This window comes from Rhinolophus sinicus, chromosome 3, assembly GCF_057876585.1.
Source record: "Rhinolophus sinicus isolate RSI-liver-muscle chromosome 3, RSI-T2T, whole genome shotgun sequence".
Taxonomy (NCBI): Eukaryota; Metazoa; Chordata; class Mammalia; order Chiroptera; family Rhinolophidae; genus Rhinolophus; species Rhinolophus sinicus.
In genome coordinates, this window is record NC_142503.1 from 123539690 (window position 1) to 124116405 (window position 576716).

Sequence of the window (576716 nt, forward strand, 5' to 3'; positions counted from 1 at the left end):
CTCACAAAATTTTTGTGAATGAGCCAGGTGGGTGATAACTGCAACTACTTGTATTTTACATATGGAAAAAGAGGCAAACACCCAAGGTCACACAACAAAAACAAGTTGGCAATACAATAGTTATCATACCAACTTTAAGTCCTACATTATTTATATTGGTGGAAAAAAGCTAAGAAAAATCTATTTTATTTCACATTCACGTATTATTTATCGAGATATAAATCCTTATTCATTTTTATTAAGAATCAATAACCAAATGTTTACAATAGTCTGGAGAATCCTGGAATATTCTAGAGAAGTTTACCTTTTCAAGGTTTAAATTAACAGATTTTGCTCATTGTAAAATGGAATTTAAAAGAGGTTGTAGTTTTACTAATCTATGTATCCCCAATTCAAATGCCCTCAAATATTTGTCTTTTGAATTATATTATGATAGGTAAAGAAGGACCAGTATTTAAGTGAAGATTAAAGTCTCAAAAATAAACCATTTTGGAAATGAAACTCTCAACGGCACATAACTGAACATCTGACATATGGGAGATAATATTTTCTTATAATTTGAATAAACAGCATAAAAATATAAAAATCTCACCAACCTTTCCAGAAAATATAGATTTGCGTTAGTTAAAATATATTTATTTGATAAATACATACATAAGAAGTCAGAGAAGATGAAAATAAGGATAAAGATTAAAAATTCCTCTTCAATTAAAAATGAAATGAAATAAATAGTGTGAAGGAGCATAGATGACATTAATATTTTAACATTTTCTAGCACCTAGAGATGTTCTCATTGTGGTATGAATAAAAATGATTTCATTCATGTTGTCAGGATATAAATTTTAAAACAATGATGTCCGATTTCAGGGGGAAAAATTATCCCTTTTGAAGATAATGATAAATATTCAAGTTTTCCTCCATGAAGGTAATATTTTTTGTCTAACTCAACATACTTTACCATTTTTAAACTTTTCTCATCATATCTTTGACAGCAGGTTTTCCAATTTTGACAGCTCTTTAAAAGTAATTTTAACAGCCGAGTGATTTCTCTTCTAAGCAAAGTCAGATTATGTGAAATGTCAATGTAAAAACTATACACAATGACACACAATCATTTTTAGTTAAATTTACTTATTAATTTTGCTTGCTATTACTAATAAAACATAAGTGCTTAGCTAATTGTATTGCTTTTTGAAATGTTTTAAAGGTATTAAAACTGTATCCTTTTTACTACAAAATGTCTCACTTTATCACAATTAGTTATCCTTCCCAAAATGTAGAGGAGGGAGGAGTAGCAGTGCTAGGTAGATAAAAGGCAATTGAGAGACTGAATAAAGTGGCTACTGTGAAGTGAAAATACAAGCCTGCATTGGTTAATCCACTATGGAGGTATATCTGAATCCCCTGGGAACCTCTTGCAAATATATGCATGTCCCTCTCCCCTAACCCACACAGTCCTATCCCCCCAACTCACATTGCTGAGATTCTGATACACTCCCAGGGCAGGAGGGTAGTAATTATCTTTTCACCTGCCATCCTCCCACCTGATTGAAAACCCCTGAAAACAATTTAAATAAAAACTGACAATTTGCTTGACTGAATTAATCCAGTTAATTTCCTTAATCCTTTATTTCATAATCAAATTGTTATAGGAGGTGAAGTAATTATCTGGTAAACATAAACAAATGGGTTGTCAGTTCAAAAATTATCTTCTCTCTATAGTATTTGCTCTTGGCTCCTATTTCCTGATCTCTTTACTTTGACAGTTGAAAGTTTGTTTCCCCATGGAATGAATCTCTCATAATTGTAAAAAACTAAAAGTTTTACAGGAGAGGATTTCATTGTAGTCAGTGATCCACCACTACGTATTAACTACCACCTGACCACTATTCTAAGTGGAATTAAAATGTCATTAGAAGAATAGTTTTATTAGATAAATTCATTGAGGAATATATATTGTCTAGATTGTTAAACTGGATTCCAAACTAGCCTGCATTCCCCATCATTGTAGTAATGTTCCACTTTACATTGAATGAATAGACTGGCCTTTGAAAAATTAGGAGCATTAATTACATTTAATGTATAAACAAGTAAACGAAAAGTAAAGATTACAAAGAAGATTAAAAAATTCAATAGCATTACTCAATAGAAAGTGGAAAACATTGGAGGAATGACTTAAAATTCTGAGGGAAAATTATTTCCGACCAATTCATATTCAATTATATTCTCAAGTGTGAGAATAGAATATAGTCTTTTTAGGTATCATAAAATAATTTACCTTCTAGGTAGCCTTTCTCAGTAAGCTATTAAAGGATATACTCCACCAACTCAAAGAAGTAAATCAATGAAATGAAATCCAGAAATTCAGCAAACAGAGAATCAAACTCAGGAAAGAGAAAAGTGATTTCCAAGATGATAAAAAAATTTTAAGGAAAATAGCTAGGTAGTAGGCCTGAACCGCTGATAGTGCAGTCTCATTAGAAGAATAGACATACCCAAGAAATAAAAGGAAAAGAAAAGAGTATGTTGCCTAATGTGTTTGAATATACAAAAACAAGTTTTATAATTCTGGTATAAAATTGGCTCTGAAATAATAATGGTCACATAAAAAAATAATAAACAAATATAAAGTAATGTAACTATGAACCAAACTGTAGGAAAAAGAAAAAGTTTTATAAGAAAGTTAATGTAATTAAAGGAAAGAAACACCTACGCTATGAACAATATTTACAATGCAATGTTTTTAAAAAGAGCTTTATTGAGATATTCACAAACCATAAAATTCATCCTACCCAAGTATACAATTCAGTGTTTTTATATATTCACAGAATTGTGCAGTTATCACTACTATCTAAATTTAGATGGAAACCAATTAGCAGTCACACCTTATTCCCTTCTCCACCAACCCCTGACAGCCAATAACCTACTTAGTATCGCTATAGATTTACCTATTCTGGATGGTTCTTATAAATGGAATCATACAATATGTGGCTTTTGAGACCGGCTTTTTTAACTTATTGTAATGCTTTCAATATTCATTCATGTTGTAGCATGTATCAGGACTTCATTTATTTTTATTGCCAAATATTATATTTTGTATGAATATCAAACATTTTGTTTACCATCCACCTGTAGATGGAAATTGGAGTTGTTTCTACCTTTTGGCTACTATAGGTAATGCTGCTATGAATATTTGTATACAAAGTTTTGAGTGAACATATGATTTTATTTCTTAGGGGTTTATCTGAGGAGTAGAATTGCTGGGTCATCTGGTAACTCTGTGTTTAACATTGTGAGGAATTGCCAAACTGATTTACAAAGTGGCTGGACCATTTTACAATCCCACCAGCAGTGTATGAGAGCTCCAATTTCTCCACATCCTTGTGAACACTGGTTATTGTCCATATTTTTATTTTAGCCATCCTTGTGGGTGTGAAGTGGTATCTTGTAGTTTTGATTTGCATTTGTCTAATGACTGATACTGTTGGACATCTTTTTGTGTGATTATTGGTCATTTGAATATCTCTTTTAGAGAAACATCTACTCAAATCTTTTGTTCATTTTTAAATTTGATTATTTTTTATTATTCTGTTCTAAGAGTTCTTTATATATTCTAGATACATGTCCTTTATTATATATGTGATTTACAGATATTGCCTCCCAATCTGTGGGTCACAATATTCTTTTAACCTAAAAAATTTAACTACATTTTTAGAATAGAGCTATGAAAAGTGCTTGTGTGTATGTGTGTGTCTGTGTGTGTGTATATGTGTGTGTTTGTATAGTTTTGGAAGTTAATTCACCTGGAAATTATCTTGCACTTGAGCATAGAACAATAGCACATTCAATTAATGCAATTGAGTAATATGCTTTTTTCATGTTATGCAAATAATACAAAGTTGGTTAAAAGAAGTTTTGAGTGCCCCTCAGTTTCTCCGCATTCTCTACTCTGTCTCTTCCACTTTCCTCCCCTTAGTGTGCATATTCAAATAAAAGCTGAGATAGAGAGAAATTGGACATTGATTTAAATGCTATTATAAATGACAAAATAAAAGTGCCTACTAACACTGGAAAGGTAAAAGAAACAAACTTGATAAATCATCCTTTTGCAAATTGGCTTTTGGGAAAAGAGTCTTCCTCAAAATGTCCTAGAGGACTACAACTTTGTCATGAAAGATGTTCTCAGGATTTTAGAAGAAAAGTAGAATCTGAAAAAGAAACAAAGATTTTTATAAACATAGGCGTGCATATATCTTTTTGAATTCGTGTTTTGGATTTGCTGGGAGTGGGACTGCTGAGTTACAAGGTAGTTTTATTTTATTTATTTATTTTTTTGAGGAACTTTCATACTGTTTTCCACGGTGGCTGCACCAATTTTCAATCCCACCAACAGTGAACAATGATTTCCTTTTCTCCACATCCTTGCCAAAACTTGTTGTTTGTTGATTTATTGATGATGGCCATTCTGATAAGTGTGAGGTGGTATCTCATTGTCGTTTTTACTTGCATTTTTCTGATGATTAGTGATGGTGAGCATCTTTTCATATGTCTGTTGGCCATCTGTATGTCCTCTTTGGAGAAATACCCAGGTCCTCTGCCCATTTTTTGAATTTATATTGGGGTGACAATGTAAAATTACATAGGTTTCAAGTGTACAATTCTGTACATCATCATCTATATATCACATTGTGCGTTCAACACCCAGAGTCAGTTCTCCTTCCATCATCATGTATTTAACCCCATTTACCTTTCTACTACCCCTCTCTCCTCTTACCCTCTGTGTGCCCCTTTGTTAATTGGATTGTTTGGGTTTTATTTTTTGTTTTGGGTTTGTTTTTTTTATGTTGAGTTATATGAATTTTTATAAATTTTGGATATTAAGTCCTTACCAGATGTATCATTGGAAAATATCTTCTCCCATTCAATGGGTGTCTTTTCATTTTGTTGATGGTTTCCTTTGCTGTGCAAAAATATTTTAGTTTGATATAGTCCTGTTTGTTTCTTTTTTCTTTTGTTTCTCTTGTCCGAGAAGATATATCACTAAAAATACTATTAAGGGTAATGTCGGAGAGTTTACTTCCTATGTTTTCTTCTAGGAGTTTTATGGTTTCAGGTCTTACATTTAAGTGTGTAATCCATTTTGAGTTTATTCTTGCATGTCTCATAAGAAGGTAATCCAGTTTCATTTTTTGTATGTATCTGTCCAGTTTTCCCAGCACCATTTGTTAAATAGACTCTCTTTATCTCAATGTATATTCTTGCTCCCTATCTCATAGATTAGATGACCTTATAGTTGTGGGTTTATTTCTGGGCTGTTTATTCTGTTCCATTGATCTATGTGTCTGTCTGTTTTTATGCCAATACCATGCCGTTTTGATTACTATGGTCTTGTATAGTTTGATATCAGATGGCGTGATACCTCCAGCTTTGTTCTTTCTCAGGACTGCCATGACTATTTGGGGTATTTTGTGGTTTCGTATAAATTTTAGGATTATTTGTTCTAGTTCTGTGAAAAATGCTCTTGGTATTTTGATAGGGATTGTATTGAATTCATAGATTGCTTTGGGTAGTATGGACATTTTAACTATATTAATTCTTCCTATCCATGAGCATGGTATATATTTCCATTTATTTGTATCTAATTTCTCTCTTCAATGTCTTAAAATTTTCTGAGAACAGGTCTTCACTTCCTTGGTTAAATTTATTCCTATGTTGTTGTTTTTTACAATTGTAAATGGGATTGTTTTCTTAATCTCTCTTTCTGCTAGTTTGTTATTAGTGCATAAAAATGTAACTGATTTCTGAATACTAATTTGGTATCCTGCTACTTTACTAAATTAATTTATCAGTTCTAACAGGTGTTTGGTGGGATCTTTGGGGTTCTCTATATATAGTATTATGTCATCTGCAAATAATGACAGTTTTACCTCTTCCTTTCCAATTTGGATACCTTTTATTTCTTTTTCTTGTCTGATTGCTGTGACTAGGATTTCCAGTACTATGCTGAATAAAAGTGGTGAAAGTGGACATCCTTGCATTGTTCCTGATCTTCAGGCGAATGCTTTTAGCTTTTCCCCATTTAGTATGATGTTAGCTGTGAGTTTGTCATATGTGGCCTTTATTATGTTGAGGTATGTTTCCTCTAATCCCACTTTGCTGAGAGATTTTATCATAAGTGGATTTTGCCAAACACTTTTTCTGCATCTATTGATATGACTGCATGAATTTTACTTTTCATTTTGTGTATGTGGTATATACGTTTACTGATTTGTGGATATTGAACCAACCTCGCATAGCAGGAATTAATCTCACTTGATCATCTGTATGATCTTTTTAATATACTGCTGAATTTGGTTTGCTAATGTTTCATGCTATTTACAGTAGCCAAGACATGAAAACAACTGAAATGCCCATCAACAGACAATTGGATAAAGAAAGTGTGGTACATATATACAATGGAATATTACTCTGCCGTTAAAAAGAATGAAATCTTACCATTTGCACCAACATGGGTGGATATAGAGGGTATTATGCTAAGTGAAATAAGTCAGAGTGAGAAAAACAAATACCATCTGATCTCACCTATATGTCATATCTAAAGAACAGAATAAACAAACAAGCAAAACAAACAGACTCAGAGATACAGAGAAAAAAATGATAGTAACTAGACGGGAGGGTGTTCGGAAGATAGGTGAGAATGGAGAGAGACTAGGAAGTACAAATTGGTAGTTGCAAAACAGTCATGGGGATGTGAAATACAGTATGGAGAATATAGTCAATAATATTGCAAAAACTAGTGTCAGATGGGTACTAGATTTATTGGACGATCACTTTATACATTATATAAATGTCTAACCACTATGCTGTACACCTGAAACTAATATAAAATAATATTGAATGTCAATTATAATTTTTAAAAAAATATGAGGTTTGATGAATAAGTTCTCAAACTCGTTGCAGCGATGTTGCTAACCTTTTTTGATATGAAAGAGATTATTCATTATGAATTTGTACCAACTGGACAAATAGTTAACCAAGTTTACTATTTGGAAGTGCTGATGAGGCTACTTGAAAAAGTTAGGCAACCTGAACTTTTCACCAACAATTCATGGTTCTTTCATCATGACAATGCAACAGCTCACACAGCACTGTCTGTGAGGGAATTTTTAGCCTGTAAACAAATAACTGTATTGCAACACCCTCCCTACTCACCTGATCTGGCCCCCAATGACTTCTTTCTTTACCAAAAGTTAAAGAACATATTGAAAGGAAGACATTTTGATGACATTCAGAACATCAAGGGTAATACGACAACAGTTCTGATGGCCATTCCAGAAAAAGGGTTCCAAAATTGCTTTGAAGGTTGGACTAGATGCTGGCATCAGTGCATAGTTTCCCAAGGGGAGTACTTTGAAGGTGATCATAGTGATATTCAGCAATGAAGTATGTAGCACTTTTTCTAGGATGAGTTCACGAACTCAATAGCCAGACCTTCATATATAGTCATGGATGTAAAGTACAGCACATACTCAATGGTATTGTAATTGCTATATATGGTGTCAGGGTTATTACTATGCTGTTTTGTTACACCTGAAAGTAATAATAAAAAAGTATGCTTAAAGTAATCTAAAATTAGTGAGAAGATTATGCTAGAATAAAAGGGACATAATCAAATATATACATGAATTATTTTGAGAAATATAAGAGAAAAGTTATTTGGGGGACATTAAAGAAAATTTGAATATGAACTGGATATGAACTGGATTAATCATTTATATTCTGTTGTATTAATGATATTGTGACTATGTGGGAGAATGTTCTTATTTATAGGAAATGGATATCGAAATATGTAGGGTTGAGATGCCTTGATGAATGCAATTTACTTTAAAATATTTCTGCAAAAACACATGTACATATATATATATATGTATATATATATACACACACACACACACACATGAAAATATACACATATACACATATGTACGTAGATAGACAAGGCAAATATGGCAAAGTATTTATGATTATCAACTCTAGGTGGAAGATATATAGGTATTTATTGTATTTATCTTTCAACTTTTGCATGTGTTTGAAAATTTTTATAACCAAGAAATGCATTACGTAGCATTGTCTACAAAAACAAAAAATATGTCATAATGCTTCTGTGATTATATTGAGATGGTAGATTTATGGATAATTGTTATTTTCTTCTTCATACGTGGATGTATTTTATATAATGGACACATTTTATTTTTATTATCAATGATTAAAGCTACATTGTATTGAGGGGATAAAAGATTTTTGTTAAGGAAACTACCAATAACATAGGTTATTGTGATATGGTTGTTCTATGTTAACCGAATGCACTTATCAGGTGATAGTTCTCAAACTCCTCTTGAGTCTTACCATTACAAACAGTGAGAAGCAATGATAAATGTGTATGTGCCTATATTTGTTCTTAATTTTACAGTGAAAAATTGCATTTACTTAACACCCATGTATTAAATACCTATTATTCACAGACACTAAATGTAACAATGAACAAAGTAGACACAGCCCCTGTTTTATTCTCTCAAGAGTCTCAATTTAACTGATTAAGTCTCATCTCTGCAGGGTAGAAGTATCTAGCATAATAGACCCTTACCAAATGTTTGTTCATGTCTTGGTCACTGAACTATATGATAGTATACAAAACAAAGTAACACAAAAGTTTTGCCTTCAATAAGTTTAAAGTCTATTATCAGAGACTGAAAAATAAACAGATATTTTCATCAATGTGTGGTGTCATGATAGAGGTAAGTATGGCACTTAACCCACTCTGCAGAGATGGAAATGAATAAAAGAAGGCTTTATCAAGGAACTGACATCTAAGCTCAGACTTCAGGGACAGAGGCTGAGGAGTTGAAAATGGAGTAAACGTATACTGGACCAAGGTAAAAGTAGATACAAGGTCCAGAGGGCAAAGAGATCATCACATACTCCTTCAGATTTTAATTTAAAACATTCCAGAATAGGTAATTTTAAATTACTCTCATTCATCCATAATGAATTTTGTAAATAGGCACTGAATAGCATCTTCTTCAATTGGGAAATCTAGGCTATATAAGAAGATTAAATTATTACAAGCCTGATATCAGAACTTTTTTGATTAGTACATGGCAGAGTTGATAGAACAAATCAGAGAAATCAAAGAAGAAAAATACATTATTGATGACTATATTCTCAATTCATCAAACACCATACAATTTGTAAATTTTTTAAAAAATTAAAATTTTATAAAATACTTTCTTTACACAGTGTTCCCAAATTTTTATTCACTCATTCATCCATCTATTCATTAAACAGATATGTAATTTATCACAAGCCATGTTATAAGCCCTGGAGATTTAACATGGACAAAATCAGATGAAAAACATAAAATTCCTGACATGGAGCTTGCGTTCTAGTGGGAAAGACAAACAATAAACAAGATAAATAATTAAAATGTATAGTACATTAGTTAAATGCTAAGGAGAAAAATAAAGCAGGGAAGAGTCAATAGGAAGCATGGAGGAAGGGTTGAAAGTTTTGATAGTATAGTCTGGGAAGGACTCATCGAATCTGTGTAAAGGAAGTGAGGAGTGGGCCATTTGTTATAAAAAGTGTGATACAAAAAATACAGTGAATGTTTAAATTTTTAAAAATGTATTACAGTAAAATACACATTGCTATTAATCCCCTTCAAAATACTCCCCCTTGCTTCGAACACACTTATTCCATTATTCTTGCCAATTTCTGCAGCAGTTCTGGACGTCCTCTTTCGTGAGTGTCTTTAGTTGCGCTGTCATGGCTGTCTTGATGTCCTGAATCACTTCAAAATGTTTACCTTTCATGATCATTTTGACTTTGGGGAAGAACCAGAAGTCACATGGTGCCAGATCCAGTGAATAATGAGAATAGACCGTCATGTTTTTATTTGACAGAAATTGCCATATACCAGAAGTGATATCTGACATGGAGTGTTGTCATGATGGAGGATGAAGTAAAGACACTCACAAAAGAGGACTTCCAGAACTACTTCATAAGGTGGCAAGAACGATGGGATAAGTGTGTTTGAAGCAACGGGGAGTATTTTGAGGGAGATTAATGACAATGTGTCTTTTAGTTTAATAGTTTTTTTGTTTAAACATTCACTGTATTGTTTGATCACACCTCATATATGTGTGGCTGGGGGAGAAGAAGCAAAGATCCTGTGACAGGAGCAGTTTGGGTGTCTTTGAGAAACACGAGGCTGGAGTGGCCAGAGAGAGTGATGGAGGAAGAGAGTAAATTGATATGTCAGAAGATAAGGAAGAGTACAGGTCATATAGGGCCTTGTATACCTTTTTAAGGATATTGCTTTTTAGCCTTACTAAAATAAGAAAACAGAAACAGTGGAACAGAAAAATAAGATTACCTGAGTTATTAGGTTGGTACAAAAGTAACTGTGGTTTTGCAGTTTTTAACTTTTTAAACCACAATTACTTTTGCACCAACCTAATAGATTTGAGCATTTCCTTGCTACTGATTGCATAAAAACTAAAGAGAGACAAGGGCAGAAGCAAAGGCTAGTGTAATAACCCAGGTGAGATGTGATGAATGGCTTGGAACTGAATTGTGGCAGTGAGGGTGACGAGTAGATGAATTTTGGATACATTTTGAAAATAGCACCAACATAAATTACTAACAAATTGGATGTTGTATGGAAAGAAAGGTAAATGCCAAAAACAGTTCTAAAGAATTTTCGTTTGTGTAATTGGGAGAATAGAGTTGCCTTTCCCTGAAAATAAAAAGACTGGATGAAGAGCAAGTTGTGGGAGAATACCAGAAGGTTACTTTTGGACATGTTGAACTTAAGATGTCTATTTGCTATCTAAGTGGAGATATCCTGTGGGTAGCTATAAATAATGGAAAGAAATCTAAACTGACCATTTATATCTATCTATATATGTTTATAGGCTTATATAGTAATGTGTTTTACATGTAAATATATTTTATATTAAATATATACTTACATACATATTATGTCAATATATCAATGGCAATTAGAGCCTTGAGAGTAGATGAGTTCAACAAAGTAATTATTAAGGATAGAAAATAGAATTGATGTGGGTACTGAGCCTAGAGGCACTGCAATATTTAGAAGTCAGGGAAATTGGGAAGAAATAACAAAAATTTTGAGATGAAACATCCAGGGAGAGGAAAATAAAGCAAACATAAAACACAACAATAAAGTGTTTTTAGGAGATAGTGAATAATTTTGTCAAATGTTAATGAGATGAAGGCTGAGAATTGATCACTAGATTTAGCAGCAAGGAGTTCATGGATGACCTTGACAAAGACAGTTCAGTGGAATTCTAGTGCTAAAAATCTGCTTGGAATGGATTAAAGAATAGGAAGAAGAAATTGGAAACTGCATGTAGAAACACCTTTTTCAAGGAGTTTTGTTTCAAGAGGAAAGGTTTTAAAGGGAATGAGCCAGAAGGGGAAGCGGAGTCAAAAGTGAGTTTTTTAGAAATGCAAGAAATAGCGTGTGTGTGTGTGTGTGTGTGTGTGTGTGTGTGTGTGTGTGTGCTGATGTGAAGCATCCAGTATTGAGGAAACACACAAATGTGTGATGCAGGAAAGAGAAGAGACAATCTCTAGACCCACATCATAGAGTAGGTGAGAGAAAGATAGAATCTACTGCACCAACAGAGGGCTAGCCTTCTCTAAGAGTAAGGTAATCAAAGTTCAAGTCAATTTTGCACAAATATAGTTAGGTCAGTGGATGTAGAGATAGGAGCTCATGGAAAGTCTCTTCTTTTTCTGTCCATTTTCTCAGTGGAGGAGAAATCATGGTTAACAGCTTAAGGTGAGGATGAAAAAAGTAGTGTTGGAGATTTGATGAGAGAAGATGTAAAATAATCATTGAAGGCTTCTGAATAAACTAGGAAAATGTAGTAGGATTGCTAGACAGTATTAAGGATCCGCTTGAGAAAAGTGATCCCAAATTTAAAGTGAGATCAGTCAGCATTGTTTTGTTGTTTTTTTCTACAGCCACATTCCATTGCAAGTGAGCAAATGTTGAGTAGATTAAGGGTTTGATTTAACAAAGGTGGTGCTTTATCCAACTAAGCATAATAAAAGAAGACTGGGGCAAAGGAGTGGATGATGTTTGCAGGTGAGTGATTATCACTGATACAAGGTCTTTAGAAAGTTATACTAGATTAAAGCCAAGACATATTTTAAGCATTTTTGGATTTCATCTATTGCTAAGTATCATGGTATTCCTTGACAGCACAAAAAGAACATTAAGTTTTATGTGAATATTTTCATTTTCGTGGTTCTAAAAAAGTTGCTTTTGTTCTCTGCTAGTCTTTAAACTGTATCATTTGAAAAGCAGAGTCCTCCATTATCAGTATAAATTTTAGGATGTGGGCTGCTCTGGAACTTCAAAAAGTCGGGGGGGGGGACACAAAAAACCCTTAAAATAAAATAAAAAAACAGTAATGTTAAATTATCCCTGAGTGCACATTATTTAGTTCCTTGTTAACTTAATTGTTTTCCAGTAAAAAGTGAAATGTGCAATATGCAAATTAAATAATATTACGTGTCAGAGTTTGAAAGAAATATTCATTTAACATTGGAAGAGGTTTTTTTTCCCCCAGGAAATCTTGTTCATTTATTTTATGAGAATTTTTGTTTGTCGCTATTTGTTCAAAACATAATACAATTGTGAGACCCAGTGCCTGCTGGCAAAGTTGGAATAGCTGTCAGCAGGATATGGCAAACTAATAATAAGTGCTGGTAAAATATTTATATTATAGTTTACTGGGAGGCTGAATGTAGTTTTGTATTTCATTATTGCTTGAGGCAGTACATAGTAACATAGTTGTGCTCCTAAATAAGTGGATAGAATTCTAAATACTATAGTAACTTATCTTTCAACTATCTGCTGGAAAAACAGAATTAATAATAATAAAGCCTTTTACAAATTGAAATTTAAGAAATTTTAAACGAGGTCCATAGGGCAGTAATTAGTAGCATCTCACGTTCAGTGTTATTGGACACTCAGCTATTGGATCAACCACTTCTGTATGAGGCCTAGTAATTTAGCTCTGCTTCATAATTTTCAATAACAGAGCTATTCAAGAGGGAGGGGTGGTCCTAAACCACCAGAGGACTCAGAAGTATGGTGATGTTCAAGTACAACACTGTGTTTATGTACTCCCCAAAGTGTATCAAAGCTCAGATCCAGAGAAATAAAAGAAAAGTCAAACAAAACAAGCATTAGACTGCGTAAAATAAGGTATGGACAAGGCAAACAGGTGAGGCATTGTTTAGGTGGCTAAGGTAGATCAATATCTATTCTTGCAAGCCAGGAATCCTGCCTGCTTTCCTCTGGTGCTCTGCAGATCATCTTACGGCTTGCAGACAGACTGTCGCCTGAACCCAACTGACAGACAACCTATTTCACCCCTGTAAAAATCATACCCATCTTCTTTCTTTGTGGTTCACTGAGAGGAGAAAAAAATATAACTGCAAAAATAAAATAAGACCGGATTTGGTTTTATCACAGTTTAACATCCCTTTTCATGAACTTAATTGTAAAAGTCTAGTTCCTAATTTCTCTTTCATATATAATTTTAATCTATTCAATAAATGTTAAGTATATTGTGAGCATAATAATGTGGGTGTGTGTGTGTATGTGTGTATGGAGAGGTGACCAAATTTATCCAAATAGGAAACATATGTAAAGTATCTTGTACATAATAATCACTCAATAAATACTAGCTAATATCAATCTTCCTGCCGTAACAATTATTAAAAACTAACAGAAGGATGTACAAAGAATCAATTAGAAACTGAGGAAATAGATGTTTATATTTACCTGTAATTCACAGAATAAAGAGGCAATATTTCAGTTTTTTAAAAAATATTTAACAAGCTCACTATAAACAAACTTTGAGTAAATAACAGAAAATCAGATTGTTTATGTTTTATGACATACTACTATTAATTTGCTTTGTTCTGATAAAGTTCATGCATAACAATTAGTAATCTTTTAGTTTTTTCATGTTGTCATTTTGATGGGAAAATCAAAACCAGAAATGTTTTCTCAAAAATAAGTATTATACTTTAGTTATATCAAAAATAACCAAAATATAAAACCTGTCTTCTAGTTCCATAGAACTTTAGAAAATTATACAGACTTCCTTGCAAATTGAGAATTACATAAATTTTGTACTTTATGTATATAATTTTATTGAGTTTTTTTTTTTACTTCATAAGTTTAACTAAAAAGTTAGGAGAATACATTTTACTATAGTAAATTCAGTGGTAATTGCTGTACAAGACAAGCTCTGTATATAGGAAAAACTACAAAGGCTACTTAAAATATGAACAATAAAAATGTCCACAATCCTAATTCTGCTTTGGCAAATGGGAGACATTTTCAATGTTTTGAGATAGTATTTACCGAGACATAATTTTTCATGTGTACAATGACCTATAGATTTTGTTTTATCCAGATTTTCATATCTAAATCCATCATGGTATTTTTTACCCTCTGAGTTGACTAATAAAAGGAATGATAATTTTAATTAATATAATATTTAAAATATTAAAAGTCAAGACAAATCCTTACTTTAGTGGTTGTAGAGACTGTCTTAATCTTGAAAGTGAAAAGGTCATATTTTGTCAACTGATGCATATCATACCTCTGAATAATAAGAATATGTCTTTTCATCACTGCTACAGTTTTCTGCTTACCTCTTTATGGTAGAAGAAACGTAATTTACTTGTCACATTGAAATGTTTGATATATATCCTTATCCTATCTTTTGAACTAGCATTTCTGAAACACTAGATTGTAAACAAATGGCATGTTTAATTAAACAACTACTTTACTACTAACTGAACAAGAGAGTATGATTATATTAATTTAATAGTAAGCCATGTGACTAGAATTTCAAGAAGACATTTTTGATTCAGCAAGAAAGTATGATTATACTAATTTAAAATCAAGACATGATTGGAATGTAAACAAAATATTTTAAATTCCTGCTTTCAGTATATAGTTTAAGTTCCCATCTTTAGGATATCAAAATAGTTTTCTTAAGAGTTAAAAGTAATGTAATTTATAAAATATTAATTTACATTAAAATTTCTTCTTTAATTTACTAATCATCATACAAAGCTAAATTTATAAGTCAATTAACAGTTTACTATGATGCTGAAAATTTATTTTAAATATTAACAATTACGATTTTCCAAGGGATTCATTTTACTTTGGTGTGTGACTGCTTTTTCTCAGCTACAAGTTAGCAATTCTGAAATACATTAGCTCTATTCTAATAAGAATGAAAATATAGTGAGGTAAATTTAGCTGCATAATTAGGCATACAGTAATGTACATGATTATATATGTGTGCGTGTGTGTGTTTATGTATATATGTATTTAAATGTATATTTAAGAGTATTATATATATGATCAAAAGCCAAGGATTAAGTTTACCTTCAAATTTCAAAATATGAAATAATAGATTTGCTGTAATCACTCAAAAGCATTTGATGTTGAAGGTCAATCCATTTTTACTCCTTTGTGGGAACAAAGAAAAACAAAAAAAACATTAGGTTCTGACCTAACCAAAGTCATAAGTTGTTTCTTAAAACATGCATTGTTAGGATCTTAATTATCTTATTTATGTTTGTTTAGATAGATACACAGATAAAACATTTCTGATCCAGATGTGACGATCTCAGCACTGTCATTTACCTTTCAAGGATCATAGAATTTTTGCTTTTAACACATTCCCTCGAGTACCTACATGTTTTCATTATAAACCAGTAGTTGAAAAAACATGTCAGATGCTAAATTCAAATCCACCATGCAGGTAACATGGGAAAATATAACAACTGTTTTGGAAGAAAATGTCTTGAAGTCAGTCAACTTATATAAAATCTTAAATGATTTGCCAATGAATGATAATTAGCATTTATGTTACAAGTACAAATGTTAAACAATTTCTGTTTAACTACTATAGGACTGAAATTATTTTTGTCAAATATGCATAAAAATCTTAAGCTAAAATGTCTGTTTTATAACTAAACTAAAAGTGTAGTGATATAAACGTAGAATTTGTAATTTCTACAGTTTAAATTATGAAACAAAAAGAACAAAATAGTTTAAACTCTAGAGCACTTAAACCCTTTTAATACTTAATACATTATATGAAATCTCAAAGAATTTTCAGCACTCAAGGTAATAATTTCTTATATGAATATTCCATAACTTATATGTCCAAGTAGACTGACAACAGAAATATTTCTAGAGGTTCACATTCACTAGAGTAAATGAAAATGTAAGTATGCTTGTGTAAAAGTTAAAATAACTCACATTATTTTCCTAGTAAATGCTTCCTAGTCTTCATCAATCATTATTCTAAAATATAAAGAATTATTTATATAATGCAAACAATATAATCAATGAAAGAATATATGCAGATAATGCAAGATAACTGAGCTTATAATACATAACACCTAAAATACTTAATCGTTTTTATGACTACATACTTAATAATTTATTTCTACTTCATAAAATAGTAAAAATGCCATTTTCTACTTTTTAAAATGCACAGTTACAAACATTTTTCTCTCACATAATTGTTCATTAAATAATATGCATTTGCAATTAAAAAACTAATGTATTTATACATATTCATTTTTCTACATTTATTTATTGAATACAGTTTAGAGTTGGTTAGGCCAGCATGGAAACAAAGTTCATGATGTTATTTTGAACTCTATAAACTCTTTTAATTTGCAAACAGGTAATTAGATGAAAAAACTGGAATGCACTAAAAAAGTATCTGGAAAACAATAAATACTTTATGCAAGAAATATTAGTGTTATAACCACTAAAAGCAGAAGTATGCACATATATAATCATCTAAAGAATGTCGGTCTCTAACTTCAGTTAATTACTAAATGGTCATTTTAAAATGTTTCTTAATGAGATTACAAATATATCTTTTGGTTAAACATGAATAATAAGGAATAGTTTGATTTTTAATAAAAATATCAAAATATAAGACTAACTTCATATATGCATATTAATTATGAGAAAATAATTAAAACATGCATACCTTCCAAAACAGTATCAATATAATTAAAAATACTCTTAGTGGAAATGAAACCATTAATATACATAGCCAGTCTGCAACAGATTATTGGTATTATGAAAATGTGAGTGTTGAGTGCTAGTAGCTGTTATTTGCCATTTGTTGGGTAAAGTGTAAAATAAGCAGGACGTTTGAATCTATTTCCTTAACCATGGTGAATAAACACCATCATGAAAACATTAAAAGTTTGCCTTTTGGAGAGTGCCTTGGAATTCATGTACTAAATGGGTTTTAATATAAAGAACCATCTCATCAGTAAAATGGAACTTCAGAAAGTCATATTTTGGAGTATCATAGCAAAGTGTGCACTGTATGTAAAGTTTACCATCACAGCAATTCTTCATAGAAAAGAAATTCTTAAATCTGAGGTTATCAATCTGATGTGTTTGAGTATTGTACTCATTTAGAAATAGCAGTTAACAATGAAAGAAAACTCTTAAAAAGCATTGACTTTTATACTTCATTCCAACAAAACAATTCGCTATTTACGTATTTCACAGTTAATCTCCATGCTAAATCTGAAAGTATGTTCTCAATAACAACTATAATAAAAAAGTGTTGGGATAATGACACAAGATGATAAAAGCACGGGAAATGCTTATTTGAGGATATAATCTCTTTCACATATATGAGCTTTAAGTAGTAATGAAGTAGGATAAATGTTCCACGAAAAGTTACCAAGAGGATTTCTGTAGAATATAAACATATCAAAACGTGATAGAAAATCTTCCTAGCCTCCAATCCCTGTTGACAATGTCTTTGTGATGTGAGATATATAGATCTATAAAATTATGTGCAAATAAATTTTATAAGCAAGAGTTCCTCACCATCTTTAGCTAATTAATTTACTTAGTTTTGTTGGTGGAAGTTTGTTGGTAAGGCAGAGATAATGCTCTGTGTTCAGCAATACGTTATTTTTCCGAAACACACAGCTAAATTACATTCCCAAACCTCTTCTGCAGTTAGGTTGGTCCATATGACTTCTGGCCAATGGAATAAGGTATTTTTCAGAATCCTCAGCAAGTTTTTTTTCCTCCCTACCCAATGCAGAGTATCCAGTGGAGGACTCTAGGGTGCTAAAAGATGGCAGAGCCACTCCTGGGTCCTGAAGAACTGAACAGAACTAAATGGAACAAAGACTCACTCCCATTTTCTACCTGATATGACATAAATAGTAGTAAATCTTGATAATATTAAGCCACTGAGACTTGGAAAAGACTAGAAGATTATTTATTCATTAATTTATTCCTCAAATATTATGAATAATAAAGAATTATAGTGGACAAAAATAAAATTTTGCACTTCAGAGGAAGGCAAAGTGGTAATTGTACTGGTTCTAATTATTAGAGTAGGAATAGTTTTTAGAAACTATATGATCTCAAGTATTCTGCAGTTGGTCCCTGTTAAAGTCTTACTTCCCTAATCCTACACTGAATTTATGTCATCTTTATTAATATTATATTATTATTACTCTTAGTGATAAATGCTTAAAGCATTAGTTACCATTCATTTCTTGCCATACCTTGGATAGAGCTAAGCACTTCACGTGATTTATTTAATTTCAAAGAGACCATATGAATTGTTTTTGGCAATATACTCATTTTACAGGGGAAACTGATGTCTATAAGAGTTAAGATGATCTCATACCATGTTTCCCTGAAAATAAGACCTAGCCAGACAATCAGCTCTAATGTGTGTTTTGGAGCAAAAATTAATATAAGACCCGGTCTTATTTTACTATAATATTAAGACCCAGTATAATATCATATCATACCATATAATACCGGGTCTTATATTAATTTTTGCTCCAAACGACGCATTAAAGCTGATTATCCAGCTAGGTCTTACTTTTGGGGAAACACGGTAGTAAATGGTGAATCCAGAACTTAAGAGGTCTTGTTTGAGCAATGGTAATTTAACTAATCTCCTACCCACAAACAGAAACATACAGGTGTATGTTCATTTTGTAGATCACAGAAAAGGCTGACAGGAAGGGTTTACCTTTGCAAATATCGGGCATGCCAAAAATATGTATACCAGTGGGTACTTTGGTCATGGTAGCTCAAGCAGTAGTTTGCCGTAATCAGAAGTATCTGGACACTTTGAGCACCTCTTGTAATTGCAGAAGTCAAATGTGACCTTATATTCATATTTTGTTATTGGTATATATTATTACAATTTTAATACAGTTTTACTTTCTTAAATGTGTATACATTTTCTTGCACCCTCTGTATATTATAATCCTTGATCTGCCTCTCATAGTGGAAAGCTTAAACCCTTATTTTATCAACATGCCAAAAATTGATCCGTCTATTAAAGGTAGATGCACAGTAATCACTAATCTTTTGACCCAGAAATCAAATTAATTACTTATAATGAATAATTTAAATGAAAAAACTTCACTGTAGGCCTAGAATATACTACTTATTCAACTAAAGGTAACTACCATTATAGACAATATATTTGATATTCATAATAGATAAGTATATATTCTAGAAGCAGAGATATTAGGTTGGTGCAAAAGTAACTGCAGTTATTTTTTTGCAGTTCTTGTAGTTATTTTCAACCCTTTGCTTAATAGCATCAGGTTGAAATAGCCTGATATTCATTTACAGTAGGAATGGCCTTGTCACTGGGATAAAGTCCACTCCCTCATCTCTGAACCATTTGGATAGGCTCTGCAGTACTTTTAACTTTCTTTTATCTGCTCTCATGGCTAAAATACTTTCTGTGGTTATGTCAATACCTTCAACCCTGCTGCTCAGGAATTTATCTGTTCTTTTAACATAACTTTGCACATCCTTGTGCCGATCTTATCTGTGTCGATCGATCGTAAAGTTTAACAATCAAAAGACAAGTTCATCTTGCATCCTTTATTTCAAATTTCTTGCCAACACCTGTCTCATTATAATCTATAAAAACAAACCAAAAACATGACAAAAATGGAAAAAATTAATTCCAGAATAAGATAATGCTTACTGAAAATCCTCGATATTGCTGAGAAATGAGTGAGGTAAATAATAACAGCTGTCCTCTTTTTCTTTCACTTGGGCTAGAAGCAGTGTATGGACAAGATTCAGTGAATCAACTTAATACACATCTTGATTGTTAGGGTAAAGCTCTCCAAACTCCTCCTACAAGAGGCACCATCTTTCTCTTTATAATGGTACTGAATCCCATACTCAGCTAGAACTGTTGCTCTGGAAGGAGGTATGGCCCAGAATAAATCAAAGCTGACATACAATGTCAGGGAATGATGGTGCTATGCCAGTTGCACCCCATCAATGAAAAAAACTAAGCTTGTTCAAGCTTTATGCTGCCATAGCACCGTGCGCTTCAAGAGCAAAGTGTAATGCTGCAGTCCTAGTGTTCCTTTTTCCAACTAGGCAAAAGCCAAGAGGAACATTTTCCCACAAACAAGTGTGTGGGAGATAGTAAATGCAATAATAAGGCTAATTAACCCATCAGGGTGCTTCAAGACTGGAATGATTCAGTCAGACAGAAACAAACGATTTTTATTCCTTTATTATTATTTCTTCTTTATCTGTGGAGCCAGAGGGTGAGAAGAGGACCAAGAATTCAGACATGGGAAAGATGAATGAACTTAGGAACCTATTTAGTAGTTTCCAGTCTGCAGGATACTATAGAGAAAAGTATCCCCTCTCCCCCAAAAAACAATGCTGAAGCAACTTTCTCTGGAGACATATCATTCATACTTAGGGAGTTCCCAGACACCTTTCTGCCTGGATCCAGATACTTTTCATTGAGTTGGAGAACATATATTTGGAAACCTCTGATTGTTAACAGCACACCGATGAACAGTTATCCTTTGGTGCGAGGTGGACCATCATGCCATCAACCTTCATTGTACTGCCAATGAAAAACCTCTGAAAATAATATGAAAAGGACAAGAAAATAGATGATCAGTACAGAAAAGGCAAAACATCTTAGTAACAGAGAAACAAAGATAAAAATTAAGTTATAAAAACAAAAAACTGTTTTAAACTTTATTGATGTATTTGTAATGTTTTAAATTGTTGCGGTGTTATAGTATGTGGTTAAGCTTACCAAATTTTATTTTTATTAGTAGAATTAATTTAGTTGATAATAAAAGGATGGAAATTTCATTATCTATGGTGTAGAAATTTGGTAAGATCTAAATACTCGAGCTATTTCAGTAAAGCAAAAAAGAACACGTGAAAACTTGTGTGTAATTGAGTATAGGCAAAGTCATTCTCCCAAAAAATGAGTAAAGAAAGTGAGAGAATTTAAAAGAAAAAATGCCGAGAGTTAATTTTGAAAAAAAATTTGTTGCAGATCCTAAAACCCTAATTAACTTATTCTATTCAATTCTTAGCAACAGTAAAAGATAAGACATAGAACACCAGACTCAACCAACTATCACATGGTTTCACTTGATTCCGCTTAATAACAGTGTCCTATAGTCAACAACAAGCTGAACCATATAAATGGAGAGAAATCAGGAGAAACATAAAATTCTAAAATAAAATATTCCAAAGAAAAAAACTAAAGAAATATCTAAATAAAACCCCTGAAATGAGATAATTACTCTCTGGCAGAACTAACGAATGGGGGGAAAAATCAAAGTTGAATGAAAGCTTTATTACATTTCCACTACTACTGAAGAATAGCTTGAGGTATTTTGTCCGAAAGTGGTTTTTTGAACAATTACTTTTTGGTTTGTGGGATTTTTCCCCCCCAAACATTAAAGCTTAATAATATGTGCATAACAGAAAAATAATGAGCTATTAAACTTTACCTAAGACTCGTAAAGATTACTTTCAAGAAAGAATCTCATACTCAATTATAATGTTGGAGGAAACTTCCATTTTTCAGAATAACATGTTAGTCCTAGGAAGTTATGTTCTGGGAGGCAGGATTTGACTTTCAAGTTCTAAAAAGTCATTATCATAAGGCTCTGCTTTAGTCGTGTAACTACAAATTGGATCTGGGTTTCCCTTTCTAAAAATGGGAAATCAAAAGGAATAAAGTACTAACCATATTTATAATCTTTAAATTTATGGGAAACATGATGACTATCACTCATTATTGAGTGGGGCTTTAGTTTGTCTTGTCTACAACAATTAAATGGGGTAATATACAAAGAGGAAGGCACATTCAACCACATACATTTTTTAATCAGAAAAAGAAAATGCTCAGATCCTGTGAATTACCTGTCCTGTTTCATAGGTAGCACCTGTAGTGCTACCACACATCTGTAGAAGCACAGTATCAGCCAACTGTTAATCAAGGATCACTTCCCTTCAAAGTGACTGATGATCCACAGTTAAAACAGCTTATAAAAATAACTTCTGCATGGAAAAGGTGCTTCAGGGTTTCCAGACACATCTCACCATTCCTGCTAGCTTAATACAAGTTTGAAAGTTGATTTCTCATTAATATTTAAAGAAGAAATGACTTCAGAACAAATTTTAAATGATCCATTACATTTTAGAAATAAAATGTTATTGGCATTATTTTCATCTCAATTACAAGGAATAATAATGTCCAAGATTGGCTTTTAAAACTGTTAATGAGCCCTGGCAATGTGAAAAAGATATGGATTAGGTAGATGTAATGAGATATGATTAAAGGGTGCAAGCACTGAAGGGTGTTGGAGAAATTCTTTTCAGAAAGAGTATAATTAGTGTCTGATAAAAGTACTTAGTAGATAAGATTTTTGAAGAAGAAAGGTTAAGATAAACACATACTTTATGACAAACCTGCTTAATTTTTCCCCTTTGGTTCTCTTACATACTCAATATTATGTTGAAGTTTCATACATAAATAATGTTTGTCGAATACTTGATGCAATTCTACCAGACAATTAGAGTGGTTTAATTGCCAGGCACAGAGAGCAGAAAATGTGTTGAAACATCTTATTCCATTTTCAGTGTACATTTCTTTGTTGATTTATGTAATGTAGCTAATAATATGCAACCTACCCTAGTTTTAAACAAACAAATGAACTTCTAAAAAGCAAGCTTCCCATAAGTTGCTAAGCAACTCCAAAGGCACATTTTATTAATTGAATAAATAACGTTTAGATGACAAATCCTTAAGGAAGATTTCTTTTCTAACTCCATTTTATGAAAAGTAGAAAATCCAAGCAGGTATCCTTCTGCTTTTCCTGTTTCTAAGGCCTCAGGGCTAGGAAGAGACACTGCCATTTTCAAAGCTACATTTGACTCACTAAACAAATAAAACATTTCTTCAACTGACACTGTTACTATAACAGAAGTTAGGTTCTGGGACTCATTTGTGTAGCTCTCCAGAGTTAGAACTCATGCTTCATTCCCGTAATTGAAGGTTTCTCAACCTGGGCATTACTGATATTTTGGACCTGAAAATTCCTTGTTGTGAGGAGTTCTCCTGTACATTGTAAGATGTTTAGCAATATCTAGCCCTGGCCTCTAATGACTAGATGCCAGGAGGGGCTCCATAGTTGTTAACAGCTAAAAATGTCTCCAGACATTGCCAAATGTGCCCCTTGTGGGGGAAGGGATGTTCAAAATCACACCCAGTTCAGAACTACTGCAACTGAATAATGAGTAAATATGAATGACGGGTAAATGACTAACTTCAAGTCACCATCAGTCACCTAATATTCCCTAGCACCACCAGCAATGAAAAACAAAGGGGTAGTACTGATTGCAGTGGCAGTGTGGCTCTTGTCCTATCCAAGGCTCATCACTAACTTTATCATTTCAATGTAATTTCCATTATATAAAAATTGGGGAGAATTCAGGCATACAATTCTGAAATCTATGTAACTTTACTAACAATTGTCACCCCGATAAACTTTAAAAAAAAATGGGGAGAAAGGTCCTAATGATGGCTCAGTCTATAGCTACTCTGTAATAATATCTCATTCTAGAACTGTACCCAAATCTTTTCTCTTACTGTTTCTTCCTCAGTTTTCGCTACACTCAGTGGCTGGATAGAATTATTTTAAATATAAATCTCAATTTTAATCATGCCATCCTCTGCTCATAGGGCATCGGTCTCTATCACATCTAGCAAATACACACTCCTCTGGTCTTTAAAGTTTCCTACAAATTACCACCAAATTCCACCTCATCAAACATCTGTCTCATTCTCCATGAATGCCACCTTTACCCACCCCCAACAGAGCTTCCATATTCCAGTCTTCTTATGTGACACATAAACGACAAATTCATTTCCACCATGAAAGTTTTCCTAATTAATCCTTTATTTCTTATCAGTATCATATTTCTGTTAAAAGAATGACATGACTGCCAATTAATCTGAGGCAATTATTTACTGAATGTTTGCAATATGCCAGATACTGAGTATTCCTTAGTAGCTGTTTACATCAATTCACATTTATATTATTTATGCACAACTAGATTGTAAGTTCCCAGAGGACAAGAATGAATCTTATTTGTATCCCTCTGCTGCTTCTTAATAATGATGCTAATAAATACACTTTAAATTTGATTAGCAATTATAACTTTCAAATTACTTTCATGGTTGTTACCTTATTGCTTATATATTTTCACTGTTTTACAGTCAATGAACGTGGAACATTAATGCTCTAGGGACTGGTCTACAGGTTACACAACTAATGCTCTGTAGAATATGCATTTAATATATGTTGACTGACTGAATCCAGTCTCACCAATTCACAACGATAAAATTTCTCTCCTGGTTCCAAAAAGTTCTTACGGCATTTAAAAACAAATATTATTGTAAAGAACAAGAACAGCTGAATGATACAGAAGACACAACATAGACGTGAATTAGGGTTGGCAAGGGTTAAACTATAACGTAGCTTGAAAGCAAAAGAGAAATCTCTTAGTTTTTGCCTCAAATTGGCTACAAGAGATTAACTTCATCAGGTCTTGACCTCTTACCACAGAAAGTAAAACTTTGAAAACAAAACAAAATGGAAAAGCCATAGAAGAGGTAATAAACCCCCAAATTCTAAAAATCACAGCATTTTACCCCATATATAAGAAGTTCAAGAAAACATTTTCAACAACTCTAAGAGATTTCCTCCCAGTTTTTGAATGTCCCTAAAAAAACATCAAAATACCTATAAAAATCATTTATTAACCTTTCAACTGACTTCAACCAAACACCAGAAGTCAGAGGTCAGCCCATGTCTAAGGATACCCACTAACCCTAAGGACCACGGCCCCTAAGAAGCAACATCATTTATTCAGTACTTCTTTCAACATTTATTGCATGCCTACTAAGTGCAGGTACTGGCTTAGCCCTAGGAGTTAAAAAGGCCTACATCTCAGTTGTTCATGTGAATTTATGCAGAGAATTCAGAAAGAGCAGGTGATCTGAAAAGACCAAAAAAAAAATGCACCTTAACTCTCAACCTCTGGCCCCCCTCCACTCCACTCTACCCCCTAACCCTACCCTGCCAAGTTTGATGAAGTGAAGAAATCAGAGGAAATTCAAAATAAAATGAAGGGAACTGGTAAAGGTCCCATCAGCCACCTGAAAGATGCACAAAATAGTTCTCAACCATATCTTTCAGCCACGTGAGTGGGCGGAAGTGCAGGAGCCCACGAGGCGGAAGTGCTAGGGGTAGGGCAGGTACAGGGCCCCCCAGGGACCGGAAGTGCGGACCTGGAGTGCGCGGGACAAATAGCCCTCGGCAGGGCTTCACTCCAGAGCAGAGGCCTTTCAGGGTTTTTTGTGACCACAAGGCCCTGTCATATCACAGCAGGCTTTCGGCAAAATAGGGATTTTTGAGCTTTTCCGAAGAGGTTCCTAAATGTGGCGGTAAGCTTGACGTGAGTGCTTCAGGGAAAGGTCTGTGCTCCTCACCCCGAGTTTTCCTAGGCGATTCTGCGCGCCCCACACGGTGCGGGGCGGGGCACCCACACCTAGCTGGCCTCGAGGGGTGCTGACGTGCCCGGCGTGTGCCGAGCGGCGCCGTCTTCCTGAGGGGGGAAGACTGAAGTGCGAAGCGGGAGGGTCCCGGGCGGCCAGGGTGTTAGAAGGCGGGCACTCTCGGGCGCCGGCGCTCCGATGACAGCACAGAAAGTGTGTCTGTGGAGGGAGCTCGTAGAGGGGTCGGGGGTCTTTGTTCTCGCCGCTCACCTTCCGCGAAGCCCGCCGGGCTCCGGGTAGTGAATGTGGTAGAGCTCGGGCTCCAGCCGCTGCGGAAGCCCGGGGCTCAGGCGGCGGCGCTTTGGGAGCCTCGGAGGGGACTGGGGGGGTTGGGGCGTCACCGGGCTCTTCTGTTATTAAATAGCTAAGAATCAGGTTGCCTCCAGGATTTTTATCCAGGGTATATAAAGGAAGATAGAAAGTCGGAGTTGGTTTCAGTTTGTCTCCCCCCCCCCCCCCCCCCCGCCCCCGAATTAATTCTGAAGCGCTGAGCCTGGCGTGCAAATGCGGGAGCCTTTGGAGAAGGAGCGCCTCTTTTCCTCTCTCTCAATCTCTCTCTCTTTCTCCCTCCCTCTCCCCATGGATAGAGTCGCCCCCACCCGCACCTTCATCCCACTCACATCATTGGACCATTTTAGGAGTCCCTTCCTTACATATTCAACAAAACGCAAAACGACCATAGCACTCCACTTCACTCGCTCTCAGCATCAGGCAACCAACTTACAGCCGACTAGGAGAGCTAGAGAGTTTCTTGCTGGTCTTAATTTAAATGCACCAGCCCTGTTTGTTCCCAAGGATGTAGAGGGGAAGTGTTTGGACCCGGCGCTAAAGGTCAATAGATCTTCACAGCATGTTTATAAGATCACTTTTAAGCGTTCCTCAACCTAATGGTCACTGGGAATTAGGTTGTGAGAGGAAATAGCTTTCAAACGTATGACACCTCACTCTCTACTCTCTTTGAATGTCCAAAGATGGAATGGAAACTCTTATGTTAATTTCCAGAGGATCCCTAACTCCCCCTTCCCTGCACTGCTTGCCCCCTACCATCCTGGGAATGGGGAGAAACCCTGGGAATGGGGATCAGTGGCCTCAGAACTGAGCACCCTAACAACTTCTGATTATAGAGAGGAGGAGGAAGTATGGAGAAAAGAAATGGGAAGGGGAAAAAAAACATTTGTGTTCATTTACACATTTCCTGTGCAGAACAAAAAAGTCCCACCATCAGCAAAAGAAGTCTCTTCCTCCAAAATAGCAGCCAAAGAGGGAAAATTAGAATATGCATAAATTCCTTCATTTTCTTTCGCAGAGAACACGATTTCCGGCAGATTTGTATTTAAACTGCTCGATTAATCACAATCTCTAAACAGCATTTTACTTAGCATCTTCCTAAAACTCACCTAAGGAGTATTGCTCTCCTCCCACTATTCTGTTTTGAAGCCTCCCTCTTCCCTATTCTCCAACTGCGAATGAGAATTTCTTTGATAAGACTGTATTTTTCCTGTTCATTGTTTTCTTTTCAATACTAGACTGATGCATTGGACTATAATACAAGCTGGCTGCTGTCTGTGAAGCCATAACTGCAAGTGAGAGCCTAGTAGAAAGGATACGTTTTTGAAATGTGTTGTTAAAAGAACAAACATGATAGGACCAGTAGGCTTTTGCAGTTCCTCTCATGGCATGGCATCCTTTCCAATTCTACACAAACCATATCCTTTCACCATTAGCAATAGATAGGATGCTTGGACATGTCCACCCTCCAGATCATCCTCCTTCCCATTTTTAAGGAGCATGATAGACAATTACACAACCCTATTCAAAGGAGTATTATTCTTCATAAATATTCGGAGTGCCAGTCCCTTAAATCCCCCCACAGTCCATCTCTAAAATATTTGCTTTGCCACTTAATGCAACAGATCTGGCTATATCTGCATTGAAAAATCTTTGTTGGAAATGTTATTGAGCATCGCTTGAAGCCATTCCCTTTCTGAAATAGCATTGCTTGACTTGGGCTTACCTCTCCTGTCTTTGAAACTGTATATATTTCTTTTATTTAATAGTAGGATGTTAATGTTTAAAAAATGAAATTACATCTTGGTTTACTGAAAATGTATATAAATCTTAATTCCACTCACCCCTAAATTCCTTACTCTTTTTGCACACCCCAAGATAGAAAGAAATCTATATGTGCTTCATAATAAAAATCTAAACAAAATGTAATGGTTCTGGCTTTCTTTCAGTGTTTACAGATCACAAATAAACCCCAATTATTGGTGGTAAAAAGTCAGAAATGCTAATATTTGTTTAGTTCTTAGTTTCTACAAAATAAACATACATATTTGAACTATGCAGCATGGTGTATATGATACATATGTATAAGCATTTAAATATCTGGGTTATGTTGGCTAAAGGTTTTTTAAGATATTGGAATATAGAAGCCTATTAATTTTGTTAAATGGGTGCATAAATTGAGTGCACATGAATTCTGCATAATTTTTACTACTTTGTGAAATAACAGTTTCTTTACTTTCTATCAAATATTCCCACTACAAAAGTATAAAAACTTTTTTTTTTTTTAGTTAGGCATGTCTCCAATGACTGAGAGGTTCTCAGTTATATACAATTAAAATCAAAGGGTTTGAAAATAAATTCTTAACAGCCATATTTAGGGGGTTGTATATAACAGGATTGAGGGGCACTTTTACTGGCGTTGACTTTTTAAAATTATCTTATTGAAACAAATTATAGTTTTCTCTTAACCAGAGAAACAATTCAAACATAAAAAAAAAACACAATAACTGAGAATATTGTCCCTAAAGTATTATTTAATTAGAATTGGATTTTATATGTAAAACTCCAGTTTGAGTTCAGGTTGCAGAGCTATACTTCTGGAAGAGTTGAAATGAACTTAGTTATTAATTATTATTAGTGCAGGGGAAAAGCCTGGGCTACCATTGAAGAGCAGAGCAATATACAGTTGCAGCCAAAGCCGCCTTTCTCCCGTTGCAGACTAAGCATCACCTCAGTGAATTTATCCCTAGAAATGAAAGCTCCTTGTTCTTTGCTAATCTTTAGTGAAATCATATTCTCATGAACTGGAATATTTTCATACTTTTTTTAAGTGAACAGAATAGACGGAAATGAAAAAGAATTGTTCAGCCTCCCTGCTGTGAAAGGTGAAGAGGTGGATGCATGTACAACCAGCAGGGAAGTTGCGTCCTTTTTTTCCCTCCCTTTCATCCTTTAACTACTGTTTGGTTTTGGTTATGGATTGTGTGTGTGTGTGTGTGTGTGTGTGTGAGAGAGAGAGAGAGAGAGAGAGAGAGAGAGAGAGAGAGAGAGAGAGAGAGTTTGAAGACAGTATCTAAAGGAAAAAAGTTTTCTAGAGGACAAAACTGGGCATTGATATAGTTATGCCTTTCTTTTTGTAATTTATTTCTTAACAAGCACGCAGATGTTGTTTTCTCATAAATTTTCAGGGCTACATTAATTTACAGAAAAACAGAACAAAGCAAAAATATTTAACAGTTACCCTTCCTTGCTCCCAAACTGCCCTTCTATATAGCTAATGTCCTTTTCCATTTGGCCCTAGCTGCTGGGCTGCCAGGGAATTTCTATCTCAGTCTTCACTCTCTTCTCCTATAAACCGCCCTTCCTCTCCTAATCAGCTTTTTTTCCCCTCTACAAATGAAGGCAGTTATCAAACAACCTGCTTTAACCCCAGCATCTTCCTGACAAACATTGAGTCTAATTCCCTCCCCACCCACTTTTTATTTTCTTTCGTTTCTTTTTTTCTTTGGTGGGGATACAAGGGGCTCGAGAGATGGGGAAAACATTGGACTGAGAAGAGAGTTAGATTTCTGCAGATACATACTCACTGGCAGATTCTTTCCAGCCTAGCCTCAGAAACTGGTGGCTGTTCTCGCACCTAGAATAATAAACCTTGGCAGGTTTACAATTGACAAAAGCACCTCTCTCTCCTCGTAAGGAGACGAGCTTAGCTTTTCTAGCTACACCACCACCAGTTAAATCTTCAACCTCATCTCCTCTCTCCACTTCTACTCCCTTCACTGTATTGTCCCGTTTCTATTCCTCCAGCCCTAAATGACAAAATAATTCATCCAAGGGGACCTAATTCCTAATTTTTATGTCTTGCACCATGATCTGATTTTCTCAAGGCCACTGTTCTCTTTGGACTCACAGGAACCTCATAACTGAGGAACTTTGCCCATCTCAAACTCTTCAGTTCCGGAAACATGATTCCCACATATGACAAGTTACCCATTCACCAGCAGAGCTCCAGCCAGAGCCACCAGGTCCGTCTACTCAAGAATCCCTTCACATTTATGCCTCTGCTCCAGTCTCCTTCCCAGGTTGATTTACTTCTGAATGGTGTCCAAGGGGGACATGCCCATAGCAGTGAAGAAGAATGGCTACAAAAGTACTCAGTGCCATTAAAATGACCTACCATATTAAACCAAGGAAGTTTATTAGACTTCCTTGAGTTGGGCTGGAAGGATCAGCCATCTAACCAGCGAAACAAGAAATCAGAGGAACGCCCCACTACAGTTCTGAAACACAAATTTCGTCTTCATCCTGTCAGCCAGAGAAATTATTTTAAAATTGTTTCCACTATTATTGTTTGCATTATTATTATTAACATTTTATTTTTGTCATTATTGCTGCAGATTTTATTTTATTTGTGTTGTTGCATCTATTATACTATTCAACAGAAGTTTAGGAACATTAGTCAGATTAATTAGTTTATCAGTAATTTAATGCTGAAAACTACTAATTAAGCCAAAAACTAAAAATGATCAGGGATGATTCATACCAATGTAGGATTTGGGAGGAAGGGAATCTAAATTTTGGATATAAAATTTGGCAGCTATGAAAAAAACAGGACTTGGGGATCATAAATATGATAATTGAAATATTCTTAGTCTCTCAACCTCTCCCCCTCCTCCAGATTCAGCCAAGATCATTCTGTGATTTGCTTGGTAGAGGAAAAAATATATATTTGTTTTTTGTTGACGGAGAACAAAGACCCCATGCGTGTTCTCCATGTCATTTGCATCTGCACGTGGATTCACTCTGCTTAGGATCACTCAGATAGATAAGATCACTCCCCTCCAAGTTTGCCTCCTTCATCTCTTTGCTCTTGTTATGCACCTCACTGAAGAGGTGCATCATATAAGACAGTACACAATTTCAGCCCTCTCCACAGACAGGTTCCATGGAATATAACTTCAGTAATGCAGTTGTCTCCACAGCAAGCTCTCTGCTCTCTTTCAAACATAATTAATATTTCATAGTATAGTTCATATATATGTATATGTGTATATATATACATATATAAGTATATGTACATATATATATACATATATATGTCATAAACACACACAGACTCACCCTCTAGCTTTGCTGTTTGTGCACCTAAAACAGAAATGGATGTGGCTCTTTCACTGATTCCTAACTCAGCCCACAGAAAAGAAAACTGTTTAGGGAACAACTTCATAGTCTGTTGTGTGCCCCAAAATATGAAAACAATAAAAAAATGCAAGCCCCTACTTTTTGATAGTCATTTCTGTCAAATTTCCTAGAAAATAAAGGCTATTCTGAATTGATATTCTGATACATTCACTAGATAACAGTTAAAATCAACAAAATCACTGCCCTAAACTACTTGTTGTCTCTTCCAAGTTTTGATGATGGAAACTGAATTTGAATACTTTCCATTTTAAGTCAGTTTGGGTTAAACTGACACATATATAAAAATTAGCACCCATAATAACAAAACTGTGACTTCCACAAGAAATTGCTTATTCTGTCAAATACCTCAGTTTTATGTTTTAGGTGGATTAATTCATTTAGTTGCAATCAGTTGTATATTGACATACATGTGTAAAATAGATGGTCAAAAAGACCATAGATGACAGTATGGCCAGTAGGAACTGAGGGATCAAATGCTGCTGAGCTTCCATATCCCTAATACTTCATTTGTACAAGCTGATTACAATTACTAGAGGACAGATAACCTTTCAGACTGTAGGACATAACACGTTTTCCATGTTTAATAAAGAAGATACATAGTCTATAGTACTTAATCTAATGAAAATATAAACCTTACTCTTCCTATTTTGTTTTTGAGTTAAAGAAGCTAGTTATTTGGAATACACTGATTTCCAAGCATCTTGGCCATTTTGTTTGTGAATGTATATAAGGTGTTGGCAGGGGAAACATTTTACACATCTCCACAAAATTTGTAGAACGGATATGTAAAAGGGGTTTTTTAAAAATCTTTTGAGGTTTTATTTTCTTCATGTGGTTTGTGATGTTTGTAACTATGAAAGATTTTAAAATGAACAAGGAAAGGAGCACATGCAGCTGATTTCAAGTAGATCTTTTAACTGGATGGGAAAGACGCAGAATATTTCCCTAGTGTGGTTGTGCAAAAAAAAAAAGGGGGGGAGCGGGGAGACTGGTTTGTGAAGAACTCACTTGTGCTTTTTGTTATTGTTTTAGATGGTAGCCTATCAGGGTTCCTTTCCCATTACTTTCTTCCGAACTGTCTTCCTTGAAAGCATAAATGTGGGAACTACTTAGCCATTCATTTCCTCACAGGTTAACATATAAACAGCAAGTATTTTAGTTAAATTTTCAATAGAAAAAAATCTTTACAAGTTCAGAGGTTATCTTAGTACAGGACCAAGTTACCATTCCCAGTTGATTAGATACAGTTAACTTGGTATTTGCCTCTACTGAGCTATATAAAACAAATAAAGGTAAGATTTTTACAGTATTGACGAGCAATGATGTGTAAGCTATCAAAAAGAAATTCTTGGACTTTTTATATTTTTCTTCCTTGTTTTCCTTTTCTTTTGATTTGTTTTTGAGGCAGTGATACGACTATTTCTCTGGTTCTCCAATGAAGTTTTGTTTGGCTCAGATTAACATTAAAGAAGATCACATATACGGTTGGAAAATATTGTTATTTTTCTTTAATGGGGAAAATTGGACGCCCACGTGTCAGATCTGTGGTTTTCCGAGGGGTAGTGGAAATGGTACTGACATCACTTTGCACTTTGACAATCGGATTTGGTTAGGGTACAAGTTGTTTGTTTAACCCGACAGCTCGGTGCACCCCGTCGCACGCTTTGCACACTCATTAAAACGATTATTCACGACCTGTCGAGTGTTTTCGGGTTCATTCATAGGAAAGGCTTGGAGCGAGCAAGAGCAATTCAAGTCAACACTGTCCACTACGGTGATACACGTGAGGACGAGCTGGTGCGTGCGTAAAAAGACGGAGGGAGGGGTGGGTGAGCACACCCTAGCTCTAAATCCTGTTCATCCGATGCTCTGGAATCTCAATCTCGAAAGAATGCCAAGAGTGCTTGGTCCTAAAGGGCCATGTTCCTGTGTTAGCTTCAAGGGCTTGGCACAGGACAGAAAAATAAAATAAACAAACTCAAAGCTCTCCCTCGGCTCCTCCTTTCAACCTTCTGCAAAGCTTGAGGTCCCTGGGCTCGCCCACCTTCTGTCTGCAGCCGCGGGACTGCGAGGCTCCACCTCTCACAGCGCAGATGCTGAGGTTAAGTAGTTTCAGGAAACCTCGCCAGGGTGAGGAGATTAATTCCTTTTCCATCTCCCAAGGCCCTTTCGTCCTCAAGAAAGAATTCGGTTAATTTTCCTCCCTATATTCCTCACAAATACTGGAGGGAGACGGGGAGCTCAAGAGAGAAAGAATAGGAGTGTAAACTGTATTTGGTAGATGTATTCCAAATAATTAGCAAGGAAAGATTTATCCTTCAAACAGCAAGAAAAGCCCTATAAAACGAGGAATAAATAGCCCTCGATAAATTAACGCTACTTTTATTTTTTAATTTCCAAGTCATCTTTCAGGATTTTGTAGTGACAATAAGAGAAGCACAAACTCGAAAGCATCCTAGTCTCCCACTATAGCTTTGTATGTATAAGATACACCCCGTGGTCTTTCGTTATCTTATTTGTTCCAATGAGCCCTGGTGCATAACACTCACTAGTGAGCTATTAGTTAAAGAGAAATGCGTATCTTTATAAGGTATAATGGTACACATACACTAAATAATAGCATAGATGAGTGTAGGTATTTGGTATGTACTGAAGAACTCGGTAGTATCCTGTTCAGCATAAGTATCCCTGGCATAATTTAGAGTCAATAAATGATTTAAAACAAGGCCATTTCTATATTCAAATCTTTCTGCTCCTTGATTTTTCATCTACAGCATTAGTAAACCCAGCAGCCACCTTATTATCAGGGTAACCTAGTCATGCCAACAGAAAACAGACGACAAGCCTTATTCATCAGTTTTATTCTATCATATCTGATATCATAAAATTGTCTGTTTTTCTGTTTTATTGAAACACCTCAATGCAAGAGAAGAATGGAAGTTTCCAAATAGCATGAGGTTTTAATCAGAAACAGGTTCCTAATGGCTGAAAAGCAAGTACGAATAATTTCATAAACTCTTTGGGTTGCCATAATTCACTATCAGGTTTACTTAAAATTGATCTGTCAAGTGTGTTTCCTATAAAAGTGCTTTCATTAAAACCAACCTGTGATAATAATCAAGAGGCAGATGCTGAAATATGTAAGTAAATAACCGAAAGCCTCTGCATAAATATACACAAATCAATGCAGTAATAGACAACACTATCGATGTAGGAATGATCGATTTTAGTTTTCCAACCTGCAATCAGAGCTCAAAATGTATAATTAAAAGTATATTTTCCAACTCTGCTAATACTATCTCCACTACCAAAATAAATAAATAAATAATAACAAGCCCTGCTGCCAGTTCTACCTGATTTTACTTCATTCTGTTTGAAGTACTTTGGATGAAATGGGAGGAGTACTCTACGTTTTCTAAAAAAGCTTTGCCAACTTTAAAACTACATCACTAATTATAAAAATTATAAAAGTATTAAATAATAAAATTATCACCTTATCCTTGTTCTGAATTTTTCAACCTTCATCATAGCCTCTAATTATTCATTCAGCACATTTTAATAGGAAAAACACACAATAGTGCTTATTATTTTTAAAGATTTTTTTTCAACTACCTAATACCTTTGGGTTTAAAGATTCTTTGGGCCTTTTGTTAAAACAAATAAGAAAAATGTCATTTCCTTAATATATCCTGGAAGCTCTCATGCCTAAGCCTGCATATGCAAGCAATCTGAAACAAGGGGCGGGGAGGAGCATCTGCGCTATTCCAAAATTGTTTCATATAATGATTGCAAAACAAACAAGTGTCTGACTCAAAGAAATAAATATACTTTGGATTTCTAGAAATTCATATCTAAAACAACATTTCAGATTTTGCTTAAAGTTAAGTTTCCTTTTTGAGAATATTTATCCCTGGAGGACAGAATTAATTTAGATTAGCAAGCACCGGTGTATGATAAGTCTGAGTATTTAGGTTTTGTAGAGTAATGAAAATATGGTGTTCATATTTTTTTCTTAATCAACAAAGATGTTTATTTACATTCATCCTTGAATTAGTGTGGTCCTTCTGAAACACGGGCCTCTAAAAGTATTTATGAAATTCAGCTTCTTTGAAAGTGATTTCTCTTACATAATATCACCAGCACATAAATATTGATTTTTATTATCTTCACATTTTCATATGATCAAGCATTTTCTTTGACTCCTCTCCTTCCCATCTAGGGAAAAGAATTCAAGGGCAACCAGACCCAACTAGAAAATATCATAAGTTATTATTTAGGGCTAATTTAACAGGTAATTTAACTTCAAACAACAATGATCAGGTCACTATTTCAGAGCAGTGAGAAAAATGAAAGAACTGAGAGAAGATTCTCCCCAACCCCACTACAGTTTCTAGTCTTCCTGCTCAATCAATGGAATCAACAATGCCTGGCCATCCAGACCTGGAGGAAGATGTTTGCATCTTCAATGCATTCTAATCAAAGAATGAGACAACAAGAGGGGAAGAAAGAGGAGAATGAAACTGAAGACGACGACACTAATTCAGGGAGTGCTACCTGGGTAGGAAAATTAAACCTAAGGCAAAAATGAATATCCAAACATGTCTGGCAACTCAACACTTTTCATTCGGACACGAATCTCCAAATCTGGTAATGTGCAATGTGCTTTCCTCCAGTGCAGCTCTTCCGAAAGGCCTAAGACCAGGGGAGAGGATTATACCTTAGGCAACAGACCATGAAAAGGATGTAGGACATTTTATGTCCCCTCCCACCCCCACAAACATGATCTTGAGAGTTATTTGTTATTATGTTAAAGGTCTTTTAAATGCCTTTCCTGATTACAACAATTTCAGAATTCCTGCCTACCTCAAGTTTTGATAGAGGGCCACGTGAGGATGATTGAAGCATCGAAATTGGGTCTTATGTGGGGTGGGAGAACAGTCGGAAGTGGATGAGCTCTATTCTGCAACGTCCTTTCCTTCCCGTTGTCTGTCCAAGGCTGAAGATCACCGCTTGAGAATCTCCCACACACGCCGCGGGATGCTGTGCCCACCAAACCCCTGCCTCCCTCTCCCCAACCTAGGGCCACCCTTAGTGTTGAGTTTCTATCCCAAGGCTACCTATTTTTCTGTAAGAACCCTTCACCTTGGACCACAGGGTTGGGCAGAAAAGGAAAATAGGGTAGAAAGCGAAATGGAAGAGGAGGCACCAGTGGAAAGTAGAAAAGATGTCTATTACAGAGAAAACAGTTTTATCAACTAGCAGATAAGTGCTGAGATCTGAAACTGTACCAAGTAAACAAAAGAAACAACTTTTATGGGGGAAAGGGTAGAGGAGAGAACACAGATGAACAAGGAGAAAGGAAAACGGTGGGGAAGCGCGCCAGCCAAGGTTCTGGAGTCAGTTTTCCTGGCATCAGCCAGTGTGAGCTACCGACTCACAGCTCGGCGTGTCCTGGGCAAGAGCGCCCTCACGTTGCGGCTCCCTGTGCAGCGCCCGGCTTCCAACCTCGGCCGGAAAGTCTGCAGCCAAGTCCCACAGCACTTCTCCCCGGCTGCGGCGCCTCCAACGCTGCAGGGACACTGCAGCCGAAGTCACTTTTCTACACGATTCCAACCCCACCCCCCCACCCCAAAACAAAATAAAACAAAACAAAACAAAAACACGCTGGCGGGTCCCTGCCCCAAGGATTTCAAGTCCCGCTTCCGTGCGTCTCACCCAGGAGTCCCTGATGCGCCGGGAAGGCTAATAAGAAACCGCGGCGAGAGCCCCAAATTCGCTTTGGGCCGAGCCAGCCCGTGTCTGGCGTGTTCGCAGACACTCTCGGGACAGCCAGGCTCTCGAGCTTACACCGACGTCCCCTAAGTGTGCATTAAGAATCAATTATTTGCATGAGATTCCCAAAGCCGGGAACTGGGCTATTCCCAGCAGGGACGAAGTCAAGCCCAGAACAGTGCTCATTTTCCTAGTCCTTCGAACAAGCAGAAGAGAAGCCTTCTTGCCCCGACCCGCGCCGCACTACCTGGAGCAGTTCCGCTAAATCCTTCGGGCCCCTCTTCCTGACCCAGGCCACCGAGCTTCAGGCGGAGGGCCAGCTCTGGGGGTGGTTGGCAATGTTAGTGTGAAACTGGGGAGGAGGGGCGTTCTACCGACCCCCAATAAAAAAGATAGAAAAGAAAAAAGAACTTTAGAATGAGGCAAGTCCTCGGCTCGGGAGCAAAGAGCGTTTGCCCAAATAGGAAGAGCAAATAAATACCTATGGGTTCGAACGTTAGGAAAGCCCATTTAGGACATTCTCGCAGCTGCAGTAAGTAAGACGCAGAAACCGTATTTCCACGAAATAAATTACTTTGCACTTTGGGACCTACTTCAGTCTCCTACTACCCCTTCTCCATATAAATTCGTCTCATTTCCCCTCATCAATCTTTCCAGGTCCCTCTTTGTCCTGCCTACATCCTCTTTTCTTAGGGATCCACTGTGACTTTCTGCTGACGTGGGAAAAGCATGCACTCGTTCAGCTACTGCGGCTGATAGGACGCCCGGCTAAGGAAATTTTTCAAAAATAAAAAATAAAAACTGGGGAGCACTTTAGCCCTGGACCTCAAAGTCGCGGTTTAAGCCTCAATCAAAAGCAGTCAGGAGTAGCCCCCCTCCCTTCCGAAAACCACTTTCACTTACCGATCTTGGGGTAAGAGCGCTCCCAGTCCTTAAGTCTTTTTCCTCCGCATCTTTCGGACAACCTCGCGCAGAGTCTCGGGTGGAGGGAAAAAACAGAAATCGGAAGGGAGAAAACAGACTCAGAACATAACACTACATCACACATTCCCCGGAGCCACCTTGGCCTACATCCTCAGGACAAGGTCCCGGTAAACTCACCGCTACAGTGGGGAAAAGGTTGGTTTGGGGGCCGAAAACCAAGAGGTGGATTATTTCAGCTGCTGGTTGGTGGGGGGTGGGAGGGGAGGGAGGCCCTGGAGAGGGGGTAGGGAAGGGGGAATGATTGGGATGAGAAAAGAAAGACTTAAAAAAAAACGCAAAAGAAAATCGAGAATGAAGTACTGTGAAAGATAGCGCCTTTGAACTCTTACAGGTAGGTAGCTCTAAGAACGCAGAGACGTGTGTATGCGCGAAAGAAGGATCTAGATGACCCCTATTCTTTCCGTATCTCCAGGATCTGGCTTCAAGAAGGAAAAAAAACGGGGGGTGGGGGAGAATTTTAATTCAAGTTTCACCTACCCTGCTTGTTGGAATGGCTGCGCAGATTTTCATATTGGAGAGTTCCATCTGTCTGGCAGAAGCTGGAGTGGTGTTGGGGGCAGGTTATCTGGTGAAGTAGGAATGTACAGGAACCCCGCCCTCTAGGCACAGTTACACAACCCCAGCAACCCGTCTCAGCCAGCTCTAAAACCTCTAATGATCTTCACCTTCACCCTTTGTTAGCCTATTTCTCCAACAGGCATTTAGTCCCAAACACAACCAGCCACTTTATCTATTCATAAAATTAATTTCTCAAAACCAAAATTACTTCAATGCATTCGAATTCTTCAACAATGTTGTAAATAACACTTTAAAAAACACATTTGTATTAGTTCTAAATATATTCAATTTATCCACCTATTTGGGTGAAATATCCACCAATTTAAATATATATAATCAATCAATACACTACAAGACTCATTTTTTTGCCTCTCTACCTTTAATTTTATGCAAGTCATAGAAACCACATGAAATCTTAAAAGATCATAAAGATATCTGTATTAAATCTTATTTCCAGACTCTTATGTTCACTTGATTCCCAATTTTGTAACAAGTTGAAGAAACATATTTGAAGAATCCGTTCACTGTTCTAGTTTAACTGAATCATTTTCTCAATGTTTTATTTATAATTTGTATTAACTTTATACCAGACAAATTCAAGTAAAATACTTTAAACCTGGAAATAAACCGTAATTTGGGGTTTCAAATTTTAAGTTGTGATCACTTTCAGTTCCAAACTTTCAAAAAGAGCAAACTTAATCTCATTAAAAACAGTTATAAGTATGAAAGAAAAAAGCTTCAAAGTTTTGAAATGTTTTTCTGGCATGAGCAAACTTTAACTGGCAAAGGTTGATGACAACAAATATCAACACAACATTACAACCAATTTGTTGCAAAAAAAAAATCTTATTAAATGCCATGCTAGACTGTTGTGTGTTTTTGAAGAAGATAATTTAAGGGATGATAGGACAGATTGAGATAAATGAAATATTCATATTGGGCTGCTGGAGGCCTTCACAAAGTTCTCTCTCTCTCTCTCTCCCCCTCCACCCTCTTGTATCCAGTATGCCTATTAAACAAGCTATTCTTACTTCTAATCACATCCATTATATATGTAATTTGGACATGTATCCAAGTAGTATTTCCAATCCAGTCCTTAGTTCCTATGAATCCAAAGAAGTAAATTTTACTCTTGTCCTCAAAGTTTGATGTTTGCCATTGAAATTCTATTTCTCAACCAGGCAAATAAACACTTATCACAAATAAACATAGCTATTTAATACATCCAGAAAAAAATTCTCAAGGGGGAAATTTTTCTTCTATATCTATCTCCCTTTACCTCAATATAGGAGTTCAACTTTCAACTTTTGATAGGCAAAAGACTGTATTTCTTCTGTGCCAGTACATTCTCATTCCACAAATAAAATCCGTGGTAAAAGCAAACAATACATCATCACCTTTTTCAGTCTAAACACATGCTTTTCTTTGAGCTATTTTGGTTCACAAATGTGTAATGGGGATCTCCTTTGCCTAAGCTCATTCATTTGGACTCTATCACTATTTTCAATATATCAACCATAAATTTGGCTTCCAAACCAATTTAATTTATTTGTGGAATTTTCTTTCATGCTTCATTCTGAAAAACTGCTAAATTTCCAGGAACTTGGACCTTTTGTGAAATTGCTCGCATAGGAAGAAAATAAAATCAAGTCCAGTCTGTTTAAAGGACATAATTAAGCTAGTTGTCTTAAGTCTATTTTGGTCTATTCCATATTTGTGTATATTTGGTTCCAGGTCTTTTAATTTTCCTGACCCTTATATCTTTCTGTCTTTCTTAGATATCTCTCTCTCTCTCTCTCTCTCTCTCTCTCTCTCTCTCTCTCTCTCTCTCTCTCTCTCTCTCTCTTTCTGCTCTTTTTGGTATTGGGGGATTTTTTTTTTTTTTTTTTTTTACTTTAAAGATCCGATTTCTCTCTCCTCTCCCTCTCCCTCACTCTCTTCCTTTATCTTCCCTTCACAACCCACCCACCCTCATGTCCCAATATTAACTATTCTGTATTTCTATTTCAAATCTATTTGAGTCACCTTGCTTCTCTCCTAGGCTTTTTTTTTCCCCTGAGCAACTCTCTAAGTGTTTGCGATAACATCTTGGGGACAGATTATTTTTCATTGGGCCCTTTGTAAGAAGTAGCCAGCTTATTGCATTACTGCAGAACACATTTCAGACTATACAATTGTAACAAATGAACAACTTGTCCTCCACGGACTCACCACAGGATCCAATTAGTTACTAAACCTTTTACTTAGGTTTTCTAATTATTTTCTGGAGTCATAGCAATTGGGCTGCTGAAACAATTCAAAATTGTTTTCATTTTGTTTCAGATTTATATATATATATATATATATATATATATATATATATATATATATATATGCATATATATGAATGCATATGTAAACTGCAAGTTAAAATTATGACTGTAAGCAAAAGGAACAAATCTCTAGGTTATACAGACATTTAGGAGGGAATCAAATACCTCTATATTGTAAAAATGAAAGAAAATGAGAGAGAGGCATTTTACTTCTGAACATCTAGAATTTTAAATTGTTATAATTAAAAAATAAAATATAAACATTGATCTGCAATTCATTACAACAGGTGATCACTTCAGCAAAATCTATATTGCAACTTCAGTACATCTTTATTAGAACTCTTTCATTGTGGATAAACAGCCACAAAAATAAATGCTGACTTAGAAAGTATAAATACAAATATTTAAACAAAAATATTTGCAGCATTCATAGCGCAAATTGTACCTGAACTGAAGGGCTCTGTGTGTCTATATATATTACATATGTGTGTATTATATTCACGTCTATCTAACCATATACATATATTTATTTATAATTTTCCAAGTGCTATAAACAAGATACCTGAAACAAAATATATAAAAAGTAAGCATTCTATTAACTGATTTGAAAATAAACACAAGGTAAATAGCTATGCACATAAAATTATCTCTTTATGCTGTATATCTACAGAAACTTAAAGATATCAGTTGAAAAGCCTATACTTTGTTTAAAGCTAGTGTTTATTAAATAGCCCGCTCCTTATAAAATTTGCTTCCACAATGGAAAAAATACTATTTTCATTTTTAAAGTGCCAATTCAAATGAAAGGAGCAGTCTTAAATTTTAGTGGGCTGAAAAAGCCTTTGAATTCCCTAGAACTTTAATGATCTTTTAAAAATTAGCTCTACTTAATAAAAAGAGACGAAAGTATCAAGATATATATGAATTTAGCCTATTTTTTTATTTCTGTGTGTTCATAGTAAACATTTTTGTAAGTGACAAACACGGGCATATGACCACAGTATCACAATCAAGAAATTTTAAGACAACATTAACAATCACTCAAATTTATGCGGCATTTGCGCAACACAGGTTACATATTTGCAAGGTTTACCTATAAGTACAATAGGTATTAACATTTCACTACATTTAGAAAAAATAAAAGTGACCTGTTAGTGACCACATACATCAAAATATACACAACACAAACTGAAGGCAATCATTAATTTTGTCCCCTTCCAATTCATTTGAACGGGCAGTGCTGCCAACTGAAACAACTTTCCTTTTTCTGTTTGTTTTTTAATACTTAGTATACCGAGTGCATTTTCTAAAACCCAATCTTTGGTCTAAAAGTAAACAAAAGAAAAAAAAAGTTTTTGAAAGAAAAGGACAAAACAATAAATGGCCAAAATAATTTCTTGGGCACCTTTACTAGGAATGCTTCTTAAATACAAATTACAGTTTAACATTTAAAAACTCTCCCCATAATTTAGGTTGTTCTCAAGGTCTGCGTCCACCATATTGATCCATGATAACTTATAATACTGCACACATGGAAATCTGGCGGCTTTTAGAGATAGACTTGTCAGGTTTGAATGAAATGGCAAAGCAGTCACTATTTAGATACACATTCTACTATAATTTTGACTTCCAAACCTTATATTCTACAATGTATTCTCCCCACATTGCACCTCGCTGACACTCCACACCTTGTTAGAATAATAAACAACCCTAAAGACTGAACAAACGTACAGAAATGGGGGGGGGCTTAATAAAAAATACCTGGACTTATTTTTTAATTATCATTTACAATGCAAATGTGTGTAAAACGTTCACTTACAGTCTGGTCCCAGGGATGTTAATGTATTAAAGGGTTGGAAGAAGACCCCTGATTTTGATGTGTGAAATAATCAGACAGTCCCCCGGACAGTCCCGTCGTGAAACTTGGCAAAGAGGGTCTTAAAGACTCACAGGGCAGGGTCGAGGGGGCCTGCGGAGACGTGGAGGAGGACGCTGCCCGGGCGCTCATGGACGTGCTGCTCTGCGAAGTCATTGACGGGTGCGGGACGTGGGGGAAAAAGTAACTGGTCTGTCCCGCAAGCAGGTTGACCGAGCAGGGGTTGAGGGAGTAGGTCCCGGAGCAGGGCACCGACAGGCCGCAGGGCACGGAGGCGGCGAGCGCGGCGGCCGTAAGGTGGTGCGTGGCGTATGGGATCTCCCCGTTGACCAGCCGGTCCACGCTCAGGCCGTTGGCCGTGGAGAAGGAGTGGTTGTTGCCCAACGAGTTCTGAGTCAACACGGAGCTGTAGGGCATGGGGTGGCTGGGGTAGGCCGACGTGGTGCCGTTGTAACTCAAAGTGCTGCTGGCGCGGGGGTGGTGCAGGGACAGGAAGGGCGACATGGGCCAGTAGAGGGAGCCGGCGCGGTCCATGAAGGTGAGGCCGGTGGAGGTGAGGCGCGCCCCGCGCTTGAAGGCCAGCTTGGCCCGCGATGTGGTGGAGCGGCGCCGCAGCTTGCCCGTCGTGCCGCCGATGAACACGTCGTCGCTCGACGGGTCCAGCATCCAGTAGTTGCCCTTGCCCGGGTCGTCGTAGTGGCGTGGCACCTTCACGAAGCACTTGTTGAGGGACAGGTTGTGGCGGATGGAGTTCTGCCAGCCCTGCTTGTTCTCGCGGTAGTAGGGGAAGTTCTTCATGATGAACTCGTAAATGCCGTTGAGCGTGAGCCGCTTCTCGGGGCTCTGCCGGATGGCCATCATGATGAGCGCGTTGTAGCTGAACGGCGGCTTCTCGTACTTGCCGTTCTTCTTCTCGCCCTCCTTGCCCCCCTCCCCGTCCTTGCCGCCCTCGCCCGCCCCCTTCTTCTCCTCCCCCCCGGCGCCCTTCTCCTTCTCGTCCGGCCCGACGGGCGCCAGCTCTCCCGCCCCGTTGCCCGGCTCGCCCTTGCCGCCCAGCCCGTCCGCTTTGGCCCCGTCCAGGGCGGCGGCCGGTGGCGGCGGAGGCGGCGGCGGCGGGAGCAGCAGCTGCTGAGGGCCCTTGTCGTCGTCGGCGGCCGGGGCGCCCCGAGCCTGGGGGGGCTGCGGAGCCTGGGGCGGCGGCGGCTGCTGCTGCGGCGGCGGCGGCGGTTGCGGGGCGGGCGGCGGTGGGTGGTGGTGGTGGTGGTGGTGATGGTGGTGGTGCTGGGGGTGATGGCTGTTGTGGTGGCCGTGACTCGCGTGGTGGTTGTCGTTCTGGACCGCCTCTGGCACCAGGCTGTTAATGCTGAACGAGGACTTGGGGATCATTTTCACCTCTTTCCTATCTCCCATGTCCAGCATCACCCAGTCGTCGAGGGGAAGCGGCGGCGGCGCGGGAGCTGGGCAGCAGCGCGGCGGGCGGCGGCGACCGGTGGGTGCCGAGCGGGGCGCGGGCGGCGGCAGCGGCACTGAGCGCTCCGGCAGAAGCGCAGTTGGACCGCAGGCTCCGGCGCTGGCAAGTCATGTAGCAAAAGCAGCAACCACCCCTCAGGAATTAGAAAGGAAAAAAAAAAAAAAGGAAAAGAAAAAAAGAAAGAAAGAGAAAAAAGAAACAACCACCGCCCCGGGGGTGAAGCTCCCTCGCTCCCAACTCTACTTCTTGGTCTCCCCCCCACCCCCCGCTCCCCCCCCCTGCTGCTTCCTCCTCCTCCTCCTCCTCTCGCAGCAGCAGTCACAGCAGCAGCAGCAGCAGCCCAAAGGGGGGGAGAGCCGGGCGGCGGGCGGGCGCGTCCCGGAGCGGCCGCGGCGAGGCTGGGGAGACAGCGATCGAGGCGGCTATAGCCACAATTAATTTTCCGAGCTACAGGCGCACACTAGGGCTGTAAAAAAATTTTTGGTTTAACCTTTCCTACCGCTGGGCCAATCAGAGCCGGCGGCGTGCGGGAGCGTCTCTCGTGCCGTCGACCAATCGGCGGGTCCGGGCCCACCCACCCCCACCCCGCCCGCCGGCTCCCGCCCCCTCGGGTGCTCGCCTCCCCCTCTCTGCGGGTCTCGGCCTCGCGGCCGCGCGGAGCCGCGTAGGGATACGCCGGCGGGAGCACACTGCTCAGCGGCCCTTCGCTGCACCCCCTCCACCCCCCGGGGCTTCTCAACCGAAATCCCCTTCTTAGGGCAAATATTTCGCATTTCAGCCTCCCCTCTGCCTGTATTGGGTCATTTTCGTTTGAGCGTCAGTACTTGTCCTTATTGATTAAAGTTTGTATCCAATTTTATTTTTAAAAGCGGGGGCGGCGGCGGTGGTGGAGGAGAGGACAGTGGGAGTGCAAGGAGAGGGCAGGAAATGGAGGAGGAGGCGAGGCACTACTTTGCCGAGTCGGCCCTGCAGGCCGGGTCCGGCTTTTCGGGGCCCGAAGGAAAATCGTGCCCTTCGTAGGTACTTGCCGCGACGCTCTGGCCGAATAAGGCGGGAAGGCCCACCCCTGGCGTGGGGAGGGGGTGCCCTGTACCTTGGGGGAGGAGGGTCTGGGAGAGGTGTGGAAAGGACGGGGTGAGGAGGAGGAAGTGGTGGCGAGCGCGGGGCCAAACAGGGGTTACTTACTCGGTTCCTGCGGCCTGGGCGGCGGCGAGCTCGGGGCTCGGGCGCCGCCGGGAAGCCGGGCCGGGGGCTCGCGGCGCTGCGGCGGCGGGCGGGGGCGGCTTAGTGGTGGGCGCCTATGGTGGCGTTCCGAAATGAGGGGTGCACAGAGAGAAAACAGTACCAAACAATCTCGAAATAAACCAGGTAACACATGCTATATATGTGTGTCTCTTCCTTCCCCTTCTCTCCTGCTTCAGACCGTCGCTCACGCGTTGTCGTTTTTCTCCTCGCCGCTCCAGCGTCTCGGTTTCTAATCCGAATTGGAAGCGAGTAGCCGCGAGCGGTCACCCTGGAAATGTTTTCATTTTGCTTGTTGACATTGGAGGGAAAATAAGGGTGGGCGTCTATTTCTTTCCGGTTTTTAAAAGCCTTTCTATTCTCTTTCCGTTTCTGAAATGTTTTTTAATTTGTGCGGGCCTTAATGCTGAAATAACCGCATCCTGAAGCCGGCCCTTTCCCACCCTGAATGCAGGAACGTGAGACCTTGGAGCGTTGGGAACGTGGGTCCCACTATCTCAGCTTCCTGGGCTTTAGGACTGGGAAGGTTCGGATGAGAGCTGAAGTGAGTGGGGAGATTGTGATTCGGGGGCTTTAAAAGGATCCCGTGGCCAGGGGCAGGGCTAAGGCCCAGCATTTCCCAGGGATTGGAATTTGGTGCGGAGCACACTGATCAAAGGCTGTTTCATCCCACATGGGCACGAAACATACCACATTTTACGGAGGATGTACCCCGAGAGAAGAGGGAGGTGGAGGAGAAGCATAAATGAAAAGCACCCTTTTCCTCCTCTGTAAGGTAAATAATCATAAAGTGTAAAAATTTCTTCACTTTGATAAATTCTCACTTAAATTATCTGGCAGACTTGGTATTTAAGGAAACGAAGGAAGAAAAACTCGTGCCTTTATGTGATGTTAAATTTCAATTCTAATATAAAGAATGCAATTGAGGAATCCTCGGGTTAATACGGAGTCCCTACCCCTACCTTGAAATTCTGAGGGAGAATAAACTCTGAAGAGAAAAACAGACTACAAGTAGCTAGTGATTTTAAATTAGTCTATTAGGAATGCCATAAAGGAGCTTTGAACATTGGCCTAACCTCAACTATCCTTCTACTGTATATATTTTCCCCCTATTTCTACACATTTTCTTACTTTAAAACAAACTATATTTACATATGGGAAAATTCAAGGGTTTCAGCTATCAACGTTGGTCGTGACGTGGCCCCCAACATAGACGTCTAAGCTCCGGGTTTCTTACAGAGCAGGGTGAGCTAATGGGCTTTTCGGATGAGGCTGGAAAGATCTGTGGGCCTTCCTCTTCCTGCTCACTTTTCCTCCTCCCACTCTTATCCCCTCCTCAAGCCTGTTATTCCTACTTTTCCTCAACTCGCTTTGCTCCCTCCTCCCTTCTTCCTTCTACCTACCCCTCACCCCCACCCCTTCTCCTCCCTCTGTTCCTCTCCCTCACTCTATTCCTCCACCTACTCCTCCCCATTTCTGCCCCCCACAACCCCCCTTCTCATCACCACTTATAATGGCACACAAGGGCTCCCTCTGAGGTGGACGGCCCGGTACGTTTTCGTAGTCGGTCTAGCGTGAAATGATTCGGTGTAACCGGATTCTTGGGAAAGGACAGGTTACGTAAACATTTACTGATGTGGAGTAACTATACTATTTGTACTCTGATATGCAGGAAGGAAAGTGTTGATTAACACAGAAGAAAAAAAAGCGAAATTAGCTGATTGCATGCTCATAAGTGCAAGCTGTCATTGAACTGCTTTTAAAATAGACACAGCTGGGTGTTTGTGTTGAAAAATTTCTTGTGTTTTTGCTAATACTGAAATAAGCATGATTTTGTATACCAAACATTTTCAGATCATTAAAATTTGTAATCTGTGCTGGTTTTAAACACAAAGAAAAGAAACAGAATCATTTCGATGTAAAATTTGCTGATATTATATTAACTCAATCAGGTCTGTACAAATTGTGCATTGTGCCTCGTAAAATCTGTTTGATCAATTTAATACACAAAGTGCCAAACGTGGGTATTGTTTGTTAACATTGGGCATTTTATTCAAATCCAAGCTCAGCAGCAAACTGGAGGAGCAGTTCCTTGAACACAACACCAGCACTGACTGATGAATTTTTAATGTTTTAAGGTGTTTCTTAGGTCAAAGATGAGTGTGCATTGTTTTGTAATCCTGCATAAAATTTTAGCAGGTGAAAGTAAGTTTTTCTTCTGTTTACTTTCAAATAGCAAAAACTAAGGTCTGTTAATGAGAGCTGTAATGATCTGCTTTTATGTGCCAAGAGCTTATATTGACTGGAGAATGTTTTGCATGCAAATTAAGAATGTGTTATATTATTTTAAGGATTGCATAAATGCAAGTCTCTCAAAATAGGATATTTGTGTAGAAATAAATAGAGTATAGTTTAATATAATCATATTACAGACCTAGTCTCCCTAATGAAAAAGGTCATTTGCACTTTGGGGGGAAGTGAGTTTGAATTCCTGTTAATTTTAATTGGACTTTGTGGTGAGATAGAGTGCTGTATATAGGTGTGGGGGTAGGCTTGTTCAACAAAACATGCACTGTTTACTCAGCAGCCCACATTTGTCTCAGCAATAGCTTCTTTTTGGAACTGCTACTAGATGAAATGGAGGGGGAGGGGGTTCTTGGACAGAGTATTGTGCAAGTTGAAAGTCCTTGGATGGAGCTTTGTATATCCTACCGGCCAATTTGGGTACAAATTGGATTTGAAGGACTGCCCACGTCCACTTTGGGCCTCTTTCCTAAACACATGAAGCCCTAACTCTGTGTTTCCACCTCACTCAATCTCAGTGATTACCTTCAGAAAACGCATTCTGTATCATTCCAATATTTTCTCATCAGCAGCTTAGTATTGATCTCTCTCTCTCTCTCTCTCTCTCTCTCTCTCTCTCTCTCTCTCTCTCTCTCTCTCACACACACACACACACACACACACACACACACACATCTATAAATGTACACTGTTAAGGAATCAAAGCATAAGTCAGAGCAAATGTAATTTTCTGATATACATAGTGGTGAACTTCTTTCCTCCTCTGCCTGCCATCTCTCCCCTCAACCCCAAAAAGGACAGGCCTTGTAAAGAGTGAGCAGTTCCAACGGAAGAATTGCTTGGAAATGAATTAGATTATTCCGTGTTTAGTTGTAATTAACAACTAAGGCTCCACAGCCTATTGCATCAGAGCAGCACACTTACTTTTTCCATTTGGCCGTGTTACATGAAGCCTTCCTTAGAGTCTATTTCCCTTCTTTTTCCCTGTTACCTGTTGGTTCAAGGAGGGCGGGCCCTTTCTACCTAAAATCCACCCTGCAGTCGGCTTCCTGGACAGGTTATCCTGAAAGCGGCGCCGGGCTCCAAGCTGTGGCTAAAGATCTTTTCCTGCAGATGCACAGGGAGTCCCTGACCTCGTGACGTTTGGGAGCCAGTGGAACTCATGCAGAGGCATCCAGGTTATTTCCAGAGATCCTGTAACTAGCGAGGACCGCCCTCGCTTGAGCTAACTCGTCTATAATCCCTTCCTAACAGCAGGTAATGGTGCTAGCATTTAGTGATTATAAATTACTCTTTAACGTGTTGTATCCTTGTTCTGTGAGTTTTGGTTACAGGTTATATGATTAGGTTTGCAAGAACAGTAGTGAACTAAACTTCTCAGTAAGAGGTCTTCACACCAGGGAAGTGTTACTTTTCTGCTGCAGCCCTGCCTCGTCACTCATTAGGGAGCTGCAGGTTGTCAAGCGGCTGCTCTCTGCGTGCGCGCACCCTCAGTATCCCCGAGGGCGCGCACATGTGTGTGTGTGTGTGTGTGTGTGTGTGTGTGTGTGTGTGGTGTGTATGCGCGCGCATACACCACACACACACACACACACACACACACACACACACACCGCACTAAAACTAAATTAAGAAGCCGATGATTAAGACAAGCATCTACTAGGCCTGTCATTTCAGCATCCTTCCATCATAACATTGTGGCAACGGCAATTTCGCTTGAGAACCTCAAGGAAAAAAATCTATGAGAGAGCCTCGTATTTGAGAGTCGAAATGTTTAACTTGTATAAGCTAGGGAACCACTTGGGAAGCAAGAAAGTCCAAGGTGAAAAAAAGGAAGGAAGGAAGGAAGGAAGGAAGGAAGGAAGGAAGGAAGGAAGGAAGGAAGGAAAAAAGGAAGGAAGGAAAGAAAAAGAAAGAAGGCGGCCTTGATAAAGACCCCTGGGACTCCCCAGGTAGGTTTCTGTGACGCTACCAGGGGTTCCAAACTCTCTGAAGACAAGTACATACTCATCCAAAGGAACCATCCTGAGACCCGCAACACAATACAAACAAAATACACTCGAGAGAAGCTTCTTCCCAATATTACTCTACGGAGAGCCGGGTGCGGAGAGATCCACGATGAAATATTACTACCCCACAGCCGAACAACCTTTAAAAAGTCTCTCTGAATCACCTCTCAGTCTAATACTCTGCACATCTCTCTTGTAAATATAAAATGTCCACTATCCTTTTGTTTTCCGTTATTTGCAAGTGCGCCCAGAACCTCGAGGGTGGACAATTTGAGGAAAGAGTTGAGTCCCTGACAGTGAGACGGTAGGCCAGTTCCATTTCTTGACCCCATCCAATTGGGAGAAATGGTCCCACACCGTTTTGGCAAGCACACGGTCTGAGAGGGCAATTTCTTTTTTCCCTCTAGTTGCCCAAGGAAATGGAGAAGCCCATCCTTCAAAGAGTTAGGTATGCTAAAGAACAAGACAAAGAGTAGGAGGGGTGATGGTAAAGGTGAATTAGAGGTGCTAGGGCTCAGATCCTTAGCTTTTTCAGATAGAGTCTATCTAAAAAGGGAGGAAGTGAGACTTGGCAAAAGTCAGCACACAAGACAACGGGTCCTTGGCTTTTCCATCAGTGACACACCAAAAGAGAGAGAGAAAAAAAAAGACTTCATAAACATGTATCAAGTTGAAAGAAATGCTTACAGGCCCTAAAATGTTCAGCTCCTAAGAGTTGGAGCTCCTAACTCTCCCATCACTGTTCTCCCTAATTAGTTGGAGCTTCAATTTCATTTCCCGCAGGAGCCTGAATAATCTACTTTGGAAAGTGTTACAGCACTCTTCGGATAATGTGGGGGCATCGAGTTGCCCTTGTTTTTAAGCACGCCTCCAAAAGGTCCCCCAAAGTCCTGTCCTGAGGAAAGATGGAACGGTGTGACTCAGTCCCGATTATTAGGTAGTCAGCTCTGAACCAGCCACCTTCTCAATAGTTAAAAGTATAGGAAGAGCACTGAACAGCCCGAGGTCCCTATAGGAGATTGATGAGTATGTTTTAGAAAATACTCGCGCCCACCGAGGGTCTGTGAAGGGATGAGTAGAGAGAAAGCTGCATGGGGTGAGCAGGCCAGGAGGCACACACGTCGCCCTTCACATGGGGAAAGTCATAGGAGAAAAAGTAAACTATTTACTAATCAAATACATTTGCTTCCTTTCTAAAAACCCAGGTGCACAAACCAGTGAGCCAGCTTATACTTTGTACCTATCTCACACTCACCTGCCTCCACGCTCTTGAAATGCGGTTCCTGGAGGTCTTCCCTTCCCCCTCCAAATCGACGCGGTAGAAAATCTGTGGGAGCAGCATTTGCCGAAAGGTCCGCTCTCCCTCCCCACCGCTCACCCCTCGAGACTGTAACCGCGACGGTTCCCGGCGAGGAGCGTCGCCGAGTCCCGGCTCCTCCTGGCGCACACCCGCGCGCTTGCCCCGCGCTCCTTTGTCCCCCGCGCCTGCCGAGCGCAATCAAGCTAGAGGACTTGCTTTTAGGTTTCATTTCCGGATTTTCCCCCCTTAAAGTTACCTTTTCAGCCAAGAAGTCTCGTGTTTGCACATCACACCGGAAGCATGCACACAGATCAATATTTTTGGGCTAAGAGGTCATTTGCCACAGTGAACGCGGTAAAAAAATAGAGCCCAGTTAAAGGTTTTTAGCTTATTTGTACAAGCACAGCTCAGAGTTAATAGACTGGGGTGAATGCAGGTGAAGTTAATTCGAATATTCAATTACATATAAGGGGCATTGAACCCAGGGGGGAGAGCAGTTATACCCCTATTTCTCTGCTGCCGTTTGGAAGGAGCCGCATGCAGGGAGAAGAGCGGCCAGGATAAGCTAGATGCAGAATGGCGTCAGGAACAAGTTACCGTTATGATGTGAAGGAAAAACAAAACAAAACAAAAAACCGTTTCAGAATCTACAACAAAGGTAGTGGGGTGCCACTTTTGTTTTTTGTTTTTTATTTTTTAAAAAAAACCCTAAACAGATTCTCGTCTACCAATTTTAGTATCCTCCTTTTGGGTTTGTACTAAGGCACGCAGGAGAGAAAGTAACGTTCAAGAAGAAAGCAAGTTTGGCTCCCGTGCATGTGAACTATGAATCACTACGATGAAGAGGTTTCCTTTTATTCTCACCCTTTTCTTTTCTTCTGGAGCGTGAACTTGTTAGATAAGATAGCAGAGGCCAGGAGGAAATGGAAACGCTGAAAAAGCCGGGCTTCTTTGGAGAGCGGCCTGGGAGGATGGCAGGCTGCGGCTGCGCGCTGTCTTGGAGCTGAGGGGCGCCGGACGAGTTCCGGAGCTGTTCCCACTCACGCCTCCGCGGCCGCCCGCGGGGACAGATGCCGCGCTCGGATCGCTGCCCAGGCAGCCTACCCTTTGGCCTGAGAGTAAACACCCCAGAAGACGAGAGAACAGCCCCTAATTGAACTATCTTCTCTCCAGCTGGGAACACACTAATAGGGGCCCCGCAAGTTTTCCTGGAGGAAGTTGTAAGTCCCGACTACAAAACAATCGGGGTGTGAGACACTAGATTTTAAAGAAATCTGGAATCTCACATGAAACATTGTCCTCATTAATTAGAAGTAATTCTCTTTCCGTACATATTTCTATATCTCTATCTAGACATAGAGATATAGAGAGATATATGCTATTGATTAGACGCCCGGATTTACTTGAAGAATTGCTTAGAGTATCTTAAGCACACACTCTTCATTCTTTGTCCCTCGAACATTTTCAGCTAATAGTGTGGCTGGTTGCGATCAATTAGCACTGGATTTTGCCCCAGGATCGCTCCCCAGGGCGGACAAATGGAGCCAACTCATCTCCAGCGACTTTTTTTCTGCCCACGTGCGTATCCACGCCAGGGCTTTAGAAACAGTTCAAAATCCCGAGCCTTGGTTTCACTTGATTTTGTTGTTGTTGTTGTTATTGATAAATATTGGGTCATACACAAGCCACTTGTCAGAGCCTTTGGCTCCATCTCGCAGCTGCAGCTCCTAGCGGGGAGTTTGAATCGTGTCCTAGGAACTGGAGGGATTCGTTAGGAAAAGAATTGCACCATCTCGCTCTTTCAGTTGCCGAGATGGTCCATTAAAATCCTACGTCCTGTCTGTCTGCTGTCAAGATTATTTCTTAATTTGCTCAGAAATGTGAACACTGGATGGATATGTGAGACTTTTTCCCGGTATATTTTGGTTGAAATTGTCTTTTTAGAAAAGGGAGAAACTATTGATCCCAGTTGTCTATGTATATCCGAAACCGAAAAGAATAGGCGAGTAGACAGATAATTGTTGTAATTGCGGGGGGTGGGTGGGTAGGTAGGACGTCTGGGGGTTGTGTAATTGGAGTAATATATACAGTTTATCTTTTGGCTGCTCTGTGTATACTCTTTCCCTTGATACATATTGCACATGAACTGAACCCATGGTCGGCTTGTCTTGGCATGTTTGAAGCCCCAGACACCCAACAGTATCATTACAGGAAAGCGACAAAACCCTAAAGACTCGAGGCAGGGAGGCGGCTGCCTTTGGGGTGAAGGGAGAGTTTGTCTTGGCGTGGGACTTCTTCGGTAAGCGCACCCAGTGGCTCACGCTACCTGGCAGGGCAGAGTTCAGGTCTTCCCCGCATTTAAGTGCAGGGGTGGGGTGGGGAAAGAAACAGCTGATTTTCGACATTTCTAAGGGAATCTTTCTATTTATCACTGTTACCGAAGTGTACGTTACTGGAGAAACAACAAAACAAGCATAGAGCTGCAATTTTCAAGAAAATAGGATCCCCAAATATAAAAATAAAAAAGTAGCAGATAAGATGTATAATTCAATCAAATTACACAAAATTGCTTCAAAATCCAGAACAGTAGCGATCCATTATGCTTCTGTTTTATTAGTGACAAGTACAATTACTCTAAAATAAAGAACACTGTTGAATATATAATTGGCTGTAATCATGTTAGTGTTTGAATAAAAATGACGGGAACATTTAACACTCTGACAACAAAATGTTCAGAAATAACTTATTTATTCAAACAGTTTTTATTTTCCACCAAGTGAAGGAGAAACACAGTTTGCTTAGGAAAATCAATGACTTTTCCCTGAAATAAATAAATATCCAAAAGGGGAAAAAACAGCCCCACACCTCTATATTATTGCTATTATTATTTTTAACCAGCAAGAAGCTTAATCCTGTGTTTGCAGTCAGCACCCGCCTAACGTTTGTTGGTACCAACGTCCGCCACCTAGAGGAAGAGCTCTGCAGCTCACCCAACGCCAACACGGTTTCCGGCGGTGACCTCCGGAATCAAAGTTAATATTCCTTTGCAAATTGCTCTCCAAACTAACACCCTCCTCCTCCACCCCCTCACGTCCCCATCCGCCCTACAACAGCGTCACAATATTTTCTTAGTAATTGCTCTGTGCAGTTGACAGAAGCGCTGAGTCTCTGGCAACGCCGTGCTCTCAGCAAAGCACCAGAGCGCGTTGGGGGAGCAGGTCAGGGGATATTTGGGTCTGGAGAGATAATCCACTTTCCTCTAAAATTTGTCTAGAGCAGCCTGAATTCGGGTCTATAAAGCAACGGGTGAGGCCGGAACCACCACATTCCAGTGCTTTTCATTGCTTTCTTAGAGAAAACACAGCCCAGGTCCTTCTGTGGAACAGTTGCTGACCGGGGCTTTTCCCGACTTCATCTCTCCAATCCAAACTCCACTCCCCTCACCATCGCAACACGACCATCTGTGATCCTGGCTCTTGCTACTCAATTCGTCGACCCCAACGGGTCGTTTGATTTTCTTAAATGGGTTGCTTGAAGTACTGAGGTAAAGGCATTAAGGGGGAGGCCGTGTTTCGACGGGTCACCCCTGTCACGGCCCCGGACACCTACCCAGGAGAAATCCGAGGTCTTTGCACTGAAGCCTGAGTTTCCAAGAAACTTACATAGTGTGTGTGTGTGTGTGGGGGGGGGGGGGAATTTGGGGCTAGGCCCGAAGGGACTAGTGGTGGGCTTTTCTCATTTTAGTCTTGTGTATCACATTGGCGCTTCACGCAGAAAAAGCCATTCTCACTCCCCGGTCTTGCATGGCCGCTCTCAAACAAATCTTGGGGACAGGAGATGCTAAGCGAGGGTGAAGAGGTCATGGAAAGTGAAGTAACGAGGGTACTCGGTGCTCTCAGTGTCTGGTGGATGCCGGCGTAGCTGACGGTCCACATCCGCGCGCCGGCCCACCAGCATTTCTCCCCGCCCCACCCGTCCAAAGTTTTGCTTTAAAGTACCTAGAACACTGTTCAAGCTGAGAGGTTGCTAGAAAATCGAGGAAGGAGCAAGCAAGTTGAATTTGGGTGGGTGTGTGTGTGTGGGGTGGGGGAAACTAACCTGATAAATAGTTGGATTTCAAATTGGGTTTTATTCCTGCAGTTTTCACTACCCTCTCTTCCTCCTGCTTCCCTTTCTTCCTTTCCTTCCTCAATTTCTCTTTCCCCTCGCGCTTTCCTCTTCTCTTTTCTGCTCTCCTCTACCCCATCTCTGTCCCTATCTTTATCTCTTTCTCTCCCTAAGTGTAAGAGAAAAGAAGCAGAAGAAGGGGTGTGGAAGTGACCATTTTTATGCTGAGATTCGCAGCCTCCTTATTTGTGAGTTCTCAGTCCCAATGCAGGAGTTTAAAGACATTCTGGAGATTCGTTCTTCCCAGAGGCAGCCTCAAAACCATGGACTAAGAAGCTCTTTTCATACTGTAGAAATTATTTTTCAAGATGATCGAAATACACACACACACACACACCCACACCACGGGTGCCAAAAAAATGTATACACGTGTATGCTGGTCAACATCGCTCCTGCAGTAGCTCGCTGTTGTCAGAAGTGTCTGGACGCTGATGGTAACCCCTCTCTCTGAGCACCTCTTGTAATTGCAGAAGTCAAGCGTGACTTGTATTCATCTTTTGTTATTGGTATATATTGAAAATTACAATTTAAATATTTTTTTTCCTTTCTTAAAATGTGTATACATTTTTTTTGGCACCTTCTATATGCATAAAACAAGCCCCTAAAACTGCTGTCCCAGCACATGCCCATCTGCCTACCTTTGGAGAGAGGCATGCCCCAAACTCACCCCACCTAACCCCCTAAGAACTTAAGTCCTCAGAAATGTTTCGTTTTGTTTTATGTAAAACTAGCACTTCCACTCTCAACTCCCAGGTCTATCATTCCTCTCCCGCATTATATTAACAGGCGATGTTAGCCTTTCACTACGTGTTTAGGCTGCTAATGCGGGCCACTTAACGCAACAAAAATGCTCATCTGTGGAGATTTTCCCAAGGCTAGCCTCAGTGCTGGCTCCCTTTTCCTTTCTTTTCAGGGCACGTCTGTTCCTCCCTCCCCTTTTTTTTCTTGAGGCGGGGGCTGAAAAAGGGGTCTGACAACTTTGAGCGAGTGTGTGAGAGCTCCCTCCTCTATCTCCTGTCTGCCAACCCACCCAAGAAGGAGTGGATTTTTGGTTTTCCCTTGGGAGCAGGAATATCTGGAAGCTTCAGCCGTGACACTTGATTGCCAGTGTCAGTGAACGTGCCTTCATCTTTCCTTCAGTCATCCCTTTTCTTTCTCCTCACCTCAGCCTGTGAAAGCAGTTCAGGGTTCCGCTCACAGCCTCCTCTGCCTCTTTCTTAGCTCTAGCCTTGTGAAGAAAACTGCTGGGTTTCTTTTCTGTTGGCAAGAAAGCTGGGTTGGAGATGCTTTCTGTAGAGAATTGTTTGTGTGTTGTGTATGTTTGTCTAGTTTTAATAAGTTTACAGAGGAGATTCTCCTGGGTTTGTTATCTGCCCCCCCCACCCCACCCCTTGGAGGAGACTCTCTGGCGGAAGGAATCACTTGAACCAAATGGCCTTTTGTCAGATGCTCTTACTCTTTAAAGTCTGGCCTGGGAAAGTCATGCATCCTCATGATTCATATGTATCCAGTTTCCAAGAAGGCCATCAGGAAGAAAGCAAAATAAAACTAACTTAATATGTAATAAGTATTATTCAGTGGGTTTTGGATTAAAAAGATGACTGCCTTCATTGCTTCCATCTGGAACACTTTTGCTTTTAAAAAGCCTATAAAGTATAAACATGAGAATGGAGTTTTCCAACTCTGGCTTTCTTCCTATGGATCCTTAGGAAAGTTACTTCACCTTTCTTCATCTGAAAAATAAGTGATTGGCACTCATTAATATATACAATACCATCAACTCACCAAAATCCCAACAACAATAAAAGACAATTCCCAAAACCATAAGAATCTTTTTTTTTCTTTCTCTTTTTTTTTTGTAGAAGCGGAAGAAAATCTCATTTAAACGGCAGCAGCGACATCTAGTGACCATAATGCCCAATAGCAGCGACAAAGGTGAGGGATAGTTTACCCAGGTTTTCAGAAAGATATCTTGGTTTTTCTAATAAATCTTGATTGTTTGTCTGGCAAACAGTAGTCTTTTGATATCAAAGGGTATTTTACTGAGCTAATAATATAGATAAAGGAAAATATGCTTAACTACCTTAAGTCTGAACATGGCAATTAAAATTTGTAAGAACATTCTAATAGTTTAAATTCCATGTGAAGAGACTAAAACATAATTTTGAGGGTTGTGCTTTATTTCACTAATTTTCCTCATTAAAACTAAATGTATCACCGCATAAACACTTAAAATTGGGAAAAGTAGAAATTTCTGAGATTTCCTTTGTCTGAAACAAACATTTAGTTGATTTGAGATTGCTTGTAGTCAGTATCAGGAAGCATACTAACCATAGCCCTTCTGTCATTTCACCTTTGCTTGAAATACTTTGAAGTTCAAAGAAATGGTATTCCCATTTCTGGATGGACTCTAGCTCCTCTTTTTATAGCAAAAATTAAATGGAATATCTCGACACAGATTAAGTCTTGGCCATGGAGGAGAGACATATAGCCCAAGAGTTTTCAGAATAATGATTTTAGCATTTTCTTGGCATTTTACACTTTCGACAGAGGTAAAGAAGAATTCATCTCATTTTCTGTGAGGATAAGCTGGTCATGTGCGTGGGTGTAGTTTGTACATGAACTTGCTGAAGCCTAACTGATTCATTTCCTAATAGCAAAGCAGTTGATGACTACTGGAATACAAGGACCTTAGTAACTTTAAAGGAAGCCTATATTGTTTGTTCTATTTTATTTTTGACTAATACTTTCTGTGCTTTTACTATGGATTTAGCTACTGATTGGAATACTAGCTAGTTTAGCCAGGTAGTATTCTAGAGTAATAAGATAACTGGACTCGTTTTTAACAATGGGAGAATTTGAGCTAGTCATACCACTTGCTTTAACCTTAGTTTCCTTATATACAAAACGAGGTGGTTGAATGTCTCCACCGTCCCTTATAGCTCAAAATATTTAAAAATCACCAACCCTCATTTGGGAAGACCCTCTTCTGGTGCCTCTGTTGTCATTTGTGACTCTTCAATATCAATTCTGAATTCTCCAGTTGGGCATCTCATCAGAGATAAGAATTGAAGGAATTGACAAGTCCTTCTTCTTTATGTTGCACCCATCTCCCCCTTTGTCTGATTTTAAAAAGGACAAAAATCTTAACTTTTTAGTGCATACTTACTGACTCATCGGCATTCCCTCAGCTCTCTCTTACTGTCCATCCAGAAAAATGACAGAGTGGGAATAGGACTAAACTGAACACAAAGCTGAGGCAGCCGTATTCAAGTTTCTCTAACATGTTCCCATATCCTCATGGTAATGATTATTTATTTATTGTTATTATTATTATTATTGTTAAGCAGAGTCAAAGTATTCTGGCTGCAAACAGCCCATATTTCCTCCTTGCTTCTGTGGCCCTATGAATAAATTCCTTCAGGAGGGGCCAGTAAAATGTCTTCCACTTCTATATCTGGCTTGGAACATCACTACACACATTTAGCAAGAAGAAGACTATTCACAGGAGGTAAATGATGCAAATATGCTCAGCATTTAATGTAGGCCCCAGTGAGGCTGAAGACATATACAAAGAGAATCAGAACTATACTAACCTGGATTGATAGATAAACAAGTTTCATTACAAAGAAAATTCTGAATCTGTCAAGTGTTTATTTTTTAGATGATTTTCTGCTGTTCCCTAGATGTCTTCCTGCTCTTCCCACTACCAGACTTGTAATAAAAATACCCTATATTTTTGTATAAAATTAACAAGGCATATTTTCTCTTGTGAATTCCTCTCAGACTCGAGAGATAGGCATTATTTTATTGTAGAAGTGAGGAAACTGACCTAGAGAGGCTAAATGCCTCACTTGAGCTCATAACACTAGGAAGCCATAGAGAAGGAGCTTGAATCCTATTTTTGGCTAGGCTATGTCTCACTCCTGATCGTCCTCAGGGTTGGGGCCTGCCCTCACACTGGATACCTGGGTTACCATCTGACCCTATTACTGTTCATTAGGCCTCTCACCAAGATTCCATCACACATATTTGAGAAGTCTCAACTTTTAGAGGATTCTAGGGACCCTTTGTGTCATGGTAGAGCCAGTGGTTGCTACTCTTCATTTGTGTATGATTTTCTCCTCTTACTGCTAACAATTTTATATTCTTTGTACAGGAGAGATAATCTTTGCAAAAAGAGTGTACTCAAAACATCTTTGTTAATGATCTTGGGATTCAAAATTATGATTCAGCAGCTCTAGAGAGAGATTACTATCTGATTCAATGGCTTCTGAGAACTGTGCTGAATCAGAGAGTGTCTGGATTATTCTGAATATTCTAGCGTTGTTTCCTGCTATCTCCCTTGCTTCTTGGCTTCAAACATTAATGTGTTTGGGAACTCAATTCTTGTTGGCTACCCTGTGGGCTGGTTTTTCCAAATGGGCTGCCTCTTCGTTAGCACACTGTAGATCTATATCTGACTAAAGACTACTTACTCTATGCTGGGAGCTAAGTCTTAGAGTGTATGTTCTCTCAAGTGGCTCTCTGCTGCCCTCTACTGGGCATTCCTAGCTAGCCAGCATCTGCGCTAACCCATTGCATCCCACGCTCCAAAAGAGATGGGAGCATAATTAACCACATTATGTATTATTTTTATAGCATGGAAAAATACAACCCAGCTCCACTTATACCCCATGTTCTCACTTCCTATGAGTCTGTGGTTAGGCCGTGAAGGAATGTAGCTGACTTTCACTTTTTTCAAGTATTTGTGCTAGAGTATTTGGAAGTGCATACTTGAAAATGTAAACCTTCCATTTAATTATCGTGTTGAAATACACTTCAGCCGACATAAAACTAGGCCACAAATTTATGAACTTGCTGTACTTATTCAGTCTTAGGGAATATTAAACATTTTATCTTTAATGTTATAAAGATATAGTGAATTATATGAAATTCCTAAATTATTATATGTATACTTTTTCATTTATTCAATGAAATATGTATCAGGCACATGTTATATGCCAGGAATGATACTTGGTGCTAAGAATACAGCATTGGATAAAGGAGACAAAAACAAACAAACAAACAAAACCCCTCTACCTTTATTGAGTTTGCTTCCCAGGTTGGAAAGATAAACATTAAACAAATTGATAAGCAAAATGCCCTTTAAGGCATTATAGCATTACCGTATCTATTTCCTACCACAAATACACTGTAGTGAGTCTGTGTCTTTTTTTTAAGAATGTCAGTATTAAGGTTAAGAGAGGAATAACTAGAGGTTAGATAGGGACTGCATACACTATAAATATTCAATGTGTTATTCATCCATTTATAAATGTACTGTGACTATAGTATGGACCTATAAAAGCATTCAAGGCAGATGAATGTATAAATCCCTCAGCTGCAAGATGTAGTAGTTACCTTGTGGGGCCCAGTGACACAGTCTCCCTGGCTCCTCACCAGAGCCAGGTGCTCCAGGTGTGTCCCTTCTGTGGGTTGTGTGTGCCCTCCTGTTGTAGTTGAGCCTTGGTTGCTGTTGGCATATCAATGGGAGGGACTGATAGTCAGGTTGATTGGTTATGAGATCTAAACATGACCACAGTGGAGGAGCTGTGGTGAACGAGCTGACACTACAGAGCAGAGTTTGCTTTAGCAGGGCTTTGGTGCCTGCCCAGTCTGCCCTTTGGGTATGTTGTCCTTGGAGGAGGCTGGATGATGCTCTGGCTGAGTCTGAAGCTATCATTGGGCATGCCAGCCCCAGAACCTCCTGGGAGGGGACCCACGGCAGATCAAATTCGTCCTCAGCCTGGGCCCTGCCTAGGGCCACTCGACATGAACCACAGAGCAATCCATACATGACTGCTGCCAGCACTGTACTTGGAGGTACCTCAAGAGACCATGCCAGGAACCAAGGCTGGCTGTAGCTGGTGCCAGGTTTAGGGCTGCTCAGCCAGAGGCTCGGGATATGCTGAAGCCAGATGCTGCTTGTTTCGGTTTTGTGAACCTTTGAGAGATTTTTAGGAAAGTCTGCGGCATGAACCAAGGCAGGCAGTTTGTATGGAAAAGCTGCCAGAGGCTGCTTGGGTGTGCGTGAAAGTTGGGTGAGATGAGGTCTCAGAATCTCTAGGGCAGGGCATATGAAAGGCATCAGATTGATGGAGACTCAGATACGGAGGCTGCCTACCTGTGCATGCTGGGAAGGGGGAGGGCTCAAGAAAGAAACAATAACTTCCGCCAGCTCCTCCATCTGGGAGAAAGCTGCCCCTCCAGCCCTCTCCATGAAGCAGACAACTCAGTTCCTCCCTGTATGTCCCTGTCGCCTTTTGACCTGCTGCCGCAGTGCTGAAGTTCAGAGCCAGTGAGTCTGTCAATGAGTAAGTCTGTGTGGGGAACTTTTAAGAGGAACACCTGGGATATTAGCTACCCTCTGGCTCATTTAGCTACAATCTCCACAGGTTTTCACAACCAGAAATTATGGTGATTTCTCTCCCCAGCACTGGAACCCTGGGCTGGGGAGGGGTTGGGACCCCTCATTCCTCCAGGAGGGTCCTCCATATCTGCTATATTCCTCCCAATTTTAAATGGTCACACACGTGTGTGGGACCAGCCTGTTCACGTCTCTGCCCCTCCTACTAGTCGTGAGATGGTTTCTTCTGTATGTTGATAATTGTAGGGCTTTGGTCCAGCTAGACTTCAGGCAGTTCTCAATGATGGGTGTTCTGTAGTTTGGTTGTAATTTTGATGTGGTTGTGAGAGGAGGTAAGCCCAGCATTTACCTACTCTGCCATCTTGACCAGAAAATAGAAAAGCTTTAATTCTTAATAGGAATTCTGAGAAAACTCAGGATTTCTAAGTAATATGTTTGTATTAAAAGAAAAAAAAACAACAACCCATATTTTAGAAAAAGCTCCATAATATTAAACTAATTCTGGGTTGTTGGATAAGAAACTTCATCCTTCCCTTGGAGGATTTTTCTGAGTGGAACTTTCTAGTTTTGTTTTTATGGTGTAGTCTCATGATATTGTCCTCTACGAGGCAGGCATGCCACCGTCTTAATGCAGCAGGTTGGTCAGGGCAACAGGTAAGAATCAGAAGACCCATCTGTTCTTATACATGAGTCAGAAGTGTATGTTTTCATTAATAAATTATAAAATATTTTTAATTTTTGCTTTCTTTTGATTTCAATTTAACACAGACTTCCTGGAAAAAATTTTCCAGTATATTATAAAGAAGAAAATAAACATAAATCACCTATTGAAAGAAAACCCAGAGATACCTTCAGTCAACATTTTGCATAATTAAAAAAAAACAGGTCTTTTTTCTATGCATAAATATAAACATACTATATATACATTTTAAATAATTTGGATGGTGCTGTGATTATGCTTTGTGCTTTGCCTCTTTTCATTCAGTATTTTACCATGAACATTTCCTCATCACTATTTTGATTTTTGAAAACTACTGTTACAAGTATCTATATTAATTTTTGGATTAACAATGAACAATATAACCATTGTCCATTATTGCTCCACATTTAGGTTGTTTCTAATTTTTCATCATTAAAAGGACTTGAAATGTGCATTTTGCACATAGATATATTACCCCATCTCTGATTACTTCCTTTCAATAGATATGTTTAGGGAAAGAATTTTGGGGGCCCCAAGTATGAATTTTTAAAACACAGTTGCCACATATTGTTGAACTGTATTTCATTGAGATTGTACTAATATATACTTACACCAGCAATCTATGAAAATGTCTGTCTGATTGAATACTCACCAAATATTAAATTTTCTTTTGCCAGTGTAAAAGGAAAAAAGTAACATCTAAAACTGGCTTTAATGTATATTTCTTTATCTACTCACAAGATTGAATACATTTTTTCAAGTATTATTCACATTTCTAATTTCTTTTTCTGTGATCCATTTGTTGTATCTTTTACCATTTTTAAATTAGAATTGTGCTTTTTAAATTAATTTTTAAGGGCTTTTTTATGTAACGATATTAACTTTTTGTTATATGGCTCAAATATACTTGACATTTTTTTCCTTGTGTCTGGATTTGAATCTGATTCCATCACCTTCTAGCTACATAACTTTGGATAAATTATTAAACCTCTATGTGCTTTAGTTTCACTAAGTTTTAAATTGGAATAATAATGGTAACTATCTCATAATGTTTTCATGAGGATAAAATGATTTCACCTTATCAGAAAGACACTTAAAGTATAATAGGGAAATATTAAACCGAAAATAAAGATTTATCACATCTAGTATTGCTTACTGTATTCAAATTTATTAATTTTAAAGTTTTTCATTGCTTTTAATAATAAAAAATAATACTTAAATATTTAGAGATAAATACTAACATGTTGTATTAACTAAACTTCAAATTTAGCTAAGATTTTGGATACATAGTCTTATAAATTAAAAAATGATTTAATTATTCTGATGGGAATACTATTATTTCTTTTTATTTATTTATCTAACACTGATTTCGTTCATTTAACAGATATTTATTGAACTATTACTATATGCCAGGAACTATAGTTAAACCAACAGTGAACAAGACAGATAAAAATCTTTGCTCTTGTGGAACAACCCTTCCATTTGGGAAGAGACAATAAACAAAATAAATTAGTGACATGAAAAAATATAATAGAAGAAATGAAAGGGAATAAGGAGTGCAAAAGAGAGTGGTTACAATTTCCAATAGGTTAGCCAATAGACACCACTGATTGCATTAGTTTTCTACTGCTGGCAAAAAAAATTACCATAAACTTAGAGGTTTAAAGTAACACAAGTTTACTATTTTACTTTTTCTGTGGTCAGGTCAAGAGTCCAGGCAAAGACTAGCTGCTCACAGCCTCACAAGACTGAAATCAAAGTTTTGGTTGTACTCTTGTTCTCATGTAGAGCTCAGTGTCATCTTCCAAAGTCATTCAGATTGTTGGTAGAATTGAGTTCCTTGTGGTTGTAGGAATTAGGTCCTTGTTTTCCTGCTAGCTTTTGGCTGAGGTCACTTTCAGTCCCTATAGGCTACCTGCTTTTCACCAGCATGTAAACCCCCTCATAGGCAATTCACAATGTAGTGGTGTGTGTCTTCTTTGAGGTAAGTTTCTGACACTTCACCTTCCTTAAAAGGCTTCTCCAATTAGGGCAAGACCACCCATCATAATCTGAATAATTACCCTTTTGATTAACTGACAGTCAACTAAGTATTTAGTAACTTAAACACAAGTGACATTTCAATACATTCACAAGTTCACTCACTCTCAACGAAGAGGAATTATACACAGTGTGTGTCCACCAGGGGGCAGCCTTCTTAGAATCCTGCCTGTAACAGAGAAAATAGTATTTGAACAGATATCAAAGAATTGAGAGCGTGAGCCATGTGAGTATTTGAGTGCAGAGCATTCCAAGCAGAAGGAACAGCCCTTGCAAGGCCATGACATTAAAGTATTTGGCTTGTTTAAACAACAGAAAGATTGGGGAGGGGGACTGTAAAACTGAACAGAAACACTGAGGGGATCGGAGACGTAATGGAAGGCAGGGTATTATGCGGCTCTTGTAGGTAGGTCATTGTAAGAACTTCGACTTTAATGTGAGTGTATGAATGGGGCCATTGTGGACTATTTTGAGCAGATGAGTAATAAAATCTAACACTTTAAAATAATTTCTCCTGCTACCCTGCTGAGAATAGGTTATTGAGGGTCAGAGTGGTTAGCTAGTAGACAAGTTAGAACGCTATTGCACAGATTCAGGTGAGAGATTATGGGCATCTTGGATTAGGTCATTAGCAGTGGGGGTGGTAAGAAAAGGTTGTATTTTGTAGGTATTTTGAAGGTAGAGCCTATAGCTCTGCCTGATGAAATAAACATGAGATGTGGAAGAGAGGAGTCAACATCGACTAGAACATTTTGGCCTGAACAATGGGAAAACCAGCGTTTCAGTTCACTGAGAAGGGGGAGACTTCTGGTGGACCAGTTTGGACATGACCTCAGAACAATGGCTTTGATTAGGTTAAGATATCTGGTTGACATCCAAGTGGAAATGTCAAGTGGACAGTTGGGTATGTGAGTCTGGAGTTCAGAAGATACGTCTGGGCTAGAATTGTACATTTGTGAGTTATCAGCACACATAGAAGATATGTAAAGCCAGTAAAGCCGGATGAGATCACAAAGAGAGTAGTATATAGAGAAGAGGATAAGGACTGAGTCCAGTGGATTCCAATGATCGGAAGTTGGGGAGAAATGGAGGAATAAACAAGGAGATTGAGCAGAAGCAGCAACTGAGGTTAGAGGAAAACCAAGGGTGTATGATGACCTGGAAGCCAAGAAAAGAAGGGTTGGTAATCAGTTGTGTCAAAGGCTGCTGTGGGCCAAGTAAGATGAAAACAGAATATTGATTGGAGTTAGCAATATGGATGTCATTGGTGACCATGAGGAGAACAGTTTCATTAGAATAGTGAAGATGAAAGTCTCTTGGGTGATAGTCAACATGAATGGGAAGAGAAGAATTTGAGATAGAGAGTATTGACAATTTATTGAGCAGTTTTGCTAAAAAGAAGTGATAAAAAAAGGCATTAGCTAGGGAGAGGTGGAGCCAAAAGAGGTTTGCGTTTTCTTTTAATGGAAGAAAAACTATGTTTAGTTGGTGATGAAAATGCTCCAGTAGAGCGGGAGAATTTGAAGATGTAGGAGAGAAAGAAAAGAATTGCTGAAGGCATGTCCTTGAGTGGGGAAGTAAGATCAGATCAAAAGCACAAGATGGGAGGCATTGGGCTTAGGTGGAAGTACCAACAGCCATCATTCATTACAGGGGAGACACCAAGTACATGGGTATCGAAAGATATTCTCTTTGAATTGCTTTAATTTTCTCAGTGGACTAGGGAGCAAGGTCAGTTAAGACTGAGGATGATGATGGAAGTGACTGAAGTGGGAGGAGGAAGAATAAGGAGAGCTTATTGAGGAGAGCTGGAGACAGACAAATGTAACATAATTGCCAAGCAGCATTAGGGACCTACCAAACATTCATGTTCATGAATTGAAATGAGACTAATTTACATATTGTATGTTTTCTTCAGCCATGTTAGTTGCAGAGGTTCCAGAACTAGAAAGGTGGAAAAGCATATACAAGTAAAACCAATATTGTGATTCAGCCAAAATGAATATGAAGTGAGAGAGGCAAGGGAAGGTAAAAAAGGAGTGAGTGTAATAATTGGTCATAGAATTTAAACTAGTAAGAAGGGAAATGAGTACATCAGGGAGGCGAGAAAAGCTATACTTCAATATACTATGAAAAACATAGTATATTGAAGATCAGTCATGTACTGTGGTAAATTCTCAGAATAATTGATATAAGCCTTTCTTTAAAACTGACATTTTGATGATCCCAAGGCTATACAGTATAAAATGCTGGGTGGAGGTCAAGTGATTCTAATCTCCAGCTCCTTGGACTGAAGGTGACTCTCATACAATGATTTATATTGATAAACTGAAAGCACTTTCACAATTCTTATATTCTGGTACACTTATGAAGGAAGAAAGGGCACGAATATCTTTATTTTATATCTAGATATCTAGAGGTAGGTATAGAGGGAGGGTCCATGACAAAGTTGTAAAACAAAGATGAAATTTATTGTTCACTATTTCTTTCTTTCTTTTTTTTTTGGTTTTGTTTCTTGTTTTTCTTTTCTTTTTTTAAATTAAAGTTTATTGGAGTGACAATTTTTAGTAAAGTTACATAGATTTCAGGTGTACAATTCTGTAATACATCATCTATATCTCACATTGTGTGTTCACCACCCAGTCAGTTCTGCTTCTATCACCATATATTTGACCCCATTTACCCTCGTCTACTACCTCCTTCCCCCCTTACCCTCTGGTAACCACTCAACTATTGTCTGTGTCTATGAGTTTTTGTTTCTTCATTTGTTTGTCTTGTTCTTTTGTTGTTTTCAGTTTTATATCCCACATACCAGGGAAATCATTTGGTTGTCGACTTTTTATGTCTGACTTATTTTGCTTAGCATAATTGTGACATCCATGTAATAATTTGTGACATCCATGTTGTCACAAACGGTACGATTTCATCTTTCCTTATGGCAGAATAGTATTCCATTGTGTATATATACCACAGCTTCTTTATCCAATCATCTATCGAAGGACACTTTCTTTGTGAGACTTTTAGCTTCCTTTGTTCAGCTCACCACCCTATCTGCCTCATGGTTGGTCCATGTTCCCCACTTGCTGCAGCCTCCTTCCCAAGTTCACAGGCAGCACCATGTTCTATAAGTTGCTCTTCACTGAGGCTTCCTTTATTAAAAACTGAATGTTAGATGTTCAGTTCTACTGGGTAACCCATTAACTGCTTTGGTAAACTAACTCCAACTTGGGTTAAGTTCTCAATGTTATTATCACATTTAGAGTGATGGTTTTCAGAATGCTTTTGCCTCAACCTACAGTAAGAAACATAATTTACACCATGAACCAGATTATAAATACATATATCTACATACACACATTTGCAATCAAAACAGAACCTTTATGAAATTATACCCTTACTATTTTGTGATGCACGCCGATATTTTTGATTCTATTGTATTCTATTTAAAATTCAGCAGTTGGGATCCACTTTATGATGTACCAACTACTAAAGGGTTGATGAACTGCAGCTTGACAACAAGAGGGCTTTTGATGCTCACAATGCTGGTAAGGTATAGTCATGGAGGAGATTAAGGGTGTTGCAGTAGGGGGCATTTTTGAAAAGAAAGGCCTATTGGTTCTCCTTAAATTATACATATTTATGATAATACAAAAAGTGATTTTAGGTAATATGCTAATGAAATAGACTGATATACTTAGGAGAAATAGATTGTGGTCCTAGTTCTACCAAAACAATGGAAAAGATACTAAAGAATAAATATGTTTACTCATATAAATATATAAATATATTTATATTAAATATATCAATAAAGATACTAAAGTATTAATATGTCACATGTGCCTAACCTTTAAAAATAAATTTATGAAGTATTCTAAATAAGAATAACAATTAAGAACATATTCACTAATTTTGATGACTAATATCTCTTCTCCAAGATACCAATATTCTTACTTATTTGCTAATTAAAGACAGTAAGTACCAGTCACACTTCTAAGAGCTTTAAAAGCAATTCACTCCAGCCTCAAAACAATTCCATGTTGTTGTTGTTGTTGTTTTATAGTTCTTATTCAAGATGAGTTCTTATTCTAGATAGATGAGGAAACGGACGTACAGAGAGTAAATAATGTGCCCTGGGTGCCCTGGGTGCCCTGGTAAGGAAAAGTGTCAGGCAGTTTGATTCTCAAGTTCATGCTCTGAAACAACTACCATGTGACTTTTTTTTTTTTTTGGCTTTTTCCTCAATGTTTATTAAAATATATACGAAAGGCCTTTATTGTATCTACAAGTGCCCAAGTATAATAGGTACCATAATATAATAGTAATTACTTGCAATACATTTTTAGAAAAAAGTACAATATTCAGATTAAATGCAGACCAGAAAACATCACATTTTAAAAACTTGATATTTCCATTGACTCTTCATGTTCTGCAATTGGAAGGTAATTTCATGTGTTTAGTTTTCTATCTATTGAGGGACACATATGACTACTACCATTACTTGGGGGGGGGGGCTAAGTCAGTGTTTTGTCCTTTTCCTGGGTTTCTTGTGTCATATGTCCTAGCTTTCTTATTAAACTATGAGGGACTCAACAGTTTCCTGCTATATTAATAATGTTAATAGCTGCTTTTTATTGAGTACACTATGCTAATGAACTATTTTATTATCTTTTTTGAAACCTGTGGCACCCATAAATAAATGCCTTTATTACGTCCTTTATCATCTTTCTGCTAGACCACAGGTGAGAAAACAGACTATGTACTCAAATAATCTGAAGAAGATCAAGCAGCTCATGGATGGTGGAGCTAGGTGTCAAACCAGGATATTCCCTGATTACTCCCATCTTGATCCTTTATCCTCCCACCTTCTCTCTGGAACACTGTATTTACAATGTAATTTCTGGATTCTGTCTGTTGAGAAACACTGGCTGCCTTTCAATCACCTTTGCTCTCCTTTGCTTTCTGTTCTAAACCTTTCACCATTCACCCTGACTTTCCACTGCCGCTGCTATTCTACCACTGACCTTACACTTCTGTGTGGCTAGTGTCTGTACTGAGGCTGTCACATTGTCTGCTTTTTAATGATTACGTAGCTTGTTCTTTTGAAACTGTCTTTTGACATGATTGAAGGGGCTATTTATTTCCACTAGGAAACTTCGTTGTTATGGGTCAGAAGTCTTGGTTTCCTATCAAAGTGCTACCAGCAAGACCTTTACTCTGGGAAAAAGGAACACACTTTTCCTGTGATGGTTCCTATTTTTCTGTGATAAACCATCCCCCAGATGCAGAAGATCTCTGTTTTTATTGCTCACCATGCGTGGATTATGCTTTTATGTTTTTGGAATGCCTTAATGGATCTGAAGTATTAATATGAAAGCCCACTGTGATGAGAACACACAGTCCAAGTGTCTGCCTGCTTGGTGGCATGGGTTACGTGGATTTTATGGTACCTGAAATTCTTGGATCAAAGATACTAGGTAACTTACAACTCAGTCAGGAATACTGACTTTGTTTTGTTTTGTTCTAGCGTTCCTAGGATCTAGTTAGAGAAAAAATGTTTTAGGGGAAAATAAAATATATTCTTTTGAAGAGATGTACTATACCTAAGTCAAATAAATACAAACCAAAGGTATATATATATATCATATATCTATATAACTGTGTGTTACATTTGTGTTTACTCAGATTGTTCAAAAAGATCATTTTAACATAAGGATATAGTAAGCAGCCTTTTAAATGTAGCTCATAAAAATATGTGCTTCTTAAATTTCTTTTATAACCTATTAGAATTCACTGCCACTCCTAACTACTGTATTGGGCAAGTGTAGAATACTGCTGTAGGTTTCATATGAAGCTTCTATCATTTCTACCATTTACTCTACTTGTGAGTAGCCATTTGTTGGGATGGAGAAGTGGGAGAGGCTTTAAAAATTAGTTTGGAAATGGCTCATCACAGGTTTTGGTATTTTATAAAATAACTCATAATTGAGATCTGATAGGATATGTATGTTTTAGTAGCTGAAAATGACCGGAAACCAGAATTTACTGGAAAGGCCATTGAACATCAGAAGACTCAAATCCTAGACTCCATTCTACCGCGTAATAACTGTGTGATGCAGGGCTTCTCATTCTAATCTCTCATCTTCCTTCTGTCTAAAATGGTATTCAAAACACCTGCCAGGGCTAACTCTAAAACTTATTCTCAAGAGCAAGTGAGATGTAAGTAAGTGAGGGAGGTTTATAAATAGCAAAATGTAATATTCTAATTTTATTTGTGGATTTGATTTATGTTGGGACCCTGAAATTCACACAAACCCTCCAAAAGATAAGAATATTCATTGTCACCAACTACTTACCCTTGATTCATTGTCATATATTCTACAAGTATGTTGAATTGTTTGCATATGATACTGTTCCTTAAGTATTTAAAATAAATATCACCAGAAAATATCTGCAATTAAAAAAAATTATATACTTGACGTGATATCTAAAACTTTTTTATGTATTTTGATAAAAATGAGTTGTATTTCTTTTTTTATATAAGGCTTTGGTATAAATCCACACATCAACTTGGAAGGCATAATTTTAATGCAGCTGCTGTGCACTTTCTTCACAGCTTATTTGTAATGTCATTAGTCATTGTTAGGTCTATTAGTCAGAAGTTTCAAATCTACAAAGTGGTTGTCAATTTTAGTAATTATTTTTAGAAATGCTGACATACAATTTAGTGTGTTGAAATTCAGCTTTATTCACAGATTTCTCCTTCTGTTCTTTTGTAAATCAATGTGGATAATCTCAAAATTACAGTGCCTCTCTACACTCTAAGCATTTTAGATGTGTCATCATATTAATTTTTTTGCCCTTTACTATTTCCATTAATTAATTTTGCCCTTTAACTTTTGCTGATCAATGTGGATTAAATTGTAATTGCAACATTTCTATGAAATAATACCAAATTAGGCTGATAGTGACATGCTGTGAGTTAGTGAGGAATATTAACATTTTGAACTTGGTAAATTGATTTAAAACCAGATAGAATTGTGATTTATGTTTAAATTCTAAGTATGAAGAATTTTGAATATGACATCATGGTTAAAATTTCCTTGCAGTGTCTGCTAAATACTGGTGGCTTGGAAACATGTAGCTTTACATTATCTCTATCCCATTCTATTGTCATTGGAAGGTTAAAATATGCAATGATGTAAGAAAGGAATTAAATATCTCATGAATATCTATATTAATTCCCATAAATTGATCGAACTATTGACTTTAATAAAGATTACCCAATATGGTTGACTGTTTATTCACTAAGTGAACATATAGTCATTACCTACTCTGCACCAGATAATGTGCCAGATGCTAAGGGTAGAGTGATGAATAAAATTTAGTTCCTACTCCAAAAGAACTCAGATTCTGGTGGGTGAGATGAACATATATATATGTGTACAATAAACTTAGTGTCATGCTGGAGGTATGTATTGGTACCATGAAAGCACAGAGAAAAGCCACTTGGATCTTCAGGTTTAGGAAAGACTTTTTGGAAAAACATGCCACCTAAGCTCTCTCTTCAAAAAATTTTTTAAAAAATTATAAATGGAATGCATGGACATGTGATGATAATAAAATAATTTAGAAGAATTTGTGATCAAAATAATGGAACCATTTCTGTTCAACAGCGATTTGGCTTCCTAGAGGCAAACTCTTTTAAATAGTTTTGTTTGCAGTTCTTTTAGTGGTTCCTCCACAATACTAAATTATGCGATTATACCACCTATGTGTGTTGTAGAGTTATTTATCATTTTCTTACTTCTACAGGTTATTTTTGTGATAATAAATAATATCCTGCTGCATTCTTAAGAGATGACACTATCACTGCTACTGTTTCCTCCACATTTTTACCTTCACCACTCTCCAACATTTATCATCCACTCTATTATTTTTATTTTGTTAAGACTGCTATCATTTGTAATTTGATATGAAACAGGAACCAAGTTTTTCACCTTCTCCATAAATTGACTCTGAAAGTTTATATTTTTATGACTATGCTGGGTCAGGTACTATGCTATGGATAGAATGAATTCCCTTTTCTTACTATCAATTGCTTGAAATTATGCCAAAAATTTATTTTCTCTACATTTGAATCATGGTTTTTTATACAACTTTGTTTTTTCCCCTCCTTTGGGTTAGCTATTGGGTTTTCTCTCTTGTCTTAAAAATATAACATGCATATTACAGTTTCACGTATTTTCTGCATATATAAAGGGAGCCAAACAATGTACACACTTTTAAGAAAGGAAAAAGCTGTATTAAAATTGTAATACTCAATATATACTGATAACAAAAGATGAATACAAGTCACGTTTGTATTAAAATTGTAATACTCAATATATACTGATAACAAAAGATGAATACAAGTCACGTTTGACTTCTGCAATTACAAGAGGTGCTCAAAGTGGTTACCATCAGTGTAATTTTAATACAGTTTTTTCTGTTCTTAAAATGTGCACACATTTTTTGGCATCCTCGGTATTCTGAAACTGAGATCTCCCAGGTGCCTTCCTCCTGACACCACTGATCCTCCTGTTCTAACCTGAAATCTATACAGGACTACTATACAGCCTACTATACAGAAATCTAGGACTACTATACAGCCTCTCTCTAGGAATTTTCTTCATTGCTTTCCTGGGTGGGATCCATATTTTCTAAGTCCCATCTCTCCTCTTTTTCTTTCTCTGTCTCTTATTTTGCTAGCATGCCCCATAAAGTTACTGTTTAAGAAAAGACGTGGTAAAAACATATCATATTGGCAAATGCCTTTATTCTGTTCTCTCTCTCTCTCTCTCTCTCTCTCTCTCTCTCTCTCTCTCTCTCTCTCTCTCTCTCTCTCTGATTGAACTGAGTATAGCATTCTAGAGTCAGAACATTTCTCCATAAACTGGAAGGCATCAATCTACTTTTTTAGTGTTGGTGATAAGTCTAAGTAAATTCATTCTCATTCTTTTTTAGATAACTTGTTTTTAATCTTGGAAGATTTTATGATCGTCTCTAGGTGTGGCTCTTAATTACAATCACTCCACTTGCCACTTTGCACTTTAAATGTTCATATATTTCAAATCTGCGGAATTTGATTTATTATTTCCCTGTTAATTTCTTCTTCATTTTCTGCATTCATTCTTTTTTGAAATTCTCATTTGCAGATGTTGGACCTCTAAACTGCTCTCCTGTGACTCTTAGCTTTTCCCTCATGCTTTCTGACTCTGCATTTCTGCCTTACACTCTAGAAGAGTTCCTTGACTTTATTTCCTAGGCTTCTATTTTGTAATTCAATTTAGTTAATTGTATATTTTGCATTTTCCAGCCTTTAACAATATGATAATATCTCTCATTTGCTGATCATTTCTCTCCTACAGTCTTCTCAGTTATGTATTCTATTTTTATGGATTTCTGTTTTATTTTAATGGAATCTCAGGTGAGATAAAAAGTAAAGGTGTGTCACTGAGACCTAGTATGACATGGGGGAACTAAAAGCAGTAACAGGTTGTTTAAGGTTGGAGTAGTAAACTAGGACTAGTCGGGCACATGACTGAAATCATTGCTAGGCAACATATCATGATGGCCTTGTAGATATACTCTACTCAGGATTTTAGACTTGATCTTATAGGTACTGAGTGTTTTAATCATAAAAGTAGTATGATTATATAAGGAAGATATATTTAAAGACTAGAGGCAGGAAGGAAAGTTAGTTGAAAGAATTCACATTATTCCTCTTATGTGTGTTTTAGAGTAAGTTGTTATTTTCTTGGTAATGAGGAACTGCTCTAAGGCAGAAAGATCAGAGCAAAATGAGACAGAAGTAATAAAGAAGAGATTTCCAAGACTGATTAAGACTATCAAGTCAAGAAGTGCTCAGAACCCCAAAAAAGGATAAATGTAAAGAAAACCACTAGGCAAATCATGATAAAACTTCTGAAAAACCAAAGACAAAAAGAAAACCTTAAAAGCAGATAGAAAAAAAAAAAGGCACGTTACCGTCCAAGGAACTAATAAAAGCAAAATAAGAATGTCAGTTATCTTCGCAAAATAAACAGAAAATCCAGAAAATAATGGAATAATCTTTAAAATGCTAAAATAAGATATATCAGGTTATCATTAAAGTCTAGTCTACTTCTACTTTTGTCTGATTTTCTATGCAATAAGGAATGCCACTGATCATTAAGACAATGTTTTCCTGGGATGATGTCCAGTTCTACAGAATTATAAGAGAAGAAAAATTTCCATGCAAAAAATAATGAATGGAGTTCAGGAGATTTGGGGATCACTGTGAAAAAGCATAATTTAAATAGTTAATTTTGTAAGATGATGGTCTAGGTAGAGTAAGAGATTTAAATGCTCACCATTTAATATGTTCCAGATGGTTAAAAGTCATAGGTAATCTAGACGCAAAAGAGTCAACTTATTTTTTTTAACTCCCTTCAGCTCTAGTATTTAGTAATTTCTAAACCTCTTTTTCATTACGCTTATCGTAATAAAGTTGACTCTTAGATTAACTGTGGCAATATTTGACAAACATATTAAGGCCGATAATAAAATGAAAATTATAAATAGAAGGCTGTGTACAATATAGGGTTTATAAAGATATAGGTCAGGATGGATCGTTTTAAGAACTGTTAGGTAGTAAATATGAAAATGGAACTATACAATTTTATGTCCAGACAGATATTATGAAAATAAAATTGAAATGCAGTATAATGTAGTGATTAAAGGCACGAGCTGTGAAGCTCGATTTCCTAAGTGAAAACTCCAGCTCTTCAAATTACTAGCTGTGTGACTTTCAGATGTTTTTTTTTTTTTTTACCTGATCTGAATTTCAGTTTCTACTTTTATAAAACCTTTTAAAGATTGTGGCATAAAATTGTAAGCATTCTTCAGATTAGCCATTATTATTATAATGAAGAGTTGGCAAAGCAAGGTTAGTACATTCATAGTAATTGTGTAATAAGTTTTGCTGGATTCTGGTGCTTGGCTTAGGCAAAGGAAATACCCAAGGAACTATACATTTTTACATAATAATGAAAGAGTAAAAAGAAGAGAAAAAAATATTTAATTTTCCTGAACAATAGGAATTTTGTTAGCAATCCACATGTATAATTTTCTGTAACTAATGTAGCTATTATTTTTTATAATTTTTTAGATGACGTAACTGGCTTAGAGATGTTAAGTATCCTAGATTATTTTTAACTTAACAATATAATTTAATTTATCAATAAGGGGTAAATTTCAGGACAGAAGACTGATTTCCTTATATGAATCCTGGAAAAAACTAGTAGGTGGTTAACTGCTAACATATAAAACTGATTCCTACCTACTGATGTGATCACACATTTGTTAATAATGTGTCCTTCCCTTCTCTGGCTGATTATTTAGTTTATTTATTGATTGATTCCTTGTCTTTTTCCTATCATTTCATTTGCAGTAGAGTCAATCAATTCCAGACAAAGTTGAAAAGTAGGTGAATTATATCTTTTCATCCTAAGAAACACCTCTCATTTCTACTTTCATGTATCCTGTCCAATAAAAATTGTTTTTGGACAAAGTCTGAAATCAGTAATTTATAACTGGACATTAATTTAAATTGTTTTCCCTTCTCAGAAGATCATCTCAAATCTTAACTTCTTTTTAATGGACATTTTACTCTATTAAAGGAAAGCCATAGACATTTTTGAGTAAGCAAGAGAGACTTGGGAAGTTGAAAAGTGATCTTTTCAGGAATTCCTGAAATATCATAAGTTAGTCTGGGTGTAATTTACCTATATGTTATACAAACCTTAAAATAAAAAAAAATAAAAAAAAACTAAACTAATTATTAAAATCTGCTCGTTGAAAGATTTAAATAATTTTTTAAAAACTGACAAACGTCATTTACTGGTCTCCAGACTATGACCTAAAATTTATTTGGAAGTTTTAGGTTTTTATATAAAGTCGAATCATAAAACTTGATTATGTGCAGTGGTTGAATTTGGGTATCATTACTATGTTTAGATTATAATGGTACGGGTAGCTCTTAGCTATACATTTTCAAAGATTGCTTATGCTTTTAAAGATATGTGAAAGTTTGGCCACTCTCAATTGGTTAGGCCTATATTGATCAAGAATAACGAAAGGAAGTACTGATGATGATATTTCTCGGACAGCTTCAGTGAGCAGGAAATATTTGTCTCTCTTAGTTAGGATAAGAATAGGATGCTATAACCAAGAAAACAATGATTCAGAAAATTAAAGAAAATAGAAGTTGATTTCTCCTTTATGTAACAGTCCCAACTGAGTGGTTCAACCCTTCTCCGTGAGGTTATTCAGAGAGCTAGGTTTTTCCATTGGTTTCCCTATGATCCCTTAGGGCTGTCATCCTCTGCATGGTGGTGAAAGGATGTCTGTGAGTCCCAGCTGCTGACGGGAAAGACAACGTGGTGGAGTCATACTCATAGCCCTAGGACTTAGATCCATAAGGGGCACATATCACATTCCATTCCATGGAGAAAAACAGTCACTTGAGTCCATTATGAAAAGGAGGCTGAAAAATTCCATTTAGTTTTGAGTCTAGGAATAAGGAAGAATACATTTTGGTAGACAACTAGCAGTCTTCACTTTATGGTCTGTGCTGTTTCTCTCGATCATGTTGAGGTTTCCTGATGATGTGCAGTTTTTCTCCTGAAAATGGTGAGGATTGGTACCGTTTTTGTATGGACCCTTAAACTGGAGAAATTATACCACCTTTATTTTTCTGCAGACTGTGTACATTATTGCATCCTGCCTATAATGGTGAGAAGTTACCATCTTTCTTTGAATAAGATCCTTATTCAAAGGATCAAAACTATACAAAGGCCCAAAATTGATTGAGTCTCAGGAAGAGGAAGCAATATTAAAGCTCTTGTGATTTACCTATGTCTTGTGAATCTGCTTCTACTCCCTTTTCCCTTTTATTTAGAGGGAAAAAAGCCAGCTCTACACCTAACTCCCCAATGAAAAAATAAGTGCTTGGTAGATCAAAACACATTTTAATCTTTCTTCCTGATGCAAGGTTTAAGCATTGCTGAATAGATACCTTGAAGTGTGTTCACTTTTAAAATAATCAAGTGTATAGGTAACTTCTAAGGGGAGGCTCACCAGGGAAATGAAACAGAAATCTTTCTTTATTGTTAATAACTCATTCTTCAGCTGACACTGAATATTTTTAACAGATACTCTATAGTTCAAAAGAAGAGAGAATGGTTTCCGTTCTATAGGATAGTGATTATTCTCTAATTTTCTAATATGACCAAATTTATGTTTTGATGCAATATGAAGTTTTGTATTAATAAGACTCCAATAGACCCAAGCCCCTTATCATCCATTATCATCTCTGCTTACTAGCAGATGCCAAAATTCCTATAAGAAATTCTTGTTTTTCTCTGGCTAAGCATTAAGTAATGAGTTTGTTTTTTTTCTTCAAGATGTTTTTTCCCCCTAAGCCTTTTCCCATGTCACTCTTTATTGTCCATTCAACAGCCCATCTGAATGAATTTCACTACTTCCTTGGCTTCAGTTGCCATCAATTTTTTAAGGAATCCCAAATCTTTATCGTTAGCCCAACGTGTTTTTGAACTTCAGATGTGAATATTCAACTGCTTACTGAGTATCGTCACCTAGATGTTCCACCTGGCAAAAACCGAACTCATCAACTCCTCATCCCTTCTTCTCAAACTTCTCTTGTTCACTATCCACTAAGGTGCTGAAGTCAAAACCTGAGTTTTAAGAGAAAAAATCTGGCCTAAGACCACAGCTCCCATTGGTTATATATGTTCACTAAAATAGGATCCTGTCTATAGATGATAACTGAAACGTTTGAGGCCTTCGTAACCTTGCGTATGTACTATGATACCAGAACATTTATGTTGTATGAAGCAACAATGCACATAAATAGTGAAGAACATTTTATAGTGTATCTGATATTTGGGATATGCTAAGAAAACTTGGATTTAGAGCTTTTCTATCTTTTGTTTGTTTTTTCTGCTCAAGCCTGTTGAAGATTGTAGCTATATACATTCATCCAAATTTTAATCAGAAGGATGTCAAGGAGCCATAGAGAGTTAGCTTGTCTGCATATTTCTTAATGCTTTGGTACCTTTAGCAGGAGTAAAACCCAGTAGTTTTTCTAGTTGGCACATAACGCCTTTCTTCTATCCGTAGATTTGTCAAGAACAGACATTATTCTATATTAACCATGTGTCCAGTGCCACATGAATACTCAAAATCTTGATTGGTAAGGGGGGTGGGGGGTGGGAGATGAGGGTAAGGGGGATCAAATATATGGTGATGGAAGGAGAACTGACTCTGGGTGGTGAACACACAATGGGATCTATAGATGATATAATACAGAATTGTACATCTGAAATCTATGTAATTTTACTAACAATTGTCACCCCAATAAATTTAAAAAATAAATTATAAAATAAAATCTTGATATTTTAAGTCACATTTAATCAACTGCTTTGTACCTAATTATTTACTATTTCCTAATGCCACTTTTCTTCATATTGGTTTTATTGGCATTTTAGTATATTTTTTGGTAATTTATGGTGCTGTGATCTTTAACCCCTGGAAGTAGTTTTAAACTACCAGCAAATATTTCTGTGGCTTAAATTTGGGAAGCACTCTGCCTGTTGAAGATTTACCATATATGCTTATACTCTGAAAAGTAAAAGCTTGTAGCAAAATTATACTTGTTTAATCCAGTGGTTGCCATGGAAATAAAAAAACAGTGCATAACATTTGTCATGCTATTTACTCTTTCCTTTGAAAGACTCAGAACTTTAAAATTGATACTCACTTTAGTTAACTTCATGAATGCCTTTTCTACTGCATGGACTAAGTGAGAGGAGAAATCTTTCATTTATATACTTTCCACTTGGGTCGACTACACAAGAGGTATTTTTTTATCTTTATTTTAAATTAAAGTATACCCAAAAAAATCTGAAAACATTTATCTGTAAAGATATATGTGCTCCAATGTTCATTGTAGTTATTTTCTCTTTCTTAAACAGCTTCCCTATTTGTTTGCTATTGCTTCAGATGACCTCTGAAATTTCTTGACCATCAGTCTTAGGTGGCCTTGCCTTGTGCAGGTAAGATTGTCTCCTTTCACTGACTCCATTCTTACACTGCTAAATCTGTTGTGCTGTTTCTTTTGACTCTGCCTTCTTCCTTTTCTTTCTTACTCTGCAGTCTTTGTCTTGACAAATCTCTTTCAGCTTTATAGAATATTATTATTTTTGTGCTCCCACATTGACTTTGTAAGAAAATGTATCCTTTAGAGGATAGCTGTATAACTTAGAATGTTTCGTTTAACCAATTATTTTGTAGGGGTTTCCTTTAGCCTGAAATCTTTTCTGTAGCTCAGATGGATTCTAAATATCCTTGACTTTCCAGAAACATATCAATTGTATAAAATGAAGTGTATCTGTAACATGTAATAGCACTAAAGGAATAATAGTGTTTTGGCAGAGAAATATTTAATTGGTTGCTGTAGTAAAAACAGCTACAACTCTATCTTCTACTCAGCATAGAAAATGCACTTCAGTCTTTAGGTAATCTCACATCAGACAATTAACTGGTAGGAAAGTCAGCCCTTTTCCCTCTTCTCTGCAAGGATACAATGATATCAAGGAAGTGTTAGAATAACTTAAAGGTCCCTAATGAGCTTCAGGGATTTAATGAGAAGATTTTCTATTCTAGTGTGATTAATATTGCTCTGTGATAGAAAGAGGACTTTTTTTTTTCTGAAGGAAATTCAGAGCAAAAGAGTTTAAGGTAAATGATTAAGAGGAAGTTAAAAAGTGGTTAATCCCTTATAGACCACGGGGATTAATTATTGATGACCAGTAACTGCCACCAGCATGAGTAGTCTCTCCAAATAATCACTACAGCATACAATGAAGTAGTGAAAAACTGTTTTTAAACTACCCAGCATTTTAACCATTTATTTTTTGAATTCTATCAACCAAGCAATCCGTGCAGACTGTATATAGTTGTATGAAACTGTGAACCTATATCGTTTATTTAGAGACACTATTATTATCTATAATTGGTTTTATATTTTTTCTCCATAAATAAATCGTAATTGTAAATTACTAAGTCAAAATGGACAAACTGGCTCTGTGTGTGTGAGTGTGTGAAGGGGTGTGTGTGTGTTTGTGTGTGTGTGTGTGTGCATTTATGTGTGTGTAATAGGTATACAGCTTTGTGTGTGGGTAAATTTGGAAAGTCAGTAAGTTAGAATAAATAGAATGAAGAAGAAAGAATAAGAAAAAGAGATAGTATAAAATAGTCACTGATACTAAGTAAAATATTGGGATTTGTGGGCGTACGTACTCAGTGGCTTTTTTGCACAAACACAATTTTTTTTTGAATTACTGTTTTTCACCATCACTTATCCACTAAGCAAGATGTCAAGGAGAAGTAGTGAGAATTTACTGAGAAATAAAAAGTGACTAGAAATAGTTAGATGTGGAAGTGACTAGTAGAAGTAGTGAAATTTAGAAGTTGTGAGAAGTAGTGAGTATGTCAAGGAGAAGTTTGTGAGAGAAGTAAAGTACAGGTAGATGGTCATTCCATTTAAGTAGAGGTTAGCCATGCACGTTGAGTAAAAACTGGATAGAAGGTTGATGGAACTTAGGAGACAGGGATTGCTTTTTAAATTTTAATTGGGGAAACAGTAGCCATAGAGAAAAAGAAGTAAGAGCAAATGTCAGAGGATAAAGGAGAAAATTATTTTGTTATTGGCATTGTCAACTCTCTCTGAATATGTGCTTAGGAGGTTTTAATTTCAGCAGGAGACATCACATGTATTTATTTAAAAAGGCAGTTAAGTTGATAATGTTATGATTCATTTATGCTTGAAGTTTTTTAGGAAAGACAGTCTCCTGCACACAGTCTATCAACCCCAGTCCAGCCACATAAGAATGGGCCTTGGGCCTGGAATACTTCCCTTAGCAAGAGATAGGGAGCCTACACAGCCTTGCATGGGAATATCTTTCACTGTTTCAGACTCAATGTGTTTTGCTTGAGGGCATGCATCAATGGCCCTCAGAAACACCCCCAGCTTTCTGTATTTCAGCCCCCATGGGGAAGGGGCTGGGGCCCTTATACTGCAGCAAGAAGTGGGGTGCATGCAGACACACTGCCTATGATGGCTACAGAATGGATCTGTTGGCCATGGGGGTCCCATGCATTGCATGGGGCTGGATCTTGTGTACACTCTCTCTCCAATCTTGCTTTAAGTAAACGCTGTACCACTTGAGTCTGGTGTGCATATTATCTGTTCTCAGCAACTGTGAATATTGCACTGGTCTCTGCTGGGTGTCATTTACCTGCTGTTTAAGCTTGACCTCACTTCTGTTATATTGTATTCTGTGGCACAGCCTGACCACCCAGTGGATGGTGAAACAAAGCTTCTCTTTCCCAAGCTTCAGTGAAGATTATGCCATGGTTTGCAGTTGGGAGGAGAATGACAAACCATTAATCATCCATCAATACTGATTATTATTGAGAATTGCTACTTCAGGTCTATCAGCTTCTTGCTGCTTCTGTGTCCTTCATAGGTCACAGGACATTTGTCAACCCAGCAATCAGCTCAGATTGGCTGACTTGTGCCTTTGGTCCAAACTTCTTAGATGGATCACACAGCCGTTTCTCTCTTAGGTCTCATGGTCTTCCTTTCAGGAATTCTTTCAGGGATAAAGGATGAGTTTCCTCACTGCTCTGGATTCCCAGACTTTTCTTCTTTCACATTCAGGGGAATCTCTATTTCACGTCCTGTCTTAAACTGTACTTTCCCTCTTTTTTTTTCACATGTGACATTGATTACCATTAAAACTAGAATCTGAATCATTACCAACAAAGATATTATTTATCTTTCCTTGAACCAGAGGGCATTAATCTTTAAAACATTCCATGAGGGAAGGGATGGTATACCATTTGTCTAGTATGGCAAAGAAAGGGGAGAGAAACAACAGTTAAGTGTCCTTATTAAGATTATTTGAACATTCATATTCTGCCAATTTGTATTTAAATTTGCATATAACTTTCAATAATTAGAGTTATACAAATGATCTTAAGAAATAACAAAAAGCCAATTTTTCAAAATGGAGTCAAGAAGGTATGAAAATTCTTTCCATTTTAAGTGCTCTTTAATTATTGGCCTTTCTGTGGGTGAATTTATATCAACAAAGAAAATTGGAGATTAAGGCAATTAACACAAAATTCAGCTTAAAAATAGCAATGAAAAAATAAGTGAAATTTCTTACAGAATTCTAAGGTTTGGTATTTACACAGATAAGATTCATTAGGTAGATGCTTAACTCTCTTCTGTACTCTTACAAGAAGATTATTCTTTAATTGTCACTGTGTATAAAGTAAAATGAAGATGGATTGTTCAAATATTCTGATTGATTAAAAGATTAAAATTATGCATCTTACAAGAAATATGTCTGGGTCCAAGAATACATTATTGCAGTTTAGTTTATTTTCTACTGTAAATAAAGGATCAACCAACATCTTCTAATAATTCACAACTGCATTTTTGCTTGTTAGAACATGTCATCCAACACTTTTTGATGAGATGTTCTCAAATGATACCTGGGGAAGATTGATCAAAGGAGAGCAATTTCTTTAATTAGGATAACATAATGATTTCATCACAGACTTTAGTTACATAAGGCTATGGATATCACCATTTTTTTTTGTGTGTCTATTAATAGCACCATATCTTTAGTGGAATTTAAAATAGGACCTTTTCTGTAGGTCTCAATACAACTTTATAAAAGGTCATAACAAAGCCTTTAGAATCAAGTTCACTTGCTGTTCTACAGAGAAGCAAGTTTTCTAGTAAATTTGCCATAACTTGAGGACAGGGACCCAGTAAACACTAAGCAGTGGGACGTGGTGAACAGAAATCTGAATTTTCTGCTTGGCTAAAGCCAGTGACTTTGGCTTCTCTCTACTGTTGAGTCATTTTGTGGGCATTGGTTTCTTCACCTATGAAAAGAGGGGGTTGAAAGAAACTTGTTTGAAGAGTGGACCCAAGATGGCAGAGTAGATAAACACTGTGCCTGCCTCATCCTATGAACACATCAAAATTACAACTAAATTATGGAACAGTCAACCTTGAGAACCCTCTGAAGTCTATCTGAACAGAAGTTTTGTAACTAAGGCTATAAAGAAGAAGACATGTCAAGACTGATAGGAAGGGCAGAGGCGTGAAATGGGTTAGCCCCAAACCTCCATGTGGTGATTGAAAACCCGGAGGGATATCTTAGCCACAGAGGTTCCCCACAGAGGAGCGACAGATGCGAAGACCACACCTGGCTGCCCAGCACAGAATACTGGTACTGGGAAGAGGAGCCCCCAGAACATCTGGCTGTGAAAAACAGTGGAGATTCTGACCAGCCATATGGAATGGAAAGCTGTGGGAAACCCAGACATCCTCTTAAAAGGCCTGGGCAGACTCACTCACTTGCAGGCACTCACGCTGGGCTCCAGTGGAGGGACAGTGACTTGGGGGGCATTGGAGCCATACGGGGGAGGGGGCCAATTGAAGTGTGTGGTTCTGGAGTGAGGGCTGGAGGACGTTGCCATTTTCTCTGTGTGGGATCTTCCTCTCATGCAGCCAGCAGGTGGATGCCATCTTTACTGTGTTGAGCCCTTCCCCCACACCCAAGGCCAAATATGAATCTGAATTGGTCTGGTGAGCTTTGCTTGCCCCGCCCTGTGATACTCTGAGACCCCCACCACACACAACGCTGTACTACATGAGGCTTTATCAGTGGCTGAACCTTACGGGAGCCAGCAGCTGGCAGAAGACCTCCGAGTTTCCTGGCTTATTGCAGAGCTACCCCAGACCCAGTACTGGTGGCAGCCATCCTTGGTTCACAGTGTGGCCTCCCCCATGGTCCAGCACAGGCAGCAACCAACCATGGATTGCTTTGTAGCTCCTACCAGATGGCTCCTGGCCAGTCACAAGCAGTGGCTGGCCTGGACCTAAACTTGAGACCCTCCCGAGAGGCCCCAGAACCAACACACTTGGAAGTTGGCTTCAGACCACATCAGAGCACCAACCAATAAGTGCCACAAACGGCACAACAAAAGGGTGATCTCAACAAGTACCAGAACCCACTGGAGTGAATCCTGCTCTATGGTGTAAGCCCCTGCACAACAGCCCATAAATTGTGGACATGGCCCAACCCCATAGCCAGTCAGCTTGAGGGTCAATCACATCCACTGACATGCCAATAGCAATCAAGGCTTAAATATAACAGGAGAGCACACTCCTGGATAACCCAGTGCAAGTAACCAGGGAGACTATGTCACTGGGCCCAACAGAGCACTTAATACATAAGGCTACCCAGCAAGACTGGGAGTCATAGCAGCCCTACCTAATACATAGAAACAAACACAAAGAGGCAGCCAGAATGAGGAAATAAATAACTCCCAAATGAAAGAACAGGATAAAACTCCAGAAAAAGAACTGAATAAAATGGAGGCAAGCAACCCACATAGACAGAGTTCAAAACACTGGTTATAAGAATGCTCAAGGAACTTTGTGAGAACGTCAACAAAGAGATAGCAAACATTAAAAAGGACATAGAAACCATAAAAAAGAACCAGTGAGAAGTGAAGAATACAATAACTGAAGAATGCACTAGAAGGAATCACCAGCAGACTAGATGAAGCAGAGGATTGAATCAGTGATTTAGAGGACAAGGTAGCATACAACACCCAATCAGGACAGCAAAAAGAAAAAAGAATTTAAAAGAAAATAAGGATAGTTTGAGACCTCTGGGACAACATCAAGCATAATAACATTCTCATCACTGGGATACCAGAAGGAGAAGAGAGACAGAAGGGATTGAGGACCTATTTGAAGAAATAATGACTGAAAAATTTCCTAACCTGGTGAAGGAAATACAAGCCCAAGAAGTGCAGAGTCCCAAACAAAATGAACCCAAAGAGGCCCACACCAAGACACATTATAATTAAAATGGCAAAGGTTAGAGACAGAGGATCCCAAAAACAGCAAGAGAAAGGCAACTAGTAACGTATAAGGGAGCTCCCATAAGATTGTGAGCTGATTTCTCAACAGAAACTTTGCAGGCCAGAAGGGATTGGCATGAAATATTTAAAGTGATGAAAAACAAGGACCTACAATGAAGACTACTTGACCCAGCAAGGCTATCATTTAAAATATGAATAATAAAATGGCAATAGCTATATATCTATTAACAGTTACTTTCAATGTAATTAAATGCTCCAATCAGAAGATATAGGAGGGCTGAATGTATAAGAAAACAAAACCCTTATATATGCTGCCTATAAGAGACTAACTTCAGCTTGAGAGACACACCAAGACTGAAAGTAAAGGGATGGAAAAAGTTATTTCATGAAAATGGAAATAAAACAAAACAACAAAGCTAGGGTAGCAATACTTGTACCAGACAAAATAGACCTTAAAACAAAGGCTATTACAAGAGACAAAAAGGACCCAATGATCCTATTTCTGGGTATTTATTTGAAGAAACCCAAAATGCTACTTCAAGGTGACATATGCATTCATATATTCACTGCAGCATTATTTACAATGGCCAAGATGTGGAGGCAGCCTAGGTGTCCATTGATAGATGATGGATAAAGAGGAGGTGGTACATATATACAATGAAATACTGCTCAGCCATGGAAGGGAATGGATTCTTGCTATCTGTGGTGGCATGGATGGACCTGGAGGGCATTGTTCTGAGTGGAATGTCAGACAAAGAAAGACAGATGCAGTGTGATTTCATTCATATGTGGAATCTAAAGAACAAAATAAACAAAACAAAAACAAACTCATAGATACAGAGAACATTTTGATCATTGCCAGATAGGTGGACGGTTGAGGAAGAGGGTGAAAAAGGGGAAGTGATTAAGAAGTACAAATTAGTTGTTACAAAGTAGTCATGGGGATAAAGGGTATAGCATAAGGAATACAGTCAGTATTGTAATAACTATGTGTGGTGTCAGATGGGTACTGGATTTATCAGGGTGATAGATGGGAGGGGAATTGGGGGACAGGGTGAAAAAGGTGAAGGGATTAAGAAGTACAAATTGATAGTTACATAATTGTCATGGGGATGTGAAGTAAAGTGTAGAGAATATAGTCAATTATGTGGCAATAACTATGTATAGTGCCAGGTGGATACTAGACTAGTTAGAAGTGTCACTTAAATTATATAAATGTCTAACCACTATGCTGTACACCTGAAATTAATATAAAATAATGTTGCATGTCAACTGTAATTGAAAAATTAAAAAGGGGGAGAAAAAGGTGAAGGGCAATAAGTGGTCCGAATTTCTAGGTATAAAGCAAATAAGTCATGGGCATGTAACGTACAGCATGGGAATATAGTCCGTAATATTGTGATTGAGTGGTACGGGATGGTTGCTGGACTTATGGTGATCACTTCTTTAGGTATATAAATATTGAACAACTACATGTACACCAGAAATATATATAATGTTGTATGCTAGCTCTATTTTTTAAATAAAAATCTTAAAGAAAAAGAAAAGAGGGGGTTGTACAACACGTTCTGAGGTTCTTCCAGTTCTAAAGTTTTTTGGATAATTTACCTGGAGCCCAAGAGATGCCCTGAATCTGGCTGGTATTTAATAAGTATTTGGTGATTATGAAAAAATGTTTGACTTCCAAATGGAAAGTAGCACATGTTATTTGGATATATTGTGGAATCTCAGCACTTGTGATATTGGGAGCAGCATCAATGTGATTAAATCATGCGAAAGAGTCCTTGTTTACTTAGGTCAAAGAGAACTAGTTGTTTAAAAACAATTTGAGCTAGGTGAAGAAAAATACCCTATCTATTAGTTGAAAATATCTGGTAAATACTATTATTTTTATCTTTGATAAAGTGCCAAATAAGAGGTTTGAATATATTTAGTGTAATGAATGCATTTTGTAAAAAAGGCTTTTTTGCTAGTTGAGCTATTTATATTTTGTGACTGTAACCAGTGTATTTATTATTAAAAAATATATAGCAGGAGAAATCAATATTTAGACAGGCAAGAAAATAAACTGCAGGTTTAAAATGTACTTTTAATAAGTCTGTCTAATAGCATCATATATTATTCTGTATTTGTATGACCATTAAAAGTTGAAAGAGAAAAACAGACAGCGTGCTTTTCATTGATATTGCATACACATGTAGAGTGACTTGACAATTTGGAATCAGTAATAACAGTTTACATTGTTCAGTACATGCACTGTTTTACATACTTACCTATATTTACTCTTGAGTCCTTGTAACAACTCTGACCTATTTACTGTTATTATCATCAACCCCTCTTGCAAGTGAGGATACTGAGGTCCAGAGAAGTTCATTAATTTACCTAAAGGCACACAGTCATTAAGTAGCAGAGCCAAGTTTTAAAACCTAGCCATCTGGTTTTCTGCTCTTAACCAACTGTAATATTGGCATCTTATCATGATGATTTGTGAAAGCACTACTAAGTTATGCAAAATGTATTACTATGTTCTAATTTATTTACAGGTTTACTAAAGAGAGAATTGACTTTTCCTTGTGTTAAAAAAATGCATCATTTTCTCTTTCATTGACATCTGCAATTTCTATTTATTTACCCTTTGTAAAATGGAAAAGCTGTAACATCGAATTTTTCTTTTGTTTTAATCTGAGACTGCAATTCAATTATATGATTTTCTAGCACATGTGCCAGAATATATCAATGCTTTCTATCTTTTGCTTTTAATATATAGGGAATCAATTTCTGATGAATTGTTATGAGCTGAGAAGTACTATGTTCTCTATGAAGATATAAGTAGCCTATATGTGCCTTTTTTTATTTTTTTCAGGAGGCCTTTTTCAGTTCTGGTAGCATTATCTCAGCCCAGAATGTGTTCCATTTAGAAATCATTGGATCATCTGTTTTACTCAAACAGCTGATATTCAATCACGTGTTAATATTACTTTACTTCTTGTTCAGATGTCTCAAACATACATCTCTTTCACTATCTTTCAAAACCTTAAAAAAATGGGACTGGCAATTATAATGATGTGTCTTGTGATACAAAGTGTAATAGACTGTAAATAAGTCATGAATAGTAATAACATAAAAGAAAGAAGGGTAAGGAAAAAAACAGTCAAAAAGTATACAATAGTTTCTTCTTTCAGTCAGGGAAATAAATGCTTGTTTGCAATGGAAGCAAACTATTCTAAGACACTTTAAGACAATTTCCAGTGCAAAGTGAGAATATTGAATTTCCATTGACTAATGCAGCACTCACTTCTGGTCTCTGGAAAGATATAAACTTCCAGGATTCTTCTTGTGGAAAAGATAAGCGTAATAATACAAAACAACAACAACGACCAAAAAGCCTTAAGAAAGTATGTCTGTAGACACATCTTAGCAGGGAAACAGTTTCCTAATGCTGGACAAATAGGCATCTGTCATTTATTTAATGGCTGTATTTCTGTACTCAGTTGAACCTCAGAGGGTCACCTTGATACAATATTAGATGAGAAATTACACAGAGTCCAGTGAATTTTTATTGAAATCAATGCTTTAAAAATTAAAATATTTTGATTTGATCTATCTGATACTTAAGTTGTATCATTTTAGTCCTATCCAAACTCACTCAGGATATATATTAAATTGTTTCATGAAAATTTGATACTTTTGTAAAAATTTTGCTTTGCATAGTTATAAATAGCCTTTCTGAACTCTAAAAATCATATTGCTCAATGTTTTTGTAAGTAGTGTAGAGTGTTATTTAGGAATACATATCAGTTAGGATACTTTGTGAAACAAGCGATTGAAAAATGGACGTAAGCCAGTTTAAAAGTAAGAAAATTTATTACCTTCAAGGGATGGCATCAAGGTGGATTGATTCAGCAGCTCAAACTTGTCATCAAGGATTGAAGTTCTTTCAACTTTTCTCTGCTGCCGATAATATCAGCCTCACACACAGGCTGGTTTCCATTATGATTGTGAGGTGGTTGCTATAAGTTTTTTTGTTTGTGTGTGTGTGTGTGTGTGTGTGTGTGTGTGTGAAAGAGAGAGAGACAGAGAGAGAGAGAGAGAGAGAGAGAGAGAGAGAGAGAATCTCTATATGAATATTTGAATTAAATTGGGATTATTTAGGAAAGAGGAGAGCAGCAGAGAGGAACAGAGGATGTTGAGTGAACATCAGTGCCCAACACCAAGAAGCAATGTAAAAAAATAGATCCATATCACTATATTTTATTAATTTTTGTGCATGGAATGTTCTAGTAAAGTCTTACTCCATTGAACTACTATCGCATTGTACTATATTTAAAGCCATATTGAAAAAATGTCAAATATTCTCTATTACCATTTTCCCCTGAAAATAAGACCTAGCCGGACAATCAGCTCTAATGCGTCTTTTGGAGCAAAAATTAATATAAGACCCAGTCTTATTTTATTATAATATAAGACTGGGTCTTTAATATAATATAATATAATATAATATAATATAATATAATATAATATAATATAATATAATATAATATAATATAATATAATATAATATAATATAATATAATATATAATAAACATAACATAATATAATATTAGGTCTTATATTAATTTTTGCTCCAAAAGGCACATTAGAGCTGATAGTCTGGCTAGGTCTTTTTTTCAGGGAAACAGGGTACTTCCTCTTTGGAATTCAGTTATGATCATTTAGAGGCTCTAAAGTCTTAATTTTTTAAAGTGAAAAAATATGTGTAGAATTAGCCAGCTGGACTCAGTTTAGATGCTCCCAATTTTGTTGTCAACATCTGAAGCGTCATAGTCAGGAGCCAGGGGAACATATGCCTGCTTCTCTCCATCAGGCCTGACCGGGGTGCTGACCTTGTGCCGTCCACGTCATGGAGCTTCTTCACAGCCCGTTTGACCTGGTGCTTGTTGACCTTGACATCCACAGTGAACACAAGTGTGTTGTCTTCCACCTTCTTCATGGCTGACTCAGTCGTCAGGGGGAATTTGATGACGGCGCAGTGGCCAAGCTTGTTTCTCCTGGGGGCGCTCCTCTGTGGATAAGTGGGCTGCCTTTGGAGCCGCACGGTCTTGGGCCTTCAGAAGGTGGGTGACGTGTGAATCTTCTTTTTTGTGTGGCTGTGGACACCTTTCAGCGCTGCTTTCTTTGCCTTCAAAGCCTGTGCTTTGGCTTCGACTTTGGGAGGGGTGGGACTTCCTGCTTCGCTTTAGGCAACATCTTCATGAAAAAAGCAAGGCTGTCAATTCTTAATTATACAGCTGCAAATTGAAAATTTTAAATGGAAAGTAATTTTACAAAATTGTGAGCTCTTATATTATTCACTTCTTAGGGCAGAGATAGCTACTTATCGTCACAAGTTTCAGTTGGGCCACAGTTGCTCAGAATAAAGACTGCTTGGCAGCTCCCTTTCAGCTAGGTTCACAGTAGCTGTATGATCAAGGTCTTCCCCTGACATGTGAGTGGAAGTGATATGTGCAACTTCCAAGTTATGCTTTTAAACTAAAAGTGTGACACTTTTTGGGTGGGAGAAATAACAAGAAAAAGCCCGGACACCTGGTGACTTTAAACAGATGATCTGATGTATCAGCCTAGAAACTTATGTCTATCTTGTATATGCCATTTTTAATTTAGACTGAACTTACATCCTAATACAGCAGATAGCCAATATCAATAAACTACCTAGAAATTAGGTGTGATTCCTTAAGACTAGACACTGGATTACAATCTTTATGGATACAATATAAAGTACATTGCTTGTTTTTGAATATTTTTAGGAAGGAGTAGCATGATACGGAGCTCCCAGTATTTTCACTTTAAAATTGTAGTTTTAAAAATTCACACAGCATTTAACTGTTTTGAATAAATTTACTCATTTTAAGCAATTAGCAACTAATTACTTAAAATAATCAAACCATTGTGTGTGTGTGTGTGTGTGTGTAATATATATTATATATATACCGGGGGTGCCAAAAATATATACATATGACTTGTATTCATCTTTTGCTGTTGGTATGTATCAAGTATTACAATTTTAATAGTTTTTTCCTTTCTTAAAATGTGTATACATTTTTTGGCACCATATATATATATATGGCATACATCTTCACTATTTACTGTCTCAGGGCATTTTTAACAAGCTATTGAGCTTGTAGAATTAATTAGATCTGAAAACTGGTAATTAAAACAATAAAAACTATACAATGCATTAAAACAGAATACAAAAATAATAGAATCTAAGGTTTCTAAAGTTGTATTTGACTAGTCAAACCTTAATATCTGAATGGATTGGAATACATTGTTTGTTATAATATTAAAGGAACGTAATGAAATAAAAATTGAGGCAATAGAGAATTTAGTATGTGCAATTATTTTAAGTTTAAAATCTTCCCCATAATGAACATAGCTAAAAACATAAAGGCAAATGATAGAAAAATTAGAAGCAATTATCAAAGGAATTCTTAGCAGAAATTTCTGGTTTAAATTAAAGGCTGTGATTAAAAATGTCCTGCCTCTTTGTCCTTCTCCACTCTTCCCACAATCCACTATTGCTGCAGCACCTGTAACTTCATTTTTTTTCTCTCAAAGATTGTCATGCCATGTTTGATCCATCACAAGAATCAACATAACTTAAAGCCTTTCTGTTTCCTCTTTCTATATGTGCTAATGCTTACTTTTTAAATTAACCAAATTCAAAAGGCTTTTGAATTGTGGCCATGAGAAGTAAAATTATTTTTCACTTACATGACTCTGTTAATTTTGTAAATGTAAAAAAGGACCTTTTCAATTTTATAAAATTGAGGTTTGAAATATGGCACAATATATTTTGGGGCCTGCGGCTAAATTACAACTATTTAGATGCCCTAAGCATTAAAAAGATTACAGTGCATCATCTCCAGATGTGATTCATTTATTAATTCAATCAAAAACTGTTTTTGAGCATCTGATCAGGTATCGTTCTAGGTTCTGGAGACACAAGAGTAAGCTAAATAGTTCTTATTATGTTCACATTCCGGTGATTAAAATCAATACTACACCATCAAACAAATATGGGGCAATTCAACAAAGTTCTGCTGTTTTATGAAACCTATTTTGCTTCTTTGGGAAATATCAAATTCTTTTAAAAATTGTGTTCTTCTAATACTAAAATGTGTTCTTTTGTGCATGTACTTAAACTTCATATTGGCTGTTACACACTGATAATATTTATTTGCTGAATATATCTTTTGTCGTTTTTCAGAAGTCTTTGGTAATTAGCTTTTTAAAAAATTGTACTTGAAAACCCTTCATCTAATATATTTGTTTTCCCCTTTTGAAGGAATTATAGCTTTATAAGGTCCAAAATAACCAACTCATTAAAAACTAGAGAAACTTGAAGTGGTTTTAAAGTTGAAATCATTAATTGTGTTTTGTTGGAGAATGCTGCTAATTAATTTTGTTTGGGATTCTGCATTCTTATATTTACATAATTCAGTACATACTTTAGGGGTTCATATCTTCAGTAATTTTTCAATAAAACATCTGATACATACAAAATAATCTATGTAATATGTAGTCAGATCATCAATCATAGTAAAAGAAACACCAAGAATGTAACATCCTACTTAAAAATTACACTATTGTAAGTACTATTTTTTTAATGATTTAAAGAAAAAATAATCTTTTCTTTTGAAGATTTTTTTTTAGTTCATGTCCCCCTTATATTTTAACTGCTACCTATAGAATATTATTAATGTTATCTTAAGAAATATTTAGTTTTCTCCTTTTTTAAATGCTAAAGATAACTTTTATTTTGAAATAATTCCAAATGTATGAAAATATGGCAAGATCAGTATAAATAACTTTTTATTTGATCCCTATGAAAGTGAGTTATCACATGATGCCTCATCATCTCCAAATGCTTTAATGTGTAATCTCTACAGTGATGTTGTAAAGATCCCATCTAATCACAGTTGATCAAAATCAGATCAAAATCAGAATATTAACACTGAAACATCACTACTATCTAATTTGTAGTGTCAATTATTTTTTTGCCAATGCCAATACTAAAAAGAGTCAGTCCAAGTTATGTGTTTCATTTAGCTGTCACTTTAAAAAAAATTACAATAGACTTTAGGTTTCAGAGCAGTTTAGATTCACAGCAAAATTGAGCAAAAGAGTTTCATATGCTCTCACACCCATAGCCTCCCCCATTATTAACATCTCACAGCAGAGTAGTACATTTTTATAATTGATAAACCTATAGCAACATATCACTACCACCAGAAGTCCATAGGTTTCCTTAAGTTGAACTCTTGGTCTTGCACATTCTTGCTTCTTGACAAATGTATAATGGCATGTATAGTTTCACTGCCCTAAGAATCCTATGTGCTATGCCTCCTCTCCCTCGAACTTCTGGGAATCTCTGAACCTTTTACTATTTTCATAAACTTGCCTTTTTCAGAATGTCATTTAGTTGGAACCACACAGTACTGTGTTTTCCCAAAAATAAAACCTAACTGGAAAATAAGTCCTAGCATGATTTTTCAGGATGGCATCCCCTGAACATAAGCCTTAATGCATCTTTTGGAGCAAAAATTAATGTAAGACCCGGTCTTATTTTCAGGGAAACACAGTATGTAGCCTTTTCATATAGGCTTCTTTCACTTTGCAGTGTGCTTTCTAAGGTTCCCGCATGTCTTTTCATGGCTTGATAGCTCTTTTTTCTTTTTTTGTACTGAGTAATATTCCATTTTCTGGATGTGCCACAGTTTATTTATCTAGTCACTTACTGAAGGACATGTTGGTTGCTTCCAAGTTTTGGCAAGTATGAATGGAGTGTCTATAAACATCCATATGCAGGTTTTTGTGTGGACAAATACTCCCAAACTCTTTCAATCAGCCTCACTGCTAATCCCAGCCTCTGGTAACTACTGACTAATTTACTGTCCCTATAGTTTTGTCTTTTCCAGAATGTCTTATCAAGGTATGCAGCCTTTTTGACTCTGTCTTCTTTCACTTAGCATACTGCATGTGAGATGTATCCATATTGCTGCAAGTATCACTGATTTGTTCCCTTTTGTTGCTCAGCGGTATGCCATTATGTGGATGTACTGTAGTTTATCTGTTTCCTGTTTGAGAAGCATTTACTTGTTTAGAGGCAATTTTGAATAGAACTGTTATAAACATTCATGTACAGGTTTTATGTGAGGGCTAATTTTCACATCTCTAGGATAGAACATGGGGTTGCTGGATCATATAGCAAGTGTATGTTTAACTTTATAAGACTTTTAACTTTCTAAGACGTTGACAAGCAATCTTTCAGAGTGGCTGTACAATTTTGCATTTTCACCAGCAATGTATGATAATTCCAGTTGTTAGCACTTAGTATTGTTAGTATTTTTTCTTTTTCTCATTCTAATAGGTGTGTAGGTATGGGTTTAATATGCATTTCCCTGATGACTGATATTGAACATTTTTCTTGTGCTTGTTTGCTGTCTGTTTGTTCAAATCTTTTGCTCATTTAAAAAAATATTGATTTGTTCATGATTTGTTACTTGCTTTTGAGAATTCCTTATATATCCAAGATATACAATTTTTTATCAGATAAGGGATTTACAGATATTTTCTCTCATTTAAAGGTTTATCCTTCAAAGAACGAAAGTTCTTAACTTTTCAAAGAACGAAAGTTCTAATTTTGTGTGAGTTAAATGTGTCTTTTTTTGTTTTATAAGGACAGTGCTCTGGGTATCATAGCTAAGAAATATATGCCTAACCCAAGGTCAAAGATTTTATCTTATATTTTCTTATAGATGTTTTAAATTTTACTATTACAACTATGAACCAATAACTTTTGTACATTGTGTGAGGTAGGGATTGAAGTATATTCTTTGTCATATGGCTATCAAGTTTTTCCATATTCTTTGTTGAAAAGATTATCATTTCTTTCTAGGATAGCATTTGTAATTTAGTAAAAAAATCAGTGGGCTATATATGCATGGGTCTGTTTCTGACTCTCTATTCTATTCCACTGATTTAAATGAATATCCTTTCTTCAATACCATCCTGTCTTGATTTTGCAGCTTTATAGTAAGTCTGGAAACTGGGTAGTGTATGTCTTCCAACATTATTTTTGGCCACCTTGCTTTAGATGATTAAATGTTGTTACCTTGCCTCTGCTTTTCCAAAATCCTATATTCTTTTTGACTCTACAGAGCCCAGTTTCATAGCAGACACCCCTATAATTAATACTGGCATACAAGGACAGCTACACCCATGAATTTCTCTTCTCTAGCACATTTCTTATAGTTTTAATGAAAAGTGTCTTTTGGGCTGTTCTGGGAATGTAGTCTGCTGGTGGATTATCTGGTTTTATATATTACATTCACTTCCAAATGTCCACCTCTCTGAGCCTTTTTATCATTCTGCAGTATGTTGCCAAGACAGCTTTAGCATCTAAACTTCATATATCCTTAGTCATTTTCCCCCCCAAGCATCAAGAAGCTATCCCAGCTGTGTATTGGGATCTGCTTCAGCTGTGTTTGCCTGGACATTTATCTGAGTTCACAGGACAGTGCCAACATATTAATAAACCCTGTCTATGTTCTCCCCCTCACTTTTTGCAGGACTCTTCAGATCGATTTCCAGCGATGTTATCTCAGTTTCTGGTAATATTTTTTAGCCATGCCCTTCAGATTTTTGGAAAGAATCCCTTTCTTTCTACAGCAGGGACAGTACTTCATCTTTTGGTCATGCTGAGACATGTCCCTAGTTACTGGCCAGAAGCGAAGTGGGGAAGGTAGGGCATATTTTGAGAGAGGAGAGCATAATCTTTCCAGACATCCTCAGCCAAGGTGAGGCCACTTTCCTCCAGCCAAGAGGAAGAGCCACTTCTTGATTATACAGTCCAAGGCAAGGTGCTCAAGGTTCTCAAGTACATACACCTAACTATTTCCACCTTGGTTCTCAGAGTCTCACTCCTTTTTATTAGCTCTTTCCTCTCTTTCTCTGCCAGGGCCCGGACTTTCGCCTAGGACACTTGCTTTAGCTCTGAATTCTTTGTAACTACAATCAATTCTTAGGTTGGATTTTCAGCACTGTCAGCTTTCTGGCTATAGGAGATAAGGGTCTCTTTAAGTGCTGGCATGAAGGCCGTTAGACTTGCACACTGTGTCCTGAGTTGATGAATAGCTGATCTGAGCTTGTCATTTTCTTCTTTCTGCATTTCCATCACAGTTAATAACAGCCAGTCAATTTCACAATCATTATAAATACCATTGCTCTCATCTTGTATCTCATTCAAATTCAACATAAGTGTAACTTTTAGGAATATTAATTCTATAACTCACCATCAGTCACCACCACCCAGCTTTCTGTTGGCAATGGAATCCTTGTAACCACCTGACGAGTGCAGTGGAATTGGAATTCAATTTCCAGAATTCCATTCACAGGATCCAGCTGTCTGGTATTAAGGGTCTTAGACTGGGTTTTCCCAAAATTAGACAACAAAATAAGAAATAGGAATCTGCATGTAAATAGGTTATTTGGGAATTGATCCCAGGAAGCAGTGATAGCAAAGAGAGGAAATGAGAGAGGGAAGGAGTGGAAACTAATAAAGGGTGTGGCATGAAGCAGGTTACCACTGTGGGCAGCTCAGAATCAATTCTGCTGAGAATTCTGGGAACCGGTACATAATATACCTCAGAGCTACCGCACTAGAGGAGTGTGGAAGCTAGGTTATTTACATTCCAAATGCCATCCATCATTTTCTGAGTTTCAGCAGTATGATTCTCCCGGCCTTTCAGGCTATGTTATAGATGGGCATTTGGAAGTCTCCAGCATGTACTGGAACAGCAAACCTTGATGAAACCTGGGAGGAGCACTAGCAGTGTCTACCATAATTCTATTCTATAAATGGTTGTTTTCAGTGTTTAGAAAATACACTAAAGTTATTTATTTATAGTTTTCTCATAAATGACTACTTTACTTTCCTGCTTGATTCTTTTGGCAGAAACTAAAAAATCCACAAATAATGATTATTGAAACTTTCTCTCCTACATTATAAAAATACTTCTTATTTAAGCTGTTATTTCTACATCAACTAGGTCTTCAAGAAAACTTTGAATAGTATTGATTATGGCCTGCTGATGTTGATTCTTTAGATAGAAACCCTCATGTGTTTTAAGACCAATGCTTATTCTTTACTTTTATATATTTTAAAAATAGTAAGGCAATTTCATTCTACCCCTGATTTGTTAAAGATATTTTAAATATTAATACTACCTGTTAAGTTTGTAAAATGTATTTTCAGCATCTGTGTCCACAACTGTGTAACGTTTCTCCTATAATCTTTTCCCATAATGCATTTCCTTTCCTTGATAAACTCATGCAATTCACCTGTAAAACCACCTATACCTGGTTCACTTTAAGGGGCTGTATATTTTAGAAATTCTTCAATTACACTTATGTAAATTTTTCTCTTTTTTGATATTTTAGTCACTTGAATTTTATCCTTAAAAGCATCTCTTTTCAAATATTGGCATAGAATTTCAGTTAAAATTTATCACATTATCATTACAATTTTAAAAATATCTCCATTTCTGTAGTTGTGTATTTACCTTCTCCCTTATCTTTCTTCATCAGATTTGACAGATGTTTGTGTCTTTTATGGATTTCTGAAAAACATAAGATCCTGATTTTTATTTTCCAGTTTTATTGCTTTATTCCATTCTAATTACTTTAGTATATATTTTAAAATCTCATCAAGTTTTTCCTCTTGGCTTATTTAATTTTTTAAGCCTTTTGTGTTAAATATTAAGTTATTTTGTTTGTACTATTTGTTTTCTTTACACACTTGAAAGCTGTCCTGTCAATTTCACACATATTTACTGCATGGCTCCTATGAACACATTACCATGCTACATTGTTATACAGGGAATAATAATTCTGAGTTTCTGGCATACTTGGGACTGTCAACAATTCTGTATAGAGGAAGGTTACTTTGGAATTCAACTTCGGATTCAGACTTTAGAAGAACCAGCTCACCAAGTGAAAAGCACGACAAGCATTTAAAGAGAAGAAAACCCCACACAATTACCAGAATTACCAAGTTTTATTAGGTTGTTTATGGTGGAATATAAAACAAATTTATCATATGATTATCATTTCTACATAGATAATTATATGTCTTCAGATGCCAGCATTACGAAGTCAGGGATGTGGTTATTCTCATTGGGAGTCAGTTTCTTATAGGCAGTGGTGACAATCCCATTTATTTTGAGGAACTAGTTAGTTTACTTGTTATTTTTGATTTATCTTAAAATGCAAAGTATCTTTTTCCTGTTACTTGTGGGATGCATACTTTTTCATAGAGGCAGCAAGTGTCAGTATTACTGCCACAGAGAACACAGATGATGTTTTAATTACCTCCAAGTGCTTTAAAGTCCTATTGCTTTGTGTATTGCAGTCTCTTTATGACTATCTGTTGTATTTGAGGCATAGTCTGAGAAAAAGTTATAGTGAAACTTTGCCACATTTGAACCTCTATACTTGTGCAAGTCCTACAAATTTCTGATGATAAAGTTTTAAAAACTTAATGAATGTACTTAGGGTATATAAAATATGTTATCGAATATGCATTTACTATAGCTGAAGAAGTATAAAGATGCTTATCTTACTTTCAAGATAATTATGTGAAAAAAGTTGCATTCAAAGGTATAAGAATCTCTTTTCCACATTTGCAGTATATAATTAACAAAGTTCTCCACATTTATTCAGAAAAGAAAGTAATAAACCACTTGTAAATAATGGCAGTCTTGCATTCTGTATGCTGAAATGTCAATAATCTGAACATAATTTTTCTACTGTTCTTAGTTACACAAGTATGCTTTTGAGATAATGCAGAGACAGTTATCATTACCATTGCTGCAGTTCCATTTTCTATAGATGTAAATGTGTTAATGTAAAATATGGAGGATAAATGAAGAGTTCCACTACTATTGAAAACTATAGTGCATGGAAATTAAATCAATATGTGGCTTTCAAAAACACAACATGGTGACAGCAGAGAAGTGAAATCTGACTGCATTCCAGGAAAGAGGCAAAAGTAGTAGGTGTCTATTAAAATAACAATCACAGGTAGAAGAAATAAGAACATATCCTTTCCATGTTTTGATTGCTTGATGTTCTGCCCTTTGATTTCTCAGGATTAATAACTCCTGAGAAAGTAAGGAGGAGGCTTTTGTAAAAATGTATGAATAAGGACAGATTTTAAGAATATATAGAGAATATTTTTTTCTCCATTATTTGAAGTAGAATTGGTTTTACCTTGTAAATTTCTGAGCAATTGGAGTAATATGTTCATATGGCACCCAGGTTAATTTAGTGCTCAATAACTAATGCCAATAACAACTTCCTTTTGAGGACAATTCAGGTATTTAATGATGCCACAGACAAACCATGAAACAAAACACATATCCAGGCATTAAATAGGAAGAAGTACACTCAGCCCTCAGGTGTTATCAGTAATTATCTTAGCAACAAATCCCAACAATCAATTCATGGGCTGTGGTAGAAGATGAAAGAGTGAGAAATAAATGTCAGAGAATAATATTACTACTGGTAAAAGGCAAAGGATAATAGTAAAAACTAATAGCAAAGTATAATTCATCTAAATATAGTTTTCAACAGAACTGTATTCTTAGCAGTACTGATTTAAGGTGTGTGTCAATATAAAGGGAGATCTATAGGATCCTTCTAATAAAAAAATTTGGTCACATGTTATACACGATTAATATTAATATAAGTATATTAATACAGTTAATATACTAGTATATGGAGTAAGTTTATATGCATGTTTTATGCACACTAAGGTATAAGTTAGTTCCCAAATTACATTTGGTAATATTCTGAAAATCTGATGTTAAATGGGTTGTTTGAAACTTACAATATACTTTTTTTCAAATAAACAGTGTTATAATTGAGATACTGTCTTTCAGCTCAATTCAGAAAATAATTTAGTCCATAATGTAGCTTAAATCTGGTCAAATAGAAAATAGGTGAAAATAATTCAGTTGCAGAAGTATACATTAAAACTGAAAACTAAGCTCTAATAAGGAATCATTTCTTATTTACTTTACATTTAAATTAAGTGGAGAAATCTATATAGCTTCTGAAAGGAATTTCTGGGATTTTTATAGACTTTATGTACTGAAGACAGTTATGGTTTCTTTACGAATATTGTTAAAGAGAAAAACCCCAAGCCCAAAATGGCCCATGATACCAAACCTAGATTTAATACCTGACCTATTTCTCTTTCAACCACTTCCAGAAATATAATCATAATCAGCTAGTCTGGAATTTTCTGGTCAACACCAATTAAGTAATCTGTCAAGTGGGCCCTCTCAGTCTCCCCCTCCTCCCAGAGAGAAGAAGCAATCAATCTGCATGATAAAACCTTTGCCATTCTCTTCCACAGCAAAAAAAGATGACCTGGTCTAAAAATAATCCTTCCTTCTCCTTTGTTAATAGCCCTTGTCCCACTCTTCTTCGTATAACAACCTTCCATTTTGTGCAACTCCTTGGAGAGCCCTTCCAGGTGCTAGATGGAATGCTATCTGAGTCTTGAATTACTTAATAAAGCCAATTAAATCTTCAAATTTACTCAGTTGAAGTATTTTTAACAGCATATTATGTCATTTCCTAACTTATAATTGTCATATTCCTTAAAACATGTGGATTGCTAGAACTCTTCTGTCCTATACTATGTAATATGCTAGGGCTACCATAACAAAATATTATAGGTTGAGTGGCTTATACAACAGAAATTAATTTTCTCACAGTTCTAGAGCCACACAATCCAAGATCAAGGCTTGATTTCTTCTGAGACCTTTCTTTTTGGCTTTTAGATTGATGCCTTCTCACTGTGTCCTAACACAGCCTTTGCCCTGCACATGGAAATCCCTGTTGTCTCTCCATGTGCTCAGATACCCTCTTTTATAAAGACAGATAAATTTTGGGGGCAGGGAATATAAAATTCAGCCCATTATATAGCCCTAATAGAATTTTGGTTAATTTGGATTGCTAAAATTCTTTTAGCCTGAATTGAATTGTTTGGAGAAGAAACAGTTGAGAAAAAAATGGAGGTGGGAGGAACCTAGAGAAGGAAGCTATTTTTAGGTTAATTGACTGAGAACGGAAAAATATTGAGAAATAAAGAGTGTACATGCGTGGAATTATTATTTATTTTCTTAATTTTTTTTAAAATTGAGGTATAATTGACATACAGCATTATATTAGTTGTGTTATGTGTAACATAATGATTTGATATTTGTATATATTGAAAAATAATCACTGCAATAGTCCAATTAAATTAGTCACCATACAGTTATAAAAATTTTTCTTCTTTTGTACAGAACTTTTAAGATCCACTCTCCTAGCTACTTTTAAATGTTCAATAGAGTATTACTAACTCTAGTCACTATTATGTACATTATATCCCCATGACTTATTTATTTTATAACTGGAAAATTATACCTTTTGACTCCCTTCACCCATTTCACTCACTCACTACCCCATTACCTCAGGCAACCACCAATCTGTTCTCTGTATCCATGAGCTCAGTTTTCTGTTTGCTTTCTGGTTTTATTTATTTATTTATTTATTTATTTATTTATTTATTTATTTATTTTTTATTTATTTTAGAGTCCATATATATTTGAAATCAGACAGTATTAATCTTTTTCTGGCTGACTTAGTATAATCTAGGATGATCTCCTCTGAAGATCTTCAACTTAATTACTTCTGCAAAATGCTTTTTCCAAATAAGGTCACTTTCACAGGTTTCAGTTCGACTTATCTTTTGGGAGGCTACCACTTAACCTAGTACAATAGAGAAATAATATAATTTAATGAAAATTTGAGGATAATTTAGCTAATACTATATATTTAATGTATATTTTAGAAATAATTTTCTTAGCTCATTTAAGATTTGATATTTAAAATAAAGCTTAAAATAAAATCAATAAAGGTAAATTTTTGTTTTTTCAAACATGAATAAGTTAGGGGAATTAGATATTAATTTAGATAAGAATTATAATATGTGGAATCCCACTACCAATGGGAGAAAGAATTGGGATAATAACTAGTGATAATTAATGATGCTACTATTTATGAGGTGTGATCAGAAACTATGGTGAAAGTTTAAATAAAAAAAATTATTATAGTAGAAGACACGTTGCCATTAATCCCCCTTAAAATACTCTCCCTTGCTTCGGACACACTTATCCCATTGTTCTTGCCACTTTCTGAAGCAGTTTTGGAAGTCCTCTTTTGTGAGTGTCTTTATTGCATCCTCCATCCAGGCAGCCATGACAGCTCAACTAAAGACACTCATGACAGAGAACTTCAAGAACTGCCTCAGAAAGTGGCAAGAATGATTGGATAAGTGTGTTCAAAGCAAGGCGAGGAGGATTAATGGCAATGTGTCTTTTATGTAATAATTTTTTTTTTAAATTAAACATTCACTGTATGTTTTGATCACACCTCATAGTGTTTACTACAAACTTAATGAACATTTCTTAAAATGTACTTCTATTTCATGGAATCCTCATAAAAGCGACAGGGTTCATAATAGTGAGCCCAAAATAGCTACACAAGGCTTCCATATTTGGAAAGTGGTAATGATGTTGGCAAGTTGACCAAATTTGGGATAAGTCATACATATCTTAAATTGAAATTTTGTTGAATAGGTAACAAAGGCTTAATTAAGACTTGTTTATAACTATGGTAGGCCAACTGAGTTTTAATCACTGGGAGAAAATAACAAGGTGGTTTTGTTTTGAAGGAAGTTTGGGTTGGACCTAGTTGCTTAAACATAAAGGCAATAAATTAGGATGAAAGCATGCTCCTTCATTATTTAATAAGAGCACTCTTGGAAAACATGGGATTTCTTCTGGGTGTTGGTGTTGAGAAAAGCTGAGCACTTGACAAAATAGTGGCACATGCATTGTTCCTTGTTCAGTACCTCATGAATGTGATGAAACTATTATCTGAGGGAAATATACTCTGAAAGGATAATGCTATTATTTTTAGTGCCAAATAAAATGGCTGTAATATATTTTAACGTATTGAAAGCCCTATTCTCCTTAAGAAGAAATGTCTTCTCTTTGGGAGATGGGAGAAATTATGGTCCTGTGATAAACACTCAGTCTTAGAAGTGATGGTAGTGGTGGGGCTTGGCATAATTAAAGCCTGTAGAGGTGGTAGGAGTTGGTGATTGGTAGCACAGTGCTAATTAATAGCAGCAATATTGAGAGCCAAACTGGGGAATGATGTTAATTAGACAAATTGTGATTTTGTACTGCCCTCTTTATATATGGAGAAAATTGTCACTTGCAGATTGTAGAACTGATCTTGGCAGAAAACTATGTGTCTATTGGAGCCAAAAATCTTTTGATGTTATAAACTTTTGAAAAAGGACCAGTAGAAATAAAGGCTTTAGGAGGATTATTTTTTTCATTCAAAATACGCTTTTTTCACGAAGACTTGAAATTGGAATTCCTAAAATATTCATGACATCGTATTATTAAAATAAGTTAAAAATCGTCATGTGGAATGGTCAAAATTGGTAGAAAACATGATCTTTGTCATTTGATTTGTCTTACAACTTATTTGCAAATTTACAGAGTATTACTTTCATCATAACATAAAACCTGTTAGTAAATGAAGATATACTTCATTGGGATTATGTCCCAATGAAGTCTTTGGGATATAATCTCTCTTTTTCCTCTTATCCAAAATATATTAAATTTTTAAATTAGAAAAAAAAATCATTATGATTCTATTTGGAAAATTTGGATCCGAATCAAAAATGGAAGGTAACAGAAATAGCACAACAAATATCCATTTGGAAATTTAAAAGAAAGCTTTACTTGTTCTTACACATTTATTGCATTATAAAACAATTTGTCATTAAGATTTATAACAGGGAACTGTTGTAAAGGATAATTGTTGACTAGCTATTTCAGGATAGAATAAATGATTGCTGACCCTAACATGAATTTGTTTTTAATTTCAGTGTTTAAGTGCTCTGTAGGAAATATTAAAATACCTACAAATCCTTTTGTAGTTTGCTAGGAAAAACAATAAATAAGAAAATTCATAGTTATATAATGCACTAATTGGTTTTCTTCCATTTATGTTTCCCAGGTTACCTCTGAATCACATTGAATGCTGCTAATTCCCAATCCATGTGTAAATATAGAAGAGGGATATATATGGGAAAGGGTATTTCTTGAATTCAAGTTTGGAATCTTTAAATTTCTATCTGGGGATCTAACAGGAAAGCCCGATATTAGGAAAGTGGATATCTTCATTATAAATCTGAGATATTTTATGTAAATTTCTTCAGGAAAACAGGATTTATGTGAAGTGAGTGGCCATTATCTTGGGATAAATGTTTTTTCTTTCTGAAATTGCCAGTGTCTTCCTCTCTTTTCCCTTTTCTTTAGCAAAGTGCCACCATAATTTTGACATGACTGATCCAGAGTATTAAAGGAACTTCTTGTTTATGACATCTACATACCTATGAACATAAATTGTGTGGTGGTAGCTGCAAGCTTGTAGAATGGGCCATGCATAGCCCTTCAAAGTTTCCTGTATGAACCTTGAAATAAGTGTGAAGAACAATAACTGATTTGGAAATTATTTCGATATTTTGCTTCTATGACTGATGACTTTGCAGTTGTAATTTCAATCTATGCATATCCTTCTTAACCGTAAATCTCTTTCTATGCTTCTGCTAGTTTGCGTTTGTCTCTCTATCTGGTGACTATGCTCTGCTAAGAAAACAAAACTGAAATCTTTGTGACTGAACACATAAAAGTTCATTTCTCTCTCATATAAAGTCTGCAGTTTCATGGGACAGCTCCCTTCTACATGTAGTCTTAGACATAAAAATCTAAGCTGTTTTAATCTTGTGGCTTTGCCAAATCGATAGGTGAATTCTACTGTTGCCACAGCATGTGAAGGGAGAGCGGGGACTTTATATAATGGCATTTAAACGCTTCAGTCCAAAATGGACACACATTATTTCTATGCACAGTCTGTTGGCCAGAACTAGTCCAATGGCACTGCCAAACTGCAGGAGAACTCTGAAATATGGGTGAGCACATGGACAGACAGTGTGTAGTAAATGCTTCTGTCATATACTAAATGAGCCTAAGTGAAACAGCACAATTGATACAGATTATAATCAGCACATACTGTACAATATGGAGATAGATTATAGTCCTTTGTTAATTGTGTTGATAGATTCTGGCTGCTATATTTGATCAGATTGAGTGTTCTTATAAGGATTTCATCCCTTCGTCTAGTTGTTCTTTGAGAAAAGAAAGATTGTGAATTTGGGAAAGCAATTTGTTTTTATGTAATAACATGAGCAGAATTCTAGTAATGGACGTGGAATGAATAGTTAACACAAAACAAATTACTTAGGTAAGGATAAATCTTATAAATTTCACTGTGTATTTACTTATAACTTTAGATACTTTCTCTATTAGAAACATACCAGTAAAACATTATAATTTCATACTCAATGCATTTGTATATTTGTGTCCTGTTTATTTTTTCACAGAGGAATTGAGGTGTTTTAATTTAAATTGCTATCTTAAAAATTTTATTCATTGGATGTGCATAGTTGATCTATATAAAAACATAAAAAGTTTAAAGTAGTTAGATGAATTTGTTGAAAGATGCAATATATAAGTGAATGTTTCAAATTATTTTTATAAAACCAGGCTTTTGGGTTGTGAAAACTTACTGACACTGTTCCAAGCACTTTATATGTATATCTCTTTTAATTTTACACTAATCATTCTGGGTAGGTTAGTTAATATTTTAAAGATAAGGAATTGAGGCACAGCTATATTAAGTGTAACTTAATGCGTATTTTATGTCTGAAAGGGAATTAAATTTACCTGTCCACCTCACCACCTTTCCCCTTATTGATAAGATCCAAATTTGCTTAGGTTCCCAAAATAGAAATCCAAAGGTATGACATAGGTCTCCTAACTCTTAGATCAGGTTAAAAAAGTCATGCTTTAGAGCCAAACAGCTATTATTTAATCTGCACAAAATGTTTAAATTGCCCGTTCAGTTCTTTGAACATAAAAAAAAAAATATTTTCTGGATTATAGTATTGCTATGGAGTGGGATTAGGTAGTGTAAGGTGGTTGGCTTTCATGAGGGGTGAGTACTAGAGGCAGATTGTCAGCCAAGCAGAATGCTAGCTCTAGTGCAGCATTTCATTTTCAAATATGAGAGGAGGAAGAGAAATCTGTCACTCCTTTAGATCTTTGTGTAGGCATATACTTTTAAAAGATGAAACAATATCTCAAGTTTTGCTTTAATTGGCTCTCTAGGAAAATGCTTTCGTACCCTACAGAGTACTGCAAATAAATACATGCTAAATGTAAATAACGGATTAACATAAGTGCTGTAACAGTGTTGGTGTAGATGAACTTGTTGAATAGTCCATCACTCACCCATATTCCTTAAGGCAATACTTTGGAAATATATTAGTTGGTACTATTAGCTGGTAATTTGGTTCAGTATGCCAAACAATCCTGTGTTATAGCCCTATCTATTTTTGATATTATCTTAGCCATATTTCAAAAAGTTACATAAACACTAAAATAGCTGGGAAAAATATAACCCATGCTTATGTACTATTAATAAGGAATAACAAAAGTTGATATTTCCACGTTTTCTCTCACTGCATAAATCTTCATTTTTTAATTTTTTCTAAACTTAAATTTATTGGGGTGACAATGGTTAGTAAAATTACATAGGTTTCAAGTGTACATTTCTATAATACATCATCTATATGTCACATTGTGTGTTCACCATCCAGAGTCAGTTCTCCTTCCATCACCATAATTTGACCCCCTTTGCCCTCATCTACCATCCTGCCTCCCCCCTTGCCCTCTGGTAACCACTAAACTATCATCTGTGTCTATGAGTTTTTGTTTCTTTGTTTGTCTTGTTCCTTTATTGCTTTCAGTTTTATATCCCACATATGAATAACTGCATACAACTTTCTGGAGAGATAGGAAGTCCCCTTTCTACTTCTTCCCACTACTATATTCTCCTTATGCCTTCCCCAGAGTCAATCTCTATCATGAATTTGAAATACGTTCTTCCACTTTATCATATTAAATTTTAGCTTCTGCTGTTTATGCATAAACAAATGCATTTTAAAAATGATATAAATGGTAACATACCAAATATCTTTCTTCAACTTGCTTTTCTCCCATTTACTGTTATATTTTAAATCTATCTGTTTTAATACATTTAGATCTGTACATTCATTTTAATTGACCTTTCCTTATATATTGCCCCCTGAAAGGAATGGAATTACTGGGCTGTATGTTTGGACTTTTTAAAACTTCATTAGATAATACTGAATTGTTCTCCAAAGTGGCCGTAGTAATTTATTCTCCCACCAGAATGTAGAGGGTTCCCATGATTTTACAAATCTTTGACAATATTTGGTAATAATAGATTTAAAAATTTGCTTTTTCCCTTAATTTTTAATTGTTTCAATTTTTAAAATTGAATTAATTAATATCTTTAATGTTCTTGGAAACCATATAACATTGGTTACTTTTTACCGGGCAGCATTTTATTACAGTAGATGAGTATCAGATTTTTAAAAAAAAAAAACATGAGAGATGAATTTCCCAGATTGTAATGTTAGGTTTCCTTGTTAATTTACAGTAAGTGAATTTTGTATCCTACATAAGGGGAATGATATCTAATTAAATTGCTAAACTACCATCAGAAAACAAAACAAAACAAAGCAAAACAACTATTTCTAAACATGTTATACTCTCAAGTAATAGAATTAAACTTGAAAACTGTTTTATAAATAAAACTTCCATATCTGTTTAGATTAACTTATTAAAATTAATTCAATGATCTGCATTCAGGCCAAGCTACAGTCTAAATAAATTACATAATTGTGTATTATAAATACACACGTATATAATATATATTATCTATGGCTATAAAATCCAATCAATCAATCAATCCATGATTTATAATAAACAACATAAGCAGGTCCAACCTCCAGAGTATCTGTTTTGTCTTGCTTGTTTATTTTGCCTCCTATTGCTGCCCTTTAAATCATTGCAGTTTGCCTTGAAGATAAATTCACAGTTTGAACTTTACATTTAGCTAATTGGTACTTGTTTTTGCCATTGAGTTGTTCTCATTCAACTGGGTAATGAAACTGGAAATTGCTTCCTCTCAGAATCTCATTTAAATGAAGACGAACCATAAATGTGGTAGTACTTTGCTTAGAAGTCACATGGAGGTAATATAGCTCTTGACCTTAGATCAAAAACTCATGCCTGAGTTGGAACTTTTGGCATGGCATCACAGGAAGGTCTGTTAATTCTTTCCTCAAAGAACAACGATAAAACTGGACATTGTCAAAAACAACCATTTGAGAGCTCTGGAAATCTACCAAAGGCATGCAACAAAGTGAGAAGTGTTAATTCATGAAAAATTACTGAACTCCAAGATCAGTGAGAATCAGTGGCATTCTTGCCTAGGGCTATTTCCAGTTTGGATAGTGCAGTTATTCTATGGGGATAGGGAAGGCTAGGAAAACCAGAAGCTTTACTTTGGGAAGAGTCTCCCTTGATTTGAAGTGGAGGTGAAAAACCTCTTATCAGTGTCATCAGTAAAAATAGTAATCTTGATGAGAAGCCACCAGAGAATGCCAACAGCTCAGCCAGTCTGAGGTTGTCATTCTGACTGCAGTAAACAGCCAAAAATAACCTATACAGAAATTTAACAAGGACATCCAGGAAATGAGATAGCCCTAGAAGGGCTTGATAAGTTTGTTACATATCCTTGACTAATTGGAAGTCTACGTAAGTGTTCATGGGATACTGAACAGAATCCAAACTATTCACATATCATAGGTAGTCTGGAAAGCTGTGTTCACGCACAGGTAAGACACAAGAGGGCCCTATGGAAAGTAAAACCTGGAGCATACCTGAAAGATGCTGAACTTTCAATGTGCTTCCCAACCTGCACACACACCGTTGGGCAGAGGGTGGAAGTCTTGCTTGGATTAGGGTTTGAGCAGAATGATAGTGCTTTGCCTGATAGAGCAATCAGAGGATGCCTGGCTTTTAGTCCATTTCAGGAGTAAACAAATTCTTACACAAGACAAAAGTGTTCCTATGATACAGATCTGGAGTACCATTATCATTGCCTTTATCTACAGATAATATTCAATGCAGTAGTATAGTAGTCAAATTAGATTTGTTCTGTTATGCATCTATACAGAACACTATTTGTCATAAGTAGTCATACTGATAAGCTCCACAAGTGATTAGAAGGTCAATGGCTAGCAAATAACTGTGCATGCTTTAGCCTAGTTGTATCAGTACACGGGGCAAAACCATGCATTGCTAAATTTGGATATATATTACAGAGGTGAAATCTGTTATATATGACCAACTGAAAACAGTTAAAAACAATCAGAATAAATAAAAACAAAACAAATCAAAATCCTGATGCCCAAGACTTGTAGAGGTGTACATGTATTATAAAGGTGGTATAGACTGAATATTTGTACTCCTGTCTCCTATTCATGTGTTAAATTCTAACACTCAGCGCGATGGTATTTGTAAATGGGGCCTTTGGGAGTTGATTAAACTATGGTGTGGAGTCCTCATAAGTAGAATTAGTGCCCTTATAAAGACCCCATACTTTGGAAGAAGCACCCCTGTAACTCACGAGTGAGGTGTCATAAATGACCAGAGCCTGAGAACTACCCCATGGCATAATTTGAACTTGAGAACCTCTTTTTCATGCTGCTGACAAAGGCCATTCTTCCTGCTTATAAAACCAAACCCCTTATTACACTAAATGGACTCTCATCTACCCATTAATTTTTTTCCTTTTTATTATTAGTTTCAGTTGTACAAAACAATGTAATAGTTAGACATTAATACCCCTCACAAAGTGATAACACCCCTCCCCCAATCTACGACCCCTCTGACATCGTATACAGCTATTACCGTTCCACTAACTCTACTCCTTATGCTGTACTACACATCCTGTGAAATAATTATGATTGACATTCATTATTATTCAGCTTCAGCTTCAGGTGTACAGTGCAGTGGTCAGGCACCTACCTACACCGTCCATGAAGTGGTCTCCCTAATAAGACAAGTATCCATTGGATACCCTATAAAATCTTTACATCATTATTGATTATATATACCCATTAGTTTTTGTGAGGTACACATAGCCTGCATGAAGGATCCAAAAAGATGCTGAACTGCAGAGCTGAGGCCCAGAGGAAGTATACGCAACACTGCCATCCCTCTGTGAAGTCCCTCGTAGACATCTCTGTATGCAGCTCACAGAGTGGCCTGTGGCCTGCTGCCTGCGGGGAAGATGGCTCCTTCAGACTTAATTACACCCATGTACGGTGAGTGAACCTTGGGGAGCGAGGGTTGCAGTGCCCTGACACGGACATGCACGCTGCCGAGAGCAGCAATGTTTGTGCCCCTCAGCCCTCAAGGGAGCAGTGCCTTGTGCTGGAGTCAGATGCCTTGTTCCTGGTCCTGGCTCTGCCACAGTCCGGTTGTGTTATTTTAGCCAAGTTGTTTCCCTATTCTGAACCTCACTTTTCCCATTTATAAAATGAGAGGATGGGATGACTGACCCAATGAGCTCTAAAGGACCTTACAATGCTGACTTTCTCCAGCTCTAAAAGGAAGAAAAGGCAGGAAGACGATTTGCCTAAAGAGATGAGTGACCAAGTTGGACAGGTGCTCTAGATTGTTCAACTTTTGAAATTTTGTCACTTTGCAAGTGCCAGCTTCATGACCTACCTTTACAGAGAAATAAACCAGTAACAGCTTAGCTAACAGCCAGTGATGTTGCCTAGACATAGCCTTTCTCCTCTGAGAAGAGTCTAGGTTTTGAGGCAGAGAAGCTTGGGTTCAAAACCCAGCTTACTCGTTGAACACTTGGGTGACCTTGGGCAAATCCCAATTTCTCTGGGCCTCAGTTTCTTCGTGTGTGAAATGGGAATATCTATCTTATAGGATTGTCATTTCTTTGTTTCCTTCATTTCTGCCTTTAACTCAAAAAATAATGATGATAATATTAGTATTAGTCAGAGTTGATATTTGGGTTCTGAGGTCATGCCAGGTGTTGAAATATTGAAATGATTCCACAACCCTGAGCTCTCCGACTGCTGCCTGCCCCCTCCCTAGAGACCCTCCCTCCCTCAGGGAGCCTGTGGGACTCAGCTTTCATCTCATTGGCCAATGTGTGGAGCCAGTTGTTAATTTTTTCAATTAACAGACTTTATTTTTTTAAAGCAGTTTTAGATTTCTAGAAAAATTGAGCAGAAAATACAGAGCACTCGTATGCCCACCGCTCCGCCGGATCTTGTTTCTCCTTTTATTAACATCTTACGTTAGTGTGATACTCTTGCTGCAATTGATGAACCAATGCTCAAACTTCAACACCTTCGTGTTAACTAAAGTCCCTTCATTTACATTAAGGCTCACTGTTTGTGCTGTACCGTTGCTAACAGTTTTTACTATGACCCTCAAAAATGGCCGATGCTTCTTGAGCGTCTATGTGCCAGACACACACTGTTCTAGGTGCTTTCTGCACATCCTCATTTAATTCCCACATGTTTTAGACTTCAGTCAAAAAGAACATGAAAATTTTGTTTGTTTGACAAGTCTGCTGCCTCGAATGTCTTAGCTGAATATTAGGATCATCTGGGCAGCTTTTTTTTTTGGAAAAAAGGCAATGCCCAGGCCCCAACCCAGACTATTAAAGCAGAACTTTTTTGGGGATAGGGGCAGGGCGCGCAAGCATGACTCTTAAAGCCTCCAGGTCATTTGTTAGAGTCAAGACCATTGCTCCCAGCCCTGCCCTTCAGATGCAGGTCTAGGGTCTAGCAGTAGCACTGGAGCTTGGTAGAAATGCAGACCTTTAGGCCCGACCCCAGACCCAGCAAACCAGAACCTTCATAGTAACAAGGCCCAGGGTGATGTGCGAGTGTTTGGATGTTGGAGATGTGAATATCTAAAGGCAGAGTTCTTCGTCTTCTGTCGGTCAGGGCTCCCGTGCGAATATGATGAGTAATATATGAATTCTTCCTACCATTTCAGACCTTCCCATTCCTTGTAGCCCATCCATATGACAGGGAATGGCCCCCACTCTAGGCCCATATATTTGGACATTAAAAAATTGTCCAGGGTTTACAGGAAAAAAAAAGAAATGTGTTGTGATATTGTCTCTGTATGTCACTACATGCATATGTACATAGAAGTTGGGAGTAGATTTTCTCTTTACTTTTCATATTTCTGAATTTAAAAAGTTATTTTAAAAAAGTAAATAAAAGAAGACACCAGAGAGCTCCCTTGCCCCTTCCATTATGTGAGAACACAGCAGAAGTGGGCTCTCACCAGACACAAATGGACTAAGACACAAAGTATATAGGGAATTTAAAGATTGTTATTTGGATAATTTGGTAACTAGTTGGATGCAGAAGATACAGTAAAATAATATTTTATATAATACTATTTGTGATTTGGAGAATTCAAAAATGGCCCCTTAAGAGTCTAAGCCTGGAGCACACACACCTATTCCCAGTTAGTCAATCAAGCAGTAATCTAGGCGCTTCTGAGAAGGGATTTTTGCCAATACAATAAAGTTCCAAATCAGTTGACCCTGGGAAGAAGAGATAATCCAGGTGGGCCAGATTTGATCAAATGAGCTCTTTAAAAGCAGAGATTTTTCTCTGGCTGGTCACAGAAGATCAAATCAGAGATATAAAGCATGAAAAAGATTTGACGTGCTGTTTTTGAATTGAAGATGTAGAAGGCTCCATGGCAAGGAATGTGGGCAGCCAATAGGAGCGAAGAGTGGTCCTAGCTGACTGCAAGCAAGGAAACAGGACCCAGGTCTACCACAGCAAGAAGGTGAATTCTGCCTACTCCAAGAATGAGTGTGGAATTTGTTTTTTTCCCAGATGCCCCACACAAGAAATCAGCTGGGCCTATACCTTGATATCAGCTGTGGGACAGAGCCCCAGAGAGCAGTTTCCAGGCTCTTGGCCTCATGTGGAAAGGTGCTGGCTCGTGTAGTAGATAGCTGTCAGCTGTAACCATTGAGCCATTGGCCACTAATATACCTGCTGTGGCTACGCTAGCAGAAAATGGGGGCTAACAAGAAGATGGTGGCCGAGCTAGCAAGAGCAGCTTGCAGAGAGGCGGATGCCGCCAGCTGAGTGGGAGCTGAGACCCTGCAGGCCGCCCTGCACGACAAATGGCGCAGCAAGCAGGGTACGGTGCCGGCCAAAGCTCTCCGAAGGATGGTGGAGCAGTTTGTGTGTATGAACACTCAGTCTCAGGAAGACCAGGAGGAGCAGCTGCCGGAGAGCTGGACCCCCGTGGAGGGGTGGGAAGACGTGGACGGTTCTCCAACCACCATAGGCCAGAGAAAGTGAAGGTTGTTGTGGCCCTGTGGACTGGGAAGTGCTTGCTGAGTTAGCCTGGATGCGGGACTTGTTCCAGGCTTTCTGAGTACTCCATGGGAGATGTGGGTGAGGTCAAGGTCGTCCCTCACCCCCAGCATAGCCCTGGCGAATGACTATGGACTATGGGGAATTGCCTTCTATTCCTAATTTAATGGACAACTTGACTGTTTGTTTGGGAACATACCACCATGTAGTGAAACTGGCGGATGTTTGCTTTTGTGTCTTGACCGGCCACCATTCAGAATATGTAAGCACCTTGACTGTGAGCCGCTGTTGTTCCAGCAGGGTACCGAGAGGCCCAGGAGAGTGTCAGTGCCCTGAGAATGCTGGCTGAGCCCAGGAAGTCTGGCTGCGCCCAGAGAGAGTGGCAGTGCCCTGAGAGGCCCTGGCTGTGCCCGGGGAGACTAGTGGTACCCTAAGAAGCCCAGGAAGTCTGGCTGTGTCCAGAAGTACTGGTGGTGCCCTGAGAAACCCTGGCTGTGTCTAGAGAGCCTGACTGTGTCCAGGATAATGCATTCACCTCCAGACTCCTCGCACAGGGCCCCTCGCAGAAGACCCTTGTCGCACAGATTGTAAGGCGAGACCCTGTAGGGGTGGAATGTGGGGACAGAGCCAGGAGTGCAGTTTCCAGACTCTCGGCTTCACGTAGAAAGTTGCTGGCTCAGGTAGTAAATGGCCATCAACTGTGATTGCATGGCCATCCGCTGTGGCTAGTTGGCCGTCAGCTGTAACCAGTGAGCCATTGGCCAATAATATAACTGCTGTGGCTAGGCTAGTAGAAAAATGGGCGGGCTAGCAAGAAGATGGTGGCTGAACCTGCAAGCGGTGCAGTTAGGATTGCGAACAGTGTGGCTCCTGCTTCCTGTTTCTCCAACCCAGCCGCCAGAGAGAATATAGTGGTATGACTCCCCTACCTATGGCTCCGTGGGTGTTCCTTTTTGGCCTCACCATGTCCTGCCTTCTTACGTGGGGAGCGGGACCAGAGACCCCGCAGGCCTCCCCGGACTACATCAGCCTTGTGCTATTCTCAGCAGAAAACCTGGTCACTCTGTCCTGGAATCCCGACCTGCAGAACTGTAAGTTAATAAGTGGGTGCTGTTGTAAGCCTTTTAGTTTGTGGTAATTCATTACACAGCAATAAAAAGTAATATCATCTATTTGGAAAACGGAAACTACCATTTCACTTCCCCTTTTCAGGCCCCGATATGAAATATGTCATGATATTTATGAGCCTTTATGAAAGTTTAAATGAAAATGCTCTATACTCTAGTTTACTAATTAAGGGCAAATGGGGAAATATAACTACACTTTATACCTCAACACTTTCTTCAGGGCAATACATTGGCATTGGCATTTTGTTTCACTGGGAAATATAACGAAATAATCTTGGTACCAATCCTGAAATATGTGTGTATATATTTTAGTCAGAACTTAATATACAGGTTCCAAATATTTGATTATTTATTCATTAGAGAAGGATTATAGATATGAAAACAGGAAATAGTTGTCTCCCTATCTGCTCTAAAAATAATTGTAAAAATTTCACTATGTTCATGGATATGATCACATCAATCTCATTAACTAGGGTGAAACTTACCCCACTAGTGTGCATAACAGCACTGATTATTCAGCCAGCATATATGTTGGTGACATTGACAGACATTTCTCATGATGACTCATAGGAGTCATAATGCTCTGACTGATGGCCAGAAAGTTTCTGAATGGATCCATAGAGCCTTATAGCTATTGCCAAACACATTTTTTATTCAAATCTGGAGGTGATTCATTTGAGTTAGTGCATAACAGTGACCCTCAGAGAAGAAAACACTAGTTTGGAAAAATACGGGCCTGTCTATAATTTTGACTTAGTCTCAATTTAAGCAACAGTTCGAGGTTAGCCTGAATCAAGGCAACCTCCGATTATTAGAACTCATTTTCAGGACCACGAAGTTTTGGTTTCCTGGGCTGGTATTTACAGCAAATTGCTTTGTGACCTTGAACAAGTTTTGTCTCTTTTCATATCTGAAGCTCTCTCCTGAGGTTATGGAATTATTTTTTTTAAAACAGCATCAAGAGACTCAGGATGGGACAGAAAACCAAATCATCACAAAAAACAAGATTAATAGCTCACCAAATGTTTTTCACTCATAGTGTTAAATCAGTCCCCTCCCCACAATTCTTGGCAATAAATGGTGAAGATATTTTTCACAGTGACTAGAATGAAGGTACTAAAATACCAAGAGAGTAGCCTGATAGGAATTTTATCGTCCATTTTAAAATTTTGAAAGCTTTTTGTTATAAAAATTTCAAGCTTAAAATTTTCAAGTAGAGGAATAATATAATGAACTTCAAGCAACTCATAAACCAGCTTCAATAATTATCTGCTCCTTTCACATCGTGTTGGGCTAATGTCATCATCCCAGACTATTTTGAAGAAAATCCCTATATCATACTATTTTATCTCAGAGGCCAAATATTCAGAGAAAACAATGAATTCAAATGTATAGGTTAGTGCAAAAGTAATTGCGGTTTTTGCAATTATTTTGAACCTTTTAAACCACAATTACTTTTGCACCAACCTAACATTTCCAAATGGGGTTCAAACTAAACAAAATTATTGTATTTATTAATCATTAGGCACTTGAACAAATAAAAATAAATTAAAAAGCCGTAAATTGGTAAAGAAAAGAAGAGTACAGAGCTAAGAGATTCTTTTGAAATGGAGGAAATAAGTAGGCAGTACCAAGGTTTTATTTATCATATTACAATACAGAATTATGTAAGGAACACTACTAAAGAAACAACAAAATCTTTCAAGGCAAGAAATAACCTCTATTCCAACTATTGCAGGAAAAAAAATGCAATGCTGTTAGTAAATTTTAACCAATGAGACTTTTAACTACTTAAAATTTTAGTTTTAGTATCTGCTTCCTGGATCACATACCTATTTGCTTGCTTATGAATGTTCCTTACCTAATTTTAGCAACTCTAACATAGCACTTTTCATCATAGTCTTAAATGCATCCCATGTATGTAGACAGTAGGAGCCGCCCACTTTCCATATTGCATTGAAAATGTTTTCCTAGCCCATTTGTAGGGTGACTTTTCTATCCTTAATGGAACGTACTTGACAATGATTTTTAATTTGAAACATTAGTTATCAAAGTTTTACGTGCTTAAACACGCTCTTGAAGTCAGTTTAAATCTTCTTTCCACATGTGAGGATTTCCAAAATACGAACTCAAACTGAAGTGATAGGAAATAATTAAAATTTTTATGGAAAGAAGACTAATATAGGGGAGCTTGCCATCTTATGAAATAAATGCCAACGTAGCCATTAAAGTAGAAGATAGATCATGGTCAAAAGTGAACTGGTAAACACAGACGATGGGAATCAAATCCACATAGGTGCAGGAATAAAATTTCTTTTTCTCTTCTACAACAGTTTCACTTACTGCGTGGGAGGGAGTTAAAACAGCTGACCTGCAATGTATACGGCATGGGTGCCCAGAGGGAGATCTTTTGGGGAAGTGAAAAGAATCAGGCAACCTGACCTAATCTCAAATTATAGAGAAAGTGGAACCCAGGGGTGAGGGTGTGTCTTCCTGGGAAATGTTACAAAGGCTTTTCAAAACTCTGAAGTGTAAATTAGACAAGTTTTATAATCAAATACTTTCTTCTGTGTGAGGAAGTCCCCGAATCCATGTCAGGCCAGTGGTGCATGTTTTCGACAGGAAGGAAAGACTTGGTGAGCTGCCTTTGATGATTCAGACTTCTTTTTGCTTTACCTGAGCCTCCTGATTTCCTGTGTCCTTGAAATTACTTAATAAAGCGTGCTACTGGGGTATGATCTCTGATTAGTGTGGGTTTGATGTGACGACTCAATAGTTTATGTTAGTTCATTTCTCTCAGAGGTGTGAAAGAATTCAACTTATCCATCTAAGTCACTTAGTGACTTAAAATGCAGTCACTTTTAGGTTAATCAATTTTTTCCAGTAAATACTCAGCCTTTTGGGTATCCTTCTCTTCCTAGTTCTTCCTGGAGAGAGCTCCTGCCCCTGGTTCTTACAGCCTCCCTGAAATATGTGTTCTGCTTAGTCTTCCAGGTTTTGCTTACCTGCCTGTGCCTGGTTTAACTCATGTTCTGCTCTCTTTTCATGGCCAAGAAATGGTGATGTCCCTTACTCCCCTCCAACCATAGGAATTTGGTTCATAACAGGAAAGTAGGAAGAATTTTAAGGCCATTGTAGTATATGATATGTGTAGATGCCGGGCTGCTTCCTATGCAAAGGATTCAATCTTAAAAGTAAGTATAACAATGCATGAGTACCACCTGGTGATGAACTAGAGATCATGGTCAAACTCTTGGCATGTGCTTAGTAAGGAAGGGACAGAATAATCCTGTCATTTTCGTATATGAAAGTTAGAACTGTATGCAAAGAGACCATCACATGACATGTGCGTTTCATGTTGCCATCCTTTTTCAGAATGCCTATCAGATAGTCACACTTTTCCCATTCTTTTTTCTCTAAAGGCTAGAGCTGCAACCATATATGTTCACTATTACCTGAGCATCAGTCCAGGTAAAAAGATGTTTGGTGGAGCATAGCCAGATTCCAACATTTCTTTAAATCATACTGATTCTTCGAAAATATTAAAACAATATAATTGACATTTCAAAAATGAATAGTATGAGATAAAATTATGCTCAGAATTATTTAGTATTTAGGTTAGACATTTGAATTGGTGTATATACCTTACAAAAGTGACTTTAGTTTCACCGTCTAATCCCACCTCACTTAAGTTTTGGTTATCAGATGTTGCTGGATCAAAGTTTTATTTCTGTTCTTTCTGCCCTCAATGTTTTGATCCCTTTAGTTTCTTCCTGGGGATTGCAGGAGATTAACAGGCTACTCCACCCATTGCTTGAGATTTAGATAAACAATTACTAAGGCTGTACTGGCCTTTGTACACACGTTTGTTTGTTTACGCTTTATATTATTGGGGTGACATTGATTAATAAAATTATATAGGTTTCAAGTGTACAATTCTCCAATACATCATCTGTATATTGCATCGTGTACAATGTGCATCCTAGGGATGGAGAATTATTATGGACTCTTTCTTGCAGAGTACACTTCAGGTATTGCACTACTCTGCATTCTCATCTCTTCCTTGCTCTTTTTGCCCTTTCTGCCAAACACACCTCATATTATTGCGCTTTATTGCCATTGGACTTTTCCTTTCTCTTTGTGTTGCTGTCCTCTGCTCTAAGGTTTTACTGTTTGGTTTTATTATTCTACAGCTGGTGCCTGACAGCCTTTCAGAATAAGAGAGAATCAATTTTTTTGACAAATGATCTAAGAAAACCACAATCCCTGGCTTTTCAGCTTTTTGCTTTTAATCTTTTTCTGCCAGTCTGAAATGAGTTATACAAACTCACATTCTTTAAAACGTCATGGATTCAATTGGAGGAAGCCACCCCTTGCGATCAGATTTTGTTTTCAGGTCATTCGTGAACAGTACGATCTGCCTTTCTATTGTCCTTTTAGCCTCCAGTTCTATCCTCATCAATCGGGATGCTGCTAGATGGATATTTCTAAGACTCAGATGGTGATTTTCATTTTCACACTCAGAAACAGAGCAGCTGACTCCCCACTGAGAGAATAAAATCCATCCCCCATGGCTTGACATTCAGGGTCCTATCTTCCCCTTGCATTGACCTTCACCATAACCTGCCTTCCCAGTGTTACTGCTCCCTTTGCTCTTTCAGGTACCTTGTCAGTAACACTCTGCTTCCCTTGCTCTTTGTATTCACCATGTGTTCTCCCAGGGACTTAGAGTATGTTGTGGCGTTGACCTAGGCTCTCAATTCTTTTCATTTTTTAATGATCTATGTCTTCTTTATTTTTCATGATTTATTTTCAATTAAACTGTCTCACTAAGCCTGGAATGCTCATGGCTACTCTCTCCAGCTTTGAAAGAACCTATCATCATTCTAAAAATCTGCAGCAGTTTTTACATTTTATCTTGAGCTTTGTCACTCATGTTGATTTGTTAAAACTTGAAAATCTGACTTGGCCAGACACAATTTTAGGCTCTTGTGATCCAGCAGTGAACAAAGCAGACAAAAATCTCTTTCTTCATGGAGCTTATCTTGTAGTGTTATAGCTGCTTAGGGGAGTTTTAAAATGTTGATTTATAATTACTCCTAATAGGTGAAGAGAGATCAAATGTCAACAGATTTAAGTAGTACTCTTAATGTTCCACGAAAGCAAAAATAAGTTGGTTCTCATTAAGAAATGCTGCCTAGTGATTAAAAAAAATGTGATAGTTCTTGATGTCACTATTTTTTACACTAAAAAATATAGTTGCACTTGGGGAAATGAGTGATAGTGGTAATTTATGAGAGCTGGATTAGCGAAACATAAGCTCTCATTTGTGAAGACAGGAACAAGAGAAAACAACATACAAAGACTGCCAAGGTCACTAGAAGACCTACTCTGTCTGGTTGTGCATCCTGCTGTTTCAGGTTCTTCTATGAGACTTCATTCAACTCCTCACCTTTCCCTGGACATGCAGTGGAGGCGACGACCCAGCTATGTTTTTACTATGACCCAAGAGGAGTCATGACATCATTTTTTATTGGCAAACCACTTCTCTTCCTGCCCTGGTACCAAAGGAGGGGTTGGTGAATGGTGCTACTTTTCCCTCTTTTTTAATAGCAAGCTCAACAAACAAACGTCTTTCTCAGAAACATGGTTGAGGGTTGGGATAAATGTGTCCCCCTTCTGCTTTTTCCTTACTGAGTTTATCAGGATCATCTACTTCTTTGGGTCTTACTATGGGCTTCTATTAATAACAATACTCAAGATTTCACTTGGCTCACAGAGGGTCTATTCCTGTTTCAAAAGACTCTTGTCTCCAAATATGTCATTTCTGGAGTTCCTGATGAATGTATCATATGTTTTCATTGAAAGGTTAGTTAGGTGACCACATGTTACGTAGTGGGCTATCTTGTTGCTTCTATGGAATTATACTCTACTTTCTGGGCTCTCCTAGGAGCCACTTTTATTTCTTCTGGATGCCGTAGTGCCTAAGAGGTGTTGCATCTTTGGTTATCACTGCACACTGCAGGCTCCATGTCCCTGTCAGGCCCTGCTGTTCTTTCCCACCAGGCACCAAAGACTCAATGTCACCATTTTTGTCATTTCTAATTAGGCACCACACTAATAAAATGGATTTTTCTTGGAAACAAAACTGCTCTGTAGTCTATGGAAAAGTGAGGAGAGAAATATTGTTTCCCCTTTCTGTGTTTTATTCTGTTGCAGGTGAGAAGCAAGAGCAAGCCTTCTGCTATGTAGTATACATTTCCAGAATAATATAATCATACTCATCTTTTTCTTCTTCTTCTCCCCCCTTTTTTCTCCTTACCCTTCTTCTCCCTTCCCTTTCTGTTCCCTTCCCTCCCCTTCTCATCCCATCTCTTCTCCCCTTTCTCTTCCCTCCCTTTCTCTCCTTTTTTCTTCTTCTTCTTCTCTTTTTTTATATATATATATTCTCTTTTCCTAAGATAGGGCATTAGTCCCTGTGTAAATGGACAGAACTTTTTTGAGTATCCTTCCTCTTCTTATAATGTAAATTGTTTTCCAGAATCTTCTAAATCTTTCAAGTAAAAGACATCATGGAAGTGAAGCTCAATTGATTTAAAAGGATATGCTGTGGTAGGTTCTATAATATAGTAAGGACTCAAAAATAATGGAATGAATGAGTAAAGTATGGAATATCAATTTAGTACAGTCTGAAATCACTGTACAGAATTATTTTGGTGAGTATTTTTTCCCCCCTAAAATTCTTAGAAGGGTAGGCTTTCATTCAACTTTGCACTTATTCTAAAGCTCTATGCTTAGTAGTTTGCGTGTAATGGTCTAAACATAATTTTGAGGTAATGAATGTTTCCTTTATAATTGCACTAAAAATACATAGGTATGAGGTGTATCACACAGTAAAATATGGCTGATAACTGGTATGTAGTCCAAAGTTCACATTTGGGTAGCCTTAGTATTGCTTGCATATTATAATGTAATTTAATTTTTGCTAAATGGTTATCTTTAATCTTAAGGGGTAAGTGTTTGTCCTCCGTAGTCTTCTAATTTTAAAATTTCTATTTTATCTAATTGTTAGCATTAGACATTTTGTGAACATTCTTTTTATATGATTCCTATCAGAATGAATGACTAAAAAAAAAAATGAGAACACAATTAGATGCTTTTGTAAAAGTCAATATAACACAAAGCTACAATCACAAAATGTTATTAATGTTTTAAGAGAAAATAAATTTGTTTGGGGTCTTATACTAAGCATTATTTATGCCCTTTGTTTATTATGATTATTTACAGGCTAGAAAGATGTATTTCTTCTTATAGCAGTAGGTCATTATTTTGCATAATATTTCATCTAATAATGCATGCATGCTGTTAATGTGGGCTGTGGGAACAGCAGTACAGATATCCTAAAGGAAAGTGCCCACTTCGTGACAGGAGACGCTGAAAGATTTTCAAAATTTGTGGAAGGAAATAAATACAAAAATAGGCTGAGTTGTTTACCTGAAGCTGAAATTATGCTGATAATTTAGGGTGGGAAAATTTGAGGTGAGATAGGTGTAACAATATTAGCATGATTCTTTATAGTTATAATTTAAATTACATTATGATGTTACTAGACAACTGGAGTGCCTTTGTCAGTCTTGTGTATCTAAACAGGAGATTCATGTTAATTTTGAGATCAAGGATGTGCCATTGACCCTTGAACGATGTGAAGTTTAGAGCCAAATTACATGCAAGGCAATAACAATACAATGAATGACTGACTTCTCATCAGAAACAAGAGTCCAGAAGATATTGAATGATATGTTCAAACTGTTGAACTGTCCACCAAGAATTTTATGTCCAATAAATCTAGCATACCTGCTCTAAAATTCCTAAAGGAAGTTCTTTAGGATGAAGGGAAAGGATACAGAGGGTAACTCAGATCTGTAAGAAGAAATGAAGTACACAGGAAAAGATAGCTATGTTGGTAAATATAAAAGATTACATTTTTCTATCTTAAATTTTAAAGGCATATGGTGGCTCAGAGCAAAAATTATAAAAAAAAATTATAAAAATACTGAGTTATTGGGTTTATTATATATAGATGCAATATATATGGCAACAATAACACAAGGGATGGGGATAACTGTAGACATACTGCTTCAAGTTTCCAATATTTTAAATTAAATAATTAAACATTAACTCTAAGGAGACTGTGATAAATTAGAGATGGCAAACACTAAAATGAAATGCCGTGAGAGAAGCCAGGTGAGGAATTAAAATGGAAAACTAAAAATAATTTGAATTAACATAGAATAAGGAAGGAAAGGAAGAAGAAAAGATACAGAATACATAAGAAATAGAACAAACATCAAAATGGCAGCCCTGAATACAACCATCTCAATAGTTACCTTCAAGTAAAATGGGCAAAACACTCCAATCAAAAAACAGTTTTTCAGAGAACCAGAAGCAGCTGTATGTTGTCTAGAAGAGGTACAGTTAGACACAGAGACATAAATAGTATATTTTTTCTACCTCTTGTATTCATCCTATGTAAATAATAAGACTAGGAAAACTGGAGTGGCTATATTAATATAAGAAATGACTTGAAAACAAGAAAGTTTACAAGAGACAAAGAGAGACATTGCCTAATAATAATTGGGTTAATACTTTAAGGAACTATTATAATTTATAAATGTATGTGCTCCATAACAGAACTTCAAAATACCTGAAGCAAAAATTGACAATGGAGAAATTGATAAATACACAACTATTGGTGATTTTAACATGTCTCTCTCAGGTATTGAGAGAACAATTTGACAACCAAGGATCAGCAAGACTAGAGATTATTTGACTTATTCTACCAGGCACCATAAAGTTGTATAGTTTTAGGTTTTTATTTAGGTCTATGATCCATTTTGGGTGTTTTTTTTTTTTTTTTTTTTTTTTTTTTTTTTGTATTGAGTGAGAGGTATGAAGAGAGATTCAATCTTTTCTGTATGCTGGAAGTGCATGTGAAAAGAAAACTCTTTCTGTGTTTAATTGACTTTGAATCTTTGTGGAAATTAACTATGCTCGTATATGTATGGAACTATTACTGGACTTTTTATTATGCTTCCTTGATGAATCTGTCTATTTTTCCCCAAAACCACACACTCTCACCTATTTTATGGTATGTATAGAAATCAGGTTGTGTATGTCATCCAAATTTGTTCTTTTTCAGAATTTTTTTGGCTATTCTAGTTCCTTTGTCTTTACATATAAATTTTAGAAACAGCTTTTAAATTTCTTTTAAAAATATCCAAACCATTGAAATTTTTATCAGAATTGCATTCTACACGAGTTTGGGGGAGAATTTACATCTTAACATACTGAGTTTTTCAAATAAAAACATGGTATATATTGCGCCTTCATTTAGGCCTGATTTGACTTTTTTTTTATTAACGTTTTATAATTTTTATGTATAATGATCTTGCACATATTTTGCAAGATTTATACCTGTGTTATAAGGTATTTGGTGCCACTGCAAATTACAATTTTTATTTTAATTTCTGATTATTCATTGCTACTATATAGAACAAAATGGATATTTTCACATCGTCCTTGTAGCCTACAACTTTGATAAACTTACTTTTTAGTTCTAGTTGCTTTTTGTTTTTGTTTTAGAGTCTCTGGGATTTTCTAGGTAGAAAATCTTGTTTTCTGAGAATAGTTTTTATTTCTTCCTTTCTAATCTGTATGTCTTTTTTTTTTTTTTTTTTTTTTTTTTGTCTTGTGTTATTGCACTGAGTAGGACAGCCAATAAGATGTTGACTAGGCAAGTCGTATACTGATGAAGTACTATCTAGTGTTCCTAAGTGTTCTGAATTACAGAAAAACTATATGTTAGATAAGCTTCGTTTAGGCATGACTTACAGTGCTTTTGGTTGCTTATTCTAGTGTTCATGGATCAACAATCTAAATTACATAAGATGTCTTAAAACAGAAACATAGAACAAGGTCATTAATCAGTTGATGAAAATTCACCAAAAAACCTGTCTGGGCCTGCAATTGCTTTTCTGGAGAGTTTTAAAGAATAAATTCATTTTTAAAGACAGATTCAGAAATACTTAGTTTATCTATTCTCCAGTGAGTGTGGGGAGTTTGGGTCTTTCAAAGAACTTTACTGTTTCATCTAAGCAGTTTGATGGGTATAGAATTTTTTTTATAGTTTTCTCTTATTAACCTGTCATGATATTACCTCTTTGATTTCTGACATTTTTAATTTCTACATTTTCTTTTTCTTTCTTGATTCACCTGGCTAGAGACTTGCCAATTTTACTGACTCTTTTTCAAGGAACAAGTGTTTGGTTTTATTTTTCTCTGTTTTGTGTTGTTCTCAACTTCATTGATTTCTGCTTTTATTTTTATTATTTTCTTCTACTTGCTTTGGATTTCATATTCTCTTTTATTCTCAAGTTTCTTAAAGTGGAAACTTTAGAGTACTGATTTAAGATATTTTCTCTCATCTAATATAAGCATTTAATGTACCAATTTGCCTCTAAGCAGTGCTTTAACTCCCTGCATCACCCAAATTTTAATGTTATGTTTTAATTTTTATTCAATTCAAAATATTTTAAACTTTCCCATATGTCCTCTTTAACTCTCATGACCCATAGGAATTGTATTAATTTCAAATAAACGGGGTATTTTCCACCTATTTTTTGCCATTATATCCTAATTTCAATCTATTATTGTTAGAGCACCTACTTTACATAAATCAATTCTTTAATTTTGTTGAGGCTTTTGGCCCAGAATGTGGTTTATCTGGGAAAGTGTTTCCTATGCACTTGAAAAATATATATATTCTGTTGTTTGTTATGTAGCGGTGTTCTATAAATGGCATATAAGTCAAGTTGATTAATGATATTGCTCAGGGCTTCTATGTAGTTACTAAATTTCTGATACTTGTTCTATCAATTACTAAAAGGAGTGTCGAAATCTTCAACTGTCACTGTAGATTTTCTACTTCTTTCAGTTTTAACAGTTTTTCCTCATGGATTGTGAAGGTCTGTTGTTAGATCCATACACATTTGGGACTATTATTTCTTCTTGGATATTTGACTTTATCTTATGTAAATATAACCACTCTATCTTTATTTTGATGTGTTTTGCACAATATATCTTTTCCCATACTTTTTAAAAAATGTATTAGGTTGGTGCAAAGGTAATTGAGGTTTAAAGTTTGAAAAAAAATTGTGAAAACCTCAATTACTTTTGCACCAACCTAGTATTATTGATGTGGTTAGATGAAAATTCTTTCAACAGTTTTCTATTAGTTTTATCTTATATTTGTTTTTTCCTCTTTTTCTGGCTTATTTTGAATCAAGCACTTTTTATGATTCCATTTTGACTGCATTATTGTCTCATTTTTATATCTTTTTTACATTTTTCCAGAGGTTGACTTCAAGTTAATATGAATCTTTAATTGATCAGATTGTATCTTGAAATAATAGTAAACCAGTTCATATGCAGTATAAAGACAACAAAAAAGGATACTTTAAATTCATTCCTCTGCTCTTTTGTGCTGCTATTATAGGAACTTGTACTTATGCTATAATGCACAATAAATACACTGCTCCTATTTTTGCTTTGGTTAGTAATTTATCTTTCAGAACAATTAAAAACAATAAAAAGTGATTTTTTGTGTTTACCTTTATTTATGACATTTCCAGTGTTTTTTATTTCTTGATGTAGATCCAAGTTCCTCTCTGGTATCACATTTCTTCTGCCTGAAACATTTCCTTTAACCTGTGTTATAATGCAGATTAGCTGGCAATAAATTCTCAAAGTTTTTCTTTGTCGGATAAAGTCTTTTGTTTTATTGTGAAATTTTCAGAGTATAGAATACTTAGTTAACAGTTTTTTTTTCTCTCAGCACTTTAAAGACGTCACTATATTGTTTTCTGGCTTGCATTGTTTATGATGAAACGTTTGCTATAATTTTCACCTTTTTTTCCTCTACCTGCTATGTGCCTTTTATCTTTGGCTTTTTCAAGATATTCTTTTTTTCCCATTTGAGGAATTTGAATTGTGTGTGTGTGTGTGTGTGTGTTTTATATTTATCCTGCCTAATGTATGAGATTCTTGGATCTGTTTTGAAAAATTGTTGGCAATTAACTCTTCAAATATTTATACAAGTTTCCTTTCTATATTCTTTTAGGATTCTAATGACATATATGTTAGGCTGTTGCTATTGTCTCACAGCTCTTGGATGCTCTGTTTTTTTTTCTTTCTTTCCTATACTTTTAAGTTTGTGTTTCGGTGTTGGTTATTTCTATTAATCTGTTTTCAATTTCAGTGATTCTTTCCTCTGCTGAGTTTAGTCTACTGGTGAATCTCTCAAAGGCGTTCTTCATTTGTGTTCCAAGGTTTTTCATTTCAAGTATATCCATTTAATTCTTTATTTTCCTCTTTCCGTTGAAATTTCCATTCATTTATAAATATTTTCTACCTTTTTGCCTGGAGCCTTTAACGTATTAATCAGTTATTTTAAATTCCTGTTTTATAGTTCTTATATTTAGGTAGTCTTGTTTTGCTGATATTTTTGCCTCTTGAGAGGGATTTTCTTTGTTGTTGCTTCCTTTTATGCTTTCAATTTTTTTGTTGAAAGCTGAGATTTGTGTAGAATAATAGAGACTGAGGTAAATAGATTTTACGCCTGGAAATGGGTACACATTTTCTTTTGCTAGGCCTGTGAGTGGAGGGTTGAGTCAATTATTCAGTAATTAAAGTGGGTTTGGTCTGTTGTTATAATTAACCTCTGTGCACTACAGACTTTAAATTCCTCTCATATTATCTTATGTTTAAGGTAGGGGCTGCTTTGCCACATAGCTTATCTCAATATTTGCCTTTCCTCCTCTTTTGTTCTTCCCTTTGAAGTTGTGTATCAGAGAGGGTCTTTCTTTACCTTCTTTCTTCTACCCTTTCTGAGCAGAAGACTGCTGTCCCTTGCTGTTACTGGTGGTGAGGGTAGGAAGAGGATGACATTCTCCATTGTTCTGGTTCAGCATCAATCTTAGGTAGGGACTGTGTCCCAGGATTCTGGTTGGGGGGAGGGCTTTCTCAGTGATCCTCAGTGATTCTTGCCCCAGTTGTAGGTTTCAGCCCAGAATTAATTTTCCTCCTCCCTCAGGGGTAGAGGGATTTTTCTGTTTCTTTCCTTCAGATACACCCGTGCCCTAAAGAGAACATCTTTACTAGTGCCCTAAAGGGTAACAGTATTTGCTGCTCTTCACTCAGTAGTTTATGACTTTTGTTCTGTAGGGAGATGGAGAAGAACCTGGGCAGAGTGTCGTGCCTTTTTTTCAGTACTTTTGCTCATTTCAAACGTTTGTATCTGTCTTCTTTTACTCAACGGTTATTTGAAATGCTTCCATGTTTCTTGTATCGTAGTTTGTTTATTATTATTGCTGAAGAGAATATTGTTTATCAATATACAATTTATTCATTCTACTGTTAATGGATATTTGGGATGTTTCCAGTCTGGGTCTATTATGGATAGAGCTGCTGTATATATACTTGTACATGAGTTTTGTTTATGTTGAGTATATTTATTTCTATGAGATAAAGTGCTGAATCATAAGCTATGCATATAATTAGCTTTGGGACACCCTGCTTAACGATTTTCAGAGTCATTATATAAATTCCCACTAGGGATGTAAGCAAGTTTTTCTCCAAATCCTTTCTAGCCTTGGAATTTTCTCTCCTTTTCATGTAGACATTCTCTAGAATATTAAGCTGTTTTAATTTTTATTTCCCTCATGACTAATGAAGTAGGCCACCTATTCACATATTGACCATTTGGTTAGCCTCTTTTTTGAATTGCTTGATCAAATCCTTTATTCATATTTCCACAACTCATATTTTGTTCATAGAGATTAGCAATGGACTACATATATATGTCAACTGATTCAGGGTTCTTCAGTATAGTGGGGAGTGCATTTTCAATAAATGTGGGTGGTAGGATTATGGATGATTTTATTTTAATTCCTATCTGTATCTTCTTTATTTTTTTCTAAATGTTCTACAGTGAAATACATACATACATGTATGTGTGTGTGTGTATATATATATATATATATATATATATATATATATATATATATATATAACTTTAATCAGTGAAAAGATTCCAAACTAAAAATTGAGTCTTGTTATGACATAAATACTGTTTGCAGATATGTATTGAATGTACACTATAATTTTGATCCATTAATTCACCCAATCACCAAAACGGTAAAATCTGGCTAGAGATTTAGAATTTTTAAAATGGCAAGAGGAGAACTTATGTATGTTTTATTCAGTACTCTTTCTACAGTGTTTATGCAATATGAATAAATGAATGAAAGTGTTAATAGATGACCCAGAAACCCCCTTTTGTGATTAATGAAAAATCTATATACTTACTAACCATAAGTGCTATAAAATTTTTTATTTTTGTTTTACTGCTAAACTGTTAGCCTCAAAAAACTGCATTGGCTTATTTATAAAGGCTAATATATAGGTTATGTAATGTTTGAGGATATTAACTAAAATGGTAGTTGTTTTCTTGGAAAGAAATGATATTCTTAGTGAGACATTAAGTTGTGTAACATTTTGAATAGAGAAGAGTATGACTTATAAGTTCTACCTGGTGGCTTATCATTTTTATTATCTTTGTGATCTCATTATTTCCCTATTCAAGGTGTATTTTTGCCTTATTTGGAATAGAATTTACTAAGATTTGTGTTAGATGTTACGTAGAGTTTAAAAATACTAAACTTTACATGTCATTTTACAAAATATAAAACTCCTTTACAACGTTATTATCAAGGGCAGGACTTTTACACCTTTATGTAGAGCATAATATGTATAATATGAGTATTATACAATTTTTAATCATATAGTTGATATATAATAAACAACGTGTTTACTGTAATGTTTCTCCCAAAGTCAATTAAAAAATGCTCAGTTTTTATATTACAATATGAAAGGTCATGAAAAAGGTTGGATTTATTACTTATCAGTTATCTAAATGGAACACATATATACCATCCTACCAAAACAATTTCATCCGATTTAGTCAGTTAGTATAGCTTCAAATATAAGTCCTAAATAATATGTCTGCAAACCCGCCGATTGCAGACATTGTCCTGTGCAAAATGTAAAGCTAACAGTAACTAATGCTTTTCGGAGGTATAGTCTCCTTTGCAAATTGTTTGGAATTAATTTGTTTTTAGTAAACGAAAATTAGTCTGTTAAATGAAGCTTATAAGGAAAAGGATTACAAAGGGGCAGGAGACCATCTCACCAGGATTGCTTAAAACCCACACATTATATGAGTCAGAAGAAGTTCTGTCCTTTAAAAATGATCTTATTCTTTCCCGTTGCCTGGGCTTTGTGCCTCCCGATGTGGTCTGGAGATCTGGCAAAGTAGAAACATATTTAGAATCTTACTCATTAGAATACTGAACTCATCTGTCAGCAAGATTGACAAGGTCTTAGACAAAGCATTTGGCCTGGCATACAACCTGGACTGAGATTTTCCTGTGGCTATAAAATAATGTAGCGCACCTGACAGATGTCTGAGTCATTTAACACAGCAGGAGGTGCTCATAAACACCACAGCCTGGCATTCAACGTGATCGGGATTATTTTTCTTTTGTCTGCCTGAAGTTATATGGCCTATAATCAACAAAGGATTTAGACATAACTAGCTAAAACATAGGGTGTGATATCCGTTATATGCAGTATTTCTTTTGTGTATAAAGCTTGCAGAATGTCCCAGAAGCTGATACTTTTTGACATGGGTGAAACACATTTTACACATTTTCCTTTTTTATAGTCAAAACTGCTTTAGAAAAGAAAAGCATCAAAGGTATTATTTGCTCCTGAAGTTAAAGATAATATGTCACCCATTTATTTTCTTGATGGTTCCTTAAAGATGTAATGGTCTTTCCTAAATCCATGTTCATTTTCAAATTCAACATGGTGGTGATGAAGTAGAACTGCAAGGACACTATTTAAAATATTCCCAATAACAGTGTGTCTGAATCAGAAAAAGAAAGGCAGAAATAAATGAACGCTATCTGTAATTTAAAAAATATTATACTCTATGTCCTAAGGGATGGAGATAGTAGGTGCTATTAATTTAAATGCTATGTTTGCATAGAATGAAGCACAGAAAATTTAAATTTGCCTTTATTAAAGGTTCTTTTTTTAGCTCAAGTTTCTCACTTGGTAATTAGCAATTGAAGGAAATGCTCATTGACAAAGTTTGTTTAGGTTCTTTGGGGAGCAGTAGTAGGCAGGGGGCCACAATACTTTCAAAATAGCATTGTATTGCATTTATAAATTATTACAGAATCAAAATCATCTTACAGTCTACAACTATATAAGGACTTTAAAAACAGGAAAATTAACAGTACCTTAAAGGAACAAATAAATACCACAAAGGAACCATGGAGCCCCCCCGGCTTATATATCACTTTTTATTTATTTATTTTTTTGGTAAGAGTAAATTTGTTTGAAGAAGATTCAAGTTTTGCTTTGCATAGGTCATGGCTTTTTTCAGTTTGCTTTAGGGTTCAGTGATTTGCTGGATACAGCTGCATGCCCAGATGCAGAAACTGTTTTGTCCTGGGAAATAACTCTAGTTTAGTATTTATGTGTCAAGGTAAATCAGAAGTTAATAAAAACACTCTTTAAGGCTATGCCCAAGCACAGGGAATAGTTGGAATTCAGAAAAGACACACAGATGTCAGAAAGGTTGAAATTAGTCAAACAATTTATCTTTCCAATGTTTTATTTACTCCTGTTGGTAGCTCCAGTGTACTAATTGCTTTCCTAACACGTGCTCTAACACCTACATTTCCAGGCTGATAACCCATCCTGACATTTGATTTTTGGTCCATTGATGGTGATATTTTGACCGAGATTCTTGTTAGCTAGCTTCTGGATTAGATATTCTGCCCTGCTAACTAGTTTGGAAAGGAGCTTCTTAAGTCCAGTGAGACCTATATGTGTGTATCTGTGATTCAGCTTTCATTTTAAACAAATTCATGTAGCAGGGGAGAGATCAGAGCTTTAGAAATGATATAAATGGGATCTACACTATAGGTACTGAATATATGCTACTCCCTTAATGGGAAAGATTTTCCTTCGGATTTAAGCTCAGTTTCCGTTTCTTTAGGGAAGACTTACCTGACCTTTGTGACTAGCTCAAGTGCCCCTGTTAAGTGCTTTAAAGCACCCTGTAACACTTCTTTTTAATGAGTGTCATCATTGCAATTTCACATTTATTTTTGGTTATTTGATTAACATTTGTCTTGCTCACTAAATTCCAAGCTCTGTAACTATAGGGGTTGGGCCTGTTTTTCTCATCCTTATAATCTTGGTGCCTAGCATACGGTGGGGACTCCATAAATGGTTGTCAAATGAATGCATTATTATTTATATAATTTTGTAATGCTTAATTATAATTTTGAAACCTTCTTAAACCATCATTAGTGTTCTAGCATTTTGTTCTGTGTATATGATAATAACAGCCTCTCCCTCCTAGTGGAACCAATGAGAGATGGATTGTCTCTCAAGAGTGAGGCATGGAGTGTAGGACATGGCTTAAATGTATGCTCATAACGCTGTTAGTAATCATTATCTTTACTCATTTCAACCTTACTCACCAGTCACAGTCAGGTCCCTACGTGGGAGTGAAGTAGAGTAAAAATGACCTTCGATCAAAGGATACCTGAGAAGTGGGAAACACCTCAAAGGGGAAAATGCTGGAAAAGGGTTTACAGATATCTCAGGAGATTTTGAAGACAGAGGAAGTAAATGGGGTGAGAAGATTAAGCCTCAGCAGTCGTTTCCTGTCTTTTTACCTAGAGATTAAAAAACAAGGACCAATGAGCAAGAAGAGAAACTCTTCAGATTCCTGCTCCATCTCCTTATGTTCAGGCATGAAGTGAAAAAGACTGAACTATCCGTGAATTTTAAGAAAATGTGTCATCTGGAAAAGTGAAATACACTTTCCTGAACTTTGAAATTTTAACCTTAAAAGTTTCAGGTACAGTCTTTACTCTTTCAGTATTACAGCAGATCACCAAACGGTTCCCTATTTTAGCCCATCCCCTCTCATGACATTAAAGTTATAATTATAAACGAGCAATATATATACCAAGCACAGTGCTAAATCTTTTACATGTGTAATCTCATTTTAGCAGGGAGGATATTATGAGTGGTGTAGTGTAGAGATTAAGATACTGGTTAAATCAACAAATGCAGAAGATAAACAAAAACTCATAGGCACAGACAACAGTTTAGTGGTTACCAGAGGGTAAGGGGGGAGGAGGGTGGTAGATGAGGGTAAAGGGAGTCAAATACATGGTGATGGAAGGAGAACTGACTGGATTGTGAACATACAATGTGATATATAGATGATGTATTATAGAAATGTACACTTGAAACCTATGTAATTTTACTAACCAATGTCACCCCAATAAATTTAATAAAATTTTAAAAATCCTGGTTAAATGATATATAACATACATAATGTATTTAATAGTGTAGTACCTGATCACATGGTCAATACTGTATAAAGTGTTGGTTGTTAATGATGATTGTTACTATAGTAGAGTGGAATTTCCCATTGTTCAGTTTACTCAAGTACCGTTCAGTGCTGGGGTTTTCTGTTCTACAACACACCCCTCTTCTGGGTGTGGAGGACCTCCTCTTTATCTTTTTGGAACCCTGGAATATTCTGGACCTTCAAAAGAAAGTGCACATGAACACAGGCAGTCTGCGTGGAGCTCAGCAAAGTCTCATGAAGGGATCTCTTGACTGGAGGCCCACACTCTTCAGTGAGGAGATGAACAGCTAGTGTGGCTTCTCTGTGTAAATGTGTGTGGCTTGGCTTCCACACAGCTCTGAGGTACAGGCGCCTGCAAGAGATTGCGTGTCTGTATGCTCACCCCACTCCTCTCCACCTGGTCCTCTCACATTCAGGTCCTTCTATTCCCATCTGTGACTTCCACTAAAGTCACACCCCATCTACCATTTCTCCTATCTATTCCCCATAAGTTCAGGTGACTCACCTCTATTTCATCAAAGAGGTATAGGTGGAATGATCTAGTTCTTCTTCTAGTCTCTCCAAATTGATTACTTTGACTGTGAAAAGCTCCTCTTTCTCCTCCTCCTTCCTTATTTTCCTTCCCCTTCTTTATTCCAAAAAGCCTTGCTGGAAGTAAAAATATGTAACAAACCAAACACTGATTATATCTCCATCCTTTCCAACTCCCCCCTTCACCATAGCAATCATTCTTCTCCCCTAAAGTAATGGTGAAAACTTTACCTACTGGGGAGGAATTCATATATAAAGATGTGGGAAAACTAAAATGGGAAAAATAAAGTAACATCCAAGATAGTATTTTGCTACATTATTTTACAATAACACTATCAAATAAACCCACTTACCACCATTGCATCAACAAACAACTAGTATACCGACAATGCAAGTGTCTTGCTCACGGTCTAAGGTATAGGTGTCTGCAATGGAACTAGGCCAAACAACTCTGGCTCCAAAGCTCATAAGAGTTCCTTTTAGAGGAGTTATCATGTGTGAGGCAGGATGCAAAAGGATCAGCTTGCAGATGTCAGATCTAAGAATTTCTCACCTTCCATAACTGCATGACCAATTCTGTATACTAAATATTCTGTTCCCTCCCCCTCATTCCTCGATCCTCTCTCCCTCTCCCTTTCTGAATCCTGTTGGATCTGTTTCTCTGGAGAACCCTGACAATATCTTCAAATATTTCAGAAAAGAGGCTCTGTAGCTCCACAGAAGCTTCTTTTCTCTTTTGAATATTTGCACCCTGATGAAATACCTCATTTTGGTGTTGTGTATCTATCATCTTATCATTTGGTCAAAATACTCATTTTAACATTTTGTTACCCATTGATTAATATTTTTCTTCAAATTTTTAGAGTTGGATTTATATTCTTTTCAGAAGAGTTGCCATGCATAAGGCAGGGTGCAAAAGGACCGGTCTTATTAGACATTGTGAGGACATTACTTATTTTCACAAAGGAATCATTTTAAGGGACGAAAAAACTTCTAAGGCAAAGCTAGAAGTCAGTGCTTTCAGGATCGTTATGTAACTTTTCGAAGCATAATCTTACCTTACAGCTCAAAAGGTTCCTGTTTTTACTTTTGTTCTGCCTGAGATCATGAAGTTGATGACAGAAGTGTGTAATTAAAATAATTTTTTAGTTAGCTTATGAATTTCTGTGTATATATTTTTTCAAATAAATCAGTACATTGGAATATGTGTTCCCTAAATATTTTTCAACTTGAATATTAATGGGGTTGAAATTTAAATTTAATAGGTATAGAGAACATATAATTTCTTTGTAAAACAACCAGAATGGCTTTGTGAGAATCCTTTAAAAAAATAGTTTACGGGGAGTATGTTAAAAAAATTTTGAAGAATCTGAAAATACTAAATTCTGTAATCTCCATGTTTGTCACAAGATGGCAGCAAATTCCTTTGTTTAGTTTTTTTAAATTGCTATCCATTTCCCAGGTTAAAAAATTTAAATCCATTCGTGTTTCTTGAACCTTGCTGCAATGGATATGAGCTAGATGGAGATTGCAAATTCAGATTTAACATTCCTTCCTCCAGACAGAATTACCTCCTTTATTGTCATTTGTATCAATAACCTCACAGTTACCCATATAGTGGAAATGGGGAACATTATTCCTTTTCCTTCTTTTTCCAGATGTCTCTCTAATCCTTACCATCAAGCAAATTCTTTGTGTTTTTTTTTTTGTTTGTTTGTTTTTAATGTCAAACAGATTAATCTTCCTCTCTCCTCTGCCCCTTACACAGAAATTGCTTTTAATTGGGCTTCCGTGGTTTCCTGATTATTATAGCAACTACCTGGTTTCTAGACTGCAAAATACATTCAAAATGTAACTAGGAAAGCACTATTACTTAGCAGTAAAGGATTAAGGACTACTATAATTGTATCACTGTCTTGATTCAACTTCGTACTGTCTCTAAAATCAAGGCCTTCCATCCTTTTGTTTTTCTCCAAGCAATAGTCTCAACTCATTCTCCCCATCTCAATTAAGGTAAGTCTTATTACTGTTATCAGTATGCAGCTCATTTATTCTCACGACCACCTTCACGTGTGTAATTTTTAGTATGCCATGCATTTCTATCACCTCTTTGCCTTTTCATCTGTTTCTTACGAGTTTATTGAAAACTTGACTGTACTTGAAAGTATGCCTTACCCCAAAGTCGTTCAGTGACACCTTACTGTCTGGTTCAGTCTCTCTAGAACTAGTTTATGTGCATATATCTCTCTATATACATATAGATTTATATCATATTTTATGCTTTTTTGAAAATGCTCTTTAATGTTTTTCATATTTTTTAATTAGTGTGATTTTCATTTTTCAGAGACATTAGAGAATAAAGTTTAAGATTCTATTGACTTCTACTTAATTTGTTCCCCAATTGCATCTTTAGTGTATAATGTAGGTTACTCAATACTTATTTTGTTCTATTTATATGTATCAAAATATAGCACAATAATCTTTGTATAACATTCCAACATCTTAATGATTAAAGGTTCAAAAGAACTTCTATGGTTTTACTTTCTATGTTATACAGGCCTAAATATAATCCAACTTTTTTCGTAAAACCAAGCTAATTATGTGACCTATAGATATTTGATATGAATTAGACCATTAATATCATAGGGATACATAGGACTTTGAAAGATGAGCTAATGAATCTACTGCAGAAAATCACATCCAAACTTTTCACAAAAGAAATAAGATGCCTTCATTAGTTTCTATGCAGATCATAGAGAAAATTCTACAGTATCCTTCAGTTATTATTTCTTTACCTCCTTCAACAGTTGTTGGCTAGATGTTTTTTGTTTTTGCCCCAGGCAGATGCTTCAGCTTATAATAGTCTGTGAGAATTTACCTGGGGCTAGATGTGGTTTCGGCTTCTTATAATACTGTATTTGATCCAATACCTTGACAATTGGTCTGTTTTAATCCTAGGGACATTTTGATTCATGTCGTGGATAATGTTTCCCTTTTTGCTTTTTCTCCTTTTGCAATAGCACATTTGGTTCGCCTCTAGTAACTGTGCAGTACAATACAGTATTTTGGTATGCTAATTTTATCCTTGCATTTATTATTTTCTTACTGAATTCTCCCTGTCTTTCTTTTCCTAATCATTCTCAATTATTTTTACTGTTCCCTCACATGTATATATATTTTTTCTACTGGAATTTTTTAATTTTAATTTTTTATTGAGGTGTAATTGATACATAATATTGTGTTAGTTCCAGGTATATGACATAAGGATGTGATGTTCATATGTTTTGTGATATGGTCATCGTAACTGGAGTTAACATCTAGCATCACACATAATTACAACCTTTTTTTCTTGTGATGAGAACTTTTAAGATCTACTTTCTTAGGAACTTTTAAATTTACAATACAGTATTATTAACGATGGTTATCATGCTGTATATTACATCTCCATGACTTATTTATTTTATAATGGGAAGTTTGTATATTTTGACCACCTTCACGTATTTCACCCTGACCCCTCTCTTCCTGCCTCTGGCAACCACCAATCTGTTCTCTGGGTCTATGAATTTCTATCTTTTTCCTTTTTATTTTTAGATTCCACATATAAGTGATATCATACAATATTTGTCTTTCTCTGTCTAACTTATTTCATTTATGAATAATGACATGTGAAAAATGAAATGAATAATGAAATGATGCCCTCAAGGTTTATCCATGTTGTTGCAAATGGCACGATGTGTTCCCTTTTTATGGCTGAACAATATTTCATTGTATATGACAATTAAGTTTGCGAATTTGTTGCAACAATGTTGCTAACCTTTTTTGATATCAGAGGGATTATTCATTATGAATTTGTACCAACTGGACAAACAGTTAACCAAGTTTACTATTTGGAAGTACTGAAAAGCCTGCGTGAAAAAGTGAGATGACCTGAACTTTTCACCAACTCATGGCTCTTGCATCACGACAATGCACCAGTTTGGCAGTGTCTGTGAGACTGTTTTTATCCAGTAAACAAATACCTGTATTGGAACACCCTCCCTACTCACCTGATCTGGCCCCCAATGACTTCTTTCTTTACCCAAAGATCAAAGAAATATTGAAAAGACATCAAGGATAATATGACAACAGCTCTGATGGCCATTCCAGAAAAGAGTTCCAAAACTGCTTTGAAGGGTGGACTAGGTGCTGGCGTTGGTGCATAGCTTCCCAAGGAGAGTAACTTGGAAAGTGACCATAGTGATATTCAGCAATGAGGTATGTAGCACTTTTTCTTTTTTCTTTTAAATTTATTGGGGGTGACAATTGTTAGTGAAATTACATAGATATCAGGTGTACAATTCTGTAATACATCATCTATAAATCTCATTGTGTGTTCACCACCCAGAGTCAGTTCTCCTTCCATCACCATATATTTGAATATGTAGCACTTTTTCTAGGATGAGTTTGCGAACTTAATGGTCAGACCTTAAATAAAGAAAATGTGTATACACATGCACACACAAACATGCACAACACATTTTCTTTATCCATTCATCCATTGATGGACACTTAGGTTGCTTTCATGTCTTGGCTGTTGTGAATAATATTGCAGTGAATATGGAGGTGCATATATCTTTTTGAATTAGTGTTTTTGTTTCCTTTGGGTAAATACTTAGAAGTGGAAATGCTGGATCATTAAAAATATGGTAGCTCTATTTTTAATTTTTTGAAGAACCTCTATACTGATTTCCATAATGGCTGCACCAATTTACATTCCCACCAACTGTATACAAAGGTCCCTTTTTTCCACATCTTCGTCAACTTGCTGCTGCTTGTCTTTTCGATAATAGCTATTCTAACAGGTGTGAGGTACTATCTCATTGTGGTTTTGATTTGCATTTCCCTGATGGTTAGTGATGTTGGGTATCTTTTCATGTACCTGTTGGCCATCTGCATATTTTCTTTGGAATAATGTCTATTCAGATCCTCTGTCCATTTTTAATTGTTGCTTTTTTTTTTTTGCTATTGAATTGTATCAGTTCTTTATATTTTTGGGATATTAACCCTTTATCAGATATACAATTTGCTAATATTTTCTCCCACTCAGTAGGTTGCCTTTTCATTTTATTGATAGTTTCCTTTGCTGTGCAGAAGCTTTTAAGTTTGATGTAGTTGCCCATGTTTATTTTTGCTTTTGTTGCCTTTGCTTTTGGTGTCAATCAGATCCAAGAAAATCTCTGTGGAGCCTGATGTCAAGGAGCTTTCTGCTTATGTTTTCTTGTAGGAGTTTTATGGTTTGGGGCTGTACATTTAATTCTTTAATCCATTATGAGTTAATTTTTGTGTATGGTGTAGTTTCACTCTTTTACATGTGACTGTCCAGTTTTCCCTATACTGTTTATTGAAGAGATCATTCTTTCCCAACTGTATAGTCTTGGTTTATTTGTCATAAATGGATTGACCATGTATGGATAGGTTTATCTCTGGGTACTATATTCTATTCCACTGATATTGATCTATAAGTCTGTTTTATGCCAATGCTGCACTCTCTTGGTTACTATAGCTTTGTAATATAGTTTGAAATCAGGGAGTGTGATACCTTAAGCTTAGTTCTTCATTCTCAAGATTGCTTTGGTTATTCAAGGTCTTTTGTGATTTTGTAATAAATTTTAGGGTTTTTTCTTTTTCTATTTCTGTGAAAAATGGCATTGGAGGGGTAGTAGGTATTTTAACAGTATTCTTCCCATCCATGAGCACAGAATACCTTTTCATTTGTGTTTCCTTCAATTTCTTTAATCATCATCTTATAGTTCTCAATGTACAGGTTTTCACGTCCTTGGTTACATTTATTCCTAGGTGTTTTATTCTTTTTGATGCAATTGAAAATGAGATTGTTCTCTTATTTTTACTATCTGATCATTTGTTATTAGTGTATAGAAACACAACAGATATTTGGATATTGATTTTGGACCCTGCAACTTTACTGAACTCATTCATAAGTATATTTTATAAGTAATTTTAAGTCTTTTGTCTAATGAGATAAGTCATGAATAGATAACTTTTTGACATCTAGACATGACATTCTATGGTGCTAGGGAGGACTGTCCAGGTCCCAGAGTATAATGTGCTTTATCGACATAATGATAGACACACTGAAGAGCCATGAGAATCAGGATCATCTGTAATCTACAATAAATTGAGCTATTTCCCTGCATGAAGACACCATTGATAAATAATGCACCCCTGAGACTTGCATTTACTGAGCTAATGTTGCTCTTTTTGCTTAGTAATTTTCATATAAAATTTAGGCCCTTCTCCCTGAGCTACAACAGGTAAATGAACACCCATCCTCAGATTTTGTTTCTAGCAATGTGATTGACTACATAGTCTGAAATGTCCTGCTACAATACATTTAAAAACTGTATAATTTAGATTGCAAAAAGTAAAGGATCATAAGGGCTCAAAGTAAAGAAAGAATACCACGTATCAGTGAAATCATATGGTTCTCTGCTTTTTCTGTCTGACTTATTTCGCTTAGAATTATACTCTCAAGATCCATCCATGTTGTCACAAATGTTCCTATATCATCTTACTGCCAAATAGTATTCCATTGTGTATATATACCACAACTTCTTTGTCCATTCATCTATCGAAGGACATTTTGGTTGTTTCCATGTCTTGGCCACCGTAAACAAAGCTGCAATGACCATTGGAGCAACCGTGTCTTTATCTCTAAATGTTTTCAGATTTTTTGGGTAGATACCCAGGAGAGGGTTTGCTGGGTCATATGGTAATTCTATTCGTAATTTTTTGAGGAACTGCCACACTGCCTTCCATAACGGATGCACCAGACTGCATTCCCACCAACAATTGTCACCCCAATAAATTAAAAAAAAAAAGAATAGGAAAAAAAATGCTGTTCTCCCATTAAAAGTAAAGAACAGGAAACCAAAATAATAAGCTGTCCCTAGTACATAGATTTTCTTGTGAGTATTGCCAATCCCAGAAGGATTGGGTTTTGGTTGCTGCACTTGAAAGAGGAGCTAAGAACTTCAGATTTAATAAGGTGACACTTGGATCGAGCTTCTTGAATAAAGCTAGTGCCCTCAAAGGGCTAAATTCTAGCCAAAAATCTGGTCAGATTAAAATAAAAAAATTCACCTTATGGGAAAAGAAATCTTTATGTTTGGAAATAACACAGTTTTATATAACAGAGAAGCAATCATAATGGAAATCAGACCATCTCACTGAAAAACAAAGAAAACACAATTTATCAAAAGTTGTGGGATATGGCTAAAACAATGCTCAGAAAGAAATTTATTATAAAAAAAGATGAAAAATGTGAGTTTAGTGTTCAGCTTAAGAAGTTAGAAAGAGAACACCAGAATAAATCCAAAGTAAACATAAAGAAGCAAGACTGACAGATAGGGCAAAAATAAATAAATAACCAAGGTGACATAATCACATATAAAATGGACATTAAAAAAATATGACGATACTTACCTGGAAGGTGAGATGCCACGATCATGAAGGTGGTTTTCCCAGGGCGAAGCTTATCCTTTGCACTCCGGATGTGCTGACCCCTGCGATTTCCTCAAATGTGGGAAACTCGACTGCATAATTTGTGGTAGTGGGGGACTGCATTCATGCTAAAAAACAAAAAAAGAAAGAAAAAAGTCCATCCTATTGCTAATAATTTTTAAAACTTGGGTGAAAGGCATAATTTATTAGGAAAATATAAGTTGTAAAAAATCTGACTTAAGAAAAAGAAATTAAAAAAAATCCTACTTAAGAAATAGAAAACATGAAAAGATCCCTAACTATTTAATAAACTGAAGCAGTGTTTAAAACATCTATCATTAATTAACTCTACCCCTGTGCCTTTCTACCCTTTACATCTACCAAGCAAACCGGTTTTATAGGCAAGTTCTATCAGATATTCAAGTAACATACTCAAGTGTTGTCATATACTGACTGATACAGAGACTAGAGGAAAAAGAAGAATGCTCAACTTTTTAAATAAAACAGTTTAACCAAAGTCAGATAAGTAAATGAAAAATTACAAGGCAGGTTATTGGATCAATTTAGATGCAAACAATCCTAAACCAATTAATCAACAACGAAAACGTAAAATGTCTGAAAAGTGCATCATATTCACATGGGTTTTATCCGAGGAATGCAAGGATGATATGCCATTGGAATTTTGAAATTCATCAAAACACATTAATGAAGAAAAATCACAGGCTTATGTCAATAAAAAAAGAAAATTCAACAAAGTTCAATTTTCTTTTATGATAAAACTTAGAAAAGTAGAAATAGAGGAAAACTTTCTTAATCCACCAAATCTCACTCATAGTGATGAAACATTAGGAGCATTCCTTTTGAAACCAGACATGAGGAAAACATGTCCTATTTTGTATTGTACTGACCAGCCTAGGAAGCCCCAAAATTAAAATAAGTAAATACAAGGATTGAAAAGGAAGAAACAATGCTCTCTGTATTGGAGAGTAATAGAAAACGCAAGAGAATTTACAAATACCTTGTTAAAAATAATCAGATCTCAACAGTTTTATTACATATAACATCCACCAAAAATATTGAAAATGTAATTTTAAAAGGATAACATTTACAATAGCAACTAAAATGCAAAGGAGTAGGAATAAATCTAACAACATATGTGAAAGATTTTCATGGAGAAAATTATAAAACTTTCTGAAAGTCATTAAAGAACAAAACAAATGGAAAGAGATAGTGTGTATAATAGAGTCAAAATACGAAAGATGTAAATTATCTCCAAATTTGTGCATACATTTAAAACAATATTCCAATAATCTCACCAGCATTTTCATGGAACTTGTGAAGATGATACTAATATTCATTTAAATGAGCATAGGGAAAAGAAACTGAGATAGCTATGAAAAGGAACAAGTTGGGGAGACATCTTCGCAATATATCAAGACTTTTGAAAGTGTAATAGTGATTAAGAAAAGGCAGTATTGACATGGGTGTAGATTAATGGACCAATGCAAACAAATGGAAAGCCGAAAGACAGAAAACTGTGTGTGAGTATATATATAAAGTTGATATATGAGAGAGGAGGCTCTACAAATCAGTGGGGAAGAATGGACTTTCTATAAATTACTCTTAAAAAAAAACCCAGGATCATTATCTTTCATTATAAAGAACAACAACAAAAATTCCCTGCTGAATAAAATCCTGAATAAAACAAAACTTTAAGACCTTGTGAGGAAAACAAAGGACGATCTCTATTTTGGAGTAATGAAGAACTTTTTAAACAAGGAACACAAGCCTAAACATATAGGACATAGTTGGTAAAATGGACTGGGGCAAAATTGAACACTTCTGTTTATTGAAAGACTTTGTGAAAAAGAAAAAGGCAAGTGAACAGATTAGATGAAGATATTTGTGATGCATAATGCTGAGAAGGATTACTACTGAGAATATGTCAATACTTTCTATGAATCGATAGTAAAACAGTCAAACACTCCAATAGGAAATGGGAAAAGGATATAAGAAACAAGAAGGTGACATCTCACTGACGAGTAAATACATGAAATGCTAAGCAATTTAATTAATAATCAAAAAACGCTGATCATAACCACAATAAGGGGCATGTTATGGCTTAGCCTGAATTTTCAAGTCTCATGTGCTGACAAGGATCTGGAGCAAAGGAAAGTTGTACACAGTACTATAAGTGTAAATTCTAAATAATTTGAGAGAGAACAGTTGGTTATTATCTAATAAACTTGACAATGAACATACATTCAACCTAGAAATTCCTAGATATGTATCCTACAGATAATATTGTACATGTACACAAAGAGATACGTACCAGAATTTTCATAGCTCATTGTTTGAAACAGGATCAAGTATCTGAGATAAGTAGGTAACCATTATCAGTAGCATGAATAAGTAAATTATGGAAGTCATATGGTGGAATACATTAAAGTAATGCAAATGAATGAACTAGACTAGAACCATTTGTGTCATTATGGGTAAATCTTCCAAATGTAATGCTGTGGAAAGGACTTCTTGGAAAAGAATATACACGGTATTATTCCAAGTATTTAATTTTAAGAATATAAGTTGTGACAATAAGAAGGTAGACATGGAAATGATAAACATTTAATTTAGAATGATATTTACTTCTGAGGTGGAGGGAGAGAACTAGGATTTGGAAGAGGGACACAGGACATTTCAACTGGATTTATATTTTACTCCGTAAACTGCATTTTGGGTTCATAAGAGTTTATTTGCTATTTTTTCATTTTTGGGTATGTCTGAATTATTTCATGTAAAAAAGTCCTTAAAACAAAAACAATTAAGATTGGCTGCAGTTACAAAGTGCCTATTAAGTATATGGAGTTATTCTGAATGGTGCTTATTTTTAATAACTATCTATCAATACCAGATTACATTAAAATTAGGTATTTAGAGAAAGACAAATGCCCTAGACTCATGAATGCCAACTGTCTTTGTGATGGGAAATTTAATACTAATAAGTTCTCTTGAAGCAAAGCAGAGGCTACAGATGTGTGTGTGTGAGTGTGTGTGTGTGTGTGTGTGTGTGAGCGCATGCACATTTGTGTGGAGAGAGACAGAGAATGAGCTATGAACTGATGAACACCATGATTATAGTCAGCTTTCATTTATATAAGACTTGAAATTGCCCACAAATACAACATTTACATTACATTTCCACCTGGTCTTTCTCTTCCTCCTTTGTTCCTTCTCAGCTCAAGTAATAATTTCAAATATCTAGCCAAGGCTTTTGCACGTCAGAAATTATTGCGAGAGCCTGTGATGCTCAAGGAAAATGCTGCAATTCCTCCTTTCATTAACTCTTTAAATTAAATACTATATAAGTATAAACATAAAATGACATATTACTAGGAACACAAATGACTACTCTGCAATTTACAAATTTCTCTTTATTGCCAGATCCATTATTTTTTTTTCCTCAGTGCCTCCTCTAATGTAGATTTAAAAAAAATCCATTTATTGAACAAAAAACCCATACAGCAAAAACTTATCTTTTTTTTTTTTTTTTAAAGGATAGAGCTGATTGTAATTCAGCTAGGAACCTTTGTGAAGATTAGCTCTATTCCTGAAGCTACAATTTTCATAGCAAGTGCTTTCTTATTCTTAAGAATAATTTATTCAACTTCTGTTATAAATATATTTCTTATATGTGTACCAAGGGCTTAACAATAGCTTTTATTATCAGTTATTTTATATAGATTCAAAGCTTTTAAAGGAATGCTTGATACTAATTAGTTTGTATGAGACTCCCCATATACTAAACTAGGTATTCTGTGTAAACATTTTTATCTTAGTGAAGGTTAGAAAGCTAAAGTGATTACAATCCTGTATTGATATCTTGTAACTTATTAGAATTATTTACCAAGTGCTAATTTCACTGTATCGTTTAAATATAATGGCTCTTTTGTAATTATATATTAATGATGATGACATTATGGCCAAATAAATCTTTTTAGGTTTATTATTAACCACTCAGGGGAAAGTAAACACAAAGCTCACTGAGAAGGCAAATTTGCCTCTGCATTTTCACTTTCACAACTGTACAGGACATGTCCTTGCAGAATTTTCCAGTTCACCCACTGGTGGAATGTTTAAGAATTCACGGTGTGCATCAAAATCTGCTTGTTCAGTGACTGTATGGGTCCTTCCTCCTGAGCACCCTAAAACAAACACATGGAATGATCTCCCTTTCTTTTCAAGCTATGTGAACAGGTGGGGACTTCAGACTTGTGATTTGGGGCTGCCATTCTCCCACATCCCTTTCCTCCCAAACTGTTGTAGGGAGCATTGGACACCCTCCCTCCCCTCTTTGGTAGCATCACTTCAGCGATTTGGCAAACCCGTCAAAGTTGTCTTGAAACTACAGCCCAAGATGGACACTTCCTTCTCAGCCCTCTTGGCATTATCTATAAAGTAGTTTCACTGCAACCAAGAGTTAGTCATAACTTATAGCTGAGAATTTAGTTTACCCATCCTCTCTGCTGGTAACCAATGAATCCCTGTTGCCTTTCCAATAAACTGATTTCCTGACTCTTGCAGCTGTTAGTAAGTGGACTAGTGGTGTAAATATATTTTCAAATTTGTTACTCACATGTTCAGTCTGCTCCAGGAACTGTCTAAAATCGATGACGATTGAAATATACACCTTGAACAAAATTCTGTCACATTCTGTTGATTACAACACAGAGTTGTAGGTCATTTCAAGCTTTCTGGGTTTGGCAATTCTACATTGTCAGAAGGAAAAGAAGTCTGGAAATCATCCTGTCAAACACAACCAAACAAAAAAGAATGACTAAGCAACCTAATTTAGGTATATGTAAAAAGAAATCAAGAAAATAATGAGCCAGTAACCAACATACACACAATAGATAGTGACACTGTGACTAAAATGTCCAGCAACTAGTGATTCCAAAACTGGCATCACAGTAAAGAGCAAATTTCTCTCTGATTTAATTTCCTCTTCAGTAACTATGGGTTCATTCTGTGAAAACATTGTTTTAAATTCCTGCCAAGTCTTAATTTTGTACCATGTGCACTGACTACTAAAAAACGAAATAAAAAGTAAATGCCACATGGTTCATACATTGTTCTTTTTAAGGACTAGAACCAGAAGAAATAAGTTATAATTGTGTAGAAAGAAAGCATTTTAGCCCACAAACTCAGGCAAGCCAGAACAGTAATACATCGTTTTCTTTAAATCAACTTAGACGTTTTCTGAGGGCCATTTAACCTCAGTTGATATTGAGATTCCCATGCAAAGTTGTACAAATTTCCTGGTTTCTATGAAATACTTAAACATGATAGAAGAAGAATCTCCTTTAGCTGTAGTTCTCTGTTGATTACTTCTGAGATGCTGGTGGTGGCACTCTGCAAGACCCCTTCAGATCGCCCAACATTACTGCTCGGTGCCACACAATAGCAGCGGAATTTTGTTATGTGAACCACACAGCGTTCGCCTTGTCAAAACTGTCATCTCCCTGAAGCACTGGCACAGGCTTTCCAGGCGACTATACATGTCTTACCATTTCCTAATATCAGGACCATCTTTTTTCCTTTCTTGTGGCCCTCAGAAGAATCAATTTTTTCCCCTTCCCTGTCTGGCACACTTGGGGTAATCTCTTCAAGGAGTTTAGACTTTTACAAAAGGCAGTGAGAAATGTGTATTCTCAGAAAAGCTTCCACTTTCAGCCAGCAAATGTCTCTCTAAGAGAAAAAGCAACATCACTGAGCAACCTTTTAAACATAATTGAAAAGGGTGAAAGGAAATATATAAGAATATCAACTATTTAATAAACTAAACTGCTAGAAGTATATCTAAAACACTTAATTACATTCTGTGAAATTTCCTAATCAACTTGTTTTGTGAAACACAGCCAAATAGTTATCAAAAGTGGTGATGGTTGTAATGTGTTGGCGTGAATCTTCTTGAGGTGGGTGTATGTATTAACATCCCTTGAAGCCTATAAAACTACAGGAATGGATTCAAGTTTCCACTTATCTCCTGTTAAGAGTGTAAAGTCTTTAAAGGTAGGGTCCGAGAAAGGTCAGTGCTACTATTTACTGCAGGTACCAGCTCAATGCCTGAGACAGAGCAGGCCTTTTATAAACCTTTGTTGAAAGAATGAGTGAGTTAACAGAGCTAAATACGGTAACCTACCAATACTGGTTCTCAGTGCACACCCAGCTATAATGGTTCTCCTAAGCACATTCAAGATGGTGGAGCACAGTCAAAGACAGTTTCAACTATGAACAGTTTGTCATAGATCGCATATGCACTGTATTTAATTCTAATTCCTTAATGTGGGTAATTTGATATTTGATGGAGTTTTATGAAATTTTGCCAGAAAATTGTGACTTAACTATGCTCTTTGAATGGGGCTGGCATCCACAAATGTTTGAGATTCACCCTCAGTAGGATTGAAAATACTAAAACGAAGGGACATTGGCATTTACAGCAGCTGTTTGGTATCAACATTTTTTTTTAAAGGTTAGTTTAAATCTTATGATTAGCAATGAATTGGCTTCTGCGTAATCACCAAAGGTCATAATAGTTAACTTGTGGGCAGCCGGTTGGCTCAGTGGCTAGAGAGCCGTGCTCTAACCACATGGACCAGTGAGCTGCACTCTTCACAGCTAGCTTGAAAACAATGACTTGACTTGGAACTGAGCTGAGACTCCCATAACTAGATTGAAAGCAACAACTTGACATGGAGCTGATGGATCATGGAAAAACACATTGTTCCCCAATATTCCTCAGTTAAAAAAAAATAGTTAACTTGAATTTTCCAGATGGTCCAAAAGAAAGACTCTTTACAAGAAGAAAAAGGTTTAGGATATTTATTAACTCCTCTGCCTGTTTTCCAGAACGCCTTGCAGAAGGTCTATGCCCACTCTATACGCTTGTTCCCCAAACCATGAAAGGTCTTTTAATTATGAAATTATCTACTCCTTTTTAACTGTATGCATAATTTGTTATATAACATAGTTTCATATACTCCCAATCAATAGCATTCTTTGTACTATTCATTATATGATGGATTGGACTCAGTTAGCTTCTAGATTGTGTTGACATGCTTTTAAATAAATTTAATTCCCTGAGCAGAACACTTGTACTTTATGTGGATAATTATTATTTTTAGATGTCAGTCTTGTTTACCATAATGCCGTTAAATATAGACAGCATATGGATGATGGGTTCATTGGAGTCATTTAAGAATCCGTGATGTCTTTTGGTTTCTTTGAAGGTGTGTGTTATAAATCTGGGTCATCTGTTTTCATTCCTGATTTTCTTTCAGAAATTATCTAATTTGAATGTGATATGTGTCTTCCACCACGCCTACATTTGAAGCAGTGTTTAGTATTCCAGGCATGCGTTTCCACTAGCGAATGTGAAAACATCCTAAGTGAAAGGTGGGGCTTTTCTATACAGTTTGGTTTTTGTGAACATTAATGTACTCTTGTTTTCAGATCATGTTTACACATTAGAAAAATATTTAGATTTAAAATATTTATCAAACATGTAAATATTATACAAATCAAAACCTGGGTATCCTCAAACTTTTAAAAGTGTGATTCTAATTCTTGACTGAGTGTCTGTTAATTACTCTCCATATTTAGAGGACACTATTTTGAAAAGAACATTTGATAAAAACTACAGCTTTTTAATTATATACATTTAAAAAGAGAGAGAGAGAGAGAGATTGAATAGCAGGCTCCTTTTTGTTTTGTACTCTTGTTAATCAAATTATAGTACTCTGTCTTTTATCACCTGTGCACGACTGCGAAGAAATATAGTTACACAGCTCAAAACAAGGATTAGGCCGGGGCCTTGATGAGTGGCGTGGGTGCCACTGCTGTACGTAACGCGCTACTTCCTACGCATTAGGAGATGGAAAGTATTGCCATTCTGTGGCATCACTCAGCAAGTGCAAATGAAGTATGAAATGAAAAATCCCAGCCCACACAATGCGCAGAGAAAATGCAGATAGCACTTTGTAGTCACTGCTGTGCCGGGCTATTTACTGTCATAGACAACTCGGCTCCAGCTAGGCAAGTGCCCCAATCTCTCCGCCTCTGACACCTGCCAGAGGAATTGCGTTTCACTCTGTGCCACTTTGGTTATGTTGATTCCCCTCCAGGAGTCCCTGTCCTTTCAGAAAAATAACCAGGTTAAGTGTTTAGTAGCCGATTACTTTCTTAACAGAGAAGAAAGATGTGAGGCTGAGGGCAGGTGCTAGTTGGAAATGTGGGTGGTTCTCAAAATGGATACGATGATTCTAAAATTAGGTTGCGCATGGAAGTATCATACCTTTATTGTAACGTGTGAGAAAATATCATAGCCAATATTTTTGCTTGTTCCATTGTTTAAAAGTGTGTAGGGAACCCAGCACTCATCACTGTTGATATCTGAAGTAGGATGAATACAATATTTGGATAATAAAATGATCCTAATTCAGATAAATTAATATCACCATGTTTTTAGAATATTTTTTGTATATCTATCTCTCTGCCTAATTGATCTTAGTTTATCCAATAGTATCAGTAAGAACTAATAATTGGTTAATAATTTAAAAAATACAAATATTAGTGCCTTTCTGGGGTCAAGCCTACATCTTTGTTACAGTATATTGAAAGAGAGTAATGTCTCTGCTTATTTGGAGTCTATATTCTATGAAATTTGAATAGTGGATATTAAGACCATGAGTAGCATGGTAAAATATATAAATATAAATATACATATTATAGTAAATTTGACTGATTTTAATAATGAGGAGGAAATAAAGGAGACAATTAAGAAATTAGAAGTTAAAATAATAGAATAAATGCAGAAACAAAACAAAAATAGACTCAGAGATATAGAGAAAAAACTGAGTTGCTAGATGGGAGAAGGGTGTGGATGGAGGAGAAGGTGAAAGGATTAGAAAGTACAAATCGGTAGTCACAATACAGTCATGGGATATGAAATACAGTGGGGAATATAATCAATAATGTCACAAAATTTATGTAGGGTACCAGATGGGTACTGGACTTAACAGGGGGATCACTTCATAGACTGTGTAAATGTCTAACCGGTGCACTGTACACCTGAAGCTGAAGTAGAATAATATTGAATATCAACTATAATTAAATATATGTATATATACATGGGATGTAAAATACAGCATAGGGAATAGTATATAACAGCTATACACGATGTCAGAGGAGTAGTAGAATCAGGGGGATGGGGGGTGTCACTTTGTGAGGGATGTAGATGTCTAACTATTACATTGCTTTGTACATCTGAAACTTATTTAAAAAACAAACAAAAAAAACCCCAAAAAAACAGTTCGATGAGTTTTTGGCAAGTATACACACTAATTTAACCAATACCACAATCAAGATATAGAATATTTTCATAATCTATGCAAGCTTTTACCTGAATTGACTTCTATCATTTTAACTTAGATTTGCTTATTTTTGGTTCACATAAATGGCATCATACAGTAGGTATATTTTTATATTTGGCTTGCTTCAGTCAAAAAAAGTCTATGAGATTTATTTATACTATTTCATGTATTTATAATTTCTTTTTATTGTTGAGTGTTGTTCCATTTTATGAATATACCACAATTTGTTTATTCATTCTCTCATTGAAAATCACTTGGATTGTTCTAGGTTGGGCTATTATAAATAAAGCTGCTATGAATATTCTTAAAAAGAAAGAAATTAAAAGTCTGTTTTAAGCAAAATAATAACTATAGGTAGTTTGAAAAATCAGTGTTCTTTTATTAAATGACTAAATGAAAATGCCAATATAAAGTGAGTTAGATAAATGAAATCTCAAAATAGATATGAGCAATGTTGTAGATGCAGAATTGCTACGACTTCACATTGAATAAATATTGAGGGAAGCTCTGGTTTTCTCTCTGAGCCTGTTTCCTCATCTTTATGAGAGAATAATAGTAATAAAACAGTAGTTGTCTGACAAGGTTTTGTAGGAATTAAGGAAAATGACTCATGTGTAACAAAGTGCCTGAAACAATAGCAGCAACTGGGTCCACTTATTGGTAAGCTCTAAAGAAGTATCAGAGAAAATACATAAGTTTAAAATTTACAGTTTACATTTGGCCACAATTATACATTATAAATCCGAATAAGTTAGCATTTACAGATTTTATGTCTATACAAGTCTAATTGGAAAAACTTATCTGGAATAAGATCTTTAAAAGTCTAAAACAGGAATTATGCTAATATTATTTGGTTCTTATATACCAAATGAAATAAAATCAAGTTTTCTCATTTTATATAACTTTAGGGACTACCAAATTTCTTTCTTAGCTAATGTACAATGCTCCAGAACTGTAGTTTATGCTCATTGCATGCACTATAGTCTAGAACCTGAATTCATTAATTAATTCAAGATTTTCTCTTGGTGACTCCTTTTCTGCCAAACCCAGTGGCTTCTTGTTACACAATGTTTAATGCTTTTCATGATGGCTTTCTTGGTATCTAAGATGGTGGTTCTTACATTTTGAGTGGGTGAGCATAAATAGCCTGTATTCAGTCAAATGTATGAAATACTCAGGCAGTCTAATCAACTAGTTTTGAGACTGGTTAGAAGTACAGAGGGAGAAGGAAGTAGGATTGTAGACTGACTCCCAAGTTTTTAGTTCTGCTTCCTGAGGAGGGGGTAGTCCATTTGTTGAGATAAAGCATATAGGAGGAAGAAACAAATTGGTAGAAAATTTGATGAGTTCAGTTTGGAAATACTATTTTTGAGGCAACTCTGGGACATACATCTAATAGACATTGAAAAAATGGATCTACAGATCAGATCTAGGTTATAGTAATAGTTTGGAATTATGAGTGTGGGTTTATTTTTTGCATGGTGACTGTATACCATGTCCTTGGTAACTGTTAAGAACATAGATAAGACAGGTTGTAGATTTATGTGCAATTTCTGGACAGCAGCTTTGACTTCTTTCCTAATTTGGAAATTTTTCCATGACACATATTCATGTTTTGGACACCACAGTGTCATTCAGAAAGAACTTTTTAAAGTAATAAGAAGCATAACTCTGGTAATTACCAATATTAAAGAACAAGTAGAAAAAGATAAATTGGCAAAGGGAACTAAGTAGGAACTGCCAGAGATGGAGGAGAACCAGGAGAGAGTGGCATCACAGAAGCCAAGTGAAATAGAATTGTAAGAAGAGTGTACTTAACTGTCAAATACCACTGTAAGGTCAAGAAAGCTAAGTGAAAGACACATATTTTTGTTTTAATCTAAAAAACTGGTGATTTTTTTCAGCAGTTTTATGAAACTGTTGTGGATGGAACCTCACTGCAGTGGGTTGAAGAGCAATGGGGAATTAGTAATCAGGAATTAGATACAGCTATCCTAGAATGTTCTAGAGAGGAGTGGTGCTATGGCAATAATAAAAGCTGGATGGAAGAAAGTTGGGAGGAGAAACTGTTTTAAGAGGAGAAAGACTTGGCATATTTTAACCTCTGTAGAAGGACCCAGGAAAGAGTGAAAGAGGCTGTAAATAGTGGGGAGGGCGAGGCTAAGAAGTCTTACAGAACATAATGAGCACATGTGAGGAACATGAGGAATTAACCTTGATTAAGAGGAAAGAAAGACTTTTTTCTTTATGAGGGAAGTAGGTGAAAATGTGACTAATATAATAAAGTGGGAACTTGAGAGGATTTGCATCTGATAGCACTGATCTTTGACGTATAGACAGATGTAACATGTCTTGAAAAGGAGGCGGTATAAAAAAATGATATGAATTTTACTCTTGACTGGCTAATAGGAAAGACAGACATGATGGAAACATACAAATAAATAAACAAAATAGGTTCTATGAAGGAAAAGAATGGAGTATAGACTGTCAAAGAGAATAAAGTTACACGTAACTCAGATTGAGGGTTAGGGAAGGATTTCAATTCAACTGATACCTAAAGAATAAGCAGGGATTAAGAAAAAATGAGGAGAGGAGCACATCCCATTACTAGAAGACATTGTGACACTGGACCGTCAATTATTTTACCGGCATTCACGTTCTTCTATATTAGGGGGGTTGGGACAAACTCTTATTTGTTTTTTGCACCTTCAGAATCTAGAACCATTAGGTTTAATGAAGAGGAAATACATATCTAAACCTCACTTCGAAATTGATGCTATTAGAATCACTTTACACGAAGACTGAAGTTCAGTAAGCTCCCTTCTCCAGAATCTCAGTACTAGGCAGTGTTAGGTTTCAACACCCAGGTCTGTGTGATGCTACAGCCTGTGATCCTGGTTCCTAGGCTGCCTCACAAATACCTTGTTCTAGGGCACACTTATTTGAATGATTGCTATGACACAATTCCACAGGCTGAGTGACTTATAAATGGCAGAAATTGATTTTTTACAGTGCTGGAGGCTAGACATGTAAGATCAGGCTGCTGGCATGGTCAAGTTCTGATGAGGGACCCCTTCTGGGTTGCAGACTGTCAACTTCTTGTATCTTCAGAGTGCAGATGTGGGGTGAGGGGGGGCGGAATCCAGCTCTCTAATAACTCCTATAAGGATACTCATCCTATTCTTGGGGGCTCTACCTCCACAACCTCATCAATTCCTGATGATCTCCCAAAGGTCCCACCTCCCAATACTATCACATTAGTGGGTAGGGTTTCAACATATACATTTTGGGGGGGGATACAAACAGTCATAACAGGTAATTCCTTCCCTTTCTCATGTTTTCCTTTTTTTTTTTACCTTTCTTGGTTTCCAATTCTAAGTCTGGGTGTCACTGAGACCTCTGTCTATGGATTTATTCTCTTTCCTCATTTTACTTAACTCCTTTGATGACATCGTCCATGCCTACAGCTTTGATTGTCACATCAAGACTTGTGGTTCCTACCTTTATGTCTTCAGCTCTGAGCCATTCTTCAATCCTATTTTTTCTCAACGTTCTCAGAGAAAAATACAAGTAAATGATTTGAAATCACCTGCAATTCCTTGTGTTCCCAATTGAATTTGACATGTCTGCGTATGCCCAAATTGCTCTCTTAATTTGTCATCAGGTTATACATCTTGAAACCATTTGGGTTTCTTTCCTCCTTTTTTTTTTTTTTTGAAAAAAAATCTGTCATAAAATTTCTCAGTGAAATGGAAATTACATTTCCTTTTCTTTTATACACTAGCTCTGGCTGAAAGAATTACATGCTGTGACAACTCTCTGCTTTCTGTGCTCTGTAGAGTTGTCATTATCAAATACAAAATTCTTTGGCTTTCAAGGCAATTCATCATGTTGGTGCCTTCCTTGCACTTGTTTTTTTAATATTTTTTTTTGCCACAGAAGTCTTTCATATAAATTGGGTAGTCACATCAAGAGCTTACATAATAGATTTTCTATATAGTCTATGTAGGTGGTATTCTTTGTCTATAATTATCCCATGCCCTTGCTGAGGTTTCCCTGTGGGTAAAGCATACTTTCTCATCCCATTGACTTTAAGCTTGGCCACATGACACACTTCGTCCAATGAAATATGGGGCCAAGGTTAGTGTGCTGGTGCTGAGTGGACTTGAAGAAGCATTATGTGCTTCTGCTCATTATCCTGTGCTTCTGTCTGGCATCATGAGAAAGAGCAAGGCCCTAGGTAGTTGTGTTCCTTTGGTCAGGCCCTTGGGGTGAGAGACCCTTGGAGAAGACCCGGACTGGACCTCTTAGTAGAAGCAGAGACGCTCCAGGAAATCTGAGAGACATGAGCATGGAACACATCCTTGCTGTTTGTGATCTCCTGAGGTTTTAAGTTTGTTGAAGATCATCATCATAGAAAAAGCTGACTAATATATAACCATTCTTAATCAAATCCATAATTATAAACCCAATCATAACTCTGAGTTGTTTTTTTTTCCCTTAGCTATTGAGCTCCGGGCTAAATGTTTTGAAGAAGTGTTTGATCATAGTTATAAAGGCTTGTTGTATGTGTTGGAAAAGCTGGAAATGTTTAATTAAATATCAAAACACTCTCAGTTTTGGAGGCATATATTACAATTCTTATTAGAATTTAAGTTAGTAGGAATAAACTATTAGAAATGAAATCTTTTAATAGTAGCAATTAAGTAGAAATTAATTTGATAGAAATTAAGTCTTCTCTGAAAAGTCTTTCTGATCAAGTCTTTTCTAAATAGGCTTTTGGGAGACCCATCTTGAGAAGTGTAGAAATTTCTTGCTCACTCTAAAAATTGGTTCTTTAGTGTTGACCTTTAAAATATGAGGAATAGATTACACTGGGGTCCTTAATCAACTCTCTTGAGTCTGTGAAAGCCATATTTATATTTTCATAGAACTTCATTCTGTATAAGATGAACTTAATTTGTTCCTTCAACACTTTTCAAAAACGGCTATTTTTAGAAGACTTTTCAGAAGGAACTATTTCTTGTCTCTCTTCTGTTGTAGTTCTAGCAACCTTTTGATGGCCTGATTACCAGTCCCCTAGACTAGACATGAACACATTTTTACGTGCCCCTTCAAAGATCCACGAAATGGTGTCACTTTTTATCTTTAACGTGTGACTATAATTTTCTAGCGAATCTTGCCAGGTGATTGCCCTCCTATGTAATTCTTTTGAGCCAGTTGAGTTTCTGCAGATATGGAACTTTCAGCTATCACGATCTCCACTGGGAAAAGAGACATGAAAGCCAAGGTTGCATGTTTGTCAATTCATATTTGTATTATTTATTTTCACAGTGTATCGAGCAGCCACAAAGTTGTAAGCTACATACCAGAGAATGGACCAAGTCTGATAAATAGACTTAAAGTTGGAAAGCACTGAGGACCCTGTTGAGGCAATATCATTAATTGTGAAATGCTGATGAGATCAGTTGAAAGAGAAAGAAGGTGGACATATTAGACTTTCAAAGAAGCATGTGAAGTAGATTAAAGAAATGAACGGGAAATCGGTAATCCCGAGGGCTTTCAGTAGGGACAAATAGGAATTATTTCAGAAATCTTTTGAAGCCTGGTGTGAAACATTGTGTCAAAAAAGGTAAACTGGAACATCAGAGGTAGAGAGCATATTAGGACACTGTTAAAAATGTCACATCCTGTCCCCATTTGTTCAAATGCGAAAAACTTTATAACTGATAGAGCAATTTTATTGGTGTGAAATTAATACCTGTTTTTTTTTTTTTGTTGTTTTTTTTTTCATTTGTAGGGAGTCTAAGTGGAAAGAGCCTCATTTCTTTTGATCTTCTAGCCTGCAGGCCAAATCCACTGGCTGCCTGTTTTTGTACAAAATATTTTATGGGAACCAAGCTACACCTGTTTGTTCATGTATTGTCTATGGCTGCTTTCATGCTAGAAAAACAGAGTTGAGTTGTTGCAACAAAGATCATGTAAGCCCCACAAAACATAACATTTTTACTATCTGGGTTTTCACAAAAAAAGTTTGCTGACCTTTGTTTAAATCCCATGGCTTTCACACATTTTTTATTATGTCCTAAGGTAATAAATCTACATCCCTACCGATATACATGAGTATTCACAGACAGCAATGTATCTCGCTAAATACTTTATGTAATAATTTTTCTTGATACACTTATTTTTCTACTGTATCTGATTCTCTTTCAGCTTCTCAAAAATGCTGTTTCAATCTTAACTGCTTAACATACCTACGTTCATACTCAGGACTATGAAAATATTTTCTGCAAATATCAATACCACCAATCTGTTCAGAGTATTGAGTTTAGTTTAACAATACATTTAATGTAAAATAGAAATTTTATTACCTTTGTTAATATTAGCAAGCAAAAAACAAAAACAAACAAAAAACAAATGTCAGCCACTTGTCATGCTACCATAGATGGAAAGATTGGAAGAGACAACATGTAATGTGGGAACATTAGGCTGCTACTAACTTAATGACTTACAAGTCTTCCTCAAGAACTTAATTTCAAATGGGCATCTTACATGCCTGACACATTGGTTCAATTCCATTTGTTACTGTTAAAGTTTTCATTTGTTGAGTGGAGCAAGAGCTTAGCATATAATACATAAAGACAGGAATCCAATTAAGATATAAACTTGAATCACTGTCAAACAAATTTTTTTTTTTCATTTGTTCTCTAATTCACTCCCTTATTGAACACCTGTCCATTACCATTTTTTAAATTCCAGACATGGTGTTGGCATTCACGATAGAATGTTATCTTTATGAAGCCTATTGCTAATATGAGAGACAGAAATTAATGCAATAATCACATAAAACTGCATTTGTGATAAAGGCTATGAAGTTGAGATACATGTGCCATGTATCTCCTCAGGGAGGTCAATGGAGACTTCCATGAGGAAATAATGATTAAGCAGATATGAGAAGGAATTCATGAGCTGAACAGGGCAGGGATGAGTAGCCCCTCACAGTATTACAGTGTCTGCACAGAAATATACTCTGGCTCCTTCCTTGACAAGTGCTGATGTCCCATTTCTTCTAGCTTTAGTTCAGGACTTATTTTAAATTTGTTGTTTATCTTTTTGACCACTGCCTTTTTGTCTATAAAACAGAGAGCATAGCTTAAAAACTCTATTATGTGTTTATTCATGTGTTTCCAGGTAAGATACATTTACATTTCTGGAAATTGTTCTTGTTCATTTGGATTAAGTCCTAGACAGTTTTCTTAAATAGCTCTATAAATTGTTATGCAGACCTGACCTTGGTTATCAATCAGCCTATATTTATGGCTTGGAAATGGTTCCCTGTGAAGCTGATAGGTTCAGAGTCACTGGCCATGGATTTATGGTTGTATTTATTATGACAGGCTTGGACTCTAGAATGATGGCAAGGGAAAGCCACTGAAAGAATGGAGATATATATATATATATATATATATATATATATATATATATATATATATATTTTTTTTTTAATCTAAAACCTTCTGTGTTTTTTTTTTTTTTTTTTTCCAGCTATAGAAGTTTCCTTTGGAAAAACAACTGAAAAACAAATAACTTTTTTTTTTTTTAAACACTATACATAGCAGTACTCTCAGTGCAGAACTGACTAATAGGCAGTATTATAAAATACCAAAAAAAAAAAAAGATGTACTAGTGCCAGTTAAGATTGCATTCTGTTTTCTGTGTAAAGTGGTAACATTCTAATATTTTGATTATTTTATTAGTTTCTTAGATTAAATAATTTGTGACAAATAGGCTCCAGGTGTTAGGGCTATTAATATCCACTTACATAAGGAGAAGATTCAGTATGTGTTGTTCCTTCCTCTTGTACCCCGATTGCCTGCTCTTTAAAGGAAATGCAGAGAACTGTAGTTAAGTAAATGTAACTTCCAAATAGCTGAACAGGATTAGAATAAATCCAGTGATCTAGAAATGTACTTTTTCTTGATATCATTACACTTAGTGTGTTATCTTCCTCAAATATGAAGTGATTGTTCAAAAACTTTTTGACATATAAGTCAAGACTGATCTATGCTCGTAAAAAGAACACAAGAAAGCAGTACTGTGCTTGAATTCCTCTCCGAATTACATGCTGCCCAGACTGTCATGGAGGCTAAAACCAGCAGATGGCGCTCGGCTTCCGTCTCACAAAAGAAGGGATTCGCTTATACTTCAGCCTTTGCTTATTACCATTCATTTTAAGGGGTGAAAAGCAGTGTTCAGAGAAAAATCTTTGTTAGCACAAAGCCTCTGTATTTGTGAGAGACCAAATTACATTTCTAGTTCATTCACACTAGCTGTTAATCTCTGAATTTTGCAAGTAAATTTTGTAAGTTAACTTTCAAGAACATGGGGAAAAAAACTACATTTATTGGTTAACTAGGTAAACTCATTTGCTTTATATCAGTCCATTGATGTTTTTATATGGGAGCATGGAAAAGGAAGCTGATATTTTCATACATTTTGAGGGAATAATAAAATGGCTGGTTCTCTCTGCCTTGCTTGTTCGCAGATTTTGTAAGCGGAGGAAATGGATACTACGGTTGTTTGTAAAACCGGATCCAAACAAAGGAAAAAAGACAGCATGCTTTCCTATAACATTGACACATGTACCACATTAGAAAAAGGATGAGGTTGCAAAAGAAGGTTTTAGCTTAGCATTTCAATTCTAAAATGGATGGCCCTATTTAATTTTCCACACACAATATCTTTCCTCACCAAAGAATAGATTAATATTACTAATCTCACTTATGTAGCAGCTTTAAAAGGCTGCAGCAACAAGGATATTTCTAAAGCAGATTGTAGTCATTGCTGCCGGTATAGAAAATTTCCTACCCACACCAAAAGTAATTGTGTTGGTAATCTCACGCTATTGCTTTAGTGGGAGCCTGCGTCATTCTTTGCTCCACGTGAGCTGTAGACAGGCATAATGGATGGAGTGATGAGAAAGTGCAGTGATGAATTAATATCCCACAGGTCCCGAAACTAATAACAATAAAGGCTTTTCTGTGGCCAGTGGATTCTTGGAGTTACGTTATGAAATGTGATTCTGGAGTTGTCTGCTGACTGGTTGCCTTGAAGAAGGTTAGAAGGAACAGTTCCCTCAGTAGCAGGATTAAAAGAACAAGAAAAAAAAGACATACATTAGCTTGTACTATAATGAAATGAAGTCATGAACCAAATATATACTAGATTTCTACGCAGATAAAGTGAATATTTTTCCCCCCCTCAAACATTGTACTGTATAAAACATTACTGGTTGCAGCTTAGTATTTACTTTTGGTTTGCATTTTGTTATAGAAAGAGTATACATATTCATGCCATATTAAGCTGCTGTTTCCAACATGTATGGATTAAGCATCAGAGATGGCCTGAAAAATTGCTTTTCTATTTTTTGCAATTCTTGGAGGTGTTACTGAGGAAAATAGACATGATGCACAAATGTTAATCTTCATTATACTTTATGCTGCTTGTTGTTTCATCCATTTTCAAACTCTCACTGAGTGCCACTTTACACAAGACAGAATACGGGGCATCAAGCATAGCAATAGTGAGTACATGGCGGTTCCTTCTCACAGAGAGGCAGATCTCACAAAGAGCTAACACAAACATGAATATTCCTAGTAGTAGTGCAATCTGAGATTTACTGTAATCGAACTGGAATGAAGGTCCTTAGGTCAATATAGTTATTAACCCAGGGGATTTGAATTGAAAGATACAAAATTAAAAGATTCAATTTACAAACTTATGTAAAAGGCATTTCCTCTACGGGGAAGGTATAAGCCAAGAAAAGTGCCAGCTTAGAAAACAAGATGACGAGTGTCTCTCTTTTGTGCAAGAGGTGATTCCACGTCTGGGCAGCACGGGGACGAGGAAGGAACTGCAGTAGGAGAGTGTACAGAGAAGCTGAGCAGTGTGCTGCTCGTCTCATGTCGTGTCTTTAAAATATGTTTTTAAAATTCAGTTTGACTAATTCTGTCTATGTAGAATGCAAATATTTTCACATTCCAAAATGAAAATGTATTTAAAAGTTTTAAGGAAAATATCAATACTTAAAACATTTATCAGTTTCAACAACCCATGTACCTTCTTTTCTCCATTCAGTCAGCTATTGGAGGTTTCACTGTATATTACAACTGGTTTTCACTCCCCAACTCCTGACACAAAATCATACATATCTTTAACGAAATTTAAAGGACTTCAAAGGACAAAATGCACCTTTGAATATAAAAAATGGGGTCATGTATATATGTGGGGTCTTTACAATGGGTAAGTAACCAAATGCTATAATTTTGACACATTAACATAAATAGGCCTTCATTTTTTAAAAATGAGAATGTGTGTTAGTTTAGTTCATGACTTAGTTTGAAATTTGCTCCATGATTCCGAGTCACTTGTATCTGCTCCTGTGTGAGACATTTTCAGTAACCCTTATTGGTAAAGCACTTGGAGATCATTGGTTGAAAATGCATTTGGTTGTGAGTTCAGGCTTCAGAGCCTTACAATTAAGAGGCATCATAAATTTTATCTTCGCTGGCGTAACTACAGAGATTATTTTTGTGCAGAGATTGGCTTTTTCATTTTGTAAACACTAAGCCGGGTGCTCCAGTAATGAATCTTAGATCAGTAGAAGAATTATTTGCAATAATAGCATATATACCAGTCAGTATTTTCATGCTCTTATTGTTTTCTTTACTGCCCTGGAATTAGAAAACACAAATATTTTGAAATAATTCTTTATGTATTATCTTCTATATTTATGGCAGATTACAGGAGATAAAATCATGCAGGTTTATTTTAGGAGGAAAAATGGTATTACTTTTAGAGCTCTTCCCTAATAACACAGATTTCTATTAACTTGTTAATGTTAAAAAGGTATTCTGGGATGATACTAAATTTATCAGTCACAGAAAGAGGAGCTTTATAGTTGCTGGGAATGTTGTTTCATCACCCATCAGCCAGAAAGAAAAGAAATCCTACAGGAAAAAAAAAAAGTAGAAGTAAATTAAACTTTCCTCAGTATCAGCTTAACTTTTCTAATCAGAGGAAGTTCTCTGAGCAGGTGGAGAAAAGACACTGAAGGAATTGGAAGCTGAAGAAAGAACACCGATGAAAAATACATCACAAATGACTAACAAACTGTAAATGAAAATTGGGTGACTTTCAGGTGGGAGCCGCTAACAGCCTCTGAGACAGCGTTTGACCTCTTTTAATGAAAGTTTTAAGAGAGGACTGGAGGTGATGAAGGGTCATTCAGCCAATGTCAGTGAGTTCTGAGTAGTACTCCTGAGGGGCGAGTAGGATCGTGTTGAAGGATGGAGTAGAAGGTGCATCCATCAGCAGGGCAGGAGTCAACTCCCTAGCCAGTCTTTTTCTGTAGCAGTACAGAAAGTGCACAGTGTACAGGAAGTCAGATCCTTTATTTTACTTGTGTTTTTATTAAGATATGATAATAACTTACATTTGTTTAGTGCATTATATTTTAAAGCTATCGGCCACATTAATCTATTATGAATATCCAAGTAAAATGTTTCCATCTTAAAGTATACTTCTATGCTTGATGTGATAAAAAATTCACTTAAAGTCACCTGGGATAAGAGCAATAATAAAACCAATCTTTTGCAAATATAGTTTGCTCTAATGTATAGGAAAAGTTGGAGGGAATAAAAGCCATTAAGGCTGTGTATGAAAGATATATTAGAGTTACATTTATATCATTGATTACACTGTTTCTCAATTATATAGTTTGAAAAAAAACATAAGCAATTAATCATGGTAGATTACACTCATTTTGTATTTGGCCAGGAGTAGCATGTAGTTATTAAGTCTGAGTTCCAATTGTTTCTCTAAATAATACTTTGTAATATCTTTTGCTTATGTGATTTCTGTAATACCCTTTGGTAAATGTGATTATTTATACCTAGAAATGATTTTAAAATAGCTCTGATTCCCTTCTTATAATTATACTTTTAAATAGATTTTTAATATATTTATATTCTTAATTTGATGCCATTACCAGCTCTGCCATTTGTCTTGTTTAATCTGAACATGCATAAGTATAAACCACACCAATTACTATGACTATACATACAATATCAACTGGGTAAACGTTTGTAAAATGTTTAAAAATAGGATTCAAATATTCAGATAAAATAGTCACACCCCTAGTTTATTTCAAACAATAACAAATAAGAACTGGAAATTATTAAAAATTTTATTTTACAGACAAGTGTTAGTTATATATAAACGATAGAATTCAGTGTCAGTAAAGAGGAAATATTCTATAAGCAACTTAGTTCCTCAGATGAAGTTTTCTTTAGCAATGGGAAGTATTAAAAAGGATAACTTATTTGAGATATTGGGAGGGTATATAATATTTATGTGACCTACTTATAAGTTTGAAATGGCCCATTGACAGCAAAAGAAGATATAATGTTATGGCTTTTTAAATAATTTTAAATACTAATACCTTATTATCATCTATTTGAATTCAACAGAAAATAAGAAATTAAGAGATAATTAGCTAGGTCAGAATTTATTTTAGATAAAGCAATTATAAATGAATATTGTATCTTAGAAACTATAAACCATTGACGTATGGCTTTAAACGACTGGATTCATAATGAAATGTTTTCATCCATGTCTATCACATTTAGGAAAAAAAATTTAGCCATACATTTTTGCACTATGAACCTCATCAAACTGTAGTCCTTTGGGTAGTATCCTGATTTGTCTAGCCTTCTTTTAGTGTTGCTTGTGCTATCTGATAATGTAAATAGTATTCAAGAAAAATGGGATACTCAGCAATAGACTGAGCTCCTCATAGTTACTTTGTATTTCTGTAACTTACCATACTGCCCAACATATGTAGTAGGTTCTGAATACATGTTGATTGAATGATTGTATTTAAATTTATTAAAATAATTCTACTCAAATTCAAATAGCTAAAGAAACAGGTTGAGAGTGATAATAAAAGTTACTAACAATTACTCTAATCAGAGAAGAGACTTGAAATGATACAGGAATGGGAACAGGAAGAGGGAGGGAGAACAAAAGAAGAGAGGAGAAAAGAACAAAGACAGGTAAGCAGGCTGACTGGGAGACGTTGGGCATATCTTTTGCGAATAAGTGAAAATGTAGTGTATTCTGATGACGACCAGTGGTCAGGCTAAAATTGGTGAGGTGGGTGCTTGAATGTTTCTACAATGAATTCATGGAGTATTTAGTGGGTACTCACAGAAGAGAAACTGCCTTAATTAATGGAAGGCATTCAATAAATTTGTTGTTGAGTTTTAATTTGTGATGAGCAAATTACACTTGCCTTGGAAAGTCCTTGGCTTGTATTCATTCATATTTCATGTCTGTGTACTTAAACAAACCAAAACAGAGATCTTGAGTGCTAGGACACATTGAGAATCTCCATAAATAATCAGGTCAAGAAAAAAAGACAACGGTTAACATTTTAGAAAAAATAAGAATTTTATTTTCATTGAGTTTCCTTATTTTCATCTGCTCATTTCAATTTTTCTCTGTCTTGGAAGCATGGAACAGTGCAAACCAACACAGTGAGAATTCATTAGGATTCATTCGCTTGCTACTTGATTCATTCTTTCTGCTTTTGCTGCTGAACATTGGTATTTTTTGAAGCTTAGTCCAAGCGCTTACCCTCTCATCTCTCTTTATACTTTCCCTTCTCACAGCACCAGTGTCAATGCAATGCAGGTGATTTCCAAATCTACATTTCAAAACCAGTCTTCCTATTTCTATATTTAAAAAGTACTTGCTCTAAATTTACAGATTGATATTATAAGGATAAAAAATTAAACATTTATGAATGGAATTCATTTTTGTAACCCAAATCTCTCATTTCTAATTTTTCTAATTTCATCATTTTATCGGCTTACACTCAAACTTCAGATTCAAGTTTCACTCACTTCTTTTGAAATCTACCATTTTTTTTATTTTCTTAGTCACTACGTGGTGCCTGGTTCATAAAAACAATCTCAACTTGTATCCTTACTTCTTTAAGTATCATTTTGTGTATAGTAGATAATTAGTTCTCTTAAAACTTTCATCAGGGCATTCAGGGTTGTTCTTCACTTTGACTCCAACATATTTTTCTTGTCGTAAAATATATTTTAAATTCTTTGCTCCTGAAAGAGCAGCCCATTTACTTAATCTCTGCATTTCACCTCCATATTTCTATTTTTTTTTTTTTTTGGTGCATCATTCCTTCTAATTATCATGATACCCTTCTCTGCTTCTATTAACACTGATGATTTTTAGAAGTCTCGTCCATTTTTAACTCTTTCTTGAATTTTCTCTGTTTCAACATGGAGTTATGCATCTTCTATATTTTGACACTTTTGACATTAGGCAGTTTGGGGTACTTGCTGTTCTTTAACTATTTGTTGTATAAGTAAGTCTCCCTAAGTTTCCTAAGCTCTTCTCCCTCCTGTCTTTATGTTTTCTCTAATTTACCAAGTTTTAAGGTCTTACACAAAGCACTCTGGTCTAGACTTAAGTTACTTGGTCTCAGAGATTCTGTCTTATTTATCTTTAGACCTCTAGCAATTAGTATAGTTTCTTGCATATGAAAGGTGCTTAATAAATATTTATAAAATAAATGAACAAATCGACCTTCATAAAAAAACCTTTCAGAATACTCCCAATCAATACTGTTTCCTCCCATCCCAAGCATCATTATATTTTCACCAATTACATGACTCCTTTAGCTTTCAACATATATAACCATATAGGATTAGTTCTTTTTTTGTTTACATATTATTTTTTGACTAAATTGAAGGAACTGGGGGATTATTTTATAGGCTCCATAGTGCATGCTTTGCACAGAGTAGGCTCACAAAATAAGTTTTGGAAATGTTAGTTTTTTCATGATCTGGGTCATTTTGTATATTACACATTTTAGGCATATATGAAGACTTTAATATGTCTAGAACTTTGGAGACACAATTATCTAGATTTATTTATTTTAAAGCTAATTCATGAAAATTACTAAGGTATCTTTAAAGGAAAAATAAGACACTTTGTTTAAAAATTATTTTAAAAATTGAAGAAATCAGAAGCAATTAAAAAAAAAGTAGGAGAAAATATAGAATGAGTACAGTATTTGAAATCTGTTTAGCTTTGGTTCACCAAGTAAGGTAAAAGGAGAAAACTAGAGGGTATGTAGTTATTTTATTCTGATAAAGCAACTTTATAGATGTTTTACCCAATAAAATAAAGCATCCATGTTCTTCTGGGTATTTAGTTTTTTAAATCTGTTATTGAATTCTGGGAGGTATTTATTTCATGTATCTTTATAAAGGCAAAATGGGTAACCTAATAGGTAATGTCATTTTCAACTGTGGCTTGCCAAAAGATACGTGTTTAAATGGAGATCTCTTGGGTTGATCCACTAGGAAACTTGAGGGCTATTACAAATTTGTGAAAAAAACCTCACTGGAAGAATTGGGGGAAAGGTACTGACCTAAGTAACTGTGGAGATGAGTGGATGCTATAGGACTCTTGGCAAAAGCACTCTAAACATTTTATAAGCACCATATTCTAGTTGATAAAGTTGTTTTCCATGGGGTTATGAGTTTAAAATTCTGAAAACACTATACATGTATACTGGAATTTAAGAATTAAGTAATGGATGGCTGGAGGTGGAGCCAGGTTTCTCACTGTTGGAGTGGGAAATTATAGACATGAGGAGAAGGCTAGAATGGTCTATGAGGTAATGGATTAGAATTGGAGACATCAATAAGAACTCGTGTTTAGCTTGTATAGTTGCAAATTGATATATATGTATATATATGTATGTATTTATATATGTATATACATATACATATACATATACATATACATATACATATACATATACATATACATATACATATATATATATATATATATATATATATATATATATATATATATGATATATGCTGTTTAGGATACACCCAAATTTTCTTGCTCTGGCAGCTGAGTAGCAACAAGCATTCCAGGGCCAAGATATATTAGTTTTTAATATCATCCTTCAATAAAAGGAACCAGGACTTCTTAGAGTAATGGTTGATCCTGAGACAACGAATATATATGATAAGCCTGGAGTATCTTGTAGTGCTAGAAGTTAAGGAAGTGCTCAAGTACACACATATATACACACACATCCTCACACAGTGATGGAGGTATGTCAGAGGGACACATGATCCTATGAAAGAACTCTCAGTGGCCAAAGGTGGAACAATTAGAGTTAGAAAATAAATGAAGTATTATTGAATCATATCCCAGAGTATAAAATATCTATGAGTTCATCCTGATATAAATGATTGAATAAATTAATGGGGAAGAATAGACAAATATTCTCTGGCAGAAGAATCCCAAATAATTTATTTAGATACTGTGCTCTTAAGAAGGTGGAATATAACTTTATGTTTCTTACATATGGATTGCACAGAAGTGACTTCCTTCCTAAGAATATGGTAAGGGGACAGGTGGCAGAGTAACTTCATAGTGGAGAACCCTGATAAACACAACCTCAGCTGGGTGATCAAGGTCAAAACATCCACAGTGATAAGTCATGCTTATAGTACGTATCTGTTATATGATATGATAAGAAAGGCACTTCACTTCTGTGGTCTTTCTCTCCAATACCCATATCCTTAGTCTAATCATAAGGAAAACATCAGACAAGTCCCAGTTGAGTGATATTCTAGAAAATACCTTATCAGCATGCCTAAAAATTGCCAGTCTTCCAAAACAAAGGAATTGTGAGAAACTAACAGACAAGAGGAGCTAAGGAGTCACGATGACTAAATATAATATGGTTTCCTAATGGGATCCTGAAACAGAAGAAGAACATTAGGTAAAAACTAAGGAAATCTGCACAGCAAAAGAAACTGTCAAAACAAAGAGGCAACCAGCTGAATAGGAGAAGATATTTGCAAACAACACCTCTGATAAGGGGCTAATATCCAAAAATATATAAAGAACTCATACAACTCAACAACAAAAAAACAAATAATATAATTAAAAAATGGGCAGAGGACCTGAACAGACACTTCTCCCAAGAAGACATACAAATTGAACAGACACTTCTCCGAAGAAGACATATAAATGGCCAACAGATATATGAAAAAATGCTCAACTTCACTAGCTATTAGGAAAATGCAAATCAAAACCACAATGAGATATCACCTCAAACCTGTTAGAATGGTTATTAGTAACAAGACAAGTAATAACAAGTGTTGGAGAGGTTGTGGAGAAAAAGGAACCCTCATACACTGTTGGTGGGAATGTAAATTGTTACAACCACTATGGAAAACAGTATGGAGGTTTTTCAAAAAAATAAGAAAAGAAGTACCATATGACTCAGCAATCCATCTTCTGGGTATCTACCCCAAATATATGATAACATTTATCTGCAAATATGTATGAGTATGCATCCCTATATTCATTGCAGCATTATTCACGGTGGCCAAGGCATGGAAACAACCAAAGTGTACTTCGATAAATGATTGGATAAAGATGTGGTACATACCTACATTGGAATATTCTTGGCCATAAGAAAATATGAAATACTGCCATTTGTGTGACAATATGAATGGATCTTGAGATTATCATGCTAAGCAAAATAAATCGGACAGAAAAAGTTGAGAACCAAATGATTTCACTCATATGTGGGATATAAAGCTGAAAGCAACAAATGAACAAGACAAATAAAAACTCATAGCCACAGACAACAGTTTAGTGGTTACCAGAGGGAAAGGGAGGAAGGGGCTGATAGAAGATGGTAAAGGGGTTCAAATATATGGTGATGGAAGGAGAACTGACTGTGGGTGGTGAACACACAATGTGATATATGTATGATGTATTGTAGAATTGAAACCTATATTTTACTAACTGATGTCACCCCACTAAATTTAATAAATATTATTTAAAAAACTAAGAAAATCTGAATAAAATATGTACCTTAATAAAAATAATTTGTCAATATTGATTCATTAATTATGACAAATGTAACACACTAATGTAAGATGTGAACAAAAGGGAAGCTGAGTGTGAGGTATGTGGAAACTCTCTGTAGTATCTTTGTAACATTTCCTTAATTCTAAAGCTATTTTAAAATAAATGATTAAAAACAAACCTTAAAGCTTAAAAACTCAAAAAATTTTAAAGCATAGATCTCAAGAAATCTGAGCAATATTGGGTTATATTTCAGGTTTGCTATTTTATAATTATATTATTACAGTGTATCATAAGAAATAAATGGATATTAAGCACACTCAAATAGTACAGGCATTAAATGTTTTATTTGTCCAGGGCTGGGTTTCAGTCATTTCACGGTAAATTTCACTGCTGAATTTCCCCAAAGACCGTCTGTTCTACATTGATGTAAAAATCTATAAAGGATGAGCTAGATATATTTGATTATGTTGAAATTTTTTAAAAGTCAAATAATATAAACAAAATGGTAGTGCAATGGGAGAACTAGTAGGACAAATGAGAACATGTGAGAGATGAGAACAATTAAAATGCTTACTTTGTGGAATGTTCCTAAGATTAATATGTAGATTCTGTTAGTAAATCAAGTGAGGAATATAATCAGATAATTCATAAAAAACATAATCAGATAATTCATAAAACCATAAATATAAACAGCCCCAAACCATAAAAATATATTTAACTTTGCCAGGAATTTAATAAATATAAATAAGAAAACAAAAATACAATTGTTTGTATTCAAATAAAGATTAATACTCAGCACTGATGAATATACATTGACATGTAAACTCTTATCATTCTAGATAGTTCTAGGAAGCCTGCAATTGATGCCATAACCAGAACAACTCGTACACTACTGTTACTAGTACTGCCAGTACTCGCCTAAGTACCATAATCCTTTTCTTGCCCTACCTTTAAAGTGTTTAGAGGCACACACAGCCCTTTGGTATTTTCACTGTGTAGTTAGGGAAATTTAATTCTCTTGTTAGGCTTTTTGATATGGAATCTAGACTCCCCTACACTCTCATAAGTACTTTTTAATTTGGATGTGAGTTTCATATTTTTCTGAATGTTTGTAGGCATGTTGGTGGGAAGCTGAATAGGTTGCCTTAGGTACTGCTAGCCAGATGCTGTTATGGATTGGATGGTTCTGCTACATAGTTTTATTTGATTATGGATGCTTCTCCCTACAATCTACCCAAAATACTTGATAGAGGAAATCTAACTCCAAATTCCCCCTCTGTATTCTTGCCAAATATTTAAAAAACATAACATCTTTAAGTTCCAGACTGTATTTCCCTTATTGTGAGTTGACCCTAACTTCACCTTAATACTCACTCTTTTGGCATCTCTCCCAGACCTATATTCCTTTTGCCAGTTTGGCTTGCCATAGATCTTGACTTTATAATCTACTCCAAGAACTATTCCATCAGTCTTTGAAAGTTGCTCAGTCTGCACTTTTCCCCAAGCCTGTTCCATCGCATGTTCCCAGCAGGCTGTGCTTTCCGTCCATCTTATGGGAAAAGCCTATTGAATTAAATAGGAAATGTCATTTGCAAGGATTTAAGCCTCTCTGAGGTACATATAGTCTCCCTTCCCCATGCTATTTTGCTACAGTGCCAAGAACAGGAAATGAGTGGAAGGTCATAGATGTATTAAAACTCATTGACAATCTTTTTTTATATCCAAAAATAATACTCTGACAACTAATTTCCAAAACATTCTACTAGTTTCTTCTGCTAACTTATCTCTTTAGCACTGCACTAAAAGAAAACTAAAAGATGTTGTTGTTTTTTTAAAATCATTTTGGGAAATGCCAGGTCTATGGCTTCTTGCTGGAGACCCCTTAAACTTTTTTCTCTGAATACTTAAAAATATAAATAATAGAGATAAAATAAATATTTCAACTAACTACAGTATCTTCTGACCCCAAAGAAGAAGATTGAATTCTATAGCAAAATATCTTGATGGTTTGTGTTGCAAAAGATAAGATCCCATGAATTATCTGTAAGGTCACTGCAAACAATGAGAAAGGTAAATTGACTGCTTAGAAAACAAATTGGATAGTTGGGGATTTTGAAGTTTACAAGAGCACTAATGTGAGAAAACGTGTTTTTTTTTTTTTTTAATTTTTATTGGGGAATATTGGGGAACACTGTGTTTCTCCAGGGCCCATCAGCTCCCAGTCGTCCTTCAGTCTAGTTGTGAAGGCATCCATGCGGGAATTGAGGGAATTAAATTGGCAACCTTGTTGTTGAGGGCTCAGGTTCTAACCAACTGAGCTATCCGGCGGCCCCCTGTGTGAAAACTTTTGAAGGATAAACAGGCCATAGAAGATTGGAGAACATCAGGAGAGAAGTAGGCTAGTGAGAAAATGTCCACATTGGCTATAGCTGACAGGATTTTGTTTTGAGACCAAGAGTGTGTAATATTCCATCTTAACTTGTCCTCTGTGCTGTGTAGTGATTCATTCTACCACTGAAGCTGAAGGAAAGCTGTACTAAACATGCTGCTTTGTGTGAATGTTGTGGGGAATTTAGAATAAAAGGTGACTATCATAATATAAGCCCACAGAAGTTTTCAGAAATATTGTAGAGGATATGAAAAAAAAATTTATTCACATTGTAAAGGACAGAAATGAGCCTGAAGACTCCTCCAAAGGCCAAAGCTGGATAAGTTTTAGCAACAAAATAAATATTGATTATAATCTAAAGACTATAAAAGATATCCATAAGGGGTATGGGGTGGTAGATGAGGGTAAACGGGATCAAATATATGGTGATGGAAGAACTGACTCTGGGTGGTGAACACACAATGTGATATATAGATGATGTAATACAGAATTGTACACATGAAACCTATGTAACTTTATTAGCGATTGTCACCCCAATAAACTTTACTTAAGAAAAAGATATCCATGAGTTCATACTTATGTAAATAATTAATAAATAGGGAGGACGAGCTCATCTACCTTAGATAAGTATTCTAAATAATATATGTAGATACTCATATTCAGAAGGTGGAGCTTAATTTCCCCTCTGAGGGTGGGCTAGACCTAATATATTGTTTACACAGCATAGAGTAAGGTCATCATCAACACATCATTTTTGCTCAGTTTTATTGAGGTACAATTGACCAGTAAAATTGTAAGATATTTAAAGTGTACAACATGAATGACCTGGTATACATAAACATTGTGAAAGACTTTCCCCATTGAGTGAGTTAATAAATCATCTTTATAAAAATTAAAAAACCAAGACAGATGATCTAAAATTGTCTGATCTAAAATTTTGCATTTGATCCAGACAAGAAACTCTAAACAACTTTAATCCAGGGACAGAGGGGGAGAGAAAGAGAACGAGACAGAGAGAAAGAGTGAGAGAGTGCGAGAGAGAGAGATTTAATATCATACATCTGTTCAATTTGCAGTATATCAAAAAGTAGATAAACACAATTTACTAGACATTTTTGGCTAATGCCCTAATTCTTGTTAAAATTAGCTGCTAAGATCAGATATTAAAATAACCTTATTTCTTTTTAGACTGAAACCAAAATAAATACTGGGGAATTATATTAATTATGAAACACAAAATTCCATAGTTTCAGAAATTAGCAAGAAGAAAACAAATAGAAATTCATTATTTTTTTTAGTAAATTTGAGGTCAGCAAAATTTAAGTTCTTTTATTATGGTTTGATAAAACAATTTGATCTTACACATTCCAATAATAACTTGGTTGGCATGTAAAAAAAAATTAGGATGAAATCTCAAGTTGAAATCTCAAGTTACCTTTTCAAGAACATTATGTACTTCTCTAATTTTTCCTTTGCCTTTAAAAACCTATATGAAATTCATTGCCTAGGTATTAAAGAAAATGTTAGTGTATTAATAAGTAAAATTTTCTCCTGATTGATGATATCAGCAATGGAATAATATAGTATAATTATGACTTAAATACTGAACTATGGGCCAGGAGGGCATATGGATGAGCAGAAACTAACTTGTGAATATTCAATGCTATAGAAATGTCTGTGCTTATCATTGGCTTTTTGATAAGAATTTTTATGCTAATAAAATGTATTTGGGTTGCTACTTAACTGATTTTGAGTTAACATTTTTTTAGTTATAGAATGAATTGGAAAAGCAAATACTTTTGTGTTCTATTTTCAAATGTGATACATCAAAATAAGGAGTGTTTTGACAGAAAAAAGAAATCGTGTTCAACTCTTGTCAGCATCACTCAATTCTATCATTTATAGAACTTGAGAAATGTTTAGTGAAATGCTGACAAATGGACTTCAGAGCATATCTAATTAGGACTTTTTTTCTTCTTCCTGGGGTGTTTGGAGAAGGGAAGGTAATTAGAAACCCAAAGTTTAGTCCTCAAATTGAAGCCCAGCTTAAATGTAGTTTAAAGACTTTATCCCTTTAAAGCCCACCTCTCTTTCTGCCTTTTGATTTTGTGGTGGTTCATCCATATTAATGTATCTAATGACAGACACCCTGAAAAGGTGAGAATGAATGCTTTTCCTCTGACAGATCAGCAAAGAATGATGGTATAGAGTGTATCTTTCAATGTGTGTCTGCATGGACTCTAGGTCTGAGAGAATGATATATACTTCTGCTTTATGCCTGCAAGATTCTAAAGGCCTTTTCAAATATTCATGTCCTTTTTTCCCCTCCCTTTTTATTTCCTACCGGTATATGTTATGTGATGAGAAGAATGTCAGAATCTCTGGAGTTTTATTTTTTATTTTTTGTCTTGCCTGGTGGTGGCGGGGAGAATGTATTGAAAATTTGTTGGTCAAGTTGTTCATTCTTTCCTATAACATGTTTAATAATTGCAAAGTAGTTTGTTGAAATAATTTTGGGAGGCCTTGCGTAGTTACCATGATAGACTCTGAGGTAAGTTATTAGACAGTGTCTAGTATTCAGTTGGTAACACCTGAGGTTAACTTTCCCTTTGTGTTACTTATTATACCAAGGAGAATCAAAGGAGGCACAGAGATGAGGTTTTGTTTTTTGTTGTTGTTTTTTGTTTTAGCTGAATTCTGATCATTCTTCCCTGATCTTGTTTCCATTTGGGTTATGGCTTTCTCACATCTAATGTATCAAGTTAGTAGGATTTGTATTGCCATGAGTACTGTTGCCATTTCATATGCTGCAGCAGGCAAGTGGAGATGCTGACTAGAAATATATCTCAATAAAGTAGTTTTAAATAAATAAGTAGGCTTGCCAAGTCTAGAAACATGGTAGTGTAACCATCTCTACCTACTAAACCGAACCTTGGAGTGAAAGGGCAATATATTTGTGGTTTTATTATTGTACCCATAGGTTGTTGCTATTGTTTGTTGTTTTTATTTTCTATGGATTGAGAACTGGAAATATACATTCACATTTTAATATATCATTTAGTCCTCTTCTCCCATCAGACTTCTGGATCCATTTATTTTTTTAAGACTTTGTTTTCAATTTTTATCAACTTTTGAGCCTCATTTTTCTCCATCACACACCAGGAAAAAAATAAAAAGAATAAAATCACTAGCTGGTGGGAAAGTTGTTTGGAGGGTGTTAGCTAGATTAACCTTTACATAATGATTATGAATTAATAACTTTCCCCCCCTCAATAAAATCTATGTAGTTAGGTTCAGGGGACATAGAAGAGGAAAGAGAAATAAAATCACAGTGAAATGATTCATCATGTTATAATAAAACAGAGCATTGGCTTCAAGAACTCATAGTCTTTAAATGCTATGCAACACAAAAGGGAAGGGGGAATTAAAACTGTAATTTCCTATGTATTAAAAATATAAGCTACATTCAGAATGAAGTAAATAACTTGTCAAACCCTCCTTTATTATGGGAACAACCACACTGGGATATAACATGTGTTGGAAAAAGTGATTAAAAATGATCCAAACCAGTGCACTAAAATTTTAAACAAGATTTCACTATTGACACAGAAAGAGCATTCGTTGGGAATAGCAATAACATCCACTTATGCAAAAATGTCTTTTGACATGCAATGAAAACATAACCTCTGGATACACATTCCCTCTTTTAGGTTTTCAGTGGGAATTGTGCCTAAGTGATTAGGGCAGGATATGGTCCAATAAATAAACTGAAAATTTTGTAACAAGTGGTAAAGTAATACATATTAATTCTGAACAGATTGACAGTGTAATTTGGGATAAAAACCATAATGATTACAGAACGCAGCCAGTGTAAGTCGAGTCTGATGGACTGGAACAGATGTGTCCACCTGTTTAGAGCCCAGCTCTGCCTCACTTGGGATGCATAATGTAACTGAGGTGCACACTGTTAGCTATTTGGAGAGGTATACAGGTTAAGAAAAAAGAGAAATGTCAAATTCTGGATCATTCCTTTGTTCTCCTATGTAACTGTTGAGGTAAAAAAGACACTAGAGCACACTAAGGTCTAAAATAAAAGGGAAAGTCTATATGAGATATAAACATTGTTGCATTCCTCTTATTGGAGAGAATTTGGAAAGCTTCTTAAAGGGTATTTCAAGGACAGGAGGATAGAATAGATTCAAACAGTTTTTGGTTTCCTAAAGTCAATAAATTCTGTATAAATTAACTGAGAAGATGGAAAAAGACTCTAACATTACAATGTTCATACCTAGGGCATTTCATATACTGATACCAAGTAAGATGGGGCTTTTGCAAATATTTATCATTTGAAATCATAGAAAAAATATTTTTTTGACAGAATATGCTAGATCTAAAGATTGCACTGCATGGCGTTAGTGGGTAACTTGATTTTTTTCTTAAGGTAGAAGGACATATCTCTACTACGATAATAAGTGTCTTTATTATAAGAAAGTTTTAATGTGTGGTCATAAATATCATTCCTTTTAAAGACTAAATGTTACAGATGTTACTATTACAAATATTTTTCCTTTCTGTATTATTCAATCTTTCTCATTTAATTTTATCATTTAAATTTATCAACAAAATTGAATACCTTTCTTTCTTTTCTTTGTCCCCTCTGGGTATTTAACCAATCCTAAACCTATAGAGCCCTTATCTTTATAAAGATAAAATACCTTTTTGTTGTATTTTAATATATACAAACTGGTCTAGCTCATTTATAAGCATCAACTGTGTTTGTTGAAGATGTTTTCTATTAAGAAATTTGACTCTCAGTATCATGATTTTTCTTGGAATGAGGTATTCAAATTTCATAACATGAATGACACAAGTCTGTTTTGGAAACTGAAGATATGTTCTTGGCAAAAAGCTATCAACTGGGTAAAAACCCATCAGAAACACCCAAGAATCTTTAAAAATTTTACCTTCCTTGCCTGCCCCTTCCCATACATGGAAGAATTAGAGAAAGATCTATTCAATGCAGTCTGTATGCATTACCATACTTAACAGAAACTTTAACAACTCAAAGATCCCACTGGCTAAATGTCATGGAGGGATAGAAAATTTAGTGGGTGTACAAAAAGAATATATAACTAATATGAATGGATAAGACATACACAAATATTCCATTTCAAGGGGCAACAGTGTGGTCAATTTGGGGGTAATTAAGTATTTTCTAGATATTCTACTTTAAGGTCAAGAAGTTAAAAGTATTCAGAGAATTGATGTATTTTATACAATTCTGCACATAGTATGTTTTATTATTTTATAAAAAGTGTTACTGTCTGATTTTATAATATTTAAGAAGTAAGTATGTAGAAATAAACACTGTAAATTATGACCTAATAATAAGTACTATTAAATTATACACGCAACTTATTTTAATGAAAGCTGACCAAGGCCTTTTGTGTCTAAATCAATAATTTTCAATTCTGTCTGTTTGTCTGTTATGATTTTAAAACAATGCTGATTTCTTAGTTGCCAGCTCCCTTCTGAGATTGTGATATAATTGACCTGAGTTTGGTATTGAATTTTGAAGATTCGCCAGGTCATTTTATTGTGCAGTCAGTGTTGAGAAACACTAATCTTGATTTATCTGTTTTAAAATCAATGAGTTCTTGTGAGAAAAAAAAAGGAACTAAAATAGTACCTTCACATTTGTGTAACACTTTACAGCTGTCAGAAAGAGTTTAAAATCTAATGGTGGCCTACTGATTAATTAAGGATTAAAATAGAAGTAAACAAAATTTTGGTGGGATTATTTTCCCTCTTATTTATCATTAGAGGTAAATAAGATTTGGGGGGGGGTTATTTAAAGATCTCTTCAGAATTGGGATGCATAATTTTGGGGCTATCAAATAATGCTTCTTGGGGAAAGGGACTTCAAATCTTTGGAATAAAATACAGTAGGCTTTTAAGCTTCATCTATGTTGCGGTTTGTATCAGTACTTTATTCCTTTTTATGCCCAAATAATATTCCATGGTGTGGATATACCACAGGAAGCCAGTAACCAAAGACCACATATTACATAATCCCACTTGGATGGACTATCCAGAATAGGCAAATCTATAGAGATAGAAAGTAGATCAGTGGTTGCTTAGGACTGGGTTGGGCGGGTCTGAGGCGAGTGGTAAGAAAGGGTACAAGGTTTTACATTGTGGTGATAAAAAATATTCTAAAATTGATGGTGGTGAGGATTGCAATTATTTGTGACTATATTAAAACCCTTTAAATTACCCAGTTTAAATGGATGAATTGTATGGCATATGAAATATATCTCAATAAAGTAGTTTTAAATAAATAAATAGGCTTGCCAAGTCAAATGGATGAGAGCATTTTCTCTAGAGGAAGGTATGGCAGAGAGCATGGAGAGCTTGCTAAATTGCAGTAGCTAATGAAAGGTGGAACTCATGTAAGGTGCAGGGAAGGGTCCCAGAGGAGGTTAGAACTGAAGTTGGAGAGATAAGCTGTGTAAGATCACGAAGGATGTGGTAAACCTTTAATTTTTTTTTCTTTTTAATTGTGGTGAAATAAACGTAACATAAATTTATTATCTTAACCATTTTAAGTTTATAGTTTAGTGTTAAATATATTCACATTGTTGTGCAACTGATTTCTAGAACCTTTTCATCTAGCAAAACTGCAACTCTATATTCATTAAAAATTCCCCATTTCTCACTCATTCCTAGCCCCTGACAACCACCATTCTACTTCCTAGTTCTGTGAGTTTGACTCTAGATAGCCCATGAGTTGAATCATGCAGTATTTGTCTTTTTGTGACTGGCTTATTTGACTTAGCATAATGTCTCCAAGGCTTATCCATATTGTAGTGTGTGTCAGAATTATATTTCATTGTAAGGCTGAAAAATTTTCCATAGTATGTATATAACACATTTCATTTATCCATTCTTCTGTATGATGAACACTCGAGTTGCTTTCACCTGTTGGCTAATATGGAAAATGCTTCTATGAACATGGTTGTACAGATACCTTCTTAAGTCCCTGTTCTCAATTCTTTGGGGTATATAACCAGAAGTGGAATTAGTAAGCCTTTTTTAAGGAGTTTAAAATGTATCCTGAAAGGAATTAACAGCAACTAATAATTTTTAAAAGCAGGAAAGTCACACAGTTGGAGAACACTAGAGAAGGAAAAATTATGGAGATATTTTAATATGATAGACATGCAAGTTAAGATTCAAGAAAACTACATTCTTGTTTCCTAGTATTGTGTGAGATAATAGAGAGAACTAAAAACAGACAGATAAGAGTCTTCCTGGGATCTCAGTCAACTGTGGGGATTTGGAAAGCTGTATGCATGTGCTAGGCTGTGCCCAACCAGAAGAAATCAGAGAACTTGAGGGCAGACTTGAAAGCATTCTCCAGGCTGCAAAACGATCCATTAACATAGGGTAGAAGCCTCACTGGCCCAGTGAGCTTAAGCACAACATCTGTCCAAACACTCACTGAACGAAAAGCTACTCTGACCTAAGGGAAATTCATAATAAGTCAGGCTTAAAAATAATATCAGTGTCATCCCTAGGAATCAGAAAGACTCTGTGTATGCCGAAAGCTGTGCCCTCTCAGGAGTGATCAGAGAGGGAAAGTCCAAGGTCCTAGTTCTTATGTGAACTTGAGGCAAAAAAAGTAGACTGTCTGTACTGTAGTAGCAGTCTCCAAGTGACACACTTTCCCAAAGGTACAGGGTGAAAATATAACTGGCTAAGTTGGCTTAAGCACCAACACTGACCGATAAGTAGCTTATGTGGACCCATGGTTAATCGCTAGGTAGCCAGGAAAAAATTCTGAGTAGACACAGCAGAAGTGCATACTATTGGGGAAATAGATTTTGCAGAATTAGTTCAGACAATTAACAAGTAAACAATTTACCAAGCAAACAAAAACATCCTCCAGGGGGGAGGAAATCAGTATCTGGAGTTGTTACAATGTGTTATCTAAAATAATCCAGTTATCAACAAAGTAATTATGAGACATGGAAAGAAACAGAAAATGTGACCAATCCACAGGGAAACATAGCACATAATAGAAACTGCTTTTGAAGTGATCAGGATGATAGACTTAGCAAAAACTTCAAAGCAGCTAATATAAATGTGTTCAAAGAACTAAAGGAAGCCATGCTCAGATGAATACAGGGAAGTGTGATGACCATATATCATCAAATAGAGAATGTGAAAAAAAGATAGAAATTATTTAAATGAACCCAATGGAAATTTTGGAGTTGATAAGCATAGAAACAGTGATGAAAAACAAACAAACAAACAAACAAACAAAAACATTAGATAGGCTCAAAAGTAGCTAGCACAAGAAAGAATCCGTGAATTGAAGATGCATCATTAGAGATTATGCAATGTGAATATCAGAGAAAAGAATGAAACATTTGAACAGATTCAAAGAAGTGTGGGAAACCATTAAATGCATAAATATATGTGTGGAATACCAAAAACAGAAAGAAAGGGATAGAAAAAATACTCAAAGAAATAGTGGCTAAAAACTTCCCAAATGGAAATCAAACCATAAGCTATACATCCAAGAAGGTAAAACACTCCAAGTAGAACAAATGCAAAGAAATCCACATCCAGACATATCATAGTCAAAATACTGAAAACCAAAGAAAAAGAGAATATCTTGAAAACTGTAAGAAAACAACAACTCATCACGTACAACAAAAATCACAGTAAGATTAACAGCCAACTTCTCATCAAAGCAATGAAGCCCAGAAAGCAGTGAGATGACCAAAAGTGCTTAAGGTAAAAAACTGTCTGCCAAAATCTTGAAGCAAAAAAAAATATCTTTCAAAAATGAAGGTGAAAAAAAGACATTCCAAGATTAAAAAAAGAACTTGTTGCTAGAAGATATGCTTTATAGAAATACAATGCTATGTTTATCAGGCTGAAAGCAAGAGACACGAGGCAGTAATTGGAATCCACATGCAAAAACATAATTATCTTATTTAAAAAGTAATTATGTAGGTAATTTAAAATGACAGTATAATTGCATATTTCTTTTCCATTTTTGCCTTGATTGAACATAAGGAGAGACCTAAAAGAAGTAAAGAGATCAAAACAGTAATTTTTAAACTTCTCACAAAGAAAAGTCAAAGCCCAGATAGCTTCATTGGTGAATTTTACTAAACATTTAAAGAGTTAATACTACTCCTTCACATACTCTTCCAAATTATAAGAAATAGGGAACATTTCCTAATTCATCATACAATGCTGTTTTCAACAATATACCAAAACCAGACATCGCAAATAAAGGAAACTACGGGCAAATATCCCTTATGAATATTAAGATACACTCAAAACTCCACAACAAAAATATTATCAAACTCAATCCAGCAACATATAAAAATAGTTTTATGCCATGACCAAATGGAATTTATTTTAGAAATGCAAGGTTTGTTTAACATCTGACAATCAGAGTTCTACACCATTTTAATTGATAAAGGATAAAACCCATATTATCACCTAAAAATATGCAGAAAATATTTTTAAAAGTTCAACATATTTCATGATAAAACTGCTCAACAAACTAGGAATAAAAGAGACTTTCCTCAACCATCTACAAAAAATCTACAGGTAACATTGTACTTAACGACGGAAGGCTGAATGTTTTATTTGTAAGGTCGGGAACATGACAGGAAGTCTGTTCTCACCACTTCTATTTAACATTGGACAGAACACCCTAGCTAGGGTAATTAGGCAAGATAAAGAAAGAAAAGGCATACAGATTGTGAAGTAAAACTACTTTTATTCCAGATGACATGATCTTGTATATGGACTATCCCAAGGAATACACACACACACACTATTGGAACTGATAAACAAGTTTAGCAAGGCTATAGTACATAGATATACACACAAAAATCAATTGTATTTCTATAAAATAGCAATGTTCTGGAAACAAAGTTAGGAAAATGATTCCATTTACAATAGCATCAAAAAGTATAAAATACTTAAGTATAAATTTAACAGAAAAATTGTAAAACTTGTACATTGAAAATAACAAAACATAACCAGAAATTAAAGCACTAAATAAATCATAAGACATCTCATATTTAAGGAGTGGAAGACAATACTTATGAGATGGCAATACTTCCCAAACTGAAATACCAATTCAATGCAATCCCAATCAAAACCCCACCTGTCATTTTTTTTTACAGAAATTAATTTTTCAAATCTGATAATCAAGAATACAGAAGGAACTCCTTATGTATCAACAATAAAAAGGCAAATAACCCAATTAAAAATGAGCAAATGATTGAATAGGCCTTTCTCCCAAGAAGATATATAAGTGGCCAATAAGCATATGAGAAGATGCTGAAAATCATTAGTCATTAGAGGAATAAAAATAAAAACTATAAAGAGATCCCATTTCTTATCTGATAGGATGACAGTAATCAAAGACATATAATAAATGTTGGCAAAGACGTGGCAAAATTGGGAACCTTATACATTGCCAATGGAAATGTTAAATAGTGTAGCCACTTTGGAAAACAGTTTGGCAAATACTCAAAAATTAAACACAGAGTTACCTTATTACCCAGCAATTCCATTTCTACACAAGAGGAATGAAAACCCATCCACATGAAAGCTTATACACAAATGTTCCTCACAGCATTATTCATAATAGTTAAAAAGGTAGAAACAACCAAAAGTTCAAAAATAATATATAACGTATTCATGCAATTCCAGCAATTCCATTTCTACACAAGAGAAATGAAAACACATTCACATGAAAGCTTATACACAAATGTTCCTCACAGCATTATTCATAATAGTTAAAAAGGTAGAAACACCAACTGCTCAAAAATAATATGTAACATATTCATGCAGTTGAATACTACTTAGCAATAAAAAGAAAGGAAATACTGATGCACACTATAGCACAGATACACTTGAAAACATTATGCTAAATGAAAGAAGCTAGTCACAAAACACTATGTATTGTATGATTCCATTTTTATGAAATGTCCGGAATAGGTGAATCTATAAAGACAGAAAATGACTTGCTTAGGGCTCAGGAGAGGGATGGAAGGTGACAGCTAATGGGTGTGGGTTTCTTTTAGGAGGCACTAAATGTTCTAAAATTGGATAGTTGTGATGGGGACATAACCATTTGAGCACACTAAAAATATTAAATTGAAAACTTTAAAGGGGTTAATGGTATGGTATGTGAATTATATCTCAATAAAATTGTTAAAATGCTAATTGTTTACACAAACAATATGATAGTATAAAATGTGTATAAGTATAATGTGAGAAAACAATAGCAAAAAAGACCAGGAAGAAATATATTATCATAAGGTTTTTATACTACCAGCTGACAAAGGATGAAAAATACTTAGATAATCCGTAAGTTGTCAGATAAATAGACAAATGGAAACAAAGAACAGATGGTACAAAGAGATAATAAATAGCAAGATCTACTACTTGATTTCCGGACTTACTATAAAGCTCAGTAATCACAACAGTATGATATTGGCATTAATATAGAGAAATGTATCAGTTGAGCAGAATAGAGAGTTCAGAAATAGACCTACACAAACTTGTACAGCTGATTTTTACAAAGCTTTAAAACAATACTGTGGGGAGATGACAGTTTAAAACAAAGAGTAGTGTAGGGAAATGAGTATAACTATGCAAAAACAAACAAACAAACAAAACCCACAACTGATCAATGCCTTGCATCACATTTATGCAAAAAGTAGCGCAAAAATGGATCACAGACATAAATATAAAAGCTAATATTATAAAGCTGCTAGAAGATATCGTAGTAGGAAATCTTTGTGATCTTGTATATGGGACAGATTTCTGAGACACCACAATCAAAAAGCACAATCAATAAAAACTTCAAAATTTAAAAGCACTTCTATTTGAAAGAGACTATGAGGAAACTAGAAAGATAAGCTACAGACTACAGAGAAATATTTGCAAAGGATATATCTGATAGCTTTTATTCAGAATATATAAAGATCTCTCAAAACTCAATAATAATGAAACAAACAAGTGAATAAAAAGTGGATAAAATATTGCCACAAAGATACATAGATGGCAATAAACAAAAAGGATGGCGTACATCATTAGTGATTGGGAAAATGCAAATTAAAATTACGAGATACCACTCCACACCTATTAGAGTTGCTAAAATTACAAAGACTAATCTTTTAACAAATGTCGGCAAGAATGTGGAGAAACTGAAAATTCCTACACTGCTTGGATAGAATACAAAAATGGTACAACCTTTCTGGAAAAGTTTGGCAATGTCTTAAAATGTTAAACATAGACCTCACATATGATCTAGGCATTTCACTCCCAGTCATTTATCCCAGAGGAATGAATGCCTATGTTCATGACAAACTTACGTGTCAATGTTTATAATATTTTTATAGCAGTTTTTATATAAATAGCTAATGGGAAAATTCAAATGTCCTTCAATAGATACATTAACAAACAAGTTGTGAGTTATCCATACAGTGCTACTCATAACAAAGAAAAATGAACTATTATATGAAACAACATAGATGAATCTCAAAATTATTTTGCTGAGTGATAAAAGCAAGAAAAAAAAGCAATAATCAGGATATGCTCATTTAACAGCAATAAGTTAAACTCAGTACTTTATGAATTAATGTAAAGTATTAAATGAGAATGACTATACCCTCACTATGATATACTGATGTTTTGCTATTTCATTACTTACACTTTAACTTAATTTTTGAAAGTTCATTTATCTTTTTTTCATGTATATGAAAACCTTGCAAATATTGGAATAGTTTCTTTTCAAGGCAAATCTTTCAGTAGGTGTATAAAGTGTGTTAGTCAGAAACCATCTGTCCTCAGTAATAAAAATGAAGTTGAGTTAAATGAAGAGAAGCAAAAAAAAAAAAAAAAAAAAAAAAAATTCTATTCATGTTTCAGAAGTTATAAGACCAAAATTAAGAGGCAGAAATAAGTGTGGAAAGAACAAAATAGACCAGCAGATTCTCATGAATAATTTAGAGAAATAGAATTACCACAATTCCTGCAGACTCTGTGCACTTGGGGATACTCATTGCCTGTTTTTTTGGCAATCTTAAAGAACATACTGTAGTGGTGTAGTGGAAGCAGTATTCCACTAGCTACTTCTGGCTTGGGAGACAGGATGGAATTGTGTGAAGAGGAAGGAATAGTCCTGAGATTAAAAAAAAAAAAAAAAAAGGAAGCAACTATGGCGGGAAACAGAAAGCAAAGGGAAAAGATGGCGTGATTTCAAAGAAGTATTGTTGTAGTCTCCATATCCCCTTGCAAAGTGTATGAGACAACTTGAAATAGAGAATTGAGTTATTTTGAATTTACTCTTTGACATTAAAACTATGCTTCTTTAGTGTAACACAGTCTCAATGGGATTCTTCCCCTTTGAATCACAAACAGGAAATGATTTGTATGACTATTTTCCCAGTCTTCCCAAAGATAGTGCATATCAAATGTCATTCTAGATGCATAAAAGAAAGAAGTTAATTCATACATAAAAATGGAGGCCTTAGTGCATTGATTAGGGCTTAATTCTTTTATGATTGTGGCTAAATCACGGTTGAGAATGGTCTAGCATGAATCACAAGCTTTATACAGGGGAATTACACAGAACCCTGGGGCAGAAGGATAACCAGGCTTTTGGAATCTGACGTTTCCTGGCAAAAGAATCAGATTAATCAAGTTTTAATCAGGCTTATTTCCAAGAATTGGTGCCATGTAACAAAAACTGGCTACTGGGGCTCACTTTTATGAAAGGAATGGTGGTAAGATCATTGTGAGCCAGTCAGTGTCCCAGAAAGTCACCTAAGAGAGTAGAATATGTGCGTGTGCTTGCTTCCACACATCCCCCCACTTTTGAGAGTGCTGGAAGGCTAGTCTCATTTCTTCTTAAGTTACACGTTTGCTACGCATCCTTTTTATTCGGACATGTTCCATCTTCATTCTTGTCCCATGTGGCGCTGGACTTACATACTACTTACTTTTTTGAAGGCCGTCATTTCAAACTGCTAATGCACCCATAGAAGATTTGTTTTTTCATGGTACTCTGCAAAACCAGAAGTACCAAGTTTGCTTATAATCCAAGGAATAACTTTCTTCGGTTTTTTAGTCCTACAGTCTTCTAATTTCAGCCTTTGATCCCAGGTTTATAGTCCTTTCATTAAAGATTTATTTTCTATTTTAAGTTTATTTTTGAGTGGATAATTCATGGACACAGAAAAAAATTTTAAAGTTGCCAAAAAAATATTTCATGGATTTAAGTTTTTTCCCTTATCCCTATTTCCCAACTACTCAGTCATCTTTCCTAGAGGTAATCAGCATTACTAATTTCTTACGTAATCTTTCAGATATTTTATTTATGTGAAGGTACATTTTTCCATTTATAATCTTCTTTAGATCTGTTTTATTTTAAAAAATGTTAGCTACTATGAATAATACTTTGTACACTGCTTTTTTCTCTATAGTACAGAGTACTTTAATCTTCCTTTCTGCAATAAAATTAATTTCCTCAGTGAAATATAAAGTAAAAAATGAGAAAACATGATTTCTTTGACACTTAAATATCTTCCCTGGTTTCCACATGTTTTAGCTTAAACAAAAAAGGAAAATGTATATATCTAGGTAATCTGACAGCCTCTTATATTAATTAAATATACTGACTGGAGGAGATAATTCATTATATAAGTTGAAATAGCTTCTTGACAAAATATTTAAATACATCTTTTTTGGTTTTAAATTTTGTCATGTAGACAAGACTTTAGAGTAGTACTAAACTTTATTAAGGGATAAGATATATTTAGTAAGAGACTAGTTCAAGTACACTTTATTTGCAGAGTTCATATGATAAATAACTCATTTTTTTCCAGCTGAAGAGTTTTAGCACTTTTTAGGGTAGTGATCATTTGTAAACTTTCTTGGTTTTAGTTGGTGATTTTGGTTTTTACTAATTTGTCATTTATGTCACAATTTGAAAACATAAAACAACTCATTTGCTAATTTGAACATAGTTCTGAATTAAAAACTGCCCTTATCTTGCAATATTAACTCTTACAATTAATAAAATAAGGCCTTTATATTACTTTGGGAAAAAAGTTGTAAGCTGTAAAAAGCATAGTTATTCTTATCTTGGCCTGTTGGGGTCTGACATCTATTTGTTTGTAAGGAAAAACCTGGGAAAGATGGCTTTATAGGACTGGCACTTGCAAAATAGGGTATATAATTAGCTTGAGAGGTAGTAAGTGCTTTTGTTTTTTCCATAAAGCCAACATTATACCAAATAACAATAACTCTCAGGAACATTTCTAAGTCATTTCATTTTATTTTTAGTTTTATAATATTTACTTGTAAATTAAATTTTACTTCTTAAATGAAATAGTTTTCTAAATGAGAAGAAAACACCTCCTGTGGTTGTTTCTAATTTCATTTTCTGCTAACATAGCTGTTGGCACTAGAAATGTAGAACAATTTTCAGAGAGTACTGTCAACCATGTAATTTCCTGGCAAATATATGACAATTACTTTCCATGTAATTATAGTGTCATTCCATGGGATTCTACAGCTTAGTCAAGAAGAGATTTACCAGGTCATCTTGTCCATCGCTCTACTTGTGGTTGTTTTACTTATGTCAGTGTCCTGGTCACACCATAAATGGTGACTCCAGTTAGTATTGCAGGCAGTTCAAAGCCATGGAATTCGGTACAGGATTTTCCTGTGCTACTAGATCATTCCTTTGCGTTAAGACTAAGGTCTACTTTTGGGTTTCATTTTAGTAGTCATTAACACTTCAGGGGCATGTACTAATGAGTGTTGAGTACTGTCTGCAAGAATCAAATAGAAGTTTTAAACCAAAATATTAACGTAAAAAAATTAAAGAATTGAAGACAAAGGCATTAAAAACTGGTAACCATTTTTAGAACACAGTTATATTTGACAGTGAAAACTCTTCCAAATTTAAAGTACTTTTTTTCAATTTTTTTTTATTTAAAATGTGTCTGAAAACCCATCACCCAATTTTTCAAAAGGAACTACAAAAAGGAAATACATAGTTCTTCATACTCACAAGTTAGAATCAATTTTATATAACAGAAGCAGAAAAATATGTTGACATTTTCAGTTTAATAAAAAACTGTTTTGGACTTAGGTTTGGATAAAATTAATGTTGAAATTTTTGAATGAAAACAATGTTATAAAAAGAAGTTTTGCAAGTTGAAATAGAATTTCATATAATTTTCAGATGCTTTTCCTTATAAATAGAAATTACATTGATGTTAATAACTTCCTGGGAGTGGGGGGCTGGGTCTATATGACCCACTCATTCTTTATAGATATTCAGATTTACTTAAGTGATTTAAGTATTATAGAAAACATTTTAATTATGATGATGGAAGTAATACAGAGATTTGATGGATTGACTGTATTTGGATATATTGGCAAATATTACATAATATATATAATATGAACAAAAATGAGGGATAATAGGGAAATTTCAACTAATATATGGATATTTTTAGTCAGCATTTGTTGAACCATCTGATTAATCATGAAAGTCTCATTCCACCCCCCTCCGAAGAAGGTAAACAGGGTCAAATATATGGTGATGGAAAGAGAACTGACTCTGGGTGAAAACACAATGTGATATATAGATGATGTATTACAGAATTGTACACCTGAATCTATGTAACTTTGCTAACCATTGTCACCCCAATAAACTTTTATTAAAAAATAATTAGAAATTATGAAAGTCTCTGCTTAATTTTGCCAGAATGCAGAACCTAAAGGAAAAAGTCTTCAATTTTTAAAAATAACCACTGCTTAGAATATAAATTGCTATTTTATCTTAAAATGCTATTTGTTTATACTACTAAATGATTATCAGCAAGCAGTTTTCAGAGATTAAATATGTCAAAAATCAGGAAATTATTTTACCAAGATGTGTGCATATTAACCCCATTCTAGTTAGTTTATAAGTATTATTATGTAAATGGGTGTGTTCATTTCTTCACCTGGATTTTCTGAGCACCTATTTGGTACCACCATAGTACAAGTGTTAAGGAGGAGGCAGAGCACAGATATGAACAGGACGCAAAGAGCATAGAGGCAATGGTGGTCATGTGCTGAAGCCAGCTCGTTCTCGCTTCACGATAGCCCGCCGTGAGCAGCTCTTCTGAAAGCTACGTGCAGTGACATCCTGTTTCTATTTTAAAATTGGCAGTTGTGGAAGTGTAAGCCTGGTGAAAATGGGCATTTGTTAAAGAAGATAATTTTTCTCTCTCTCGTTTTCTTTTTCTCCCCTTCTTCTCAGAGGAGGCAGGAGCCAGTTTTCTAGGACACCAGTGGGTCAAGGTTACAGGCTCTGCAATCGGGTAGACCTGATCAGTCTTGTTTTATGCAGCGCATTCTTAGATAATTTACTTCACCTCACTTAGACTGTTTCCTCACCTGTAAAGTGCAATTCATATCCTCACTAACATCATGTGTTTGTTGTGAGGATTAACTGAGGCAATAACTGAAAGTGCTTAGTGTGTCTTAGTTCATGAAAACTGTTTCATTTCGTTTTAGGCATGGACCTTGCCCTGAAAGCAAGCATGTTATCATACAATAGATGTTATAACAAAGTAGGCTGAATAGAAGTGTGATTGAAATACCTTACAATAGTTATGGAGAAAGTGTTGAGGTCATGTGGGGGAAGGAGATGCTTAATTCTACCAAGGAAGATGAGACTGGAACAGAGAAGAGGTGAAGTATGGATGCGATTGTGATAGATACACCAGCGTTTACTAAGCAAAGACAGTAGATGGTGTGAGGAGAATCCTAGGCAATAGGAAAAGTGTGTGACTGGCAAAGACGTTGTACACAAGTCTATTTGAGAAAATGGATAGAATCTTCAGAGGCACATGCGTGTGGTTTGATTCTAAGTATGTAAACGATGGGCAACGTGAATATCTTTTGAGAAATGTTGCTGTCAGCAAATGTCATCTCCCACGTAATTTTGCCTGACACATGATTAGCTCTTTAGCTTTCTCTCTGCTCCATCCTGCCTAGAATTAAGAGAGTGAAAGATTTCCCATTGGACACTGACCACCAACCTAATATGTACAATTATAAACTGAATCACTAAATAAATTAGGTCTTTAAAGTGATTTATAAACATTAACTAATCCACTAATTGATATGTCAGGCTGAGTAATTAAGCATTTTTATTACCTTTTATACTTGGGAACTCTGGAAAAAAAAAGAGCACTACACACTCACTTAAATTCAAAAGCCAATACATTCAAACTTGTCAGAATTAGTCTTTTATCAGATCAAGAGATTTGGATAAGATATGAGTTATGAATTTAGACTGTAAGCAAAGGGATTTGTATTGATATAAACAAGTGAATCAATAAGCGTATTTAGCAAACACAGCCTATTCCTAAATTGAGTATTTCATTAGCTAGAGCTGAGGAAATAATATCATTTAAATATTACATTTATTGTATTTTTATCTTCATTTATTGTTATTTTCAATATTTAAAAATTCTGAAGTTACAGTGTGATTTTATCCTGGTCATAATAAATTCATAATTCATAACGCCATTGTTAGACATTGTTCAGAATTCCCTGGTACATTCTAATAGGTTATTCCAACCTCTTCTTCCATATTATTAATTTTGGAAATAATAATTATCTTAAGAGAGAGTGAAAAATAAATAAATGCTAGCACAACAGTCAATCACATGTTTTTAATGCTTGAAGTTCTTGCTAAACTATTCTGGGGGTGATCTTCCCTTGGACTATTCTCTCTCAAAAAACCAGTGCTTTGTTATGAGAAATTCATTCTTTAGTACTAAAATGCAACGTACTAGAGTAGTATTTAATGTACTATAAGGTATTTAAAGGCTATTGACCATAGATATAAAGCAATTGTATTATGATATAGCCTTTTGCACTGATTACTGATGCTGTGGGTTAAAAAGTACATGGGTCATGGGTTTCAAGCTACATATTAGGAAAGGTTTGGTGGTTTATTTTTACTGTGAGCTCCAGTCCCTGAGTATCTGGTCGTGGTTGGTGTGCTAAGTCCTTGCATACGCGGAACATGATTAGATTCCTCTGCCCCTTCTATCCTGGCTACTCTCAGTAAAAATAACGTCTGTATCTAACTGGTCCACTGAGAAGGATGATCCAATTATCCTTCCAGGACACTAGACCAACAGGGTATGTCCCAAACCCATAACATACATACTTTGATACACAGCAAAGAGTACAGCCTCTATTTTGATTGGCTTCCCTCTTGTGTGGTTCAGCAAGCTCTCCTTGGGGTGGGAGTTGGGGTGAAAACTGAGACCCTTAACTCCTCTCTTCACTTCGGGGAGCCTTTTTTTTTTTTTTTTAAATCCCTGCAGCGTGTTATTTTATAGATTTATGTCTCTCAATGAAGGAACACTTATCTACTGGAAAAGAATGGGATCCAGCTCAAGTTCTGGAATCAGAATCAGTCTTTTATCAGATCAAGAGATTTGGATAACATATGAGTTGTGAATTTAGACTCTAAGCGAAAGGATTTGCATTGATGTAAACAAGGGAACCAATAAGGGAATTCGAGATTTACAGCCAAAAAAAAAAAAAAAAAAAAAAATTAAAAGTCACTTTAGTTTCACATACCAGAATCCAAATCATGAAAACGTTTCAAAGTAAAATCAAGGCTATTCCAAAACTGAACGAAGACAATAGAAGTAATTTGTCAAAATCAAACACTGCAAAAGTTATACAGAAAGTACTCCAAGTTCTGACCCTTAGGACCTGTCATTACTATGAGAGGCTGTAAAAAAAGGTTTGGGGAAAAAGGTATTAAAGGAGTAGAAGTTGATAAGGTAGAAGTCTCCGCAGCTGTTATAAAAGTAAATCTTCCTAAACCAGAGCCAACTGTAAAAGAGAAAGATTTACTGCTGCTTGTCTCTGTCTCTGCTGCTGTAATGGGCACCATTAGCTATATGTTGTGAATGCAGCCACTCGGGTAGATGGGAGACATTACTTTTTAGATTGATTCTGGAATCCTCAGGGCTATTGTTCTACATTCTTGAGAAAAGTTTCATGGAAAGAGCAGACAGCTTTAGACTTAGCTTTTGTGATTTCATCATTGAGGTTGTATAGTGTGGTGGTCTTTGGTTTCAGATGTATGTAGATTTGAATGCCAATTCTACTAGTTATGAATTGTGTGTTCTTGGGGAGTTTGCATTACATCACAAATTGCAATTTCATAATTGTGAATATGATACTAATGATGACGATGATGATGATAGCAAATACTTATATTATTGTGAGGATTAGCATATTAGCATATAACATCCTGAAACTCTTAGTGAAGTGCTTAGCATATATTTTACAATAAACATTAGTTTATAATACAAGGAGTCAGACCATGGACTCTCACTGCTGACCATACTAATTGGCTGTTCTATTGTCATTTTGTAAAGAAATCAACCTAATTTTATATACATTTGAAAAATGATTAGTCTGTGAGATAACAAACATACTAAATGCAAAAGGACAATAACAAAAATCTTCTTTAGCTCTTCATGGTATTTAAAAATCATCCCAAAGCATTCAATGCAGTGAGCCTTCAATAGATATTATTCACTAACTATGCACAAAGAAACAGAAACTTAAATAGAAACGGAAACTTAGTTTTGATCAAGGAAAGAGAGATTCAAAGAGGAAGATGAGAACAAGTTGGAAACAAACAAAAAAGCAAACAAATAACAACAACAAAAAAACCACCAAAAGTTTATCCATACAATTAGACTTCTTATGATTGCAGCAATATGAGTCAGTGTCTGAATGAAAGAAGCGGAAAATGAAGTATCAGATTCTGGGCTGTGCCCTTTACATGCATTATCTCATTTAATTTATACAATAATCTAATGAGGGAAAGATTACTTTCTAATTTTACTAACAAGAAAACAAATCCAGGAATGTTCATGTAGCAGAGATGAGATAGATTTAACTGGTTTTCTGACATTCTTCTTTGGCTTTTATGAGAATAATTTCGGTCAAGCCCAGCTTTGGTTGAAGCTGAAGTAAAGGAGGAAGCCTATCTAGAAATGATCACTTTTTCTTTCTGTAAGAGCCCAGGCAAACTCAGTGAGGCCTTCCTCTCTAGGACTCAGGTGTGGCTTCAAGGAGTTGGCCAGCCAATTAGGCTGCAAGAAGATACAATACCATACAATAGCATTTTCCAAACTCTTTCTGACCCTTAAAGTGTCAAGTAGTGTGTGTGTGTGTGTGTGTGTGTGTGAGAGAGAGAGAGAGAGAGAGAGAGAGAGAGAGAGAGAGAGAGAGAGAGAGAGAGAGAGAGAGAGGAGGAGACAGAGAAAGAGAATGAGAGTAGGAGATGAGGGGAGTATTCTCTTTCATCTATTATGGAGGTATATAGGCAGCTTTGTACTATAGATTTTTGTTAGGTTATAGTTGTGCTAGGTGTCTAGGGTATGGATCTCTTGTACTCAGGAACATCTTCCAGTCACAAGGCTAAACACTTTTAGTGTTTTCGGGCCAGAATATGATTATCAGCTTATCATGTTACAATGATTCATCTCACAACAATTCACATTACAGAGAAAAAATATTACAGCTGCCTCTGTGGCAGAAGATGATGTGCTTCTTGCTACTGTATGTACTAGAAAAATAACATCTTGAATGATCAGTTCTGAGCTTAACAAAATTAATATGAAAATGTATTTTAAATAGTAAGCTCAAGACATTTGTGGTTATTATTCTTGTTCAATGGGGACTTTTCCTCATAATAACCATTATAATGGACACTTTTTTGTAGCTTTCCTTTATCTCTCAATGTTCTTCCTGTATTTAGAAAATTTCCCAGTTTTAGAGTCTGAGTTTCTCTCTTGAAACTCAGAAAAAAATTTCTCAGCCTCCCCTAGAGCTAGAGCATTTTCGTGTGATCTAGGTTCCACCAATCAGAAGCACCCGATTCAGACGCGACCAAAAGAGGCAGATTCTGCACACAGTGCATTCTGGCAAGACTGGCAAATGGTATATCCAGTTTCCAGGGTTAACAGTGATGGAAATTCCAAGAACGTGTTCAGTGCTTAGAATCAGTAGAGTTTGGCTGTAACACAGACTGTACCTAATGGTGGCCATTATGTTAGCTCTTCTTGATATTTTTAAGTTCATTGGGTTTTTAATAAATTTAGAGACTTGAAGAAAAATACAAATGGATACTTCATGTATAGGTTATACATTACGATGACTATGTGGCCATACAGAAACACCCATTCTCTGACTATGACAAACAACAGCTCTTTGAGCCTAAGTGCCTTCAGTCTTCCATAGAATTCTATAGTAAATGGGTTATTTGTTTTTCAGCCAGTGATCATTTCTTTTGATATTTTTATCTTTTAGTTTTATTAATAGACTTATAATATTATATCAAGAGTATATACTACTAACATAGTTTCTGACTGTTGATATTGACCTTGATTACCTCACTGAAATAGAGTTTGTTAGATTTCTCCTATACTGTACACTTTGGAATTTTCTTTGAAAGAAAGTCACTATGCACAATATACATTTAAGGAATGGGAACTCATGCTTTCCTTTCATTAGGGTGGAATATCTACATAATTTTTTGGAATTCCTTTGCATGGGATATTTGTCTCACCCTCCTCCCCCATTCTTTAGTTTGCTCAGTCATTTATATCAGTATAGGCTCATGAATATTTATTTTTTACTTTAGATATTAATCTAATTTGAACAACAAAATAAAGATGATAAAAGACCAGATTGGTCTTAGGATCAAATATCCCCCAAACAATGAGGCTTTCATACTGCCTGAAGACACTGGTTAGCATGATTGTGTTCTTATGCTAACAAAATATTTCTCTATCCTCTCTACTTTTAATTTAGTTAAAATAAAAACCAAAAATAGTTCATCAATTTCTTCCATGACCCCAATCCCTACCTCTTGATGATAACCAATCTTTTCTCTGTATTAGGAGCTTGTGGGTGTGTGTTTGTGTGTGTGTACAGACACACACACACACACACTCCACATATAAGAGAAACCAAATGGTATCTGTCTTTATCTGATTTATTTTGCATAGCATAATGCTCTTAAGGTCCAACCATGTTGTTGCAAATGGCAACATTTTGTTCTTTTTTATGGCTAAATAACAGTCCATTTTACACACACACACACACACACACGCACACACACACAGAGAGGATGCCAAAATAATGTATACACATTTTGAGAAAAGAAAGTTGTATTAAAATTGTAATACTCAATATATACCGATAACAAAAGATGAATACAAGTTATGTTTGACTTCTGCAATTACAAGAGGAGCTCAAAGTGGTTACCATCAGTGTCCAGATATTTCTGATTACGGTGAACTACGCTTGAGCAATGTTGACCAAAGTGTCCACTTGTATACATTTTTTGGCATACCCAGTATAGTATATATATCGCACAATATTTTTTATCTATTCATCCATTGATGGATACTTAGGTTGTTGCCATATCTTGGCTATGGTAAATAATGCTGCAATGAACATGGGGGTACATATATCTTTTCAAATTAGTGTTTTCATTTTCTTTGGATAAATATACAGAAGTGGAATTACTGAGTCATATCTACATCATTATCTGTTAATACTTGCTTACCTTCTGCATCAGTTGAAGTCTGACACTGAATTTAATATTCCCTGTTTCACATCTTTCTCCCTCAGTAGATTGATCTAGTTAGTGAATAGTGGAACAAAGAGACCTTTTGCATCTTATGGTTCTAACTTCTAAGGTATAAATATACAAAGAATTTAATCATGGAGTCCAAAGAACATTGGGCAAACCAAGGTTGAGTTCCTTAAAGGAGATGGAGCCCGAATAGTTACCTGAAAGGCAGTTTGTATGAGACTGCAGCCATTGCATAGCTTGATGATTTAGGAATATTTATAGCACTCTACGTTTCTCACTTCAGTCCTTACATGCGTTATTATAGAGAGATCTTGAGATCAAATGACCATTTTTCAAGGGAAATCACATTGAGAAAAGAAATTTGTACTGAAACTGTCTCTAAGGAGTCCATATAGCAGGTCTTTTCTTTCAGACTGTCGTTTCAAAGATGACTTCCATGAGGGGATGCTCTTAAATCAATAAAACAGGTGTATATTAAGAACTTTTTTTGGTGTTATTATAAGGAACAAAACTCTAATTACAAATACACTATTTTTTTAAAAAAGATTGTTTAAAATAATATTTCCATACCTGCTGTGGCATTACTAACACCTACAGTTAAAATTATTAGTCTAATGTTCTTTTTTGAAGAACAAATAGAAATAAACTTGTCTTGTTATGGTAAATGGAATCTGTTGTTAATATGACCCCCCGTGGCTATAAACACCCTAGATAGCACTTAATTTCTTTAGGAAGTATGTAGTGTGATGTCACCAGTTTACTAAGATACAATAAAACCATTCCTCTAAGCCCTGAGGTAGGCAAGATCAAGCATATTTGGTACTACGACATTTTGCTTCAGTTAATTACTGAGAAATTTTCATAAGCCCCAGAAGTTGGGGTGAGATGAGGGATGTGGGAGCTCTTTTCCATGAAAGAGTTTAGCATTAGTTCTTTAGCATTCATAATTCTATGAATTATGTCAGAAAAATTTTGGAAGTGCAAGACCATCATAGCAATGTTAGTGTTAAATAACGTTGTGTAAAGAAATCGACGTCTACAGGATGCACCACCAGAGGGTAATAGGGTTAAAATCGCCTTTAATATGTATCACATTCCCTTCCTAAAGCTTGCTCATTATTCAGGCTGCGGAGGTGGAAACTGCACTGTTAAAAGCTTGCTCTTGCTTACAAAAATTAACAACTCTATTTTAAGTTCAAAAGTTTCTAAAAACACAGTTACTGTGTATGAGTAAAGAGTTGTTATTACTTTCATTTGGTAACTTGGAACTTTAATCAGTGCCAGATATCAAGATTTAGTTTGTACTCCTAGATTCTCATGCAGACAAGATTAGGGTATCATCTACTTAATTAATTAGGAAGTCCTGTTTTACTCCTCTGTTTAATTTGCTCCTAAATTTTTGGCCTCATCCACACAGTTCTGCAAACTAGTTCTGCGGGTGTTACCCACTGCAGACTCATCAATAAGACAAATGCACCATTTCAATTTTTCACTCCAAAAATGTCAATATTTCCTCTCAAGGAACAAAAAAAAAGTGCACACTGATAACAATAATTAGGAAGACAGAGTAGAAAAAGCGTGGTTGAGAAAAAAAACAACTGTTATTAGACCCCAAGTCTGATTTAAGTGCTGTGGGTAGCATTTTACTCTCAGCTCATTTCAGGACCCTGATGGAGAATAGTACAAGAGGTTGTTAAAAGGAGGTAGTTAAAAGTATCAGGTCGTTAGGATTTATATCAGCACTGCTCTGAGAGGAAGGCATTTTTTCCCCCCAAGTCTGAAGTGTTGTTTTGGCCCATTGTCAGCTGGAAAACAGATGTCTTGTAGGTGAGATGTTTGTTGCACTATATCACCTAGTGGAAGATGGTGCTTCATTCTACCTAGGGGAATGGAGAATTGTATGTCTCAAATTTAGCCATCTATGGCTGACTTTTTTTTCTTTACAATTTATTGTACACCAGCTGCTTCTTCAGGATATAGGCTCAACTGAGTGCAGTGTCAAGTAACTTAAATTCATAGGACTGGTTGGCTTTAGAGGTACAAAATCCTAAAAATGTAGCAATATTTATCCATTGAGGCAATTGATACCTCATGCTTAATAATTTGTTTTTTACGAATGCCAACTAAAAAGTCTTCATCACCCCCAGAAGTTGGGGTGAGATGAGGATTGTGAGAGCTCTTACATGAAAGAAATTCATTTTAAAAATTCTGTATTTTCATAATCTTTGTATTTTAGGCAATTTCTTTTATGTGTTTTGCCCTGACATTACGAGTCAGAGGTGACTTTTAATTATAATTCTTTAGTCTTTTTCTAGGAGTTATTAATACTTTAGATTTTAGATAGTGAAAAAACATTTAACCTAGTGCACAGGTTCTAACAGATGGCCATAAAACCACTATTTGAAAATATCTTAAAACAGCATGTTCATTATATTACCATGAATTTTAACTTAAAAATACGTAGCTTCTTGTTTTGCACTCAAGAAAAAAATGAGGACATCTGCAAAAGGGAATCTATTTTGCAGCCTAAGAAAACTGGTGATCAACAAGTTCTGGTAACAACCATCATGCTTAAGATGAAGTAAAACAAACACCAATTCACTTTATTTTTAATCATTAGCTGGAATCATTCTGCATATTTTAAATGGGGGAGGTGAATGCACAAGATGGAATCTAGTAGTAGTAGTTGGCAAAGAAATTATAAACTAACAGAAGACAAGCACAATTTTTCAGTGTAATAATAACGTCTTCAATTTACTCCCGTCTGTGATGCCTGAGTGCTAGGACTAATATCAGTGAAGATAAATATGAGAAAATTAAGTGATTGGTAAATATCTTTATTAATGTGAACAATCCACTTCGTATTTTTTCTTTAATTTTGTGGCAGTTAAATTTATTTCAAATACTTTGAACTAAAAGAAGCTACTGATTAATTTTACTAGCATCACTCACATTTGTGAACTTTAAAAGGCCATGTTTCAATTAAAACAAAAAATTATGGTCCTTGTATTTGGAAAACTTATTATTGTATTTCAGTTCCTTAATGAACTGAAACTTATAGGCCTTTGCAAGAATTTAATGTCAACCTGAATAACCGAAAGAGCTTTCTCAAGAAACAGTCTTATTCTTTGATCATAAAACAATACAAGCGTCAGATAAAAGGGGATTTAAAAATTACAATAACATTATTCTTTTCTAAATCTATGGATTACCCGAAAAATAGTTTTCTTTGCTAATTTTTCATTGTAGTTATGAGTTAACTTTGGAGAATTAATTTTATCTGATTTTGATAAAAGAAAACTGCCTCTAAGAAGAGTTGTCATTGTAAGTAAATTTAGAACTCTACAAACTTCCCAGGTTTGTGTAATTCAAATATATATGTATTTACTGGCTTCAACAACTTACCCAAAATCCAATGTGCACTTTTGATTACTGGTGAGTGAGAGTAGTAGCAAAAGCTTACCACAAAATCCTGTTTGTAAATTGAAAAAAAAACACAAAATCAACATGCTGGAACAAAAGTCTTAATGATTTTGCAGTTTTACACAGAAGATGATTAAGAATATTTTTATAATATCGACTTACTGACAAGTTGGAAAGCTTAGGAACTACTATGATGAAAAATAGTCATTCCATACAGAATGTGGATTGCTGGCTTGAAAGACAATGGAGATTTAATGGTGAGCTGCATTTACATTTCTCGATTGCTGAACACTCTAGTTTCCACTTAAAAAAAAATTAATTACAAAAGAAAAAACTTTACTCTGAAATCAGTATGCTGGTTTCTTTGACTATGTGATTTGTTTGTCATTAGTTGTTTAAAGATAGGAAACAGCCCACAATCTTGACTTTCTAGAATACATTGCTATAAACTTAAGTATTACTAATGAATGGTTCTCCAAGAGTAAGACAATAATTTTTAAAGATGCTAAATAGGTATTAATGCCTTATCGAAATTTTGGATCTGTTCTGTTAAATTATAAAACGAAGAACAAACATTCTGATTATAGGATTAAGTCAGAAAATTAAATTCATCCTTCCTTATGTAGGAATTAAAGACTTTATGAAAGACACAGAAAAGATGTTGCATTTATGCATTTGTATTAATGATTAATCCTGAAAGTAGAAATAATTATCCTGCTTGCTCAGTTTCCATCCTTTAAACATTTTCGAAAGGCAATTGTTAATGATTCTTGCAATACTGCTACTGGTCCAAAAAATTCAATGACGAACAAATATCCATTGTTTATTTGAAAATGTATTAAAAAGACAACAGGTGACTGTACACCATCAGAAAAATTGATTATCCTTCCATGGCTTTGCATCTCAGTTGTCTTTTATCATGTGTATCCCCTCCGCTGATAGCACACCATCTTGAATACTCCCTTTCTAGAACTATCTTCATTTTATCATTTGCTGCCAATGAACCTGCTTGATATATAGATTTCTCCTGTAAAAAATCGATCTTATAATACGTGTTTGTCATACATTAAGTTTCCCATTGCTTTGAATCTATTGATTGGCAGTCCTTAAGAACTTACTGCTTTAGCAACATCACACGTTTGCCAAATTTCTCAAGTAGCCTTTCATATCCTGTGCTAGGAAAAGACTGTAATATTTTCATTTTCCTTATAAAATAGGGTTTAGTATTAATTCAGAATATGCTCAAGCTTGTTTACGTTTCCTCTGCCACAAACCCTGAATCCAGTCTATTGTGCAGTTTCTTTGCCTTGGTGTTCTTACTTCTCTTCAATACTGTATCAATCTATAATGTACAACAAATTCAATCATCCTGAGCACATGAAGTCTGATTAGGTAGTTGTCATATTCACATACAGCCTACACACAGTTTGATTTTTTACACAGGAATTTTACATTTGCAGATATGTCTCTAGAATGGAAAGATTAAGACAACTTGCCTGAAGCATAACTGGACTGTAATTATATTTTCAGAGAAGGTCCAGGTATGGCTTTGAAAGATAAAATACTTTCACTCTGGGAAAATTTTATTTTATATTTTCACTGAAGGTATCATAAAAAGTGTTGACAAGAAACAACATGAGAAGACTCTAGAGCTGCAATTTAAACCATAGTATCATAGTATCCAGTAATCAGGGAGCAAAACATGGAGAGAGAGCTAGTTTACACAATGTAATTTGTAGACTCTAGAACATTTAAAATTTGCTTTATCTAAGTCAAAAAGTTTGGATATCATTTTTGATGTTTTAATGGCCATAGAATGTTTATTTAGGGTCATATTAATTGTTGCCCTTTCAACATCATTTTGGATTCTTTAACTGTATATGCATTTGGGACTTCCCTGAATCTATAACATAGGGAATGTTTTGGAGTTTATTTTGGCTGTTAAATGATCCAAATGCTCTCCATTTATAAAATACCCTTTTTTCCCCTACTAGGATACAATCTTCTTAACTAAATTTGTTTTCCCTTTTTTGAAAAGCTTTTTGAATATGTCCTCTCTTTCCATAAGCCCCCAATACATACATTTTACTCATATCTCTAAAAAAAAAAAAGGTTTTCTAATGTTGCCTTAGGTAAGACTAGGAGCTATTCAGATATGATGGCTTCTATACTTATTAACATATATTTCATAAAATGTTGCCTTTATATTCACATGAAAAGGACAGATGATTTGCAATATGAAAATAGTCTATTTTTGTTTTCTTTCTTAGCATATGAATTTGGATTAATATATAACATTTTCCCTATTTCTAGACATGAATCTTTTTTTTTATTTTTATTAAATTTATTGGGGTGACAATTGTTAGTAAAATTACATAGATTTCAGGTGTACAATTCTGTATTACATCATCTATAAATCCCATTGTTAACTTACATAAAAAGCTAGTAAGTAGCGTTTTCTTTTGTTTTTTTTCCCTGGTATCTAGAGGAATGAGCAGTCTGAGAAGGGAGGTATCACTCTACATTCCATGGTTGTTGCCTCCTCCCACACAACACTCATGTCGAAAGTGCAAGCAGAACCTTCCAAGAGAGGAGGCAACTTAGTTCTACGCCTCTCAGGTTGCCAATAAAATCATCAAAGAACATGGGGGTAAATCTATACTCAACCTTGAATCTAGGAGAGAGAAAGTGATAAAATGAAGACAATGTAACACCTCCACAATAATTTCTCAGGATTAAGAGGATGTTTTATTTGTTAGGTGCACACTGTGCATTGACAGTAGGGAAAATATTGACTTTATAATTTATAATTAGCCAAAAATTTGTTTTTTTTTATATCTAGAAAGTTCATATTACTTTTAGTTGCATTGTCTGCTTCTAGAGCCTTTGAGCATTGAGTATTGGAACAAGAAATACTAGTATTTAAAATTTTTGATATATGTATCTCATATAATAAGAAATTGATAAATAATTCGGTGGGTTGTTTGACTTCCATCATATTTTCAATCTGGTGTTCTGACCTTTCAATGTTTTTAAATTTATTTGAATTAAGTTCAATGAAAGGTCAATTTTAAACATATTCTACAATTCAAATACTGAACACTTCTTTTTTTTCCCTTGTGATAGGATACTGTGTTTTTTTTTTTTTTTTTTTTTTTCAAGGAGGGTACAGCACACAGTGGCCCATGCAGTGATTGAACTGGCAACCTTGGTGCTATCAGCACCATGCTCTAACCAACTGAGCTAACTGGCCACCCCAGGACTTACTTGTAACTGTCATATAGACCATACAACAGTGTTAGCTATAGCCCTCATGTTGTATAGGATATCCCTAATAGTTATTTATCTTATAACTGAAAATTTGTATCTTTTGACCACCTTCATTCAATTTCCCCTCCAAATACCCCTGCCTCTGGTAACCACAATCTGATCTATTATTCTATGAATTTGTTTTTTTCTTTTTTCTTTTTTTTAGATTCCACACATAAGTGAGATAATGAGGTATTTATCTTTCTCTGACTTATTTCACTTAGTATAATTCCCTCAAGGTCCAATCCTTGCAAATGGCAGGATTTTCTTCTTTTTTATGGTTGAATAATATTCCATTGTAATATATATGTAATTCAGTAACATATATAATTTAATCATGCACATGCATATATATATATATATATATATATATATATATCACAATTTTTTATCCATTCATCTGTTGATGGACACTTAGATTGTTGCCTATTATAAATAATGCTGCTTATGAACATGGGGGTACAAGATACCTCTTCAACATTTTGTTTTTCTTTAGATATATTCCAGAAATGAAATTCCTGGATCATATGGTGCTTTAATTTTTAATTTTTTGAGGAACCTCCATATTGTTTTCCATAGTGGTTGTACAATTCCACCAAGTGTGCACAAGTTTCCCTTTTCCCCACATCCTTACCAGCATTTGTAATACTTAAGTACTAATTCATGGATTACTGTTCTACTTACATATTGAACTTGTCTTTAGGAGAATACAGTTAGCTTTCTAATGAGAAATTAAGTTCAGAATACATCCACAGTGACATGGAATACCATCAAGTTTGTGGAAAGAGAACCAATGCAGCAGAGAAAAACACACACTTGAGTCTTGATTTTAAATCGACTTGGATAAGGATGCCACATATGTAACTTTGCAAGTTCATTCACATTTCTGAATTTATTGCATTCAACTTTGTTATATGGTACATTGCTTAGTATAGCACCCAGAATATAGGTGGGACTTAAATAGCAGTTATTGTAATTTTGTTGTTGTTGATTTTTCTAATAAAACTAGCTTTCTTCAATTATTCCTTTGTTTCTTGTGGCATATTACCTATGACATTACTCCACTGGTTAAACTGTTTAGCAAACTTGTAAAAATTGTTCCGTTGAGCTTTGTCTATCAATTGTAGCAATCTAGAGAATCAATGGCAAGAACAAAGTCTTCTCTCTTTCCTGATTCTATATATCCGATTGCAGTTCTTAGTAGGAACTGACATTCAAGGACAGCTGCCCCCATTAGGCCCTTAAAATACTGAGCCTCTGGCTTGTAGTGACCCGTACTAGTTTATTACTAATTAAATGCATGCATTAATGACTCATTTTATTAATCCCTGCTAGAAATATTCATTTTCTTCTTTCAGTAGCAAATCTGTCCCAAGGGCCCTGCATATCATGTGTCCTATTCTGGGCTGTGAAGCCAGGGATCTGGATCATGGGAGGGTCGTGTGTGTGCTTCTGACCTGAGTGTCTTTGCCCAGAGGAGCTGACGTAGACAAACAGCCCCCTACGCCTCTTTTCTGCTGACATGGCTAAGGCAGGAGGGCTCTTCAGTTTTGACTCAGTTTAGGGTCCAGAGAGCTGGGCAATGGGGGATTGCAGGAGAACTTTCTCAGGACTGTAGGTCTATTGTCACAGTTTATTTCTGTTTTCCCACCATAATCACTAATGGCCCTTTTAATATCAAGATTGTACCAGTTTTCATGAGACATTATAGGGTCAGCCTTTACATTTGAGTTCCTTCTGGTCTCCTGTACCTGCAGTCCCACTTTTACCCTCTTTTGGAGTTTTATAATCCCACTTACTTGATTTCTTTCTTGTTTTAGCTTACTGTTGGTCTCTCAGCTATTTTCTCTATTCTCACTGTAGAATGTGCACCCATCAAACAAAACATTCTCTTAATCCTGAGGAATTGTTGTGAAGGTGTTTTTCAGAGTCTTCATTTTATCATGCAGAAATGTTCTACATGTTGTGAGGAAAACATTTCCTTTAAAAAAAGTAATTGTCTTATGACTTTAATAACAGCTTACTTTTTAACTCACTCGGTAATAACCACTTGAAATTCTTATTACAGCATTGAATGTTTAGAGTGAAGCTTCATTTCTGTCAAGCCCCGAGTCTAATTTTATAGGTCATTATTGATCATTGTGAGCGCTGACATTTTCACGACATCTGTAAGACTATTTCCTAGTGAATCTTTCCAAAGTTCTAGATTATTTCCATTAGTGAATTACTCCTTATGTGTGTTCTACCTCCATCACAGGTACCATTAAGGTTGTTTCAGGTTGTTTCGGTGTTGACAAGACATTTACAATAAATGGCAAATTTACATTGTTTCCATTCGTAAACAAAATGAATAAATAACATGAGAGATCATATTCCATTATCAAGTGCATTAAATTTAATTTGATTAACATAGCACTATATAATGGTTAATGTTCTGTACTACTGTGTTACCCTGAAAATAAGACCTAGCTGGACCATCAGCTCTAATGCGTCTTTTGGAGCAAAAATTAATATAAGATCCGGTCTTATATAAGACCGGGTCTTATATTAAAATAAGACCTGGTATTATATTATATTACATTAGACTCAGTCTTTATTATATTATATTATATTATATTATATTATATTATATTATATTATATTATATTATATTATACCCAGTCATATATTATATTATATAAGACCTGGTCTTATATTAAAATAAGACCGGGTATTATATTATATTATACCCGGTCTTATTTTAATATAAAACCGGATCTTATATTAATTTTTGCTCCAAAAGATGCATTAGAGCTGACGGTCCTGCTAGGTCTTATTTTCAGGGAAACATAGTATATCATAAATCATATGATGTATGACAGATTTTAGATTCTTAGATTCCTTTTAGGGATTCTAGATGATTTCTTGTAAAGTACATGAGAGACATGACTTTACATATAGTATATGTGCTGCTGAAGCGAGCACGACTTTACATATATGTTGCATGTTTAAGGATGCTACTGATGTAATATTTATGATAATATTTTAGCTTTTATATTCTGCATTTTTTCTCTGTATATTAAGAAGGAAGAGCTGGAATCCATTGCAAGCTAAAGAGGAAATTCAACCCGGACTATCTTTCTTTTTCAAGAAAATTAACAGAGTACCAATGGAGCCCTTTATCTATTGAGTACAGACTTCATTAATTAATCCTTTTTATCTGTGACAGTTAAAGGTAAATCTAGAATATTCGGCCTCCTTGAAATGATTTCTTCTTTTGCTAGCAAAAATACATTCTTTCAGCCATACGTTATCTTTTGTCAACCATGTATAAATTAAATCAAATTGCCTTGGGCTATTTCTTGCTTTGCATTGACTTTTTAAAAAGATAACCATTTAGATAAATACTTTTTCATATTATTAACTTAATATTTTTGAGAGTGACAGAAAGAAAATGGAGTATCTTTCTGTAACTCCTCATTTTCATAATAGTGAAATGTGGAATTCATATGGCATTATAAGTAGAAATTTTCTGCATCACTAAGAACATGGCTTAAAGTATAATGCCTTCTGGACAAGTCAGAAAAGCACTCTAATAAACAATTCTAGTCATATATTATGCACTGTCTGCACAATTTCTCTCCTCTTTCACTAAATGTGCTTTCGATGAAAAAAGAATACTGGTGTTTAATCTGTTTCTTCTACCTATTCCTCATCTCATACCATATATGTATTCTGGTTATTTGCTTTAGAAATAATTATTATTCAAACTTTCAAAGAAGACCATGGAGAGGCAAGACAGAATCTTGAGAACATAGGAGCAGTTTTTCTCTTGAATTTAATGTTTAACTCTTTTTGTTTAAGCACCAGCTGCATTTATTACTGAGGCTTTTTTTTTATTTTTATTTTTTAATGTAGGGCTACACTGTTAGTCTTTTACCTGCCAGGAACCAGTAATGGGAAAACATTCTAGTTACATGGATATTTGCCCATTTATACTCATATTTAACCAAAAGTGACAAGCATGTCACATTTCATCAGGTTGCATCAGATTGTGTCTCAAAAGAACAGAGAACATAAGATAACTCAGTTCAAAACAACATGCTTCATTCAGAAGCACAGAAGAAACATCAACTGCTTAGAATTTGGGAAAGAAAATTGTAACCTATCTATAGATCAAATACACTTCTCTGTGTTAACCACTTACATTTCAGATAACCATTGGCTATAGCTGCAGTTGTTTATCTTTCTGTTTGTATATTAATGTTATGTTATTCTTCTTAGATATAGTATTTGTTTACTTAGTATAATATATTTAAGTGGCTCTATTAAAACATATTATGATGATGGTTTCTAGCTTTGAGGGAACATGCCATCTGATGGATTATCTAGAACTCTGTTGTCCAATATATTCAGTAGTCATGTGTAACTATTAAATAAAAATTAAATTAAATTTCCTTCAGTTGATTCTCAGTCTAATTAGTCACATTTCGAGTGCTCAGTAGTCACATTTAGTTATTTTATTTTCATCATCATAACATCTAACTGGACTGTGCTAATCTACAACGTACAGGTAAAATGTAGCCCCATAATTTCTCTAATCTCCCCGAACACATTGAAACTATATAAAGTACTCCAAAAAAGGGGTGTCAGTTTAAAACTACCTGTTAGTCAAATACTTGTATCTCTCTCTCTCTCTCTCTCTCTCTCTATATATATATATATATATATATATATATATATATATAAAACATATATACATTATATATAACATACAAAAAAAATATATATTATATATAATATACATAAATATTATATATATATATATATATATATATATATATATATATATATATATATATATATAAAATTTTATTTTGGAAAGATTTGCAAGAGCTCCCCTCACTTACATTTAGCTTCACCTAATGTTATTATCTTACATTACTATGGTATATTTTTCACCAGTTTTCCAATTAACACCATTTTCCTGTTTTAGGGTGCACCCCAGATACTACATTGCATTTAGTTGTTATGTCTTCCTAATCTCTTATGGTCTGTGAAGGTTTTTCAGTTTTTCTTTGTTTTCTTATGATCTTGACAATTTGAAGGGTACTGATAAGGCATTTTGTAGAATGTTCCTCAGTTTGGGTTTGTCTGACATTTTTCTCCTCTTGAGACTAAGTTTATGAATTATTATAAATAATACTACAGAGGTGTAATGACTTTCATGTCATGTCACATATCACTTTCATGTCATATCCAAGTGATTATTTGATCACTTGGATAAAGTAGTGTCTCCCAGGTTTTTCTAATAGTATAAAGTTACTAGTTTTTCCTGTCCATACTTTGAAAGCAAGTCATGAAGTATAGCTTACATTCAGGGTGAAGGGAATTAAACTCCAATCTCTACAGGGGAAATATCTGCATATATTTTTTCATTCTTCCATAAGGAAAATTTCTATTCTTTTTTCAATTACTTCTGTATATCAGTATGGACTAATACATATTTATTTTATACTGTGAGTTATAACTCAATACTACTATTTTTTATTTTATTAATCAAATTATAAAAGATTTGGCCTTGGGAATACTTTCAGGGCAACTCTTGTGTTTCTTTCACATGCCCCCAACCTTTTATTATTTTAAAGCTCTTGATTACTTTTTGGTACTACAATATACTTCAGATTTATCTTGTATTTACCCTACCCCTGCCCTAGAAACAGCCATGTTTCCAAGAAACTGATTACTTTTAATGAAGAATGGTATTTAGAAACCAAGTCCTGAGTGCACTGTGTATACTCATTGCTTCTAGGCTCTCTCAGAGGACAGAGACGGGTAACATGTATGTCAACCAAGCTGTGTAAAAGACATATCTATGCCTTTTTCTGTATCTATCCTCTTACATGTATGTTAAGCTAGACTTAAGCTCATAGTAATGTCCTTAAATCTAATCCAGTACCAAAGAGTCCATTCTAACATGCTATTCATGCTTCTCTCTAAGTTTTCCCCTCTGATGGTGAGAAATTTGCATCCCACCATTTAGTATCCATTTAATTTTTTATACCATATATACATATATACACAAATATATGTGTATACTTATTCATAGTAGTCTTTTATGATCCTATGCATTTCTCCCTTTCTCTTTCTCTTTCTCCCTCTCTCTCTCTCTCTCTCTATATATATATATATATATAGATAGATAGATAGATATAGATATAGATATAGATATAGATATAGATATAGATATAGATATAGATATAGATATATAGATATAGATAGTTTTAGAATTGTTAACCCATACCCTGTACTTTTGGCTTTTTATTTATTTCTTCCTTTGGCATTATTCAGTAAAATGCATAAAGCGGTTTCAGTAGATTGACTAATTTTCTTTTTTCCCCATTGATTCCTTTGTTATTTGACATGTAACAAATTGTGATTTTAAGGTGTACAACATATTAATTTGATACATTTATATAATGTAATATGATTGTCATTGCAGTTCTAATTAGCCCCTCTATCATGTTACTTAAGTATCTTTTCTTTTTCCTTGTTGGAATAATTAAGTTCTAGTCTCTTAGTGAGTTTGATGATTGTAATACAATATTGTTGTCTGTATTGACTATACTGTGCATTAGATCTCTACGGCTTATTTACTACTCATTGCAAGTTTGTATCCTTAGACAGCTGCCTTGTCCCCGTCCTCTTCCTGTGGTAACCATTTTACTCTCTTTTATAAGTTTGATTTTTTAGATTCGAATGTAAATGAGATCATACAGTACTTGTCTTCCGCTCTCTGACTTATCTCACTTAGCATAATATGCTCAGGTCCATCCATGTTTCACAAATGATAGGGCGTCTTTCTTTCTCATGGCTGAATAATATCCCACTATATATATATATATATATATATATATATATATATATATATATATAACACTATATATATATATAATTTCTTTATCCATTCATCTCTTGATGGGCACTAAGGTTGTTTCCATTTCTTGGCTATTGTGAATAATACTGCAATAAACATGGGAGTGTTTTCATTTCATTTGTGTATATACCCCAAACTGGAAATGCTGGATCATATGGGAGTTCTATTTTAAATTTTTTAAGGAACCTCCATATTGTTTTCTCTAGTTGGTGAACCAATTTAGATTCCCTCTAACAGTGTACAAGGGGTGCCTTTTTTCCACATCCTCACCAATACTTTCTTGTTCTCTCTTGTCTTCTTGATAATAGTCATTCTAACAGGTGTGAGATGATATCTCATTGTGTTTTGATTTTCATTTCCCTGATGATTAATGGTGTTGAACAGCTTTTCATGTACCAGTTGGCCATTTGGATGTCTTTGGGAAAATGTCTATTTAGTTCCTATGCCCATTTTTTAATTGGATTGTTTATTTTTTGTTATTTAGTTATATGAGTTCTTTATATATTTTAGATATTAACCCTTATATGGTTTGCAAAAATGTTCTTCCATTCTGTAGGTTGTCTTTGCATTGTTATTGTTTCTTTTGCTGTGCAGAAGCTTTTAAGTTTGATTTAGTCTCATTTGTTGATTTTTGCTTTTGTTGGCTTATCCAAAAAATCACTGGTATCAGGGTAATACTGGCCTAGTAGAATGAGTTTTGGACTGTTCCATCCTTTTCAATTTTTTGGGAAATGTTTGAGAAGGATAGTGTTAATTTTTCTTTAAATGCTTGGTAGAATTCTCCACTAAAGCTGTCTGGTCCTGGGGTTTTCTGTATTGGGAGGTTTTGATTGCTGCCTCAATCTCTACTCATTGTTGGTCTGTTCAGATTTTCTATTTCTATTTCTTTCTGATTCAGTTTTGGTAGTTTGTATGTGTCTAGAAATTTATCCATTTTTCTGTTAACTAATTTGTTGGCATATACTTATTTCATAGTAGTCTCTTATGATTCTATGTATTTTTATAGTAACAGATGTAATGTCTCCACTTTTATTTCTAATTTTATTTATTTAAGTCTTCTTTCTTTTTTTTATTTAGTCTAGGTAAATGTTTGTCAATTTTGTTTATCTTTTCTCAAAAACAGCTCTTAGTTTTATCGTTCCTTTCTACTGTTTTACTAGTCTCTATTTTATTTATTTCCACTCTGATGTTTATTATTTTCTTCTGCTAATTCTGTGCTGAATTAGTTCTTTTTCTAATGCCTTGTATATTTAAGATCTTTCTATTTTTTTCATTTTTCATTTATTGCTATAAATTTTCCTTTCAGAACTACTTTAGTTGCATCCCAGAAGTTATATTTTATTGTCACTTGTTTTGAGATAATTTTTATTTCCATTTTGATTTCTTCTGTGACCCATTGGTTTTTCAGAAGTTTGTTGTTCAGTTTTCACATACTTGTAGATTTTCCAGTTTTTCTCTTGTTGTTAATTTCTAGTTTCATATGATTATAGTAACTGGCTAATTTCCTGATTAAACAATTAAACTTTATGGATAGCTTCTGAAATTAGTTGGAAGTACATCTTACAGGGCTGTATATAGAGCTAGCCAAATAGTCAAAATGCTTATGTTTACAAAGTACATCTAGAAAAGACAAATAGGAAAAGAGAGAAAGGAAGAGAGAGTGAGAAAGAGAGAGAGAGAGAGGGAATAAGAGACTATAATCAATGGTATATATATATATATATATATATATATATATATATATATATATATATATATATATATATATAGATTGCAGCCTGTAAGCCTAACATTCGGAAGACTGAAGTCCAAAAGGAAAACACATCCATCAAAAATACCTAGACAAATACCATATGATCTCACTTATATGCGGAATCTAAAGAAAAGAATAAGTGAATGAACTAATCAGAAACAGTTTTGGAAACATGGAGGAAAAACAGAGGGTTGCTAGAGGGGCGGGGGGGGTGGGGATAAGGGGAAGGTGAGAGGTTTTGGGAACGTACAGAGGGATAGTGGATGGGGGGAGGGGGGTTCACACAGTGTGAGGGATATAAATGATAAATGTCTAAGTTTTGCTTTGTCTTGTGCACCTGAAACTAATTAAAAAAATAAATAAATTAAAAAAAAAATAAAAAAAAAATAAATAAACTCAAAAAAAAAAAATACCTAGGATTATCTCATAAAATTTTAAAACTATATTCAGAGCAAGACGTGCAAAGGACTTAGGACTGACAGAAAAACATAAATGGAGTGTGGAGAGAAAACTTTCATTTTCTTTTGTTTAAGCCAAGAAGATTGGCAAGAAAACAAAATATTGATCAAATGGAATAGAAGCTCAGGTGAGATGAAGTAATTAGGGACTGCCATCTAGTTCATAGCCTAGGATATGGGGATCTTTCAGGTAAGATCACTAGATAGCTGCTGATAATTTTGTAATAACTGGAGAATGGCATACGTACCAAACATTGGTGAAAGGCTGATTGTTTCTCAATACTCAAAAGCATGAAGGAATTAAGTGGGCTTCATAATTTAAAAGCTTCTGAATGTGACATAAATCTTGTGGATGTTTCTAGAATAGAATATGAGATTGAGCTACGTAAATCTAAGTTAAGGAGTGATACTTATGTTTCTAGGCTTACGAGGTATCTAGAAAAACAAAACAAAACATGACAGTGTCCAAGTAGAAATTTCATAACCACTTTTGGAGTTGTAGAAAAGATTCATATGTTACACAAGTGCTACAGTAGAAGAATCTAAATTTTCCTGCAATACAGTATTCCACACAAAATTAAGAAGACTTTAAATTTATTAAATAACATGCTTAAGATTGGTAAAAAGTACAATAAAGCTATGTTACTTCTTGATATAAGAAAAAATATTATTTCAGACTTGAGGTACTATGTTATGTTTACTTATGGAATTATTGCTAACATATTTTATATTTCATTATGGAATTCTTTTATTTATTTATTTTTAAACAAATTTTTATTGGGGAATATTGGGGAACAGTGTTTTTCTCCAGGGCCCATCAGCTCCAAGTCATTGTCCTTTAATCTAGTTGTAGAGGTTGCAGCTCAGCTCCAAGTCCAGTTGCCGTTTTCATTCTTAATTGCGGGGGGTGCAGCCCACCATCCCATGTGGGAATTGAAGCGGCAACCTTGTTGAGAGCTCGTGCTCTAACCAACTGAGCCATCTGGCCGCCCCTCGTTATGGAATTCTTGAATTTTATATTACTCCATGTAGTTTTACTTAAATGTAGCATGTTTGTTACTAGGCTGAGGCATGAAACCCATTGTATTTCAAAACTACATGCAAGAAACTAAATATGTATTCAGTGTTTCTTTAAATGTTGTCTTCCTAATGGATTTTACATTAAAATCTATAATTTTATGACTTTTGTACATATGGTTACATAATATAACTTTAAAGCAATGTTTCCATTAACTATTAGGTTGGTGGACAAGTAATTTCAGTTTCAAAGTTTAAAAATAATTGCAAAAACCGCAATTACTTTTCACCAACCTAATAACTTTCAAGTTTCTTATCAGTAGTTATTTTATGTCTTAGTATATTACAATTTAGATTTTATTAAAATATTCTATATTTAACAAATTCAATATGGCTTAAAATTTAACAAATTCTGCTGTCTTCTCCAACCGGTCTGTATTCGTGCTACTTTGCATACTTGCTTCCCTTTTGTTGCTATTATATTGAACGATCGCCCAGGTAGCCTTATTGGTCTCTCCCTCTCTTCCTTAGAGAAAGACATCCTTTATTTATACCTAAATAAATTAAATCCTGGAAAAATTGGAATAATTTCAAGATGTGTGAAAGAAAAAAATGAAAAAAAAAAAAAAAAAAAGGTTAAAAATCATCCAAAATAAAGGAAAGTATAAATTGGACTTTTTATGCAAGAGCTTAGATGGTTTTATTTTTACTGTTTTTAGGTCTTGACTGTACCAGTGCATTAGAACTTTTTGTCATGTTGCTGTTGTTGACATATAATATGTCTTCTTTCTTTTGTAATAAGTAGAGGTATAGAGGTTCTTAATACTAGTTTTCTTAAGAGTTTTTGACGGTTTGAAAACACAAGCTACCAGAAGGCAACAATCTCCCTAAATTTTCTGAAAACAAACATGCAAACAAACACGCAAACACTCTATGTTACTGGTTTATTCAATGTGCTGTACTTGGTAGGGAACAAATGAAGAACTTTAATTGGGTTCCCAGTATCCCTTCAGTCTCTCTCCTGACACTTGTTTTCCTTTCCTTTTGAATAAAAATTTGGGAAAATCCTAAAGATTTCTCATGACTTTGAGATCATATAAAAACTACATCTTGCAGTAATAAAAGTATAGTCCAGTATTGATACAACTCCAGCTTGTATATTATAATATCAAGATGCTGAATACTTAATCCCATAAATCTTTCTTCTCTCACCCAAGCCAGGCTTGATGGAATCTTGGAAGCCTTCAGTGAAGTTTGTCAGGCAGGATCAGCTGCTTTCTCTTTCCTAATTGCACTTCTTTTGTATAAACTAACTGTTTCATTTGGATATTCTAGAGTGAAGCATAAGAGGAAAGAAAGAAAAAAGTGGTGCTGGTGTCACCAGAGGCTCATGGGGATGTCCAAGAGAGGACTCAACCCAGAGCAGCAGTGACCAGGTTCTTGTCTCCATGCAAGAAAGAATTCAAGAGTGACACAAATGCAGGAAAGCACAGGGAGTATATTGGAACAAAAAGTACACACTTAAGAGGGAAGTGCAGGCAAACTCAGAGATTGAGTTGCACTGAGGAAGTCCGGACCAGGGCTATTTATCTCCATTAAGGGCCAGGATTGGTGAATTCCCATTGACTTGGCTGGTCTGTCTCTTCCCTTTTGGCAGGACCCTCCATTTCCTGCTTCCCTATTTGGTTCCTCCAGAACAGTCATGGCATGAGGTGCCTGATGGGAGTCATAGTAACAGCAATGTAAATGAGATTATAATGACATTAAAATTAGCTAAAGGTCAGGCCTGGTCATAAGGATCAGCCAAGCTGGATGAAATTTGTTCTTGTTTTTCTCCAGCTCTTGGTGCAGGTTGCAGTCACTTATTACTTGTACAACCAGGGAGGCACCTCATGTTGTATCCTGGAGTGAGTGGTCAATTTCCAAGGCTACCTATCCTGCCTCACTGGTACTGCTGTAACATGTTTATGACAGAAGCACAATTCTTGGCCTTTCTTATGGGATACTCTTTTTGGTTTCTTGGTTTGTTAATTATCTAAACAGATGGACATTGATTTGTTTCAGGAAATAAGAACTCTGAAGGTAGGTAGTTCAGAAATGAAAACGGCAATTAAATGATGCCATCAAGAATTCAGTTTTTCTCATCTTTCTACTTCTCTGTCTTTATGTATCTTCATGCCTATTTTCTCCTAGTAGCAAGACAGAAGTTGTACCTCCAGGTTTAAGTCTGTCTGATAGAAAATATAAAAGGAAAATCCAGAAAGCCATGGGGCATATTAATTAAATTTGTTCCTTTTTTAATAACAATAATAAAGGATATTTTATAAAGTTTGTGTGATTCTTTAAATAAACTTTTAATTTTAGGATAACTTCAGATTTAAAAAAAATACAAAAATAGTACAGAGAATTCTCATATATTTCACACTCCCCTACTTCGCTTGTTATTTTAGTATGCTACATTTGTTAAAATTAATGAACCAAGATACATTGTTCCTAGATACTTTATTCAGAGTTTTCTAGTAATTTTTAACTCTTTAGTTTTTTTGGTTGCAGTATCCCATTCTGGACTCTGCATTACATTTACTTTGCATGTCTCCTTAGGCTTCTCTTGGCTGTGACAGTTTCTTAGACTTTGATGACCTTGTTTTCAATGACCTTGAAAGTGTTGAGGTTTACTAGTCACGTGTTTTGTAGAATGTCCCTCAGTTGGAATTTGTCTGATGGGTTTCCAAGATTAGGCTGTGGTTAGGTGTTTCAGGGAGGAAGATCAGAAACATAAAGTGCCATTTTTCTCACAGCATAGCAAGTGTGTAGTCTATCAACATGATTTGTGACTATCGATGTTGACCTTAATCACCTGGCTGAAGTAGAGTTTGTCAGGTTTCTCCACTACAGAATGATTTTTCTTCCTTTCTGCCCTGTACTCTTTGGAAGGCTGTCATTATGTGCAGTTCTCATTTAAGAAGTGGGAAGTCACACTCCACCTCCCTAAGGGTGGAATACCTACACAAATGAGTTATAATCTTTCTGTGTGCGAGATTCATTTCTTTCTCCATATTTATACATTTATGAGGTCATTTATTTACATCAGTATAAACTCTCCATTTATTTTAAACTTTGGATAATAGTATAATACGACTTTATTTTGTTGCTCAAATCACTCCCCCTTTGATCATTAGGAGTGTTTTTAGTTGGATCCTATTTCTCTGACATGCCACCATACTTATGTTACTTTGTTTGTTTGTTTGTTTTAGCATTTTTTTTTTTTTTACTTTCTGCCACTACACTACACCCTAGGGAAGTTTTCTATATTTCCCGCTCAAGTACTAAATCAGAGTTTTCTCCAAGGGCCATTATTCCTTTTGTTGGAGAATGGTATAAGAAACCAAGATTTGTGATATCCCAGTGATGGGTCTGGGAGCCAGGGGAGAAAGAAGATGAATTCTTGCACAATTTCAAAGCAAATCAAGGATGAAAAAGAACTTTCTCATACTAAAGGGCATTCAAGTTTCTATTTCTAGCCAGAGTAGAAGTGGTCGAGACAAGATCATGACCTGGAAACCTAAGTATTGGGCCCTAAAGCACTTAAAAACCTTTCCAGGATTTATTAACATCTCTGAAAAACCTGTATCAAAATTAAATCTAGTTATAATCCATATTATCATTTCTTAAAATGAGCTCTCCTCGCCCACTCCTCAGTATCTTTCTTATCTTGAAGAGTCACTGAAGTCTCTTTTTCCAAGCTCTACTCCCAAATAAATAACTAATGACATTTAAAAAAATATATACCTCAAAAATCTCTCCTACAAACTTAGGTTTAAGGCTCTTTTTTCCCCACTTTCTCTCCACTTTGATTCTGTTATTTATAGTTTAAAATTATTTTTTAGTATTGGGATATATTTCCACTCATCTCTATGAAAAATCCTACATCCCAGCTTAGAAGGTTGTGCACCTCTATCCATTCTATTGATTCTGAATCACACAAGCCCCATAACTAGGCTGGCTGACCAAGACCTCCCTTGAATGATGGACGAATGCATTGAAGTCAAGAGACAAAAAGCAATTATTTTTAGGAGTTGGCAGTGGAGGGCAGGAAGAATGGATTGCAGACATGTAATTTAATTTTATTTTGCCCTATGATAACTTGAAGTTTGAGAGTTTGCTGTTTCTTAGGTTATATCTGTGACCTAATACATAATTTCTTTAGTTCAAAAATGGTATCAAGTGAACTATTAACTAAAGACCAATGATTCAAAAAGATAATTAATTCCCACAGTGCCTAAAGAGTACAGTGTCTAAAACTACCACTCATGATTAGTTGAGATGCAAACATTCAGTTTCAATGTGATCTGCCACACTTTTTTTAGATATTAATAATGACATAATTAAATGAAAACCTGGCTCCATGTAGTTACACTGTAGAAAATAGTACCCTTCTTTGTGGTGGACAGCATGTTCATTGGGAGTAGAATATTGCTTATAAATCTAATAAAAATCTATTTGTTGTTGAATCTCTGATACAGGTTTTCAGAGTAAGCAAATTTAAGGGGCTGATACTTGAGTCATTATTTTTAAAGAGAAAGGAGGGGATGAAATCTTTTTACATGGCTCTAACATTTTGAAAAATAAATTAATTTTGATAATACTACCTCTAGTTCTATAGGCTTTTTTAAAATATATAACTCCCCTTCATTACCCCTTGACTGTTCATTTCTTATGTGCCTGTGTCTGCCATAATGTTTCCTGTGGGGCATCTGTATCTTAATATTTTAGCAATAGCACAGCCATGTAATTATCTGTAAATAATTTAGCATGTATTTCATGTGGAAATGATCCAGTTATCCAAAGTGAAGAAAAAATAAAAATTTCCAATGAAATGTTAAGCCTCTCAGCAATATGACTTTTATTATTATTATTATTATTATTATTATTATTATTTTAGTTCTTCGGTGTTAGCTAATTAATAGTATTTTCTATTTCAAATTATCCGCTAAGTTGCTCCAACTAGTTTGAAGCCATTAATACTCATTTTTCTCTTCTTAAAGTGTTTGACACCCAAACAAATCTTTGCCTATAGTTGTTTTGGATTTGTACGAAGCTTAACTAACATTGCTTTAACTGTGGCTATGACTTTCCTTTTGGTAAGTTAATTGGCTCACCCACCTCCCCAGATGTAGACTATATCATTCAACATGAATTTAGATTTTTCCACTTGTCTACTCATCACTAGGGAAATGGTAGGAGGGCAGCAGTTGCAGAGATAATTAAAAGCTGTACATTACCCAGTATTCCCCTTCCAGTAATATTAGTTATGAAGGTCTTAGAATTTACAGGAGGAGAAAAAGGATATGATTTTGGAGACGAGTAGTCTGACTTACACCTGCACGACCTATGGTGATGTATTGCCTATACATAATTTAACATTTACTAAAGTTAAATGAGCAGTCTTCACCTTTTTGTTCTCCCTATGAGTTATAAATAAGTATGATGCTTATAGATTAAATCAATTAAATTCAGTTCTGAAAGGTATCTTATCACTAAGATGTTTAATTTTTTTAAGAAAAAAGAAAGGCCCTACTTCCAAGTTTTATTTATCCTAATGGATTCAGTTGAGTACCAAATGCACAAACAAAACTATCATCAAGATACCCCTTCATTTTAAAGTGGGATTGATTGCACAGCCTTCAGCAAGAGCTCTGGCTCATTTATATACTTCCTACAATGCTCAGCACAATCACTTGTCATGAATGTCATGCTTGATGTACCAGCTAACAGTGTGACATCACTACATCTTTTAGGAAAGTTTTTCTCCAGGTGAAATGTTTTTAAATGCCTATAAAATACTAAATAAGCTAAAGGCTAATAGATGAAAATGTATAGGTTACGTGATAGCTGATTGGAGTTAGTGATATTATAACTTGCTGTTAGTGTTTCACATCATGTTAACACCTTTCCTAATACAGTGGATGCATATGTACCTATATATAAATGATTTGCTCCAAATTAAAATTACTCAATGCTAAATTATTTTGCAAATTAAGACACTAAAAGAGAATGTTTTGTAAACAAAATTGGGGAAAAATGGCATTATCATTGAAAATACATTTAGCTTTTGTCTCTCAAATGTAAATTTTTTTAATAGTTCTCTTTAGTTGAAAATTTGATTGAGATAATTGCAGATTTAAATGCATTTGTGAGAAACAATACAGAGATATCCCATTGTACTCTTCACTCAGTGTCTCACAATGGTAAAATTTTGTAAAACTAGAGCACAACATCACATCAGGATATAGACATTGATACAATCTACTGATCTCATTCAGATTTTCCAGTTTTCTACTCATTTTTAAATGAATGTGTACATTTAGTTCTACATAATTTTGTCGTATGCGTAGATCTGTTCATCTACCATCACAGTCAAGATATTGAAGTCTTATAACTACAAGGATCCCTCATATAGCTTTTACTCTTTTATAATTACACCCACCTCCCTTCCCGGTACCCCTACCCACCATGTTGTCTAATTTCTGGTAACCACTACTCTGTTCTCCATTTTCAAATTTTTGTCATTTCAAATTTTATATAAATGGAATCACACAGCACGTGACCTTTCAGGATTTGCTCTTTTAACTCAGCATACTCGTAATTCTCTGCAGATTCTACAGAGTTGTTGCATATGTCAGTAATTCTTTTTATTGCTGAGTAATATTCCATGGTATGCATAGTTTGTTTAACCATTCACATGTTATTTCCAAATTACATGTTGCAAGATATCTGTTATTTTCAGTATTTGGCCATTTCCAGTTCTTGGTTGTTCAGGTTTTGGCTTTATAAATACAGGCATACTTTGAAGATATTGTGGATTCTTTTCAGACCACCATAATAAAGTGACTATTGCCATAAAGTGAGTCACACAAATTTTTTAGTTTCTCAGTGCATGTAAAATGTTTATGCTATGCCGTAGTCTATTAAGCGTGGATAACGTTATGTCTAAAAGGACAATATATATACCTTCAGTAAAGAATACTCTATTACTAAAAAATGGTAACCGTTATCTGAGCCTTCAGTGCGTCACAATCTTTTTTCTGGTGGAGGGTCTTGCCTCAACGTTGATGATGGCTGCTGACTGATCACAAATCACCATAACAAATATAATAATTATGAAAAAGTTTGAAATATTGTGATGATTACCAAAATGTGCCATAGAGACATGATGCACACAAATGCTATTGGAAAAATGGTGCTGATAGATTTGCTTGCCACAAGTTTTCAATTTGTAAAAAATGCAATACCTGTAAAGAAAAAAGTGAAACACAAGACAGTGAAATATGCCTGTAATACTATATAAATAAAACTTGTATTATGAATAAAAATGCCATATTAATTGACAGTTTTATTTCTCAGGGATAAATACCCTGGAGTATAATTGCTGGACTGTATGGTGATTGTGAAGTTACTTTTATAAGAAACTGTTTCCATTTTGCATTCTCACCATCAATGTAAAAATGGTCAATTTCTCTGACCCTTGGCATTTTCAAACTTTTTGATGTTTTCATGATTTAGTATTTTTATGATAGGTATGTAGTGATATCTCATTATCATTTTTATTTGCATTTTCCTTTTGTTGAACAGCTTTTGTGTGTATTTTCCATTTTTTCAGTATACTGTCTCTTCATATATTTTTTTTAACCAATTTTCTTATCAGGTTATATTTTTTACTGTTGAATTTGAAAAGTTTAAAAATATATTTTAGATACTTGTCCTTTGTTAGATTTGTGGTTTGCACATGTTTTCTCCCAATCTATAGCTTGCTTATTTTTTCATTATCTTCACATGGGATTTTACAAAGCAAAAGTTTTAAATTTTGATGAGATCCAATTTATCAGTTGTTGTCTTTAATGATTATTCTGTTTGGATAAAGCCTAAAAACTTCATGACTAGACTAATATCCCCAAAATTTTCTCCTATATTTTTTTCTAAAAAATGTGTAGTTTTACATTTAGGTCTATGATAATTTTGAATTAATTTTTGCATAAAGTATGAAGTTTAAATGAAAGTTCACATTTTTGCTTATGGATTTCTAATTTTTCCATCACCACTTGTTGAAAAGGCTATCTTTCCTCTATCAAGTTGCTTTTATACTTTTATCAAAAATCAGTGGGTCTATTTCTATGTTCTTTTTTATTCTGTCGTATTGATCTATGTGTCTGGCCTTCCACAAATACCACAATATTTTGACTTTTTACCTATTTAGTAAGCCTTAATACCAAGTAGAATGATTTCTTCTTCATCTACTTCTTCGTCAAGATTATTTTAGTCTAGGGCCTGTACCTTCCCATATAAATTTGAGAATAAACTTGTCCATGTCTACAAAAGAACTTTGCTGGAATTTTGGCTGAAATTTCATTAAATCTGTAGATCAATTTGGGGTGAAATTATACTTTTATTCTTGAGACTTCCCATCCATGAATATGAAATATTGCACTGTTCATTTAGGTCTTTTAAAATTTCTTTCATCAGCATTTTATAATTTTCAAATTACAAGTTCTGTACATATTTTGTTAAGTATATGCCTCAGTATTTAATTTTCTTGGGAGTGATCATAAATAGTATTGTGTTGTGTTTTTTTTTTAAAGATTTTATTGGGGAAGGGGAACAGGACTTTATTGGGGAATAGTGTGTACTTCCAGGAGTTTTTTCCAAGTCAAGTTGTTGTCCTTTCAATCTTAGTTGTGAAGGGCGCAGCTCAGCTCCAGGTCCAGTTGCCGTTGCTAATTGCAGGGGGCGCAGCCCACCATCCCTTTTGGGAGTAGAACCGGCAACCTTGTTGTTGAGAGGCTGCGCTCCAACCAACTGAGCCATCCGGAAGGCAGCTCAGCTCAAGGTGCCGTGTTCAATCTTAGTTGCAGGGGGCAGAGCCCACCATCCCTTGCGGGACTTGAGGAGTTGAACCGGCAACCCTGTGGTTGAGAGCACACTGGTTCGTGTTGGAATCGAACTGGCAGCCTTTGGAGTTAGGCGCATGGAGCTCCAACCGCCTGAGCCATCAGGCCAGCCCCAATAGTATTGTTTTTAATTTCTGTTTCTTCATTTTCATTGTTGCAGAAATGCAATTGATTTTTCTGTGTTAATCCTATGATACTGCTCACTTACTAGATTTATGAGTTTCTTTTTCTTTCTTTTTTTTTTGGGTTAATTCCTTGGGATTTTCTGTGTACTAGACAATCATGTCTTCTTCATATAGAAGAGTTGTATTTCTTCCTTTCCAATCTGTATCCCTCTTGTTTCTTTTTCTTGCCTATTGAACTCACTGAACTTCCAGTGTTCAGAATAGTGGAAACATACATCCTTGCTTTGTTCCCTTTTTTAGGAAAAATGCATTGTTTTTACTTGTTAGTATGATGTTAGCTATAGGTTTATATAGATGCTCTTTATCAAACTAAGGTAATAAGGTAATTCCCTTCTATCCCTAACTTGCTGAAAATGGGTGTTGGCTTTTATCAAATGCTTTTTTTTCTTTGAGTCAATTGAATGAACATATTTTTCTTTGTTAGCCTGTTGATATGGAGGATTTCTTGGATTGATTGATTTTCCAATGCCAGCCTTGCATATTTGGAATAATTCCTACTTGGTCATAATGACATGTAATGGCTTTAATAATTAGAACATTTTGAAAATACTTTTAAGTGGCTCTGAAATAATTTCAAGTGGCCGTTAGATCTATTTCACAACAGTTTGTGGAAAGGGTCATAAAATTGATAGTACATTTATTTTCATTTAATCTAGAAAAGAAATCATCTACATTTACCCCATATATGACATTTGCAAGAGAAATAATATATGATCATAGAATGGGCTCTTTTTTTATTCATCTGCAAAACATTTGGGAAATTCTGAATTTTTTATAGTAGTTGAGTCCTTTGAGAGGTTTCCTAATTTTAGGATGACAGTGTTGTTTTCATACTTATGCAGCTTTTTAAGTTGTACACAAAATTGAACAAATTGGCTCTGTTGATAAGGAAAGCAAAAGCTTTATGTTTCAGTTCTATACTGTTGAGGCTAACTTCTTTTTATGCTGAGTCTTTCATATAAAGTTTAAATATGTCTAACTTGTCATATGGAGAGACAACAATAAGAAAAATGTTTAATATAAATAAATCCAAATCCATTGGAAATAAATGCTATATAAATATATCAGGAGGTTATTTAAAATTTTAACAGAATCTTTCCACCACATTTAAAAATTAAGTTTTCACAGACTAATAGATACAGAGAACAAAACTGATGGATGCCAGAGGGAAGGGGAGTTGGGGAGTTGGCTGAAAAAGGTGAAAGGATTAAGAAATGCATATTGGTAATTACAAAAAAGTCACAGGGATATAAAGTATAGCATAGAGATTACAGTCAATAATGTTGTAACAACTGTATATGGCGCCAGGTGGATACTAAACTAATTGGGGGAATCACTTCATAAATTATATAAATGTCTAACCACAATGCTGTACACCTGAAACTGATACAAAATGATATTGAATGTCAACTGTAACTGCAAAATAAATTTAGAAAAAAGAAAAATAATCCATGTTTATCTAGCCAAATGGACTAAATACTTTGAAATAATATGGTAAATACATTAGAAAATAACCTGGAATGTATAAGTGTAATTTGTTTTTGGATGAATTTATTTCCAATGAAAGTAATATATGTGAGACATGATCTGGAAGCGAGATTGTCATAATTTCAAAGCAAATATTTAAGAAAGTCAAATGTGTTCTCCAAGCAGATGTTCTTGTGACCCTAGAAATCCAAACTTGGTGCCTGGAAAGTATAACAAAGTCTTAAAATACTGTTAATTTTCTGAAACCAGAAAGAGTGAGCATTTATTTCTCGAGAGCCAGTTGTAAAACTTTCAGTGCATTAGCAGGCAAGTCAAGTATTAAAAAAAATAAAAATTCAGAAGTATCTTGAGTTGTAACTAATATGATGAGGTTATTTTCAAAATGCTAAGTAATCAGAGACATTTAATATAGGCTTAACAATAAGAAGTTGATACTTTGTGGGGCAAACCATAGTCAAGTCTTGGCAATTTCATATGGTTCATCCATAATACTTTTTCCAATGTGCGTGGCCTGAAAATTTTCTAAATTAATTTTTAGGGAAAGAGGAAATGCAGCACATATATGTATATTACCCTCTGATTGTCTTATATTTCTATGAAGTAATCCTATTGTTGTAATCTTTATTTCATTTCATCATTTGCAAAGTTCTTCCCTTTTAATATGAACTGGGGGATAGAGTTGTGTTTTAATAGGAATATTTATAACAGAATTCTAGATTGAAAGATATTGATTTACTGTACTTACATTTTTAAACCTACTAAAATTGTGCCTTTGGTGTATAGCCTCTTTTTTTTTTTGTTCTTCTTGAAAGAGGGATACAAATATTCATAAAATAAGAATGTTGTTAAGAAAGAACACATGGGAAAATTGTTTTCTTTTAATCAAAAACAAGTTAAGCTAGAAACATTGATGGATGGATTTTTTTGGTAGCATTGCAAATGAGTTGACAGAACGTACATTCTGAGATAAAATATATTTAGAATTTACTAGAGGCTTTGATACAAGATAATGACATCTTAGCCATAGAATGAATTCACATTGCTTAGATACGAAAAAGGGTATAATGACTGAAAACCAGTCCTGGAATCACAGTAAAGTTAATAGTACCTTCTATTCCACATAGAGCACTTAACTTCTTCAAAACACTTTTACTTGCATTATCTCCTTTGATTCTGAACAGTTTATTTTTAAAAATAAAAATGCCATTTTTAGGTAACTCGTTTACAGTTCTTCAACCTGACACTGTACAAGCAAAACGAATTTACCTATGCATTCCATCCTATCGCAGTGGTTTATGAAAACAATAGACTTAATTTCACCATTTCTTCCTATTTCTCCAGTTCCCCCTTTAATTATGTAGGCAGTTTCCCCAGCCTTCCTTGTATTTAACCTATTTTTACATGCTGCTGTTTTGGTTTATAAGCTACAGAACTTTTTTGCGTGTATGTGTGGATTATGTGATCTTTTCTTGAACTCCTTTGTTTTCAGTTCCTTAATTTTCTATTTCCATTTCTTTTGTTCTTTTTGAAAACAATTAATGGCACCTTAAATTTCTGTGTTGTTCTACTTCATTAATTTTCTTAGCTGTTTCTCTATTCCTCTTAACTAAAGCTGCTTCTAATAGTCATGGCATATAATGATATTTTCTGACGCTGGCCCACGCTTTAACCTGGAGTATTATCAGTCAGTTTCAGTTTTCCACTGCTCTAGTCTCTGAAGAGAAGCATTATCTGTGGAAACTCCGTTTTCCTGTCTGTCCTTCCTCTTAGTCTTCTTATCTTGCACTCCCGCTTAACTGTATTTACTGAGCCAAAGTTAAAAGTCCAGATTTTCCATTGTCAGTTTTACTTCTGGTTTTTCGAGTTAGGTATGGCACTACCCTACCCTCTTGATGTGTTCTTGTTCTTGGACAATTGGCATGAACGTGTTCTGCCTTGTCCCACCCCTGGTTACAGAACGGTAATCCAGCGTCAGTATTCTGAACACTTTCTGACTACACACGACATTCTCTGGAGTTCTTAAACCACGGTTTTGGCAAGTCTTCAGCTGTCCCTGACATCAGTTAAAAGTCTTCTCGACCTCTAAATCAAATCATTTGGCAGGCACTTTGCCCTGTGGTCTTATTTCCACAATCGTATTTCTTTCTCTCTCTCACCCACTGCTCCTCCCTCCCCTCCCCTCCTCCTTCCCACTCCCTTCTGAAATCCAAACAAATCTGCCCCTTTTCCTAAGGCTGTTCCTATCTCACAAGGTCTTTATTACCATGGCGTTGTGTCCTCTGCTTTTGCTGCTTATTTCAGATTTTATTCATGAAATATCTTAACTCAGTGGACTTATCAAAAATATTCTAAACAGCTCGTTTTTTTTTTTACCCCCTTCCTTGACACACTTTCAAATGTAAATCCAAATGCTCTGATAATGTGGAACTGTTAGCAAAATTCCTTGCTCCTGGGAATTTGAAGTAGGTTAAATATATCCTTTGAGTTCCTCTATTAGGTCCCCACCATCTACTGCTTTTCTCTGTAGATGTTATAATCCCTTGTATATATATATAATCCCCATCATACTTTTTCATATGTACACTATTATTTTCCTCTTAATTTATCTTTTTCCCCCACTTCTATTTGATTCCTCTGCCAAGGTCAGCGGTGATTTCCTAATAACCCAATACAGTGAGTGATAGTTCCCATTTTACTTGACCTTTGGGTCCTCTTGACCACTCTCTTCAAAATAATTGCCACTCTTCCATTTCTATACTCTCTACTTCTCTGATCATTATTTTCTATTCTTTTTTGTTAGGTTATTTTTCTCAATGGGTCCCTTAAATGATAATATTGACTATGATTTCTTATCTCTTTTCTTCTCACCTTATAATACTTGGGCTACCTTGCTCCAATGGTTTTAACTATCACCAATGGATTGACACTTTCAAAATATTGATCTCAACCTGCTCCAGACCCAGCCATACAACTCTCGTGTGTGTGTGTGTGTGTGTGTGTGTGTGTATGTGTGTACGTGTACATGTACTTTTCAAGTTCGAAATCTTCACATTTAGAATTGAACTCATATCTCTTTAAATTTTTTTCTCCTCTTTGTACCTTATCTTGGTGAATACCAATTTATCAGCCCATTTATTCCAGGTTAGAGTTTTTTTTGTGTTTTTTTGCCTTTTTTATGTTTATATGTAATAAATAATATTTACCAGTTTCTTTTATTCTACAGCATAAATAGCTCCTTAAAAATGTTTCTTCCTTTTCAACTTCCTGGTTAATTAGTTCCAAGTTTAGTCAGTTCTTTTATGGACTATTGAGATAGTCTTTTTACTGATTTCCCTGATACCTATTATTCTCCTCTAATCCATTGTCCAGTTCCCTTCCTGCAGCAATTCTCAGTAGCTCCTCACTGCTATTTTATGAGTGCCCTAGGCAATACTTATACAGGCAGTTGTAGCAAGGTACACTTAGACAAGTGTTTAAAACCGATTATAAAACTTGTCTACTCAAAATTAACTCTGGTTCTGAAAGTACTGACAACACCTGGGAACTTGTTAGAAACACAGAATCTCACACTTTGCTCCAGACTTCTTAAATCATATTCTGCATTGTAATTAGATCCCCAATTGATGCACAAGCACATTAAAGTTTGAGAAACACTCCGTGGCAATTATGTTCCAAACTGTGCCACTCTGGGTGTATTGTGAGTTATGGAGGTACCTGAGTATTCTTATCTGTTCTGGAAAATCCAGGGAAACCCATTCAGTTTGTCCCCATACTCCCTCTCCTTATCTCACTTGCATTCTAAATTCTTCCTCTGGCTCATTGAGATTGTTTTTCCCAAACAATCTATTGGTCTGCAACAGATTCTTCACTTATTGTAAACTAGAAAAAAACGCTTGCAGCTTTTAAATTATATTTGATTTTTTGTTTTGCTTTTTACTTTTTAGGTTTCAGATAAACGTAGTTTGAGCCTAAGCATAAAGCTCAAAATACAATGTATTTTATTGATATTTATGTTCAACATACTGCCATAAAATTTTCCTATAAAGGACAAATCTTAGGTGAAATTTATTTTTAAATTTCTTAATATAATGAAGCCTGAAATTTTTGTGCATGTGTCGCCATAGTAGTCACTGAATTTGATTCTTCTGATGCATAAGATACTTCCTGATTCTATAAGTGGACTTTCGGACATACTGGTGTGAAACTTTTTTGATGGGGACCCATGCTTTATGTTTTCACAATCCCTCTAGGGGATTTTGCTGCATCATATAGTTTGAGAATCACTAGTTTGTCTAAAACAATTACTTGGGTTCCATTGTCCTTGCTAGTGATTAATTTAGACATAAACATGATATACAGATATTCTTGTTCTTATAAAATAATGAGCCAGAAGGAATAAACCCTTTTTCATGGCTGGGTATTGATATGTTGCAAAAGATTCCATGTGTCTGTCTATCTATCTATCTATCTATCTATCTATCTATCTATCTATCTATCTATCTATCTGGCCACCATCAGGCAGAATAACATTTATGCTGAAGCTTATTGAGCTGAAAAATCATAGCTACATAGCTTTTTGATGATGTCATTGAGTCAGTGAATAAACCAGCCCTGGAATGCTACTTGCTCTGCATTTCTTGTTGGAGTAAATAATAAATACTCTTATTATATAAGCCAATTTTAGATGGCTTTTCTGTTATCTACAGTTGAAAATATCTAATCTTATACAATATAAGTTTCTTTTATAGTCAATAATAAAATAATAGATGCTATTTTAAAATCACTGATGCATAAGAACATTTTTATGGAGTTTTTTACCTAGCCTGTCCACACAGATAATATTTGCAGTCAGCCAGTGCACAGCAGTCTGTAGGTTTTATTAAGATAAACACCCTGCAATTTAAACAGTATATCAGGAGCTAAAAATAAAAACACTTACCATAAAGTGAATGAGATTAGCCACCTGTGAAAAGCTTCTTAATCATAAAAAGGCCATAAAATATTTCATATCTGTGATTGGATTAGAGTAGCGGTCCTTCTTTAATCTCATGAGGGACTTAAAATATGTCTGTGAAAAAAAGCCACAATAGAAGTGTAATTAATAAAAATATAACCTATAATGAAAGCATGTCCATTATATGGGAGTGTTTTAATGATAGGAGATTTTGTTAAGTACTAAGCAACATTGGAAATGGATAGTAAGACCTGATCAGCACTCATTCAACACTATATCTGATCAACACTACTGTTAAAAGCTCTAGGCTTTACCATAGATGAGATCAAATAGCAGGCAAAACTGTTAGGCTCCCTTTGTTCTGACTTCACACATGCATAACTAAACTACTTTATAATTCAAATTTGGTTTTTTTCAGGTGTCTTAATTTTGAGATAATAGTGTCATAGAAAACAAATTGATGCATTTTGGTAACTAGAGATAAATATCCCATATTTTCAGTTAAAAAAGTGTAGCATTTGGGTGGATGAATCAGTTTTTGGAGTATGGTTAATGTGACTCACCTCATGGTGATAAAACGTAGCTTCTGTGATGCAAAACTGAGAATCAAACTTAAATTGTATGGTGCCCCAACTGCCACAAACACTTGATGAAGTAGTTTTTCTTTCTCACTTGCTAATTATTTTAACTACCTGAGTATCATAGCTACTCTATAATTTTATTTCTAGTGGAGGTTCTGTGACTGTATAAGCGCAGGTTCCTAGTTTTTAAAAACAGAAACAAGAAATAATTTCCTTTTGTAAGTAGGGGCATCATACTGCTGCAACTGCTTCTGTGAATTCTTTATACTTTATTTCTCTTTTTGCTCCTTCAGACATCAAGGGATCAAATTATTATAAACAAAAATTTTCAGGTATTTGCTAGACACTTTTTTGATTGGTTGTAATAAAATATGAAAATCAGTATGATGATAAACAGCATCATGCTTTTCAAATAACATGAATAGCAAATAGTTTATACACAATCTAGCTCATTATTCCCCCAAAAGTATTTATATGTAAGATACTGCTGTGAATATGCGAGATATGTTGTAGAGTTTGCCCTGTATTTAAAGGTCTGAAAACTAATATTCCAGTGAACACACATGGAAAGTCTCAGTGACACTGAATGAAACCTTATTTTCTCCTTGTATTCCTATGGACGATTCTGAGAATTGTATGTAAAGTTCAGCTGCCATTTCAATATCAAGGGAAAAAATGTGTTCTTCATATGGGAGAACAGAATTCACTATTCTTTTGCTCACAAAATTCATTGCAGTGTACCTAAAAAAAACTTAAAATCTTAATGGCCATTATGACACTTTTTGATAGACTTTCACTATATTGTGGAGAAGGGAAGATTTTTTTTTTTGACTCTTTTTCTGGAAGTGATTTGATTAAGCAGGGAAAAAGAATGAGAGAGTTTTGACACCTCATCCCCTATTCTATTAACCAAACTACATAATCCTCTCTTTTGCTCAGTTTGATTTTCCTTTATTGAATTTTGCTTTCTGCAATGTTCTCATTTCCTTTATTAGATTAAATCAGATTGTTCTTACCCATCCAACATTATCCCTTTGGGAGAGCAACATTCTGTCTCCCGAGAGAAAAATGTAAAGAAAAATCTACTTAGAGAAGATTACTCAGCTACTGTTATTATGCGTTTCCAATTTCCTTTTTACTTTACAGAGTAAGTCTGACTCATTCCCTGATGGCAAACTTTCCTCCCCTCTCCTGTGTAACAAGGATGAGGACAGGTCATCTATAATACATGACTCCTAATGTAAAGTGCAGAACCTCAGGATGGATATGACATGTTATAGATGATAGGTCACAGAAACTCTTAGGTTATTGCCAGTGCTTGCAGCTACTACTGCAGTTTGAAACCACAACACTGTCTTATTGAACCAAGAATTATTTAGGAAATTCTATTAGACCATTCAAATGACACCCAAGTGATGCTCTGTTGGTGATTATGATGGAACTGACAAAAATCTGTCAGAACAAGGGTGTGAGAACAGAGCAACTTTATCTGTACTGCTTTGCATTCTGTTTCACTTCTGCAGAGATTGAAGAGAAAGCTTAAGATACACAACCTCAGTGGAAATTAGGTTTCTGTTCTTTACAAACTGCCGCTTAAACCTCTACATAGATATTTCCATGGAATTTCTTTTTTTTTTAAGTTTTCAAAGTTGCTGAGAAGCAGTTTATTTCTTCATTGTGGTACCAAAAATGTTTTTAAAATGTGTATTCTTGTCCGATGTAGAATAAGTATATGGAGAAACTAATGAATTGTGGATCTAAATTGTGTGTGTGTGTGTGTGTGTGTGTGTGTGTGTGTGTGTGTGTGTGTTTGTTTGTGTGTTTTCTAACCCAACATCTTAAATTCTCTTGAGGTCACCCTGTCAGCTTCAGTTCTGTGGCCTGGATTTAGTTGAATCAATCCTAATTGCAATTCTGTACAGGTCTGGTCCTCTGTGGAGATTGCAGATGAATGACAGTGCAGTGGCAGGAAAGATAAATATGCTGGCAAATAAGATCCTGGCTCTCCACAGAGGATGGAATAAATTACTTTACCAATAGAGTGGAGGTAATAGTATGTTGGAGAGAGAAAGTGAAATCGAAGCCAGTTTAATACTAGGTTTGTTAAAGTTTAAAATAAAGCATTTTAAGCTTATGTAAAATACTGATGGTGATTCATATCTGTTTAGAACACATTCCATTGCTCTCTATCATGAAAAATAATGGCATGCACTAATTTTGTTTATGCAGATGACAGCCTGGATAATTTTAATTCATGTAGCATTCTCTGGTAGCTGAAGGATGGTGGTAACTGCGGTGTAGCATATTGATTAGTAATTTGATAAATACACAAAATGGCACATTGAGCTTTAGGTGCTTCATGCAAAATGTATTTAAGTGACCTTGACTAATTAGAGTGCATAGCTGCCAGGCAGTACCATATGAACAAGAGCCCGTTTTTTTGGTCTAGAGATTTATGGTAGGTTTATGACAGAGATTAGGAAGAGATCTGCACACAAACACCAACACTTCCATCAAGAAAGTAGACTTAGAATACATCATCAGGGGAAAAATCCTTGTTTTTCATTGTGAGAATTTTTAGCCTTACCCTATAAAATTATTTCAATGATTTTATGTTTGAAGCGTAGTTCACACATTTTTAACTGGCTCCAAGATAATGTATAAACATATGTGTTTTACTGGGATTAAATGATCAGGCAAAGATTTTAAAGCAATCTTACTTTTTTTTATATTATACTTAAAGATGAATATAAAGTTATCATATTAATTATTTACCGCTTTACATTTTACAGCTTCATGAACTGTGAACAAAATAATATGTTATCCTCATAGAGTATATTTCTACAGTTTTCCATCACTGATTATGTTAGGTGTCCTATAATTATATCTTAAATTAAACATTCTAATTAAGCTTTATGGATAAAGTTTAGATTTTCACTGTAGTCTTATGGAGAAGCTAGTAGCTAAAAGTGAAGTGCTCTGAGAATCTATGGATATAACTCAAAAGTTTCTTAAAACAAAAAAGCCTTCCTGTTTCACTTGGCTATACATTTTATGACAACACTGGATAATAAATTAAATAACATATCCTTCACAGGTGGCTCCGTTTTTATCCCCAGCCATATATCTAGGCATATCTTTGAAGCATATTATTCTTGCAAAACATAGTGCAAAGTTTTGGAAGCAAAGTAAGCAAGGATTAAGGATTGAGATTTCTGTATAAATGTTTAAAATCTCTGAATTAAGTTGAGGTCCAAGTGAATTGTCCTTAACAGTATAGGTGCACCTCCAATTGTGTTGGGCTTCTTCAGGATGCATTTCAGTTGCTCTGAAAGAGCTCAAGCACAACTGACCAGTTGTTTTCCATTTCGGTGCCCTACTCATGTATAGGAGAAATTTTGCAGGCACACTTCAATTTGGCGTGGACTATGCACAGTACAAAGAAAAGATGTGTATTAAACCCTTCAGTAATTTAGCTCAAATGCAGTATCTTTTTCCCCCAACTATTAAATGTCAGTTAAATTCGACGATTCACTCAAAGCATCTCTAAATGAATTTAGGTTGTGTCAAATACAAGCTTCTCTGACTCTCCAAAATCACACTTCTCCTCACGTAGTTGCTTAACAACTTCAGAGAGCTGCCAGAGACTATTTCAATTTGCTTTTCATTGTGAGAGGTATGATTTTTGAAAGAATAGATTTCTAAAATGACTTTTCAAAAGCCTTAAGAAAAAATCTTCTAGGAGACTGACATTCTCCTTTTTTCATCCTATTCGCTGTAATAATTATTGAATCTTTTAAAACTAGAAAATACTTCAAATCTCAGTACAGCCTAAATCTCTGGTAATACATGATAAGTTTTGAATATTGATGGGAAAAGATTGCTATTACTCTAAACACTTCACATATATATGCATATATTATATCTATCTGACATGTATTACTATATCTATCTGTTATACAAGTATACACACAAACAGGTATATCTTGTTTTATTGTGCTTCACTTTATTGCACTTCACAGAGGTTGCATTTTTTACAAATTGAAGGCAAGACCCTCCACTAACAAAAATATTATGACTCGCATTATTGTCATACTAGCTTTATTGAGATAGTCTGGAACCAAACCTGCAGTAGCTGCGAGATATGCATATATACAAGGTGTGGTCAAAAGATATGGTGAATGTTTAAATAAAAAAATGTATTATAGTAAAAGACTATTGCCATTAATTCCCCTCAAAACACTCCCTCTCACTTTGAACACACTTATGCCATTGTTCTTGCCACTTTCTGAAGCAGTTCTGATTACACCTCATATATATATGTGTATATATATATATACATCTATAGCAATATCTATAGCAATAGCATCTATAGCAATATCTATATCTATCTACCTCTATCTATATCTATGAGTATATCTATATCTATAAATATGAACATATATGTATATATTTATATATGCTGTGTAACAACATTTCAATGACAGACCGCATATATGATGGTGGTACCGTAAGTTTATAATGGAGCTGAAATAGTCCTATCTCCTAGTAACACCATAGTCATCATAAGGTGTAGAGCACCATATTACTCATATGTTTGTGGTGATGCTGGTATAGCAAACCTACTACACTATCAGTAGTATAAAATTATATCACATATAGTTATATGCAGCACGTAATACTTGATGATGATAATAAACGACAATGTTACTGGTTTATGTATTTACTATACTACACTTTTTATCATTATTTTAGAGTGTACTCTTTCTATTTATAAAAAAAAAATTGCTGTAAAGCAATATGCTGTGTTACGTAGGTAGGTAGTAGACTCATACATCTTGTGTTTACCAAGTCTCTTAATTGCATCATTTTCTCTTGTGCTTGATTTAATCTTGTGTTGTTTTATACAGTAACACACTGTACAGGTTTATAGCCTAGGACCAATAGGCTCTACCATATAACCTAGGTGTGTAGTAGGGTATAACACCTAGGTTTGTGTAATCGCACTCTATGATGTTCATACGAAGACAAAAATCACCTAACAACGCTTTTCTCAGAATGTATCCCTATCATTAAGCAGAGCATGACTTTATATGTGTGCGTGCATACACACAAATCTTGATTTAAGAAAACACACACACACACACACAAACAAATCTTGATTTAAGAAAACATACAGGAATTATATGCAATAACATTTTTTTGGGACTAATAATTATCCAGGTTTTCTACCATGTTTGTAATTTTAAAATATAGTGTCAGACATATAATCACTTGTGAAAAGCAGTATTGTTTGGGTTAAAAGTAATATCATAACAAAATCATGCAACTGTTGTGATAGTCATGAAAGTGAAAATCTTGAGAAATTTAATTAGCGATTAAAAAAAAAAAAGGTCGTGTAAAGAAAAACTGAGATTGAGTTGTCTATGAAGGTGAAGGTAATTTAGTATCTGCCATAAACAAAGAGCATATCAGGATGATGATGTCCACGTTAAGTCCATCCGTAAAAAGTTCTCAGCTAGAGGCCAAAGTCTCAGTCAGTCTAGCCAAAGTCTCTCCTGTCCCCGATTTAAGCAGAAAAATCTTTGCAGAATTAATGATTAAACAAAATCATCTAGTTAGGTATTCTAGTTACGTCATTGTATACAATGTTAGGCAACCTGCGAAGAGTCAATACATCAGTCTTTAATATATTGACTGAGGTCCATCCACTAAATGTATCAGCAGCAAGTACAGCGCTTGTGATAAATGCAGATTCCTGCTTTACGTTAGCCTTCTGACTCAGGATCTCTGGGGGCAGAGCCCCAGAATCTCTATTTCTAAAGAGCACCCTGAGTGAGTCTGATGTACTGTAATATTTGAGATCCACACAATAAATACTTATTATCTGAGCAATTTCAATTTAGAAGATAACGTAAAGAACAGATTATCTCTATTGATTCTTTCCAGCACCATCATTTTTGAGGGATCAAGACACAGCATTACTGAAAACTGTAAAACGGAAGAGGAATGGCTAACATTTTCCCAAAGCAGTTGAAGAAGGTAAGCTAATATAAAACAATGAAATTTTCTCCAGTAAAAAAAAAAAAAGGATTATATTTTAATTCGTTCTGACAGAAGTCTGTAAAGGTCCACTTCCTTTGAATTTGAGAAAAGTAATAGTTCATATCAATTTTGTACACCATTTTAGTTCCCCCTTTACAAGTTGCTATCACAGAGAACTGGACTTGAAAGGAGGTGCTGGATATAAATGCCTTAATTAAAAGAAAAGTGTAAAATACAACTTTCCTGTGGGGACAGAGCCAGAAGTGCAGTTTCCAGGCTCTCGCCCTCACGTGGAAAGGTGCTGGCTCAGGTAGTAAATGGCCATCAACTGTGATTGGATGGCCATCAGCTGTGGCTAGTTGACCGTCAGCTGTAACCAGTGAGCCATTGGCCACTAATATAACTGCTGTGGCTATGCTAGCAGCAAATGGGGGCTAGCAAGAAGATGGTGGCTGGCAAGTGCGGATTGTAGTTAGGATGGTGGGTTGCGGACAGTGTGGCTCCTACTTCCTGTGTCTCCAACCCAGCCACCAGCGAGAATATAGTGGTGTTACTTCCCTATCTGTGGCTCCGTGAGTGTTCCTTTTTGGCCTCACCATATCCTGTGTTCTTATGTGGGGAGCGGGAGCTGAGACCCTGCATGACACCCTGCATGACATTCCCATATTGAAATTACCAAAAAGAATCCATTCACATATCTTGTCTTACCTATAAAGAACATGAATTTGGTGGTAGTTATGCTTTAAGCAGACATTAGAAGAAATAATTTGAAAATGACTAATCTGTGCTGGATTTATTCCTGTTTGCTCTGACGTATTTATGACCATATAAAAAGGAACGGAAAGGGAGGAGGCAGAGTACTTTTAGAAATGTTGTCTTTGTTCTCTGATTCTTTCTCTATTCTCTCCTATCAGGACTGTATTCATTTGCATAGCTTCAGCCATAACCTCTATACAGATACTCTCCAATCTACATCTACAATCTCATTCTCTCCTGAGAGATGGTACCATATCCCCAAAGAACATGAGGCATTTCCACTTGACTTTATTTCAAATTCAATATGTCTAAAACAAGACTCATGACCTTCTCTCCCAAAGTGACATCCACTCTTGGCTTGCCTATTTCTCTTAATGACAGCACTATTCTTCAAAGCGTACAACCTCTAAATCTTGGACTAAGCTTTGTTTTTTCTTCTCCTGACCAACCCCCACCAATCCCCAATATAATTAATCACTGCTTCCTGATGATTTTTTCTTAGTTCCTCTAGCATTTGTGTTTTACTCTCAAGGCCTCCATTTCTGACCCTATTTCAGGTCTTCATCATCTCTTACTTGAACTACTATTATACCTCCCGTATTAAGGTTTTCTTATAGAATTAAGGACTTGATCAGAACTTTGAAGAAAGGAGCATGAATATATTTTAATGAGAAATGTGTATGTTTGTACATACGTAGATATAGGTATACCTAATTAAATACTCCATAGCTATTATACGCGTATGTATGTACCTGTGTGTACATATGTGTTTGTTTGTATATGAGTCAGCCTTGCCTCCCTTTTTCCTTTCACCTGCCAGGTCAGTTCTCTTTGAGTTCCTATAAGTTCATAACTTATTATCCAACATTTTTACTGTTACCACCCATCTGTATTACCATCTCTCATTTCAACTGCAGTAATATTCTTCTTAATGGTTTTCCATGCTTCCATACTTGCAATTATAATCACCTTTCCATATAAGAAACATAATGATTCTATCCTGCATCAAAATCCCATTGGCTTTTAAAATAAAATACATTTTTGTCTTTATCTGCAATTTGCTACATGATTTCCTCTTTTCTCCATCTTGCTTGACCTCATGTCAAGTCTCTCTCCCTTGATCATTTTTATAGCCATACTGGACTTTCTTTTTTTTTTTTTTTTGGCCTTTTTGAGCCCAGCAGACTCATTTTCACACTAGAAACTGAAAAGACCCTCCAGAGATGTTTGCACGATTTGACTACTTCTTGGTATTCAGTTCTTGCCTCAACTGATGCTTCTTCAAGACATTTTTAATGACCATCTTTTCTAAAATAGTCAATCCTGCCCCTAAAATCACTCTATATTCCATTTCCTGGTTTTATATTTTTGTAGCACTTACCACTGGTGAAAATTAATTACTTTGGGCCTGACCGGTGACTCTGGTGGTTGGAGCGTGGTGCTCCTAACGCAGAGATCTCTGGCTCTATTCCCACATGGGTCAGTGAGCTGCGCCCTCTACAGCTAAGATTGTGAACAACAGCTCTCCCTGGAGCTGGGCTGCCATGAGCAGCTGGAGGTTGGCGTGAGCTGCTGTGTGCTGCATTGGGCTACCCTGTGCTGCCAGGAGCGGCCGGCAGCCCATGAGAGCTGCTCATAAGCTGCTGTGAGCAGCCAACCAATGACCGGTGATCGACTGCATCAGCCCTCAGGGGAGTGCAAGGCTCATAATACTAGCATGGGCCAGGGAGCTGTGTCCTACACAACTAGACTGAGAAACAAAATCTTGAAGCGGAGTGGGGGGGAGGCCAATCAACCCTCTGTGTCTGTGGGATTTGAATCTATGGATTCAACCAACTACAGACTGAAAATATTCAGAGAAAAATAATCCAGAAAGTTCCAAAAAGCGAAACTTGAATTTGCCACCCATTGAGCACTCTTCTCTACACAAAGTGATGTGGAGGCATACTGTGTTATAGTTTATATGCAAATATAGGTTATATGCAAATACTACACCTTTTTATATAAGGGACTTAGGCTTCCATGAATTTTGGTACCCGTGGGCCGTCTGAAACCAACGCCCCTGCAGATACAGAGGAACAACTGTATCATCATCAGCAGCAGCAACATCTGTCTCTCCAAACTTAAATATTTAAGTTCCAAGAAAGGGAGGCATCAGTGCTTAGAGCAACACTTGACATGTACTACTAGGCATGTGAAAGCAGGAGTTTTCATTGAGCAAATTAAAAAGAAGGATGGATATTGTCAGGACTAGTTAGACCTATGAGATCTACTCTTTGTATGAAGAGTCTCCCTGTATTCTTAATGCAATGTTTGATTTTATAAAAGGACTTTTTATGCCTTTTAAATCCAGGTTAGTTAGAGCTGTCTTTATACAAGATGAATTTCTTGGCTCATGTGGCATAACAAAAACATTCTCCAACTAAAAAAGATGAATAATTTCTAAATGCCATATTAAAAAAGCCTTTCTCTAGAGTAATTATTTCAGGAAATGTAACTAAATATTAAATGTGAACACTTTAATATTCTTATTCAGATAGAGGAGTACATTGTATCTATTAGTAATAACACAATTATATAGTAATATGTGCCAAACATTCTTTTAATAACTTTATGTATATTAACTCATTTGTCTCCATGACTCTTGAGGAAATTACTATGACTCTTTTGTTTTACAGATGAGGAATTGATATACAGAGAAGTTCAGTAACTTGCCCCAGGATACAACTGGTAAGTGCAAATGCTTTTAGAATCTGTATGTTTAGCACATGACTTTCTATTCTTAAACCAAAATAGGGCAAAATTAAAAGAGAACAGGATTAGATTATGAGAAAGAAAAATACCAATAAGACAGAAACTAAAATTTGAGGCAGTAAATAGCAGACTAACAATACACAAATAAACTTGGGAAACATTTCTGGAATACGTAGAAAATGGAGAAAAAAATAGTGGAAAAAATATATTTGAGATAGTAGACAACAGAGAACAAATCATGATGATACCATCATAAATATTAGCTATTATAGTATAAACAAAGTGAGCATATGAAATAGGAATTATAATTAAAATAATATTAATAGACAAAGACTACAATTAACCATATTCTAAATCTCACAAAGACCATGTAGATTCCAAACAGGGTTCACTGTGTTACAAGGTAACTAAAAGAAAAAGAATACACACAGACACATAATCAAAAATAAAGACTTCTAAAAAATTCTGAATCAAAAAAAATTTACTTAAAGGAAAATAAAGATAGAACTATTTAAAACAATGAATGACAAAGATGAAACACTGTTTTCATAGCTTTAAGTGAAAAATAATTGTGATCTAAGACTTTTTCCCGTCCAGCTCAGCTACCATAAACATACCAGAAGTAAAACATAACATACCAGAAGTTATGTTTTAAAAAAAGTCTCAAAAGATGTTTATGTTGTGACACTGATTGACAAATTAGAATAACTCAAGAATAAAGGTAGCAAAGATGTAAGAAAACTGATGAAATTTGAAATTAATTAAAGAAAATTGAAATTAATTAAAAATATGACTACTTGATTAATACCATTAAGACCTAATTAAAAATATATGGATGCTGATAAGCATAAAACATCTAATACCTTACAAAATATTTAATATAAACACATTTAAAATTACAAACATACTTTGTTTAAATATGTTCAAGCATATTCTCATTTTTGGCTTGGAAATATGATTTCGTCATCTGACCAAATATATCTTCAGTTCTTATGAAATTTACAACAAAATCTGTCTTGCCTTATATTATTCTATAATTATACTTTTTGCACTGTGTACTATTAAAAATATATTTGATCCACAGATATTTTTATGTATTTTAGCGTACTACAAATAACAGGATATCATGACAATATGGTCTAGACAATGATTTATTTTTCCTTGGTGCAAGAAACCAGGAGGTAGTGGTTCTAGAGTAGGGTTAGGGGTTCAATGCCATCAGGACTTAGGATCCTACGGTGTGTAAAAGTATAGGCCTTCATATATTCATAACTTGGCCCCAATTCTATCTAGATGTGTGGACCTGGTCAGATTATTTAACCCCTCTGAACTTCAGTTTCCTCATTTCTATAATTAGGATAATGACAGTACTCCCTTAAGGTTTTTGTAAAGAGGAATGATAAAATGTCTGGTACATAGTAAGCAAGTGAAAAGTGATAGCTGTTACTATTGTCGTTAATATTATTGTTATTACTATGTAAATATATTGCTGAACTGAAGATTCCTAATTAGTGAATGATGTAATAATGACCAAATAAGAAAACAAAACATTTAAATCATTGATTTAAATTTGAGAAATATTGAAAGTTATAGCTTAGTTTCAAATATGTACTATTAGAGATGTATAAGTAAACTGAATGGAACGGTATGAAATAATGAAAATCAGAGTGAACATTATTATTTAACCCTGTAATTAAATTATAAGTGGAGAGAGAAAACATTTTTTATTAATTATCAGATAAGGTTAATTAAATCAAAATTAATGAAGTTTTCCTGTCAATTGCTTTAAAGATGCTTAAATGGTGAAGAATAATAAATCACAGTAATGCAGAGAAGTCTAAACCAATGAAGTATAGTACCTGACTTAGCTGCTCGGGGTGATAGCTCACAACCCTATTCTTTCCTTTAATGCTACTTGATCAAAGTTTCTCATGTGACTCTTTCAAATCTTGCCATATTTCAACCTTCTAGTAAATAGACATTAGTCCCCCTAGACAGAGCCTTCTTGTTACCTTTAGAATAACAATTCTACTCTTTCTTAGTAATAGAATTCTGACTTATTCTAAGAAGCTGGACAATTTTCCAGCTTCTCTTGTAATTCAAGGTGGACAGTAAAATATGAATAGAAATTATTGGATGATACTCTAATGAAAGCTTACTGAGAGTAGTACCACACAGTTGGCGTATATCTTATTTTATTATCCTCCCCAACCTGTTAGTGCTCAGAATTCAGACAGGATTTCTGGAATTCAGTACTCATCTAAGACTATTATCCTGTATTGAGAAGAAACTTCCTGGGCTAAGAATGACAGAGCATAAAGACAGCAGGAGGTTCTATCTTTGATAACCCATGGAGCCACCATACCTAAACCAAGAATTATCTACTTTTCTTCAGAAGAAAGAGAATTAAAGATTGATCTTGTTCAAGCTGTGCTCTTCATGACATTAATTTTTAGAATTTATTTCACACATTTGAAAGACCTAAAATGTAAAACTAAAGGACAAGATGGTGGATGTTCTACCTCTTTGAAAAGTATTGTGTCTTTATACAATAACAATTTATGCCCATCATCTCTTTCTGATCCTGTTACTACTAGGTTTTTTCTCTTATTAAATTTTTGAATTCTCATCTATTTATCTCTCTTTCTTTTAAGTTTATTGGGATGACAATTGTTAGCAAAATTACATAGATTTCAGGTGCACAATTCTGTATTACATCACCTATAAATCCCATTGTGTGTTCACCACCCAGAGTCAGTTCTCCTTCCATTACCATATATTTGATCCCCCTTACCTTCATCTGCCACCCCCCTCCCCCCTTACCCTCTGGTAACCAGTAAACTATTGTCTGTATCTATGAGTTTCTGTTTCTCATTTGTTTGTCTTGTTCTTTTGTTGTTTTTGGTTTATATACCACATATCAGTGAAATCACATGGTTCTCTGCTTTTTCTGTCTGACTTATTTAGCTTAGAATTATACTCTCAAGATCCATCCATGTTGTCACAAATGGTCCTATTTCATCTTTTCTTACTGCCATATAGTATTCCATTGTATGTATATACCACAACTTCTTTATCCAATCTTCTATCAAAGGACATATTGGTTGTTTCCATGTCTTGGCCATGGTAAATAAAGCTGCAATGAACATTGGAGCACACGTGTCTTTATGTATAAATGTTTTCAGATTTTTTTGGGTAGATACCCAGGAGAGGGATTGCTGGGTCATATGGTAATTCTATTCGTAATTTTTTGAGGAACCTCCATACTGCCTTCCATAATGGCTGCACCAGTCTGCATTCCCACCAACAGTGTAAGAGGGTTCCTTTTTCTCTGCAGCCTCTCCAACACTTGTTACTATTTGTCTTGTTGATGATAGCCATTCTGACTGGGGTGAGGTGATATCTCATTGTGGTTTTTATTTGCATTTCTCTGATGATTGCTGATGTTGGGCATTTTTTCATATGTCTATTTGCCATTTGTATGTCTTTTTTGGAAAAATGTCTCTTCAGGTCGTCTGCCCATTTTTCAATTGTGCTGTTTGTTCTTTTGTTGTTGAGTTGCGTGAGTTCTTTGTGTACTTTGGATATTAGCCCTTTATCAGAGGGACTGTTTGCAAAAGCCTTCTCCCATTCAGTTGGTTGCCTCTTTATTTTGTCGGTGGTTTGTTTTGCTGTGCAGAAGCTTTTAAGTTTGATATGGTTCCATTCATTGATTTTAGCTTTTACTTCCCTTGCCTTTGGAGTCAAATTCATAAAATGCTCTTTGAACCCAAGGTCCATAAGTTTAGTAACTATGTTTTCTTCTATGCAGTTTATTGTTTCAGGTCTTATGCTTAAGTCTTTGATCCATTTTGAAATAATTTTGGTAAATGGTGACAGATAGCAGTACAGTTTCATTCTTTTGCACGTGGCTATCCAATTCTGCCAGCACCATTTATTGAAGAGGCTGTCTTTTCTCCAGTGTATGTTTTTTGCTTCTTTGTCAAAAAGTATCTGTCCATATTTATGTGATTTTATTTCTGGGCTCTCAATTCTATTCCATTGGTCTATGTGTCTGTTTTTCTGCCAATACCATGCTGTTTTGATTATTGTAGCCCTGTAGTAAAAGCTAAAGTCAGGGAGTGTGATACCTCCAGTATTGTTCTTTTTTCTTAATATTGCTTTGGCTATTCAGGGTCTTTTGTGGTTCCAAACAAATCTGATGATTTTTTTGTTCTATTTCTTTAAAAAATGCCATTGGGATTTTGATGGGGATTGCATTAAATCTGTATATTGCTTTGGGTAATATGGCCATTTTAACTATGTTGATTCTTCCAATCCATGAGCATGGAATATCTTTCCATTTCTTTGCGTCTTCTTCAATTTCTTTTAAAAATGTCTTATAGTTTTCAGCATAGAGGTCTTTCATATCCTTGGTTAAGTTTATTCCTAGGTATTTTATTCTTTTTGCTGCAATTGCAAAAGTAATTGTTTTTTGTGTTTCTTTTTCTGATATTTCATTGTTAGTATATAGGAATGCAATGGACTTTTGTACGTAGCCGGCAACTTTATTGTATTCATTGATTGTTTCTAATGGCCTTTTGGTGCAGTCTTTAAGGTTTTCTATATATAGCATCATGTCATCTGCAAAGAGTGGTCCTGCTTGAACTCTTCCAAAAAATTGAAGAAGAGACAGTACTCCCCAACTCATTTTATGAGGCCAACATTACCCTGATACCAAAAACTGGTAAAGACAACACAAAAAAAGAAAACTACAGACCAATAACTCTGATGAATACAGATGCAAAAATCCTAAACAAAATTCTAGCAAATCGAATACAGAAATGCATTAAAAAGATTATTCATCACGACCAAGTGGGGTTCATCCCCGGGGCACAAGGATGCTTCAACACCCGCAAATCCATCACTGTGATACATCACATAAACAAAATAAAGGACAAAAGTCATATGATTATATCAATTGATGCAGAAAAAACTTTTGACAAGATGCAACATCCATTTATGATTAAAACACTTAATAAAATAGGTATAGAAGGAAAATACCTTAACATAATGAAGGCCATATATGACAAACCCTCAGCTAATCTCATAATTGATGGTGAAAAACTGCAACCCTTTGTTCTACATTCAGGAACACGACAGGGCTGTCCCCTATCACCTCTGCTTTTCAACATAGTGTTGGAAGTCCTTGCCAGAGCAATCAGCCAAGAGAAAGAAATAAAAGGCATCCAAATTGGGAATGAAGAACTTAAATTATCTCTTTAGTTCATATATATATACACATATACATCTATCTATCTATCTATCTATCTATCTATCTATCTATCTATCTATCTCTATATATATATATATGTATATATTACAATATTGTGAGAATGTCATGATGTAATTATGTGTGAAAGTATTTGTAACTATGAAGTTTCCTTGAAAATTTCAAGAATTTTTGATGGTAGTGGTCACAATAACTGTGGGGAAGATAGTGTTCTTAGTCAAGCCATCTTGTTGTAGTTTTCTTTAACCCTAAAACAGTGTCTACCTAAGCTGTTTAAAACTCACCCACTGATGCATAACTAAAATTTGAAATAAAAGGTTAAAAGAAAATGAGGCAGGGAATAAGAAGAAAAGGAAAGGGACATATTTGGCTATCTTCTACAAGATTGTTACTGTGATCCATGCATTTACACATACTTCCTTATTTAATCTTTACAAAACCCCTGAAAGACAGATAGCATTATGCTCATACTGGAAAATTAGCATACTGAATTTCAAATATGTCAGTTAACTTGCCTAAGGTTGTAAAGCTAGGATTTGAAACCAAAGTCCTTCTTTCCATCACATGATTTTTAACCTTAGATCAGTTTGAATATAATTATAAATAACTTCACGTCCTAACTATGTTCATGTTCTAGCTATTTCTGTTTTATCTGGTTACAATGAGTGCTTCACAATAAAAATTTTGTAAAAATAAATTGTCTAGTCACTGTTTTGATCAGTATACTCTGTAAATTAGTGGCTGATATTTGTATTTCACGGAATACTTCTGACCAGTTAATTCTTTATGAGATTTTTACACTGGTCAGAAAAGAGAAAAGGATAAATACTATTGTGCAATATCAAAAATTTTACCAATTTAGAGTTTCCTGGAGAGTAACTTCTATTTACTGTCTGATAAATTGCTATGTAGTTATGGGACTCCACTCAGAGATAGGATTTCCTGAATAAGTTAAATTTTTGTTAACTGGTCATCAGCGTGTCATCATGAGGATCCAAGAACAAAATCTTTCTGTCCAAAAAGGTATGCCAACATATTGAGAATGTTTCATGAAAGGGAACTAAGCAAATTCTATGGCCCACAAAATTGCTATTATAGGAGGAAATATCTTAAAAATATTGAGTTATAATGTACATGGTCTTTTATAATTTACAAATGCTATCACATCTAATTATCTCATTTAATTTTCACAGTCCCATGAAATATACGTTATAATTATAGAGATAAAGAAACTAGAATCAGGAAATTTAAGAACTTTTTGAAGATCTCTCAGAGAGTAAGGAACTGACGCACAGCTTGAATCTAAGTCTTTTGACCAGACTAGATTTTGAACATTAAGGTAATGTGGCAGAGCCTCCAGAAACAGTGATACTTCGTCAAACATTTAGTTCTAAAATATTTTATTTTTTATTGATTCATTTTAGAAAGTCACTCCAAGACTCCTCATTTATGCATCCATTCATTGATTCTTCCATCAAGTATTTAATGAGTACCTCTTATGTGCAGATAACTGAGGTAGGTGAGCATGGAGAATACAGCAGTGAATAAATGAAACAAAAATTCCTGCCCTTATGGAACATATATTTCAGTGTGGAGGAGACAGAAATATAAAATAAATAAGTAAATGAGTTATATTTGTGTAACATAGCCATTCAAGCTTTATAGTTACACTGTTTGGATTCAAGTCCTAATGGCTCTACCATTGCAAGGTCTATAATTTGCTGGGCTTCATGTTTCCTAATATATAATGGAAATAAAATAGTAATAACCTCTCTATTTTTAAAGAGAAATTAAACTCATTTCTCTTTGAAGATTGAGTGAGATAATGGAAGTAAATTTCTAGAAGAATGGTTTGCTCAAAATTAGCCCTAGAGAAATGTTAGTTACTATTTAATAAGCTTATTGAAGATTTTATTTTGTTTTTTCTTTTGTTCTTTCAGTCATTCATTAAACACATAAAAAAATATCTACAAAGTTGTCTGTAATGTGGTTTCTGCTCTCTACTGTAATCTGGCCAGGGATTAGACAGTCAAACAGCAATGGACTAAGTGTCATAATAGAGGAAATTCGCAAGACCCTATACAGACATGACTCAAGAAACTCCTAACTGCTGAGGACTACTTTTAGTCTCCTAAATTGTTGTAACAAAGACAGCAAAGTACTACAAACTCGGTGCCTTAAAACAACAGACATTTATTGCCGTACAAGTTTTGGAGGCTAGAAGTCCAAGATTAAGATGTCAGGACCATGCTTCCTTTCCAAACTGTAATTGAATCCTTTCTTGCCTCTTCCTAACTTCTGGTGGTTTGCTGGAAATTTTTGATGTTCCTTAGCTGGTAGATGCATCACTCCAATCTGTGCCTTTGCTGTCACATGGCATTTGCCCTGGGTGTGTCTCTCCCCACATGGTGATCTTATTAGGACACCATCTATATTTGATTAGGTGCCTACTCTTTCCAGTATAATGTCATCTAAAATAATTACATCTTCAAAGATCCCATTTTGAGATAAGGTCATAGTCTGAGGTACTGAGGGCTAGGATTTCAGTATCTTTTTTAGAGTAGAAGAAGGAGATACAATTCAACCTATAACTGAGTTCAAGAGTCTTTGTGGGGATGGTGACATTTAATCTGATAAATAGATAAACATGAAATAATGTTGAGCTTTCTCTTTCATATTGAATGATTTAGTATATCTGTATTGTTTCCCAATAGTTAGTTATATTTTCTTTGTCTCTTATGATATCTGCACTGAAATGTAAAGGGCTTAAAGAATAATTATATGTGTGTTTTTGTTAATTACTAAACTTTATTTTTTAGAGCAGTTTAGGTTCACAGCAGAATTGATCGGAAAGTAGAGTTCCCATATACCCCTTGTCTGCACATGTGCAAACCTGCCCCACTATCAACATCCTGCACCAGAGGGGTGTGTTTGTTACAATTGATGAACCTACGCTAACACATCATTATCACCCAAAGTTCATACTTTACAGTGAGGTTTCACTTTTGATGTTGCCTATTTGATGGAATTTGAGAAATGTATAATGACTTGTCTCTACCATGGTAGTTTGATATAAAATAGTTTACCCTAAAAATTTTCTGTTTTTCACCTATTCATCCCCCCAACCACTGACAGCCACTTATCTTTTTTTAAATTTTATTTTTTTTAACTAAAGCTTATTGTGGTGACAATTGTTAGTAAATTTACATACCATGTTTCCCCGAAAATAAGACCTAGCCAGACTATCTATCAGCTTTAATGGAGCAAAAATTAAAATAAGACCCAGGTCTTACATACTATAATATAATTAATATAATATAATATAATATAATATAATATAATATAATACCAGCTCTTATACTAATTTTTGCTCCAAAAGATGCATTAGAGCTGATGGTCTGGCTAGGTCTTATTTTCGGGGAAACATGGTAGGGTTCAGGTGTACAATTCTGTAATACATCATCTATATATCACATTGTGTGTTCACCACCCAGAGTTAGTTCTCCTTCCATCACCATATATTTGATACCTTCTACCCTGTCCTATCACCCTCCTCCCCTCTTACCCTCTGGTGACCACTAAACTATTGTCTGTGTCTATGAGTTTTTGTTTCTTCATTTGTTTGTCATGTACCTTTGTTGTTTCAGTTTTATATCCCACATATTGGTGAAATCACATGGATATCGACTTTTTCTGTCTGGTTTATTACGCTTAGCATAATAATCTCAAGATCCATCCGTGTTGTTATAAATGGCACTATTTCATCTTTTCTTATGGCCAAATAGTATTCCATTGTGTATATATACCACAAATTCTTTATCCAATCATCCATCGAAGGACACTTTGTTTCCATGGCTTAGCCACAGTAAATAAAGCTGCAATGAACATTGGAATACATATATCTTTATGGATAAATGTTTGCAGATTTTTTTGATAGATACCCAGGAGAGGGACTGCTGTGTCATATGGTAATTCTATTTTTTATTTTTTGAGAAACCGCCACAGTGCCTTCCAGAATGGCCGCACAAATTTGAATTCCCACCAACAGTGTATGAGGGTTCCTTTTTCTCCACAGCCTCTCCAACACTTTTTATTATTTGTCTTGTTGATGATAGCCATTCTAACTGGTGTGAGGTGATATCTTATTGTGGTTTTTATTTCCATTTCTCTGATGATTAGTGATGTTGAGCTTTTTTTCATTTGTCTATTGGTATTTGTATATCCTCTTTGGAGAAATGTCTATTTAGGTCCTCTGCCCGTTTTTTAATTGGATTTTTTAAAGTTTATAAGGGTGACAATTGTTAGTAAAGTTACATAGATTTCAGGCGTACAATTCTGTAATACATCACCTATATATCACATTGTGTGTTCACCACCCAGAGTCAGTTCTCCTTCCATCACCATATATTTGATTCCATTTACCCTCATCTACCACCCCCCCCCACCCCGTTACCCTCTGGTAACCACTAAACTGTTGTCTGTGTCTATGAGTTTTTGTTTCCTCATTTGTTTGTCTTGTTCTTTTGTTGTTTTCAGTTTTCTATACCACGTCAGTGAAATCATACAGTTCTCGACTTGTTCTGTCTCACTTTTTTCACTCAGCATAATAATCTCAAGATCCATCCATGTTGTCGCAAATGGTACTATATCATTTTTCTTGAGGCAAAATAGTATTCCGTTGTGTGTATATACCACAACTTCTTTATCCAATCATCTATAAAAAGACACTGGTTGTTTCCACGTCTTGGCCACCGTAAACAAAGCTGCAATGAACATTGGAGCACACATGTCTTTATGTATAAATGTTTTCAGATTTTTTGGGTAGATACCCAGGAGAGGGATTGCTGGGTCATATGGTAATTCTATTCGTAATTTTTGAGGAACCTCCATACTGCCTTCCATAATGACTGCACCAGTCTGCATTCCCACCAACAGTGTATGAAGGTTCCTTTTTCTCCACAGCCTCTCCCACACTTGTTACTATTTGTCTTGTTGATGACAGCCATTCTGACTGGGGTGAGGTGATATCTCATTGTGGTTTTTATTTGCATTTCTCTGATGATTGCTGATGTTGGGCATTTTTTTCATATGTCTATTGGCCATTTGTATGTCTTCATTGGAGAAATGTGTATTCCGGTCCTCTGCCCATATTTTAATTTGATTATTTTTTTTTCTTGTTGTTGAGTTGTATGAGTTCCTTATATGTTTTGGATATTAGCCCCTTACTGGAGGCATTGTTTGCAAAAATCTCCCATTCGGTTGGTTGCCTCTTTATTTTGTTGATGGTTTCTTTTGCTGTGAAGAAGCATTTTAGTTTGATATAATCCCATTCATTTATTTTAGCTTTTACTTCCCTTGCCTTTTAGGTCAAATACATAAAATGATCTTTAAACCCAAGGTCCATAAGTTTAGTACCTATGTTTTCTTCTTTGCAGTTTATTGTTTCAGAACTTATGTTTAGGTCTTTGATCCATTTTGAGTTAATTTTGGTACACGGTGACAGATAGCAGTCTAGTCTCATTCTTTTGCACATGGCCTTCCAATTCTTCCAGCACCATTTATTGAAGAGGCTGTCTTTTCTCCATTGTATATTTTTGGCTTCTTCGTTGAAAATTATCTGTCCGTATTAATGTGGGTTTATTTCTGGGTTCTCAATTCTATTCCATTGGTCTGTGTGTCTATTTTTCTGCCGATATCATGCTCTTTTGATTATTGTTGCCCTGTAGTACAAGCTAAACTCAGGGAGTGTGATACCTCCAGCATTGTTCTTTTTCCTTAGGATTGCTTTGGCTATTCAGGGTCTTTTGTGGTTCCATATACGTCTGATGATTTTTTGTTTTATTTCTTTAAAAAATGCCATTGGGATTTTGATGGGGATTGCATTAAATCTGTATATTGCTTTGGGTAATATGGCCATTTTAACTATGTTGATTCTTCCAATCCATGAACACAGAATGTCTTTCCATTTCTTTGTGTCTTCTCCAATGTCTTTCAAAAATGTCTTATAGTTTACAGTGTATAGGTCTTTCACATCTTTGGTTAAGTTTATTCCTAGGTATTTTATTCTTTTTGTTGCAACTGCAAAGGGATTTTTTTTTTAAATTTCTTTTTCTGTGATTTCATTGTTAGTATACAGGAAAGCAATGGACATTTGTACATTTATTTTGTAGCCGGTAACTTTACTGTATTCTTTTATTGTTTTTAATAACTTTTTGGTGGAGTGTTAGGGGTTTTCTATATATAGCATCATGTCATCTGCAAAAAGTGACAATTTAACTTATTCATTCCCAATTTTGATGCCTTTCATTTCTTTCTCTTGCCTGATTGCTCTGGCTGGGACTTCTAATACAGTGTTGAAAAGCAGAGGTGATAGGGGACATCCCTGTGTGTTCCTGAATGTAGAGTAAAGGCTTCAGTTTTCACTGTCATATATGGCCTTTATTATGTTAAGGTATTTTCCTTCTATACCCATTTTATTAAGTGTTTTAATCATAACTGGATGTTGTATCTTGTTAAATGCATTTTCTGCATCTATTAATATTATCATATGATTTTTTTCTTTGTTTATGTGGTGTATCACATTGATGGATTTGCGTATGGTGAACCATCCTTGTGTCCCTGAGATGAACCCCACTTGGTCGTGATATAAAATCTTTTTAATGCATTGTTGCATTTTATTTGCTAGAATTTCATTTAGGATTTTTGCATCTGTATTCATCATAGATATAGGTATATAATTTTCTTTTTTTGTGTTATCTTTACCAGGTTTTGGTATGAGGGTAATGTTGGCCTCATAAAACGAGTTAGGGCATATTATGTCTTCTTCAGTTTTTTGGAAGAGTTTGAGTAAGACAGGTATTAGATCCTCTTTGAAGGTTTGGTAGAATTCACTAGTAAAGGCATCTGGTCCCAGACTGGGAAGGATTTGGATGACTGATTCAATTTTGTTACTGGTGATCGGTCTATTTAGATTTTCCAGTTCTTTGTGATTCAGCCTAGGAAGGCTATATGTTTCTAAGAAATGTTCATTTCTTCTAGATTATTGAATTTGGTGGCATATAATCCTTCATAGTATTCTTGGATGATCCTTTGTATTTTTGTGGCATCTGTGGTAACTTCCCCTATTTCATTTCTGAATTTTATTTGTGTCTTTTCTGTTTTTAGCTTGGTGAGTCTAGCCAAGGGTTTGTCAATTTTGTTAATTTTTTCAAAGAACCAGTTCTTTGTTGCATTAATTTTTCTATTGTCATGTTGTTCTCCATTTCATTTAGTTCTACTCTGATTTTTATTATTTCCTTCCTTCTGCTGACTTGGGGTTTCATTTGTTCTTCTTTTTCTAGTTCTTTAAGACGTAACGTGAAATTGTTTATTTGGGATTTTTCTTGTTTTCTGAGATAGGCCTGTAATGATATAAATGTCTCTCTTAAAATTGCTTTTGCTGCATCCCAAAAATTTTGGTGGGATGCATTTTCATTGTCGTTTGTTCTGTGTATCTTTTGATTCTCCTCTTATTTCTTCTTTGATCCAGTCATTCTTTAAAAGTATGTTGTTTAATCTCCATGTATTTGTGGTTTCTCCTGCTTTCTTTTTGCAATTGATGTTCAATTTCAAAGCCTTGTGATCAGAGAATATGCTTGGTATGAGTTCCATGTTCTTAAATTTGCTGAGGCTAGTTTAATGCCCCAACATATGGTCTATCCTTGAGAATGTTCCATGTACACTAGAAAAGAGTGTATATTCTGATGTTCTAGGATGAAGTGCTCTATAAATGTCAGTTATGTTCATTTAATGTGTCATTTATGGCTGCTATTTCATTATTTGTTTTCAGTTTGGGTGATCTATCTATAGCTGTCAATGATGTTTTGGTCAATTTCTCCCTTTAGTTCTATTAGTAGTTGCTTTGTGCATTTCGGTGCTCCCTGAATGGTGACATAAATATTGATGACTGTTATGTCTTCTTGTTGTATAGTCTCCTTTATCATTGTGAAATGTCCATCTTTGTCTCTTGCTACCTTTTTTATCCTGAAGTCTATTTTATCTGATATCAGTATAGCTATACCTACTTTTCTCTGAATACCATTTGCTTGGAGTATCAGTTTCCACCCTTTTACTCTGAATCTGTATTTGTCTTTGTAGCTGAGATGTGTCTCTTGGAGGCACCATATAGTTGGGTTTAGTTTTTTGATCCAATCTGCTACTCTATCTTTTTATTGGTGAGTTCAGTCCATTTACATTTAGAGTGATTATTGATTTATGAGAATTTCCTATCATTCTGTCATTGTTTTTCTAGTAGCATAGCGTCTCCATTGTTTCTTTGTCTTTTTGTTGCTGTCTATTATTTCAGTTTGGTGGTATTCTATGATTTTTCCCTCTATTTCTTTATATGTTACATATTTCAGTTCTGGATTTTTTTTTTTTTTGGAGTGGTTACCATTAAGTTTATGTAAAAGAAACTTTGATATTTAGAGTATTCTATTTTCTCAGCATGCTTCCTTTCTCCATTCCCTTGTGCCAGTTGAGACCTTTACTCTCTCCCTTTTTATGTTTTTGTTGTCACAAATTATTCCTATTCATGCTGTGAGTTGAATTCTGTGGTGCAGTAACAAGTTGTCATTTTCTGCCTTTTTAAAGTTATTTTTTTTTCCATCTTTACCCTGTATGTTATGCTTACGTGTATAGTGTCCCATTTGGTATAGGGGTTGCCATTTCCTGCTTCTGTCTGTTCATAATACTACTCATGGTTTTGTATTATTTTGCTTTTTTGTTTCAGGTCAAATAGCCTCCTTCAGTATTTCTTGTAGTGCAGGACGTGTGGTAGAAGATTCCCTCAGCTTCTGTATTTCTGTAAAGGTCTTTATTCCTCCTTATCTAAAGGATATCTTTGCTGGATATATCATTTTTGGCTCATACTTTGTTCTTCTCCAGTATTGTGTTGGCTTTTGTGACTTATTTATATCTCCAAATAATCTTTAGAGTCCCTTTGTCAAAATTGCATAAGATAATTTTCTGGGATTTTGACTGGGATTGCATTGGATCAATTCATCAAACTAGAAGAACAGACATCTTAATATTGAGTCTTATTGAATGAATATGAACTGTCACGCCACTTACTTAATTATTCTTTGATTTCTTTCATTGGGATGTTGTAGTTCTCTTATAGAGACCTTGTTCATATTTTGCTAGATTTATACCTAAGTATTTCACTTTGAGGTGGTTGTGTTTTTAATTTCAAATTCCACTTGTTCGTTGCTGGTATATAGAAAAGCAATTCCTGCAACTTTGGTATACAGCTCATAGTTCCTGGAGGTTTTTTGCTTGTTTGTTTATTTTCTTTTGGATTTTCTACACAGAGGATCATGTCATCTATGAACAAAGATACATTGTATTTTTTATTGCTAATAATTGTATGCCTTTTATTTTCTTGTCTTGTTTAACTTCATTAGCTAGAATTTCTAGTACAATGTTTATATCCTTGCCTCATTTCTGATCTTCCTGGGAATTCTTAGTGTTTGTCACCATTCAGCCTGATATTAGCCTAGGGTTTTTTGTTTGTCTTTTTTTTTTTGCTTTTATTGGGAATATTGGGGACAATGTGTTTCTCCAGTGTCCATCAGCTCCAAATAGTTGTCCTTCAATCTAGCTGTGGAGGGCACATCTGAACTCTAAGTCCAGTTGCCATTTTCAATCTTAGTTGCAGGGGGTGCAGCCCACCATCTCATGGAAGGAATTGAACTGGCAACCTTGTTGAGAGCTCGCGCTCTAACCAACTGAGCCAACTGGCCACCCCTCTGTCAGCTCAGCGGCAGCTCATTGTCTTCAGTCTAGTTGTGGAGGGTGCAGCTCACTGGCCCATGTAGGAATAGAACTGGCAACCCTGTTGTTCAGAGCTCGCGCTCTAACCAACTGAGCCACCCAGCCCCACCTAGCCTAGTTTAATTGTATAATAGACATTCCTTATCAAGTTGCGGAAGTCCCTCTCTATTTCTAGTTTACTGAGAGTTTTTATTATAAACAGGTTTTGTATTTCATTAAATATTTTTTCTGAATGAATAGATATTATCATGTGGTTTTTCTTTGTTAGCCTGTTTGATACAATGCATTATATTAATTGGTTTTTTAATGTGAACCAGCCTTGAATACCTGGGAAAAATCTTACTTGATAATGATATATTATCCTTTTTAAATATTGTTGAATTCAATTTTCTAATAGTTTGTTGAGGATATTTACATATATGTTTATGAGGAATATTAGTGTATAGTTTTGTTTTCTAGTGTATAGTTTCCGTCTTTGTTTGAGTTTTGGTATTACGGTAATGCTGGTCTCATAGAATGAGTTGGTTAATATTTCCTCTGCTTCTGAATTCTGAATTTTATATAATTGTTCTGAATTGGTATCATTTCTTCCTTAAAATCTTGGTAAATTCACCAGTGAGCCATTTTGTACCTGGTGCTTTTTGTTTTGGAAGATTATTAATTTCTTTAATAGATACAGGTCTATTCACATTATCCATTTCTTCACCTGTGAAAATTAGCACATCATGTCTTTTAAGGAAGTGGTACATTTCATATAAGTTATACAATTTATGGGCATAGAGTTGTTCATAGCATTCTTTCATCTTTTTAATGTTTGTGGGCTCTACAGTGATGTCCCCTCTTTCCTTATTAATATTAGTAATTTGTACCCTCTTTCTGTTTTTCTTAGTTAACTTGGTTAGAGGCTTATAAATTTTATTGATCTTTTCAAGGGACCAGCTTTTGTTTCGTTTATTTTCTCTATTGATTTCCTGTTTTCAATTTCAATACTTCTGCTCTAATTTTTTACTATTTTTTTCTTAACTTTCTACTGCTTACTTTGGATTTATTTTCTTTTTCTAGTTTTCTAAGATAGAAGGTTTGATTATTAATTTTAGATCTTTTTTGTTTTGTAATATCTGTATTCAATATTATAAATTTCTCTCTAAGCACTGCTTTCACTGCATCCCACAAGTTTTATGTTTATTTTCACTTAGTTCAAAATATTTTTAAAAATGTTTCTTGCGCTTTCTTCTTTGACTTATGTACTATTTAAAATGTGTTATCTCCAAGTATTTTAGGATTTTCCAAGCTATTTTTCTGTTTTCAATTTTTAGTTTAATTCTATTTCAGTCTGAAAGCAGACATTATATTATTTCTGTTCTTTTGAGTTTGTTAAAATTTTGTATTTGTTTTATGGCCCAGGATGCAGTCTATCTTGGTGAATGTTCCATGTGAGTTTGTGTATTCTGCTGTTGTTGGATAAAGTAGTCTATGGATGTCCACTATATCTAGTCAATAGATGGTATTGTTGGGTTCAAATATGTGCTTATTGATTTTTATGCCTGTTGTATCTGTCCATTTTTTTCTTTAATTTTTCTGATAAAATGGTATTGAATCTTCCACTATAATAGTGGATTCATCTGTGTCTCCTTGCAGCTCTATCAGTTTTTGTCTCAATATTTTGATGCTCTGTTGTTAGTTGTATATGTGTTAGGTATCATATGCCTTCTGAGAGAATTGACTGATTTATCATTATGTAATGTCACTCTTATTCTTGATAACTTTCTATGGTCTGAAGTGTGCTCAGTCTGAAATGAATGCAGCTGTTCCTTATTTATTTATTTATTTATTTATTTATTTATTTATTTATTTATTTATTTGATTAGTGTTATATGGTATATCTTTCTTAAGCTATTCACTTTCAATCTATATGTGTCTTTATGTTTAAAGTGGATTTCTTAAAGATAGCGTGAAGCTGGGTCTTGTTTTTGATCTACTCTGTCAATCTTTATCTTTTAATTGATAATTTAAACCATTAACATTTAAAGTGATTAATATCTACCATATTTATTACTATTTTTTATTTGTCTTCTTCTTTATTCCAATTTTTGTCTTCTACTTTTTCCCTGCCTTTTGTGGTTTTAACTGAGCATTTATACGATTCTATTTTTCTCTTCTTTCTTCACATATCAGTTGTACTCCCCCCAACCTGATTTTTAGTGGTCACCCTAGAGTTTGCAATACACATCTACAAGTAATTTAAATCTACTTTCAAATAACACTATAGCACTTTATGGGTAGTGTGAGTACCTTATTATCATAATAAAACAATCTTAATTCCTCACATCCCTTGTATCATTGTTCTCATTCATTTCATTTATACATACAAGTATGTAGTGTTGTGTCATAGTTTTAATTTGCAATTTCTAATGACAGGTGAAATTGAACATATTTTCATATGCTTACTGGCCCTCTTTATATCCTCTTTTGTAAGGTAACTGTTCAAGTCTTTTGCCCATTTAAAAATATTGCGTTGTTCATTTTTTTATTGTTGAGTTTTTAGATTTCTCTGTGTATTTTAGATAACAGTCCTTTGTTAGATGTGTCCTTCTCAAATATTTTCTCCTAGTCTCTGGTTTGTCTTCTCATTTTTTGATGTGTTTTTCTTGCAATGTATATTATAAAATTTTTCTAAAGTTATGTAATAAATATAAGTTTTTAAAATTTATTTTTGGAGGAAGAATTATTACAATCTAGGAAGTGGCCTGGTAAAATTAGATTTTATCTATTTTCTGATTTTTATGTATCCAAACATTGATTGCATTAGAATAATTATATCTTATAAATTATATTTAAAATTTGATGTTTTGTTTAATCTTGAAAACTACTAAATATTTCAGGTTGAAAGATTTAGAAGTGCTAAGTACTCAAATTATAGGCGCTATTAAAATAGTAATAAAAAAGGAAATAATTTTTAAATTTAAAATTTATTTAAATTAATTTCCAATGATGAAAATAAATTATCAATGAAAGTGAGAGACAAAAAGCACTTGAGTAATAAATAGAAGTATATTTGATAACTTTCAAACCTCCTTTTCCGTAGATAATTATTTCCACACTCACCAAAACTTATCAGCGTTTCCAATGAATTACATTACCGTGTTTCCCTGAAAATAAGACCTAACCAGAAAAGAAGCCCAAGCATGATTTTTCAGGATGACATCCCTGAACATAAGCCCTAATGTGTCTTTTGGAGCAAAAATTAATATAAGAGCTGGTCTTATATTCAGGAAAACGTAGTAGATAAACAGCAGTTTCAGTCCTTATCTTGCTTACCTTCTGAAGGCACCAAGTTACAGAAAACTAACAAAGGGAAAGACACTAGATGAAAAAAGGAAGAATACATGTCAGATTATCATAACTCATGTCAGATTATCATAACTCATTGAAGGTTGATTATATGGATAAAACTGTAAAACAGAATATTAACCCAATATATATCTAAAACATTGCAAAATAGGAAATATTTTAATCAAATACTATACTCAGAATAACAATGAGAAATACAGTGTAATCTCCATGCAAGCTCTGAAGTAATAAAATATCAGTTATTCCCGTTAGTATTATCAACATTTCATGAAATGCACCTCTTGATATCCCTTGGAAAAGGTGAAAATCCCCTGATAATACCTTAGCAATGAATAAGTGTAGTCAACCCCTAAGGAATTAGGACGGGAGGTTATAATAATAGATCTCTTGAGCCTAACCGACAAACTAAATTCATTTACTGAGCTGCAATAAGCTTACAGGAATAAGCAAACCAATCTGAAAAGCAGAATAAAGAATCTGGAGACATAAAAGTCAAGGTGACATAGAAATTCTCTGAGCTATGAAATAAATTTCCCACACATTCTGTCATTGACGGGTACAAGACATACCACTTGAAGCAATGTACTAGCTTGTTTACAATGGTGATGTCAAAGTCACTTTTCTATAAGGAGGCTTATCACCAATGATGGGGCAAACATTAAACCTGCTTATTAAAAAAATAACTACACTGAGTTTGCACAAAGATATACTCCTATACTGTGGATTTGTAATCACTACTAAGTGAAATTTACATGTTACGGAAACGTAGAATACCATATATGTAAAGTTTACACCTTATTGCATACATATGCACATGTTTACATATACATAGTATTGCTTCTCTACTATCAGAAAAGTGAGTTTTCTGGTGTGTTTTCCTTTGTTTTGTTTTTCATGAATCTATCCCATGCAAAGGCTGTTCAGTGTTGGAATCCAAGACTGAGACTCTAGAGACAAATAACCCGGGGGTGTGATGGAGAGCTGGTGTAAGAATATCCAGTGGGTTATTCTCTACCACCTAGGGAAAAAGAAGTAATCAAAGAGATTTGTTTGTGAGGAAATTTATAATATTGATCCTACTGGGGAAAAATCACCCTATTCTCAGCAATGATCTAGTAATACTCAAAATAGTAATATTCTGAATTTGTTGATCAGGCAATGTTTGGAGAAGCAGTAACTGTTCAATAGTAACAGAACAGTATCTCAAGTTGGAATCCCTTTAATTGTGAAAATTATACAAGCCCAGAGATTTTCTTTGAAATTTAATTTATTTTGTATAGGTTTTTAAAGACTGGGTTTCTGTGTGACCAAAGTGTAAAATCAAAAGCAAGTCATATTGTACAACTCACATATTCTTTTTCTTAAAATTTGTTTCAGGCATACAGAACAACATAGTGATCAGACATTTACATAACTCACAAACTGATAGCCCCAACAGGTCTACTGCCCACCTGACACTGTGTATTGTTATTACATTATTGACTATATTCCTCATGCTGCAAGACATATCCCTGTGACTATTTTTAAAAAATCATAATTGACATTTAATATTATTTTGTATTAGTTTCAGATGTACAGTGCAGTCATTAGACATTTAATTTATGAAGTGATCCCCCCCAAAAATCTACTACCCATCTGATACTATACATAGTTTTTACGATACTATTGACTATATTCCTCATAATGTATTTTACGTTTCCATGACTCTCCTATAACTGTCAATTTGTACTTCTTCATTCCTTCACCTTTCTCACCCAGCCCCCCAGTGGCCCTCCCATCTACCCTGTTTCCCCGAAAATAAGACCTAGCCAGACAATCAGCTCTAATGTGTCTTTTGGAGCAAAAATTAATATAAGACCTGGTATTATATTATATTATATTAGACCTGGTCTTATATTATAGTAAAATAAGCCCAGGTCTTATATTAATTTTTACCCCAAGAGACGCATTAGAGCTGATTGTCCGGGTAGATCTTATTTTCGGGGAAACATGGTAGTAACCAAAAGTTTATTCTCTGTATCTATGGGTCTGTTTGTTTTGTTTGTTTGTTTATTATGTTCTTTAGATTCCACATATAAGTGAAATCATATGGTATTTGTCTTTCTCAGCCTGACTTATTTCACTACCCTCTAGGTCCATCCATGTTGTCACAAATGGTAATATTTCATTCTTTTTTATGGCAGAGTAATATTCCACTGTATATATGTACCACATTTTCTTTATCTGATCGTCTAATTGATGGGCATTTCAGTTTCCATATATTGGCTGTAGTAAATAACATTGCAGTGAACATAGGTGTATATATATATATATATATATATATATATATATATACCTATATATAGATTATATACATAGGTATGTGTGTGTGTGTGTGTGTATATATATATATATATATATATATGTTAGTGTATATATAGATTATATATATATATATACATATATATATGTGTGTGTGTGTGTGTGTGTGTATATATATATATATATATATATATATATATATATATATATGTTAGTGTATATATATTGGAAATAGTGTTTTGGATTGCTTTGGATAAACACCCAGGAGTGGAATATTGCTGGGTCATAAGATAGCTCATTTTTATTTTTTTGAAGAACCTCCATACTGTTTTCCATAATAGCTGTTCCAATTTGCAATCCCACCAACAGTGCACAAGGATTTCCTTTGCTCCATCTTTGCCAACACTTGTTGTTTCTTGATTTATTGATGATGGCCATTCTGACAGGTGCAATTCACATATTCTTACAAAATGAATATAAATTGATGTTTTATAAACTAGACCACAGTGTTGTATTTTCAATATATAGGAGTACTTTTACAAAGTGACTTGTCAGACCTTGCTTTTGCTTATGTGTATATGTTCATGAAAGTTTTTTTTAATGTAACTTAGTATGCAAAGTGTTTTGCTACATAAGCTTCCTTTTTTTCTAAACTTTATTGATTTTTCTAATTATAACATATCTGACGAGGTCATGTAGCATTGCAGTGCCCACAGGACTTTAGCATCATGCATTGAATATAGAAATAACTCAGAATGGCTTCTTAACTCAAATGATAGGAAGAGCTCCATGAAAGGCACCTGTAATTATAATTTTGTTCATAATAATAATGATAATGATCCTTAATTCCATCCTTTGTAATATACTTCTTATACCATCTGACTCAGTGGACCTGTTTCACTTTTCAGTATAGCTCCACCAAGTTTTTAGAACCATTAGTCTCAAGAGGTTTTGAAAAGTTTACCAATGTGATATTTGGCTTTAAATTTTACACTATAATCATCTGCTTGGACCTCAGGTGTCCATTTTGTATCACAATTCTGGAGTCCTGTATTGTTCTATTTGTTTTTACATCAATTAAAAGTCAATCTAGTGAGCTAAGAATTGAGAACCCTGCCTTGTCTTCTTCAATTCACTAGAGAGGTCACTACACCACTGTCACTTGTGGAGTCAATATTTTATGCATATATGAATGCATATTTGAATACCTAAAAAAGACGTTTTTTTAAAGTTTCATCACCTCATATCTGACTCTCCCTTCAGGTTCTTTTTGAGATTCTCTCAGGCCAGATACTTATCTGTTATAATACACCTGGAACACTATGTTTTGCCTTACTAGGCAGATAATCTTGAATTATGACTGAGTTTGTTTGATCAGAGCTTGACTTCTCCAGGGAGTGAGTTTAATTTCAGATTTTTGTATCAGCTAATCTGTCCTTTTCAACTGTAAGTAGGGAGTTATTACTGATTCTATCCGGAGATACCTCCCTCAATCCCAAAATAATTTGGGCCTGGATTAAGGTTACCAGTCATCCATGCCTTGCCACATTTCCTACCTAGAATTTAAAGCCGTCCAGCTAATTCCTGAGTGTAAACTTTGAAGAAGCCAACCATTTGCTAACCAGCACTGCACATCAGACTCTGAAACATCTGTCCCTGAAATAGCTGCCATCTTGTAGCAAGTCTGCTATTATTAGTGGGTTTTCACAGCCCTAGCTTCCCTGGCTCTTATGTGACTCTCACCTTTATTACTCTCAAGTAATCTCAGGAGGTCTCTCCAGGGTCTGTTAGCTACCCTGAGGTTCTAGCTCCTTCACTTTATAAAGTAGGCATCGCTTAATTCTTACATAAATGCAGTAACTTACTGCTTACACTGTCTTACTGATCACATTCTTCAACATCCCATAAATATTTTATCCATTGTCTAGAAATATGTAGCTAGCAACAGAGTTGAAGGCTCTTGCAAATTTCTGGATTCACAGCTGTAAAGTTATCAGTGTAAACACAGAGCTCTACATCAGTACTGAATATTTATGCCCTGTTGCTTTGTGTGTGGGAGTGAGAGGTATGCAGCAGAGGTGTAGTAGCTATAAGGAAGAGGAATGGGACTTCTACATTTTCTTTCTGCCATTTTCTCACTTTCCTCATTACGGACCATCTTTGTATTGACACCCAGCCATTGCGATGAGGAATCTGGAAAAGCTGTGTCTAACTCTGAAATAACGGATCATTAGTGATGAGAACCAGAGGCAAATTTTCCATGAAGGGCTTTATTGTACCTAAGAAGTATAGCAACAAAATTACTGAAGCAATGCGAGGAAGGCACAGACAGCAACTCCAGGCAGCTCCTAAATTTGAAGCATATATATATATATATATATATATATATATATATATATATATATATATATATATATCATTTATCGTTCGTCAGCTGATGGGAACAAAAGAATTACTGTGGGCTCATATCTCTCAAGGTCAAAACAAAACATAAAGAGTCAAAATCACTGAGTGTATTGCCATGACAGGATTTTATAACATTGTGTAACCCTGAAACATTAAGATGGAATTTACCTGGATTAATTAAATCCAGGAAACTATTTCTTAAAGGATGAGCTATTTCCTCTTTTCCTAAATATTAAATATAATAATGAGGCAAAGACAGTAGCTTGAACCCTGCCATCGATGGGGCAAAGGGCTAGAGATTTCGTTGGGTCCTATACACAGCAGGGCCTAATCAACTTTCAATCTTGTTTATCCTTCCAGTCATCATAACAGTAGAATTTGGAGTTGACCAAAGATGGGTGGCTATAGTGGGGAGCTCTTAATTAATTTGGTGAGTTTGGTGAATTGGTGGGCCCTAATGCTGTGGATAATCTGGACATATTTGAAAAACATTCTAGGGGGTATATATGCCTTCAGTTATCTACTATTAATTAATGTCAGGTTTTTAATGTGCTTGTTTCCAATAATAATAGTTTTTGAGGACAAAAAGAGTTCAGTCATTGTATTAATGAAAGTGGAATACTATATTATTGAAAGCCACTAAACAAATGTTAAGTTATATTCTATGTTATCTTTAGAAATCTTTAGGAAAAAAAGTCCTAAATAAACCCTAAATAAGACTAATCATCATCTTTATCTCAATATCCAACCATAAAAGATTCTTTCTGATAATCTAGAAAGCCATTCAAGTATTGGTTATTTTAGTAGTTGTTACAAACTCCCATCTGGTGAAACAGCAGCCCCAAATAGACAGATGCTTTGAATTTTCCATCAGGGAATAATGGCCTTAATATATACCTCATGGCTACTGGGCACGGAGCAAGTGCCTCCTGGGCTGGAATCTGTTATGTCCATCTGCTGGTTTGGCCGGTTGCCTGCTGAAGAGTTGGTCCAATCTTTGCCTTGTGGCATAGGTTTCAACTTTGAGAGCATTTACATGGATAATTTGAATTTGAATAAAAGTGAACATCATCCAAATATTGGACCATTTTTTTATCCACTGGTATAATATGATTTTTTTCATCCTCTATTCTAACTTAGATTTTATGGCTATGTTGTTCTTAATGTATGCTTTTCTTCACATTCAAAGATATAATCAAACAAATTTTTAAATTTAGTATATCTAGATATATTATTAGTAAAGAAATTAAGAATAGATAGCCTATTTGGAGAGTATTGCTTTCAGTTAGGAAGACATTCACAGAAACTATGTTATGAAATTGACCAGCCTATGAACAAGCAGCACATAGAGTAATAACTTCTTGTTCCAGATGTCATTAATCTAACATTATTCAAAATCTTGGACATGTTAAATTAACAGGAAACAACACATCTGAGCTGCCAAGGAAGACTGAATTGCAAAGCTCATGAATTTGGCTCTTATAAGTTTTGAAAATACCATAAAACTTTCATTATGAATCTAATTATTTAAGACACAGTTGGAAGAGGCTTGATTTCTGGTTTTCACTCCAAAATAGATTACAGCCAACAAATTAGAAACCCAGAATGGAGGTAAGGCAGAAGAATGGCTGTTTGTTCTTTTGTGTTTAGCACAGAGACTGTGGCAAGGATGTCAACAGAGACTAGAGGCAGATGGACCTGCCAAATATTTGTCTTTCTAGACATACGTAGCCAGTATCACTGGTGCTGGCTGGTGGTCTAAACAACTGTATTATGCTTCTGACGACCTAACAAACCTATCTGGTAGCCTTTCTTCTTGGTATTTTTATGGGGGTAACTAAAATTTTGACAACAATGAAAAAGCATAAATGGGAAAGAAAGAACATTTGGGACTTAAGGCTTTATTCTTACAATGGCAATATAAATTGTAGTGATATTTCTAAGCTAAACTCTGATATAATACATCCTTAGTTATTCAGAATTTGTAGTGGGCATAATATTCTTTCTTTTCAATTTTATTTTCTGGTGAGTTGATGGCTTTCTAGTCAGAAACTCATGTTTTAAATGTTCCAAAATATTCTTAGTCTACTTTTAACCTTAATAAGAGTAATAAGGTGAAGATAATAAAAGAATTGCATAATTTAAAAGCGATCACAGTGTTTTCAGGCGCTCAATTTAAACATCAGTTCTCACTATAATGTCCTGTACATGACAAGGTATATGTGATTCATTTTAGTCTGAACTAAACCTTATGTGGCTCACCTTATTGCTAGATTTTAAATGTATTTTATACCAATTTTTCTTTTTTCCTTTGCAAAATTTTCAGGTAAGACTTGAAGTTTTATTTAGTTGGATTCTGATTAACTGAGGTGTCACTGAAGTTTTATTAAAAATGTTTTTAAAAGTCTTAAATTTTTAAAAACTAACTTTTTAACATTTCAAAGAATATTTACAACACGAGAATTATGCTTGAATGATCTTAAATAAGTGTCAATACCCAAAGTAGAAAATTATCAAATTGATAGGCTTTGAGAGGCCATATCATATTCATTCTAGTAAAAAAAAAATAATAAAATTGAAATTGAATTTTTATAAATATACCTTTTCTAGAATTTTATTTTAAGGCAATATCATTAGGCATTTTAATAATGACAGTATATTACACATTTAACAAGATATTTGAAAAATTCCTTGTGACATTTGATGAGAAAATTGTGAGTTGGTAAAATAGAATATTACATACATTTAAAAAAATTTGCCTGCAAGTAACTTAGACACTTTTCTATATAGGAAACGAATTTAATGCTTAAATAAAAGTACATTCTGTAATATATATAGAATGAATATTTTAGTGCTGGATGGGTAATTAGATCTTCTTAAAATTTAATGGAAAAAATTTCCAAGAGAAAAAGCAACAGTGTGGTTCTTAAAGATGAATAAATTATATAAGTTCATGGAACAAATTGCATAGGAAAAAAATTTTGAATTTGAATTGTTTTATATTTCAGCTTCCTTTCTATTGGTTGAAGCACATCCACCTCAGAATAATTAATTTCTTTTTTAAGCAGTAATTTTCCAATCCCCACATAATTTCAATTGCTGTTATGAGTATATCTCTCCTACAAATTATGAATTATGCCTCTGGCCATCGTTTGGTCCTTAGTAGACATGTAAAATCTATTTTTACTGTTCTCCTAAAATTACTTAGTTAAAATTCCACATTACTGTGCGACCCCTCCACTTTTTCTTCACTCAGCTAAAAATTCTAGTGCTAGTCACTATTATTTTTCATTAATGCAATTTTTATCCTTTCACTGATTTTCCTGTACTGTAATTTCCATCTCTACGTCTCTCTTTGGTTACAAAGTTCAGAACTGGATGCAAATTTTTATTGCTGAGAAAAGGTCATTTTATTATTACTTTGACTCCCAGATATTATTTTGCTGTGTATGTAGTCAGTAAGCTTGAAATTTGTGTACATACTTTTTTTCGGACAAATGATGTAGAGTGGAGAAGGAGAGGGTCATAATGTAAATTTCAGTTTTTAGTAGAGAGAACCATCCGGGACAAATACATGGTAAATGAATGGATGGTACTTTGTAAGGTTTGAATTCATTTTTAAAACTAACATTTTCCATGACATTTCTTTGAATAAAATGATAAAGAAAGAATAAAGCTCAGGAGAAGGATTCAAGCTTTTTCAGAGTACATGAAGCGCTTGTTTGTTGTGGAGGGGAGTGTGTGGATGAATCTTTTTCACTCATTTCATCAGTAGCTAATGTTTAAGAAAGATTAATCTTACTTAAGACACAGGCCAGCAATAATACATTTATGATGAAATAAAAATTTTTTTTGTTTGAATCCTTGATTTAGCTTAGTTTAGTTTGAGATTGGCAGATGAATAAACATTCTTTATAGTTCTGCAACATTCATTAAATAAATGTTAATATATTATAAATGTTAATATACATGTACATACATACTTACATATATTTTAATCTTAGCGATACTTTGCATCTTTACTCGTTTCTGTCTTTTATTTGCATTCCAGAAAGCTCAGAGATGACATTTCAGCCCACCTCTAGAAAAACATATAAATTTACAGTATGTCTGTTAATCTTATCTTTCCTATTTAATTTTACAAACACTCCCCCCTCTATTTTATTCAATTCTCATTTATTAACTTAGTTATAGCAAACATAATTTATAAATATATCCAATGAAATACAAAATCAATCAACAAAGGTGTAGCCATAACATAAATAATTTATATGTGCATATTTTTGCTGGTATGCAGCAGGATTTTCTAATAAAGATAATATTAATCTGCGGGTCAGGAGTACTGAATTCTTATAATTATTCTGTTATCTATGTGTATCATAATGTACTTAGGGCTTTGTCTTCATTTATAAAATTTGGCAGATAGTCAAGGAAACTCCCAATTATCCTTTATCCTTTTAAATTCTCTAAAATTAATGGGTACATGGTTGGATAAATGCAGAAAAGTGCTATCACATAGTTTTTGAAATTTCTATTCCAAAATTTATTAGGAAAAAATGAGAAAATGATAATAAATATCAAATTAGGATATCGAGCTTATTTTTGTATCATGGTAAAATATACATAAAACTGACTATTTTAACCATTTAAAAGTGTATACCTTAATATTAGTACATTTAATATGTTGTGTAACCATCATTACTATCTAGTTCTAGAATATTTCATCACCCAAACGTAAACTCATAGCCATTAAGCAGTCACTCCTCATTCTCTCATCCTTTCCAACCTGTGGCAACCACTGCTTTCTATGTTTACGAATTTTCCTACTCTGGATATTTCATATAAATTAAATCATATAACAATGGACTTGTTTTGTTGGTTTTTTTTTTCAACTAGCATAATGTTTTCAAAGTTCATCTATGTCATAGTCTCTATCAGTACTTTACTGCTTTTTATGAGTGAACAATATTGCATTCTATGGATATACCACATTTTCTTTATCCATTATTAGCTGATGAACATTTAGGTTTTTTCAATCTTTGGCTATTATAAATAATGCTGCTATGAACATCCATGTACAAGTTTTTACTTGAACATTTGTTTTCGGTTTTGGAGGAGGATACGTGTGTGAATGAAATTGTTGAGTCATATGGTAATTCTATGCTCTGTTTCTACACAAACAAATACAGAATGCCAGATATTGTAAATATGTGGATACGTATAAAATAGTTTTTCCTAAATGAAAATCTTTTAAGACTAATTAATTAAAATTTAAATTAATTACAAATTAAAATTAATGAATACTTCAAGCAAAAAAAATGTGTCTAATTTATATGAAGTAGAAATAAAATATGTGACAATAATAGCACATAATATGAGTGGGGGGAATTGGAGTATATTGTTCTTTACACACAAAGTGAAAAATATTACTTGAAAGTAGATAGTTATTTGTTTAAAATGAATACTATGAAACTTAAACACTAAAAACCACGCGCAAAACAAAATGTAAGAGGTTGTTAGTTCTGACAAAAAAAGAGCTAACAATGTACTGAAAAGAGACTTAATATATTAAAAATGCAGAAATAAAATTAAAGTAAGATAATAGAATGAAAATATTAAATTCTAATATTAATCAGAAGAAAACGGAAGTGGCTTTATTAATATCAAAATAAATTTATGAGCAAAAAATATTGCCAGGAATAATAATAAATTCTTCAAAAAGACTTGAGAATTCAAATGGGTATATACCTAATAAGAGAGCATCAAATGAATAAATAAAAAATGGATAAAACTGCAAAAAGAAACAAACTAAATTATAATTATTATCATCTGGTTCATCATAGGAATAGACTGAAAAAATAAACTGAAACAAAATATATGATCATTCCAATAGATGCAGAGACAGTATGTGGGGAAAAATCAACATCTATTCCTGTAATATCTTTCAGCAAATTTAGAATAGAATGGCTTTTCCTCAATCTGAGCAAGAACATCTTTTTAAAAAATTTACAGCTAATATCATACTCAATGCTGAAATACTTAATGTTTTAAACCTAAAATTAGGAATAAGAGTAGGATAATTGTTCTATTCACTTCTATGCAACATTGAACTGGAGGATCTAGCCAGTATAATAAGGTAAAAAAAATAAAAAAATAAAATCATCCATCCATATTTGAAAACAAGAACTAAATTTCTACTTGAAGAATATTTGATCATCTATGTAGGAAATCCTGCAGACTCTCCAGAAAAAAAAAAAAAAAGGTACTAAAATAAATAACTTTAGCAAGGTTTCAAGATACAAGATCAAGACAGAAAAATCCATCTTATCTCTACATTATAGGAACAAACGTTCAAAACTAGAAATAAAAAATTACTATTTATAACAACATCAGAAATATGATATATCTTGGTATAAATTGGAGGAAAGATATTGAAGATATATACAGTGACCACTATAAAATAATCTTGAGAAGTTGGAAAAGACCTAAATAAATGAAAAAAGATATATGTAATACGTTTTCAAAAAATTCAACTAAGTAAATTTTAAACATCTTACTGGTTTTATTAAATGATTCATGAATTGGGCAGCATCCAGTTGGGCAGATAGAAAGGAACTCTGAGGAACAGTATAAATGAAATACTTATAAGCAGAAGGGAGTGGGAACAGGAAGTTTTACTAAGCAAAAAGAACAGATTGGCTGTGGCAAGGTCAGTTTCCTTTAACGGATGGCAGGGGTATATCAGGCAAATTGCCTCACTAGTGCTGATCAGATGATTCCTGACTGACTGGTTTAAGATTGCATTTCTGGGAGAGCTAAAACTGTAATGCTCAGTTTGGTGATGGGGTGGAGGGGTTAGCATAAGCAACTCCATTATGGGCCTATTTTCTTTCTTTAACCTATCAGAAGACTCAATATTATTAAGATGTTATTTCTCTATAAATTGATCTTTGGCTCAGGCGCCCCACCTCGGGGTGGCCATCTGTTGTCTTCGGGTGGCGTGGTGCCTCCTCAGGACTTGTGGCCCGCTGGAAGGCTGAACGCTGCTGTGAACTGGTCTCCGTCCAAGTTTTCCGCGCCTTTTTCAGAATCTTTGCCTGGTCTCAGATTGCTTGCAGAGCCAGTTTTTCACGACTCTATCATCAAGAGCCTTGGTTACAACCGACTCATCCTACAAATAGGTAGAGGAAAGGTGGTACCTGAACCATTCAGTACTGTCATTTACTCTGGATGTTTACAGGTGCAAGGATTCATTGAAAGAAGACCTTGAGAAAGCAGATCTTTTTATTAGTCACGCAGGTACAGGAAGCTGTTTGAGACTCTTGAAAAAGAAAGCCACTTGTTGTGGTTATAAACAAAAAGTCCATGAACAGTCATCAGCTGGAATTGGCGAAGTAACTACACAAAGAGGGACATCTCTTCTGTACCTTCAGCACACTTCCTGGGCTGTTATAGTCAATGGATTTATCAACATTGGAATGTTTTCCTCCTGCTAACCAGAAAACTTTTCTGCATTTTTGGATAAAGTTGTTGGATTACAAAAATAAATACTAAACTCTCAACATTTTAAAAACATCCCCTCTCCGGGATTCAACCTGTGGAATGTGGTTAAATCAAATCAAATTTATAATATATTTGCAGAATAACATAAATTTCTAAACTTCCTACATCTATAAGAATCTTAGAACATTTTATGATGTGAATATTAATATTTGGGTCCAAATCATAGTTGCAATTAAGTAAATTTATTAAATTTTTCCCCCTAATGTTCATATTTCAGTAAAAAATATGTAGTGAGCTCTCACAGGTTGTATCCTAGAATCCCAGATGGAATTGGAATCACGAAAAAAAGAGAATTAAATTTGAATACTTTTGACAGGAATCTCAAATGTAGTCAGTTTGATGTTTCTTAGAATAAGAAAATGAAATAGTAACAAACTTGTAATAAATTTTTGAGTGTCAGTATCTTTAGCTTCATGATCCAAGGAATCAAATTTTTAAAGAAGCAGAAATGGTGGATTATGTTCTGTGAAATAAAAAGCTCAATAATTACCTGAAAAAGATTAACAAGATTTATTGTCGTATTTTGAAAAACTTTTATCCTCAAGAATAGAGATGTTCACTTTTTTCCCTCTAAAATATAAATAGACAGTTATACACCAATCTTGCTGAATGTCAAAGCTTTACTGGCTTGAGAAGCGTAAACCAAAAGGACGTAAGCTGATGGGACTTGCTGTTATGTTTTAAGAACCCTCTTACAGTCATATTGAAACACTGTAACAAAATAATTTATAATTTATGTACTTATAAAAATAGTTTTACAAATAAATGAACTGATATGTAGAAATAAAATAAAATAAAATAAATTGACCTATGAATTCAACTCAATCCCAACCAAAATCACAGGAGGCTTTTCTTTTGGTGGGTGGGTGGGGGGTAGAAATTGACAAATTGAAAATAAAATGTTTGTGAAAATGCAAAGGACCTAGAATAGCTAAAAACAGTTTTGAAAAATAAGGATAAAACTGAAGGACTTATATTACCTGATAATACCTGATTTAAAGGCTTATCATACAGCTTCTGCAATCAAGGCAGCATGGTACTGGTATAGACAGACAAATTTATCAATAAGATAAAACAAATTATGCAAAAATAAATCCATATGTATATTATATATATATATATATATATATATATATATATATATATATACACACACACACACACACACACACACACACACTAAGGTGTAAAGGCAATTCAATGAAGTATGTTTCAGTAAATGCTGGTGGAACAGTTGGACACCCGTATGCAAAACAATAAACCTTGACCTATAATTCACAATTTCTACAAAAAATTAACTCAATATACATCATAGAACTATAAGTAAAAAGTAAAATTATAAAACTCTAGGAGACAACATATGAAAAAATATAATCTTAAGGTAGTCAAATATTTCTTAGATTTCATTAAAACTAAAATATTTACTTTGTGAAAAATGATGTTAAGAAAATATATGAACAAATAACAAACTGGCCAAAAATATTCACAAATAATACATCTGATAAAGGACTTACGTCCAGAACATATAAAGAACTTTCAAAATTTAATAGTAATAAATCGAACAACTCAAGAAAATAATTGAGCAAAAGATTTAAGTAGATCCCTTTACAAATAAGATATACACTGATGGTAGGAATGTAAAATGGCAAAACTACTTTGGAAGTAATTTCAGCAGTTTCTAAAAAAGTTAAACATATACCAACCATAGAATCCAGCCATTTTCTCTCCTAGGTATTTAACTGAGAAAATTAAAGCATACATCCATACAAACACTTGTACACAGATTTCAGAGCAGCTTTATTTCTAATAGCCTGAAACTAGAGACAACCCAAAAATCCATCAACAGGATGAATAGATATACAAATTGTCATATAGAAATACAACAGAATGCTATGCAGCAAATAATAATAAACTAGTAATACATACAACAATATATATGAGTCTAAAAATGGTTATAGTAAGTTAAAGGAACCAGAGAGCCTTCCAAATATTACATTCTGAAGGATTGCTTTTATATGAAATTATAGAAAATGCAAAGCTATCTCTAGTAACAGAAGAGAATGCAGACCAATGGTTGCCTAAAGATGGGGTGGAGACTAGTTGAGCTGGGAAGACAACAGGATTACAAAGAGGCATGAGGAAACTTGGGGATGAAGGATATGCTAATTATTGTCATTGTGGTGATAATTCAATGGATGTTTATATATTTCAAACGTAACAAACTGTACACTTTAAATACGAGGTGTGATTAAAAAAAAATAAAAAACAACCTACGGTGAATGCTGCTGCCGAATGCCATCCAACAGAAAGGAAGGGATCTTCAATACGGGAAGCTGTGCATCCAACCTTAGTAACAGTGTGTGACAAGTTTCAGCTTCTTCCGTGCAGTCAGTTGGGTGTGAGCTACGGTTGAGGGAAAGTGTGTTTTTAAGTGTGCCATAAATCATCCTCCATCATGACAACGCTCTGTGTCACACATCGCTTCTGGTATATGGCAATTTCTGTCAGATAAAAACATTACAGTGTGTCCTCATCCACCTTATTCACCAGATCTGGCACCGTGTGATTCTGGCTCTTCCCCGAAGTCAAAATGATTCAGAACACTGAGGCAGCCATAACAGAGCAACTAAAGACATTCACGGAAAAGGACTTCCAGAACAGCTTCAGAAAGGGACAAGGATGATGAGATAAATGTGTTTGAAGTGAGAGGTAGTATTTTGAGGGGGATTAACAGGCAATGTGTCTTTTACTGTAATACATTTTTTGAAAATTGAAACATTCACCATATGTTTTGATCATACCTCGCATGTACAGTTTAATATATATCAAATATACTTCAATAAAGCAGTTAAAAAACAGCAGATAAGAAAGTCTAATATTCCTTATCAAATATTAAAATTCTTTTCTAAAACTTCACTTTCTTAAAAAAAATTCTAATACATGCATGAGACAGGAAAATAAAACATAACATTTCAGACAACACTGAAAAACACTAATCATCTTATAATGGTTACATTGTAAATTAGGGATGAGAAATTGTCTGATTGTTAATTGTTTACCCTTAAAAAATAAATTAAAACCTTATTTCATTCAAAAACAATTTCAAGTAGACTTAAAGGTTAAATGTACATAACTAAGTTGAGAAACATTCTGAGAAAAATTAAGATTAATATTTATCTCTCTTGAAAAAAATAGATGAATATTTATATAAGCTCAGTGGTATGAAAACATTTATATAAGACACCAAAGGCAGAAATGATATATAAAGTAAGTGATTAATAGCTGTGGATATATAAAAAATGGGAATTTATAAAATGTATGATGAGCAAAAACATAATAAGCATTATTAAAAGGCTGAAAATAGATGGAGGAAATTATTTGCAACTGCATATCAGGCATCAACATTCTCAGAATGTAAAGAGATCTAACACTTCAAAAGCAATTAAAAAAGACAAATCTCTTTAGAAAGTGGGCAAAGAATAGTTATAGGCAATTTAGAGAAGATTAAAAGAAAGTAGAGATGACTAACACATGTGAAAAGGACATGTTTTAAAACGTTGACAATCCCTATATCCTAGGATTCCAGTAGAGTATTTGTCTTAGATCTTATAATTGAATCCTGATGCCTAGTGTAGTAATAATGCCTGAGCCAGAGGTGGATTGTGGAGGCACCCAGAATCCTAGCCAGTTCCAACGTGGGTGGATGCTTGGTTTCTTTTCTGGGTTTGGAAAAGTTTCTATGCCAGTCATCAAATTAAATGTGAGTAATTTTCCTTTTAGATACAGACATATCTTTGCCATCTTAGGAAGATTTCTGATACCTGCCTCCATCAGTGATATTTGTATCAGTCCAATTAAGTCATTGCCCTGAGTTGGACTTTTTACTTCCTTCAACATATTAAGTAGCAGAATATAATATGCTTATCAGTGACCAAAATAAACTGTGTCCTTCAGTGAGTTTTTTTTTTTTTTTCCCTCCTGAAATACAGTTGCTATAGACTGAACATATAGTTTTATCTTTCTTTAAAAAAACAGCCATTGTAGGCTGGTGTTCATTATTCCTTACTTGCCATCCCCCTAGAAAAATGTTCTCTCTTTGCTTTTGAAAGCTGAAATTGCATAGATTCTCCTGTTGTTTGTAGATTAGCTGTAATTTATTCAGTGCCCAAAGGGTAACATAAGAGGATTAGCCAGAGTAGAGCAGGAACAGGGACAGTCCTTCAGGCTTTGTTATGTTACAGCCATTCAGATGAAACTAAAATTAGGCCAAAGTGTCACCTCTTTTTGAGATTAACAATATAACAAGTTTCCAACTTGTTCTTCCTAACTATCTTATTTAATATGATTTCCTAAAACTCAAATCACCCTAAAACATAACTGCCAGCTTAAATTAAAGTTGACTATTTTCTATGAACATTTTTCTAAATGTTTTATTTAAACATATTTCTTGACATGGTGACTATTTCAATAAAATGTTGAACAGAATTGTGCATTGTATGCCTAACAATAGTAATGTCAATTTATTACTTATGAAAGAAACACCGATATTAAAAAACTGTGCTTAGAGACAGTTGCTGTTTCCTATATGCCCACTGGCTATGCTCCCTAGTCCACAGCAGGCATTCTATAAAAATGTGTTCAGTGATTACATGATTTAAATGAATGATAGGCTGATTTCTCAGACTATACCATGAAAAATACTGTGTTTCAGATTCTTTACAAAATTTAACTTATCGTTTGCAAATTTGATCAGAGTTGTTCATTTGTTCGTCACTTCAGTTAAATTGGCACAATTACATATGTTGTACCAATTGAAGGCAGGTGAAATTACCAAATATCTATGAGTAAGTTAAAGAAATTTCAAAGCCACTAGAAGTTGGTGCCTAATTCATGTATGGCATAAGTCAGTCATTAACATGTCACACATCAAGTTATAAAACTGTGCAAATTGAATGGAAGTTGCTTAACCTCCAAAGACTTATATTTCAATAGAAGAAAAAAAAAACCCTCATATGTTATTAAAATAAAATCCAGAATAAAATTTATAGGATGAATGAAAGAAAAACCACAGAAACAGGTAGGAATACTCTTAAGAAACAGTGCATCATCGACGCCCTGTATAGCACAGAAGATATTTTTTTGTGGAAAACACATAAATTTATCTAGATTTAAAAGTAACATGATTTTCATTTGCATCAATGAAAGATTAGGAAATGTGATCCAGTCCTCTTGATAATGATAAGTAGGAATAGACAATAAGGTGATGACATTTTGGGTACTCACAAACCAACAAATTCCAAAAGAAAAAAATTCCAGAGTTTTGAATCTGCCTTTTGGGTTAGGGTTTCCCTTGGAGGACTCTTCCAGATGACTGAATGTGTGACTAAGAGGCTGGGAAGTGGAGCGAAAGAAAATAAAAACAGGATATTGAAAAGATATCTACACTCCCATGTTTACTGCAGCATTCTTCACGCTAGCCAAGATATAAAAACAACTTGTCATTCCACAAATAAAAAGATAAAGAAGATATAATATATATTACACACACAATGGAATATTCAGCCACGAGAAAGAAGGAAATACTGCCTTTTGTGACAATATAGATGGACTTTGATCACACTATACTAAGTAAAATAAGTCAGAGAAAGACACTATATGACACCACTTTATATGTGGAATCTAAAAAAGTCAAATTCATAGAAACAGAGTAAAATGATAGTTACCAGGAACTTGGAGGTGAGGGAATTGGGGAGGTGTTGGTCAAAGCATGCCAACTTGCAGTTAGAAATTGAAAAGAAAATGTTCAGAGAAGGCAAATCTATAGAAATGGGAAGTGGGTTAATGGTTGACTACGGTGGTGATGGTGGGGGTGGGGGGCTAATGGGGATTAATAGTAAATGGCCAGGAAGGATCTTATTGGGGTGATGTGTTCTAAAACTGATTTGTGATAATTGCATGACTTGGGGAATTCATTAAAAATCATCGAACTGTAAAATTAAAAAAAGAAAAAAACTGTCCATGATCAAATGAGTTTGGGAAAAATGGGTTAATAAAAGTAAAGCAAGTTGTATTCTCAAAGAGTTTTTTCCTGAGGACCACTCATACATTAATGTTAGTTATAAATATCTAAAGTATACATTTTTTATTTTTGTGTGTGTGTGAAGCTGGGGCAGGGTGTATGGAAAGTGTTTTAAGGACATATCTTGGCGACAAGGTTATAGAACAGTCTTTTAATACCAATCATTCATTAACAAGTATTTTTGTCTTCAATAGCCAGGCACTGTTCTAAGATACAACAGTGAAAGAGGAGTCAAATATTCTTGCCCTCATTGAGTTACATTCTCATGTAAGAACCCAGACATATTTAAGATAAATAAGCAACATACAAATTATGTTAGATACTGATAAGTGATAACGACAAAAATAAAGTAGAGAAAGTAGACCATAAATGTTGGGGCAAGATGTGATTTTCCATAGGATTATGTGAAAGGCAGAACTGAAAAGTTGTCTTTAGAGCAAAGTTCCAAAGGAAGTAAGAGAGGGAGCAAGTTTCTTCCATATCTGTGGTAAAACATTCAAGGTAGGGAGAATGGGACTCTCCCTGAGATGGGGGAATGACTGACATGTTTAGGAAATAAGGAGTCCAGTATGAACAGAGTGAGCAAAGGGAAAATTAGCAGAAGAGGAGACAGGAGTGTGTTCATGTAGGCCATTGTAAAGATGCTGGTTTTGACTTTGAGATTGAGAACAATTGGAGTGTTTGGGGAGAGAAATGGTATGATCTGGTTTATATTCTAACAAGATCACATTTGCTCTTGTGTGGAGAATAAACTATACAAGGGTAAGTCTGAAAGCAGGGAGATAAGATTGGGGTGAGAGATGATGGTGACTAGGACAAGGATGGTAGCTTTGGAGGTAGTAAGACATGGTTAGATTGTTGGATATACTCATATTTTGAAGGTAGTGCCTAAACAGAATGTCTTGTCAGATAGGATGAGGACTCTAAACGAATACTACTTCTGTAAGAAAGCTATTGGTATGATCTTCTTTTAGATCTTGATATTATTTTAAGCCCTTCTGATATGTAATACAAAGTAGTTGGCTTAAAATGGAAGGACATACCACATTAGTTCTGTAATCATGTGTCATGATAAAGAGAAATTGCTCTCCAGATTATTCCATCATTTACTGGAAAAATATTATTAGCTGCCAAGTGATGTATTGTGTAAAAATTTCCTATGTGCATAGAAATTGCTTTCTCCTGCTCAGATTCTGTCTCCTTGACATGTATAATGACTACTGCTATACGTACTAAAACTTTGTACATACCAGGTGGGTAGTAGACTTGTTGGGATTATCACTTTGTGAGAGGTGTACGTCTAACCATTATGTTGTTTTGTACACCTAAAACTAATAAAAAAAAGAATTTTGAACATATCTCTATTTTCAATTATATCATTGTATTGTAGCTATTTCTTGACATGCATTTCTCTTCCATCTGACTGTGAATATTATTTCATTCGTTTTCAATATTTCTTGATCCTGACCCAGCGCCTTGCACTAGGTACTGTTCAGTAAATTTTTGACTGACTGAACAAGTTCTTGATACATTTAACATCATGTAATTCATTCCATATACTATTTTAAAACTCAGAATAAAACTCAGAGAAAATCTACTGTGATGATTTTCAATGCCCTAATGCTATTGCTCTCAATATTTAGTTTGTATCAGGTTACTTTGGAAAACATGCTTGAAGATATATCTGGACCCCATTCACAGAATTTATAATTCAATTGATTAGTGGGTATGGAGTTGATCTTAAGAATATGTACTTCTAATATTTTTCCAGGTAATACTGATGAGGCTGTTCCATAAGCCATACTTTGAGCATCACTGAACTAAAAGCTTCCATAGGACTTTTTGTGGAAAAAGTATCAAAGCATGAGCAGGACTATGCCAAATAAAGTATCATCATTTTCAATTTCCTCATTTAAAGGCACCACTAATAGGTTTTCTGTGTTAAATGGTTTTGATAATGAGATAAAAGAGAATCATACAGGTTATGTTTTTCTTAAGAGAAGAGTTTTTAATAACGGCTTATTACTTGTATAGGTCAAAACAGGAAAGAGATGGAGATTCAGGGCAACTCTAAGAATTGCTCTTTCTTTCTTTCTCTTGCTCTCTCAACCTACTGGTCACTTTTTCACAAACCATTCTGTCTTTTACTTCATTCTTGATTTATTCATTCTCTACCAATTAGCTATTTGTTTTTGTATTCTCCAGTCCAAATGCAAAAGCAATATAGTCTAATTAGCTCACCTCACTGTCATCAACTGACTGGAGAAAATGTTTCCATAGGCTACACTGGGGTGGGTAAACAGAGCCCTGCTAATTCACTTAGTGGTTACTCACATAAAAGTCAACTGAGCACCGTTTCCCTGAGCTCAGGTCCAGGGGCAGGGCCACACCTGCTAGAAGGTGATGTTGGGTGTACCCTGTGACAGACATGTTCAGCAGAATCTTCCTAAGATTCAGATTTTAGGGAAAAAGAATAGCAAGCAGGAAGCTTCTTGTCTAATTAATGAAAGACGTGGATCTGAAAAGAGATGTCACAGTTCTTGAAAAAGGGATAAGAAAACAAAAGGTATTCAATTTTACAGTATTCGCTAGTCTTGACAGGAACAAGTTTCTTGGACTCTCTTTACAAAGTAGATGATGGAATGCAGTGACAGCATATGGATCTGCCTTTATTGCCTTTTACTTTTGAACTTACGTGAAAGTCACACAAGGAAGCACTAGTAATATGAAGAAAAAAAGAAACTTATGAGGAGCCAGATGCTGTTGGAGGATGTATTTGCCCAATGGGACCCCAGAATGTGGACCCCAAGCAAATTTGGCTGTAGAATATGAGTTTCTTTTTCTTTCCAAGTTTAAATCATTCTTATGATTCCTGCTGAGAAAAACTGACTATGATTTGTTGATCTGTTTCTTAAAAAAACCCACAAGATTTAGGTACAGAAAATAAGTTTATGCTCTCTTAGTAGGTGGCCTATTGCAGATTCCGTTATACCAAGATCCTGGGAAAGAGAACCTACCATACTCATTACAAATTTTTTTTTCTATAGGAGCCAGCTGCAAGAGGACAGTGGCAGTCTGCTAAGGGATCTCTAGCATATCTTTCTGTATTTGTTAGAAAGATAACCATTGGTTCTTTTAAAACAGTGTATGTCCTCTTAGGAAAGTCTGTGATCAGACATGAACTTGATGTCATCGACTTGAATAGAACAGGACTTTGATTTTCTTTTTCCTGTCTGAATAGCTTTGATTTAATGTTGAGAATAAAAGACAAATTGAATGAATCTTTCTCCTTCTCTCTCTTGGAATCAATTACCTCTGCTCAAATAACTTCAGGAAGCTTTAGGGCATTCAGTAAATTCATTTACATACTCTCAAGAAATGACTAGCATCCTGGTGGAGTAATAGAGCACAAAGGACTGATTTACCTCACTGTTTCTTATCTTGAGGCTACGTGACCAATCATAAGAGTTCATTTATGTTGAATTGGGTACACTGGTCTCTTGCAGTATGTGGAAAGAGAACTTGCTGAGTTAATGAGCTGTGACTGAGCAGCAAAGAAAATGAGGGTAGCATAATGAATGAAACTAAGGATCTCTGTTCCTCTCTCTAAGTCACCTCTTTACCCTGAGACTGCTCAGACTCATCTAGGCCAAGACCCAGAGAGAGCACACTGCTTCTGTTTAATTAGTATAGGTCAAGCTCATAGCATTTTCTTTTGAACCTGTGGCTCCTCATGAAAAGATGAGCTGACCACAGTGTAGCCATTTGGATATGAAAAAGAGCATAATTATTTCAGATATTCCAAACATGTGCAACTTCTGCTTTGATTTTACACTTGCTTTGTCCTTTTTTCCACTTAATTTTCTAGTACACTGCACAGCTATGCTAATTTGGCACGGATGCTAAATATAAGGTCAGAGCATCTCACTTTGGTCTTTACTTGATTGCTTATCACCTTTTCTGAATGCCATTTCTATTTACTCTATGCATCTGATCTCATGTCGGCACTGCATTGCGTTGGCAGGCTGGTGTTCTTTTTTTTCTCTCTTTCCAAGCAGCTGTTCAATAATTTCACATGACATAATGTAAATGTATTTTCTATTCATGAGGGAAGAAAGTGAGTCCCCATAATCTCAGACCATCTTCCATCACAGATTTCTTATATCCAATGATCAGAATAGAACTGGTAGTTTTTGCATTTATAATCTTTGATGTATAAAAGCGGTTTGAGGAGAATTATACAAATATTTATATTTTCCTTTTTTTCATCACATAGCACTTTCACAATACATTTTTCAAGTCATCTCAATATTTATTATAAACCAATGGACCCATTCCCTGGCTTCTCATTCATTGACACCTGCAAATAATCAGTGAAGATAATTAGGCACATGAATAGACATAGTGCTAAATAAATTAGTTTGGAAGCATTCTTGTATGGGGTAGATTTGGAAAAATTATGTTTCTATGTGTAACTTTTATGCGAGGGGAAAAAAAACCCTCTAGGCTCTTAATATAATTATTGGTTTGTGCAGTTGATTAAAAAAATAGAGTAAAAGTCAAATACTAAGATGCTTTGGCTTCAGTTTTTGGCACACAAAGAAATCTCCATGGTCCCAAATGGAGAACAACATTAACCAGCATGCTCTGATTCTGTCTATACAATTTCTAACACTATTTTGACTTGAGGTTTTAAATACCATATGGCAGATTCATAAACACTCTGAGTGAGCAGGTTTCTCTGAGAAATAATATGAGATTACCACCTACCTGGGACTTAGGGAAATCAAAAAAGACATACATTTTCTGGATGCCTGGCTTCTGTTAGTGATTTTTGGAAACTCTGCCAGGAGCTATTTAAGAATTCTCACGTTGGGGGAGAGATCCAAGATGGCGGAGTAAATAAATATTATGCCTGCTTCCCTCCATGAACACATTGAAATTACAACTAAATTATAGAACAATCAACCTGGAGAACCATCTGAAGTGTGGCTGAACAGAAGTTTTATAATTAAGAATATAAAGAAGAAGGTACGTTGAATCTTGTAGGAGGGACAGAAGGACAGAGACGTGAAACATGCTGACCCCAAACTACTGTGTGGCGGTTGAAAATCTGGAGGGATATCTCAGTAGTGGAGGTTCCCCCCCCAGAGGAGCAAGGGACCCCAGCCCCACACCAGGCTTTCCAGCCCAGAGTCCAGGTGCCAAGAAGAGGAGCCCCCACAACATCTGGCTGTGAAAAACACTGGGATTCTGACCATCTAGGTGGGATGAAAAGCTGCAGGAAACCCAGATGTCCTTTTAGAGGGCCCATGCACAGAGTCAGTCACAGACACTCACCCTGGGCTCTGGCAGAGGGGCAGAGACTCGAGGAGTGTCAGAGGGGGGCAGACTGAGGTGTGTGGCTATGGGGTGAGGGCTGGAGGACAGTCACCATTTTCCCTGTGGTGGGGTTTCCCTCATATGCAGTCAGCAGACTGGTGCCATCTTTTCTGTATTGAGCCTTCCCTCCATGCCCATGGCCAAATCTGAATCTGAATTGGTCTGGTGAGCTCCCATGGGACCCTGCCCCACCCAACTCCCCCAATGATGAAAACACTTTCCTGAGGAGCAGCCAAGCCAGCCTTGCCCACATTACAATCTTTCTTGGAAAACTATCAAAGTCCATCGGCTCCAGCTGGGTGGTGACTGGTCTTGGTGTGCTCTAAGACTTTTGGTGACTAGCTGCAGGTTCAACACTGGCATCAAAACAGACTTTACATTAACTTGGTGACCAAAACTCTTCCCACTCTAGTGACTCTCTGAGACCCTGCATCACCCAACTTGCTTACTATACCAGGCTTTATCAGTAGTTGAACGTTAAGGGAGCTGGCAGGTGGCAGCAGGCCTTGAGGAGTTCTGGCTCTTTGCAGAGCTTCTCCAGACCCAGTACTGGTGGCAGCTATCTGTGATTTGCAGCATGGCCTCTCTCATGAGCCTCCAACTTTAGCACAGGCATTGAACAACCATGGATGGCTTTGTAGCTCCTATCACATAGTCCCTGGCCAGTCACAGGCAGTGGGTGATGTGGGCCTTTCATGGAGCCCTTCCCAAAAGGCCCCAGAAATAACATACTTGGAGATTAGCTTCAGATCAGAGCAATACCCAATTAGCCTCACAAGTAGCACACATAAGAGGCGGTCTCAACAGGCACCAGAGCCCACTGGGGCAAATCCCACTGAGTGGGGTAGGCCCCTGCACAGCAGCCCATAAGCTGTGGATGGGGCCAAATCCCACAGCCCATCAGCAGTTGAGGGACAATCCTACCCACTGATGTGCCAAAAGCAATCAAGGCTCAACTACAACAGGCAGGCAGACACAACCCACACAAGGGACACTCCTGGAGCACCTGGAGAAGGTGACCAGAGAGACTGTGCCAGGGCCCTATAGGATATCTACTACATAAGGCCACCTGGCAAGACTGGGAGATGTAGTAGATCAACCTAATATATAGGTACAAAGACAGAGAGGCAGCCCAAATAAGGAAACAAAGAAACACATTCCAAATGAAAGGACAGGAGAAACCTCCAAAAAAGAACTAAATAAATGGAGGCAAGCAACCTATGAGAGAGACAGAGTTCAAAACACTGGTTATAAGGATGCTCAAGGAACTTAGTGAGAACTTCAACAAAGAGATAGTAAGCATAAAAAAGGACACTGAAACCATATAAAACATCCAGTCAGAAGTGAAGAATACAAAACTAAAATGAAGAATGCAGACTGGATGAAGCAGAGGATCGAATCAGTGACTTGAAAAACAAGATAGCAGACTATACCCAATCAGAACAGCAAAAAGAAAAAAAAGAATCTTAAAAAAGTGAGGATAGTGTAAGAGACCTCTGGAACAACATCAAGAGTAACATTTGCCTCATAGGTGTATCAGAAGGAGAAGAGAGAGAAAGCAAGGGATTGAGAAACTATTTGAAGAAATAATGACTGAAAACTCTTTTAACCTGGTGAGGGAAATAGACATGCAAGTCCAGGAAGCACAGAGAGTCCCAAGAAAGATGAACCCAAACAGGCTCACATCTACACACATTATAATTAAAATGGCAAATGTTAAAGACAAAGACAATCCTAAAAGCAATAAGAGAAAGGTAACTAATATAAGGGAACTCATATAAGATTGTCAGCTGATTTCTCAACAGAAACTGCATGCCAGAGAGATGGGCATGAAATATTCAAAGTGATGAAAAGCAAGGACCTACAACAAAGATTACTCTACCTAGCAAAGCTGTCATTTAGAATCGAAGGACAGATAAAGAGCTTCCCAGACTAGAAAACGCTAAAGGAGTTCATCATCACCAAACCAGTATTTCCAGGTTTCCCTGAAAATAAGACCTAGCTGGAGCATCAGCTCTAATGTGTCTTTTGGAGCAAAAATTAATGTAAGACCTGGTCTTATTTTACTATAATATAAGACTGGGTCTTTAATATAATATTATAATATAATATAATATAATATAATATAATATAATATAATATAATAAATACTGGGTCTTATATTAATTTTTGCTCCAAAAGACACATTAGAGCTGGTGGTCTGGCTAGGTCTTATTTTCAGGGAAACACAATATGAGGAATGTTAGAGGTACTTCTTTAAGAAGGAAAAGAAGATCAAAATTATGAATAATAAAATGGCAAAAGCTATATATCTATCAAGAGTTTAAATTAAATGGATTAAATGATCCAATCAAAGTACATTGGAGGCCTGAATGGATAAGAAAACAAAACCCTTACATATGCTGCCTACCAGAGGCTCACTACAAGTTGAAAGACACAAACAGACAAAGTAAAGAGATGGAAAAAAGATGTTTCATGAAAATGGAAACAGAAAAAATCTGGGATAGCAATACTTATACCAGAAAGAATAGACTTTAAAACAAAGGCTATAATAAAAGTCAAAGAACGACCCTGTGATCTGGCTTCTGGATATTTATTGGAAGAAACCCAAAACGCTAGTTTGAGGGAACATGTGCATCCATATGTTCATTGCGGCATTGTTTACAAGGCCAAGATGGGGAGGCATCCTGGGTATGCGTCAATGACTGAATGGATAAAGAGGAGGTGTTACATGTTTACAATGGAATATTGATTGGTCATATAACGGAATGGATTCCTGCCATCTGTGGCAACATAGATGGACCTGGAGGGTATTGCTCTGAGTGGAGCATCAGACAAAGACAGATGCAGTGTGATAATGCTTATATGTGGAATCAAAAGAACAAAATAAACAAAACAGAAGCAAACACATAAATAGAGAAAACACTTTGATGTTTGCCAGATGGGAGAGGGTTTGGGGGCATGGGTGAAAAAAGGGGAAAGGATTAAGAAGTACAAATTGGTTGTTATGAAGTGGTCAGAGGGATGTAGGGTAGGGCATAAAGAATATAGTCAATAATATTGTTATAACTATGTATGGTGTCAGATGAGTCCTAGATTTATTCAGGTGATAGATGGGAGGGGGTTGGAGGGCAGGGTGTGAAAGTGAAGGGATTAAGAAGTACAAATTTGTAGTTACAAAATAGTCATGAGGATGTAAAGTAGAGCATAGAGAATATAGTCAATAATATGATAATAACTATGTATAGTGTCAGGTGGGTACTAGACTGGTCAGTGGGATCACTTCTTAAATTATATAAATGTCTAACCACTATGCTATACACCTGAAAGTAATATAAAATAATATTGAATGTCAACTGTAATTGAAAATTTTTAAAAGGAAAAAAAGATGAGGGGGAATAAGAAGTCCACATTTTCCAGGTATAAAACAAATGAGTCTTAGGGATATAATGTACAGCATAGGAATATAGTCAATAATATTGTGGTACAGTGACAGATGGTTGCTGTACTTATCATGGTGATCACTTCTTTAGGTATATAAATGTTGAATAACTATGTAGTACTCCTAAACTGATATAATATTGTATGTTAGCTATATTTTTAATAAAAATCTTTAAGAAAAAAAGAATTCTCACGTTGGTCTCTAGCAAATAAGAACCATACAGAATGTAGGCAATATATGTTTCCCAAAGAAATAACATATAATTATAAGGGTGGATTTGATATTTTATTTATTTATCCTTTTCTATTAAGTTAAAATAAGTATAATATATCCATTGAAATATTAATTGAGTGTACTATTCAGAATTGTCCTTCTAAAACACAAATTAAATCGTATATCCCTGATTAAAACTTAATTCTTTGCAGGCAAAATTCTAATCTCTTTGTTTTGGCATCTAATTATTATGGTCCTGGCCCAAAACCACTTTTGATTCTGTATTTTACTCTTTTTATTGTCATGTATATTATATTACAAATTATTACTTTGTCCTTCAGGTGACTCTCTTCATTATGATTTCTTTTCTCTTTCCTCATTCTATATCTGATATTTATAATTAAATCCCAGCTAAAAATAACAATTGACATATCTACCGTATTTCCCCCAAAATAAGACCTAGCCAGACAATTAGCTCTAATGCGTCTTTTGGAGCAAAAATTAATATAAGACCCGGTATTATATTTATTATATTATATTATATTATATTATATTATATTATATTATATTATATTATATTATATTATATTATATTATATTATGACCCAGTCTTATGTTATAGTAAAATAAGACCCGGTCTTATATTAAGTTTTGCTCCAAAAGACGCATTAGAGCTGATTGTCCAGCTAGGTCTTATTTTCGCTGAAACAGGGTATGTGTCTCTTATCTACCTCCTAAACTATGAGTTGTACAGATACTTAACTGTCATATCTTTAAATCCATCTATGAGTGTTCTCCAAAGATTCAGGCACGTAGTAGAATCTCAATGTATAGTTGTTTAAAGGAAGAATAATAAATGAATTATAATAATGTATCTATCCCATACTTCTCAGGTAAACATTTCATTTCCAGAGTATAGTTTGTAAAATACTAAATCTTTTCTAAATACAGTAACTTCTGACTTACTCAGAGGTCAGGTTTTGAGTAAACCAGGAACATCTAATATTATGAAATTGCTTTTCACTAGCATTATCTTTTATGGCTCAAAGAAAGATTTTTAACCCAAAGCCAGATTTACTTTTATTAAATATACATGACATAAAAAATTGGGGTATAATTTTTGTAGTTCAAAGTATATATAAAGCCAGCAGACTTGAAAAATAAGGAAGGGATAAATAGAGGGATTAAAAAATGACAACTGAGAGTATTAATACAAAATATGCTTTATTATACATTTTAAAGCAGTAATTAAAGTCCATAATGGATATTCTGAGTATCAAGAAAAACCTTGTGTATATCCTCCATTTAAGGAGGAAGAAAAATACATTATTAAAAAGATCATAATAATTGGTGAGGTAAGCAAAGTCTGCCTGCCTGAATTTTAAATTTTAAATGCATTTCTAAATAATTTGTGTGAAATTATCTCATGGTTCTAAGATGCCAGAGATGCTGGGAAAATACAAAGTGGTAGTTGCAAAAATGACTAACCAGATATTGTTGGCATGTTCCAAGCACAGATGCTTTTGAATTTGTGTTGGATTCGTGAAACCATAGGAACTCTGAACTTTTAATGAACATAGGAAACTGAATTAAGGCAGATTTATGAAAGTTTCAGGTCAGAATTGGTTTTGACTACTGAATGAGCTAATAAAGCTCAATACAGAAAAATCTGAGCTCTGGCCATGATATGATAGGAAACACAAACAAGTGAATACAGATGGCCCCATCAATAGGACTATAGCACAAAGCCCTGTAACAGCAAGGCAATGAAAATATCTTTATGAATAACCCAAAATCGTAACTTGAAATGTGCATTTTCTGACTGGATTAGAAGCACACTGAGGGCAGAATTCATGGATAATTTGTTCAGCACAATATATACCTAATGCCAAGCACGGGACCTTGGACATGGTAGGCTCTAAATAAATATTTACTGAGTGAATATATAAATGGATAACTTACACAAATAGATTAAAGTTACACATTGCTTTTTACCATACACCTTTTATCACTGATGATAACTGTGAACCTGAAACACACTGTTCAAAGATAGGTATTTTTATTCCTTTAGACTAATGAGGAATGAGAAGACATAATACATTTATGAGCTTAATTGAAGCTAACATTTGTTTAAGTTATATCAATGAGCGATCTTTTCTTAAAGTAAAATTAAAAAACGAGAATTACCCATTTCATCACCCCCCTTTGTACAATAAAACAAATAACAAAATGCATATTTAGAGATGTTTATAAGGGTATAGAAGTCAAAATGGCAAAAACTGTACGTAATAATTTATTATAATAGAGGAATAATTTACTCTGGGGTTACTATAAGAACTACTGTAGAGCTTCGTCTACATTAGTACTATATTTCCCTGATAAAAACTCTTTTACAGTAGCTGAAATTTTAACGCATTCTGTTAGGAAAGTCCAATTACTTCATTTAAAAGAAAAGCTCACTATATATTTAGAACATTAGTATCTGTGCTTCTCAGAAAAAATTTGGCAGGTGAGAAAAATTGAGAAACGTTACCATAAACCTGCTACTTAAACAATACTATTATAATACCAGGGTGTATTTCCTTTCCTATCTTTATTTTTTTCTATCCATATATAATCATGTGTTCCCTCATTTTTCTGCTTTGTAGTATTTTAAGATTTTTTCCCCCTGCTAGTATATAATCTATTACTTCAAGAGCTGCCTAATAGTGACTCTGCCTCTGGCCAAGATGGAGTAACAGGAACTAGATATACCATCCCATCCAAAACAATAATAAAAAAGAATTGGACAAAATATGTGAAGCAATGATTTTTAAGACACTGGACGTAGGCAATGAGTGACAGTTACTCTCGAGAGACCAGCAACAAATGAGAAAAATCTCTAAAATTTCTTCACCTTATTACTTTGAGAGAATTTCCAGGCTGTGGTGTATTGAAAGGGATACATGCAGAGCCTGGCTGACTCTTTGAGTTGAGATGGACCACAGAGACTGGGAAGGCCAAATGCAGCTAGAATTCTCAGGGTAAAGTACCAGATAAAAGAGATCTGCAGAGAAGAGGACTGCAGAATGCAAAAAGCTATAGAGGTTCCTCTTCAAATATTTAACTAAGTACTAATCAGTACACATGTGAGGAACTACTGAGCTTAGAGAAAGAACCACCCAAAAGGATTACAGGAGAAAAATCAATCAATTAGAATTGACCCAAAACTCAAACAGATGTTAGAATTAGCAAACAAAGATATTTATACATTTATTATGACTGTATTCCCTATGTTCTAAAAATTAAGTAAACTTATAAAAGATTATATATATCATATATATTTTTAAATATATATGATATATATGATAGATATATATGATATATGAGATATATGTAATATATATGATATATAGATATATATGATATATATATCTATATATCATATATATTTACACACGCACTAGGTGAACTTCTAAAAATGAAAATGTCAAAGTCTGAGATGAAAACTACAGTGAATGAATAACAGCAGATTAGACAGAGCAGAAGAAGATATTAGTGAATTTAAAGACAGTAATATAAACCACCCAAAATGAAGCACCAAAAGGAAAAGATTGAATAAAAAAAGAAGACTGATGAGCTGAGATACAACTCTAAGCCATATAATATACATGAAATTGGAGTCCCAGATGAAGGAAAAGAAAAAAGAAATGATAAAAAAAAATGTTAAAAAAAATAATGGCTGAAGAATGTACAAATTTGATTAAAATTCATCCCTAGTTCTAGGAAGGCTAGTGCTTCAAGACCCAGAACTAAGACAGATGTTCATCAGTTACACAGAGCCAACTGTTGAGAGACTAGAGATTCCATTATGACCATCCCCGTAGTTAAGCCCATGACAACTTAAATACAGGTTGTGCTTTACAAGAGTTAAAAACCAACCTGCCCCTGTTCATCTTGCATCTTACTGAAGTTAAAGATAAACTTACCCTTGTTCTCTCTTCCTTCCCCCCATACCCATGAATTTTCTGTGGAAGGAGAAAACACGTATAAACCTTAGCCCGGGGTGGAGGAGGGTCTCTCTCTTCCACTACCAATTAGAGACTGCCACTCTGTCTATGGAGGGGCCTTTGTTTTCATAAGCACTCTCTGCTAAATAAACTTACTTTAAACTCTATATTGGCTCACGTTTGAATTCTTTCCTATGTGAAGCCAAGAACACCCTTCTCTGTAACACTTGTAAGAAGAGGAAGAGAGAGACCAGATCTCTCTCTCTCTCTGTCTCTCTCTGTCTCTCTCTCTCTCAGCAGAGAGGAAAGACCATGTGAGATAGTAATGAGAAAGCAGCTGTTCACAAGTCAGGAAGAGAACCCTTACTAGTGAATTTGCTAGCCCCTTGATCATGGACTTACAACTTCAAGAACTATGAGAACATAAATGTCTATTGTTTAACCCTACCAGTCTGTGGTATTGTGTTATGACAGCCTGAGCAGACAAATACACCCTCTAAAATCAGGAACAATAGTAGAATGTCTGTTCTTCCCACCTCCATTCTAGCTTATACTGAAAGTTCTAGCCAGCAAAGTTAGGTAAGAAAAGAAATCAAAGGAATCTGAATTGTAAACGAAGAAACAAAACTATTTCTATTTACAGGTGACATGATCTTATAGAAAGAAAACCCTAAAACTATATCAAAACACTTGTTAGAGTTAATAAACAAGTTTAGCTAGGTTACAGAATACGATATCAACAGAGAAAAAATCAACTGAATTTCTATGCATTTGCAATGAATAATCCTAAAATGAAATTTTAAAAACATTACAATTAATAAAACATATCTAACAGCATCAAAAAGAATAAGATAAACAAAAATTAATTTAACCAAGCAAGCGCAAGATTTGTACCTGAACACTAGAAAACATTATTGGATGGCATTAAAGAAGATTTAAATGAATGGAAATGCATACTGTGATTTTTATGAATGGGAAGAATGACATTAAGATAACAAAAGCAATGTAAAGCAATCTAAAGATTCAATGCGTGCCTTATCAAAATTCTAGGGGTCCTTTTTCTTGAGACATGAACAAGCTGATTTTAAAATTCATATAAAATTACTAGGAACATAGTTAAAACAATCTTGAAAAAGAAAAACAAAGTTGGAATTGTCAAATTTCCCAATTTTAAACTGTCTACAGAGCTACAGTGATGAACACATAGTGGTATTGTTATAGGATAGACATAGAGATTGGTGGAATAGAATTAGAGTAGTAGAACAGAATAAATCCGTAGATAAATGTATGTGTCTCCCCCTTTTTCAGTTTAGGTATTAAGAAGATAATAAATGAAAGGTAATTAACTGGTGTCTGGTTACGCTGTGAAAGTGGAAGAGTGACCATCAAAAGTAAAGAAATAGAGGAGCTTAGAGATTTCAATAACATTTTTATACATTCCACAGAGTATTTAACTATGCAGCATTTCTAAGGGATCCATTTTATTTTATGAGTAGACTATTTCGTGGTAACAGAATGTACAAACCAAAAATCTGTCCTAAAAATGTGGCATGCCTGATGGCTATTGGGACAATTGCATAAAATTGATTTTTCTGTGGTAAAGCAGATATACTTGAAAGCTATCAAAGCAGACAAGCTTTTAATGTGGGTGGGAGGAAGGAGATAAAGTAGTTGGTTTGAGATACTTTCACTCCCTTAACTGGGGGGTAAGCCTCAGAGGAAAGAAAAGAAGATAGGTAGCCTGGCAATTTTTTTCTTGTCAACTGGACTTCTGGGTAAATAGACAAATGATATTTTACAGAAGCAAGAGACCTTATCTCTGAATGCCCTTAGCAACAAATCTTGTAAACAGAACTTATGATCTGTAATGCATAGCTATGTGGAAAATGTTTAAGCTTTGTAACATATTGGGGGTATAAAATGAAAACAGTTTATGGTGCAAATGCTCCCATTGAGTTAGACAATTCCATAGAGATGTGTGTCTGATGCTGGATGGGGGATGTTCTTAATGTTCCAGAGGTTTCTCTATTTTGTCAGTGCCTATGAATTGCCTGTATTCTTGAAATTATTAGTAAAGCTTGATACTGGATCAAAACTGATTCATGTGAGTCTGATATGCCAATTTGATCCTGTGGTAGGTCAGGAGAAAATGACAACAAAAAATGTACAAATTGACTTTTAATTATATGTATTATGGTTTTATTTCTAAGTTCATTTTCTTGTAGTAATATCACAATGGATCATTTGAACTTTGGCAACATTTTTTTATCACTTTTTCCTAAACATTTTTCTTTTTTTCCATTTATTTGCTTATTGATTCTTTCAAAAAAAAATGACGAGTAGCAAGTGACACTAATTTCTTCTTCAAGGATATCATTCATAATCAGTGTGGCACTAGAATAATACACAAAAATATTGCATATTTTTATAAGTTCTTGATTATGATGATAGTATAAACAATTATTTATATTTATTTATCAACTCTTCAGAGGAGTAATCATCAAAAAGAATTGCTTATCTGGTTCTATATCCAATAGGCAATCTTAATTCCTGGAGAAATTAACAATTGGTTCAAAAAAGTGAAAACCAAGATTGCTTTTTAAAAATATTTGTGGATCTATTGATTATAATCACTCTACTTGTGAAATATATTCTTTAAAAAGCTTAAGATTGTCAATGTATTTGACCATGTTGTTATTGGGAAAATAATGTCCAATTCATTTATCTCTTCAACAACTATTTATTGAAGCTGAGTAGTGATTCACTAAATATATGCAGTGATTCATTAAAGAAGATATGATAAATATATTGTACTCAAAGTGTAACTATTATCCTGAGATGTAAAGTTAAAAGATAAAACAGATTGGGGTGGTTTCTGAACTAAAGTTTAACTGTTAAAGGTTAAACGGGGTCAAATATACGGTGATGGAAGGAGAACTGACTGTGGGTGGTGAACACACAATGTGATATATATATAGATGATGTAATATAGAATTGTATACTTGAAACCTGTGTAACTTTACTAACCATTATCACCCCAATAAATTTTAATTTTAAAAAAATAATATTTGTTTTACTTTTAAGTATATGGTATACTATTCAGTTGTATACAATGGAATTATGAAGTGAAAAATATTCATAGGGGTTGGTTCATATTTATGGTACACTTAAATTGTTTTCATTATTAAGAAATATTAATTTCCCCAGGTGTGATTTATAATGAAATAGAAAGCATTTTGTAAGATTATGCTTGAGATTTTTCAAAAATTGTATAGTCCATGTATCTCACTGAGTCCATGGATTAATCATAAATTGTTATATTTCTCTATTAATTTATCTTTTCATTGATTCTTAAATACACCATTCTACTTAGTGTTTTTGAATTTTTATTCCGGATGTCCCTCCCATCTCCATAGTTTCTCCACAGATCCAGAGATCATCTATTCTTTAATGTTGAGGGCATAGATTCCACATGGTTTATGAATACTACTTTGGAAATTCCAGCCCATATTGATTAATTTATATTTTGAACTCCCACTTTTATAGTGAAACTAATAGCCAACTAATAACCCTGTAATAATTTTATGTTAAAAAGTTGGTGACTCAACCAGATTGTAAATTTTAACTTATCCAAAGAGCAGTAAAAAATATTGGTACTTCTAAATATGTATTAATTGACTTATTCCCAAGTCAATTTATACATATTTTCTTTATTAATACTAATAATGATCCTCTGGATGTTTTTACATTCCAAGAAAGAGCACAATTGTTCAAAATATTTTATTTAATTCTTTCTGTTTTATTTTGAAGAATGATAATAAATCTCAGCTTTATTTCTTTAGCAGTGAACAGCAAATGTCTTTAATATATGATTAGTATGACAGGTTTTGAATTGTAGTTTGTGTTAATCCAGCAACATGACTAATGAACCTGTCAACTTCTAGCGTTAAAAGTTTGTGAGCCAGTTGAACTATTGGTGGTTGAATTGAAAGATGATTTAATAAAAACAAAATGTGACAAAGTAAAAAGGAATATAAATGCAAATTCAAAATATAAACTTCACATGTATATGCATTTACATATAGAGTGTAAATATACGGAAACACACCAAACCAACTGGTTCATTGACACATCATATATGGATAATTTCCAAAGGATTTGTGAATATATTTATCTTTTAATATAAAATTGAATATCTCTGTGTTTTTATGTTATGTTAAAAATTCAAAATTCTGTGGCGATTTATATACCACTTATAACAGCACAATCCCTCATGGATCTTTCTGAGAAATACTTCTCAGAAAGTATATTATGTCAGAAAATTTTTTTATTTTATTATATTATAGTGTATCATGGCAATTTATAATTACATTTTTACATATGGATAAATATTCCATATTTATTTTATAGCATATTAATAATAGTTTATTATTAAAAATCTTGTTCATAATCTATATTGGAAATCCTTTTTTCCCCTCAGGAATCATTATTCATGTAACAGTATAGCAAACATTTATTTAGCATGTAATGCATACAAGAAACTTTGGGGTAAATAGAAATATAAGGAAATTATAAGCTTTGTGGAATAATAAAGAATTCATTTTTGAAAACTAAATAGCACTACAAAATTAATTTAAGAATATAAATACTCCCTAGTTCTATTATCGTATAAAATCTCCAGACTCTTCGATTGAACTGTGGTCCTGTTTCTACCATGTAAATATAAGCTTCCCAAATAAAACAGAAAATGGAAGGTTTTACTATTACATAGTCTCAACGATTTAATACAAATATCTTAATCTAGCTCAAGCAGCTTCTGAAGTCCACCTGATAAACATTATTGACTTCAAAAATTTTTTTCAAAAATTCCACATTCAAAGCATGAAAAACTCACTAATAAAATCAGTGGCTATTAAGCCATAGTGCACATTGGGTGCCTACATTCTTAAATGTTGAATACTGAGTTTGTTATGTTTCGCACCAAGGAATCAGACTTCAGTTGCATTAAATATTTAGACTTCATCTCCAGCAAATCATCTGTGAAAGGGAGTGTGGAACTCTAAAACATGGAGTTCTTTAGGACTTCAAAGGTATTTGAAAGTGAAAGAGACATTGAGAACAGCAGTTAAGCAATGAGTACATGATATGCTGTTCCCTGTGGCTCAATCAAATACTGGAGAAAGGCTTAAAAGGCTGAGGTAAGATGTTTACTGCCTGGATTAGAATACTCTGCTATTAAGCCCAATTATCAGCCTCGTTCCATATTTTCTGCCTTCTTGCAAACTTGTGCAGTTCCTTCCAGTCACCATTAATCCTTTTGGAAACTCTGCAGAATCTGCTGAGAAATCCCAAAGAATATAAATTTCTTTGAAAAGATTGACAAAGCCATATCACATTATGATTTAGAGCCAGATGATTTAAGCCTTTGCATTTTCATGAACTTCTAGTGGTTGATGATGACACCCTGAAATGATTGAAGTGTTGTGAGGGCAATAAAATCTTGCAGAGCTAAGGCAGGAGTGATGTATGTATTAACTATTTCTTGGTCCTTACTACTATTGTAAAGATTTGGATCAACTTTAAAAAATAAATAAAGGCAACTGATTTTCTTAGTAGCAGCTCCCCTGATGCTACTGCTACTCTAGAAGTTTAACTGGGCTCCTGATAATTGTGACTATTGGCTCGAGTGGGAGTACACCTTTGACAATTTTTATGGAAATATTTAAGCAATGAATGGTGAAAATCTACATAATTTCATCTAGTCGTTATCCAAGTTGGATAGTTTCTATAAGGCTGCTGTTCTATGTTTCGCTATCGAAAAGAACTGAAGGTGATTAGATGTCTTGCCACCCTGTGGCTATCAGATGACTAAGTATAAAGTAAATTCTTGCCTTTTCCAGTTAACGCCTAAAATCCCTTGGATTACTATAGACTTGGAGTTCAACTACTTTCCTATAAATACAGCACACTGCCTTAAACAATCTTCCTCCCCAAATGTGAGTGTACAAGAGACTTAACTATGAGGTTGATTTTCAGTCTTTTGCCTGACATTTATTTAAAATATTTCAATATTGGCACATTGGAGGTATATTCATTAAATTTACTCAAGAAGCATTATTGAGTATTGGCCATATGCCTGTTGGGTGGTAACCTCCTTGGGAGTTTCTTGGGTATAATCTGAAATGAGACCCTGTAGGAGAAAGGCAGGGAAAGACTGAAGAAAAAGGCAGACTACACCAGATTGGTAGGTGGCAGGTTAAATAAACAAGGGAACCTACTTACAAGGCTCCTCTTGGGTGGCTGTAAGAAGAGTAATTTCTGCACCCACCAACCAAATCTTAAAATATTATATAGAGGCCTTAACTGGGATCAGTCATGTACACAGGAGGCCTTGACAATGTTCAGTCATGTACCTCATCCAAATAATCGCATCACCACATTATTATCTCAAGAATGTGACTTTGGGCAGCTTCTGGCACCGGGAAGGAAAGCAGAGTGAACTTTCCAAGCACAGAGAAGGAAATGGGGAGTCTCCAATTGCCTAGGCCTAGCTCACGGGTCAAACCAGGGTCATATCTTCTTGATGACCTTCCTCAACCATGCCATACATTAGGCTAAATACCAGAAATTCAAAGAAGAAGAATATACAGTGATGGCTCTAGAGGATTCTGTCTTATAAGAGAGAGAGATGCAAAATTGTGTAAAGTATGAGAGAAACACTGTGTTAAATGCCAACAAAGGGAGTCAGATAAAGCATCACATAGGGAGGCTACTTGAGTTAAATTGTAAGGAATAATCAGAAATGTATTTGATGAGTTTCAAATGCATTTGCCAAAGCACAGATACAACATATAATTTAGTGTGCTCATTTATACAACATTTAATGACATAGAGAGTCATTCCTGATCCTAGCTACAATTCTTACTGACATATGTCAACACAAGTCATATAATCATTCTAATTTGTCTATGATAATGATAAATTAAGAATCACTTTTCATCTAGATAATATTACTACTAGTTTATTAGCATGTTAAGAAGAATTATTATACAGTTTCAATATGGATTAGGGTCATACATTGGATAATAAATTTGGGAAAAGTAAATGGAAAATGTAGATAGAGATACATTATTTGGAATTTAAATCACTACCTATTATCTATCATTACTGACATATACTTTTGAAGCAGCATTAAAACCAATATGTTCATATAATTATGCTCATATTTGTGTGTGTGGATAAGTCCACACATACGTATATTTACCATTTCACTATTATTGACTTGAGTATTAAGTTATTTGTTGTGCTTGGCATTAAAATTGAAGATAGATTAATTTTATTTTTGAGACATTTAGGAAAGAACAGTTAAAATGTTTATTGCTTTAATAATACAAGATTAATGACAGAGCTTATTGCAGCATATGCTTGGGTCTATACTTATGCTGGAGTTACTCTGCTTAGGGATCTTCAAAATAAAGTAAAATCTATCTATATTTAAGAATTCCTAGAAGGTACATGTCTGATATCAAATTCTCCACTAAAGTCTGGATGAGCCATGGTAAACAGAGACTCCCTAAGCTTCAAAGCAAACATGGAATTCACATGTTGATCAGAATTTACTGAATATATATTCATATTTCCTATTCTTTATTTGCATGGAAATAGGTAGGTATATGTTGAACAGCCTGATTTTTATGTGTAATAATGTGGGTCTACTCATTATTTCTTGGAAAGTAGTTCCTGTTAGTACCAGCAGCTCCACATCTGGATAATTTAGCAAATTATAATTGTACAAGGGCAATAGGCCTCCAGTTCTGCATTGCAAGTGAACAAAAGTAAACAAAAAAAGAAAACAACTTATCGTAGCCAAATTTTTCCATTCAGCTCTTTCATTCGTTATGGTAAAAAAACACACATAACATTAGATCTATCTTCTTAACAAACTTTTAAGTACACAGTACAGTATTGCTAACTATATGCACAATGTTGTACAGAAGATCTCTATAATTTCAACTTGCATGATCAAAACTCTGTACCCGTTGAATAGCAAGACCCCATCCCACCCACCTGTGCCTTGCGCCTGTCATTCTACTTCCTGTTTCTGTGTTTGAGTACTTTACATACCCAATATAAGTGAAATCATGCTGTATTAGTCCTTCTGTGATTGGTTAATTTCACTTAGCATAATGTCCTCACAGTTTAACTATTTTGTAGGATTTACTTTATCTTTATTAATGAATAATATTCCATTGTATGTATACACCACATTTTCTTTATCCATTCATTCCTTGATGAACATTTAGGTTGTTTCCATCTCTTGACTAATGTAAATGATGCAGCAATGAATACAGGAGTGCAAATATCTCTTTGAGATCCTGATTACTTTTGTCTAAATACACAAAATGGGATTGTTGAATTACATAGTAATACATTTTTAATTGTTTAGTTAATTCCATATGGTTTCCTATAGTGACTGCACCATGTTACATTCCCACCTATAGTGCATAAATATTCCAGTTTCTCTACATTCTCATCCACATTCTTTTCTCTTTTAAAATAATATCCACCCTAACAGGTGTGAGGTGACACTTCACTGTGGTTTTGAATTGCATTTCACTTTTGATTGGTGATGTTGACTACCTTTTTTGGATTGTTTTTCGTGTATAAAAATGCAACTGATTGTTACATGTTGATTTTGTATACTGCGACTTTACTGAACTCATTTATTGCTTCTAACAGAGTGTGTGTGTGTGTGTGTGTGTGTGTGTGTGTGTGTGTGTGTGTAATCTTTAGGGTTTTCTACATATAACATCATGGAATCTGCACATAGAGATAGTTTTATTTTTTCCTTTCTAATTTGGATGCCTTTTATTTCTATTTCTTGCCAAATTTCTTTGGCTAGGACTTGCAGTACTATGTTGAATAGAAGTGGTAAGAGTTGGCATCTGTGTCTTGTTTGGATCTTAGAGGAAAAGTTTTAGCTTTGCACTGTTCAGCATAATGTTATCTGTGGGCATGTTATATCTAGCCTTTATTATATTGAGGTTATTTCCTTCTATTACTAGTTTGTTGAGTATTTTTATCATGAATGTGTTGAATTATGTCATTGATATGATCATGTGATTTTTATCCTTTATTCTGTTAATTTGGTGTACCATAACAATTAATTTTTATGTATTGAAACACCTTTCATCCCAGGGATATATCTCACTTGATTATGGTGTAAGATTATGTAATATCCTGTTAAATTCAGTTTGCTAGTGTTTCATTAAAGAGTTTGGAAGTGTTCTCTCTTCTTCAGTATTTTGGAAGAGTTTGAGAAGTATTGGTGTTAATTTTGTAAATTCTTGGTAGAATTTACCTGTTAAGCCATGTGGTCTGGGGTTTTTCTTTGTTGGAGGGTTTTTGATTACTGCTTCAATCTTTTTACTCACTGTTGGTCTGTTTAGATTTTCTATTTTTTCATGATTCAGTCTTGGTAGGGTATGTGGTTCTAGGCATTTTTCTATTTTCTCTATGCTATCTTGTTAATAGTCGTTTATAATCCTTTTTATTTCTGTGGCATCATTTGCAATATCTCATCTTTCATTTCTGATTTTATTTATTTGACCTTACTCTCTTTTTTCTTAGTCTAGCTAACATTTTGTCAATTTTGTTGATCTTTTCAAAACATAACTTTTATTTATTTTTATTTTTTCTATTATTTTGTCTTATCTGTTTTGTTTATTTCTTCTCTACTCTTTGCTACTTTCCACCTTCTAACTTTTGTCATAGTTTTTTTTTTTTTTTTTTCCTAGTTGCTTGAGGTGTAAAGTTAAGTTTTTTATTTGAGATCTTCCTTCTTTTAGATGTAGGAGTTTATCCCTATAAATCTCCCTTTAAGTATCACTTTTGTTGTATCCCATAAGTTTTGGTATGATATGTTTTTGCCTTTGTTTGTCTCAAGGTATTCTCTATTTTTACTTTGGATTTCTTCTTTGTCCTATTGGATGTTTAAGGGTGTTTTATTTAATATCAGTGTTCTGAATTTTCCAATTATCTTTCTGCCAATAATTTTATGTTTCATTACATTGTTTTTGGAAAATATACTTGGTACGATTTCAGTCTTTTAAAATGCTTTAAGAGTTGTTTTGTGGCATAGCATGTGATTTATACTGGAAAATATTTCCTGTGTGCTTGAGAAGAATGGATATTCTATTGCTGTTCAGTGGAATTATCTGTACATATCTATTAAGTCCATTCAGTCTACAGCGTTGTTTAAGTCTGTTGTTTCCTTATTTATTGTCTATATGAATGTTCTAACCATTATTAAAAGTGAGGTATTAAAACCCTCTGCTATTATTGTATTGCTATCATCTAGAACCTATTTCATTTCACTAGTTATCTCCAAAACATCCTTTACAGTGGATTTGTCCAATCCAGCAACATGCATTGTATCTCATTGGTATAGCCTCTTTTAATTTAGAAAAGTCCTTTATTAATGACCCCAATTTACTATGGAGACCAGTCTTATAGAATGTCCCATTTAAAAAAGAAAAAATTCTATGAAACTTTACCTCTGGCATCATTTAACTTATCCCCAAAACCTCACTATTTCTTGAAAACAAGAAGTTATGTGTAAGACTTGGTATGATTCAAATTAAAATTGTTTAGCAACATTGAATAACTAATGATGTATAGTTCACATAGCATAGTTTACACCAGGATGCTCATCCTATTTGGTTGTCTTACCATCAATAATACTAATGATTAATCAATGATTCCAGATTGGGTCAGCATAATCCTTCCTTTTTTGTTAGGTTTTTCATATGAATGTCCAATTCCACATCAGCCAGTCTCCTAATGATTTTTAATTCCAATTAATAAAACTTGCCTGGGTGAATTGTTGTATTAGTGTTGCATATTGATAATTTTCTAATTTTGTTTCTTACACATTTTTCAGCTAGCTATTTTTCTATTTAAGTCTATTTTCCCCTTAATGGCTTGGAATATTTGGTCATCATGAAACACAACTCCTACTGGAAAGTCAGACAATGTTAAATTTTCTCCTGTTTCTATTTTTCAAAGAATAACTTTAGTATAAACTGTCTTAGGTGATGAGAAAGGGACTTACTCTGACTTTTTCTTTTTGGAGTGTCATTTTAAACTTCTGGATATTCAGAGACTTAAAGTGTTTCAATAAACTACAATTCTTGTTCTTTTTGATGTCTAAATTGTCACAGCTTTTTCCACTATGGGTCCCTTGGAGTTGTCTCATGGGTCCTTTTGCCAGGGCCCTATTAATCTTTAAAAAGTTTCTTCTTTTCTATCCCAATAAGATATCCCAAGCTCTTATTCTTTTCCTTACCAAAACCTACTTACTTTTAGTTGTAAATAGATTTGAAGTCTAAAATGTGACTTTTAAGGAACAAATTATAAGGAAATGTAGTTTCTAAGCCATTTCATTGTTCAGAGAAATAAATATATATATTTAGAAATCATGTTTTAATAACATTTCCTGTTCAGTTTTAGCATACAACATACCTACATTGATTTTCTAATTTTATTTTTCTTTTATTTATATTATTGATCGACAATATTAACTTATTTGTTCTTTTTTAGTGTACAAAACATCAGTACCTACATACCAGTAAACTAAAAATTAAAATGCACATTGCAATTTAAAATTTTTTGAAAATTATTTTGTCCTTAGAATATATCTTGCTAAACATGCAATTATAGTAAAGAATACTTTTTTTTTTTTTTCCCCCGAAGAGTACTCTCATGGTTTAGTTTCTAATTTGATGCATAGTTAGCCTCATCTGTTTTGGGGAATTATTTTCTATTTAAGAGATTTCTTTATATTTGGATTTTTGCCCATTAAATAGTTGAGAAAAGTTATCTTACTACTTTTAATTTGTATTTCTCATATTACAACTGAATTTGAGCAACTCTTCATATGTTTAATATCATTTCTATTTCTTTCAATCAATTACTGTAAATGTCACTTATGCATTTTGTATGGGGCTACTATTATCTTTTGCATATTTAACTCTTTTTTATTTTGAGGTAATTAGCTTTATATCTGTGATATAAATGGTTGTTTTCCTAATTGTGTGATTGATTGATTGATTGAGTTGGATCTACGTGGAATTTATCTTGGTATACAATATGTGGATCAAAATTTTAATTTTTCCAAATGGGCATTCATTAGTGGCAAAATCGTTTATTAAAAAGTTTATTTTTAACCCAATGATTTAAGATGTGTTGACCATGATCTTGACTAGTACTCAATACTGCTGATCACAATGAAGATATAATAGCAGTGAATTTTAATACTTAAAATTAAAAACCATTGCTATTTTAATTCAAGTTTCAAAATCACAACTGCAAATGGACAGATTTCCAATCACAATAGAGGATTTTTTTAAAAATTAAAATTTATTGGAGTGACAATTGTTAGTAAAGTTACATAGGTTTCAAGTGTATAGTTTTGTAATACATCATCTGTATATCACATTGTGTGTTCACCACCCAGAGTCAGCTCTTTTTCCATCACCATATGTTTGACAATAGAAAATTAAAAAATATACATATTATTTTATATTAGTTTCAGGTATACAGCCTAGGGGTTAGACATTTATATAATATACAGTGTGGTCCCCTGATTGGTCTAGTACCTACCTGACACTATACATAGTTATTATATTATTGATTATATTTTCTATGCTGTACTTTTTATCCCCATGACTATTTAGTACCTACCAATTTGTACTTCTTAATTCCTTCACCTTTTTGACCTAGTCCTCCCAAGCCCCTATCTGGCAACCATCAGTTTGTTCTCTGTATCTATGCGTTTGTTGCTGTTATGTTTGTTCGTTTATTTTATTTTTTAGATTCCACATATAAGCAAATTCATATAGTATTTGTCTTTCTCTGACTTATTTTCTTCATATAATACCCTCTAAGTCTGTCCATATTGTTTCAAATTATACAATTTCATCTTTTTTATAGCCAAGTAATATTCCATTACATATATGTACCATATTTTTATCCAATTGTCTATTGATGGGCACTTAGGTTGCTTCCATATCCTGACTATTGTAAATAATGCTGCAGTGAACATAGGGGTAAATATATGTTTTTTGAATTAGTGTTTTGGATTTTTTCACAACAGAAGATTTTTTACCTACTTCTTTCAGTCCTTAGAAATTCAAGCACACTCACACACACACACACACACACACACACACACACACCCTAACGGACATAACATCTTAAACTACCAAAATTATTTTCTAGAGATGGAACATTTTACATTAATTGTTTTCCTCCTTTTTATACTTTTGAGTACAATTTTATACTTCTTGAAACAGGTATGCATTTATATTTATAATAAGCACAAAGTAAAGCTATTTAAATACAGTTGTCCCTCTGTAACTGAATATTCTGCACCCAGAGATTGAACCAAATGTGGATAGAAAATAGTTTTTAAAAATTGTTATGTTGCTGCTGATGTGTACTATGCAGTAAGACCTACAGTGCTTGTGTTTGTATTCAACATGGGCAAACACTTTTTTTCCTTATCATTATCCCCTAAACAATAAGTATAACAACTATTTGCATGACATTCACATTGTATTAGATATTATAAGTAATCTAGAGATGATTTAAATTATACAGGAGTATGTTTGTAGGTTTTATGCAAATACTTTGCCATTTTATAAAATGATCTTGTGTATCCACAGATTTTGGTATCCATGGGGAGGTTCAGGAACCAATCACCCAAGGATACTGAGGGGTGGCTTTATGATATTATACATACATAAGAATTTTTAATTATAAATGACTTTAATATAATCTGAAATCCTAGATTAAATCTATAAAGTGTTTCTTCCATGTGAGAATGACTAAATAATTTTAACATTAGACTGGAATCCATGTCATATTTTTGTAAGCCAAAAGCCAAGAAGTTTCATTTCCAGCAAAGTTAGTTGAAAATATTTTAGTTTAAGAAGTAAATAAGATTAAAAATAAGATGAATAATGCCCACACTTCATTAACTTGGAATTACACTAAGTTAAATTAATACTTCTGAAAGATTTTATGAAAGTCAATTAATTCTTAGCCACAAGTTGCTTAAATTTGAAAATAAGGCAAATTTTTTAAAACAGGGAACTTGTATTCCTTTAAAATTTTATTAATGAAGGAATAGATGGTCTTGATGTTAAGGTTTTTTTTTTTTTTACTTTTATCAGTCAATATTATATATACTTTTATGGGATAACTATCTTCACTTGGTCCTTCAGGCTTACTATTTATGGTCTTAGAGAAATAGATTTCATTTAGAATATAGTTGTTAACCTGAAAATAAAGGCCAAAGAGAGTTGTAATAAGCATTTATTTGAGATCCAAGAGAATAGCTACTGGGGAAGCTCAGGTTCTGTCAAAACCCCCCAAAATGTTCCAATTAAGACATGAAGGCAAAGGGTATTTATGAGAAAGGAAAGGAGAATTGCTTCCCTTTATATAAATAAAAGGAAGGAATTTCTACGAAGTGTGATCAAAACATATGGTGAATGTTGCTTCCAAGTGCCATGCAATAGGAAGTCACGAATCTTCAATATGGGAAGCGGCATGTCGAACCTTAATAACAGTGTGTGACAAGTTTCAACTTGTTTGGTGCAGTCAGTTGGGTGTGAGCTCCAATTAAGAGACAGTGTGTTTTTGAGGGTGTGGTAACTAATGGATAACAAACAATGCATTAACATGAAACGGGCAAACGGTTTCATCCTCCATCATGACAAAGCTCTGTGTCATACATCGCTTCTGGTATGGCAATTTCTGTCAAATAAAAACATTACGGGCGTGTCCTTATCTACCTTATTCACCAGATCTGGCACCATGCCCCCAAAGTCAAAATGACCATGAAAGGTAAACGTTTTGAATTGATTCAGGTTGTCGAGGCAGCCATGACAGCACAACAAAAGACACTCACGAAAGAGGACTTCCCTGCTTCAGAAAGTGGCAAGAATGATGGGATTCTTGTGAGGGGGGAGTATTTTGAGGAGGATTAATGGCAATGTGTCTTATACTATAATATATTTTTTAAATTTAAACATTTACCATATTTGTTGATCACATCTCTATAGCAACAGATAAGCTAACATAGTGATCCTAATTCTAAAAAATATCTTTAATTTTCAGTCTGGCAGTCATAATGTCTATTCCTTGTTATGTTTGTAAACAATTGTTTGGGATATAGTAGTTCTTTAGGCCCAGTTCAAAGGTTATTTTGCCCAGCTTTAACATTCTAAAGGTCTTAGAAGACATAAAAGGCAGTTCATATGGGTTGGCAGCTCTAACTCTGTTTTAAATTGGCACCGTTTATGTTATTTTTCACAATAATCAAGTGGAAATTATATTATTAAGGAATTAGCTCAGAAGGAGTTATAGTTTTTTTTTTTGAGATTTAATAGAACATGGCCAATTTTCCAAAAGAATTAAGAGAAAACATTAGGATGGCATGTTACAAGCATGCTATGTTTATTTGAGTATTGGGATTATAAGCATAAAGTAACATCTATTTGCAAAAAGATGTATTGGAACAATGCCTCTCTGAATTTTGCATTCGTATTCATATTAAAGTTATTAGTACTAATTGTGAGTTGGAGAACTGATTAAAGAAATAATTAAATCTATCTTTAGCATTTGAACAAGAAGAATTCTGACAAAATCCAATACCCATAGTAGGAGATTGTGGAATCCATAGTGCATACTTATAAGACTTGACTATTTGTTTTCTCTTATATTACTTGAAAAAGTAAACGTGAAATTTTTATCTTTTCAAATATTTAATAAATGAATTGTAAGTTTATGTGAGGTATAGCTCTGTAGGTTTATGAGAGGTACTGTTTATCAATTCAAGTTTTAGAAGGCAAGGCAAAGATATAATGCTTTTTAAAAATATGTTTTATTATGATGAGTCAAAGGCAAATATTATTATATTTATTGAGTTTTCTGACTTCAAGGCAATTTGAGGCAAAGAGATAAATATGTACATAACTAATTGTAATCCATTGCAGAATAAGAAAAAAAACAAAATTGTGACCATAAAAGAAAAAGGAATATTTGATAATTACTGTTGAATATAAGAAACACTTCTTAGAAATGACCTTTTTACTTGGTCTTTGATTCATAAGTTGAATTTCAAAAGCTAAAATTGAGAAACTGTGTGCATTTGTAAAGAGGGGCAAGAGTTGGGTTTCTGCTTCAAGGCTATAGAGCATTTGTAGAAAAGGGAGTGTATTTTAATCTGAAAAACAGATCAAGCAAACACATGAAGATAATGTTACCTATCCAAAGTCCATGGACCCAATGCTTTGAAAGGCAAAAACTCAAAACAGAATTTGGAGTAACAAAGGGTTTATTGATGGAGAAGGTGCCAATCAGTAAGATGAGAGATGTAGCGGTTCCTCAAATCCATCTTACCAAAGTACAGAGGTAAGGATTCTTTTACGACAAGTGAAGGGGAAACAAGCGGGGCTGTTCTGGTAAAACTCAATCTGCAAGCAGAATTCCTCTAATGATTAGCATGTCTCTATGTACGATTAAGCAGGAGCTATTAGACTAAATGCCATGGGAACAAAACAGGCTTGAACTACCATGTTTCCCCGAAAATAAGACCTAGCCAGATCATCAGCTCTAATGCGTCTTTTGGAACAAAAATTAATATAAGGCCCAATTTTAGTATAATATAAGAGCAGGTCTATATAATATAATATAACAACATAACATAACATAACATAACATAACATAACATAACATAACATAACATAACATAACATAATATAATATAATACTGGTCTTATATCATATAAGACCAGGTATAATATAATATAATATAATACCGCGTCTTATTTTAGTATAAGACTGGGTCTTATATAATATAAAATAAGACTGGGTTTAATATAACATAATATAATATAATATAATATAATATAATATAATATAATATAATATAATACCAGGTCTTATATTAATTATTGCTCCAAAATACACATTAGAGCTGAGGGTCTGGCTAGATCTAGATCTTATTTTTGGGAAACATGGTAGGTGGAGTCAGAGAGGTCAAGCATTTCACTCTGTTACAATAGAAAATTGATATAATCCCAATGAGGTATGCTGTACTTGTTCCAACTTCAATACAGAGATACAGGAAATAATAGAGAATCTTTTAAGAGTAAATATGAGGGACTGGTCTTGAAAGTTGACTTTTATTATATGATTATGGTAAAAAAGAACAACAAAATTTAACTGAGTAAATTTAAAGATCTAACTGGCTTTTTTAAATGATTCAGGAATCAGGCAAAACTAGAGGGCTCTCCAAGGGGTTGTACAAAACTGAAGATTTTTATAGAAAGAAGGGTGGGGCAAGGGAACTATTAACAAAAGATAAAGGATTATTTTGGGGTCAGAGCATGTTTCTTTGGAGTAAGAGCATGGGAATGGTTTTCCTTTATGCAGATTGCCTCTTTTTTCTATGGGGGATGGAGAGGACCCAGGTGACAGATTATTTTACTAGTGCTTGACCAGAAAATTCCAGACTGGTCGATTAAGATTATGTTTCTGGGAAAGGCTGAAACTGTAAGTAGTACAGGTATTAAACCTAGGTTTAGTGTCATGGCTTTTAGCACCAAGTGAAGCCATTTTGGGTCTGTGGTTTTCTCTTTAGCAATATAGAGAGATCTAAGACTGTATTAGATAGGGTTATCCAGAGAAACAGACCAATAGGATATATAGAGAGATACAGAAAGAGACTAATTATGAAGGATTGGCTCACATGATTATGGAGATTTAGAAGTCCCACAATCTGCTGTGTTCAAACTGGAGGCCCAGGAAAGCTGGTGGTGTAGGTCTAGTCCAAACCCCAAAGCCTGAAAACCAGGGAAGCCAATACCCAAGGGCAGGAGAAAAATTAGTGTCTTAGTTCAAAGGAAAGCTAATTTGCCTTTCTTTTACCCTTTTGTTCTATTCAGGCCCTCAGAGGGTTGGTTTATGCTCACCCACATTGGTTAGGGCAATTCTATTTTCTCAGTCTATAAATTCAAATGCTAATCTCTTCCCAAAAAATATCCTCACAGACACACCTAGATATAATGTTTTACCAGCTATCCAGGCATTCTTTAGCCTAGTCAAGTTGACAAAAAATTAACCATCACACAGAGTTCCATTTTAATTGTGGTAAAAGATGCATAACATAAAATTTATAATTTTTGCCATTTTTAAGTATAAAATTCAGTGGCATTAAGTATATTCATGATACGCAAACATCACACTAGCCATTAGGTAAATAATTAATAATGCTGTTATACATTTTAAATATTATCAATAATCTTTGAAAAACACTTTGGTTATATTTCCTATTCTGTCTCTGCTTATAAAATTTATGTAGCTTTTGGAATGTCCTCACAGATATCTTAAGAGAAAGCAACATCAAATTTATTTTGAAGGCTGGAATCTCGGATGTTCCATATCTTCATATCTTCTGTGAAGTGAAGCATTTTGATTTACCAACCTATGAGCTTTCTAAATGTTCTTTTCAGGCAATATCTTTAAACAGCAATACAGTTATGACAGGTTGGATTACAGCATTTAGCACTTTTCCAGGAGTTTTTTTATTTTACGTGCTTTCTGCCTTTCAGAAAGATCTATGCCAGACATCTCAGATATGAAATAAATATATTTTTATTATGTATTCTGGAGAGTGTGATGTCACCCAAGCATTGACAGGAAATCTATTTCCTCCTAGCAGAAAAACTTGAATAGTCAAGTGATCTCAAAACATTTAATTCTCTCTAGACATAAACTTTAAAAATAATCAATCTGGGAATATATATTGATTGGCAGCATGTGAGCAAATACATACTCTATATTTTGAAAGTTAGATGGAAAGAAAGCTTATGATAATTCATGTCTCAGAATTTGGTAATTAAAGGAACAATACTAAACTAATGTGCTAATGAGTAAGTAATAGCTTTTGCATGCCTTAGTGAACAGGGAATTATCATGAGTTTCTGCTTGTGATATGAAAGCTGCAGATGGTTAATTACTATTAATACAGAAGGACTTGCTATAATAAACCTATTATTTTTAATTTTACAAACTTCTCCCCAAGTGCTATAGTCACAGTGTTTTGAAATGAGTTAGATCTAGGAACATTCACATACATGTTTTTACTAACTCATTTTGTCTTCTGATATTTCCATCATTTTGAGCATTCTCTTGCTTCTCTCTAAGACTACTGGAAATATAGAATAATCTGATATTATTACCACAACTCTTCAAATTACATCTTCCTCTTTAGAAGGCTTGATCTCCTTAATATTTGCTATCTACCTTAACCATGCTTTTCCCTGTGACAAAAATTTTCCTTCATTAAATGTTCCTTCTGTAAAAGTTTATTAGGCACTGACTATATGCCTTATTTCAAGCTAAGTGTTAGGAAAATAATGTTGTACAATGTAATCATAGTCTCTGCTCTCAGGGAGCTTACAAAATCTTTCAAATGAATCTCTCAACATACGTAGATTTTCTACCTGTTTGAAGACATTGTGCAAAAGCCATGGTAAACGTCCATGTCTTCCAAAAACTGTGTGCATGAAATATTAATGTTCTAATGATTTTTACATCAATAAGGATTTGTATTCTCTGAATTTAAGGTCGTGTGCAGTATAATAAATAAAATTTTTAGTTGGCTGACTAAAAATAGAATAGGTTCAATATGGAAGAAAACAAGTACCTACTTTGTAATATTTTCAGGTCAGTTACATTTTAAATAACTTCCCACTATGATGCCATTGTCAATTAATGATATAACTACAGTATGACCGAGGCATGTCATAACTTCTCAAGATATGTTATACTTTCTTTTCTAAAAGAATTTAATGGTTGCTGCTGGCCATGTGATCAAAGAAAAATTTCATTGTTTTTATAAAATCAGATAATCTTGCTGATAGTATATTCTCTGAGGATATTAGTAAACAGGACCATTCTTATGTTAACACTTGAATTAATCATAAACCATTTTCTGCTCATTAGATTCTCCTGACCCTCCTTTCATCGTAATCTTATTTTAGGAGAACAAACCCTTTTTATTTAATTTGCTTAGGTAAATTAGAGTATTTTGTTAAATTAATATACTATATATTTTCTAATATAATCATTATAAATTACAAATGTTACACACTAAAAATAGTAAGTATAATTACAATATAATTATACTGAAAATTATATATATAAATGTAATATACACATATATGTACAAAATTATATGTATGTATATATCATACTATTTTCTCAATCTAAATCATTTTAATAGCTACCTCCTAAAAAGGGAAGATCACACATATTTGAAGTTCTTCTCTTTCAGAAACCTCACCAAATGATAGGAAAAGAAAAGTGTTAGCAATAAGAGTCAGAGTAGGAGATAAGGGTGAACACAAGAATTCAACAGTTTAGAAAGGAGAAAGAATGGAGTTCGGTGGTAATTGGCATAGCAAAGTAGAGAAAGATACAAAGCAAGTGACTGCCAAGAGTTCAGAGGAAAACCTGGGAAACTCACCTTGAAAAATCCCCTAGGAGCTCTACTGAATGTTTCAGGAATGTGAAAGGTCAGGATAGGACAAAGGGCTGAAAACAGAGGAAAAAATGAAATTTCACTATACAGAATAGATTTCTATATTTAAGCCTACTACTTCACAGGATAATAGAGAATTACTTATTTATTGTTTATTTACGAGAAATTTTCCTTACTCAGATACCACAGACATATTGTAATGAAAGAGTGAATATGTAGACTGAGAACAGGGCCATTAAGTGAAAGTCTATATATTGAATTATGTGAAACCTCAGCTCTACTTTTCCTTCCTGATTCCATCACACTACTTGCCAAGCATATACGTCATTTTCTCCCACCTCCAATTGAAGTATTAGATGATTCTCTTTTGCAGAAGTAGAATGGCCTCAAAGAAAAGTTATACATATCCCATTATCAAAGAGGGCTTCATTGAAAAAGTACATGATTGCCCTATAAAAATCCTCAGAACTCAAGACCTACTATGTATTCAGAACTCCCAATCATCTTTTTAGTTCTCAACTACATTGATGGAATTCCCACAAAATTTGTGACAGATAGAAAAGGCTATTGTGAAATAGTCAGAACTCAATTGTATACTATAAATGTGTGTACACATACACATACACACACACATATATATATATATATATATATAATTTTACATATCTTTAAAATTTTTATGGGCCCAAGAGTCTAAAAGAATACATGATCCCATCAAGTTAAACAGAAAATTAATTTACATATTTTAGGAAATCATAGCATTCGTGTTTTTTTACAACACTTTAAAAAGATTTTGCATAGCTAAAGAGCTGAAGAAATAAACAACCTAATAATCAGTCTGGATGAGAACTTCAGATTTCTTAAGCAGAAGAATTAGGTGTATATAAATATAAAAATGCCTAATATATGCAGGAACGCTGATTCTATAAATTTTAAAACCAATCCCTGTTGAAATTTTGAAGTCCCAAACAAAACAACTGTACAATAGTAATTCAATTAATTGAGAACTGTCTTCTTCAGCATGTAAAAACATGGTAAAGATACATTTGTTCTAATAAGGAAACTGCGTATTGATATTATTACTGAAGCCAATAAGGTTTATTGGAGTAGCTTAGGGGCAGAGAACTCTGTAGCAAAGTGCATGTGATTCTTTGAGTTCTTATTCCACAGAAGAGCTTGCCTGAGCCTATCAGAGAAAGGCAATATGGAAGAGAAACAATAGAGTGGGCCCGTTCCTATGTCCCTGTACATAATCACAAGGGAGCTGGAAAGGAGCAGTAATACTTCGTTGACTTCTTGATGGAGAAAATATCCTTGTTGGGAAGGTGTAGCATCTGGGGAAGCTTGTGTTTTACTCTTGTGCTTTTTTTAAACCTAGTGAGTTTTATATTTGGAAAGATGTAGAAAAGAGAAAGAGAATGAGTCTCCAAGGCTATTTGGATTTGTACCTACATTTATGGTTTTATATACACTTGTAATCTTTAAGAAATTTTGTCTATTAGAATGACAGCCTTCTCATTAAATAATTGATTCAGTTATTTGATTTAAAGATGTAATCTTATTAAGCATATATTCAATATTAAACTCTGAGAGAACTTTAGATTAATTATCTTCATAAGTTTACTTTATTAGATTTATGAATAATTTAAATACACAGGAAGGTTTTGTTTGAATCAGACGATTTAACTAATTTAGAAGAAAATTGAATATATTAGATGTATAAATGCAATTTAAAGTTTACAATTAACTTCATTTTAAATTGAACACATGTTAATCAGAGTCCTTCTAAATTTCCATTGATTTATAAAATGTATCTAAAAACAAATTTAAATGATAGCATTAATAAATTGAATATTCTTTAAAAATAAAATATTACTCTTAATAGACTGTTATGAATACAGAATGACTCCCGAGGCCATAAAATCCTCACAGCCAGAAACATGGATAACCAAATATTTGAGGGAAATCTCCAACAAGAAAAGACCCCAAACAAGCAATCAAATAGGAATAAAGAAAAGACAGAGAAAATACAAGTAGTAGATTGACACCTTTAAGAAACTACAAATAAATCATCATAAAAAAAATAGGGTATTATGGGAAAGGGAAAAAAAGGAATAGTATAAGAAAAATCTTTTGTAAATTTAAATATGATAGTCATTTTTTTTTTTTTTAACAAAGAATTGAACAATAAAGCAGGCCAATTACACAAAGATGAGAACACGAGAAAAGCAGAAGAAAATCACAGGAGCAATTGTGAAAATACAAAAAGAACATCTTTAAGACTGCTGGCAGATCTGGAGGTTCAGTACAAGCAGGAAGTGAAGGCTAAGGTAGACTTATCAATGGCCTGGCTAAACACTGAAGGGTATTCCAACACAGAATCAATCTCCAAAGACTAGCAGATATATTTTTTTTCCTTTTCAATTTTGACTCCAGGCACTCAAGGACATCTCTCTCAAAACACAAACTGACCACTAAGCTAAAGGAACAGAGACATCAGTGACAACACAGCATGATGACTACAGACTTTACAAAATAGTTTAGAAAAGTCACTAAGGAAAATCCATGATCACAGCAAGCAACAGAAACTCACCCTGAGGGATGGAAAGAATCTGATGTCCAGAGTTAGGATATTATAATATTTAAAATGGTCAGTTTTTATCAAAAAATTATGAAACATGCAAAGAAACAAGAACACATGACCAATTTACAGGAGAGACGAACAGAAACTGTTCCTGAGGAAACATAGACGATTTACTATACAAAGACTTTACATGCAGTATTTTAAATATGCTGAAGAGCTAAAAAGAAAAATCACTGATAAAGAGCTAAAGGAAATCAAAAGAATGATGTCTCAAGAAATAGAGAATATTAACCAAGAGAGAGAAATTATAGAAAGGAACCAAACAGAAATTCTGGAGCTAAACAGTGTAATAACTGAAATAAGAAATTTATGATAAGTTTTCCAGTAGCAGATTTGAGTAGACAGAAGAAGAAAATCAGCAAACTTAATAATATGTTCATTTATATTATTCAGTCTGAAGAGTAAAACCAAAAAGAAGAAAGAAAAATAAACAGAGCCTAGGAGACTGTGTGATATCATCAAGTGTAACAACATATGATAATTGGAGTCCCAGAGAAAGAAGACAGGGAACACAGCAGGATATATTTGGGCAAATAATGACTGAAAACTTCTCATATTTGATAAAAGACATCTACATCAAAGATACTCAATAAAATCCAAGGATGAACATGAAGAGAATCACACTAAGACACATTATAACCATAATTTATAAGTGGGATCATGTGTCTTACTGTAAGAAAGTAATCCATAACTTACTTGATTTTTGAGTGCTTTTAAGTCTCCTACTTCTTTCCTCCCCTTTCAGCCACACAAATTAGCCAGCTGATGAGGAAGCTTGGGGACCCTTCCTTCAGTGTCAGATACTCATAGATTCCAAACATCGAAGCACCTGCCCAAGTACAGGAACCCTCAGCCTGGCCCCAAAGATGAAGCACAATAAAAACCCCAAACAAAGCTCCTTTACTCACTCTCTGAATCATTGGAAAGTCTGTCCTGCTCTACCAAAAGCCTCATTTTGTAAGTAGTAGATAGTTTTATACACAGTTCAGGTGGATGCGAGTGGCATCATCAGTCTTGACATCTGAACAAAATTTTGATTTGGGGGTCTATCCTGCTTCTTATGGATGAACACAATGACTGGTACCATCAGGAGTCTTTGTTTCTTTGCTTTGGTTTGCTCACTAGCTTTGCTGCCTGATGGCACACATGCATTTGATCTGCTGTCGGCTGGCTGCCTTGTGCTGTGGGCTATGCCGCTTCGTGCTGCATTTACTGCGTTCTAGTATAGCTCTGTGCCATGGGCTGTATTTGTGTCCCCACTGAATTCATGGGTTGAAATTCCAGTCTCCACTGTGATGGTATTTGGAGGTGGGACCTTTGGGAAGTAATTAGGGTTAGATTACACCATAAGGGTGGGGTCTTTAGGATGAGATTAATGACTCATAAAAAGTGACAGACAGAAGATCTCTCTTTCTGTGCATTACGCGTGAAGGAAGGTCTGGTGAGGACACAACGAGGTAGAAGGCTCTCCCCATCCATACTGGCACCCTGATCTCAGATTTCCAGACTCCAGAACTATGGGAAATAATGTTTGTTTTTGAAGCTACAATCTGTAGTATTTTGTTGTAGCAGCTCAAACTGACTAAGACATTCTATCACAGATTTAACCAAGTTAAGTCAGTTCAATAATTAGTTGGCATTTAAGGACAGAGGTATAGGGTTGGGACACACCTAAAAGGGGCTCTGTCTCCTGTGTCTCAGCCTCTACCTATATGTGTCTTGGAATGGATCATGTGTCTTAATTCCATTGGAAACTGTGACTGACACAAAGGAAAGACTCTTAATCTGGGACCAATTGCTTGTGTGTCTCAACCTAGCACTGGCCCCATCCTATCGAGCATTTAATATAATATAATATTATAATATAATATAATATAATATAATATAATATAATATAATATAATATAATACAATACAATATAAATACCAGGTCTTAATATAAGACTGGCTCTTATATTAATTTTTGCTCCAAAAGATGCATTAGAACTGATGGTCCGGCTAGGTCTTATTTTCAGGGAAACACGGCAGATTTGGCTAACATGTTCTGTTTAGTGACTACTTCAACCATTTTTTAGCCACAATTTGCTTTAACTTTTTTTTCCTTTGTCCAGCTTTATTGAGATATAATTGACATATAGCATTTTATAAGTTGAAGGTGTATGATGTGATGATTTGATACAGGTATCTACTACAAAATATCTTAACTTCTGAAGGGATACAAATACATATTTTCTGGCAAGATGTTAATTGCATGCAAATTTCTCCAAAAGCTCTGGTATGACACTACCTTGAGAAGATACTCCTGTGAAGAGTTTTAGTTCACACATTCATTCAGAAAATACAGATACAAAGGAGCTTGAAAAAAGGAGATGGGCCATTGTCTCACACAGAGTGCAAACCCCTGCCATCTCTGTTAAATTCCTGATAATTATTTAGTAAACTGAGGGCCTCCTCATCTCTCATACCATCAAGAAACAGCTATTGACCCTCTCAGTACCCACAACATCTTTTAAGACTTTCTGGATTCTGAAGACAACATATTTCACAATTGTTTTACTTTAGTTATCTATGCTGTTACTTGTAAATGAGCGCAGCTTGGATGGGACCCTCGAAAGACTCTAGAATTTTCCAAATTGAAATATCATAGCCACTCCTGATAGTGCCTGAAGGAGTCCCAGATAAGCCTTCATTTTAGAGGCTTAAGCCACCAACTCTCATGTCTCCTATAATCTCTGGACATCCCATTATGGCCATAATTTGTCCATGGTCTTCTGATGCAAGAAAGTATCTACCTTTGCCTCATGCTATGTGCCATTAGAGTGGTAATTACTGTCCATGTACTGGACTCTCCTAGAAATAGAAGCTCTTGTAGGGTCATAGGACCCTAAGCTTATGACTGTCCTCACCTAGTTGCCCATTATGACTTGGGTTATGGAAGCAGCATACTGTAGACAAAGCATGGCTTCCCAAGCCTCCTCTCTGCATGATGGAGCCAAACCTTGGCCCTCTAGCATGTCCTACCTGCAGGAGGGGATGAACTCCCTGTATTCAGTCCTTTACCAAGTGCCACAGTGCTGGGGAGTTCATGCACTTATGGATTTGTATAGTATCATATCATGTGATGGAGCTCAGTAGTGAATTGTTGCTTTTTATCTCTGGGATGTGCCTGACAAAGGATTGGACTCAAGGGTTAGCACAAATAGCCAAATTTCAGGCAGTTGTTTTAGCACTGAATGCCCTGGCCATTATATGCATATTTTTACACATGTGGGACATTGCACATAGTCTAGCTGTTGTGTCCAGCCAAATGCATTAAGAAAGCTCCTGTCTAAGGTTTCCTCCTTTGGGGTGAATACTCTGGGAATCTCTTCCCTCACAGATACTCCAAATATAATCAAGGTCACACATGCCTCTGCATATATTAAAGCCACAACACAAGGCCTCACTAAGACACTCCTTATCCCCTTTGGAGTTTCAGACATTAATGATAGTGATGAAGGCATTCATTTCACTTCTCTGAGTACACAATATTTAGCTCTCAAGCAACGCATTCAACATAACTTTCACCTATGTTTTACCAGCTTCAGGCAGCAGGCCTCATAGAGCACCACAATGGCTTAAACAAGTCCAAATTTAATTAAATGAAACATGGTATATCTCGTCACCAGTAAACATCGGGAGTACATTATAATAAAGAATCTGACTCCATAATTTAATATGTGACTGCTGACAGTTTTACTCCTATATCTTCCCATTCTGCACATCTCTGGGCAAGACGATAGGAACACTTTGGGCATCAACAAGAGATTCACGCCATGCAAGTCCCTGCCCACATGTGCCAACACTCACCCTGGCCTCACTCCCTAACGCAATAAAAACCTGAAGCAAATCTCATTTCCTCACTCTTTCAAGCCGTTATGGACCTACTTGGGGAAGCCAGCTCTGATCTCAGAAAGCATCATTATGTACGCAATAAACGTTCTATACTCCTGGTCTGTGTGTGGCATCCTAAGTGTTGCATACAATCCAAATTTTGAGTGTGGGTCCATTCTGCTTCTGCAGAGTGGCCCAAACACCTAAGAACTCTAAAGTTGTCATAGTTAAGTCTATGGCATTAGTACCCTGATGAAAAATTAGAGCAAATGAAATAAGAAGAGACCTAGAAACAGACCCCCCCAGTCCCCCCCCCCACACAAATATCTAATACCTCAGATAGAGAGTGCAGACCAATGTGAAAGTTTTCAACACATTTTTTTATAAATGGGATAAATATATGCAAAAAACTTGCCCCAAATCTCATCATAAATAAAAATCAATTCCAAGTAGATTAAGTGTGAATGCAAAAACTAGAAAGCATTAGACTATCACATGGCTGAATAAACATGTAAGAAGATGCTCAACTCATTTGCAATCAGGTGAATGCAAATTAAAACACAATGAGATAGCATTACATACCCACCAGATGGGCAAAAATTTTTAAAAATCTAAGGAAATTAAGTGTTGGCAAGATTGTGGAACACTGGGTCCTCATAAACTATTGATTTAACCACACCATAAAACAGTTTGGCACTAGCTGGAAAAACTGAAGATTCACATACTCTTATGACCCAGCAATTCCACATATACATAAGAAGAGGTATAAAAATATTATATATAAAATATTGTGTATATAAATATATATTAATATGTATATATGCTATACATAAATCATATATATGTAAATACAGTGTTTTCTACATCACTACTTTATATGGAAAAAAGTTAGAAAAACTGAAATTCCATCAATAGTAGACTGGATAAAGAAATTGTGATATAATAAAACATAATAAATAGCAATTAAAATGAACAAATTACAAATGTCCCCTTCAACATGTATAAATCTCTAAAACATAATTTTGAGTGAAAGAATAAAATGTTCAAGTTGAAAAGACCAACATACTTGGTGATTCCATTTTCAAAATGGGATAAAATCCAACTAGAACTATAATGCTTAACCACATACATGGATTGTAAAACTAAAAAAATATCAAGAAACTGATTATCACAAAATTTGATATAATTGTTACTTCTGGGGAGGAAGTATACTGTAATCAGGGAAGGACCCACCAAGGTTTCTGGGGTGCCTGTTGTTGAAAAGAATATATAGGACATGGTTCAGAGTAGAAACTCAGTGAGCATTAAATGGATGAAACTGACTAGAAAGTGAAACTGAGGGATGATTTTTAAAATGAGAAAAAATGTATTCAAAATGAAAATATGGATTATATTTAAGATAGCAAAACAAAATGTGAAAAGATGTTTCAAACCCTGATTTACATTTTTAGAAAAATGTCCTACATTATAGGAGTTCTATTGAGTGTTTCTGCCTATGAATTATAATGACCTAACACAAAGCTAAATTTTGTTCAGTGTACCTTAACTATAGATAAGAGGTGGTATAATGAAAAAGAATATCCTACATAACACCAAATCACAGTTAAAATTAACTGAGGTTTTATGAGCTTCTTTACCATGGCTGAGCAAAAACGTTTCAAGAGGAGTCATATTTTACCAGGGTCCACTAATTATAGAAAAGATAATGATCAGATATATGGTGATGGAAGGAGAACTGACTCTGGGTGGCGAACACACAATGGGATTTATAGATGATGTCATACAGAATTGTACACCTGACATCTATGTAATTTTACTAACAATTGTCACCCCAATAAATTAAAAAGAAAGAAAGAAAGAAAAGATAATTAGTACTTCTTGTCATACTTCCTAGAGGAGAAAAATAATCTTTGAATAAGACAATAAGCAAAAATAATGCCAAGCAAATATTCATCAAGATATTTTCATAGTATCTTGTTTCCTATCAAAACTGGAAAGTATTTGTTACTACTTGTTCCTTTGCATTGACTAATCAAGATACATGTGTAAATTTGATTTGATAATTTGAAAATAGAATTTGTAGAGTCACATTTTAAAATAGGGAAATACAAATTGGGCTTCATGCCTGATTACAAAACTCTCAAATTACATCGATTATGGCATGTCTTGGCTTTGACAGCTATTTTCAGGTACTCTAACATGTTTGTCCCTAACATTTTTATTCTCTAATAGGATATGCCTACTGTGGTTTTGTTGATAGGATAAATCAATATGTTTTTCCAATGATTGGGAAACGTACAACTTATTATGTATGATTAGTTTATAGTTTTTAGGAGCCCCAATTAAAGGAAACACCTTACATTTGATTGAAAATATAAATATATGTAGGAAGTATGTCCTTTGTAGAAAAGGTAGAAGGGCATTTTATGGTGGAATGAATGCAAAACTCTGACAAACCCTGCATGGCACACGCCGCCTGTGCTGGGCTGTTATTCAAATGCCATTTATCTAGTTGCTAAGGATCATACATGAGAAATCTAAGATTAAATGATAAAAACTCAACATGTGACCTAGGCCATTCCCTTGTATAATCAGATATCTAGTTTTTTCATCTTTTATTTTATTGTCAATATTTTAAAGTGGCAAAGTTCAAGTTATATAACTTTCAAGTATATTAAGAAACTAACATAGACCTGAATTTCATGTAGGAGTTGAAGGAGTTTATATTTTAAATAGAACACAGTCAAATGGTAACAAATATGCAGCATGAATCATCCATTATCTTGTCTTTTTCTTCTCCAATAAAGCTCCCTATCAACTCTAATTCTTTATTGAAGTCCATACTTGAAAACTAAATACTGTCTTGGACACTAAAAGCCATTAAGTGGAAAAAATGTCTTGGAAGAGTGACGAGGTGATTGGCTACTTTAGATCCACATTTTCGTCCATTAGAATCCTATTTCATCCTTCCTAGACCCTGCAATCTTGTTTCTAAATAAACCTAAATACAGTCTCTATATTTGCAGAATCTTGAAATTTCTGTTATAAGATCTCCTGTGTATGGCAGCTTGCCATGTACCCAGCAATATAAAATGTTGGAAATCTATTTCCTAACATGTTATTGTGATGAAATATAAAATGTAACCAATCAATAGATAACAAATTGAACACATTCTATTCATTTTATAAAATACAAATTCAATCGCAATTGTAAACAGCTTGATGAATAAATCTCCTTAATGCTGCAAATCACAAATATGTCTGTTTTACATTGTGCTTGCCTTTTCTCTTTTTTGGATCTTGGGTTACATACTAAAATCTAACTTCAGGTTTCAACCTATTCTGCATTCAGACTACTATTTTATATAGCTCAGATTTAATAAAAAAATATTAACAATTTAACATGAATTTCTTAAGTGGGAAAAGCTTGTTTCATGTTTTGATTAATTTTATGCCCCTTTTCCCCAACACACACACACACACACACACACACACACACACAGGTTTTTCATTATCTATTGCCTTGTTTTGCCTTTTGCTCTGACTTTTAAAAATTCCATTATTTTGGCTTGCTTTTCTAGCATCTGACATCTGGTGCTGTCAGTATGTCTGGAAATCGCCCAGAAAACATAGCTACTAGAAAAAATAAAATAAAAAAAAATTTTATATATATATATATATATATATATATATATATATATATATGTATATATGAGTGTTCTCTCTTTTTTAAAGGTTAGGTTCTGATCTTTTTCAAAGCTAACTAACCTTTCCACTAGTCCACTTTTAATAAAGTTATATTATTGATGAAAATTGAATGAGTCTTTAGGTTCCTGTAACCCTCAAAAAACACTGAAAGTACGTGCATTTATTTAATGTTATTAACATTTAAAACATTATATATTGTTATATAAAATCTATCCATATCTGCTAATTTTATATTTAATGTCTGTTAAATTATTCACAACTAGAATATTCATCAATAAGGTCTGACATCAAATTCTACGACACCTGTGATGATAGAAATAGAAGAGTGTAGGGTAATTTCTTGCTATAATGACCCATCCATGACATTTCACTTTCAAATCTCAAAGTACTGAATGAAAAATAGTTCTTTCAGACCTTTCAGAACAGTGGTAAAATATATAATAAATGAAAGTACTTTAAAAAATAAGTCTGTAATTCTGCAAAATCAGCACAGACTCAAGAATTCAACTTGAGAAGCTCTGTAGCTGCCGGGGATCATTTCAGGAATCAGAAAGCATTGCTACCATTTTAAAGAGAAAGTAACATAAAGAACCAAACAATTATAAAATAACCTGAGGAGTGGGATGACGTTCTAGGTCTGTCCTCCAGGAACACTCAGAATTGTATGCTGTATCTACCATAGGAAAGTGGAATCTCAGGCCAGTACTGGACCTGATCAGTTCAAGAAGAGCTAATTACAGCTACAACCCTTCTAGGTCTTAGAAACCTAACACCACAACAGCTGCAACTTTTTGATACCCACCTAGCCACTACCCACTAGGAGGCTGAATCGTGTCATCACCACTGCTCTAAGTGCCTTCATTACCCATGAAGCTGAAGACCAAAACAATGCAACACCAGTCAAGACGTCCATGAACGATCTTAGTAGCAGCAAACAATAGGCAAGGTTGCAGGAAGTTAGTTCCCAACTTATTTTTACCTTTCAAATATTGTGTTCAGCAATCTAATCAGTAGGAACTAACTAGAATCCAGCAGTCTACCTGAAGAGGTCTCCGAACTGTATTTCTATGCTTTCTAATGTTGGAACTACAGCAATTCAAACTAGAAGAAACCTGGGACTGAAATGTGTATCTCAGGTTCAATGATGCAAATGACAGCTTCTCAGAGGTTGTTTCTATTGAGCTAATTGATACAAATTTCTTACAACGGCTCCTTACAATTTACCGTGATTCATATAAAAGATCTGGTTATAAAGCATGCCGATTGATTAAAAATACTTTCCATGTTAGATAAACATTGTGAGAACAAAACAAAAATGTGATGTTCAAGCAAACTTGATTAGCCAGCTATTTTAAACACAACTTTCTTTTCTGTACTGAAAAATATGTGTTTTATACCTAGAATGGAAAAAAGTAAATAAGATTTATTAAACCAATTATGTATCAGGATCTGTCGTAGGTGCTTTTACCTAAGTACAGTAAGAAACAAAGCAGATTTCTAAATAACCAAAACAAAGATGCAATTACATTTACTATATGGCAGCTATTAAAGTACAAATATCAGCGTTTAAATAGATTTTTAAGCCACAGGTGTGGAAATAAAAAGTATTTTAGTTAGATGTGGATTTTGGGGGGAGGGGATGATTAGCAATTTAATACTTAACCCCCGCTTTTTAATCATCTGGAATTTAAGAAGCAGGAGTTAGGCAAATAGAGATCAAATGTACCTTTATTACCAAAACTGTTTTTGGTGAACATGATTCAGGTGTGAATTTATTGTTTCCTTTTAACAGCATGGGTGATACCCACAAGCTGGCATGGGGCTTGGTCTGATTGGTGGAGTGTGGTGTTTTCTAGAAAAGCAAACAGACCATACTTTAAGTCCTCCAAGTGTTATATTATGACTTCAGGTGTGGGGGTGGGGAGTGCGGGTCCTGATAAAGAGACAGGAAGCAGCTGGGTTGGGATGCGCTGAGGGTCAGGGGCGGCTCCGACAGTGCTGGAATCAGGCCTGTGGGGCTACTGCCGAGACCTCTCTTCCCAGAGGAAGCCTGATCTCACAGGATCTTGGAATATCTACCAGGACTGCTGGGGATTCCTGAGATGAGAAACGCTTGGATGCTGTGGTGCTGAAGGTCCCTGTCCCAGACTTGTCTGTACAGAGTCTGGCTCACACCACCTATCAAGCAACTCTCAGTGCTTGTGGATGCCTGGTCTCCCCCTCCCTGCCGCTGCCACTCAGAGTAACAGTGCAGAGGTGTGGGCAAATGGGCTGTGGCCCAAAAGCTAGGCAGGGGACCAACTGCTTGAGGTCCTGGATCATCTTCACCAAATGGGTTTGCTAGTCTTTCCTGTCCCACAAATTTGGACTTTAAAGCAGCCATCCAAATGGAAAGATTGTGTAAAAGCTTATGGGTATAGCGGAATAAATGGATCCTGAGCAAATCAAGAACCCAGCACTCAACCTATCAATCAGAAAGCAATAGTGAAATAAATTGAAGGTAAATTCAATTGAGAAGGGCTAAATTAAGTGGCATATGTATTACATGAGTTATGGTTTTTATCCACAAATGTATGAATGGAAAAGAAGGCTGTAGAGCGTAGGAAACAATTACCCAGTAAAATGAGACAGTATGAGTGAATTTTAAATTGTATAGTTTAAACCATGAAATATATAAAATTTCAAAAATGGGAGAAATTAGTAAAAACTATAATACTGGGTGATAATGGAGATAATTTACTGTCTACTATGTTAGATGCTTTCGGTACCTTATTCCTGTCATTAAAACTACAGTATTATTTTTAATTCTCATGATAATTCAGTACGTAAGGAGTTTTTTTTCCCCCCATTTTCAGATGAGGTAACAGTGCCAGAAATTAATGAATTGGAACATAATATAAAGTGGCAATTAAGAACTTGTGTGTAGAGTCAGACAGCCTGGGTTCACATCCCAGCTGTGTTATGTATTAATTTTGTCACATTAGAAAAATTAGTTCACTTCTTTAGGCGGCAATTTCCTCATTGGTACAAGGGGGGGTGTCATAATCACAATATCTATCTCATGTAAGGATTACATGATACAACCTTTAGCACAGTGCCTGGCAATTAGTTATCCCTCAATAACTTTATTATTATTCATTATTACCATCATTATTATCATCATCATAGTTCATGCAGCTAATGTGTTGAGGCATGGACTTAAGGCAAAGTTTGTGTCTGCACCACTACTTAGGCCCACATTGCTGTTACACAAGGCTGCTTCAGCATGTGCTACATGGTAGATGATCAATACACGTTCCTTGAACTGAACTAAACTCAGGAGTCCCTGAGAACGTCAGTTGAATGAGTCATTCCATTGCAGCATCTTTCCATACATTGTGAACATAACTGAGGACACCCTCCACATTAGGGTGTCTTGTTCTGATGAGCAGTAGCTCTGCCTGAGTTATATTGTCTGTCACAAAATATATAACCGCATGTAGGAGGGCAAAAAGGGCAGAGGGTTGATGTCTGATTAACAGCAAATCTGTGGACTTATTTTCTTCCATCATGAACGCTATTACTTTCTGTGGAGAAGTGTCTGTTATAAAACTTAGTTTTATCCAGTTGTGCATTTTGTGCACTTTTGGGGACTTTTTCTTAAATATGAAGCTATGTTAAGCATGCCTCTCTTTTATCCCTAAGTTTTGCCCTGAGGCAGGTTTAAATTGCAGCTGTCACATTTACTTCCTTAAATGCTGCAGCTCTATTAATATGTCTAGCAGTCTCATTGTCATACTGCCACAGGCTCAGAGAATTTTGATGAAAAATGCCAAAGAAATGCCTTCTGTTTAGACAGTGGCCCTTAGACACTGTCACTCTGTGACTTCAACCATATGTTCTGCCTCCAGCTATTGGTCCTTCTTCACCACCCTGATGTCTTAAGTAGCTCAAGGTCAATACCCTATTGTACTGAATAAAACCATAGATTTATATTTCGTCATATTATTAGTTACTGTGTTTCTTTTACACTAATATCTAGTGAAATTCTTTCTTTTTATTCCTGTTTTAATCCACAGATATTTTTGGAACACCCACCATGTAGAAGATACTGAGTTAGGCTTGGAAAAAGGCATAGATTAATTTAAGACCCTATTCTTGGTCCAACAAAATCATTCAGCAGGGAGTGGCTGAGAAAGATTATTTGATACCTTACTTTGCATCATAAATAGCATGCATGGAACTTTCTCCAGTATTTATTTAATGCTAGCTTTACTGTAAGAAAGACATTAATGTAAGAAACGTATTAAATATTTTCAGTGCATACCAAGAAGTATTTAAAAAGTGTTGTAAAGGGTAACACTTAGAAAGACAAGTTGATACCAAGTTACAAAGCGATATTCTAAAGAGATTGCTACAGGAAAAGAGAGTTGCCAAGAGTTGTCTCAGTAAATTCAAGAAAATAAGAGCAGGTTTATTTATTTATGTTTGAATTCTATAGCAGCAACATTTATTTGTCTCTTCATGCATTTACCATTTCATAAATATTGGATGAGCACCTACTAGGTGATGAGCACTATAATGGTGGATATAATAGACTTGGCTTTGCACTTGTGGAATTTATAATCTAGTGGGAGACAAGAAACAAACAAGATGAAGCAGACCAAATTTATCTCATTTGCAAGCTGAATATCATTTTTGACTCCTTGTCAGCCTTATGAAAAATTTAGGAGCAATGTTTTAATTTTGAGGCCTTGAAATATTATGAGAGTATTTCTTAGTGAAATTCTTCCTGCTAGAGACTGAGAGGTAAGGCTTGGAAGAGTCTGAAGGTTATCGTAAGAAACTTTGAGTTTTGGTCGTGGTGCCTGCTGGTTGGTGTCAGATGGGACCAGAGAATACTGAGAGTTTAGAATCCTCTGGACAACTGGATGACAGCCCTCTCTCTGTTCACTGCAAGCTTGTTCAGTTGTAGGTATTAAAGACTTTCATCATATAGGTAATGTAAACCAAATTCATATTATATTTGGAATGTCATTTGTGCCTGATACGTATTTTGGAATTGGATTTCTCAACCGCAGCAGTATGTTCTATGCAGGCTCCTCGTAGCCAAGTACTTGTTCTATTATAGTCCCCTGCTAAGATGGGAGCTGTACCATAAACTTCAGCCGTATTCTAAGACACTGACCACCAGCCACTTCCTTTGCCAGCTAACCTATGGGATTTAATTGTTTCCCTAAATGACTGTGGGGACAGAGTCCCAGAGAGCAGTTTCCATGCTCTCGGCCTCATGTGGAAAGTGCTGGCTCGGGTAGTAGATGGCCATCAGCTGTGGCTAGTTCGCCATCAGCTGTGGCCCTTGAACCATTGGACACTAATATAACTGCCGCGGCTGCGTTAGGGAGGGGAGTTGAGTGAAGTCGAGGAGAGAGTCAGTCGGTTGGCAGAAAGTGGACAGCAGGTCGCACGTCGTGTGAATCCAGCCTCCAGTGAGACTATAGCGGTATGACTCCCCTACCTATGGCTCCGTGGGTGTTCCTTTTTGGCCTAGCCATATCCTGTGTTCTTATGTGGGGAGCGGGAGCAGAGGCCCCGCAGGCCGCCCTGCACGACAATGACCCATTTGGATGTGTATCTACTTCAAATTGGAAGAATTCCTTTAAACCGAAACAATTGGAGCCCCTTGTGGGTCCTCAACTCCACAGAGATTTTTTGCTACCCATGTCCTCCTCCCACAGATTAGACCCTTTGGATGTGAATTCCACCCCTGGTTATATACTCTACTTGTCTGGATATTGTGATGTGAATGTCCTTGAGGATACAATGTTTCTGGTCAGTGATCCTTGCACCAATTTTCCCAGTTTTCCCTTAATTGCAAATTGAGTTTTTGTGGAGGAATCTGAACATTGAGGAAGCTAAGATTTGTACCAAGGAAACCGGTAGGTCAGGTAATTTGTGGATTGTATATCAACCTTTGAGCCTTCTCAAAACTCTGGAGGAAATAATTAACATTGAATGAGCACCAGGAGTATGCCATTTACTATATGACTAGCTTGCATTACCTCTTTTAATTTACCTTAGATTTGTTTTGAAAGGCAGATAAACAGATGTAAGACAATAAAATCATCACAGGCATTTGAAGCAAATTATGAAGGTCATCTCTTCCTTTTTACTTTACCTTCAAATAGTGTATTATTAAAGCCATTTGAAAAATATATGGGTCTTTTTTTGAATCACTGCAAAGTCTGATGTTTGAATATCAAGTTTAGTAAGCTATTTTAAATCAGTGAACATGTGATGTTTTGACCATGATTCCTCTTTGAAATAACCGCACTTGGTTCATTACCAACGGATTTCAATTGACACTGTTTAAAAATTCAATTTCATATAAGAATATATATAATTCATGGATATTTAATTTTGAAGCTGTTATTTTCTCTGCTCAAGTCTCAAGGTTAAAGCTGCTGTTCCCAAGCAGTCTGATCCAATGAATACTGCTGTGTGAAGTGTATGGTACGCAGTAGACCAATAAAAACAATCTGATTGATCTATCTCGTTATGGACTTGATGGCTTCCAAAGCACTAGCTATAAAATAAGCTAACTGGAAAATCAAAGCTTTAGTGACCTCAGAGGACTCTTCATCACATAGTGCAGTTTAAATCATGTTACTTTAAATTTAGATATCACATGCACAACACATTTTATATAACAAACCAGAGAAAACTTGTAAACAGCATTTTATTTTCCACCTTTCCTGGCTGGAACACTTGCACTAGTGAATAGCTTTCCAAGTACCAATTTCCTTTAAATGTTTAAACTTTAGTTTGGGCTGGATTTTCAGACTCTTGAGCCGTTTTTTAGAGCCTCTACTCTTCTTTAAATGCTTCAATGCAACGGGAACCTCTAGTCCTCTCTATGCAGCTCCCCCTAGTTAATTTATTTAAATATAAAAATCATCAGTTTAATTCCAAGATTTTAATTTGACAAAATGATGAACAGTTTTTTGTTGTTGTTTGTTTTTTCCTATTAGTAGCTGGATATCTATAGGCTTCTGGAACAAAGAAAACAGTTTAGTGTAATGAGATGGCTGTGCCTAGTTGGTTTCATTTCCCAGGAAAGGTAGTTATTATTACAACAACAAAAGATAGTTATTAAGTTCTTAGACAGTTGAGTCCATTCGATCCTACCGGACAAAATTGAAATTTGCAACATTTCTTAGCATTTGATTTTTAATGTAGCCTTTTTCTTCTTCATAGCATTCTTTTATCCCTCACCTCCAATATCCAGTGTCATAAATGCAACCTCTAGATAGCTAAGAATTGCCCATATATCAACAACTGGGTAGATTCCCTATGCTTAGTGACTATTTAATTCTCTCTTTTCCCCCCAAAAGACCTTTATTATATACCCCATTTTTTAATTTAAGTAAATTTTTAATTTTTCAATTATAATCGACAAAAAATATTATATTAGCTTTGGGTGTACAACATAGTGATTAGACATTTATATAACTTATGAAGTGGTCCAGTAACCCATCAGGCACCACACATAGTTACTACAATACTACTATATTCCGCCTTCTGTACTCTCCATCTTCTTGACTATTATGTAATTACCCATTATGTCTCTTAATCCCCTCCCCTCTTCAAATGTCCCCCAACCCCTCCCATCTGGCAACCACCAAAATGCTGTCTGTATCTGTGAGCTTGATTCTGTCTTGTTTGTTTATCCTGTTCTCTAGATTCCACATATAAGTGAAATCATATGACATTTGTCTTTTTCTCTGAGACTTAACTCAGCATAACACCCTCTAGGTCCATCCATGTTCTTGCAGATGACAAAATTTCATTCATTTTTATGGCTGAGTAATATTTCATTGTATATATGTGCCACTTCTTTTTTATTCATTCATTCCTTGATGGACACACAGGTTGCTTCTATATCTTAGCTATTGTAAATAATATGCAATGAACATATGGATGCACATATTCCTTCGATGTTGTTTTATGGATTTATTTGGGGAAATACCCAGAAGTGAGTCACTGGGTTCTTCTTTGTCTCTTGTAATAGCCTTTGTTTTATAGTCAATTTTGTTTGGTATAAGTATTGCTACCCAAACATTTTTGTTTGTTTTCATTTTCATGAAATATCTTTTTTCCATCCTTTTACCTTCAGTTTGTGTGTGCCTTTCATTCTGAGGTGAGTCTCTTGTATACAGAATATGTAAGCGTTTGTTTTCTTATCCATGCAGCCACCCTTTGTCTTTTGATTGGAGCATTTAATTCATTTACATTTAAAGTAATTGCTCATAGATATGTAGGTATTGCCTTTTATTCATATTTTTATCCATCATCTTCTTAACATTTCTTGTAATAGTGGTTTGGTGTGATGAACTTCTTTAGCTTTTTCTTGTCTTGGAAGCTCTTTGTTTTTCTTTCAACTCTAAATGATAGCTTTGCTGGGTAGAGTAATCTTGGTTGTAAATCCTTGATTTTATTACTTTCAATATTTTCTGCCAATCCCTTCTGGCCTGCAAAGTTTCTGTTGAGAAATCAGCTGACAGTCTTATAGGAGGAGCTCCCTTGTAGGTAACTGCTTTTCTCTTGCTGCTTTTAAGATTCTCTCTTTGTCTTTTTTTCTTTTTTTAAAGTTTACTGGGGTGACCATTGTTAGTAAAGTTACATACATTTCAGGTGTACAATTCTGTAATACATTATCTATATCTCTCATAGTGTGTTCACAACCCAGAGTCAGTTCTCTTTCCATCACCATATATTTGATCCCGTTTGCCCTCTTCTAGAGCCCCGCGCTCCCCTCCTACCAATAACATGCTGTTTTAATTACTGTTGCCCTGTAGTACAAGCTAAAGTCAGGGAGTGTGATACTCCAACATTGTTCTTTTTTCTTAAGATTGTTTTGGCTATTTGGGGTCATTTGTGGTCCCATACAAATCTGATGATTTTTTGTTCTATTTCTTTAAAAAAATGCCATTGGGATTTTAATGGGGATTGCATTAAATCTGTATATTGCTTTGGGTAATACAGCCATCTTAACTATGCTGATTCTTTAATCCATGATCATGGAACATCTTTCCATCTCTTTGTGTTTTCTTCAACTTCTTTTAAAAATGTTTTATAGTTTTCAGCCTATAGGTCTTTCACATCCTTGGTTAAGTTTATTCCTAGGTATTTTATTCCTTTTGTTGCAATTGCAAAAGAAATTTTTAAAAATTTTTTTCTGAGATTTCATTGTTAGTATGTAGGAATGCAATGGACTTTTGTATGTTGATTTTTTTTTGCCGTCAACTTCACTGTATTCATTTATTGTTTCTAACAGCTTTTTGGTGGAGTCTTTAGGGTTTTCTGTATATAGCATCATGTCATCTGCAAAGAGTGACAATTTAACTTCTTTATTCCCAATTTGGATGCCTTTTTTTTTCTTGGTCTTGCCTGATTGCTCTGGCGAGGACTTCCAACACTATGTTGAAAAGCAGAGTGATATGGGACAGCCCTGTTGTGTTCCTGAATATAGAGCAAAAGGCTTCAGTTTTTCACCATTAATTATGATATTAGCTGATGGTTTGTCATACATGGCCTTTATTATGTGAAGGTATGTTCCTTCTATACCTATTTTATTAAGTGTCTTAAACATAAATGGATGTTGTATCTTGTCAAATGCTTTTTCTGCATCAACTCATATAATCATACGATTTTTGTCCTTTATTTTCTTTGTGTGATGTATTACTTTGATGGATTTGTATATGCTAAACCATCCTTGTGCCCCTGGGATGAACCCCACTTGGTCGTGATGAATAATCTTTTTAATGATTGTTGCATTTGATTTGCTAGAATTTTGTTTAGGATTTTTGCATCTGTATTCATCAGAGATACTGGTCTGTAGTTTTCTTTTTTTGTGTTATCGTTACCAAGTTTTGGTATCAGTGTAATGTTGGCCTCATAAAATGAGTTGTCTCTTCTTCAATTTTTTGAAGAGTTTGAGTAGGACAGATATTAGATCCTCTTTGAAGGTTTGGTAGAATTCACTAGTGAAGCCATCTGATCTGGGACTTTTGCTTTTGGGAAGGTTTTGGATGACTGATTCAATTCCCTTACTGGTGATTGTTCTATTTAGATTTTCCAGTTCTTCATGATTCATCCTAGGAAGGCTATATGTTTCTAAGAAATTGTTCATTTCTTCTAGGTTATTGAATTTTGTGGCATATAGTCCTTCATAGTATTCTTGGATGATTCTTTGAATTTCGGTGGCATCTGTGATAACTTCCCCTCTTTCATTTTTTATTTTGTTTATTAGTGTCTTTTCTCTTTTAATCTTATTGAGTCTAGCCAAGGGTTTGTCAATTTTATTAATCTTTTCAAAGAACCAACTCTTTGTCACATTGATTTTTTCTGTTGTCTTTTTGTTCTCTATTTCATTTAGTTCTGCTCTGATTTTTATTATTTCCTTTCTTCTGCTGACCTTGGGTTTCATTTGTTCTTCTTTTTCTAATTCTTTAAGGTGTAACGTGAGGTTATTTATTTGGGATTTTTCTTGTTTCTTGGGATAGGCCTGTAATGATATAAATTTCCCTCTTAAACCTGCTTTCGCTGCATCCCAAAAATTTTGGTAGAATCTATTTCCATTCTCATTTGTTTCTATGTATCTTTTTATGATGCCTCTTATTTCTTCTTTGACCTGGTCGTTCTTTAAAAGCATGTGGTTTAATCCCCACATATTTGTGGTTTTTCCTTCTATCATTATGCATGTTGATATCCAATTTCAAATCATTGTGATCACAGAATATACCTGGCATGATTTCAATCTTCTTAAATTTGCTTAGGCTAGTTTAATGCCCCAATATATGGTGTATACTTGAGAATGTTCCACGTACAATAGAAAAGAATGTATAGTCTGCTGTTCTAGGATGAAGTGCTCCATAAATGTCAATTATGTCCATTTCATCTAATGTGTCATTTAGGGCTGCTATTTCTTTATTTTCTGTTTGGATGATGTATCCATAGCTGTCGATGATGTACTTAGATCCCCTAGTATAATTTTGCTTTGGCCAATTTTTCCCTTTAGTTCTCTTAGTAGTTGTTTGGTATATTTTGGTGCTCCCTGATTGGGGGCATAAATATTGATGACTGTTATGTCTTCTTGTTGTATAGTCCCCTTTACCATTATGAAATGTCTATCTTTGTCTCTTGTTACATTTTTCACCCTGAAGTCTGTTTCATCTGATATCAGTACGGCTACACCTGATTTTCTCGGGGTACCATTTGCTTGAAGTGTCAATTTCCACCCTTTCACTTTGAGTCTCTGTAGCTGAGATGTGTCTCTTGGAGGCAGCATATGGTTGAGTTTAGTTTTTTGATCCAATCTGCTACTCTGTGCCTTTTTATTGGTGAGTTCAGTCCATTTACACTTAGGGTGATTATTGATATGTGAGGATTTCCTATCATTCTATCTTTAGATTTTTGGTAACACTGTGTCACTATCGTTTCTTGCCTTTTTGTTGTTGTCTATTATTTCTATGTGATGGTATTCTATGATTTTTCGCTCTGTTTCTTCTTTGATTACATTATGTATTTGAGTTCTGGATCTTCTTTTTTTTTTTTGAGTGGTTACCATTAAGTTTATGTAACAGAAAGTTTGATATTTAGTGTATGCTATTTCCTTCTTCATGCCTACTTTCTCCATTCCCATATTCTGGTTCAGGCCTTTACTCTCCCCCATTTTATGTTTTGGTTGCCACAAATTAACCCTATTGATGCTGGTCGAATAGCCTTGTTCAGTATTTCTGGTAGTGCAGGTCATGTGCTAGAAAATTCCCTCAGCTTCTGTATGTCTGGAAAGGTCTTTATTCCTCCTTCATATCTAAAGGATATCTTTGCTGGATATATTATTCTTGGCTCATAATTTCTCTCTTTCAATAGTTTGAATTTTTGGTTTCACTCCCTCCTGGCTTGTAAAGTTTCTGCTGAAAAAATCTGATGATATTCTAATGGACTTTTCTTTGTAGGTTACCATCTTCTTTCCCCTGGCTGCCTTGAGGATTCTTTCTTTTTCTTCGATTTTTGACAGCTTCAATACAATGTGCTTTGGAGAAGACCTGTTGAAGTTAAGGTAATTTGGTGTTCTTTTTGTTTCTTGGATTCGAGGATCCAGTTCTTTCAACAAGTTTGAGAAGTTCTCATTGACTATTTGTTTGAATATACTCTCTATGCTCTTCTCTCTTTCTTCTTCTTCTGGTAAGCCCATTATTCTTGTATTGTTCTTTCTGATGGAGTAAGAATGTTCTTGTAGAGTTCATTCATTTCTTTTAAGTCTCATGTCTCTTTTTTCTTCCATCTGTGTCATTTCCAGATTTCTATATTTGATGTCACTGATTCTTTCCTCCATCTGGTCAACTCTACTACCTAAGCTGGCTATTTCATTCTTCATTTCTTTTCTTGAGTTCTTAATCTCCAGAAATTCTATTTGGTTCTATTTAAAAATTTCTATCTCTTTGGTAAATGTTCATTTTTTTCTTTGATGGTGTTTCTGAGTTCATTAACTGCCTGTCTGTGTTTCTTGCATCTCATTGTGTTTTTTAAGAACTGCAATCTTGAATTCTCTGTCATTTAAGTCACATATTTCCATATCTTTAAGTTCCTTTTCTGGAGACTTTTCACTTTCTTTCTGAGCAGTCTTGTTGCCTTGGTTATTCATGGCAATTAATGATTTATTATTTCTCTTCCTAGACATCTACAGGAGTGAGTTCTGTGACAGGTTGATAGAAAGAGGTCTTTCTTTTGTTTTCCAGCAGGTGTTGGTAGAATGTTTTATTTTCTCTCCGACTGCAGCCTTTTATTCTCTCTCACACTGTGGTGTTATGTTTTCTCTACACTGTTCCGGCTTCTCACACAATGGGGGAATTCCCTGGAAGGCAGCCTTCTCCTTTGTGAACAGTTCACTTGGGTCATGCAAGGAGGAATAAAGACCCCTCCATGGGGGATGTGGAGAGCTTCTGTAGTTCCAAAGCTCTTCCTGCAGCAGATTCAAAGCCCGTGGGTTTCAGCAGCTCTGTTTACTCCTGCAGGGATCCACTCAGATAGGTGGGGACAGGGGCGGGGTGGGTTGTGAGAGGTGGCCCAGAACAATAGTGGTGACCATCACCACAGCCAGTCCTTCCACAGCTCCCTCCCCTTTGCCAGAACTAGTTGGGCTGGGAGTCTATGTCTGCAGACTGCAGTTCTCAGAACTGCAAATATTCTGTTCTTTTGATCTGACACTATTACTGTTCTGCTTCTAGCACTGGGCAGTTGGGGGTGGAGTGAGCTCTGGGAGGGTAGGGAGGGTGTGGCTAAGCTCTGTGCCTGAGGCTTCTGTTCTCTGCTCAGCAGTGAGGGTTTAAATGACCATTTTCAGCCTTCTTACCTCACTCTTTGCTCAGAGGTCTCTGCTGTGAGTGTTGGGTTCAGCCGTGTTATATTCTGTCCCCTCAGCCCTGTGGGCCATAAGCGGAGCCCTAGCAGTCCAAGTTCCTCTCTCTTCCACAGCTGTGATAATTCCAGAATGCAATAAGCTTGGAGCACCAAGCTAGGTCTATATCCAGTGCCTGCGCAGCCCCATCTCTGCACTTCTCCCTTCCCTCCTCCCCTACTTCCACAATTTTCCCACCTTTAAGTGAGTTCAGTAGTGCTCCTCTTAGTCTTGCCTGTCTGCTGTGCAGGGAGTCCTTTGTGGGGTCATAGTTGTTCAATTTGTTGTAAATTCCAGGGAAGGTTTCAAGAGGCTCACCTCCTGCTGCCATTTTTATGGCATCACTCTCTCTTTGTCTTTTACATTTGGCATTTTAATTATGATGTATCTTGGGCTGGACCTCTTTGGTTTTACCTTTTTTGAGACTCTGCATTTCTTGGGCAGGTACGAAAGTCTGACAATTAAGTTCACAAACTCCTCCTAGAAAAAGTGCTACATACCACATTGCTGAATATCACTGCAGTCACCTTCGAAGTACTCCCCTTGGGAAGTTATGCACTGATGCCGGTGTCTAGTCCACCCTTCAAAGCAATGTTGGAACTCTACTCTTGAATGACCATCAGAGCTGTCATCGTATTACCCTTGATGTCCTGAATGTCATCAAAATGCCTTCCTTTCAATATTTCCTTTATCTTCGGGTAAATAAAGAAGTCATTGGGGGCCAGATCAGGTGAGTAGGGAGGGTGTTCCAATACAGTGATTTGTTTACTGGCTAAAAACTCCCTCACAGACAGTGCTGTGTGAGCTGGTGCATTGTCATGATGCAAGAGCCACAATTGTTGGCGAGAAGTTCAGATCGTCTAACTTTTTCATGCAGCCTTTTCAGCACTTCCAAATAGTAAACTTGGTTAACTGTTTGTCCAGTTGGTACTAATTCATAATGAATAATCCCTCTGATATCAAAAACAGTTAGCAACATCATTGCTACAAGTTCGTGAACTTAAAATTCACATCTCGTATGTCTACTTCTTTTGCCAGGTCAGGGAAGTTTTCAGTCATTATTTCTTTAAATAGGTTTTCATTTCCTTGCTCTCTCTCTTCTCCTCCTGACACCCCTATGGTGCGAATGTTGGTATGCTTGGTGTTGTCCCAGAGGTCCCTTAAAATATTCCATTTTTTGCATTCTTTTTTATTTTTTCTGTTCTGACTGGGTGTTTTCTGCTACCTTAGCTTCCAAATTGCTGATTTGATCCTCTGCTTCATATAATCTGTTGATTTCGTCTAATATGTTCTTCATTTAAATTATTGTATTCTTTACTTCTGACTAATTCTTTTTTATGTTTTCTATCTCAAGTTTTATCTTTCCTATCTCTTTGTTGAAGTTCTCCCTGAGATCACTAAGCATCCTTATAAGCAGTGTTTTGAACTCTGGATCTGGTAGAATTCTTGTCTCCATTTTGTGTAGTTATTGTAGTTATTTTTCTAGAGCTTTGGTCTGTTATTTCATTTGGGACATGTTTCTTTGTCTCCCCATTTTGGTTACCTTCCTGTGTTTGCTTCTATGTATTAGGTAGAGCTACTATGTCCCGGTCTTGGTAGAATGGCCTTTTGTAGTAGGTGTCCTGGGGGGCCCAGTGGCATAGTCTTTCTGTACGCCTGAGCTGGGTGCTCTAGGTGTGTCCATTGTGTGGGTTGCCCTCATGCCGTAGTTGAGCCTTGGTTGCTGTTTGAACATAAATGGGAGAGATTGACCATCAAATGGATTGGTTTTTAACACTGGCTATGACTACAGCAGAGGAGCTTTTGTGCAGGGGCTGACCCTACAAAACAGCATTTACTTTAGCAGGGCTGTGATGCCTGCCCAGTCTGTCCTTTGGGTGTGTTTTTGGAGGTGGTTAGGTAATGCACTGGTATGATCTGAAGCTGGCCACCAGGTATGTTGGTTCTGGGGCCTCTTGGGAGGGGCTCTGGTACAGGCCAAAGTCAGTTGCTGCCTGTGCCCCTCCCAGGGCCACTTGGTATGAGCTACAAAGTGATCTGCAGATGTTTGTCACTTGTGCTGGGCTTGGAACTGCCTGGGAGAGGCTAAGCTGCAAACTGAGGCCAGCGGCCACTAGAGGTAGGCTTGGTGCTGCTCAGCTAGACATACAGGGTATGCTGAGGTGAGATGCTGCTTATTTGGGGTTTGTGAACCTTTGACCCATTTTAGGAAAGTCTGTAGTATGGGCCAAGAGAGGCCCTTTGTATGGAAAAGCCTCTGAAGTTGCTTGGGTGGGCCTACAAGTTGGGTGGGGCAGGGCTCAGTTAGTCACCAGGGTGGTTGTCAATGGTGTTAGTCAGGGTGATGGAGACTTAGATATGGCGCCTGTAATCTGGTAGGGGGAAGGGCTCAACAAAGAAACAATGGCTTCTGCTAGCACTTCAGTCTGGAAGAAAGCTGTCTCTCTATTTTTCTACCTGAAGCCAAACAATTTGTTTTCTCCCTGTATGTCCCTGGCACCTTTCAAGCTGCTGCCCAGCATTGGAGCTCACAGTGAATGAGTCCATCAGCGAGTTGGTCCATGTGTAGTCCCTTTAATAGGAATGCTTGGGACTCTAGCCGCCTTCCATCTCACTCAGCCACAATCTGTGCTGGTTTTCATAGCCAGAAGTTATTGGGACTTCTCTTTCCAGCACTGGAACCCTGGGCTGTGGAACCTAGTGTGGGGTTGGGACCCCTTGCTCCTCAGGGGGGACCTCTGCAGTTGAGATATCCCTCCCTATTTTTAACAGTCACGCTCAGGTGTGGGACCAGCTCATACAGCATCTCATCTCCTCCTACCAGTCTCTATGTGGCTTCTTCTGTATATTCTCAGTTATAGGACTTCTGTTTAGCTGGACTTCAAAAGATTTTCAATGATGGTTGTTCTGTAATTTAGTTGTAATTTTGATGTGGTTGTCAAAGGAGATAAGCACAGCATTTATCTACTCTGCTATCTTGAATGGAACTTTAGGTACACCGTTTTTAAGGACCACTTTCTCTAATAGGTAACCATGAAATTGAGTTGTAATGGTATACCAATAGATGGTGGTGGTATTTATTCATTAATTTATTAAAAATGGTGTATTATGAACCAATCATTATACAGGTACTGTTATATAGAAATATCTCCTTCTCTTAAGGAATTCTTAATTTTAAGTGGAAGGTCAACAAGAAAACATGATGATACAGACAGGGTTAGTTCCTAGAACAGAGGAAGGCACAGACTGATAATGCATTAATTATCAACTGGGAGATTTCCTGGAGGTATATGAAATAGACTTTGACAGTCTTGAAGGACAAAGGAGCTCTAACTGGCTAACAAAGGGAAAGAGAGATATTACAACCAGAGGGACCTCATGAAAATGGCATGGAAGATGAGAGCATGATGTTGTCAAGGGATCTGCAAGATGTTTAATATTACCTGCAAGTACAAGAGAAATGTTTGAGAAATGAGGGCTAGGGAGTTTTCAAAGGGCAAACATGAAGAGACTCGTATGTTGTACTAATACGTTTGAATTTAGTCATTGCCAACTCTGGAGTCAGGTTAAGTTGAAATCCTAGCTCTGCCAGTTACTTGCTATTTACCTTTGGGCAAGTTACTCAAGCATTGGTTATCTCATTTGTAAAGTGGAAGTAATAATAATACCTATCTCTTATAGTCAGTATGAGAAATGGGTTAATACATATATAATTCTTAGATCAAGAACTGTCCTATAACAATCACTCAATAAATCATCAACATCACAATTGTTATTGCTGTTCCTATTAATCATTTTATTTCAGTAGAGACACATTGAAGGGATCCCCACTTATTCAAATATGTCTAAGACTGAGTCCCTTTTGATCAAATGTGGTTTTAAAGTTCATTCTGGCAGGAGTAAGCAAAATGGACTGTATATGGTAGAGTTGAAACTAGAAACAGAAACATCGGGGCATTTGTAGTGTATCAGTTGAGAGATCATGCAAACAAAGACTAAACCAATGACATTACAATGCAGGGAGAAGAAATAGAAGAATTTGAGTAAAAGAGAGTTTAATGAGAAAATTTTGTGTGATATGGTTATTAAGTATATAGAGTAACCAAGTCTACCTACATGCTTTCTGACTGGATGGCAGTATCATTCACTAAATCAAGGAATGTAGGAGGAAGAATTGGTCTAAAGGGTCAGATGATGAGCTGAGTCCAGGCAGATGTATAGCGACAGCTAGACAGTGGGTTCGGAGCTCAAAAGAGATTATAGAGAACCATCAGTAAATATGTGTTAGATGAAATTATAGGAGTGGATTATCAAAGGAGTGTGTGTACTGTAAGAAGAGTAGATGGTCTGTGATGAAATCCTTAGGATGTACCAACAATTAAGAGAAGGGCAAATAATAAAATAATTATAGCGTCCGACATATTTTCTAAGGGAAAGGTGAAAAGGAAGCACCAATTTCACCGTAAAATGTGAATCAGAAAACCCCACTGGCTTTGATCAGAACACTCTAGTAGCTTTCTATTGTGATTGGCCTAAAGTCCAATCTCCTTATGTGATATTGCTTCCACCATGCTACTCCTTGATAACTCCGCTTCAGCCACACCATTCTTCTTTCTCTTCTTCAAACATAGCAAGTTTGCTCAATGCGCAGGGCATTTGAACTTGTTGCTCCTTTGACAGGAGTGCCTTCTACCAGACTGTCTGACATTTCTCACTTCAAATAGAACCTTCTTAGAGATGCCTTCTTTGACTTACCTAGCTAAAATAATCCCTACTTTAGAGTCCTGTTTCTCAGGCATTCTCTGTCAAGCTACCTTGTTGTGTTATATTATTTGATAATTCCTGAAACTAACTTGTTTGTTTACCTGTTATTTCTTTGTTGTCTATTTTTCTACACTTGAATGCAACCTTCACGAGAACAAGGATCTACTTTATCTTTTTCAGCACTGGATCTTCTGCCCTTAAAGGTATCTGATGCACAAAATAAGTTCATTAAATATTTGATGACGAAATGGGTGTATGAAATAGTGAGAAGGGTAGGTACTAGGCAAAGAAAAAAAAAAGGAAAAAGTTATATTAAAATACTTAGAAGGAAGACTAATGGTACCAAAACACATAAAAAATATTTTTTACTGAATTTAGCAAAAGGGGTCACAGATGACACTAGTAGGAGTAATTTCAGTAGAATATTAGTAGCAGAATTAAATACATAGGCTTGAGGAAGAAAAGAAAACAGATGAGTGAAGAAAACAAATAGATTCTAACCATTCAGAAAGTTGAACTGTACAGAAAGGAAGGAGATAAAGAAATATTTGGAAGAGTAGCTCTTGTAAAGAAAATACAAACAAGCAAATAATCCAAAAACAACTACTGTAGTGTTAGAGGTACATTGTGAAAGCTATAAGGTCAGTTTTTGTTTTGTTTGTTTTCTTTTTATTTTGAAACATTTTGAACTTAAAACATTGTGAGAATATTTCAGAGAACTCCCATGTATTGTATGATTGATCTGTGGCTGGGAATCTGCAGATGTGGAGGGCCAATTGTTGTTATACCTGGTTTTCGACTAAATGGGGGCTGGTGCCCGAACCTTAGCCTTGTTCAAGTGTCAACTGTATTCTTCAATTGGAGACCTCATTCAAGTTTCAGCAATTATCCTGTATAGTCTTTACAGCAAAAGGATCCAATCTAGGATTTCATGTAATACACAGTTGTCTTATATTGTAGACTTTTTCATTATGAGACAGTTCCTCAGTCTTTCCTTGACTCTATCACTTTGATATTTCTGAATATTACAGAGTAGTCATTTTGTTGAATGCCCCTCAAATTGGTTTATGTGGTGTTTCTTGATGACTAGACCCAGGCAATACTGTTTGGCTGAAATATACCGAAGTGATGCTCTTTTTTCCTCATTGACTCCTATTGAGTGATATATGATATTGATTTATCTCATTACTGGTGATTTTAACTTTCATCATTTGAAATTTAATTGTAAAATCACTTTTGTCTCATGTTTAATTAGTAAACGTTCTTTGGGGAGGGATTTTCAAGTTATACAAATTTCTGTTTCTCATCCTACTTTCACCCACTATTTTTAACTTCCATCAGAATTTATTTCTTGAATTAGTCATTACTGCAATTGTTGCCAAATTTTGATTTTTCTAAATCCAATTTGCCTTCCTCATTTGATAGCTATCATTTTATTATAAGGAAGAGCTATATGAACATAAACTCACAAATTGATATTTTATTCATTTGGTTATAACTCCTATTATTTCTTTTGATGCTTAAATTGTCACAGGTTTGCACATTGTGTTTTTTTTTTAATAAATACAGTACGGTAATAATTCTGAATGTTTCGTGTTTTGGGAAAATGAGCCAGTAGAACAGTGATTTTGAATTTTGGCTGCACATCACAATAACTTGAAGAGCTTTTAAATATCCTAATGCACAGGCCATACCTCCCACCAGCTACATGAGAATCTTTGGAAGTGAAACCCAGCAATAATTATTTTTTAAACTCTGCAGATGATTCCTATCTGAAGCCAAGTTTGAGAGCCAGTGCAAGAGAGAGTGGCGTATTAGGAATTCAGGAGAGATAAGAGATAGCTGATACAGGAAATATCCATGAAAATTGGAGAAAATTAAATTCGTATGACAGGAGGAGAAATTTGCTCTGGAAAAGAGGCTTTAAGGATATAAATATAAGAGCAGGCTCCAATTTGTTTTCAGTAGGAGGGGATTAGGAAGTTGAGGGATTTCCCACCTAGAAGTGCTATTATTTTGTGAAGAAGCAGTAAAGTTGCATGGTGAGATTCAGGATAAATGAGGATGGAAACTGGTGAGATTTGAAATAGCTGTTGTGAGCAATTAAAAAATATGACCACAGAACAGTGAGATCCTATTGAGATATTAGAGAAACTTTCTTGGGCACGAACACGAAATTACTGATACTTTTCCCTTGAATTTGCATTTAATCAAGTTGATGCAGAACAATAAGAGGTCCAGAGACCAAAGGGCAAGGTTGAATTACCAGACCTAGTATTCACAGAGAAGTGAACTCGGGGACAGTGCAATTGTGGGAATATGACTAGTGTCAAAGTCGTGAATATCTTCTAAACGTCTTCAACGGGAATGGTTGAATTTTTCAGGCATGTGGCAGCAATTGTATTTTAGGCACAGAGTTATTTTCAGCAGCTTTAAGTCACCTTTTTCTTAAATAGATTGGAAGTGGAAAATAGGTGAATGTTCTTTTTTTGCATACGCGGTGCCCAGGGGCCTGCCATGTTTAGAACATCTGAGGTATATGACAGTCTTTTATCTGGGCTTCTCTCTGTATGGTTTGTGGTTTCTTAGCTTTATCCTTTTATAGTTGCCAATGCCCTAATTCTGGTTCTTCAGATTTATTACTTCAGTGTGTCTTTGTTTTCAGCATGATTATGTATCTGCTACCTAAACCTTTCCTGGTGGGTAAACTTCATGGGTAGGCTATTTTAGGGGAACTACCATGCAACTAGCTCTATTTACAGTTCAGCTGGACCAAAAATATTCTCTTTAGTTTACAGTTGTCTTTTTTTTTTTTTTTTTTTTTTTTTGTAAATAAGCTTGTTATGGGAAGACTGATTTTTATTTTCTTAAGTAAAAAATAGATATTTCAGTCAAGGTCTGGGCCATAGTCTGATACTTGTAACAGGTATAAGATTTCAAGTGTGAGTACAGACATCATACTAGAGTTTTTAGTTTTTAAATACTTCTTCATTATTTTTATTACTTGTGTCTGTCTTGTAAAAGGATAATAGTTCCATTGTGGCAAATAGAAGAATTGTGTTACGGTGGAAACAAACCCACTTATCATCTACCTTTAAACAATTTTTAGACAATTGGTGAGTAGGAATGGACAATGAATAACCACATAACACAACTTTTTAAATAAAGAATAACTAATTTAAAATAGATGTTGGAGAAAACTTCTTAAGCTCAGTATCTAAGAATGTGATAAAAAAAAAATACTGTGGCAATGAAGCCACAGTATTCCTACAGTAGGCAGTTATAGTGCTTCTGTATCACACATAGCTCTGGCTGCTTTGACTTGTGTGGGCAATGGTACAAAACATGCTGGACTCTTGAGAGTATATGGAATGGAGAAATGAATAAAGCCATGAACAGCAAGGATAGATGCTGTCCAATGAGTCAGCTTGTGCAACTAAATTAGCTCATTGTCTTACAACAAAGCATCCAGAGAACACAGCAAGCGTATGCATGATTCAAGCAGGAAGCCCAATGTCATGACCAAAGGGAAGAGTTATGGTGAGGTAAACAAATCAGACAAATGTTGAGCCATGGAAGCTCTGACAATTTTTCCACAATTATGTGTCCATTCCCTCATCAGTGAATAGGCAACAGTAGCTTTGGAGAAAGCAAGGATTAGATGCTTGTGTGGTTACCAAGGCCCTAGACTTATTTATTTTTCCAGTGCTCTGAGTGCTGATCATTCCAGTTAAAAACCGTAATGTGGATATCAAAGACCTCAACCTATTCTCAGGAAACTTGAGTTTGTGAGATAATTATGAGTAGCTATATCTCCTATGTTAATGTTTTCAAGAGTGATAGTGGCCTTAGGGTCATATGGAGGCAAAATTAATTCAAACTGCCAACCGTTGAGCTGAATTCAGAATTTTAAGAAGAATGCAGAAACCAATGAATCTTTCAAAAGAATTTCTTTTCTGAATAGGTGTTAAAAATTGGCTACCTGACAAAAATCCAAATTGTGGATGCCTAATGCAATGTACGTTTGTATTTGACTATCATTAATGATTGTTGCTCGGAATTGGAGCTTTGTCAGCATGTTATTAATAAACTGAAGTAGAGTTATGAATCACATAAGTTTCACGACTATATGTCATTTTCTGCTGTGAAAAACAATTCTTGTAGGCAGGAATGAAAGACCCACTCCCCTGTAATCATGTACCTCTCTTTCTTCTTCACCACTCACCTTGTGAAAATGCACCCATAAGCACACAAACGTCTTGCTTTGGAACTAGCAAATGCAAAACACAACATGTTCTGATTATTCAATTCTTACAGTACTTCCTTATTTTCTATCAATATTTTCTTTTTCATTACTTAATATTGCATTTAGTTTTAATAGTTATTAACAAGATTGACACCTTTTCAGAGAACTTTTTCAGTCTTAATACTTGATTTTAAATTGGGAGTCAATCTCCAGAAAACAAGGAAATAACATCCTCAGATTATTTGTCTTAATTGATGTGTTACCCTCTAGGATTCTGCCTGAAAACTACAGGATTTTATTGAGATTTACATATCTGTGAGTTTTAGAACTACTTAGATTAATAAAATATGATTGTTAAGGAAAGCTTAATTTCTAGAATACATCTTTTTCTAATAGTATTTTCTTTATAAAAAAATTAGTTTCAGGTGTGCAAAGTAATGTAATAGTTACACATTTATACCACTCACAAGATGATACCCCCCCAATCTGCTACCTCTTTGACATCATACATAGCTGTTACAATACTATTGACTCTATTCCCTGTGCAATACTTTACATCCTGTGACCATACACACACACACACACACACACACACACACACACACACACACATATATATATATATATATATATATATATATATATATATATATATATATATAATTGTAGTTGACATTTAATATTATTCTACTTCTACTTCAGCTTCAGGTGTATAGCACAGTGATCAGGCATCTACACAGTCCATGAAGTGAGCTCCCTAATAAGTCCAGTGCCCATCTGGCACCCTATGTATTCTTTACAACATTACTGATTATATTCCTCAAACTGTATTTCATATCTCTGTGCCTATATTGTACCTACTAATTTGTACTTTCTAATCCTTTTACCTTCTCCTCCAGCCCCACCCCCTCCCATCCAGCAACTATCAGTTTTTTCCCCCTATAGCTCAGTCTATTTCTGTTTTGTTTGTTTGTTTATTCTGTTCTTTAGATTCCACATATAAGTGAGACCATATGGTATTTGTCTTTCTCAGTCTGATTTATTTCACTTAGCATAATATTCTCTAGGTCCATCCATGTTGTTACAAAGGGTAAGATTTCATTTTAAAGAGGACATACAGATGACCAACAGACATATGAAAAAATGCTCAACTTCACTAAACGTTAGAGAAGTGCAAGTGAAAACCACAGTGACACACTACTTCACACCTGTCAGAATGGCCATCATCAATAAATCAACAAACAACAAGTGCTGGTGAGAATGTAGAGAAAAGGGAACCCTTGTGCACTGTTGGTGCAGCCACTATGGAAAACAATATGGAGTTACCTCAAAAAATTGAAAAACTACCTTATGACCCAGCAATTCCACTTCTAGGTATCTATCCAAAGAAATCCAAAGCACTAATTTGAAAAAAATATATATGCACCTCTGTGTTTAATTTCAGCCCTCTTCACAATAGCCAAGATATGGAAACAATCGAAATGCTCATTGATAGACAATTGGATAAAGAAACTGTGGTATATTTATACAGTGAGTACATACTACTTGGCCATATAATACATCTTTGAATATGAACATTCTCTATTGGTAAATTGAAATTCTGACTATTGATCTTTACAATTCTTTTGGAGTGAATTTGTGTGATGTGTATATATGTTATATATATATTATATATATAATTATGTATATATGCAATATATAAATATAAACATATATATATATATATATGCCACTTTTCTATTCTCCTTACATTTGACTCTTTCTTTGACATTTTGTTTATCAAATATCAATATCACATAGAATTATCTCAGGGAAATTATAACTTCCATTGGTGAAAACTCACCCTCACCAGGTTTTGTAATTTTCTTTTCTGTGCATATCTGGAGTGGTAATTCAGAAGGTTAGAGTGTCGATTATTCTGTAATCATTTTCTGTAATTTGGAAGTTGGCCAATGGATAGTCAAATGTACTCCTATTTTAGCAGAGAACAACAAATAACGAAATCATAAATACTGCCAGGGTATTTTCCCTTGATTGGAATTCCAACCAAATGTAAACAAAGATTTGGGGGGAAATAATCTTGCTCTGTTGCCATATTTTTGCCCTTTATAATTCATCAGTTTAATTAACTTTGTAGAGATGTCTTTATTTTTTAGCCTTTGATCAATAACATCAACAATGGGTAGAAAAATTTTATCTCCTAAAATGTACCAGATTTTACAGCAATTTAACAGTGATACCATTGACTACGTGTTAGGCAATGCTCTAAGTGTTTGATGAATGTTAATTCACTTTGTCCTCACTAGAATCCAATGAAGTATATGCTGCTATTATCTCTAATTTACAATCGAAGAAACTAAAGAATATAGAGGTTAAGTAACTTTCCCATGATCACACCCAGGCCATTCTGTATGAGATTCTGTCAGTGGGCTACACGTTGAGTAGGATTAACTGTTAGTGGACAAAGCATCAGCTCATACTTTGATTGTGTGATGTATGAGATGCACTTGGTTTTGATTAATTGTCATTTAATGGCATATAACTTGGACACAGAACTTTGAATTGGTGCTTAAATTATTAACTGACGTATAATATTCAGACTCATTTAATTTTATGCATAACTTTCCTCAAAGCCATTTCCTTCTGTCTCTCCTTCCTTTAATCCAGCTATTGCTATCAACTGTACCCCCCCATCCCAATTAGAACAGATAATAGTTAATTTGAACTCAGCATATGGAGAACAAGCCCTTTTTATAGTATTCAAGATTGGTTCCCACAAAGCATAAAATGTGCAAAACAGCTTCACAATGGTAGAAGACTTTTGAATAAAGAAAGCAGCATGTACAGCTGTAGCTAATTACAAATTTGGGCTTCACTTTTGTTAACAGAAGACTAATGTTTGCATACAAAGTATTTGTTGTAAATAAATAGCTTTAATAAGTGAGGAAAGTAAGCAAAAAAGACAGTAAGCAATACAATGCCGGGGTAGTTACAGCCATGTTTGCAAAAGCCACAAATGCAGTATATAATTATCTTAATATAAAAAATAGAGATTATCTCATGTTAAATTCTTTATTAGGAATAATTCTAACATTTGAATACTCTAGTATTTGAACAGTTGTCTGATTCTGACTTAATTTTCTTGATATGCTACTTAAGTAACACCTTGGAATATAAAGTAATATGGCTTCAATGAATAAATCCTTATTTATGAAGTAAGATATTTGAAGGCACACTTGATTATATATTTATAGCTTTTAATTTCATATGATTTACCAACCCAATTAAGGATAATATTGAAAGGCTATTGAGAGAGGGTATGGTTCATTTCAAGTAAGACTACTGACAAACCATCTCCTCCATTATTTTCCCCTCACAAATAAAGGTACCAACACTTTTTATTCTGCCATGATAACAGGAGTATAGAGCTACTGCATTACATTACGAGACCAATAGGGAAAACCAAAAACAACACGATAACTGTGGAGTCAAAGAAAGGGATTCTATAATTGTCTGAATTATTCTCTATTTTGAGAGGCAAATAAAAATTAATACAGAAGATAATTATACATCGACCATTATATAATAATAATAATAATAATAATAATAACAACAACAACAACAACATAACCGAATTTGGCATTCTGGTAAAAGAAGGAAAAACAAACAAATCTAAAACTTTGGTTAAAAAGCTTGTGACTGTCCACAGAGAAACCTACACACAAATGTTGATAACAGCTTTATTTATCATTGCCAAAATTCGGAAGCAAGCAAGATATCTCTCAAGAGTGAGTGGAGCAAGAAACTTTGGTACATCCTTACAATGGAACATTATTGAACAATAAAAAGAAATGAGCTCTCTAGCCACAAATAGACCTGGAGGAGCCTTAAATGCATACTGTTCAATCAAAGAACCCAATCTGAAAAGGTTACATACCGTATGATTCCGACCTATATGATATTTTTGAAAAGGCAAAACTGTAGAGACAGAAAGATCAGTGGTTGCCAGGAGGTCAGGGAGAGAGACAGAGAAAGAGAAAGAGAGAGGTGAAGAACAGGAAATTTGTAGGGCAATGAAATTATTCTGCATGTTACTGTAATGTTGGATACATATTCTATATTTGTCAAAACCCTATAGAATGTTCAACACAAAGAGTGAACCCTAATATAAACTATGGATTTTAGTTATTTATGTATCACATTTGGCTCACCAATTGTAACAAATGTACTACACTGATGCAAGATGTTAATAATAGGGAATTCTGGGTGCAGGTGCATGAGTGGGGTGGGTAAGGGAGTATATGGGTACTCTGTATTTCTACTCAATTTTTCGGTAAGCCCAAAATACTTTACAAAATTGTCTGTCAATTAAAAAAAACTGTGATTAATATTAAAAAAATGAAAAGAGAGTTATTTAAAACTCAGTAACAGGAAGTCTGAAGTTACGTAAGTAAGGTAAAATCAATTTAAAGTAATTTCTACTGAGCAGTGTGTAACATTTTCTCATAAACTCATATTGAAATGTTTTTTCTGAAATTACAGAAAAATGTTAATGTTAAAAACACTGAAATTTAGTGCTGACTTCAATCAATACTCTATTGATTCTATTAATACTTTTTTATTGCCAGAAGCTGTTATTACTTTTTGTTAGGTCAGTGGAAATGAGATGAGAAAAAATTATACATTTATTATTTTTGACTATAAGTAGGGAGGTAGAGGAAAGGGGCAGCTAGTGGTAAAAGTAACAGGTATATTTTAAATTAGACACCAAAATCAAATAATATTTTTAAATCCCTCTAAACTACAATAATTATATAAAAGCTAGATAATAAAGAGAAAGTTTATTCTCAGTGAAACAGAAATACCATTAAACTGAACTAAAGATTTGCCTTAATTTTTAATAGGAATATGGTAAAGAAGACTTTCAGTTCAAAAATAGCCTTTGAAACACATATGGTTGCAGTGTTAGGTTGCAAATTAGGATATGGACAGGCTGTTCTGGGCCTAATTAGTTAACTAAATTAAGACAGATTACCTGGGCTGCATGACATCTTTCTTAAGTTTTAAAGGAAATTTTTTGGTTGAAAATATGATATTATTCTTTAAAAAAGCAAGAAACAAAGGGGCTACAGTATACCAATTTGTAGGGCTACCAGATAAAATTTAGGATGCTCAGTGAGATCTAATTTCAGATAAACACCAATATTTTTCTTTTTAATACAAATATGCCCATAAGATATTTGGGGCATATTTATGCTGAAATTTATTCATTCTTAATTAAATTTAAAAATTAGGTGGGTTTAGTTTTATTGGTTAAATCTGGCAACATGACACTTTGCCAATCTTGTACATTTAGAAGCTTGAACAGGGTACAATTTTACCATTTAGTCTCATTTTTACACATATTCATTTTTGGAATTTTCAAGAATAAAAATGATAATGGAATATTTAAGCATTATTTTTTTTTAAAATTTATTGGCGTGACAATTGTTAGTAAAATTACATAGATTTCAGGTGTACAATTCTGTATTACATCATCTATAAATCCCATTGTGTGTTCACCACCCAGAGTCAGTTCTCCTTCTATCACCATATATTTGATCCCCCTTACCCTCATCTCCCACCCCCCACCCCCTTAATTTCTGGAATGCTTACTTCTTGCAACATTATGTGTTAAGCTGTGTTTGTAAATAAAAGTTCTGTCTTCATATACAACATGCAGATGAAGCACAGACAGATGATTATAACAGACCTGACTATTGTTTTTAATTTGATGTAAAAGTGCATATAAAGAGGCAACTATTGCATGTGATTGCTATAGACTTTCAAGAAATCTTCAATAAATGTTCACAGCAAAGGCTATTTAAATAAAAATAGCTGTCAGAAGCTAGTGGGGAATATTTTACAAAGAGGAATCAAATAGAAAAGATAATAGACACTTATGTGGCAGGAACAACATAAGTATCAACAGAGAAATTCAAGAGTTAAGGATTTGACCAATTTCATTTAGCATTTATATGCACTATGTTAGATGGAATGCACAATAAATTCCCAACTTGGATTGAAATGTCACGCTGATGAGGTTGAAAAGGATATTTTTAGGATACTATGAGAGTAGTCATAATATGTGGTAAATGAATTCCAAGTTTAGGTATTGTGGTCTTGGCACCAATGTTGAAATTCATTTGACCAGATATGTAGAAGTTTATTTCTTGGTTCTCTATTCTGTTCCATTATTCTACATGTCTGTTTTTATGCCAACACCATACTGTTTTGATACTGTAGCTGTGTAATATGTTCTAAAATTAGGACGTGTGAGGCCTCCAGCTTTTTTGTTCTTTCTCAATATTGTTTTGGCCATTTTGGATCCTTAGCGGTTCCATACAAATTTTAGGATTTTTATTTTCTATTTCTGTGAAAAATAACATTGGAATTTTGATAGAAACTATATCAAATCTATGGCTCACTTTGAGTAGTTGTGGACATCATAACAGTATTAAGTCTTTCAATCATGAACATTTATTTGTATCTTTTTAGTGTTTCTGTGATGAACGATTTGCAGCTTTTAGTGTATAAGTCTTTCACCTCCTTGGTTAAGTTTTTTTTTTTTTTAAGCAAAATATTAACTTATATTTGCTTTATGATACAAAACTGGAGTAAGGTTAGAAGAAACACTGACATCAGTTAAGTACCTAATTCACTTAAATACTAGTGCTCAACAATTACTGCTTATTTGGCTATCTCTACCACTACTCCCACTGTTAGATTTTTTTTTTTTAATTTTTCTTTTGTCTCTCTCTCTCTCTCTCTCTCTCTCTCTCTCTCTCTCTCTCTCTCTATTTTAGTTTTAAGCATACAGAACAACACAGTGATCAGACATTTACATAACACACATAGTGATAACCCCAACAAGTCTGCTAGTCTACTACCCATCTGACACCGTACAGTTATTAGAACATTATTGCCTATATTCCTGATGGTGTACTACACATCCATGTGACTATTTTTTAAAATTGTAGTTGACATTCAATTTTATTTTATATTAGTTTCATGTGTACAGTGCAGTGGTTAGGCATTTATATAATTTATGAAGTGATCCCCCCAATTAATCTACTACCTACCCATCTGACAATATACATAGTTTTTGCAATACTGTTAACTATATTCCCTATATTGTGCTTTGCATCCCCGTGACTCTCCTGTAATTTTGTACTTCTTAATCCCTTCACCTTTCTCACCTACCCCCACCCCCTCCCACCCTTTCCAATCTAGTAAGTATTAGTTCTTTCTCTGTATCTATTGGTTTATTTCTGTTTTGTTTATTTATTTTGTTCTTTAGATTCCAAATGTAAGTGAGATCATATAGTATTTGTCTTTCCTCCTTTGAGTTATTTCACTAAGCATAATACCTCTAGGTTCATCCATGTTGTCGCAACTCCTTACTTAAGTTTATTCCTGTGTTTTATTCTTTATGATACTATTGTAAGTGAAATTTTCTTCAATTCCTTTTCAGATTGATTTTTGTTAGTTTATAGAAATGCAACTGATTTTTGTATGTTGATTTTATATTTTGCAACTTTACTGAATTCACTTATTCTCACAAGTTTTATTTGTGTGTGTTTGCAATCTTTAGGGTTATCTAAATATAACATGTCATCTGCAAACACAGGTAATTTTAATTCTTCCTTTGGATTTGAATGCCTTTATATCTTTTTCTTGCTTCATTTCCCTGGCTAGGACTTCCAGTACTATGTTGAACAGAAGTGGCAAGAGGGAACATCCTGATCTTAGAGGAAAAGATTTCAGCTTTTCATTGGTGAGTCTGCTGTTACCTATTATGTATGTTACGTATATGGCCTTTATTATGTTGAGGTAATATCCTTGTATTCCTAGTTTGTTGAATTTTTTTTATCATGTATTTAGTTGTTTTCAATTGCTTTTTCTGCATCTATTAAGATGATAATATGATTTTTTATCTTCCATTCTGTTAATATGGTGTATTGCATTGCTTGATTTTCATATGTTGAACCACTTTGCATCCCAGAGCTATGTTTTACTTGATCATGGTGTGTGATCTTTTAATGTGTTGTTGAATTTGGTTTGCTAATATTTTGTTGAGGATTTTTACATCTATATTCTTGAGGCATAGTATTCTCTAATTTTCTTTTCTTCTAGTGTCCTTATCTGGCTTCGATATCAGGGTAATGCTGGTCTCATAAAATTAGTTTGGAAGTGTTCCCTCTTCTTCAAATTTTTACAAGAGTTTGAGAGGTTTGGTGTTTATTTTTTCTTTGAAAGTTGGCAGAATTCACCTGTGGAGGCTTCTGATCCTAGAATTTTTTTGGGGGGGAGGATTTTTTTATTTTTTATTATTGATTCAATCACATTACTAGTTATAGACCTGTTCAGATTTCTATTTCTTAATGATTTAATCTTAGTATGTTTTATGTTTCTTGGAACTTACCCACTTCTTCTATGTTGTCTAATTTGTTGGTGTATAATTGTTCATAATAGTCTTTAATGATTTTAAAATTTTCATGGCATCAATTATAATGTCTCCTACTTAATTTCTGATTTTAATTACCTGTCGTCCTTCCTTTTTCTTAGTCTAGCTAAAGTTTTGTCAATTTTGTTAATCTTTTTTTTTTTTTTTTAAAAAAAACCAGCTCCTATTTGGTGTTTTTCTATTCTGTTTGCTTTATTTGTCAACACTGGTCATGGTGCAAGAATATATTGATTATAATTGAAGACTATAAACTCAGGAAACGATACCGTAATCATGGCTGTTTATCAACTCTCAGAATCCAACATTAAAGACAGAAGTGTAGTGGCTCCTTTGGAAACAGGCAATGAAAGAAGAATGACTCTATTTGTAACCCCATAAGACAGTCATCAAATTTGCCCATACACAACCACTTTTTTTTTTTTTTTTGCCTTCCTCTCTAGCTAGCCCAGGAAAGTGAAATCTCAATTTTCTATCCTCTCTCATAGCTAGGGGATCTCATATGGTCTGATTCTGGCCAATGAGATTTATGTGGAAGACTGCCAGGTAAGATTGAGGGGACTGAACAGAAGTCTGTACTTAAGAGCTAAAAATGACCAGGCTGTGCCTAGATGATCACTTTGACTGTCTTTACCTGTACAATGAATTGACCAAAAGCATAAGGACTGCAAGGTGGCTATATTTTTGACAGCAGAATTTTTAAAGAAACTCCAGGCTGGGCCAGCTACAACCCCTGATTATTCAGCCCCTAACACAACCACTGTTATCTCTAAGTAACACAGATAGGCGAAAAAGCTGCTGTAGCAATGCAGGTAGCAAGAATGATATCCCCATCCCCTTTGCCTAAGGTGATGCCTTGAAAGCTAATGAAAAAGGAAGATTTTTGTATGGAGGAGACATAAAAGCTTCCAGTAAGTCTAATCAGAAAAAGGATTCCATCCCAGGGCAGGAAATCTAACTAATCCTATCAGGTAGTTCTGATATCTGCTAATTGTGATATGTGATATAGATTGAATAGTGCTTATGTTTCTCATGCTCCCTTTTCCAAATGGGATTTTTTTAAAAATTGTAATTACTTGCTTCTCACCACTGTATATTGTGAATTCTGTGAGCAGATAAGTTACCTTTTTTTTCTTTTACAGTTTTCATAAAGGTCTATTTCATTATAGGTGGGTAGTACATTTAACAGTTAAATACATTTAAATAAGTAGATAGATAACCAACTAGAAACCAGCTAACAAGTAACTGTCTAAATATTTAAAATACAGCTCTTGTTTAGATCAGCCTTTGTTTTGATCACCTTCTTAGCTGTGGAAGAGCGGGGGGAAGCTTGCTGGTCACACTGGATATATATGAAGGCCAAATCTTCTGACATCCATTCCCAGAGGTTTCTTTCAGCTGGATTAAGCCAAGTCCAGGGCAAGCTCAAGTTTGTGGCCTCCAGAATTAATGTTCTTCCCATCTATCAGAGCACACAGTGTAAGCTTCACACCGAGCCTCAGAGTCTGAGTGTAGCCCACTCCAATTAAACTAGATTGTTGAGTTTTGCAGAAATAGAAACAGTGGTATACAACTGATATTTAGCTGCTGTTCCAAAGTGAGTACCAGTTGGTACCCGATGTCCAAGCAACATTTACTGATGTGTCAAGATTTTCACATACATTCTGATAAGTTGATCCTCCAGATTCTATCCCATCATTAACATTAGTGTGTTGCTGGAAGTCTCCAGTCCAGTAGCCCACTGCAAAGTTATTCCTGATTTGGCACTGTCAAAGATGATCTGGTACCCACCAAGCCAGCCCTCATAACCAAGGAGAGCTGGACCATGGATTGCGGGTCCAGCAAAATCAAAGTCAACATCGCAACCAAGGTTTATACACTCTCTCTTGTAAGAAGACTTGATTTTACCACTTTTCTTTCCTATGTTTGGTGAAAAGGTGGTATCCGATTTTGAACCTTGACAAATCTGGTCTTCACTGCGATTTCTGTTCCTACTGTGTTATCAGTGTTCCATTTCTCTGTGAAACTCAGACCATCTTCACACCATTTATAATTGGTCTCCAAGGTCCCAGTAACTTTACCAGTGACTGTATTAGATGAACCAGATGTTGAGAATTCCACACCACTGCAAGACTTTGTTTTCATATCCAGTTCACCAACCCCAAAGCAAATCTTTTGTTGAAAATATCTTTGGCAGCTTTGCCAAGGTCAGCATGTGATGGAGGGATACACATTGGCCTCGTGTAGCTCTGTCCAAAGTCACTGTGGCGAGACTATGGGAAGAGGAGATCTAGGAAACTTGAGGTTGCTTTGGAATCCTAGAAGCGAAGGACATGATTAGTCAGGCTGTTTGCGGGGAGACTCAGGAAAGGCTTTTCAATGGAGGTGATATTGGAGCTGAGTTGTAAAGATCGCATCACAATTTTACTAGATAGAGGAAAGACAGGCACTCTTTGCAGAAAGAGGGCCATTCACATGCATATTCAGTAAATTGTTAGTGTTTCCGTGTAATTAGACCACTAGCTTCAGGGAGGCAGGATAGCGGCAGCAGAGGGACAGAGTACTATAAACTAAATGGAATGACATTTTGAATTCCATTCTAAAAGATTTATATTTTACTGTGTAAAAAATGTGGAACTATGGAAATTTTTTAAAATGAAGAATGGAAAGGGAACATAATGAAATTTGCATCTTAGAAAAATTAGTCTGGTAATGGAGCAAATATTGAACAGAATATGGAAGAAATTTGAAGACTAGATAAGCTATTGCATTGGTTGAGAGAGACATTTGCAGAGGTACAGTCGATAAGACTTATTATGATTGAAAACTTGAGGAAAATGAGAAATCCACGATGACCTCAGAAAGAGAAGCGCATTTAGAATAGGGTTGGCAGAAAATGGAACACCTGAATATCTACTACTCCGGTGATAGATTGTGTGTACAGTTAATTCTTCCTTAGATATAAATTCAGTTACTCATAATGCAATTTGAATGCATTTCTTTTTAAATATTCAGAAAACAACAAATATGGAGGATGATTATTCATACAGAAGAATAAAATATTTCATATGTATTGTCATGTCACAGGTTTTTATAGTACAGCTGATGCAAGGACTATCTAGGCTTTTACAGATAAATTTGTATAGTCCATAACAGGATATGCTTTGGAAATTCTGAGGGATGATACATGATCAAACAGAGCAAGTGTGTATAACTGTAGACATTTTGACTAGCTCTTGTTCCACTCTCACACACAACATTCTCCTTGCATTTATTTCATGATTTTTATCAATTTAGATATTCAAATGTATATTTCCATTCCACTGGAATTTATTAAAATAAAAAGAAAATATTTACCCTGAACACTTCTAGGATTTTACATTTACAGAATAATATATTCAATTTCTTTATGCTTACTTTTGTATTTCAACTTGAATCGTAATTTATATTTATTGTTAGAGTTTTGAAGGGATCCTATATATAGCACCTCTCTTTCTTACATGAGTTCTGACCCAATTGAAAAATAAGACATATACTTGTGATATCAAAAACAAAATATCAGTTCATGACCCATAAAGACAAATTTAGAGAATGCAACATAGGGTCAAAATTGGCTTGACAACACTTTTCCAGTTGTGACCTTGAAACAATCTTCTAAGGGTGAAATGTCTGTCTATGGAAGAGAAACTCACAGCCAGGTTGCTGTGACCACTGGTCTTGTTGCCAAAAAGGGAGGAGAAAGACAAAATCTTCTCATGCTCTGGATCTGTTAGATTAATTCTATCCACTAGAAAACCATGGATTTGTTGCTATATGAAATTAATGAATTGACTAGGAGATTGTTTGCACTTCTGCAAAAATGAAAGGAGTAGCATTGTTTTGGGAAATTACTCATAGAATGAAACAAGTGAGGTAGGAGAACTCCCTCCTAGTGGTTGTCTTGTGGCATTTATTGCTATTTAGAAAAAAATCTTGGCACACTTACGTATATGAAAGCAGTGGTTCAGTAACCTGCTGGATCAACAGTATTACCTGAGGAATAATTACAGGTAACCTACTCCAGACTTAATCAGTCAGAATTTTAAGTGGTATGCTCTTTAAATGCAGCTTCAATTTGGCATAAATAAGAATAGGACTTAACTATATACAAAGCATTTGTGGCAAAGTCTTAGCATATATTGGGAACTAAATAAAGGTTATTTGAATTTGTATCCTGTTAAAAAGTGTGGATAGCAATAGGCAGTATTAATATATTATCAAGTATCAATGATATGGAAATTAACCTTCACATTGGTGACGAGCAGGTTTTAAAATGGCTACTTTCTAGAATGATGAGTGGGTTGATCGCTACCTAAAACTAGCTTTTTCTAGGGTTAGAACATGATAAACTGAGATGTGAGGTGCACCATCAGCAAATGTTCATATGCTTAACAGATACAATCAGAAACCTTGTATTCTGATTTATGTCACCTTACAAGATGAGTTAAATATAGCCAGTGAGATTGCCTTCTAGGAATTCAATTCTGATGTAGCTGCTCATAGTACACAGGAATTAGCTCTTTTTAATAAGGTCAATAGGATATATTTTCTAGAAAATTCATAAAACAGAATGTAGACCGTCACTTTTCTTTATTCACAAACCCAAGTGTCAGCAGAGATTCCACACAGGGAAGGAGCATTTTCTATTCGTGGCGATAGAGTCTGTGACAAAAAGGTCCACTGAGCCACTGGGCCAGTGAATCCTTATCGTCTTGATGAGTTGTCAATGAGTTTCTCCAAGATCAATTACTAGAGAAAGAAGTTAAAAGGTGACCCATGATTCATTTATTCTTCAATTGCTGGGTAGGGTTTGGGGGAAAAATAGGCAGATGGCTAGGTTTATTCTGGTGAATATAATAGGTAGGTCTCTGGGCAAATAGACTAATAAAATTCGCAAGGAGAGGAGTCCTTCTGCATTTACTGCTTTGAGTAGAATGTCCTAGGTTTAGGATTGCTCATGATAAAACACACCAGCAATCTAGGGATTTATGTGACATGGCTCTCATACAATTCTCTGGGGTATAAAATGGTAACATTTCATGACTTCAGTGCTCTCTGCTGTCTGAGGGGAACTCAGGTATCTCTTTTAAAGAACTTGTCTATTATCTTGGGTCAGGGAGAGCATTCCTGGTGCCCCAAGAAAGAATGTGGGAGCTACACATTCTTAGGAGAGGTCCCAGACCTCTCCTTACTTTACCCAGGCCTCTTGAATGCCTATATTCTTTAAATTATTCATAAATCTTGATACTGGGCAATGGGAGACTGATTTGACAAGCTAATCTTTTGTGTTAGTTCAGTTGTCAGGAGTAAAATTCTTAGGGGCAACTCTGAGAGCATAATTTTTATTGATATTTTTACTGATGGAACACTAGGTCTGTTAATAGCCTTAAGAGCTTATTCGGAATCAATAAGGGAACACAAGATTCACAACTAATGATATAGTGTAGTTGGTATTTCTAGACCTGGTATTAGAACATAGAAACAGCCTTGAACAATCTATATCCCCGTGCTGATTAAAATTTAGTGAGAAGTATATTATGGTTGCAGGATGTATGCCCCTTTAAACTTAGCATTTTAAATTCTTGATGTTGGTTGTTGTCGTACTTTTGAGGAGGAGATAAAATAGTTCAGATTCTCTTACAGGGGGGAAGGCTATCACTCTCCTTATCTTCCCTCCCCCCGAATAACAATTCCAATCTCTGTTTTCAAAAATCTTGTCCATTTTCTTCTTTTTGCTTTCTTGCTCTCGGATTCTACAACTATCAAGAGAGAAATTCTGTGAGTAAAATATTCTGAAATCTGTGTGAACTCGGGCAGCACAAGGTGAGACAGGTGTCAATAGTGCAGGAACTATGCTGTGAGCAGGGATTCTTTTCTGTTTGCCCATCCTCGATTTAAGTCGATCCACACACCACAAGGTCAGCTGGAATTAGATAAGACTGTTCCTAAAAAATGTGGTGATGCTACCCTTCAAAGAAAATCCATAAACTGTTAAGCAATTCTTATTCTGATTTTCAAAGGCATAGACCTCTGAAAGAGTTAGAGAGAAAAGTGAAATAACAACTCTGGCAGTGGAATTTTCAAAATAATTTATACAAAATGATTTGAAACAACGAAAGATTTTTTTTTTTTTTCTGTTTGCAAATGCCAGGTATTTGTACAGCAAATCAAAAGAAACATCTTGGTAAAGGAATAGTGCGTTTTGATGACTAGGCCTCTCACTTGGTCTCAAGAGTCTGCTCAAATGAGGCCTGTGTTAGAAATTCCTTAAAGGGAGAGTCCTTTTGATGTTGGTCTCTCTTCTTAATTCATTTAGAGCAAACCTCTTGGAACTGTAGCAAGTAACAGAATGAATAACTTCATAAATAGACCCTGAAATTGTCTATAGCCTATTGAATAGGTACTCTAAGAAGTTTCCTCAGAAATTTATTTCCTTGGAAAATACTGAAGCACTTAACTGGAGATCTTTGATATTTTATTTTTGTTCTCAGAGTATAGGAAAAGTAACACTGTGTTCATAATTGAATATTCTTTTCTAAACATTTGCTTTAATAATTTTCTAACTATTTATTCTATTTGATATCAGAGTAAGACAGATTTGGTTTGACTCCCAGGTTGACTGTTTGACTTAGAGTAAATTACTATATCTTTCTAAGACTAATTTTTCTCTTCTGAAAATATAGCCAGTTGAAATACTACCTCATAGGTTTGTTTTGGGATTACATGAGATAAATAAATGAAAATAATGTATCAAATACCTTAGCACAGGGTTAGAATTCAGTAAACATTAGCAATTATAATTACCATGAAAAATAGGGTTATAATGCTAATAATCCAGTGCTAATAATTCATTGATTATTTCAGTTACCAATATAGTACAACATGAGTGTATATAAATATAGTGATGTATATAGCATACAGAACAAAAACAATCCTCTATAAATAAAAAACGTTTTTTTCCCTTCTTTGGGCTAAAGGATTGTGACCTGATACAAGTACAAACCATGCCTAAAGGGATTTGTTTGGTAGGGAATCTATTTAGACAACCAACTTATTCATTTCTCTTTTCAACTGAATATATTTATACTGCACCTATTGTCAGTTACACATTGGGGCTACAATGAATAGTAAAACGTGGGAATAATTTGTTGAGGATTAAAAAATACCCAAAACATACAGACCATTTTATTATACACATCTAGTATATATTGTATATGCATGCCATGTACATATATAATATAAGAAGCATGGAGGTGTCAAACTAGTTCTTGTATACCCACATAAGGAATTAATAACGCTCATCACCAGTATGTTAGGAAATGGTGTTCTGGACGTCCTATTTGTGTTCTCTTCAGTATCTCTTTTTGTTAAGGCTCAAAGTAATCCAATCTCAATGTGTATATATCCTGCCCTCATTCGCACCTTTAATTCTGATTCCAAAGAATTAGTTTTGTTTGCCAACCAAAACAGGATACATAATTGGGTAGCTCTGACTCTAACCTATGAGTTCTAGCTCTTGGCAATTCTGTTCTTTTAGTGGTGGGAATGTTTTGGGGGTCAGAAAACTTCATTATATGATTACAGTAATCTGGATTATGGTTTTAAAGTTATCTTTATTGGGAAGGGATTATTCATTCTTAGAGCTGAAAATAAATTTTACCTTTATGAACTTTTTAAGGTGACTAACAATCCTGATTTGCCCCTGACTAAGGAAGTTCATGTGATGTAGGACTTTCACCTTTAAAACTGGAAAGATTGGGGGCAAAGGGATGATTTCATCACCCAGAATTACTGTGACACGTTTTGTGTTAACTTTAAACATCCTACTGGGTATGACAGAGGTAGGCAAATATATATGCTATGCAGTATGTGATAAGCACTTTTCTGCTATTTTGCATAAACACTTGAAATGACCCTGTGAAGTGGATGTTAGCGTATTTTACAAGTGATAAAACTAAAGCTTTGGGAGGTTTAGTAACTATCTGGGACCTGTCTATATATCTATCTGTTATGCTACACACTATATAACGTATACATTATACACAATATCTATTATATACAATATCTATGTAACAAACATTTATTGTTAACATTTGCTTATGCCATCGGACATTTTTAGAATTTGTTATTTATTTTTTTGAATGGCTAGTAAAATTTGACAAACTGTCATGGTAACCATACCCTTCCCCTCATAAGGACAGTTTGCCTGCAAAGGAAGACTCCATCTGCCCCCATGTTTTCTACGAAATTACTAGCCCACAGAAAACCCTATACTTCTAATACTGAATAATTCTTCCTTTTAAAAAAAATCCCAAAACTGCTTGATAGTCCCAATACAACCAACCAGACTGACCAATGTACTTGAAGACCAATTAGCAAGTCTCCCCCACTTCCAAAAGTGAAAGTCCCTCCTTGATAGAATGCGTGCCAGAACTTGGCTTTCCTCTTTTTACTTTAAGACATTTACTCTTTTCTAACACCCCTTGCTGAAATGCAACTGATGGCTGAAAGATTTCCTTGCTGCAAGTTTATGAATAAACAGTCTTTGTTCAATTTGTTTTGAACTTATTTTTGTCTTTAAAAAGTAAAATAGAAATGAAATGATCTTACCTTTTTCCACAGTTTCTAGTGTCTACTCATATTCATATCGCCTGGTTTTCTGACATGGACCCAGTGAGGTACATTAAAACAAACAAACCAAACTAACCCCCTACAGTTCCTTTCTGTTTTCTCTACCAAAGATCGTTAGTCTCCTAATGGTCATAGTAATGGTGGTGTGGAGGGGAGTGATGAAAGAGCACTCTGACTTTCTCCAAAGGGGTATCCACACCATGGAGCAAGGGTTGTGCAGTTTTCAGATTGTTATGGACTTTCGGGAGCAGACCTAATTCTCTGTGTATGACTGGTAACTGCACATAGTTTGCATGTACCTCTGAACAAACCGTATTAGTAACGGACTAGCCGTTTACTTCCTAGTGTTAAAACAAAATGAAACAAACCAAACGAAAAGTAAAATTTGATAAGCAGCAAAAGGTATGAAGCTTCATCCTTCCTTCCCTAAAGTCTGTTAATTGAAATGACGCATTTTCATATTTGTCTGCTGCTTTTTCATAAAGTCATGGTTTTGGGTTTTAAAGGCTCTTCTTGACTAAGTACCTCGGTTAACAGATTAGAAAGTGGTGGCATAGCAATGTTAAGGTATTTATACAGGGTTATTGAATTAGTAAATAGTGTAGCTGGGAACCATAATGTCTTAGCCTAGTTTCCCCAGAAAACAATGCCAGAGAAAGAGGCTGGTGTGAGGCTAGTTTATTTGGAAGGTGATTCCAGGGAGGAGAAGTGAGGATTGGGGAGCAAAAATATTAAGGTTGATCCTAGTGAGCCACTACAATAGATGGCTGATTCTTGAGCCTAACTCTACTTAGAGTCAAATGGGACCAGTATTATCCACTGGCCTTTATACCTCAGTGGTTAAATGTGGCCCAAGAATTTAACTTCCTCATACTTATATAATGCATGTCACAGTGCCAAATATTTTCCTACTGGTGTCTCATGCCAGTGAGTCAGAGAGATTCCCACGAGCAATATGAAAAGTAGGAGGCTCAGGCAGAGTGAAACATAGATTTGATTTAGCAGTCAGAAACTCGTTAAAACCTGTGCATATTTGGTGACTGAAAAACCACAGTTTGGAGTATGAGGTAAGGTTGAGAAAATTTTAAATTGTGTACAAGAAATATCTGATCATCATGATGGGTGATTTAATATAAATAAAAATATATATGAGTAATCTACTTGTCAATCAAAATTCCTTTCCAGTGTATCATGCTGCATCTGAGTTCCTCAAAAACATTTTCATTTCTCATATTGATAGTTCAGCCCATTTTTATTTTGCAATTTGCAGTAGATATTGCAGTAGTTTTGATGGAAGTCATGAGATCATGAAATCATAAAATGTTTTGGCATTTTTATTGTGTATTTTTCCGAGATTTCGAAATTTGTATCAAATATGGCTGTACAAACTTTTAGATATCTGGTGAAATAACTTGTTTATTGGTTTAGCTTACACTGCATTTATTTTGCCAATCACCCTAAACATATAATATTTCTTTGTTTCTCACTTACTTCTGCATAGGGTTTTCTTTTGTACAGGAGAGAAACTGCTAAATTAGTACAGACTCGTTAAGTATCAGAAACTGAAGACCTTTATCTGTGCCAGTTACAGATGTTTTATTTGTCTAGAGGTTCAAATGGTTGAAATCAGATAAAGAAAATTTTCTGATCAAATTCTATATGCAAAAGGTAACCAAAAGCATTATGTTCTACTAGAAATGCAGGTGCTTGACACTATGTAATGGAACACAGTGGTGTTCCCACAACGTCTTGACAACCTGAAGTGTGCCTCCTGAATAGACTTGTGCAAGTTTAATTGGATAGGAGACTACTCCACGAGGGACCACTAGCTCTTTAATAGCTTGCTGCAGACCCCTAGTGAGGTTGAATAATTACAATCAAGGAGCTATAGCCGTTTCCATGACTGCACTTATACTTTTGCAGAAAGACCCATTTTCCCCTACATGACAGTTCACTTTGTATTAATTATAGATTACATTGCTTCAGCCCTCTATCATTATGCTAGCATATTCTCATAAAGAATGGTACATTAACCATGAAATACTGTGTTCACTGCATGTATGATTGTTCAGCACCCTGCGCTGAGTGTGTATATATGGGAAAAAGGGAAGAAGAGGTCACTTTATAAATGTCAATGGCACCAGATGTGCAAATAACAAATAAAAGGGCAGCAAAGGAAAGGCTGGCACACTCTCAAACTAAAATGGAGTTCTCGTGTGTCCTTTACCCTCAATTTCCATTTTCCAACACATATTGGTTCAGAATGCAGGAGGCTTGAAATATAGTTAACATTAGATAATTGAATTATTTCAATTCATTGCAAGTTAAGAATTACCTGCAAACCGACTGCTAACTGTTACTCTTCAAACCTCTTTCTAAACAGTGAGCATGTATCTTGGGGAAGGGAATTCCCAGGGATCATCTTTTGGGTGCCCATCACTGAGGGAAAGGCTGAATCTACATCATTTCATTATGAACAACCCTTTCTAACCAGGAATTGTTATACTCACTATACAGTAAAGGGAAACACATCTAAGTTATTAAACTACATTCTATGCCAGATCATCTAATGGCAACACCTATACCCATTTTACAATGTTTCTCCAAGGATAATAAAACAGGGAAGTAGGGCGATACTGACAAATTTTCTCTTAAGCTAGTAAAATAATCTTTATGCAAGATAAAATTACTTCATGATTTCTAAAAATGGAACTCAGTAGATCAACTGGGTTTTAATACAAATGTTTGACATGTACTTCAAATGTACCTTAGCTCTCTCTGTGTAAAAAGTATTAACATTTCCTCAAACTTTAAAAAAAATTTAATACTACTTTCCTCTAATAATATATCATGATGGGGGTTAGGCAGGTTGCTAGGTATTTTCTATCAAGTTTTCTATATCTGTCTTTATCTTTCATATTTCTGAATATTTCCCAGAGAGGTGTCAGATATGGTAGCTTTTGAGCAAAATATAGTTTGGTGGGTCAACTATTATAATTTGTAACAAGGTTTTTTTCTTTTTCATAGCCAAAAATTGCTTTAACTTTTCCAACTAAGAAAAATTTCAAAAGCAGGGAGGACATTTTAGTGTTGATTTTTCCAATTTATCATTTTTACCAGTTTTAAAATGTATTGATTTATTAATATTTGAAACTATCATTATAAATGCATATATTTTACATAGAGACATACGTTAATTCATTGTATCTATGTCTTTAATGGTGCTCAAAATGTTCTAATTTTGTCCTGTGGAAGCTCCTTAAGTTATATCAAAAGCCCCATTCACCATAAAAGTAGCAGTCTCATAACTTCTGGTATAAAAACAGAGTCCAAGCTTGTATTAGAAATTCCTGCCACAGAGAGGGGTGTCAGCCTTTTCCTCCAAGAAGCCCTTGTTCATTTTAATGGAGAATGGTATTTAGAGACCACAACCCTGGCAACAGAGATGATCTTTGCTGGTGGATTTATGATTTCTTGACCTTTTGACTGGACAGCAATAAGAAATCTGTATTTTTTGAAAGAAAATGTGTCATGAGTTCCTACAGATATTTTCAATTCTAACGTACATTTACAGAGATTTAGCTTAATTTCCTTGCTTTTTTCAATTTTCTTTTCCCATATCTGGAAATCTTTGTTTCTAATGACATTAACAGCATTCATTGTCACAATACAATATCATTACCGACACTAGCGATATAAGTACTGAAAAATATATGGAATTTGAATTTTATTAAACTTCAAATATTTCACCATCTTACCACAACTCCTCTGGGTGATTTGTCTAACAACTCTGTATACTATTAAGTTGATTTGCTTCACTTTAATTTTAATGTATTTTGTGTATAGATGTATGTATGCATGTGTGTACATAAATGTCATATATATATATATGAATATGAAATATGTAGACATTTGTAGGTTCCATATGTAAATCTACAATGTAAGTTAAAATTAAACAGAACGTTCACTTTTTATACCTGTCTCCTACACCTATACCTCTTTGTTCCCATCTCTGTAGGTAACTTTTTTTTAATGTTTATTTATCTCCACACTTTCTTAGATAAGTAGTAGCTTACTTTAACATACTAAACGTATTTTCTGCCAACTAGATATTTCTCACTTACATATCCTAAAGGATCTACATAGCAGTAATTAGAAATATTTCTTATTTCTTTTTATAGCTGCAAAATACCCTATTGCATGAATGTTTCCTAGTTTACTCAGTCCCTTTTGGGTTGTTTTTAATCCTTTTCTATAAACAACTAATTATTCCAGAAAATTTTGAATCTCTTGACTCAAAATTCATCCAATTGTTTGTAAAGGAAACATTTCAATGAGGTCATCGCTAGTGGGTTTTTCTAGATAGCTTATTTCATCATGGAATGATGACTGGAGAAATTGAGCAAAGAACATTTCCATAATCCTTGTTTGTTTTTACATTAATATGTTCAGTATATGTGGTGGGTGGGTTATATAGAAATAAAAGCTTCAGCATTTGTTGGGCATTCCTCCTTTATCATGATCAGATTTGCATAGATGGGTGCTATAAGAACGTTTTCTCATTTTTCATTTTCCTAAAGCAGAGGAAAATAATGTTACAAAGGAAAACGATTTTTCCTTGATACTGACAATGTTTCTATTTCCTTATGAAAGAGTGAAAGGCTATTACAAAAGTCAATGCATTCCTCCTTTCTTGAAGGAAGTTTAGGTAAGGTGTTGCTTGCAACAATGGGTAACCAAATACTAGGGAATCTCTTCCTTCTTGAGATGAAGGTTTGCACTAATGAGGTTGCAAACTGCTGGTCTGATAAGCAAATACAGTCTACAAATATAATTCGTGTAGCCAAATCCCATCACCTTTTGGTAGAGACATACTCATCATTTGGTCACAGCCCTTGCCTTTCCATATTGCTTACATTCCTTCTGCTTCACATATTTATTATAAGTATATGGCCTGTAAAGACATTTGACTTTTTACAGTATGCCTGAAAGAATTAGTTTTTTTGCCCCGAAAGTGTGCACTTATGGGATTATAAATTTATTTTCAAGTTCTCAAAACTTGATCCAACTTATTACATAGGATTTAGTGGTGGAATTTAAGGTATAATTGACATATTTCTTCATAGAATTAGATCCTGAGGATGATCCTCATGAAGCATGACGTATGCAAGTTAGAAGATCCTCTGGTTATTTGGTTATTAGAATGACTTGGGAATTTACTTATTAGTTAAATGTTATTTGTGAAATTGATTTTTATAATAATGGCTGACATACAATACTTTTGTATGTCCACCACCATTCTAAGAGCTTTACCTAAAATATTATTCAATTCTTTCAACAACCCTATCAGGTACTATTGTGTTCCTAATTTTGTGGATGAGGAGGATAAAGAAGAGAGATCTTAATTAACTAGCTCTCAGTTGACACAGCTACATAGGAATAGGATTGAAACTCAGGCATGCCCCATCCGGAGTCCATGGTCTTAGCACATCACTATGCTGCTGCTTCATTTATTTCACAGTCTCAGGTTGGAACAATTCTGGTCAATTCTCAAAACATGCCAGTTTTCTTTTTTATGGCTCTGCTTGTGAAAACATTGCTATAGCAACTGTGAGCTACATGACAGTAGAAACCTCACAGATCTGAACTGTTAGTCCCTTCCCTTATGTTCATGGTGTTAACATTTAAAAAATATTTCCATTTAGAACACGTAAGTGTTAGTAAGATCAAAAAATAAGAATTAGTGGCTGCGCTTTCAGGAATTGGGTTATTTTACAGAAACGTATTTTATTATGGCTCTTCTTAGAATGCATTCCAGGATCCTCATTGAATGGATTCAATCCATGGTGCCCACCGTTACTTCCCGACAGGAGACTTCTATCTGGGAAGGCCTGGCTCCTGATTTCCCTCTGGATTACCCTTTGTCACTGTCTCCATGCCATCCACCAACCACTGCCTCAACCTGAAGGGTCCTTTTTCCTCATTTACATGCTTACCAATATCTAAAACCATTTTTAATTCTTTATTGAGGTAAAATTGGTATGTAACGTTATTTTAGTTTCATGTGTACCACATAATAATCCAATCTTTGTACCCATTACAAAGTGAGCACATAATAAGTAGAGTTACCATTAAAACCAGTTTTTGAAGTGTAGAAAAAGTCTAAACTTTATTCTTCTGAAGCCTACACTAATTTTCTCTTCAACATATTAGAATACACATTGTTTTTATTTAATTATTTTGTGTCTACAAATGTGTTTCTTGAATTTTTATTTAACTACTCTATACATGAATGTCTCAACTCCTCAAATAGATTATATGCATATTCAGATGATTAGATATATTTTATGTTTATCTTTTCCTCATGCCCTTACCCCATCACTAGTGTAGTTACTATAATGAGGATGTATTCACTAAAACATTAATTTTAATTGAAAGGAAAATTGTTTCTCAGTGAGTTGAATTAATTCCATTTCCATGCCTTATGTGGGGCAGATAAAAAAATCATGGCCACAAATAGGTGAAAATGTGAATAATACATATTATATATGTAATTACACACACATACATACTCCTTTAGCAAAGGTAATATGAATAGTAATACACTGTGTATACACAGACACACACACACACACACACACTCAAAGAATAATAAAGTAGAATAAGGGATTATGTCAGAACAAAGTGCTGGCAACTGAAAAAAGAGCTTTTATAACCCCTTGTGTTGGCTATCTGAAAGAACTGTCTCTTTCCACTCACAGCTGCATTGCTAATTAAATTGAATGGGTTCAATTTTAGCTGAACATTAATGGTATAATTGCATTGCTGTAAGTAATTAAAACCTTATCCTACTTATCCTGACAGATGGTTTGGTTGAAAGTTTCAACTGCAGAGGATAAAATTTATATAAGTGGATTCTAGAGAATAGAATCGTTTGCTCATATTTTGATTGCCTGGAAAATAATTCCATAGACTTTTATCCCACTGAACTCTGCTATAGGAAGTAGTTAGTGGATTAAAACTCCTCAACCAGTTAAGACTATGAATAATCATTTCTTTCCATAAATTGATTTTACCTATTTTAATTGCTTCACATATTATGATGGCTCAAAAATTAATTTAGTATAACACTAAACTTGAATCTTAGAACTTAGTCTAAGGGAAATGTTCTTAGGTAAAGCAACAAGCATTTTATTTCATGTTACAAAGACCCCTTTGACTCAACTCTTCTTCAAACTTGTCTATAAACATGTTAAATGGATTAAAGGATAATTAGGCCTATATTGTATTTATGAAACATTCCTGTCTCTGTGTAATTTATTCATCAATTGCGCATGGTAACAAATTTCACAACATATTATTAAAGATGTTGTTCTACTCCACCGTACAGTTATTTTACAAAAGTCTCAGATTATTTTTGAATAGGAAACTTATCTTCAATGAGAACAAATAGTTATATTGAAGTATATAAAACTTCAGAATTACTTTATTCAGTGTGTTGTTAGGAACTTATGTATAATAGAAACCAATGGGAACTTTTCCCTTTCTCTCTCTTCCTCTCCTCCCCCATCTCCTGTCTCCTTCCTCTCTTCCATGTCTTTCTCCTTCCCCCTTCCCTCTCTCTCCCTTCATTTTGTTTTGATTTAACTTAATGTACTGTGTCGGTGTAAATGTTAAGAAACAAATCACATCATCCTCCAGAGGTTTCCAGATGTGTCATAGAATTTAAAGTGTGTGAGAAAGGGTCTGTAAAGCAAAGAAGCCTATAGCAGGGATGTGGCCAAGTTAAATAAACACAAAGACTACAGAATTCTCTTCGAGGTAATTTCACTTTTTTTTTTTCCCCAGTGAAATCTCCCTTATACTTTCATCCAGTTTTTTAAATTTGGTAAAATTTTCTTCTTGTTATTGTTTAGATATCTTTTAAGCTCTATTAGAAAAAGATTTGAATAACTGCTGATTTTTAGTCATCACCAGAATTGAGTTCAGAATGACCTATCAAAGAATGGAGTAATTTTAAAAATACATAATATTTCTGTTTTAGTAATCTTATTGTGAGTTTTTTATAATTAACTACCTCAATTTCTATGTAGACAAAACTGCAACATTTTATACTATTTTGTTAGAATTATATGGAATTGATGGGATTTCTAGGGTCTATTTTTATGTCATTGTCATCTGAACATTTGGGGGAAAAAAACAAGAAAAACTAGTAGATATCACCAAGAGCTTTGGAAAAAACTAGTGCATTCTTTCCAAAGTATTTAAAAGATAAACTGTGGAATACTTCCAGTAATGCTAAGAATATCTGACTTATCCATTTGGATTGGGCATAAAATAACTAAATTTAACTTTTTTTTTGTTTTGTTTTTCTGACAACTTGCTGAACAATCCCATGTAACCAGATAGAACTCTGCAGGCAAGACTTTAGTAATGGGGAATAATTCACATCAACCTAACATTCTGTTGATGGTACAAACAAATGTGTAAATTGTCACTGCCATAGTAAAGTATCTCAATTAAGTCCAAGAACAATAATTCAAGCATATTTTTATCATAAAGTTATGCTAACATCTGAAAGGTCTCCAACCACCATATATTATTGCAGTTATACATGAACCATTAAAATAGTCTTTATGACAGGCAGAAATAATATGCATGTGTCTTCTTTTTCTGGAAATTCCACTTTCTTGACTGCCTATCATGACTTGTAGTCTTCTTTGCATGAGCGGGTTTACTGTTTTAGTTGTATCCATTTACTTAAAGCTTAGGCCCTCAAAATTTTTACTTCCAGGTAAATATGAAGGTAAAAAATATCAGCATATTTATGTTTATTCTCTGTTGCAAGTAATTGTGCTATACTTATTATTAAGGGAAAATAGAAACTTTTCTTTTAGTCCTTTATCCTCAAGTTGAATTGCATATATAACAATGACTATACCTTTCTCCAAACATGATTTGTAATAAATGTAAGAATCAGTTTAATGAAATTATTTACAGTTTCATGATTACTTACGTTATCATCCATCATGAAACATAAGTCTTTTTGAGCACCTATTTATGTGAAAACCACTGGTATTTTATTGAGTAAAAGTCAAGGCTAAGACTATTGCTTCTAGAAGAACTATATACTTCATTTGAAACCACTTGATTAAAATTCTATCCCCACATGAATTTCACACATACATAAATGACTGCTTGATAATTTGTGCTTCAAAAATGTGTCATTTGAAATCCATGGTGTACCCACAGAATAAGAAGGTAGTGTCATCACATTACTGCCCATCATGAATTCATTTAACTAATGTTTACTTAACACCTACTATATGTCAGGAACATATCCAGATACCAAGAATAAAATGGGAACAAGACAAGCAAGGTCACTGCCATTATAAAACTTACCTTCTAGTGGAGAAGACAGGTACCAAATAAAAGCAAACAAGGGCCTAAGATATAAAATAATGAGGTAGGAATTCCCTCAGCTATCTGGATAGTAAGAAAAGTATTCTTTCATGGAATTTGGTAAGATGAGTGATATATATGTAAACATGTACTAGTACTCATTTCTGTGGGCAACAGTCTATAAGTGGTTGAAAAAGTTGCATGCTCTGAGAACGCAGTGAATTATAGTTCTAACTTAATTAGAAATTGCCTAATGGAGGAAAAATGCTAAAAGTAATGATTAGGAAATGAAGTGGACGTAGGGGAAAGTAATTTGGTAGAGTGTGGAAAGACATTAGAGAGTTTGAAAATTGTTTTCAGAAAGAATATTGATTTGTGTCACAAAGGAAAAGAAAACCAAAATATAACCATGTTTGAGGAATAAATGAATCAAGAAAATGGTGGGACATAAAGGACATCCATGTAAGTGTACAATTTTCCTTCAATAATATAAAAACCTAATCTTTCTTTTTCAGAAATGACTAGCTGGGTAATCCTGTGATTCCTTTCCTAAAAGAGAATCAAGTCACGGATATAAACACCTTTAAAGAAATTTTAATGTCTACAATACCTTATTTGAAAGTTGGGGTAAATTAACATAAATTAGCTTATATATAATAAACCTATTGTAATTGAAGTTGCCCTAAATATCTTGTTCCAAAAATACTTATCTATGCTGACCAATACATTATTTAAAATTGTTTAAATGTAAGCATAATAATCAGAGATGGGATAGAAGAATAATTTGATGGGCAAACTATGAAGAGTCTGTGCATGGAAATTATGATATTTTCTAGATGCATAAAGACAGTTCTCACAGAGGCAGAGTTTGTTATTCAAAATGAAAAGGCAGCAGTAGGATCAGGTAGGCCTATTTTGCATAATACAAGTACATAATGTGACCATGGGAGATCCCAAGAGGAGACAGCACCAAAGCAATTATTATGTGGGTCACCCAAATTAAAAATTGGGCTAGCTAGACTCTCATCATCAGGAAAGCCTGTCTGTAGGTAGTGAGGCTCCAAATACCAGATCAGAAGTCAGAGACAAGCTTTCCATTCCTTAGAGAGAAACTGGGAAGAAAATGTCAGGGGCTCTGATTAAACATTTAGCCCTCAGGAACAGGAAGCCAGGAATAAAACCTAGACTATTAAGTAGAACTATTAACAAAACTAGACAAAGTGCTATGGCGAGTGCCGGAAGTGCTAGTGGTCTCTGAATACCAAATAAAGTTACCAATTAAACCAAAGATAGTTAGCAAATTATTGAGACTTGGATTCAAATTATGGATTAGGTTAACACTTGACCCTAATTCCTAGAATGTGTAGCTAACACATTTTAAACACATGTCTTGTACTTTCAGGTCAGGATTGGTCCTAGGAAGTTGTTGTAAAATATTCATTTCATATATTCTTACCCAGCAACTTCCATCTGCTATTAATATTTTTAGTAATAAGGATACAGATATGAAATAAGTTGGTCTCTACAGACTAATAGCCAATGCATAATAAAACATAGAAAAGTCTATTATGTGCAATAACCATTTTTGTTTTATGTCCCAGCTATTATTTGTCTTAGCTCAGGCTGCTATAAAATACCAATGACTGGAGGGCTAAAATGACAGGCATTTATTTCTCACAGTTCTGGAGACTGGGAAGTCCAAGACCAAGGTGCCTTTAGATTTGGTTCTTGGTGAGGACCCTCTTCCTGATTTGCAGACATCTGCCTTCTCACTATACCCTCACTGACAGATACAAAGCTCTGGTGTTTTTCTTTTCTTATAATGGCACTAATCTCTTCATGGGGGTTCCACTGTCGTGACCTCATCTGAACCTAATTACCTCCCAAAGATCCCTCCTTTTAATAACATCACATTGGGGCTAATGGCTTCAATATATGAATTTTAGGGGGATGCAAGCATTCAGTCCATAATATTATTGGAAACCCATCCAGTATACAAAGACATTATATGTCATAAAAATTCAGTACAAACGGACCAACTCAATGTATAGATAGAAAACATATCCTCTATTTGCTAAATCTCACCATATTTTGTTTAAAAAGTAAGAGTTTGCTTGCTTTAATTACTCAGCCCTGCATTTTGGGGGAGACAGTTTCTACACCTTAGTAACTTGACAAAGTACCTAATGTATTGCTTTGTACTCAGTTGGAACTCTGGAAAATGCCTGAATAAGCATAGTTTTTATTACCTTTGGTTTCCTAGCAAATATATAGCTATGTATCTAATAGTTCCTGAGTAATTTTATAGCTAGCATTTATGGTTTCAAATACTTAGGGAAAACAATCAATGGAAACATTCCCTAGGAGAAGTTCCTCTAAGGAATAATATTTTGTGTCCTGGAAATATGAATGCATTCTCTATCTTAAAACTGGCTTGTGATTTTGTGTAGGGGAAAAAAAAAGAAATACTGGGATTAATGATTCTTTTTCTGCCAATAAGATTTTATAGAGTACAAGGTAATGCTATCACTTTTTTGACTCCTCTGATTCAGTCCACAAAGTGCATTTTTAAAAAGATTTTTATTAAAAACTATAGCTAACGTACATTATATCAGTTTCAGATGTACACCATAGTTATTCAACATTTATATACCTAAAGAAGTGATTATCATAAGTCCAGCAACCATCTGACACCATACCACGCTATCACAATATTATCGACTATATTCCCCATGCTGTACATCACATCCCCATGACTTGTTTTATACCTGGAAACTTGAACCACTTATTGCCCTTCACCTTTCCCCTCCTCTTATTTTTTCAATTACAGTTGACATTCAGTATTCAATATTATTTTATATTAACTTCAGATGTAATTTCACAGTTGTTAGACATTTATGTAATTTAAGAAGTGATCCCCTGACTAATCTAGTACCCACCTGGCACTATGCATAGTTATATTACCATAGTGTTGACTATATTCCTTATGCTTTACTTCACATCCCCATGATTATTTTGTAACTGCCAATTTATACTTCTTAATCTTTTTCACCCTCTCCCCTAACTCTCCTCCCATTTATTACCCCAATAACTCTAGCACCCATCGGACACCATACACAGTTATTACAATATTATTCACTATATTCCTTATGCTATACCCTACATCCCCATGACTACTTTCTAATGAAAAATTTGTATTTCCTAATCGCTTCCCCCTTTTCACCCATCCTGTCCTCTGCACTCCCATCTGGCAACCATCAAAATGTTCTCTGTATCTATGAGTTTGTTTCTGTTTTGTTTTTAGATTCCACATATAAGCAAAATTACATTGTGTCTGTCCTTCTCTGTCTAATATACTCTACTCAGCACAATACCCTCCAGGTCCATCTATGCTACTGCAAATGGCAAGAAACCAGTCCGTTCCATGGCCTAACAATATTTCATTGTATATATTACCACCTCCTCTTTATCCATTCATCCGTCAATGAATACCCATGCTACCTACACATCTTGGCCACTGTAAACAGTGCTGCAACGAACATATGGATGCATGCATCCCCTCCAAGTAGCATTTTGGGCTCTTCAGATAAATACCCAGAAGTGAGATTACTGGGTCCTTCTTTCTTGTTATAGCCTTTGTTTTAAGGTCTATTTTGTCTGGTATAAGTATTGCTACTACATCTTTTTTTTTTTTTTTTTTTTTTTTTCATTTCCATCACATAACTTTTCCCTTCCCTTTACTTTCAGTCTGTGTGTGTCTTTCAATCTGAAATGAGTCTCTTGTAGGCAGCATATGTGAGAGTTTTGTTTTCTTATCCATTCAACTAGCCTGTTTTTGATTAAAGCATTTATTCCATTTATATTGAGAGTAACTGTTGATAGATATGTCATTATTGCCATTTTATCCATATATCCATATATATACACACACACACACACACACATAATTTTTTTTTTTTTTTTTTTTTCCATCTTAAAGCAGTTCCTCTAACATTCCTTGTAATACTGATTGGTGGTAATGAACTCCTTTAGCTTTTTCTTGTCTGGGAAGCTCTTTATCTGTCCTTTGATTCTAAATCATAGCTTTGCTGGGTAGAGTAATATTGGTTGTAGGTCCTTGCTTTTCATCACTTTGAATATTTTGTGCCTGTCCCTTCTGGCCTGAAAAGTTTCTATTGAGAAATCAGCTGTTAGTCTTATGGGAGCTTTCTTATAAATTGCTAGTTGTCTTTCTCTTGCTGCTTTTAGGATTCTCTCTTTGTCTTTAACCTTTCCATTTTAATTATAATGTGTGAAGGTGTGAGCCTGTTTGGTTTCATCTTTCTTGGGACTCTCTGTGCTTCCTGGACTTGCATGTCTATTGCCTTCACCAGGTTAAAAGAGTTTTCAGTCATTATTTCTTCAAATAGATTCTCAGTCCCTTGCTTTCTCTCTCTTCTCCTTCTGATACACCTATGAGGCAAATGTTGTTACTCTTGATGTTGTTCCAAAAGTCTCTACACTAGCCCCACTTTTTCAGATTCTTTTTTCTTTTTGCTGTTCTGATTGGGTATGTTCTGCTACCTTGTCTTCCAAATCGCTGATTTGATCTTCTGCTTCATCCAGTCTGCATTCTTCATTTTAGTTTTGTATTCTTCACTTCTGACTGGCTGTTTCATATGGTTTCACTGTCCTTTTTTATGCTTACTATCTCTTTGTTGAAGTTCTCACTAAGTTCCTTGAGCATCCTTACAAGCAGTGTTTTGAACTCTATCTCTCGTAGGTTGCTTGCCTCCATTTATTTAGTTCTTTTTCTGGAGGTTTCTCCTGTTCTTTCATTTGGAATGTATTTCTTTGTTTCCTCATTTTGTCTGCCTCTCTGTCTTTATATCTATATATTAGGTTGATCTACTGCATCTCCCCATCTTGCCGGGTGGCCTTATGTAGTAGATGCCCTGTAGGGGCCTAGCACAGTCTCCCTGGTCAACTGTCTCCAGGAGTGTCCCTTGTGTGGGTTGTGTGTACCCTTCTATTTGAGCCTTGATTGCTATTGGCACTCAGCCAATAGGAAGGATTAACCCTCAACACTGATTGGCTGTGGGGTTTGGCTCCACCCATAGCTTATAGGCTGCTGTGGTGGGGAGGTTTCTCCATGGAGCAAGATAAGCCCCAATGAACTCTAGTGCCTGTTGAGACCACCCTTTGTGTGCTACTTGTGGGGCTAATTTGGTAGTGCTCTGCTGTTGTCTGAAGCTATCCTCCAACTATATTGGTTCTAGGCCTCTTGGGAGAGCTCTGGTTGCAGGCCTAGGTCAGCCACTGCCTGTGACTGGCCGGGGACTACCTGGTAGGAGCTACAAAGTGATCCACAGTTGGTTGCTGCCTGTGCTGGACCTGGAGGTATGTGGGAGAGGCCACACTGCAGACTAAGGATGGCTGCCACCAGTACCAGGACTGGGGTTGCTCCACAAAGAGCCAGGATACTGTGAGGCCTGCTGCCAGCTGCTGGCTTCTAACTCCTGTAAGGTTCAGCTGCCAATATAAACTAGTATGGTATGGAGTTGGGTGTCGTGGGGTTTCAGTGAGTTGAGCTTACCAGACCAATTCAGATTCAGATTGGGCCATGGGCAGCGGGGAGGGCTCAGCACAGGAAAGACGGCACCCACATGCAGGCTGCATGGGAAGAGGACCCCACATAAGGAAAATGGGAACTATCTCTGCAGTCCTATCCCTGAGGCCATACAACTCAGTTTTTCCCAGTATTTCTCTGATGCCCCTGAGTCACTGTATCTCTGCTGGTGGAATGAGGAAGAGTGTTTTTGTGAAAACTATGGCTGGATCAATTACTTATTGTTGCAGTGATTCTGCATGACAAACATCAACAAAATTTTGGTGGCATTCAACATTACATACTTATTCCTTAATCACAGTTCTTCTGGTCAGCTAGAGTGACTCTGCCTCATGCTATGGGTTTACAGGTTTGGCTCTTCTTGTTTCATTCTAGAGTATAGACTAAAGCAGAACAGCTACCAAGGACATATTCTTTTCATAGCAGAGGTTGGACTTTCCCAGAAGGGTATGCAAAACATACTCAACTTCTTAGGGCCTAGGCTTCAAATGGACACACTCTCACTTGCATGTATATGGCATCAATCAAAGTAAGTTAATTGCTCAAGTTCAACTTCAAAGAAAATGGAGACATGAATATTTGCTAAGCAATAATCTAATATACAATAATGGCCAGTTGATATCCTAATTTGAAGGGAAATGTCGTTGTTGGATTTTTCCTGGTAGGTTAGTATACTAGGAAGTATTATTGTTCTTTGGACAAAACACAATAAATAACACACACACACACACACACACACACACACACACACATATATATATATACACACACACATATATATGTATATATATATTACGTATATATGTGTATATATATACATTATATGTGTATATATGTGTGTGTGTGTATATATATATATATATATATATATATATATATATATATATTTAACTTACAAGATTTTGTTACACCTTACATGTATTATTTCTAACTTAGAGTTGAATTTAAATTTTTGACATTGTTATCTGAATTCAATTGCCTTGAAGCCATTTTTTTTCTTCTCATTTAAGACTGCCAAGTCAAATATAGGATACCTAGTCAAATTTGAATTTCAGATACACAATAAATAAATTTTTCATATAAGTATATCCTGAATTTGTGTTGTGAATCTGAAGTTCAAATTTAATTGGACATCCAGTAATTTTATTTGGTAAGTCAGGCAACATAGTCTCATTTAATCAATGTATTTGGCCAACATCCTTTGGATTACTTAATAAATTCTATGAGTTGGATACTTCCAAGGATTCCGAGAGTACAATTTTTGACCCTAAGAAGCTTAGTCTAGACTGAGAAATCCATGATTACACTAGTTATGATAAAGTCTGTGAATGGCTTAAATATATTATGCTATTGAAACACATGAAGAGGTGCTTCACCAAGAGTGGTAGGGTTAGGTAAGAGTTTTTTTAGTGTAGGTATTTGATGAAAGTAATAGGATAAATTAAATATCAACTATAACAGGCACATAATCCTAACCAGCAATTCAGCTGCCCATAAAAGGAAAACAGAATGTGATTTCTGCTCTAGAAGGCATCAGTACATGTTTATATGATAAAGATATTTTATTACTAATTGTTATGAAGAGCATTGCTTTGTTACATTATCAAGGTGAAAGAATTTGTTTGAGTTCCAGAAATCTCAATTTCCTCTTCTGCTACTACTTATTTGATATGTCATCTTCTTCTTGTCTTTATTATTTATATTATCATTACCCTTATCCACATTTTACTGAAAGCTAATATTTTAATAATAATTTTATATTATTTAATATAACTATGAATTAACACCTCTGTGAAGAAGAAGAGCAGGTGAGTATTGGTGTAGACATTTTGTATTGAATGAATCAGAAGCCCAGATAATCTAAAAAGCATACTTTTATTCAAAAAGGGCTAATATATCTTAAGCCCTCATTTTAGCTCAAATCACTGATTCAATTTATTTTGTCCTTTGTGTTATATTATAATGTCTCAATTCTCCTTCATCTCACAGTATTATAGTCTTACAGAGAGGAATAATATGAATTTGGAGCTACTAGCAGTATGGAATATGGACCAAATTTCTTTTCTGGAATTGGGTTCCAGATACCAAGCATAGTGTGCAGCATTCATCAAAATAATTGGAATTTTATTATTTTTAGTTGTCAATCTCAAAGTAGCTTAGTTGGAATAAATGTAAGAAAGGAGGGAAAAGTTTTGTGATTTCATCAGTTTTAATTGTTTACTGGGCCAGGAATATTGCATTTTACAATCTTCATTACATTTTTATTCCCTTACTGAATTTTTGTGTAATGTATTTCATGACATTACTATAGAATTGAAATCTAAAGAAATTATCAGAAGACTATTTCTAAAAACCAATTTTGAGCGAATTGTAATCCACTATCTTAAAATTTCATTTTAATTGTTATCTGCTTTTAAAAGAAACTGAGTTCCTCAATTTACAGACGTGAAATCTAGAAATACTATCCAAATGTTTAATATTCAGAATGCATACCCCAATCTAATCAATTGTGAATGCTAGACATTCAAATGAATAAACTGCATATACATAATCAACAATATATCATTTCTAATTGAGTTAAATGTCAAAATGAGTTTGGCTTATTCTGCAATGTTGAGAATGTTTGTAATTTACTTTGAAATGAATTCTTCTTTACCATGGACAGATTTATGATAAACTAGATTTTGTTCAATCGTATGTCATTTCTATATTTTTAGAGTTATTTAGTTAAGTTACAAGAGCTTAAATTTCACAGAACACTGTGTGGTACTCCTGCACGTTAAATTGTTTACCTTACCAATAGCATACATTTTAATTGAGATTATTTAGTCCTGTTACGTTCATTTGGGCTTCACTTTATTTTCTTCCTTCACTCCTCCTCCTCCTCTGCCTTCCCTTCTCTTCCTTTCCCTTCCCTTTCCTCTCCCTTCCCTCCCTCTCCCTTTCTCTCTCTCTCTCTCTCTCTCTCTCTCTCTCTCTCTCTCTCTCTCTCTCTCCCCCCCCTCGCTCCCACCTTTTTGTTTTCAAAATATAGGGTTTAAAACATGAAGTGACAAACCACACATTGTGAGTTAGCTAAGCTTATTACTTCAGTATTTGTTTTATAACTTTTTAGATTACAATATGTCCTTATAAATTCAGCAAAATTAGATGATTGCATAGGTCTCCCTCTTGAGAAAATATAAATGTCTGTCACTATCTACCTTTCTATCATTTGCAATCATTGTCCTCACAATATTGAAGTGAGGCAAATTCGTTTCTGAAACTGTTTACAAAATAGTTATTAACATTATGTTATGAAGAAATGATTCAGTCATGTAAAAAATATTATGAGCTTCTCTCATGTTCAAAGCACAGTGGGGAATATTGTAAGAAACTTAAAAATGAATAGGACACTAAATTCATGAAACTCAAATTCAGTGTTCCAGTAAGGGCTTCTGCAGTTTGAAAAAGAAATGCAAACATGGAAAAAGACCAGTAGTGCCCATGGAAATAATTATTGAGTTAAATAAATGGGGCTTAATGGGAAATAATGCTAATCAGAAAAAAAAATCATTCTGTGAGTTTTGAAATATTGAACCCCATTTTCAAAAAATATTCTAAAATTTCCTTTCAAGAATTTATAAAAGTTTATAGCTGATAATTATATCTGATATTTATAAGTTATTTAGTTTAAAATATATTTGAGTAACATTAACTTCAGCGCTTTGGCTGGTGTAAGAGAGAAATGTCTTTTTAAGACTTGAAACAGTTATATCATTTAAAAATATAGAAAATGAAGAAAAATAAAAAGTAATTTACAATTGAGTTCCAATAAGTATGGTGAAGAAAATTTATCTTTCTCTCTCTTACAATATAGTGAGAAAATTCCTCAGGTTTGCAACATATCCAGATTTGAAAACAAGTTTCATTATATTCACTCATAAAATAGGGCACTTTTGAGGTTAAGGGGCTACACATGCACCTACCCATACACACTTGCACACATTAAATATAAGTTAATAATTATTTAAAAATTTAGGAAGCATAAATATATAAACTTAGCATCATACAATACCAGAGCATTAAAGAACACTGAAATATCTCTATGAGATCAAAATTTTAGAAAAGCCTATCAGTAATAGTAAAATAGGATAAACCCACACATGATATTGAGTTTGATCTCCAGAGTTTGACATTGATAGTTTAAAGTTGACTTTGATGTCCAGATTTATTTTATTGCCCTCTTTCCCATGTGTACCTTTATCCTTTGATCATTCCTTAAATAATCATGGTTCAAGGACTAAAGCCCTTTCTTACTATTCCGTTCACTCTACACACTGCCTTTAGGTAAGATATTTAAAACTGTATCTTCACTAGTGACTTTTCTGCTGTCTGTCAGATCGATATGACCTGAGTTCTTCATATCTCTTTTAGGATGTTCTATGAGCCCATTTATGTTTTTAGAATGAATGAATGATCATCGTTCCTCTCTAAACTATTTTTCTTTCTGTATTCCTATCTTCATAGATTACTCCAATATAGTGGCATTTAGCCTAGTGTTTTTGGATATATTCATGGAACCCGTGAAATAGTACGAGTATCTTTTAGTCATAGGGGTTAATCAGATTTTTAAAGAAGTCCATGACCCCAAAAAGGTTAAGAACAACTGTGTTATAGAAATAAACCCAAAAGATGGAGATAGTCTACTCTATTCCTTATTACTAAATCCCTATATTCTATCAAGTATCAACCTGTACATATTAATATCTGAATCCTCTACTATATTCTCATGGTCATAGCCTTCACTGAAACTATCAATACTACTTCTCATTTGAATTATTGCAAATGTCTTCTGAATAATCTCTCTAATCTGTTCTAATGATGCTGCTGAAATACCCTTTCTAAATTTCATATTTGACTGTCACTTTTCTCCTCAAAATCCATCAATAGGCTCCGTTTGGCTTTCTGAGAGAATTTTAAGAATCAGGTGCTCTGCAGTGTCTGAGATTTCCTCCTTTCTTTCACAGTGTTAATCTGGAATCATTGGCATAAAGAGATGCAGTACTGTTGGAGTATATGTTTTTCAGAAGAGGCATATTGGGCAACAAATAAAAGATGAAGTTACCATGTCATTGGTCTCTTCCAATCTCTCTAGGTTTTTTTTGTTACCATTCAGATTTATGCATTCTTTCATTTACTCACATTGAACTTAGGGAAGTTATTGAAATTGACCATATTTTTTCACTGCTTTTCACTGTGTTGTTACCTCCGTGCCTGTCCTTCCCAACATTATTTATCTACCTAACTTTTAGTAGTTTTTTAAATTTCAGCTACTTTTTACTTCCTTCTCTTGTCCTCCGTATTATTCAGGTGCCCACTTATGTGCTCCAAGAGTATTCTGTGCATCTTGTACCACAGCATTAGTACTGTGTTGTGATCTTGAATTAATATTCTTTGACCTTCAGTAGACTGTAAACTGAACAGAACAGAGGCCTGTTTATCTTCAGTAATGTTAGCACTCAATAATTTTTGTTGAATGAATGAATGAATTTTTGTTCTATCATTCATTAGCTGTATGACCTTGAGTAAAAAATAGCCTACATTCACTCTGTGTTGTGTTATCTTCATCAATGCTATTTTTTTTTTATCCGTCAATGGGAATAATAATCATGTCTGCTTTAAAGAGCTATTGAAAAACAAATTAGATGATGGCAATCTATTATGAGTTGTATTACATCATTACTTTCTAATATTGTTCTAGAATTTGCAAATAACTTTTACTACAAATTAGAGTAGATTCAAGATAATCGTTTGATATTTCCATTCCTGCTTATTCACATATTGTTATTTGGAAAGTGGATGTACTTAAATACTAGATGTCCCTGAAATGTACACCAAAAGAAGCCCCATAGAAATATCATCTATCTCATGCATCACAGCAGGGGATAGTGGTAGCTACTAATCTGCCCTGTGATTTTTCTCCAGAGGAGTGTGTTATTTTCTCTTTCCTTTACAGTCTTATTTCACTGTCTTGAAAAGTGTGATTAGAAACAAAACATGTTAAAGGGTTATTAAGATTTCAGAAGCATATGTCAGGGTAGAATTATATTTGAGAAGTAATTGAAGACTGACGTTTACAATAATGCCTTTCTCAATTCCTAAGTTACATACTTTAAGTTCCAACACTTTGGCCTGGCTAGGAGAGCCTACAAACTGTTTCAGTTACTTCTGAGTATTTGAATCTCCTTGCCTTTTGAAAATCAGCTTCAAGAACAAGGTTCTCTATCCTTAAGTATAGACATAAAGAAAAGACAGATACAATGAAGGAGACGGGTGAAACACAACATGAGACAGGTATAGGAGGAAAAATTTTGTGAGCCTTGTAAAACATTGGTACCTTGACATAGGCCATGGTGGAAGTTTTGTACAACATGAAAATTGGCAAATGCTACAATCAGTAATTTCCCCTCTCTCTCTTCAAAAGCTGGAAAAATGAAAGGAATATTCTGCAGAGATAGCCTTGGCTAACACCTGAAAAATCTGAATTCTAGCAAACTTTGTAATGCCAATAGATACTCTTGGCTCTTTCCACCTAGAGATTTGTTTGTAGAGACTATATGAGCTTCAAAGTCAGGAGTTGGTTGCCTGATGACCATATCCTAACTCAATTAAATCAAAATTGATGCTTTTATCTATATTCATGTAAAATAAAAGCGATTTTTTCTGAAGAGGAAAGGAGAAGAAAACAAATTTGAACAATTTATCCTGACCTATGGTACTAGTAATTACTACTTTTGTAAAAAACCTTATTTTTTAAGAGCAGTTTCAAGTTCACAGCAAAATTGAGCAGGAAGTACAGAGTGTTCCCATATACTCTCTGCCCCCACACAGGCATAGCCTCTCCCACTATCAACGTGCTTCACCAGAGCAGTACATTTGTTACAATGGATGGACCTACACATCATTATCACCCAACGTTCATAATTTACCTTAGGGTTCACTCTTGGTGGTGGATTTTCTATGGATTTTGATACATGTATAATGTACATGCCCCATTATAATACACAGAATAGTTTCACTGTCCCCCATTGTCTGGATGTTGTACCACAGTTTATTTATCCATTCACCTACATTTAGCTGCTTCCAAATTTTGGCAATTATAAAGTTGCTATGAACCTGTGTGTGCAGGTTTTTGAGTGGACATATGTTTTCAACTCATTGTGGTAAATACTTAGAAGTTTAATTGCTAAACTGCAAGATAAGACTATGTAGATGGTAGCTTTGTAAAAGCAGCTTAGCTGTCTTCCAAAGTGGCTGTACCATTTTGCATTCCCACCAGCTATGAATGAGAGTTCCTCTTGCTCCACGTTCTTGCCAGCATTTGGGTTGTCAGTGTTTTGAATTTTGGGATAATAGGTGTGTAGTGATATTTTGTTGTTTGAATTTGCATTACCCTAATGATATGATAGTAAGCATTTTTTTCATATGTTTATGTGCTATCTGTATATCTTCTTTGGTTAGGTGTCTGGACAGATTTTTGCTCTTTTTTAAATTGGGTTTTTCATTTTCTTGTTGTTGAGTTTTAAGACTTCTTTGTATATTTTAGAGAGCAATACTTTATCAAACATGTCCTTTGCCAATATTTTCTCCCAGTCTGTAGCTTGCCTTCTCATTCTCTTAATCCCTTCTCATTTACTTAATCCTTAATCTTAATTTTACACTGCTTTCAAGGAATATATATTTTTTCTTGTTACAAATAAAAATATCCAGAGCATAATTTAAAAACAATGTTGAATAACATAGTTTTAAAAAGTATTAGTTTGAACCATATGTAATGGCTCATTTCTTAGGTCAAAAATGATAGAAAGTCTTGATGTTCATGAACTTAATGCTCTAAGGTTTACAGTTTTGGATTTCTTAAATAAATATACTAAATTTTAGGTTTGGATTAAAACATTAAAGAAGATAATATTTTAAAGCAGGATTTATCCCCTTCATCACTATTATTTTTGGACTGGATGATTCTTTTTTGTTGACATTTTTGGACTAGATGATTCTTTTGTATTCAGGGTTTTCCTGCTTTGCAGGAGATTATTTGCATTCCTGACATTTAGACATTAGAAACTGAAAGTTGTAACAACCAAAAATTTTTACAGAAATTTCCAAATATCTCCTGAGGGGTAAAATCATCATCCACTGAAAACAATGTTCTAAAGGACCTATTTTGATAATGACTCATTTTTAGAAACATAATCTTATCTATCACATACTCACAAGGGAATATCTAAATAGTTTCTTTGAGCTCTTCCAGATCTTAAACAGGCGCTCTCAATTGCTAGGAATAAACAAATTAAAACACTTAGCACCTCAGTATTGCCTTTAAATCAGGAGACTAGAGTTGCTATATATAGTGATCTGTTTTTTTTCTCATAATACACATTGTTTTTTCTTTCAGATTTATTGAGGTATAATTGACAAATAAAGTTATAATTTATTTAAAGTGTACAACATGGTGATTTGATACACGCATATATTTTGAAAGGATTCTAACCATCGACCTAATTAACACATCTATGACAGTTTTATCAACCATAGTCACCATGTTATAAATTAGAGCCTCAGACCTTATTTATTTTATAACTGAAAGTTTGTACCCTTTTACTTAGTTTCTCCCTGTTTCCTCCACCCCTGACCCTGGCTACTACCATTTTATTCTTGTTTCTATGTGTTCTATTTTTTTTTTTAAGATTCCACATTCATGTGATCCCATGAACTATTTGTCTTTCTCTGATAGCTTATTTCTCTTAGCATAATGATGCCCTCCAGATTTATACATCTTGTTGCAAATGGCAGAATTTTCTTCTTTTTTAAGGTTAAATAACTTTCCACTACATATATATATATACACACACATGTATATATATATTTATATATCTCTCTATATGTATATATATATCTCTATATATATCTGTATCTATAAATAATATATGTATATATATATCTGTATCTGTATCTCTATCTATATTTATATCTACATATTTGTCTCTATATGTATCACTTTATTAATTCATACATCAGCAGACATACCTTGGCTTGGCTATTGTGAATAATGCTACAGTGACCGTGGGAGTACAAATATCTTTCGAGATAATGATTTCATTTCTTTTGGATATATATGCAAAAGTGGATTGCTGGATCATATGGTAGTTCTACTTTTAAATTTTGAGGAACATCCATAAGATTTTCCACAGTGCCTGCACCAGTTTACATTCATATCGATATTGTATGAGGATTCCCTTTCTTCACATCCTTTCCAGCATTTGTTATCCCGTCTTCTTCATGGTAGCTGTCGTAACAGGTGTGAGGTAATATCTCATACTGGTTTGATTTGCCTTTCCTTGATGATGAGTGATGTTGAGCACCTTTTCATGTACCTATGGACCATTTGTATGTCTTCTCTGCAAAAAAAAAAAAAAAAAAAAAATGTCCTTTCCTCGTTTTTTAATTGCGTTCATTTTTTTGCTATTGAGTTGTATGAATTCATTGCGTATTTTGGATATTAGTCCCTTAACAATTTGTGGTTTACAAATATTTTCTCCCATTTTATAGGTTGCCTTTTCATTACATTTATGGTTTCCTTTGCTAAGAAGAAAGTTTTCAGTTTATTATAGTCCCACTTGTTTATTGTTGCTTTTGTTTAATCAAAAAATCTTTGCCTGGATATCTAATTTTCATTCTTTTGCACCTGGATATCTAATTTTCCCAACACCACTTATTGAAGAGACTGTCCTTTTCCCATTGTTTATTCTTGGCTCTTTGTTATAAATTAGTTGACTGTATATGCATGGGTATATTTCTGGGCTTTCTATTCTGTTCCACCGATTTATATGTCTGATTTTATAATCATACCAGCTGATTTGATTACATAGTTTTGTAATATAGTTTGACATCAGAGAATGTGATGCCTCTAACTTTGCTTTCCTTACTCAAACTTGCTTTGGCAATTTGGGGTCTTTGTGGTTCCATACAAATTTTAGGGTTTTTTTTGTTGTTGTTTGTTTCTCATGAAACGTGCCGTAGGAATTTTAATAGGGATTGCATTGAATCTATAAATTGCTTTGGGTAGTATGAACGTTAACAATATCAACTCGTCCAATATATGAACATGAAACATCTTTTCATTTATTTGTGTGTTCTTCAATTTCTTCCTTTAGTGTTTTTTCTACCCTATGTATACAGGTCTTTTACTTCCTTGGTTAAATTTACTCCTAGGTATTGTATTGTATTGTTATTTATTTATTTATTTATTTATTTATTTATTTATTTATTTATTTATTTTGTTGCCATTGTAAATAGGATTGTCTTCTTGATTTCTTTTTCCAATAGTTTGTTTTTAGTGTATAGAAACTGATTTTTGTATATTGATACTGTATCCTGCTAATTTACTGAATTCATTTATTAGTTCTAAAAGATTCCTGGCAGAGTTTAGGATTTTTATTATATAATAGTATCTTCCTCAAACAGAGAGTTTTAACTCTTGCTTTCTTTGTGGATGCCTTTTATTTCTTTTTCTTGCCCAATTGCTCTGACTAGGACTTACAGTACTACATTGAAAAAAGTGGTGAGAGTGAACTTTGTCTTGTTCCTTATCTCAGAGGAAAAGCTTTCATCTTTTCACCATGAGTATATATGCTGTGGGCTTGTCATATATGGACTTTACCATGTTGAGGTAATTTTTTCTATTCCTAGTTTGTTTAGCAGTTTTTCTCATGAAAGTATATTTAATTTTTTCAAATGCTTTTTCTGCTTCTGTTGAGATGATCATATGATTTTTTATTAGTTTCAGGCATACAGAACAACATAGTCATCAAAATTTACATAACTAACAGTGATCACTTCAACAAGTCTGCTACCCACCCAACACTGTACGTAGTTATTAAAACATTACTGACTATATTCCCCATGCTGCTCTGCATATACCTGTGACTATTTTTAAATATAGTTGACATTCAATATTATTTTATATTAATTTCAGGTGTACAGTGTAGTGAAGTGATCCCCCCAATAAGTCTACTACCCATCTGACACTATACATAGTTTTTACAATACTATTGACTATATTCTTCATACTGTACTTTATTTCTCCATGACTTTTCTATAACTTTGTACTTCTTAATCCCTTTATCTCTCTCACCCAGCCCCCTAAACTCCCTGCCATCTAGTAAGCATTAGTTTGTTCTCTGTATCTACAGGTCTGTTTCTGTTTTATTTGTTCATTTATTTTGTTCTTTAGATTCCACATGTAAGTAAGATCCTATGGCTGTCATTCTCAGTCTGACTTATTTTACTAAATGTAATACCCTCTAGGTCCATCCATATTGTTGCAAATGGTAATATTTTATTCTTTTTTATTGCAGAGTAATATTCCATTTTATATACGTACCTCAACGTCTTTACCCAATAATCTATTGATGGGCACTTAGGTTGCTTCCATATCTTAGCTTTTGTAACTAGCATTGCAGTGAACATAGGGGTTCATATATCTTTTCAAATTAGTGTTTTGGATTTCTTTGGATAAATACCCAGGAATGGATTTTCTCAGTCATAATATAGCTCTATTTTTTATTTTTTTGGTGAATCCCCATACTCATTTCCACAGTAGCTGCACCAATTTGTATTCCCACCAACAGTGCACAAGAGTTCCCTTTTCTCCACATCCTTGCCAGCACTTGTTGTTTGTTGATTTATTGATGATGGTCATTCTCACAGGTGTGAGGTGATAGCTGATTGTGGGTTTTATTTGCATTTCTCTGATGATTAGTGATGTTGAACATTTTTTTCATGTGTCTGTTGGCCATCTGTATTTCCTCTTTGAAGAAATATGTATTCAGGTCCTCTGCCAATATTTTAATTTAATTGTTTGTTTTTTTTTTTTGGTGTTTTTTATAGATTTTGGATATTAGCCCATTTTCAGATGTATCATTGGAGGATATCTTCTCTTACTCAGTAGGATGTCTTTTCATTTTGTTGATGGTTTCCTTTGCTGTGCAAAAACTTTTTAGTTTGATGTAGTCCTGTTTATTTATTTTTTCTTTTGTTTCCCTTGCCCAAGGAGATGTACAGTAAAACTATTACTAAATGTAATTCTGAGAATTTATTGCCTATGTTTTCTCCTAGGACTTTTATGGTTTCAGGTCTTTTAAAAAAAATTTTATTGGGGTGACAATTGTTAGTAAAATTACATAGATTTCAGGTGTACACTTCTGCATTATATCATCTATAAATCCCATTGTGTGTTCACCACCCAGAGTCAGTTCTCCTTCCATCACCATATATTTGATCCCCCTTACCCTCATCTCCCACCTCCCACCCCCATTACCCTCTGGTAACCACTAAACTACTGTCGGTTTCTATGAGGTTTTGTTTCTCATTTGTTTGTCTTGTTCTTTTGTTGTTTTTGGTTTATATACCACATATCAGTGAAATCACATGGTTCTCTGCTTTTTCTGTCTGACTTATTTCGCTTAACATTATACTATCAAGATCCATCCATGTTGTCACAAATGTTCCTATATCATCTTTTCTTACTGCCGAATAGTATTCCATTGTGTATACATACCACAACTTCTTTATCCATTCATCTATTGAAGGACATTTTGTTTTTTTCCATGTCTTGGCCACCGTAAACAAAACTGCAATGAACATTGGAGCACACGTGTCTTTATGTATAAATGTTTTCAGATTTTTGGGTAGATACCCAGGAGAGGGATTGCTGGGTCATATGATAATTGTATTCGTAATTTTTTGAGGAACCTCCACACTGCCTTCCATAGCGGCTTCACCAGTCTGCATTCCCACCAACAGTGTATAAGTGTTCCTTTTTCTCCACAGCCTCTCCAACACTTGTTACTATTTGTCTTGTTGATGATAGCCATTCTGACTGGGGTGAGATCATATCTCATTGTGGTTTTTATTTGCATTTCTCTGATGATTAGTGATGTTGAGCATTTTTTCATATGTCTGTTTGCCATTTTTAAGTCCTCTTTGGAGAAATGTCTCTTCAGGTCCTCTGCCCATTTTTCAATTGGGTTGTTTGTTTTTTTTTTGTTGTTGAGTTTCATGAGTTCCTTGTATATTTTGGATATTAGCCCCTTATCAGAGGCACTGTTTGCAAAAATCTTCTCCCATTCAGTTGGTTGCCTCTTTATTTTGTCGATGGTTTCTTTTGCTGTGCAGAAGCTTTTAAGTTTCATATAGTCCCATGCGTTTATTTTAGCTTTTACTTCTCTTGCTTTTGGAGTCAAATTCATAAAATGCTCTTTAAACCCAAGGTCCATAAGTTAGTACCTATATTTTCTTCTGTGCAGTTGATTGTGTCAGGTCTTATGGTTAAGTCTTTGATCCATTTTGAATTAATTTTGGTACATGGTGACAGATAGAAGTCCAGTTTCATTCTTTTGCATGTGGCTATCCAATTCTCCCAGCACCATTTATTGAAGAGGCTGTCTTTCCTCCATTGTATGTTTTCAGCTTCTTTGTCAAAAATTGTCTTTCCATATTTATGTGGTTTTATTTCTGCATTCTCAATTCTATTCTCTTGGTCTATGTGTCTGTTTTTCTGCCAATACCATGTAGTTTTGATTGTTGTAGCTCTGTAGTACAAGCTAACGTCAGGGAGTGTGATACCTCCAGCATTGTTCTTTTTTCTTGAGCTTGCTTTGGCTATTCAGGGTCTTTTGTTGTGCCAAACAAATCTGATGATTTTTTTTTGGTCTATTTCTTTAAAAAATGCCATTGGGACTTTGATGGGGATTGCATTAAATCTGTATATTGCTTTGGGTAATATGGCCATTTTAACTATGTTGATTCTTCCAATCCATGAGCATGGAATGTCTTTCCATTTCTTTGTGTCTTCTTCAATTTCTTTTAAAAATGTCTTATAGTTTTCAGTGTATAGGTCTTTCATGTCCTTGGTTAAGTTTATTCCTAGGTATTTTATTCTTTTGCTGCAATTGCAAAATGAATTGTTTTTGTATTTCTTTTTCTGAGATTTCATTGTTAGTATATAGGAAAGCAATGGACTTTTGTATGTTGATTTTGTAGCTGGCAACTTTACTGTATTCATTGATGGTTTCTAATAGCTTTTTGGTGGAGTTTAGGGTTTTCTGTATATAGCGTCATGACATCTGCAAAGAGTGACAATTTAACTTCTTGATTCCCAATTTGGATGCTTTTATTTATTTTTTTCTTTTGCCTGATTGCTCTGACAAGGACTTCCCACACTATGTTGAAAAGCACAGGTGATAGGGGACAGCCCTGTCGTGTTCCTGAATGTAGAGCAAAGGGCTTCAGTTTTTCACCATTAATTATGAGATTAGCTGAGGGTTTGTCATATATTGCCTTTATTATGTTAAGGTATTTTCCTTCTATACCTATTTTATTAAGTGTTTTAATCATAAATGGATATTGTATCTTGTCAAATGCTTTTTCTGCATCAATTGATATAATCATATGATTTTTGTCCTTTATTTTGTTTATTTGATGTAGCACATTGATGGATTTGCGGATGTTGAACCATTCTTGTGTCCTGGGGATGAACCCCATTTGGTCATGATGAATAATCTTTTTAATGCATTGTTGTATTCGATTTGCTAGAATTTTGTTTAGGAATTTTGCATCTGTATTCATCAGAGATGTTGGTTTGTAGTTTTCTTTTTTGTGCTGTCCTTACCAGGTTTTGGTATCAGGGTAATGTTGTCCTCGTAAAATGAGTTAGGGAGTACTGTCTCTTCTTCAACTTTTTGGAAGAGTTTGAGCAAGACTGGTATTAGATCCTCTTTGAAGGTTTGGTAGAATTCATGAGTGAAGCCATCTGGTCCCGGATTTTTGCTTTTGGGAAGGTTTTGGATGACTGATTCAATTCCGTTACTGGTGATCAGTCTGTTTAGATTTTCCAGTTCTTCATGGTTCAGCCTTGGAAGGCTATATGTTTCTAAGAACTTGTCCATTTCTTCTAGGTTATTGAATTTGGTGGCATATAGTCCTTCATAGTATTCTTGGATGATCTGTTGTCTTTCTGTGGTGTCCGTGATAACTTCCCCTTTTGCATTATGGATTTTGTTAATTAGTGTCTTCTCTCTTTTTATCTTAGTGTGTCTACCCAAGGGTTTGTCAATTTTGTTAATCTTTCCAAAGAACCAGCTCTTTGTCACATTAATTTTTTCTATTGTCTTTTTGTTCTCTATTTCATTGAGTTCTACTCTGATTTTTGTTATTTCCTTTCTTCTGCCGACCTTGGGTTTCATTAGTTCTTCTTTTTCTAGTTCTTTAACGTGTAACATGAGGACATTTATTTGGCATTTTTCTTGTTTCTTGAGATAGGCCTGTAATGATATAAATTTCCCTTGAAAACTGCTTTTGCTGCATCCCAAAAATTTTGGTAGGATGTATTTTCATTGTCATTTGTTTCTATGTATCTTTTGATCTCTCCTCTAATTTCTTCTTTGACCCGGTCATTCTTTAAAAGTATGTTGTTTAATCTCCATGTGTTTGTGTTTTTTCCTGCTTTCTTTTTGCAGTTGATATCCAATTTCAAAGCCTTGTGATCAGAGAATATGCTTGGTATGATTTCAATCTTCTTAAATTAGCTGAGGCTGATTTTATGTCCCATTATATGGTCTATCCTTGAGAATGTTCCATGTACACTAGAAAAGAATGTATAGTCTGATGTCGTAGGATGAAGTGCTCTATATATGTTGATGATGTCCATTTCATCTAATGTGTCATGTAGGGCTGCTATTTCTTTATTTCTTTTCTTTTTGGATGATCTATCCATAGCTGTCAGTGATGTTTTTAAGTCCCCTAGTATAATTGTGTTTGGTCAGTTTCTCCCTTTAGTTCTGTTAGTAGTTGCTTGATATATTTCAGTGCTCCCTGATTGGGGGCATAAATATTGATGACTGTTATGTCTTCTTGTTGTATAGTCCCCTTTACTATTATGAATTGTCCATTTTGTCTCTTGTTACCTTTTCACCCTGAAGTCTGTTTCATCTGATATCAGTATTACTACACCTGATTTTCTCTGGATACCATTTGCTTGTAGTGTCAATTTCCACCCTTTCACTTTGAGTCTATGCTTATCGCTGTAGCTGAGATATGTCTCTTGGACACAGCATATGGTTGGGTTTAGTTTTTTGATCCAATCTGCTACTCTGTGCCTTTTTATTGGTGAGTTCAGTCCATTTACATTTAGGGTGATTATTGATATGTGAGGATTTCCTGTCATTCTATCCTTAGTTTTCTGGTAAAGCTCTGTCTCCATTGGTTCTTTGCCTTTTTGTTGTTGTCTATTATTTCTGTGTGGTGGTATTCTATGATGTTTCCCTCTGTTTTTTCTTTTATTACAGTATATATTTCAGTTCTGGATTTTTTTTTTTTTTTTTATGTTTACTCTTAAGTTTATGTAAAAGAAAGTTTGATATTTAGACTATTCCATTTTCTTCAGCACGCTTACTTTCTCCATTCTCATATTCCGGTCCAGGCCTTTACTCTCCCACTTTTTATGTTTTGGTTGCCACAAATTGTCCCTGTCGATGATGGTCGAATAGCCTCATTTAGTATTTCTTGTAGTGCAGGTCGTGTATTAGAAAATTCCCTCAGCTTCTGTATGTCTGGAAAGGTCTTTATTCCTCCTTCATATCTAAAGGATATCTTTGCTGGAGATATTATTCTTGGCACATAATATCTCTCTTTCCATAGTTTGAATATTTGGTTCCACTCCTCCTGGCTTGTAGAATTTCTGCTGAAAAATCTGATGATAATCTAATGGGTTTTCCTTTGTAGGTTACCGTCTTCTTTTCCCTGGCTGCCTTAAGGATTCTTTCTTTGTCGTTGATTTTATACAGCTTCAATACAGTGTGCCTTGGAGAAGGCCTGTTGAGATTGAGGTAATTAGGTGTTCTATTTGCTTCTTGGATTCGAGGATCCAGTTCTTTCCACAAGTTTGGGAGGTTCTCATCAACTATTTGTTTGAATATACTCTCTGTTCTAGTCTCCCTTTCTTCTTCTTCTGATATACCCATTATTCTTATATGATGGAGTCAGAAAGTTCTTGTAGAGTTTTTTCATTTCTTTTAAGTCTCAAGTCTCTTTCTTCTTCCATCCATGTAATTTACAGGTTTCTATATTTGATGTCACTGATTCTTTCCTCCATCTGGTCAACTCTACTACCTAAGCTGGCTATTTCATTCTTAATTTTGTCTTTGAGTTCTTAATCTCCAGAAATTCTATTTGGTTCTTTTTTAAAGTTTCAATCTGTTTTGCAAAATGGTCATGTTGTTCTTTCGTTTTGTTTCTGAGTTCATTAAACTGCCTTTCTGTGTTTTCTTGCATCTTGTTGAGTTTTTTCAGAACTGCAATCTTGAATTCTCTGTCATTTAAGTCACATATTTCCGTGTCTTTAAATTCCTTTCCTGGAGACTTTTCACTTTCTTTCTTAGCTGTCTTGTTGCCTTGGTTATTCATGGCAATTACTGATTTATCATTTCTCTTCCTAGACATCTACAGGAGCGGCTTCTGCAACAGGTTGATAGGAAGAGGTCTTTCTTTTGTTTTCCAGTACAGTAGAATGTTTTATTTTCTCTTCGACTGCAGCCTTTTTTTCCCTCTCTCGCACGGTAGTGCTGTTTTCTCTGCACTATTCCAGCTTCTCACACAATGGGGGATTCCCTGGGAGATGGGCTTTTCCTCTGTTAATAGTTCCCCCAGGTCACAGGGTGCAGTGTCCATGTGGGTATGCGGAGAGCTTTTGAAGTTCCAAAGCTCTTCCTGCACCAGATTCACAGCCCGTATGTTTCAGCAGTTCTGTTTACTCATGCAGGGATCCTCCCAGATAGGTGGGACCAGGACTGGGGTGAGTTGTGAGAGGTGGCCCAGAGTAATGGCAGTGACCACCACCACAACCGGTCCTGCTTTCACAGCTCCCTCTCCTTTGCTGCAACTAGTTGGGCTGTGAATCTGTGTCTGCGTTCCACAGTTCTCAGAACAGCAAATATTCTGTTCTTTTGATCTGACACTGCTACTGTTCTGCTTCTAGCACCGGCAGGTGGGGGCGAGGTGAGCTCTGAGATGGTAGGTAGGGGGCAGCTAGTCTCAGTGCCTAAGGCTTCCATTCTCTGCGGCAGTGAGGGCTTGATCCACCATTTTCAGCCTTCTTCCCTCAGTCTTTTCTTCGTGGTCTCTGCCATGAGCATTGGGTTCAGCCGTGTTATATGCTGTCCTCTCAGCTCTGTGGGCCATAATTAGAGCCCTAGTAGTCCGATTTCTTCCCTCTCCCACAGCTGTGGTAGTTCTGGGATGCAGCGAGCTTGGAGCCCTGAGCTAGGTCTGCGTCCTGTGCCCTGGTGGCTCCGTCTCTGCACTTCTCCTTTCCCCCCTCCCCCGCTCGCATGATTAGCCCACCTTTATGTGAATTCAATAGTGGGTCTCTTCGTCTTGCCTGTCTGCTATGCAGGGAGTCCTTTGTGGAGTTATCGTTGTTTGATTAATTGTAAATTCCAGGGGAGATTTACAGAGGCTCATCTCATGCCACCATTTTGATGACGTCTCCTGTTTCAGGTCTTACATTTAATTTTTTAATCCATTTTCAGTGTATTCTTGTATATGGAGTGAGGGAATCATCCAGTTTCATTTTTTTGCATGTATCTGTTCAGTTTTCCTAGCACCACTTATTGAATAGACTGTCTTTACTCCATATATTTTCTTGCTTTCTTTTTCATAGATTAAGTGACCATATAGGCATGGATTTATTTCTGGGCTCTCTGGTCTGTTCCATTAATCTATGTGTCTGTTTTTATACCAATACCATGCCATTTGGATTACTATGATCTTGTAATATCGTTTGATATCAGGTAGCGTGATGCCTCCAGCTTTGTTCTTCTTTTTAAAATTCCCATGGGTATTTGGGATCTTTAATGGTTCCATATAAATTTTAGGATTATTTGTTCTAGATCTGTGAAAAATGCCATTGGTATTTTGATAGGGACTGCATTGAATCAATAGATTGCTTTGGGTGGTCTGGACATTTTTTCTATATTAGTTCTTCCTATCCATGAGCATAGTATATGCTTCCATTTATTTGTATTTATTTAATTTCTCTCATCAATGTCTTATAATTTTCTGAGTATTGGTCTTTTACTTCCTTGGTTAAATTTATTCATAGGTATTTTTTTGATGCAATTGTAAATGGATTTGTTTTCTTAATTTCTCTTTCTATTGGTTTGTTATTGGTGTGTAAAAATGCAACCAATTTCTGAATATTAATATTGTATTATGCTACTTGACTAAATTCAGTTATCAGTTCTAACAGTTTTTTGTAGACTCTTTGGGGTTCTCTGTGATCATATGATTTTTATCCTTCTTTTTGTTAATGTGGTTTACTTTATTTATTGAATTATAATGTTGAGCCATTCTTGCATCCTGGTGTTAAATGTCACTTGATCACAGTATGTAATCCTTCAAATGTCCTGCCGAATTTGGTTTGCCAGTATTTTGTTGAGAATTTTTGCATACATGTCCATCAGGGATATTGGCCTGTAATTTCTTTTCTTCCGGTGTTCCTATTAGGCCTTGTTGTCAAGGTAATGCTGGCCTTATAAAATAAGTTTGGAAGTGTTCCCTCCTCTTCTGTTTTCTGGAAGACTTGTGAAGGTTTGATATTATTTTTTTAAATGTTTGATAGAATTCACCCTTGAAGCTATCTGGTCCTGAACTTTTCTTGGTTGATAGGATTTTTGATAACTGATGCAATCTCCTTATTAGTAATTGGTCTGTTCAGATATTTTCTGTGCTAGGCCTTTATATGTAGCCATGGGATCATGCCTCTGTCCCCGTTTAAAAACTGTGTTTTATTTCTGCAGTCCCATGGGATTATTTGTGAATGCTAGTATTCACAAATACTTGCCTGTTGGCTTTTAGAACTTGGTGATTTGGGGGCTCATCCCTCGGGTAGCAATCATAAATGCTAGTGCTCTAGATGTGAGCACATGCTTCTCTTAGGAGGAAACTGACAACTTGTTTTTATCATTGGAGTGAGCCAGAGAGAAGTCACGGAAGATATGCATCTAAGCTTTAGGGTTCTGAGGAGGATCACAGTCAGTACTTAGATGTGTATTAGTTAGAAGCTGAACTCTCAGGCTGCAGCTTGTAAATATGCAGTCAAATCCCTTCCAGGGAAAGACTGGGAGATGGACATGTTTGCCTGCCCACTCTGTGCTGAGCCCTGTAGATAACCAGGTGAGTGCTCATGTTCCCAATAACAACTGCTTCTTGGCTGTGGTCCTGAGGGACCATGAAAACAAGCCCCACCGGCTACCAGATCTAGATGTTCTGGGGGCTCATCCCTCGGCTGGGAGCCTTAAAAGTGAAGGACTAGGTGTGTGGTCCAAACCCTTCACTTCTCAGAGAGAAGCTGGGAGTTCCTTCCAATTGTTTGTGCTATGCTGCTGCTGTGGGGTTTATGGTGAGAGTATGTCTCAGCCTTTCCTACCATTTGGATGTGGATATTTTCTCATTCTGCTGATGTGTAGGAGTTACTCAGGTAGTTTCTGGATTTCTCTCAGGGAAATTTCTCCATGTATAGCTGTACATACAGTCAGTATATCTGCTGGGGGGAGAAAATTCAAGAGCCTTCTGTGTCACCTTCTTGGTCCAGAGTCCTACAGTTTTGATAGTGAGTGTTCAATTCTCATAATAGATAATACTATATTCTTCACCTGGCCTGTTTCCCAATTAGTATTTCTATAGATAATTTTACATGAGTTTAAAGGAGAAAATCAATACACCTAAAGTAAAATTAGAACTTATTACCTTTAAAAAATTTTTTATTAAATTTATAGGGGTGACATTGGTTAATAAAATTATATAGGTTTCAAATGTATAATTCTATAATACATCATCTGTATATTGCATTGTGTGTTCACCATCCAAAATCAGATTTCCTTCTATCACTATATATTTGACCCCCTTTACCCTTTTCTCCCCCCTCACCCCCTTTCCCTCTGGTTAGCACCATACTGTTGTCTATGAGTTTGTTTTTTGTTTTGTCTTGTTTGTTGTTTGCAGTTTTATATTCCACATGTGAGTGAAATCATATGGTTCTTGAGTTTTCCCATTTGACTTATTTCGTTTAGCATGATATTCTCAAGATCCATCTATGTTATCACAAATGATAGTATTTCATCTTTTCTTATGGCAGAATAGCATTCCATTGTGCATATATACCATATCTTCTTTATCCAATCATCTATTGAAGGACATTTTGGTTATTTCCATGTTTTGGCCACCATGAATAATATCACCTTTTAAAACCCCAACATTATAAATATTTATTCTTAGCTTAATGGCAGTCTCAATTCTTCTTTTCCTGTCCTACTATTTGACATATATAAGAAAATTACATGGCCTATTTCCTTATGGTTAGGAGTTCTATACATTGTCATGGTTATTTCAAGTTATGTATAGGTATATACTATAAGACTTGGAATTTTTACTATTTCTTAAAAGCATGTAATATACAAAGTCTTTTAGAGATAAGGATACTGCTGCGTGGTCATTATTTCAGTTCAACTAGGCATTAATTTCCTTAATTCCCTTTACCAAACACAAAAAGATAATGAGAGGTAGGAGAATAATTTAAACGTTCCTGTGGTGCTTGTAGGATGGCAGTGCTGTGCGTCCTTATTTCACTGCAGACAACAATTCTATATACCAAGAGGATAATTTTTTTCAGAAGACTCCAGCAGATAAATTTTTATTGGTGTAAATAATTCAGCAGCTTGTTATAATGAAACCACTTCACATTAAGCATTTCCTTGCTGTGTCTTAAATGCACACAGAGATATTCCACTGGATACTACTAATATCTGATACAAACTGGAAGTTTCCCAGTTTATGATGAGTTGTAGCTCTTTAAGGAACTGAGCCCATTGCTAAGCGAGTTGGTTAAACATTTGCCAGAAAAAGGAAAGCTAAGCACAGTGTAGAGTAAAGGAACAAGGAAAATAATAGAGCTATGCTGGGCATTATGTTGATCCGAGAGATTTCATAGTCACGGCACATCTGGAGGTTAGTTTTCCAGTTGGTCCTTCAGGGATTATGAAGGAGATTAAAATTTATATAGGGCAAATGCAATCCTCAATAAATTTAAGGGGCAGTAACAATTTTTCATATTTGGTAGCTGTCGCTTTAATATATCAACATATAGAATGGAAAATAAGATTATACTAAACCTAAACGCTTTTCTGTTTGAGATATACAGGACAGTTCCTTTAAAATCTGGAAAACAATGATTTTATGGTTCTATAGAGTTCTTCCTGATTTACCAGCTTAATCTGTAAATCTGTTGCTCATAACTTTTTCTTTGAGGAGGGAGCCCACTTGCTGAATGACAAGTTGTTCTTGGTTTGAGGTCTCTCAGTCTCTCCTGGCATCATTCAGGCACAGCTCCTGGAGGATCTATTGCCAAGCTTTCCCCCACAGGCCTGCCCCCTCCTCACTCTCACCACCATTTTTGACTTACAACAGGTTCCTACTGATTCTTGGTATTCAGTAATTTGGATCTTGTTTAATATTTTTGTACTTGTCTAGTATCAAAGGAGGCTCTCAGAATGAATTCCCAAGGGGGATATTTCAGCAAATTCAAATGCAGCTTATACATATTTTATTCAACTTGTGATTTAATGTGATATGAGGCTTGCAACTCCTAATGCCGGCTTCCCCAGCTTCCCATTAGGATACATAAGAGAGAAGAAATCAATGTTCCCAGTGTGAAGACTGACAGTTTATCTAAGGCTAAATAAAATCTGGGAGAATATAAAAAGTACCTTGAATATGGGTAAAGTGAGATTGAGAAAAGCATGTTAAGACCACCTGAGAAAAGACAGAAAGACAGATATCAGAATCCCCCTTTTTTCCCTGTACCCCAACTCAGTGTCTTCAGAAACCAATTTCTGAAGCAGTCTGATTAGTATGACCCTCACTGACCAGTATTTATTTTTAATTATGTTGGTAATAGATAAAATATATTTCTTGTTTTTGAATCCACAGTATACTGGTAAAAGAGAAAGATTTATTTATACTCTACTCATTTGCACTCTTCTCACTGAGATAATCCCTGTTACTAATCTGGTATGACATTGCAGATCATTTTACTATATATTTACATATATAGAAATATATATGCGTATGAGGTCAGACAATTAAGTTCACGAACTCATCCTAGAAAAAGTGCTACATACCTCATTGCTGAATATCACTACTGTCACCTTCAAAGTATGCCCCTTGGGAAGCTATACACGAATGCTAGTGCCTAGTACACCCTTCAAAACAATTTTGGAACTCTCTCTGGAATGACCATCAGAGCTGTCATCGTATTACCCTTGATGTCCTGAATGTCATCAAAATGTCTTCCTTTCAATATTTCCTTTATCTTCGGGTAAAGAAAGAAGTCATAGGGGGCCAGATCAGGTAAGTAGGGAGGGTGTTCAGTACAGTTACTTGTTTACTGGCTAAAAACTATCTCACAGACTGTGCTGTGTGAGCTGGTGCATTGTCGTGATGCAAGAACCATGAATTGTTGGTGAAAAGTTCAGGTCATTTTCATCTAACTTTTTCACACAGCCTTTTCAGCACTTCCAAATAGTAAACTTGGTTAACTGTCTAGTTGGTGCAAAATCATAATGAATAATTCCTCTGATATTAAAAAAAGTTTAGCAACATGGTTGTCAACAAGTTCGCGAACTTAATTGTCACATCTTGTATACAAACATAAAATGTGTCTTGTATTTGTGTGTATATATATATATATATATATACACACAACCATTGTTGTCATAAATAAAATCATGTCATATGTATTACTTGGTGTCTCTTTGTTGTTGTTATTTTATTAATAACATATATATGTGTTGTGGGGAATCTTTTTGTCAATAGAAAAGAACTTAGTAGTTTGTCAATAGAAAAGAACTTCTGCATAGTAGTCCATAATATTGATATCGACTGGTTTTAACTACTTCCTTGTTTACATAGACTAAGGGGTCTTTTTTTTTATTTAAATTACAGAGTTATAGTGCCTAAGTCAAGCATTTGTTCACATGCCTGAATATTTCTGTAGGAAAAATATCTATAAGCTGCTTAACAAACTACTGTCATACCACAAATGGATGAGAGTATCCGTTTATCTATATAGTTGCCAAAATAGAGTCATATGAATGTTTTTTTAACTTCTGGCATTCTGAAAGCAATAATGCCATATTTTGGTTTCTTTCTTTTCTTTTCTTTTCTTTTCTTTTCTTTTCTTTTCTTTTCTTTTCTTTTCTTTTCTTTTTTTTTGGTCAATTTTTACTGAAGTTAAGCATCTTTTCATTTGTCTCCTTTTCTTGTGATTGCCTGTTGATGTTTTCTGTCCATTCTTTTATTAGATTATTTGGCTTTTTTTTTTTTTTGCTGCTTTGTTAGGATTACTTTAATATTCTGCTAGTTATCTTTTATGCCAATCAAAAACAGTAGATCCCAGAGAACAACTTAACAGGAAATGGGGATGGGGTGGGGATATTATATTCTGGGAATTTCAGCTTCACAAATGAATCATCACAGGTGGGATTTCACAAGGCACACCGTACCAGTTGTAGTTGAGAATCAAAATGTTTATAAACTCAGTTTATTCAGTGTACGATACAATCAAACAGGAGTGAAGGTGAAGATATACCAGGTAAAACATATTTGCACTTGAGAATTGAATGAGGATATATATATATATATATATATATATATATATATATATATATATATATATATATAACCATTTTCCCTCTGGTTATTAATCTGAATATAAAAGACAGGTGTTACAAGTCAAAGAGAGTAAAGCAAAGAACAAGCCTTCTAATTTATAGATTGATAAATAGAAAAAATTGTGGGGGTAGGGAATAAAAACATGTGTCAACAGGAATACTGAAAGGATTTGAAGTTTTCATGATTAAAATTGGATTTAATGGAATTAACATATTAGGGACCACTGTTGGCTATATCATAATAGAATTAATGTCATCCATACAGGAAGAAAAGCAGCATTGTTTGAGTCATTTTGTGTGTTTAAGTGACAATGTAGAGAACTGTGTTAAAGACAACGATAGTACAGAATAAGTACCAATGTACGAATGATTGTGGTGGTGGTGAGAGAAAAGGTAAACTATATCTTAAATAAATATAGTCAAAAGAACCAATATCCCTTTTGGCTCCAATAGCTAGAACAGAGGTTCTATTATTAGCCTGTATCAGAGTCACCTTTGAGATAATAAAGAACACAAAGATTCAGGCTTATTGAAATAGGATGGAGGCTGGATCTTTGCATTTTAACAGAGTTCCTCAGTTGATCCCAATACTCACCAAGACTTAAGAACCACTGTACTACGGGGATACAGTTCTTAAATATCACTGGAAAGTCTTCAAGGAATTTGACTCCCACTTTATAAATTTCCCACCCATATTATTTAACCCATGAAGTTTACATAGAGGTGAACATTCTGAAATCTAGAGAAGCCCCACTACAGACATTTGGGGAGTTTGTGTTTCTGTGAAAATAGCAAAACATTTGTGTAAGCAATTCCTTGCCAGCACAGTGCTGAGGAAAAGGACATCTTATGCCTTTCATGAAAGACCTATTCCCATTTGTTCATTATGTGGATGCTGTAGTAAACTGACATCACAGGTGCTGAAACAGATACCTTGGTTAAAATAGTGACATTGTAGGTTAGAGACCTTTAAATTTAAATTGTCCTGTGTAAAAATCAATGGAGAAACTGTTAAAAATGCAGATTTCAAGATTCCATTGCAAAAATTCCTATTTAGTAAATTAGATGGGGCCCCTCTGCCCCCCCATCCTCCAAAATCTACAGATAATTTTATATAGAAGCTCCTATGAATCAGGAACTTCATAAGCCAGAGTTTCAGAAACACTGCAATAGCAATTCATCACTAAAGATGAGCACTCAATGATCATAACGTAACAAAAAGTGATGTCAGCAACTTGCTGTAAAAGCACTTTTGAAAACTGACTTAGGAATTGCAAGCACCAATTCAAGGAAGATTTTGGTTTCTGTTTGTTTGTTTTTTTACATGTGTACCAAAATACCAAGAAAGAAGAAAATATGAAAACCCTGCTTTAGAATATCTCACATTTTTTTGATAGAAGCTCTAGATCTGTACTGCCCAATACAGTAGACAACAATCACATATGACTATTTCAATTTAAATTAGTTAACATTGAATAAAATAAAAAATAAATAAAACATTCTACCAACAAGTACTGGCAAACAAAAGAAAGACCGCTTTCTATCAACCTGTTGCAGAAGTCACTCCTGTAGATGTCTCGGAAGAGAAATAGTAAACCGGTAATCACCATGAATAACCAAGGCAACAAGATAGCTCAGAAAGAAAGTGAAAAATCTCCAGAGAAGGCACTTAAAGATACAGAAATATGTGACTTAAATGACAGAGAATTCAAGATTGCAGTTCTGAAAAAAACTCAACGAGATACAAGAAAACACAGATAGGCAGTTAAAGGAACTCAGAAACTCAATCAAAGAACAGCATGAGCATTTTACGAAAGAGATTGAAATTTTAAAAAAGAACCAAATAGAATTTCTGGAGATTAAGAACTCAATAGAAGAAATTAAGAATGAAATAACCAGCTTAGGTAGTAGAGTTGACCAGATGGAGCAAAGAATCAGTGACATCGAAGATAGAAACCTGGAAATGACACAAATTGAAGAAGAAAGAGACTTGAGACTTAAAAGAAATGAAAGAACTCTACAAGAACTTTCTGACTCCATCAGAAAGAGCAATATAAGAATAATGGGCATACCAGAAGGAGAAGAAAGAGAGAAGGGAACAGAGAATATATTCAAACAAATTGTCGATGAGAACTTCCCAAACTTGTGGACAGAACTGGACCCTCGAATCCAAGAAGCAAACAGAACACCTAGTTACCTCAATCCCAACAGACCTTCTCCAAGGCACATTGTATTGAAGCTGTCTAAAATCAACGACAAAGAAAGAATCCTAAAGGCAGCCAGGGAAAAGAAGACGGTAACTTACAAAGGAAAGCCCATTAGATTATCATCAGATTTTTCAGCAGAAACTCTACAAGCCAGGAGGGAGTGGAACCAAATATTCAAACTATTGAAAGAGAGAAACCATGAGCCAAGAATAATATATCCAGCAAAGATATCCTTTAGATATGAAGGAGGAATAAAGACCTTTCCAGACATACAGAAGCTGAGGGAATTTTCTAATACACGACCTGCACTACAAGAAATACTAAAGGAGGCTATTCGACCACCATCAACAGGGACAATTTGTGGCAACCACAACTCAAAAAGGGAGAGAGTAAAGGCCTGAACCGGAATATGGGAATGGAGAAAGTAAGCGTGATGAAGAAAATGGAATACTATAAATATCAAACTTTCTTTTACATAAACTTAAGGGTAACCACTCAAAATAAATCCAGAATTGAAATATATACTGAAATAAAAAAAGAAACAGAGGGAAACATCATAGAATACCACCACACAGAAATAATAGACAACAACAAAAAGGCAAAGAAACAATGGAGACACAACCTTACCAGAAAACTAAGGATAGAATGACAGGAAATCCTCACATATCAATAATCACCCTAAATGTAAATGGACTGAACTCACCAATAAAAAGGCACAGAGTAGCAGATTGGATCAAAAAACTAAACCCAACCATATGCTGTCTCCAAGAGACACATCTCAACTACAAGGACAAGCATAGACTCAAAGTGAAAGGGTGGAAATTGACACTCCAAGCAAATGGTACCCAGAGAAAATCAGGTGTAGCCATAATGATATCAGATGAAACAGACTTCAAGGTGAAAAAGATAACAAGAGACAAAGATGGACATTTCATAATGGTGAAGGGGACTGTACAACAAGAAGACATAACAGTCATCAATATTTATGCCCCCAATCAGGGAGCACCGAAATACACCAAGCAACTACTAACAGAACTAAAGGGAGAAATTGACCGAAACACAATTATACTAGGGGACTTAAATACATCATTGACAGCTATGGATAGATCATCCAAACAGAAAATAAATAACGAAATAGTAGCCCTAAATGACACATTAGATGAAATGGACATAATTGACATTTATAGAGCACTTCATCCTAAAACATCAGACTATACATTCTTTTCTAGTGTACATGGAACATTCTCAAGGATAGACCAGATATTGGGACATAAAATCAGTCTCAACAAATTTAAGAAGATTGAAATCATACCATGCATATTCTCTGATCACAAGGCTTTGAAATTGGATATCAACTATAAAAAGAAAGTGGGAAAAACACAAATACATGGAGACTAAACAACATACTTTTAAAGAAGGACTGGGTCAAAGAAGAAATTAGAGGAGAGATCAAAAGATACATAGAAACAAATGACAATGAAAATACATCCTACCAAAATTTTTGGGATGCAGCGAAAGCAGTTTTAAGAGGGAAATTTATCTCATTACAGGCCTATCTCAAGAAACAAGAAAACTCCCAAATAAATAACCTCATGTTACACCTTAAAGAACTAGAAAAAGAAGAACAAGTAAAACCCAAGGTCAGCAGAAGAAAGGAAATAACAAAAATTAGAGCAGAACTAAATGAAATAGAGAACAAAAAGACAATAGAAAAAATTAATATGACAAAGAGCTGGTTCTTTGAAAAGATTAACAAAATTGACAAACCCTTGGCTAGACTTACTAAGATAAAAAGAGAGAAGACACTGATTAACAAAATCAGAAACGTAAAAGGGGAAGTTATCACGGACACCACAGAAATACAAAGGATCATCCAAGAATACTATGAAGGACTATATGCCACCAAATTCAACAACCTAGAAGAAATGGACAAGTTCTTAGAAACATATAGCCTTCCAAGGCTGAACCATGAAGAACTGGAAAATCTAAACAGACCGATCACCAGTAACGAAATTGAATCAGTCATCCAAAACCTTCCCAAAAGCAAAAGTCCGGGACCAGATGGCTTCACTAGTGAATTCTACCAGACCTTTAAAGAGGATCTAATACCAATTCTGCACAAACTCTTCCAAAAAATTGAAGAAGAGACGGTACTCCCTAACTCATTCTATGAGGCCAACATTACCCTGATACCAAAACCTGGTAAGGATCACACAAAAAAAGAAAACTACAGACCAATATCTCTAATGAATACCGATACAAAAATCCTAAATAAAATTCTAGCAAATCGAATACAACAATGCATTAAAAAGATTATTCATCACGACCAAGTGGGGTTCATCCCCGGGGCACAAGGATGGTTCAACATTCGCAAATCCATCAATGTGATACATCACATAAACAAAATAAAGGACAAAAATCATATGATTATATCAATTGATGCAGAAAAAGCATTTGACAAGATACAACATCCATTTATGATTAAAACACTTAATAAAATGGGTATAGAAGGAAAATACCTTAACATAATAAAGGCCATATATGACAAACCCTCTGCTAATCTCATAATTAATGGAGAAAAACTGAAGCCCTTTGCTCTACGTTCAGGAACACGACAGGGATGTCCCCTATCACCTCTTCTTTTCAACATAGTGTTGGAAGTCCTTGCCAGAGCAATCAGGCAAGAGAAAGAAATAAAAGGCATCCAAATTGGGAATGAAGAAGTTAAATTATCACTCTTTGCAGATGACATGATGCTATATATAGAAAACCCTAAAGACTCCACCAAAAAGCTATTAGAAACAATCAATGAATACAGTAAAGTTGCCGGCTACAAAATCAATGCACAAAAGTCCATTGCCTTCCTATATACTAACAATGAAATCTCAGAAAAAGAAATACAAAAAACAATTCCTTTTGCAATTGCAGCAAAAAGAATAAAATACCTAGGAATAAACTTAACCAAGGATGTGAAAGACCTATATGCTGAAAACTATAAGACATTTTTGAAAGAAATTGAAGAAGACACAAAGAAATGGAAAGACATTCCGTGCTCATGGATTGGAAGAATCAACATAGTTAAAATGGCCATATTACCCAAAGCAATATACAGATTCAATGCAATCCCCATCAAAGTCCCAATGGCATATTTTAAAGAAATAGAACAAAAAATCATCAGATTTGTCTGGAACCACAAAAGACCCCGAATAGCCAAAGCAATCTTAAGGAAAAAGAACAATAATGGAGGTATCACACTTCCTGACTTTGGCTTGTACTACAGGGCTACAATAATCAAAACAGCATGGTATTGGCAGAAAAACAGACACATAGACCAATGGAATAGAATTGAGAACCCAGAAATAAAACCACATAAATATGGACAGACAATTTTTGACAAAGAAGCTAAAAACATACAATGGAGCAAAGACAGCCTCTTCAATAAATGGTGCTGGGAAAATTGGATAGCCACGTGCAAAAGAATGAAACTGGACTGCTATTTGTCACCATGTACCAAAGTTAATTCAAAATGGATCAAAGACTTAAGCATAAGACCTGACACAATAAACTGCATAAAAGAAAACATAGGTACTAAACTTATGGACCTTGGGTTCAAAGAGCATTTTATGAACTTGACTCCAAAGGCAATGGAAGTAAAAGCTAAAATAAACAAATGGGACTATATGAAACTTAAAAGCTTCTGCACAGCAAAAGAAACCATTGACAAAATAAAGAGGCCACCAACTGAATGGGAGAAGATTTTTGCAAACAGTGCCTCCGATAAGGGGCTAGTATCCAGAATATACAAGGAACTCATGCAACTCAACAACAAAAAAACAAACAACCCAATTGAAAAATGGGCAGAGGACTTGAAGAGACATTTCTCCAAAGAGGACATACAAATGGCAAATAGACATATGAAAAAATGCTCAACATCACTAATCATCAGAGAAATGCAAATCAAAACCACAATGAGATATCACCTCACCCCAGTCAGAATGGCTATCATCAACAAGACAAATAATAACAAATGTTGGAGAGGCTGTGGAGAAAAAGGAACCCTCATACACTGTTGGTGGGAATGCAGACTGGTGCAGCCGTTATGGAAGGCAGTGTGGAGGTTTCTCAAAGAATTACGAATAGAATTGCCATATGACCCAGCAATCCCTCTTCTGGGTATCTACCCAAAAAATCTGAAAACATTTAGAGATAAAGACACGTGTGCTCCAATGTTCATTGCAGCTTTGTTTACGGTGGCCAAGACATGGAAACAACCAAAATGTCCTTCGATAGATGAATGGATAAAGAAGTTGTGGTATATATACACAATGGAATACTATTCGGCGGTAAGAAAAGATGATATAGGAACATTTGTGACAACATGGGTGGATCTTGAGAGAGTAATGCTGAGCGAAACAAGTCAGACAGAAAAAGCAGAGAACCATATGATTTCACTGATATGTGGTATATAAACCAAAAACAACAAAAGAACAAGACAAACAAATGAGAAACAGAAACTCATAGACACAGACAATAGTTTAGTGGTTGCCAGAGGGTAACGGGGGCGGGGGGTGGGGGGTGGGAGATGAGGGTAAGGGGGATCAAATATATGGTGATGGAAGGAGAACTGACTCTGGGTGATGAACACACAATGGGATTTATAGATGATGTAATACAGAATTGTACACCTGAAATCTATGTAATTTTACTAACAATTGTCACCCCAATAAATTTAATTAAAAAAAATAAATAAAAAAAAAAATAAATAAATAAATAAAATTAAAAAAGCAGGGACTAGTAGTGCTAGTCAAATGTTAAGTATCCAATGCCACATATAGCTACTCTCAATTTTCTTGGAGTATTTTCATTATCACACAAACTTCTGTTGGACAACAGTGCAGAAAGTAATAATTAAATCTGAACAAATAAAACAAAATCTTTCTGAGTGGAAGAAAGCATGAGAGTTTCAAATAAAAAAACTCTTCTGCTAGGTCTGATTACTTTAGCAAGATCTACTCTACTTACAGACAGGGTATTTCCTTTTTTTTTAAATTAGCATTATTTCTTTTGAAAAAAAATGAATATTAAAGACATAAAAGACTCATATTTATCATTAATAAATATAGGAGATTAATTTTGTGACTGTAGCATTACTCAGTCTTGTAATTATGAAGTAATGAAACAAGGCAACAAGCCACATGAAATTTGGCCAATTGCATTATTTTGTAGTTTTATGTCTATCATTAATTTGCTTTACTCATCACAGCAGACTATGATCAATTTCTAGGAAAACCTGTATTAAATATATGCCATAGAGAAGGTGCATAAATCAAAGTATAAAAAAATCTATGAATTTTTATAAAAAGAACACATCCATGTATCAGCACTGGATCAAAAGACAAGAGTATCAGCAACCAGGATATCACTGTCACCCACTATGTTAATCATTATACACCCAAAAGGCTCACCACTAATATCACTCTAACACCATTAGTTTTGGCTTTTTTATAATTTTATGTAAATGTAGTAATACTTTTTTTTTTGTCTGTGTGGTTTAATATTACACTTTTTAGATTCCTCCCTGACATTGCTTATAGTAGTAGTTTATATATTCCCATAGCTTTATAATATTCTATAATATGAATATATCACATTTTATCCATTCTACTATTGATGGATGTGAATGTTTGGATAGTTTTTATTTTTAGCTATTATGGATCATCCTGGTATGAATATTCTGGGTCATGTGTTATAGCTAGGAATGGAATATCTGGGTCATAGGATGTGTATAATTCTAATTTTAATTTTAATAGATAGCTATTATCAGTTTTCCAATGTTTACCCTCCCCATAACAGATTGTTGGAATTATTCCACATTCTTCCCAGTATTTGATATTGTCTTTGTTATTCTTGATCAGTCTTACCAGAGGATAAAAATTGTAGTAATCTTTTCAAAGAATCAATTTTTTAAATTGTTAATTTTCTCTAGTGTTTTTTTGATTTCTGTTTTTATTAATCTCTAGTTTTATCTTTATTTCCTCCCCTCTACTTACCTTATTTTTAAACTATTTTCTAATAAAAGCATTTAAAATTATAAATTTATCTTTAAATCCTTCTGTTCTAAAGCCCATGACTTTTTAAGCCTTTTTAAAATTTTTATTAAATTTATTGGAGTGATATAGATTAGTTAAAATTACATAGATTTCAAGTGTAAAATTCTATAATGCATCATCTGTATATTGCATTGTGTGCTCATCACCTGGAGTCAGTTCTCCTTTCATCACCATATATTTGACCTAGTTTACCCTACCTATCCTTATCCTCTGATAACCACTAACTATTGTCTGTATCTATGAGTTTTTGTTTGTTTGTCTTGTTCTTTTGTTATAAAGCCCACAACTTTTGATATGTTTGTCTATTTTCCCTTCAACTGATTCATCTCTAAATGTCCAGAGGAATTTTTTCATCCATGGTTTAGAAGAATGTTGTTCTATTTTAAGCGTTTTGGGACTTTCTTGATATCTTACTGTTATTGATTTTTTATTTAACTCTGTTGTGATCAGAGACCATTCTTTTTATTATATCAATGGTTTTAATATATTGAGATATGTTTCATGGCCCAGCATTCTTTCTACTTTGATGAAAATCTCATGTACATTTGGGAAACAAAATACACTTTGCAGATATTGGTTATAATGTACTAAATTTAATGTGCTAAAATATCGATTAGTTCTCATTAGTTGATAGTGTTGTTAAATTTTGTCCACCCGTATTTAGTTTTGCATATTTCTCCCATCAATTACTAGCAAAGAACTGCCAAAATCTCCAACAATGATTGTGGATTTTCTATTCCTTCTTTTGTTTCTCTCAGCTTTTGCCTCATGTATCTTGAAAGTCATTTTATAGGTGCATGCGAGGTCTGACAATTATATTCCCGAACTCATCCTAGAAAAAGTACTACATACCTCATTGCTGAATATCACTACGGTCACCTTTGAAGTACTCCCCTTGGGAAGCTATGCACTGATTCCAGTGTCTAGTCCACCCTTCAAAGCAATTTTGGAACTCTTTTTCTGGAATGCTCATCAGAGCAGTCATCATATTACCCTTGATGTCCTGAATGTCATCAAAATGTCTTCCTTTCAATATTTCTTTTATCTTTGGGTAAAGAAAGAGTCATTGGGGGCCAGATCAGGTGAGTAGGGAGGGTGTTCCAATACAGTTATTTGTTTACTGGCTAAAAACTCCCTCACAGATAGAGCCCTGTGAGCTGGTGCATTGTCCTGATGCAAGAGCCATAAATTGTTGGCAAAAAGTTCAGGTCGTCTAACTTTTCCATGCAGCCTTTTCAGCACTTCCAAATAGTAAACTTGGTTAACTGTTTGTCCAGGTGGTACAAATTCATAAGCATTATCCCTCTGAGATAAAACAAAAGGTTAGTAACATCGTTTTGATACTTGATTTGGACTGACAGAACTTTTTTGGTCATAGAGAATTGACTGGCTTCCATTGTGCACTTCGACGCTTTGTTTCAGGGTTGTATTGGTACACCCATGTTTCATCACTAGTGATAACATGGCCCACAACATCGTCTTGCCTCTCCAAAAGGTCTTGGTGAATTTCAACTTTCTTTTCTTTTTATTCATTGGTGAGCTCCTTTGGGACCATTTTTGCACACGCCTTTCTCATGCCAAGATTTTCAGTTAAGATTTTCCTGTTTCTCTATTGATATTTACTTGGCCTGCTATGCTTCTCACAGTCACCTGATGATTTTGACGCACAATTTGACAGATTTTTGCAATGTTTTCAGTCAGTTCTCCTCGTTACTGGCCCCCCTGACCTCTCTTTATCAGTGATGTGTTCTCTCCCCTCAGAAAAACATTTAATCCATTTGTACGCTGCTGTTTTCTTTATGGCATTATCCCCATAAATTTGGACTAACATGCCCCTGATTTCACTTCCACCCTTGTCAAGTTTAATAAGAAATTTAATGTTTGTTTGTTGCTCTAATTCAAGATCAGACATTCTCGTGATGGCACTCTCACACATCGACATGAAACAGCTGTGAGCCACTGATATACCAAAGTTATGAAACCTTACTGAGCTGTTTGTACAGTGCTGCCAATGTAAGCACATGGTAGCAAGTTCACGAACCTAAAGGTTAGACCTCATACATATTTAGATTCCTGTATCTTTATAATGAATTGACTTTTTAATCATTATAACATGCCCTTTGTTATCTTTTATAATACTTTTTTATTTGCCTCAAAATCTACTTTTTCTGATATAAAAGAGTATCTATGTCAGCTTTCTTCTTCTTAACCTTTGCATGCTTTAGCTTTTTCTATCCTTTTACGTTCAATTTATATCCGTTATATTTTAAATGCTTGTCTTTTCAACAGTATATAATTTGGCAGTGTTTATTTTTTTTTGTATTGTTTTAATTGCAACCTGATAGTCTTTGAATTTAAATAAAAAGTCCATTATATTAATGTGTTTATGACTGAGAATAAGACTATTAACCTGCTACTGTTTTCTATTTTTTTCAAAGTAAGTTTTACCCCCGTTCTTAATTTCCGGAATTGTTTTATATTACCCCAACATTATTCAGTATTCTGTTTTATTTTGTCTATTGGATTTTCAGTGATACCTATTTGTACTCTTATTTTTTAGTGGTTGTACTAGAAATTTCCATATGAATTCTCTCACTTAGAATTAATATTGGAATGCTTTACATAAAATGAAGGAACTTACAAAAATACACTTCTATTTTAACCTCATTCTTTTTTGTTATTGTTGTCAAATATTTTTACTTAGACCACTATGAATCTCACAGTACGATATCAATGCTTTAAACAGTCAGTTGTCTGTTGAAGAAATTAACAGAGGGCAATAAAAGAAAAGATAACCTTTCATAGTTATCTATGTATTTACCATGTTTGGAATTTTCAACTCATTTCTGTACATCTAAGTTTGCATCTGGTATTGTTTATCTGTAGTCTAATGAACTTTCTTTTGTGTGTCTGTAGTGTACATCTGCAGGCAATGGATTATATCAGTTTTGCATATTTAAAAAAACATATTTCACCCTAATTTTTTTAAGATTATTTTTAAATTTTATTTTTTAATTATAGTTAGAATACAATATAATATTAGTTTCAGGTGTACAATATAGTGATTAGACATTTATATAACTTATGAAATGATCACCCCATAAGTGTAGTACCCATCTGACACCATACATATTACAATATTATTGACTATATTCCTTATGCTGTACTTTACATACCCATGACTATTTTTATAACTGGCAATTTGTACTTCTTAATCTCTTTTACATTTTCACCTATCCTCTCAATCCCCCTCTTATCTAGAGACCATCCCTTTGTTCTCCATATCTATGACTTTGTTTCTGTTTTGTTTGTTTATTTTGTTTTCAGATTTCACATATAAGTAAAATCGTACAGTATTTGTTTTCTCTGTTTGACTTCTTTTACTTGGCATACTGTTTAGCTGGCAGGGGTGATACGGTAATTATTTTTGAAGGATTTTTTCTGCTGGCTGTAGAATTCTGCGTGGAAAGATTTTATTTTCCTTTCAGCGCTCTAAATGCTACGTGCTTGCCATTGCTGGCATTGTTTCTCAAGAGAAGTTAGTCATTATATTTAGAGTTGTTTCCCTACATATTGTATGGTATTTTTTCTCTGATTGTTTTTACATTTTTTTCCTTTATCTTTTGTTTCCAATGGTTGAACAGTATATATATATATATATATATATATATATATATATATATATATATATATATATATGATTCTTAATGTTTAGGGTTTACTTCTTGGATCTGCAGATTATTTCTCCCACTTTAAGGAACTTTTCAGTAAATATTGTTCTATCACATATTGCTTTTGTCTAATTGTCTCTCTTTTCTCCTTTGGAAAGTCTGAGTAGTATTTGTTATAATTTTCACTTTATCTCTCATGTCTTTTATGCATTTTTCTGAACGTTGTGATTTTCTGTTTCTTTGCTTCAATTTGTATATTTTCTATTGATCATCTAATAGTTGTATAATCCACTTTTAAACAAATCCAGTCATTTCCTAATTTTATATAGTGTTTCCTTATGTCGATGTATTCTTTAGTTGAAATTTTAATATGCAGGTATAAAATCTATTGTAACTATTGTAAGTTATTATAATATTGTAAGTTATTAGACCAAAAAGTCACACAGATGAATGTCAGAATGCAACAAAGTTCTCATCAGCAGGATAAATTCTTGAAAAGTAATTTTCTAAGAGATATGAATATGAATGTAGAATTATATATACACTTAATTTTTCTTTGAAGACATATGAAAAACTATTTTAATATGCAAAAGTCCAGAAAAAACATTTGTAAATGTACACTATCTCCAAAGAGAATAAAATTGAGGAAATACTCCAGCTAAATTAATAAAAGGAAAGCATAAAATACTAAAACAGTGTGCTGAAAAGATTAACGAGCTACAAAGCTATCAAAGCATACCATTTTATATAGTGTTTTAATAACATGTGTTAAGCTAAAAGTGAAGGTTAAGAGATCAGTTTTTAACGATTGAAAATGGAAACAATGTTACAAAATTTATGGGACAGAGCAAAAGCTTTTCTAAGGGGGAAGTTTATAGCAATACAGGCCTACCTCAGGAAACAAGAAAAATCTCAGATAATCTATCCTTACACCTAGAGGAGCTAGAAAAAGAAGAACAAAGCCCAAAGTTAGTGGAAGGAAGGAAATAATAAAGACCAGAGCAAAAGTATATGAAATTGGAGTTGGAGACCTCACTCTCTTTGATTTCAAGCTATACTTCAAAGCTATAATAATCAAAACAGTGTGGTTCTGTCACAAAAACATGTAATTCAATGGAACAGAATAAAGAGTAATTAGGGTAATCAATGTAATACCAATAAAGCTATAGTTAAAAATAAACTAAAAAAAAAATACATACAATAAAATACAAAAGGCAGAGGGTTTCAGTATAAGAATACAATGGTAAATAAAACAGAAAGACCAAAACACAGTTGAAAATTTGGCGTGTGGGAACAATGGTATTTTGTATCCTTTGGGAAATGTTGGCATTCCCCAAAGTGTGATTTATATAACAGCAAAGGTAAACAAGATTATGTGGTTCAGAGGAGAACAATTTAAATTTTAAAAAACATTTGTCATTTTCACCCACACAATAAATTTATATAAGTGCCTTAACTATCCTACATCACCCACATAAAAAAAATATGGATATTATAATTTAGGACAAGGATATATTAAAAAGGGAGTTAAGTTAAAACTGACTTAAATAAAATATTAAATAAATTATGTTGCATATTACATACAGATATGTTAAAATGATGAAAATGTATACAATGATGTAGTTTTAGAATACTTGTAATATTTAATGAAAGATGCTATGATAAACAGCTGTCCATTTGGAGAAATATTGAGTTAGGTACCTAATTCAGAGTATATATCAAATAAGTTCCATAAGTAGTTAATTTCAGAATATATTAATAGCATACTGTAAACTAACAAAAAATGTGAGACTCTGTAGTCTTGGGAAAAGACGGTATTTTCAGACAGACCTGAAACTCAAAAGCCTATAGAAAAAATATTGCCAGATTTTACTCCAGAAACATTTAAATATATTATCTGAGAAAAAATATGATGAGCAAAGTCAAAGAAAAAATATAAAACTGGGAAAAAGTAATTGCCACATGTAAACAAAAGAATGACTAATTGCTGTGCTATGTAAAGTGTTCTACAAATGAAGACATAGATAACCGAATGGAAACAGGGACAAAGGCTCTAAAGAGGTTATTCATACAAAAAATACAAATAGCAATAATCAACAAAAGACCCTCTGCCACACAAATGATAAAAATGCAAGCCAAAATAAGATACTGTTTTACTAATAATATTAAAAAGTATTACATTCTTAACAAAACACAGTATTATAAATGGTATGGAAAACGGTATTCTAATGTGATGTTGATAGGATCGAATACTATGTGCAAAGCAAAAAGTCTTAAATTCATATATGAAATTGCTTTTGGAAGCTGGAGTGGGGATACAGACCCAGGAATTTAACTTTTAATTTCCTACATTCTATTTCGAGGTAATGTTGAAAATGAGAATGCATTTTGTAATTAAAAATTTTTAAATCTGACCAAAACAAGGGGGGTAGGGAGGCTTGAAAATGGCTAATATGCAAACAGGCTACTCACAAAAGTTAAACTTGAAAGGGGACTAAACCTTCTTAAAGATCAATTAAATACAAATTAAAAATCTTAAATATAATTTTCAAGTACCAGTTTCTCAAAGACCTGTAAAATCAAGCATATCCAATATTGTTATCTTGGTGGAATGAAAGTAATTTCATTAAAATGAAAGGGTAAACTAGGTCTCAATTTCAAGAAGACAATTGGAAACATGTATAAAAATGAATTTTATTATATTGAATTTTAGGCTACATTTTACTTACACAAAAGTGGTAGAAAAATACAGGGATGTCTAGTGTAGCATTTTGGTTTATTTGTTTTTGAATTATTCTTTTTTGACTAAAAGTTACATAACATAAAATTAACTGTTTTAACCATATTAAAGTGTACAAGTAAGTTTTCGCATGTTCAAAATGTACAATCATCATCACCATTTAATTTCAGTACATTGCCATCATGCACAAAAGAAAACTCATATCAGTTAGCAGTCAATCCCAATTTCAACCCCACCCCTCCATTTCCTGGCAGCTACTAATTTACTTTCTGTATCTATAGTTTTGCCTATTTTGTATACTTTTTCTTTTGCTGCTTGTGGTTTTGGTGTAATATTAAAGAAACTTTTCCCTAAGACAAGATCATGAAAATTTACATTTCTAAGAATTTCATGTTTACATCTTCATATTTACATCTTTGATCCATTTTGAATTAATTTTGGTGTCAGGTGTGAGGTAGGTATTCAATTTCATTCTTTTGCATTTGGATATCCAGTTGTTCCAGCATCAGTTTTTGAAAGACTATTCTTTACTTGTTGAATGATCTTGGCAACCTTCTCTAAAATTAATTGACCCTAGGTGTTTGAATTTTTTTCTTTAGATGCTCAGTTCAATATCATTGATCTATATCCTTATACCAGTAACACTGTTTTGATTACTGTAGCTTTGTAGTACATTTTGAAATAAAAAATTGTGAGTCATCCAACATTGTTCTTCATTTCCAAGATTTTTTTGACTATCTGGATACCTTGAATTTGCATTTCATGATCAGAATGTCCATTTCTACCAAAAGGCTGTTGGAATTTTGGTAGAAATTGTATTGAATCTGTAGAACAATGTGGTTTCTATTTACATCTTAACACTGAGTCTTTTGACCCATGAATATGTTCTGTCATTGCATTTATTTGTTATTCTTTAATTTCTTTAAACAATACTTTTTAGTTTTAGTGTACAGGTGTTGCACTTTTTTGGTTAATTTATTTTTAAGTATTGTATTATTGTTTATACCATTTTAGAGGCAAATGGTTTCTTTCATTATTAGATTGTATAGTGCTATGCATAAAAATACAAATGATTTTTTTTATTGATCTTGTATCCTGCAACTTTACTGAACTTATTTATTAGATTTAAGTGTGTGTGTGTGTGTGTGTGTGTGTGTGTGTGTGTGTCTGTGTCTGTGTCTGTGTCTGTTTAGAATTTCTACATATAAGATTGTATCATCTGTGAATAGAAATAGTTTTACTTCTTTCTTTCAATCTGGATGATTTTATTTTATTTTAGTGCTTAATTGTCTCAGAACTTTCAGTACAATGTTGAATTGAAGTGACAAGAACAGATATCATGTCTTATTTCTGATCTCGGGGAAATTTTTCTATCTTTTATCATTAAGTATGATGTTAGCTGTGGGTTTTTCATAGATGGTTTTTATCAGGAAGTTCCCTTCTATTCTTTGTTCTTGTTTAGTGTTTCTGTCATGAAATAGCGTTGGGTTTTTGTCAAATGCTTTCCTGAATCTATTGAAATAATTGCTTTTTCTTGTGTATTTTTTTTTCTATTAATATGATGTATTACATTCAATGTTTTTCATATGTTGAATCAACCTTGCAAAGTATTATAAATCCCAGGTCATTAGTGTGTAATCCTCTTAATATACTATAAGGTTCAATTTGCTATTGTTTTAAGGATTTTTGTGTCAATATTCATAAAGGATATTTATCTATAGTAGTAGCTGTTTCTAATTTCTCCTGTGATTTTTTTAAAAAGATATTTATTGGGGAAGGGGAACAGGACTTTATTGGGGAACAGTGTGTATTTCCAGGACTTTTTATTGGGGAACAGTAGTGTGTTTTTCCCAAAACTTATCAGCTCCATCCAAGTCAAGTTGTTATCCTTTCAATCTTAGTTGTGGAGAGTGCAGCTCAGCTCCAGGTCAATCGCCATTGTTAGATCCCTTGCGGGAGTTGAACCGGCAACCTTGTGGTTGAGAGCCTGCGCTCCAAACAGCTGAGCCATCCAAGAGCTCGGAGGCAGCTCAGCTCAAGGTGCCATGTTCAATCTTAGTTGCAGGGGGCTCAACCCACCATCCCTTGTGGGAGTCGAACCGGCAATCTTGTGGTTGAGAGCCCATGCTCCAACCAGCTGAGACATCTGGCCACTCAGGAGCTCAGCGGCAGCTCATTGACTTCATTTTAGTTGCAAAGGGTGCAGCTCGCTGGCCCATGTGGGAATCAAACTGGCAGCCCCGTTGCCCAGAGTTCGTGCTCTAACCAACTGAGCCACCCGTCCACCCCCTGTGATTTATTCTTTGACTCATTCATTACTCAGAAGTGTATTAGGGGATAAAAAATATCTCCCCCCCAAAAAAAACATATGTTGGAATCCTAGCACCTACTATTGCAGAATATGATTTTATTTGGAAATAGGGTTGTTGCAGAGGTAATTCATAAAACTAAGATGAGGTCATACAGGAGTAAGGTGAGCCCCTAATCCAAGATGATCGTGTTCTCATAGAAAGACAGCATGTGAATATAGACACACAGGGAGAATGCCTTGTGACAGTGAGGCACTAACTGGGGTTATGTAGCTTCAATTCAAGAAACACCAAAGATGGCCAGGAAACTACCAACTAGGAAGAGGCAAGGAGGGATTCTCCTGCTGGTTTTACAGAAAATATGGTCTGCCAACACCTTGATTTCATATTTCTAGCCTCAAGAACTCTGAGAAAATAAACTTCTTTTGTTTAAGTTTGTGACATTGTTAGAGCAGCCCTAGAAAACTAATATAGAGTGTGTTGTTTATTTATGTTTACAAATTTTTTGAAGAATAATCAACAAATATAATGGTATATATTTAAAGTACACAATGTGGTGATTTGATAAACTTATATACTGTGGAATAATTACCAAGATCAAGATAATTAACACTGCATCACCTCACATAGTTTACTCTTTTGTGTGTGTGTGTGTGTGTGCATGCATGCACAGTGAGGACATTTAAGATCTACTCTCAGAAACTTTCTAGTATACAATACTGTATTATTAACTATAGTGACCATTCTGTACATTTGATCATCAGAACTTATTCTTATAACTAAAAGTTTGTACTCTTGACCTACATTTCCACATTTCCCCCTCCCCTCAGTTCCTAGCAATGATAATTCTATATTTTTTTTAGATGACACATATAAGTAATAGCGTATATATAGTATTTACCTTTCTCTGGCTTAATTCACTTAGCATAATTCCCTTCAGGTTCATTACATTGTCTCAAATTATTTCATTTTACAACTGCATAATATTTCCTTGCATATATATATATATATATATATATATATATATATATATATATATATGTATGTATGTATGTATCTCACTTATTCTTTATCCATTCATCCTTTCAAGGACACTTTGGTTGTTTTCATATCTTGGCTATTGTGATAATGCTGCAATTAACATGGGAGTGCAAATATTTGTTAGAGATTCTGATTTCATTTACTTCAGATATATATCCAGCAGTGGGATTGCTGGATCATAATTTCTACATATTTGTGAATTTTTCAAATTCCTTTTATATTAATTTTTAATTAAATTTGTTTAGAGAACATGCTTTTAATTATTTCAATTTTTAAAAATTTACTGAGATTAGTTTTGTGATCTAGTATACAGTCTGTCCTACCTGCATGTGTATTTTGCTATTGTTGAGTGAAATGTTACATAAATATCTGTTAGAACTAGTTGATCTATAGTGTTATTCAAGCATTCTAATTGCTGTCTGGTCTTCTACCTAATTTTCCTACCACTATTAAAAGTGGAATAGTGATGCATTCAACTATTATTGTTGAATTTGCTGTTTCTCCTCTCAAAATGTCAGTTTTGTTTAATGTGTTTTAGGACCTCTTGTTAGGTGCATATATGTTTAACTTGTTATATATTTTTGATGTAGTCATCCTTTTATCATTATATTCTTCTTTCCTTCTTATAACAATTATTGTTCTAGAATCTCTTTCGTTTTTTATTAGTATAGCTATACCAGATCTCTTTTAGTCACTATTTGCATAAAATATCTTTTCCATCCTTTTGCTTTCAGTCTGTTGTGTCATTGAAAATAAAGTGAATGTTTTGTAAATAGCATATAGTATATTCATCAGTTTGTAGTCAATAAAATCACTTAGGAATATTTTATAATTGAAGTTTATAAATGTATTGTTTGGGGTTAATAAGTATTCATTGCATTTATGGTAGGAAATTTAAAGATATGTCTATTAAAATAAATAGCTTCTAAAACACAGGAGAAGGTGAAAGCAATGTAATATAATACAGATAGCAAATGGTTGCAAACAAAGAGAAATAGTATGGATACAGGGCAAGAATAGCAAAGAAAATGACAGATGTTGAGACCAAGTGTTCACATTAAAGCAGGCATACTCGGCTGTTGACTAATGCCAAGGGGAGCGCTTTGTGGGGGTCTTCAAAAGTAAATTTTTGGAATGTGAATAGATCTGCCACCTGGCCAATAACAGTGAAAACTTACTAGCTACAGTGATTAAAATGATGGGCATATGTGGTCTGTATCTATATTATTATTGGAGTTAAAAAATGAATCATGCATCTGTGTGATTTTTCCATTTCATTTTATAACTGCTAAAGGTCTTAGGGAGATAGGTAAATTTTAGAACTTGTGAAAAATTTGGTATTCTACATGGGGAGTATTGAGCAGACATGAGTTTCTAACATTCTTGCTATGTATTTATGCTATAATAGCAAAATAAACCTTGGTTATTATAGGATCCTTAATGAGAGATCTGAAAGTACATGCATATTGACTCTCTGTCTGGGAAGCCAGATGTTTTGTTCTTTCTGCTACTAGGTTGCATACTTGATCTTATCACTGTTACTTATCACTGATCTTAGCAACTGTCACGTTGTTACAAAGGATGTCTCAGATTAGTTTTTAAGAAAATGTTATCTTTAAATTTATTTCCTGTGTGTATTAATTGATGATATTTTCCACTTTAGAAATTAAAGACTAGTGTACCAAAGACATAAATCTGATATGTTTTCTTATCAGATTTCTAAAAATTCCCTGATTTGTCTTATATAATCATTAGGGAACAAAATACGTTATTGACCATTAGGAAAACTTTACAATGGTAAATTTTACTCCTAAAATTTTGGAATACTTGAAATACATAGAAGTTATAAGTAATAATATGGCGAATATCACTGTATCTGATATCCTTGATTAAAATATTATAATCATTAATTTTTTAACTTTATATTTTTTAAATAAAGAAGTAGATCCTTACAGTAAAGATTGAATTTCTCTTTGTTCCTCTCCTCAGGCATTTCTTCTACATCCCTAGAGAAAAACATTCTGATTATACTTGTATGTTCTTATTCAGAATTTATGTTAATTCTAGTTGTTTGTAGTTTTATTCAAGCCTTCTAATTCCTGTCTGATTTTCTATCTAATTTTTCTATGCACTATTGAAAGTGGAATTTTAAAAAATATATTTAAAAATATATATTTATTTTCATAAATGGTGGTATAATATTTTTCAAACTTGATTTTTTTTTACTCAACAATTTCATTTTCAAAATTTCTCCATGGTGTATGCTTACAGTTAAATATGACAGATTAAACACATATATTAATTTCTGTTTCTTTCTTAAACTACAGAAACATTTTGATAAAGCAATAAACCCAAAGGACAAACGGAATGTAGATTGTGGTGATAGCACAGAGAGTGAGACAACAAAACAAAGTTTAAAGCAGATGAATAAATGGTAACTAATGTAGCAAACTGGAGAACTCTAAAATTAAGGCTGCAGGAAATGGAAGACTGGGAAGCGCAAAAAAAGTTCATTTCATGAGGCAAAATCCTAGTACTGTGCGCCTCTGTAAGTAGGGATTTAGACTGAAAATGATGATGGGATGAGGGCCCTGTATACAGTGGGTTAATTTCTTCATCTCATGCTCCATCCAAGGCCTCCAAGAGATTATCATTCCTTCACTACTGTGGGGGTTAGGGACAGGTAAGGGACTGATTACAAAGATGCCTCAAAAAGGGATTTTTAGAGTGATAAAAGTCTTCTACATAATACATATAATCCTATCCATTTTTTAAAACTCATACACTTGTATACCACAAAGAATGGGAAAAAAACAGCAATAATAATAATTTGATTTTAGGGTATATAGGATGGAATGCAGACTGTGACAAATGAGTGTAACAAATATATAATATCTTACTGAAGGGGGTAAACAAAAGCTGACAACAGTAACCTCAGAAAGCAGTGTTTTACTGGATAGTTTATGTTTAAATGCAAAAGATTATACATAAATACTATACTCCCATTGGTACCTATTTTTCTCACATCATTTCTAAAATTGCATGTGTACGAGGATTGAACAAATAAGTAAATAAATTAGAGTTGATGGGAGACAGGTTTCTCACTTTCAGAGAAAGGAGGAAAGGCTAGAATAAACTCTGGGGTTCTGACTGGATTAAAGTTGGAGATACCGATGGAACATGAGTTCACCTTGGTATCTATACTCATGCTCACACTGGTATCTGATATACAGACATACAAATAAAGAAATAAATATAGATGTGTATTCCTGGGTTATTATTTATTATATTATCCCCAGATCTCTGAACTAAGAAGAATCAGTCATTCCTTATAGAAATGGTTGAGTCTAGCACTATGGAAGGGCAAATACAAAATGAACCTGGGATACATTGTATTGTCAGGAAGTAAGGAAGTGCTGAAAAAAAGAAAAAAAAGACAGAGCCAACCTAAAAGACCTCCACACATGTTGGCCAACGCAACAAATAAAAACAGTGTTATATAATATCCCAAATAATAAAATAATGTCCATGAGCGCCTACTGATATAAATCATTGAATAGATAAATGAGGGAGAAGAGAAAAATGTTCCTTTCAGAAGAAATCCAAATAGTATATGTAAATAACTTGCACCTCTTCTTAAAATAAAATCCATAACCCTAGTCTATTGTGAAAAACCTTCAGTCAAATCAAACTCAGGGATAGTTTGCCGAATACCTGATCAGTATTTTTCAAAAGTGTCAGGGTCATGAAAAACAGAAAAACTGAGAAATGGTCACAGGAAAGAGAACACCAAGGAGACTAATGTGTGATTGCATGAAGCTTAAATGCAGTGTGGTATCCTGAATTAGATTCTGGACAGTAAAAGACAGTAGTAGAGAAACTGGCGACATCCAAATAAAGGCTGTATTGTGTCACAACAGTACTGTGTCAATGTAATTTAGTTAGTAGAAATGTTACTTTTTCTGTTTGGGGAAATATGCTATGGTTTTATATAATGTTAGCATTAGAAGAAGCTGTGTAAAGGGTATATAAGAAGTTTGTATATTACTTCTGCAACATTTTTGTAACTCTAATATTATTCCAAAATAACAGTAATAACATTTAAAGTAGGGGTGGCAGACAAGTAGTGCTGGGAGCTATAGCATGCAATAAGGAAGTTAGGGAAGTACTTACCACCAAGGTGGTGTTTACCTAAAGGCCTGTTTGAGGAAAAGGAGTGAGTCATGTGGAGATGGGAAGGAGATAAATGTTAGAAGAGCAGCAAGGAGATCTGTGTGTCTGGAGTAAAGTTAGAAAGGAGAGAGCATTGTTCAATTATATTCATGAATACAAGTGGGGAGCAGTGATGGGGAGCAGATCATATAAAGCCATACAGGAAATTGTTATTTCTTTGGATTTTATCATGAGAGATAACAAGTAATTGAAATGTTTTGAGTAGAGGAATAATATGACCAGATTTTAAATTTTCACAGTGTTCTTCTGACTGCTCTTGTGAGAAAATGGTGTAGAGAGGCAAGAGTGGAGGAAAACCAGTTAGGAGGTTATTACAGTAATCCAGATAAGACATGATGTTGTTTGGGCCATAGTGGTCATGCAGTAAGCGTGAGAAGTGGTCAGATTTTATACATATATTTGAAGGTGGAGCCAACAGAAGTTTTTGGATTGAAGGTGGGTTTCAAAAGAAAATGAGAGGCGAAGATGATACCAATATTTTAGGCTTTAAATAATAGAAAGTAAAGAATCGGCATTCACCAAGATAGAGGTCTGTGACTGGGAAATGAATTTGAAGGAATATTTTTACATTAATTTTGAACATGTTACATCTGAAATTGTTGTTGTACTTGTGATTAGAGATGCAGAGTAGACTGCAATTTATATTTCAGGGGAGAGTTCCAGACTCTAGATCTATATTCTCAAGTTTAAATACACACACACACATGCATACACACACTCTCACACAGCATTTAAAAGGTTGATATCGAATGATTTGACTAACAGAGTGAGAATGAGTAGAGAAGAGGTTATAATACTTAATCCTTGGGTACACTGAAGTTTAGATGACAGGAATATGAAGAAGAACCAGGAGAAGAGACTAAGAAGTAACAGCAAGTCAAGTATGAGGAAATGAAGAGAGAATGAAATGCTCAAGTCCAAGTGAAGAATGTGATTCTAGGAAGAAAGAACTGCACTGCTCAGTAGTTGATGACAGGTTGTATACAGCGATGACCACTAGCTTGGGGAGGTTACTGCTGACCAAGACAAGACTCATTTCTGTGAATTAGTGTGGGATGAAATTCTGATTAAATTGGGTTCAAGAGAAAGTAGAAGAATTAGAGACAGTGAATACAGAAATCTCTACATTTACTATTTACATATTTATATTAACTATAATACCATATTATCGTGATTATGTCTCTCAAAACATAGAAAATGTCTCCAAGTATTTTAAGAGCTTTCTAAAAAATAATGCTCCTGGAATTGGGTTGAAGATAAATGATGTTTCATATTTAACGAAAACACTACTCTAGATTGTGAGTCCAAATTCACTAAATAAAGTAAGATTTGACAAAATCTAAAATTTAAGGTGGATGCTTCACTTTGAAGCCCTATTATAAAAAGCATTTTTATTGAAGTAGATTATAACAAATATGAAGTCTATCTTGGTCCAATTCACAATTTACATATCACTTTGATAGCTTGGCTACTGTAGTAGTGGAAGAAGAATAAAGTGAAAATATATAAACTTGTAACAGTCAAAAATTGCATTCTGCGAATATGGCCAGATACTGATCATATGTGACAATTATGACATTTAATTTCAGTCATATACCTATATTATATACCTCTCAAATCTTTACTTAAATATAGTGACTCAAGAAAAATTAAATGGGTATTTCAAAAATATTTCAAGTGGCTGTTTTAAATTTCTTTATTATATTTTAAAACTTTCCATTAGTTGCTAAGGAGTTGAAGCCATATAGTTCTATATAATCTTCCCAATATTGGTCAAATCAAGGGTATCTCTTTTTCAGATGCAAAATACGACTTTTCTCCCCAGTATCATAGTGCTCATGCATTCTATATAAGTAAAATTGAAAGTTAAAACATTCTGTGAAACATTGAAAACAATAATGCAATTTTAGGACATTAGTAGTATTGGATCTTTAACTCTCACATTCAAAATATATGTAAGTGAAATATATTAACCATATACTAAGAGCTTTGAGTGAACACCTCCTATTGTTAAAACATTATATTTAGACAGGACACATTATAGTGGGTCAAAGATTTATAAACGACTAAGGTATTTAACTGGCTAAGTCTAATAAATACACAATTGTTTTGCATACTTAAACTCTTCTATTTTTATCCTAATGATTCATTTACTTAACTAGAGTTGATTTATAAAATGTGACAGGGACATTTTTTTTATGCTGTTCTGAGAACACTAGCTTCAAATCCTACAAAATAAATTATGAGATAATCCTATATCAAATATACTAACAGAACCATTCTCAAAAATTCTGAAAGCTGGACAGCCCTGTTGAGCTGTGTGTGAGTATTGATGGTGTTTGCTATATGTTGGGAAAGAATAAGCAGATCAGGAGAAAGAATGCTTTAACAGCATATTGACACACAATGAAAATAATATAGCATTTTAATACATACAGAGAAATCCTTAATATTGTAAGCCTTGTTACAAATGTGTTTATAATTCTAGGTGCTGTGTAAAACAATTACCATGGACTTGTTAACATTAAGCTGCATTTTGGAAAAGAAAAATTATTCTGGAAAAGAAAAATTTTAATTTGTGGCTTATTAAAAACCACAATTATGAACAGAAAAATGCATAGCTTTGTAATAAAAATCACACACACACACATACACACACGCAGACACACACACACATACAGACACAGACACACACACACACACACATTTATCCCCCGAAAATTCAAGAAATGATGGAATAACAAAAGCCTATTTCATGAAACACACATTATTTTGGCATCAATGCTTCGGTAATTCCTGATGTTTCTCCTGACAATAACTCAGATTGTTGCAATAAAGACTGTGTGTTTGATTATTTGGATACCTGTCATGCATAACTGGAGGGCGGCTGTAAAAAACAGGATTAATCAAAGTAGGATTATAATTTTCTACAACACCTGTTTCGACCAGCTGCCTCTGATTGTAGATTCTATTCCTCTAGTCCTCCCAAATTACACAATAAAGCAATTTAGAAATCAGCATCACTGTGCCAGTATGGAAGTCAAACATTAGAGCAGAGGAACCTTTGAGCTAACTGATTTAATTTGTTTAGATTATTCCAGTAAGCGAAGAACAAGCAGGTGATATAATATATTGTAATACCCTAAAAAAGTTTTTGCTTTAAAATTTTTATATGACTTGCTTGTGTTTTGTTTGTTGTTAAATTCAATTTGACTTAGGTAACTTGAATTACTTGTGAAATACCGTAAGTATATAAGTGAGGGGTGGGGTAAAATTTCGGTCCTGAAGAAGCTGGTTGTGGTATTGGGGAAACAATAGTTTAATAGATAAATGAAATATTCAAGTTCACATGTACCTAGAAATGTCAGAGAGAACAATGAGTGAAGAGGATAAGTAAGATTTCTTGTGTAAGAGGCACATTGTTTTGTTTGATGGGCCACACTGAAATGGAGACAGTGCCAGAAGGAACGTATCTTTGGCTCCTGGCATGGCATAAGTGAAGGTTCAACTGTCACAATAATTTAATGTATATTAAAATATATTGAAGATTTATGCCATATGTATGTGATCTATGATATATTACATATTATTTATGTTTCTGTATATGTGTATATAAAAAGAGAGATAACATGTATATGAAAGTGGAAGAGGTAATAGTCATATATTTTAATATTAAAAAAATTACCGATATCTATTTAATATGCTTTTAAATACCTTGATGTGTAAATGTCAATCTTCAGTTTATCTTGTTTACTTGTTTCTTAGAGTTTCATATCTTATTTTAATTTGGCAGTAAACAAATATTCTCAGGTGCATAAATCTACTCTTTTGTTTTGAAATGAACCACATTTGTATTCTTCTCTATACCTTGACATATGAAGTAATATAATTCTCTTTTAATATGATAAAAATTCTAATTATCTATTTAACAAAAACAATGATTGGCAAAGATACAGATATATTCAGCCACTGAGCTAAAAAGATTTTCCTGTAGCTCATTACATTAGTATTCAAAACAGCTTCTATTAGTATTCAGTATAGCTTCTATTATAAAACTCTTCTTCCTTTTTGTTTATTAGCCTCAAAGGATGAAAATGAAGAGTTGTCCTTAGCATAAATGTCTTTAGAATTCTTATTTGTTCTCTACAGTCACAAGTACTGCAGATTATGGATTCAGTTAGTTGTGAATTGATAACAGAGTTGCAGTTGAAAATATAATTTAGAACAGAATTCAGAAACCTCTATTTTCAGCTTTACTTTATTTTTTAAAAATTAAATTGGTATAATTTAGTCACATAAATTATATCATTCTTTAAATGATTATATCATTCTTTAAATTAGTTCATTCTTTAAATGAACAATTGGGACTCTGTCATGTACAGTAAATCCTCACTTAACATCGTGGGTAGTTTCTTGTAATTGCAGTTAACAAAACCAATTTTACCACAGGCTAACTGATATAAACAAGAGTTAAGTTGCTACAGCATCTCATCAATGTTGCAATGAAACAAGAACCTGCTGCATTTCTAAATTATGGAAACTTCTGTAAATTAATTTTAAATATCAGTGTAAGTCATAAACTATAAGTGAAACTAACTTTCTTCAACTGGGAACCAGCAACATAATGTCTGGACCTGTTTAGGCAGCATATTCTTAGCCTAGTTGTTAATTATGTATCTGCCTTAGCAAAAATCCTGTGTGGAATGGAAAGAGAACAGCACCCAAAGTCTTAAGACCTCTATTCTTGGCTATCTCTTTTCCTTGGTATACCTTCCACAAATATTTGGTGAGTGACTTTTACTTGCAGTGCACTTAGTGAAGGCACTTTTTGTGTGTGTATTCATGTGTGTTAAGTTCTGGTTTGCTCACATGTGGAAGAAAAAAAGAACTGGACTTTAAGCACTTTAAGGTTCCCTATATTATATAAAGTTGAACTCAGAAAATGGTGATCTTTTAATTCTTGCTGACAAATTAAAGCACATTAAAGTATCTAGATGACTATGTTAAATAAGTTACCATTGTAATATATAAATGAAATAAAATGCAGACTAATGTGTTTGTGAGTGTGTGTGGCATAAGAGCACTTTTGGGGTGCATTAAAATTTAAAAGCACATTATCATTTCATTGATATATTTTCTTTTATTCGTATGTTTGCTCACACCCACTGTGTTTGGTATTACTTAGCAGATTGGTGCCAATATATAGAGCTCAAATAGAAGGATCTCACCTGTGATAGACACATTTATCAATTATGAGGTGTGATCACAAAACACGGTGAATATTTACATAAAAAAAAATTATTACGCTAAAAGACACATTGCCATTAATCCCTCTCAAAATCTCAAAATACTCCCTCTTGCTTCAAACACACTTAGACCATCATTCTTGCCACTTTCTGAAGCAGTTCTGGAAGTCCTCTTTCATAAGTGTCTTTGCTTCATCCTCCATCATGACAACTTTCCGTGTCACACATTACTTCTGGTATATGGCAATTTCTGTCAAATAAAAACATTGCTGTGTGTCCTCATCCACCTTATTCACTGGACCTGGCACCATGCAACTTCTGGCTCTTCCCCAAAGTCAAAATGACCATGAAAGGTAAGCATTTTGAATTGATTCAGGACATTGAGGCAGGCATGGCAGCACAACTAAAGACATTCATGGAAGAGGAGTTCCAGACCTGCTTCAGAAAGTGGCAAGAACTGTGGGATGAGTGTGTTCAAAGAAAGGGGGAGTATGTTGAGGGGGATTAATTGCAATGTGTCTTTTACCATAATATTTTTTTATTTAGACATTCCCCATATTTTTTGATCATGTCTTGTATGGCATTCCTATATTTTTCAAAGAGTTAATTCAAAATTTCTCTGCTTTCAGGTTTCTTATCAAAATATTCCATAACGTCCTTTTAGCATTCTCAGCAAGTCACATTTTTTTCCAGTTTCAGTGAAAATTAAGCTCTGTAAGGTAAACATTTAGTCAAATTCTTAGAATTATCGTGCTATGCTCATGTAATAATATTTCTATAATTTCCAGGTTTTTTAATTTATTAAAATTAATCTAATATAAAATGTCTTTTTATGTAAAGGTACCCCTGACAATGGAAAAGATCAGTGTTCCTCATCCCTTGAAAATTTTCCATCCTGGTCATGCTCTTTCTTCAACTTTCTTCAACTGGGAACCAGCAGCATAATGTCTGGACCTGTTTAGGCAGCATATTCTTAGCCTAGTTGTTAATTATATATCTGCCTTAGCAAAAATCCTGGGTGGAACGTAATTTTTCTTTTTTTATTATTTGTGTGTGTGTTTGTATGTGTTTAATTTCTTGTGGTAAAATATACACAACATTAAATTTTAACCATATAATGATTTTATTTGAAAATCCTGAAAGCTGCAAAAGCAGAACGACCTTTCAGATAAGTGGAAAAACACATTCATATTGCTGAAAAAAAATGAAAAACATTATGAAATTCTATGTTAATAAAGCTATCTTTCAGGAGTGAAGGTGAAATAAAGACATTCTCAGTGAAACAAAGACTGAGAGAATTTGTTACACAGAAACCTGCTTTACAAGAAATATTAGAGTCCCTTCTCCTGAAATATTCTTATTTCAAATATCTGCATGGCTTCCTTTAAGTATTTTCTCAAATGCCACATTCTCAGTGAGTCCATGCCTGGAAAACCAATCTTATAAACTACAATATCCAACCTCTGACAGACCTGATGCTCCTTCCTTACATCATTTATCTCCTGTGCACTGTTACCATCTTGCCTACTATATTTTGAAGAATGTTTCCCCACTCAGAATGTGAACTCCATGAAGATAGGCATGTTTTTTCCCCCACTTATATATATACACAGAAAGGTCTGCTACAAAAGATTTAAAAAATATAGTTGTATATTTTGTGTATCCATGTGTATGACTCATGCACTAGAAACAGAAGACATTAAAAAGGGTTACACTGAAGATAATTTAATAATAAGATTATCTACAGTGGATGAACCATTTAAGAGAACCAGTAAGGAATGGTGAGGCACCCCGATATTAGCAGCAGACGGAAGCAATTACCAACCATAGGGGTAAAGGGACAAAGGGAGGGAATGATATGCCTAGAGCAGTGTGAGAGTCAAAGGTATGGAGGACATGCCTAACTGGAGCTTTCGATACTCCCAGACACCTGATGGAACAGAGTACGGGTGCAGAGAAATCTGCCAGCCTCTTTCTTCTCACTGGTCAGATCTCTAGCTGGTGACTTCCACTGGCAGAACCTAATCAGAAACAATTCTGGTGATACTGTCCTCCTGATTATGGAATAGGCAGAGAAAGACAGAGAATGAATCTGGGGGATGGGGGGGATTTCCAAGAACAGCTTATCTATCACTATATATTTCCAGGGGCTTAGACTGGGCTTCTTGACCAATTATGAAATTTAAAAATTGTGAGCATCTTGACCTTCTGATGTATGACTACAGTTTTAAAATAAATGTGCCTATTTTTAAAATAAGTGTATTAGAAATTATGCATCTGAGTGAAGATTGATGCCTTCAAAGGAGTTGCCTTTTAAAATTATACACTAATCCAACAGTCATTTACTCACAATTTGTAAAATTTCCTTTTTTGCATTTAAAAATATATGTTTCTGTCATTTGAATGTTTTAAAAGCATTGACTTTGAGGATAAAATACATATTTTGTAAATAATCAAAGTTATAACAAAGCTAATAAAGTAGGTTATCATTTTAGGAAATTGTTGTTTTTTTTTCGTCTGTGTGTGTGTGTGTGTGTGTGTGTGTGTGTGTGTGTGTTAGTGGCAAAAATCAGGGAAACTCTGATAAGTAGACTAATTCTCCAAGCCCATGTAGAAGAGGTTATTCTATTTATAACTAAAGTACTTTATGTTATATAGTCATACGACATGAGACAGTAGAGTGTCCAGAAAAATAACGAAATTTTTAATTCACTGAATATTGATATGACAGAGAACTCTAAAGATTTAAAGTATATTTATATTAATGTAAATTTCCAGTTTCCATATTCATGAAATTTTGACCAGTATTCTGATTTGAATATCTCTTGGTGGTAACAGGTAGAAGTACCTTATTAACCTTTTGAAATTCATTAATGAGATAACATAATTAAGCTGTGTTTTGATAATTAATTGAATATGTGTTCTCTCGGTGGCTTTACCAACAACCCTTTAAAAGGTGAAATGTTATATCTCTATTATAAAAAAGCATTATCTTCTTACCACTCCTCCTGAGGTAAGATGTAATGTTGGGCATATGATAAAAACGTTAAAAAGAAGATGGATTTAGGGTTGAATATTTCTTCCTCTTTATAGCTGTACAAGGTCTGACAATTAAGTTTGCGAACTCATTGTAGAAAAAATGCTACATACCTCTTTGCTGAATATCACTATGGTCACCTTTGAAGTACTCCCCTTGCGAAGCTATTCACCAATGCCAGCAGCTAGTCCACCCTTCAAAGCAATTTTGGAACTCTTTTTCTGGAATGGCCATCAGAGCTGTTGTCATATTACCCTGGATGTCCTAGATGCCATAAAACCTCTTCCTTTCAATATTTCTTTTTTATCTTCAAGTAAAGAAAGAAGTCATTGGGGCCAGAGCAGGTAAGTAGGGAGGGTGTTCCAATACAGTTGTTTGTTGACTGGCTAAAAACTCCCTCACAGACAGTGCCACATGAGGTCGTGCATTGTCGCAATGCAAGAGCTCCTTTTGGGACCATTTCTGCACACATTTTTCTCATGCCAAGATTTTCAGTTAAGATTTTCCTAACTGTTTCTCTATCCATGTTTACTTGGTCTGTTACGCTTCTCACAGCCGACAATTTTGATGCACAATTCGACAAATTTTTGTAATGTTTTTGTCAGTTCTGCTTGTTACTGGCCTCCCTGACCTCTCTTCATCAGTGATGCGTTCTCCTCAGAAAAACATCTAATCCATTTGTACACGGCCATTTTCTTTGTGGCATTATCCCCATAAACTTGGACTAACATGTCCCTGATTTCACTTCCACTCTTGCCAAGTTTAACAAGAAATTTAATGTTGTTTGTTGCTCTAATTCAAGCTCAGACATTCTCACTACAGCACACAAAAACACGCAACAACAATAATGAACACCACTTAGCAAGACACTGCCGTACATCCTCAGGAACACATCTGTGAGACACTGATATACCAAGGATATGAAACCTTACTGAGCTGTTTGTACAGTGCTGCCAATGTAAGCACAGTGGCAAGTTCGTAAACTTAATTGTGATTTTGGTATGTGACTTAACCTTCTCTAAAACTATTTCCATATCTGTAAAATGATGATAAATGAGACTTATGCCTTAGAGTAGGTGGGAATTAAAGTATATACTAAATGTAAAGCTCTTAGCTTACTGTCTGAGTTTTTGTCTTCATTATGTGAAAAGGGCAGAATGGTAAATTTTCTCAGATTCTGCAGACTTTGGCCTACATAGTCTAGTTGTAGAAATGCTGACATTTATCTTCTAACTCTTTATTTCATAGTTTTAATTGGATTAAATTTAAATGACTTCTAATTTTTTCCTAGTAGCATAGACTTAATTTGGGAGAATAAGTTTAATTTCAAAATAACATATTCACTTTTTTCATTTTAAGTAAGGGAAGATTACTGTGTTTCCCCGAAAATAAGACCTAGCTGGACCATCAGCTCTAATGTGTCTTTTGGAGCAAAAATTAATATAAGACCCAGTCTTATTTTTTAAAAAATATTTTCACCTGTACAAAGCACTGTAATAGTTAGACATTTATCATTTATACCCCTCACAAAGTGATAACTCCCCACCCCCAATCTACAACCCCTCTGACATCGCATACAGCCATAACATTTCCACGGTCTCTATTCCTTATGCTGTACTCACTTCTTGAGACTATATATATATATATATATATATATATATATATATATATATATATATATATATATAAAATTATAGTTGACATTCATTATTATTCAGCTTAAGCTTCAGGTGTACAGCACAGTGATCAGGCATCTACATCATCCCGGAAGTGGTCTCCCTAATAAGACAAGTGTCCATCAGATACCCTATAAAATATTTACAACATTATTGATTATATTCCCCCAATTAACTTTCATATCCCTGTGGCAATCTTGTAGTTACCAATTGTGCTTTCTAATCCCCTCACTTTCATCCTTATCCCCATCCCCCCTCCTATCTAGCAGTTGTTCCTCTATGTCTCGGAGACTGTTTCTGGTTAGTTTGTTCATTTATTCTATTTTTTAGATTCAACATATAAGAGAGACCATATGGTATTTGTCTTTCTCTGTCTGACTTATTTCACTTAGCATAATGTTCTCTAGGTCCATCCATATCATTGCAAATGGTAAGATTTCATTCTTCTTTATGGCTGCATAATACTCCATTGTATAAATGTACCACAGTTTCTTTATCCAGTCGTCTACCGATGGGCATTTCAGTTTTTCCCATGTCTTGGTTATTGTGAATAGTGCTGCAATAAACATAGGGATGCATAGATTTTTTTTTTCGAATTAACATTTTGGAATTCTCTGGATAGATACCCAAGAGTAGAATTGCTGGGTAATAAGGTAGTTCCATTTTCAATTTTTGAGATACCTCCATACTGTTTGCCATAGTGGCTGCACCAATCTGGAATCCCACCAACAGTGCACGAGGGTTCCCTTTTCTCCACATCCTTACCAGCACTTGTTATTTGTTGATTTATTGATGATAACCATTTTGACCAGAGTAAGGTGGTATCTCATTGTGGTTTTTATTTGCATTTCTCTAATGATTAGTGAGTTTGAGCATTTTTTCATATGTCTGTTTGCCATCTGTATGTCCTTTTTAGAAAAATGTCTCTTCATGTCCTCTGCCCATTTTTTAATTGGATTGTTTGTTTTTGGTGTTGAGTTGACTGAGTTTTTTTAATAAATTTTGGATATTAACCCCTTTTCGGATATATCATTGACAAATATCTTCTCCCATTCAGTAGGCTCCCTTTTTGTTTTATTGATGGTTTCCTTAGCTGTGAAAAATCTTTTTAGTTTGATGTAATCCCGTATGTTTATTTTTTCTCTTACTTCTGTTGCCCAAGGGGATATATCAGTAAAAATATTACTCTAGGTAATGTCTGTAAACTTTCTTCCTATGTTTTCTTCTAGGAGTTTTATGGTTTCAGATCTTACATTTAAGTCTTTAATCCATTTTGAATTTATTCTTGTATATGGTGTAAGGAGGTGGTCCAGCTTCATTTTTTTGCATGTGTCTGTCCAGGTTTCCCAGCACCATTTATTGAATAGGTGGTCTTTACCGTCCCTTAAATTCTTGCTTCTCTTGTCGTACATTAAATGACCATATATGCATTGATTTATTTCTGGGCTTTCTACTCTATTCCATTGATCTATGTGTCTGTTTTTATGCCAGTACCATACTGTTTTGATTACTCTAGGCTTGGAGTATAATTTGTTGTCAGGTATAGTGATACCTCCAATTTTGTTCTTATTTCTCAATTGCTAAAGCTATCTGGGGTCTTTTATGGTTCCATTTAAATTTTAGGATTATATGTTCTATTTCTGTGAAAAATGTCCTTAGTAGTTTGATAGGAATTACGTTGAATCTGTATATTGCCTTAAGCAGTATGGACATTTTAATGATATTAATTGTTGCTATCCACGAGCATGGTATGTGTTTCCATCTGTTTGTATCTTCTTTAATTTCTCTCTTCAGTGTCTTATAATTTTCTGAGTACAGGTCTTTTATTCTTTGGTTAAATTTATTCCTAGGTACATTATAATCTTTGAAGCAATTGTAAATGGGACTGTTTTCTTAATTTCTCCTTCTAATGTTTTATTATTGGTATATACAAATGCAACTGATTTCTAAATATTAGTTTTGTATCCTGCTACTTTACTAAATTCATTTATCAGCTCTAATAGTTTCTTGGTGGAGTCTTTAGGGTTCTCTATATATAGTATCATGTCATCTGTATATAATGACAATTTTACTTCCCCCTTACCAATTTGGATGCCTTTTATTTCTTTTTCTTGTCTGATTGCTGTGGCTAGAACTTCCAGCACTATGTTGAATAGAAGTGGAGAAAGTGGGCAACCTTGCCTTTTTCCTGATCTTAAGGGGAATGGTTTTAGCTTTTTCCCATTGAGTATGGTGTTAGCTGTGGGTTTATTATATATGGCCTTTATTATGTAGATATATGGTCCCTCTATTCCCACTTTCTTAAGAATTTTTATCATAAATGGCTGCTGGATTTTGTCAAATGCTTTTTCTGCATCTATTAATATGATCATATAATTTTTTTTTCATTTTGTTAATGTGTTGTATCACAATTGCTTTGTGGACGTTGAACCAACCTTGCATACCAGGAATGAATCCCACTTGATCATGGTGTACGATCTTTTTAATGTATTGCTGAATTCTGTTTGCTAATATTTTGTTGGGGATTTTTGCATCTATGTTCATTAGGGATATAGGCCTATAGTTTTCTTTTTTTGTAATGTCTTTGTCTGATTTTGGGATCAGGGTGATAGTGGCCTCATAAAAAGTGTTTTGGGGCCTTCTCTTCTTCTGGATTTTTTTGAATAGTTTGAGGAGAATAGGTGATAATTCTTTTTTGAATGTTTTCTAAAATTCCACTGTAAAGCTATCTGGCCCAGGGCTTTTGTTTGTTGGGAGCTTGTTGACTAGTGATTCAATTTTCCTGGTAGTAATCAGTATTCAGATTTCCCATTTCTTCTTGAGTTAGCCTTGGAAGGTTGTATGCTTCTAGGAAATTGTCCATTTCTTTCAGATTGTCTAATTTGTTGGCATATAGTTGCTAATAGTAATTTCTTAATATTTTTTTTTTTTTTTGTATTTCTGTGGTATCTGTTGTCATTTCTCCTCTTTCATTTGTGATTTTATTAATTTCGGTCCTCTCTTTTTTTAAATGAGTCTGGCTAAAGGTTTGTCGATTTTGTTTATCTTCTCGAAAAAACAGCTCTTGGATGAACTGATCTTTTGTATTGTTTTTTTGGTCTTTATTTCATTTATTTCCACTCTGATTTTTATTATCTCCTTCCTTGTACTTCCTTTGGGTTTATTTTGCTGTTCTTTTTCCAGATCCCTTAAGTGTAAGCATAACCTGTTGATTTGTGATTTTTCTTGTTTCGTTAGGTAGGCCTGCATTACTATCAATTTCCCTGTTAGGACTGCTTTTGCTGTGTCCTGTAGTTTTTGGGTTGCTGTGTTTTCATTTTCATTTGTCTCGAGATACCTTTTGATTTTTCCTTGATTTCATTGTTGACCCATTCATTATTTAGTCAGTCTTATGTTAATATAAGACCAAGCCTAATATAATATAATATAATATAATATAATATAATATAATATAATATAATATAATATAATACTGGGTTTTATATAAGACTGGGTCTTTATAATATAATATAATATAATATAATATAATATAATATAATATAATATAATATAATATAATTTCATGTCTCATATTAAGTTTTGCTCCAAAAGATGCATTAGAGCTGATGGTCTGACTAGGTCATATTTTTGGGGAAACACAGTAGGTTGGTTTTATTTAGTTCATCTACTCTTTCTAAACATTTTTTATTTAAAATGTACTTTTCTCAATAAAAATATCTTGATTACAAAATTGAGTTCTCAAAATCAATCATATACCAGCAATATAACATTAAAATAGCCATAGACTAAGAAGCCTCTTGATTTAGACTCTAATTTTAGTTATCCTCCTAGTTGAGTTTAGACAAGTTATAAAACATCCTGAGATTCAGCTTCCTTATCCGTAAAATGGTAAGATAATTTCTAAGGCATGTTTCATGAATAATATCCATAGTAATTAGGAACATGGTCATGGACTAAGAGATGCCAAGATATTCTAGATGTGTTACTAAATTAAGTAACTCACAGCAGGTAACTTATCATACCTGTCTCAGCCCCAGGTTCTTTGTGAAATGTGCTTAATAATATTTCTTATAACATAGGTTTTGAGGTTTAAAAAAATAATGTATATGAAGTATTTAAAGTAATTTGTTTAAATTGAAGTGTTTAAAAATGTTGATTTTGATAAGGACATTATAGTGATTCTAACAGGTGTGACTTTTGATTTTATTTTTTTCTGTCTACAATATAAAATGAATAAAAAAAGAAATACTCATTCTTTCAGATAGCCCAATTGTAAACGAAGTTGGCAAGTTACCTATAGAGTAGATTAGATTAGACAGTTATACATAATTTTTGTAAGTGCGGTATTAATGGCACTCAAATCCTGATTTTTTTTTTTAAGGTGGTAATATTGATAAATGTTAATAAAATGACCACATTTTAATTTCCTATTTTAAATGATTATGTTTTTGAAATTACTTTTAGGTAAATTATTTCCTAAAGAAATGAGGAAAGTGGTGGTAAGAATAACTACCTCCTGTGAAGTTGCATATTCAAGCAAATATCCAGGTTCTCTCATATTGACTGCAGAATAAGTAACTTATTTGGTTCTGTTGAATATATGTTCTAGTGTTCATCTCTCTGTTTATGGAAAATAGTGAAATTAACCACACCAATGTAGGAAAAATAACTTATTTCCATGAAACACATGAAAGTTAACTCTAAATTCTCTAGAAATTTTAGTATTCCTTTTAATTTCAACTACATTAATTATTATTATAAGTCTATAGATACATAATAACCATATGTATGCCACTTTAAAATATGTATGCCACTTTCATCCATCATTCACATCTCTGAAAACATGAATAACGATTAATTAGTTTAGAGATTTGTCATGGTTCTAGAGGAACAGCATATATATATTAATATTTTGATGGCATATATGTATAGACTTAAATATATGCATAACTATATGTATTGCTTTCCTCCCACCATGTCTACTACTGTTATATTTTCTAAATAGAACAGAATCTGTTCAACTTACAAAGAAATTTTTTCGAGATTCACCATTCTTTATAAAAACAAAAATAATTGAATTTTAGAAGTTTGATTCCAAGGAACTGTAAAGTTTCATTAAGTTATGTATTAGATGAGCATTACCTTTATTATGATTCCTATTTATTTTGCTTATCATTCAAATGTAACTTCTGGGAATCAGGATTTCTTTATTTTCTGTCCTCACTTTGCAAATTAATATAAGGTTAATAAAGATGTTCACAAAATCCCAATTCTAATTAGTTATCAGTACCACTGATTTCCTTGGAGGCTACCAAGCTAACTATTTCCTTTCTTTATTTTTTCATTAAATATCATTATAGTTTTTCTAAACTCTAAATTGAATCCTTAACAATATGTAGCACTTCATTTATTATTTCAGGATATTTGGAAGTTATATATAGCATTAAATGATTTATTATCTTATTTTAATACAGTTTCAATAGTTTAGTTAGACGCATAATACCTATATGAATCTAAGAATATCCATATCCTATGAAGATGTTTAACACTTTAATGTAAATTAACATTGTACACTGAGTTTTTTATTGAAAGATTTATGTTGAGGGAAAATTATCCTAATTTGTAAACCCTATTATTATTTGTCACTTCTCCAAAATAACGTAAATGATTGTCATCTAAGAATATATCAATTCCATGCTTCTTGATTATTTATTAATATTGATTAAGTTGGGTAATAAAAGCTAAAACTTCCAGGCTATGTTGTTTCTTCTGATATATAAACAGGGTATATTCCTTCCTTCTTTTGCTAAAAAAAACCTCACAAAAACTTATGTGGTAAAAAGAAACTAATCCTCATAACGATGAAAATTTCATTAAAAAAAATTTAATTTACAAGCAATTATGTTTTTGTAATACCACAATAAATAATTCAGTTGCAAATATATCTTTTCTAAAAATTTTCAAAAATAACTTCTATAATAACCAAAATATTTCTTTATAGTAATATAGACATTTAAAAATATAAGCTAATAGTTTGAAAATAGTATTTTTAGTTCCTATACTTACACCATGTACGAAACATATGAAATTTTACCAGTTTTTGTAAAATCGGTGGTTGAAAATATAGATAAGGAAATTTCAAGATACCATTATAAATACAGCTATAATTAGATATTTAAGTAAATAATTATCCAAGGGAATTAATTATATTTTTTTATTTAATAATTTTTAAAATTAGTTTTTTTCAGTTACAGTTTACATTCAATATTATTTTATATTAGTTTCAGGTGTATAGTATAGTGGTTACACATTTATACAATTTATACAGTGATCTCCTCGATTAGCCTAGTATCCACCTGGCACTATACGTAGTTGTTACAACATTACTGACTATAATCTCTATGCTGTACTTTACATCCGTGTGACTATTTTGTAACTACCAATTTCTATTTCTTAATCCTTAATTTTTTGTAGATCCATTTTAATACACATACTTTTGCTTTGGTACTCTGTGCTCCTAATTCTAATAAATACTTATGAATAGAAATCAGTCATTATTAATGACAAATATAAATATTTTTATTCCTTTTTGTCTTTAATGTTTTTTTCTAATTTTTAAATTACAGTTGACATACAATATTATATTATTTTCAGGTGTACAACACAGTGATTACACATTTGTATAACTTACAAAGTGATCACCCTGATAAATCTAGTACCCATCTGACACAATGCAGTTATTACAATATTGGTTACTATATTCCCTATGTTATACTTTAAATTCTCATGACTATTTTGTAACTACCAATTTATATTTCTTAATTCCTTTCCCTTTTACACCCATTCCCCCAAATGGTCTGCAATCATTAAAATATTCTCTATATATATGAGTTTGTTTCTGTTTGTGTTTTCATTTACTGTGTGTTTTTAGATTCCACGTGTAATTGAAATCATATGGTATTTGTCTTTCACTGTATGACTTATTTCACTTAGCATAATACCTTCTGAGTCTATCCAAGTTGTTGCAGATGGCAAGATTTAATTCTTTTTATGACCAAGTAATATTCCATTGTCTATATATACCACTTCTTCATCCATTGATCTATTGTTGATGCACACTAGGATTGCTTCCATAGCTTGGCTATTATAAACAATGCTGCAGTGAACATATGGATGCACATGTCCCTTTGAAGTAGTGTTTTGGGTTTATTTAGATAAATGCCCAGAGGTAGAATTACTGGGTCCTTCTTTATCTCTTATTTAGCCTTTGTTTTAAAATTTATTTTATCTGGTGTAAGTATTGCTACCACAGATTTTCAATTTTTTTTTTTCAGTTTTCATGAAATATTTTTTCTTCCCTTTACTTTCAGTCTGTGTGAATCTGAAGTGAATCTCTTGTAGGCAACCTATGTAAGGGTCTTGTTTTTTAATCTATTCAACCACCCTGTGTCTTTTGATTGGAGCATTTAACCCACTTACATTTAAAGTAATTGTTAATAGATATGTAGTTATTGCCATTTTATTATTAATAATTTTTATTGTTTTCTTCTTCTTCTTCTTAAAGAAGTCCTTTTAGCATTTCTTGTAATACTTGTTTGATGTTGATGAACTACAGTTTTTCCTTGTCTGGAAAGCTCTTCATCTGTCCTTTGATTCCAAATGATAGCTTTGGGGTAGGGTAATCTTGGTTGTAGGTCCTTGCTTTTCATCACTTTGAATATTTTCTGCTATTCTTTTCTGGTCTGGTTTCTGTTGAGAAATCAGCTATCAATCTTATAGGAGTTCCCTTGTAGGTAACTAACTGCTTTTCTCTTGCTGCTTTTAAGATTCTCATTGTGACTAAGCTCTGGCATTTTAATTATGATGTGTCTTGGTGTGGGCCTCTTTGAGTTCACTCTCTGTGCTTCCTGGGCTTGTATGACTATTTCCTTTGCCAGGTTATGGAATTTTTCCATCGTTATTTCTTGAAATAGGTTCTCAATCCCTTGCTCTCTCTCTTCTCCTTCCAGTACACCTATCATGCAAATATTGTTACATTTGATGTCCCAGGCCCTTAAACCATCCTCATTTTTTAGGATTCTTTTTTCTTTTTTTTTTTAGCTGTTCTCATCGGGTGTTTTCTGCTAACCTAAGCTTCCAAATCACTGATTTGATACTCTGCTTCATCTAATTTATTGTTGGTTTCCTCTAATGTATTGTTCATTTTAGTTATTGTATTCTTCATTTGACTGGTTCTTCTTCATGTTTTCTATCTCCATTTTTGTGTTTCATATCTCTTTGTTGAGGTTCTTACTGAGATCATTGAGCTTCCTCGTAACCAATGTTTTGAACACTGCATCTGGTAGATTGCTTGTCTCTGTTTTGTTTAATTCTTTTTTTTTTTTTTTTTCTCCTGAGCTTTGTTCTGTTTTTTGTTCATTTGTTTGTTTGTTTTTATTTGGGACATGTTTTTTGGTCTTCCCATTTTGTTTGCCTCCCTATGTTTTTTTGTATGTATTATGTAGGGCTGCTATGCCTTCTGGTCTTTGTAGAGTGTTCTTATGTAGTAGGTGTTTTGTGGGGTCCAGTGGCGCAGTCTCCCTGATAACCTGAGCTCAGTGCTCCAGGTGTGTCCCTTATGTGGGTTGTGTGTGCCCTCCTATTATAGTTGAGCTTTGGTTGCTGTTGGCAAGTCAATGGGAGGGGTTGACCCTCAGGCTGATTGGTTATGATGACTGGTCATGATTATAGTGGAGGAGGTATTGTGCAGGGAATGACCGTATGGAACAGATTTGGTTTAGCAAGGTTCTGGTGCTTGTCCAGTCTGCCATTTGGGTGTGTTGTTTGTGGAGGTGGTTGGATGGTGCCCTGGTGTGACCTTAAACTGGCTACCAGGTTTGTTGGTTCTGGGGATTCTTCAGAGGGTCTCTGGTACATGCCAAGTTCAGCTGCTGCCTGTGCCCTGCCAGGGGCCACTTGGTATGAGCTACAAAGTGATCTGCAGATGGTTACCACTTGTGCCAGTCTTGGAGGTTACTGGGACTGGCTAAGCTTTGAACCAAGGCCTGCTACCACTAGTGCCAGGTTTTGGTTGCAAAGCAAGAGGTACGGGGCTCACTGAGGTCAGTTGTTCTTGTTTGGGATTGTGAAACTTTGAGAGATGTTAAGAAAGTCTGAAGCATGAGCAAAGACAGGCTGTTTGTATAGAAAATCCATTGGAAGCTGGTTGGGTGTGCCCACTAGTTGGGTGGGGTGGGGTCTCAGGGAATCATCAGGATGGGGTGAATGCTGTTATCTAGGTTGATGGAAACTCAGATATGAAATCCAACTGAGTGTGCAGGCTGGGTGGTGGGAGTGCTAACCGAAGGAACAATGGCTTCTGCCAGCATTTACGTTTGGGAGAAAGCTGTCCCTCCAGCCCTCAACTGAAGCCAAACAATTCAGTTTGTCCATATATGTTCTTGGCACTTTTGTGCTTCTGCTCCAGTGCTGGAACTCAAAATGAGTGAGTCCCTGAGAGAGTAAGTCCATATGGAGCTCTTTAAGAGGGATGCCTGGTCCTCCAATAGTCCTTTGTCTCACTCGGCCACAATGTCTGCTGGTTTTCACAGCCAGCAGGTATGGGAACTTCCCTTCTTGGCATTGTAACCCTGTGTTGGGAAGCTTGGTGTGGGGCTGGGACCTTATTCTCCCCAATGGGGACTTCCATAGTCTAGATATCCCTCCCAAATTTCAAATGCCACACGTGGGTGTGGACCAATCCGTTCTGAGTCTCTTCTCCTTCTACCAGTCTCCAGGTGGCTTCTGCTGTATAGCCTTAGTTATAGGACTTCTATTCTGCTAGAAATCAGGTGTTTAGTTCTAATGTTCGTGTGGTCTTGGGAGGAGGTGAGCTCAGTGTTTGCCCAGTCTGTCATTTGGACCAGAAACTCCTTTTAGTGCTTTTTAAAAGTCAGGTTAATTGAGGTATAATTCACATACAGCAAAATCTGCCTTTGTAAGGTATACATTTTGATTAGTTTTGATAAAATATGTACAATTGTGAAACCATCATCACAATAAAATGTGTGGAAAAGTTTCATTAAAGCAAAAAGTGCATTTGTGCCACGTTAGAGTCAATATGCGCTCTCAAATCATAGTCCCTGACAAACTTTGATCTCTTTTCCTCCCTTATAGATGTGGTGTCTATAAAATGTTAAATAAGTGGAATCATCCAGTATGTTATCTATTGTGTCTAGATTATTTTGCTTAGCATAAGGCTCTAGGAATACATCCGCACTGTTGCACATATCAGTCCATTCTTTTTTCTGGCTGAGTAGTAAGTCATTTTATGAGGTTCCAAAATTATTTTATTTAAACAACTTGTATTTATGTTTATGATCAATTTGAAGTTAATTTTTATATATGGTGTGATATTGACATTCATTCTTTTCCAAATGATTATCTGTTACAGCACAACTGTTTGAAAAAGACTATAATTTTTTCCCCATAAATTTACACTTTTGACCCCACTATTTGATCGTGAATTTATGGCCTACTTTTGGACTCTGTTCTGGACAATTTGTCTAACATTTATACTCACATCAATGACTCAGTGATTGATTACTGTACTGAAATTAGAGTGGGCAAGTATGCCAACTTTGTTCTTGTTCAAATTTGTGTGGACTATTCTAGTCCTTTATATTACCTATAAATTCTGTAAACAATGTCAAGTTTTACAAAGTATTTGCTGTTATGTTGATCAGGAGTGTGTTAAATCTGTTGATCAGAATGGGGAGAATTGGAATTTTAATATCGAATATTCAGAGTCTCTTTTTGTTTAGGTCATATTTAATTTTTCTTACCAATGATTTCTAGTTTCCAGTATGCAAGTCTTTCACCTATTTTGTAAAATATTTACTGAAGTATGTTGGAATTTTGTTATTATAAATGCTCATTGTGGCTGTTTAGAAATACAGTTGATATTTGTATATTGACATTGTACAGTGAATTGTACTAAAAATATGTATTAGTATTTTTTTTTAAACTTGTATCCCTTGGGTTTTTCTGTGTTGAAAATATTCTAGTGTATAAGTAAAGAGAGATTTATTTTTTTTTTCTTTTTCAATCTGTATGCTTTTAGTTTTCCTTGCCTTTTTGTAATAACTAGGATCCATTGTGCAATGATACATAGGAGTAGTAAAAGCAGGCATCCTTGTTTTGTTCTCAGTCTTTGGGGAAAACACTTATCCTTTTTGTGTTTTAAGCATGTTAGCTGTGGGTTGTTTGTACATGTATTGGTTAGGTGTAGGTTGTGTCCTTTAATTCACAGTTTGTTGACAGTCTTCCACTCCTTTAATTAGGAATGTATGTTAATTTTTTAAATGCCTTTTTGGCATCCTTTGAGCTACTCATACTTATAAACATTTTTAGTCAATTGATATGGTAAATTACATTGATATTTAAATGTTGACCGATCCTTACATTCCTAGGGAAAGTCCTATTTTGTCATGCTATTTATGTCCTTTTGAAATGTTGACAAAGGCATTTTTCAAAAACTTTAAGGTTTCTGCATCTGTATTATTAGGAATTTTGCTGTGTAGATAATTTTGTTTTCATTTTTTGTCTTGTTTTAGAATTAAATTAAGTTAGACTCATAAAACATCTTGGGACAGGACCACTGTTATATTTTTGAATGGCTAATGTTTCCCAGAATTCACCAGTGAAGACCCCTGAATGGAGTTTTGTCAATGATGTTTAACTATGAATTTAATTTAATTCATACATCTGGGACTATTTAGAGTCTCTCTTCTTGAGTGAGTTGGGAGGGTCTTTAAAAAATCAGTCAATTTAGTCTGTGTTCTTGAATTTATTGTATAAGGTAGCTCATAATTTGTTATCTTTTTAAAGTATCTATACAATCTTAAGTAATGCAACTTCTTCCGTTCCTGATATTGTTAATTTGTGTCCACTCTCTTTTTTATTCATCAAGATAGAGATTTCAGTTTCATTGATTTTTCTCTTTTGTTGTTTTTTTCCCCATTGATTTCTGCTCTTTATTTTTCCTTCTCTTCCTTGGATTTAATTTGCTTTTCCTTTTCTAGCTTCTTAAGTTGGAAGCTTAGATCATTGATATAAAACCTTTTTCACTTTTTCCATTAACACTATTTAAAGCTGTATTTTTCCTTATAAAAAAATGTATCTGCAACCCACCCACTTTTATAAATTTTATTTTAATTTTGATTCAGCTGATAATGTTTCAAATTTCCCTTGTGATTATTTTTCTTTATCTTATGGGTTATTTAGAAGTATGTTCTGTACCTTTTGAGTATTTGGGTATATATATTATATATACATATATATTATATATATATTATATATATGTATATATATATAATATATATACATAATATATATATATATATTATATCCATAATATTATATATATATAATATATATGTATATATATAATATATATGTATATATACGTATTTTTCTTCTTTTGTTAGCATGTAAGAAATTATTTACTGTGCTTTTATTCCATTTGAGGTTGTAGAGATTTGTTTTAAATATCAGAATATCATTTATCTTGATGGATATTCCATGTACACTTAGAAATAATGTATATTCTCTTGTTAGATGACTCCTTCCACAGTTGTCAATATGGTAAAGTTAGTTAATAGTTTGTCTTCTATATTGTTACTGAATTTTTAATCAGCTGTTCTATCAAGTACTGAAAGAGGTGCATTGAAATCTACAAGTATAATCAAGTTTTACAAATTTGAACTTCAGTCATTATGTAAATGCACATTTACAACTGTTTTATATGTTTGATGATCTCATTCCATTATCATTGTTGACACGGGGTACTTTTTACTTTGAAGTCCACTTAGGTATAAAACTAATCATCTCAGCTCTCTTTGATGAAGGTTTCTATACTTTGCCACAAAATAGAGTTTCTCTCAGTCGTCTCATCATCATCTGGTAGAAGACCACTAACAGAAGCCCATAAATTTTGTTTAGAGGCTCTTCAGTTTTTCACACTGTCATGCTAGCCCATATTCTACTTTTTAAAATTTCTTAAAATTCCAATTGCTTTTGTCTTGCCTGCTTTATGGCTTCATCCTTCTTTTTCCCTGCTCTGACAAAGGTGAAATAATTCTTGGGTCCTATTTCTCCTCAGACGGGCTTATCACCCTTTAGAATTCCATTCATCTGTCTGCCTCACCAGCTTTTGTCTCTAATGAGCTAAAAAAAAGTTATACTTCTGTAGATTATCTGGAATTTTCTTGTTGTTAAGGAAAGAATAATGTTTCTGTGGATTTTTACATCCATAGTGGAAGCAAAGGCACACAAATTTTTAAAAAATAAAATTATACTGAGTATTATATAGTAAATTTTGAGTCAAGTTTATTATCTTAGTAATTTTCTATTTCTTATATATTAAAAGGCTGAAGAAACTAGTAGTAAAAGTCAAGAAATCTGGTATTCAGAAGAATTTTCCCATCACCACCTTTAATCTATTTGTTAATATTAACAGATAACATATCTGATGTACTTACTATTTATGATACACTGTACATATTACATTAATTATATGTATGTTACCTAATTTTATTCAACTGAAGAAATTCCTATTATTATCCTCACTTGATTTATGAGAAATGTGACTTAGGCTTATCAGACCTTTTGTCCATATATAGTCATTAAATGGTAGAGCTAGGATCTGAAACTTGGGAGTCCATCTCTGTACTCTAAATATAAAATAAAAACACTGTGCTGTACAGAAAAAGAATTTGGAAAAGGAGGTGTTTGATTTGCATTTAAGCAGTATTAATACAGAAACATTTATACAATTAGTTAAGAACTATATGTTTCTCCCAATGTAAGCACTGAGCAATTTAACTTCATATCCCTTTCCCACAGACGTCCTAAGCAGTGGTATAATAATGCAGTATGTATTCTTATGAGTAAAGGAAGAAAAGGACTCGTAAGATATCTTACTCTGTAATTAATGTATTGGGACTTTGACTTATTATCATTTGTTTTTGATTCATTAATAGACTACTCAAGTCTTTTAACTACCATATATGGCCAGACATTTTTTTTTTTTAAAGCAGTGACTTTCAAACTACTTTTGTGTACCACCTTAAGGCATATATTTTTACTCATGATCCATTTCCTCTCTAAACTAGTACATACATATATAATAAAGGCTTCTGGAAATAATAGTTTTCTTTATGTAATGTATTTTTCTGCTCCATTGTAGTTCCTTTTAAAAATACTGATTGCAACCCACTAAATTTATTTTTTATTGAGATATAATTGATCTATAACACTGTAAATTTAAGGTGTATATCATGTTGATTTGATACATTTATGTATTACAATTATGATTGCCACTGTAATGTTAGCTGACACCTCTATCATGTCATATAATTATTTCTTTTTTGTGGTGAGAACAATTAAGGTCTATTGTGTTAAGCAACTTTGAAGTTTATAGTACTGAATTGTTGATAATAATCATTCTACTGTGCATTAGCTCTCTGGGACTTATTCACTTACTCGTTGCAGGTTCGTACCCTTAAACATCATCTTCCAATTTCCTTACCGCCCCCAGTTCCTGGTAACCATCATTCTATTCTGTTTCTGCTAGTTCAGCTTTGTTTTTAAATTTCACACATAAGTAATATCATGCAGTATTGGTCTTTTGCTGTCTGACTTTTCTCACTTAGCATAGTGCTTTCAAGGTCATTCATGGTGTCAGAAATGGCAAGATTTCTTTCTTTCTCATGGCTAAATAATATTCCATTCTGTGTGTGAGTGTTGTGTTTGTTATGTCTGTGTGTAAGTGTGTGTGTGTGTGTGTGTCTGTTTGTCTGTGTGTATCTCATCTTTTTTATCCATTCATCTCTTCATGAACACCAAGGTCATTTCCCTATCTTGGCTGTTGTAAATAATGCTGCAATGAACATGGGAGTGCAGATATCTTTTCAAAATCCCTTTTCATTTTCTTTGGCTATATACCCAGAATTAAGATTGATGAATCATATGGTAGGTATATTTTTAATATTTTTAGGGAACTTCCATACTGTTTTCCATAGTGACTGAACCAATTTACATTCTCACCAATAATGTACAAAGGTTCCCTTTTGTCCATATGTATGACAATGCTTGTTATCTCTGGTCTTCTTGATGATAGCCATCCTAACAAGTGTGAGATGGTATCTCACTATGGTTTCAATTTGTATGACCTGTTGGTTAGTGATGTTGAGAATCTTTTTATGTACCTATTGGCCATTTGAATGTCTTTGGAAAAATGTCTGTGTAGTTCCCCTACCCATTTTTAAATCAGATTATTTGTTTCTGTTATTGATTTATGTGAGCTCTTTATATATTCACCCCCTTATTCAATATGTGGTTTGCTATATTTTCTCCCATTTCACAGGTTGCCTTTTCATTTTGTTGATTGTTTCCTTTGTTGTTTAGAAGCTTTTTAGTTTTAGGTAGTTCCACTTATTTATTTTTGCTTTTGTTGCTTGTGCTTTTGGTGTCACATACAAAAAAATCATACTAAGACCAAATGTGAAGGAGCTTCTTCCCTATGTTTTCTTCTAGTCATTTTATGGTATCAGCTCTTAAGCTTAAGACATTTTGAGTTAATTTTTGTGAGTGGTGTAAGATAGAGGTTTAATTTCCTTTTTCTATACATGCCTGTCTAATATTTCCAGAACCCTTTTTTGAAGAGACTGTCCTTTTTCCATTGAGTATTCTCAGATCCCTTGTCAATTATTAGTTCACCATATATTAGGGGGTGGTGGTGGTGGTGGTTATTTCTGGGCTCTCTACTCTGTTCCATTTTGTTTATATTAGTTACATCATCTTACTATAAAGATGATGTAAAGTACCTCACATGTAGTCCATATAAACTAATTATCTTTCCTCCATTATTTCCTCCTTCCCTCTATTCCTTCCTGTACAAACCATATGTTATTAATATGTTATGCAATTTATGAGCTTGGCTAATATAGGTGCTCTGGCTAGAGAGAGAGGTGCTTTTTTTGCTTAGTTGTTTGTCTATTATTGTATCATTCTCTCCAACATCTTCCCTCTCTCATCTTCTATTCATATTGCTAAACACATAGGAAAAAAATGCTACTGTATTTTTGTGTAAAGTGATGATTCTTTGATGAAAAGTAGTATAAAAAATTTGGTGGCCAACCATGCTTTACTATTTTTTTTTGTATCACTAAGAAATACACTCTATTATAAAAATTGTTTAATTCCTCAAATGTCTGAGTTATATTTTGCTGAGCTATTCTTAAAGATAAATTTCACAGTATATAGTTTGCTATAACTTTATAGAATTTTGGTGAACCATACTTATGTGTGACCTTCAATAATATGGTAATTTATTTAAATGTGCTTTACTAATTAAGAATATTTAAAATAGGAGTACATTTAAATTACTCTTACCAATTATCTATATAAGAAATTATTGAAATGATCAATTACCATAATCAACAATCATTACTGAAATAAGATAATAAGCATATTCAAAATACTGGCTGCCTAATTTTTTGAATGTTTTTCTTTGGGGATTTACATTTGTTTACTAAGTATTTCTCTTTAGAAGATTTATGGATCATAACGTCTATTCCACAAACCACATATGCTATTAATGTCACTAATGTTTTTTTCAGGTAAAAATGATAAATATGTTAGAAAGGAGTACATACATTTTCTATTCCAAGCATGCATTTTATCTTCCTTATGCTCGGACAATAGAAATTGAAAGAATGTCAGGGGATCCTAGTCCTATTCCCTCCCTTCAGGAAATTCTAATAATTAAAGGCAGATTGCTGGGGATTTTTTTCTTGAAGCTCGTCAGGGACCCAAAGTTTATGACCTATATCATTAGCCACTTAGCTATTTGTTCCTTTGTCAGTGACTTGAGATTTTTTTTTCTGAATATCTAGTGGAATACTTCATTTTCAATGAATCATGTTCTCTTACTCAGTGACTGTCATTACAGTTATCATAATAAGCAATCTTCCGTGCACTCCAGAGCACTGATTATATTGTCAACTAGAGTTCTTTATTCATAGTTAACCAGTATGTCATTTGTTTTTCTATCTTGTCGACTTTACCTATTTACCCAAGGTTCTTTTTCAGTTTTATTTTTTTTTCTAATGTCTTAGTGAGTAAAGTGACTCATATTGAATAGCACATAATTCATGGACAATGCGGAAAACTATTATCATTCTAGATATTTGAAGCAATACAACTATAATAATACAAGGCATTTGGTACTTTCAAAATTGTTGAAAAGAGTGGAAGTCATGGGATATTACTGGAGAATACTGCCTCATAGCTGCAAACCTGAGCTCAAAAGTTTCCACAGCCCCTTTACTACCTACCATTAAAACCATCTCTCAAGAGCACTGCTGCTGAGGCTGGATAGGGATGTTGAGTGTGGCTGCTGCAATTGCCTGTCAACTCTTACATGTCTACAACCTTGATGGCCACCATCAAGAAAAATAAGATGAGGGCCTCCATTTCGCTTTATCATGCTACATCTCACAAGAGTGCCTCTAATGGGTAAAAGTGAATCTGTAAGTTTTAAGGTTTAAGTCTGCTAATCTGTGAAGATAAGAAAAAATATACAACAGTAGAAAAGAACTAAACTGACAAAGCAGAGTAATGGCCAAATTGAGACAAAAGGAAGTAACTAGGATCAGTGCGCAATGTAGTTAATGGGTATTCCTTTGTGACATACATATTTTAGCTGTGTTGGTACATTCAGCTGCTACTACTTTATATCACGGGACATTAATAAATTGAAAAATTCATGTAATGAACCAGTAAGTCTCCTATATTATATTGACGTCGTTCTCCCATTTGTCGATGGTATTAGCTAATTAATTCATCATAGAAAAACAGATAGTATACAATTAAGATGTTAGTGCAAATTATTGGAAAATTAATGGCTTATTCATTGGTGTTTGAGAAAAAAATAAAACATTTAGGACAATTTAAGTTAAAAAAATGCTTAAGTCACAGGTCAAAATTAATCCCAGAAAGGTAAAATAAAATAATAAAGTATTAGAATAAAGTATAAGCAAATATTTATATAATGTTACAGAAATAGATCTTTCTAAGCATCTCATTAAAACTACAAAACATAAAGACAAACAATGAAATCGACTGTGTTATAATTTCACTTTAATAATTTCTTATTTATTTGAGTCCTTTCTCTTTTGATAAGTCTAGAAAAGGTTTTGTCAATTTTGTTGGTCTTTTCAGAGAACCTGCTCTTAGTTTCAGTGATCTTTTCTGCTGTCTTGGTAGTCTCTATTTTATTTATTTCTGCTCTGTTTGTTATTTCCTCCCTTCTACTAACTTTGGACTTCATTTTTTTCTCCTTTTTCTAGTTCCTGGAGCTGTAAACTTAGATTGCTTATTTGAGATTTGTCTTGTTTCTCAAGGTAGGCATGTATCACTATGAACTCTCCACTTAGGACTGTTCTTGCTGCTTATTATAAGTTTTGGTATGTTGTTTTTTCATTTTCATTTGTCTCAAGGTATTTTTTTATTTCACTTTTGATTTTGTCTTTGACCCTGTAGCTGTTCAGTTGCTAGATGAAAATGTACTTTTAAGCATTTATCCTAAATATATATTTGCCATTGTATGTAAAAAAAAATGTATCTATCAAGGTGTTCATTTTAGTGGGATATTAGTTACAGTGAGAACCTATATAAACAACTGAAATGTCCAAAAAAAATGTACTGGTAAAATAAATGGTGCATTCTTATAATATTTATGAGATGATTTCTTTTATCATGGTAAGATATATATATATATATATATATATATATATATATATATATATATATATATATCATGATATATCTATCATGATATATCTATCATGATATATATATCATGATATATATTTAAATAGATCCTTAATATACTATTAAGTGAAAATAAAACGTTGTAAAGTAGGTTCTCCACTTTGTAAAGCAAGTAATATTTTTATGTCATTTTTCTGTTAGTGGCTCCCTTTGTTTCTTGTTCTCTCTGCCTACATAGAAATAACACACTAAAAAACAAATATGTGCTCAAAACAAAGATTGAAAAACTATACACCAAATAATTAGTGGTGGTCATTTCTGAAAGATTAAGCAAGCCACTTCCTACTTTTTTCCAATTTCTCTAATGTTTTAACTTTTATTAACTTAATGTGTACTGTCCTTTAGAAGAAATAACTTCCATATAAACAAAAGTATATTCTGAAATGATTGAGTAGAAAATATGTTAATCAATAGGTTTATATACATATAAGCCTATTCTTTGAAGCAATGAGTAGACATTATCAACAACTACAATTAAAGAAAAATAAGAGCAAAAAACAATATCAAAAGTAGGAGAAAGAATATATAACAGATATGACAGAAATTATAAAATAACACATTATTATGGTAATAAAGTAGAAGTACCTATATATTTTTTCCTTAAATTGATTTATTACAACTTAAAAATAACCCTGAGCAATAACTATAAATATTGATACAAAAATTCAGTTAGATACAACAATGGTACAATACATTTATGGGAAATTATTTGAAAAAATGTTATGGACCAGATTACATTTCTTTTCAATACTATAGAAAAAGACTCGCACTATGCAAACTGTTGTATAAACACTGTTAAAACCTGAGCATTGAGCCTGACAAAGTAAGCAAGCACAAAAAATATAGAATGGTAAATGTCATGTTGGAAATAGCATTTTAGGAAAATGGATTTGGGCAAGAGGTATGAAATGAATTTTGTGTGGCAGAGGTTAAAGTGTTTATTATAGAAAATTCTCTCTGACACTTTTCATTGGGGATTTCAGTATCTATACATTTTTCTCTTAGGTCAATGTGCTTCTTCAGAACAGATGTCTCCAATTCCCACTTGGAGGATATAAACTTGACTTCCAGAATTCTTGGAACATGATGGGATGTGTGGCTAATGGTGTTAATATTGAAAAAAAAAAAGACAGGATGAACTTTAAATTCTTGTATTCTTTGTCTCCAAATTTTAAAGCTAGGCAAATGATGGAATGAAACTACTCATAACAGAAATATGGAAATTAGGGATTAAGGCTAATTTGAGAGCAACAATAATAACCTGTGCTGTTGAATTTGAAATGATGTTGAGAAATCAAGTGAAAATATCGGTCAGTGGGCATATGGGTATATGGGTGTTACTTAAGTAGGACTAAATTTAAAGTTAAGAGGATGTTATATTTATCATTCATTACTTATTGTTATCTTAAACCGTATATGAATATTTTAACAGCTAACAGTATTGTTTTTCAGTACACACTGGTATCATAAAGAGAAAAAAAAGAATGCCTAATTCCTAGCCTATTTCTCCTTTTAAATGCATTTATAATATTCTGATGGTCATTAATAGTATCAAGAGTATTAATATTATCAAGAGTATTACCTTTATCTAAATATACCAAAACAATGAAGACACAAAAAACAAGGTTTAAGATTGTAAAAAACAAAAACAAAATATGCACTGGCAAATTAGTGCAAAGACTGATCCACTGAAGCTATTAATATAAAGACTATGGAGGCTTATTTTCACATGAAATGTTTAGTAGAATCAGAACATCAGGGCGGCATGCGCAGAGGGCATTCTTCCTCAGCAATGAGGATTATCCTCTGTATTTGGCCACTGCTACCGTTTAGATGTTTGCTGTGATGCCATCTGTTAAGGTTGATTGTGCAGTGACCTTAGGCAGTCTGAAACCTGTTCAACTGAGCCCATATTAGAGTTCTGGGTGGAAACCAGGAGGACAGATGGTAGGGTTGGAGATGAGGAACTTGTTTGTTACAGCTGATGAAAATCATTCTTCTTGCCAAAGCCATTAAATGTGATATCCTTGGCACAGCGTTTCTCAACAAATAGGGTGTCCCAATCGGTGGGTTAGCTGCAGGTGAATTGAAGTATTCAACAGTCTCTGACTATTTAGGTTTGCCTAGTTCTTTACTTTTGCATCCCTGAAATCCTAAGATTAAGTCGATGTTCAGCAATAGGACACTGTGTGCTCAGTTAAGTACAGCATTTCACATATGTAGTTTTAAACATACATGTACAACTGGTAATACAAACTGGACTATAAATCTGCAGCTAATTAAAATATTTTCAATCTAATGTGACCAAATAGAAAAGAAAAACTCCTATAAGGAAACTGAATAAAAATTTTCAAATAAATCAACTAACTTTTAATATCCATATACATGTATTATGAAGACTTCTCAATTCCAATCATTTAATAAAATGTATTAAAATACAATTAAAATTTTATAGGAAATAAATGTGTGTATGAACAGACACCATTATTGTTACAAAGTGGTATTTATAACTTGGGAAGCCAAAAATCTTGCCCATCCACAGATTTTTTCCCTCTCCAAATCTGACAGCGTTAAAATGCTCTCTTGTAAAATTCATATCTAAGATATGTAAACTAAAGATAATTTAAAAGCATTTTCTTAAGCAAAGGATATTTACAAACAAAATTCAATATGAAAAAAGTGAACAGTATAAATATATCAACTTATATAATTAAAAAAAAATGTCTGGGAGAATCTTTCACGAATCAAATCTCTTATGTCTGAGTATACATATCAGATATACATCTTATTTTAAATATAGCTGGGCAAGTAGTATGACATCAGTCTATGGGTAATACATTTCAGTAATCTGTATTTTAAAACACGCATATGTTACCAAAGAAATACATATTTCATTTTATTGTTTGTGTAAATACCTTTCTATTGTTGTGCAACTTTTCCCCCTTTGGTTAATGTATCTCGGAGAGCTTCCTGTCAGCACACTGAGTTTTTCAGTCTTTTGAACTGCATACATGCATCCATAGGATGAATATCATGTGATTTATTTAGCCAGGTCCATGTGAGTGGACATGTTGGTTGTCATCAGTAATATTTCTTCTTCTTTTGTTTATTATTGGTCATGTTTCAGAGGCATTCTTATATATACTGATTGTGCCCATATTGAGTATTTTCTAGAGAACATATATTAAAATGTGATTTTGCTATGAAAGAATAGGTGAACCTTTGACATTAATATTTCCATATCTCCCTCCAAAGTGTCTCTACCAATTTAAACTCCTAGCAGCTGTGTATAAGATTGCTACTATCCTACAAAGTTGAAAATAACTAATCCTAAACAATGTTTTGATTTTTGCTAATTAGATGTTTGATAAATATATATGATTATTGTTTGCATTTGTATTTCTCTATTAAGATGAGTATGTTGCTTTTCCCTCTTTAATCAATTAATGTGAGAGGTTACTCATTTATTCATTGGCACGTCTGTAGAGTCAATAGATATGTATTGACTACTTATTTTTGTATAAGGCACTGATTATATAATGGTGAGTGAAGCTGAGACAATGCCTGACTTCTCAGACCTTATAACACAGTGAAAATGTTACAAATAAATTTTATTGATAATTAGTATTTATAATCGTTTAATCTTCTCCAAGTCTGTGGTTATTTCCGTTACTGATTCTGTTACAATTGTGGGTTTGCTATTATTTTGCCCTTGATTTTATTTATTTTGTGTTTGAAATTTATCCATATTATTGTGTATTTCGTCCTTTTTATTGTTGAGTAGTATTCTATTGTACTAATATATTAAAATATGTTCATCTATTTTTGTTGGACATTTGGGTTGTTTTGGTTTTTCTGTTGTGAATTAAGCTGCTATGAACATGCTTTTATAACTTACTTTTGTAGGCATATATTTTTATTTCTCTTGGAAATGTACCAAGAAATAGAATTATGTGGTCACAGAGTAGATGCATGTTTAATTTTGTGAGAAATTACAAAACAAAAATTTTCAAAGTCATTGTACTCTTTCTTTTACTGTCCTACCATTAATATATGAGATTATTCTATATCCTTACTAAAAATTGTTGATGTTAGTTCTTTTAATGTAGGCATTCTTGAGTGTATGCCGTTTTATGTCTTTATGATCCTAATTTACATTTCTCTAATGGCTAATGGTATTCAGCAACTTTCTATGTGCTTATTGGCCATCCATACATCTTGATTTGTGAACTATCTGTAGCAGTTTTCTTGCTTAGTTTCAATTGGTATTTGCTTTTCATTATTGACTTGTGGGTGTTCTTCGTATATTCTGAAAATAAGTCCTTTTGTCAGATATAGATATAGATATGGATATGGATATAGATCGATATAGATGTAGCTATCGTGTGAATATTTTCTCATTTTATGTGGCTCGAGGTAGCAATTGACATTCTTCTTAATATAAGGATAATAATTATAAGATAATTTTCCATTTGGTGAGGACTTATGTACCAAATGTTTGAACACATAAATTAAACACATTATGTTATAAAATTTTCACAACGATATCAGAAAAATCTGAGAATTTAGTTGAGATTGTTATTTTTCATTATTAATGTAAATTTAGCATTATATTATTTTATTTATCATTTTATTTTTTTGTATAATACTTTATTCAAAACTTTTTAAGTTTATATTTTTTGAAAGGATAGAATCTTTTATTGAGAATGGTTTCCTCTTTAGGGAATGGTAAGCACATGGAATTTTCATGGTCATAGTAGTTTTTTTATCTTTCTTCTCTATATTCTGAAATAATTTGTGATGCCAATCTTCACTGTTTCCATTAAGTATTGTTGGCATAACTCCATTGAGTTTGTTTCCTCTACAATCACATATTTCATCTATGATTATTTTTCTTTTCTCAGTTTTTCCCCATACTTCTGTTTACATACATGCAATTTCCTTTTGAATCACTGAAAATGTGAAATTTGGGAAATTTTTTTCCGCTTATTTTGGTAAGTTCTTTTCCAAAAGGGACATTTCTTAACACCTCACATATTAGGCCCTTCCTTTAAACTCCTGAATCAGCGTGCTCCTTCTGTTAGGAAGGCATCTGTGATTGTATAGAATTTGGCATTGACAATGGATTTTTGTCAAAGAATCTTAATCTTGCCTAGGCACAAGGAAAATAGGCAATTTTCTAATAATTTTCTAGTTATGGATTCTGTAGCCTGTACTGATAAAGGAGGCTGCATAGGCATAGAAAATACTTCCAAGTTATTTTGTCTTCCAGGATTATTCTAGAAGCCTAAATTAATAATGTGATATTCCCTCTTTAGACAGACAACATTCCCTTAACAGACAACATTTATGGGAAGGCCAAATGTTAACAAGAATGTTGTTTATACTATGTATGTGAGAGATTGTAAGTACAGTGTAGAATGAGGTCCAGGGTCAGTTCAAACCAGTGTGCTTAGAACAATTGTTAAAGATTCAGATACAAAAGATTCCAACAGATCTAATATTTGCATCCCACTCCCTGCCTTCCCTTTCCATCCAGTTCCCCATACCCTGATCTGTAGGTCAAGGGCTCTGTCATTATCTTAGGGAATAGCAGAAAAACCGTCAGACTTAGAAACATATATTCTGGGCAGACATCCCTCTGGCATGATGAGGCTCTGCCCATAAGGCACACAGGTTTGCAGTACCTGGATTTCAAAAACCTAGATTTTGACATCTACTCTGACTTGAGTCAGCACTTTTCTCTAAACTATCCTATGACATACCATTAGTGGGGTCCTTGCATTTTACCCTTCATCCCAACACTCATTTTCAGGCAGGTTTCTTATTCTCTTCACTTGATTGTTCCATATCTCACTCTGGTTTAATTTATATCCAATTTCTTGAAATGTCATATGTGGATGATACTCTCCGATTTATTGCTGGACTATAAGATTTGTCCTCTTAATTGATCATTTATGTGAGTGTCAAATACATGGACTTGTTGGAGAGCAAGAGAGAATCCCCCCACTTTACCCTTGTTTAGTTCTTCTGGCTGGACTAGTCATAAAATAATAAAATTGACACAGACTAGATTAATAGGAAAATAAACAATATAATATGTGCTCATTGGAAAATCACAATATGATGCCCAGCTTATTAAAATGAGGCTCAAAGAAGTGATTGAGCTAGGCACCTTTATATACTTTTTAGACAAAGAAACATTTCTGAGAAACTGACAGGACATAGAAAGCTATAAAGGAATCTAAGCAGGTTTGGGTATTTGTTAGTGAGGAATCTAATCAAGGTTTGGGCTTGGGTAGTAGATTAGACAAGGTTTGTTTACACAGGGTTTTTTGACTGGATTTTATAACTCTTTTGATAAGTTTGTCTCTCAGTCCTTCAGGAGTGGGGAGGGTACCTATCATGGAGATTTATTACCTTTTAGGAGGACAGAAAAATGTCAGAGTGCTCTTCCTGCTCTTGCTGTTGCTCAGGTGATTTTAGTTCAAAATAATCAATATGACATTGTGGGCTATCTTGGGGCAGCCTGCCCTGGGCCCCAACAAGCTCAAACTCTTATTTTGGACAGAAAATACTTTATGCATTTTAGAAAATGTTTTTTTTCATTCTTGCAATAGTTATATTTTAGAAAGATGTTCTTGACTCAGAAAGTTCACCTTCTATTACCTGTCATGTTTTCTCATGAAACTAGTGATTTTTCACCATTAGCGACTCCTTGGAGAAGGAAGGCTATGCTCACCTAATTTGGCATATAGTTAAACAGGAGATTTGTGTAGCTTGAATACCTTGGATCTAAAAGGAAAATAATCCACAATAATTTTGCTTTTTTGTTACTGAGATCTGGAAGCCTGAGAAGAGGTGAAGAGGCAGATGAGACCACAGAAGTGTCTTAGTCTGTTTCCTGGGTTTGGAGCGAGTGCTCACTAAAGAGCAAGGCTTCACAGGATGTGCCCTTTGTTTGGGATAACCCTTGTGGAAGAATCATACCTGGGGTCTTAGACCTCTGGTGGGATCTACATCTTATCAATTTCCAGGGACAAGGAGAATTGTGTGTGTCCACAAGGCATTGTAGCCTAAATTTAACCCTCTTAGTTATGGCACGTCAGCTAATTCCCACCAGATTCTATAACGTTGTAGCTATCCTGCTTTTTCAGGGAAGTGTGGTTGTGCATTAAGCCATCATCTGTTTGAATGTAATTTCAGTGGCACCAAGTGTGCCAAAAATTCCTCAGTTTCTGACTTGTGTTTGTATATTCAGCCACAGTTTCTAGTTCTGGTATAGAGTTAGAAAATACTTGTGTATTTGATTGCATAGGCAATAAAATAGTGATTATACAGCACAAATTCTAAAAGTTGACTATGTTTGAATTCAGTCTCTGCCAGTTATTTAGCTTTGTGGACTTGGACAGGTTGTTAAACCTCTCTCTCTAGGGTTTATTTTCTATATTTGTGAAATGGGGATAATAACTGTTTAATAGAGTTATTGTAAGGGTTAAATGAATTTATTTACATATACATATATGTATATATCTAAATCTATCAGTTGCTAGCACATAGTAAATGTTATATATTTACTATTTTTATCCTTCCCACTCAAATTTGAGTTAATAGTACACGTGGTCCTCCACTTTCACCTCCAACATGTGAAAAGAGCTTGGAATAAATACAACACTCACACACTCACACACCCACACCACTGAGACATATCATTTTAAGACTGCCGGAATCCAGAGACAAAGAAGAAATCCTGAGGGTAGCCAAGGCAAACAATATAAAAGAACAAGAATAAGATTTACATCAGACTTCCCTTCAGAAACCATGCAAGCAAGAAGAGAGTAAAGTGATATGTTTAGTGTTGAAAGTAAAAACAAAACAGAACAAAACCAAACATAGAATTCTGTATATAGTGAAATTATCTTGCAAAAATAAAGGAGAAAGTCTTTCTCTTAAAAACAAAAATTGGAGGAATTAATCACTAACCGGTTTGCCCTATAAGTAATGTTGAAAGAAGTATATTAAGTACAAGGAAAATCATACAAATCAGAAATTTGGATAGATATGCATAAAGGAAGAATGTCAAAGAATAAATAAAGGTAAATAAAATCTTTCATTTTTCCTTTTCTTAATGTTATCTAAATATAACTGTTTAAATCAATAATTGTTGCAATGTATATTGTATTATAGTATACGGATAAGTGCAATGAATGATGGCAATGTCACAAGGGATACTCTGTTTTAAAGTACGTACACTATATGTGAAGTCATAAAGTATATTTGAAGGTGGGTTTAAATAATGTAAAATGCATATTGTAAGCTCAAGAGAAAACAGAAAAAATCATTCAAAAGCATAAATGGCATGCTAAGAGAGCAGATACTATTGAATCATACTAAACTCTTAATTAAAACTGTGTAAGAAAAATTGAAAAAAGAAACAGAATAAATGCAACAAATATAAAACTATTACTAGATGTTAGATATTAATCTGACTATTGTAATAAACACTATAAATATTAGTGAACTAAATATAGCCATTAAAATATATTCTCAGATTGGATAAGCAGGTTTCTATCAGAAGTAAAAAAAATCAATTAAAAACTCAGGTTAAAAGTAAAGGTATTGATAAAGATACCGCATGATAATCCTAATTGAAAGAGGAGAATGTGCTTTTATTGTTATCCAGACTCTACATGTACCCTCCTTCCTATGACATCAGGGAAAAGTTACTGATGTATCTATTATCATCTTTGAAGTTACTCTTCCTCTTATTCTTTTTTAAGTGAAATCATCAGCATTACTCAGTCTGTTCTCTGATCTGCTTCTGAGAAATTTCCACATTAATTTTACTCATTTTTTTTTCTAAAGCCTAAAATTCCTGCCTTCTTGAAGTCGGGTTTAACCACTTTCTGTATGTAAACGAGTCAGAAGTTTAATAACCATGATTTCAATGAGAGTCAACAGTGTTGACATGGCTGTCAAAAGATAGCTAATGCATTATTAGGTTTTATTAATAGAAATGTAGTGTTCAGAATAAAGAGGGAAATAGTTCTATTGTTTTGTGCACTAACCACACCATCTGGTATACTGTTTTCAGTTCTGGGCAGCACATTTAAGAAGACATTGACAAGTGCACAAATACATTCTGAGATGGGTGACCAAGATTTTGAAGCCACTTCAAGTGAGGATATTTTGAAATATTTAAAACTAAAAATATTGTAGGAAAGAAGTATTAAATGTCTAAATAAAATTTGAAGAACTGACGTTCTGGAAAAGCAATTATACACAGGTGGTTGTAGTAAGGGAGATGCTTCATTTCAGAATAAGGAGAAACTTCCTAATAATGTAACTACCCATCTTTGGAATAGACTGTGTTCTGAGATAATTATGAACAACCTGTCATTTGAAGCATCTGGAGAATGGATGTCAATATGCCTGGAATATTGCTATACTGGTTGGGCTCTTTGCAGCATTATAGAATTTGAGCTGGATGACCTCAAAGGTCTCTGCCAACTCTGTGCTTCTATTGAAATGCCTTTGAAATTCTGCTGTCCGTCAGCCAATGAAATGAGTTCTTGTTAGCCTGAAAGGTTTTTTTAAATCCTTTTTCTTTAGGGCCCCCAAAATAGCTATATAACTAAACAAATAAGAAAAATAAATGTCTCCTCACAATTAAGTCAAAACTTATAACACCTAAAAGTAACAATTCAAGTTGTGTGTGTGTGTGGTAAAAGAGATCTCTTGAAGACACTGTATACAATTATAAAGCAATTATTTTTATAATTATAAAAGCATTTCATTCATAAAATACAGATATAGATAGAATAATCCTTTGTAATTCTACCACCCAGTGATGAATGTGGTTAATATATTTTTTAATGTTCTTGTCATATATGGACTTTATTATATTGAGGTACATTCCCTTTATACCCACTTTGATGAGAGCTTTTATCATAAATGGATATTGAATTTTGTCAAATGATTTCTCTGCATCATGAGATGAACATATGGTTTTTATCCTTCATTTTGTTCATGTGTTGTGTTGTATTGATTTATGTATTGATTTGCAGATGTTGGACCATCCTTGCATTCCTTGTTAAATCCCACTTGATTGTGGTATGTGATTCTTCTAATAATGTATAGTCATGTGTCACTTGATGAAGATGTATTCTGAGAAATGTGCTGTTAGCTAATTTTGTTTTTATGCAAACATCATAGAGTGTACTTACACAAACCTAGATGGCATAGCCTATTGCTCTGTAGGGAAAGAAAAAACAATCTTCCCTCTACCCTTCTGGGTTCTTGGCTAAGACATTCCTATATTAAGGACAGATTGACAGATGAAAAACAAACAAAAATATAATAACATGTATACTTCCTGTGTACATGGGAGAGACCCAAGAAAACTGAGTAATTCCCCGAAATGGCTAATGCCACCACCTTAAATACCATCTTCAGCTGAGGATAAAAGAAGATATTGGGCATATAGGGAGTCAGTTATGGTAGGTTATCAGAAAAAGCACAGTAAATGAGGGTAAGGTTGTTACGTAGATTTAAGTCTTTACCTTCTGCATTGATGAGAGTTTCTAGAGATAAGATCATCTCCTTCTTGGTACAGCTAGGGAGAAACCCTTACAAATGAAGATTGCCCTTACAAACATAAATGTTTTTCACAAAGGATAACTTCTATTTGGTTTCCAGAGCTTCTCCCATATCTGCTTTAAAAAAACAAACAAAAAAAAACCAAAACCTAACCAGCCTAAAATAATCCTTATGCCAAAGAGACATATTTTGGGGGGACAACTTCTGTCCCCTATAGCTCCCAGGCTATGAATCTGTACAGCATGTTACTATACTGAATACTATAGGTAATGGTAACACAATGGTATTTGGGTAATGTTTTATACTACAACACTCTGATGGCAATGAAGTCACTAGGCAATAGGAATTTTCCACCTCTTATAATCTTATGGGATTACTGCCATATATGAAATTCATTGTTGACTGAAACATCATTATGTAGCACTTGACTGTATTATTGAATTAAGTTTGCTAATATCTTGTTAAGGGTTTTTTATCAATGCTTATCAGGAATAATGGCCTATAATTTTCTTTTTTTATGGCATCTTTGTCTGGTATCTGGGTAATGCTGGCCATGTAAAATAAATTTGGAAGTGTTGCCTCCTCTTTTAATTTTTGAAAGAGTTTGAGAAGGATTGGTATTAATTATTCTTGAAATGTTTGGTAGACTTTACCAGTAAAACTGTGTGGCTGGACTTTTGTGTGTTGGGAAGTTTTTGATTACCGATTGAATGTTCTTATTAGTAATCTTGTCTGTGCAGGTTTTCTATTTCTTCAACATTTAGTTTTGGTAGGTTATGTAGCCATTTCTTCCAGTTTGTCCAATTTGTTGGCATATAATTATTCATACTAGTCTCTTATAATCCTTTGTATTTCTGGTATCAATTTCAAGTCATGTTCATTTCTGATTTTATTTGAGTCCATTCTCTTTCTTTTCTTGGCGGGTCTAGCTAAAATTTTGTCATGTTGTTGATCTTTTCAAAGAAACAGCTTTTAGTTTCATTGATCTTTTCTATTGTCTTTTTAGTCTCTATTTTATTTATCTTCATGCTAATATTTGTTACTTACTTCTGTCTACTAATTTTGGGTTTTGTTTGTTCTTTTGTGTCCTACTCCTTGAAGTATAAAGTTAGGTTATTTGTGATTTTTCTTTTCTTGAGGTCAGCATTTATTGCTATGAGCTTCTCTCTTAGAATTGTTTTCGCTGTGTCCCATAAGTTTTGGGGGGTGTGTTTTCATTTGTCTCAAGGTAATTTTTTTATTTCCCCTTTGAGAGCTTCTCTGACCTATTGATTGTTCAGTGGCATGTTATTTAATATCCACATATTTGTGAGTTTTCCAGCTCTTTTTCTTGCAACTGTTTTCTAGTTCATACTACTGTGGTAGTAAAAGATGCTTGATATGATTTCAATCTTCTTAATTTTATTAAGATGCATATTGTGGCCTGGATGTTCTATCCTAGAGAATGTTTACTTGAGAAGAATGTATATTCTGTTGCTTTTTGGGTAGAATGTTCTGTATTTATCTGTGACATCTATCTGATATAATGTGTCATTTAAGGTCAATGTTTCCTTATTTACTTTCCGTCTGGATGTTATATCCATTGATGTAAGTGGGATATTAAACTTCCCTACTATTATTATATTGCTGTTTCTTTCTTACTTTAGGTCTGTTCATATTTGCTGTATATATTTAGCTGTTCCTATCTAGGGTGCATAAGCATTTTAAAATGTTATATTTTCTTGTTGGATTTCATTATATAATGCCCTTTTTTGTCTCTTATTCAATCGTTTTAATGTTTATTTTGTCAGATACAAGCATAGGTACCCTAATTTACTTTTGGTTTACATTTGCATGAAACATCTTTTTCCATTCATTCACATTCAGCTTGTGTGTGTCCGTATATCTGAAATGAGTTTCTTGTAGGCAACATGTAGAAGAGTCTTGCATATTCATTTAGGTTTTCTAATAATAATCTTATTGGTCTGCAAATACTGACAGGTTTACTGTTTTCTTTCAAGTCACTATGCAATAAACAAATGTTTTCCTTGGTACCTGATTATGACCTCAAGCAACGATGAATAGAAGTGTTGTCAGCTAGCATTCTTCTCTTATTCCCAAACTTGGAGGTAACATTTTAACATGTCACTATGTCTAATTTCTAATGTAATTTTTTTACAAACCCTGTTCCAGATAATAAATTTGGAATCTATTTTTGTCAGCCAGTCTACAATTGGATGTAATATATCTTTTATCTAAATAGTTCTAAGAATGTCTTTGCATATTTTGTTGTCCCGGTTTAACTGTGATGCTCCTACATATAATTTTTTGTATTTATCCTGCATGGGGTTCATAATGCTTTAATCCATGGCTAATTTTTTTCAGTTTTAAAAAAAAAAATTAGTCATTGTCTCTTCAAATATTGTCTGTCTTTATTTCCTGTCATTTTTCTTATGGTTCCCTGTGCTCTGCCAAAATTTGCCATCTTGCTTTATAAGTTTTCAGGCATATTAAACATTGTTATTTTAATTTCTAATGTATCCAAAACATATCTAGAATATCCAATGTACTATTTATATAACCTTTGTATAACATATATTCATTTCATATATGTAATTATAACCAATTTCTATTAAAGTCAATTTCTAGTATACTTAGATTTTCTGTGCATGTATTTCTGTTGTTCATCCCCCTTTTTTTCAGTATGCCACAGATTCTTTTCTCCACATCTGCCAAAAATTGCTAAATTTTTGATTCAACTAACATTGCATATAAAAATGTAGATAATTTGATGCTTTGAATCAATGTTAGTTTCTTCCAAAACAATTTCTTGTTTTGAATTGCATTAGCCAAAGAAATAGCTATTTTATATTGCCTAATCCAATCTCAGGTGACTTAACCTTGGGGGCTTGTCTATTTTATCTCCTACCTTGCTCCTCTGCTATAGTCTCTCTAGGGTTTCAAGCTGAAAATAAATGGGTATTTTCCCAATTTTTTTTACCCTTAACTTCTAGGATGAAGCTGTTATCTAGGAGTTCTATAACTCACTTTTCCCCTTAGAATGGGTCCCTTTTGCTTCTTTATCAGCATGAGCCAGAAGAAAGGTCTATTTAGTTTCTCAGTCTCTAAGCAGCAATTTATAAACCGGCATTGGGTAAAAGTGGAATCAAAAGTCAGGTTTCTCTCCTTGGACTACATTCTCTTCTAGATTACCCCGCAGAATTCCTCACCTAATTGGTATCTCTCATTTCCCTTCAAACATATTAAAAATAATTTTTCCTCTTTTTTCTAGTTATGTTTACGGTAAATGTTGGTCCAAACCACCACTTCCTCTACCATAGGCAAGTAGGTTATATAATTTTTCAGTTTTTGAAATGTATTTTTCCCATTACAGTTCACATGCAATAATATATGAGTTTCAGGTGTAAAATAAAATTATTAGACATTTATAAAACTTATGAAGTGATCATCCCTTAAGCCTTGTACCCATCTGACATAACACATAGTTATTACACTGTTGCTGACTATATTCCCTATGTGTATTTTACATACCTGTCACTATTTTTATAACTGGCTATTTGTGTTTCTTAATCCTTTCCTCTTTTTCACCCATCCTCCCAATTTCCCTCCCATCTGGAGATCATCCCTTTGTTCTCTGTATGAGTATTTTATGGCTAATAATATTCTATTTTATATATGTACCACTTTTTTCTTTATCCACTTATTTATTGATGGCCACCTAGGTTGCTTTCACATCTATAATGAACATAGGGGAGCATATGTCTTTAGTATTACTGGTTTGGTTTCCATGGATAAATACTCAGAAGTGGAATTGCTGAAACATGGTAGTTATATTTTTAGTTTTTGAGGAGCCTCTATACTGTCTGTTTTCCATAGTGGCTTCATCAATTTACAAGCCCACCAACAGTGCACAAGTGTTCCCTTTTCTTTACATCCTCATCAATACTTGTTTGTCGATTTATTGATGATAGCCATTCTGACAGGTGTGAGGTGATTTCATTGTGGACTTAATTTGCATTTCCTTGATGATTAGTGATGTTAAGTGTATTTTCATGTGTACTGGCCATCTCTAGTTCTTCTTTGGAGAAATGTCTATTTGGGTCTTCTGCCCATTTTTAAATTGGATTTTTTTTGTTTGTTTGTTTTGATGTTAAGTTGTATGAGTTCTATAAACCCTTATAGGATGTATCATTGGCAAATATATTCTTCCATTCAGTAGGTTGTCTTTTCGTTTTGTTGATGGTTTCCTTCACTGAGCAAAACTTTAGTTTTATATATTTCCATTTGTTTATTCTTTCTTTTGTTTCACTACCCTGAGGAGACATATCAAAAAAGTATGGCTTAGACTAATGTCAAAGCATTTACCGCCTATGTTTTCTTCAAGGAGTTTTATGGTTTTGTATCTTATATTTAAGTCTTTAGTCCATTTTGAGTTTATTCTTGTATAGGTGGTAAGGTGATCCAGTTTCATTCTTTTGCATGTGTCTGTCCAGTTTTCCCAACACCATTTATTGAAGAGACTGTCTTTACCTTTATTCTTGCCTCCTTGTCATAAATTAATTGACCATATAGAGGTGAGTTTATTTCTGGGTTGTCTATCCTGTTCTGTTGATCTACATGTTTGTTTTTATGCTAGTACCATGCTGTTTTGATTACTATAGCCTTGTACTATAGTTGGATATCAGACAGTGTGATTGTCATGCGGGGGATCCTGTTTGCTGCACCAGGTGTCGTGCAGGGTGTCCTGTGGTGTCTCAGCTCCCGCTCCCCACATAAGAATCAGGACACGGTGAGGCCAAAAAGGAACACCCATGAAGCCATAGATAGGGGAGTCATACCACTAGAGTCTCGCTGGCGGCTGGGTTGGAGACACAGGAAGCAAGAGCCACACTGTCTGCAACCTGCCGTCTACTTCTCTGCAATCCGCAACCCACACCCCGCCGTGCTAACTGCAATCTGCGCTTGCTAGCTCAGCCACCATCTTCTTGCTAGCCTCCATTTTTCTGCTAGTGTAGCCACGGCAGTTATATTAGTGGCCAGTGGCTCACTAGTTACAGCTGACGGCCAACTAGCCACAGCTGATGGCCATCCAGTCACAGTTGATGGCCATTTACTACCTGAGCCAGCACCTTTCCACGTGAGTTTGAGGGCCTGGAAACTGCACTCCTGGCTCTGTCCCCACAGTGATACCTCCAACTCTGTTCTTTCTCAAGACTGCTTTAGCTATACAGGATCTTTTGTGGTTCTATATACATTTTAGGATTACTTGTACTAGTTCTGTGAAAAATCTCATTGATAAGGATTGCATTGAATCTGTAGATTGCTTTAGGTAGTATAATCATTTTAATGATATTATTCCTTCCAATCCATGAGAATGGTATATCCTTCCATTTATTTTTATCTTTTTCCATTTCAGTCATCAATGTCTTATATTTTTCCAAGTGCAGGTCTTTTACCTCCTTGGTTAAATTTATTCCTGATATTTTATTCTTTTCATGCAATTATAAATAGGATTGCTTTCCTAATTTCTCTTTCTGACAGCTTATTATTGGTGTATAAAATGCAACTTACTTCTGAATATTAATTTTGTATCTTACTACTTTACTGAATTCACTTGTCAATTCTAATAGTTTTTTGGTGGAATCTTTGGTCATCTCTGTACATAGTATCATGTCATCTGAAAATAGCGACAGTTTTACTTTTTCCTTTCCACTTCAGATACCTTTTATTTCTTTTTCTTGTCTGATTGCTGTGGCTAGGACTTCCAATATTATGTTGAATAAAATTGGTGAAAATGGACAACCCTGTCTTATTCCTGATCTTAAAGAAAATGCTTTTTAGTTTTTATCATTTAAAATGATGTTATCTGTGGTTTTGTCATATATGGCATTTATTTTGTTGAGGTCTGTTCCCTCTATACACACTTTGCTGATTTTGTCATAAATAGATGTTGGAATTATGTCATGAATTTTCTGCATCTATTGATATGACCATATGATTTCTGTTTTTCATTTTGTTTATGTGGTGTATCACATCAATTAATTTGTAGATATTGAACCAGTTTTATATCCTGGGAATAAATCCTACTTGATCATGGTGTATGACCTTTTCAGTGTTTTGTTGAATTCAGTTTGGTAATATTTTGTTGAGGAGTTTTGCATCTATATTCATCAGGGATATTCACCTGTAATTTCTTTTTTGTTTTTTTTGTGGTGTCTTTATCTTTTTTTGATATCACAATAATTCTGGCTTCATAAAATGAGTTTGGGAAGCTTCTCTCCAAGTTTTTGGAAGAGTTTGAGGTTAGTTATTATTTTTTGAATATTTGTTAAAATTCACCTGTAAAACCAACCAATCCAGGGTTTTTCTTTGTTGGAAGTATTTTGATTACTGATTTGGTTTTATTAGAAGTTACCTGTCTGTTCAGATTTTCTATTTCCTCATGATTCATCCGTGAAAGAATGTATATTTGGAATTGCTCAATTTCTTCCAGGTTACACAACTTATTGGTGTATAATTAATTGTTCATAGTATTTCTGATAATCCCAACTGAAAGAAGTGGCAGTGGTTCTTTCAGTTGGAACTTGTTTCTTGGTTTCCTCACTTTGGCTGACTCCCTATTTCTCTATATTACAGAGATTGAGTACGTCTCCATTCTTGGCAGAGTGTCTTTATGTAGTAGGTGTCCTGTGGGTTGCAGTGGTACTGTCTCCATTGTCAACTGAGTCAGGTGCTTTAAGGGTGTCCCTTATGTGTGTTGTATGTGCCCACCTGTTATCTTTGAGCCTTGATTGCTGTTGGCACATAAGTGGGTGAGATTAATCCTTATGCTGACTCACTATGAGGGCTGGTGGTGACTACAGTGGGTAAGCTATTTTGCGGGAGGTAACCCCATGGAGTGGGAGTTGCTCTGGCAGTGCTCTTTTGTCAGCCAAGTCCACCCTTTGGGTGTATCATTTGTGGAGCTGGTTGGGTGGTTCTCTGGTGGGTCTGAAGACAGCCACTGGGATTGTTGGCTCTGGAGCCTCTTGGAAGGGGCTCCAGTGCAGGTCAAGGTCAGCCACTATTTGTCCCAGCCTTGGTGCTACCTGCTGGGAGCCACAAAGTGATCTGTGGTTGTTTAACATTTCTGGTGGGCTTGGAGGCACTTCAGAGAGGTTACTCTGTGAATTGTGGCTGGCTGCCACTAGTGCTGAGCTTGGGACCCTCTGGTGGTTACCATAATGTTAGCTGAGGCCAGTTGCCACTGTGCCAGGCTTTTAGCTACTTAGTTGAAACTATATTCCAAGCCAACACTGGCTGAAGCTTATGTTAGACTTGGGGACACCTGATCAGAGTTATAATTCAAGCAGAGAGTGGTCACTGTTTGTACTGGGCTTGGGGCTACTGAGCAAGAGGTACAGGGCACCAAGGCCAGCTGCTACTTGTTTGGGTTTTGTGGAGCTTTGAGAGGTTTTAGGAAAGTCCACAGTATGAGCCAAGGTAGGCTGCTCATGTGGAAAAGCCACTGGAAGTGGTTTGGGTGGGGAATAGGGTAGGGCAAACAGTGTTAGCCCAATTAATGGAAAGCTCATATTTGGTACTGGGAGGCTGGCTGGGAGGAGTACACAACAAAGGAGCAATGATGCCTGCCAGCACTTCCCTCCCTGAAGCTAATCAATTCAGTTTCTCCCTGTGTGTCCTTTGTGCTTTTTGAGTTTCTGCCCCTGCACTGGATCCCACAACAAGTGAGTTTGTGAGTGAGGGAGTACATGTTTGGGCCCCTCAAGAAGAATGCCTGGACTCCAGCAGCCCCTTATCTCACTGGATGCAATCCCCACTGTGTTTCATAGCCAGATGTTATGGGGACTCCTCCTACCAGTCTCGTTGTGGCTTCTTTATGTCCTTAGTTATAGGACTTTTGTTCAGCTAGTCTTCAGGTGGTTCTCAAGGGTTGTTGTTCTATAATTTAGTTATAATTTTAATGGGAGGAGACAAGTACAGCATTTACCTACTCTGCCATCTTGTCCAGAATACTGTATAATTTTTTCAGAATACTGTATAATTTTTTATTCAAGTATTTCATTCTCTGAAGACCTAGAGATAAATGTTCACCAGGAAAAAAGACCGAAGTTGGTAATGCCAGGTTTTGGCTAGAAAATCATCATTCATAAGACTAGTGCGAAATATGTCTACCCTCTGTTTTGCTTATAGTCTGCTTAGCTTACTCTCACCTAGTTTCCTGGGGAAAAAATGTTGTCCCTGGAGAGATGTTTGATAAAACTAAATATTGTAAAAATTTGAACATGGCGGGGAAGCTTCATGGAAAAAACATCATGCATAAACTTTTGTTCTCATCACTGCTTGGTCCTTCCTCAAGTAGTTAAATAGATGAACAAAGAACAGCAAGCAAGAGTAACAGATTGAGAAGACTATAAAAAACAGATTTGTAAAGAATAAACAGTTCTATATTTTTACTGAATTAAGTTATAAGCAAATGTACTAGTTTGAATGGCCTAGATTTAGCCACAGTAACAAATGACACCCAGGCCCTACGAGTTTATTTTTTGAAATAGGTATATTCCATTAATAGGTATATTCATGTTGCATGCTTAGCATATGTCAGCTCAAGGCTTTCCTCTTAGTCACTTCAAAATTTAGACCGATTACAAATTCATTGTGAATCAGGGGTAAGAGGATTTTAATGTTTCCTTGAGGAAATGGCATACATTATATTTCCTTAATGTCCAATTCAAAATCCCATCATCATGAAGAACCTAGAGCGAGACAGTCCATCTTTCCATATGTTTGCATTACAGCATGATGAAAATATTTAGTGATCAATGGGTGTACTGTGATAGTCATTAATGCTCTGTAACAAATATTTCACTCTCTCTGCTTTCCAGGCACTAAATCGGAACTCAGCCTTTGAAGTTACACACCATGGGTGGCGTCAATCAATGAAAGATGAATGAAAGTGATATTCACCCAGATGTTTAAAGATTCAATAAGCAATTTTATACTTTTTCCTTTTCTGTCTTACAGTGTTCCAGGTCAATCCATCAACTTTGATCTTTGGGGTGAGGATGACAGAGGTTAGAGGCCCAGCCAACATTTAATGGACATGTAAGATGAGTAAGAAATTATTCTTAGTTTTTTAGAGTTACAAAATAAATGCTTTGTGCTGTTATGGCAGAATAATTTGTGTGTCCTAACTGACTCAGCATAGAACATAAAATACCCATGTATGGTACAGAAACCCTCGTTTAACATTGTCGATAGGTTATTGGAAATGTGGTGAAATGACATAAAACCTAATTTAACATAGGCTCATTGATATAAATGAATGTTAAATTCCTACAATATCTCATCAACATTAATGAAATAATGTTGAATAAAATGACATTATTTGAGAATCTGCTGTATTAAGATTTTATTTCAAGTTGACCAAACAGAAAGTGAAAAGTAGAAATGTTATTTATTTAATAATTTCCTTCCTTGATTTGGAAGTGAAAACTGAAATATTTTTCCCTATACTAAAATGTTAAATTTAGAACTTGTTTTCAAATTGCATTACATAGTGTGAAAATAAATCCTTTTTCAAGAAGTGTTAGTTTTATCATTAAAACTAGCAATTTATAACAGTGGATACTTGCAAACAGCAATAAGATCTTAGCACAGTGATTTTTTTAAAAAAACTAACTGACTAACTTTGACAAAACTTTTTTTTTTTGAGAATCACTATAACTCAATCTTGATTATCATGTTGACCCTGACAGCCTTAATGTTTCCATAAATTTAAACTTTATATAGCCTTACTCCTGACTCTAGGCCCTGAAATGCCTCTTTTTAGGGTATTTTCTTTAGAAAACTTGTAATTATAAACATTTTCTTTGCCCATTTGAGGTCTAGTTACATCTTTTGAAAAGCCCCTTGCCAGTTTTATAACACAGGATTGTCTTTCTCAAAGACCTAGAAGTCATCATTTTACAATGTAATCATCAAGGAAGATAGCTCCTTCATCTCCCAGCTTCTGTTGGGAGGGTAGGAATCTAACTTCCTTGGGTATCAATTAGTCAACACAGATGGCCTAATCCCAGAGTAAAAAAAATATTTGGAAAGTTGGGACTAACTCAATGTGCTTGACCTTATCCCTTAACTTCCTCCCAAATGTCCTCCAATACTTGTTCACTAGTTCATCCCAGCTTTTGTATTCCCTCTAACCACTGGAGTTGGGTTGAGACTGCATTCTGGGACCTCTCTTGTAAGAACCTTGAATAAAGTCTTAGTCTGATGAATTATTTTCTTTGACAATATATATTCCTTACTAACACACTGTAGCTCAGTGACTTTCAATGATAATCCTATTTTTACACTGTTGACAGTAATTTAGCAATATATACAGTTTGTCTGGTAAAGATTTCCCTTCTTTCTTTCCTTATTTAAAGGCATTACCAAACAAGAAAAATGAGAAACAAAAACTCCATCATTTATGAAACCGGAAAACACCTACCTATAACTGTTAAACTTCAAATATATTAAGAAAAATTTCTAACTGCAATGAATATTTGACTGAAGTAAGAAAGGGAACAGGAAAAGTTGCCAATTGCTGAATACATAAGGCAAGTACTTTCTGGGGGCAAAACTAGTTTATTTATGTATGTATGACCTAGTGTATATTTGTATATCTGCCATACACATAAACCTTGGACTATATCACACTTTGCTGTGAGTCAAAGACACTGCCATTATTTGGCCTTCAGCAAAATTGATCCACTCTTGCCTACCCCCATTCTCCCTAAAATAACTTTAAGTGGAAAATGTAAATAGAACAATGGTCTCTTTGGTATATGATTTTCACCAATAAGTTAAAGTAGCTATATACTATTAAAGGCAACCTTGAAGTATGTATTTAAAATAGCCACTATTCACTATTTAATGTCTGATTTTGGAACATTATTTTGTTTCTGGGAAACAGTGTCACAATTGAAAAATGGGTCAAAGGTTATTGGTAAATGAGATTTTGAAAGCTCAGTCTCATCATTAATAACTATCGAATTTAATTATACATAAATATTTTTGCAAAAAAATGAAAGGATTTATATAAGTTTCAGTGCCATTCAAAAAGTTTAAAAGCTTTTAGTGAATAATTTCAAACATGTCTTCTGCATCACACATTATTAAACCATTTAACCTATGTGTAATGTAGCAGACTACAGTTTGTGAATCTAATTCATCAAGCAAAACTTTGAACTGCCTGTGGTAGTTAATTACTATAACCAGGATGTAGTAATTTTAATGTAAATTAGTTTCCAATGAATGATGCAATTAATATCTTAAGTAAATGTCTTTGCAAAATGTCACCAAATCAGATTTATAAAGGTAATGATATATAATGCAAGAACTTCATCTACAATTAGACTTAGTAAGTTTAAATAGGTGAAAATTTAATGTGTGTCATAACACACAAAAACTAAAAAAATTCATCATTGTCACAAATAGCCTACTTAGTTAACTATATGCAGTTTGTGTCTGGATTGTTTTAAGCTGTGAAAGTAAAGAACTTGTGAGTCAATGTTTTTATACAACTTGGTCTTTGTGTTCCTAAACGCATCATCAATAAGTTAAGCAACAGTAACATTTATATTTGCACATATGTGTCTGCTCTATTTAAGAGACTGTCTTTCATAGTCATAGTGTAGAAAATATTCTTATGCTAGGACATCATGGTGGAATGAGAAAACCCCTTTGTATCTACTCTAAAATGTACAAGTCAGACAACTATAATTCAACAAAGGATCCTTTGCTCAACACACAAACATATCTGAGAGATCCATATATCAGTACATCTGCAGGTGGGCTTATTGGAATGAGTAGGGGAGGCAGAATGGGGAGAAGGACATAGATGGTGGCCACAAATGTGCTATGGAGCCTACTGTCACACCAGCTGACATGGTAGTGGTGGAGGAGTCAAGCTGTGACCCTCACACTGTGGCCCAGAAGGTAGGAGGGGCAGAAGCAAACTCCCTGCCTGGAAAGGGGGTTCCCATTGAAGCAAAACCGAGTGGCAATAGAGGAGATGCAGCACAGCAGTGCATCAGATGCAGACTCACAAACCCACATCTTTTTACCTACCCATTGCAGCGGAATCTGGTAGAAGCAGTGAAGATACCTCAGCACAGTGTGGAGGATAACCACTACAAAGAGACAGGAACAGGAGCCCCACCACCTGCCACATCCCATCATGGGTGTGGTGCCCTGCGACAGAGACAACTCAGACACAGAGGAGATGCCTATCACCCTGCAGTAAAGGAGCATTTTCTACATCTGAAACAACACTGCCTCACTGAAATCTTGGAGGTGCCAGTAGTACAGGTAAGAGCAAACAAAAGACCTGTACTGACCAACCTGCTGAGTTGTTAAGAGCAAATCAGTATTTGCAAAAGAAAAGAGCTCACTACCTCAAATAAGCAGGCAGAGAAACAAGCCATAAAATACCATGAATGACAAATATAAGAAGGTAGCACAGAAAGAAACTGAAGTCTCCAGAAAGCAAACTTAAAGACATGGAAGACTGTGATTTAAGTGACAGAGAATTCAAGATTCGATTGCATTTATGAAGAAAACTAAATGAGACACAAGAAAATTTAGAAAGGCAGTTCAGTGAGCTCAGGAAGAAAATTAATGAACAAAAGGAGTGCTTTACCAAACAGATTGAAACTGTATAAAAAGAACCAAACAGAAATTCTGTAGCTGAAGAATTTAATAAGTGAGATAAAGAATGCATTACAGAGCACTGGAAATAGAGCAGACCACCTGGAAGAGAGAATTGGTGAGCTCAAAGAAATAAACCTTACTCAGGTGGAAGAAGAGAGAGGACTAAGAGTTTAAAAAAATGAAAGAACTCTGAGAACTATCTGACTCCATTAGAAAGAACAGTGTCAAAATAGATATACCAATAGGTATACCAGAAGGAGAAGGGAACAGAAAACATATTTCAAAGAAATAATCAATGTGAACATCCTAAACCGATGCAAAGAACTGGGCATTTGAATACAAGAAGATAACAGATCACCTATTATCTCAACATCAAGAGAACTCCAAGAAACATTATGTTAAAACTGTCAAGAATTAATGACAAAGAAATAACTCTCCTGGCAACCAGGAAAAAAAAACAAGACTGTAACCTACAAAGGAAACCCCATTAGATTGTCATCAGATTTATCAGTAGAAACCTTACAAGCCAGGAGAGAGTGGAATGAAACATTCAAATTATTGAAAGAAACCATAAGCCAAGAATAATATATCCAGCAAAGATATCTTTTAGATACAAAAGGGAAATAAAGGCTTTTTCCAGACAAACCAAAGCTGAGGGAATTTACCACCACAAGACCTGTATTATAAGAAAACTTGAAAGAAACTCTTCCACTTGAAACAAAAGCTCAAAAATATGAAAACTTTGAGTATGATGACAAACAGAAGCAAGAAAATGTGAGTCTACTTCAGAATAGGGTTTTCAACACTTAACTATAACATAAAGGTTAAAGGGGGAAAACATTTAAAAATAACCATGACTTCTGCAATTTGATAATGAACGCAATATAGATAGGTATAATTTATGACAGCAAAAACAAGAGGGGAGGAGGAAAAGGACTGAACTTGTACAGGTGAATGGAGATAAGGTGCAATCAGAAGAAAAAGGACTATTGTATGTATGAGGAATTTTACACAAACCTAATGGTAACCCAAAACAAAAATCCAGACTGAAACACAAAACATTAAAAAAAGATGTAATGGAGAAAAAAACATAGAAAACTACTAAACTAAAATAACAGACAAATACAAGTGAAAAGAAACAATGGAGACACAGAGCAAACAGAAAACAAAATATAAAATGGTTTTAATAAGTCCTCATATATCAGTAATCACCCTTAATGTAAATGGACTGAAGTCACCAGTGAAAAGGCAGCATGATGGATTAAAAACAAGTCCCAACTATATGTTGCCTTCAGGAGACTCATCTCAGCTCCATAGCCAAACAGAGGCTGAAAGTGAAGCAAGTGTAAAATGATTCTCCAAGCAAACAGCATCCAGATAAAAGTGGGTGTAGCCATATATATATTAGACAAATAGATTTCAAGACAAAAAAAGGTGACAAAGATGAACATTTTATAATGATAAAGGGCACAGCTCATCAAGAATACATAATACTTGTTAATATATATGTACCCAACCTGAGAGCACCAAAATATACACAACAATTACTAAAAGATCTAAAGGGAGAAACTGACAAAAATACAATTATAGTAGGAGACTTTAATACTGTACTTACAGCAATGGATAGATCATCCACAAAGCAAGTCAAAAAGGAAATAGCCTTAAGTGACACAGTAGATCAAATTAATTGATATTTGTAGAACATTCCATCCTAAAATGACAGAACACAAATACTTCTCAAATACACATGGAAACTTTTCAAGGATAGAGCAAATGTTTGGACACAAAACTAGTTTCAATAAACATAAGATTGAAATCATACCAACCATATTTTCTGACCACAACAGAATAAAATTGGAAATCAACTACAAGTAGAAATCTGGAGAAACCACAAATATATGGAAATTAAAAACCATGCTAGCAAACAACTATGGGGTCAACAAATGAACTACAGATCAAAAGATACATAAAGATAAATGAAAATGAAAATATGACATACAAAAATTTTTGGATGAAGAAAAGTGGTATTAAGAAGGAAGTTTATAGCATTATCAGCCAACCTCAACAAACAAGAAAAACCTCAAATACACAATCTAACACACAAACTTAAAGAACTAGAGAATGAAGAACAAATGAAGAACCCCCAAGTCAGTAGAAGGAAGGAAATAATAAAAATCTGAGTGGTAGTAAATGAAATAGAGAACAAAAAGATAATAGAAAATAAATGGATCAAAGATCTGGTTCTTTGAAAAGATAAAATTGACAAACCTCTGCCCTGACTTACTAAGGTAAAAAAGAAGACTCAGATAAATGACAGCAGAAATGAAAGGGGAGAAGTTACAAAAGACATCACAGAATTACAAAGGATTATATAAGAATAGTATGCAAGGCTATATGTTATCAAATTGGACAACCTAGAAGAAATGGACAAATTCTTAGAATCAAGCAATCTGCTGAGATTGAATCATTAAGACCTGAAAAACCTAAATAGAATGATCACTAGTAAGTAAATTGAACCAATAATCAAAATTCTCCCCCAAACCAAAAGTGCTGGACCAGATGGCTTCCCTGGTGAATACTACCAAACATTCAAGGATTTAATACTTATCCTCAACATCTTCTAAAAATTTAAAGAGGAGGGAATGCTTCCTAATTCATTTTATGAGGCCAACATTACCCTGATACCAAAACCAGGCAAAGACATCAGAAAAAAAAGAAAATTACAGGGCAATATTTCTGATTAACATAGATGCAAAAATCCTAACACAATAACAGCAAATTGAATACAAAAGCCCTCAGCTAACATCATACTGAACAGTGAAAAACTGAAAGGTTTTCCCCCAGGATTAGGAACAAGGATACCCAATGTTACCAAATTCACACCAAAAGAATAAAATATCTAAGAATAAACTTAACAAAGGAAAGGAAGGACCTGTACACTGAAAACTACAAGGCATTGTTGAAAGAAGTTGAAGAACACAAAGAAATGGACATATATTCTGTGTTCATGATTGGAAGAAATAACATTTTTAAAATATCCATATAACCTAAAGCAGTCTACAGACTCAGTGCAATCTCTACGAAAAAAAAAAAACACACCAATGGTATTTTTCATAGAAATAGAGCAAAAATCCTAACATATGTATGGAACCACAAAAGACCTTCAATAACCAAAGCAATTCTGAGAAATAGAACAAAGCCGGAGGTACCACACTCCTGGACTTGAAACTGTACTACAAAGCTACACTAATAAAGACAGCATGGTGTTGGCAGAAAAACAGATACAAAGACCAATGTAACAAAACTGAGAGCATAGAAATAAACCCATACATTATGGGTAATTATTTTTCGACAGAAGATTAAAGACTTGAATGTAAAACTTGAAACGATGAAATATAGAGAAGAAAATATAGGCACTTGACTTATGGACCTTGGTCTCAAAGGTTTTTTTGTGACCGCTAAGGCAAGGGAAACAAAAGCAAAAATGAATGTGACTGCATCAAACTAAAAAACCTGCACACAGCAAAAGTAACCATCAACAAAACAACAAGGCAACCAGCCAAATGGGAGAAGATATTTTCAAATGATACTTCTGATAAGGGGCTAATATATATATAAACACACACACATACATACATATATGTATGTATATATGTATATATTTATAAATATATAAACTAAATATATATAAAAATATATAATTTGTATAATTCAACAAAAAACAAATAATCCAATTTAAAAAATGGGCATGGCACCTCAATAGACACTTTTCCAAGGAAGACATACGGTTGGTCAGCAGATATATAAAAAGATGTTCAGCACCACTTGTTATTAGGAAAATGCATACCAAAACCACAATGAGAAATCACCTCACATGTGTTAGAATGTTTATTGTAAAAAATATAAGAAACAAGTGTTGGCGTGGATGTGGAGAAAAGGGAACCCTCATACACTATTAGTGGGAATGTAAATTAGTACAGCCACTATGGAAACTGTAGTATAGAGATTCCTCAAAATATTAAGAATAGAACTACCATATGATCCAGAAATTCCTCTTCTGGGTATTTACGTGCAAAATATGGAAACACTTATTTGTAAAGATATATGTGCCCCTATGTTCATAGGAATATTATTTGCAATAGCCAAAACATGGACACAATGAATGTGTGCATTGACAGATGATTGGATAAAGAAGATGTGAGATACATACACACACATACACACTGACGTATTACTCATAAAAAGATTGAATACTGCCATTTGCAAAAACATGGATGGACTTTGAAAGTATTATGGTAAGTGAAATAAAGGGCAAAGGACAAAAACCATATAATTTCACATGTATTTGAAATATAAAATAAAATGTAACAAATGAATTTCCAACAACAACAACAAAAACCCAAACTCACAGATACAACAGAATGGTGGTCACCAGAGACGAAAGAGGGTTGCATGAGGGTGACGTAAAGGGACTTAAATATATGGTGATAGAAGGAAACTAGACCTTGGATGGTGAGCACACACAATGGAGCACACAGATGCTGAATTATAATCTTGTACACCTGGAGATTATATAATGTTATTAACCAATATTACCCCAATAAATTTAATTTTTTTAAGTCTTATTCTTGAACAAATAAATGTTCACAACTTTCCAATTGAAAGATATATTAGGGTTCAAACAAAGAAGCAGAATCACAAAGAAATTAGATAGCTAGCTGATATTGATATCAATCTAATATAAATGTTATATATATATTTACATATAATATCAAGATTATATATAAAGATCTATCTCTATATCTTGCAAGATATTTGGCACAACCTTCTTTCGATTAGTTTTTAAAATAATTTTTCTACCTTTTTTTGTTTTATGTGGAATATCATAAGTAAATTTATACATATTTATTTTCAAGTTTTGATTGTGGACAGAGAGAATCAATTCAGGAATAATTGTTTAAAAGGAGAGTATAAACATAGGTGAATTTCTGATAAAAACAGTTACTAATACTTGATAGAATCGGGTAACATGCTAAAAACATATTTATCAAACATTTTTACTGATTTGGGAAACATTTGTTTGAAATTACAGAAAAAGTAAGATATAAACATTTAATTTTTCTTATAATTTTTATATATGAAGTCTATTTCAAATTGAAATTTAATGTATAAGTTTTGGGCTACAGTGTTCTGATTTTCACTTCTTTAAAATATCTGCAGTTTACAATTTTCACAAAAGATTTTGTAGCTGATCACTTAAATGGATGTGTATTTATAAGGAGTTTCTATAACTGTAATTTGTGTAATCCAACAAGTTTCTCAACTCTTCTTGGAGAATCCCACTTATGATTACATATACATAATACATACTTTTCAATGTTTTTACTAAACTTAATAAAATCTGTAATTATATTATTAATTCATCATTTTGTTCAATTATTTACTACTGTGGAAGTATTTATTTTAAGATTATAGGAGAAATTCTTTACTTTATAATTTATACATAATTTTAGACGTACAGAAAAATTGCAAGAATAGTGCAAAGACTTCCTAGGTATTTCATACTTTTCATTTCACATTTGCTTTACTTTTTCTCTCTCATCTTTTCAATGCATGTGTATGTATGATGTATATATTTTTCTGAAACATTAGCGTAAGCTGCAGGCATTGCATCCTTTTATTCCTAAGTACATCAGTATGTAGCTCCTAAAATTCAGGAATTCTCTTACATAATCACAATAAAATTATCAAAATCAGAAAATTAACATTCTTACTATGCTATTATCCAACATAAAGACTTCATTGAGATTTTGTCAATTATATCAATAATGTCCTTTATAACAAAAGAAAAATACAAGAGAATGTGTTACATTCTATAGCCATGTCTCTTTTTTCTCCTCTGTTTTGAATCATTTCCTTAATCTTTCTCTGTATTTCTCTACATTGATCTATTTGAAGAATACAAGCCAGGTATTTTGTAGAACTTCTCTCAATTTAGGTTTGTTTCTTCATGATTAGATCCAATTTCTGCCCTTTTGGCAAGGATGTGAAAGAAGTGATGCTGAGTTTTTTTCATTGTATCATATCAGAAACCACTTGCTGTCAATTAGTCTCATCACCATGAAATTTAAATTTGATCATTAGCTTAAGGTCATGCCTGCCAAGTTTTTTCACTGTAATATTTTTACTCTGTCATTAATAAGTACCTTTTGCATAGATGCAGAAAAAGCATTTGGCAAAATGAAACAGCCTTTCCTAATAAAAACTCTCAACAAATCAGGGATTAAAGAAAATGCCTCAACATAATTAAGGCCATATGAGACAAGTCCATAGCTAACATCATACTAAATAGTGAAAAGTTAAAAGCTATACATCTAAGATGAGGAACAAGGTAAAGCTGCCCACTCTCACCACTTTTCTTCTATATAGTATTAGAAATCCTACCCATATCAATTACACCAGAAAAAGAAATAAAAGGCATCCAAATCAAAGAGGAAGACGTAAAACTGTCATGATTGCAGATGACATGATATGATGTATAGAAAACCCTAAAGATTCTACCAAAAAACTGTTAGGACTAATGTAAAATCAGTGAAGTTGCAGAATACAAAGTCAGTAGACAAAAACCTTTGTGTTCATATACATTAATAACCAACTCTTAATAAGAGAAATTAAGAAAACAATCCTATTTTCAATTGCATCAAAAAGACAATACCTAAGAATAAATTTAACCAAAGAGGTGAAAGACCTGTATACTGAAAACTATAACACATTGCTAAAAGAAATTGAAGAAGACACAAATAAATGGAAAGATATTCTATGCTCAGGGATTGGAAGAAACTATATAGTTAAGATGTCCATCCAACCCAAAGCAATCTACAGATTCAACGCATTCCTAATAAAATTACAGTGGAAATTTTTCACAGAAACAGAACAATTTTAAAATTTGTATGGAGCCACAATAGCCACTGTTAGCCAAAGCAATATTAAGAAAGAGGAATAGAGGTGGAGGTATTATGCTCCCTGGTTTCAAACTATACTACCAAGCTATAGTAAGCAAAACATTATGATAATGGAACAATAACAGACACAGATCAATGGAACAGAATAGAAAGCCCAGAAATTAATCCACACTTATAAGGTTACCTAATATATTACAAAGAGGGGGGGTATGCAATGGGGAAAAGACACTCTCTACGAGAAATGATTTTAGGAAAACTGGATAGATACATGCAAAAATAAAAATAAAGCTGGAGAACCATACACAAAAGTAAACTCAAAATGGATTAGAGACTGAAATGTATGAGCTGAAACCACAGAACTCCTAGAAAAAAATATAGGCAGTAAACACTGACATTAGTATTAGCAATAGTGTTCTGGATATGTCTCCTCAGGCAAGGACAACAAAAGCAGAAATAAAGACATGTGACTACATCAAACTAAAAAGCTTTTGCACAGCAAAAGAAGCCATCAACAAAACAAAAAGACAACCTGATACATTGAAGAATATATTTGCAAATAATATACTCAATATGTGGTTAATGTCCAAAATATACAAAGAACTCTTGCAACTCAACATTAAAAAAAAAAAAAAAAAAAAACTAAAATGAGCAGAGGACCTGAAGAGACATTTTCTCTCCCCCCCCGTCCCCCCCCAAAAAAAATGTAGATGGCCAAAAGACACATGGAAAGATGTTCAACGTCACTAATTATTAGGGAAATGCAAATCAAAACCACAATGAGATATCACCTCCTACCTGTTTGAACAGATATTATAAAAAAGTCAACAAATAACAACTGTTGGCAGGATGTGGAGTAAAGGGAACCCTTGTGTACTCGTGGTGAGATTGTAAATTGGTGCAGACATTATGGAAAGCAGTATAGAGATTCCTTAGAAAATAAAAAATAGAACTATCAAGTGACTCATCATTTTAACTTCTGAGTATTTATGTGAAGAAAATGAAACACTAATTAAAAAATATATATATGCATTATTTACAATAGCCATGATATGGAAGGAACCTAGGTGTCCATTGGTAGATGCATGGATAAAGAAGATGTGGTACATATACTCATATGCAATGGAATATTACTCAGGCATGAAAAAAAGAATATTGCCATTTGTGACAACATGGATGGTCTATAGGGTATTATTCTAAGTAAAATAAGTCAGACAGAGATAGAAAAGTACCATGTGACTTCACCTTCACCTATATGTCAAATCTGAAAAAAACAAACAAAACAGACTCACAGATACAAAGACCAAACTGATGGTTGCCAGAGATGAGGGGGTGAAGGATGGGAGAAAAATATGAAAAAGAATAAGGGGTACAAACTTCTAGTTAAAGAAAAAAGTCACAGGAGATAATGTACGGTGTAGGGGAAATAGTTAATATTATTGTAATAATTTTGTATGGTTACAGATAGTTACTAGACTTATTTTGGTGATCACATCATAAGAAATATAAATGTTTAGTCCTTATGTTGTAAATGTGAAACTAATATAATGCTGTATGTCAACTTTACTTCAATAAAAAAGATAAATTACCTAGGAATACATTTAACCAAGGAAGTGAGAGACCTGTACTCTGGAAACTATAAAACATTGATGAAAGAAATTAAAGAAGACACAAATAAATGGAAAGATATTCTGTCCTCATGGATTGGAAAATTTAATATTGTGAAATGTCCCTACTACCCTATGCAATCTACAGATGAAATGCAGTCCTTATCAAAATTCCAATGGCATTTTTCAAAGAAATAGCACAAACGATTCTAAAATTTGTGTGGAATCAAAAAAGACCCTGAATAGCCAAAGTAATCCTGATAAAGAAGAACAAAGCTGGAGTCATCACACTCCCTGATTTCAAACATTATTATGAAGCTACATAATCAAAATAGAATAGTATTGGCATAAATACAGATACACAGGTCAATGGAAAAGAATAGAGAGCCCAGAAATAAACACATATATGGTTAATATATGACAAAGGAGCCAAAAATACACAATGAGGAAAGGACAGTCTCTTCATTAAATGGTGTTGGGAAAACTGGACAGCTATATGCAAAAAGTGAAACCATACCTCTATCTCAAACAATACACAAAAATTAACTCAAAATGGATTAATGACTTGAAAATAAGACCTAAAATATAAAACTCCTAGAAGAAATAAGTGGTAAACTCCTTGAAATCTGTCTTGGCAATGATTTTTAAGATTTGACACCAAAAGCAAAGGCAACCAAAGCAAAATTAAACAAGTGGGACTGCATCAAACTAAACAGCTTCTGAACAAAAAAGGAAACTATAGCAAAGTGAAAAGGCAACCAACTGAATGGAGAAAATATTTGCAGATCACTATTGAATAAGGGGTTAATAACCAAAATGCATAAAGATTTCATAAAACTCAATATAAAAAGACAAACATTCTGATTAAAAAATAGCAGAGGACCTGAATAGACATTTTTCTAAAGACAATGTACAGATTGCCAGTTAGGTACAGGAAAAGGTGCTTAATATCACTAAATATCAGGAAATGCAAATCAAAACCACCATGTGATATCATATCATACATGTTAGAATGGTTATTAAAAAAGACAAGAAATAGCAAGTGTTGGCAAATATGTGAAGAAAAGAGAACCCTCCTGCACTGTTAGTGGGATTGTAAATTGGTGCTACCACTATGGAAAACTGTATACAGGTCCCTCAGAAAATTAAAAATGGAACTATTACATGATCCAGCAATTCCACTTCTGGGTATTTATTCAAAGAAACAAAAATACTAATCAAAAAAACATATGCACTGTCATATTTATTGCAGCATTATTTACAATGTCCAAGTCATGCAAGCAACCTAACTGCCCATTCATTAATAGTTGAATAGATAAAGAAGATGTGATATACGAGGTCTGGCAATTAGTTTGCGAACTTGTTGCAATGATGTTGCTAACCTTTTTTTATATCAGAGGGATTATTCATTATCAATTTGTACCAACTAGACAAACAGCTAACCAAGTTTACTATTTGGAAGTGCTGAAAAGACTGCATGAAAAAATTAGATGACTTAAACTTTTCACCAACAATTCATGGCTCTTGCATCACAACAATGCATCAGCTCACACATATGTAAGGGAGTTTTTAGCCAGTAAACAAATAACTGCTTTGGAACACCCTCCCTACTCATCTGATCTGGACCCCAATGACTTCCTTACCCAAAGATAAAAGAAATATTGAAAGGAAGACAGTTTGATGACATACAGGACATCAAGAGTAATATGATAACAGCTCTGATGGCCATTCCAGAAAATGAGTTCCGAAATTGCTTTGAAGAGTGGACTAGGTGCTGGCATCGGTTCATAGCTTCCCAAGGGGAGTACTTCGAAGGTGACTGTAGTGGTATTCAGCAATGAGGTATGCAGCACTTTTTCTAGGATGAATTTGCAAACTTAATTATCTGACCTCCTATATGTGTATATATACCTATATGTGTATATACACAGGATGCCAAAAAAATGTGTACATATGTTAAGAAAGGAAAAAAAAACATATTAAAATTACTCTGATGATAACTTTGAGCACCTCTTGTAATTGCAGAAGTCAAACATGACTTGTATTCCTCTTTTGTGATTGGTATATATTAATTATTACAGTTTTAATACAGAGTTTTCTCTTTCTTAAAATGTGTATACATTTTTTGGCACCGTGTGTGTGTGTGTGTGTGTGTGTGTGTGTGTGTGTGTGTGTGTGTGTGTGTCTGTATGTTTGTGAATGCATCCTAGAAAAAGTACTACACACCTCATTGTTGAATATCACTATGGTCACCTGTGAAGTACTCCCCTTGGGAAGCTATGCGCTCACGCCATTGCCTAGTCCACACTTCAAAGCAATTTTGGAACTCTTTTTCTGGAGCTGTTGTTGTATTACCCTTGATGTCCTGAATGTCATAAAAATATCTTCTTTTCAATATTTTCTTTATCTTTGGATAAAGAAAGAAGTTATTGGGGGCAAGATCAGGTGAGTAGGGAGGGTGTTCCAATACAGTTATTTGTTTACTGGCTAAAAACTCCCTCACAGACAATGTCATGTTAGCTGGTGCATTGTTGTGATGCAAGAGCCATGAATTGTTGGCAAAAAGTTCAGGTCGTCTAACTTTTTCATGCAGCTTTTTCAGTACTTCTAAATAGTAAACTTGGTTAACTGTTTGTCCAGTTGGTACAAATTGATAATGAATGATCCCTCTGATATCAAAAGGTTAGCAACATCATTGCAACAAGTTCATGAACTTAATTGTCAGACCTTGTATATACACAATGGAATATTATATAGACATAAAAAGAAGACAATCTTGCCACTTTGTGACTACATGGGTTGAACTTGAGGGCATTATGCTAAGTGAAATAAGTCAGATAAATCTCACTTTATGATCTCAGTTACATCTGGAATCTAAAACAATAACAAGATCATAGATACAGAAAACAGATCGGTAGTTGCCAAAGGTAGGGGTGTACATGGGCAAAACCTAAAGGGTGTCAAAAGGTACAAACATCCAGTTATAAGATAAATGTCATGGTGATATAATGTACAGCACAATGACTACAGTTAATATTCTATTACATACATATTTAAAATTGCTGAGTGTAGCAATTCTTGTGATGAGAAAGAAAATTTTGTAACTATGTATGATGATGGATATTAAATAACATACAGTGATGATCATTGCCCAATATACACAAATATTGAGTCATTGTGTTTTGCACCTGAAAATAATATAATGTTGTATGTCAATTATACCTCAATCAATAAAAATAAAAGCTAGCAAATAAAAGCCACATAGAAATAATAAATAAAGGGTAGATATTATTATTCTTTTAACTTTCACAGTTCTTAAGACAATATTGGCTCTAATATCTTTAGAAAGCCTAATATAATTTGCTATGTTTCTCTATTATAATAAATTAAATCTTTCATAAGCATTAATTGGTAATTCATGTCTTCATACCAGTATGGAAACGTAAATTTAGCAAAAGAAACATGAAAGGAAAAGACAATTATATGTAACACCAAAATTATGTAGTGTCCATGTTTCCAGAGGAAATAATAGGATTCTCAATCATGAATTTTTTTATATGGGATTGATTTCATAAGATTTCCATGTGGGAACTTTGAACAGTTTTGAAGGAAAGGTAGAGGTATTAATTTGTAGAAGGAGAAACAAAATGGGTGGTATTAGGGCTTGCTGGCAGGGATAATACATTTTTTTGGCTGGATAAAAACGTGTACTGCAGCTTGTAATGATATGCTACATTACTGGGAGTTTATACATTTGCTTAATATACAACATTTGACTGAAATGCTGTATATATTTTATGCTTTCACATTTATTTTCATCCCCATCAAGAGGTTCCTTCCTGTTTGACACAACCTGCTTGAGAACTAATTTTCTGTTTTTAGGAAACAAACCATGTCTAAACAATAATGTAGAAAGAATTATTGTTGTCTCTGTTTAGAATAAAGTTGGAGCTTAAATTTCTGCTTTGCTGTTTAGCCTTTCAGGTTTTCAGCTGCTTTCTACTGTGCTCTTTGGCGGCCTCCATGCATTCAAATTTCAAAAGCCACTCAAGAATTTGAGCAGAGTTTATATGCCAATTTTGGTCCTCTATTTCCTAAACTGTCTTCCTTTCTTTGCATTTTCCTCCTCAACATCCAGTTTTCTGGCAGCCCCAAATTCTTTCCTCTGGTGCCTCAAGCAAAAATACTGGAGTTTTCTGCTTGAATTTAGCTGACCCATTCCATATGAACTGAGGGGTACCCTCTGAACAATATAAATATAGCTCTCACCTTGTTTTGTTTGCTTCCTTCAAAGGTCAAATCAGCTTCAATATCTGCCAGTATTTAGTTGCTCTAAAATGCCTTCAAGTAGTTCAGTTTTAAAACATTTTGTCCAGAGTTTACAATTGTTATCAGAGAGAGGATATAACATATTCTTTTGTTACCAGATTCTGGAATAGTTTTTAACTTTGAAAATATTATACAATTGTCCTCTGAATTCTATTTTTGTTAATGAGCAATGCAGTTCAGTCTAATTATCATTTTTATAGGTAAGTTCTGATTGCTTTTTAATTGTTCTTATTTTCATTGGTTTTCTTCAATTTCCCTATAATGTCTTTAAGCTTTAAGGTAGAGGTGTGTGTGGAGAGAGAGAGAGAAAGAGAGACCAAGAGAGAGAGAGAGAGGGAACTCAGTGTACTGCTTCAATATCCGAATTAATTTTTTTTCTTAATTCTGCAGTATTCTTAATTATTCCTTTGAGTATAATCTCTTTTCTTGTTCACTGTTATCTGTTGGAATTAAATTACTGCAGTAGCCTCATAACGTTCTCCAAACTTCTACTTGCCTTCCCTCAGTGGTCCACTACCAATATAACAACTAGAATGATTCTTTAATACAAATCGGGTCTCATATCTCATTCCTTTGCCTTTCAAGACCTGCAAATACCTCCATAAATAATTGAATTTCTTTATAATTCTTATAATTCCTTACATGATATGCAATCTGACCCCATTTCCAACACCTGTTTCTCACAATCTTTCTAATTCTACCCTCTTGTTCTTTGCTGAACATACCATGTATGCTCCAAAAATACTAGGACATTTGCTCTGCTTCTTCCTTCAGTCTGGAGCACAACTCAAACAGCTATCCATTTGACTAACTCCCTTAGTCCTTTCAATATTTTTTTCAAATTTCCTCTTCTCAATGAGTCCTTTCCTAAGCATCCTATTTTATACTGCAATTGTCCCTCACTCTCACACTTGGTTAGGCTGTAAACTTCACAGGGATGAGACTCGGTCCTATTTTGTTCACAGATATATCCCAGTGCTTTGAATGCAAGTTGGCACATAGTAGAATGTAAATATTTATTGAATGAATGAATGTGTGATAGATATCATTTGTCTGACTACTGTGTCTCTTCACTATTCTTTTATAGTTTTTGTATCTATCTGTGCTGTATTCTGAGTGATTCCCAAAACTATCTACTGATGGCTTAATTCTCTTTTCCCCATATCTATGCTGCTGCTTAATCACTAATTAAGATATCTAAAATATTAATAACTATATCAATATATCTTTTCTTTTTTTTTTCTCCATGTTTTACTTTTTGTTACTAATTTTTGGATTCTATGTTTTCTGATTTCTTCTTGTGGTTGTTAAATATACTCATTTTAAGTTATCTTTCAAACTATTTTATTATATTTAGCTCTTGATGTGAGAACACTTTCCCTCCTCTAAGGTGTTTCTTGTTAATAGTGGTATTCTTCATTATGTGGTTTTTAATTTTTTACTGTAAACTCATCTTCAAAGGACCTATTTTTATGACATTACTATGGTCTTTGTGTTCTAGTGACGTTTTTATCACCTTAGATGATTGTGTTTATTTGCTGTTGCCAGGATTCTGTATATTTCCCCAACTTCTCAACTAGTTTTAAATTAATTTATTTGCTTGTAATAACTAAAATGCTTCCTAGTCTTAAGGAAGTATGAGAGTGAGGAAACATGCTTTTTCACATTTGAAATACTAGTTCTTTGCTCCTGAGGGAGCAAGTTTCACTAACACCATAGCCTTATAGGTTAAGTCTCCACACACGTCTCTCACTTCAGTCTTTCTAATCTTATTCCTCCCTGATTCTTGGCATTTCCTGTTTCTTGATTTCACATTTGGCCATGTATTTTTAAGACATTTTGTTTTATTAAATATTTATGTTTGTGAAGCTTGTGGAGAACTTATCCTCATCAAAAGTTTGTAAAAATTCTCATCACAGTTAAATCACCTATCTGCTGAGCTACACAGAAGTTGTATCCTTCACTACACACATCCTTGGCACAATATGCTGAATTACACTAAGCTTTTCATTTCAAAAGACATCATGAACATTCTTTCCTTCATGACTTTACACATGCACTTTAGTCCTCTTTAATTGCTTTCTTTAATTACCTTTCCTAAATTCTTCCTGGAAGACTCATGTGTATTATTAAATACCAAATGAAAAGTCTTCTCTGTGGAGGCATTATTGAATCTCCCAAGTACAGTTAATTGCCCTCTGCCTGGAATTTATGTGTCTGCCCTCTGAATCAGACTGTCTTTACCCTAAGAGCAGAAAAAAAAGAAAAAAAAAAAAAAGGTTATGCTTTGCTCCATAACTGCTCATCAGTTACTTAATAAAATAATGAATAAAAAATGCAATTTAAAATGTAAATCATTTCCTGTAAGCAATATTAGATATTGCTCCTTTTCCTTCAGATTTTAACTGTTATAAAATATAATGCAATTCCAAGGAAGAATGTTCTTTGGTAGGTTCTAGATGTTGCCATGTTTTCCTTTCTCTTTCTAGAAATTATAAGTGTGAATTAACTCTCAAACATGAACTAACTCAAACATTAAATATAGGGTAAGATTTCTATATCTCCCCAGAACTAAAGAAAAGAGACAGTCACTGATTATTCTACCTCTATCCTTGTCACGTACTGTAAAAATACATTAGAGAAAATCATAACTCAAATTTTATCATCTGCTTCTTATACTCACATATTAGCAAAATTAAATGGATGCTTTAAAAAAAAAAATCCCCAAAGGCTTAAATTTGGAGGCAGTTGAAATTCATAGACTTGGAACAGATTGCTCCTAAATATAGAGACAAGATATATAGATTGCCAATTTGAAATAACAGAAAAATAACCTTTTTATTTTAAGTACAAAGATACTGGCTACCTTCTCCAATAATACATTTGTTTTATGAGAGATTTTAACTTTGCTTTAGAGTCATCTCACTCCAGATAAATAATAAGTTTTATACCTACTTACAAAGATTATGTTTTAAGAATTATTTCTGGGTTAACAATGTAAATGAACAGTTCATTTTATAATGTAAACCCAGAGTGAGTTTAGAGAAGATTATTTGATTGGTTTGGACATATCTCAATGCACAACATCACACACATAATAGAGATTGGCATGTAGGCTACTGATAATGGAAAGGGGTTATATGTAATGTGCACTCAGGCATATGCACAGAATAATATCAACTTAAATATCTATATGTGGATATTTTAACTTGTCAGTTCATGAAAAATGACTAATATTCAATTTCGGATTAATTAAAAGTCATCTTACTCAAATCACTATATGTCTTTATATGTTTGTAAAATTACTGTGTGTGTGTGTGTGTGTACAAAGTGCGATAAAAAATACAGTGAATGCTGCTGCAGAGTGCCATCCAACGGAAAGGCAGGGATCTTCAATACGGGAAGCGATGCGTTAGTAACAGTGTGTGACAAGTTTCAACTGGTTCGGTGCAGGCAGTTGCATATAAGCTACAGTTGAGAGAAGGTGTGTTTTAAAGGTGTGTAAATCATCCTCCATCATGACAACACTGTGTCACACGTCATTTCTAATATGGCAATTTCTATCAAATAAAAACATTACAGTATATCCTCATCCACTTTATTCACTGAATCTGGCACCGTGTGACTTCTGGCTCTTCTCTAAAGTCAACATGACCACGAAAGATAAACATTTTAAAACTATAAGGACATCAAGGCAGCCACGACAGCACAACTAAAGATACTCATGGAAGAGGACTTCCAGAACTGCTTCAGAAATGGCAAGAACAATGGGATAAGTGTGTTCAAAGTAAGGGGGAGCATCTTGAGGGGGATTATGGCAATGTGTCTTTTGCTTTAATACATTTTTTAAATTTAAACATTCACCGTATATTTCGATCATACCATACATATGAGGTCTGACAATTAAGTTCATGAACTTGTTGCAATAATGTTGCTAAACTTTTTTGATATCAGAGGGAGTATTCATTATGAATTTGTACCAAATGGACAAACAGTTAACCAAGTTTACTATTTGGAAGTGCTGAAAAGGCTGCATGAAAAAGTAGATGACCTGAACTTTTTGCAAACAACTCATGATCTTGCATCACAACAATGCACCAGCTCACATGGCACTGTCTGTGAGGGAGTTTTTATCCAGTAATCAAAGAACTGTATTGGAACATCCTCCCTACTCATTTGATCTGGCACCCAATGACTTCTTTCTTTACGCAAAGATAAAGGAAATATTGAAAAGAAGACATTTTTATGACATTCAGGACATCAAGGGTAATATGACAACATCTCTGATGGCCATTCCAGAAAAAGAGTTCCAAAACTGCTTTGAAGGGTGGACTAGGCACTGGCATCAGGGCATAGCTTCCCAAAGGGAGTACTTTGAAGGTGACCATAGTGATATTCAGCAATGAAGTATGTAGCACTTTTTCTAGGATGAGTTCACAAACTTAATTGTCCAAAATTGTCCAACCTCCTGTGTGTGTATATAATATTATATTATTACAGTATGATATATATATATATATATATATATATATATATATATATATATACACAAATCAATAACTGAATTATGGTAAAGAGGAAAAACAAATATGGATTTTTTTCTACACACTTCCAAACAAAGTATAAGGCTTATCAACACTGTGGGAAAATGAGATGTTAGACTGTCTTTAAGGCGAGCTTAGAGCACTTGCATGGGGCTTTCTCTCCAGGGCACTGAGTCAGAACCTAGAGGTGTCAGAGAAGACAGAGTAAGGTGAGAAAGCTTAAGAGACTGGAAAGAGGTTAGTCAAACAGAGATCTTTGGATCTGTGAGCAAAGGTTTACACAAGCTCTACTGAAGGCCACCATTTTTCCTGGTCCCTAAGAGGCCAAGAAAAAAAATGGAATGGGTGTATTGAGTTCTCCCTCTGTATGAGAATTAGTAAAAGTCAAGGGGTAGTAGAAGAAATGGTATATATTTTTTCTATTATGACATAGGAATTGTGCTTTTTTTGATGAAGACAATAGAAAAGAAGGCAAATAATAGTACAATAAGGGATCTCAAAAAATTAAGACACAATAGAACAATTAGAATTTGGTCAAACCATTATTTTTTTTCAAAAAGCAAAAGTGAGAACAAGTATAATTTTTTTAAACATGTAGGAAGATGGTAAGAATAAATCTAATGTGTATTTTTATATCACATATAAAACATTTGGATTTTTTACTTATAGAAAAAGTTACATTGCATTAAAAACAAAATGCAGTTCTGTGTTGTTATAAAGAGAACACTTAAAAAGAAGTAGAAAATGTTAAAAATGATATTACAGCCAAACCCTTAGCTCCCATGATCTCATTGTTTGTAATGTTTTCTATCAAAATCAGAAGATATGGTTGAATAATTCATGATACATTGACACCATAAAGTTTGAATTTATTATAAAGAATGTACAGTGCTATATCTCTGACTCTTAAGTTTTTTACCTTATTTTAGTAAGAAAAACAAGTTTCAGAAAAATATTACTATTTGATCCCACTTGATATGCAAAAAAGTGACAGAAATCCTATATATATTTACACATTCTGTGGAAACATATGAAAGACATAATTACAGTTGTTAATATCAGTTACCTAAGGATGAGGTTAGTTGAACCACAAAATTTAGAAAAAAAAAAATTAATAGATTTTTTAAAAATTAAATGTTGTCATAAAAAATTGATTAATGACTAGTAAACTGTTTAGAAAAAATGTAATCACAATGACCAAAAAAACAGAGAATTATAGCAGAGAAAGAAAAAAATACTAATAAAAGTCAGTGGAATTTTTAAAATGGAAAAATGTAATATCAGAAATAAAAATTGAATGAACTTAATAGCAAAAAAAACACCTGTCTTTTTAATGGTTTACTTAATTAACATTTAACACCTAAATATATAAAGGAAATATTAACAGACCTAAAGGAGAAATAGATATCAATACAATAATACTAGGAAAATTTAATACCCCATTTTATCAATGGATAGATTACCTTAACAGAAAATCAATAAGGATATAGTGATCTTAAATGATATGTTAGATTAAATAGACAACAGATATACAGAACATTCCATCCAAAAGCAATAGAATACACATTCTTCTCAAGAACATATGGAACAGTCTCCAGGTTAAATCATATGTTAGGCCACAAACCAAGTCTTAATAAATTTAAGAAAATTAAAATAATATTAAGCATATTTTCTAACCATATGGTATGAAACTACAATTAAACTGCAAGACGAAAAGTGCAAAATTCACAACTATGTGGAGATTAAAAAACATGATTCTACTAAACAACCAATGAGTCAAAAAAGAAACCAAAAGAGAAAACAAAAACTACCTTTAGGAAAATGTAAATGGATATATAACATCTCAAAACATGCAACAAAAGCAGTTTTAAAATGAAAGTTCAGAGCAATAAATGCCTACTTCAAGAAACAAGAAAAACTTAAACAACCTAACTTTACACTTCAGTGAACTAGAAAAAGAACAAAGCTCAAAGTTAGTAGAAGAAAGGAGATACAAAGGTCAGAGTAGAAATAAAATAGAGACTAAAAAGAAAATAGAAAAAAATATCTGTGAAACTAAGAGCTGATTCTTCCAAAAAGTAAACATAATAGGAAAACTTTTAGAACTTAGCTAGACCAGCTAAAGAGAAAGGGTGGAAGAGACTCAACGTCTAAAATGAAAGAGGAGATGTTACAACTGATATCACAGAAATATAAAGAATCATAAGACACTACTATAAATAATTGTAGGTCAACAAATTTGACAATCTAAAAGAAATGGATACATTCCTAGAAACATAAAATCTGTTAAGATTGAATAGTGAAGAAATATAGGCTTATTACTAGTAAGACATTGAATCAGTAATCAAAATCTTCCAATTAACAAAATTCCACAATCAGATGGCTTCACTAGTGAATTCTACCAAACATTTAAAGAATACCAATTCTTCTGAAATTCTTCCAAAAAAAAAAAAAAAAAAAAGAACAGAAAGGAACACTTCCAAACTTATTTTACAAGGCCACCATTACCCTGATAGCAAAACCAGACAAGAATGCAAATAAATAAATAAATAAATAAATAAATAAATAAATAAATAAATAAATAAGGAAAGGAAAGAAAGAAACACAATTACAGGCAAATATCCCTGGTGTACAGAGATGCAAAAATTCTCAACAAATATTAGCAAAACAAATTCAACAATACAGTACAAAGATCATATATCATGATCGAATAGGGACACAAAGATGGTTCAACATCCACAAATCAGTCAATGTGATACACCATGTTAACAAAATGAAGAAAAAAATCATATGATCATCTGAATGACTGCACAAAAAGCACTTGAAAAAAAATTAAACAGGCTTTCATGATAAATCTCTCAACAAACTAGGAATAGTAGAAATTACCTCAATGTAATTAGGTTGTGTATGACAGGCACACAGCTAACATACTAAATGGTGAATAGCTGAAAGCTTTACTTCTAACATCAGGAGCAAGATAATGTTGTCCACTCGAACCTCTTTTCTCTTACATAGTACTAGAAATTCTACTCAGATCAATTACGTCAGAAAAAGATATAAAAGGCATCCAAATCAGAAAGGAAGATGTAAAACTCAATAATAATTGTAGATGACATGATATGATATGTAGAAAACTCTAAAGACTCTACCCAAAACACACAACTAGTAAACAAATTCAGTAATGTTGCAGGATATAAAATCAATATACACAGGCGGCCAGATGGCTCAGTTGGTTAGAGTGAGAGCTCTTAACAATGGGGTTGCTGGTTCAATTCCCACATGGGCCAGTGAGCTGCACCCTCCACAATTAGACTGAAGACACCAAACTGCCACTGAGCTGCCAGTGGGATGGCCAGATGGCTCAGTTGGTTAGAGCACGAGCTCTAAACAACAAAGTTGCCAGTTCAATTCCTGCATGAGAAGGTGGGCTGTGCCCCCTGCAAGTAAGATTGAAAATGGCAACTGGACGTGGAGCTGAGCTGCACCCTCTACAACTAGATTGAAGGACAATGACTTGACTTGGAACTGATGGGCCTTGGAAAAACATTATTCCCAAATATTCCCCAATTAAAAAAATATTTTTAAATCATACAAAAATCTGTTGTGTTTCTATATACTAATAATGATCAAAAGGGGAAATTAAGAAAACGATCCCATTTACAATTGCATCAAAAAATGAAATACATAGAAATAAATTTAACCAAGAAGTGAAGGACCTATGCACTGAAACTATCAGACATTGCTGAAAGAAACTGACAAAGATAAGTAAATAGAAAAATATTTTATGCTTATAGATCGGAAAAACTAATATTGTGAAAATGTCCATACTACCCAAAGCAATCTACAGATTGAATATAATTCTTATCAAAATTCCAATGTCATTTTCCACAGAAATACCACAAAAAATTCTAAAATTTATATGGAATTAAAAAAATAGCCAATGCAATTCCAATATAAAAGAACAAAGCTTGATGAATAATGCTCTTTGATTTCAATCTATATTACAAAGCTATACTAATCAAAATATTGTAGTTTGGGAATGAAAACAGACACATAGATCAATGGAACAGAATAGAGCCCAGATATAAACTTGTCCCTACATGGTGAATTAATTTACAACAAAGGAACCAAAAACATACAATGGGGAAAGGACAGTTTCTTTTATAAATGCTGTGGGGAAAATTGGACAGCCACATGCAAAAGAATAAAGCTGAAGTACTGTCTTATACCATACACAAAAATTAACTTTGAAATGGATTAAAGACTTGTACATATGACCTGAAACCATAAAACTCCAGAAGAGAACATATGTGGTAAACTCCTTGACATCAGTCTTGGTGATGATTTCTTGGATTTGACACCAAAGGAAGGAAAAATAAACAATTGGAACTACATCAAACTAAAAAGCTTCTGTAGAGCAAAGGAAAACATCGACAAAATAAAAAAGCATGGTACTGAATGGGAGAAATTATTTGCAAATCATATATCTGATAGGGGGTTAATATCCAAAATATATAAAGAAGTCCTACAACTCAATAGCAAAAAAACACATATTCTGATTAATAAATGGCATATTTTTCAGACACACAGAGTCTTTGAAAAGGTGCTTAACATCACTAATCATCAGGGAAATGCAAGTCAGAACCACATTGAGATATTACCTTACACCTGTCAGAATAGCTATCATTAATAAATCAACAAACCACAGTGTTGGCAAGATTTGGTGGGATTGCAAATTGGTGCAGCCACTATGGAAATCATGGAGGTTCCTCAAAAATTAAAAATAAAACAACCATATGATTCAGTAATTCTGCTTCTCGTTATTTATCTGAAAAAATTAAAACACTAATTTGAAAAGATATGTGCACTCCTATGTTCACTACAGCATTATTTACAATATGCAAGTCATGGAAGCAACCTCAGTGTCTCTGAATGGATGAATGAATAAAGAAAATGTAGAATGTATATACAATGAAATATTATTCAGCCATAAAAAGAATGAAAACTTGCCATTTGTGACCTTGCCATTTATGCCATTTGTGACCATTACATCCAATGCCCTCATGGATGTAACTTGAGGGCATTTTGCTATGGGAGGTAAGTCAGAGAAATCTCACTTATAGGTGGAATCTAAAAAACAACAATAAGATCTGGATACAAGATAAAAGATTGGTGATGGCCATAAGTAGACTGAGGGGGTGAGTGAAATGGGTGAAGGTTGTCATTAAGACACAAACTTCTAATTATAAAATAAATAAGTCATGGAGATGTAATATACAGCAGGGTGACTATAGTTAATAACACTCTATTTAATATTGGAAAGTTGCTAAGATAGTAGGTCCTAAAAGTTCTTAGCACAAGAAAAAAATTTATAATCGTTCATGGTGCTGAATGCTAACTACACTTATTGTGGTCACCATTTCACAATACACACAAATATTGAATTGTTATTTTGTACACCTTAAACTAATATAATGTTACATGTCAGTGCATCTCAATAAAACAGACATTTTTTAAAGAAACATAAAAAATAAATAATTATTTAACATTTAATGCAATTATGATTCTGGATGGATTTCTTCTTATTATTATTTATTTACTGTTTGGCCCCTTTTTACCAACCTCCTTTATTTTGTTTTCATTTTCAAGAACAGGTTTTGCTAATGTTCTCTATTGTTTGTTTTCTCTTGCAATCATTTTGGCTCTTTATTTTGTTCCTTCTCCGAGTAGCTTTGGGCTTGCTTTGTTATTTTTCTACCTTCTTAATGTAATTTTAAACAACTTTTTTTTTGTTTTTCTAATGTCAGCAATTACATTAGAAGTCCTCACAAAGGAGGACTTCCAGAACTGTTTTCAAAAAGTGGTAAGAATGATGTGTAAGTCTGTTCGAAATAAGGGGGAGTATTTTGAAGGGGATAATGGCAATGTGTCTTTTACTGTAATAATCTTTTCTTAATTTAAACATTCACCATATTGCTTGATCATACCTCATATACGGTCATTGAATAGGCATGAGAGTATCTTCAAAGTACTTGCATAAGCCATCTCAGCTATGACTTTTATTGACAGCCTTCCTTAAAAATTAGTCATATTATTCTGATTCTTTATATGCCAAGTACTTTTGGATTCTATTATTTATATTTTAAATATTTACTTGTGGAGACTATGGCTTCCCATTCCTCCAAAGAGTGCAGATAGTTTCGTTTTAGTAAAAAGCTCTGTCATTTTTGTCAGGTTAAGACAATTTGAGCCTGCTTTAATGCTTCATGAATTTCAGTTCCGCTATACAGTTTGAAAGAATTTATACATAGCATTTGGTGGTTTATGTTTGAACTATTTTTTCAGTTCACTCCCTCTTCCCTTTCTAGCTATTCTGGTTGCCCTGGTCTCTGGCTTATAGTTTTTCAGATCTGAAACATGTAGGGTGCATTATTTGAGTTTTAATACCTTGCACCATGCTACAACTGATGTCTGCCCTCAGGAAAAAGCCAAAACATGGAAAAATCACCATGTATCAATCCCTTCTTCAAAATTTGGACTTTCCTCCAAAATCTACCTGCTTTTTCTCCTAAGACACTATATAGTTTCATTTTGTATTTTTCAGTTTTTATTTATCTTTTAGAAAGTTGCTCTGTTAGGAGTTTACTTCATGATACTAGAAACTAAAATCCGGGAGTAATTCTTTAAAACTATCTTTTGTAGAGAATATGACATTTTCCCACATGAATTATGTAAGAAATAATAATAAAACCAATCTCATCATCTAACAGTTAAATTTATTGACTTTTCATATCTATTATTAGGTAATCTGTGTATTGATTTTTTTCCAAGTGGCAATAAGAAATATTAAAGCAATGTAATCTGGAAAGATGATGGGTTTGGTAATTCATTTTCTATTGGAAAAAATATGTAATTATGGTCTCTGTAGTGTAGATCTACACTACAGAGTAGTGTAGTGTAGAGCTACACTACTTTCTTTGGAACAATATTGGAATTCTCATTTTTATCATGGTAGCTTAAATAGTAAGCTTTAAAATGAAGCATCACAAATATATTGTAATTTAGATATTCCATTCACCTGCATTAATAAAAACTACATGTGAAATTGAACTGAATATATACAATAAAATAAATATATTACAATGTAATATTTAACATGATATAAGAAAGGAAGTCTTGGCATATTAACATATTCTCTCATATTTAAACCCCTGTAATATATTCAAAGGTATCTTGAAGATAGATGTAATTTACAGTTGTCATATGCAAATGAATAAGCATCAGTAAAACATTATTTGAGAACAGTTTTATTGTAGTGAACATTTATTTTTGTACAATATTAAATTTTATAATTATATACCAAGGATTGAATTTAAACTCACATAGTAATTATTTTCAGTTTTATGGCAAATTATTCTTTACCTTAAAATAGTAGTTTCTTCATAATTTAAGAAAACAAATCAAGATTTTATTAAAAACGAAGAAGCTATAAATCATATTTGGGCATATAGAATTAAAATGTATTAGTAAACTTAAACTATTTTAATGAAAACATTTTCAATAAGCATTTTATCTATTTTTCTATTTATTTCTGTTGTAGTGGAGTACAAAATGGCATAAAGGCAGAACCAGATGGTTTAAAGCTATTAATGTATGAAAAATAGTCCATTCATCTTTATTTGAGATTGGAATTTTTTTAAACTTTATTTCAAATTAAAGTTTATTTATAATGTGAGCATGGGAATGATTTATTTCCTCATTAGGCAAGATAATAATGGCAGTGATGAAGTTGGGAGAAAACATTGTTGCTTTCAATAAGAGCTTTCCAAGGGATAGACATATGCAAAGGACAGACGGATGGACTAATTGAACTAAGTGCATTATTAGCTACTCAGACTTTGGTTTAATGTCAGCCAAAAATATTGACACATGGCCAGTGACTGAGTACTAAGGACCAAGGGTTAGACACTTTGTGCATAAATGTAAATACATTGTTTTAAGACATAATTTGAGTGAATTGGACAATTTATAGCATCTTTCCTTAAGTGGTGGTTTTAGTTAAGTCCCAAATGTGGCTGATACATTAAAGTTTTTTTAATTGCATAAACAAGCCCTTTATCCCACCTTGCCATTCCCCTACTGTTATGTGATGAATTTTTCAGCTCACTCAGAATAGAAATTGAAGTACCTCAAAATTGTCCTTTTTGTTGTGGTTTTGGTGGATGGAAGAAAAAAAAAACAGCAATGAAAATAAATTGGAATGTTTGGCCACAAGGTAACATCAGCACAGGGACAACAGAGAATATATGTTTCTGTTCAAATAGATATGAAAAGAAAGGCTTAATACACAGATAGACTTCATCTCCACTATAAGCATTCTTGCTAATTGGGAATGGAGTTTAAGTTGTTTGGAATAAGGTCAGGTTATGTGATCCAAACATAATGGTGTATAACACTTGAGAAAAACAATCTGCTTTCTAACATGACAAGAATGATTTGCAGTTAATAATAGAGGGGAAAAGGCCAGTCTTTTCAGATACCCTTGACTTCACCTAGGACAAAAAAGAAATCGCTTCTGCTGCTGTGAGCTACTTACTTTCTTCCTGGTCATTATTGCTTAGTTATATTTTAGTGATGAAATCTATCATTACTGACTTTATTGACATTAAAGTTGATTTATGTGTGTGCCTGGTGAATAAAAACAGCATTATGCCTACATTCATATTGCTGAGTACTTGAGAAAGCAAGTGTAGCTCCGACCTAATTGTCTTTTGCTGGTTCACTTACCCTCTAATCCCAGCTTGAAAAAAAAAGAAAAAAGAATTACTCCTTCACCAAATCAAGTGATAATGGAGAACTGCAAGCCTTAAAATGCTTGTTTATTATTGTTGTCTGATACTGTAGAAAAGGAATTTAAATTTGTTTGTAATTTGCATATATTACCACTAGAAATCCATACTTATTTAAAACAGAATTCTATATTTTAACACATTGCCAAGTGTTCTTTGGATACCAGAATTTGTTAAAATGTATATAATAAATTGTGGCCAAACATCCTAATTTATTTTCATTATATTTTTTTCTTCCATTTCCAAAATCACAAAAAAGGCTAATTTTGAGGTTTTTCAATTTCTATCATCAATATAAATAAACAAATGTGTATTAACAATGAATTAGTGATATTTTCAATGTTAGAATGGAATTACTAATTTGCCAATTCTTGGTTTATTGGGTAACTGGTTGTTTCACCTCCTACTATTCATTTTTTTTTTTTTTTTTTTTTGTAGGAAGAAAACTAAATTCCTAAGAATATGCTTAAAGAAAATCATTTCTAAACTAGTCATTTCTGAAAACATTGGTAGATTACGTAATAGTTTTGACAATGGAGAACACTGATTATATAGAGAAGTTATTTTAAAGAAGTTAGTTTTTAGATTAAAAGGGAGGCAGCTGGATGACTGGGAGAGCCATTAGACCATGGTACAAGAATGACTGTCCCAGTTAGCCTAACTCTCTTTCACTTTCTTTCATAGGTATTTCCTCTGTTACAATGTAATTCTGTTTTGGCAGTTGCTTTTTAATACATCAGGACCAACTAATCTACTGCACAATATTGATGCCAAAATTCCTAAGGGAAATTATAAAGCTAGTAGTGATATTAAAACCTATTCAACTAGTACAGTACAGGCATAAGTGAGTCAAAGTATATGCCAACCAAACAGATTAGCTGTAAAAGACTCTGGTGGCTGACTTATGAAAAGTGCCTTAGATAGAAATACATATTATTGTAGGATTTTAGAATAAAAATCTGCAGGAAATACTATACTATACGATTTCTCATATTCATTCAAGTGGTAGAATTTTATGAGCAACACTAATATTATTTTTGCATATTAATAGATTTCATGGGAACACTCCTATTGTAACTTGATTTTCATTTTATTATACATTAACTTTGTATTGTGCTTTAAAAGTTCTCGCTAGTTACCTACCAGCCATTTCCTCATACATTCACATATAAATTCTTATCATTATAGGGGGGAAAAGGAGAAAGAGACAGAAAGAGAAAAAGAGGAAGAGAGGGCGAGAGAGAGAACGAGAGAAGTAAAATAGCTGCTTAGGTGACATTGTAATCCTATTCTCTTAAATCCTTGTTTAGTCCTCAGAACAAAGCTGCCTCTATTACATAATAGTCTAACATCATTTCAATTTTTGATGAAGTGTCAATTCTCAGATCATGGAACCTGACAATTATGCATTCACAATATTGTGTAACAACACAGAATCCATGCTGTGAAATTAGATAGAACTGGATTGGAATCTTGGCTCTCTGATTTAAACATGTGGTCCATGGCAAGTTACTTAGCAATTCTGTGCCTCAGTTTCCTATAAGTGAAATGGGGAAATAATGTTACATATTTTTTAATTTGTTTTGAAGACTAAATAAGATTTTACATGCAAAATGTAGAACATAAAACATAATGGCACATAATACATGTTTAATGAGGGCTTGCTGTCATCATCATCATCATCATCATTAGCTTATGCCATCTTGCTGAAATAGGACAAATAATATGAGTCAAATTTATCAGAATTCTGAAGTTCTGAGCAATAAGCAACATTCTTGCCTGTGTCTGAGCCGGCTAGGGAGAATAGCTACTCTCGGTTTATAACAGGCGATATAAGTGAGGTTCATTTTTTCTATTTAATGAACACTTTTTTTCCTATTTGAAAGAATCCTTATTCAATTTTAAAAAACAGTATTACAAATTTTTATTCTTCTTGGTTTAGACTTAAAATTTTTCAAAATAATATTTGCCTGAGAAAGAAAAATGGAGGCTATAGTTGTACCAGGAACTTTCTTAGGTAATTCAAAAAAAGTTCAGCAAGTATATTAGTTCTTGGCAGCCAGAACATTGGAAAATATAACCTTCTGCAGAAAATTGTTCGTAGGAAATTAGTTTTACAATCCTAGTGTTTTGTAATGCTATCATCTATAAATAGTGCAAATGTATTGAGTGTCTAGGATGCATGAGCTTGAAAGCAACAACATAACCAGAAAAATACGAATATGAATTTTCCTGTACTGTAAAGGTTAGATGTATTATCTTTTGGAATGCTGCTCATGCTTCTGTATAAAAAAAGTAGTCTTCTTAACTATTTGATAAGTGCTACCCTATGATCAAAATCTGGTTTAATCTTGAGCCAAACACCAAAAACATAATTGTGTCCTAGATCTTGCCTTTAAAATTGAAGGAATTTCTAAGGCTGTGACAGGTTACTTTGTCTATTCTATTATAGAATGGTAATGGGCTTGTGTACTCTAAACTGAATGGAACCGTTATTAGTCTATGAGGAGATTGCAAAATCCACGATGACTTAACTTGTTTGCTGGACTTTCCCACAACAGCAAACCAAACTGAACTGTTCCAAATACCTAAAGGTTGACTTCACATTGCCTTAATCTATAAGGACATAGTTTCACACTTAGAAAATGAGAAGCTAGGCATGTCAGTAAATAAATGACACCCCCCCCCACACACACACACACCAAAAAAAAAAACATATATAACACAGAAAAATCAATATTCACATTTTCATTAATTGATTCATTCAAAAAATTTGGACATTTCATATATAAAAATCATTATGTTAAGCACTGGGTATATTTTATTACTGAATTTGGCCTATTTTGTGTCACCAAACTAACATAAACGATAACTTAATGTGTGAACTACACAATATCATGCACTTCCAAATATTTATCAAGCATCTTTCACTTTGGTTTATGGAGTGGGGAAAAACTATAAATCAGACATAAGTCCTTCCCTCAAAGAATTTAAAGACAGTGAATAACGAGATAAGATACAAATATACTGCAAGCACAAAAAGTAGGCAATGATAAGTGCTGTAAGAGAAGTATGAATAAACGATGTGTTTCTTGACTCTAATTCCTACCCTCTGCAGTATCATCCAAGACTACATTTAGATGTTTCATGCATAATTCAAATAAACTTAAATGATGAATTGGCAGAATACATATCAGAAGACTGGAGATGCATAAAAAAAGGTAAAAAGGTAGAGACAGAAGAAAATATAATTAATCTAGGTTGTGAAATATGATGTGGATGCTCATGGCATATATGTATACCAGAAATAGTATGTGATTGGAGTATAGAATACATGAACTATGATCATCAGGTATTTCATCCAAGCTCCACCATCATCCTGAAATACCACAAAAATATAGTAAAAACCTTATAAGAATTTCATATTTTATTTTAAACAGTCATAGAAAGACACAAAAGGTTTTTGGAGATAATACCAAAATAACTAGAGATAAGCTTAGAAAGATTCATGTGGTAGCAGTATGTTGGATGATACTGGAAAGGGTAGGAATTAGAGGCAAGAAACATATACAAATAATCAATGTCAAAACAAGGTTTAAACTTGGATGATGGTATTCCATGTTTCATGGATTCACATTTTAACATCTCTGAATGAGCAGTGCAGCATTTTTTGAAGTCATATAAAACAATGATCCTCTTGTAATTATTGGCATCTAGAGTAACAGTTGACATGTCTGTATCTCCTAGAAGCAAGTGACAGGCTCTAACCACTAGTCCATTCTCAGACATTTCACCCTGGTCATCAGGAGGAAAATGTCCCACAAAACCTTTCAAGATCCTTATAGGCAGTGATACCAATGGATAGATCTGGAGATATAATACTGATATACAACCTTATATATACAATATAAGGCTTAGATTAAAATGCGTTGCAGAAACAATAGAGGTTCGTTATCTGAGGTGATATTATACATGAAGACTAGATTTAGATGTTTCATGCATAATTCATATTATGGTCTCATCTTGTCTATGTGGCATAAAATGCATCTGCCAATTCCTCTTAGATCTTCCCCCCAGGTTTCCTCTATGGAAACCTTGAAAATATGTTGTGTGTTTATTACTTGTGTTGAGTTGGGTCCAATTCCTGCCAACCCTATGAATGAATGATGTCCACAACACCCTGTCCTCAACAGCCCTCTCAGCTCCTGTAGGCTCATGCCCATGGCTTCTTTTATGGAGCCATTCCATCTCATATTTTGTCTTCCTCTTTTCTTGCTGCCTTCTATTTTTCCCAGCACTATTGTCTTTTCCAAATAACCCTACCTTCTCATGATGTGCCAACGTAGGACAACTTCAGTTTTGTCGTTTTTTGTCTCCAGGGATATTTCAGGCTTAATTTGTTCTGGACTTACTTGGTTATCTTTCTGGTGCTCCAGGGTACCCATAGCTTTCCTCCAACACCATATTTCAAATGAAACACTTTTTCCCCTATCTGCCTTCACTGTCCGACTTTCACGTCTGTAATTGGGGATACAAGGGTGTGGATGATTTTAGCCTTGCTCTCTAATGGCATCTTTGTTCTTAATAATCTTTTCTAATTCTTCTAAAGCTGCCCTTCTGAGTCTCAGTCTTCTCTTGATTTCCTGGCTGCAGTCTTCATTTGAATTGATGACTGAACCAATAATACTTAAATTACACTCAGTGCTGCATAACCTAAGATCTGGTCAAAACAGACTGCATATATGACAGTGGACCCATAAGATTATAATGGAGCTAAAATTCCTATTGCCTAGTGATGCTGTTACTGTGATAACATCATAACGCAATGCATTGCTCATGTGTTTGTGGTGATGCTGGTGTAAACAAACCTGCACTGTCAGTGGTATAAAAGTATAGGATATACAATTATGCACAGTACGTAATACTTGAAAATGATAAATGACTAAGTTAGTAGTTTGTGTCTTTACTATACTATACATTTTATCATTATCTGAGTATATACTCTACTTATAAAAAGTTTGCGATAAAACAGTATGCCATGTTAAGCCAGCAGCAGCCTCATGCATCTCATGTTTACAGCGTCTCTTGATTGCATCATTTTCTTCTGTATTTGGTTTAATTTTGTATTGTTTTGTATAGTCACATGCTGTACAGGTTTGTAGCCTAGGAGCAATAGGCTGTACCATGTAGCCTAGGTGTGTCGTAGGCTGTATCATCTAGGTGTGTCTAAGTGCATTTTCTGATGTTTGTACACACAGTGACTTAAGTGCCTAACAATACATTTCTCAGAATGGATCCCCATCATTAAGTGAATGACTGTGTTCCACCTTTATTCTCATTGTTATATCATAATTATGTAGGAGGTATTGCCAAAGTAAGAGAATTCTGTCTGCTTAGTGTGATCATGTTTCAGTTCTGCTTCATTGTGCCCAAGTACAACTATGTTTTCGTCTCATCCAATTATTAACATGAGAAGAATAAAAAAATGATATTTTCCTCCTTATTTTTCTCTTTTTACACATGGCTTTGGTGACTTGTATAATACACTGGAGTTCACTAATGTTAAAAAGATTAACCCTAAAACATCCCCCACTGTAATATAACAAATTCAAATTTTGAATACTTGTGTGCACCCAACATTCTGCTCGTTTTACAACATATCTTTAAGAATAGAGTCAACTTTACTTCTTTTTGTTCATTTATTTTTCCTCATATTATTTTTGTGTCCTGTCTGATTACTAACATTAGAGTGATGCTAACACCCTATTTTGGAATTATTCAAAATAAGTTACAGAAAATATCTTCCATAGAATTCCTTTGACACCTCTGGAAATAGTATCTTTTCACTACCATGAACAATTTTGATCTACTTTTTTCTCTCATTGTGGTGAGAGTGCTAGTCACATTCTCTCTCAATTTCCACTTTCTTTAGTGGATAGCTTTTTATCATTTATTTTACTTTTTGTTTTAGGTGACTCTAAAATGTCAAAAAGAAGGTTTTGACAAGGAAATTAAAATGTCCTTATATTTTAAGATAGGAATAAAAACAATCTGCAGCTTGAACACTTTGTGATTTATTGTACTACGCACTCCATACTGCTTACTAAGAATACATAAATATGTTTCAAGTAAACAAATAGAAATAAACTACTGGGTCTAAAAACCATGATTTTCAAACTAAAACATATAACAGATAAATCTGAGAAATGGAAGGTCCTGGGTGAAGTTAAAGTTTATGTTTAAACATCAAATATAAGTAGTTCAAATCACAAAACAAAAATATAGTTATATTTAAATCCCAGTGGAAAAGATGAAATTTAGATATAGATTCAGGAGACTTATTCGTGAAAAAGAAGGAATAAAAAACAGAAAAGGAAACCATATAAAATAAAATATGATTTCTCGGTGAAGAACTCTCAGTTAAAAACCGTTTATAGATAAAAATGGCTCATCAAGATCCAGCAAATATTGACTGATAAATATATTATGCCTCATAATTTTCTGGTATAATACTGGTGTATGTTTGTGTATGCACTATATATACATGTGCATCTATACATTACTAGCACAGATTTCCAACAAAGAAGAAAGAATCAGATAGTATCAGAATTCTTATCTGCAATTCTGGCAGCAGCTGCAAAACAATGCAGAGTAATTACAGACAATGGAGAGAAAACCATACACAGTCCATATATCATTCACTTTTCAGAATAAAAGAAATTCACAGAGATACAGGGGTCCAGAAACACCGCCATCTACTTTGTCTCAAAATATCCTTGCTAAAGATTTCTAACCAAACTACACATAAATTTGACGAGAAACATGAAAGTGGAGAAGATGATGAGGTAAAACACTAGTGAAAAATATAGTTGTATCTAAATCTACAAGGGTATACTGTTAGATCAGTTTTCTTGAAAAGAAAGAGACATGTTTTAAGAAAAATTATAATAAGAAGTAAATGCGCTAAACTGTCTCAGAATCATGGGGAACAAGACCATCTTCAAACGTTTGATTTGCAAAGTTCTGGGAGAATAGTGGGGATGAGAACATATTCTAAATGGCTTGTCTTATTTGGGGAGAAAAGCAAAAAGAGCAAACAATTAGAACATATTTGTGGGGGATAATCACTATCTTCTTTCCATGTAATAGTAGAGAAATATATATTTTACAATGAATGTCACATACTTCTCCTGATTAACAAGGGTAAATTCAAGGGAATAGCCACTTGATCGATTCAGTAAAGAAAAAATTGAAATTAATAAAAGGAAAAAGTATTCTAAAAAAAAAAAAAAAGAAAGAAAGAACCTGAAACCTAATAAACACACAGTGAGATGAAATAAAGAAAATATTTTAAACTAAAAGTTGGCTGAAATTCCCAATCAAAAGACAGAACATATTGGTTTAAGTTTAAAAATAACTCAGCTATAAGTAACATACTTAAAAACATACAGAAAGGTAGAAAATGAAGATGTGGAGAAAGATGTACCTGTCTTAACAGCAAACTAAAAAAGCAGCAGCTGTGATATTAATATTAGATAAGATGACATTGAAAAATAAATGTGATAAAAAGATATATAAATGTTTTTCATTAATAGTAAACATAATATGCATTTATTCAACAAATATTTACCGAGAACATAGTTTACTTTGTGCAGGGTAATGTTCATGGCACTAGAGGTACATTGATGAAAAAGATAAAAACAGAAAAAGACAACAACACGAAATTACTGTCCCTACAGAGTTTACGTTATAATGTGTATCATCTGAAAACGGATTAAAGATTAAATAGGCATTTATTTGGTTTGAAAAGTGAAGGAAGGTAGAGTTGGCTTGTTTTAGTGGTTTATGATAAAAATCATATTATCATCTCCATATATGCAGAAAAAGCATTTGACAAAATTACATAGCTTTTCATGATAAGGTTCAACAAAGTAAGGATAGAGGAAATTATCTTGACATAACTAAGGCCATATCTGACAAGCCCACAGCTAACATGATACTTAATGGTGAAAAGCTGGAAGCTTTTCCTCTAAAATCAGGAACAATACAAGGATGACCACTAAGGTATCCAAATTTAAAAAGGAAATGAAAAACTGTCTCTGTTTTCAGATGATATGATCTGATATATAGAAAATCCTAAGGAATCCACCCAACAGCTATGAAAACTCATAAATGAACCAAGTAAAATTGTAGGGGGAAAAATCAACATACAAAAATAGCTTGAGTCTCTATAAACTAACAAAGAACTATCTGAAAGAGAAATTTTTAAAAATCCTATTTACATTACCATCAAAAACAATACTTAGGAATAAATTTTATTTGGAGAAAGATCTGTATACGGCCAACTGTAAGATGATGAAAAAAATTGAAGAAGACACAAATAAATGAAAGATATTCTATTATTAAAATGTCCATACTACGCCAAGCCATAAGACTTAATGCAATCCTTATTAAAATTCCAATGACATTTTTCACAGATATCAAAAAAATCCTAAAATTTGTATGGAAGCATAAAGATACCCCCCACCCCCCAAAAAACAACAACAACAACAACAACAACAAAAAAAAAAAACTAGAGAAACAAGAACAAAACTGGAAGTACCACACTTCTCGATATCAGACTACATTAAAAACTGTAGTAACCAAAAAAAGTGTGGTACTGACATAAAAACAGATACATAGATTAATGGAACAGAATAGAGAGCACAGAAATAAACCCACACTTATACAGTTACGTGTAACTAATTTTACACAAGGGTGCCAAGAATACTCAACAGAGAAAGGATAGTCTCTTCAATAAATGGTGCTGGGAAAACTGGATAACCACATGCAAAAGAATGAAACTTGACTCTATCTCACACCATTGACCAATATTAACACAGAATGTATTTTAAATGTAAATGTAAGCCCTAAAACTGTAAAACTCCTAGAATAAAAAGTTACTTGACATTGGTCTTGGCAATGATATTTTCAGATTTTTTGAATACACCAAAATCACAGCCAACAAAAACAAAAAACAACAAGTGGGGCTACATCAAATTAAAAAGCTTCTGTATAGCAATAGAAACAATCAATTAAATTAAAAGATTCCTAAGAAATGCGAGAAAATATTTGCAAACCATATTTCTGATAAGAGGTTCATATTCAAAATATATAAGGAACTCATACAACTCAATAGCAAAGAAATAAGTTCTCAATTAAATCTGGGCAGAGGACGCAAATAGACATTTTTCTAAAGAAGCCATACAAATGGCCAACAGATTTTTGAAAGGGTGTCAACATTGGTAACCATCAGGGAAATGCAAACCAAAACCATAATGAGATATCGCCTCACACCTGTCAGAATAGCCATTATCAAAAAGACAAGAAGAGATAAGTGTTGCTAAGGGCATGGAGAAAATGATCCCTTTTGCACTGTTAGTAGGAGTATAAATTGGTATAGCAATTATAGAAAACAGTATGGAGAAAATTGGAAAATTTTAAATAGAACTGTCATGTGATACAGCAAAGCCACTTATGGGAATATATCCAAAGGAAATAAAAAACAGTACCTCTAAGAGATATCTGCACTCCTTTGTCATTGCGACATTATTCCTAATAGTAAAGATATGGGAACAACAACCCAAGATGCTATATGTATAATTTTATTCAGTGATAAAATATAGAAATGTTATTCAGTTATAAAAAAGACATCCTGTCATTTGTGATGACATGAATGAGCTGGAAGACATGCTGAGTGAAATAGGTGAAACACAGAGATAAATACTGTTTGAGTTCATATGTGGAACCTGAAAAAAATCAAACTCCTGGAACCAGAGTAGAACTGTAATTGCCAGGGCCTGGAGGGTAAAGGATGGGGAGATGCTGTTCAATGGGTACAAATTTTCACTTATAAAATGAGTAAGTTCTGGGAATCTAATATATAGTATGGTGGTTATAGTTAATAATACTGCATTGCGGTCAATGTGGTTACTACCGTGTTTTCCCAAAAATAAGACCTAGCCGGACCATCAGCTCTAATTTGTCCTTTGGAGCAAAAATTAATACAAAACCGGTATCATATCATATCATATCAATCATATCATATATCATTTCATATCATATCACATTATATTATATAAGACCTGGTATTATATTATATTATATTATATTATATTATACCAGTCTTATATTAAAACAAGACTGATTTTTATATTAATTTTTGCTCCAAAAGATGCATTAGAGCTGATGATCCAGCTAGGTCTTATTTTCGGGGAAACACGGTAGATTGTGGTAATAATTTCACAATAATCATATTGTACACCTTTAAAAACTACATTGTACAACCTAAATATATATAATTTTTATTTGTCCATTATATCTCAATAAATCTTGGAAAAACTAAAGAGTATCTTTCTTGTTACATTTTTATAGAAACATTTACAAAAATGGCAATAAATAGACATCATTTTTAAAGTAGAGATTTTATAGCCCTATTTGAATACAACTGATTACAATTAGCAGTGCATAATAAAGATAGATACAGCAATCTTTATTGATTAGAAATTAAAAGGAACTTCTAATATAACACTTGGTCAAAACAAAAATCAAGTGAGAAATTAGCAAATCTCTAGAAAACAATGAAACAAAGTGTTCATGCCGAAATTTACGTAACACAGCCTATATTCAACTGATAAAGATTAGGTTTAATGCCTTCATTATTAAGAAGGAAAAGTGTCAGCATAAAGGAAACTGGTATTTATCTTAATTAGAATTATAGCAAACAAGCAAAAAATAACTAAGAAGGATGAATTTAATAAATTTTGAATAAATAAAATAAACAGTAAAAGAGGTAGATGAAAGTATTATCCATAAGAGATTAGCTGAAGAAGACAAAATGGGGAGCTGCAAATATTTTCGAAATCAAAGGAAAAGAAAGAATCTAAGAAGGATCAGTTATAGAGATAAAAACAAAAATTAGACAGCCAAAGAAAGAAATGGGAGAAGGTGAGGACAAAGGCGAGAATGTAGGAGAATTCACGAGGGAGGTGATAAAAGAGTTTAGGGGTTTTATTAAGAGAAAATTCCAAGCTATTTGAAAGAATCCACATAATATATACAGTAATTTATGAAGTATATTTATACCTGTTATCTTCTGATGGCGTAGAAAATATATACATATATATTTTTAATGGTAAGTCCCTTTCTTTATCTATTATCTCATCTAGAAAATTGCATAAGAAAATTTAGAAAACTACAGAAAACATTTTGATTTTTTCAGTCCATCCTTTTGTAGCTAAGTGAAGTTAGTGACTCTTTTTACATACATTTTTATTTAAACAATTTATTTACATAAAAAGAATATTTTAAATGAATTAACACAATTTCACAATTTTCCAACTTAGGAAAGTTAGTAGGTAACCTTAACCTTAGATCCTCTTCCCTCCCAGTATATATTTTGCTTCATGCATTGATAAGAATTAGGATAATAGCTGTACTGTCTTTACTCTGGGACAGAGAATGTCATATAAGAATGACTCATAGAAAAAAGGTTATGATCATAATGATAATGCAATTACATAAAATATGTATACTTCTAGAAATAGCACTCTCTTATCAATTCATCTTTTATGAATATGTTTTAGTGTTTAGAATATGTTTAGAATAATATTTAGTGTTTAGAATAATGTTTAGTGTTTAGAATAATCAGCCCATCCCTGACTCATTAGCTACAACTAAAATAGTCAGGTAGGAAGCGAAATTAGCACTAAACATTCACCAACCAAGATCAGTTAGTTCACCTAAAACAGTAATTAAATGGCTGGCCTTGCTACCTAATGTCAGAAGAGTGAGATATAGTGAAAAAAATACGGGCTTTGGTGTCCAGCTAAAGTCCATTAAAATGCTGGCTTAGCCTCTGACAAATTGAACTTGAACAATACATATATATAATCTATAAGTCTTGTCCCTATCTGTGAAAAAAAGATAATGACCATATCATAGAGCAACTGTGAAGATTCAAATACATGATCTGTGTTGTCACTAGCACATAGTAGGTGCCTAATCAATGCTAATAACCTTTTTCCCTCTGGTGCCCTGGGTAGAACTTGTCATTGACATAGATTTGGGTTTTCATAGGGAAGGCGTTTTACACTGAAGAGGAATGACAATGTTCCTTTTTCTCTATATAAATATAAACCTCTTTAGAAAATATTATAAATATTAATAAAGCACAGTATGTTGTGTGAGATCATTAAGGGAAACCAGTTTGGTTCTGTTTTCTTCATTGCCCTCATCTATATTAAGTTATTTTTCCTGATTTCCATTCCTTGTTTAATACTGTATTACTAATCAAAGCCAACTTTCAGCCTTTTGCTCTTTGAAAGCCTTGATGGAGATTGGACCAAATGCCTGCCTGCCTGCCTACCTTAACTTGGTTTGGTGTCAAGGTTGCCTTAGCATAAACTGTGCTGTGATTCGTCCTACTAGCCTTTCTCCTACTGGAGAAAATGCATTAAACTGCGTTTATTAGACACCTGCTAATTAAGTAATCGGTGGGAAAGGATCCTGCCTGACATTTTGTTTAATGGCTTGGTTTAGTTTCTCTGGTGCCTTCTATAAGCAGTCATTCACTCATTCTCCTTTACCTCAAGAGTTGTGTGGGGACTCTCCTCACTCAAGAGTTGTGTGGGGACTCTCCTCACTCAAGAGTTGTATGGGGACTCTGCATAAGAGAAAGTCTATATAAGAGAAAGCTTGACATTTTAACTCAACTCCTTAAATTCTATTAGTCTTTCTAATCACAGAGGAAAGGTTTACTTTCTAATTCATGTGAACCTTTAAACACTATTGCAAAGATAACTGATCAAAACTGTTTTCAATTATGAGAATGTGGCAGTTTCTTACAGAGTTCTCTAAAAATTTAAAATCTTAGTTCATTTCTGCAGGGGTTTACAATCAGTCATGAAGATACCAGGGAGGGAAATGTATTCTTTGCCAGTAGCACAGTTATCAGATAACTGTTGCAAGGGTCAACTATAAGTGTTTTATAATTTTTTTCATCATATTTATATATTGGCAATTTTATATATTGGTCCTGTAACAGAAGCTATCAACCACATAGCCCACTTGGTAACCTCAGGTCTGTGATACTCACGTGGCATTATTCAATGGCAAGTTAGGATGTTGGGTGAAGTGTTGATGAAAATCCACAGTAATAAAAAATCTCACAGATGTGAAGTCAATTACAGTATCAAGTGAAGTTGGTTATGAAGAGATACTTGTTATTAAAGTATCTGTGCCTCAACAAGGCTGACCTTCTCAAATACTAGTATGTCACAAAGTACGAGATTTAAAAAAAAAAAATCCAATAACAAGTTTCCCTACTGTGGTTTCAATTGCCTTTTCAGATCTCCCACAGTGTCTGTTTCAGTCTGAGATAATGCAGACAGATCTGGTCCTCAGAAGGGCAAAGTGCCTTGTGCTTACACTAGAGTAATCATGAAGAGGATTTCTACCTTGATCAAATTGTCTAGACATATTTTATTCAAACTCAACTCCATTTAGCTTGTGTACACAAAGTTTTGAATTGCAGAAATTGAAAACCTTTTTTATATATGCTAGGAGCTCAAAAAATAGTTGTGATGTTCCACTGAGGAAGTTTATAAGAAAATTTACGTCATTTCAACTTCATAGTATTGCATAAAAATAAACATATGTATACATTAAAATGGATATGTTCTGTTGTTTCTCCTGTTTGAAAAAAAGCTTTCTTACTAAAACTGTCACACACAAAAATTGGAAGGATATTCTTTGAAAACTGAGAGAGTCCATGGGATGTCACCATGACTTTTACCCATCAGTGTCATTTTCTTGCTCCTCTTTAGAGCCACCCTAAGAAGCCAGTGCTCATTTTTATTGTAACCTTGTCATATTTTGTAATAAATTTCAGTTTACTGTTGTAAGTCCCAACTATATTTTAACAATTTTGAACAGAGGAGATGTTTTATTTTCTTATACTAACAAAGTACTACGCCTAGCCCACAGAAGTCACTTTATAAATCTTGATTAAAAACAAACTAATACTAAACAAGAAAAATATTTTGGAATAATGTTGAAAGATCCCAGGAAAATACTATACTTTAAGCTATCAAATTCCATGTCTATTTCACTTGCTGAATAAAATTATGTGTTCTATATATATGGAAAAGTGAGACTTTTAAAATGTACTAAATAAAATGGCAGAAACTAAGACTATCACAACCTGGCATAACATGGCATCTTAGTCTTAAAATTTAGAATTCAACTTGTCTTGGTGAGTTTGAGCTCTACTATACCAAGATGCCATAGGCTGGGTGGCTGAAACAATTTACATTTCTTTCTCACAGTTCTGAAGGCTGAAAGCTGCAAAGTGCAAGATCAGGGCACCTGCAGGTTAGGTTTCTGGCAAGAGTCCTCTCCCTTAGTTTATAGACAGCCATCTCCTGGTTGTATCCCACATGATGGAGGGAGAGAGCGCTAGTCTCTTTCTCTTCTTAAAAGGACACTAATCCCATCATGAGGGCTCCATCTTTGTGACCCCCTCTAAATCTAATTTCTTCCCAAAGACTCCACCTCCAAATAATATCACATGGGGGACTAGGATTTCAACATATGAGTTTTGGGGTGACACAAATATGCAATCCTTAGAAACATTAGAGTGGATGCATCTGAGTTTGTGTGTGTGTGTGTGTGTGTGTGTGTGTGTGTGTGTGTGTTACTCTTTCTTCTTATCATGTCTCCCCAAAAATAAGACCTAGCTGGACAATCAGCTCTAATGCGTCTTTTGGAGCAAAAATTAATATAAGACCCAGTCTTATTTTACTATAAGAACTGGTATAATATAATATAATTAATAATATAAAATAATATAATATTATATAATACCGGGTCTTATATTAATTTTTGCTCCGAAAGACACATTAGAGCTGATTATCTGGCTAGGTCTTATTTTCGGGTAAACAGGGTAGTAAGTTATAAAGCATAGAATAGACCTCCCAACCAACTGCATACATTTAGCTAGTTTTAAGTCAGAGGATATGGACCTTGATTCTGTCCTCTTTTAAAATCCAAATACCTTATTCAATTCTGACAGGTCAATGGATTCCAGAAGTCACTAACTAAGCCTGGTGAAATTTCACCTACAATTGTTTAATATCACAGAACAGTTCTATTTTCTAGCCTATAGTTTCATTGTTGTTGCTATTCACTTCCTTGTGTCCATTCTTCATTTTTTTTCTAAAATGACACATTCTACATGTATAATCACAAAAAAATTGAAGGCAATAAATTTAGAAATATAAAACCATCAGTAATTGTCATGAGTTGTATAGTTACTATTTCTATGAAACTTAAGTGCAAATATTAAAAAACATATATGTATATATGTATATATATAGATAGATAGATAGATAGATAGATAGATAGATAGATAGATAGATGATAGATAGATAGATGGATAGATATATATATAACTGATTGTGATATTTTGAGTCTGAGCTTCTTTTTCTGATCAGAAGTAAGAGATATATTCTTTCCATTTTGGAGTATGCCTGTTTGCTCCAGAGATATTTCACTATTGGGATATTTAGGAGATAAGAGACAATTGACTTACTAGCAGCTTCAATCTCATTGGAGCATTTTGAAAGTAAAAGAAAAACATTTTTCCTATGTCTTCTGCGTGAACTCCTAAGATTAAATTCTGAATGGATTGAATAATAGAGTAAATGGGAGAAAATTTCACAATGAAAGAAAAAAAAATGAGACGAGAAAAAAAAGAAAATCAAGATGGGAATGCAACCTTGCAAATACTTCCTTACCTAGGAAAAGTAATGATGACCCAGATGAAGAATAAAAATTTTCAACTTCATTTATTACTGTGGTTTGCCTCCTAAAGGGATGGCAGTGTGGTTTAACATGCAGTCTGCTAGCAATGGAACATCAATAAACAAAACTCAAATTCTCCCAGCTGAGACATTCAAATAAGGTTGGAGATAGAGATGGTGAAGAGATATACAGAACCAACTGGTTCCTGACAGTTTTGCAGAGGAAAAAAATCCCCTTCACATACCAAAGAAGCAAGTGTTAAGAAAGAAAATAAGAGGTATATAGCATATTTTTCTGTTTCTAAATATATTTACTGGAAAAGCTCTTCTATATTTTTTTAGGAATTGGGAAACAAGTTATATAAAAGTTAATATTACATGAGAAATAAAGTAGATATTGGAGAATTTCATATACTGTTTAATCCCTGTACATCTTTAACTTGAAATGTTGAGTTATGTGGCTGGCATTTTGAAATTAAGGTCATCATATATAAACTTGGAAGGAGTTTCTGGTCAAGTATTTTAAAATGCCTAAAATTATTTTTATAGAAAAGAATAGTAAGATAATCACAATGATGAGAATTAATTATTTTTGCAATTTAATAATACATCTATTGGTAGTGAAGAACAATTAATTAAGTAGTAAAAACTCATCTGTTTCTATTACTTATTTTTAAGGGACCAAAAAAGAAAATTGCAGATACCTGAATGAAGAACAAAGTTCAATTATTTATTATAAATTATTTATTATATAGTCTAGACGCTACAAGGACTAAAATATACCAAAATCAGAGCACTTTTTTATTAGCCGTGATCCTCAAAAAATAAGAATAGTAAAAACATATATATGCATGTATGTGTGTATACATGTATATATATTCATATATACAAATATATTCATATATACATATATGTATGTATATACACACATTCATATATATATACATATATATGAATCATTTTACATCTTGCAAATAACAAAAAACAATTTTATTAATATTTGTTTCTTTAACACTTTTATTAAAAGTGAATCAATTAGGAATTCTGTTTCATAAACTAGGCTAACTCCTTACTCATACTTTCCTACATTTGTGAAACAAACCCATTTATTGTATCTCCCTGAACTCAATCTGATAAGTTGGAATAGAAAGACCACCTTCAGACACAGGCTGTTAGTTCCAAGTTGAATCGCCTGGAGACCAGCACAGCATGTGATGGGAAGAGCCTTTGGAAAATACAAAGCTGGTTGTCTCCAGAAATTGCCAGGCCATGGTGAAGAAGGGCAGGGCTCACAGATGCCTTTGAAGAAGCCCCTGGCTATCTTAAGGGAGAAAGAGTTCCTGGTCAAGGTTGTTTCATACTGAAATTAAGATGTTTTTATTTTAATCTAGCTGAGAGAGGCTGAGTGTTCTTTCTAATAAGGATGGATGTTAAACTCAATTAGAGAGATAGTAAAATCCATCTGGGAGAGAAGACTATGATGGATGTAGTTTTGGCTGATACTTTGAGGTAGTAAACAGAAGTCTAAGGAAATAAAATATTTTCAGATCTATTCCTCTAACTTAGCAGCCAAACATATCTCTTCCATACATTTCTCAATCCACAGAAATGACAAAGAAACAAAATTACATAAATAAGCATTCAAGTTCAGCTGTCTTTGTACTTCTAAAGAAAATTTATGTAATATCTTTTTGGAGGTATTTTATGTGTTTTTGTGTATTTTTTAATGCTAAGAGAAACCAGACGAGATGGTGTGCTTTTGTTAACACTTTAAATTCAGCTTACAAAATAATTTTGGCATTTAAAAACATTTTGAATTTTGACCTACAATGCTAATTAATGTAGTTGGTCAAAAAAAAAGCCTGCAAAATTTCTTCAGATTCTATGTCCATGGCAGAGAAAGGAAGCCTATTTATTCTGTAGCCCTGTTCATATCTCTTTTTGCTGATTTGCATGCTGCAAAAGCCTTGCATCACAGACCTCCGTATTTGGTAAATCACAAAGCCCCTTTCTTAATCAATCTTATTTTCATCAGTGCTTAAGACAATATGAAAATCTGTCATTTTCAACCAAAATTCTGAGGTCTCCAATTTGGAAAACTAGCCATGCAGCACACAGCCACAAGGTGGGAGTAAAACGTTTGATTGGCTTAAGAACTGGCCATTGCTTCTTTTTTTTTTTTTTCCCAGATCAGTGTGAACAAAGACATAAAACAAGCTTACTTTAAACCTGAATGAAATAATATTGGTTATTTATTCCTTGTTGCTAATATGAATACCTTGAGAATTGGAAAGCCTTGCCACTAAAATTTGAGGGTCAAATATATATAGATGAAAAAAGTGATTTAATATTTATTTATTTATTTCCTTTTCTTCTTTTTTTTTTTCTTTGCTAATAGAAGTGCCTTTTCCAAACAATATTTTAAGGACTATAAGCAAACCATTTGAATATAAGTTCTACTAAAGTACTTCCCAGTTTTAATAGATGATAATGAATATTACTAATTCTCTGTGCTAATGAATATTTTGAAGATAGCCTCCCTCCATAATTTCTTTCCTATTATTTTATATCTGCATAGTAATGAAGGCAGCTGAGTAAATGGGAACAATAAATTAAACAGTCCAAGAAAAATATATAATGATCTTGACCTTTGTAAGGAGATGAATGATTACAATGAGTTTTTAAATATTGCTTATTCTAGGATAAATACAATTCAGGGCCACCACACACAATTCTATTGCTTTTGCTTACTTTTTGTTTCAGGAGATGTACTAGTTATGATTTGTATGGTTATGTGCTTGTTAAATTCACTTTGAAAGATTAGATTCAAAGTTGGCAATATTGTGTGTTTATGTAGGGGTTGTAAATACATGCAAACACACACACACACACACACACACACACACACACACACACACACACACCCTTTGAGATAAGAGTCCCTGACATAGGCAAGCAAGTTGAGACATTTGAGATAGCTGAGACTCACCAAGGAGACAGTGACACACCTAGGGGATCCAGAGTGGTACTAAATGGAAAGGGCTGCCATGTCCTTGAATAAAAGAACATAAGGGTTTTGAAAAGGTATACATTGGTTTGCCAATTTCAATTTCTTGCCTCTTCTCATATGAATACATAGTAGCTAATGGATGACACTCTTGTCATTGCTACTGATGTTAGGATTATTTTTGGTAAGATTTACACAAACAGGTCTTTTTATCCTACTTGGTTCTAAATGCACAACCAAGGGCCACCTCACTTACACAATTTTTCAATTTGTCCCCCAATGATAGCAATGACAAGAAAGACAAAGTAGTACCTAAGGCCATGGAATTGATGCTTTGCTGGATGGAGGGACAGAGGTTCAGATAAAACAATACAAAGGTCTCAAGCATAAATTTTGCTGTCTAAAGTATGACAGAATTTTAAATATATATAGTAAAGTTTTCCTGATGGGGTAGATTTTTTTAAGTTTAAGATATATGGAGAAAAATCTATTCACATAGTGAACTACCACCTGAGCATGTATGAGGTGATTTCAGATGTTGTACTATAAAAATCCACTTGAGTGTCTCATAATTAATGTTCCACAAATCACTGAGTACTGTGGTCTCATGACCTAGCAGATATGATCAATGCCAAGGTCGTTGTTTTCTTCCCTAAATAAGTAACTTGGAGAATTGGTTGATAGAAAACTGAAAGAAAAAACAATTAGCTTTAAAACTTTAGTTAGCAGATGGGATTGATTCTAGGTAACTCAAGAAGGATAAGCAATATACAGATTTAATGCAGTTCCTATCAAAATCCCAATGGCATTTTTAAAAAGAACTATAACAAAAAATCATCAGATTTGTGTGGAACCACAAAAGATCCCAAATAGCCAAAACAATCCTAAGAAAAAAGAATAATGCTGGAGGTATTATTCAACTTGTACTACAGAGCAACAATAATCAAAACAGTATGGTACTGGCAGAAAAACAGAACACAGGCCAATCGAATAGATTGAACACCCAGAAATAAACCCACATAAATATGGACAGATAATTTTCAACAAAGGATCTAAACACATACAATGGAGAAAAGAAAGTCTCTTGAATAAATCGCGCTTGGAGAATTGGAAAGCCATGTGCAAAAGAATGAAACTAGACTGCTATCTGTCACTGTGTACCAAAATTAACTCAAAATTGATCAAAGATCTAAACATAAGACCTGAAACAATAAAATGCATAGAAGAAGACATAGGTACTAAACTTACAGTCCTTGGGTTCAAAGGATAATTTATGAATTTGAACTCAAAGGCAAGGGAAGAAAAAGCTAAAATAAACGAATGGGACTATGTCAAACTAAAAAGCTTCTGCACAGCTAAAGAAACCACTGACAAAATAAAGAGGCAACCAACTGAGTGGGATATATTTGCAAACAATGCCTCTGATAAGGGATTAATATCCAAAAAATATAAGGAACACGTACAACTCAACAACAAAAAAAACAAACAATCCAAATAAGAAATGCTCAGAGGGCTGAATAGACATTTCTACAAACAGGACATACAGGTGACCAATAGACATGAAAAGATGCTCAACATCACTAATCATTGGAGAAATGCAAATAACAACAACAATCGAATACCACCTCACACTGGGTGTAATGACTATCATCAACAAAACAAATAATAGCAAGTGTTGGAGAGGCTATGGAGAAAAAGGAACCCTCATACACTGTAGGTGAGAATGCAGACTGATGCAGCCGCTATGGAAGGCACTGTAGAGGTTCCACAGAAAAATTAAGAATAGAATTACCATGTGACCCAGCAATCCCTCTGCTGGGTATATACCCCAAAAATCTGAAAACATTTATCCATAAAGACATGTGTGTTCCAATGTTCATTGCAGCTTTATTTACAGTGGCCAAGACATAGAAACAACCAAAGTGTCCTTCGATAAATGATTGGATAAAGAAGATGTGGTATATATACACAATGGAATACTACTCTGCCATAAGAAAAGATGAAATAGTGCCATTTGTGACCAAATGGATGGGTCTTGAGATTATTATACTAAGTGAAATAAGTCACACAGAAAAAGTCAAGAACCGTATGATTTCACTGATATGTGGGACATAAAACTGAAAGCAACAAAGGAACAGGACAAAGAAAGAAAGAAATTATCATAGACACAGACAATAGTTTAGTGGTTACCAGAGGGTAAGCAGGGAGGAGGATGGTAGATGACAGTAAATTGGGTCAAATATATGGTGGTGGAAGGAGAACTGACTCTGGGTGGTGAACACACGATGTTATATAGAGATGATGTATTACAGAATTGTACACTTGAAACCTATGTAATTTTACTAGCCATTGTCACCCCAATAAATTTGAATAACATTTTTTTTTTAAATCTTAAAAAAATAAAAGAACATTAAGAGTTAGCTGTTGCTTAAAATGAGTATTATATACAATCTGACTAACGGTTTTGCCTAAATCCAACATATTCTTAAGTATCAATTTACCATGTTTATTTGGCCCTAAGATGTCTTTAATGGTAATATGTATCATTATTCAATGTTCACTAAGAAAGTAACTATTACTTATTAAAATATGATCTCTCATTAATTGTCGATGCATATAAGTTTCAGACATGTGAAAATATAAAATGAAATAAGGAAGAGGGATGGAAGGAAGGAAGGAAGGAAGGAAGGTAAGAAGGAAGAAAGAAAGGAAGAAAGAAAAGCCTTAGAAACTGTGAAAGAAAGTCACTGATAGAGCCTGAAGTAGAATCAGACTGTTAGATTGTTCTGAAATATCCCATATTTTATCTGAAACAACTCATTGGATAGGAACCAGGAAGGTCTTATACAGAAGTATGTGTGAAATGATGGGGGATAGATTGCACAATGAGGTTCATATTCATTTTAACTCAAAAATTTGCCATTATATCTTAAAAATTAAAATTTAAGAAGGCAATATAATGAAATGTATAAGTGTTTAAACTTTCCATGTAGGGATTTTATATAACAAAATCAAAACTCAATTATGAAGCACAATTTTAATGTCTTTGAAAAATATATTGGTCTTGGAGTCAGGGAAACATAGATTTAGAATTAGCCACAGAGGGATACTATTTGTTATATTTTTTTGTACCTAATAGTCTTTTCTAGTGCTACTTTTTATAGGAGTGCATGATCTATTTAAGCTGTATCATTGTTTCTTTTATGTCAATTAACAGCTGTTGTCTACAACATTTTGCATTTCAATAACTCATGAATCAAATAATATATCACTTACTGAACAATATTTAGGAAAGAAGAAGGAACAAAAATATTTAGCTCTTAAATTCCATGCTCTGACATAAAATTGCATGATGATACATCCCAGAGAAAACTTGTACTAGATTAGCTGTCGTTTAATTGATTTAACAAACTACAGATGATTTACTTTTATGAATAAGCTCATTAAAAAATGCTGAAAAGACCAGAGCAGTTTTATCCACCTAGTTATATCTAAGTGAAAAGTCAAAACTGGAAGAACCCAGGGAGCTGAGTTAATTTGATTGTTTCTGAAGTGCTGTTGTTTTTTTACTTTGATTTTCCTAACGTAGTATAAAAAAAGGACACAATATTTGTCTCAAGATGTAAGAGGAAAAATAACCTTCAATTTAAATAATTGATATTAGTGTTTTCATTTGTTATGTGAAGTAAAAGTTATTCTTTATAGTTACATAAATTCTTATAAAAATATTAGGTTATTTTCCCCAGTATCATAATTGATTTATCCACCAGAGGTTGCAATAGGGCTTTTTGCAGATGAAAGACAATAGGAAATAGGAAGACTGCAGAATATGAGAAATTTAGTCATATAGCTACTATCTGTTATATATCTATCTATACATATTCATATTCATATGTATTAATAGAGCAAATAAACTAATAAATAAAAGTCAAATGACAACTCCCTTACATATTAGATTTGGCTAATCTTAAATTGAATAGAAAATGAATTAGCAAAGCACAATCATCTCATACTTAATTTAAGTTCTGTTTCAGATATTGTCTTTTTTTTTTTTTTATGCCCAAGCCTGACTTTCTAAAATTCCTTTTAGATTTTTCACCATTCTTTCGAATTGCCAGAGACTAACTATTATGTGAACCGAATTTTGTCTTACCAGTAATTTCTGGCCCCTGTGGTCTGAATATGTGAGAAACATGATTTTTTTGTTGTTGTTTTTTTTGCAGTATGATAAGAGAGTATTTCCAGGAAACCCTGAGAAGACACATTTAAAAGAATTTTTTTTTTATTTCCTCTCATGCAAATTATTTGTGAATAAATACACGTGCATTTGCTGAAAATAAACAAAATTGGTCCTAGCCTATATTCTCAAGTCATTTCCTTTTGTGAATTATCATACAGATTGAGTTGTTGGTATCAAAGACCATTTGAATTTTTTTTTTGATAAAAAGCTCACATCCAATTCAATAGGAGATATGAGATACATTTTGTGCTTAATAGCATTTCTCTTTAAAACTGCAACTGTAATGAGCAACAGAAAGAGAAGACAAAAAAAATATATATCAAGTACTGCAACAACCAGATGTAAATTACCTTAATCAGAAATACTGCGCCGGACAAAGAAGAAATGTAATACCGGACATGTTAAGTTTATGTATGTACACAATAGCATTTTTGGATAGTTCCCAAAGGCATAGGGCTTACTACTTCCAAAAAGTACCCACTATTAAAGTGACATAGGTCTTGTCCCTTGAGTCTCCTTAAAGAAACAACAACTGTTCAGTAACAGTGTAACAGATGTTAAAAAGAATCATTAGCAATCTAAATGTTTTTCTGAGCAGATGTCCCACTTCTGCTGTGGCTAACTTTGGAGGGAGTGAAGTGGGATGCAGTGTGAATCGGGGAAAGGATAAAAAGTTGAAAGGAATTAATAATAAGCAGATCTTCATAAGAATTGTTCATCTAATATATCAAATATATAAAAGGATTGAGGTGTTGTGTTTTTAATTGCCGCTGCTTGATGAAGAAGGAACATAAACAAGCCAAGGGAAGAATTAAATTCACTATGTTCCTTTTACTTGGCACATAGCTTTGGATCAATAAGAGGAAAAGAGACAAGTAGCATTATAAAAAAATTTGATGCTAAGATTGCAATTGTGCACTTTTCAATAGATATCAATAGGGAATCAGGCTAAAAAAGAATCAGTGAAAAGAATGAAAATGAGGAAAACCAGTCCACCTGTGAGATGAACCTACGAAAGGAATAAGAGAAGTTATTAGATTAGGTGACTGTGGTTGTAACTTTATTTCCTTAGGGGCAAAGATAGAAAGATTTTTCTCAAGCATTTTTTCCCCCCTGAAATATCTGAGCTGGAAAGAATTCTCTATGTAGAGAATTTGCAACCTCAGCATCCTCATTCAAGTCTTTCCTTATTTTGAAATTTGCTTCTTTCCCAAAGAAGACAGAACATAGAAATATATGTTAAGTAATTACCCACACCTTCAAAGAATCATACTTTTAGTTTGAGAGTAAAGGGAGAGAGGTATTAGAAGAACGTAATCTTTCTTATAATTGTCACATTCAAATGAGTAAGCAAAATAATTATAGGCTATAGTAAACTCATTAATAATATAGGAAACTCGGTGAAAACATAAATTATAATTGTATATATTTTATGCATAATGAAATGAATAAGTTTGATTTTGTCCATAGGTATCCAAGTCTCTGATTCAATCATGTTAATAAAAGACTTTACAACACAAAACTATATGGCAGCAACAGAAATTTCCAGGACTCAGTAGACATTTTTTTTATACATCAAAATGTAACTAAATGTTGGATTTGTGAAAGTTGAACTTGAAAGACAAATCCCAATTCTGGAACATAAACTAACATCCCAATTCTGGAACATTACTAAGTCATACGCTACCATTTCACTTTTTTCTTCTGTCTCAGTAATAAAAGATGTGAGGACAGAGGACCATGTTAACATCATATGGGAGGAATAGTAGTTTTAAACATCAATTTTGAGTGACAGATGGCATTTATTCATGCATTTATTTAACAAATATTAATTGGAAACCTACTCTACACCAAACAGTATGTTAGATGCTAATTATGAAGATTAAGGAAATGTTACTACTCGTAAGTAGGTCAGAGTCTAATAAAAAGAGGCTGTGTCCTAAAACAAGACAAGACCATAAATAAATAAGTTATGCATCTGGGAATTTAGTGAGCTCTTAGAATGCAATGGAAGCCACATTCCTACCGGGGCCAGTGAGAAAGAACTCAAAGAGGAAATGCAGTTTTAGTTCTGGTGGTCAACTGAATTTAAAGTCAGTTGAAGTGGGACAACTTTTTGTAATTCATCATAAATAATGTATCAATTTAAATAAAATGCATCTACCAAACTCCTCACAATACAACCATTCTAAAACCGAATGGATTGTGTTTATTTTGAACATTGATGTTTCTAGTAACTCTCTGCACAGTATTTGAGAAGTGGATGGCACTCCCTTATCATTTCTCTCACCCAGGCAAGACAATTTCATTGTTTAAATTGCAAAGCTCTGTACGATCTGCAACTTTCCTATTGCTCCAAAATTACCACCCTAACTTAGCAAGGATAATGTAAAAAACTACTCAATTACTCATTTAATGTGGAATCCTAAAGTGACATGGTTTCTGAAACTGATATATTTTTTAAATGTATGTAATTGGAGAATAATTTAACATTCTTAAGAATGGTGCATTTAATAAGAACTGCCACAATAATAACCATCATAATAATAACAGCACAAGAAGTAAGCACTTATACAGAGCATACGTTAGTATCCTTCTGAATGCTTTACAGGTATTAACTCATTTGATCCTCACAACAGTTCCATAAGGCAGGTGCTGCTATTGTCTCCATTTTACAGATACATAAACTGAGGCAGAGGGGCTAGTGTTATTTGTCCAAGGTCACATAGCTAATAGATGGCAAATTATATTTAAAAACCCACCCTTGTTTTAAAGTCTGTGCTTTTACCCATTTCAACTTTATCTCTTTGCTGACTAAAAGGCACAGAAATGGAAGAGGAAAAACACTCCATTGAAGGTGATTTGGGTGCTAGAAGAAAAAAAAAAGGGTGCCAAAGGAAATAGTCACCCTATAATAGTAAGCTCTAGAATATCTCTTAACCACTGTCATTATTTTAAAAAATAAATACAGCTATGTATATATGTGAGTCAGGGAAGATTATTTTTAGAAATTGTAAACCAGTTCACTAAAGAAAGAATACAATGAAATACAAGTTCTTTTAAAGTTAAAAATTTGCGGACAGGCCCTAAACACTGTTTTCTGTTCTCTAGTCACAGTTCCTTGAAAAGAAACTTTGAATCTTGAGATGAAAAAAAAGATCTATTAGGTCATCTTGTCCATCTCACCGCCAGAAGAGAATTGCTCCTGACAGTAAAGAAGTTAACTTATTGACAGCACTCTTTAAGTAGCAATTTACCAGGTGAATCCCTAAAGGCAAGAATGACTTCTCTGGTTTATCTTTGCCTTCTTATCATCAGTATAGTTAGGAGACCCATTCAATCTCCTCTATGGAATGAGAAAAGGGGGCAGGATTCTTGAAAATATTTCTAAACTGCAGGAGATTAAACTCATAGCTAATATCACTTTGATAGTTTAATCTAGGATCATTCTTTTTCTTTATTATTTAAGCTAGCATGGGCACGTGTGTGTACATTTGCCCAAGAGATTTTTTACAATGAACTTCTACAATATCAAATTTTATTTTATAAAACAAGTTTCACATCCTATTTAGTGAAGAGGAAAATAAAATCTGTAATGGGTTGACGAAGGAAATATGGGAAAATGGATGGCTCTTACATTCTGAATAAAGAAGTCTCATTGTCAAAAATTGCAGATTTTAACCAATTTCTTAGGCCTTTTGAATGATATACATAAAAGGTAAGAAATTACCCAGATTCCATCTAATAGTTCAACTGTGGTGCTGCTGTCACCATTCTCTCAATGCATATTCTGTAGGATAATTTTATATAAAGCAGGAGCAAAGTAGATTTGTTATGAACTGTCCAACTAACATTTGGTCTGTCTAAACTTTAAGACCTTTTTGTAAAAAGGGTAGAAACTACCTCAACCCTCTAACTGGCTGGCCTAATCTCATTGTCATTGCTTAAATATGTCTGCTTTTAACTTCCACTCATTACTCTTCAGAAAGTATTAGGTTGGTGCAAACATAATTGTGGTTTTTGCAATTGTTCTTAACCTTTAAACCACAATTACTTTTGCACCAACCTAATGTGTTAATACAAGAGCCACACATAGAAAAAGAAGCTACACATATACTGTATGAACTGCCCAAAGTGCCTCTATCTTCAAGATATATTCTATTCTTGTTTTTGAATGAATGCATTATATCCAGATATCACCAATAAATGCAAATATTATACATTGATCCTGTACCCTCTATTATACTAGACTCCCAGACTACTACCATGTAACATCAGCAGAGAACAAAAGAGTCTCAGAAATAACAGAAGGGAGCTGGGGCAAGAGAAAGAAAGGTAATGAGCCAAGGGTTATTTTGGAAAGGCACAGTTCAGATGAGTTTCAGAGGCAAGAGAGGAATGATCAGTGAGGGAGAAAGAAGAATTGAGAGTGTCAAGAAGAAAAATAAAGAAATAAAAACATGTCTGCTTGTGTTTCATCTGGTGCTTGATATGAATGCCAGAAACCAAAGCCCCGAGATGGTGGTCATCAGTTCCTGAAGTGAGAACCAAGGTTATGAAAAACCCTTTGGTTTGTGGCTTTAAAATACTCAAGAACTTTGAATAAGACTCCAGTAACTTCAACCTGGGAGATCTTCTTTCCCTGCCTTTACTTAGCATTTGTTACTGGAAGAAGATTGTCGCTGGCTTCACCTTAAATCATTCTTGAGTAATTACATGATAAACTTTTAGTCTATACCAGTTTCATGACATTATTTCAGAAGTAGGGTAGAGATTTTTAGGCCATATAAATGTTTGTTTCCCAATTGCTATTTTTTCAGTTTCTTACGGGGGTTATTGCAACAGCAATCATCATCATCATCGCCATGTCTCTGTAGTCTCTGGACCATAATGTAGGCTGATCTAAAGCAGAAGGATGGAGAAAAGGGGGCAAGTTATAAATAGTTTTCTGATGTCAATGTTTTGCTACCTTTTGTATTTGGGGAATGATCTAGAAGAAGGGAGCAAAGAAGACTCCAGTTTCTTGCCTTAAGTTAAGTCAGTATCAGTAAAAGACATGACAATTAAAAGTAAAGGAAATGAAAATGTACCTAATTTCATTTGTATATGGTGAATGTGAGGTTCCTGGAAGATGTCTGGAGTCAGGTTTCTTGTGGATGTTTTATGATGGTACTAAGAAAAAGAGATGATGCAAATTTAGGGATCACCCACATGTAGGAAAGAGTTGGTGATGTGTGAGACATGAGGTAGTTTACAATAAACCATTACATTGAAAATATTGCAGATCAAGTTTTATAGTGTATCAATAAGTAATCAGCTTCAGAAGAAGAACACATAGAGGCTATATCTGCCAATTTCAATACTGGTAGGTTGTCACAAATATTTTACAGAAGATTATTCATAACTTTTAAAAGTCACAAATTCAGTGGAGATTTTTCTAGAGTTCACTACAAAAAGGGAAAAGGATAGTCAGATTACTGATCATGCTTTTGGTGACTAATGGGACTTAGTGCACCTTTTTCATTTGGAAGAGTGATAGGACATGTCACCGTGCTTTATTTGGAATCGTTGAAAATTCATAGTTGCCAATTCAGTCTGTAAAAGCCCCATGGGTAAATCTCTGTGTGATAAACTGAACGTGAAGAAGGGAAGGCAGCGCAATGATCAAAAACGCTTAGAATTATATGATTTCTTGTACTGCCTGTCATCCATTTGAAAGAGCTTCCTCTGGAAGTGCACTGAGGTTAAATTTTAAGTGAGGATATAAATCTAAGTCCTGGTGTCTAGTTTATATTTTAATGAGGAGAAGACATTTGTTTTCAAAATGATTCCTGTTTGGAGGAGACTAACATTAGACCTTGCTTTCCAGGTAGGAAATCAAATGCCGCTGCTGAACTAACAGTGTTATGCACTGGTGACCTCCTCAAAACACTGAAGGAGCACAAGACTTCTTTAACACTTGCCGTGTGATGGTGGGTTCACAGAGGCCCTTTATCAATCTGCTCAGAGATTAGGTTTCAGTTTTGAAACTGTCCTATACCCATGACTTGGAGAGCCAGCTTACCCTCAGTTGCTGAAAGTGAAAGTCAACGTCTTTACCAGGTTGAATGGTATGGTTCCACCTGGTTTGTCTCCGACAATAGTTTGCTGATGCCATTCTACAATGGTAATTGGTCCTAGTTACTTTCTGTCTCATGCATGGCTCTGTTATTAAGATTTCTGCAAAATGCAGCATTATTTATGCTCAATTAGACTACATAGCTGCATACCGTCTACTAGTTTAAGCCTGGGAGGGCACTGACATCCTCACTGGTTAATCATACTCTTGAATTAGACATTAACTGATATCAGACAAACTGGCTCATCTTGCTTAGGGTTCGGGAGCCCACACCACACCTTCACACTTGGATTTATAAGTTTCTTAGCATTACTGAAAACCTTTCCAACTAGTTCATGGTAAAAGTAGAAAATTATGCCTAGTAGTGTATGTGCTTAAGAAATGTTTGAGCAGAATGAAAGGTGGGCATCTTTTATCAGTGCTTCACCTTCATTGTATACCATCAAGAAAACAAAGAAGGGGGTGGCTGGTTAGCTCAGTTGGTTAGAGCGCAGTGCTCTTATCAACAAGGTTGCTGGTTCAATCCCCACATGGGTCACTGTGAGCTGTGCCCTCCACAACTAGATTGAAACAACTACTTCACTTGGAGCTGATGGGTCCTGGGAAAACACACTTAAAATAAACAAAAGTTTAAAAGGAAAAGAAAACAAAGGAAATGGCATTTTACACATTCACAATTAGGCAGGCATTAGATTTGTATTTTTAACTTGTCAATAATATCAAAGATTTATTCTGTGATAATTCAATATTTTTTATCTTGTGGTTCTTTTCCTTTTTAAACATTTTTATTTTAAAACCTAAACTATTGTAAACCTTAACAGGAGTACCTAGCGTATTACATGTGAGCACACATTTACGTTCTAGCATACCGTGTTGATACTAAACGGGAACTCAGAAGATGTGTGCCTGTATCCATTTTGTTTCAAAGAGAAAGAAAAGAACTCCTCTTTTTAAATGTATATATCGATTGTTATTTTGAGAGCAATAAAAATGGCACTAGGATTTTGAGCAGGAAAAAGAGGAGACAGGAAAACAGGGACAGAACCAGGCTCCTCACCAGGTTATGTGGCTCCAGCAAAGCCTCTCTAATGACTGAATTTATTCACCATAATTTTTTATCTCCAGACTCTCTTAATAAAAAATTATCAGATTCCCCTTTTTGCTACCTCCAGTCTATATGTTTAGTTTGTATAGGGAGAGATTGTGTATTCTTAAGCCAAGTTTTTATGATTCTGTCCAAAGTAATTACCTAAGCTAAAACACGTCTATAGAAATTCCATATTTGGTCAATTTGCAAGTACTGTGGGAATAAAAGTCAGTAGTATTAAATTTTGTGCTTTGTGTTGTAAATGGCTTCCAATTAGCAAATACATGCTAATGATAATCATTTATAATCTTTAAAAGCTCACCTATTGAATACGCTGATGGTTGGTTGAATTTGAATATCTAGGAAGTTTAAGATTCACTAACTTAGTTCACATTTAATTAAAGACAAATTCTTATATATAACACTGGACACTATGAATATGAAGACTGTACTATTCTCCTACAAAAGCCTATTGTCTTTCTCCTCACTGATTTAATCTGACAGTTTGGTGAATGTAAATTTTTTCTCCTATGTTCTTTATACATCCTCTTTTTTGTTATAGTTGTTTTCCAAAGCAGATCATTTTATGTTTATTTCTTTTTATAAGGTGGTGGTTGCTCTGTACGAGAGCCATTCTTGAACAAATGTATACCTGTAAATCCAATCTGGAGTGAAAAGGAGGAAGAACATAAGAGGCAGAGAATATAAAGCATATCTGTGTGGAGCATATCTGTGTGGAGCAGAGGACAATCAATTAGATTCATTACCTGCTCTGCATTCCAGTCACTTCTTTAAAAAAAAATAAAGTACATAAAACCATGGCAACAGTTAGACCTGCAGTCCGTTATGGTATATAATCATTAAGAGGCCTTCAGCCTTCCCTGAAAATAGATATGAAAAAAATTCACAGTGGTTGCACAAACTCCCTACATTTATGCTGATTAAATGACGAGTTTGTAATTTACAGGTGTCTTATTGCCATGGGAATGCAATCACACAATTCCATTTTAGAATTCAAGGGCTTTTGAAATATGCTGCATGATTGTTGGCTGGGCTGCAAGCTAAGATTAAATTGAAAGGGTGGCATGTAGATTTTAGAACATGGTGTTGACATTTACTGGCCAATCACATTTTGCAACTCTCCTGCATGACAGCAGATGTTGACCTTTCAAGCTTTCCCTATCTGCTTTCACGCATTACCTGCAGAAATTAACATAACTCTGCTTCCTGCTCTATGCTGCTATTAATGTCATCTGGGAATTGAGATTCATGAATTCAGTTATTACCCAGGCTTGAGACCTGTTTTATACTCTAAGCACAGAACTAACAGCTCCTGGGAGCTGGTATTTTTGGATGTTGCTTCAACTACCTTTGTGGTTGAGGGATAGCTAGAAGCTATGGAGTAAAAAATGTCACAGGGAACAAGAGGAGAAGTAGGCAGAGGAGGACAGTTTCAAGGAGAATGCTACGGGCCAAATAATTGCAAATATATGGGGTAGGTGTTCTTCAAACGAAAAGGATACATTTTTAAGTAAGTTAAATAATGCCGTGAGTTTCACTTCTCTTGTTAGCTGAACCATGAAAATGATACCCCTTAGAGTCAGTGTGCAGGAGCTTCAGGGTTTACTCCACAATGCCTGGGGCCTCTATTCTTGATGATTTAGGAGAGAAACAATCTGAGGTAAAGATGTCATAGGTAGCCCTTGGGAGTTCTGTGCATAATTGTGAGCCAAATTCTGCAGTGCTTCCTTCTAAATAAAAGTCCTACCATTCAGTTATCTTGTCGATATTTTCTGTTCAGTTTTTCCAAACAGAGAAGCTCTGCTTCTTAAATGTTTGGAGATGCCTGATCAATGGGGGAATGAATATATTATTTCTGGGGTCAGGAATTAGCACCTCTTCTAAGTCCTATTAACCCAGATATCATTACAATGAATCATATCTAGAAATCAGTGGACAAAGTTGTGACACTGTTTATCAGACTGTGAAGGAAGATTCTGAATTTTGCTTAACCTTTTCTCCGGGTTTGCTGAATGGATTTAGTAAATTTCCTGTTGTTCTGTCTTTTAAAGTCCTTGGAGAGCATCTATGAAATATCTTAGTAACGGTTCTGTGAATCTAGTCTTTTGAGATACAAGCAGATGCATTTATTTCAAATAGGAATTGATTAACAGAGCTCAAGATGTCACCAACGAGATATGCACATACAGGCGACTTCAGTGGCATTGCTCTGACTTACCCTCCAGCAAACATTCTGTGTTGATTTACATGTTTCAGGCACAGTGAATTTTCCAGCCATTTCTCTGAAAGCAGAACCTCTTACCACAAATATGAACTACACAAGCAGCATGATTTGAAGGGCCAAGACCCACCCTTTAAAAATATCTTTCCAACTCAATTCCACTGTGCTTGTGGTTCTATGTTTTGTAATTACTTTATATGTATAAAGGAGTATTTTCCAAAAAATATTTAAAGCAAAGAAATGCTCCTGGGATGGGAGATAACCGTGTTACTAGTATTTTCCTGTGAAAAAAAATGGCCTGTTTTTTTCCTTGTTTGAGAGAAAGGACCAGTGATGATATTGATATGCAAATGCCAGATGGACATCTCCAACTGGATGTCCCATAAACACCTCAAATTAAGGATGTCCAAATCTGAACTGGTCATCTCCATTCCTCTCAATCATTGGATTTACTCACTTCCCATACCAGAGAATGTGAGGTAATTTTCATCTTTTCTCTACACTATACCATTTAGGTTTTGTGCTGAGAGGAATTGAGAAGGATTATAAGCAAGAAAGTCACATGATAAAACTAGCGTTGCAAAGTCATTCTGAACTATAGAGTGAAGAACTGGATGGAGATGGGCTGAGCATGGGTAGGATGCAAATAAGGGAGGGTCATCTAGAATGTTATTGTAGTAATCCAGAGGTGCTATGTTTCTTAAACAATGTAGTAGAGTGGTGATCACGAGAGGTGTCCAGGCTTCTTTAACAAAAGGTGTCCTTTATTAAGGAACTCTGAATAGAGTTTGACAATGTATATACAAAGGATAATATGGATGTGGGACAAGTCAAAGATGACTTCTTAGTTTTTGTTCCTAAAATACAGTAGCTGCTTATGTTTCTCATTGAAGAGAGGGATACAACAAAACAAGTTTGGAGAAATATGTTGAGTTAATTTGCAGACACATAATTTTGAAATCTTATGAGTTAATCATCTAGACTTATTACTTTAACTTCCTCCAGCCACGTATGTGTTTTTCGCAAAACATCACATCAAATGGAATTGCCAGCATTCTTTTTGTTCATGGTCCAAATTGGAACTTGCTTATTCCAGGGACTTCTAGAAGAGAGCCAGTGTGGTGGCAAAGAAGAAGGGCTTGGTTTGTGAAATGTAAAGTAGATGGGCCCAACTCCCTGCTCTTCCTTTTGCTTGCTGTGTGATCTTGGATGAAACACTTTGCATTTAGATTGCTTTATCTTTAAAATGGAGCTGTTAAAACGTATTGGCATATGATAAATACTCAAATATGGTACTTTCTATTTTTTAATGCTCATTTTATTTTCCGACATGTTTATTGGTTTTTCTTTCAGCCTGATCTCAACATCAACTTTTGCGGGCAGGACCACCTTCCTGGATACAACCATCTATGATCCCACAGGTGGTCCAGGCAGTTCCAGTCCACTGTAGAACACTCTACCTTGCTGCTTAACTGACCCTCAATCTACAAAATAACACATTAACAGGATTGGATGGGAACTAATCTGCACAACCTGAGGCCAAAGCAAGTATACCCAATAGTAGTATATAAATTTAGATGCCTAGCCCATTAAAATGTGGTTGCATATTGAATATATTCAAATGAGAAATTATGCTTCTCTATGCGAGTTTAAATTTTATTGTTGTGGTTACTGTTGTTTCCTATGTTCCTACTAAATAGTACTGAGAAAAATGGAGATGTCATAATTTTATCAGAGGAATGTGAAGATATCCTTATAATTTATGGATATTGACCAAATGTTGGTAATATACAACATAATGGAGATGAACTGTAATCATATTAATTTGTCCTTAGAAGCTTCTAAAATATTTCTTCTAATGAAAATCAGCCCATGTTTCCTTTTCTAGTCCTGTTAATCAGGATTGTCCTACAAGAAAACCTGAGTTTGGAAGGCAAACAACAAAGCATGTCTATATTAAGACACAGCTTTAGACTTCCTAATATAGGAAACAATTGGATTTGCAGATCTATGTCCAGTGTGCAATTAATTAAGAAGTATTTATGAACAAATGCCCAAAGCACAAAATTACATAAAAATACAGTTCTTAGGTTAAATTTTCAAAGACGATTTAATTAATTTTTGGAAGTGACTTTCAAAATTGTTTCAGACATATATGAAAGATGTCAAAAATAAGTTGTATTTAACAAATATTTATTCAGTGTCTATTATATACTAGGCAGTAGGGAAGGTAAATCCTTTCTTTTCTTCCCATATTTCTTCCTTCCTTATCAGAAGACACATGTTTCACCCTTCTGTTCTCTTCCGCATGCTCCTTGCTCACTGTTTACCCTTTTACTACATTCACACAAAACTTGATTTCTAAGATTAAGCACGTTTTATTAGATAGTTTAATTATTTTGCCTTAGATATGAAAGCCTATCTACTGTTCTCTTGTGCTTTGTGTCACCCATAGAGAAAGTGGAGCAGAGCCTGACTTTACCCTGTCCCCTTCTGTCTGTTCTCTGTCATTCACCTACAACAAGTGAAGGGGTGATGCCAGTGTTTGCTCCAAAGACTTGGCTAGCTTAATTGTTAGAAGAGAGGGGAAGAAGAGCACAGCCTAAATAATAATCTTTATTCTATGTTTGTGGAAGCTCTTCACTAGGAAAGATTGAGTACTTCCTTAGCACTTAACAAAGTGATATTTTTCTTCTTTGAAAATAGCTTTCTCAGTAGGGAACTTCTACAATAAAAAGGTTAAGTGGTAAGATCATGAAAATCTCTTCTGAAATTTGTTACCCATTGTGTTTTATCAAGTGTTAGCTGGAGCCACCTAGGTCCGATGGGAACAGAGCAGTAGCTTAATACCCAATCTTCTTACTATTTTGTCTGGAAATCATACAGAATCAAAAAAAAAAAAAAAAAAAGTGGAAAAACTATAAAGTACTACTTCAGTGAGATTAGTACATGGAGGGAATTCACACTTTAATTTAAACTGAAGTGTGGTCAAAAACAACTAAGCCCAGAGCAACTGATATGGGCAGCTATAACTGTGCAGTCGTGCGCTAGGAAGATCAGGGAGTGTGTAGGGTCCTAAGGCTGATAACAAATATACTCTACTGGGTTTTATGAAGCGCTGTGAGGCAGATTAAATCAAACAGTGCTCAATTCCTGGAGAGGTAGAAGCCCAAAAAGAAGAAGTAGAAAGTATCTGGGGTGCAAGATTTGACTCATGTGGGAAGCAAATGCATTTGAAAGTAAAAGGGAGTTTGGTCGAGATGGTGGAGTAAGTGGGTCCTGAATTAAACTCCTTCCACAAACACACCAAAATTACAACTAAATACACAGCAACTAAGAATCACCTGAAGATAAGCTGAACTGAATTGTTATAACTAAGGATATAATGAAGAAGTCACATCCAGATGCGTAGGAGGAGCAGAGATACTTCTCATTAGGTCCCACATTCACAATGTAGTGATTTACAAAAGTAAAGGATATCACAGCTGCAATGGACCCCACAGCTGAGGAGCAAGGGATCCGAGCCCCACACCAACCTCCCTATCCCCAAGGACTTGCGCATGGAAGAGGAGTCCCCATAATATCTAACTTTGAAAACCAGCAGAGATTGTATTGGAGAGAGATGAAGGGCAATGGGAAACTGAGACAGCTTTTAAAGGGCTCACACACAGACTCAGTCACTTAGAGCTGCAGTGTGGAAGCAGCACTTTGAGAAGACCTGGGTCATGTGGAGAGGAATTAATTTACTAACTTTAGGGTAACTCTTGGAGGGGTGAGGATCAGTGGGAACTCTTTCTGGGGACTAAAGTGCTGGTAGATGCCATTGTTTCTTTGTTTCGTTTGTTGTGTTCTCCTTCTACCTGTCTGGACCAGTGCAATCAGGAGCCAAATTTATCACTCTCCATTAACGTAGCTATCACTGTTCACTCCACCCTGGCATTCCCAGAAGATGCAGTCCCGGCCCAACTCATTCACCCTGGCAAGAGTCCCTTCCAAGCAGCTCCAGACCTGTAACACATGACAGCCAGCCTTGGCTCACATTGCAACCTTAACCAAAAGACCCCAAACACGGTACAAGTGGTGCCAGTCTCAATTGCACAGAGCCTTTCGCAAGAGACTCCAGACCTGACACACACAGTGGCCAGCCTTGGCCTGTACTAAAGCCCACGCAAGAGATCCATAATCAACATACCCAACAAGTGGTCTTAGCTGACACACATATAAAGGGAGATATTGACAGTAATCCAATAATAGTTGGGGACTTTTATTATCTCCCTTACATCAATGGATAGATCATCCAATGAGAAAATCAGCAAGAAAAGACTGGCCATAAATGACACATTATATCAGGTGGATACAAGATACAGAACATCTCACAAAAAATGTAGCAGAACACATATTCTTTTCCAGGGCGCATGGAATATTTTCCATGATAGAGCACATGGCTAGGCCACAAAACAAGTCTCAATAAATTTAAGAAGACTGAAATTGTATCAAGCATCTCTTCTGATCACAACACTATAAAACTAGAAATAAATTACAAGAAGAAAACAGGAAAGACCACAAACATGTGGAGCCTAAATAGCATGCTACTAAACAACAAATGGGTTAACAAAGAAGTCAAGGAGGAAATAAGAAATATCTTGAGATAAATGAAAATGAAAACACTACAATTCATAATCTATGAGGCACAGCAAAAGCAGTTTTAGAGATCTACCTCCATCTGAAAAAACAAGGAAAAATTCAAATAAAAAATATAAAGTTACACCTAAAGAAACTAGAAAAGGAAGAACAACAAAGCTTAAAGTTAGTAGAAGGAAGGAAATAATAAAAATCAGAGTAGAAATAAATGAAATAGAGACTAGAAGTATATAAAAGACCAATGAAAATAAGAGCTGGTTCTCTGAAAAAAATAAACAAAATTGGTAAATCTTTAGCTAGACCCTCCAAGAAAAAAAGAGAAGGCCCAAATAAAACCAGAATTGAAAGAGATGACATTACAACTGATACCACAGAAATACAAAGAATTATAAATGAATACATGGACAACAATCCACCAACAATGGACAAGCTAGAAGAAATCGATACATTCCCAGTAACATACTATCTTCAAAGAATAAATGAGGAAGAAACAGAGAATCAGAGCAGACCTATTACTAGTAATGAAATTGAATCAGTAATCAAAAACTCCCAACAAAGGAAAGTCCAGGACTAGATGGCTTCACTGGTGAATTCTCCGAAACATTTAGAAAAGATTTAATACCCACCCTTCTCAAATATTCAAAAAACTCAAAGAAGGAATGCTTCCAAATACTTCTGAGGCCAGCTTTACCCTGATACCAAAGGTACTACAAATAAAGAAAATTACAGACCATTATCCCTGATGAATATGGATGTAAAAATTCTCAACAAAATATTAGTAAACCAAATTCAACAATACATTAAAATGTTCACACACCAAGATCAAGTGGAATTTATCATAGGGGTTTAAGAATATTTCAATATCCACAAATCAATCAATGTAATAAACTGCATTGAAAAGGATTAAAAAAGTATATAATTATGTTAATAAATACAGAAAAAGCATTTGACAAAATACATCATTTATGAAAAAAACTCTCAGCAACATAGGAATAGAAGGCTCTTATCTCCACATAATAAATGTCATATATAACAAACCAACCGCTAGTGTCATGCTAAATGAAAAAAAATAAAAGCTTTTCTCCTAAGAAAATGATGCCTACGTTCACCAATTTTACCGTAGTATTGGAAGTCCTAGTCACAGCAATTAGATAAGTAAAGCAAAGTCATCCAAATCAAAAAGAAAGTAAAATTGTTATTATTTGCAGATGACATGATATTATACACGTATATGGAAAACCCTAAAGGCTCTACCAAAAAGCTGTTAGAACTAATAAGTGAATTCAGTAAAATTGTAAGACACAAAATTAATATTAATATATAGAAATCAGTGGTGTTTCCATACACTAATAATGAACTACCAGAAAGAGAAATTTAGAAAATAATTCCATTTAAAATTGAATTGCAAAAATAAAATAAAGTAAAATACCTAGGGATACATTTAAGTAAGGAGATAAAAGACCTGTACACAGAATACTAAGATATGAAAGAAAGAATTTGAATATGACACAAATAAATGGAAGAATGTATGCATACTATGCTCATGAAGTGGAATAATTAATGTCATTAAAATATCTACACTACCCAAAGCAATCTACATAGTTAATGCAATCCCTATCAAAATGGCAATGGGATTGTTCACAGAACTAAAAGAAATAATCCTAAAATGTATATGGAACCGCAAATGACTCTGAATAGCCAAAGCAATCTTGAGAAAGAAGAACAAAACTGGACGTATCATGCTCCTTGGTTTCAATCTATACTACAAAGTTATATTAATAAAAAACAGCATGGTGCTGGCACAGAAAAAGACACATAGATTAATGGAACAGAATAGAAAGCCCAGAAATTAACCCAAACTTATATGGTCAATTAATCTATGACCAAGGAGGCAAGAATATACAATGGGGAAATGACAGTCTGTTCAATAAGTGATATTAGAAAAACTAGACAGATGGAAAAAAAAAAGGAAAGAAAGGAAAGATAAGAAACTGGACCACTTCCTTATACCATATAGAAAAAAAAAACAAACTCAAAATGTATTAAAGACTTAAGTATAAGACCTGGAACCACAAAACTTCTAGAAGAAAACATAGGTAGTAAACTCTTGACATTGGTCTTGTCAATATTTTTTTGGATATGTGTCGGGTGAGGGCAACAAAAGAAACAATTTTAAAAATGGGAAAACATTAAACTAAAAAGCTTTTGTTCAGCAAAGGAAACCATCAACAAAATGAAATGACAACTTCCTGAATGGGAGAAGATATTTGCAAATGATATATCCATAGCCAAAATATATAAAGAACTCATATAACTCAACATCAATAACAATAATAACAATAACAATAATAATAATAATAATAATACAAACAATCCAATTTTAAAAAATGAGCAGAGGAATTGAACAGAAATTTCTCAAAAGAAGACATTGAGATGGACAAAAGACATGTTGAAAATATGCTCAACATCACTAATCGTTATGGAAATGCAAATCAAAACCACAGTGAGATATTCGTTTATACCTGTCAGAATGGCTATTATTAAAAGGACAGCAAATTGTGTTGGCAAGGATGTGGAAAAATGGGAATTCTTGTGCACTACTGGTGGGATTGTCAATTGGTACAGCCACTATGGAAAACAGTATGGAAGTTCCTGAAAAAGTTAAAAATAGAACTACCATGCAATTTACCAATTCCACGTTGAAGTATTTATTCAAAGAAAATGAAAACACTTATTTGTAAAGACAGATTATTTATAATAGCCAAGATATGGAAGCAACCTAGGTATCCATTGATAAATGAATGGATAAAGATAAAGATCGAAAAATGAATGGATAAAGAATATCATATATATATATATCATATATATATATATGATATTCTCTATATATAGAATATTACTTAGCCATAAAAATGAAATGAATTTAATCTTGCCATTTGTGACAACATGGATGGACCTAGAAGGTATCATGCTAAGCAAAATATGTGAGACAGAGACAAACAGAATATGGTTTTACTTACATGTGAAATCTTAAAAAAAAAAAAAAAGAAATGAACAAATAAAACAAAACGAAAACAGACCTATAGATAAATAAAACAAGCTGATAGTTCCCAGAGGGGACGGGGGTAGTATGATGAGTAAAAAAAAAAGTTAAAGAAATAAGAGGTACAAACCTGCAATAATAATAATAATAATAATAAAAGACTTACTGTGATGATCACCTCATAAGGAATATAAATGTTGAATTACTATGTTGTGTACCTGAAACTCATACAGTATTGTATATCAATATTAATAATTAAAAAAGAAAGTAAAGGGAACACTTGAAAAATAGAGGCAATGCCCTTTGTTAGCCCAGGGCTTGAGATAACTTAAGAATAGAAGGTCTCCCAATCCATATCAGATTCTGAGGGAGAGGCAGAGGTTACATGATCACACAGAACATCCATCTTTTGAAAATGAATGTGTCATTATAGGAAAAGAAGAGTGAGGCTTTGAACAGAGAAACCTGAGAAAATCTGTGGCCCCTCAGTCCTTCCAATGACATTATATTAGTATATTCAACTAATTCAAATACAAATAATAGGAGGTATAAATATAGTATCCCTAAAAAAGATATCATAAGAAAATAAGGGATTTATAGTATCCAGACATCAATGAATAAAAGCAAAACTCACTAGAAAAGTAGTCATTTGAAACACATAAAAAAAAAATATAGGCCAACTATTTCAACATGATTAAAAAAATATGCTTGAGTGAAATCATTACTAAGAAGTTTCAAAACAGATATGCAAGCACTCAGGGAAGATACAGCTAAATAGCAGAAGGAAGAAATCATTGCAACTTAGGAAAATAATTTGAAAAAATAAAAAGGTAAAATTGTTTCAGAAATTCAATTAAATTAAAAGGGACAAGATAGAGACTAGACTCTTGAAAAGCACAAGAAAATAATTTGTTAGGTAAAATAGAGAATTAAAATGAAACAAAAGAAATGATATAAATGATTAATGCATAAGAATATGAAATTCAGAACATAGTCAAAGAAGAATGATTTACACACAAATGGAATCCACAAAAAATGAAAACAATGAGAATAAATGTAATTCAAACATTTTCCTTAAAAAATATAAATCTACATATTAAAAAGGCACAAAACATTAACCAAACTGAAACATTTTCTACTAAATTTATTAAGCTTATAAAAAGAAAGATTGTCCTTTGGGCAGCCAGAAAAATAAAATTCACTTGTAAAGAAATGAAAATCATCCTGAAGACTTCTTTAGAGCAACATTTGTTATAAGACAGTGAAACAACACCTACAAAACACTAAGGAAAGAAAATATGAGACAATTATTTTATAACCAACCAAGCACTCCAACATCATACAGACTATAGACAAACAGCTTTGAATAGCAGAAAACAGTAGTAAGAGTGACAAAACGTGATGTAAATATAATACATTCTGACAATCAAGTCATTATACTAATATGTAAAGAAAGAGTAAAAAATACTAAAAAGTTTGTCTTAATTCTAGTAACTTGATATATAACTATATCCATATATAATCTCTATATACCTAAGATATAATTTAGAACTGAAATGTAAGTGGTGAAATTTTGAGCAGATATAAGACTAAGTACTGAGAACAATCATTTTATTAACTAAAATTACATGATGAAGGAAAGGAAAGAGAGAGGGATGTAAGAGGATTCCAGCTAAATTTGTTTTTGTTGATGTTGATTTATTAAGAAAATAATATTGACCACTGGAAGAAAGATGATATCAAGGTTATTATATGTGGTAAAATTTTTTTTGAAATATATAAATGTGTATGTATAAACAGAAAACAAAAAGTAACATGATAGAACTAAATTTAAACATCTATTATATAAATAAATATAAATGGCCTTAACTTGTATATTAAAAGATAAAAAATGAATTAAAAATCAAAACTCATCTCTGTGCTAAATAAAGATAAGTGACTAAAATACAAATTTAATAGTAAAGATATAATAGTTATTTATATGCACATATCAAATAGCAGAGCAAAAATATTAAGTTCCAAATATTTGATAAAATGCAATGATGAGGCTGAAAAAAAAAGGCCTTTTCATATAATTTTGAAGTAAATGTTAAATATTACAATACCTGTAGGAGATAATTTGGTAAAAGCTTTCAAAATTATAATTACACTTTCATTTTTACTACTAGGCATTTATCCTATGAATATACATGTATACACAAAATAGCTTATCTATAATATTCATTGCTACAGTGTTTGTAATAGCAGGACTGGAAACAATCCAAGTAGCCATCCATTTGGAACTGGTTAAATAATCTATGGCACATAAAATAATCTCTGTGTAGGATATGGAACATTCTCTAGCATGTATGATTAAGGGAAAAAACTAGTTTAGAATTCTATGTGTATGTGTGTGTGTTTAAAATATATCACGTTTCCTTAAAAAAGAGGGAGACTAGAAATATATATTCATATGTGCTCACAATTTTTTAAAGACACTCCAGCATGATGTACCCACAAAATAATGAAATGGTTATCTATGGAGGTGAGAGATGAATTCAAAATAAGGTGGGTGGGGCAGGATAAAACTATGACTTTGAAACACCATGCATACTTTCCTTAAGTTATTGAGCTTTTTGAGTCATCTATATACTACTAAATTTGAATTTAATCTAAATACAAGCAAAATAAAAAGTGTTGGTTTAGAGAGCTAAGTGAGACGTGCTGTGCTCTGAAATGGCATCTATGTAATAAGGAATAAAAAGAGGTGATTAAAAATTACTGTAACACATGATGAAACAAAACAAAAGTGCTATGAGATTTCATACAATGGATAATCATATCTGGGTAAGGATAAAAACATTTTAAAGGAAAATTAGCATTTGAGTAGAACCAACTTCGTGGGTATAAGACCTGTTATTCAGAAGGGCACCATACTTGCTTTAATGCTCCATTGTTCCTATCTTGAAATTCTAAATTTTTTTAACAAGTGGACCCATATTTTCATTTTGGACTGGGCACCAAAAATTCTGCAGCTAGTCCAGCACTAGAGATCAAATTTGTGGTTATTATTTCCTCATTGTTATCCTCTGAACCCTAGGGTTTCTGAGACGCCCTCAAGACTAATGCATAGGTATGATATGAAGGGAAAGAAAGAATATGAAATATTATGATTCATATTACTTGCTAATTATGATTCCTGTAATTTCCATTTTAATAGCTGACTGCTATTTTAAAGTCTGCCTTACCCTATCCTGTTACCTTAGGTAGAAAGAATAGAGCCCTGGGAAGAGAAGGAAAGGAAGCAAAGGAGGAAGTGTGAGAAAACAGAGGAGGGAGGAGATGAGATCATCCTTAAGAAAACATGCAGCTACCAGATCAGTCATAACTACACTTCAGGGGCTGAGAGCAGATCCCGGATGTCATCTTGTCCCTCAAGGTGAACTTCAGCTAATTATAACACATTCTAATATTATTAGCATTGCAGTTAGGGAAAATCGTTAGCCCTGTGCCACCATGACAGTTCTGACAAGAGGCAAATAAGGACAAAAATTTCTCCTCCTGATGGGAAAAAGTGGTCAGTGAGGACCTGCCTAGGAATGCCTCTAATGCCTTCCCTAAAACTTGAGTTATTTCGCATCCTCATTTTAGAAGTAGTAAGTTTCTAAGACTCTTTGTTCTTCTTGGCAGTTGCTCATCTGCAAACCTGCCTGCTCTCCTTCATGAGTGTGTACTGTACTTTAATAAATTCACGGCTTGCTTGGCTTACTGGATGATTCCTTGAATTCTTTCCTGTGATAATGCCAAGGCCCTGTTTTCTATATAGTACTTACCTAATGTGGCATAGTAAATTACTATGAATAAACATCCTAAAGGAAATAATTATTCTAACAATAGAGATTTAAAAGCAGGAACTCTAAAGTGTGTATTTAGGTAAGACATACAGGGAAAACAATAGGATTGGAAGGGGTGGGTAAGCTGGATTCTTCAGAAGTTGTATTTTTCTAGTGACCATGACCATCTTAAAATTCCCTTCAGGTTGACCAAACTTTAGACAGGCTTCTTCCTGACTCTAGGCCCTGACTTCTCTTTTCTTACAGAATTTACTTTAGAAAACTTGTAAGTGTAAATTCTTTCTCTGCCCTTTGAGATGTAAATCTTTTTAAAAACCTCTTGCCAGTTTTATAAACTAGAAATGTTTTTCTCAAGGACTCCTGCACATTCCTCTGAAATGTAAACGTCCAGAGAGAGACTCCGCCTACCTCCGAGTTTCTGTGTGAAGACAGCCTAATTTTGTTGGGGTATCTTGCTCCAAGTTGTAAAACTACTTCCCGTAATAAAGATCTAAGAAAATTTACTTTTCCTTTGGGTAATCCCCTAACTCTAGTGCTTGAAAATGCTCCAACTTTTTGTTTTAGTGAAGTTGAGTATGGATGGAGTTCTAATCTCTAGGCTCTATTGGAATTTCCTTGAATAAAGTCTTCCCTTGCCCTTTAAACTTCATCCTTTGTCTAGGCAATTTTTTTCTTTGATATTAGCATTCTGCAAATGTTGAGAAAATGTCTGTTGTTCATGTGAAAAGTGAAGAGCTGATAAAGATTATGGTTTTTAGGGGAGAAGGTGGAAATTGGGCTAAACTTCTATGCCTATATATGATAAATCATGTCTTTGAGGACCCTGCGGTGAAATGAAATTTTTAATAAGTTTAATATGCTAATAATAAATCAAATGTTTTATTAGTAATAATATCTAATGTATTCACAACACTTATGTTTTAAAATAGATTGAAAGCGAAATAAGATTAGAAACACTGTCCCAGCCTTTATATAGATGGTCCCTTTCCCAGTCCTTATAGGCATAAGACAGATGAATGAGTTTAGTTTTCTGGCTGGCTCTTTGCTAGCCATTGCCTAGTGGTGATTTAGCTTTCTTTTTTGTGCTTGATGTGATGCCATCTTTTTCTTACGATCCTACATCTCAGATGTGATTTTTCAAAGCATTCGTTTTTCATGCAGTGTTTTTGCAGGTCGCCCCTTCAATTTTCAAATACTGAGTATTATCCTCACTACTCCACAGAAATGGACCTCATATTTCAACACCTCATCAAAAAGGATTTTTGTTTCTGCTCTGATGAAATGTGGCTTAGATATATTTATTTTCTGTACTCCTCTGCTTGCTAGAAAAGTGCACATCAAGTAAGGTGAATGCATTCTTTGTTTCTGCATTGAAGAGTGTTTACAAAGAAATGAGGGACTTTGTATGCAAATGAAATCTTTGGCATACAGTTCCACCTAGTTAAACACCTAAATATGCCCCCTGCAGAAAATTAGGTGCTGAATTGTGCACCAATGTCCTTAAAGGCATTAATTAGACCTTTAATTTTATCATGTGGTAAATGTGCTAGAGTTAAGAAACACCTGGGGAAGACAAATACGAAAGGAAACAATCAAATTAAAGTGTCTCGATAAACAGCACCAAAATATTAAAGGAAATGCATTGTGATTAAACAAACAGGGAACTACAGACACAGAGGAAAAGGAAAGAAAACTCATACAGAACAGAGTCTTCTAACTTCAAGGAAATAAATTAAAATGTCAATTGTATTATTAAATGTTCCCAGAAAGGAAAGACTGCTCTGTTTGTTGGGGCACAAATCATTGTGGACTCATTTCAAAAATATTAATACCTTGTATTGAATGGATTTTGGTGACTTCCCAATTTAAATGGCCTCTTTTTTTTCTTATTTACACAAGACAAGTTGATGAACTATTCCTACTGAACTCACACAGAAATTTAAGACATCCTTCAAGATAAAACAGTTACAACAATTCAATGTTTCTAAATAACTAGTCAGGATAGAGTAATAGTAAATATATTTTCTAATGATAAATACATGCAACTTTATACATATACAGAGGGTGCCAAAAAATGTATACACATTTTAAGAAAGGAAAACTATATTAAAATTGTAATACTCGATATATACTGATAACAAAAGATGAATACAAATCATTTTTTACTTCTGCAATTACTAGAGGTGCTCAAAATGTTTACCATCAGTGTCCAGACACTTCTGATTACGGTGAACTACTGCTTGATCAACATTGACCGAAAGGTCCATTTGTATACATTTTTTGGTACCCCTGGTATGTAATATACAGATATCATATTCATACATTATATACACATATATGTATATATACATAATTATTACTGGCTTTCAATGGTGAAAGAGATTATATTTTTGTATGTTATTTATGGTCGAAGTTGCACCCCCTGCCCCCTACCATCTATACATCCTGTGAAGACAAGAATTCCCACTGAAGGGCGGGGCAGTTCCAATATTGGGACTCTTTGAAGTACATTCAACAGAATTAGTAGAGAAAGAACACAGACAATCAGGAAGTTCCACTTCAGAACATATACCTAGAATTCTGGTATTGTAAAGTATAGTAACACTACATGTCCTAGAAATTTAGAACTCTTTTTTTTGGAACGATGTAGTTTTCTTCGTTCTTTTATTAATTTCGTTAATTTTCTCTCAGAAACCATTATTCCTTTTGCTAATTTATCTAACATAGTGACTTTAATACCTCTTAGTATAAAGATTACTACAACAGCATTACAAAACAAATAAGGGTAGAAAACTTACATGCTTTATCAAACCAAAAAGAAGTTGCAACCTTACGTAAATGAAATATTCCAGATATTTAGCTATTAATAGGAAAACCTATATTTTAATATATTTTACACTGCATTGATTGCTGTGTCATGTTTTAGTAAAGAAAAAAAATATCTCTAAAGCAGGATCAGCAATTTTTTTCTTAAAGGTCCAGGTAGTAAACACTTTAAGCTTTGAAGAGGCATCCAGCCCTAGGCCTATTGTTTGCCAACATCTGTTTGGCTGGGCTGGGGGTGTGATGACCAATAATTAGGGAAATAAACAAGCCCATGAAAACTTAGTTTTTTCCAGTGACTCTTTGCTTTGGTCAAGTTGCTTCCCTGAAGACAAATCAAGCAGAAATAGCTTAAGTCTCAATGGGTTGGATTTAGGATTAAACATAAGTATAATCCTCTCATCAAAGAAGGCTGTAGTTTTGTTTCTTTTTTGTTCCATGACAAAACTTAATTCCAAATCTTTAACATCAGCTCTTACATGACTTTGTTCCTTCCTACCCTCCCACCTTTCACTTAATACTCTCTCACTGAACGCTTTGTTTCATGATTTTTGTCTCATTTGCCATTATTTAAATGGCCCTGGTTCAACTCCCTCATGCCAGCCCATGAGTTAATATTCTCTTCCTGGAATAGCATCAAGACTGACATAATTTGCTTCCTTTCATCCCTAGACATTATCTTTATAAGTTAACTCCACTAGAAGGAGGTGATGTTTACAACCTTTCCACTTGGCTTCCCCAACAGCATATTTAAGACTTTGCATGTTAGTTAAAAAAAACACATAGGAAAAAAACAAAACAGCACTTTAATTTTAAAGGCAGAGGAATAAAGTACACAAAAATTCAATTACTTCGCTATTAAACCAAAAGGCATACATAATCGTATTTTATCTACTATCTCCCTAAAGCTGATAATCATTCATGAAGGGAAATGTCTAAACTATAAAACACTCACTTTTGCCTTCATGTTAAGTATCCCTTTTCTTCATGTAAATATCCCATTTCTTAACACAATGCTCTTTAAATCCCTAATTTAAATGAAAGTCTTTGGGAAAATTATTTTCATTAACATAAGATTAAAGCACACATATTTTATGTTCAAGACAAAAAGAGTCTTTATTTTATTTTATTTTTTTTTTGGCTCTTGCATTTTGATTCCCATCTTTTCCTTTACATCGATTGCAATGAGGAAAAAAAAAACCTGTCGGTATACGTAATAATAATTTTTTTTTCTTTTTTCAGTGTCATGGCTTGTTCTTTACAAAAGGCGCACAATACTTAGAATCTGAAGGACCGTGCCAGTCTGTGATCTCCATTCAGGTTAGTTTCAGGGGAGATTTATCCAGATGGGTTCTTTGAATTCCAACAGGCAGGTTGGCCCTCAGCCAGTACAAGTCTAAGGGGCTGCAGCATTAAGCATTGTCGCCAGCTGCAGAATCACGGTGCCTGTTTGCAGAAGCTGTCAACTATCACCCCTTCCGAACACCACCTCCTATCTCGCTTTTGTTAGCATAAAATAAAATTCTATGTCTGCCTGTTAAATATAAGTGAAATTCAACAAATGGCTACAGTGTCATAATGAAAATGTCTGCTCCATAACCAATATTTGAAAAGAAGAAAGACTACCTGAGAGATGAGTGCAGAATCATGTGTGTGGAAACACCTCACTGTTCCTTTGAATTTAATGTCTCATTGGGGTAACTGACCTAAAATTCACTAAACTGTAAGAAACAATTCTGAAGGATATAGTTTATAGCCTTATAGAGTAAGATGTAGAAAAATCATATGCTTCTTTTTTTTTTAGGTTATCTAAATAAGTACCACAGTAGATGATAAAAGAAACAAAATCTAAACAGAAGTAAATTAAATTTCTAGGTCTAGAATTTTATACATAGTTTTATGATTTCTTCACTGAGGATATGTAGTTTTCTTAATTCTAGATTCCTATAAAAAACAAGTGATATATATGGTTAGATATTCAGCAGTAATAGCTACCAATTACTCAGGCTTTATTGAGTGTCAGACATTGTACTAAGAACTTTATAGCTCTGTGTTGATGCAGAGATTCTGAAGCCTGTATGACCTTCATCGGTTGCTTAGCTAGTGTGATGATCATATATGACATGGAGAAACATTGATTCCTCTTACAAGCGATGATAGCTGGCTATGAAAAATATAGAGAAAATAAGAATGAGCCAAAAGAAAAAAGAAAATGTTTCACAGGCGTGTTTCATTTTATTATGAAAGACTATTTCTATACACACAGTTCATTATAATACTCATAACTGAAAATTCTTTTTAAAAATACTTATTTTAAAGTCAAGATTTACATAAGGAAACTATCCCTGCTACACCTAATTTTTTTCTTACATGTCAGCAAACTGATTTCCTATAAATTTGCATTATAATAATATGCACCAGCTTTAGGACAAATTGAATGTAACACAAAGCAGTCAGTTCAACTTAACTTTTTTCAGAATTTTTAACAATATAAAGAAAAAATTTCTCTAGGTCTTTCTAAAATGGTGCCGTTTTTGGTGAGCTGAAGCTTATTAATCTGTGTTAGGATTAGGTAGATCACAGAGTACAAATCAACTCCTTGGATCAGTTACATACAAAGAAAGTCTAAGACAAAGAGTTGGTCTTTGCAAAGAGAAACTGTTGTTTATAAAAGTAAAGGCTGTAATTTACAATGGCATACAGTAAATACATAGTAGTGGTCTAGGCAATTGTAATGAGATAAGGAGTTTTGTTTTGTTCATAATTCTATCTCCACCAGCCAACCAGTTAATACCAGTAGATGGTACACTTGTTGGTGTCAAAATGACAACATCTGTCAAAATGGCAACCAATATTCATTTGGCTGTCACCATTAACTTTGTCAATTTGCATTCCTGTCACACTACAGATTACTGCAGCTTTCCTGGGAAATTTACTGCTCTGTCCATTTCTTTGCTCAGTAGGCAGGAAAACAACTGGTGGTGAAAAGCAGCACCAGAAAAATGTTAAGGCTCTAGCTAAGAAAGTGGCATGTCGATTTAAAAAGAATCCAGGCTTTGGAGTTGTATTTGGGTTCCAATTCCGGCCCCCACACTTTGTAACAAACTCTGGGTCTAGCTGCTTGAAATGTTGGCACCTCAATTTCCTCACCTGTGCAATGAGAAAACACAACTCAACAGTATTTTCATGAGGGTTAAAAAAGAATATATACACACAAGTATATGCAAAATTAGTAAGCTCTTTTCATACCTATCATGATAATTGTTCCTTAGTATGCCACACTCTTGACCTAAAACAATATCAACCAAGGATATTTATCTTATTTTATAGGACACATTTATAGGAAATATTGTTAAGTTCACAAATAAAATAAAACAAGAGTTTTTTTGTTTGTTTGTTTGTCTGCTTTTCTGGGAAGGAAGGTTGACAGAAGAATGGAAAGGCAGCTAACAGCTGGCAGAGGATCAGAGCCTGGATTGCAAAACGGATGAGGAAAACAAATGGTTCATTTAAAGAAAATTGTCAAATGTTCATTTTCAAGTTATTTGTTTTTTATAATATAGGTAGATATTCAATAAAGTTTAATACTTAAATGTCTTCTGTGAGTACATATATAGTATGTGTGTGTGTGTGTGTGTGTGTGTGTGTGCAAGTGCATGTGCATACATGTGTTTATAAAAGAAAGGAAAGGATTTCATTCCACATCTGTGTTTATGCAGTAAAGAACAGTGGCAACACCTATGGGCTGATGAGATAGCTGAAACTTAATTACTTCAAAGAAAGGAAGACCTTGGGACCAGAGGTAACTGTGAAAAATCGATCTGCATCTTGAAATCTTGAGTGGGTACTGGAACATCCAAACTCTGTAGATAATGGAAAGGTTGACAATGGAATTTTAATAGTTATCCCTAAACTAGTGGTTAACAAATATGGCTATCACTGAATCATTTGAGGAGTTTTTTTGTGAACAAATATTCCAGGACTCAACTCTATTCTCATAGCTTCTTATAAGTGGAACCTGGGAATTAATGTGGGGGGGGGGAAATATATATATATATATATATATATATATATATGTATGTATATATGTATATATATATATATGTATGTATATATGTATATATATATATATACACACATATATATATAACATATACATAATATATGTTATATATTATGCATAATATGTCATATATTATGTATAATATATGTAAATATACTGTTTCCACGAAAATAAGACCTACCCCATATATAAGCCCCCGTTAAGATCATCAGCCAGATGGATGCATTTAGTACTTTATGACGATGTTCCAGAAGAAGACAACATGAGTGTGTTTGAATAAATGTAGATGGTTGTACATGAAAAAATAAGACATCCCCTGAAAATACTCCCTAATGTGTCTTTTGGAGCAAAAATTAATATAAGACCTGGTCTTATTTTTGGAGAAATATGGTTTATTTATATACATATTTATTTGATCTATTGACTCAGCAGAATTGGGTATCATCAATCTAAATTAATTAATTAATATAATCTCTGTTACATATGAAAAAAAAAAATCATCTGCTAGGAAAAAGGAAAAAGTAACACAGGCAATACTAAAGATGGATGGGATGACACAGTGTAGCTATTCCTGACCAGGAATTGTGTAAAAATGTCCTATTTCTAATAATTTGGAAGTCTGTTGCATTAAAATGCATTCTAAACTTAAACGTCCTGATAGAAGCCAAGCCATCAGGGAAGAATGTGTCAGACTGTGATATACTAATAAAAGGTGTTGCAGTGGCTTATTATTCTGATAATGAATATCTGTCATTTAATGATGATATTGAATGTGGAACTGGGGAAAGAAAGAGAGATCCTAAGAAATAGTGAGGATAATGAGGAGGTGGAGGGTAGAAGGGTAGAGGGTTGGTAAGAGAAGGCTATTGTAAAGAGAGCTTGGAAAGAGCTACAAGATTTAAGAGCTCAGAAAGAAGAAAGCAAGTTTTAGTTTACTAATGGAATTTTGGTTTCCTACATTCAATGTGGAAATTGATGAAAAAGTAGAGAATGACTTGGTGAAAAGGGTGAAGAGCAGCTTCTGTAGATAAGCTTGTAGAAAATAATTCAGCTTTTCAAGGGAAAATAACAAATAAAAGAATGCTAATCAGATTTTACAAATTAAATAAATATGAGAGAGATATAAAGTTAACAGTGGGATTTTCATAGTGAGTCAATTCATGAATAAACTATTCAAAAGAAAAAGCAGTTAATTTAACCATTTAACCAGTAGTGCCACGCTTAAGAAAATAATTCTGGCCTTTGAATGAGGAGACTAAAGTTTTATCCCTACTCAAGCATATACACATTTTACATATAAAAAATAATTTCTCTATGCCTACTACTGATTTATTTTTGCTCAAAGTAAAGGTTGAAGTAAATGGCCTCTAAATGCCTTTTAGGTCTAACATTATAAATGTAAAATGGTACAGGTGAAATTATAACATAGAAAAATTTTGGTGTATTAAAGAGTAGACTTTAAGAAAAGGATATAAAAGGAAAAATATTATTTGAAAAAGTGAAAACAAAAGTAAACTTTAATTAATAATAACAATTATTATTATTATATTGTTTCATTAATTGTGTCAAATATCATACTAATATAAGATGTTGATAATAAGGGAACTCAGTGGAGAGTATACTGGAATTCTTTGCACTATCTTTGTAATAATCCTGCAAATCAAAAACTATTCTAAAATAAAATGTTTACTTAAAAATGAGAGAAGCTAAAACACTTTTTGACTAATACTAAAATTTCGAACACTTCTTATTAGCCACAGGGTAATATATTATATGCTAAAACTTTGCAAAAAGTGTTACACATTTTATCCTATATCATATTCATAGGAGATCGTATTAGTTTGTTAGTGTTGCCATGACAAATACCACAGACTGGGTGGCTTAAACCACAGAAATTTATTTTCTCACAGTTCTGCAGGTTAGAAACAAAGGTCTAGGTGTCATAGGATTAGTTTTATTCCAAAGCCTTTCTTCTTGGTTTGAAGATGGCCATCTTTTCCCTTAATTTTCATATGGTCTTCCCTTTGTGCATATCTATGTTCTGATCTCCTTCTTATGAAGAATTAGTCATATTGAATTAGGGCCCATCTAATGACTTCATTTTACCTTTGGCCTTAAGAAGTTTATAGTTTTATTTGATCTTTTTAATGAGCTTATTGGTAAAATAAGCTCAATGGTGGCTCTCTCTTAATTGTTTAAAAATAGAGTTCCAGAATCTGTTCTAGACGCATATCATTGAATTAAACTAATGTATACATAATATATTCCCTTGAGTGGCTTGGTTAGGTGGAAATGCAGACATATAAATAAACAACTACTGTACTTTACTGTACATGCTCTAATAGAAGTATAGCAAAGGTGCTAAGTGGAGAAAAGAGAAAAAGTCGCCAACTTTTTTTTTGAGAGATGTATAGGAGCTAGATGTGGGAAAGAGTCAAAAACTTTTTAAAGAAGTTGATATTTAAGCATTGTAGGAAATAAGTAGTAATTTACCAGCAGAGTGGCTGGTGTAGAAAGAATATTTTAAGTCCCACTGTACATTATATGTGACTAGTTGGAGACCTGATGGATCACAGTGCATTTCATGTGTTGTGCTTGGAGTGTAGTGTTAAAACAGGGTATTGGTAGGAGATTAATTTAAAAAGACAAGCAGAGTAGCTAGGTGCTAAAAGTCCTGTAGGTTCTGATACAGATTTTGATTTCATTTCAAGGGTAATGGATTTCCAAGATGGTTTTACACAGGACAGCAAAATAATATTTATCTTAGAAATATTGTGCAGCTAAATGAAAAATTTTGTAAGGGGGCTAAATTGATGGCAATATAAAATTTTGAAAAAGTGTCAATGATATAAGTTAAATGTGATAAAACTTTAACTTTGATAACTGAAAAGAAAAGCATATCAATCATAAATGTTTAAGACACATGTAGGAGATATCAATTTATACTTCAGATTTCCACTTCCTACTGTGATGGAGTAACTTATCTCAGTATAGCCCTCCCATTTCTCAGACAAAACAGACATTAAAAAGAATTCTTAATGGTTAGAAGTATGTTTCATATTTATAACATGCTAATGCAATAGGAACATATATCTATTCTAAATTTATTTAAAATAGTGTGTGTATAGCAAAAATAAAGATTTAAAAAGAATAGGTGAAAAGTAAGGCTTAAAAGAATTTGAACAATTCAATCTACCAAACTGAAATAAGTGACATTTATCACCAGCTGTAGAAGACCAATTCTTCTCAAGTATACATATACAAAATAAACCACATGCTTACTGATAAAGATAGCCTCAATAAATTTAAAAGGAATGAAATCATGTAAGTTTGTTCTCTAACCACCATACAATTAAAACTAAATCTCTAATTTTATTTTGTTTTTGAACTTACAATGTGTCTAAAGTAGAAGGAAGAAAGTAATAGATATAAAAGCAGAAATCAGTATTAGTGAAATAGGTGTATATATGCAATGAAGAAACTAAAGATACCTAAAAGTTTCTTCTTTGAAAAGATTAACAAATTTCATATACCTCTATCCAGACTCATCAATAAAATAAAAATTGCAAGTTACCAATATCAGAAAAAAACCAGTTACAAACCCTACACACACTTAAAGCAAGTAAGTTATTATAAAACATTTTACAACAACATATTTTACAATGTAGATGAAATGAACAAATTACTCGAAGAATAATATTAGTAAAACTGATACAAGAAACAGAAAATCTAAATAGTCCTAAAACTGTCAAATAAATTATATCTTTAATTAAAACCACACCACATAAATCTCTCACCCTAATCAGATTACTTAACTGAACTTTTCCAAATATTGAAGAAAGTATTAATATTAATTTCAAACAGATTTTTTTCTGAATATTGATGTAGAATGAAAATGTTCTAAATCATTTTATGAAGACGGCATAAAGTTGAACTCACACCTGACAAAAACAATGCAAGAAGGGATAATTAAAGGTATTATGTCTCTAAGTGATATGAAAAATCCTAAATTAGATATTAGCAACTTGAATCTAATGATGTACAAAAAAGATAATATATCATAATAAAGTGAGATTTATTTTGGATAAAAGAGGTATAATACCTGAAAATCAATTGTTGTAATTCAACATATTAATAGAAAGGTGAAGAAATTCATATTTTATGTGGAGCAAAAGAAGCATTTGAGATAATTAAAATCATTTTTGTGATTAAAACGACAACCAAATCCTCTCAGCAATCTTAAAATATAGGCATTTACTTAATCTGACAAAACTATCTTTATTTTATTTTATTTTATTTTATTTTTTGTAAAAAGGAACTGTCATTGTATTTGTGGTGAAATATTGAAAGCTTTCCTAACTGGAGTCTAGAAAAGGAGATTGTTTACTATTCTTTTTTTGGTCATTTTCCTGTAAGTAAAAGAATTGAAATGTTAAAAGTTTGGGAATAAGAGTGAAACTGTATTCTAGGGTGTCATGATTTCCATATGCAGAACATTCCAAAGGAACCATACATATGTTGTTAGAATTAATAAGTAATAATACGAAAGTTAATAAGGCCTCTTGAACAAGATAAAATAATATAATTTCTGTATGCCAGCAAAAAGGAATTGGGAGTATTTGAAGATGGTGGAATAGGTAAACGTTGTGCCTACCATCTCCCATAACCACATTACAATTACAACTAAATTACAGAGTTACCAACCTTGAGGATCACCTGAACAGTAAGCTAAACAGAACCCATATAACTAAGGATGTAAAGAAGAGGCCACATGAAGACTGGTAGAAGGGGCAGAGATGTGAAATGAGCTGACCCCAAACCCACAGGTAGTGGTTGAGCATTGGAAGGAACATCTTTGTGGCAGAGGGCCCTACTAAAGAGTAAGGGGTTCCCAGCCCTACATGCAGCTCCCCAGCCCTGGGGTCCTGTGTTGGGAAGAGGAGCCCCCACAACATCTGGCTGTAAAAATCAACAAGGATTCATCCAGTCCTGGTGAGAAGAGGATGGACAGAAACCCAGACATCTTCTTAAAGGGCCCACTCACAGACTCACTGGCTTGTAATCACTCACCCTGAGCTCCAGCAGAGGAATAGCAACTTGAGAGGCCCAGAGACATACAGGGAAAGACTGAGTTACGGGGTTTCAGGGCAAGAGCTACAGGGACAGCCACCATTATTTCTGTATGGAGCCCACCTAACATGTAGACTACAGGCGGGTGCCTTATTTCCAGTGTTGAGCATTCCCCCACATGGCCAATTTAAGACCGCATTGACCTGGTGAACTCCACATGCACCCTATCCTAGTGACTCCCTGGTACCCCACCCAGCTCATGTGGCATCACAGGGGGCTCTCTTAGCTCCTGGGTGGTTGGCCCCACCCTGCAAGCTGAAGGAGGTTTTTCCAGCAGTGGACGGCCTTTGGTGGCCTCTGTGGCTGTCTGGGAAACATTCAGTGACAGATGGTTAACCTCAACTCAGGTTGCAGCTTTCCTTGGGTGGCTCTCAGGGATCTACAGGCCGAAGGAAAGTGGCCACTGGCCGCGGTACTCTCTGGGCATTTTGCGGAGAGGCCACAGGCACAGCACTGGCACAAGGACTAAATCTACATTAATTTTGTGAATAAAACCTGCCTGATCCCAGTGACTCTCTGAAACCCTGCCCCTCCCAATTTGGGCAACATCGCAAAGGGCAATGTCAGCACCAGGAAAACAAGTCCAGTTCCCATACCTAACAAGGCTCTTTCAGGGGCTGAAACTTATAGGCAGCTGACAGGTGGCAACAGGCCTAGAGGTACCCTGGGTCTCTTGCTAAGTGGCCCCAGGCCTGACACTGGTGATAGCCGGTCTCGGTTCACAGTGATGCCACTTCCACATACCTCCAGGTCTAGCACAGGCAGCAGCCACATATAGCTTTGAAGCTCCTACTAGGTAGCCCCTAGCCAGTCACAGGCAATGACTGAAATGGGCCTGCACAACAGCCCCTCCCATGAGGCAACAGAAAAATATAACCAGATTCCGGCTTTAGAGCATCACCCAAATAGCTCCACAAATGGCATACCCAAAAGGTGGTCTTGACAGGCATAAGAGCTCCCTGGGGCAAATCCCCCTCTGAGTGGTCCGCTCCCACAAATCAGTTCATATGTTGTGGTTATAACCAATGTCACAGCCAGTCAGTCCGAGAGTCAATCCCATCCACTGATGCACCAAAAGCAATCAAGTCTCTACTACAACAGGAGGGCACATACAACCCACACAGGGATACTCCTGGAACACATAGTGCAGGTGATCAGAGAGACTGCACCATTGGACCACACAGGACACCAAATACATAAAACCAACTAAGGAAGAGTAAGAAACATAGAGGATGTACATAATACCTAGAAATAAACACAGAGAGGAAGCCAAAATGAGGAAGCAAAGAAGCATGTCCCAAACAAAAGAACAGGAGAAAACTCCAGAAAAAGAACTAAATGAAATGGAGGCAAGCAACCTACCAGAGACAGAGTTCAAGAACGCTTATAAGAATGGTTGTAAGAATGCTTAAGGAACTTAGCAAGAACTTCAACAAAGAGATAGTAAGCCTAAAGAAGAAAATAGAAACCATAAGAAAACCAGTCAGAAATAAAGAACACAATAACTGAAATGAAGAATACATTAGAAGGAATAAACAAAAGAGTAGATGAAGCAGGGTATGGAAACAGCAATTTAGAAGACAAGGTAGTAGAAAACACCCAATCAGAATGGTAGAAAGAAAAAAGAATTAAAAAAAGAAGAATACAAATTAAGGGACCTCTGTGACATCAAGTGTAACAACATTTACATGATAGGAGTACCAGAAAAAGACAGGGAGCAAAGGATCGAGAACCTATTTGAAAAAATAATGGCTGAAAACTTCCCTAATGTGGAGAAAGAAACAGACATACAAGCTCAGGAAGTACAGATTACCAAAAAGATGAAGTCAAACAGGCCTACACCAGGACACGTTATAATTAGAATGATAAACATCTAAAGACAAAGAGAAAATCCTAAAAGCAGCAAGAGAAAGGAAACTAGTAACTTATAAAGTAGCTCCCATAAGATCGTCAGCTGATTTTTCAACAGAAACTTTGTAGGCCAGAAGGGATTGGTATGAAATATTCAAAGTGATGAAAAGCAAGGACCTACAACCAAGACTACTCTACCCAGCAAGACTTTTCTTCAATATTGAAGGACAGAAAAAGAGCTTCCCAGACAAGAAAAAGCTAATGGAGTTCATTACCAGCAAACCAGTATTAGAAGAAATGTTAAAAGGACTTCTTCAAGAAGAATGGAAAGACAAATAAACAAAAGAAGATAAAAAATCTCCTTTGATTGCAGTGGTATGAAACTTGAAATCAATTACAAGGAAAAAACTGAAAAACACATAAACATATAGAGACTAAATAACAAGCTACTACAAACCAAGGAATGGGTCAACAATGAGATGACGAAAGAAAGCTGGTAGGTTACTTGAGACAAATGACAATGAAAACACAATGACGCAAAATCTATTGGACACAGCAAAAGCATTCCTAAGAAGGAAATTCATAGGAATGCAGGCCCACCTAAAGAAAAAGAAACAAGAAAAGTGTCAAATAAACAGTCTAACTTTACACCTAAGAGAACAGGAAAACAAACAAACAAACAAACAAACAAACACACACAGCAAACAAAGCCCAAAGTGAGTACAAGGAAGGAAATAATAAAGATCAGAGCAGAAATAAACAAACTAGAGGCTAAAAATAATAATACAAAAAAAAAAAAAAAAAAATCAATGAAACCAAGAGCTGGTTTTTTGAAAGGATGAACAAAATTGATAAACCTTTACCCAGACTAATCAAGAAAAAAAGAGAGAATAAATAAAATCAGAAGTGAAAGAGGAGAAGTGAAAACAGACAACACAGAAATACAAAAAAATTAAGAAAATACTACAAGCAATTATATGCCAACAAATTGGACAATCTGGAAGAAACATATAAATTCCTAGAAGCACACATACATTCTTCCAAGGCTGAGACAAATGAAGAAACAAAAAATGTGAACTGTCCAATTACCAATGATGAAATCAAACCAGTAATCGAGCTCCCAACAAACAAAAGTCTGGATCAGATGGCTTCACAGGTGAATTTTACCAAACCTCTAAAAAGAATTAATACCTATTCTCAAACTATTCCAAAAACTTCAAGAGGAGAAAAGACTCCCAAGCTCATTCTATGAGGCCATCATTACCCTGATTCCAAACTTAGTCAAAGACAATGCAGAAAAAAAGAAACTATAGGCTGATATTCCTGATGAATATAGATGAAAAAATCCACAACAAAATTTTAGCAAACCGAATTTAGCAATACTTTAAGAAGATCATATACCATGATCAAGTGGTATGTTTTGTGGTATGCAAGGTTGGCGCAATACTTGCAAATCAATTAGTGTGATACATCACATAAAAAATGAAAAATAAAAATCATATGAGCAGGGCCGGCCCGGTGGCTCAGGCGGTTAGAGCTCCGTGCTCCCAACTCCGACGGCTGCCGTTTTGATTCCCACATGGGCCAGTGGGCTCTCAACCACAAGGTTGCCAGTTCAATTCCTTGAGTCCCGCAAGGGATGGTGGGCTCTGCCCCATGCAATTAAGATTGAACACGGCACCTTGAGCTGAGCTGCCTCCTGGATGGCTCAGTTGTTGGTTGGAGCGCAGGCTCCCGGATGGCTCAGTTGGTTGGAGCCTGTCCTCTCAACCACAAGGTTGCCGGTTCGACTCCCGCAAGGGATGGTGAGCTGTGCCCCCTGCAACTAGCAACGGCAACTGGACCTGGAGCTGAGCTGTGCCCTCCACAACTAAGACTGCAAGAACAACAACTTGAAGCTGAACAGAACCCTCCACAACTAAGATTGAAAGGACAACAATTTGACCATTGTTCCCCAATAAAATCCTGTTCCCCTTACCCAATAAAATCTTTAAAAAAAAAAATCATATGAGCATATGAATAGATGCAGAAAAAGTGTTTGACAAAATCCAGTATGCATTTATGATAAAAACTCTCAGCAGATTGGGAATAGAGCGAACATACATCAATATAATAAAGGTCATATATGACAAACCCACAGCTAACGTCATACTCAATTATAACGAGCTAGAGGTGTTTTCCTTAAGATCAGGAACAAGACAAGGATGTCCACTTTCACCACTGCTATTAAACACAGTATTGGAAACCTAACCTCAGCAGACAAGAAAAATAAATAAAACGTATTCAAATTAGAAAGGAAGAAAGGAAAAAAGTAAAATTGTCATTATTTGCAGATGACATGATATTATATAGAGAGAACACTAAAGACTCCACCAAAAAGCTATTAGACTGACAAATAAATTCAGTAAATTAGCAGGATACAAAATTAATATTCAGAAATTGGTTGCATTTTTATACATCAATAACAAACTATTAGAAAAAGAAAGTAAGAAAACAATCTCATTTATAATTTCATCAAAAATACCTAGGAATAAATACCAAGGAAGTATAAGACTTGTAATTGGAAAACAATATGATATTGAAGAAAGAAACAGAAGATACAAATAAATGGAAGGATATGCTGTGCTCATAGATAGGAAGAATAAACATTATTAAAATGTCCATTCTACCCAAAGCTATCTACAGATTTAATGCAGTCCCTATCAAAATACTAATGGCATTTTTCAGAGAAGTAGGACAAACAATCTCAAAATGTATATGGAAGCACAAAAGACCCTGAATAGCCAAAGAAATCTTGAGAAAGAAGAACAAGGCTGGAGGTGTCATTCTACCTGATATCAAACTATACTACCAAGCTATAGTAATTGAAAAAGCATGGTACTGGTATAAAAACAGAGGTATAGATCAGTGGAACATACAGAGAACCTAGAAACAAACCTTTGCCTGTATGGTCAATTAATCTATGACAAATGAGGAAAAAATATACCATGGGGAAATGACAATCTCTTCAATAAATGGTGTTGGGAAAACTGGACAGACACCTGCAAAAGAATGAAACTGAATCACTTTCTTACACCATGTACTAGAATAAACTCAAAAAAGGTTACACACTTAAATATAAGACCCAAAATCTTAAAACTCCTAGAAGAAAACAAAAGCAGTAAGCCTTTTGGCATCTCTCTTAATAATATTTTTTTAGATAAATGTATTTGGGCAAGGGAAACAAAAGAAAAATAGGCAAATGGGATTACATCAAACTAAAGACTTTTTGCACAGCAAAGTAAACCATCATCAAAATGAAACGACCGCCTACTGAGTGGGAGAGACATTCTCCAATGATACATCTGATAAGGGGTTAATATCCAAAATATATGAGAAACTCATACAACTTTACACCAAAAAACAAACAATCCAATTTAAAAATGGGCAGAGAACCTGAATAGACATATCTCCAAAGAGGACATAAAGATGGCCATACGAAAGGGTGTTCAATATTGCTCAATATCACATATGAAAAGATGCTCAATATCGCTAATCCTCATGGAAATGCATATTGAAACCACAATGTGATATCACCTCACACCTGTCAGAATGACTATTATCAATAAATCAATAAACAGCAAGTGTTGGAGAGGATGTGGAGAAAAGGCAACCCTCGTGCACTGTTTGTGGGATTATAAATTAGTGCAGCCACTATGGAAAACAGTATGAAGCTGCTCAATAAAACAAAAAATAGGACTACCTTTTGAACCAGCAATTTCACTTCTGGGTTTTTATTCAAAGAAACCCAAAACACTAGTTCGAAAATACATGCTTCCCTGTGTTCATTGCAGCATTATTTACAATAGCCAAGATGTAAAGGCAACCTAAATGTCCTTTGATAGACAAATAGAAGAAGAAGTGGTACATATATACAAGGGAATATTATTCATCCATAAAAAGAATGAAATCCTGCCATCTGCTCAACATAGATGGACCTAGAGGGAATTATGTTAAGTGAAATACGTAAGACAGAGAAAGACAAATATTGTATGATTTTACTTATACGTGGAATCTAAAACACAAATGAACAAACAAAACAGAAAGAAACTCATGTATACCGAGAACATTATAATGGTTACCAGATGGGATGGGGTTTAGGGGACTGGGTGAAAAAGAGGAAGGGATTAGGATGTACAAATTGCCAATTATAAAATCGATCATGAAGATGTAAAGTACAGCATAGGGAATATAGTCTATAATATCATAGTAACTATGTATAGTGCCAGCTGAGTACTAGACTCATCGGGAGGATGACTTTGTAAATTATATGAATGTCCAATCACTATGTTGTACACCTGAAACTAATATAATATTGTATGTCAACTGCAACTAAATTTTTTTGTAATTGTAACATAATTTTTCAGAGAAATAACCCAGAAACAAAGTAGCACATACTACATGATTCAATTTATATCAATTTCAAATCAGGAAAACCAGACTATGATGAAAGAAGGACAGGAGGTAAGATAAATGTGCTCAAATTTGTTCATCCTGATTTTAAAGGAAATGTAAGAAGCAACAATAGGGGAGAGTTATACTTTTCCATATCAAGAATTTCCATATGTTTTAATTTCCTTTCTAGCTACTCCCTAATAGACAAGAATTTACCAATTTGACTGATCAGAGTTCTGGATATTCACTGAGCCATATTTCACTAGTGATCTGGGTGACTGAATTAAAAGTCCCTTTATTATGTGTGATTTTTCTTATAGTTTCAGCTTCCTGTGTCATGTGTAGGGAGAACAAGACAGGGCCTGACAACTTGAATTCACAATAGATCAAGTGTCAACCGCTCTTCTTTATCAACTTCTCTTGCATACAGTGGTGGGTAAATACTAATAACCACATTTATTAATTGTGCCAAATATTATAAAATATGAGTTTGTTCAATGCACAATGTGCTCAGAGAACTATTCATTTCGTAGCCTGTCTTACAACTTGCAGTAGGTTCATGTGACAAGTGTTTGAATTATACATATATTTTGAAGCTAGATTCAACCAGATTTCTACCAGATATTGTACAGAATATGAGGGTAGAGTATTCAAAGATGATAAGAAAGTTGTTCAAACAGAACAATTGGAAGGCTGATGCTGTCAACAATTGAGATTGAGAAGAAAATGACTTAGTAGATTTGGGGGAAACATTGGGTGTTCCTTTTCAACATGTTAGGCTTGAGGTTTTTATTATCTGGCTAAATGTAGATGTTAAGTAGGGAGTCAGATATGAGACTGAAGTTCAAAAGAAAAGATTGAAACCTCAGGAATAGCCCTATCAGCAGGTTATGTAGAAGATGAAAATCCAGCAAAGGAGACTAAGACAAAGTGATTAGTGAAATAAGGAAGAAAAACAAAAACAAGAGATATGGTGCCCTCAAAGTCATGTGAAAAAGATTATCAAAGATCACAGAATGATCAACTCTGCCTAATGCTTTTGTTGGTAAAATAAAGTAAGGACAGAAAATTTGTCATGGAAATTAACAATATGGAGGCCATAGATAATCTTTTGAAGGCAAGTCCTGATTGGAATTGAGTTTAAGATAAAATAGAAGATGAGGAATTTGCATAACAGTCCCAGACACTTTTCTGAAAAACTTTGATGCAAAGGGAAAAAATGTGTAGATAAGTTAGGCCAAGAGAAGTTTGTTGTTTTTGTTGCTGTTGTTCTTTAACGTATTTCAGATAGAATAAATATAGCATATCTATATAAGAATGGGATGATCCAGTAGACAGGGGAAAGTTGATGAGGATGGAAAAAAACAACAAAAACTACTGAAGCATTGTCCTTGAGTAGGTGAGAAGATAATACAAAAGAGATTCATTTTAGAGAAAATAAATACTTCCTGTATGGAAACAGACATCTATGGGTGTAGATGCTTCTAGCTAGGAGAGAAGTGGTGGAGTCTATAAAAATGCTCTGATATCTTCACCCTCCTTAGTGAAGTAGGGAGCAAAAATCATCATCAGAGTGAGGATGGAGAATGAGGTGTCAGAGATTTGAGAGCAAAGGGAAAGGTGTGAAATAGTCATCTGTGTGGAAAGTATATTAGAGCATTACTACATCAGCACATTAAGAATGCATAGCATGATTGCCAAATGCCACAGAGGCTCATTTGAGGTTTGTGTTCATGAATTTAAATTAACACCATTCGTTGGCTATCTAGCCCCATTTAACTGAATGAGTGGAGAAACCCAGTAAATGGAGTTGAGTTTTGCTTTCTTCAGGTATGCAGGATAGAGCAAGGGAAGTATAAATACTGTGTGCTCTAACTTTGGGATTTAAGCTAGGAACAAAGGGAAAGAGCAGTCAAGGGAGTGAGGGACAGTAGAGAGGTGATCGAATCAACACCCTGGATACGCTTGTGGATTAAATGATTATTGGAGATGGGGTACGAGAGAGTGAGTTGTTGATATATGAGGTGGTGATCTGAGAGAGGGATGCATGAATTTGAGATTATGGAGGGACCGAACTCATTGGGAAATGACAAAACTAAGGCATGAACATGGCTGAAGTGAGTGAAGACAAAGTCATTGGAGGAGAAGGGTTCAAGACATTGATAAGCAAGCAGTTTGTATGCAGAAATCATCAGGAATTGAGACAGAAATAACGTTGATGACAGTGAGATTGAAGCAGGACTAGGCTTTCAGGTAGATTACAGTAAAAGTGAGGTACTGTCATTGATCAAATCTTTTGACAAGACCCCAAACCCATAGCATGGGGGCTCCTTAATATCACTGGGGATGATTTCATGAATACAGTAATGGGTCTGGCTTGACAATCCTTTAATTGTTTTGTCGACCATTTTTATTTTCCATGCCAGAAAACAGAAGTAAGTAATGCGATGTTCCAAAGCTATATTACACCTTGAAAGATTATAAAGCTTCAAAGTGTTCTACCCTAACATTGCAATAACTTCACCATTTCAGTGTCCTAACATGGTATAACTCATAATTAGCAATGAAGGCTCATATTAAGATAATTAAATATTATATTAATAACTTTTGCTATTTATGTGTCAGGGTCCTATACAGAATTCTTATTCAAACTCCATGGAATACAAAGAAAAAAAGGAACCATTTGGGGAGCGTGAAAAATTTAGGCTAAAGCAAGGAAGCATCTATGAAAAACTTAATGAAGACAGCTGGACTCTAGACAGTAAGTGTCAAAACAAATGAACAATCAAACTCTAATTTTACACTTCCATTGTAAACATCCCCGCCAGCCTTTACTCAGCTCTAAATCTCAACAGCATTTGGCATTTGCTACAATGAACGCCAAACTCTTTGTTTTACCTTCTTGGCATAATATTGTCTCCATTCTTTTCCTTCCCTCACCATTTCTCCTTCTGATTTTCCATCTATTAATGACTAGAGGTGGATCAATTTATTCACTCTCACTGAGCCAAACATTTTTATCTGCAAAATCTGTAAAATTATTTATTATATCTAAATATTGGAATGATTAAATGAAATAATAAGGTAAAGCACCCATCACAGAGCCTGACCAATAACATATTATCAATTGTGTCTCATTTTTTTCCTTCCCTGGCTTATCTTCCTCTGTAGTCACTTAGTTGTAACATTCCCCATATCTATCTATGTCTTACACCTCTGTCTTTCTCAGACAAATGAGTTATTTGCCCAGCTTAATTATTACACAAACATAAATTATTCGTAAACCTACACCTCCAATTTTGGCACAGAAACTCTAATCCCGTAATCTCTCTTTGTCCACAAGATTTTTACTTTCATATGCCAATCACCTTGATATCAATATAAAAAAGTCAAATTAATTACATCATTTTTACCCCTTTAAAATCAATCATCTCTACTTTGCAATCTGCTTATTTCCCTCAGTGACACTATTAATACTCTCAGTAACTCAGGCTCAGGGACCTAGGTAACTTTCAGTTCTAAAACTGTGATTATTTTAATTAAAACGGCAGAAGAGTTGGTAGGGTAGTTAGCTTTCATTTGTAGAAAAGTTAAATTTCCACTCTAATGAACCTTGAATGTTCAGGTAAATCAACTGCTGAATTACAATTAAATACAGAAAGGGTACACATCAGTTGAAGTGCAGAAATAACTCATCTGATATATTGCATTTTAAACACTGTCTCTTGAAGGGCAGAATAAAAGCCATCACAGAGCAAAACAGATACCATGCTGAAAAAAATATCCAAATTCAGAAACGCCAGGCTATAGAGCAGTGAATACCCTGAAAAGACAATTACACATAATTTAGAGGTATTTTCTAGTTTGTTGTGTAGATCATGCAATAACAAGAGGCTTTGTGTGCATTTATAACTGCCTGGAGAATAGACTAGAGTAGAATGGTAATGTGTGTATATTATAACGAGCAATTCTTTTGATAATCCTGGGGAGGAAAATGGAGAATTAGAGAGGCAAATGAGAGGGCCTTGTGTGTGCTGGGAATATCAGATGAACAGTGCTGCGGCTGCTTCCATTTGGATAATGAGGCTATCTCTGACCACTGTTATCTACTCTCTGGGCAGCTGGATAACAGGACAAAGGTAAAACCATTCTATTCCTGCATGACAGAAAAGTCTCTCTAAGCTCTTTCGCTAACAGCCAGAGTTCCTTCCAAAATTCAGTGAGAAACATCACTCACATAGTACAAGCCTACTTGCCATATACAGTAGATTTGAACAATTCCAATATATTTTCCTGAAACATACAGACGTGGGCTCACTTTTCACAATGCTCTATCATTAAGGGAAAGTCATGGAAGATAAAATGCAGAATAGCTGGACCTATAATGTATAATAGCAGGCATTTCTATAATAGCCAAAGTGCTGCATGTATTAGAAGTCATTTTCTGTAAGAGCTCACAATGAAAAGGAAGGAAATTATAACATGAAAATGAAGGTACAAAGTGGATGATGCTTTAAAGCACTAATGTGCTGTTACATGTCATTGGTTGACCTCACCTGTTTCTTTAAAGCCCAGTGAAAGCTTCAAACATTTAATCAAAGTGACTGAAATGAATTCAAACCTTTTCCTTTTTCTTTTTTTCTCCTCCCATCTTTCATTCGTTCCTCCACAATCATTTAGAATACCATATTTGGGAATTACATATGGAAGTATTAATTCTTGTAATTTTATATATACACATGTAAGTATCTGTACACACATTTATGCATATATTTATATGCATACATATCAATATTTCACATTCACTTACACAGATACACACACACACACACACACACACACACACATACACACACATTCTGAAAGAAAAAAAAAATAAAGCATGTGTTTTTAGGGAAAAGAGTGCCATAAAGTAAATTGAGCCTAGTTAGTAGCACTCAACATTAGTTATTTGTATGTTTTAACTAAAGAGCTAGTTTGGAATAATAAGGGAGAAGCTACTCATGGAGAAATAAATAAAAAGTTTTTATGAATTTGAGGGTGAGTGGGAATATTTGGTGTTACTTTTGTTGAAGCAGTATGGTCACTTTGTCATCTGAACGAGGTGACTAGTACATGTAGTGAGTCAATTGAAATGTATATGGAAGTTTAGGAAGGAACAACATTAGAAGGTACGAATAGGAATCTGTAATCAACAATCTATAAATTTCTCCTTTTTTATACATTTGTATTGCTGACATGTATTATGATCCCTTTTGATTTTATTTCTGTGTAGAAAAAGGTGAGACTTTTATGGTTCCAAACTTCAAATAAGGAGGATTGAGACCAAGGTATCATATGTTTTGAATAACTATCTGTGGCACTGTTTATATGTATGGTCAATATGCTTCTGAAAATAAATTTTCAGGATTTTAAAGAAATGCTACTTTTGTTTCATATTTAAAATATATCCATCCATTGCCTGTTGCTGAGAGAACGTTTTATATATTCCTTCTATTTTTTTTCATCTATTTTATTCTTCTTTTGTGGAATAAAAAAGAATAGTCACAAGATCAGTTGCTTTTGTCATTGATCTTAACTGCATCTGAGATTGTTTACCTTCTCCTTAGTTAATCAACTTACTCCATATCTCTTGGTTCCAGCGAGAACTGTGTTATAAAACAAGGCAGCGTGGTAAGGTTTACAAATTAGTTTCTCATCCAAAAACTTTGTGGTGATTTGGAAAAACAACTATTTAAATCCTATACAAGCTCTATACATAAAGAGCAGGTAGGTATTTAAAATATATACTGGGGGTGCCAAAAAATGTATATACATAACTTGTATTCATCTTTTGTTTTCTTAAAATGTGTATACATTTTTTTGGCACCCTCTGTATATTCTTTCAGAAATTTGGAACCTACTTTAAATTTTTGTTGGTGTTTAAACTTTGGTAAAATATTAGGAAGGCTTTGCTATTAGAGGAGTCATGTTGTGGGCCTCTGCTTCATCAAGGAATGATTTAATTATAGTTTACCAAGAAAAATTCATCATTACTAATATTTATAGTCGATAAGTATCTGGTTTGTAGAATTCAGGTAACGAGCTAAGATGGTGGTTTGAGAATGAAAACAAGGATCCATTAGGTTAGCTGGGCAGAATCTGTACCTCTTTAACAATTACCCAATTTAACATCTTCACTATGAAATCAACCAACCAACTCACTAATCTGTCACCATTAGTAATACATATGTATCGGCTTGCCTCTACCTTCCTCCACTTACGGGGCATATATTCACTAGAATGCCCAGAATATTTAAGAATTTCATCCCTGTTAAAATTGACTAGTGACTTAGAGTTGGCAAAGATCGTGACCTTCTTGTGACCCAAGAAGAATACTAGGGCTCCTGACTTAGTATTCATTCATTCATTCATTCATTCATTCATTGTTTCTTATCACTTATTATATTCTGAGAACTGAGCTAACTTAGAGGATAAAACTGAATAGAACATGGTTGCAACCTTTCAGGACTCTAATTCTAAAAGAGAAGACTTAGTTTTAATCCCAACATTATAATGTTCAATAATAAGCATGTGATGAGATATTCACAAAGTGTTATGGACACAAAGAATTAGTGACAATCATGTTGGAATTCTTTGGCATAATTTCACTCAAGAGGGGGCTACTAACAGATTCTAGATGAAGAATATGATTTGTCAGGCATGAAATTTGGATAAGGAATTAGGAAGTGACATTTATAGAGGAGGGAAGAGTTTTATATACATATATGCATGTATGCATGTTATGTGTGTTGTGTGTGTTTGTATGTATACATGCACATATGTATTCTCTTAATCTTTCAGGAAACATGAGCTGACTGCTTCAGGGTGAAGGCTGTTCATTACTCACAAAGCACCTTAGCAGTAGTTCCTACACTCTAGTTTCCAAAAAGTCAACACAATGATGGCCAGATGTTCACCTGAGTGTGAAACCCAAAGCACATATAGGGCAGATGACACACCTGCCTTTCTCCCCTGCAGAGAGAGGAAGCAAGAAAGAGAGACCTTTATTGTGGAATATAAACAAATCTTTTCCTGTGAGGTCTTTATTCTGGAATGTGAGCAAATGGTGTGGGGAGATAAGTCTCTAAATCTCTTGGAGCAATAAGCTATCTTTAACTTGTAGGCCATGGCTGCCATTCAACCATCTTCTAACGTTGTTTTTAGTGCTTTTGGCTCAGAAATTCTAGACTGTCCAGAAATGTGAACTTATTTATGAAGAACTGTCTCCTGACAGTTACTATGTGGGAAAAGACATGGAAGCTTGAAGTACTGTTTGTGTTTGAGAAACACAACATGTTTCAATACTGACACAAATGGTCTGTATGGTCTGTATTCCATGGTGAAATAATATTTGAAAAAATAAATTTATTTGAATTCAAATTAGAGAACATTTTTAACTTCATCATGGTATCTTCTTATCCTTTGAAATGAGTCAGCTGCTCTATATAATATACAATAAACACAATCAACCCAAATAATGTCTTTACTTTTGTTCACCTAATAAGTTAATTTTACTTTTTTTATTTAATGACAGTAATTCTCATAATATAAGACATTTAAAAATGTGATATCATTTTCGTATTTGAAAATGAGAAAGGAAGAAAGTCAGCCTATGAACACTGGCTGCAGTAGCTCTTTGCCATTAATCCGAGAGAAATTGTTTTCGTATTTAAAGTTGCCAAAGTAAATGTGGATGCAAACTGTTAGCTTGAACTCCTTAATGTTCTTTGATCTAGCTTTCTTAAAAGATAAGGGTAAGATGTTAGCTATGTTACCAGAGCTATTTCCTTGACACAAGCTGTATGTAAAGGAGGGAGTGATGTTAGAGGTAGGAGGCAGGAAGGAATTATGTTTCTGAAAACTGGTAGACATATAAGAGATTTTGACCTGGGGCATCATAATAGATGAAGTCATACAAAGGAAGCCACCTCTCTGAACAAGAAGGCAAAGAGCAAAAGTTTAATCTTCACATCTCTTTTATTTTAAAATACCTATTCTCAAGTTTCTTTCCCTGAATCCATATACTATTTCTGTTTTCTTTCATACTGAGATGCAGCAACACTTGGGTAAAAAGAGCCCAGACCCTATCTTTGTACTGAGATAGATTTCCTATCCACGTGACATCATTAGGGATATTAATCCCTTCTCCATGATGTTGATATGAGAATCAAATGGGATGATAAATGTGTAACCAATATGCTGAATGAACATAACTCACATGGTACATTCATAAGGCATCTCACAGTATATAATTCAATGTTAGTTCACAGGGGTCCAGTCCTTCTGCTTCGCTAGATAATAATTCCAACAGGCCCCATGATACTGCTGTGTTTTTTTTTTTTTTTTTTTTTTTTTTAAATCAGTGGTTCTCAATGCTGGCTGTAAATCACACAGGGAGCTCTTAAAAACACTAATGTCCAGTCCCATCAACAGATCAACTAAGTCAGAATTTCTAGGTGAGGGGCCTACGTGTATATGGACTTTTAAAATTCCCAAGGTGTAGTTAAGGTTGAAAACTGCTGTTTTTACCTAATGAAGCATCTCACTATTACTTTTATTCACAAAATACAATATTGATTCTGTTATTAGCATGTTCAGTCCAATATATTAATCAATATTTTGAACTGGATTTAAATCTTTTTTCCTCTTCTTGCTTGAGCCGGCTATGCATGAGTATTCTGAGTAGGGACTTCTTGTTTCTTTTGAACCCACTTTCTCCCTCATTCACAAGGTGTTATCCCTTACCTTCAGGACGAGAAGGCAAGAGATGTGGTAGGGAAGGAATGTTCTAAATAGACTGACACCATGGTACTGACATGTCATGTAGCAACATGTTATAGGATTGGCAGGCATCCACAGCTGGATTTTCCTGCCTCAGTGATGACCCTATTGCTCAGAGTGGATACATTTCTATTCTATCAGATCACTTGCTAATTTGCTACTTCCTTTCCTCAAGCCTCTATCAGTTGGTCATTAACTTAACTGCTTTCCAGCAAACATACAATGACTCCACACAAACAGTTTCTAAGTAATATCTGGTTCTCACATATTTCCTGTGAAATACTTAAGCATTGTTTCCACTGACAAGACCCAGTATGCACTTACCCTCAATTCAGCCATTTGTGTTCAAGCTGGTCCATTAGCATTGAGCCAATGTGTCTCTTGACTTTAAATTTTTCAGGTAGGCGTCAAATACTAGATCACTCTCTGCCCAAGCATTGGGACACATAAGTTAGGCTGAAGCCCTTCTCATAGGTTTGAGGTGACATGCAGGCAAACTGTACTTTTCCTCCTTGGGGATGTCTATTACTGGCAACCAGTCTACAGATACATATAGAACAATTCCCTCTGGAAAAGACCTGAAAACTAGCTGAACAACTCTTTCACAACAAACGATAAAAGGATCACATTGAGATGGGTAGGAGAGGCAGAGATGCAGTCTTGCCAAAAACCTCACTTCTGGCATAACAACCCACAATTGAGAGTGATCTAGTAAATTTGGAGCTTCTCCCTGAGGAGCAAGGGGTTCATAGCTCACACCTGGCACCCTAACCTTTGGGACCTGCAACAAACAGATGAGTTCCCAAATATCTAACTTTGAATTACAATGGGGCTCATACCCATGAGACCCCAAAGGCTGTAGGAAATTTAGATAATTCTCTTAAAGCATTTCCACACAGACTCACTTGCCCTGGGAAGTAGCACTAATGCAGCAGTTTGAAAAGTGCCTAGACTATACGTGAAGGACATTCATTTCCTAATCTTAAAGCATCTACAAAAGGAGCAGAGCCTGTAGGTTTTATGAAAAGTAAACAAAATCGACAAACCTCTAGCTAGACTCATGAAAAAAAAAAAGAGGGCTCAAATAAATAAAATCAGAAATGAAAGAGCAGATTTTAAAACTGACATTACATAAATACAAAGGATGATAAGCAACTACTACAATTAGATATGCCAACAAATTTGACAACCTAGAAGAAATGGACAAATTACTAAAAACACAATTTTCCAACACTGAATTATGACTAAATAGAAAATCTGAATAGACCTATTAATAGTAAGGAGGTTCAATCAGTAATCAAAAATCTCCCAAAAAACCAAAGTCTAGGACCAGATGCCTTAACTGATTAATTGTACCAAATATTTAAAGGAGATTTAATATTTATCCTTTTCAAATTCTTCCAAAAAGTTAAAGAGAAGGGAACTCTTCTGAACTCATTTTATGAGGCTTGCATTACCCTGATACCAAAACCAGACAGGGCACCATTAATAAAAGAAAATTACAGGCTAATGTCACTGTGACCATAGATGCAAATATCTTCAACAAAATATTAGCAAATTTAATTCAACAGTACATTAAAGGATCATACACCACAGTTAAGTGGGATTTAGTCCAGGGATACAAGATGGCTCAACAGCTACAAAACAGTCAACATGATACACCATATTAACAAAATAAAAGATAAAGCTCATATGATCATCTCAAAAGATACCGAAGAAAAGATTGGAAAAAATTAAACATGCATTTGTGTCAACAAAGTGGGTATAGAGGGAACATAACTCAACATAATAAAGGCCACATGTGAGAAATCCACAGCTAACATCATACTTAATGGTGAAAAGCTGAAAGATTTTCCTCCAAGATCAAGAGCAAGACAAGGGTGCCTACTTTTATTCAACAGTTTTATTCAACATAATATTGGAAGTCTTAGCCAGACCAATTAGACAAGAAAAAGTAATAAAAGACATCCAATATGGGAAAGGAAGAAAAAAACTGTCACCATTTTCAGGAAACATAATTTTTTGTATAGAAAACCTTAAGACAGTATGGAGATTCTTCAAAAAGTTAAAAATAGAACTACCATATAACCCAGCAATACCACTTCTGGGTATTTATTGGAGAAAATGAAAACGCTAATTCAAAAAGATACATGCACCCTTATGTTTACTGCAGCATTATTTATAATAGCCAAGATATGGAAACGGCCTAGTGCCCATCAATGAATGAATGGATAAAGAAGATGTGGCATATATATATATATATATATATATATATATATATATATATATAATGGAATAATAGCCATAAAAACAATGAAATCTTGCCATTTGTGATCACATGATGGACACTGAGGGTTTTATGCTAAGTGAAATAAGTCAGAGAAAAGACAAATACCATTATGATCCCACTTATACTTGGAACCAAAAACAAAACAAAACGAACAAAAAAAAACCCCAATAATACCAAACAAAACCTATCGATATAGAGAACAGATATAGGGAGAGAGAGGATGGGGGTGGATGAAATGGATGAAAGGGAATGAAATGGATGAAATGGAACAAGAAGTACAAACTTCCAGTTATAAAGTAAATAAAGTCATGGGGATATGATGTACAACATGGTGACTATAGTCAATAATGCTGTAGAGCATATTGGAAAGTTGGCAAAGAGTAAGCCTTAAAAGTTCTCATCACACACAAAAAAATTGTTTTGTAACTTCGTATGATGATGATGGTAACTAGACTAATTGTGGTGATCATTTCACAGTGTATACTAGTATTGAATCATTACACTGTATAGCTGAAACTAATATAATGCTATATGTCAATTTTACAGCAATAAAAAATTCAACACAAAGATCAAAGGGTTAGTATTTTCACACCCTAGGAATAGTTACTCAGAGACTTTCAGGTTTCTTTTTCTTTTTGAGTATTCCCCTCGGATTCACAAGCCAAAAGGGATTTACTCATTAAGCTGCCAAACATCACTGCTACCATGATTTCCTTGCCTAGTCAAAGTAACAGTTACCCAACATTTTTATAAGCAATCTTAATTCTTTAAAACATTTAAACATTTGTTCTAAGATGTGAAGGTAAATCGGGAACTTTTACAGTGAAAAGGGAATATTTGTAGATGTACGAGTATTCCTCAGTCTGAACCATGAAGAAAGCCTTCCAGGATTTACATAAATTTGCCCAGTCAGCTGCTTCCTGTTTCTAACTAGTTGATCCAAAAGTAAATTAATATTATATGAAAAAAGAGTAAAGGAAGAATGCATTATTGTATACTTTTGACATGACAAGAAATATTCCATGCTAACCACTTACTGAAGTCTACCAAGGAAAATTTGCTTTAATAATTCCCTTTGGTCCTTTTATGTTCTTTTTGCGAAGGAAAACTTTTTTCTTTGAACTATCTTCCAATTTATATTTGAAAAGACAAAACGTATATTAGTAGATGAACAAACAAGAAAGAACAAGAGTGCTATCAATGCACCTTTAAATGTATTAAATAGTGTTTGCCAGGCTATTCCTATTGGGAGGTCAGAACAGGGTGGAGCAGATAGCAGGAAGCAGTGATAGTAAAAAGAGTAATTAACACAACCACACAGACAAAAAATTAATGATCCCAAAACTGGTCTTCATGCAATCACTCTAGCTCCATTTTCCAGGCATTTGGCTTGTAGCATTTGTTAATAAATATAAGTTAGCTCAAGGGGAATAAAAAAAGAAAGTAGAAAGAATGTCTATAAACTGATGCATGGATCATGTAAATATTATCTAATTTGTTTAAGAGGATCTGTATTATGTCCTCCCGAATTACAAGAAAATTCAGGTAGATATGTAAATTATATAACTATCTTACAATTTCTATTTCCTTAACCCTCCACCCTTATCCAATAAAGGTAATACGCAGACTACGGAGAACTTATTTCTATTTTCATTGATGTTGAAAGCATTGATACTTTGCACATGTTAATATATACAGTGAGTTGCTAAACATATATTGTTTTATCCTATTAACTATTTATAATGTTACTTTATAATTTTCTACTGTCAATATTAAAAGAGTTTCTCATTTAATTTGTTGGTTTTCTTTCCATAGATTTTTGCTGTCAAGCGTAATATGAGACAAAGTGAACGGTTATTTAATTCATCACTTGAAATGCTGTGGATGTATAATTGTCTATTAAAATTATGCTGAGGTAATAAGTAAATTCAGACACATTTTTTTTTTTTTTTTTTTTTTTTTACTTTCTCTTGGCAAATAGGAAGAAAGACCTAGAAGCTATGCATCCTGTCAAGTTTGTATCAGCATCATTCTATCATGGAAATCTGTTGCTAGTGGTAGCCTCACATTTTCAACTTGAAGATCAACAATCAGTAACATAAATACCCCATGCAGAGTGTGTGGAGTGACACTTATTGTGAGGATGAGCACCCCTGGTCCCCCACATGGGGATGTCTCACTGCTTCCCAAGCAGAAAGGGGGTACAGCAGTGCAGAACATTCAGTGTCAGGACTCAAGACTCCACTCGCTCTCCTTTCACCTGGAGAAAGAGCTTTGCCTACGTCATGGTTGGGCATTTTCTTCCATTAAAAGTAGCCATGGTGAAGAAATATAATTTTGTTCAGTCTCTGCAACCATCATTAAAAAGAGAAGAGGAGGTCCTATACTGTCTCTTTATTACTTTATCACCACTGTTTTAGAGACAAATATTAAATTTATTAATGTAAAACTTTTAAAATGTTTCTGAAATATCCAATTTTTATGGAATTAATTGACACACAGATAGTGTGTTAAAATAATTCATTCTAACATTTACCTTTTGGGTAGCCAAACATAGATTCATATAAATGCTAATAAAAATTTGTCATATCTCAAATAGGGATAAAAAATATATCCAGTTTTAAATATTTAAACAATTTTGTTGATTTTTACCCATTTGACTGTTAGAAGATAAAGAAAAAAAGATAAGTCTAAACCTATGTTTCAAATATGCCATTAAGTGTTTTCATTTTCTATTGCATTTCATAATGAAAGACATATTTTCAGAATTAATTTTCTTTGACTATATCATTTTATCTGCTTTAGTGTAAGTGTCCAAACCAGATGTCTTTTTCTGTAGGACCAGTTGAATCTTAAAGAAATATGAAGTTTACACAAAGAAAATAATGATTTGATAAAGTGATATTAACTTCATATCACAATATATATCTTCATCAGAAATTACTAAAAGGTATATGAAGAAGCCAAAATTTTATAAATACAACTCCTCAGTGGGATTTACACAGATAGTGTGAGTTTATAGAAATATATGTTTAATGGTTACTATGTGAAAGCTACGTTTAGGAGATACAGCAGTGAACAAAACAACTCTAATGTGACAGTTAAAATAAGCTTTTGCTGCTAATGGTTGAGAACAGAAATATTACTGGCTTAAACAGGACAATCTTATTTTCCAAAGAAATCTGCGAAATACGTATTTTTTTAAATCTTCAGTTTACAGATGAGAACCTGAGTCTTAGAAAAATGCACTTGACTCTACATAATAACAACACCACTCCAGAAAGTTTGGGTGTTGATTTTTCTCAAAAAACAAGGTGTCAGGAAGCACACAGTCCAGGGGTACATGCCGTTGCTTGAGGCCGTCCTTAAGCACTTAGCCTCCTTTGCTCTCTTTTTCTCCACTATTCTAGCATTCAGTTTTGTCTTCATGTTGCAAAACTTTGTTCCTCTCTTAGATATAAGACCAACATTACAGACAGGAAGAGATAAATGAGAAGAGGTAGAAGCAGAGCCTCTATTAAGAATACAAACGTTTTCCAGAAATCGCCCAGCTGACATCTGACATTGATCTCATTGACTATAACTGCATTACATTAGTCACTTCTATCTGCAAGGAAGGCTAAGAAATGAAATTTTAAATGGATTATGTTGGCCCTTTAATCAAAATCAAAATCAGCATTCTATTAGCAAAAAGTGGGGAATTATTTGGTACGCAATAGCAGGGCATGCTTCGGGAGATTAAGAAATATGCTTCTGGCACAAAATAGTGGAGCTTAAAAGCTGTCAGCATACATCAAAAAATGGAGTCAAAGTCATTACAGTGAGTGATTCAGTTTCTCCACACCCGCACCAGCATTTGGTGTTATCACTATTTTTTTTTAACCAATCTGATAGGTTTGTACTAAGATCTCACAGTGGTTTTAATTTGCATTTTAATAATGGCACATGATGTTGAACATATTTGCACGTACTTACTTGCCATCTGTAATTCTTTTTTGCTTAAATATCTGTTCAAGTCTTTTGCCCATTTTTTAACTGGATTGTTTGGGCTTGTTTTTTTAAATTTATTTATGTAAAGTCTGCAAGAAAACACAGGATACACTTGCAGAGCC

At 34.6% G+C, this 576716-nt stretch overlaps 2 protein-coding genes, 1 long non-coding RNA gene, 1 other non-coding gene and 3 pseudogenes across 7 annotated transcripts; 3 read left to right on the forward strand and 4 right to left on the reverse strand.

The window, feature by feature from the left end:
- Window positions 1-1435: 1435 nt before the first annotated feature.
- On the reverse strand, window positions 1436-51632 carry LOC141570617 (uncharacterized). Of its 4 annotated transcripts, none has more exons than XR_016020779.1 (5): window positions 51352-51632; window positions 38802-38889; window positions 38244-38317; window positions 30544-30671; window positions 20691-21070 (listed from the first exon to the last, which is right to left on the reverse strand). XR_016020779.1 is itself a non-coding variant. In XM_088796925.1 (4 exons), exons 1-4 carry the CDS (start codon window positions 51436-51438, stop codon window positions 20984-20986), a joined length of 336 nt encoding a protein of 111 aa, XP_088653051.1. In that variant the 5' UTR covers window positions 51439-51612; the 3' UTR covers window positions 20691-20983. The 4 variants fall into 4 exon arrangements, 1 of the variants encoding a protein (XP_088653051.1); XR_016020778.1 differs by lacking the exon at window positions 30544-30671 and adding an exon at window positions 36432-37710; XR_012494825.2 differs by lacking the exons at window positions 30544-30671; window positions 38802-38889; window positions 51352-51632 and adding exons at window positions 1436-4208; window positions 15518-15600 and having other exon boundaries at window positions 16400-21070; window positions 38244-38646.
- On the reverse strand, window positions 42112-45113 carry FOXG1 (forkhead box G1). The gene has a single exon (XM_019746877.3). The coding sequence runs from the start codon at window positions 44487-44489 to the stop codon at window positions 43032-43034; it is 1458 nt and encodes a 485-aa protein (XP_019602436.2). The 5' UTR covers window positions 44490-45113; the 3' UTR covers window positions 42112-43031.
- Window positions 46501-471078, forward strand: LOC141570618 (uncharacterized). Its single transcript, XR_012494826.2, has 9 exons — window positions 46501-47333; window positions 49201-49344; window positions 57426-57498; window positions 79787-79867; window positions 234689-234781; window positions 238219-238270; window positions 349136-349214; window positions 469178-469258; window positions 470581-471078. It is a non-coding gene; the product is annotated as an uncharacterized LOC141570618 (long non-coding RNA).
- On the reverse strand, window positions 90576-91041 carry LOC109455344 (large ribosomal subunit protein uL23 pseudogene; annotated as a pseudogene).
- On the forward strand, window positions 142092-142250 carry LOC141570921 (U1 spliceosomal RNA). Its single transcript, XR_012495363.2, has one exon. It is a non-coding gene; the product is annotated as a U1 spliceosomal RNA (small nuclear RNA).
- Window positions 268668-268984, forward strand: LOC141570373 (UDP-N-acetylglucosamine transferase subunit ALG13-like; annotated as a pseudogene).
- LOC109455345 (non-selective voltage-gated ion channel VDAC2 pseudogene) lies at window positions 351151-352135 on the reverse strand (annotated as a pseudogene).
- Window positions 471079-576716: the final 105638 nt, after the last annotated feature.

Excerpts from the sequence above, each read along its gene's own strand:
- FOXG1 (XM_019746877.3), bottom strand. The coding sequence starts at position 44,489 with ATGCTGGACATGGGAGATAGGAAAGAGGTGAAAATGATCCCCAAGTCC.
- LOC141570617 (XM_088796925.1), bottom strand. The coding sequence starts at position 51,438 with ATGCTGCTCCCACAGATTTTCTACCGCGTCGATTTGGAGGGGGAAGGG. Across the intron at positions 38,890-51,351 it reads TTTCAAGAGCGTGGAGGCAG|ATAACCTGCCCCCAACACCA; the intron begins GTGAGTGTGAGA and ends CTACTTCACCAG. Across the intron at positions 21,071-38,243 it reads GCGCTCTTACCCCAAGATCG|AGGTTTTTCATTGGCAGTAC; the intron begins GTAAGTGAAAGT and ends TATTATTTTCAG.